The following is a 526,733-nucleotide window of genomic DNA, read 5'->3' as shown; positions in this document are numbered from 1 at the left end:
TCCTGCAGGTAGTTAGACTTATGTAAAAATCCCAGTCATTCAGGCTCTGGTAAAGTAGTTTCCCTTCAGGGTAAATCCTTGTTAAGAACAGAAAGCTCTGGGCATATTGCAAAATGGTTACTTTCCCCCTCCTCCTGCTGGAAGCACTCCCATCTACACAGTGAGAACCTGATAGGGCTCCTTGAGGTAAAGCTCAGAAGAGCCAGAGAGACCCCTTAAAATTGGGCCCCATGGAGTTTTTAACTCTCAAGTTTGGGGAGTTTTAATTTTCAAACATCGAGGCACTGAACAGTTCATAAATTACAGTTGAAAGTATTCCTATCAGTACTGGCTCCTGCTGCTGGGCTTCTGCTGCTGGTAAACTGTGATTCTCTGTATCTTCCTGTCTCTCAAATTTTGGGAGTAACAATTTATCCTTAGGCCTCAGTCCTTTGACAAATCTAAGAATTGATGACTTGCATTTTGTCCAGCTTTTTTCTTGTTGTGAACATGAGAATGATACCTTCCAAACTATCAAAATTTTATTCAGATCAGTTCAGTTCAGTTCAGCCACTCAGTCGTGTCCGACTCTTTGTGACCCCATGAATTGCAGCATGCCAGGCCTCCCTGTCCATCACCAACTCCTGGAGTTCACTCAAACTCACGTCCATCGAGTCAGTGATGCCATCCAGCCATCTCATCCTCTGTCGCCCCCTTCTCCTCCTGCCCCCAATCCCTCCCAGCATTAGAGTCTTTTCCAATGAGTCAGCTCTTCGCATGAGGTGGCCAAAGTACTGGAGTTTCAGCTTTGGCATCATACCTTCCAAAGAACACCCAGGACTGATCCCCTTTAGAATGGACTACCTGGATCTCCTTGCAGTCCAAGGGACTCTCAAAAGTCTTCTCCAACACCACAGTTCAAAAGCATCAATTCTTTGTCGCTCAGTTTTCTTCACAGTCCAACTCTCACATCCATACATGACCACTGGAAAAACCATAGCCTTGACTAGATGGACCTTTGTTGGCAAAGTAATGTCTCTGCTTTTGAATATTCTATCTAGGTTGGTCATAACTTTTCTTCCAAGGAGTAAGCATCTTTTAATTTCATGGCTGCCTAGCCAGACTCATCAAGAAACAAAGGGAGAAAAATCAAATCAATAAAATTAGAAACGAAAATGGAGAGATCACAGCAGACAACACAGAAATACAAAGGATCATAAGAGACTATTATCAACAATTATATGCCAATAAAATGGACAACGAGGAAGAAATGGACAAATTCTTAGAAAAGTACAACTTTCCAAAACTCGACCAGGAAGAAATAGAAAACCTTAACAGACCCATCACAAGCACGGAAATTGAAACTGTAATCAAAAATCTTCCAGCAAACAAAAGCCCAGGTCCAGACGGCTTCACAGCTGAATTCTACCAAAAATTTAGAAAAGAGCTAACACCTATCCTGCTCAAGCTCTTCCAGAAAATTGCAGAGAAAGGTAAACTTCCAAACTCATTCTATGAGGCCACCATCACCCTAATACCAAAACCTGACAAAGATCCCACAAAAAAAGAAAACTACAGGCCAATATCACTGATGAACATAGATGCAAAAATCCTAAACAAAATTCTAGCAATCAGAATCCAACAACACATTAAAAAGATCATACACCATGACCAAGTGGGCTTTATCCCAGGGATGCAAGGATTCTTCAATATCCGCAAATCAATCAATGTAATACAACACATTAACAAATTTAAAAAACAAAAACCATATGATTATCTCAATAGATGCAGAGAAAGCCTTTGACAAAATTCAACACCCATTTATGATAAAAACTCTCCAGAAAGCAGGAATAGAAGGAACATACCTCAACATAATAAAAGCTATATATGACAAACCCACAGCAAACATTATCCTCAATGGTGAAAAATTGAAAGCATTTTCTCTAAAGTCAGGAACAAGACAAGGGTGCCCATTTTCACCATTACTATTCAACATAGTTTTGGAAGTTTTGGCCACAGCAATCAGAGCAGAAAAAGAAATAAAAGGAATCCAAATTGGAAAAGAAGAAGTAAAACTCTCACTATTTGCAGATGACATGATCCTCTACATAGAAAACCCTAAAGACTCCACCAGAAAATTACTAGAACTAATCAATGATTATAGTAAAGTTGCAGGATATAAAATCAACACACAGAAATGCCTTGCATTCCTATACACTAATAATGAGAAAACAGAAAGAGAAATTAAGGAAACAATTCCATTCACCATTGCAATGGAAAGAATAAAATACTTAGGAATATATCTACCTAAAGAAACTAAAGACCTATATATAGAAAACTATAAAACACTGGTGAAAGAAATCAAAGAGGACACTAATAGATGGAGAAATATACCATGTTCATGGATTGGAAGAATCAATATAGTGAAAATGAGTATACTACCCAAAGCAATTTATAGATTCAATGCAATCCCTATCAAGCTACCAACAGTATTCTTCACAGAGCTAGAACAAATAATTTCACAATTTGTATGGAAATACAAAAAACCTCGAATAGCCAAAGCGATCTTGAGAAAGAAAAATGGAACTGGAGGAATCAACCTACCTGACTTCAGGCTCTACTACAAAGCCACAGTTATCAAGACAGTATGGTACTGGCACAAAGACAGAAATATAGATCAATGGAACAAAATAGAAAGCCCAGAGATAAATCCACGCACATATGGACACCTTATCTTTGACAAAGGAGGCAAGAATATACAATGGATTAAAGACAATCTCTTTAACAAGTGGTGCTGGGAAATCTGGTCAACCACTTGTAAAAGAATGAAACTAGAACACTTTCTAACACCATATACAAAAATAAACTCAAAATGGATTAAAGATCTCAACGTAAGACCAGAAACTATAAAACTCCTAGAGGAGAACATAGGCAAAACACTCTCTGACATACATCACAGCAGGATCCTCTATGATCCACCTCCCAGAATATTGAAAATAAAAGTAAAAATAAACAAATGGGACCTAATTAAACTTAAAAGCTTCTGCACATCAAAGGAAACTATTAGCAAGGTGAAAAGACAGCCTTCAGAATGGGAGAAAATAATAGCAAATGAAGCAACCGACAAACAACTAATCTCAAAAATATACAAGCAACTCCTACAGCTCAACTCCAGAAAAATAAATGACCCAATCAAAAAATGGGCCAAAGATCTAAATAGACATTTCTCCAAAGAAAACATACAGATGACTAACAAACACATGAAAAGATGCTCAACATCACTCATTATCAGAGAAATGCAAATCAAAACCACTATGAGGTACCATTTCACACCAGTCAGAATGGCTGCGATCCAAAAGTCTACAAATAATAAATGCTGGAGAGGGTGTGGAGAAAAGGGAACCCTCTTACACTGTTGGTGGGAATGCAAACTAGTACAGCCACTATGGAGAACAGTGTGGAGATTCCTTAAAAAACTGGAAATAGAACTGCCTTATGATCCAGCAATCCCACTGCTGGGCATACACACTGAGGAAACCAGAAGGGAAAGAGACAAGTGTACCCCAATGTTCATCGCAGCACTGTTTATAATAGCCAGGACATGGAAGCAACCTAGATGTCCATCAACAGATGAATGGATAAGAAAGCTGTGGTACATATACACAATGGAGTATTACTCAGCCATTAAAGAGAATACATTTGAATCAGTTCTAATGAGGTGGATGAAACTGGAGCCTATTATACAGAGTGAAGTAAGCCAGAAGGAAAAACACCAATACAGTATACTAACGCATATATATGGAATTTAGGAAGATGGTAAAGATAACCCTGTATACGAGACAGCAAAAGAGACACTGATGTACAGAACAGTCTTATGGACTCTGTGGGAGAGGGAGAGGGTGGGAAGATTTGGGAGAATGGCATTGAAACATGTGAAACGTCATGTATGAAACGAGATGCCAGTCCAGGTTCAATGCACGATGCTGGATGCTTGGGGCTGGTGCACTGGGACGACCCAGAGGGATGGTGTGGGGAGGGAGGAGGGAGGAGGGTTCAGGATGGGGAACACATGTATACTAATTAAATAATTTTCTATTAAAGAAAAAAAAAAAGGAAAAAAAATAATTTCATGGCTGCAATCACCATCTGCAGTGATTTTGGAGCCCAAAAAAATAAAGTCTGACACTGTTTCCACTGTTTCCCCATCTATTTCCCATGAAGTGATGGGACCAGATGCCATGATCTTCGTTTTCTGAATGTTGAGCTTTAAGCCAACTTTTTCACTCTCCTCTTTCACTTTCATCAAGAGGCTTTTTAGTTCCTCTTCCCTTTCTGCCATAAGGGTGGTGTCATCTGCATATCTGAGATTATTGATATTTCTCCCAGCAATCTTGATTCCAGCTTGTGCTTCATCCAGCCCAGCATTTCTCATGATGTACTCTGCATGTAAGTTAAATAAGCAAGGTGACAATATACATCCTTGATGTACTCCTTTCCCAATTTGGAAACAATCTGTTGTTCCATGTCCAGTTCTAACTGTTGCTTCCTGACCTGCATATAGGTTTCTCAAGAGGCAGGTCACGTGCTCTGGTATTCCCATCTCTTTCAGAATTTTCCACAGTATATTGTGATCCACACAGTCAAAGGCTTTGGCATAGTCAATAAAGCAGAAATAGATGTTTTTTGGAACTCTCTTGCTTTTTCGATGATCCAACGGATGTTGGCAATTTGATCTCTGGTTCCTCTGCCTTTTCCAAAACCAGCTTGAACATCTGGAAGTTCCCGGTTCATGTATTGCTGAAGCCTGGCTTGGAGAATTTTGAGCATTACTTTACTAGTGTGTGAGATGAGTGCAATTGTGCGGTAGTTTGAGCATTCCTTGGCATTGCCTTCCTTTGGGATTGGAATGAAAACTGACCTTTTCCAGTCCTGTGGCCACTGCTGAGTTTTCCAAATTTGCTGGCATATTGTGTGCAGCACTTTCACAGCATCATCTTTCAGGATTTGAAATAGCTCAACTGGAATTCCATCATCTCCACTAGCTTTGTTCATAGTGATGCTTCCTAAGGCCCACTTGACTTCACATTCCAGGATGTCTGGCTCTAGGTGAATGATCACACCATCGTGATTATTTTGGTCATGAAGATCTTTTTTGTGCAGTGAATACTATGTTTTTTCTATTTTATTTAATTCTATCTCATTTTAAAAACTGCAGTTACAGCCCTCTAAACTGGATTGCCTTTATGGTTATATATGTGTTAAAGGAAACACTAACGAATTCTTCCATAACCTGAAAGTAGGAAAACTGTGACTCCAGAAACACTAAAAATGATGAATTTGATCAGATAAAAATTAAGACATGATTATAAAAAGACAGATTTAAACATCTTAAATGATTCACTGGGAAAATTATATGTTTCAAGGGGTTAATATTACTAATACATATTTAAGCTTCTAAAATGAAAGGAAAAAGACAACCCTATAATAAGATGAGCTAAAAATATGAGTAAAGTTCATAGGAAAAAGAAATGCACATGGAACTTTAAAAAAGTTTTTAACCATGTTCATAACAATGAAAGTGTAATTTAGAACCTCATTGAGCTGTCATTTCTTTTTTATCAGATTGGGAAAAGTCCAAAAGTTTGACAACATACTCTTGATGAGGCTGTGAAAATATAGGCACCCTAATACATTGTTATGGAAATACAAGATGTGGGAATTCCCTAATACATTGTTTTGGAAATACAAGATGTGGGAATTCCCTGGTGGGCCAGTGGTTAGCACTCTGCAGTTCCATTGCATGGGGCACGGGTTGGACCTCTGGTTAGGGAACTAAGATTCCACAAGGATTTCAGTGCAGAAAATAAAGAAAAAAACTTAACTTCTACAGAGAAAGGAATTTTTTAACACATATCAGAATTATGCAAGTACATACCCTTTGACCTAACAATCTATTTCTAGGAATCAACTATAAAGATACATTAGGAAAAGAAGAAAAAAAGAGTTTGACAAGGAATTCATTAAAGTACTATTTGTAATAACAAGGACTGGAAACAACCCAAATGTCCTTTAATAGGGGATGGGTCAAATAAAACCATGCTATATCAATACAATGACATACTTTGCACCTGTAAAAAAGAAATAAGTAATATTTATAACTGTGGCATGATCTCTATGATATACTCTACAGTTTTAAAAGGAGTAATTATGGTATGCTGTCATTTGTCTATAAAAATAGGAAATAACATTTCCTTATATTAAAAATAAGGGCTTCTCTGGTGGCTCAGGCAGTAAAGAATCTGCCTGTAATACAGGAGATCTGGGTTTGATCCCTGGGTGGGAAAGATCCCCTGGAGAAGGGAATGGCTATCCACTCCAGGATTCTGGCCTGAGAATTCCATGGACAGAGCTACAGTCCATGGGATTACAAAGAGTCAAACATGACTGAGCGACTAACACTTTCACACACTGAAAATAAAAGAAACAACAACAAATGTTGGAGAGAATATAAAACAGCAGGAACTCTCATTCATTGCTGGTGAGAACATAAAATGGTATAGCCACATTGGAAGATAGTTTGGTAGTTTCTTACAAAACTAAACATACTCTTACCATATGATCCAACAGTTACATTCCTTGCTATTTACTCAAATATGTTGAAAACTTATGTCTATGCCAAAACCTGCACACAAATGTCTATACCAACTATCGTGATTGGCAAAACTTAGAAGCAACCAAGATGTCTTGCAGCAAATACAATGGTTTGAATGTGTCTTTCCTCAATTTATGTGTTGAAATCTACCCACCAAGCTGATCATATTAGGCAGTTGAGCCTTTGGGGAGTGATTAGGTTATAAGGGCAGAGTCATCATGAATGGAATCAGTGCCTTTACAAAAGAGGCCTGAGAAAACTCCCTTGCTCCTTCCACCATGTGAGATTACATTGAGAAGTTAGCAATCTGCAAGAGGGTCTTCATCAGAACACAACCATGCTGCCACCCAATCTTGGATTTCCAGCCTCCAAAACTGAAAAATAAATTTCTCTCAATTATAAGCCACCCAGTCTCTGGTATTTTGTTATAGTGCCAAGGAATTAATGCTTTGAATCTGTGCTACTGGAGAATACTCTTGAGAGTCCCTTGGACAGCAAGGAGATCAAACTAGTCAATCCTAAAGAAAGTCAGCTCTGAATATTCATTTGGAAGGACTGACACTGAAGCTGAGGCTCCAATACTTTGGCCACCTGATTCAAAGAGCCGACTCATTGGAAAAGACCCTGATGCTGGGAAAGATTGAGGACAGGAGGAAAAGAGGGTGACAGAGGAGGAGATGGTTGGATGACATCATCAACTCAATGGACATGAGTTTGAGCAAACTCTGGGAGATAGTGAAGGACGGGGGAGCCTGACATGCTGCAATTCATGGGGTCACAAACAGTCTGACATGACTGAGGGACTGAACAACATTATGTGTTATATATGTATATATATAATATGTTTAAATTTTTCTTTAAAATTTTTAAATTTAAAAACAAACCTAGAAAGAACATTAGACAGTGTCAACAAGCTGTTTTTCCAAAGAAAGCTGCAATAACACCACCCATTTCACATATTCTTTAACAATGTGGCCTTGCTACTCTCCTATCACAAGGTGGAGTCTATTTCCCCTACCACTGAATTTGCCCAGCTTTGGTACCTGTTATGACCATTGGGAGATGTGAAGCTTTGACTTCTGAGCCTGGGCCTTAAAAGGTATATATCTTCTATCTTTGCTTCTTATAATGCACCTTCTGGGGATTCAACCATTATGCTGTTAGCAGGCCCAAGCAGCTGCATGGAAAGACCTATGTAGAGAAAAATCAAAGTCCCTAATAACAACCCCAGCTGAATCCCCAATCAGGAACCAGAAATAACTTGCTAGCCATGTGAGTCAGACCATTTTAAACCTCTAGCTGTCTTAGCATTCACACTGACACTATGACCCCTGACAAAGGAGAAAAACTAGCTAGTCACTGACAGCATAGTGAAGTGAAGTGGAGTGAAAGTCCCTCAGTCATGTCCGACTCTGTGACCCCATGGACTATGTAGTCCATGGAATTGTCCAGGCCAGAATACTGGAGGGGGTAGCCTTTCCCTTCTCCAGGGGATCTTCCCAACCCAGGGATCGAACCCAGGTCTCCTGCACTACAGGCACATTCTTTACAACTGAGCTATCAGGGAAGCCCCCTGACCCATAGAATCATGAACAAATAAACTACTCTTTTTTGTTTTAAATAATTGAGCTTGAGGTACTATGTTACATAGCATTGAATAACTGATTTAAAAATGTAAGAACATCTTGCAGAGATCATTACTTCCTAATGAGAAGAAAATATAGAACTATAACATAGATATGATCTTTACGCAAACAACTAAAAATAAAGATGAATTTAATTTAAACACCAAAATAATTGATTTCACGATCCATGAAATTAAAAAAATACTGCCTGAAGTAATGCAAGGCAGATGGTCAATAAGTGGTTCAGAGCTGGAAATATCTTTACATTTTTAGAACAATGAGGTCTACTTAGCTCAAATAAATAGCAAAAGTAGAGAAGTAGCAAGGAAATAAATGAGGGAAGGCTAATAGAGACATTAACCTTAAACGTACCAGTTAACACTGCAAACTTTATTCAAGAGGCAACAGGAAGTTGGCTGAAGATCCTAAACAGGACAATAACATGATTTAATTTGTATTTTAACAAAAGTAGTTGCTGTAGAAGGGATTAGTTTAAGAAAAAACTTGACACAGCCAGGCCAGTTAGGATGATTTCCAGATATGGTTATGAGAATTTAAACTAGATAGGTAACAAGTACATACAAATTCAAGAAGCAATTTAATAAATAAATAAGAGATAGCTGAATGGGTAAGGGAAATGAAGAAGGAAAATTCAAATGTGATGCTGAGATTTTGAGCTGGAATAAATGAGAAAACTCTGGTAGATGCTGATAAAAAAAAAATTGAGAAGAGATAGTGGCTTGAAAGATGATGAAGATGTGGTTCTAGACCTACTGAGTTAGTAAAATGTCCAAGTAAAAATATCCCATGCCCAATTTCTGGCACAAAACTAAATTAAGGTGAGACATTATCAATCACAATATTAAGCAGTATTTCCCAAAATGTGTCTGTCAAGCAGTACTGATATGAGATGCCCCATTCAAAGAATCTGAGACCAAATAAATTTGGAACATGCTTGCTCCTTCTTGGATATCCATAATGCACATTATAATAATGAACATTCAAAATGATCCTTCTGTATGGAAGTCTATATAACTTTGCTAAAGCAAAGCATTTCAAACTATGGTCAACCTTTGTCATACTTTATATCATGACACACTTGGAAAATGCAAGATGAAACTCATCAAGAATAAACTTAATAGCTAAAGTCAGAGTAAGTGAAAAGTGGAAAAGAAGATTGAGAGCAAAGGTCAAGGTGTTAAGAGCTAAATTATGACAGATTGTGTAGAAGGGATTGTCTGACAAATGGAAGATGATCATGGAAATTCAGTGCCAGAGAAGATCACAGACACCAACCTTTAAGTGGGTTTCAGAAGGACAAGATGGTATGGAAAATCATCATAAGATAATGACTATTATAAGCATGAGGTAAGATCAGTATGCTGTTTAAAAAGGGAAGGGGAGCATTCATAATTTTTCTTAAAGAGATTTTAGAATTTAGAAAAGATGCTAGCAGAAATTTTAAAAATTCATTAGAAAGGCTGGAAAATAAAAATACAGAAACTTTTCAGATAACAGAGTAAAAAGACAAAAATAGGAAAGAAAAGATAAGCCATTTAAGAAGTCCAATAGACTGTTCAATACATCAGTGTCTCTTTTGCTGTCTTGTATACAGCGAAACCAATACAATATTGTAAAGTTAAAAAATAAAAAATAAATAAATAAATAAAGCCTATTTCCTACAAACAAGGAACGGGGACATAGAAAGGATTTGTATCCAGGAACTTTACAGGGGCCTACTCAGTTTCACCCGCCAAATATGGCCCCCTGCTTGTTGTTATAAATAAAGTTTTATTGGAACACACACACACACACAAAAGAAGTCCAATACCCAAATTTAAAAATTCCAAAGAAAATGCAATCAAAGACATCAACAAACAATAATCCAAAATAATTTGCAGAGGACCTGCTTAATGTATAATGCCTTAACATGCTAGAAAAAAAAAAATAGATCCATACTAATGTCTATTATTATGTATTTTCTGAACACTGGGAGCAAAGAAAAAGTTCCACTCATTTTCAAAGAGAATGTACGTAGAAGGGTCAAGTATCAGAAAGGCTTTGGAGTTCTTAACAACAGCTCTGGAATGTAGAACACACTGAAGAAATGACTTTAAAATCCTGAAATTTCTAATCTGCAATTCTATACCCTGATAAACTACTAATCAACTCTGCGGGAAACTAAGCCTTTGAAATTGAGTTATATGATTATGCATATTTTAGGTTGGTGTGAACATAATTGTGATTTCAGGCAGTGAATTTTGAATCATTATAACTAGGCTCAAGGACATCTTTATTCATCAAAATAGGAACCATTACCATCAACACATTTTTGCCAACAAGAAATAAGTTTGTTTATTCCTGTAGCATAAAAATCCATGCCTTGGGATTTGATGAACACGTGGAAAGCATTTTCTGCCTCTTGCTGATTGTGGAAGCATTTTCCCTGCAAAAAGTTGTCGAGATCCTTGATGAAAGTGGTTGGTGAGAGGTCATGAATATGGCAGATAAGGCAAAACTCTGTAGCCCAATTCGTTCAACTTTTGAAGCACCGGTCATGTGACATGAGGTTGGGTGAAGTGGGTCCTTTCTGTTGACCAATGCTGGCTTGAGGCATTGCAGTTTTCAGTGCATCCCATTAATTTGCTAAGCGTACTTTTTGGATGTAATAGTTTCCCCAGGATTCAGAAAGCTGTAGTGGATCAGATGAGCAGCAGACTACCAAACAGTGACCATGACCTTTTTTTGGTGCAAGTTTGGCTTTGGGAAGCGCTTTGGAGCTTCTGGGTCCAGCCACTGAGCTGGTTGTCTCCGGTTGTCATATAAATCCACTTTTCATCGCACATCACAATCTGATCGAGAAATGGTTCTTCATTGTTGCATAGAATAAGACGACACTTCAAAGTGACGATTTTTTTTTTTTGCAGCCAGCTCATGAAGCACCCACTTATTGAGCTTTTTCACCTTTCCAACTTACTTCAAATGCCAAGTAACTATAGAATGATCAACGTTGAGTTCTTTGGCAACTTCTTGTGTAGTTGGAAGAGGATCAGCTCAGTGATGGCTCTCAGTTGGTCATTGTCAACTTCTGACGGTGAACACTACACTCCTCAACTTCAAGGCTCTCATCTCCTTTGCAAAACTTCTTGAACCACCACTACACTGTATGTTCATTAGCAATTCCTAGACCAAATGCATTGTTGTGTTGTGAGTTGTCTCTGCTGCTTTACGACCCATTTTGAACTCAAATAAGAAAATACCTTGAACTTGCTTTTTGTCTAACATCATTTCCCTAGTCTAAGATAAATATAAAATAAACAGCAAGTAGTGTCATTAGCAAAAAAAAAAAAGCAAGAAATGTGCGTCAAAATGATATATAACATAATCACATTTATTTTTAAATGTATTCTAATATCAAACAGCAAAGTTCAACAATGCAAAACCTCAATTACTTCTGCACCAAATTAATATATTAACTGAAGAATTAAATATATAAAATCACTGACCAAAGGAAAAATAATAAGACTATGAAATCTAATGGAAGGAAAGTAAAATTAATACTATATTTTATGTGGCTCAGCAGGAAATGTTGTTTACCTAGTTATGATTGCAAATCTGGAATGTTGATCTAACTGAACATCATGTAACTATCTTGGGAGAGAGAGTACAGGGAACAAATATATTGGTAGGGGAATAGAGATGCAGGCAGTATATGAATGGTTTTAAACAAAAACATAGTCTAACTGTTCATCTGGAGGGGGATGACATGAAATAAAATCTACATGATATAGCAATAAAACTCTGTTATTTAGAACTGTTCAGGTAAATTTTGGGCTTCCCAGCTGGTGCTAGTGGTAAAGAACTCGCTTGCAAATTCAAGAGACATAAGAGACTCAGATTCAATCCCTGGTTGGGAAAGATCCCCTGGAGGAGAGCATGGCAACCCACTCCAATATTCTTGCCTGGAGAATCACATGGACAGAGGAGCCTAGAGGGCCACAATCCATAGGGTCACAAAGAGTCAGACACGACTGAAGCAATTTAGCATGCATGATCTAGCACACAGCATAGGTCAGTTTTAAATAATGAAAATAAATGGTTGCTTCTGGGAATTAGAAAACAGAGGAGGTGTAAGGGAGAGGGAAATGTTGCTTTAAAGATTATTTAACTCTTAACTATTTTGTGTGCATATCTTGGATAAAAACTTTAAGTATAAAGAAATTAAGAATGGAAAAGAAAACATCTAGCTAGCTAGCTTAAGATCCCTCATAGGAATAGTTTTGATGTTATCCTTTTGTCTGATGAAAACCAAGAGGAAGGCAGTTGGCTTTTACAAATAGGAGATCATTTTGAATAAATGTTGTCGATGGTACTCTAAAATGAAGTGAAGAATGGAAGTATAGATGCATTGAAATTGTCTGCATCTGTGTGTGGAGAAGGAGGGCAATAACCTTAGGGACACAGCCTGTCTAACTACAAATATAATAGCCCTCTAAATAGTTCCTGATGAAATAGATTTAAAAGGTAGACAAAAAGTGAGGTAACTTTTAGTCATATGCAGGGTTCCTAGAAACATTGTTCAATATTAATTTTCGAATGTACACTGCCACATATTTCTTTGATATTTAGATCAAATTGTGTTGAATCCAGTGAAATGTCAAACAAACTTGTGAGTCCGTTATTTTGTTTGGTCACACATAAAAGACAATATTTAAGAAGCAAAACCTTGTTTACAAGTTTTGTGATATTATTATGATTTTCTTTTAAAATCACGTAATTTGTAAAGAATGATTTATAGATATTTATAAGAGCTTCATACTAAAGACAGTTCTTGGCTTTTATGTCATATCTTTCAAAACTTTAATGATTACATATATCTTAAAATGAAGAATATATATATGATATACTCAATTCTCAATAAGAAAGTAGAAAATATTTCATTTTTAGAAACTATATATATGATTTTATGCATATAATCATTTTACTATATGATTTTATATATATAATTATTTTAAGAAGTTATCAAACACCATTCATCTTTACCATTTAAAAAGCATGATTATTTTGCATCAGCTGATATTCTGCATACTCTAGCCTAAAAATATCCAATAGGAAAATACAAAAAGTATTCTTATATTTTGGCAATTTTTTTTATCGTAGCTGTTATTTTGGTGACATGATTTATTTATTAATAAGATATTAAAATTTTTTAATCAAAATTTAAATAGAGTTTATTTGAAATTTAGAGAATTTCAAAGTAATTTGTCTATATATATATATGTGTGTGTGTGTGTATAGACTCTGATTAGAATTATCTAATTCTACATTAGTTAGTTAGTTAGTTAGTTAGACATTAGTTAGTTCATTTTTAGCTTTTGTCCAAATAGGAAATTGAAGAACAGAATGGTTTAGTGGTTCCCTAATTCTAATATGACACAGCTGATTGGTGAAAAAGAGCAGTGATAAAGCACTGGTGTCCTGATCCTCAATCTCATTCTACTTCTATGACACCAGTGGTAATGGAAATCCAGTTTTGACAATTATGAATATAACTGAAAAATTTTAAGGAGTATGATCAAGTTATGATGAAAGTGGAAAGGAAAAATAAGCCTTACAAATTATTCAGTCAGAGTTAGGAGAGAAAATCTTCATCGAGGAAATGGGAAAAGTTTAGTAAAACTTTGCAAAGTTTGGATCAGATTTCTTACATATATGTTTGATTCTAAATAGAGTAATTAGAGTTCTAAATAGAGCTATAAAAATAGCCCTCCTCACTCTTCAGTCTGTGTTGCATGGAAGGACAGAACTCTAAAAGAAAGCCACAATCCTAGTGGTCAAAGAATTTAGAGACCCAAGTTTGGGATTGCCCGAATAACTGAAAATCTAGGGGTAAATCTCCAAAAGGAAGGCGCTTCTGGGTAAGACGACACAAAATCTGTATGTAAGCTCCCCTCAAAATGTTGGGTTATGCCTCAGCTGTGAATGTGCCGTTGAGAATCTAAGGAGCCTAGCTGAAAGTAACATCTGAGGAAGACTCCAAGAACTAAGATTTTACCTGCCACAGGTAAGACACACTTTGCAGTTGAAATCCAACCAAGTTATTGAGTTGACCAAAAAGTTGATTCAGGTTTTTCTGTAAGGTGTTATGAAAAGACTCAAACTTTTTGCCAGCCCAATAGAAGGGTTTGGCAAACACCTTGGACTTTCCATAAATTTAGGAATAAAAGCTACATCACCAAAACTAAAGCATAGAGCTGCGCTAACAAAAACCCAGCCTCTCCAGACTGAAGGTGAACTTTCTGTAATTTACCTACTTGCTGGAACAAAACTCAGCACTTTTCAGAGGAAGATCCAGAGATTTTGCAATGTATTATCCACAGCATAGCAATAAAAAATTATTAGAAATGGGAAAATGTGACTTATATACAATAGAAAGAGACCAACAGAGGACATAGGTGTTAGATTTGGCAGAAAAAGACTTTAAAATAACTTTGATACATATATTTAAAAATCTATAAGAAAAGATGGATATAACATATAAAGAAATGAGTAATTGGGAATAAATAATGGAAAAAGCAAAAATGAAACTGTCTTTATTCACAAACAACATGATTCTAGATGATTGTCCAAAAAAACTATTAGGGCCAATAAGTGAATTCAGCAAAGTTGGAGGATATAAAGTCAGTATTTCTATAATGTTTCAACAGAAAATTGGAAAATAACAATTAAAAATAAATATTTTTATAATAGTATCAAAAAAACATTAAATCCCTAAGAATGAATTTAAGGAAAGGTATAAAATATCTCTACTTTGAAAATCACAAAACTGCAGAAAGAAATTAAGCAGCTCATTTAGAGTTGCTTAATGAGTAAGATACATCATAAACATTATTGCAAGACAATATTATCAAAATGCCATTTCAGCCCAAATTGATCTATAGATTCAGTGTGCTCACAACTCAGAATGCTTTGTTGTTATTTTTGTTGTTGGAAATTGATAGTGTCACATGAAGTGTTTTATGAATATACAAAGGACTATACAATGATCAAAAAATCTCAAAAAAGAAAATGATTCAGAAGACTTAGATTAACTGATTTTAAGACTTAGTATAATGAAAGTGAAGTCGCTCAGTCATGTCCGACTCTTTGCGACCCCATGGGCTGTAGCCTACCAGGCTTCTCTGTCCATGGGATTTTTCAGGCAAGAATACTGGAGTGGGTTGCCATTTCCTTCTCCAAGAGATCTTCCTGACCCAGAGACTGAACCCAGGTCTCCCACATTGTAGGCAGATGTTTTACCATCTGAGCCACCAGGGAAGTCCTTAAAATACCTTAGTATAAAGCTACAGTAATTAAGACAGTGCATTACTGGCATAAGAAAAGACAAATAGATTGAACAAAATAGAAAATCTGAAATAGACACCACATATCCTCAGCTAATTGACAGAAATGCCAGAAATTCAATGGGAAAAAGAAAACATTTTCAACAAATGGTGCTAGAATAACTGGACAGCTATGTATCCTGACATGTACATCACAATGCATTTAAAAACTAACCTAAGTTGCCCGGATTCATTTTGATATTTGGCAAAACTAATACAATTATGTAAAGTTTAAAAATAAAATAAAATTGGAGAAAAAACCAAAAAAAAAAAAAGAAAACCTAAAAATTAAAGCCAAAACTATAAAATCCCTAGAAAGAAGCATAAAGAATGTCTTTGCAATCATGCAGTAGGCAAAGATTTTTTTGGTATATAAAAAGCAGTAATCATTAAAGAAAAATATGATATATTGGAATTTATCAAAATTAGAAACATGTTCATCAAAAGACATCTAATTTAAGCAAAATGAAAAAGTCACAAACTTGCTGCTGAGGCCTAGTAGAATTATATTATATACCTTATATACATTGAAAATGTGATTTTAACCCAGATCTCTTGATTTTGAATCCTTGCAGAACAAAATATAAATATGATAAATCTTGACATTGCAGAAATACAGAAGTTGAGACATTAAAAATGGGCAGGAGAGGTAGATGTTTGAATAATAATGTTAGTGTCTTTAACACAAAAAGTGAAAGAGAGTGGCAGTCAATGGAATAGGCAATAGAAATTTCAGTATAACATTTAAGGTCAGTAGGTAATCATTAATAAGAGGGGGAGGGATAACTTGGGAGACTGGGATTGACGTATGCAAAATACCATCTATAATATAAATAAGAACCTACTCTATAGCACAGGGAACTCTACAGAAACTTTGTAATGGCTTATATGGAAAAATAATCTAAAAAAGAGTGCATATATATATATATATATATAACTGATTCACTTTGATATATACCTGAAACTAACACAACATTGTAAATCAACTATATGCCAATAAAATTCTGCCCCCACAAAAAAAGATACCACATACTTTTTCCACCTTGGGAATGATGGTTCTTTTTGCTTGTATTGTCCGCAGAATAGGCTGACAGCCTCATCCTCCTGCAATAGTACCACAATATTATAGCTCTATTAAGATACATTTCATAGAGAAGAACACCGTTTGTAGTTTATGACTTTTTTCACCAATTTGAAATAGTTGATATTTATCATGAATATGATGTCTATGTATTTTTATTCAACTAGGAGCAAAGTGGCTTCCTAGGTGGCTCAGCGGGTAAAGAATCCACGTGAAATATTGGAGATGGAGGAGATGCAGGTTCAATCCCTGGGTTGGGAAGATCCCCTGAAGGAGGACATGGCAACCCACTCCAGTATTCTTGTGTGGAGAATTCCATTGACAGAGGAGCCTGGTGGGCTATAGTCCCTAGGATCGCAAAGAGTTAGACACTACTGAAGCAACTGTGAAGAAAGCTGAGCGCTGAAGAATTGATGCTTTTGAACTGTGGTGTTGGAGAAGACTCTTGAGAGTCCCTTGGACTGCAAGGAGATCCAACCAGTCCATTCTGAAGGAGATCAGCCCTGGGATTTCTTTGGAAGGAATGATGCTAAAGCTGAAACTCTAATACTTTGGCCACCTCATGCGAAGAGTTGACTCATTGGAAAAGACTCTGATGCTGGGAGGGATTGGGGGCAGAAGGAGAAGGGGACGACAGAGGATGAGATGGCTGGATGGCATTACCGACTCGATGGACATGAGTTTGAGTGAACTCTGGGAGTTGGTGATGGACAGGGAAGCCTGGCGTGCTGTGATTCATGGGGTCACAAAGACTAGGACACGACTGAGCGACTGAACTGAACTGAACTGAACTGAAGCAGCTTAGCATTCACACACAGGAACAAAGTACTTTGTCAACAGTTTTAAGATGATGAATGTCATAATTAACTAGATGGGGAAAATCTTTTCACAATATATATGTATGTCAAATCATCACGATGTACACCTTAAATATATTACAATTATGTATTTGTCAATTACACCTCAAAACTGAAAAAAACAAAAAATTTTTTAAAAAGTCAGTAAACAATAGAAATCAAAGTAATAATATGATTATTAAAACTGGTAGGAAGAAAAGACAAGTAGCAAATAAGTTGATAAATCAAAATTGCAGTAAAACAGAAACATTTAACCTCTGTAAAACTGATTTAATGATGAGAAAAAATGAAGGAACGAATTCTGCTTTTCATTTTATGTCCGTTCTCTAATATTTGATTTTTCCATACAAATGTATTTATTGCATTTTTAGAGAGAAATAAGTCAAAAGATGATAGAAAAGAAGGGAAGGAGGGAAACCTACATACCTAGAGGTTATCATTGCATAGTGAGATTTCAGATGACTTCTTTCTTCACTACACCAACCAGTATGACTAACAATATTTTTATAACTGTAAAAAGAAAATAAAGTCATTTGCCCTTTGAAAAACAGAAAATCTCAAATTAAAAAAAAAGAAATCAACCTTGTTGAGGTACTTTAATGCCTACTGGAAAATAAAGGTACTTTATTCCAACACTACTGGTAGTGTTGGAACTATCTAGTGGGAAAACACTTTTCAGAATGTCAAAGTGTTATTAACTTCTTGGTTGGCATCATGATATTACACTGAATACAATCCATTATTGTTTCAGTTGATGCAGTCTGGAGAGTCCTTAGCCTCAAAGTGCCAGGTAGACTGAAGAATAGTTGCCTACTAGTCAAGCAGAAAGTTCTCAAAATAATAGAATTACTGTCAAATGACACTGAGTTCTTTGCAGTTACTGTGGGAGCAAATAAATCCTAAAAATATCCCTATGGCAGTGTCTTTACAATTTGTACTGACATAAGCTCTTTAGAGATTCTTCCATAAGATTAAGTCTACGCCCACAATTATGTCATCATGTATGCAGAAGTGTCATTTTTGCTCAGTTTTTGTAATTTGTTTACAGGCCTGGAAGAGCAATAGCAAATGGTGATGTCCAGAACCATCAGTCACTTAAGATACTAAAACCTGTTGTAGTGCTCCCACTAGAGCTGTGATGCTGGTTTATCGATGTCCTAAATTAAGTGTGTGTAGAGAAAAAAAAAAAATTACATGCCATAGGAATGTGTTTTATAGCAAACAGGATATTGTTCCAGAAACTAGTCATCAAGTTATGTTGGCCATTGTACATGAAGCACATCTGGGAATTATTCTCAGCAAAGCATTGGGTAGAAGCTCTCTTTCTAATGGCTTGGACTTTATCTAACTACTGCAAAGACTGAAAAGAAATAAAGCACATGTCAAGATCCAGTGTATTATTTACCAGAGTTGATTCCATGATATGTAATGGTAAAACCTTAATCAAGAATCCCTTATTGATTTTTTAAGGTTATATTAATAACTTAAATAGGCTTCCCTGCTGGTTCATATGGTAAGGAATGTGTCTACAATGCAGGAGACCCGGGTTTGATCCCTGGTCAGAAAGATCCCCTGGAGAAGGGAATGGCAACCCACTCCAGTATTCTTACCTGAAGAATTCTATGGATGGAGGAGCCTGGTCGGCTACAGTCCATGGGGTCACAAAGAGTTGGACACAACTGAGTGACTAACACTTCACTTCATAGGTTATAGTAGGCTTTTTCACAAATGACAACAAAATGTTCCAATTTCCCTACTGCTTGGTTCATAACTTTGGGTCAGATAATTTCAATAAATTTTCTGCTGTGTGTGTGCAATTTTTTCAGAAGGTAGAGAATTGACCTGCAATGCAGGAGACTCAGGTTCAGTCCCTGGGTCGGAGATCCCCTGGAAAAGGAAATGGCAACCCACTCCAGTATTCTTGCCTGGAGAATTCCATGGACAGAGGAGTCTGGCAGGCTACAAGTCCATGGGGTCGCCAAGAGTCAGACACTACTGAAGGACTAACACTTACATTTAGGATTATCTAAGGACCTTGCTTGTGCTTTCCAGGGGACACTAGTAGTAAAGGACACGCTTGCCAATGCAGGAGAGAAATGAGATGCGAGTTCAATCCCTGGATCAGGAAGATCCTACTGTCTGGATGGTCCCTATGTCCAATCCCAAGAGATTGAGATTTAATTGGTCAGGGGTGTGGCCTGAACTTTGAAATTTTTTAAAAGTCTCTAGGTGATGCTAATATGCAGACAAGTTAGAAACCACTGACTCAGAGCATAACAATGCCTACATAAGGTGCAGATGGCCTAAGCGTTTTATAAACATTCCATGCATGCGTGCTCAGTTGTGTCTGATTCTTTGCGACCCCAGAAGAAGGGGTTGAGGCTTGCTTATCGAGCTGGTTGATGTATATGGTGGTGGTGGTTTAGTTGCTAAGTCGTATCTGACTCTTATGACCCCATGGACTGTAGCCTGCCAGGCTCCTCTGTCCATGGAATTTTCCAGGTAAGAATACTGGGGTGGGTTGCCATTTCCTTATCCAGGCAATCTTCCCAAGGCAGGGATCAAAACTTCATCTCTTGCATTGGCAACTGGATTCTTTTACCACTGAGCCACCTGGGAGTAATGTTTGAGAACATAAGGCCACATTGCTACAAAACAAAATCAATATATCAACCCCATTTGCCTAAGTTCAACGTCTAAGCTGTCAGTTATAACACAGCCTAGCCTCAAGCAAGATTCCTATTCATAAATTTCCCAACACAAGTGAGGTGTAGCATATTGACAATCTCAGTTTGGGGGAAAGGGAGGAAGAAAAGAAAAAAAAAAAAATCCCCCTCAGAGTTGTGTTAGTAAGTTCCAAATAAATCATAGAAACCACTGTTTTATCATATCTTGCAATGGTCTCAAGCAAATGTTCAGGCTGAAAGGATGGTAAAGACCACTGAAAATTGTTGCAGAAAACTGGAGTGTAAGATTAGACGTGTTTCTCATCCTTCCAGGTTAGATAATAGTTTTTAGTTCTGCAGAATTTTTAATAAAAATTTGCATGAAAAGTCACTCCAAGTGCCTTCTGAATTCATCAGCATTTCAAAATACAAAGATGTCTTCTGGAAGTTATACTCAGCACTTAATTTTCACTTACCTATACAACAATAGTTAATATTTGTAAAGAACTAAACAAATGTAGCTTTCAGCCACAATAATTGAAACAGTCTGTGTTCAACAAAGCTGAGATATAACTGAAGTGATAAAACACCAATGTATTAACTGGGAACATATCCTTTATGGAACAATTTACAACTGGAGATTTTGCTCCATCTTCTCAGACCAGAGTTAGTTAAAAGCACCTTTTTAAAAATTTGTTATTTTTTGCCAAACCACGTGGCATGTGAGATCTTAATTCTCCAATCAGGAATTGAACCCACACCCCCTGTATTGGGAGCATTGAGTCTTAACCCCTGAACCACCAGGGAAATCCCTAAAAAGCATCTTGAAACACAACTACTCTCTGTTGTAACACATTGCTTGTCTGAGTAGCAGCTGAAGAAGAGGAACAAAGTTAGAAGACAAATACTATCTGACTTCAAAATTTGACATAAAGCTATAATAATTAAGACAGCGCAGCATTGTCATGGACAGGCAAATAGATCAATGGAAAAGAATAAAGAGACCAGAAATACAACCAAACATGAATAGAAACTGCTTTTTGACAAAGGTGTATAAGGCAATTCAGTGGACAAAATCTTTTCAATAAAGGGTCCTGAAGCATTTGAAAATACATACACAAAAACAAGAACTTCTATCCATACCCCTTACAATTCACAAAAACTAACTTAAAATGAATCTTAGATATAATGTAAAGATCTATAACTATAGAACTTCTTAACAAACAACACAGGAGGAAATCTTTGAGACCTTGGGTTTAGACAAATATTTCTTAACTACAGCACCAAAAGGATAACCCATAAGAGAAAAAAATAATAAATTGGACAAAATCAAAATTTTAAAGTTCTGTTCTTCAAAAGATACTGTTAAGAATAGAAAGGTAATCCAAGGACTAGGAAAAAATACTTGCAAATCACATATAGAATATGGTGCTTATATCCAGAATATTCAGTGAACTCTTTAAACTCAATAATAGGAAAACAATACCATTTTTTATAAAGGGAGCAAAGTGTTTCATCAAAGAGCTATAGGAATAACAAACAAGAAAATAAAAAGATTCTCATTATCATTAGTCATTGCTGCTGCTGCTGCTGCTGCTAAGTCGCTTCAGTCGTGTCCAACTCTGTGCGACCCCATAGACGGCAGCCCACCTGGCTTCCCCGACCCCAGGATTCTTAAGGCAAGAACACTGGAGTGGGTTGCCATTTCCTTCTCCAATGCATGAAAGTAAAAGTGAAAGTGAAGTCCCTCAGTCGTTTCTGACTCTTAGAGACCCCATGGACTGCAGCCTACCAGGCTCCTCTGTCCATGGGATTTTCCAGGCAAGAGTACTGGAGTGGGGTGCCATTGCCTTCTCCATCATTAGGTACATGCAAATTAAAGCCACCAGGGGATACCATTACACACCTAACACAATGGTTAAAATAACTGACCATACCGAGTATTGGTGAAGATATAAAACAACTGAAATTCTCATTCATTGCTAGTAGAAATTTTAAGTGGTTCAACCATTCTGGAAAAAAGTTGGACAGCTTCTTAAAGAGTTTAGCACACATCTACTATGTGATCCAGCCATTCCACTTCTACATGTTTATCCAAGAGAAATGAAAACACAGTTCCATACAGAGATTTGCATACAAATATTTATAGCAGTTTTACTAGCCAAAATCTGGAAACAATCCAAATGCCCTTCAATCAGTAAATGGATAAACAAATTGGGTTACTGTGTCCATGTGTGCTAACTCGCTTCATCTATGTCTGACTCTGCAACCCCATGGGCTGTAGCCCACTAGGCTCCTGTCCATGAGATTCTCCAGACAAGAGTACTGGAGTGGGTTGCCCTGCCCTCCTCCAGGGGATCTTCCTGACCCAGGGATGGAACCTGTGTCTCTTACATCTACCTGCATTGGCAGGTGGGTTTTTTACCACAAGTGCCACCTGGGAACCCTACTGTATCCATACTACCAGAATAAAAAATAATGAACTATTATACATGCAGAAACATGGATGAATCTGGGAATAATTATGCTGAGAAAGAAGCCAATATATATGCTGTGTAATTCCATATATGTAAAATTCTAGAAAATGCAACCTAATATCTCGAGTGGTCATCTCAGCTGGAATAGAAGTAGGAAGGGTTATAAAAAAGGCACAAAAATACTTTTGAGGGTGATAGGTATGTTTATTATCTTGCTTGTGGTGGTGGCTTCACAGGGTATGCAAGTGTCAAAACATATATTTTTTAGTACAATTCAAATATGTGCAGTTTAGTTTAAGTCAACTACGTCTCAACAAGTTGTTGAAAACAAATTTTAAAGCTCTTCTTTTTTATTTAAAGACTGTGTTAGCATTATCTATGGTGGTGTCATTTTTATTTTGTATTTACTTTGATTATAAGCTGCAGTGATTTCTAATATGGCTAGACTTTTCATTTTTAGAATACCTTGTTAAAAGCCTGTTTTATCACTTAAAGACAGCACCAATATTTTAATCAGTTGTCTGGGAGAAAACAAAAACTCCATCTCCCTCAAAAATAAATTAGGAGTCCCACAGATTAGAAGGTTGCATAAACTTTTATAATGCTGTATGTTTTGAAATTCAATAATTGGCAAGTTTATGCAGCAGTCTACGGATTTATCTCATGTATTCTGACCCATCTGTTAAAACAGGCAATTACCAGAGAGCACTGCTGGTGAGAATATACATTCTCAAGGCTAAAAATATACCCACACATTTAAGTACATTTACTCTCTAAGCATCAATTTGCGGAAGCTTTTGTTTGTCCTTTTTGCCTTTCTCCAAAGGTAAATGGCACAGCAGATTCTTAAAAGACAAAGTTGCATTTTAACAAGCTGGTTTTAGGATTTGTTCATGTTCTGTGCTTACAGTTATTTATTGCTTTTTTAAAGGTTATATAGGTAGGTAAATATGACTAAAGGTTGATAAAATAGAACAGTTTTTACAGAACACCTCACTGGTTTAACATGGTAAAACTTCTGGCCTTTAAAATCATTTTAAATAGTGAATATCTTCAGAATTATTAGACTTGAAGTGTTTATGACATATAGATAAGAATAGATGGTTTTAAATACCTACAGAGAAATGTCCATATCTTGCTTTTATAATCTACTTTATGGTAATTTACCTTAAAGTAAGGATTAAAAGTAAATTCTTATTCAGGACTTTGATGAATGAGATATTAATAATTCATATTCTTGTTAATAGGGATGCCATAGATAGTATGCCCAGATTTCTAATTTTTCAAAGGAAAAGTATTATTAAGGACATTAAAAAGAGGCCTTAGAATACCTAAAACAATCTTGAAATAGAAGAATAAAGTGTGAAGAATCACTTTTCCCCATATTGGGGCCCACTATATAACTACCATGGTCAAAACTATATGATACTGATGGAGGAAAAGATGGATGAATCAATGGAACAGAAGAGAGAACACAGAAATAGACCCACACTCCATCAGTGTCAGTGTCCTGGTTGTTAAATTTAACTGTGGTTTTGCAAGATGTTACCACTGAGAGGAACTGGGAAAGAGTACAAGAGATTTCTCTGTACTAACTCTTACACATGCATCTGAATCTACAGTTATCTCAAATAAAATTGGACTTTAAAAAATACACTAAAATAGTAGCAAATGAAATCGAAATTTTTCTGGTTTGCTTTTAAATTAAATATAGTATTTCACAGTTCTTTGTGGCTTTTATTATAAAGATGAGTTATTTGAAATTTCTAGTTAAGTGAATTGTCAATAAGTAAGCCTGGACTGTACATAAGAATTGCAGTAACAAGACCTAAGATAGTTCTGGAAATAACCCAGTAACCCTTTCCAGGGTTCAGAAAGGTGAGACTTAGCAATTTGTCAACCTTGATAGCTGTTGGTGCCTCCATGCATTACCTATGTCTCAGTCATCTGACTTTCTTATGTAATGCAATAAGGAAAGTATGTTCTTCATCAGGATACTACAATACTTACATTTTTGTCATAGAGAATTGCTTGGAATGGAGGAAAGCCATGGTGACCAGAAGTGACGTGTTCTCTTTGAGTATGAGAAGAGATACACGGGGAAGAAACACACATTAGAGAAGAACTGGATTCTTCCCTATGCTGAAAGGAAAAAACTGAATTTTCCCAACACATCATCGTTTGTTTCTGCCCCTTCATCCTGCTGGAATCACCTGCTTCATGCTTACATGACTTGCCTGAACAATTTAAGTAGTCTACAGATGGTCCCCAGCTTATGATGGTTAGACTTTAAATGTTTTTTTTTTTTTTTTTTTTTACCTTACAATGGTGTGAAAGGGATACACAATCAGTAGAAGCCATACTTTGAATTTTGATCTTTTCCTGGGCTAGTTCTATGCAGTGGAATACTCTGGTGATGCTGGGCAATGGCAGTGAGCCATGCTCCCAGTCAGCTAGACCATCACGGGATAAACCACAGCTACACTTAAAACCATCAGGACCCATACCGCCATTCTGTTTTTCACTTTCAGTACAGTAGTCAGCAAATTACATGAGCTGTTCAACACTTTATTACATAACAGGTTTTGTGTTAGACAATTTTGCCCAACTGTAGGCTAATGTAAGTATTCTGAGCTTGTATAAGTTAAGTTAGGATAAACTATGATGTTCGATAGGTTAGGTGTATTAAATGCATTTTCAACTTACCGTATTTTTAACTCATAGTGGCTTTATTGGAATGTCAAGGAAGATCTGTAGTGATTTCTTTGCTCTGACCTGTTTCTCAACTCCTACCCCTAAGTCCATCTTCCAAACTGTCCCCAGAGTGACCTTTCTAATAAGCTCGCTCACCAACTCTCTATTTGAAATCCAGTCATTGCTTCTGATTGTCTAAAATATAGAGTCTAAATTTTGCTGGCCATTCAAAGCTACCCAAAATCTAGGCCCAATACCTGCCACTCCTAAGTACACATCCCACAGTCTGTATGGGCCACTTCATCATCTCAGAACACACCATGCTTTTTCTCGTATGGGTCCTTTAATTTTTAATCTATAGTGCCCATCTTAGTCTTTGCCTGGTTAATGATCTCACTTTCTCCCTGAAGCTGTCCTCAATATCTTGAGACAGCTCATCACTCCTCCTTTTTGCTCTCACGGGATTTTACATGGAAGAATAGTTACTATTTATTGAGCGCTTACTAGGTACCAGGCACTGTGCCTAACTAAGCATTTTACAGACATGATCTCATTTAATCTTCCCAGCAGCCCTATGAGGTCATGTGGCACTTTTCTCACTGTCTTCTCATTCATTGTTTTCATGTCCATATCCTCAGTAGAAGAGCTTGGTCTTGTTCATCTTATCTGAACGACCTTCTCCTACAGTGTCTGATCACATCTGGTGTTTGATAAATGTTTGTCAAGTGAGGGGACAATGGAATGAACAAAGTGAAATAAATTAACAATAGGGTGCTTTTAAAAATATCCTTTTAGAAAGGACTGGCTTTACCATATTGTACATGGCCAGAGCACTGGAAATGTGCTTCCTAATCCAAATATCGCGCTTCTTGCTCCTGGCATGATGCCTGAAATCCCCATGGTTCTCAAGAATGTCCTGCCTTTATTTTTTATTCTTATTGCCAATAGCCCAGACTAGACCCTGTCTTGCTTCTTAGTTGATCTACTCATCTACTTTCAGGTCTTGTCCTCCTTAATTATTACTAGCCACCTTGGAAAAGATCAATTTTCTTAAAATACTAGTCTGATTATAAATTTTCCCTGCTCAAAAACCTTAAATTTTTTAAAAAGGAATCCTCTCTCCCTAGCTTGACTTTCAAAATCCTCCACAATCTGGTCTCAACTATTTCTCATTACACTTTAAATCCTATGGTTCAATCAATCTGAAATAATTGTCATTCTCACTTCCATGCCTTTGTTCACTGTAATTCCTCTGACTCTCTGGGCTGGCTTCTTTCCCTGCATTGTCAATGAAAATTTAATTCTCTCCATGATGCTAGAATACACCAGTCAGAAATGACCTCTTATTTTTCTTAAATGCTTATCCACTGATAGGCTTATAAATGGCATTCACATTTTAGACTTTTCACCTGTATTAAAAAGTTAGCTCTGGAACTTCCCTGGCAGTCCAGTGTTTAAGATTTCATGCGTCCAGTGCAGAAGGTATGGGTTTGACCCCTGGTTAGGGAATTAAGGGGCTTCCCTGGTAGCTCAGATGGTAAAGCATCTGCCTACAATGCGGGAGACTTGGGTTTGATCCCTGGGTCGGGAAGATCCCCTGGAGCAGGAAATGGCAACCCATTCTAGGAGTCATGCTTGGAAAATCCCATGGACTGATGAGCCTGGTGGGCTACAGCCCATGGGGTTGCAAAGAGTCAGACACAACTGAGGGACTTCACTTCACTTCACTTCACTAGGGAATTAAGATCCACATACTGCAGGGTTTGGCAAAAAAAAAAAAAAAGCTAGCTCTTTGAGAGGGGGCAAGTAACTTTTTCAGTTAACTGCTCACCTCATAGACAATTCCCTTTTAAAATGTGCCCCCTTCCCTATGTGAGAGTGAGTCCCCCACATCTGCGCTTCTGCCATATTAGTCTGCTTCTGAGTAGATTAGGGATGGGACCTAACCATGCTTGGCCAGCTAGGTTCTCCTCTTGGAGACCATGTACTTTTATCAGATAAATAAATAAAACAAAAGACCTTTTAGCCTAGATATGTCTCCTAAATGGAGGAGCTGGAAACTAGAGAACTGTGAAGCATCACCAGTGCACCTGTAAGGCTGTGTCCCTCCAATGGGGACCATTTTTCACATAAGAGATGAGCATCCCTCTAGGTAGATGCAGCTTCAGATGCAGGACACAAATATATGTGATGACCTTGGGGGGCCATAGTCTTTTTCTTCATAGTTTGGGAGGCAGAAAGAGTTGGGTTTCAGAAAGAGGAAAATGAACCCTAAATGAGAGTGCCACTGCCTGGTTGCTCTCAGGTTTCCAGACACTGGGTATAGTCCCAATTGAGATACCATTGCCTATGCCTGAGAAAATCCAGTATTCTTTCCAAAAGTTCCTTTTTCACTCAAGGGTAAAATGAGTTGTGCATTAGCCATCTGATCCCACAAGGCTGAGAGTAGCTTTTCAGAGTAACTTACAGCGTCACGCTATGCATGCTAAGTTGCTTCAGTAGTGTCCAACTCATTGCAACCCTTTGAATTGTAGCCCAAGAGGCTCCTCTGTTCATGGGATTCTCCAGGCAAGAATACTGGAGTGGGTTGCCATGCCCTCCTCCAGGTGATCTTCCTGACCCAGGGATTGAACCCACATCTCTTATGTCTCCTGCATTGGCAGGCAGGTTCTTTACCAGTAGCACCACCTGGGAAGCCCACACGCTAAGTCGCTTCAGTTCAGTTCAGTTGCTCAGTCGTGTCCGACTCTTTGCGACCCCATGAAACGCAGCATGCCAGGCCTCCCTGTCATCACCAACTCCCGGAGTTCACTCAGACTCATGTCCATCAAGTCAGTGATGCCATCCAGCTGTCTCATCCTCTGTCGTCTCCTTCTCCTCCTGCCCCCAATCCCTCCAGCATCAGAGTCTTTTCCAGTGAGTCAACTCTTCACATGAGGTGGCCAAAGTACTGGAGTTTCAGCTGTAGCATCAGTCCTTCCAAAGAAATCCCGGGGCTGATCTCCTTCAGAATGGACTGGTTGGATCTCCTTGCAGTCCAAGGGACTCTCAAGAGTCTTCTCCAACACCACAGTTCAAAAGCATCAATTCTTCGGCACTCAGCCTTCTTCACAGTCCAACTTGCACATCCATACATGACCCCAGGAAAAACCATAGCCTTGACTAGATGAACCTTTGTTGGCAAAGTAACATCTCTGCTTTTGAACATGCTATCTAGGTCGGTCATAACTTTCCTTCCAAGGAGTAAGCGTCTTTTAATTTCATGGCTGCAGTCACCATCTGCAGTCATTTTGGAGCCCAAAAAAATAAAGTCTGACACTGTTTCTACTGTTTCCCCATCTATCTCCCATGAAGTGATGGGACCGGATGCCATGATCTTCGTTTTCTGAATGTTGAGCTTTAAGCCAACTTTTTCACTCTCCTCTTTCACTTTCATCAAGAGGCTTTTGAGTTCCTCTTCACTTTCTGCCATAAGGGCGGTGTCATCTGCATATCTGAGGTTATTGATATTTCTCCCAGCAATCTTGATTCCAGCTTGTGCTTCTTCCAGTCCAACGTTTCTCATGATGTACTCTGCATATAAGTTAAATAAACAGGGTGACAATATACAGCCTTGACGTACTCCTTTTCCTATTTGGAACCAGTCTGTTGTTCCATGTCCAGTTCTAACTGTTGCTTCCTGACCTGCATACAACATGCCCAATTCTGCGACCATGTGGACTGTAGCGTGCCAGGCTCCTCTGTCCATGGGATTCTCGTCAGTCACCTGGTAAATATATGTTGAATGTGGGTAACACTTCTGGTTCTTAATGTTGGCTGTACATTAGAAACACCTGAGATGCTTTTAAACCTACCAATGCCCACATCTCACTGCAGACTAATTAAATTCAAACTGTCTTGGATGGGACGGCACTATTTTTTTATTTAGACCTTTCCTGATGATTTTAAAATGTAATCAGGAATTATCACTGCATTAGATGTTATGAAAATAAAGACAAATACTGAGAAAGAGCTGGTAGCACATTAAGCCATTTTTATTTGTTAGCTCATCTGTGTTGAATTACTTAACAGATTGTACAGTTTGGGAAAAGATTTATACCCAAGGTTAGGGTCAGGGTAGCATCAGAAGCAGTAAAGAAAAATGTATAAAAAAATGAAGGACAGGCATTGAGTTTAGTTCATATTTTTTTTTTTAAATAGAGCAAATTAATGGGGCACTGGGAGTAGTTATATAAGCCATTAACTGATCAAGCCAGAAGGAAATGGGTAACAGTAGTCATTTTCATTCTAAAAATATGGAATTCTTCCTAGAGGATATCTTTAAAACAGTTCTGATGAAATTTTAGTTTAAAAATCAAGCTAAAACAATGTAACATAATCTCTAGATCAGCATAATTAAGCAAGGGATTATAGCTTAATGTCTAATTATTAGTTCTGTATTAATGATTTAGTTATTACTAATGTAAGTATTAGGAGGCAGCATAAACTAAGAATACTAAAATGTACTTTTAAAAGGCTGTACTCCTGGTTTCTCCACACTGCTCCCTGAACTCAAGTATGACTTCATTCTGCTTAAGACATTGTTGGTACTGTATTTCTTTCTTTCTCTTTTTAACATTTATTTATTTGGCTGTGTCAGGTCTTAGCTGAGGCATGCAGGATCTTTGTTGCATTGTGAGGGTCTTTCATTGAGGTGCTCAGACTCTAGTTGTGCCCATAGGCTTGGTAGTTTCGGGCTAAGGAGTAGCAACATGCAGGCTTAGTTGCCCCAAGGCATGTGGGATCTTAGTTCCCCAGACCAGGGATCTAAGGCCCCTGGGATTAATAATGGCCAGGGATTAATGGCCCCTGCATTGCAAAGCAGATTCTTAACCACTTGACCAGCAGGGAAGTCCCCGTACTTCTTAATACATTCTCTCTGGTATTGTGGCTACTTTAGTGCTTGTCTTTTGCCTTTTACTTAACAAGAAGCCCCTTGAAAGAAGCTGATCATAGTATTCATTTTTGTATTCCTCCCACAGAACCTTCTTCTACTAGAGCATGTTAGTTTTATTTGTTGTGTTAGGCTTTATAAATTAGGCATAAATTCTACTGCAAATAAGGTAAACCATACTACGATGGCTTAAACCATGGGTTTATTTTTCTTATGTAGCAAGAAATTGAAATATAGGCAGTCCAAGGTTGAAACGGATTCTCAAGAAAGCAGTTAAGGACGCATTATTTCCATCTCTCTGCTTCTCTTGTCCTTACTCTTTAGCATGTCACCTCATAGTCATAAGACGGCTGCTACACCTGTAGGCATTGCTTTTTTTTTTTTTTTTTTTTACAAGCAAAAAGGGACAGGCTCAAAAGGTCCAAAGGAACATTCCAGCGCAATCTATCCTTTTTATGTATTTGTTTCTGGCTGTGCTGAGTCTTGGTTGGGGGCTTTCTCTAGTTGTGGGAGCTGGGGCTGCCCTCTAGTTGAGGTGTGTGGTTTTCTCACCGCCATGGTTTATCATTGCAGAGCACAGGCTCCAGGGCACACAGGCTGGGTAATTGTGGTGCAGGGGCTTAGTTGCCCCCACAGCCTGTGGAATCTTCCTAGACCAGGGACTGAACCAGTGTCCCCTGCATAGGCACTGGTCTCCCCTGCATGGCAGGCTGACTCTTAATCACTGGATCTCCAGGCGAAGCCCCCAATCTATCCTTTTTAAAAGCTTTCCTGAAATTTTATCCAGCAACTGTTTGTTGGATAGAATTGGACACATGGTTACTCTTGGACTAATACTGAAAGATGGTTAGGGAGAAAGGACTTAGGCATTGGGGTTGAGCCAGCCAGAAACATTGTACCATAAGGTTTTCTTCTAATTAGACTTGAAATGATTATTGCAGATTGTTTGGCACCCCCTCCCATGATCTGACAGCCAAGAAAACTGTGGGCCAGAAATGTCTGAGATCCATAGCCAGGTAATGGCAGAACAGAGACTAGAGTAAGATCCAGCTATTACCATTCTTAAGCCATTGAACATTACATACATCTGCACAGAGACTATTAGAAGGTCCTACTTTAGAAGCTATGAGTCATTTCCAAAGACAGAATTTAGGTTGCTGGAACTTTGTTTTAGCCATCTCCCAAAGAACCTTCCCCTTCCTATAAATCATCAGAGCAGCAAATAGGAAAACAGACCTTTCAGTCCTCCTTTGATGTAAAAGATGGCAAAATAAAAACTGTCCAAAATTTCCACGGGACATGTCCTCCATAAGTTGTCCTCTTGCTTTGTGTAACTGAGAAGGTTGTTTTTTAAAGTCTCTAATGTAAAATAAATTAATTAAACAGTGAAAATCCAAAAGTGTTTAAGTGCAATCCCAATCTTTGTTCCTCTCCCTTACTATACACTACCATTATTTTTGCTAGGAATTTTTTTGAAATTATTGTTGCTGTCAAATTACTTTAATTCTGACCTTTCACCCCCCCCCATAAGGTTTTGCTAAATGTATGCCTCCTAAATAATTATCCTATCAAAATGTTTGTTTCCCCAAATGACTAATTTTAGCTTTCTAGATATGATATTCACATTTAAGGGAAAAAAAAAAAAAACAGTATATCTATTTCAACCAGCCAGTACTCTACAAGAGTGCTGATTATTCTCCACATCTATGATTTTTATCATTATGAATAAATGCTGAGTAAATGGTGGCTATTATTATGCTTGTGCTTAGTCATTCAGTCATGTCAACTGAGACCCCATGGACTGTATAGCCCACCAGGCTCCTTGTCCATGGGATTCTCCAGGCAAGAATACTGGAGTGGGTTGCCCAGTCCTCTTCCAGGGGAATCTTCCCAATCCAAGGATTGAACCCAGGTCTCCCACACTGCAGGCAGATTCTTTACCAGCTGAGCTACCAGGGAAGCCCCTGTGACTATTATTAAGTTGTTATAAGTGCAACATGACAGTAGATACACATTTTTTCATGTTAAAATAGAAATCAATTGTATTCTTATCATGTTCAAACACGTTTGCACCTGAATTTCTAAGACTCTAATGGTTTTTCATAACTAAATCATTACCCCATGCATGTATGCTTAGCACAAACGTAATTAAACCATTCAGTCACCTGCTGTCATTTGTTTTCTTTAACTACCTTAAAGATTGTGTGTGCTAAGTCGCTTCAGTCGTGTCTGACTCTGCGAGCCTATGGACTGTAGCCTGCCAGGCTCCTCTGTCCATGGGATTCTCCAGGCAAGAGTACTAGAGTGGATTGTCATTTCCTCCTCCAAGGAGTCTTCTCAACCCAGGGACTGAACGCATGTCTCTTACATCTCCTGCATTGGCAGGAGGGTTCTTTACCACTAGCGATTATTCAGCAATAATCTTGCTACCACTGCAAACTCTGTTAGGAGGAATAATTTCTATGAAAATTAAACTTAATAAGCTATCATTTTTAAAAGAGAAGCATAGTATTGTTTTATACACATTTTGTAATAACCCTCTATAGTCTTTCTAAGTCAATTTTAATCTGTTTGGGGTGTGTAGTTTATCGGTTATATTTCAGTTTCTATGGCAACAGATGCAATCATTGCATACACATTCTGCAGCTGGGTAGACAAGCAGTCTCCTCTGAGACTTTCACTTGCAAATAAAGTAGTGTGTGAGTAAGAGGCAAGCATTCTTCTCCTCCAGGAGACTGAGTACACTACACTTTCAGGATACCAGGCTAAGGCGATAGCCAAAAAACGCTTCCAAACACAACCCGTTCTCCAGGTTTCACATGGAACAACTGAGATGTCTTTACTCAAGGCGTAAAGATACTTCCACTGCTGCTTTTAGAATTTGGGACACAATGGAAAACTGTACACTAAGTACCTGGTTCTCATCCATTTCTTAAGACTTCCTGCGTTTCTGAAGTGGAAATTTATAAAAGCGCAGTTCAGATGTTCTGAAATAAAATTCAGATGATGATGAAAATAAAGTAATAGAAGTCACTGCAAAAAAAAAAAATAGGAACCAAAGAAATCTCTGTAACAGAAATTGCTTAAAAGTCTTTCACGATGTTCTGAAACTGAGATTGTGCATTAATTTGAGCTACTTCTTCTGAGCAAGTGAATGTCTTATAGATAATTGACTCAATTAAAGAAAAAATATTTTCACTTTTTTGTTATAGAAAATTTAAAACACACCACACAATCCACCTGGCTGAGTCCTTTTTCTCAGGTGAAATACAGGGCATTAGACTAGTACTTCAGAGAAGGCAATAGCACCCTACTCCAGTGTTCTTGCCTGAAGAATCCCAGGGACTGGCTGCCGTCTATGGGGTCGCACAGAGTCAGACACGACTGAAGCGACTTGGGAGAAGCAGCAGCAGCAGAATACAATGAACTTTTATGTACCTACCTCCCAGGTTGCTATCGTTAATACTTGACATGTTTTATCTATAAACTCTCACACTCTTCTTTTAACAAATTATATTAAACTATTTCTTTCACTCATATATATCTGTGCTGTGTTGTGCTTAGTCACTCAGTCATGTCCAACTCTTTGTGACCCCATGGACTGTCATCTGCCCGGCTTCTTTGTCCATGGAATTCTTGAGGCAAGAATACTGGAGTGGGTTGCTATGCCCTTCTCCAGGGGATCTTCCTGACCCAGGAATCAAACTGGGGTCTCCTGCATTGCAGGCGGATTCTTTACCAGCTGAGCTACCAGGGAAGCCCCATATACATCTACTACATATTTAATTGATAAGGATTTTGACATGTAACAATTACACTGTTAGCTATAACACTTAAAATGAACAGTTAAGTCATTAATATCGAAATATTCTATTTTAACTTAATAATATGGAAAGTGATTGATGTTAACAATTGTTATACTTTATCTAAAAGGCTTATAAATAAATCATTTCCATAAAAGTGTATGTGATTTATTATACCCATGGAAAACAAAATACATTTTAAAAATCACTTTTTGTTTTGTCCTACAAGTTTCCTTTTCTTTTTCTAGAGGGGGTATCAGTATGTAGTTATTTCCTATCATTTTACAATAGTGTAGGGAATACCCATTGGAGAATTTAATTTTCATCAATTGAAATAATATTGGCGTATCTCTGATTTAGTCCTCAATTTCCCTTCAGTTGGCCCAGAAGTAAATACCAAGAGGTTTTCATTCCCCATATACCCATCCTGCTTGATACTAATATGTTTATGAAATATGTCTCATTAAGTGCTATTGATTTAGCTCTTTCTCCATGAAAACACTTTCTCTTGGAATGACTCATGTTTCACTGTTGAGTGTCTGTCTCGTTGCTTTTCCACTTAACTTCTGTGAAAGTCTTTCTAATTTTGTCTCTTTGTTCTTATCTCTGTGAATATCTTTATCTTTTCTCATATTCTTTTTCTCCTTGTTCACCTTTCATTTCCTCTAATCTCTGACTCTCCTTCATGGTTATTATATTTATTGGTCGTACGGCAATATTTTCTGTCCTTTATTGTTAAAATAGATGAAAGAAACATTTGGGGCTTCTGTAAAAGAAAATAAAATGGTTTTTCACCTGATTTGTTTTCTTCTTTCAAAGTATTAACTGTCTTAGTATGTTCTTTTAGAATACATATTTAGCCATTCTAAGAGGGATATGGCAATCCACTCCAGTGTTCTTGCCTGGAGAATCCCAGGGACGGCGGAGCCTGGTGGGCTGCCGTCTATGGGGTCACACAGAGTCGGACACGACTGAAGCGACTTAGCAGCAGCAGCAGCAGCAGCAGCAGCAAGAGGTATTGAACATTTACTGAAGAAGATTTCCAAGGAATTTTTTTCAAAGAACCATTCAATTTATTTAAACAAAAACAGTTCACCCATTCCTCCCACCTCCCCACTGCCCCCTTCCCCCTACCCCGCACCTCTGATAGCCACCAATGCATTCTCTACATCTATGAGCTTGGGTTGACTGATTCCTGTTTCCTTCCTTCGTTCCTGTCCCTTTCTCTCTTTCTTGCTCTCTCTTCCTTCCTTCATTCATTCCTTCTTTCTTTCCTTCTTTCCCTTCTGATTCCACACATTAACAGAGATTGGGGCTTTCCTGGTAGCTCATCAGTAAAGGAGACTCGGGAGACGTGGGTTTGATCCCTGGCTCAGGAAGATCCCCTGGAGGAGGGCATGGCAAGCCACTCCAGTATTCCTGCCTGGAGAATCCCATGGACAGAGGAGAGTCAGACATGACTGAAGCAACTGAACATGCACACATAACAGAGATTATACAGCATCTGTCTTTCTCTGACTTATTTCACTTAGCATAATGGCCTTAGGTCCATCTTTGTTGTGGCAAATAGCAAGATTTCATTCTTTTCATGGCTGAATAATATTGCACTGTATTTATATACCACAGTTTCTTTATCCATCCATCCATCAATAAGCATTTAGGTTATTTCCATATCTTGGATATTATAAATAATGCTTTGATGAATATGGGTGTGCATACATCTTTATTTGGGGATTAATTTTTGTTTTCTTTGGATAAATAACCAGAAGTAGAATTCTGAATCATACCATAGTTCTATTTTTAATTTTTTAAGGAACTGCCATAGTTTTTTCCATATTGGCTATACCAACTTACATTCCTACCAACAATGCACAAGTGTTCCCTTTTCTCCACATCCTTGCTAATACTTGTTATTTCTTGTCTTTTTGATAATAGCCATTCTAACAGGCAAGAGGTGATACATGATTGTAGTTTTAATTTGCATTTACCTGATGATTAGTGATATTGAACACCTTTTCATGTACCTATTGGCCATCTCTATGTCTTCTTTGGAAAAATATCTATTCAGATTTTTTTTAAGTTCATTGACTTTTATTTATACATGATAAATGATTAAAAATTCTTATGTATCATCTGCTAAAACAATAGATGCCATATTTAATTAATTTATTTTAAAATTAATTTATTTATTTTAATTGGAGGCCAATTACTTTACAATATTGTGTGTTTTTTTTCCATGTAGACATGGAAAAATGTCTATTCAGATTTTCTGCTTAATTTTTGAATTGAATTGAGTTTTGTATGAGTAATTTTATGTATTTTTCATATTAACCCCTTATTATGTATTTTGGGTATTAACCCCTGAACAGATATACCATTTGCGAACTTTTCTCCCATTTGGTCACTTGTGTTTTCATATCGGCTTCCTTTGCTGTGCAGCTAATGGTAACTTATTAAAAATAAGTCAAAATGCTATTGCCTGGGAGTTTCAAAAGGGTAAACTCCCCCTCCTAACAAAGAAAAAATTGGAAAAATTTTATAAAACAGTACTCCAGTTTTTTATCTATGAAAGAGAAAGCATATCATTCTTTTCTCCACCTTCAATAATCCAATGTATTTGTTGGCTTAATAAAATAGTTCCTACCATTTTTGTTCTGTTTTATTATTAAGTTCCCAACAAGCATGTTACTTGCTTTACTTATATGACAAGCATAAATGGGTACACATGCCACATTCTTGTTGTGAATAAAGTGCCTTGATAACAATAATAGTGGGGAAGATAATAACACACATGCCATAAATACTCATTTAAGTGATTTAAACCCAATGCCTATTGCTCTCCAAAAGCCACTTCAGGAAATGTGTTTCAACCCTTAATGAATGAAACATTATATTTTAAGACATTATGAACTTTATTTAATATTAGCTATTTCTCTCATGTATTTTTAAAATTATTAGGTTTATTTCTATTATGTTTAAAATAACTCCCTTTTATGACACACAGTTTTATTTTAAGGATATGTTATCAACAATTCACTATGTTTTTCAGTAGGTTTAGAACCACGGCTGGAAAAAAAAGAAAAAAAAACACTATCCTTCACTCTGTGTTTCCAATGAGAAAATAAATAAGTAAATATTAGAAATGTCACTTTGGTGAGGTTATTAACAACCTTAAATTACAGGGAGGTTCCCCTAAAGGGAAAAAAGGATGATAAAACACGTCTACTTGAAATGGCTTCATAGTTTAAGCAAACAACATGGTAAAAAAAAAAAAAAAAGTCCCACCCAGCAGGAAATGGTAAGAACAGCCTTAAAATATTCCAGAGAAATAGACTATTTCAACAAAAAATTAGGGGGAAAAAAGTCAGCCCTCAACATCAATTGCGTTTTGATGGAGACTGTCAAAGACTTGGACTGGAAAAACATGCTAGAGAATCTCAGATTTTTAAACAGCACTGGAAAACACAGTTCCTAGGAAAACTAATGCAGATTAATGCATGAAAAGAAGGTATAGATACTGATCATATTTTAAGTATAAAATTAAACATTGTCACAACATAGCTAATTAATTTATTCTAGTGTTATTAAAATGCACTCACTAAAAACATACTTCCAGATCTCTATACTTCACATCTAACTCATGCTGGGTACTATTCAAATTATCTCTACAGAAATTTCCCCTGATATCTCAGAAAAAGTTCTTAACTTGTAGTACCTTTTCCCTAATTTTAGTATTAAGTAATAATCAAGAAATATAAATAGGATATAGTCATAGGAGTTGATATAATGGAAAAAACTGGTAAACTCCCCTAGTGGAAAAACAAAAAATTGAAATAATTGGGGCCTGTAAATTTAGTTTAAATGTTTACATTCTAGTTTCTAGTCAATGACCTTAGATAGGTTATTTAACTCCTCTGAACCTCTCTTTATATATAAAGTGGGATTAATGATATTCACTTTATTGGTTTTTAAGCAAGATTTAAGCAAGATTACGTATGTCTTGCTTACAGCATGGTAGATGCTCAATTAATACTTTCTTCCATTTTTTTGTTAAGATAGAGCTTTAATTAAAACTTGGATATCTTAAAATGCAGGCCAGTGCTCTTTTCCTGTAGCTAGAGGGCCATCCTGAGAAGGAGGCTGGAGAACATAGATTTGTCTAAAGAAAAAATTTTAAATAACATTTATTTATTTGTTTATTTATTTATTTAGACTTCCCAAGTGACTCAGCGGTAAAGAATCCACCTGTCAATTCAGGAGATGTGGGTTCGATCCCTGGGTTGATAAGATCCCCTTGGAGTAGGGAATGGCAACACACTCCAGTATTCTTGCCTGGGAAATCCCATGGGCAGAGGAGCCTGGCAGGCTATGGTCCATTGGGTCACAAGAGAGTCAAACACAACTTAGGGCACACATTTATTTCCTTATTTATTTTTGGCTGTGCTGAGTCTTTGTCGCTGTGTGGGCCTTCTCACTGCAGCGAGCAGGGGCTCCTCTTCCTGCAGTGCGCAGGCTTCTCATTGCAGGGGCATCTCTTCTGGAGCACTGGGCTTCAGTAGCTGCAGCACGTGGACTCGGTAGTTTCCACTTGCAGGCTCTCGAGCATAGGCTTAGTATTTGTGGGGCAACAACTTAGTTGCCCCAAGGCATGTGGGATCTTCCCCAGACCAGGGATCAAACCCACATCCTCTGCATTGGCAGGCACATTCCTATCCTCTGTACCACCAGGGAAGTCCTGAAAAAAGAAATTTTAATCAAGTTTAGAGTGTTCAGATAGACAATATGATAAGCAAGGAGAAGACCCCATATAAATCAAATGTAGAAACAATGCTTCAGGTTTCTGTACTCCAACATCTAGTGCAGCATAGGAATCTTTATTGACATACAAGTACCCTGACACACTGTTGTGTTGTCTTGCATTTTAATCATTTATAAGATGACTTCTTATAAATTTCAAATTTTCTTAATAAAGCCTTGTATCTTGTTTTTCTGATTCTTATATGCAGTTGAGACACTTTATTTTACAAATTATACAGGTAATAGTTAAGGGATTGGTGAACATTTGTATAGAACATTGCCACCTTTTGCTTAGATTTTTTTTTTAATGAAAATATATATGTTTTAAGCAAACTGTTTGGAAATATATGTTTGCAAAATTCAGAAAGGGCTAGGCAAGAGCTATCACAAATATATTTACTTTTATTTAACAATTCTGTTAGTAGTTGTATAAGCTGATAGGGTAAGGGGTCCCAGAAGAAAGAGAACCAGGCATGGCTTTCTTGACAATAGAAAAGCAATTTTTGGTCAAAGCCTTTTTGTGATCTGAATCTGGCCCTGTTCAATGCTTGCCCTTGAATAGGTGTCAGTAATTAATGATCTTAAAGGAACAAAAAGCTGTTTGTCAGGCAAGAGAAGGAACAGTAGTAAAGGTAATATATCGATTGTAAAAACTCCCAGTTCTGTTTCAGTGGAAAGATTAGCCTACAGGGCTCAACCACCAGAACAACCAAACCTAAGGGATGATGATGTTGACCTTTTCTGACCCTCATGATTTCAGTCAGCTAAAGCCTGGACTCTGTCTACAACCCAAGCCCCTTCATGAATATGTGTATACCCTTAACATTGCTGTTCAGGAAGACACTATTTTGGAAAAGACCCCTGTGTTCTTCTTACTTACTGCAAGTAATAAATTCTGCCTTATCCCAGTCTTTGGCTTGGTTGTGTTTTTTGGCTAGATGCCCACCATCTAGAGTTGAACCCAGTTTTAGGTAATAGTTGGACATAGTATGATCTGATCAACTCAAAAAGGTTTCCCCTCCTATCTCTGAAACTGTGCAGCTCAGATTGGGACTGGGTCAGGATTTGAACTCAGCCAAAACCTGGACTGGGTTGAACACACTTTAACTGAGACCTAGCATACCTGGTCTCAGGACTTAATGAAACTCAGGATCTTGATGATTCAACACAGAAAGAATTCAGAGAGAGACAAAGTGGTAGGTAAGAAGTAGATTTATTTGGAGAGAAATACTCTCCACAGACAGAGTTGAGCTACCTGAGAAGGCAAGAGCAGCCCAGGGTATGCAATTGTCAGTTTTTATAGGGGTGGATAGCTGGCACTAACGGTAAAGAATCCATCTGCCAATGCAGAAGAAATAAGAGATGCAGGTTTGATCCCTGGATCAGGAAGATCCCCTGGGGAAGGGCATAGCTACCCACTCCAGTATTCTTGCCTGGAGAATCCTGTGGATTCAGGAGCCTGGCAGGTTATGGTCCATAGGATCACTAAGAGTCAGAAATGATTGAAGCCACTTAGCATGCATGCATGCAACCAGTGGGTAGGGTAGTCTAGTTATTTTAGGAAGTGGTGGGGATTTCTAGGAATTGGGCTACCAGCCACTTTTGAACCTTTATGGTCAGCCTTGGAACTGTCATGGCACCTGTTGGTGTGTCATTTAGCTTACTGATGTATTCAGTTCAGTTCAGTTCAGTCGCTCAGTCGTGTCCCACTCTTTGCGACCCCATGAATCGCAGCACGCCAGGCCTCCCTGTCCATCACCAACTCCCGGAGTTCACTCAGACTCACGTCCATTGAGTCAGTGATGCCATCCAGCCATCTCATCCTCTGTCGTCCCCATCTCCTCCTGCCCCCAATCCCTCCCAGCATCAGAGTCTTTTCCAATGAGTCAACTTTTCACATGAGGTGGCCAAAGTACTGGAGTTTCAGCTTCAGCATCATTCCTTCCAAAGAAATCCCAGGGCTGATCTCCTTCAGAATGGACTGGTTGGATCTCCTTGCAGTCCAAGGGACTCTCAAGAGTCTTCTCCAACACCCCAGGTCAAAAGCAGCAATTCTTCAGTGCTCAGCTTTCTTCACAGTCCAACTCTCACATCCATACATGACCACTGGAAAAACCATAGCCTTGACTAGACAGACCTTTGTTGGCAAAGTAATGTCTCTGCTTTTGAATATGCTATCTAGGTTGGTCATAATTTTCCTTCCAAGTAGTAAGCGTCTTTTAATTTCATGGCTGTAGTCACCATCTTCAGTGAGTTTGGAGCCCCCCAAAAAATAAAGTCTGACACTGTTTCCACTGTTTCCCCATCTATTTCCCATGAAGTGATGGGACCAGATGCCATGATCTTCGTTTTCTGAATGTTGAGCTTTAAGCCAACTTTTTCACTCTCCACTTTCACCTTCATCAAGAGGCTTTTTAGTGCCTCTTCACTTTCTGCCATAAGGGTGGTATCATCTGCATATCTGAGGTTATTGATATTTCTCCTGGCAATCTTGATTCCAGCTTGTGTGTCTTCAAGCCCAGCATTTCTCATGATGTACTCTGCATATAAGTTAAATAAGCAGGGTGACAATATACAGCCTTGACATACTCCTTTTCCTATTTGGAACCAGTCTGTTGTTCCACGTCCAGTTCTAACTGTTGCTTCCTGACCTGCATACAAATTTCTCAAGAGGCAGATCAAGTGGTCTGGTATTCCCATCTCTTTCAGAATTTTCCACAGTTTATTGTGATGCACACAGTCAAAGGCTTTGGCATAGTCAATAAAGCAGAAATAGATGTTTTTCTGGAACTCTCTTGCTTTTTTGATGATCCGGGGGATGTTGGCAATTTGGTCTCTGGTTCCTCTGCCTTTTCTAAAACCAGCTTGAACATCAGGAAGTTCATGGTTCACATATTGCTGAAGCCTGGCTTAGAGAATTTTGAGCATTATTTTACTAGCATGTGAGATGAGTGCAATTGTGTGGTAGTTTGAGCATTCTTTGGCATTGCCTTTCTTTGGGATTGGAATGAAAACTGACCTTTCCCAGTCCTGTGGCCACTGTTGAGTTTTCCAAATTTGCTGGCATATTGAGTGCAGCACTTTCACAGCATCATCTTTCAGGATTTGAAATAGCTCAACTGGAATTCCATCACCTCCACTAGCTTTGTTCATAGTGATGCTTTCTAAGGCCCACTTGACTTGACATTCCAGGATATCTGGCTCTAGGTGAGTGATCACACCATCGTGATTATCTTGGTCGTGAAGATGTTTTTTGTACAGTTCTTCTGTGTATTCTTGCCACTTCTTAATATCTTCTGCTTCTGTTAGGTCCATACCATTTCCGTCCTTTATCGAGCCCATCTTTGCATGAAATGTTCCCTTGGTATCTCTAATTTTCCTGAAGAGATCTCTAGTCTTTCCCATTCTGTTGTTTTCCTCTATTTCTTTGTATTGATCGCTGAGGAAGGCTTTCTTATCTCTCCTTGCTATTCTTTGGAACTCTGCATTCAGATGCTTATATCTTTCCTTTTCTCCTTTGTTTTTTGCTTCTGTTCTTTTCACAGCTATTTGTAAGGCCTCCCCAGACAGCCATTTTGCTTTTTGCATTTCTTTTCCATGGGGGTGGTCTTGATCCCTGTCTCCTGTATAATGTCACGAACCTCATTCCATAGTTCATCAGGCACTCTTATCTATCAGATCTAGGCCCTTAAATCTATTTCTCACTTCCCATGTATAATCATAAGGGATTTGATTTAGGTCATACCTGAATGGTCTAGTGGTTTTCCCTACTTTCTTCAATTTAAGTCTGAATTTGGCAATAAGGAGCTCATGATCTGAGCCACAGTCAGCTCCTGGTCTTGTTTTAACCATTTCAGGAATATAGCGTTGATCTTATTATAGCATGGATCTGGAGTCATTAGTTAGGGTTTCTAGTTCATCTCTGTTCATTGAACACTGCTGTGTTACAATGATCATATTACTGAGGCTAAAGGTCTAGTGGAAGTCAACTCATCCACCATCTTGGACCTATTTGGATCTCATCAGTGTATGTCGTTTGCTATGTCATTCTTTCAAAGATTGTGCCCTGCCCCCTTCCTTCCTGTTTCATTTCTACTTACTTAGTTTCTGGAGAATGCTCTGAAAAGTGCCACTATTTTGGCATCAACTAGGTAAGTTTAAATTCTCAGTCTTTGTCCTATGATATGAAAAGCATAGTCGCTGATGATGATCATTCTCACTTAAGAGGTTATGCTTGATAAAACTGCTGCTGCTGCTGCTAAGTCGCTTCAGTTGTGTCCGACTCTGTGCGAACCCAGAGACGGCAGCCCACCAGGCTCCCCCGTCCCTGGGATTCTCCAGGCAAGAACACTGGAGTGGGTTGCCATTTCCTTCTCCAATGCGTGAAAATGAAAAGTGAAAGGGAAGTCGCTCAGTCGTGTCTGACTCTTAGCGACCCCATGGACTGCAGCCTACCAGGCTCCTCAGTCCATGGGATTTTCCAGGCAAGAGTACTGGAGTGGCGTGCCATTGCTTTCTCTGTGGCATCAACTAGGTAAGTTTAAATTCTCAGTCTTTGTCCTATGATATGAAAAGCATAGTCACTGATGATCATTCTTACTTAAGAGGTCATGCTTGATAAAACGAATGTATCCTAAACAACAGTCTAAAGCTTTACCATACTTACTGCATGTCAACACTCATTGATTCCCATGAGATCTGTATTATAGTTTTCTTTATAGATACCTTTTAAGAATATGGCTCTTCTTCTATTATCTCCTTTTTACAGTTCAATAAATTTAACTTATTAATACATAAAAATTCACAGTTTGATTGGAACAGAGATGAACTAGAAACCCTAACTAATGATTCCAGATCCATGCTATAAGATCAACACTATATTCCTGAAATGGTTAATACATATTTTTTCCTCTAATGGCAACTTATCTTCTAGGGTTGTTGTTGTTGTTGTTCAGTAGCTAGGTTGTGTCTGACTCTTTGAGACCCCATGGATCGCAGCACACCAAGCTTCCCTATCCTTCACCACCTTACAGAAAGTTGGTGAAGTGTGTGAAAGTGTTAGTCGCTCAATCGTGTCCGACTCTTTGCAATCCCATGGACTGTAGTCCACCAGCGTCTTCTGTCCATGGAATTCTCCAGGCAAGACTACTGGAGTAGGTTGCCATTCCCTACTCCAGGATATCTTCACAACCCAGGGATTGAACCCTGGTATCCTGCATTGCAGGCAGATTCTTTACCATCTAAGCCCCAGGGAAGCCTCACCATCTCCCAGAGTTAGCTCAAAAGAGTCAGACACTTCTGAGTGACTAAATCACTACCACGTCTCTCAGATGTTCTGTCATTACACAGACTCAACTTGATGAAACTGAATGCTTCTTTTTCTGAAATAACTTTCTCTTTCAAACTGTCCCCTAATCAGTCTGGAGTGGATTTTTCCTTCTTCCTCCTCTACTACATCCTGTCAGTCACGTAATTTTATTAATGAGTTAACTGATTCAGTCTTTACATAGGTCCTTGATATGTCCTGTGCCCCTAAGCACAGGTCTGGGAGCTAAAAATATCAAGGTAAGTCTGTTCCCTCTAGGCCCACAGTGAGTGGATTTCAAATTCTTATTTAATGTCTCACATCCAATACTTCTTTTTCATTTCCACTAACCATATTTTAATACAATTATAATCTTGTGAGGATCAGACCTTTGCAAGAGTTTTCCAGCTCATGGTCTGTCCTATTCTAGTCTCCCTGCTCTTCGCCAGTCTGAACCCCCATCCACTGTGCCCCATCTAACCATCCTATTCACTACCAGCAGAAGAATCTTCCTGAACCTTGCTTTGCAATGTTGCTTCTTTGCCCATATGCCTTTAAAGCCTGCTATTGCTGGAAGAATTATGTTCAAAGACATTAAACAGCTTCTTTTTACTTATTCATTTATTTTTGGCTGCACTGAGTCTTCATTGCTGTGCGCAGGCTTCCTCTAGTTGCGGTGCAAGGGCTTCTCATTGAGGTGGCTTCTCTTGTTGCAGAGTATAGGCTCTCGGCATGTGGGCTTCAGTAATTGCGGTTTGCTGGCTCTAGAGCACAGGCTCAGTAGTTGTGGCGCACGGGCTTAGTTGCTCTGAGGCATATGGAATCTTCCAGAATTAGGGATTGAACGTGTGTCCCCTGCAATGGCAGGTGGACTCTTAACCACTGGACCACCAGGGAAGTCCAACTGTTGCTTCTTTACTGATTACAGTTCTAACATTGCTAGGTTCTTTTCATCTTCTAGGTAAAAATTTTTGAGATACACAAGAATTACCCTTGCTTCTCGACAGCATCTAATACAGAGCAAAGCCCTGCTTCTTTGGACCTTCCCCCAAATCACTAGCACAAACCTAAGTCCTTTTTAAAAACCTTTTACTGAGTCATCCCTTGGTTCTCCATGGTGTGCGGTCTCCCTCTTTGCAGTAAATTAATAAACGCAAACTCCTTCAACTGTAAGTGTGTTCCTGGTGGTCTTTGAATGGAGGGCATTGATAGATCACATGAATTCTCATTTTATTGAGCTTCTCAACTGAATTCAAAAGAAGTTGAGAATCATTGCTATTAATACAACCAAGCTATTCTTCATGTTTTCCTGTAAACAAGTTATATGCATTATTACCTATCTAAATTCTTTCTATCTCTTGAAGGTCACTCACACTTCCCTTCATCACTCAGGGCCTCAGACCCTGCCATTGCACATCACTTCCTCCTTCCCTGAACTCAAACCAGTGCACCCATTTGGAACTAAGTGCAAACGTTTCATTGCTTTCTCATCCTTTAACATTACTTGGACCTCCTCTCCTTACAAATTGTGGCTATTTGATGTCAGACTCTTCAAAGAAGAATCAATTCTAACTGATATCAACCGAAGAATCTTCCTGAACCATGCTTTGCAATGCTGCTTCTTTTCTGGGATAACTTTGATGGTTGCTATTGCTGGGAAAATTAAGTTCCAATATCTCAGCCTGTGAAGAATGAACAAATTGGGCTGTTCAATATCCGATCTTTGAGAGCAAGAGATAGGAAAGAGAGCATGGACTGGGAAGATCAGGTCTCTGCCAGGGCCAAACCTAGGAAGAGACCCCCAAGAAGGCTCCAGGGGACAAACAGGAGAGGCAAAACCTGGCATTGTTTACTATTAAGGAGGAAGGAAGAAATGAAAAATAATTAACAAGTGCTTGTGCTCCTGGCAGGTTTATCATCAGACATACTTGAATAGCCTTAGATGTTGATTTCATGTCTTTCTGATGGTTTTCTTGATATTCTGTTTTGAAGAAAGCATGATTATAATAACTGGTCTTTTTTTTTTTAACCCTCTTTTACCCCCACTTATTTACTTATTTTTTTCACTACACTCATGTTTTGAGAGCAGTTTCCATGTGTGAGACAGTGTGCTAAGGGCTGGAGGCACAAAATCCATCAAGAAAGACAGGCCTCTGTTCTCACTGAAAGCCCACAATATACTGTATAGAAACAGACAAATAAATATTAGATTGCTCTAAATTATGCTAATTATAGGGCCAGGGACAACTGGACTACATATGAAGGATTTTTGGAAGAAACAACTTTAAATGGACACCTAACAGATTAGAAGGGGTTAGTCATTTTATAAAATTGTAGTGAATCATTTAATATATATGTTAAAGTGTCTTTAAAATACACTTTATATCTACTGGAAGGTGAAAGTGAAAGTCGCTCAGTAGTGTCCAGCTGTTTGTGACCCCATGGACTATACAGTCCATGGAATTCTCCAGGCCAGAATACTGGAGTGAGTAGCCTTTCCCTTCTCCAGGGGTTCTTCCCAACCCAGGTCTCCCGCTTTGCAGGCAGATTCTTTACCAGCTGAGCCACAAGGGAAGCCCTGATATCTACTACTTGCTCAAATACAAAGTTTTAAATACCAAGTTTTAAGAACTTATTTTCTAAGGACTTACCTCCTCCCTTCATTATGCTCTGACAGTTGCAGCCTGCCTACTTTTAAGATACAGCACTATTCTGTCTCTCCAACATTTGTGTTCTTTGCATCATGTTATGTGAGTGCATCTTGCTGTCCTGCAAAGCATTCTGTGTTGCAAGATCTTACAAAGGTTTCTTTGGTGGGAAATATCACTTATGGCATAGTGTCAGATTGAAAAATGTATCCTCCATTGGGGAATATCATGGCATATCACGAGTAATGCCTTCACATATCCCCAGAAGCTGCTGCAGTTTCTGTGTATTATTGATTAATTAATGTTTTACCCAATACTGTACAGACTACTTGGGCAGCAAAAAACAGGAAGGCAGGGTCCACGCGTATCCTTATCTATAGCAGTATGGCCTCCTAAGACCTACTGCCATTTCTTACACTACATCACAATGCCCACAGTATAAAGAAAATGATAATACACTTATGCAAAAATTGGAGAGGATGTAACCAGTAGTATAGAGAAGCAGAAGAGGGGTAGAAACGTATAACCCAAGGGCGTTGAATTTTACTAGAGATAAAACGGTGGCAACTTGAAATCATTCATGCATAATGATCCAAAATTCTTGTGGTTTCAGAGAAGGTATACAGAAATAAGTCCACATATGCTCATATTTCAAATGAGAAGAACTTGTGGCTAGAGGAGGATTACTGACTGAGACATGATCCTTTCCTTAAGCAGCCTCCAGTCTAGCTGAGAAGACAAGGCTCAAGAACAAGACACAAGCTGGTAGCAATTAAGTGCGAGGCATGAGGTGCTGAGAGCCTTAGCTATGACAGAGGCAGAGAGAACGAGGAGGAGAAAGGAGAACATGCATTTCAGATTTAGTGCCACACCCTTTTATATGCAGGGGTCCCTGGTGGCCCAGATGGTAAAGAATCCACCTGTGATGCAGGAGATCAGGCTTGATTCCTGACTCAGGAAGATCCCCCTGGAGGAGGGCACAGCAATGCACTCCAGTATTCTTGACTGGAGAATACCATGGACAGAGGAGCCTGATGGGACTACAGTCCATAGGGTCACAAAGAGTCAGACATGACTGAAGCGACTTAGCACACACACCTTTTATATGCTTCGTAGCAACTGTATCTATTTAAATGACTAAACTCTGATAGCCAGGACAACTTTCACATCAAATGTCTTACAGTCTCCTGACCTATGAAGTAATTCTAGCTTCTCTATAACTTCCTCCTTTAGGTCACTCATCTACATCCTCTACTAACCTTTGGGGTTAAAACTCTTTGGTGCCAGCTTTTCCAGAGTGTGCCAGTTTTGCTGGCTTCCAAACCTCTACCCCTGACACGGTGATGGTCGAGGCCTGTGGCATATATTCGCTTCTCTTAACCGACCTACTGAAACGTGATATATTCCTGTTTAGTCCTTCTGCTGAGATGAGTTACTGGCTTGTCTTTTCCAGGCTAGACTGTGTGTTATTATTCCTGCCCCCTTGTAGGAGTTACCTATTGTTGCATAACAAGTTACCCCAACACGTAGTGGCTTAAAGCAATGAACATTTATTATCGTACATAGTTTCTCAGGATCAGGAATCTGGGAGAAGCTTAGCGCGGTGGTTCTGATTCAGTCTCTCATGAGGCTGCAAAGTGTCAGTTGGAGCTGCAGTCATCCAGTGGCTGGCATGGGGCTGGAGGATGCACTTTCCAGCTCACTCACATGGCTGTTGGCAAGAGGCCTCAGGTCCTTGCACCTGGGCTTCACTATAGAGTTGCTCACGGTATTAATACTGCAGCTGGGTTCCTATAAAGTTAATGATATGAGAGAGAAAGACAGACAGAGAGAGAAAAAGAGGCAGGGAAGGAGGGAAGCACTGCCTCTTAGGACATATGCCATTAGTTCCACCTTATTCTGTTCATTAAAAGTGAGTCACTCAGTCTAGCCAACACTCAATGGGAAGGGATTACACAAAGATGTGAATATCAAGAGGTATGAACCATATGTGGTAGTTTTATAAAGTCACCGCTTTATAAAGTGACCCCTCTATTCTTCATTTGAAGTAGTTACCTTAGTTTTCTCATATATGTATAATTTTATGATGAAATTAAAGTTATTCTAATCTGTTTGCGTGTGAAACTATATGAAGTCAGTATTTTATATAATAGCCTCAAAATAAGAGTTCCCTTTTCCTCCTACTTTTCAAGAGTGAAAACGTATGTATCTTTCCCCCTAATATTGTCTTCCAGTGAAAGCTGTAGGTTACAATTTTGTAAGTATGTCAGGATAACAGCACAAAACATTCCTTAAATTCACCATGTCAAGAAGCAAACGGAGAACTCTTTCTCCTTCTTGCTGCCAACGGAAAATATTCATATCCAAATCCTTCACCACTCAGTCAGCAGGCCAAACCCAATTCACCGTAAAAGCGAGCATTTGCCAAACGTTTTCTTTGTTTACTTATATCAGGTAAATAAAGAACTGTATTAATGTGAACATTTGTTCATTTCATAAATAATTGAAATAATTTAGGGCTTGAGTCTTCAGTGTTTAGAGGAAGCAAGAATTCAGCAACTCAGATATAATCTACTGTTGCCATGGTTTGACGTGTGGCAAGATTCCTTTAAACCAGGTATAAATTGGAAATTGGAAGTCAAGGTCATGGCCTCTGTCATTCAGGAATTTACAGCTGGTAAACACTTTAGAACTTGGTTCCTGAAACCATACCTGTTGTCACTAAGAAAACAAAGACTGGTCTGATATCCCCTTCTTCTAAGGAAGCAGTAGAGATTTCACTTTCTTAAATGCATGCCAACTTGGACAGCAGTGAAAGGACTGTCTGATGAAGAAATAATGTTGAAATACCCACGATGGTTGCTCCACCAAAAGTCATCTGCATTCATGGATTTGGACATAGATCCCTGGTTGTGTGTATGAATAGAAAGAAGACAGAATTGTACTCCAGTCTCAGTTCCATCACAGCTGTGTTAACCTCAGCAGTATTTCTGACCTTAGTTTCCTTAAAAGTGAAAAGGGAAAAATGAATAAGTATACTTGTAGATTTGTTCTGAGGGCGAAATATGTTAAAATACTAGTAAAAGGGTTGACACGTAGACATTCAGGAAATGCTGATTCGTCTTCCCTTCGTGTCCCATTGAAGTGTTCTAGAAATACCTCTACCAGAGTGCTTTTTCATGTAACAGCTGTCTGATTTTGTGTCTGTGCTGGTGGATCTGGTGTGGAGGGAAGGTTTTCTGTCTTCTCCATGCAGGACATCAGATTTTAACTGTATTCTGGAGACTTAAGAGAGAATTGTGCTGAATATTTAAGTACTCCCTGAAGTCAGTGCATGATTTATGAAATTATGTATATTAGAATGTTATGCTGCAACATGATACATTAAGTCCCAACGAAGCTGTGGTTCCTGGTTCAGACTGTATTAAGTTTCTCTGCTTACATTTTATTATAGTGTAGATCATCGATATCAAGTGAATCAAGCCAACTATGAAAGCATCACTCATAAGAGAAACACATTTTAATGTATCAAGAAACTACTTTGTGGAATTTTATACAAAATACACCACTTATTTCAGAGACATTTGCTGGAAAGTTGCTAGTGTTGACCTTTACATTAATTTATGTTTACCGAATGCTTTGCAGTCACCTTTATCTCCCATCTCCAAGGACTGCTGATAGTGGATCAAATCAAACCATCACTTTGGAGATAAGACTTTGCTGAGACGGAAGGTACCATCACACCACACACCAAGTGAAAATTCAGGATAATCTGGTCTACGGTATTTTGTAGAGCCCCTTCTACTGTCAAAATGGGCCAAGCTCTAGTCTTGAACCTTTTCTCAAATACTTTATCTTCTATTAATTGAGAACAGTTAGTTATTATCTCCCAAACTTCCTTCACTTTGCCCGCAGAGCCAGGAAGAAGAATCAGCACACTCTTCGCACCTTTTACTCCTTCCAAGCCATTTATTTCCACTGGAAACTTTCTCTCAACTGCCTTTTCTTACTAGAACTTAATGTACTCAACTCTCTCCTTGTCGTATCATCTTGATTTCCTTGTCATATTCTTGCTTGATACACTCAGCCTTTACTATCTCACACCATTCAAATTCACAAAGGACTACTCTGTAAACCACAGCTCAGTTTTGAAATGTATAATGATAGATATGACAATGAAGAGAATGTAGTTATTTATGATGAAAATGTCTGTCTTACCCCTATAGACCAGGAATTTATGAGGCAGTCTGGGTAGAACCTGATGCTGTTTAGTGAACATGCAAGCAGAGTAGATAAAGTTAGGTGATATTTCTAGTTAATGTCTCTAATACCATGTCTCTAAGCAATGATTGCTTGATGCCCTTCTTCACCAGATACCATGCTGCTAAGAAGACTAGATACTTGACCAGTTCACAGGAGACAATATAGACAATAACTCTACTGAAGACATGCAGAGCTTCTATAGTACTTTTTGCCTTCCTCTTAATAGGTCCCATGCAGACTTGAAAACATGGGATATGTTCTTTAGCCTATCTTTCTTTACTTAAACACAATATAGTCATTTGGGCTTAGGCATTCTTACTTATGACTTCCTTGGTGGCTCAGATGGTTAAAAAAAAAAATCTGCCTTCAGTGCAGGAGACCTGAGTTTAACTTTTTGATCAGGAAGATCCCCTGGAGAAGGGAATGGCTACCCACTCCAGTACTCTTGCCTGGAGAATCCCATGGACAGAGGGGTCTGGTGGGGTACAATCAATGGGGTCGCAAAGAATCAGATATGGCTGAGCGACTAACACTTGGATTGGATTCTTATTTATAGTCACCTTGATAAATCTTGGGTATTTCTATATTACCTTCTATTTGAAAGTAACCACATCTATTGATGGTCATGCCATGTTATTTTTCCAGAATTCATCATGAAAGGGTGTTCAGCATCTAGCAGCCCACCTCAGATTCTCTTAACGTACTTCTAGCCTGAGTATTATTGTAACAACCAGGCACACACAAGCATACCGTGACAGCACCTTACAACCACTGCAATTTGTTGCTTTCTACATCAGGAAATTTTTGCTGTAGCACCTGTAGGAAACTGTTCAGCTAAAGTTTGACTCATGTGCAAATCTGGAACTGCAAGGGATCAACAAAACACAGGCCAAGAATCGGGAGAGAAGTAATAGTCTCTTCCTCCCCTTGGGTGGACAGTTATGGCTGAGTTCTTCAGACCATTCCCACATGATAAGATCACACTGGTTGATTTGCCATGTTTCTTAAAAAGAATATTTTTTCCCCTTCAGTTGAAAAATGTAAGATTTAAGAGTATTTTAGTTATGCCCATTGTTATAATACATTGGCAAGTAGATATGCCATCATGACTTTAAGAAATATTTTATCAGTTCCCAAATCAATATGCATATTTTTCAGAATATTTAAACCAATCAAAATATTTGGACTATTAAATAAACACAGCATGAGAAAAATTTTAATGAGAAACGTTAAGTAAATCAAATGTAGAATTGCATGATTCTCTCTTTTCAGTGTTTTGGCATAAAAAAGCAAAAAATTGTGAAGTCCCTAATGGTCCAGTGGTTAGGACTCTGCTTTGGTCAGGGGATACCCCAAGTGGAGTGAAGTGGCAAAAAAAAAAGAAAAAAAAGATGAAAATTGAAGATTTGCCCTTAGAAATGTATTATTTTTTTCTCTTTAAATAATGGAAACATGTTATAGAAAATAGTAACAAAGTAAAATTACTGCAGTAAAATATAAAAAGTATAAAAACTCTAGTACATGACATGGTCTTTGATTTTTGCCTCAAAATGGTTTCCCATTTAATACCTTCCCTTAAATTTGATATAAAATCAGGAGTCAGCCAAACATCTTGGTAATGCTAAGAAATTGTACTTTAAATGAAATATGCAAACACTTATTTTATTTTCTAATCTTAATTCAGAGAAGATAGAAAATACAAGTATTCAGTCCCCAAAGAAATATTAACTCATCAAACTGGGCTGCTTTGGAATAAAAAGACCTACATGTGTGCCCTGTGAACTCAGTTAATGTAACTACGAGTACTGTAATTTTTGCATTTCCTGATTTGTACTAAAATTGCAAGTATATTAGTTTAATATTTTATAGGGAGTTTGGAAGACTGCTCTTGAAATTTTCAAGGTATAGGGTTGTTTTTCTTCTGGAAGGAGAAACCCAGCATCTGACAATAATTCTCTGTAATCTTTTACTTGGCCAAAGGCTCTGATTGGTTATAGACATGGCTTTTCCTCACACACAAATTGAACAATTTCATAAGTAAAGAGGCTTCACTTTTTTTTTTTGTTCAAAATAGCAAACTATGCATCAAACCCTCCTTTTGTGTCTGTCCTAGAGACCCTAAAGTATTTGATTTAACACCAGACACTCCAATTAGTTACCTAGTCATCATAGTTAGTCGTTTTTTTTGTTTTGTTTTGTTTTGTTTTTTCTTTTTTTAAATTTTTGTGGGATCTTAATTCCTCAGCCAGGGACTGAACCTGGCTCTGGCAGTCGAAGTGCAGAGTCTTGACCACTGGACCACTCAGGCATTCCCCATAGCTACTTTTTAAAAGGTACTGGGGGAAAGCTACTTTCTTTTTTTACTTTTATTTGCATTTATTTTTTGCAGCATGTATTCCCAAGCCATAACTTTTTGTTTCTTCAGTTTCTTATGGGATATCTTTTTCTTCTGTGCAGCCTCCTCTTCTGGTTTAGGAACAATCTGTTCTTTTTCAGTAATGATCATCTCAGTGTGGCAAGGAGAGCTCACATAAGGGTTGATCCAGTCATGAGCTCTGTAGGTGCTGCACCGCATCTTGGGTGCTTTGTTCACCTGGATGTTCTCAATAACCGGAGAATCTACACCTAAGCCCTTAAGCTCAGCATTATTTTCTGAATTTTTGAACGTGTGCAGTAAAAATTCAGCACTCTTTCTGGGCCGCCGACCCTGCGTCCAGCCCCACTGTTTGGCCTGTGCACACCTTCCCACTCCACCATTGTATCGATGGAATGTCACACGCTGCTTCTTTAAAGTGACATCCTTTAGATACTTGGTGGCTTTTCAGATATGCATACGCTTAACGGCCTGGGCAGTTTTACGAGTTTCATGCAGTTTCACATGTTCTTAAAGTGAACATGAAGGTTTGAACCTCTTGATTTGCATGATTTTGTGGTGTTTCCTGGCTCAAATGAATAGCATACTGTTTATAGCGGTCACCTCAAGCCACTTATCAGAAAAAAAAGGAAAAGCTACTTTTTAAAAAAAAACTTTTAATTTTATTTTGGAGTATAGCTGTTTAACAATGTTGTAATAGTTTCAGGTGGACAGCAAAGGGACTCAGCCACACATATGCATGTACCATTCTCCCCCAAATTACCCTCCCATCAAGGCTTCCACATAGCCTAGAGCAGGGTTCCCTGTGCTATACAGTAGGTCTTAGTTGGTTATCCATTTTAAATATAGCAGAATTTACATGTCCACCCCAAACTCCTAAAAAGGGAGAGTTTGATCTGAATACCTAGAGTGTGTTTCATGCTTTGCAATAGTTCAATTGACATTATTCCTTGTTCTATGTGATGTTGTCTGTCTTTGTTTTTGTGACCTAGCACATCCACAGAGCACTCTGTTATTGACTATAGACAGAACTCAAATAATAAACATTATCATAATTGTAAATTATTTTGTGGAAATAACAGGTTTGTGTTCAGATGCATAGACTGCTTACATAAACCTCTTCCTCCCCAAAAATGTATGTAATTTTGTTTTCACGTGGTCATAAGAAACAGTAAATTTCTTGTTTATTATTTTTCACAGCAACATTCATGGACCTTACATTTTGGCTATATTTATTAAATTACCTAGAAACTTCCTAGAAATCAAAAATTCAATTAAAAATTCAAGAAGGTATACAAATCATTTTTATAATTATCAAGGGCTGATTTTAAAAACAGTACAAAACAATCTGAGTAGCTAGCACTTCCTCTACACTTCTTTTTAGGCATCTGTGACAAAAATAATTCAGTTCAGTTCAGTCGCTCAGTCGCGTCCAACTCTTCGCGATCCCATGAATCGCAGCACGCCAGGCCTCCCTGTCCATCACCAACTCCCGAAGTTCACCCAGACTCACGTCCATCGAGTCAGTGATGCCATCCAGCCATCTCATCCTCTGTCGTCCCCTTCTCCTCCTGCCCCCAATCCCTCCCAGCATCAGAGTCTTTTCCAATGAGTCAACTCTTCACATGAGGTAGCCAAAGTACTGGAGTTTCAGCTTCAGCATCATTCCCTCCAAAGAAATCCCAGGGCTGATCTCCTTCAGAATGGACTGATTGGATCTCCTTGCAGTCCAAGGGACTCTCAAGAGTCTTCTCCAACACCACAGTTCAAAAGCATCAATTCTTCGGCACTCAGCCTTCTTCACATCCAACTCTCACATCCATACATGACCACAGGAAAAACCATAGCCTTGACTATACGGACTTTTGTTGGCAAAGTAATGTCTCTGCTTTTGAATATGCTATCTAGATTGGACATGACTTTCCTTCCAAGGAGTAAGCATCTTTTAATTTCATGGCTGCAATCACCATCTGCAGTGATTTTGGAGCCCCAAAAAATAAAGTCTGACACTGTTTCCACTGTTTCCCCATGAAGCGATGGGACCAGATGCCATGATCTTTGTTTTCTGAATGTTGAGTTTTAAGCCAACTTTTTCACTCTCCTCTTTCACTTTCATCAAGAGGCTTTTGAGTTCCTCTTCACTTTCTGCCATAAGGGTGGTATCATCTGCATATCTGAGGTTATTGATATTTCTCCCGGCAATCTTGATTCCAGCTTGTGTTTCTTCCAGTCATTCCCTCTATATTGGTCATTTTCATCAGCATATTATAATGTCTACATCCTTTAAATTATTTTTAAATATTTTTAAATTTAAAAATTATTTTAAATATTTTTAAATATTTAATTATATTTAAATATTATAATGTCTACATCCTTTGTGCCTTTTCCCTCAAGATATCAATACTGTCTTTTCCTTTACTTCCCTATAAACACCTTTTTAAAAAAATTTTTATTGGAATATAGTTGACTTACAATATTGTGTTAGTTTCAGATGCATAGAAAAGTGAATCAGCTATACATACACATATATCCACTCTTTTTCTGATTCTTTTCCCATATAGGTCATTACAGAGTATTGAGTAGAGTTCCTTGTGCTGTACAGTAAGTCGTTATTAGTTATCTATTTTATACATAGTAGTGTGTATATGTCAATCCCAATTTATCCGTTAAAAACATCTGCATACTCACCATCTTCACTTGCTGTCCTCATATTCCTATTTTCAAACCTGTGTTTAGCCCCTCTAGTCCAGCTTTTGGGCTTCCCAGGTGGTGCGAGTGTTAAAGAACCCGCCTTGATCCCCAGGTGGGGAAGATTCCCGAGAATGGCATGGCAACCCACTCCAGTATTCTTGCCTGGAGAATCCTATGGACAGAGGAGCCTGGCAGGCTGCAGTTCACAGGGTCGCAAAGAGTGGGACATGGCTGAAGAAAGTTAGCATGCACACAGTCAGGCTTTCATTCTTCCACTCCACTGAAATATACACTCTTTAAGGTCACTGTTCTTGCTGAATCCAGTGGTTTATCTTCAGTCTTCATATTATTGTACCTGTCTTAGAGCAGCATTTGACAATTGATCAAGCCTACCTTTTGAAAATTTTCTTCTTTTGGCTTCAGAGACATCATACATATGTTTTCCCTTCTATGAAATTGTGTTTTTTTTTTTCCCTAGTTTTTCTTATTCTTCCTGGCCTCTAAATTTTTAAGAGTCCTAAAGTTGATCTTCACTCAGATTTTAAGGTTTCTTTGTTATTGTTTACATAGAGTTAAGGGCTCTGTGGGTATAGAGATCCTGATTCTCAGAGGGAAAACCAGGGGACATATCAAGAGTCCAGTTGAACAACTATGGCTGCTGTTTGGGCACTTCCAGCTCTTAGTGTCTAGGGACCAGTCCGCAAGATAAGGAGTCACCATTCTCTTGCAAGGGAAATTGACCCTGATCATCAGGAGGAGGTAGGACTGGTTAGAATATGTGAGGAGCTCAGGTAATTCACTTGGGCAGACCCTCAGTACTCCTTTGACCAATCATTTTTTTTCTAAGGTTTTTTTTTTTTTTTTTTTGATGTGGATCATTTTTAAAGTCTGTATTGAATTTGTTACAATATTGCTTCTGTTTTAGTTTTTTGGCTGCAAATCATGTGGGATCTTAACTCCCCAACCAGGGATAGAACCTGCACCCCCTTCATTGAAAGGCAAAGTTCTAACCACTGGACAGCCAGAAGAGTCCCCTCTCTTGAGGAATTCTGATGGTAAATTGAATTTGTTATTGTTGTTGAGTCATTAAGTCGTGTCCAACTCTGTGACCTCATGGATTGCAGCACGCCAGGCTTCCCTGTCCTTCACTATCTCCCTGTTTGCTGAAACTCATGTCCATTGAGTCAGTGATGCCATCCAACCGTCTCATCATCTGTCACCCCCTTCTCCTCTTGCCCTCAATTTTTCCCAGGTGTAGTAACTCTGACCAGAGAAAGATATGGTAAGCAATGCGCAGACACCTGAAAAGAAAGGGTCTAGTCATGTCGGGTAAACCATCGAGACCAGCAGAGTTGCTAGCTGAGGGTGAGGGGATCTGGAATGTATAGGAGAGGGGGGATACAGCCAGTGTTAGCTGTGGCCCTGTGACCAGCTGCAGCAGTGAGAACTGTTGCTTGTCTCACTAACCTTCCCTTTCCAAATTTCCCTCAGGAAGAAAAGTTCATGAGGAGCTGCTTTGGAAGCTATGCAAAGAGTAAGAGATGCAAGGGATGGATTATGGTGACCCTGACTTATTTCCCCAGCTTCTGACAATGCTGCTGGAAGATGATCCTCAGCTGTCAGCCTTCTATAGGAATTTCCTCAGAAGAAAACTGCCTTGCCCAAGGTCATGACTCCTTTCCAGGATAGCTGGTATCCTGTGATCCATCAGAGTGGGAATATAAAGGTCTGACCCCATGTTCCAACTCAGGACAGTTGTGAAGGGCTGTCCCACCTGCACAGCTACATGTGGGGTCAGCTGAGGCTTCACTGGGACTGCATTACAGCTCAGCTTCTACCTCTGCCCGATCCTACTTCATTCTCTTCTCTTCCATGAGTATTGATCCTGAATGCACTCCTCAGTAAGCTTCACACACACTAATCTCCTTCTCAAGCTCTGCTTCTGAGGAAATCCAATTGGAGACAATAGAATATTGTCTCCAGTACCTGAACTCACTACATGCTTGTAACCAGGCATATAACTAATTACAGTTCCTCAACATGCCAAAAGGATCTGTACATGTTCTCCCTGCCTCAGGTACCCAGGCCATTTTGGTCAGGCCAACTCACATTCATGCTCCAAGACTAAGCTCCAGACAGTTTTACCACCTCCTTGAAGCCTCCTCTAACCCCACTGCCATTCCCAACATGTGCTCTTCCAGAAGCCTGTGCCTCCTTTGAGCACATATGTCACTGTACCAATCTGGAATTATAGATTTACTTGTCTGTACAAGGCTGAGACTTCCTTAAACTCAACATTTGTCTGGTCTTTCATTTTTGTATTCTAATGCTAATACAGGGCATCTGATAATGATGGGCATTCAATAAATGTTTTTTAAATGACTGAATGGAATAGAGACTTTTCTCTATGTCACAGGCAAATGTTTATGTAATATAGATTTGAAAATATAGATTTTGGAGCCAGCCTGTCTTGTAATGGAGACCTAACTCTATATTTAATTAGAGTTCTGTTGAAATAACCTTGGGCAAATTGCTTAACCACTCCAAGCCTCATTTCCCTTAGGTATAAAATGAAAATTATAATAACACCAATTTTATAAGGCTGTTATAAGAATTAAAACAATAATCATAATGGGTATGATATTGTCAAATACCATTCTCATTTGTTGCAGCCTACCATACTGCAGACAGAATGCCAAGGCTTTTTGTTTTCTTTAAATTGAGGTACAGTTGCTTTACAATGTTGTGTTAGTTGTGTTGTGTACAATGTTGTTGTGTACAACAAAATGGATCCGCTATATGTATACATATATCCCCTCCTCTTGGACCTCCCCCCCAACCCCACCCTCTAGGTTATCACAGAGCACCGAGCTGATCTGCCTACACTACACAGTAGCTTCCCACTCGCTATCTACTTTACACGTGGCAGTACACATATGTCAATCCCAATCTCCCAATTCATTTCACCCCCCTGCGAACCCCACTCCTTGTCCACACATACATTCTCTACATCTGTGTATCTCTTCCTGCCCTGCAAATAGGTTGATCTATACCATTTTCCTAAATTCAACATATAGGTGTTAATATATGATATCTGTTTTTCTCTTTCTGACTTACTTCAGTCTGTATGACAGATTCATTTCACCTGTAACTCTCATTCAGTCTTCCAAACAAATCTACAGAGTTAATGGCAATTAACTTTTTAAAAATCTTAATCCATTAAGATTAAAAAAAAAAGAACAGCAAACTTAGACTCACAGATTATATTTAGTTTATCTAATATGCACAGTGTGTTCATGAGGATAGGCTATGCCAAGCTGCAGTAACAAATCAACCTTAAAATTTCAAGAGATGAACAGATAAAGGTTTACTTCTTACACATACAATGTATACTGTGAATCCAGTGGTTCTCCTGGGTACCTTCATTCTGACTTTTCTTCAGGGATATAAGACTGTGTCTTGCATCTATGCCATCTTGATTATATGGCTTGCAGTTCACTGCAGCAGGAAAAGATTGACCTGTGGGAGGATGGTGGCTGCATGTAAGCCTTTAAGTACATCAATCAACTGACATACATTCTTCTAACAACAGCACATTGGCCAGAACTACTCACGCAGTTTTACCTGACTTCAAGGAATCTGTAAAATCTGATGAGGGAACATAAGGCTATTTAGTGAATAATAAATGTTTCTGCTATACCTGGCTTGTAGGCCAGATTCAAAATGGTGATATGTTTGCCTTATATGGGGGCTTCCCTGGTAGCTCAGTGGTAAAGAATCTGCCTGCAATGCAGGAGCTTCAGGAGACATGGGTCGGAAAGATCTCCTGGAGGAGGACATGGCAGCCCACTCCAGTGTTCTTGCCTGGAGAACCCCATAGACAGAGAAACCTGGCGGGCTACAGTCCATAGGGTCGCAAAGAGTCAGATACTACTGAAGCAACTTTGCACGCACACACACACACACACATGCCTTATATACTCCAAAGCTAGGTTTGCTAGATAAAGTACAGGACACCCAGGTAACTCTGAATTCCAAATAAATTCATATTTTTAGTGTAAGTATACCGCATGCAATGTTTGGGACATTCTTGTAATAAAAAAAATAGCCATTTTCTAATCTGAAATTTTGATTTTAATTTGCTAAATTTGGCAACTTATCCTAAGGCCGGAGGTTTCACACATGACTAAAACGTGGTGCTCATTTCAAGTAGAGAAGTACTTCTTCACCTAAAGTTATTCAAAAATGTTTAGCTAATGAGGACACATCTGCAGGTTGAACTTTGTTAGTTGCTCAGCCGTGTCTGGTTCTTTGTGATCCCATGAACGGTAGCCTGCCAGGCTTCTCTGTCCATGGAATTCTCCAGGCAAGAATACTGGAGTGGGTAGCCCTTCCCTTAGCCATTTGCCTATTCACAACTTCAACTGCACCATATTAAGGTTTTAAAAAGAAGACGAGACAGCAAAAGAGACACCGATGTATAGATCAGTCTTATGGACTCTGTGGGAGAGGGAGAGGGTGGGGAGATTTGGGAGAATAGCATTGAAACATGTATAATACCATGTATGAAACGAGTCGCCAGCCCAGGTTCGATGCAGGGTACTGGATGCTTGGGGCTGGTGCACTGGGACGACCCAGAGGGAGGGTAGGGGAGGGAGGTGGGAGGAGGGTTCACGATGGGGAATGTGGGTATACCTGTGGTGGATTCATTTCGATATTTGGCAAAACTAATACAATATTGTAAAGTTTAAAAATAAAATAAAATTTTAAAAAAATAAAAGAAAGTAAAAAAAAAATTAAAAAAAATAAAAAGAAGAGTTGAATTTTAAAACCTGGATCTATGTAAACTCCATAACCACCTAAGGATGTAGCTAACTTTCTGCAATTCCAGTTGCCCGAGTCTAACCTTTCCTTATTTATTAAAATTAAGAGGTTTGACTGGAAAATCTTGAGTGCCTTCTTCCTCTTAAAATCTAGAATCCTATAACTCTATCATGTTTCTTCTGTAGCAAGGTGTCAGGGTATTAATGAAAACATATCACAAATAGTACTTCTCTCACAAATAACATGTTATCTCTCAAAGTTTATTCCTCAGGAGGCCATATTCTTATTTTAATGATAGTGCTGTTGCTTAAATCATTTTTGGAGAACATAGCAACATATTGAGTATCCTCTCTGGTGGCAAATTACTTTTCCATGAAAGTGGATTTGATTTTTGTAACCAGACCAAAAATTATTCAAAGCCAAGTCCAATGGATGGTAAAACTGAAAAATACATAGAAATTGTAAACAAAATATGATATGAGTTTATCAAATATATGAAACTGATTTATTTTTGAGCATCTTAAGCCAGAGGTTTAAAGCAGTTAGGAGAACTGATACTGAGCAACAGTTACATCCGTGGAATAAGTGCCTGGCCTCCAACTTTAAGGGGCTCACACTCAATGGGATGTGTAAGTTCTGCCAGTTGGTTACAAAAAGTCACTCTCTATCAAGAAGCTAGTGATTCATGGCTCTTCATGATAAAGTATTGAAAATACAATCCACATGATTTATTACCCAAATGCTCTTTTATCCTGAGACATAGTTCCTTTCTGGTGAACTTTTCAACTATGTTAAGAAAAGAAATGCCAAGTCCTGATGGTTTTCCACCTCCCAGCAGAATACATACATACATATATACACATGAAACTTCCCTTCGCTTATTCATCAAACGATTTTAAAAGTACCAGGACCTATATTCTACCACGTAAAGATTCTATGACAATGGAAGAAAACAGAAAAAATGCTTCTTTCAAAAGGAAAATGTAACATGTTATCATTGAAGATGATTTTACATAAAAGGCAAAGATTTGAAAATAAAACATATTTCTAGACAGAAACAAAACAGGGATAATCAAATAAATAAAATCACACAAATTTGGCCGTATCTCTAGGCCTAGTCCAATAGCATGTGTTTTAGTGATACAACCATGGACAGATAAAGGAGTAGAGCTGAAGGCCTTCTGCCTCCACATTTTTTTATTTTCTCCCCATCTCTAATTTTCTCTTCTCCTTTCTTTCCTTTTTTGATTTTTATGGGTTACACATACATTTTTGCATGGTGTGTATAAAAGCACATACACATATGTAAAAGAACATTAAAAACACAATTCAGAGTCACGCTCAAGCGTGATTTGGAAATATTTATCTAAAAACATTCAAATTTTTACATAACCTGAACTAATAATTCTAATTTTAGAAATTTACCTTAATAAAACTCTAGTGGGTTGAATGGTGCCCCCACAAAGTTCTGTGCGTGTTCTAGCCCAGCATTTGTTAATGTTACTATATGAGGGAAAAGAGTCCTGGAAGTTACAATTTAGTTAATGATCTTGTGATGATAAAATCATTCTGGGTAGGCCCTAAATCCAATGACAAGTGTACTTGTAAGACTAAGGCAGAGGGAGATTACAGAGACAGATGAGGAAGAGGCGGTGTGAATGCAGAGGCAGATATTGAAAGGATCCAGCCACAAGTCAAGCAACGCCAACAATAATGCAATGAACATTATCTTGCTTAAAAGCCTGGCATGTGGGAATTCCATGATGGTCCAGTGTTAGGACCCTGTGCTCTCACTGCCCAGAGCCAGGCTATGACTCCCAGTTGGTAAACTAGGATCCCACAAGCCACAGCCATGGCTGGAAAAAAATAAAGAAGCCTGGGATCAGTGTGGCTCTGCCAGATATCTGATTTTTAACCCCTAGAATTAAAAGAGAATAATTTCTGTTGTTTATACTGACCAAGTTTGCAGTAATTTGTTATAGCAAACTCTGACAACTAATACAGAAACTACCATAAAATCAATAAATATGATAAGCATACTTTAATATATAGTAGCAAGGTGAAAACAACATCTTATAATATACCATGTCTATAATAGAGAGACCATTATATCTACTACTGTGGGCAAGAATCCCTAAGAAGAAATGGAGTAGCTATCATAGTCAACAAGAGAGTCCAAAACGCAGTACTTGGATGCAGTCTCAAAAATGACAGAATGATCTTTGTTCATTTCCAGTGCAAACCATTCAGTATCACAGTAATCCAAGTCTATGCCCCGACCAGTAATACTGAAGAAGCTGAAGTTGAATAGTTCTATGAAGACCTACAAGACCTTCTAAATCTAAGACCCCAAAAAAGATATCCTCTTCATTATAGAGGACTGGAATGCAAAAGTAGGAAATCAAGAGCTACCTGGAGTAACAGGCAAATTTGGCCTGGAGTACAGAATGAAGCAGGGCAAAGGCTAACAGTGGAGAAGGAAATGGCAACCCACTCCAGTGTTCTTGCCTGAAGAATCCCAGGGATGGGGGAGCCTGGTGGGCTGCCGTCTATGGGGTTGCACAGAGTTGGACATGACTAAAGTGACTTAGCAGCAAAGGCTAACAGAGTTTTGTCAAGAGAACGCAAAAGTCATAGCAAACACCCTCTTCCAACAACACAAGAGGAGACTCTGCACATGGACATCACAAGACGGTCAATACCAAATTCAGACTGATTCTATTCTTTGCAGCCAAAGATTGAGAAGTTCTATACAATCAGCAAAAACAAGACCGGGAGCTGACTGTGGCTCAGATCATGAATTCTTTATTGCCAAATTCAGACTTAAATTGAAGAAAGTAGGGAAAACCACTAGACCATACAGGTATGATCTAAACCAAATCCCTTATGATTATACAGTGGAAGTGACAAATAGATTCAAGGGATTAGATTTGATAAACAAGAGTGCCTGAAGAACTATGGATGGAGGTTCATGACATTGTACAGGAGGCAGAGATCAAGAGCATCCCCAAGAAAAAGAAATGCAAAAAGGCAAAATGGTTGTCTGAGGAGGCCTTACAAATAGCTGAGAAAAGAAGAGACACAAAAGGCAAAGGAGAAAAGGAAAGAGATACCCATTTGAATGCAGAGTTCCAAGGAATAGCAAGGAGAGATAAGAAAGCCTTCCTCAGCGATCAATGCAAAGAAACAATAGAATGGGAAAGACTAGAGATCTCTTTAAGAAAATTAGAGATACCAAAGGAACATTTCATACAAAGATGGGTACAATAAAGGACAGAAATGGTAGGCACCTAACAGAAGCAGAAGATATTAAGAAGAGGTGGCAAGAATACACAGAACTATACAAAAAAGATTTTCATGACCAAGATAATCACGATGGTGTGATCACTCACCCAGAGCCAGACATCCTGGAATGCGAAGTCAAGTGGGCCTGAGGAAGCATCACTACGAACAAAACTAGTGGAGGTGATGGAATTACAGTTGAGCCTTTTCAGATTCTAAAAGATGATACTGTGAAGGTGCTGCATTCAACATAACAACAAATCTGGAAAACTCAGCAGTGGCCACAGGACTGGAAAAGGTCAGTTTTCATTCCAATCCCAAAGAAAGGCAATGTCAAAGAATGTTCAAACTACTGCACAATTGCACTCACATCACACGTTAGCAAAGTAATGCCAAAATTCTCCGAGCCAGGCTTCAACAGTACATGAATCATGAACTTCCAGATGCTCAAACTGGATTTAGAAAAGGCAGAGGAATCAGAGATCAAATTACCAGCATCCCCTGGATCATCGAAAAAGCAAGAGAGTTTCAGAAAAACCTCTATTTCTGCTTTATTGACTATGCCAAAGCCTTTGACTGTGTGGATCACAGCAAACTGTGGAAAATTCTAAAGAGATGGGAATACCAGACCACCTGACCTGCCTCCTGAGAAATCTGTATGCAGGTCAAGAAGCAACAGTTAGAACTTGACATGGAACAGCAGACTGTTCACAAATCAGGAATGGAGTATGTCAAGGCTGTATATTGTCACCCTGCTTATTTAACTTATATGCAGAGTATCTTGCGAAATGCCAGGCTGGATGAAGCACAAGCTGGAATCAACATTGTCAGGAGAAATATCAATAACCTCAGATATGCAGATGACACCACCCTTATGGCAGAAAGCGAAGAAGAGCTAAAGAGCCTCTTGATGAAAGCAAAAGAGCAGAGTGAAAAAGTTGGCTTAAAACTCAACATTCAGAAAACTAAGATCATGGCATCCAGAACAAAGAACTTGACATTTCCTCAAAGAGGATATACAAATGACCAAAAAAAATACCAAAAGATTCTCAACACCACTCATCCTTAGAGAAACGCAAATAAAAATCACAATGGGTTATCACCTCACACCCATTAGAATGCTGCTAAGTCGCTTCAGTCGTGTCAGACTCTATGCGACCCCATAGATGGCAGCCCACCAGGCTCCCCCAACCATGGGATTTTCCAGGCAAGAGTACTGGAGTGGGTTGCCATTGCCTTCTCCAATTAGAATATCTCCTATCAAAAAACAACCAACCAGAAAATAGTAATTGTTAGCAAGGACATGAAGAAATTGGAATCTTTGTGTACTGTTGGTGGGAATATAAAAGGGTTCAACTGCCATGGAAAACAATATGATAGTTCCTCAAGAAATTAAAAATAGAATGATCCAGCAATCTCACTTCTGGGTTTATATCTAAAAGAACTGAAAGCAGGATCTCAGAGATATTTGCACAGCCATGTTCATAGCATTATTCACCACAGCCAAGAGATGAAAGCAGGGGATATGTCACTGACAGATAAGTGGAAAACCAAAATTTGGTGCATTCATACAATGGAATAGTATTTAGGCTTAAAAAGGAAGGGAAGGAAGGGGTATTTGGTATATACTGTAACATCTATGAACCTTGAGGACATTACGCTAAATGAAATAAACTAGTCACAAAAAGACAAATACTATATGGTTCCATTCATGTAAGTTGCCTAAAGTGGTCAAATTCATAGAAACAGAAAGTAGGATGGTGGGTGCCAAAGGCTGGGGAAAGGGGAAATGGGAGATGTTGTCTAATAGTTATAGAGTTTTGGTTTTGCCAGATAAAGAGTTCTGGAGATCTGTCATACAATGATGTGAATATACTGAACACATCTGAATTGTATACTTAGACATAGTTAAGATGGTTAACAAAACATCAAAATATATATTTTAAATATTTTCAGCTTATTGTACATATAAATAAGCTATTGGTAAGCAATTTTATCGAGTGACTAAGAATGCAGACTCCAAAGTCAGACTGCCTGGCCTCAAATCTCAACTTTGCCACCTACTAGTGATGTGATCTGGGAGAAGGCAATGGCACCCCACTCCAGTACTCTTGCCTGGAAAATCTCTTGGACGGAGGAGCCTGGTAGGCTGCAGTCCATGGGGTCTCGGGGAGTCAGACATGACTGAGTGACTTCACTTTCACTTTTCACTTTCATGCATTGGAGAAGGAAATGGCAACCCACTCCAGTGTTCTTGCCTGGAGAACCCCAGGGATGGCGGGGCCTGGTGGGCTGCCATCTCTGGGATCGCACAGAGTCGGACACGACTGAAGCGACTTAGCAGCAGCAGCAGCAGCAGTGATGTGATCTTGGGCGAGTCATTTAATAACTCTGTTCCTCAGATTTCTCTGTAAATAGAGTTTAATTACAATAGTACCACTCTATTATTGTTGTTGCTTAGTTGCTAACCATGTTCGACTCTTTCATGACCCCATGGACTGAAGCCCACCAGGCTTTTCAGTCCATGGGATTATCCTGGCAAGAGTACTGGAGTGGGTTGCCATTTCCTTCTCCAGGGAATCTTCATGACCCAGGGGTTGAACCCACATCTCTTGCATTAGCAGGTAAATTCTTTACCACTGAGTCACCAGGGAAGACCCAGTACCACCTTACAGAATTGTTTTTTGAATTAGATGAACTAATATTCATAAAACAAGGTCTAGAACACTGTGTTAAATAAATGTAGTGACCTATCAGTCTCACTCCTGATGTATTTCTACATAGAAATATTAACAGAGTTTATTTCTAAGGGGATGGCCTACTAGAAATTTTAATCTATTTTTCTCAGCTTATATACATTTTAAAATCTTTTTATTACATGTGTATCAGTTCCATAATAAAAGCAATAGAAGAGTATATGAATACAAAATAAGTCAGATGGTCCATCTAGTTTGGAAGTTTGTCTCTCTTGGTAATACTTAGGAAATAATTTCTGAGCCAACATGGATTATTTATTATATTTCAAAAAAGTAAAAACAAGTGTGAGTTGCTCAGTCACATCTGACTCTTTGAGACCACATAGCCCGCCAGGCTCCTCTGTCCATGGGATACCCCAGCCAAGAACACTGGAGTGGGTTGCCATTCCCTTCTCCACGGGATCGTCCCAACCCACGGGGCGAATCCAGGTGTCCTGCATTGCAGGCAGATTCTTTACTATCTGAGCCACCAGGGAAGCCTGATATTTCAAAAATCTTTCTAGTATTTTTAGCACTATTATTGAAAGAAAAAAAAGAGAAACATACTATTATATGTGAGTGAGAATAACAAAGTCTACAATAACAGCCTGTAACTGTTGTTATAAAAATTATGGTCTATAATCCCCTAAATTTTTTTAGTTATTAACTATGAGTGTAATTTCCTCACTGTTTGTAGGCTGGGTGACAATAACAAATTAAATGCAAGACTGCAGAGGTATTCCATAAGGATGCCTTCCTGGCCCATTATTTTTGCAACACTGGGAAAAGCCATGGTAGATTTGGTGTTGATCCTGCTTTTCCCCTGGACAGAGTCAGCTCTGGCCTGCTCTATCTCTCATTACTGTGATGACGGCCCTATCCAGATGCTAAATACTCAAGAGACACTCCAATACAGTATTAAACACTCTGAACACTTCATCCCCAAAGAATGTAGCATTCCAAGAGAAAACAGGCCTCCTTCTGACACCAGTAAAATTGTGAAGGTGTGTGATAAATCAGGCATCAAAATGAGAGGCCTCAAATTCTTAAATGTGCTCTGCCCCTTACAGTGAGTCCCTGCCCTTCTCTTTCCAAAACAGAAACAGTCATATATTTTAAATAATGATACTAAAGCTTGCAAATACACATCAGTAGAAACAACTGTAAAATATGTTCAACTATAAAGTGTTCCAATCACCTACTATTCAGTTAAGAAGGCTGTTCTAGATGGGAATCAGAATAAATAGAGATGTTCACTAACAAACTGTGTGAAATATCTTAAGCCCCTTGAGGTGATTTATTTTGAGAGGATATGCAGGAATGTTTTGTCTTAACCATTTGTCTTAATGGTTTCTTCCATTTTCTTTCTTTCGTTTCCTTTCTTTTCCTCCCTCCCTCTCTTCTTTTCTTCCTCCCTTCTTTCACACAGAAGTTTTTAATTCTTAGTGTACCATTTACTTGAAACATCAACTTTCTAAAGAAATACAAAATGTTTAAAATCTAAAATAATGACTTTTACCTATATCAAAGAAAACAAAACAATGGCTTGTTTTTCAAACAAATAGATTTGGTTATAAGCTAGAATTATTTTTCCATTAAAAAATAAACCTATTTCAATCAGTAATATATAAAACATTGTTTCTAAAATGACCAGTGCTTAGTTTTCTAACAAAAATGCAAAATAATCTGCCTCAGAACAATGGAAATATATAAATTAGGACTATTAGTATTAACTACAATTTACTAAACATTAGATTTACTTATTTTGCTAAAGCAATATATAATTCCTAGTATTTTTATTCATCTTATTTTTTACTGAGATAATGTGAAGTAAAGAAGTGTATGCCTCAATGAATTTTTACATCCATGATCCACCAGCCAGATCAAGATAGAGAACACTTAAAAGATTATGTTTCCCTTCAATTTGGGGTGTATAAATCTCTCTCTGAAGATACAGACTAAAATGTAGATACATAGGCCACATTCCCAGAGATTCAATAATAATAATCTGGGATAGGGTCCCTAAGACTACATTTTAAATAAACTCCTCTACTTGGAGAATCTTTGCCCTTGAAGGAAGCCTAACTTGACTTATGACTCTAAAAGTTCCACTACTCTCAACTTCAAAGATAATTTTTCTAGGAAATCTAGGTGGTTTTTTTTTACTGAGGAAGAACATAGATAGGACATTTGGTATCCTTGTGTAATTTTTACTGTTATTTTCTCTTCTTTTGAGGCAGTCTCCCAAATGAAGTTTCTATCAATCCATGACAAAATGAATAATTTTAGTCCCTAGTGAATATACCCTAGTAACATATCCTTTCTGTAGAAAATTTTCAAAAAATGGGAAAACTTAAATCAAGACCACTAAACCATTGTTTACATAGTTATTTATCTTTTTCAGTGCTTTTCTATGTATAGTTTTTTTTTTAACAAGAATATGTGTGTATGTGTGTGTATATATATATATATATATGTATATATATAAATTGAACCTGCCATTACCACCCAATATGGAAGACCTGGGTTTGATCCCTGGGTTGGGAAGTTCTCTTGGAGAAGGAAATGGCAACCCACTCCAGTATTCTAGCCTGGAAAATCCCATGGACAGGGGAGCCTCTTAGGCTGCAATCCATGGGGTCGCAAAGAGTCGGACACGACTGAGCGACTTCACTTTCACTTTACCACCCGACTTTTCTTCAGCACTTTGCAACATTATTAAAAATTATTTCAATGTAGTGTTATCTAATAGAATGTTCTAACTTTTGAAAGCATCATAATTTACTACTCTGAATTTAAAATTTTAAACATAGACATTGTTTCCACTTTTTAAAAATGTAAAGAACACTGTGATGAATATTTTTGTACGCATTTTAAAATTTCATTTAAAAATATTTCTTTAAGATAGATTGTTAAAGAAAGAAATTGATATGGAGGGTATAAGCATTTTTAGGGCTTCCCAGGTGGCACTAGTGGTAAAGAACCTGCCTGCCAATGCAGGAGCCACAGGAGATGCAGGTTCAATCCTAGAGTCGGGAAGACTCCTTGGAGGAGGATGTGGCAACCCACTCCAGTATTCTTGCCTGGAAAATCCTGTGGACAGAGGAGGCTGGCAGGCTGCAGTCCATAGAGTTGCCCAGAGTCAGACACAACTGAACTGACTCAGCACACATGCACACAAGCATTTTTAAGGCTTTTAATATATATTGTGATTCAGTTATCTATTGCTGCTGCTGCTGCTGCTGCTGCTGCTGCTAAGTCACTTCAGTAGTTTCCAACTCTGTGAGACCCCATAGATGGCAGCCCACCAGGCTCCGATTCTCCAGGCAAGAGTACTGGAGTAGGGTGCCATTGCCTTCTCCCCAGTTATCTACTGCTGTATAACAAAATCTCCAGAGCTTAGTGGCTTAAAATAAAGTCATTTATTATTTAGATAGATAGTATTGGCTGAGTTCACTCATGCAGCTGCATTGAGCTGAAAGCTTGACTGAGGCTAGAATGTCTAAAATGGCTTCACTTATGTATCTGGGACCTTAGCTGGGGTAGTTGGAATAGCTGGGGACTGGTTTGACCTGTTTCTGCATAGTCTCTCATCATTAAGTAGTCTAGCTTGAACTTATTTATATCACAGCTGGATCCCCTAAGAGTAAAAGTGAAAACTGCCAGGCTTCTCAAGATCTGTACCTAGAAGCCAAAGCAAGTCATGGCACCCACCCAGATTTAAGGAGAAGAGAAACAGACTCTACTCTTTAATGGAAAACCTCCAAAATCATGTTGCAGAAGGGTATGTGGGGTTGAAGGTATTGCTGCGGTCATCTTTGGAAACAATGACCACCTATTGTCATATTATTACTTTATAAAGCACAGATTTATTATAAAAACTATATGTAAAACATACTTCCATCAGATTGGTAAAATTAAAAAGTGTCAGCAAGGATGTATAGCAATAATAACTTTCATATACTCCTGATATGGGGACAATCTTGATGCTCACTTTATAAAACAATTTGGCCTTAATTGCCAAAGGTCATAGGTATATACCCTAATGAAATAGGCATACAGGTAGGCCAGGGTATATGTATAATAAGGTTCATAGCATCATCATTCATAGATCATTACATCCCCAAACTGAAAACAACCTTAAAGTTCACGGAATCTAGAACAGATTTTAAGAAAATGTGGAATATTATAGAACAATGAAAATGAACAAACTATACTCACAGCAGTAGAGATGAATCCTCCAAACATAATGTTGAATATAAAATACAAGTCATAAAGTGATTCATGTAATTTGATTTCATTTATGTAAAGTTCAAAAACAATCAAAAGTACACTATGTTGTTTAGGGATGCATACATAAATAATCAAGCTATAACGAGCAGAGAAATGTTTACTATATTAAAGTCAAAGGATGAGTTTGGTCTAGTAAGGGGGAAGGAGGATGGAGAGTAGCATCCAGGTAGAGGAAAAAGAATAACTGGGTGACAGACGAAGTTGACTGGATTTGAGGAATTTAAAGGAAGCCCATGAGTAACAGGAAGAACAAGAGCTCAGAGGCCAATGTAAGGATTTTCAGACTTCATGCTAAGAGAAACGAAAAGCCACTGATTGGCTGTAAGCAATATGATCAGGTTTTCATTTTCAAAGAGCTATTTTGTCTGTCATATATAAAACAGATTAGAGAAAATAAAAAATGCATACAGGAATAATATTAGGAATCTATTGTAAATGGCTTCAGGTGAGAGATAATAGGGCTGAAAGTGGTGCAGTGAGGGTGAAAAAAAAAGGATGGATCCAAAATGGGCTTGTTGAGTGGAATTAAGAAGACTTGATGATTAGGGGCACATCCCTGGCAGTCCAGTGGCTGAGACTTCACCTTCCAATGCAGGGGGTGCAGGGTCCATCCCTCATCAGGGAGCTGGGATCCCACATGCCTTGCAAAAAAAACAAAACATAAAACAGAAGCAGTATTGTAAGAAGTTCAATAAAGAAGTTAAAAAAAAAAAAAAAGAAGAAGAAGAAAAAGACTTGATGATTAGGGAGTTCAGAAAACAGAATGAGTCATCCTATTTTCTGGCATGATCAGCAAGGTGCCATTGATCAACAAAGGGGACATTAATGGGGAGTTCGGTCCTGATTTGGATTCCTGGGAGAACCACAAGTGCAGACGTTACCTAAGCAGGTAAATAAATTATCTGGAGCTCAGACTGAGCTAGAGAGAGAAATTTGATATTTTTTCTTTTAATGTACCATGGTAGTAAATGATATAGAGCATACCTGAAGTACCAAGAGCAGAGAAAATGACTCAGAAAGGACAGACGGAAGCAAAAAACAGTGAAAATGATAATATTATCTATGTGCAGGACACTACACATGATTGCAGGATCACAAAGGTAAGCTATGGTGCCTAGTTTACCATGAAGTGGAGGAAACAGACATTAGATTACACAAATCTTACCTGGTAAATGATAAGAACTACAAGATAACTCTGAGATCCCAGAGCAGGGCAGTTAAGTCTGGAAAGCTGAATGAGAATCAGCAATAAGGGGAAAGATGGAAAAGGCACTCCAAGCAGAAGCAATAGGATGTACAAAAGCATTGAGCAGCATTTATGCAGAGGGCTTGAAGTTTATGCAACAGGAGGTCAGACAAAAGAGAGAGAAAAGCTCAATGATGGATGGTTTGCATGTCCTCCTAAGAAGTTTAGGGTTTATTGGGTAGGAAAGAGAGTGTATATTCCTGTGTTTGGGAGATTGCTTAGACCAAGCATGAAGGGTGAGGGCAAAGCTGAATACAGCAAAGCTGGTTAGGAAACAAATAAGCTGCTACATGTATGGAAAATGGCGATAGGGATAAAGAGGTGAGCAATGTATTTGATAACTATTTAAGGTTACTCTTTAACTCAAGGAGCCTGTGTGAGGTTGTACTTGCTTAGTTCCAGGTTTCTCCCAGCTTTAAACACAGTTGTCAGGTATATGGGAGAGATGGCAGAAGCCCAGGTTTTAGATTTTTGAATTTCTACAAAACAAAAAGGAAAATCAAGCAACCAGTAACAAGTAACCACTACGTAAGCACAGCAACCGCATGGAGTTGCTGTTGCCAAAGCACCTGGGTAACATTCACCACAAAGCTGTAGTGTTTCAGTCACTAAGTGTTCCACTCTTTTCCAACCCCACGGACTGTAGCCCACCAGGCTCCTTTGTCTGTGGGATTCTCCAGGCAAGAATGCTGGTTATTCAGTCTCTCAGTCATGTCCAACTCTGTGACCCCATGGACTGCAGCACACCAGGCTTCCCTGTCCTTCACCATCTCCCAGAGCTTGCTCAAACTTACGTCCATTGAGTCAGTGAGGCCATCCCATCCTCTGTCATCCCCTTCTCCTCCCGCCTTCTGTCTTTCCCAGCATCAGGGTCTTTTCCAATGAGTTGGCCCTTTGCATTAGGTAGCCAGAATATGGGAGTTTCAGCATCAGTCCTTCCAATGAATATTCAGGGTTGATTTCCTTTACGATTGACTGGTTTGAGCTCCTTGCAGTCCAAGGGACTCTCAAGAGTTTTCTCCAACACCAAGTTCAAAAGCCATTAATTCTTTGGTGGTCCTTTATGGTCCAACTCTCACATCCATACATGACTACTGGAAAAACCATAGCTTTGACTATACAGACATTTGTCAGCCTAGTAATGTCTATGCTAAAAAGTGTATTAAAAAATACACTGTCTAGGTTGGTCGTAGCTTTTCTTCCAAGGAGCAAATGTCTTTTAATTTCATGGCTGCAGTCACCATCTGCAGTGATTTTGGAGCCCAAGAAAATAAAGTCTCTCACTGTTTCCATGTTTCCCTATCTATTTGCCATGAGCTGATGGGACCGGATGCCGTGATCTTAGTGTTTTGAATGTTGAGTTTTAAGACAGCTTTTTCACTCTCCTCTTTCATTTTCATCAAGAGTCTCTTTAGTTCCTCTTCACTTTCTGCCACAAGGATGGTGTCATCTGCATATCTTAGGTCATTGATATTTCTCCCAGCAATCTTGTTTCTAGCTTGTGCTTCATCCAGCCCAGCATTTCGCGTGATGTACTCTGCATCTAAGTTAAATAAACAAGGTGACAATATACAGCCTTGACGTACTCCCTTCCCAATTTTGAATAAAACGATTTCAAGATGGCGGAGTAGAAGGATGCATGCTCATTTTCTCCTGGGAGAACACCAAAATCACAACTAGCTGCTGAACAACCATCCACAAGATAATGTTGGATCCCATGAAAAAAAGATACACCACGTCTAAGGGCAAAGGAGACGCCACAACAAGATGGTAGAAGGGGCACAATTGCATTTAAAATTAAACCTCAAACCTGCCAGAGATGCAAACAAAGGGTGCAAACAAAACCTTGTGCACACCAAGGCCCAGGGAAAGGAGCAGTGACCTCCACAAAAGACTGAGCCAGATCTTCCTTTGAGTATTTGAGTGCCTCCTGTGGAGGTATGAGTCAGCAGTGGCCTGCCGCAGAAACAGGGGCTCTGGCAGCAGCAGTCCTGGGAGGTGCAGTATGCTGGCATAAGTACTTTTGAAGGAGGGCTCCATTACTGCCATTACCCCTACCATAGTTTAGCCTCAGGCCAAACTACAGGGAGGGAACACAGTCCCACCCATCAGCAGACAATTGGGTTAAAGATTTACTGAGCCTGGCCCCCTAAAGGAAATCAGTCCTGAATATTCATTGGAAGGACTGATGCTGAAGCTGAAGCTCCAATACTTTGGCTACCTGATGTGAAGAACTGACTTACTAGAAAAGACCCTGATGCTGGGAAAGATTGAAGGCAGGAGGAGAAGGTGACGACAGAGGATGAGCTGGTTGGATGGCATCACCGACTCGATGGACATGACTTTGAGCAAACTCCGGGAGTTGGTGATGGACAGGGAAGCCGGGCATGCTGCAGTCCATGGGATCGCAAAGAGTCAGACAGGACTGAGTGATTGGACTGAACTGAACTGAGCATGGTCTTTTCCACAAGAGCAAGACCCAGTTCTCCCCACAGCCAGTCCGTTCCATCAGGAAGCTTCCACAAGCCTCTTATCCTCATCCATCAGAGGGCAGACAGGATGAAAACCAAGCTAACCAAATTGACCACATGGATGGCAGCCTTGTCTAACTCAGTGAAACTATGAGCCATGCCATGCAGGGCCACCCAAGACAAACGGGTCATGGTGGAGAGTTCTGCAAAGTGTGGTCCACTGGAGAAGGGAATGGTAAACCAATTCAGCATTCTTGACTTGAGAACCCCATTAAAAGTATGAAAAAGCAAAAAGAATACCAGAGTAGTTTGCTATTTCCTCCTCCAGGGGATCTTCCCGACCCAGGGATCAAACCAGCAAATCCTGCGGCTCCTGCATTGGGAGCACATTCTTTACCACTGAACCACCTGGAAAGCCCCCAAAACTGGCCACAACAGTCGCAGATTCTCAGAGTTCTGTGCTGGAGGAAGGAAGCTGGCGGGCTAAGGCTGCAAAGCAGTGGAATTCAGTTGCAGGCAGGTGTGCCTGGCCATCAGGAGTGCGTGGCTCCCAGCACAGCAGCAACAGGGCAGTGGGCAAGGGAGCTTGTGCTTTTTGGCTCCGCCCCCGCCGGCGCGCGCCTGCGCAGAGCTGCAGGGGTCAGAGCAACTGAGCCACTTAGTGACTCCAAAACCTGAGACTGGCTGGTGCTCAGATATGAGACACAGTAAGGAAGGAGAAGCCTCTGAGAGTAGAGTAAATCTCTGCAGCACCTGAACAAGTAGGACAAAGTAAAGGAAGTTCCAGGGGGTAGGAAATAGGGCCGGGAATTACAGAAAGCAAGACACCAAGGTCGGAGAAGGCAATGGCACCCCACTCCAGTACTTTTGCCTAGAAAATCCCATGGACGGAGGAGCCTGGTAGGCTGCAGTCCATGGGGTCGCTAGAGTCGGACACGACTGAGCGACTTCACTTTCACTTTTCACTTTCACGCGTTGGAGAAGGAAATGGCAACCCACTCCAGTGTTCTTGCCTGGAGAATCCCAGGGACGGGAAGCCTGGTGGGCTGCCGTCTATGGGCCACACAGAGTCGGACACGACTGAAACGACTTAGCAGCAGTAGCAGCAGACACCAAGGTTTGGACCACTGCACAAAAGCAGCAGAAGAGGGAGCATGCTGGACTTGGAAACGCTTTTCTCCACCAGTCTCACTGTAAAAAGACGAGGAGGGGTAGTGGTGGGGACACACACACACACACACAAGCCACAAACCTCCCTGATTTCCCATAGAAATGAGCATGAGGAAAGTATCCAGGGAAAATCTCATACAACATTTATTATAAGAAAAAATAAGAAGCAAACTAGCATCTTTACAGGTGGGAAAAGCAGGCCAGGAAGATGTACCCACAAAAGAGACCAAACTATAACCTACCATTTCAAAACAAACCTAAGCGACATTAAGCAAATTATTCAAGATGTGAAAGAACATCATAAATCAGAATCAGAAAGGCTCAGCATTGAGGTGACAGAATTCAGAAAAGAATTAACTTATTAATTAAGAAGAATTAGGTTAATGAATGCCTTAAAAGTAACAGAAAATGAAAAGGGAAAGTTCTTCATTTTAAAAGAGAAATTAGAGAATTCTCTGGCAGTCCAGTGATTAGGAGCCAGTGCTTTCACGGCTGTGGCCCGGGTTCAATCCATGATCAGGGAACCAAGATTCTGAAAGCAGTATGGCTAAGCCAAAAAAAAAAAAAGAGAGAGAGAGAGAAAGAAAAATTATTTTAAAAATATAAACAAAATGGAGAAATAGATTAAAAAACTGAATCTAATACATAGATCTGTTCTGGCAGCTACAGACTGGGAGCCCTACTTTTTACCTGTTGCTCCATCTTTTTATATTGTGGCCCCACTCAGGTCTTGTTACATGGCAAGTATAGAATTATTGTTGTTTAGTTGATTAGTCATGTTGGACTCTTTTTGCAACCCCATGGACTATAGCCTGCCAAGCTCCTCTGTCCATGGAATTTTCCAGGCAAGAACACTGGAGTGGGTTGCCATGCCCTTCTCCCAGGTATCTCCCGACCCAGGGATCAAGCCCCTGTCTCCTGCTTGGCAGGCAAATTCATTACCATCTGAGCCACCTGGGAAGCACCAAGAATAGAATACCTTTGTTAAATAAATGGTGCTTAATTCCTGTGACAACTCCCTTATTCCCCATCTCCAGGACTCAGAGGAGCCTTCAAAGGTAAGAATACCTCTTCCTCCATGGTGTTGAGTTAATTTTCTAAAGTCACCTAGGAGAATAAAAAAGGGGAGATCTCCCTTTCAGAGATGAAATACCAGGACTCAGGGCATTTTTTCATGTTTTTTCCTTTTTCAGTAGTTCTGCTTCTCCTGTATCCACTGTGTCCTGGTATGTAAGCAGACTCTTCTATCATGTAAGAAATGTTAAGGATAGAGACATATTCATTTGGCCTAAATCACACATATTAATTCATTCAAAACTTCATTCGGCAAATAGTTATTAAGCAACAAATAATTATTGGGCAGTAATGAACAGGACTGAAGATTAGTTTCCTGCTTTCATGGAATTACCATGAGCTGAGAAGGATGTGGCTTCCCAGCTGGTACTAGTGGTAAAGAAACTGCCTGCCAATGCAGGAGATGCAAGAGACACAGGTTTGATCCCTTGGTTGGGAAGATCCCCTGGAGTAGGGCATGGCAACCCATTCCAGCATTCTTGCCTGGAGACTCCCTTGGACAGAGGACCCTGATGGACTACAGGCCATAGGATCACACAGAGTTGGACACGACTGAAGCAACTTAGCACGTACACATGAGCATAATGTAAACCAATACTGAACAACAACATAGGCTGTGATGAGCATTGGGAGGGAAGTTAACAAGGTGAGGTAAGGTTGGAGGGAATTATTCCAAACAGGAAAATCAGGGAAGACCTCTCAAACCACATGCATAGTCTCAAATCATCTGGAAAGCTGGATAGTATTTTTCTTAAATATCTATTTATTTGGCTGCATGGGTCTTAGTTGCAGCACATGGGATCTTTCATTGCATCATGCAGGATCTTTCATTCCAGTGCAAGGAATCTCTAGTTGTGGCACGTGGGCTTTGTTGCTGCACTGCATGTGAGACCTCATTTCCCTGACCAGGGAAAGGACCCACATCTTCTGCACTGAAAGGCAGATTCATAACTCCTGGACCACCAGGGAAGTCCCAGTTGGTTAATATTAAGATATTTAAGTGCTTTCACATGAACCCCAGTTGCTCTTCTACTCTAAGGGCCTCCTTTCCATTACATCATTTTCTTCAAAAGGTACATGGGTCTAGACATAAATAGACATAGACATAAATGATCTTAAGACCATTCCTGATCTTAAGAACTCATAGTTTAGCAGAAGAAACAAACATGTAAACAGTTAAGAAAATACAACATGGCTAAGAGGAGACCACCAGCATGAGCAAGGTCCATTCCTCATTAACTCTTCTGCTTTAGCCTTCTGGTGTCCCTGAAAACTCTGTTTACCTGTTTGGGTTTTAGGCTGAAAATTCTGCCTGTCTCCCTATAGAATCTTAATATTTACTTCGACATTGTTGGCTATATCAAAAGTAACTTGACTTGCATGCTCTGCTAGCTTAATTCCCTCACTGGTGGTAGATTCTAGTGTTGGCTTGAGATATACATAACAAAGTACTGGGGAAAATATTTTTAAAACTTACTTTCTTAAAGAGACCATATTTTTCATGTCAGATTTTTCAAATAAGATGTCTGGCCAGATAATTGAAGCTGGCTGTTATCGCACAAGAGAATGTGTTCAAGTGATAATTGTCATGATTAGAAGCCTGTACTGCATTTCAGTATTACCATTTCCTGTCAGTAATCATGCTAGTCTGGAAAGCAGGCAGTGAACGTTTATTTGGACTGCAGGAATTTTTAAAGACAGATAACACAGGCACAGAATACTCTATGAAAGACACACAGAGTTAAAAGTATTTGAACAGATACATAGGTATTTGAATTATGTCCTGGAGTGGCTAGTGGTTTATATTAGCTTGTCAACTCTTAGATTCATCACAACTCTTTCAGATTCCTCTGAGATACTTCTGACTACTGGGAATTGCTACTTTCCCCCCAAGAATGGCGTCGCCACATTCCAGGTCCTAGCACTGGGGAAAGATAAAAAGAGCAGTGATGGTTCCCTTTGCCCAATATCCTTCACTTCACATATTACAACGGCTCCAAATAAGGTAGATTTAGCTGTCAATCCTAGCTTTATATGAGGTGGTAAGTGAAGAAAAAAGGGGATTTAAGTCCTCCAAAGGCACCTTCTCTCTGTATGATTCTTTAATGAGGATGACAGCAGAATTGAGGTTTCTGGAAATGCTCACAGGCATTAGGTGGAATCAGTACACAGTTCCAATAAGGCCCCCCAGAGAAAAGGAATAAGGTCAGGAAAAAGTCAGCTTCTGAAGATACACACTCCAAGAAGCAATAATTATTTGGGGGCAGGGGGAAACTTAGAAAACACATAGACGTAAGATGTGTCTGTGTTTATGATTTAATTAAACCACTATAGTAATGCTCCATGCACACCTTCATGATTGCACTTACCACACTAAAATATAAATTGTTTAGGCATTTGTCTCTTCTGCCTAATCATGAGTTCCTTCATGTTGTTGTTGTTTATTCACTAAGCCATGTCCAACTCTTTGCAGTCCCAAAGACTGTAGCCTGACAGGCTCCTCTGTCCATGGGATTTCCATGGAGTGGGTTACCATTTCCTTCTCCAGGGGATCTTCCCAACCCAGGGATCGAACCTGTGTCTCCTGCATTGGCAGGTGTGTTCTTTACCACTGAACCACCGTGGAAGCCCTCCTTCACGTAGAAACAGCATTTTAGTTATTTTCTCATTCTCGGGATCTAGTACTGTGTCAGGCATATTGAATGAGTGGGAAATATAAGTAAAAAAGGCAGACATTAAAATGCAATAGGTATCTGCATGCAGTATGTAAAAAGGGTAGCTGGATTAACATAATGTTATTTAGCATTATTTAGAAATATTGAAGAGAGCTATTGAATCAGAAGACATGAGAATTCTGAATATGTGTTCACTATAGTAGTGACAGGTATTCATTAGACTATTCCAAAATATGGATGAATTTCTATCAAGCATATGTTGTCTGGATATCCAGGTTCTATGCATATCTATTCATTTCTATAGCATTTGTTGAGTACTTGATATATGTGAGATACTAAGACAGAAATTGGGACTACAAAGACATCTATTTCTGCTCTAAATCTTTACTATTTCCTTTCTTCTGCTAATTTTGGACTAAGTTCTTTTCTGTAGTTCTTTAAGGTGTAGAGTTAGGTTGCTTTGGGGGAATCTTTCTTGCTTCTTAATGTAGAGAAACAATAAACTTGGTGACTTACATGAGCAGAACTTAGCATGGAAGGAGTATATGGCTCCAGAGAGATAAAGTTCTAAAGAACTTTATAGAGTGCGAAGACATTTTTCTAATATACTCCATGAAATAGGAAGTGCAGAGTCTATTAAGTACCACAGATTGTGTGGCTTGAACAACACAAATTTTTTGTGTCACAAATCTGGAGACTAGAAGTTCAAGGTCAATATCTTGGAAGGGTTGTTTCGTCAAAGGCCTCTTTCCTTGGCTTACAGATGGCCATCTTTTCCCTGTGTCTTCACACAGTCTTTCTGTTGTACATGTTTGTATCCTAATCTTTTCTGCTTATCAGGACACAGTCATCTAGGATTAGAGCACACCCTAATGATGTCTTTTTAACTTAATTACCTTTGTAAAGATCCTAAGTCCAAATATAGTTGGAGGCTTGGCCTTCAGCTTATGAATTTCAACAGTTGTTGTTTAGTCACTAAGTCATGTCTGAATCTTCTGTGACCCCATGGATGGTGGCCTTCCAGGCTCCTCTGTCCATGGGATTTCCCAGGCAAGAATACTGGAGTGGGTTGCCATTTCCTTCTCAAGGGGATTTTCCTGACCCGGAGATCAAACTGGAGTTTCCTGCATTGGCAGGCGGATTCTTTACCAGTGGACCACCAGGGAAGCCTGAATTTCAGGAGTTGTTATTCAGTCTCTAAGTCATGTCCCACTCTTTGCAGCTTTATAGACTCCAACACGCCAGGCTTTTCTGCCCTTCACTATCTCCCAGAGTTTGCTCAGACTCATGTCCATTGAGTCAGTGATGCTATCCAACCATCTCATCCTTTGCTGCCCTCTCCTCCTTTTGCCTTCAATCTTTCCCAGCATCAGGGTCTTTTCTAATGAGCTGGCTCTTCACATCAGGTGGCTGAACTACTGAAGCTTCAGCCTCAGCATCATCCTTCCAATGAATATTCAGGGTTAATTTCCTTTAGGATTGACTGGCTTGATCTCCTTGCTATCCAAGGGACTTGCAAGAGTCTCCAACATGACAATTCAAAAGCATTAATTCTTTAGCGCTCAGCCTTCTTTATGGTCCAATTCTCACATCCATACATGACTCTGGAAAAACCATAGCTTTGGCTATATGGACCTTTGTTGGCAAAGTGATGTCTTTGCTTTTTAATATGCTGTCTAGGTTTGCCATAGCTTTCCTTCTAGGCAGCAAGTCTCTTTTAATTTCATGGCAGCAGTCATCATTAGCAATGATTTTGGAACCCAAGAAAATAAAACAAACCATCACTGCTTCCACTTTTTCCCCTTCTATTTGACATGAAGTGATGGGACCTGATGCCATGATCTTAGTTTTTTGAATGTTGAAATTTAAACCAGCTTTTTCACTCTCGTCTTTCACTCTCATCAAGAGGCTCTTTAGTTCCTCTTTGCTTTCTGGTGTTAGAGTTGTATCATCTGTGTATCTGAGGTCATTGATATTTCTCCCTGCAATCTTGATTCCAGCTTGTGCTTCATCCATCCTGGCATTTCACATGAGGTACTCTGCATATAAGTTAAATAAACAGGGTGACAATATACAGCTTTGTTACTCCTTTCCCAATTTTGAGCCAGTCAGTTGTTTCATTTAAGGTTCTAATTGTTGCCTTTTGACTTGCATACAGGTTTCTCAGGAGATAGGTAAGGTGGTCTGGTATTCCCATTTCTTTAAGAACTTTCCACAGTTTGTTGCAATCCACACAGTCAAAGCCTTTAGCATAATAAAAGGAAGACAGACGTAAATGTTTTTCTGTAACTCCCTTGCTTTCTCTATGATCCAACAAATGTAGGTAATTTGATCTCTAGTTCCTCTGCCTTTTCTAAACTCAGCTTACACATCTTGAAGTTCTTGGTTCACATATTGCTGAAGCCTAGCTTGAAGAATTTTGAGCATAACCTTACTAGCCAAGAGAACACACCGGCCAGAGCAAACATCCTCTTCCAGCAACACAAGAGAAGACTCTACACATGGACATCACCAAATGGTCAATACCTAAATCAGTCTGATTATATTCTTTGCAGCCAAAGATGGAGAAACTCTATATAATCCGCAAAAACAAGACCAGGAGCTGACTGTGGTTCAGATCATGAGCTCTTTATTGCCAAATTGAGACTTAAATTGAAGAAAGTAGGGTAAGCCACAAGACCATTCGGGTATGACCTACATCAAATCCCTTACAATTACACAGTGGAAGTGACAAATAGATTCAAGGGATTAGAGCTGATAGACAAGAGTGCCTGAAGAACTATGGATGGAGATTTGTGACATTGTACAGGAGGCAGTGATCAAGCCATCCCCAAGAAAAAGAAAGGCAAAAAGGCAAAATGGTTGTCTGAGGAGGCCTTACAAATAGCTGAGAAAAGAAGAGACGCAAAAGGCAAAGGAGAAAAGGAAAGAGATACCCATCTGAATGCAGAGTTCCAAGGAATAGCAAGGAGAGATAAGAAAGCCTTCTGCAGTAATCAATGCAAAGAAATAGAAGAAAACAATAGAATGGGAAAGATTAGAGATCTCTTTAAGAAAACTAGAGATACCAAAGGAACATTTCATGCAAAGAACAGAAATGGTATGGATCCAACAGAAGCAGAAGATATTAAGAAGAGGTGGCAAGAATACTATACAAGAATATATACAGAAGAATTCAGAAGAACTATACAAAAAAGAATATATAGAGAAGAACTATACAAAAAAGATCTTCATGACCTAGATAACCACGATGGTGTGATCACTCACCTAGAGCCAGACATCCTGGAATGCAAAGTCAAGTGGGCCTTAGGAGGCATCACTACAAACAAAGCTAGAGGAGGTGATGGGATTCCAGTTGAGCTATTTCAAATCCTAAAAGATGATGCTGTGAAAGTGCTGCACTCATTATGCCAGCAAATCTGGAAGACTCAGCAGTTGCCACAGGACTGGAGAAGGTCAGTTTTTATTCCAATCCCAAAGGCAAATGCCAAAGAAAGTTCAATTGAGTGCACAATTACACTCATCTCACATTAGCAAAGTAATGCTCAAAATTCTCCAAGCCAGGCTTCAACAGTACGTGAACCGTGAACTTCCATATGTTCAAACTGCATTTGGAAAAGGCAGAGGAACCAGAGATCAAATTGCCATCATTCGTTATGTCATCAAAAAAGCAAAAGAGTTCCAGAAAAACATCTACTTCTCCTTTATTGATTACACCAAAGCCTTTGACTATGTGGATCACAATAAACTGTGGAAAATTCTGAAAGAGTTGGGAAGACCAGACCACCTTACCTGCCTCCTAAGAAATCTGTATGCAGGTCAAGAAGCAAGATTTAGAAACAGATACGGAACAACAGACTGGTTCCAAAACAGGTAAGGAATATGTCAAAGTTGTATATTGTTACCCTGCTTATTTAATTTACATGCAGAGTACCTCATGTGAAACGCCGGGTTGGATGAAGCACAAACTGGAATCAAGATTGCCAGGAGAAATATCAATAACATCAGATATGCCAATGACACCAACCTTTTTGGTAGAAAGTGAACAGGAACTAAAGAACCTCTTGATGCAAGTGAAAGAGGAAAGTTGGCTTAAAACTCAACATTTAAAAAACTAAGATCATGGCATCAGGTCCCATCACTTCATGGCAAACAGATGGTAAAACAATGGAAACAGTGAAAGACTTTATTTTTAGGGGGGCTTCAAAATCACTGCAGATGGTGATTGCAGCCATGAAATTAAAAGATGCTTGCTCCTTGGAAGAAAAGCTCTGACCAACCTAGACAGCATATTAAAAAGCAGAGACTTTACTTTGCCGACAAAGTCCATCTAGTCAAAGCTATGGTTTTTCCAGTAGTCATGTATGGATGTGAGAGTTGGACTATAAAGAAAGCTGAGTGCTAAAGAATTGATGCTTTTGAGCTGTGGTGTTTGAGAAGCCTCTTGAGAGTCCCTTAGGCTCAAGGAGATCAAACCAGTCAATCATAAAGGAAATCAGTCCTGAATATTCATTGGAAGGACTGTTGCTGAAGCTGAAGTGCCAATACTTTGGTCACCTGATGGGAAGAACTGACTCATTTGAAAAGACCCTGATGCTGGGAAAGATTGAAGGCAGGAGGAGAAGGGGACAACAGAGGATAAGATGGTTGTATGACATCAGCGACATGATGGACATGAGTTTGAGGAAGCTCCAGGAGTTGGTGATGGACAGGGAAGCCTGGTGTGCTACAGTCCATGGGGTCGCAAAGAGTTGGACACGACTGAGCAAGTGAACTTACTAGCATGCAGAATGAGTACAATTGTTCGGTAGTTTAAACATTCTTTGGCATTGCCTTTCTTTAGGATTAGAATAAAAACTGATCTTTTCTGGTCCTGAGGCCACTGGTGAGTTTTCCAAATTTGCTGACACATTGAGTGCAGCACTTTAACAGCATCATCTTTTAGGATTTGAAACAGCTAAGCTGGAGTTCCATCACCTCCACTAGCTTTGTTCTTAGTAATGCTTCCTAAGACCCATTTGACTTCAGACTCCAGAATGTCTGACTCTAGGTGAGTGATCACACCATCGTGTTTATCCAGGTCATTAAGACCTTTCTTGTATAGTTCTGTGTATTCTTGCCACCTCTTCTTAATCTCTTTTGGTTCTGTTATATCCTTCTCATTTCTGTCATTTATCATGCCCATCTTACATGAAGTGTTCCCTTGATATCTCCAATTTTCTTGAAGAGATCTGTAGTCTTTCCAGTTCTATTGTTTTCCTCTACTTCTTTGCATTGTTCATTTAAGAAGGTCTTCTTATCTCTCCTTGCTATTCTCTGAAACTCTGCATTCAGTTGGGTATATTTTTCCCTTTCTTCCTTGCTCCTCTTCTTTCCTCAGCCATTTGTAAAGCCTCTCCAATCACTTTGCCTTCTTGCATTTCTTTTTCTTTGGAATGTTTTTGGTCACTGCCTCCTGTACAGTGTTCTGAACCTCTGTCCATAGTTCTTCAGGCACTCTGTCTACCAGATCTAATCCCTTGCATGTTTTTGTCACCTGCACTGTATAATCACACCAGATTTTATTGAGGTCATGCCTGAATGACCTAGTAGTTTTCCCTAATTTATTCAATTTAAACCTGAATTTTGCAATTAGGAGCCTATGATCTGAGCCACAGTCAGCTCCCAGTCTTGTTTTTACTGACTGTATCAAGCTTCTCCATCTTTTGCTACAAAGAATATAATCAATCTGATTTCAGTATTGACCATTTGGTGATGTCTATGTGTACAGATGTCTCTTGTGTTGTTGGAAAAAGGTGTTTGCTATGACCAGTGTGTTCTCTTGACAAAACGCTGTTAGCCTTCACCCTGCTTCATTTTTTACTCCAAGGCCAAACTTGCCTGTTACTCCAGGTATCTCTTGAATTCCTACTTTTGCATTCCAATCCCCTAAGATGAAAAGCACATTTTTGTGTGTGTTTGTGTTAGTTCTAGAAAGTCTTGTAGGTCTTCCTAGAACCAGTCAATTTCAGCTTCTTCAGCATTAGTGGTTGGTGCATAGATTTGGATTACTGAGATGTTGAATGGTTTGCCTTGGAAATGAACTGAGATCATTCTATCATTTTTGAAGTTGCACCCAAGTACTGCATTTCAGACTCTTTTGTTGACCATGAGGGCTACTCCATTTTTTCTAAGGGGTTTTTGCCCACAATAGTAGATATAATGATTATCTGATCACTAGCAGATACATCCACAACTGAGCATTGTTTCGACTTCGGCCCATCGGCTTCCTTCTTTCTGGAGCTATTAATAATTGCCCTCTACTCTTCCCCAGTAGCATATTGCACACCTTCTAACCCAAGGGCTCATCTTCTGGTGTCATATATTTTTGCCTTTTCATAATTCATGGGGTTCTCTCAGCATGAATACCACAGTGGTTTGCCATTCCCTCCTCCAGTGGACCACGTTTTATGAGAACTCTCCACTATGACCTATCCATCTTGGATCACGCATATTTTCATTAAGTTTCACAAGCCCCTTCACCACAACAAGGCTGTGATCCATGAATGGGGATTATCAGGAGAGGGGGGCGCAATTCTGCCCATAACAAGGTTAGATATACATTTAGGTCATTCAAATAGGAGGGTGGATGACAGGCTTGATTTGTGCAGGACTTGGGACAGGAAGACCCTTTGGAAGACAATCACAATAATCTGTGTGAGTCATGATCAGAGCCTGAGCTAGAAAGAGGACAGTGTATTGAAGTGAGATGCTAAAAGATTTATTAGGAAAAAAGGGCTTGCAGGATAGAATTCAAACTCCTCAGTATAGTCCATAGAGCCTTTGACAATTCAGCCCTGAGCGCTCAATACAGCTGAATGTTCTGCCACTCAGCATCAGGCATGCTACCCTCTAGGCGTAAAGACCTTCTCAAAGTCTCCGATCACTTTTTCTCCAGGTCAAGTCTGTGTGCCTGATCTTCCCTCTTCAGAAAACATTCTTCTCCCTTTTCTTAATCAGCTAAACATCTATTCAGGCAGAGGTAGCCCAGTGTTATCTTCCCCGTGAAACTCCAACTTTCTCTGGCAATGAATCACTTCCTCCTCTAGACACTCTGTGCATAGACTCTCTCACATGGTGCTCTGATTCTTTTATATTTTACAGCTGGCCACCCCCACTAAACTGTAAACTCCTTTTGGGCTGGGATTGGTTCTCTTTCTTTGTTCCCCCAGAGGCTGACATGGTGATCGGCAAATGGAAATTGTGAAGGTATCTGATGAGTGTATGAGAAAGTCTTCTGATACCACTGATATCCTAAGAGGTGAGGCCTTGCCTGTCATTCCTCTGTAATATCTCTTTTTAACTAAAACACTAGGAAGAGACTAAAGCAAGAAAGTCAGATTTTCCATATTTGGGGCTAAATCTCTCTTATAAAAAGTAGCAAGACATTTTCACGAACCAGCAAGGAAAATTCCAAGGGAAAATCCAGGCAAATCACCAGAGTTTCCAATTTGTCACCACTTTAATCCTTCTTGTAAATCACTTCCAGTATAATCTTAAAGGAAAAAATACCACTGTCTTCATGTCTTTTTCTATTGAAGAACTTCAGGAGTGACTCCCATTGCCTATCTGGTTAAATCCAAGTTTCCCTGTCTGTTTTGAAGATTTTCCACAGCCTGGCTGTGTTTCACCTATCCAATCCACTGTCCACCCAAGTCAGAATTAACTTCCTGAAACACAGATAAGATTATTGCTGTAACACTCAAAAATACTTTAAGGCTCCTCATGACCACAGATAAATTTCACATTCCTCACAGAAGCTTTCTACTATTTGGCCCTGGTGTTGTGTTTTCTATAACATCTAGTTTTCTATATAACATCTAGTTTTCTATCTCCAGCTCTTACCTTTCTCCTGAATTCCAGATTCATATGCACCACTGCCTAATCAGTATTTCAACTTAGGTGTCTAATAGACATCCAAAGCATAGTATGCCCAACTCTTGATTTCTCTCCTTTAAATATGCAACTATCACATCCTTCCTTACCTCAGCAAATGGTCTCTAGGTCTAGAAAGACCTTAGAGTTATCTTGGACCCTTGTCATCTAATCTACTGGCAAATTTTGCTAGTTCTGCATTCAGTAAATATTCAGAATTTCACTACTGTCCACAACTCTTTCAAGTGCTACCACTCTGATCTAAGCCACCGTCATCGTGTTTGAGTTATTTCAGTAGTCCCTAACTGGTCCCTCTGCGTATATGTTTGTTCTCCCACCCTCTTTCAAACCCTCAAGGCCGTGTATTATATTATTACATTCATATGACAGTCCTGAATAGAAAGGAACAGCCACCAATGCCGAGACTTGTAGGAGACGCGGGTTCCATCCCTGGGTTGGAAAGATACCCTGCAGTAGGAAATGGCAACCCACTCCAGTACTCTTGCCTGGGAAATCCCATGGACCGAGGAGCCTGGTGGGCTGCAGTCCATGGGGTCGCAAGAGTCGGACAGGACGGAGGGACTAAACAACAACTTCAAGACATCTATTGTCTTGAAGAAATTTTGCCTGCCGCTCCACCCACGCCCACAGTAGCCAGGAGGGATGGAGGGAGGAGGGCGGGAGGATCTCACGCATGCGCTATTGTTCTCTGAGCGCTCGCGTTTGAGCCCCGCCCCTTTCCTTAACTGGTTTAGCCACTGCACTTGCGCAGTTCAGGACTGTTTGTTCCTTTGTCGGCGCTATCAATAAAGTTTTAGCTAGCGCACGCTTTCCTTTTCCTTGGCAAGATGGCGGAGTACGACTTGACTACTCGCATCGCGCACTTTTTAGATCGGCATTTAGTCTTTCCGTTGCTTGAGTTTCTCTCCGTAAAAGAGGTAAGGGGTTTTTTGAGCGCGCGGAAGGCGTGGGAGTGCTTGAGATGCGAGGTAAGGCCAAAAAGCAGTGGCAGAAGCCTTAGGCCTGACGCGTGGGAGGTGGCCCCGAGTTTGGTCTTGAGACGGGCTGTAAGGACCTGCTAGTAGTTTAGCGTCAGCCCTGTTGATTAGCTACGCGAAATTCTGCCGTGAGCAGGGGTAAGGTGACAATACGAAACTCAGGGGCGAAAGGGAACTCAGGGGCGAAAGGGAGTGATCTCTACTTCACTTGAGGTGCCGGTGCCGTAGGGACTTCCGCGTCATTCCTCTCGGAAGTTGGCGATTGGCTGGCTCTGCTGTAGTAATGCTTGACTAGCTGGCTTCTAAAAGCAAAAAATTTAATTTTTTTCCCGGGCACTGTAGGAAGGGTGGTTTGGCTCTGTGCTTTTCTTTGCTGGATGGTTTGGAATGATTTTCTTACACTTAAATATCTAGTCCCTTAATTTCCGTAAAGTTATGAGTTCTTTGCGAGGAGTTTAGCGTTTCTGTAGATAGCCACTTCTAGAAGCGTCGCATGTTTGATTCGATGGGAAGGGGGACCCAAAAAATAACAAACCAGCAATTTTTATCTTGAAAGTTGGTTTTCAGCGTATAGATGTACGGACTTCGAGTGATTGGAATTGGTCGCTAATGTTTATTTAGCTATTCAAGATACCTTGAAAAAATATGTGGTTCTGGACCTAATTTAAAAACATATCTCAGCCCTAAAAGTTTGAAAATCTTAGGCTTAGTTACACTTAAGTTTATTGGGAAATTGGTGTATTTTAGTAGTTACAATAAAGCGATATTGCTGTGAGGAAAGAATTAGAATATTGACCAGAAAAAATAGACGCGTTCTGTTTGCAGAAGCAGAGTAAAACTCGAGTCTACTTAGGGCACTCTAGATTTGGGGAGTAGATTTTGTGTGTCCGAACAGCAAAACAATTAAAAAGCCCTACAAATAAACATTAAATTCTTCTGATAAGTTTTCAAATTTTCCCATGGTGCATTGGACAAGTATAACCCTCAAATTCGTATGAACCTTTTCTAAAAACCTACAGACAACTCTGTAGTTGTTGAAATTAGAGAACAGCCAAGTTTATTTTCAATACTGTTCAAAAATGTCTTGCCATATAAAACTTGGTTCTGTCTTGGTTTTTCTTTTATAGGTTGTACTTAATCTATATTATAGAGCTTGAATAAAACAGTTTAGTTGGCCTTCTGTTGTCTTTTTTGGATAATTGAGAAAGATTCATCAAAGATCAAGGAATAGAAAAATATCTTCTTTACTTCTAAACCAGCCAGACTTCTTGTTTAATGGTCTTTACACTTCGGTTTTTCAAGGCAGACAGATGACAGGGAGGAATACATAAGTGTTAATTAGTTTTTCATTGAGGACCAAAACTGAACAGAGCTGAGAATCAGTGGGAAATAACAGCTCTAACTATGTTTTCTTGGAGAAAATATTGGTAGTTTGGCTGTAATACTTTGAGAGGCAGAAGATGCTGAAATATTTATCAGCAGCCATGAAATTAAAAGACACTTACTCCTTGGAAGGGAAGTTATGACCAACCTAGATAGAATATTCAAAAGCAGAGACATTACTTTGCCAACAAAGGTCTGTCTAGTTAAGGCTATGGTTTTTCCAGTGGTCATGTATGGATGTGAGAGTTGGACTGTGAAGAAAGGTGAGTGCCGAAGAATTAATGCTTTTGAACTGTGGTGTTGGAGAAGACTCTTGAGAGTCCCTTGGACTGCAAGGAGATCCAACCAGTCCATTCTGAAGGAGATCAGCCCTGGGTGTTCTTTGGAAGGAATGATGCTAAAGCTGAAACTCTGGTACTTTGGCCACCTCATGCGAAGAGTTGACTCATTGGAAAAGACTCTGATGCTGGGAGGGATTGGGGGCAGGAGGGGAAGGGGACGACAGAGGATGAGATGGCTGGATGGCATCACTGACTCGATGGACATGAGTTTGAGTGGACTCCAGGAGTTGGTGATGGACAGGGAGGCCTGGCGTGCTGTGATTCATGGGGTTGCAGAGTCGGACACGACTGAGCAACTGAACTGAACTAAAGTATAGGATTACCATGGAATTAGGAGAAATCCAAGATAAAATCTCATCACTAAAAAACTTACCCTTTGGTAGAGAAAGGTCTGTAATTATAAGTCCAAGAGTAATAAATGTCAGAGAAGTACTATCAGAGTGTTATCAAAATTGAAGAGGTACTATTCTGTGGGCAAAAAGGATTTTGAGGAGGGGAGTCTGAGTTTTATAGGCTGGATGGTTAGGATAGATACTCAGTGGTGATGAGGGTATTAATTAAGTATATTTATAGTATATTGGAGAATATAAGCTCCATGAGAGCAGGAACTGTGTTTTCTCCCTTATGTTCTCAGTAAAGAGAGTCTGATATAAAGGCTTTTCATGATTATTTAATAAATGTGTGAATACTTATTTGAAGCTTGATGTTCTTTATTCTCAAGTGAAGTAGAAGGCCAGATAATTTTTAAGAGCCTGGGGAATGAATTGAGACCTGGACTAGGATCCTGTCTCTGTAGGATCCTGTCTCTGTCAGCACTCTGGTGCACTTGGGAGCTGTCTTTCCCATCTTGACTAAACCTTTTCTCATGCATCAAGTGTTCCTACTACTACCAGCCTCATGGGGTAAGTTAGAAAAATTCATGAACTAGTGCGTATAAAGAATTCAGTCTTCTGGTACAGAGTAGCTACTCCAAAGCCTCCAAAGGAGGCTGCTGCTGCTGCTAAGTCGCTTCAGTCGTGACTAGGCTGTCCTATATGAGAGGGGAGTGAGGCATTCAGTTGGGGTTTTGAGGAGTGAGGTCAAGCATGGAAATGGTGACTGAAGAAGCTGACCAAAGACAAGTGCAAGGATTGGTGAGTGTGAAGAGCCTAATTTTGATTGGAAATCTTACATTTATAAGTGGTCATTCTTGGAATGAGAGAAACAGTAGAAGGTTATTTGAGTAGCGTAGACAATGTGGTGGATAAATGCCATCTCAAGATTGATGAGAAAGAATTGTTGATTTGAGAAAAGCAGAGATTTGATTGAATAACATTATTGCCTAGTTCTGAAATATTTTATAATTAACCTTAGCCAGAACATAGAAAAGAGATAAATTTTGCCAGTGCTAGCAATTGACATTGAATTCTGTTTGGTTGGAGAAAATGAATGGAATAAATGATAACTAGTACAGAGAAGAGCTTTAAAATAGCCAAAACCTGGTGGGCTGCTGTCAGTTCATGGGGCCACAAAGACTCAGACATGACTGAGCACACGTTAAAGAGAAGAGCTTGGAAATAGCAAAACTATCCAAACTAACGTGGAAAGTGACCATCAAAAACTGTAAAAATTAGAACAGAAGGTGTGTTGAGGGTGATCAAGCATTTCAGAAACAGTGGTAGAAGAGGTGATGAATTTAAGTTAGAAATGTAGAGATGAGGTACTGGATGAAAGTTATAATTTGCAAGATAAAGAAGCTTTAAGGGCTTGAGTATTTGAAGAATCATCAGTGTAGATGTTGGATTTGTAGAGAGTGATAGCAGGAAGAGGTGTTGAAAGATTTTTAGTTTATTAATAAGTAGTTTTCAAGAGGTAGACAGACTGAATTGGCCGACTGTAGCATGTGAACCAAATAAAGCCCTCTTTGCCTGTTTTGTATGGTCTGAGCTTAAAAAAAAATTTAACAGATGAGCATTTGCAGTTGTTCTTAACTATAGAACACTAACTGTACACCAGTTGAGTGAAATTTTTCCTGTCTAGAAAGAATTCCATTCTTCTCATTAGAACTGTGTTGCAAAAAATTTTATTCTGTGTTATATTTTTTAATTTCAAAAAGAAAATTGTAACTTTTCTTTCTTATGGTACTTACATATAGTATTCTTGATTTTTGCGTTTTGGCTCACAAAATTTAAAATGTTTACTATCTTTTCTTTACAGAAAAAGTTTGCCTATAAGATAAAATTTAGAGAGAATGATGTAAGTGGGTGTAGATTTAAGAAGGGGCCATTGAGGTCTGAGGCAGAGCAGCAATGCTTTGGATCTACAGCTGGGAGAAACGTTACGAATTAAAGGCTGTTGATGAAGTGACGAGGAGAGGTGGCATGCCAGGAAAAGGATCTATTCACCTAAGGTTAGAGTTTCCATAGGGCAAACTGAAAGGAAACTTTGTTGTTGTTTTGTTTTATAAGTCAACTTCTTACCAAGTATAACGTACATACAGAAAAGTGAGCAAATAAAATGCTTTTTTTCCTCCCAAGGAAGCACACTTATGTGTGACCACCATCCAGATCAAAAAATAAAATGTTGCAAACATCCTAAAAATCTTTCTTCTGACCATTCTTAGTCATTACTCACTCTTCCCAAAGGTAAGCACTAGTTTGATTAGTTTGGCTGTTAAAATTTTTATATACATGGAATTAAGCATTCACCAGCACCTACTGCTTTGTATGACTTCTTTCCACATTGTGAGATTTATCTAAGTTAGGGTGGTAGTAGTTCATTCATTTTCAATTTGGGATGTTAATCCATTGTATGAATAGACTGCTGTTGATTCATTCTCATGTTGATAGACTTGGCTGTTACAAATAACGTTTCTGGGAACAGTCTTGGTAATGTCCTTTGAATGTATACACCCATTTATTTTGGGTACCTAGGAGTAGAATTGCTAGGTTAAAGAATATTTTAGTTTTGGAAGATAAAAAAAACAGTTTTCCAAAGAGGTTGTAGTTCTGGCAGCAGAGTAAATTGTTCAGTTTCTCTACATCTATACCAACACTGATATTGTCAGTTTTTTTGATTTTAGTGTGGTTTTAATTTATATTTCCTTTTAATTAAGGAATTAATGAGGTTGAGGACCTTTCTCGGTGTTTATTGGCCATTTGGGTATACTATTGTGGAGTGCCTGTTAAAATCTTACAGCCATTTTCAATTCGATTGTCTTTTTCTTACTATTTTGTGGGAGTTCTATGTAGTTCGGAAGGTTCAGGTTTGATCTCGTGGCTGTACCATTTGACCACCTTTATCTTGTCTTTTCATGAACAGTAAAATGTTGTAGAAATTATCTGCATTTTTCTTTGCATGGCAAAACTAGATTTAGTACAAAAATCTTGTGCTGAAATGGTATCATCTTGAGTACTTGATTAAAAATTGTTTTTGAATTAACATTACCGTCTCTCTTCCTGAGTGCCCTCGTGTAAAATCCTTACATGTTGCTCAGTACACGACATGTTTATGTGAGTTTGCTTATGTATCTATTTGGTCCCAGAACTGTGGGCTAAATTCATGTTTATTGGACTTTTTGCCAAAGCGAAACCTGTTACGACAAGATTGACAGAATGGGTGCTAGTTTTGTTTCAGGAGTGTGGATGGAAAGCATGAAGGATTTTAACTATTTAGAGAAAAAGTATGTGGAATATAAAGGAGAGACCACCTCAAGGAGAAATGAGTAGGCATCTTGTGGATGTGAGTGACTGAGAAGGTAAAACATTTAAGAGTTGATTCCTAATTACCTGATTGTGGAAAGGTGTCAGCTATACCATGTGCTTCTCAGTGGGGTTGGTATGGTTGGTTGTTTACCCATAGCCTTGTTCTTTCTAGGCTAAAAGGTGACTTGTAGGGACACATAAAAGATCAGAAGTTGGTGAGAATGGTTTTGCTTTATTTTAAAGTTGTTAGGTAAACAAAATCTTTTGTCTCTGTAAGTTGATTGCTTGCCTTTCTTGTAGGAGCATGAATTAATAGTGTATGATATTTTACTAAAATATTGTAGTTTAGGATATGTTCCCAGGTACACTAATCTTTACTATTAACTACTTTTTTTGAGGGAACTTCAGTTTATTCATTAGAAAGTTGTTTTGTTTTTTTTTGCAGATATATAATGAAAAGGAGTTGTTACAAGGGAAATTGGATCTTCTTAGTGATACCAACATGGTAGACTTTGCTATGGATGTGTACAAAAACCTTTATTCTGATGATATTCCTCATGGTAAGTTTTTTCATTACATCTGAAGTTTGACCTGTGAGCTGAGGGCATGTGTATTAAACATTTTGTGATTTATAAAAGAACTTTAGCTGAAGTTTTAATAATTATTTGAATGATTTAAAAGTTGTTTGAGTGATAGGTAATAAATATAAAGGCTACAGGTCTTCAAAAAGTATTTTCATTCATAAAAGGTGTGAATCTACTTTAAAACATGGTCATCAATGTTTTCAGTTCATAGTATGCATCATCAGAGTTGTACTTACTAATCAGATTGTTTCCTTAGAATTATCTGAGAATGTTGCAGGTTTTTTGGCTTGCTAACTTTTTCAGTTAGCATCGTGTGTGCCTTAGAGATTTCCTGTTTGTCTTGAAGCATCTGAGAATAGCCCTGGTCCTCAAAAGCTTGGTCCCCAGAAGTACCATCTTCAGCTCACCTGGGAGAGCTTGTTAGAAATGCGAATTCTTGTGCACAGATTTACTTAGCCAGAGAAAGTTGGCCAAAGACCAGCACTCAAATTAGGGAACTACTGTGGTATAGTATTTTCTAAATCCCTGTTTTCTGTAGTAATAAGTAAAGTTGCTCCGTCGTGTGCAACTCTCCGCGACCCAATGGACGGTAGCCTACCAGGCTCCTCTGTCCATGGGATTTTCCAGGCAAGAGTACTGGAGTGGGTTGCCATTTCCTTCTCCAGTAGATATTCTTTAAAAACAAAAAAAAACACTGCAAGTAATATTAAAAGATGTTAAGAACTCTTCAGTAGAGAAATAACAATTTGCTCTATTTAAATAGACATTTCTCAACATTTGATCTAGATTCCCTCTGTGTGTGAGAAACACTCTTCTAGTATATACTTTCTAATATATAATGTAGAAATTATCTTAAACATAATCACTGTTTTGACTTCTTCTAAAATTTCCTGCAAGAACCATAGCTCTTTATATTTTAATTTGTGGTGAAAAAGTAGACTTACTATTTCTCTGAAACTTTAAAACATGCTAACAGGGTAGGTTACGTGCAGGTTTTCTCTGACTTCATAGTGCATTAAAAAGGAACTATAGAATTGTCTGTGAGAGATTGCCGAACTGGATTTATAGCGAAAAGAGAAGTTACTGATTGGATTTAAATTCCATTCAATCTAGTTGAAAACCTGTAGTAATAATGTATGGAAACCCTTTTGGGCCTGTGTTCAGAAACTGGGATAGTCTGCTGAGAGAATGCAGTGACAGCAAATATGAAAACACCGAGAATGAAGTCTCTGAAATGTAAAGTTAGGTAATTGGTTCCTCAACAGCTTCTTTCAGACTGTATCTGTATATTCCTCAGTTTGCTCTGAGAGTAAGAAGACTTTGTGATGCTAGAAAGAAACAAATTGGATCTAGGGGAGTTACTGACTTGGTGGCTCCTGGCATGTGAATATGTTGGGGAGAAATATATATGCGTACAATTTAGATAGATTGAAAAATGTCCAAGACATCCTCATAGTTAGCAGTATAATTTAACATTGTAGTACTCCTTTGCATTTTTAATAGCTTTGAGAGAAAAAAGAACAACTGTTGTTGCACAGCTGAAACAGCTTCAAGCAGAAACTGAACCAATTGTGAAGATGTTTGAAGATCCAGAAACTACAAGGCAAATGCAGTCAACCAGGTAGCTTCTTTCTTTTTTAAAAAAGTATTTTATTGAAGTTGCATTGGTATATAATGTTGTGTTAATTTCTGCTGTACAACAGAGTAATTCAGTTCTGCGTGTATATAGGTTTTGTGTTCTCCAGCATGGTTTTTTCACGGGATATTGAAAATAGTTCTTGTACTGCACAGTAGGTCTTTGTGGTTATCCATTAGATATATTTAAAGCTTCCATCTGCTAATCCTCGCCTCTCCCCCTGCGCGCCCCCCGCCCCGGCCCAGGCAACTACAAGTCTGTCCTCTGCGTCTGTGAATTTATTTCTGTTTTGTAGTTCATTTGTGTCATAGCTTAGATTCCACATCCAAGTGATGTCATATGGTGTTTGTCTTTCTGTTTTTGACTTAGTATGATGTAGGTACAATCATGTTGTTACAATTGGTGTTATTTCATTCATTTTATGGCTGAGTAGTATTCCATTGTTTATATGTACATCTTTATCCATTCACCTGTTACTGGACATTTTACGTTGTTTTCATAACAACTCGGTTACTGTGAATGGCACTCTTATGAACATAGGGGTTCGTGTATCTTTTTGAACTACAGTTTTGTTTATATATGTGCTCAGGAGTGGGATTGCTGGATCATATGGTAGCTCTGTTTTTAGTTTTTTGAGGTGCCTCCATACCGTTTTCCACAGAGGCTGCACCAATTTGCATTCCCACCAACAGTGTAGGAGGGTTTCCGTTTGTCCACAACCTCACCAGCATTTATTGTTAGACTTTTAATAATGGCCATTCTCCCTGGTGTGAGATGGTACCTCATTGCAGTTTTGATTTGCATTTCTCTAATAATTAGCAGTGTTGGGCACATTTTCATATGCCTGTTGGCCATCTGTATGACTTCTTTGGAGAAGTGTTTATTTAGACCTTCATGTCCTTTTTCAGTTGGGTTGCTTGCTTTGTTGTTGTTGAGTTATATGAGCTGTTGTATTTTTTTTTTTGGTTTTGTCACATTGGGTGGCATGTAGGATCTTAATTCCCCAACCAGAGTTCAAACCTGTTCCTCCTGCAGTAGAAGTGAGAAGTCCTGAGCACTGGACCACCAGGGAATTCCCTTATGAGCTGTTTGTATTTTGGGAAATTAAGCCTTTGTTGGTCGTATCATTTGTATATATATTTTCCAGTCAGTGGATTATCTTTTCATTTTGCTTATGGTTTCTTTTGCTGTACAAAAGCTTATAAATTTGACTAGGTCCTCTTTGCTTATTTCTGTTTTTATTTCTATTGCCTTCAGGTAACCTCTCCTTAATCTGAATTCTAAAATTCTCTTTTCTGGATTAATACAAACATTAATTCATGCTTTATCTAGTAACTCAGTCTAAAAGTTCATGGTCTAAATGATGACTTTGTTTACTTTGCTTTATCTTTATTGTGTAGGGACCAAGAAGTCCTTAATTATAACTGATAATACTAAATGTTCTTAGAACTTCTTGACCAGTTAATCCAAATGTCATTATGCTGAGCACCTCCACCCCTCTTTCCAGGGACTTCTGGGAATGTCTGGAGACATTTTCGGTTGTCACAATTAGAGAGATGCTGCTGGCATCTAAAGAGAGGCCAGGAATGCAGCTGTACATCCTACAGTGCATCAGATACTATCCTCCCTTCCCCCTAAAAGAATCACCCAACCCAAAATGTCAGTAGTGCTGCGGGTGAGAAACTCTGTGCCTAGGGAGGACCTGTTCGGGAAATCCTGAGCTCTCTTATCACATTGCATCATTCTCTCCTATCCTTCCATGCCCAGCCCGAGGAGGGTGGTAGAGAGCTGATAGGTTATTTTTTATTCGTGACTTCCTCTTAGCTAGAAGTAGACTTATTGTTGACTTTACTAAGTGAAGACCTTTGTGTCATTAAAAATGTTTAAAAATAAAGTCCTCTAGTAAAATTGAATATTACCATCATGGAAAATCTTTTCTATCAATATATTCACTTGAGGAGGAGTTCAGGATTTTACCATGTTGCACCTTGAGTTCTTATGATACATCACTGAACCAAATTTTTAGAGTGATTGGCTCTATGTTTTTATTTGTGATTTGAGAAAGTGTTACCAGATATTTCTTTTTATAAAAGCAGCAAGTACTACAATGTACTTGCTATACATACATACTATACATGTACATACTATGCTGCGGCTACTGCTGAGTCGCTTCAGCCGTGTCCGACTCTGTGCGACCCCACCGACGGCAGCCCACGAAGCTCCTCTGTCCCTGGAATTCTCCAGGCAAGAATACTGGAGTGGGTTGCCGTTTCCTTCTCAAATGCATGAAAGTGAAAAGTGAAAGTGAAGTCGCTCAGTGGTGCCCAACTCTTAGCGACCCCATGGACTGCAGCCTACCAGGCTCCTCTGTCCATGGGATTTTCCAGGCAAGAGTACTGGAGTGGGGTGCCATTGCCTTCTCCATATACTTTATAATATAAAGTGTGTAACAGAGTTCTTCACTGTGGTCTACAGCAAGTATTAAGTGAGGTGTTTTTTAAAAATCTTTTTATGTTAAAATTTTGTAAATGTTTTTATTATTATAATATGCTCATATCCCCTCCCCATTAAACTTTCAAGTAAAATTATGCTCCCAAAGACATGCAACAGTATTCATTCTTGCAGTAAACATAAGGAAATGGTTTCAGTCTTGAAAATGTGCAAAAGGCGGGCAACTCTGCCACCTGTCATTTGTCCCTTGTGTCTTTGTCACTAATTTGTTTTTTACTAGGCTGCCAGCATCTCAAGTTATGCTACTTCTAGAAAAGTTAAATTGGGTTTTTTGACCCTTTGGTATGAACTGTATATTGATAGAATGTGTAGCACAGATAGCCTGTAAGTTAAGCATGCTTTGTTAGTCTTCGAAATTTGCCAAATCACTGTTCTTATGAAAAATACTAACATTGTGGAGGGGGGCAAAATTAATCTATAGGATTAATTTGTGCTTGTTTGTATCGTCTGTTTATTTCCTTCTCTATTCTAATATATTATCAATTAGAAATGTGTCCTCAAGAGAGCAAATAGCATTTTCAGTAGGTTACCACCTAAATAGATCTCACTGATGTCACTATAAGAATAGTCAGAATGTTCTGGTTTTATTACCTGAAAAACTGAGATCATGTGGTGAATCAGAACATATGATTTTTAATTAGGGCTTAAGAAATCTCAAAAGTGAAATTTTAAACTTTAGTTTTCCTTGAGTTCCTATTCCTTATGTTCAAAACATGTAATGTTCTGTTTATTTCTGCTGCTGCTAAGTCGCTTCAGTTGTGTCCAACTCTGTGCGACCCCAGAGACGGCAGCCCACCAGGCTCTCCGTCCCTGGGATTCTCCAGGCAAGAACACTGGAGTGGGTTGCCATTTCCTTCTCCAGTTTATTTCTGGAAGTCTTATTTTTAGTGTTAAATATTAAAGTAATTGTGTGGCTTTATGTGAGTAATAAGGTAGAAGTTGAATATGCTTGTTTTCTGTGGTCTGTGAAAGACAGTAATTTTTAAATTTTTTTATTAAGGGATGGTCGGATGCTGTTTGACTACCTGGCAGACAAGCATGGTGTAAGTGGTCTTTTAAAAAACTGTTTAGTTGTCATATTGTAATAAAGGTACAATGCTGAATAAATAATAAAGAACAATGCTTAATAGTTAGATTCATGGCTTGAAAAGGATGTAATTTCCCAATTAATGTGTTAGACATAAGACCAGGTATGTTTTTGGAGCTTTAAAAATTAGTCTTGATTGGAAAATAATACGCTTGTAATTACCTTTAGATAACATGTTAGCTTTTTGTATTTCTGACAAGCAGGTAAAACAGAACTAAATATGAATTAAAATGCCTTGAAGAATAGCAATAAGTAACACTTTGGCTACCTTGTGGAATGTAGTAGCCCTTGATGTTACCAAGACCTTTATAAATCTCAGATAAAGGAATGTTGTTATAGGCTTACATAGTCATCTTCCAGTCTCCTTCCCTTGCATTAACTCAAAGTGTGTGTATAATCATTTGCATATAATTAATTATTTAGCTTGCATTCAAGTTTTGTCTTTTATTTAACACATAATTATTGTAACAGGAGGCATGTTGACTACTGTGCATGATTACTTTTTCTAGTTTCTATGTAAAATGTTTTGATATATTTGTTAATGTTCTAGTTTGGAGCCTTTCTCTTAGATTTCTTCTCTTTCACTAGGTTTGAATCATAAACTCTAAAAATGGGTGTAATTTGGGGGCCAGTTTTTGCAGAGAACTGAAATTTACTGTACACATTATTTATACAGAATCAGAAAATCTTAACAGGGATGCATGTGCTAGATAGTTGTCTAAGCTCCTTTACCAGCTAAGGGATTCACACGTCAGACCTTCAGCTATAGTTCAAGTTTGTATCACAACAGTGAAGATGTTACAATTCATAACTCAAGGCCAGAGCTGTGAATGTGAAATTCAGTAATTCCTAATATATATTTTAAGGGTCATGTGGTTTTCTGATATTGGGCTGGGGGAGGGATCAATTTTTGAAAGAATTGCTATCTGGGGACATTTGAAAGAGTAAATGGTTTGAATCTTAAAACTCAAAATTAAGAAGCATAACCTAAGCTTTTTTCTTTTTGTAGTTCAGGCAGGAATATTTAGATACACTGTACAGGTATGCAAAATTCCAGTATGAATGTGGAAATTACTCTGGAGCAGCAGAATATCTTTACTTCTTTAGAGTGTTGGTAAGTAATCTTTTCTTTTCCCTCTCTTTTGTAGGTTGCCTTGGTTCTTCAAAACAGGTCTATAGATTTGGGTCTGTCCATTAAGTTTTCAGCCATCATTGGCAAAAGAAAAAATAAACTTTCAACAAAAGCCAGAGAGAAACAGGAAACCTTATGTCAGGGCCTCAAAGTTTGGAGGGAGATTTAGCTTGTCCTTGAAATCCAAAAGTAGGAACCACTAATTTGTCATTTTATATATAGATGTATGATTTTAGCATTTGTAGAGTTCTATCATGTAATAGATTTGTTATAATAATACTGCCCGGCACAGTGAATGGCACATTGTAGGTGGCATATTACTTAATTTTTAGTGAGTAAATCTATTATTGCTAATTTTAGTTCAACGTTTTATGCTGCACGTATTCCTTGAACTTGTTCTAAACAGCTGTGGAATTCTAATGACATTTTAAAAAGATTTTATGCCTTAATAGTAACTTTTTCTACTTACTTCCCCCCCTCAGGTATGAGACCATAAATTTCAATTTTTTTTCCCCATTTTGTAGGGAGTAGATGAGTTTAAATGGTATTGCTAGATAATAGCAATTTTGTCTTATCTGACAAGTTCTAGTTTCATTGCTTTTGTCAGGTAAAGAGAGTTGTGTGAAGCTAAAGGAAAAATCAGGCTTCACACTGACAGATTTCTTTCTCATTCTGTCTTCTGTTTAGGTAATTATATTAATAAATGCCTTCTAAAATCTCCAAAATTCTTGTTTTAACTAGCCTCTCATTTGAGAAATTATAATTCGTTACTTTGGTTTAGTAAGAAATTGCTTACATCTCTGATAACTCTAGTTAATCCTAGAAGTTGGGAAATTACCTCTTAAGACAGGGACTTTTTGTGTTCTAACCTTGGAACAGTCCCTTCTTTCTGTCTCTGTTTTCTGGTACCTTTTTCTTTTAGCCCCACATGTCACAAAGAAAACATTCAATGGCTCCTATCTTTGGTTGTTTTCTAGGAAATTAAATTTTCCTTTTTTTGTAAGGGAAGGAAGAGTTTGGTGTTATTAAATAAATTTTATACTTTAAAAAAATACTTAGACAACTTTGTTTTTTAAAAGTACCATCCTTTCAAAGAAATAGATTCCACTTTATTTCTGAGTTTGATTTGGAGAAAAAAAATTTTTTTTTCTTTTACTCCTATTTGTAAATGAATTCTTAATTTGCAGTTTAGCTGTGGTTAGCTTGCAAGTGCATTGAAGGTAATGGATGATGCTAAATTTGTAGTGGCTTATCAGAAAATTCCATCAGTTTTACTTTTAATATTATGAAGGATTTAAGAGAGCAAAAGTTGATTACTTTGGAAATGTAAACAGCTTAGAAGAGGATTGTAAAATCAGAAGCCTGCTATGATTACAGGTACATGAAAAGAGTTGGTTATTCATATCATTTGTTAATGCTGGGAGTGAATTTTGAGAATGAAGATTTAGTGTCATGTTAGAGTTCTAGCACAGTAAATTTATTGTTGCTGCTCAGTGAGTGAATGTGCCATTTTGCTAAGACATGGAAACTTAAGGTACCTGCTGGAAATCCAGATATTGAAACTCTTCTAGCATATCCACCCTTGAAAGCAGGTTGGTATGAAGAGCCAACTGTAATGACATGGACTTGAGCCAGAGTAGTATGCATGAACCTTTTGGGAATTAAAAAACTTGCTGCACTGCTACAAAAAGCTTTTTATCCTAACATGTATTACATATTTTAGTTTTAATAGTATTATTATGTTTATGTAGTATGGTTTAGTCTGAAAATTTCTGCATGTGCTTCATGTATGGGGCCTCCCTGGTGGCTCAGATAGATGGTGTATACTTTAAAAGTTTGCAGAGTTTTTATATTTACTTTTGTAAAATATGAAGATCTCACTTGGTTTCCTGTCTTTAAAAAATTCTGGATTGATCTTAAGCTTTTGCATCACCTGGCAAATCTTATGATAGAACTCAGATGACATTCCAGTGGTTGAATACCATGGTCCAGATACAAAATTAATGTTTTATGTTAAGAATCAAAATACAGTGATTGGACAGTACTCAGAAATTAGGTGCAATTCACTTTAAACTTTTTATCCCATCTTGTGCCACAGAAAAATTGAGTTACATGGAGTTGGTTATTTCATGTTGGCATATTGATAAAGGCTAACCAAGCTGAGTTTTAAGCTGGTTTATTTTACTTTTGATATAGATAGGCACAATTATAAAATCTGTGTATTTGAGATCTTCTTAATAGCAAAGATAAAAATCCTATATTAAATTTGGGATAAATAATATCAAGTGTTTTTGCTTATTGGTTATTTAATTTTATTTTTTTGCAAAGGACCTGTTTTCATTTCTCAATTCTTTCCTAGTAGTTGATTAGTCTTTTAAATCTATGGTTAGGGAAACATAAGCTATGAAAGAACCATTGTAACTATGATCTGAGATTAGAATTTGACTCTCTGAGTGACCTATTGTAGGTTAGTGTTGTATAAATTAAAGCTATGTGACCCTAGAATCTACTTTTATTTTTAAAAGATTTGGTGGCTTTTAGAAAATACCAACTAGTACTTAAATGCACCCTCATTGACTGCGAAACTTCTTTGAATAATACTGTAAGAAATTCATTAATTTAAATTGAAATGGTGCAATAAATTTGGTAAAAATTTTGGAAATTTTTTTGTTTTGAAAGTTATTATCACTGTATTTTAATTATTTTGTTAGAATTTGCCCTCACTGTGGTCTTTGGTCTGGCTTCGAAATATAACCCCTGCCCTCATCCAACAGCTATTTGAAATAAAAGTAATTTTAAGATGCTGGGACTGTTGGTGATCATATTTGTGTATGTGATTCACTTAGAATTTAAAATTTCCTACTCTTCAGTACTTGTCATTCAATTTAAAGGTACTTTTCCTTGACTCAAGAAAATGTGAGTAATGTTGAGTTGCTGCTGCTGCTAAGTCACTTCAGTTGTGTCCGACTCTGTGCGACCCCATAGACGGCAGCTCACCAGGCTCCCCCGTCCCTGGGATTCTCCAGGCAAGAACACTGGAGTGGGTTCCCATTTCCTTGAGTTGTTGGATTTTAAAATCTTTTCTTTTTTTTTTTTAGTGTATTTATTTATTTTGAGTTTTAGAATCTTGACTGAAGATTTGGATCAGATGTGCTCTGCTTGATAATGTCACTGTAAAAGATGTGTATTTCATACATCGTTCATCCCATTTTAACATCTAAAATTGGGATGTGTCCTAAATTGACCTAAAATAATTAATACACCTTAAAATTGATGACATCTTAAATTTCAGTGAAATATTAGTACTTAGATTTCTTTGTAAGGATCAAACATCTTCTCCTTTGTAATCTGAACAATAGTTTTATGATATTTGTGTCAGGTTTTTAATTTTAGTAAGTTTTAACATGCACATACCTGTGCAGCCAGCACCAAATCAAGATAAAGAATATTTTACCCCAGAAAGACCCCTTGTTTCCATTTGCAGTCATACCTCATCTCTTGTTCGTCTACTGATTGGTTTCCATCCCTATTAGAGTGGCCTTGTAGAATTTCATTTTAAGAGGAATGATATTTTTAAGCTTGTGCCTGGCATATTTTGGCTAGCAAGTTTTTGAGATGTGTTTGTGTTGTTGTATGTATCAGAAGTTTGATTCTTTACGTTCTAGGAATATACTAGTTTTTCTGTTCATTCATTAATAAACATTTGGATTAGTTCTGGGTTTTGTCTGTTTCAAATAAAGATAATGAATATTCATATACAAGTTTTTTGTGGACATAAATTGTAACAATAATAAGAACCAGTGGTTTCATTATGTTTCCAATTTTAATTTGCAAATTCAGTCTCTGCTATTTGCCTGTTCTAAGAGTTTGCCTGTTTTAAGAGTTTGTTATATATTTTTCAGTATATTTGAATTAGTTATTGCCGTCAAAGGAAGAATCTTAGTATAGGCTGAGTCTGAATTAGGTGTGGTCTTAATCCTCATAGTTAAGGCAGCCTATAGTACTCTGTATCGTCATTTCTAGTCTCATTATTGTTTTGGTAATGACTCATATTTTCTGAGTTTGTATTATGTGTCAGATGATGATGTAATCATCTTTACATATATTATGTCATCTAACTCATACAACAGTTGAGGTGGGTTCTGATAGTATCTTTATCCTATAAATGAGGAAGCTAAAGCACAGATGGCTCAGCTGTTTATAGTGGTAGAGCCAAAATTCTTAGTTTTTGGATTTCCAGTCCTGCCCATATAATTTTATTTAACTTGTAATTATGATATGTACTAATGGTACTTTACAATTAATACCACCATGTAAATGCTTCAGTGAAAAAGGTATTCTGCCTCCAATACACTCACTTGCTTCTGCTGCTTTAGCACAGTTCAGAGTCATTATATAATCCACTTTTCTTTGCCTTGCTTTTTGAGAGTCCGGCTTTACTTGTTTTTGTTGGTAGCCTAGTCCTTATAGGTGTTTGGGTTTATGATACTCTTCCACCAATGGCAAGAGGAGATAGCATGGCCCTCATTTCTCTTTTTTTGTAGGTTAAAATTGCAGTGTGAAATTTATAGCTTTTATGAATAGAGGTATAATTTTCAACAAGTTATGCTCTCCATGCATCATTTCTGCCCTCATTTTTAATGAAGATAAAAAGTTTTTATTTACCTTTCATGGTATTAGGATTGTATAAGAAAATGAACTTTTGTTGCTCATTGCATATTCCTTTGATAATTATTAATGTTATTAGCCAATACACTTGCTTTTCTTTTTGTGACTTTTTCCACTTGTATCGTAATTCAGAAAGTTTTTTGTTCTGAAAATTTTTTTTAAATTGTAAATGAGATCCACAAGTCTTCATTTCCACATCTTTACTCCAAATTTTTAGTAACAAATTGCTTCTGAATCTTAAATCTTGGCAAAGATTTAGGGCTCTAAAATTCGATTAATTGTGTATGTGCTGTGTACTTAGTCACTCAGTCATGTCCAACTCTTTGCAACTCCATGGACTATAGCCCACCAGACTCCTCTGTCCATTGGGATTCTCTAGGCAAGAATACTGGAGTGGGTTGCCATGCCTTCTCCATGGGATCTTCCCAGCCCAGGGATCAAACCCAGGTCTCCTGCATTGCAGGCAGATTCTTTACCATCTGAACCACCAGGGAAACCCTGATTAAAATTATCTGAAATGGATTATGCTAAAACACTGGTGCTGTATCCTAGTTTTAGGTTACTCTTTATTTTCTGATCTAGACTGAATATCAAAGACCTGAGTATTTTTAGTAAATTAAGTTAAATGAAAGCTGTTTGAGTCAGCTTAACCAGTGTGATCCAAATAAAGGGCAGTTTTGGGAAGAGAGCTTTAGATTTTTTAGTAGGCTGGGTGGATATGTAGGGTTTAACATTATCTATTCCTCCAGAGTATTCAGAATATAATTAATTATGATGGCTTCAACAGGTTCCAGCAACGGATAGAAATGCTTTGAGTTCACTCTGGGGAAAACTGGCCTCTGAGATCTTAATGCAGAATTGGGATGCAGCCATGGAAGACCTGACACGGCTAAAAGAGACCATAGATAATAATGTGAGTTACACCTTTTTAAGGTGATTCTCTGAAGTTTCTATGTATCCTTCATACTTCTTAATAGGAAAAGCACTGTGTACTTTTAAAAGGAAGGAAGAATGGGAGGGAGGAAGACTAAACTAAAATGTTGACCTGACTTAAAAATCACAGTGGGTTAGTGGGTTGATTAATTTTACTGAATCTCCTTGAAGGAAGTTGTCAAACTTCTTTTGGCTCTTAGAGAAAATAACTCCGCTTTCATTTTTGTTAGAGCTGTAATGCCTCTTTTACCTGTTTCAGTGGAAGAGACATAATACTCTTAGTGCTACCCTTTATTGAAAGTCCTATGCAGAAGACATTTTTCATCTCCTATTAGTGTCTAATAAAACCTCTTTTAATGGAGTATTTAATTTAGTGCTTGCTTTTAAAAATGTTTTCTGAAATGAGTGTAACTTAGAGGCTCTGTAAAAATGGCTTAGTGGACATTGTTGAATTTGTCTCTGAGAACAGGGAAATTTTGAATGTCAAGGGTCATGTAGAGAGCAGAGTAGTATAGGAGATTGGACTTTGATCGTAAGAATCACAGTGTGCATGCTTTAGAAGGTTCTCATTTTAAAATTCCTGTATTAGCAATAATTTATTCCCTTTCCTCTTTCTCATATATTAATATTTCCTTTGTATACATTTTTTAATCCTTTAGTCTGTGAGTTCTCCACTTCAGTCTCTTCAGCAGCGGACATGGCTTATTCATTGGTCTCTGTTTGTTTTCTTCAATCATCCCAAAGGGCGCGATAACATTATTGATCTCTTCCTTTACCAGCCACAGTAAGTTATTTCACTGTTTTTTTTTTTTAAATATTTATTTGTTTATTTATCTGGCCGCACTGTGTCTTTGTTGTGGCCTGCGGGAGCTTTTAGTTGTGGCATGTGGGATCTAGCTTCCCAACCAGGGATTGAACTGGGCCCCCTGCATCGGAGCTGCAGTTTTAGCCACTGGACCACCAGGGAAGTCCCCACTGTATAATTTTCACTTTAATTATATGAAATCAAACGGGATTTTTAAAATTTAAAATGTACTTCTAACATTTAAATTTGTTTTCACATTTTTTTTCCCTTCTTCATGTGGTAGATGTGCTTGTTCATGGAAAAAGCTTACATATAACTCTTAAGTAAATTATTTGATAAAAGTATATTCTGAGCCCTAAAGTGCTCTTTAAGTGTGGTCCCTGGGCCACCAGCATCAGTATTTTGCAGAATGTTATGCCTTATCCTAGAAGAACTGAATAGAATCTTCTGTGTAACAAAAATCCAGGTAATTCATACTTGCATGAAAGCTTCAGAATTAGAAGACTTTAGGCTGTATTATTTGGAAGGAAGATAATACATCCCAGGAATCCCTATTATATCATCTTTGCTCTATCATCCAGCTTTTGGTAACAAGAAATACACTGCTTTGTGAACTATACTATTCTATCATTAGGTAGAAGTCATTTTTAAAATTTATTCTTTATGCCTCTGAATCTTCTACCTGTTATTTCTTATTATTTTGGTTGGAGCAACAGAAAACAGGACTTACTTTATGAAAATATTTCAGATACCTGAAGATAATTTTCCTTATTTTTCTTTCCTTCAAGCTAAATATCTCTGATTTTATCAAGTAATGTAGTTTGTTACGTTCTTTAGTATTATGGCTGCCGTTCTTAGATAACCACCAGTTTATCCATAGCGTTTTCAAAATCTGGATGTTTAAAATTGAAAGCTTATTCTAGAATATCTAAGCTTTATAGAAAACAGTGGCAATATTAGCTTCAGTGACCAGTGCATATGCTTTTATTAATTTAACCCAAGATTTCATTAACTTTTGTTTCTGGGTGTGACTTATTAACTGCATTGTTGGCTAAATCACACATAAATACTTTGAGCCATATTTCTGTTATTTTTAACCTAAATTAAGATAGAGATCCTAATACATTTCACTTGATTTTTGCTTATTGTTGTCTGTCAAATTAAGATTTTAATTTTTTTCTAAAATGTGTATTTACTTTACAAAAGTATAGTTTAGGAATTGATGGTATAATACCCTTTTAATATAAAATCAGTGAACATTGAATAACCTATATTTTTTGTGTGATTTTCTGAAGTTTTAAAAACAAGGCAGTAGTACTCTAGCAATATTTTTACATAAGTTGATGAAATATAATCATCTAAACTGATCACATTAGTAACCATGTTCTTTAAATGCTCAGTTTATTAAGGTTTTTAACACTGAAATATTTGACTTCTTCAGTTAAGTTGTTAACATGAACATCTGAACTTTAAGAGAAATTATTGGTGGTGATAAAGATGAAAAATATTTGCCAACCAAGAAGTGCCAGTAATTTTTAAATGTAGAAACAGGGAGCCATTTTTAAATGGTATAAATTGTGTTTTCTCCATTAAATGCTAAATATTCCCCTGAATCTGGCAAATAGAAGCACTTTTATCAGAAATCTGCTTGGCTTATTTTCTGTATTAATATTATAACTTAAGTTCAGTATTAGTGTATTTAGTCAGTATTTGCAGGATAGTGAAAGTTGCTCAGTTGTGTCCGACTCTTTGTGACCCCGTAGACTATACAGTCCATGGAATTTTCCAGGCCATAATACTGGAGTGGGTAGACTTTACCTTCTCCAGGGGATCTTCCAAACCCAGGGATCAAACCCAGGTCTCCCTCAGGTGGATTCTTTACCAGCTGAGCCACAAGGGAAGCCCTTGTATCATGATACACTAGTCCAGTTTGTTAAAACTGAACACAGGCAAGGAAGTTTTTGTAACAGGAAATTTTTTTGATCTTTCCTTGAAAAAGCAAAAACTACATGGCATTAAGTGAGGTAGAAGACAGTGTATGATTCCAGCATTAAATTTTAAATGTAAATTACAAGAGATAAAATTTTTTATAACTTACATGGTTTACAGTTATTTATTTTATTAGAGATTATAGCATTCAGATATACCATCTAGGTTCACAATAGTCGGTAAGGCATAAAAGCTTATTTCTATCTGAGCTGCTGTTCCTCCTTAAAGAAACCCTCTTTGTAGGAAATTGAACGTTGCTCAGTCTTGTCTTGCCTAGGACTGTATAGTTCCTAGGGTTCTTTTGCAACCCTAGGAACTATGCAGTCCATGGAGTTCTCCAGGCCAGAATACTGGAGTGAGTAGCCTTTCCCTTCTCCAAGGGATCTTCCCAACCCAGGGATCAAACCCAGGTCTTCTGCATTGCAGGTGGATTCTTTACCAGCTGAAGCACCAGGGAAGCCCCTAAAATTTTATAGTTGCATACTCTTTGCTGGATGCAATAATAGATTGTAATCTGGAAAGTTAAGTTATAGTACATTTGTTGCATTAAGTAAGCTCTTAGAAAAGGTTAAAAAAGGAAAGTCACTGTGTACTCAAGTAAGATCCTACAAGGATGTTATATTTTTTTCTGACTTTTGGTATAGGAAGCCCACAGCTTTATTTGGTAGTATTTTAGGGGTTTATTTGCAAAGAAAAAAGCTAAACCAACTTCAAAAAAACTGACATGCCATCATTTGCTATAAGTGCTAAGAGGACTAAGAACATGAAACATTGACCAGATTGTTCTGACCCTATAGGTTTAATATTTATATAGGAAGTTGTGGAGTACAGAAGATTTCTTTATGAATACTTGGAATCAGGATAGAATATTAATTTATGTGACTAGAATGTTTAATAGCACCATTCATATTAACATATCCATTTCCACAATATTTTTGTCACTAGGTCTATCCAGGATCCAGGTCAGGAACATGTTGTGGTGTGTATGTCACCCTAAATATTTGAGTGGACTTTTCCAAGATTTGCTTTTTTCTATACTTCTCTTTTTATGATTCTATTTCAGATCAACTACCTCTCACTTTGCCCCCATCTTCTTTCTTTCCTGGTCCCCAGTATTGATTTAAATATTTTTTATCAAGTTCTCAAGTCTTCCTAATAACGATAGTTTTCTCTTACTAAATTGATGAGTACTACCTATCTTTAATTTTAAACTATCCATGCATCTTATGAAAAAAGATGTTTTGTGAGAATTTCAAATTCAAAAATTAAGGATATAGTTCTCAGTATTTATGGGGGTTAATCAGACATGCATTCAAATGAGAGGAGATTAAAAATAAAATTGTCATGTAGTATTTTGCCTCCCTTCTGAATAATAAACCTGTAAGATTGTCTTATGAATTTATTAATATCTCTAAAGTCATGAGTGCAAAGTATGAACCTTCCCTAAATGAGCAAATTTGATTCAGACATTAGATACTGTAATAGCTGGCTCTAATCTTGGTACCTAGCAGGTGGGTTATAAGGACAGGTTTTCTTGTATAAAGTCATAGGGATCCCTAGGAATTGGCCTTCCACGCTACTACTTATGGATAGACTCACTCTCCTATAGTTTTTATAGTTTCATGTGTATCCAGAGAGGAATATTATTGAGCTGATTTTAAAAACACATCTTTAAATAAAATAAACAAGAAAAGTAAAAATATTCAAACCCACTGTAAAAATTCTATAATACAGATCAAGGGGAAATAGTATGGATTTGTTCTTGACAACCTTATGGCTTTTATATAATTACAACTATATTTAATTCCTTAGTAGAATCATTTATTATAAATAGTAGAAATATAAAGGTAGTAGTTGAGATAGCAGAAAGTTTTGTTGAAGATAAAAAATCAAACTTATAAAGGAAAACAATGCAAAAAATATTTTTTAAATTTTAAAGTAACATAAAGGTTCATGGTTATAGAAATATAATTAAAATAACAACTTAGAATTAAGACAGTTAATTATGAAGCTGTATTTTGTAAGTAGGCTTAATGCTTTCATTTGTATTTCCATGGGTTCATGTATAAAAAAGAATACCTTATGCCATTAAAAATCTCTGAATACGTTTTTAAAAACTAGAAATTTCATAGCATGTGCTTCCTGGACAAAAATACAGTAAAACTGGGCATTATTAAAAGTTTTATAAATAACTGAATCAAAGAGATTAAGTGTTATAATTATGAAATACCTGCCAAAGCAGCACTCAGAAATTAGTTCATAGCCTAGAATACTTGTTCGACTTTTAAAACCTTGATTAAAAGTACAGAAAAACAGAACAAAGGCAGTGAAAATAAAATTAGCAATGTATTAGTAAATGTCAAACATTTTCATCCTCCCAACTTAGTATTACAGCTTTAAAATTTCTCCAAAATATGGTGCTTATCATCTTCACTTGCCATAGGGTCAGGTTGCCATCATATTTTCTTCCTCATTAGTAATGTCTTAATGACATATTCTCATTTTTGCCTGATTATAACTTTTTCATGTGAGAAAACACCCAGTTGGCTTGACAGATTATTGTTTCATTCGTTTTCCTAGATTGCATATTCTTTAAGTAGAGTAGGTTTTAGGAAGTAGTGTGTAACTTGCATTTATGTCTCTACAGTCAGTATGTCTTTTTCAATTGTCATTGGTATATAGTAGGTATTAATGGAGAAAGTATCATATTTTTCTGGTTTTAATTTCTAATAGCACAGAAATACAATTTAATGTGGTTCATTGAGTATATGTTAAATTGATAGTTTATATAGATTGTGATTTCAGGCTTTTTTCAAGTACAAAAAGTACTGCGATGATTATTTATACTTTTGTCCTTGAAGTGAAAGTTTAGATGCCAGAGCCGGTTGAGTCTCTTATATCATATACATTATCATTTCTGCCATAATTTATTCTGAATCTAAAATGGAGATGATTTACACGTTTGAAAATGTTGAACTTTTAAATGTAATATAATATATAAGATAAGGTATCAAATGTAAGCTGGAACAGTGTTCGTAGGCTATTAGAGATGAGGCTTCCAAACGTAGATGCTATTTAGTAAGAAGAATGCATATGTAATACAATGCTCTCGTTACTCTCCATTTGTAAAAAAAGATTCAAAGTTCAGTTAGCAAAAGAATGTTTGATTTGTTTTCTAAATTAAAAAATGTGTATTTCCTAAGAAATTTCAAGTTTTACTGTTAACAGTCAACTAGATCGTGTCCAGAATTTATCCTCACATACTATCTGCCGTTATTTTTCCAAAACTTCCTAATTGTTCCTGACAAGAAAACTTTTTTATGCAAGTATTTTACTTGCTTCAGCTTAGGATGATCTCTAAAAATCCATCCTCTGCAGTTATAGTAAGTCTAGCCTTTTTAAATTTTTTTAGCCTTTCTGGAAATACCCTTTTCTTCTTTTTGTACCAATTCAAAGCCTGCCTGTTTTTCAAGATCCAGCTCAGGTTTACTTCCTACATAAGGTCCTGTATATTGTGCCTACCTTATACTTGAAGTTTAATTAATGTCTTTCTAAAAAAAACTTACAATTGCCTTATCACCCTAACTAGATTATAAGCATGTTTGAGAGGAGAATTTTATTTGGTGGTTTATTCTGTCTTATCCTTTGATTACTAAACATTCTGACTTATAATTAAAAAATACTGTAAGAACACTTCCATAAAATTAAACAGTCAGAGCAGGGTTGTGCTAGAGAAAGAGTAAACTTTCTTATTTGACCTTCCTGAAATTGCACTTCAGAACACAATAAATACTGAACCTCTGATTTAAAGGAAAAATAGTTTTAAGTTAGATTTCAAAAATGGAGAAAGTATAGGCTCTTTTCTTACATAGTTTATAATCCAAACAAATAACACAAGTAGCTTAAGAACATATTTAACTAAATATAGATGTATTGTGCCAGAGAAGGCGATGGCACCCCACTCTAGTACTCTTGCCTGGAAAACCCATGGATGGAGTAGCCCGGCAGGCTGCAGTCCATGGGGTCGCTCAGAGTCAGACACGACTGAGCGACTTCACTTTCACTTTTCACCTTCATGCATTGGAGAAGGAAATGGCAACCCACTTCGGTGTTCTTGCCTGGAGAATCCCAGGGACGGGGGAGCCTGGTGGGTTCCGTCTGTGGGGTCGCACAGAGTCGGACACGACTGAAGCGACTTGGCAGCAGCAGCAGATGTATTGTGCGTGTTAAACAGTATAAATTTATGACACTTACCAGTGAGACCTGGAGAAGTTAGAAGATGAAAATTGATTTGACTTTAAAATTTTTATTGATAAAGAAGAAAGGAGATGAATGATAGAGAAGTATAACAGAAAAGCACAGTGGTTACTGGCAGGCTGTTAAATAGCAATACCTAGTTTTTTTATATTTGAACTAAATCATATGATTACTGATCCTTAGTTTACACTAAGATGACTTGCCCAGAATCACCCTTAATCCTCACTCCCTTCCTTTTTGTACTGATCAATATAGATAACTTGCACCCATACATAGACAGGATCGCTTCTTTCCTAGCAGGTAGGAATTCCCTGCTGTGTTTGGAAGTCTACTGTGGTAATGCTGTATACCAAAAGCTATGGACCGCGAGCTAAAAATTGTGGCCCATTACCTTTTTTCTCATGGCCTGCAATCTGAGAATGACTTTTGCATTTTAAATGGTTAGGAAAAACAGTGAAAAGAATAATATTTTGTGATGTGAAAATTATGAAATTACAGTTTTAATGTCATTGATCTATATTGATCTATCTGATCCGTGCACGTATAGAGATAGATGGATATAGAGAGATACAGAGATGATCTATATCTGCTTTCGGACAGTAACAGCAGAGTAGAATTGTTGTGACGGAAATGGTCATACGTTGTTGCACTTGCCTTGCTTCACTGCTGCTCAGTGCTCTTTGAATCCCAGTGATGCTGCCCTAGTGCCTGGCCCTTTTCAAGTGTCATGTGTATCTACATGGCAGCATTTTATCAGTGCATACTCATCATGTCAAAACAACAGGAGAAAAGTGGATTTCAGATGTGCTTAAATTTTAAGGCACAATACACTGGAAATATTTTGTTTCAAATTAGAAAGCAAAGCTTTGAACTGACATTGTAGATATGCTAAAAGTGTACAGTGTTCATCCATATAACCAGGCCATAAGCATTCATTACAGTATTCCCAACTGATTATAAAGCAGCTCTCAGAAAATTTAGGAAATTTAAAACAATATTGCAGCAGAATTTCCTCACAAAATTAAGGAAAATGAGGCTTCAACCAAAGTAAGTTTCTGAACAGCTCTTTTGTTAACCAAGTAAGGAAAGCCGTTTACTAGTTACGTTCAGTTGCAGCAGCCAAAAAAATATGTCCAGAAAAAAAGAATTGGTTTAAAACTTATAGCCTTCTACTGAGAACTGTTCCTCAGAACTGAAGATATTGGGAGCACATAAGTAGTCAATTAAGAAATAAAGTATATGATTTTTTAGTGATTTCTTAGATTCTGTTGATAGATGTTTATCATTATGGCTAGTTGTTGATTTGAGGAATCACTGTTGGAATTTGAAGTGTCTGAAGAACATGCCTTTATTATAAATAGTCTGTGGAACAACTACAGTTGAAAATATTTTCAGAGTTAAGAAAACACTAATTTAGTACAACCTGGAGTGGAATCTGCTAAACTATGTTAAAAATATTGGTGGCAAATATATGTGGGGGAGAAAATTGCTTATTATTGGACAAATTTACAAAGCTTGTGAAAATGTGAGGTGTTGAAAGCCTATAGTTGTCCATTGCACTATACATTTCCATGTATTTTGTGGAAGATTCCTGAATCCATGGTGTATTATTAAACCATTAGCGTCAACAGTGAGCTTCATTTTCTTTTGTGGGCTTAACTGTTCACAGTCCCTGAGTTTCTGTTTGATCAATAGAATATCTTGACTTTCCCTAGTACCACAGTGAATGGCTTTGCAGTGGCAAAGTTTTATTGTGACTTTTTCTAGGTTGGAGTAAGATGGAAATTTTCCTTAACAAAAAATTGCCCTCAACCACTATGAGCAAGCCCTGGATGGCTCTGGAAGTTATATTTTGGTATAGACTTAACGTTTCTTAGTTCAACCTAAAATTACATATCTGAACAGTACTTACATGCAGACTTGTACTGCAGCAGGCATTTGATGATGAATAACATAGTATGAATCCTAAGTAATGTCTAGCTGCTTTAACCTTTCCTGTTCTTTCAAAAGTCTAAAGAAGAAATGAGACCTTCATTCCCACACAGATTTGTAGCAGATACATTTTTTTAAGCTCAAGTTACATTTCCAAAAAGTTTTAGATCTCATTGTAAGTACAAAGGAAATTTCTGTGTATGAAAATCCATCTAACTGTGCAGTTGAAATAGAAATGATTTATTTGCAATATAATGATAGCTAAAAGGCAGTATCAAAAGATCTTAACAGAATTCTAAAAAAGCCTTCCCCAAGTGATAAATATGCTAAATTAAAGTCTTATCATTGATATTAATGTTTGGTAGTACCTGCATACATTAAAAAATCATTGTCAGGTTAAATATGAAAAATCTCATTACAGATTAGCATTAACAAATAAACATTTGCAATAAATTTTAATAGGGATCTCTAAATTTGAACCCAATTAAGCAAAGTTGGAATTTTACTATTTTTATTAGTAGACTTGAATTATAAATATTTGTAGTCAGCTATTATATTTTTGAGTTTTTATAATAAAATATTTTAGAAATTTGTTTTATTTTATTTTATTTTTTTTTTTAACCTAGAAACTCCCTTAGTTTATTATTATTTTTTTTTTTCACGGTTAATTTCATTTTTTTTTTTTTTATTCTTCCAATTTTATTTTATTTTTAAACTTTACATAATTGTATTAGTTTTGCCAAATATCAAAATGAATCCGCCACAGGTATACATGTGTTCCCCATCCCGAACCCTCCTCCCTCCTCCCTCCCCATACCATCCCTCTGGGCCGTCCCAGTGCACCAGCCCCAAGCATCCAGCATCATGCATCGAACCTGGACTGGCAACTCGTTTCCTACATGATATTTTACATGTTTCATTGCCATTCTCCCAAATCTTCCCACCCTCTCCCTCTCCCACAGAGTCCATAAGACTGTTCTATACATCAGTGTCTCTTTTGCTGTCTCGTACACCGGGTTATTGTTACCATCTTTCTAAATTCCATATATGTGCGTTAGTATACTGTATTTATGTTTTTCCTTCTGGCTTACTTCACTCTGTATAATAGGCTGTTTTATTTTTATATAGGTGCCTGATTAATATTCTGAGTCTTGCCTCTTGACCTGCAAAACCTAAAATATTCATTATCTGGCCCTTCACAATAATTTTCTAACCCAGCTATATACCCACATAGAGAGAAATGATTTCTTAAGGACATCATTTTCCAATAAAAACAGTGAAATTATACATGATGCAATAATACAGAGAAAGGATAAGTAAAAAGGAGGGGGTTACCATCATATAAAATAAACTTTAATCTTGTATGAATAAATCTATGAATGAGTTCCATAAATGTCTACTAAAACTACCTACTTCAAATCTGATTAAGAAAATCAATCATGCTCTCCTATATACCATGTCTCTGGTAATAGTATTGAGGCAGTCACTTGTACTGAACAACAAAAATTGCATTTAAAATTTTCTGCCTGAAACTCATACTTAATTTTTCAGATAATGAAGCTTTTAGCTGATTTAGTTAGTTATCTTTTCTTAGAAATTGTTTTGTTCTTGAGTTAATGTTGATTATTTTTATACCTTGCCTTGTTTAGAGGGAATTTAAAGAGGAGTAAGTGGAACTAGATTTTATCTAAATGGTAGGTTATTATCAGATTGTAGGGTCCTCTGATGAGTTCAAACAACATTTTATGGCGTATCTACATTATGACAAAGTATAGAGATTTATTAACATTATAATCTGGGAGATCTTGGGAGATAAGGTTTCTCTTCTAGACCTTGAAGAATGGCTAGCATTTAGACGTTGAGAGGGATGTGTTTGGGGGAGCAGTTCATGTGGTATGAGCTTTAATGAGAAGTGAGGAAAGCAGGAGGCAGTCAGTGGTATGCTGGGAGATAGAGCTGGGTGGGTACTTTGGAGCTTGAAGATTCAACTAAAAGAAATGGACTTTATTGACAAATATTTCCAACATGGTGCTCAGAGGTTCTTACTGGATAAAAATGAGAGAGCTGTAAAAGGAAATTGAGCAGAAGAAATACAGGTATAAATACCGAATGACCAGGGTGGTCAGCTGCTTATCATCAGAATAGTTTCCAGTCTTCCATCCCCTGAAATTAATTGTTTTTAATTCAATTTGTGTAAGCGCCTGATTCTCTTAATTATGAGGAGTGTTTTGCACATAGCTTTTCATAACATTTGTTCTTACAGGTAAATGAAATCTTTTGAAACAGACTGATGGCTTATATAAGAGCCTTTCAAAATCCTTTTACTCAGCAGTGGTAATAGAATTATTTACCTCTTAAGTGAGTCTCTCATCTCACTCCAAATTGAGAAATACCAGCTAGCATTCTTACATTTAAACTTTTTCTTGGTGAAGATGGCCCTAATAATACTCATTTGTAATTGTTTTACAATCCTTGGTTACTGGAACAGTGCAGTCTGATGGGCTGCTTAAGTGTTTTCTTTAAATCACAGATGATTATAGATCTAGAAAACTTGGTAAGTTATTAAGTAAATTGCATGTTTTTATTTAGGTATCTTAATGCAATTCAAACGATGTGTCCACATATTCTCCGCTACTTGACCACAGCAGTCATAACAAACAAAGATGTTCGAAAACGCCGGCAGGTGCTAAAAGATCTGGTCAAAGTTATTCAGCAGGTAAAAAGTAAAATCTTTATTGATTTTTAAAATGTGCCTAAACTTTAACCTCTTTTTCTTGAAGAAGTAGGACTCTTAGTTCTTAACGGTGAAAAGAGTGAAAGTGAAAGTCGCTCAGTCGTGTCCCACTCTCCTCAACCCCGTGGCCTATACAGTCCGTGGGATTCTCCAGGCCAGAATACTGGAGTGGGTGGCCTTTCAGTTCTTCAGGGGATCTTTCCAACCCAGGGATCGAACCAGGGTCTCCTGCATTGCAGGCAGATTCTTTACCAGCTGAGCTATCAGGGAAGCCCCTGTTGGTAGGCTAAAAATCTTTTTAAAAATAGGAGGAAAATATACATGAAAAGAGCCCCAAATGGGCATATGCTGCCTTTCAGTTCAAGATATATTTATGGTAGGTGTGGCATGAGTGAATACTGCTCTCTGCTAGTTGGATACTTAATATATATTGTGTATTAGTGTTGCTCTTACTGCAAAGAGTAAAGGAGATGCCGAGCCTGGATTTTTTTTTGAAGGACACTACCTAAATAATACCAAAGTAGTTAATCTTTACATAATTTTAATATACCTATCTTGTGCACAAGCTATAGCACTACTGCTTGGTTTTTAGTGAATATAACTAAACAATAACTCAACAATAACTAACTGTGGGTTCAAAAAGAACTTCAATATTTATTTTATCTGAGAATAATTTAGATAGAAAAAGGCAGTTTTATTCATCAGAATATGAATACACTTGGAGAAGTTCATCACTGTTTATTGACTAAGGGAGGCTTTTGGCTGTAGAGGAATTTGAAAGCTTCTGGAATGGTTCTAGGATGACCATTTAGAGAACTTGGTTTAGAAGGCATTATAAGGTTAAGGTGTGGCCATGAATTAGGATATGAGCAGTTGCTTTGAGAAGATAGTACTTGGTAATTTGTTAGGAACTAATGGTAAGGGAGGAGAAAATAGGAAGATTGGGGGCTGTCTACTACTAAACAGTGTTGAATCAAATCCAGCTTAACCTTTGACTTAATTTTACAGGAGTCTTACACATATAAAGACCCAATTACAGAATTTGTTGAATGCTTATATGTTAATTTTGACTTTGATGGGGCTCAGAAAAAGCTAAGGGAATGTGAATCGGTAAGTATACATTTTTGCTTACAAATTAATAATTCTTTAATTTGGGGGTATTATAAGAATTAACAGAGTTTTATTAATTATGTCAGAAATGTTTATTAACCTTAAAATGGCAGACTGTTTAGAAATGTGTTGGGTCGAAGACATTTCTAATGTTATTACTATGTGTCTACCCCTTTTGTTAACAGTTGATTAAAATATTAAGGGCTTTATAAATACACACATAATTTCATGTCTTATCCTGAATGAATAAAAATATGTGAAATGCTTTATATGTATAAGCAAAATTATATCAAGTTTTACATCACAGTTGTGATTCCAGCATGTTACATAAGCAGGCCTAATTTGAAATTTTTCTTACGACTGTATTTTAACATTTGCTATAAATCAGTCAAGCTAAGAGTGAATTTTTAAACTAGTGTCTTCTGTTAGCTGGCAGAAACTAAGGTACTGTCAGAGCATCTGAAAAAGTTGGGCTTACAGTCTTTTTTCTTAGTAAGTTAGTTTGCAAGTTTTGAAAAACTAAGGATTACTTGTTAAATGCATTTACCAAATCTGTAAGTAAGTATACCTTTAGAGATGATTTTCAAACATTGAACAAAATTTGTAACAACTTGGGTATATGTAGTATAACAACTTGTGTACATGCAGTCAAATGTGACATTATTAGATATTGGTGTTTATTGTAATACTAAGTATCTAGGCCGTGCCAGGCAGTGGGGCACTTGGTTGCTGTTCTTGAAGTTAAAATACTCTCTTTTAATTATGATACATCTGTGAAATAGGTGTTACCCTTTGAATTTTTTTCTCCTGTGGCTTTCCGCTCTACTTATTATCACAGAAGTATGCATATCTTTAGTTCATATCTACTTTAAACAGCTGGAAATACATTATCTACAGAGCATTTCTATAGATTAATGACAGGACAAAGCTTCTTTGTTGTAAGGCTGATCAGGTCATCAGTGGAACAAGGAAACGTTGTAGTTTTTAGCTCTTTTTCTTGTAGCATTCATTTTCTTCTTATTTGCATTTCTAGAGACTTGAATATAGTGTTCTGAAAAGTGCTGTGAAGTAGAACCTGTGATATTAGATGAGAGAGTTGTAATGAAAGGAATAATGAGTAGAGAACAAAGAACATATTTGAGACAAATTTTTAAAATTGCTCATCGGCACTTATAATTTTTTCCTCTTATATTTTATTCATATAGGTACTAGTGAATGATTTCTTCTTGGTGGCTTGTCTTGAGGATTTCATTGAAAATGCCCGTCTGTTCATATTTGAGACTTTTTGTCGCATCCATCAGTGTATCAGCATTAAGTAAGAATACTGATTTAATTTATACTTTCTACTTTTAAATTCCTACAAACTTTTCATTTATTATAAAGTTACAGTTACCAGGATTCCAGTTAATTGGATTTCTATTGTATTTCTCTGTGCTATAGTAGAAAAAGGAAATGTCATAGTGATTTATTAAAAATCCTAAATTTTGTTTGAATTCTGGGATGCTTCAGATCCTTCTTATTTTCTATATGTGTGGGAAAGCATGATTTTTGAAAATTACTTGAAGGCAGTATTATGATTGTCAGAGAGTTACTTTTTAAAAGAATACTTTTATACCATTACATAGGGAGAAAAGAGTGATGACCAGTTTTAGAATGGTTTTCAACAGGAGTTCACTTAAGGAATTAGTCCTTAGTAAATTGGAAATGCTGTTGAAAAGACCACATTTGGTAATTATTTCAGTGAATTGAATTTATTTTATTTAATTATATATTTGAATTCTCATAGTAAACTCCTGTGACATCCTAAAATGTTGAAACATGGAAAAGTTATGGAGAATTTCAGTTGAAATTTTCTCTGTTGTGTGAAGAAATTGTTGGGGAAAAAATTGTGAAACTTACGTAATTTAGTAGAAACTGATTTTATGTATTAGGAATTGAAAAATAGCAGTGCCCCTTGACCACAGATGAAGGCAAACAGTTAATGCTCCTTAAATGTTTAAAAACTTACTACGTTAATGTTTGCCTCTTAGGAATTGTATGTACACCAAAGTTTTTCTTTAGAGCCTTTGGTTTTCACTAAGTCATCCATTATTGCTTGCCTTATTTTAGTGGGTTGTCATTGAAGTGGTTATTTAGAGTTAGAATTCTAGTGTGAACATGGGTCTTTTCCTTTGGGAGTTGAAGCTTTGACCTTATTTAGTACTTTATTATAGCTAGCAGATATACTGATACAATTTTAAAAATCTGGTTCCCAATCTAGTTCTAACAGTCATTAGTCCTGAAATGCAGTATTATCTATGTAAGCATCCATATTTATGTATATGCACAAGCAGATAAAGGAAGAGCTCTTTCACTTTGTTTTGCCTGCACTTGTGTTCTGCTTTCCTCCTGACTCCGTGGAACCATATGACTGACTCTGGAAACCCAGTTTTATGAAACACTGATTCAGTACAACTCCTTTGTTTTGTAGCGCCCCGTTTATAGCTGAGAAACTGAAGGCTCAGAGACATTAAGCAGCTTAGGTCTTATTTAATGCAAGATTCTGAGCTAATAGCTCTCTGACATTCATTGTCTTGACCCTGGTTATAAATTCTTTCTTTTTCATTGTGAGCAATTGATATTTTTAGAAATAGCCGATTTAGAGTAATTTGTCATTAGTGTATCATTTGAGCCAGAGGATAAAGATGGAAAAAACCATGAGTCAGTGTTTAATTTTTTGTCCAGAATCTGTAGAGTTTTGTTTTTTATCTTACGAATATAGATTCCCTGAAGCCACCACAAACTTTCTGAATCCAGTTTTCTGTGTTATGCTGTGTAGGGCTTTTGTGTTACACTAAATAGGGCTACTTTACTGTTGCAGTTAGGGTGATTATTCCAAAGCACATCCAAGATTGAGAACCATTGCATCAGGTCACAAAATTTTTTTAGGCACATAGTTATAGCCTGCTAGGGTAATGGATTGAAAAATGAGTGATTGAATATTTTTAGTATGCAGTGAATTAAGAGGGTAGAGGATAAGCATAAAGTATAGCTTCATGTGAATAAACAGTTCTCCTTAGTGCAACAGTGCTATCTCAGATTGTAAGGTTTGGGGGGTGGTACCAGAGAGGATGGGGGCCAGTAGGACTCAGTCCAGGGGCCTAGGCTTCTTCATGTTTTTAGAACTGCTTTAATGGGTTAGAAATATGACTGAAATAATGTTAAGCATCTGAGTTGGGCTTTTATAAATATAGCAAATATCTTCAGTCAGACACCAGGGACTTGGAATCCATGATAATGACCAAACTAGCTATTGTTTACATTCAAACAGTACATAGAAAAAATTACTGTTCTCTAGTTCAGAGGTTTTTAAACCTAGCTATACATCAGAATCATCTGGAGAACTTAAAAAACCACCAGTATAACTTAAACTTAAGAATGGATTTTTCTGGCTTTACCACAGACCTTCTGAATCAGAATCTCTGGGATCAAGACTTGAGAATCTGGTTTAAAACTTCCCAGGTCCAACCCCTAAAAAATTAAAGCATTCTCAGAATGGGAAGGGGCAGATCTCAGCACCTATAATTTTCAGAGCTCCTCTCAATAATTCTGATGTAAGAATTAATGAAGAAATCCTCTGTGCCCTTTACAATTTCCTTCAATGGTAACATTTGGTGAACCATAGTAAAATACACAACCACCCTATTGATATTGATACACTCAGATATAGAACATTTCTGACACCACACAAATTCCTCAGATTGCTCTTTTATACCTGTACCCACTTCCTTCTCGCCTCTTATGAACCCTTGGCAACCATTCATCTGTTTGCTATTTCTGTAATTCTGTCATTTAAAGGATGTGTAGAACTTTTTAAAAAGTAGTGTTCGGGGTAGTCCATGCATATGATACAGATTATGATATAATTAGTTAAGAGTTTGATATAATATGATATAATTAGTTAATAGTTTAACTATGACAATTTTTGAAAGAAGAAAATATTACAGATGTGAATGAGTGCCAGGCACTAGATAGAAAGTAGAGAACACAGCCTCAGAGCTTAAAATCCAGAGGGAACCAGATATTAAATAAAGATAAGATTATAATTAGAATAGGCATTTTGAAGAAAAATACAGAGTAATTAGAATAACATGGACATAATTTGTATACAGAAAAGTCAGAGAAGTAATTTGGATTGAAGTTTCACTGAACCCTGATAGCTCTCTAAAGTATCTTTAAGTAGACTCTTCCATCGTATACTAATTATGACAAATCACTCCATTTACTAGTTTACGCTGGCCTATCTCTGCTTCTAATTAATTTAGTTATTTGATATTTGATCTTTTTTAGGGCTAGGGGGAAGGATTTGTCTTTGTCTTCCTTTCTTTCCCCTAGTGGACACATATCAAATGCTATTCAGCATTTTAAAGCCCATGGTTGTTTATTAAATAACCCTTTCCATTTGTGATTTGGAACATTCTCTGTTGATAGGATTCTTCACTAAAGGGCACATGTGATAGTCTTATCTTTATAAAAATGTATGTTAAGAATGTTTTTATCAGTTTATACACAGCCCTTTAGATTTATAGGATAAGTTACAAATCTGTTTACCATGAAGTATGCAACATCTGTCAAAAAAGATTACTGTGGTGGGATTTAATTTAGTATAGCCGAATAGTTTATCAGATATGGTGTGTCTGAAATTTAAAAGCTGTTCTAGAATAATCCTTGGACCAGTTTTCAGTTGTAGATAAAAACAAAGTATGGAAGTAATATTTTGAATGTGTATGATAAACATGTTGGAGCATACATTAATATAATTTCCCTATGGGGGTTAGTTTTGGCTTTTCACAAAAGTATGTATTTGCCAACTGCTCTTGCATTTAAGTTATGAAGTCATTCCACTTTGCTTATTTTATTCAATAACATTTTAGATCTTAATATTTTTCTTAAAGGCCTTATTACCATATAGCAATTTATACTTAATTATACTTTGATATTAGAGATAAAAAGTATGTTTCCAGATGGAGATTATTTTTAACAGCCATTATCATTGTATTTCTGTGTTAATTATCAAGTAATATAGTGTCATTTTTGACTAATGAGATGTTGGTAAATTCAGTGAGAATTTTAATTTGTCATACAGAGCATTTCATGTCTCAGTTTTCTCCTGTTTTCTTTCTCCTATTTCCTCCTAATCTTACAGTTAAATACAGTTTACACTTAACACTTACTTTTTAATTAATTGTCATAGGATATCCTTATAAAAGACTGGAGCTCTTTGGATATATAAAATAGTTAGCCACAGTCTTCAGTGGAAAACAGGCCAGAGATTTCCATGACTTAATGGCTTAAGTCAGTATTTTTTTAAATAAGTTGCAGTTATCAACTAAAATTTGGAAAGCCAAGTTATTAAACAGGTAATTGATAAGCTTCTGAAATTCTGGACCCCAAATCTTTATTTGTTAAGATACATCAGGGTAAGGGCTATGGAAGGGTTCAGAAAAAGGAGACTGTCGAAAAGATAAGTCATTGGAAACCTGATAGACAATCAGCCTAGAGTTGATGAAAGCCTAATTGGTTCTCTAGATTTAGGTTTATATACCTTATGTTCTTAGGTGGGACAGCTGGTCTTAATGCCTTTCCAGAAAGAAGAAGAGTATCTGATTTTGTGCTAAGAGTTATGAATATGTTTTACTAATGACATTGAATAGAGGATAAAATAATTATTTTTTTTATGCCTTAAAGTAGCACTTAGGATTCTTTTTTTTTTCCCCTTTGCCCCAAAGGAATGAAGGCTTCCCAGGTGGCAAAGTATTAAAGAATCCGCTTGCCAATGCAGGAGACACAGGGTCAGGAAGATCCCCTGAAGTAGGAAATAGCAACACACTCCCAATATTCTTGCTTGAAAAATTCCTTGGACAGAGGAGCCTACTGGGCTAGTCCATGGGGTCACAATGTCTGAGCATGCACACACATGCCAAAGGAATGATTTACATATTTATTTAGTCAGTTATTACTAAGCTTTTCCTTTATGGTACTGACTGTATTTTATTTAAAAGTTCTTTCTCATAGTAGGTTTATATGCTATTTACCTAATTTCTTCTAAGGACCTCTGTGACTTTATTTCTTCTGTTTGAATCCATCGAGGATTTATTTGGAAATAGAAAGTAGCTCCTCTCCCTGTCCCCAAAATAGCCAACATGATTTATTGAAAAACTGTTTTCTCCCACTTATTTGAAATGTCATCCATATTGTATTTGAAATTATTACTTGTTTATGGGACTTTTTCTCAACTCTTTAATCTTTTATAAATTGTGTGTTAGTGTCTGAACTTAACATCAAGTAAGTGCTGAGTTAATTTAGCACCTTGTTTCAAATAAGGTAGATTTGTAGTATGTTTAGTATTCAATATTTGTTTTCTCTGGAATTGATAATGGCCACTTTCCCGCCATTTGCTTTGTTGTTTTCCTTAATGACTTTTTCATTAATTCCACTTCAGACTTTTTGCTGGTTTATAAATCTCTTTTCAAAATTGATTTTTCTATCAGTTTTATCTTCCTCAAAAAATCTGGACTTGGACATAATATTATGCCTTCCTTTATTATCTTACTTGGTAAAGCATATTCTTCAGTGGCTTTATAAGGTAGGGTACTTTGAAGGTAAATTTTTTTCACATACGAAATTCTGTATTTTACTTTCATACTTGAGTAATGGTATTGCTAGGCATGGTACTCTCATTTGAAAACTACTCCACAATTTTGTTGTAGAAGTCAGAAGACTTTTTTTTTTTTTTTGAATTCCTCATCTTTTATACCAGAGAAGGCAATGGCAACCTACTCCAGTACTCTTTGCTGGAAAATCCCATGGATGGAGGAGCCTGGTGGGCTGCCGTCTATGGGGTTGCACGGAGTCGGACACGACTAAAGGGACTTAGCAGCAGCAACGTCTTTTATACAGGTGTTTTGTTTTCCTCTCTAGCAGTGGGAAGGAGGGAGGTTTTTTTGGTGCCCGTTGTCTGAAATTTTACAGTGATATGCCTTTGTATAGGTCTGTTTTAATTTTTCATATTTATTGTTGCTGTCAGTCACTTAAGTTGTGTCCGACTCTTTGCAACCCTGTGGACTGCAGCATGCCAGACTTCCTCTCTTCCACTATCTCCTGGAGTTTGCTCAAGTTCATGTCCATTGAGTCAGTGATGCTTTCTAACCATCTTATCCTCTGCCACCCTCTTCACCTTTTTGCCTTCAATCTTTCCCAACATCAGGGTCTTTTCTAATGAGTTGGATCTTGGCATCAGGTGGACAAAGTGTTGGAGCTTCAGCATCAGTCCTTCCAGTGAATATTCAGGTTGACTTCCTTTAGGATTGACTGGTTTTATTTCCTTTTAAGGAGATCAGTTCTTCATATTGGACTCTTTAAATTTAGAAGTTCATGGCCTCCAGGTCTGGGAATTTTTCTTGAATTACAATTATTTCTTTAACAGTTTCTTCTTTATGTTCACTGTTTATTCTTTCTGGAACTTCTGTTATTCAGGTATTAGACCTCCTGGATCAGACTTCCAATTTTCATTTCATTTCTCTATTTTCCATCATAGTATCTTTGTTTTCTACACTCTGGGAGATTTTCTCCCAGAGAAGTCTTCTGTGGATTAAAAATAGTCTCTGATGTTATTTTTCAGTTTCCGAAAGAAAGACCTCTGTCACTCTTCTTTTTCTGAATATTTTTTATAGCATTCTGTTCTTATTTTATGAATGCAGTTCCACAGTTTTTAATTTTACTAAGGATATTAATGATACTTTTTGTTCTGCTACTGCTGCCAAGTCACTTCAGTCATGTCTGACTCTGTGCGACCCCATAGACGGCAGCCCACCAGGCTCCCCCCGTCCCTGGGATTCTCCAGGCAAGAACACTGGAGTGAGTTGCCAAATTGAGATGTAATTAACATATAGCAGAACATTAGTTTTAAGTGTACAACATAATGATTTGATATTTGTGTATATTGTGAAATGATCACCTTAATAGGTGTACTTGATGTTCATTGCCACACATAGTTGCAGTTTATTCTCTTGTGATGAGATTTACTCTTAATTGTAGTCCCCATGCTATACATTATATTCCATGGCTTATTTATTCTATAACTGGAAGTTTGTACCTTTTGACCCTTCATCCAGTCCCACCCATCCCATCTCTTCTTTGTATCCGTGAGCATTTTTTGTTTTGTTTTAGAGTCCACATGTAAGTGAGATCATGTGGTATTTTTTTTTTGGTCTGGCTTAATTCACTTGGCAGACTGCCCTCAACATGCAGGTAGTACAGTTTCATTTTTTTAATGGTTAAATAACTCTGTGTGTGTGTAATCACATTTTCTTTATTCATTCATCCACTGATGGCTGTTTAGGTTGCTTGGTATTATAAGTAATGCTGCAGTAAACATGGGTTTACCTATATCTTTTCAAGTTAGAATTTTCATTTCCTTCAGATAAATTTAAGTGGAATAGCTGGGTCATACTGGGTTCTATTTTTAGCTGGGTTCTATTTTAATTGTTTGAAGAATCCATTTAGTGTCTTCCACAGTGATTGTACCAATTTACTTAACTACCAGCAATGCGTCAAGAGTTTCCCTTTCTCCACATTCTTGCTAATACTTATTTCTTACCTTTTTAATGATAACCATTCTAACAGGTATGAGATGATATCATTGTTTTGATTTGTGTATGTTTCTCTGATGATTAGTGATGTCGAGCATGTTTTCATGTACCTCTTAGCCCTATGTATGTCTTCCTTGGAAAAACATTTATTCAGGTCCTCTGCCCATTTTTAAATCAAATTGTTTGGTGGTGGTTTTTTTTTTTTTTTTGGATACTGAGTTGATATGTGTTCTTTCTGTATTTTGGAAATTAACCCCTTATATATGTGGTTTGCAATACTTTCTCCCGCTTGGTAGGCTACTTTTCATCTTGTTGATAGTTTCCTTTACTGTGCAGGGGCTTTTTAGTTTGATGTTTATTTTTGCTTTTGTTACCTTTGTGTTTGAATTTATTTTGGTATCAGATGTAAAAAATCCTCACAATGACGTATGTCAAGAACTTACTGCTTGTGTGTGTGTGTATTTTTTAAAGGAGTTTTATATTTCCAGGTTTTAAAGTTCAAGTCTTTAATTCATTTTGAGTTAATTTTTGTATATGGGGTGAGGACTGGTCCAGTTTCATTTGTTTGCATGTAATTTTCCAGTTTTCCCAGCACCATTTGTTGGAAAGTGACTGTTCTTTTTCCATTGTATATTCTTGCCTCCTTTGTCATAAATTAATTTACCATATATGCTTCAGTTTGAGCTCTCTATTCTGTTCCATTAATCTGTGTGTCTATTTTTATGCCAGTAGCATACGTTTTGATTACTATAGCTTTGTGATGTAGTTTGAAATCAAGGAATGTGAAGCCTCCAGCTTTGTTCTTTTTTCTCAAGACTTGGGAAAGGATGTTTGGGGTTTTGGGCTTCCCTGGTGGCTTAGATGGTAAAGAATCTGCCTGCAGTGTGGGAGACCTGGGTTTGATCCCTTTGTTGGGAAGGTCTTCTGGAGGAGGGCATAGCAACCCACTCCAGTATTCTTGCCTGGAAAATTCCATGGACAGAGGAGCCTGGTGGGCTGCAGTCCATGTGTTTGCAAAGAGTCAGACATGACTGAATGACTAAGCATGCACTTGGGGTTTTATGTGTTACTTACTTAACATATTCAAGGACTTCCCTGGCAGTCCAGTGGTTAAAACTTCACCTTTCAGTGCAGGGAGTACAAGTTTGATCCCTAGTTGGGGAGCTAAAATCCCACATCCCTTGGGGCCAAAAAACCAAAACATAAAAAAGGAAGCAATATTGTAACAAATTCAAAACTTTAAAAAATGATCCACATTTAAAAAAAAAAAGTTCAGTATCACTTGAGCAGGAGAGCTTTTCAACTAAAAGGTGTGAATAAGGGATTTACACAAAATATTTAATGTATCTTTATTTTATTGAAGTTTTATAATGTGTTAATTTCTGCTGTACAGCAAAGTGATTAATTTATATATGGGCTTCCCTGATAGCTCAGTTGGTAAAGAATCCATCTCCAATGCAGGAGACCTGGGTTCAATTCCTGGGTGGGTAAGATCCCCTGGAGAAGGGAATGGCAACCCACTCCAGTATTATTTTATTGAAGTATAGTTGATTTATAATGTGTTAATTTCTGTACAGCAAAGTGATTCATTTATATATATATATAAAATTATAACAAATTCAACAAATATATATATATATTCCTTTTCATATTCCTTTCCTTTATGGGTTATTATGGGATATTGAATATAGTTCCCTGTGCTGTTTTTTTCATAGGACCTTGTTGGTTATCCAGTCTCTAGTTAATAGTTAGCATCTGCTAATCCCATATTCCCAATCCATCCCTCCCCCAGCCCTCCTCCTTTTTGGCAGCCACAAGTCTGTTCTCTGTGACTTTGAGTCTGTTTCATAGAGAAGTTCGTTTTTGTCATACTTTAGATTCCATGTGTAAGTTAAATCATACGGTATTTATGTTTCTCTCTCTGACTTAATTCACTTAGTATATCTCTAGGTCCATCCATGTTGCAGCAGATGGCATTATTTCACAATCTTCTTTATGCCTGAGCATATTCTCTTGTGTATATATACCACATCTTTATCTATTCATCTGTCATTGGACATTTAGGTTGTTTCCATGTCTTGGCTGTTGTGAATAGTGCTGCTGTGAACATAGGGGTGCGTGCGTCTCTTTGAATTATGGTTTTGTCTGGCTGTATCTCCAGGAGTGGGATTGCTGGGTCATATGGCAACTCTAGTTTTTTGAGAAACTTCTATACTGTTTTCTACAGTGGTCACACCAATTTACATTCCCATCAACAGTGTAGGAGGGTTCCTTTTCTCCACACCATCTCCATTATTTGTTTGTAGACTTTTAATGGTGGCCATTCTGACTGGTGGTCATTGTAATTTTGACTTGCATTTCTCTAATAATTAGCAATTATTTGCTATCTGTATGTGTTTGGAGAAATGTCTGTTTAGGTTTTCTGCCCATTTTTTGGATTAGGTTTTTTGTTCTTATTTAGTTATATGAGCTGTTTGTATATTTTGGAAATTAAGTCTTTGTCAGTCACATCATATGCAAGTATTTTTCATAGTCAATAGATTGGCTTTTTGTTTAGTTATTTTTACTATGCAAAAGCTTGTGTTTGATTACATTCCATTTGTTTACTTTAATATTTATTGCCTTGGGAGACTGACCTAAGAAAACAGTATGGTTTACGTTAGGAAATGTTTCACCAAATAAAAAATTCACCAAATAAAAAATTCAATCTATCCCCAAACCTCCAAACTAGAACTAGTTAAACCCTTTTACACTCACATAGCTTCTTCCTCTTTTTCCTTCTTACACTTAAAATAGTTTATATATTTGGAGGATTAGGTGCTTGTCCCCTACTCCCCAACTCTAGCTTTAAACTTTTATAAAAGTGGAAGACAGACTGTATGTTGTCACAAGCATCTAACACAATTCATATTTTGTTGAATAAGTGACAGGAGAGGAAAAGAATTGGTTTGGTTTGGATGGGCTGTGGTATTCATGAGGAAGAAGGCTGAAAAGTTCAATTGTAGCTAAATTGCAGAGAACAATGAAACTTGGAAGTTTGAATTTTATTGTTTTGGTAGAAGGGCTCATATTTTTGAAAGGAATTTAGGAATAAGCTGGTAGTTGGGCTTTAGGACTAAGCTGGCAACTATAAGGTGAGACTCAAGAGGCAGATTAGTTAGAATATTATGAAACAGTCACAAAGCCAGCACTGGGGTAGTAACTAGGGTAGGAATCAGACAGTAAGTAAGTTTTTATTAATTGCCTCCTCTCTACTGGGCATTGTGCTAATTGCTGGATATATAGACATGAACGGGGAAGCTGTGGTGCATGCTCTTGGGTTACATGGACAGTCTATCATTAAACAAGATACTCAGTTTACAGCTCTATGAAAGTGAAAGTGTTAGCTGCTCAGTTGTGTACAACTCTTTGCGACCCCATGGACTGTAGCCTGCCAGGCTCCTCTGACCATGGGATTCTCCAGGCAAGAATACTGAAGTATGTAGCCATTCCCTTCTCCAAGGGATCTTCCCCATCCAGGGATCAAACCCAGGTCTCCTACATTGCACATGGGTTCTTCACCATATGAGTTACCAGAGACTATGAATGCTCTGCAAAAAACAGAGAATGGTGAAAACATCAAACAGATACATAATGGTTGGGAGAAGTGTCTTGGAAGGCCAATGAGGGTACTGTTTTCTCTGATACCTATATAACACATCGCTAAGTGAAGAAAAAGGGGTATTAGCCTTTGAAACAAAAGGCACAACATTTGCAAAGACCCTGAAGTGGTTTAAAACATGTCATAGTTAATGAACAGTGAGGTTTAGTCTGGTTGGTGGAGAGGAGAGTCTTTCAAGATGAAAGTAGTTTGTTAGGGAACTTCGATTAGAGTCAGTGGTTAAAGAGATAATTGGTAGGACTTCTCAATGGCTCAGATGGTAAAGAATCTGCCTGCAATGCAGGAGACCTGGGTTTGGTCCCTGGATCAGGAAGATCTCCTTGAGAAGGGAATGGCTACCCATTCCTTGCGGGCTATAGTCCATGGAGTCGAAAAGAATCAGACATAACTGAGTGACTTAAGCACAGCAGACATTATGCAACTATAAGGCCTTGGTTACTCTGCTTGAGTTCTTAGTCACTTTATAATATCCAGTAAAGTAACCCTGAATGTTTCATTATAATTTTAATTATGTAAACAGCCTCCATAAAGAGCTTTTATTTATAGTTTTAAAAATCTTTTAAAAACTGACTATATCCAGTTAGTAGCTACTAGGAATAACATATCTGTTTTTTAAAAACAGTATATGGAGATCTTGAAGATTGGAGTTTTAATATATTTAGTACAGATTGTTTCATTTGTGCTTTTCAGAGTAAAATGGTCTTGGCTTCACTTTAAAGAGTTGTATTTTGGGGGAATAGAGGAGACATACAAAAGAGAAGTTGTTACAGGAGTTGATAAAATAATGTTTTGGAAAATATGTTCTTTACCTTTAGAGTAGCAGCTTCAGCTAAAAGTATTAGGCAATTGCTTACTTTAGCAGTGCAGAAGAAAATGAAATGTACACATTTCTAAAATAAGTCAAGTACCAGTAGGAAAATAAGTCAAGTACCAGTAGGAAAAACACGGAGTTTATTGAGAAGCCATAGGAAACACCAGCTGCAGGAATTTTTCCTAGTCAAAAAAATGCCTTGTTGTTTCAGTAAAATGACATACTTCCCTATTTTTAGTAACATAAATAGGGTTTGCTTAGAGAACAATGATAAAGAGAATAAAATGAAACCTGATCGTGAAATTGAAGTAGTAGTCATGGACTAATTGTTCTTTGTTTGCTGAGAATGTGTACTTAAGGCAGAATTGATCATAAAAAGAGAACAGAATTTGACATGTAAATCCAAGGAGTTTTATGGTCGAGTTGGCTCATACTCATCGTCATGATGTTTTTTAACTTCAAGCTTATTTTAGGGATAAATTTTAAATGATTGCCTTCATTGGTTTAGCAGTAACTTTAATGATAGCCTAACTTTTTACATTTGAAACGAAATTCTTCTCTTTGTCAGTAAACATGAAATAGAGATAGCTCAGATTATATTATTCCCATTAAGGTATTTTTGTTAACTTGATTGATTACTTTTGGATTAAGACTTCTGCAATTACATAGCTATATGATTTCCAGTGTATTAAAAATTTATACTTTAAAATTGGGAGTGCTATTAGATTAGGAATTTTGATATTCTAGTTTTTTTTCATCAAAGTAGTGATAATATTAGAAGACCTGGCAAGTGTATAATATCTTCATTGAAAACAAGTGAAAGAGGAGAGTTAATATTTGAGTATAAACACCTATATTTGGGGCTTCCCTGGTGGCTCAGAGGTTAAGGTGTGTGGAATGCCGGAGACCCGGGTCGGGTTCGATCCCTGGGTCGGGAAGATCCCCTGGAGAAGGAAATGGCAACCCACTCCAGTACTCTTGCCTGGAGAATCCCATGGAGGGAGGAGCCTGGTAGGTTACAGTCCACGGGGTCGCAAAGAGTCAGGCACGACTGAGCAACTTCAGTTCACTTCACCTGTATACGCATATATGTATACCATCCTTTTAAATATTATACATTCATACATAGATACTCTTTCATCATTTGACTGACTGACTTACCTGCTACGAAGGCTTGTGTTTGTGTTAATCCTGAAAAATTAAGGCCTGCAGTGGCCTCTTTTTCAAGAGGCCTCTGATCATTAATTAGAAAATGCAAATTGGTTGATGACATCAAAGACTTTAAATCAGGGTCTTGGTGTCTGTCATCTTTCTCCTTCCCTCTCTCCTCTGCTTGTGTTTTCTCTGTATGTATGTATGTCTCTTTTTCCTTAAACTCAGTGGCCATTTAGGTATCTATAGTGTACAGTTCAAGGGAACGTCCTTAGTGCAGAAGAAAATGAAATTCAGCAGCCCTGAATTTTAGTTATGTGCTGCATTTTATTATTTTTAATTACTAATGCTCCTTGTAATGGGTTTAATGTCTATAATCATTACACATCGTACAACATTTTTCTCCCTTAGATCATTAGTAGTGGAGTACTACTAAGTAAGATACTTTTATGGAAGCTAGAAGGATTTGTATAAATACAGAATATGGGGCCCTCCCCTTCAAGAACCTTAAATCTGTTAGGTGAAATGAGCTAGATTGTGAACAGCTCAAGAAAATAGCACAAACATGAACAATGCAATTTTAAGAGTCACAATTTTTAAGAGAAGATGACCCATAAGTACTTAAAAGTTTCCATATAGAGTATAGGTCAGAGACTGTGTATAAAGCTAAGTTTTTAACTCAGTTAATGTCATTTTCTTTCTTTTTTCTTTTTCATTAGCATGTTGGCAGATAAACTGAACATGACTCCAGAAGAAGCTGAAAGGTGGATTGTAAATTTGATTAGAAATGCAAGGCTGGATGCCAAGATTGATTCTAAATTAGTGAGTGTTGTCTGTGCTATGTACTAGATGTCAGTTGCTGATTATTTTATACTTTTGGGGGAGTTTTTGTTAGGACATTCATTCTAGAATTTTTGTTTTAATATATAATAGTTTTTTTGAAGGCAGTAGCACTCTCTTGTTTTTTTTTTTTGTTGTTGGATGAATATTGTCATCTGTACTGTGCATAAAAATATTTGCAACATACATGTAGGTTGTGATGTTATACTTATGACTTAAGAAACTCGGTTGTTAACATTATAGGACCAATTTTTCTGTCTCATTTTAGGGTCATGTGGTTATGGGTAACAATGCAGTCTCACCCTATCAGCAAGTGATTGAAAAGACCAAAAGCCTTTCATTTAGAAGCCAGATGTTGGCCATGAATATTGAGAAGAAACTTAATCAGAATAGTAGGTCAGAGGTAAGAACCACACATCTTCTGTTGTCTCAAATTTGGCAGTACATAATATAATTGTTACATGGGCATCATTTGAGAACAAATTAATTTTGGTTGTGTCTGATTTTGTATTTGGGGGTAATTTTATTTAAGAATCACTTAAACTGAAAAGATTTTTCTTATATGTTTTATGCGTTAGTTAGGAAACAAATTAAATTATGTGTTCCTAGTTTTATTACAATTGGGTGTTTTTTTCTCTTACCCTTCCTGTGTGCCTTCATTATGTCATTTCCTTAGTGTTTTCAACACATCATTTTGATACTGGCAGTGATAAGTTACATGTGTTATCTCTCTTTCAAGTGCTTGAAATTTGTGTTCCTTTAAAGAACTACTTCTGCAAAATTGTTGATCTTATTATGTTAGTGTTGATTTTACAAAATTTTATTTTATCTGATATTCATATTTAAGTGTCAGAAAAATAGATTTCCACTTTGGGTAGAAATCCTGCCTGTTAGATATTAAAGGAATTTGTATAGCCTTGAAATTTTGGGATTCCAAACTACCCCTAGTACTTTTCAGGCATTATGATTACTTATAGCTGGAGGGTAGAAAGTTTTTAGAAAATAGTCGAGCTACATTCAAGGATCTCATCTGATTGAAGTTTTAGTTAACAGATTTGTGTCCTTAGCATAGTCCTTCAGTTTTAAACATTATTGTCCTTGCCTATTCCATCCAAGTGTAGAATTAACTGAGCCTGAAAAATAACTATCGTGTAGTTGTTATTTCTGTATGCTTAAGGGTTAAGTTCTATTGTTTTGGGTATAATATTGTCATTGTTATACTTTATAATTGGTCAAAAACTGTATCAGATGATATTTTGTTGTGTTGTTCTGAAACACCTCACATTTGGTAATTGCAGAAGTTGTTGTAGAGAATAGATTGGCAGAAGTGTGGCTAAAAAAATGCTAGTGTCACTTTTTTTTGAAGTTGGCTTTTCAGAAATTATTTCTTTTCACCCTGTTGATTTCTCTTTGTGTATTTTAGGCTCCTAACTGGGCAGCTCAGGACTCTGGCTTCTACTGAAGAACTGTACAGAAAAATTGAAAAACCTTTAAAAGAAAGGCGAAATAATAAAGCCATTATATGAAGGTGAAACCTTTTAGAAACAACGTATTTAGTATAAATTTTGGAGAATTTGAATAAAATTGACCGTTTAATTTTATTTCTTTGTGTATGTGTGTGATTTTTTTTTTAACTTTTCGTTTTGGAATAATTATATCAATAGTTTTCCAGTAAGTTGCAAAAACAGCGGAGAGAGGCCTTATGCAACCTAAATATAGTTTTTCCCAGTTTTTTCCTTGTGTTACTGTAATCCAATATCAAAACTGGGGTATTGACATTGGTGCAGTGGTGTGAATAACTCTGCCATTTTATCACTTTTGGTGTTACCATCTCTGCAGTCAAGAATTAGAGATTTCATTATCATCAGGAAGGTCTCCTCCTGCTACCCCTTTGGAGTCATGCCTACTCCAACAGCTCTAACACCGGACAGCCACTAATCTGTTCTCTCTGTAATTTTGTTATATGAAAGTGTTAGTCACTCAGTCGTGTCTGACTCTTTGTGACCCCATGGACTGTAGCCTCCCAGGCTCCTCTGTCCATGGAATTCTCCAGGAAAGATTTTCCTGACCTAGGGTTGGAACCCCGGTCTCCCACATTAAAGGCAGATTCTTTACAGTCTGAGCCACAGTGGAGATATAATCTTGTCATTATGAGAACGTTACAGCAACAGTATATGACTTTTTTTGAGGTTAGCTTTTTCTACTCATAATCCCCTTGAGATCTGTTCAAGTTATGTATGTCTGTGGTTTGTTTCTTTTTATTTCTAAGTTGTATTCCATGATATTAATGTACCACATTGTTTGACCTGTACCTCTTTTAGAATAGTTTGATTGTCTCCAGTTGGGGCTATTAACAAATAAGGCTACCACTTCTTAATGCCTTAGTTAAAGTGGCTCCCTAGTCACTCACTAGGCTTCTCCAGAGACTTAAATAGGGGTGTAAGCTGAATTTTATAAATACCTTATTGAATATGATGTGTGTATGTGCACATACACACACACAGAGTTAAACACACAGAATATTAAACAGAGTTAAATATTCAAGAAGTATATACAGTCCCCTTAGTCTCCTTTACCTAGAAGTGGTTTGATTTTCCACTTTTTTGAACTAAAACCCAGTCACATGACAGAAATACCTGTTAACTGCTCTCAACAAATGGTACAAAGATAAAAGATACATGCATATTTTTCTTTTATTTGACACCTGATCAGGCCGCCATTAACATACAGTTAAGTTTGGAGAATACAGGTCAAATCTGGTGCTTGTGTTGTGTTCCGGTCTCTGGTTTGTGGTATTGGTTCTTCTAAACTATAATGCAAAAGTGCTGAAACTAAAGGGGAGGATTCCCAAAGAGGGTAAGCCAAATGCTAATTTTTGACTCATCTATAACCAGTGTTGTGAGAATGCCAAGTTTAGAGGACCGCTTATAGAAAATGATCGAGGTTCATAGAGAAAGTACCAAAAGGTGGCATATCAGTAACCAGATAGAAGTACACCCTCATTACCTCATGTGGGAGCTAATTCCTTGGATCAGAAATACTGATCTATAATAAATGGAGCAATAGTTAAATAAAATTGCATGTGTTAGTCAGGCTACATTGAAATGGGAAGGCTGTTAAGATGCCTTTGTTTCCATCTGCACCAGTGACCCGAGGGCAAAATGTTCTGAAAACATCATTAACACTCACTTTTTAAGTCAATTGTTCAACCAAGGTGTTAATAGCAAAGATTTCTAGGTGATTATATCACTAGCAATTAAAAGCAAGTCTGACAGTTACTTCATTTGTCATAGTGGACCCATAAAAACTGTAGGGAGGAAGAGAATTTGTCAGGCATTTTTAACACTTATTTATCTAAATAACCCAAAGGGGAAAAAAAAGGATTCAAACATTTGACTGCCTCACTCATGCCTGGAAGCACTGCAGATTTGATGTTAATATTTATATATTGTTGATGAGGAAACATACACAGATGATTTACTCAGGGTCATACCTAGTAAATGTTAAAGCATGGAATTGAAAACAGGCTTTTTCAGTTACATCACACACTATCTCTCCTTACGTCATTATTGCTTTATAAATCCTTCCAGACTAAGTTTACATAGGGTTAGAGGATATATGTTAAGTACGTTGTAAACGAGGATCTTGATTCACAAAACCGTCTCATTATCTTGAAATGAGAGCAGAGGGTGTATTTTTTAACCAATATAATCATTTGATACTATTTGATTCCCAAAAGGACCTATTGGAACATAATAAAACTTTAATGACTATCTGTTTTTTTTATATTTAAATGTTCTTTCAAGATTATACACTATATAAAGTTCAATTCAATTCAATTTAGTCGCTCAGTCTTGTCCGAGGCTTTGCAACCCTATGAACTCCAGCATGCCAGGCCTCCCTGTCCATCACCAACTCCTGGAGTCCACCCAAACCCATGTCCATCGAGTCAGTGATGCCATCCAACCATATCATCCTCTGTTGTCCCCTTCTCCTCCTGCCCTCAATCTTTCCCAGCATCAGGGTCTTTTTAAATGAGTCAGCTCTTCGCATCAGGTGGCCAGAGTATTGGAGTTTCAGCTTCAACATCAGTCCTTCCAATGAATACCCAGGACTGATCTCCTTTAGGATGGACTGGTTGGATCTCCTTGCAGTCCAAGGGACTCTCAAGAGTCTTCTCCAACACCACAGTGCAAAAGCATCAATTCTTTGGCGCTCAACTTTCTTTATAGTCCAAATCTCACATCCATACATGACCACTGGAAGAATGATAGCCTTGACTAGAAGGACCATTGTGGACAAACTAATGGCTCTGCTTTTTTATATGCTGTCTAGGATGGTCATAACTTTCCTTCCAAGGAGTAAGTGTCTTTTAATTTCATGGATGCAGTCACCATCTGCAGTGATTTTGGAGCACAGAAAAATAGAGTCAGCCACTGTTTCCCCATTGTTTGCCATGAAGTGATGGGACTGGATGCCATGATCTTCGTTTTCTGAATTCTGAGCTTTAAGCCAACTTTTTCACTCTCTTTAATTTTCATCAAGAGGCTTTTGAGGTCCTCTTCACTTTCTGCCATAAGGGTGGTGTCATCTGCATATCTGAGGTTATTGATATTTCTCCCAGCAATCTTGATTCCAGCTTGTGTTTCTTCCAGACCAGCGTTTCTCATGATGTACTCTGCATAGAAGTTAAATAAGCAGGGTGATAATATACAGCCTTGACGTACTCCTTTTCCTATTTGGAACCAGTCTGTTGTTCCATGTCCAGTTCTAACTGTTGCTTCCTGACCTGCATATAGGGTTCTCAAGAGGCAGGTCAGGTGGTCTGGTATTGTGATCCACACAGTCAAAAAGGCTTTGGCATAGTCAATAAAGCAGACATAGATGTGTTTTCTGGAATTCTTGCTTTTTTGATGATCCAGCAGATGTTGGCAATTTGATCTCTGGTTCCTCTGCCTTTTCTAAAACCAGCTTGAACCTCTGGACGTTCACAGTTCCTGTATTGCTGAGGCCTGGCTTGGAGAATTTTAAGCATCACTTTACTAGCGTGCGAGATGAGTGCAATTGTGCAGTAGTTTGAGCATTCTTTGGCATTGTCTTTCTTTGAGATTGGATTGAAAACTGACCTTTTCCAGTCCTGTGGCCACTGCTGAGTTTTCCAAATTTGCTGGCATATTGAGTGCAGCACTTTCACAGCATCACCTTTTAGGATTTGAAATAGCTCCACTGGAATTCCATCACCTCCACTAACTTTGTTCATAGTGATGCTTCCTAAGGCCTACTTGACTTCACATTCCAGCAAGTCTGGCTTTAGGTGAGTGATCACACCATTGTGATTATCTGGGTCATGAAGATCTTTTTTGTATAGTTCTGTGTATTCTTACCACCTCTTAATATCTTCTGCTTCTGTTAGGTCCATACCATTTCTATCCTTTATTGTGCCCATCTTTGCATGAAATGTTTCCTTGGTATCTCTAGTCTTTCCCATTCTGTTGTTTTCCTCATTTCTTTGCATTGATCACTGAGGAAGGCTTTCTTATCTCTCCTTGCTATTCTTTGGAAGTCTGCATTCAAATGGGTATATCTTTCCTTTTCTCCTTTGCTTTTCGCTTCCCTTCTTTTCATGGCTATTTGTAGGGCCTCCCCAGACAGCCATTTTGCTTTTTTGCATTTCTTTTTCTTGGGGATGGTCTTGATTCCTGTCTCCTGTACAATGTCATGAACCTCTGTCCATAGTTCATCAGGCACTCTTTCTTCAGATCTAGTCCCTTAAATCTATTTCTCACTTCCACTGTATAGTCATATGGGATTTGATTTAGGTCACACCTGAATGGTCTAGTGGTTTTCCCTATTTTATTCGATTTAAGTCTCAATTTGGCAATAAGGAGTTCATGATCTGAGCCACAGTCAGCTCCCAGTCTTGTTTTTGCTGACTGTATAGAGCTTTTCCATCTTTGTCTGCAAAGAATATAATCAATCTGATTTCAGTGTCGACCATCTGGTAATGTCCATGTGTAGAGTCTTCTCTTGTGTTGTTGGAAGAGGGTGTTTGCTATGACCAGTGCGTTCTCTTGGCAGAACTCTATTAGCCTTTGCCCTGCTTCATTCTGTACTCCAATGCCAAATTTGCCTGTTACTCCAGGTGTTTCTTGACTTCCTACTTTTGCATTCCAGTCCCCTATAAGGAAAAGGACATCTCTTTTAGGTATTAGTTCTAAAAGGTCTTGTAGGTCTTCGTAGAACTGTTCAACTTGAGCTTCTTCAGCATTAGTGGTCAGGGCATAGACTTGGATTACCGTGATTTTCAATGGTTTGCCTTGGAAATGAACAGAGATCATTCTGTCATTTCTGAGATTGCATCCAAATACTTCATTTCGAACTCTTGTTGACTATGATGGCTCCTCCATTTCTTCTAAGGGATTCCTGCCCACAGTAGTAGATATAATGGTATCTACTCTTGTCATCTCCTGTTTGACCACTTCCAATTTGCCTTTGCCTAAAGTTAATATTCATATTTTACTACTTTACTTTTCAAATACTACTGCCCTTTGAATTTGAAACATGATGTCACCAAGGATTACCAGTATCAATCAGAAAAAAAATTTATATAACTAATGGTCATATTTGCACATTACCAAAATGTATTCATTGATGAAATGTATGTTTGAAGCATGTATAAAAACAAATTACTTGGTTCTGGATTTAACATTAGGTTTTGATAACAGGTAAACTGTCCTAGTAAGATGCTGACCACAAATGATGTACTAATTAATATTTTTGTGCTCTTTATTTTTTTGCATTCTATAATTGGCACTTCTTTGTGTCAGCAGCTTTTACAGGCACTGGAACACATCAAAGAAACTTAAATAGTTGCTTGTGTGTCTTTTTTAAAACTTTTTTATGTTCATAAATGTGTATGCTTTTTAAAATATGAAATATACAAAAGACTGTATTTAACATCTCCAGTTTAAAGAAAAATAAAACCTATACCTATTAACTAATATCTCCTACCTACTACTTGGCTTAAGAAATTGAGTGATTCTCTTGACTTTGAAGAGCTTGTGAGCCCCTCACTAATTGTATTTTCCTCTTTGTCCCTAAGAAGTAACCATTACCATGACTTTGTGTTATTTCTTTGTATATCCCTACAAAAAGACCTGTTTCTTTTCTTCATATTTTTGATGTATATTTAATTGAAATGCTTTGTATTCTATGGCTTGCATTGTCAACACTGCAACTAACCCATGTTAATTTGATAAATTCATCTATAGTCCGTTCTTTTTCACTGCTTTGTAGTATTCTCTGGTCTGATTATACGATAACTAATTCATTCAACTGTTGAACATGGGGTGTTTCCACCTTCTTACCTGAAATTTATGAAACTAGGCTGACAGTCATGTGTCTAACTGAAATGTTAAATCCATTTCCTCGTATGTTTATGAGTTTATTTCTACCATCTTACTATAACACTTTCTATATGTTCCACTTTGGCTTTTTTCACCTCCATTTCTTGCCCTCTTATGGTTCCATTTTTCTTTCATCTTCTATTAGTTGGGCGACTAAGCATTCTATTGTTACAGCAGTCACCCTAGAAATTTTAATGACCGTGTGGGGTCTTAGCTTGTGCTGCATACAGGCTTTTTGTAGTTGCGGTGGGTGGAGGTTTCTCTGTGGGGCATGGGCTCTAGGGCATGCCGGCTTTGGTAGTTGCAGCTCAGGCTCTAGAATGCGGGTTCAGTAGTTTCGGTGCACAGGCTTTGTTGCCTCAGGGCACGTGGACTCTTTCAGACCAGAGACAGAACCCATGTCCCCTGCGTTTGCAGGTGCGTTCCTCACCACTGGGCCACTGGGAAGTCCTTAACAGGTAGTTCTGACCTTAGTGTCATGAAGAAAGCTGCTGCTGGTCATCTTGCTCTTCACTTGTTATTTGTGTCCACAGTCTCTCCTTTTCATTGTAACTTCATAAATTAAGACATTATTTTGTACAATAATATCCATTTCCTCGTTCATTCTTTTTTGCGATTAGACGTTTTTCCTCGAATTGCTTTTAGCATTTCTTTTCCACTGGTGTACAACACTGTGGCTAAGTGAATTTTACTTATACTGACAATATTTATTGGGCCTCCTGATTCTGAAAATGGATTTTGTCTTGCATTAGTCCTAGAAAAGTAACTCTTCGGATATTTCTCTTTTTTCAGTTCCTCAGGTTTTGAGTTCTCACACCAGATAAACCTCCCTACCTTCCAAATTTTTTACTTCTGTGTCTGTGTTGCATTAGATTTTGGGTAATTTCTTCAGATTTGTCTTCTGATTCATTAATGATCTCTTCAGCTGTTTCTGATTTGCCATTAAACATCCATTCAGCTTTTTATTTCAATGATTTTCATTTATTTTGTATTTTGTGTTTTGAATCTACTTCCCTGCCACTACTCTTATCCATGCTGGCATCCATTGTTTGATGAGTACAGTAGCTTCTGAATTACTCTCCCTATAAGTATTCTTGACATTTCCCCTCCCACCATTCCCAGCTGTTTTCCGTATAAGAATAGTCTTTTAGAATTTAAATCTGATTGTTTTTCTTCCCTGGTTAAAATTCTTCAGTGGCTCCAAACTGTTAGCCTAAAGACTGAATCCCTGACTATCATTATCTAATATCTGCTTGCTGCATCCTCCTTGTATACCAGCCTCAAGCCACACTGACCTTCTCTGCCCTTCAGAGCAGTAACTTCCAGCTATTTTGGCTACTGAAGAATAAGAGAAACATTACATTATAACCCAATACTATAAAAACATACTTGATGCAAAAGTTTATGAAACAATGCCCACCCTTTCTATATGTGATGATCTCTTTTTCTATTCTGTTGGTATTCATAATCTAATTGGTATCAATTCACATTTGAAAAATACTTCTCTAAAGAGCAAGAGTCCTCCCTGTGCTTTAATATTTGTAATGCTGTTCCCTCTACCTGGGAATAAATTTTTTCTCCTGTCTCCCTCTTTCCAGAAGCACACATGTACTTTTAGTTTATTTTTTCTCCAGAACTCAACTCAGTTACCAAAGAAAACTTGACATTTCCTTACTAAAGGAAAATTTCTTTTACCCCTAAACTAGGCTAGATTCTTCTATTACAGTTTTATCTCATTTGTATTATTATGCTCAAAATTCTCCAAGTTGGGCTTCAACCGTACATGAACCGAGAACTTCCAGATGTTCAAGCTGGATTTAGAAAAGGCAGAGGAACCAGAGATCAAATTGCCAACATCCATTGAATCATAGAAAAAGCAAGAAAATTCCAGAAAAACATCTACTTTGCAATTACAACAAACTGTGGAAAATTCTTAGACATGGGAATACCAGACCACCTTACTTGCCTCCTGAGAAATCTGTGTGCAGGTCAAGAAACAATAGTTAGAACCAGACATGGAATGACAGACTGGTTCCAAATTGGAAAAGGAGTACATCAAGGCTGTGACTGTATATTGTCACCCTGTTGATTTAACATATGCAGAGGACATCATGTGAAATGCTGGGCTGGATGAAGCACAAGCTGGAATGAAGATTGCAGAGAGAAATATGAATAACCTCAGATATGCAGCTGACACCACCCTTGTGGCAGAAAGCAAAGGGGAACTAAAGAGCCTCTTGATGAAAGTAAACGAGGAGAGTGAAAAAGCTCTCAGTATTAAGACTTAATTAAGTAATTAATTAATTAATTAATTAAGTACTTAATTAATTAAGTATTAAGTATTTAATAAAAGTATTAAAACTCTCAGAAAATTAAGATTATGACATCTGGTCCCATCACTTCATGGCAAATAAATGGGGAAACAATGGAAACAGTGACAGACTTTATTTTCTTGGGCTCGGGCTCCAAAATCACTGCAGATGGTGACTGCAGCCATGAAATTAAAAGACACTCCTTGGAAGAAAAGTTATGACCAACATGGATAGCATATTAAAAAGCAGAGGCATTACTTTGCCCACAAAAGTCTGTCTAGTCAAAGCTATGGTTTTTCCAGTAGTCATGTATGGATGTGAGTGTTTGATCATAAAGCTGAATGCCGAAGAATTGATGCTTTTGAACTATGGTGCTGGAGAAGATTCTTAAGTCCCTTGAACTGCAAGATCAAACCAGTCCATCCTAAAGGAAATCAGTCCTGAATATTCATTGGAAGGACTGATGCTGAAATGGAAGCTTGACTACTTTGGCCACCCAATGAGAAGAACTGACTCACTAGAAAAGAACTGATGCTGGGAAAGATTGAAGGCAGGAGGAGAAGGGGACGACAGAGGACAAGATGGTTAGATGGCATCACCAACTCAATGGACATGGGTTTGAGCAAGCTCCGGAGTTGGTGATGGACAGGGAAGCCTGGTGTGCTGTAGTCCGTGGGGTCACAGAATCAGACATGACTGAGTGACTGAACTGAACTGAACCCCACTTACATTAACAATTTTATAATTAATTGGTTAATATTTGCCCAAGACTATCAGTTTCATTTGTTTATGGATAATATTTGTCTTATTCTTTGCCAAATTCCTAATGCTTGGCTTGTATTAGGCCCTTAATTAACTATTGAATAGACTTTGCAGGTGGTGCTAGTGGTAAAGAACATGCCTGCCAATGCAGGAGATGTAAAAGAAGTGGGTTCAGTCTCTTGAGTTGGGAAGAGCCCATGGAGGAGCTCATGGCAGCCCACTCCAGTATTCTTGCCTTGAGAATCCCATGGGCAGAGGAGCCTGGCAGGCTACAGTCCATAGGGTTGCAAAGAGTCAGACATGACTGAAGCAACTTAACACATACAAACTATTGAATGAAAGAATAAATGTTGTTCAGAATGGTACAGAGGAAAAATTGTGGACTTGGAGGGAGAGAGTTTGATAAACGTACCTTTTCAAAAGCTTACAAAGAGTTCCCCAGCACTTCTTTCCATGAGTTTACAGTTGATGTCTGATACACAGACACAAATGTAATATAGTTTGTTAGGTACTGTTGTATTTGAAAATTTGAAAATGGACTGATGAAGTGTTACAGTATCCTTTTTTTTTTTTTTTTTTAAGTGGTTAAGGTGACTGGAAAACTTGTTAAAATCTACACAATACTGCAATTTATGAGAAGTTTCAAAACTTTCTCTTGGTCTTGGCTCTTTCTTGGTAGAAGCAAAAATAGAAGCAGATATTCTAATGATCTCAGATATTTTCCTTCCTTTTTACTTCACAGCTAAACAACGTATAAAAGTATTGACTTCTAAAATGACAATATTCTGAACTTGGAATTGTTTGTCAGCCTACTGTTGATCCCCATATCTAACCAATATTTTGTTTTCCAGTTGGATGTGTGGACAAAGGAAGAGATACAGTTATCCTCAAAGATCCTCATGCATCTTGAAGGGGTCACTTGGAAAGTAAACTCTTGATTTTAGTACCACTGCTAAAACAGGAGCAGTGGAAGCCCTAAATCAGATTTGCCTCAGCCTTAGACGCCAGTGGTAAAATACTGAGCAGTACAGACCATCAGTAAGAGAAGTAAACAAGGTCAGGGCTAGAGTGAAATGTTTAAAACTTCCAATGAGTCTTTAATTAGACTCTTAGAAGGAGCCTGCTGTTAAATTGTTTTATGTATTTTCCATGCAAATAATTTACTCCCACACATTTTAATTCTCTCAGAGATCAAACCATCCTCTGGAAAAGTGTTAACTTACTGGAGAGGTAGCACAAACACTGTTAAGTTTTGTTAATTTTTCATCTCCTGTATTTAATAAACTGTTTGACTATTAGAATCTGCAAGAAATAACATTAAGCATCTCCTATTTTGGTTCTAAAACTGTGACTCTCATGCTGACTTCCATTTAGCCTAATGAGACTGGGAGAACAATGCCAGATTGATTCATTTTGTTTTTAAGTATTGTGAGGACAATGGAGAAGTTGACATTTTGAACTGGAAAGCAGCATGGGTGCTTAGGCACAATTCCAGGTAAATAAACGAAGTATATGTCTGGGTATGCGTAAGTCTGATGACAAAAGTATACTTCTAAGATTCCATGTGCATCAGTGTCAGATAGCAGCTGTTTGAGGACCAGAGGATGACTTATGTGCAGAATAGCATGGAAAAAAACAAATGGATTGCAGAAAGACAGTCTTACTTGATCAGGGCTTGAAATGTGCTCTTCTGAGGGAGTAAAACAGTATTCTATTGCATTTATGTGTAGATATGTTGTTTTTCTTAACCTCTACATTCCCTTTTAAGCCTGGTAGCCATAATTTGTTCATTTTGTACTCCCTAAACAGTAGATTTAATAGTAGATACTTAGTAGATATTTCCTCCACTACTTATTCGTTTATTCAGGTGATTTCCTCTGGTTTCCTCAACTTAGGGAGTATCTCTATTTTAAAGACAAATAGTCTGCATAGAGAGAATGCACTGATTAGTTATGTCTGTTCAGTTTGCCAATTAGAATGGAGCTGTTGGTCATCTGTGCAGAAGTCAATCAGTGTTTTTCTACTCCTAGCCAGAGACTTGCAACTTGAACCTTTGCCAGTGTTTCCTAAGTGTGTGCCATTGGATGCGAGAAGACCAGAAAAGGGTTCACGTAGATCTGCTTAAAATTATCACAACTTTTAAAAACAAAGCAAATCATGAATCTCCTAGTGGCAAGTCAGAAGTTTATCTTTGTATATCAAAAGGTCAGTACATTGGTACCATATATGCTGCCATAAGTGTAAATACTGCATTAATAGGGACAGAACTTTAAAAGCTGTGACAAGTATTGAAACTTGTTATCATTCTTACTTAAAAATTAAATTTTCTGCTGGTGAGTTAGCATAATCAGGCCTACAAAATACTGGGCAGAATGTGTGAATAGCCTTCCAGAATTCTAAGTGATCTGTATGTTTCAATAGATGTTTTAATGTGCTGTGCTAAGTCACTTCAGTCGAGTCTGACTTTTTGCAGTCCTATGGACTAGGCCACCAGGCTCCTCTGTCCATGGGATTCTGTAGGCAAGAATACTGGAGTGGGTTGCCACACCCTCCTCCTGGGGATCTTCCCAACCCAGGGATCAAACTTACATCTCTTACATCTCCTGTATTGGCAGGTGACTTCTTTACCACTAGTGCCACATGGGAAGCCCATAATTTTTTTATTTTTTAAAAATTTATTTATTTTAATTGGAGGCTAATTACTTTACAATATTGTAGTGGTTTTTGCCATGCATTGACATGACTCAGCCGTGGGTGTACATGTGTTCCCCATCCTGAACCCCCCTCCCACCTCCTTCCCCATCCCATCCCTCAGGGTCATCCCAGTGCACCAGCCCTGAGCACCCTGTCTCATGCATCGAATAGATGACATAATTAGAGATCATTCTTGGTTGTCTAGACATAACTCCCTTGTCTTGGGACTTGCGCTTTGTTCTCTGAAGATCTGTAGGACTCAAATGAGGTTTAATTGACAGCCAATAATAATGGCTCATATTTGCTTTTTTCCACTTTTAGTTAACATTCACTTGTAATGATTTATAGCATTTCAAGTGAGTCTCAAAACAGCCTTGTATTGTAACTTGGCCATTAGTTTTCAGGTTTACCATTTGATCACCTGGCAGCCATTTCTTATCTAACCATAGTGACTTAAGGAACCCTGGGAAGAACAGTTGACTATATAGTTTATTATTTGTTTTCTTTTTAAGTAAGTCCCATACTGACAGAATTTCTTTTGTGAGATGCTACATTCTTTTACTAAGTTAACAGAATGAAATTTAAGTTCATCATTCATCAAAGTTTAAAAAATGCTGAAATGATTTTCTTCCTTTTGGAGCATTTAAAGAAAAAAATGAGAGAATTCCCTTTGGCATCTCTGGATGTTTGAATAGACAACAAGGAAGAACTGTAGCTTTTTTCCTCTTTTTTAAGCTAAATTATCCTAAGAACACTCTGCTCTGACATAGGAATGCCAGTGGAATAAGAGATGGTAACCTAAGATGTACCAGGAGACTCGAGGTTTTGTGTGTTTGAAACTTATATTCTACTATAATGACTAAATTGTAGAGAAGCAGAACTAATGTGTGTGTGTGTGTGTGTTTTAATTTACCCAGTGTTTTTTGGATTCTGTCTTCTAGGAGTAGACAAACTTCTTTTGTTTTTTGTTTGTTTGCTTATTTTTAAAAGTTCACTCTTAAATTATATAAAACAATGAAAGAAAAAAACTTTAAAGTTGTACTACATTAGAACAATATATTTGCTCAAAATAAAAATGCCAAAGACATAAAGGTATAAAGTTTTATGCAGTGTTTTCTCTCATATAACTTATTTACTGTTTTTTTGTCTTTCAACTTTTAATTTCACTATAAATAAAAATGAAGTAAATACAACTCACTGAATTTCTGAATACTAGATGGAACTTCAGTATTTAAAAAAGCATAACTCTTATGAACTTGCTTTTGGTTTTAATTCATGAATAATTATGCTAGGTTCTTATGTATGAGTGGACAAAAAAACATGCAGTTGTGTTTTGGTATGTGTTCTTCCAGATATTTCAGTGATAATCATGGTAACCAAGAAAGGAAATTTGGATCGGAAGGCCTTTTTCTGTACAAGATTCTAACCATCACGCTAAGAATAATTCCAACATGTATAGGGTGATATTGAAAGTCCTTCACTGTATGTACATGACATAAACTCACTGACATTAAGTGGTGGAGAACACGGATGTGGAATTAAGGATAAGCTTTCGGAACAAATACATACAATACCATCCTCTTTTCCAGCTTCACTGCTGTGATCAGAAAAATATTTGGGTAAGTAATAAATAATAAATTAGTAAAAATACAATGGTTTCTATAACAGGATATTTTCTATCAGACTTTCCCCTCCATCCTTCATGTTTAAAGCTTTCCTCAGTGGAATAAAAATTGTAGATCTTAGCTTTAACATATATTATTACCATAAAGTAAAGGAATCTATGCACACACACACACACACACACATACACACACTTGTAGAACAGAGACATGGGTGTTGTGCAATCAACAAAACACAGTTGTGCAATAATTAAAGAATTTTTAAACTGAAGATTAAATTGGAATGTTGTTATAAACATAAGGGAAATGGCCAACATTTTTCTTTGTATCAAAAGAAAATGCATTTCTAAAAATAAGCACCCTCTTTGTGATGACCCTTTAAAATAGTTTTAAGTGATTCCATTCACAGATGAGCTTTTGGGTCTGCAGCACTTTGCTGTAAGTGGTTTGCTCTTTGATCCTGTAGCCTTTAATCAGGTGTGTATCGAGAAGAAGAAAGCACTGGCTTGGCAATATCACCCTCCAAATTCTGCATCTCCCTGAAAGTGAACATGCCATGACTAAAACAGGCTGCTGGGTCCTGAAAGGCTTCCTTTGGTGTATGAATTTAAGAAAACATTGGGTAAAGTTAATTCCCATTGGTGAGCTTTATTTTATCAAATTGAGGCAAGCATGGATCTTTCTAAAATTACCAAATTTAAAAATCACCTTGACTGCAAAGAAAAAGTGTTTTTATCTTCCATGTTTCATTTTACATTCCCAGAAGTTAGAATTAAGTAAAAGAAAGGATTGAGAATGTTACCTAGTCTTTGAAGTGTTGCTCCTGACCTTTACCAGTCAATTCCTTTGTAATGCAAAGTGGATTTAGTGTAATCTAAAGGTCTTTGTATATATACATACATAGATATATACTTAGAGTGTCTTGGATGATGCCTTCAGAAATGCAAAAAGCAAAGAATTATTTTTATTCCCCGCCCACTCCACTCAAATTCACACTTATCTCTACTCTGTCATTTAGATTCCAGACCTTCATCCTTACCTAAACAGTTTTTCCCCCTAATAATAACTTAATCTAAGTTGTTATTAAGAAAGATGGTAACAATAACCCTGTGTACAAGACAGCAAAAGAGACACCGATGTATAGATCAGTCTTATGGACTCTGTGGGAGAGGGAGAGGGTGGGGAGATTTGGGAGAATAGCATTGAAACATGTATAATATCATGTATGAAATGAGTCGCCAGTCCAGGTTCGATGCATGGTACTGGATGCTTGGGGCTGGTGCACTGGGACGACCCAGAGGGAGGGGAGGGGAGGGAGGAGGGTGGAGGGTTCAGGATGGGGAACGTGGGTATACCTGTGGTGAATTCATTTCGATATTTGGCAAAACTAATACAGTATTGTAAAGTTTAAAAAAAAAACAAAAAGACTAAGAACTAGGTTTCATTTCTTTTTGGCCAATTAAAAATTGTTACAACATAGTCCTGGATAAGTTTCTTAACTTCTCTAAGGACTTTTTCCAATACCTGTTTCATAGGGTTGTGAGGTTAAGTGAAGCGATTTGTGCACAGTGCCTGCACTCAGTCCATGTTAGCGAGCACTCAATTTTCCTTTTTGCCCTCCCCCTCCCTTCCTCCCTTACCTGCTCTCTCCTCCTCCCTTCTCTCCCTGCCCTTCCTCCTCCTCTACTCCGAGTGAGTAGTTGGCACAGGGTTAACTACTCAGTAAAGTGGTGGTTTTCATTGTTGTGAAACTGTTCTCTCTTAAGAATCAAACCCTCATCATTTCTCTCTGGGAACACTGAACTTTGTTAATTGATCCACATGCCCTATTAATATTTTTCACAATAAAGTTCTGTATCCACTGATTCAAATTTCTAAAATTCAGTGTTTAAAGTCACGCACTGAGGACAGTGAAATATTGCAAAAACCACTGTTAATAACTTATGCTTTCTATCTTTGTGTAGATGCTCCATATAATCGCTGTCTTCATATAGACTTATTCTGGCGATTTTTAAATGACTTTGAGAATATTTTATATAAAGTTTTACTTGAAAAGACTACCATGTGCCAGGCACTGTGACTTAAGTGCTTTACGTACATTATCCTATTTAGTTCTCAGCAACCCATGAGATGTTTAATATTATTGCCATCCATTTAACAGAGAAGGAAATAAACACAGTCATGCTCAAGGTCATATGGCTATAAATGGTATAGAAGGATTGCAACCCAGATGCTCTGTCTGATTACAGATCCTATGCTCCTAAACACTAGCCTATACTGCCCCTCTGCTTCCAGAAGTAATTTTATAATTTAATAAAATGCATCCTTAACCTAGTATTTTATGAATACTTGAGTTACAATTAAGAATACTTCCTGGAAATTAACTTTTAAAAGGAAAACATTTTTTTTTTCCTAATAGCACTGAAAAATAAAACTAAAACCTTACCATTGACTTTTCATCTTTTTGATGGCTGTCAATAAGGTTTTCTCATGTGCTGTGTCGAAATAAGGGAGTATGTCTGAAGGATGGCATCAGTGTTGTAGAGACAAAATCATGATCTATGAAGAAACAGTTGAAGAATCTGGAGACATTCAGACTTGAGAAAACCCAGGGGGGATAAAAAGTTTTCAAATATTTGAAGGGCTTGCATGTGAAGGAAGGATTAGACATATTGTGAGAGACCCAAGAGAACAGAATTAGAACCACTTGGTGGAAGCAATTAGATGAGAGCTGTCTAACAATTAGAGCTATAGCACCACTGAAAAATCCCATTCTGAAATACAGTGATAAAACCTTTACCAGTCACAGTTAATATCTACTCACTTTCTAGCTCACACTTTCAGGAAAAGGAAAGGCAGCTCATTCTTGGCAAGAACCCTCAGACACCTTAAAGTGTGCTCAGTTGGTCTCTGAGATGAGGCTATAATGTAAAAAAGATGATTTTCACAAAAAGTCAAATTATAAACTTCAGTTCAGTTCAGTCGCTCAGTCATGTATGACTCTTTGTGACCACATGAACCGCAGCATGCCAAGCCTCCCTGTCCATCACCAACTCCCGGAGTCCACCCAAACCCAAGTCCATCAGGTCAGTGATGCCATCCAACCATCTCATCCTCTGTCGTCCCCTTCTCCTCCTGCCCTCAATCTTTCCCAGCATCAGGGTCTTTTCACGTGAGTCAGCTCTTCACATCAGGTGGTCAAAGTATTGGAGTTTCGGCTTCAACATCAGTCCTTCCAGTGAACACCCAGGACTGATCTTTAGGATGGACTGGCTAGATCTCCTTGTAGTCCAAGTTACTCTCAACAGTCTTCTTCAACAGCACAGTTTAAAAGCATCAATTCTTCGGCACTCAGCTTTCTTTATAGTCCAACTCTCACATCCATACTTGACCACTGAAAAAACCATAGCCTTGACTAAAAGGACCTTTGTTGGCAAAGTAATGTCTCTGCTTTTGAATATGCTGTCTAGGTTGGTCATAACTTTCCTTCCAAGGAGTAAGCATCTTTTAATTTCATGGCTGCAATCACCATCTGCAGTGCTTTTGAAGCCCCCCCAAAAATAAAGTCAGCCACTGTTTCCCCATCTATTTGCGTGAAGTGATGGACCAGATGCCGTGATCTTCGTTTTCTGAATGTTGAGCTTTAAGCCAACTTTTTCACTCTCCTCTTTCACTTTCATCAAGAGGCTCTTTAGTTCTTCTTCACTTTCTGCCATAAGGGTGGTGTCATCTGCATATCTGAGGTTATTGATATTTCTCCTGGCAATCTTGATGCCAGCTTGTGTGTCTTCAAGCCCAGCGTTTCTCATGATGTACTCTGCATAGAAGTTAAATAAGTAGGGTGACAATATACAGCCTTGATGTACTCCTTTTCCTATTTGGAACCAGTCTGTTGTTCCATGTCCAGTTCTAACTGTTGCTTCCTGACCTGCATACAGGTTTCTCAAGAGACAGGTCAGGTGGTCTGGTATTCCCATCTCTTTCAGAATTTTCCACAGTTTATTGTGATCCACACAGTCAAAGGCTTTGGCATAGCCAATAAAGCAGAAATAGATGTTTTTCTGGAACTCTTTTGTTTTTTTTTTTTTTCCATGATCCAGAGGATGTTGGCAATTTGATCTCTGGTTCCTCTGCCTTTTCTAAAACCAGCTTGAACATCTGGAAGTTCACGGTTCACGTATTGCTGAAGCCTGGCTTGGAGAATTTTAAGCATCACTTTACTAGCGTGTGAGATGAGTGCAATTGTGCGGTAGTTTGAGCATTCTTTGGCACTGCCTTTCTTTGGGGTTGGAATGATAGCTAACTTTTTCCAGTCCTGTCCTGTGGCCACTGCTGAGTTTTCCAAATTTGCTGGCATATTGAGTGCAGCACTTTCACAGCATCACCTTTTAGGATTTGAAATAGCTCCACTGGAGTTCCATTACCTCCACTAGCTTTGTTCGTAGTGATGCTTCCTAAGGCCCACTTGACTTCACATTCCAGGATGTCTGGCTTTAGGTGTGTGTATTATAAACTTAATACATTTAAAAAGTTAAAATTTCATCAAACCAGAAACCTGCCCCAGATCCCACCATCTAGGGACAATAATTTGAAATATTATTAATAGCATCTATATTTGTGTGATTATAAAATGAATATCATAGAAAATGTAAATACAGAAAAGCATAAAAAACAAATATAAGGAAAGGAAAAGAGGGGACTTCTTTAGTGGTCCAGCGGCTAAGACTCCATGCTCCCAATGCAGGAGACTCGGGTTCGATCACCCTTTTTGGGGAGCTGGATCCCACATTCTGCGACTAAAAATACCTCATGAGCCACACTAAAAGATCCTGTATGCCACAACTAAGACCCAGCGCAGCCAATAAATACATAAAAATAAACACTAAACAAAGAGAAAAGAAGTAAAAGTAATCACAATCCTTTATATCATCACCACTTAATTTTGACATATTTGTCTTCTAGTCCTTTATTTTACTATTTTTATATGTTTTAATGAAGCAATACAAAGTTTTGCAGGCCATTCTTTTCATATAGCTTTATATTATAGACATTGCCTCATTATTTTAATAATTCAAGGATGTAATTGTTAATGGAGACCTACGTGTCTATCTTATGAATGTACTGTGATATATTAAACCAATTTCCTATCACAAAAATTACATTATGCCACAGTTTGTTAGCTTAGTGACATTGCAGTGCACATCTTGGTTTATTACTAATTATCTAAATGCTAATTGTGCTCGTAAGTTAGATTTCTAGGAGACAAATTATTAATTCCTCCAATGATTTTGATATGTCTGACCAAACTGACCTCTGAAACGCATGAAAACCATGTATCATTCCAATTATTTCTTTTAGCTTATTGAAAAGAATGCTATTACTTTTTAGCATATTTATCTTCGATTCTGCTACTTTGCTGAAAACCCATTAATTTTAGAGCTTTGATTTTCACTAGTTTTCTAAGCATATAGTTATATGATCTACAAACAATAGCCTTTAATCCTTTCTGTTTGTTTTTTTTTTTTCCTGTTTTTTATTTTTTAACTTTACAATATGGTATTGGTTTTGCTGTTTTTGTTTTATCTCGTTGTTCTGGAATTACTAGTTGGTGCAGTGTTACCCGATAGTGATGATAGTGGGTGTCCACTCAGCTTCCTGGTTTTACCAGATATTTGAAAACCTTGAACAGCTACTTATGGTTTTGCCTGTTTGTTCATTTCCAAAATCAGGAATCTATGTGGAATGCCATTTGACATCTACTGGCATAGGTGGTAGAATACATTAATAACTCAGCAGTGGACTGTCTGCATTCCTGGAATTAATCCTGCATTATCCTGGTGAAAGATTTATCTGTTAATTCACCTTTGAGATGTGTTGTTAATAATTGACTTTTTAAAATCAGTATTTCTAAGTGACATTGGTTCAGTTATTTATCTGCTCTCAGTTTCAGAGTTATGCTAATTTCATAAAATTAATTCATTAGCTTTATTTCCAGATTCTGTGGCAGTTTGTATAGCTTGAGAAATATCTAGTTTTTGAAAATATAAAAGACCTTGCCAGTAAAGCTGGTATCTGGCATTTTTGTAGTAGTTTTTAAAAATTAACTTTTTATTTAAAAGTAAAATATATGTATAGTAATGTGCACAAGCCTAATAAAATTTTAAATACAAACACACACACACACACTTACACTCCTCTGTAACCACCACCTAAATCCAGATAGAAATCATTTCCAACATCCTAGTCAAAATTTTTACTAAGCTAATTTCTATTCTGGCTTGAAAATTATTTTTAGTCCCATATTTTTTCTCTTGTGAGTAGTTTCAGTGAACACATGCCCTACCCCTTTTAACCACTGTATTAGTTTGTAAAAGCTGCTGTAACAAAATACTGCAAACTAGGTTGCTTAAACAACAGAAATTAATTTTCTCACAATTCTGGAAGCCAGACATCCAAAATCAAGGTATTAGTGTGTCTGATTTCTGTTGAGGCTTCTATCCTTGACTTACAGATGTTCTCCTTCTTGCCGTGTCTTCACATGGCCTTTCTTCTGTGAGTGCACATCCCTGACGTCTTTTTGTATGTCCAAATTTCCTCTTTTGAAGACATAAGTCAGATTGGATTATGGTCATCACGGCAGATGGTGATTGCAGCCATGAAATTAAAAGATACTTACTCTTTGGAAGGAAAGTTATGACCAACCTAGACAGCATATTAAAAAGCAGAGACATTACTTTGCCAACATAGGTCCGTCTAGTCAAGGCTATGGTTTTTCCAGTGGTCATGTATGGATGTGAGAGTTGGACTGTGAAGAAAGCTGAGCGCCAAAGAATTGATGCTTTTGAACTATGGTGTTGGAGAAGCCTCTTGAGAGTCCCTTGGACTGCAAGGAGATCCAACCAGTCCATTCTAAAGGAGATCGGTCCTGAGTGTTCTTTGGAAGGAATGATGCTAAAGCTGAAACTCCAGTACTTTGGCCACCTCATGTGAAGAGTTGACTCATTGGAAAAGAGTCTGATGCTGGGAGGTATTGGGGGCAGGAGGAGAAGGGGACGACAGAGGATGAGATGGCTGTATGGCATCACCGACTCGATGGACATGAGTTTGAGTGAACTCCGGGAGTTGGTGATGGACAGGGAGGCCTGGCATGCTGTGGTTCATGGGGTTGCAAAGAGTCAGACACGACTGAGTGACTGAACTGAACTGAACTGAAAGGGACAAAGGCTTCAACATACGAATTTTGTAGGGAGCATAATTCAGTCCATAAGAGCCACCTAACATTTCTAACACCTTCCCTGAATCTGGGGAGTTTCTCACTTCAGTAGCCCATATGTTTAGAAGTTAGAATCCAGAAACTCTTTTGTTCAAGCATGTGCCATGTGCCAAGGCTTCTGCAAACACCTATGATTGTACTGCACAGCTTAGGGAGATGGTATTCACATAAACTCCACGAGAATGATATTTTACAGTTCTGCTGTATTCAACTTCTCTATCATATGACTTAGGCCCATTATTCTCCATCGTTTTGAAACTAGTTTCACAAAGAAGGAAGTATTTCAGAAATCAATTCCAATGCTGAAGAGAGCAGGGCCATGAAACTTCCAGAGACAGAAAATCTAGTGACACTGTCCACTGCCCGGTGTGTGCAGAAATAATATCTACCTTGTGGTTGCTGAAAAGGCAGTTGCTCAGGGACAATCCAGCAGAGTAACCTGGGCATCATTCTGCCATCATGGTTTCCATGTTGGACTAGCTGATTCTAATAGAAATTCAGCATAATATCCTTTACAAAATAGATTATTTTTCTTGAGTTCTTTGTAGTGCATTCTTTTGCTTACAACTAAGAGCCCTACTAGATACCTTAGTTTTTGCAGGAATTTTGTTTCTTAGAAAAAAGAAGGATTTCTTGGTGTCTGTTTGTGAAATATAGCAGGTACCTAAACAAGATGAAAGTGTGTATGTGCAACTTGAAAACAGTTAGATTTCTATGTACTCATTACTTAAATCAAGAAATTGCCAATGTCTTTTCGTGTTCCTGCCATTTGTACCTCTTCCCATTCTGATGTTTCTGTCAACCAACCCCTTGCTTTTCTTCAAAGTTTTTACCACCAGCATATGTACAACTAAAGAATATGTTGTGAGGTTGTGAGTGTTTATGAAATTTATGTAAGTGGACTGATATTGTATGTATTTTTCTATGGCTGGTTTTCTTTTGCTTAACGCAATATTTTTGAAATTTGTCCACATGGATACACATAGTTGTAGCTTACTCCTATCACTGTGTCGAGATTCTTTGTGTGATCCCATAACTTATATATCCATTCCATCGGTGATAGACTTTTAATTCTTTTATAAATAATAAAAGAGGTATTATTTCAAGAATTTTCCTAGAGATTTTAACATGCATTAGTTAATTAATTTTACATTATTAAGATCTCAACTTCATAAAAAATATTTATTCCCCCGGGACAGTATACAATACTTAGCACGGCTTATTTCAGTCACCTGTCCCCCATTTATATCCCATTGTTGTCATTATTTGAATTCTAACTTATATTGTTTTTATTTTAATCCAGAAAGATATTAGTGTTGTTGTTTTATACTATCAATATTTTATTGAACTTATCTATAAAACCCTCTCCTTCTTGAAGTTTAAACTTTTCATCAGATTGAGATCCTATTCCATGTATCTGAAACACATATTTTAGAATTTTCTTTAGTAATATTTTATTGATAACAAGCTAGCTGTTTATCCATCTCTGAAGACATTTTTTATTTCTTTTAGTTGTAATGACTTTTTGGTTACAGTCATTCTAGGTATAGAATTCTGATTGTTCCCTTCTTTTAGCAAAATTGAGCCCCTCATTTCATAGACTTCTGGGTTCCATTGTTGCTACTGAAAATCTGTTATCAATTTAATTTTTCATCCTTTGAAGATTGTTTATCTTTTTCTCTTAGGCTTCCCTGAAGATCTCTCTGCCTTTGAAGTTCTGTAGTTTCATTATGATATCCAGGTGTTATCTTTTTTTTCTTTTAACTTTAATTAGAATTCATGAACTATTTGAGTGAGTTGACGATGATAGAAGATGATTTTCATCAGTCTTGGAAAAATTTTCAGTCAATATCTCTGTTTTTCTCTATACTTCATGTGATTTTTTCCCAAAGTGTTGCTATGTATGTCTCTTTCATGTACCTATCAAAATACTGCATTAGTAACCTAATGAATACATCAGTCTAAAACAACAATAAATGATTTATTATCTCTCACAGTCTCTGTTGGTCACATTCAGTATATACTCTGAATTAGTCATTATTTGGGGTCATGAGATTACAGTGCTTTGTTGGCTGGGGCTGTAGTTATCTGAAGGCTTAGGGGACCCTGGAGTACCCATTATCAAGGTGGCAGAGGCCTTATTTCCTCTGTTTGGGACTGCTGAGAATAGACCTCATGGCATAGCAGTCATACTTGTTCAGTCTTTTTCTCTTTATAAAGATTGGATAGGTGACTTCCAAGCTCTTTTCATGTCACAGCAGAAACTGGAAGTGCTGATTTTGTCTGTTGAACTTCAGTTTGAAATTTTTATTCTATTTCTATTCTGTTTTAGATTTTAAAATCTTTCCTTAATTATATCACTTACCACATAAATGGCAAATGGAACAGTGGGAATGGATGAAATTGCCTCATAACAGAATGGGAAAAGAATCTAGGGCTGGGAAACTCTTTAACATTTAAAAGGCAAAAGAAGGCAACCCCCCCTTGCCTGCTCACCTGCATCCCTCACACGCATCCTATATTAATAAATCCACTTCTTGCCTATCCAAAAAAATAAAAGATATAGAAGGAAGCACATTATTTTTATAGCTTCTTGAATGTTAGTTTTAAAATTTCCATTTGTTATTTTTTAAAAGCAATAATAAATAATAAATAATAATAATAATAATAAATAATAATAATAATAATAAATAAAATAAATGCATAAGCATTTTTGCCTTTCGACAACTTTGACTATATTCCGTAACATGTGATCCAATAGAAGAAACACTTCATTTTGAAGTTGTTTAGGTTTTTTGGTTTAAATTTCCATTATAAATTTATCTTTTTATTGCTTTGCAATCTATAAACTAACCTGCTATATTTTAACTTTGTGGAACTTATGTTTCTTTTTTGGTCTTGTGAAGGTTAGCATGTTAATTTTACTTCTATGTTTTAAAAATTATGTGAAGTGTTTTCAGACTGAATCATTAATTTTTCAAATCTCTGATTATTTTTTTTCTATCTGATATGAGAGAATTTACAGTGGAATGTTAAAATTTTCTATCTCAAGTATATTTCTAAATATTTCACATATATTTTAGTGATTCTACGTTTTAGTGCTGAATAATTTGATATACAGACTTTTATACAGTTATTTTTATAATGTATTATTATACACATATATATAACTGTGGGTATATCTTTTTCCTCACATAATGTTTTTTTCCTTTATCTCTCCTTTTTATGAAATTCAATCTTTTGACATCTGTTTTAATTGTGTTTACCTAATAGGTTTTACGGTATCTGTTAATTTTAAACTGGTCTGTTATTTTTATATTTGCTTCTCTTTTCTGAACATTTGCCTTTATTTTTATCTACTTTGTTGTTACTACCTTTAAACTGGAACTTTAAACAGTTCCAGTGCTAGTTCTATGTATATTTTTATATAGTTGAATGCATAGTAAATACACAATTTTTATTATACGTTTTTAATTTTGCAGTGTGACGAAACAGTTTTCCTTGTCAAAAATCTTCTCACACTTATAGTGAATGATGTTGGTGTTTTATAATTTTACCATGCACTTTCTTTTGTTGGATATTAGGTTGTTTTTTTTGTTTCTGTAATTGTTTCAAGTAATATTTCAATAAACTTCTCTGTATTTTGATTTAGAATAGTTTCTCCAAAGTGGAATTAATAAGTCAAAGTGGACAAACATTTATAATAAGGCTTTTGTTTATAGTTCCATTTTAAAAATAAATTTATTCTTTTCATCAGTGACTGAATGGAATCCAAACAAATATGCTAGAGCTTATATATCCCAAGGTATCATCCTCCTTAAAGTGGACATTCTGCACAGATAACACGCTGCAAATACTAAAACTCCCCTTTATGAGTTGCTCTCAGAGCCTAACACAAAACTTTTTAGTGATTTTCATGTGGTAATCTTAATTTTTGAGAATACATTTGATTTTTAGAAATGGAAGTCTTTCAAATTCATATCTTATGGCTCAGAAGGAAGAACAAACCCTCCAATGGAAGTTTTAGTATATAGATATCTGAATAAAACAGAATTTTGACCCAAGTATTTCTGACTTCCAAGCCCATGTACTTAACTAAACTCACATCCAGCAGACAAGTATTTATTAAGTTTTATTGTTGAGTTTTTTTATTCTAAGCATTTGCTAGGTGTCAAGATAGAGTAGGGACCATAACGGATATTTTTTTTGTTCTTATGCTGCCAAGACTTTATTTTATACTCAATGTTCTTCTTTCAGTTATACTCTTTTAAGCATTTAAGTAATGGTACTTTAAAAAACTCTATCTTGTTAATTGATAAGTAATGCTTATATACACCTCCTTATGATAATATCATTTCTTTAAAAGCAGAAGACATTAAGTCCTTTTATTGCTTGACTGCTATGAAGTTAGTGTTGGTCAGTTAGTATTTGCTCTAATGAATGTCTGATTGTATACTGAGTTTGACTCAAACTCATTTTATGTAGGGTGACATTATAATTTATCATCTAGGCTGACAAATATGATTGCCCTAACTTTATGTAGTGTGTTAGAGAAAGGGTTTTACAAGGCAGCAGACAGGTGCTTTGGAGATTTTTAAAATGTGCTAAGAGGATAGGAAAATGAATCTGATTTTGGAGGATTTCAAGGTAAATTTCTGTTGTGAAAAATATTTTCACCAAAATGAAAAGTGGAAGTTTGATAAATATTTCTTAGGATGTCTTTTATTCCAACATCTTTATTTTATCAAGTCAGATTTTAAAATCAGTCATAGCTTAAAATATAGATTACTCTTTTTTTAATCCAGTACAATGGTATAATTGCTTTAAGCATTATGGGAACAGAAGCAATTGGTCCTAGACTTACAGAAAATAACTTAGTCATAAATTTTGGAACCTCCAAAAAGAAGATAAGCATTGGGTATTTTCCAGCTCATTTATCTTGGCATTTAGCATGTAGGGTCAAAAGCATCTGAATTTTAATAGCTTAGATACTTAGATCATTTCTTGAGCCCTATTTTGTTTTCTTCAAGTCAGCAAGAGTATATGAAGAAATAATCAATTTTAAATGACATCTGAAAAACATTTGATATCATCTCCTGCAATTCCCATAGTTTTATTTTTTAACTCAGGGTAACGTGAACCATAGTAATTCTTTGACTAAGAAAAATTAGTAATTAAGATATTTAACATTTTACTCTGAAAAATGTCCATAGCTGTTTAAAGTATAAATAGAGATTAAGTAATGTGTATTTTGGAAAGATGAAAACCCATCCCATTTACTCATTTGAAGTGTTTGGTGAGTTTCCTAGATAAAGTTGGTCCTAACAATTAACTGACTTTTAAATTAGCATAGCAAAATGATGCCATAGGTGATGAGACAGGTTAGAGTTAAGTAAATCATATGAACTCTAATTTAAACATAAATCTTATTTTGGATTTACTTCTTATTAATAGTGAGTACTTTCTATGCCATAGATTGGAGTCTCCTAAAGACACATTAGAGTGAATAGTATCAGAATCTTTGGAGATTCTTGTTTAAAATGCATCCAGTTTGAAACCATCATTCTAGTTGATCAAGTTTCAGCAAGCCTGACCAAGAGAAAGAAAGAAAACCCAATTTACCAATATCAGCAATGAGAAAGGGGATATTTCTACAGACCCTGAAGAAATTAAAAGGATAAAAATACTATTATCTTCTCTATGCTCATAAATCCTGTAACAGATTGAATTGACAAAATCTTCAAAAGACACAAATCATCAAAACTCACTCAGAAGTAGATAACCTGAATTGTTCTATAACTATTAAAAGAAATTTAATTTATATGTTAAATTCCTTCCCGCAAAGAAAACTGGCTCCACTGACAAATTATACAAAACATTTAAGAAAGAAGTAAATGAATTCTATACAAACTGTTTTAGAAGATAGAAGAGGCAGAAACACTTCCCAACTCTTTTTAAGAAGTCAGCCTGATGGCTCAGAAGGTAAAGAATCTGTGATGCAGGAGACCCAGTTTCTATCCCTGGGTCAGGAAGATCCCCTGGAGCAGGGACTGACAATTCACTCCAGTATTCTTTCCTGGAGAATTCCATCGACAGAGAAGCCTAGCAGGCTACCGTCCATGGGGTCTCAAAGAATCCGGCACGACTGAGCAACTTAACGCTTTCACTTTTCATTATTCTGATACCAACTCTAGACAAAGACATTACAAGAAAAGAACACAACAGACTGAAAAACCTCATGAACACAATGACAAAAATCCTCAACACTATATTATCAAATGTAGCAACATATAAAAGAGTAATAAGTTACAACAAAGTGAAGTTTATCCCAGAAATGGAAGACCAGTTCAACATAGAATAATCAATCAATATATTTCACAATATTAACAGGTTAAAGAAAACCACATGATACTTTAAATAGATTTAGAAAAAGTACTTGAAAAAATTCAACAACTGTTCATGATAAAAGTTCATAATAAACTAGGAATGAAAGGAAATTTCCTTAATCTGACATAAGGCATAAAAAAAAAAAAAAAAAAAAAACTACAGCTTGCATCACCACTGAACATCTATATGTAGAAACAAAGCACCTTGATCTATACCCCATATCTTATACCAAATTTACCTTTAACTGTACCATAGATATAAATATAAGTGGTAAAACTATAAAAATTTTGGAAGAAAACGTAAGGGAAAATCTTTGTGATCTTAAGTTAGGGAAAGAGTTCTTAGATACATCAAAACCATAATCTATAAAAGAAAAATATTGACTAACTGAAATTCATAAAAACATTTTTATTCTCAAAATGGCACTGTTAATAAAGTGAAAATGCATACCATAGACTTGGAGAAAATATTTGAAAAGGATTTGGATCCAGATATAAAATGAAAACTCAAAAATAAGAAAACAACCTAATTTTGAAATGGACAAAAGATTTGAAGAGACGGTTCACCAAAGAAGGTATACTAATGGCAAATATGCACAACATCATTGGCCTTAGGGATATGCAAATTGAAACTGCAATGTGCTACCACGACTCACAGACCAAAATGGTTGAAATCAAAGACTGACCATTCCGCATGCACAGGAAGCTGTGTAGCAACTGGAACTCTTATCCTTTGCTGTGAGAATACAATGTGGCATTTTGGAAAACAGTTTTACTGTTATTTGTAAATTTAAGCATACAATTAAAATGCAATTCTGCATTTACACTCACAGGCATTTACTAAGTGGAAATCAGCACAGAATTAGGCAAAATGAGGAGACAGAGGAATATCTTCCTAACAAAGGAACAAGACAAAACCCTAGAAAAACTAAGTGAAATGGAGATAGGCAATCTAACTGATAAAGAGTTCAAGATAATATCATAAAGATGCTTAATGAACTTGGGAGAAGAATCCATGAACACAGTGATAAATTTAAACAAAGAGAACATATAAAGGAATCACCCCCCCCCCCATAAAAAAAGAATGTTGAAATTATATCAAACATCTCTTGACCACAATGCTATGAGACTGGAAATCAACTATGAGGGAAAAAACTGCCAAAACACAAATATATGGAGACTAAACAATATGTGCTAAACAATCAATGGGTCACTGAAGAAAACAAAGAGAAAATAAAAAATTATCTGGAGACAAATGAAAACACAATGGTCCAAAATATATGGCACTTAGCAAAAGCAGTTCTAAGAGAGAAGTTTATGCTGATACAAGCTTACCTCAGAAAATAAGAAAAATCTCAAATACCACATTAGCAAACTAAAGAATAAAAATCATATTATCATCTCAATAGATGCAAAAAAGTTTTTGACAAAACTCAACATTCATTTATGATAAAATCTCTTAATAAGAGCAGAAACATACCTCACATATTAAAGACCTTATATGAGAGACTGACAACCAATATAATATTGAGTGGTGAAAAGCTGAAAGCATTTCATCTGAGATCAGGGACAAGACAAGGATGCCCACTGTCACTCATTTTTATTCAATACAGTATTGGAAGCCCTAACCATAGCAATCAAACAAGAAAATGAAATAAAAGGAATCCAAGTTAGAAAGAAAGAGTAAAACTCACTGTTTGCAGATGAAATGATGCTCTATATAAAAAATCTTAAAGATGACACCAAAAACCCATCAGACTAGTATATAAATTTAGTAAAGTTGTAAGATACAAATTAATATACAGAAATCTGTTGCATTTCTATACACTAACAATGAGCTATCAGTAAAAGAAATTAAGAATACAATCATATTTACAGTTGCATCAAAAAGAATAAAATACCTATGAATAAACCTAACAAAGGAGGTAAAAGACTTATACTAAAAAAACTGTAAGCCACTAATTAAAGAAATTGCAGGTAAAGAGATGTACTGTGTTAATGGATTACAAGAATTAATATTGTTAAAATGACCATACTACTCAAAGCAATCTACAAATTCAATGCAATCCTTATCGAAATACCCATAATATTTTTCACAGCTACAGAACAAATATTTCAATTCTTTTATGGAAAAGCAAAACACTGACCCCAAATAGTCAAAAAATCTTTAGAAAGGAGAACAAGGCTGGAGATATCACACACCTTGATTTCAAACCATACTACAAAGCTATGTAATTAAAATAGTATGATACTGGCACAAAAACAGGCATGCATAGATCAATGGAACAGAGTGGATTGCTTGGAAATAAACCCACACTTACATGGTCAATTAATCTATGACAAATAAGACAAGAATATACAATGGGGAAAACTGGACTACTCTGCCAGAACATATACAAAAATAAACTCAGAATGGATTAAAGACAAATGTTAAGATTTGAAACTATAAAACTCCTAGAAAAAATGTAGTCAGTACAATAGTTGACATGAGTTTTAGCAGTATATTGGGGGCTATGTCTCCTCAAATGATAGAAACAAAAGCAAAAATAAACAAATTGGACTACGTCAAACTACAAAGTTGTACACATTGAAAGTAATTGTCAACAAAATGAAATGCACTTAGTGAGAGAAGATATTGGCAAACATTATATCCAATAAGGGGTTAATATCCAGAATATACAAAAATTCATAAAACTTAAAATCCACCAAACAACTGAATTAAAAATTGGGCAGAGGATCTGAATAGACATTTTCCCAAAGACGTACTGATGGCCAACAGACCCATGAAAAGATGTTCAACATCACTAACCATCAGGGAAATGCAAATCAAAGCCGCAGTGAGATACCATCTCACACATGACAGAATGGCTTTCACCGAAAGGACAAGAAATAGCAGGTGTTAGCAGGATATGACAGAGAAGGCAATGGCACCCCACTCCAGTACTTTTGCCTAGAAAATCCCATGGACGGAGGAGCCTGGTAGGCTGCAGTCCATGGGGTCGCTAGAGTCGGACACGACTTGAGCGACTTCACTTTCACTTTTCACTTTCATGCATTGGAGAAGGAAATGGCAACTCCAGTGTTCTTGCCTGCAGAATCCCAGGGACGGGAAGCCTGGTGGGCTGCAGTATATGGGTCGCACAGAGTCCAACACGACTGAAGCGACTTAGCAGCAGTAGCAGCAGGATATGAGGAAAAGGGAAACTTGTACACTGTTCATGGGAATGTAAACTGGTGCAACTACTATGGAAAACAACATAGAGGTTCCTCAAAGAATTAGAACTGCCATATGATCCAACAGTTTCACTTCTGGGTATCTACTTAAAGAAAACAATAGCACCAATTCAATAAGATATATGGAGTCCAAAGTTCATGCAGCATTATTTACAATAGTCAAGATGTGGATGCAATCTAAATGTCTCAGTTCAGTTCAGTCGCTCAGTCATGTCTGACTCCTTGCAACCCCATGGACTGTGGCATGCCAGGCTTCCCCGTCCATCACCAACTCCTGGAGCTTACTCAAACTCATGTCCATTGAGTCGGTGATGCCATCCAGCCATCTCATCCTCTGTCGTCCCCTTCTCCTCCCGCCTTCAATGTTTCCCAGCATTAGGGTCTTTTCAAATGAGTCAGTTCTTTGTATCAGGTGACCAAAGTATTGGAGTGTCAGCTTCAGTGTCAGTCCTATTCAGGACTGATTTCCTTTAGGGTTGACTAGTTGGATCTCCTTGCAGCCAAAGGACTCTCAAGAGTCTTCTCCAACACCACAGTTCAAAAGCATCTAATTATCTATTGATATACAAATGGATAAAGAATATGTGGCGTATATATACTACATATGTATATGTACATACACACAGGGGAATGTTACTCAGCCATTTTTAAAAATGAAATTTTTTCCACTTGCAACAACATGGGTGGATCTAGAGGGTATGATATTAAGTGAAATAAATCAGATAAAGACAAATATCACATGATCTCACTTATATGTGGAATGTAGAAAACAAAACAAAAACAGACTCATAGATATAGAGAAAAAACTCGTGGTTGCCAGAAGGAAGGGAGGTTGGGGGTCAAAAATAGGTGAAGAGGAGTAAGGGGTACAACACTGCAGTTATATAGTGAGTCAGAAGGATATTAAGGAGTATGACCAATAATATTGTAATAACTTTGGATGAGGACAGATGGTTACTAGGCTTATCGTGGTGATCATTTCATAATTATGTGAATGTCAATGCATTATGTAGTACACCTGAAACTAGCAATATTTTATATCAATAATATTTCAATTAATAAAAACTTTTGAAGTTTTAAATTAGGTGTTAAAAATTATTCTCTTAATTTACTGAGTGCTACAATACAAGATGCTGTTTGACATAAGTCCAAGTAGTCATCTGTTTTCTTTTTCTATTATAAAACTGAGTATCTTAAAATCAGAAAATTTTAAGAAGTCACGATTTGCATATAAAAAAGGACTTAAGTTTCAGAGTTGGACCATATTCAGCTGAAAATCTGTGATGGTGACTTATGTATAAAAAAGAAAAAAATAGACTATTTCCAATGTGATTTCATTTATATGATGCTCTCAGAAAGGTAAAACTATAGAGATAGAATACATATCAATGGTAGCCAGGCACTGAGGGTAGGGGGAAAGACTAATTCCCAAAGTGCAAACCAGGAGATCTGGGGGAGGCTGATGGAACTGTTATATATTTTGTTTGTGGTAATGGTTGTACAACTATGTTCATTTGTCAAAACTCATAGAACTGTATACCAAAAAGTTTTACCATTTGTAAACTGATGTAAAAACCCATCTACAGCTATGATTTTTTTCACTTTATCATCTCTCAGTCATTTCTCTACATACTAGTTTTTTAAATTCCTCCTCCTCAGTTAATTAAAACAGGAGTTTTGCAAGGTGCATCTCTACACTTAATCAGTTTAAAAATTACTTTGCAGTTATATAAACAAAAAGATAAGCAAATGTCATGTCGGGGCCCAAGATTTAACTACATGTGGTTATTCATATGAAAAGTATAAAGTTTTAGCTATTATTTAAATGACATGATTAACTATAAAGTAATACTTATCTATTGTCATAACTGTACTTTTTCCATGATGGTTCTAAAAGCACTGTGTGGTGTTTTCACTGGTTAGAGCAATAGATGCAGCAGAGAATTCAGAGAGGGATCCAACTGGTAACTTCTACTCTGAGGAAACAAGGAAGTGAATAATTTTAGGGACTGATGGGAGAAAAGAAAGTGTCTTGATATTCCCCAAAGTCCTACTGAGCAGGGTTGATGGTCGCACTCACTTTTTCTTCCCGTGCAACACCCAATCACTTATGGTGATGTACATAGAGAGCAGTACGATAAGAAATTTCTTTGGAGCATATGCAATACTGTCAGTCCAACCAGTGATGACCTCTGTTAATTTGGTATCATTGCACATTGGAAGGTTGAAGTTGATAGATTTTATTTCTCATTGCATTCTGTTGAAAGGCAGTGAAAAGAAGGAGGAGAAGGAAGACAGGGAGCTGAGTGAGAGAAAAAAAAGTAGAATAAGGAAAAGCATCAATCCCAAAGGGCTGGTGAAATCTACAGGGAGGTAGCAGAGTGTTATGGCAGAACATAAATGTTGGGGTCAGACATATTTAGGTTCAAACCTCAGCCTGTCACTTATAGCTTACTTAGGAAAGTTACTTAATCTCTATGAGCCTCAGTTTCCCCGATTTTAAAGCGGAAACTTAACAAAATATTAAAAATTATTGTGAGAATTAACAAGATCTTGTAAGGGGGCTGAATTTAACGTTTGGTCCAATGAGGATACGTAAGTAATAATTGTTACTATTAATGTTATAATTTACCTTTGTAAATCAGCATGGAATAACTAAATTGACTGTATGCAAGTTGCTATTATTCCTTCTATTCTAACATTCACTTTGGGCACAGTGATATAATTTCTCTGATCTTAGTTTTCCCATCTATAAGATGAGTCTAAGAATAATAGTACTGATTTCATAGTATCATTGTGAGGACCACATAAGTTATACTTTTAATGCTCTTAGAACAGTGGTTTGCACATAGTAACTACACAATAAGGGTTAGCTATCACAATAAACTGTGGAAAATTCTTCAAGAGATGGGAATACCAGACCACCTGATCTGCCTCTTGAGAAATCTGTATGCAGGTCAGGAAGCAACAGTTAGAACTGGACATGGAACAACAGACTGGTTCCAAATAGGAAAAGGAGTACGTCAAGGCTGTATATTGTCACCCTGCTTATTTAACTTATATGCAGAGTACATCATGAGAAATGCTGGGCTGGAAGAAGCACAAGCTGGAATCAAGATTGCCAGGAGAAATATCAATAACCTCAGATATGCAGGTGACATCACCCTAATGGCAGAAAGTGAAGAGGAACTAAAAAGCCTCTTGATGAAGGTGAAAGTGGAGAGTGAAAAAGTTGGCCTAAAGCTCAACATTCAGAAAATGAAGATCATGGCATCCGGTCCCACCACTTCATGGGAAATAGATGGGGAAACAGTGGAAACAGTGTCAGACTTTATTTTTCTGGGCCCTAAAATCACTGCAGATGGTGACTGCAGCCATGAAATTAAAAGACGCTTACTCCTTGGAAGGAAAATTATGACCAACCTAGATAGCATATTCAAAAGCAGAGACATTACTTTGCCAACAAAGGTCCGTCTAGTCAAGGCTATGGTTTTTCCTGTGGTCATGTATGGATGTGAGAGTTGGACTGTGAAGAAGGCTGAGTGCCGAAGAATTGATGCTTTTGAACTGTGGTGTGGGAGAAGACTCTTGAGAGTCCCTTGGACTGCAAGGAGATCCAACCAGTCCATTCTGAGGGAGATCAGCCCTGGGATTTCTTTGGAAGGAATGATGCTAAAGCTGAAGCTCCAGTACTTTGGCCACCTCATGTGAAGAGTTGACTCATTGGAAAAGACTCTGATGCTGGGAGGGATTGGGAGCAAGAGGAGAAGGGGACGACAGAGGATGAGATGGCTGGATGGCATCACTGACTCGATGGACATGAGTCTGAGTGGGCTCCGGGTGTTGGTGATGGACAGGGAGGCCTGGCGTGCTGCGATTCATGGAGTCGCAAAGAGTCGGACACAACTGAGCGACTGATCTGATCTGATCACTACTACTATGATTACTATTGTTACTGCTGTTATTATTCTCAACCAAGAATTAACATGTACTAATTGAGCACTGTTATGAGTCCAACTGTGTTGATAAAAGATTTGTGAGATATGCTGAGTATTAAACCGTTAAGTATTGAGTCTAAGTTCTTACCACTAAGAACTAATTAGTATTTGATTAATTAATTAGTATTTGATTAATTAATGAAGGTATGCATTAGTAACCCAGAGAACAGTCAGTGAATTGGTGAGGAAGAATGAGGAAAAACAATATTCATATTCTGAGAGAACTGAATACATGAGAAGGAAAAAAGGAGACTCTATTAGGCTGGGATAAAGGCATTAAAGCATAAGCGGAGCAAAGTATAGATGGAGAAGCAAATGTCAACTGGCATGGATACAGGAAACTGCAATATAGTAAAGTAATGCAATGAATTGCTATACAGCAGGGAAAATTAACTAATTATACCTATATACCAGTGTGGACAAATATAACAAACAGAATATGGAGTAAAACAAGCAGTCACAAAATAAAAGCTAGTATTATCTATTTATATAAAATTCTAAGATAGGCAAAACTAAATCACATTGTTACAGGATAACAAACATAAATGATAAACTTATAACAGTGATTATTTCAAAAGTTAAAATAGTGATTACATCTGGGGAAAGGAAGAGAAGGTCTCATGAAAAATTAATGTTCTATCATTTCATAATGAAGGTATGTATGAGAACGTGGGTATTTTGTTTACAATTTTTTAAAAAATATACGTGTATGCTTTATATATTCTTTTTTATGGATGACGTATTTCATAATAAAAAGTAAAATAGATTAAAAGTAAGAGTGAGTGGAATCCAGGAAGTTAGCATGCTCAGCTAGAGGATATTGTATGCTGTGGACATTGTATGCAGGAATTAAAACAAATAAGGTGATATTCAATCCATTTCTAAGTGCTAAATGGAGTCCAAGTGGTTGCTTTCCTCCCCCTGTAAGCTTAAAAATCTCACCTTCCTCAATATATAAAAACAAATAATGGAAGTCATCAAGCAGAGTCAAGGGGTCATGATGGAGGGTATTGAAACCTCAGAGAGGAATGTTACCTCTGACACCTAGCTAGCTGGGCTAGGGTATCAGACGCAAGGCAAGAGTTAGGCATTGATAGCCAGCAGTTGTCTGTCAATATTCAGGGCTTCCTCATTACAATTGAGGCCCTTATTCCAGTTGACAAATGACACCCCACCGTAAGAGACGATGAAATTCATTCTGCTATCGAGGGTATGGTTAAAGCAGAATCTGGTCAGTCCTCAGTGGGAAAATGGAAGAGATCAAGCAGGGATAAACCAAAGGAATGTACTTCTACCAGGAAGATCAGAAAGAGATATAGGCTGATACACGTGCAAGTTTAGACACTTGGAGTTTATCTCTTGTGTCCAAAATCTGCCCCAGACATTCCATTACTCATTGCTCTTTTTCTTTTAATTCTGCTGTCGAGGAAATAAGATGCAAGCTGAGCAGGTGGGAACTAAATTCAATAAGTTTCACATTCTATTTGAATGCTTCTAGAATTTAGCCAGCAATGAAAAGGTTTAGTCTGAGCTCCTTATTATTATTATTTTTTAATATCCAGCCAGCTAAGAGATAGATAGCTGGATATTTGAAAGTATTATTTGGGTTGTTTTTTATTATTTGTTATTGGGTTATTTGTTATTATTATCTGTGTTATTTGGGTTCAATTAAAATTGCTCTGTCTCTATCCCTCACTCTCAGAAAGTCTTCTGGGAACAAGGTAAATGTCCAGGGGTAAACAGAACACTAGAGTACAGAAGAAGCTTGCCTTTTTATGACCTTTATTTTATTGTTGTTATTGTATGTAAAGTAGTAGACAATTTACATAATCCCTCAACAACCTTGCAAAATTGCTCTTTTTCTCAATAAGAAAACGGAGATGCTGAGAGGTTAAATAATTTGACCAGAAACGTATAGTGCAGCTCGGGTGCCAACTTGGTTCTGTCTGAAAACAACTCAAAGGCAGTAGTCAGGTAATCTCTAGTCTCTTAAAAAGCAGGCTGCTGCTGCTGCTAAGTCACTTCAGTCGTGTCCGACTCTGTGCGACCCCATAGACGGCAGCCCACCAGGCTCCTATGTCCCTGGGATTCTCCAGGCAGGAGTACTGGAGTGTGTTGCCATTTCATTCTCCAATGCACGCATACATGCTAAATCGCTTCCGTTGTGTCCGACTCCTTGTGACCTCATAAACGGCAGCCCATCAGGCTCCTCTGTCCACAGGATTCTCTAGGCAAGAATACTGGAGTTGGTTGCCATTTCCTCCTCCAAAAAGCAAGAATACTGGAGCGGGTTGCCATTTCCTTCTCCAAAAAGCAAAAAGAAGGAGAAGACTTGAAAAGGAATCTTATCAGAGCTGGTCACAGAGGTGGGAAGATCGTTCCCTGAAAGACTGGTGTATCTAGGGGAAGTCTTTCTGAACTAATCAGACTGGAAGGTAAGGGGACCATGTGAACTGGAAAAGGTGTAAGTCATCTAAAGCGGGCAGTGGCTCCTCATGCACCACTGTTGTAATGTGGGATTTAGGCCTAATTTTCTTACTTTTCAAGAGGCCAGAAATCCAGACATTAGGTTAAAAAAAAAATCTCCTGAGTTTTTACAAAAAACACTATAATGACCAAACAAAGTCTGCCATCAGTCTGAATTTGCCCTGTAGGCAACTAGTTTGCAACCGTGAACTTATTCCAATGCTGCCAACTTGGGCTTGCAGATGCTTTTCTTCTTAGCCTCCAGAGAATTAACTAGCTGTCCCTTCTTCAGGGAAGGCCAGATTTGTTCTTCCAGTTGGACTTTCTCTAGTTCTCTATGGATCCCTATCCTGTCTCTCCCTCCACAGACCTATTTTTTTTGTTTAATTAACATGTTTAATGTTTTTCTTTCCTGCTAGGCTGTAAGTTCATGAAGGAAGGAGACATTTCTGTGTTGGTCATTGTCACTGGGCTCCCCAGAATCAGATTGGCTGATGGAGAGTTATGTGAAGAACATTTACTGAAGAGCGTGCTCAGGAGCACCAGGTGGGTGAGGGAACAGGACTGGTCTGGGAGATATTAGGGTGAATGACTTAGTAGAGCTCCTACCTGGGAGACAGCCATCTATAGTATATAATTTGTGTGTTATTACTTTAAAATAAAGGTATGAAAAAATGGGTTTTATTTGAAATTCTATTAAATTCTATATTATTTACTTTTCTGTTATGTAAATGCTATTTTTTTCCAACCAAAGCAATGAAACTAGTTAACAGTGGCAATTAGTAGTAATTAATAGTAGGACTAATGAATTATATGTGTGAGGAAGATTTAATAATATTTTGATAATATTTCTTTCCTCTGATGTAATGATTTATTTTAACTCTTTTTCTTAATGGGGTACTAAATAATTGCAGGCTATACTTGTATGTATTTTTAAGATTCATATTATTTAAACAGATACTGCCCATATCTGTTTAATCAAAAAAGTAACAATGAGATGTTTCTTATTGTCTTATGATAGCAGTAGAATATTTGTACTCTTTCAGTTTGCTTTTTCTTTTTGTTGAAGATTTATTTACTTCTTTATATTTGGCAGTGCCGAGTCTTCGTTCCTGCACGTGGGCTTTCTCTAGTTGCGGCAAGTGGGGGCCACTCTGTGCAGCTTGCGGGTCTCTCATTGTGGCGGCTTCTCTTGTTGTGGAGCGAGGGCTCAGAACGTGGGCTCAGCAGTTGTGGTGCAGGGGCTTCGTTGCCACATGGCATGTGGAGTCTTATTGGCAGGCAGATTCTTTACCACTGGACCGTGAAGGAAGCCCCTCAGTTTCCTTTTTCAGTGACACCTCTCTGAATGCCGGAAGCCTTTGCCTTAGGACATATTTTTTCCTTTTATGTAGTGGTGGAAGTAAACGTAGTTAGTTGAATGTAAAATTCATTTTGACTTGCAGGTCTGCTCTTTTTTCTTCCAATTTTATTGAGATATAATTGATATACAGCACTGTATAAATTTAAGGTGTACAGCATAGTGGTTCAGCTTACATATGTTGTCAAATGATTACCATGTTTAGTGAGCATCCGTTTTATCATGCAAATACAAAATTAAGGAAATAGAAATTTTTTTTCTTGTGGTGAGAACTCATGAGGATTTACTGTCTTAAAAACTTTCACTTATACAGAAGTGGTAATTATGTTTATCATGTTGTACATTATGTCTTTTGTAAGTAAGTTATAAGTGCTTACTTATAACTGGAAGTTTGACCTTTTGACTGCCTTCATTGAATCTCCCCTTTCACAATCTCAATAAGTACAAATCTGACCTCTTTTTCTATGAGTTTATTTGTTGGTTTGTCTGTTTCTGAAGTATAATTAATCTACAACACTGTGTTAGAGCCTGTTACACACCACAGTGATTTGATATTTCTATATATTTCAAAATGATCCCCATGATAAGTCTAGTTACCAAAGATAGTACATAGGTATAAGCCCACTTATTTCTGATGTCAATCCAATCTGATATTGATCCAGATATCATCTCAACAATTTGGGCATTGAATATTTGGGATTTTACTTGGTAATAACAGCATGTTTTTAGATGTATAAGAATTAATTTCAAGGTCTTCCAAAAGTCCATTCATTTTATATCTACACACCAGCTGTTATCAATCAGATCCTGTGCATGTAGAAGTTAATCAGGTATGTTGCTGCTGCTGCTAAGTCGCTCAGTCGTGTCCGACTCTGTGCAACCCCATAGACGGCAGCCCACCAGGCTCCCCCGTCCCTGGGATTCTCCAGGCAAGAACACTGGAGTGGGTTGCCATTTCCTTCTCCAATGCAGGAAAGTGAAAAGTGAAAGTGAAGTCGCTCAGTCATGTCCGACTTTTAGCGACCCCATGGACTTCAGCCTACCAGGCTCCTCCATCCATGGGATTTTCCAGGCAAGAGTACTGGAGTGGGGTGCCATTGCCTTCTCTGTCAAGTAGGTTATCCGTATCTAAATCATTCATCATTTTTAAACATTCTTAAGCACATAGGACATCACCATATTAAATACTCTTTCTCAGCGTCGAAGGCAGAGGTAATCTGAACTTGTGAAATTGAAAAGTTGGATTTCAAATAGGGTAATTTAGTAAAGGAATGAGAAAGTCCTGTTTAACTTGGCTGCCATTTTCTGAGTTTTAAATCAGTCTTATTTCTCAAAAAAAAAGAGTCATTTTTTTTTCACTGTATGAATTTTGCTGAAATCTACACATAACATCAAACAATTCACGTGCAGTCAATCCACCCTTTTCCAGGTTCCTTATGGCCTCTTTAAAGATCATTGAAGTTTCAGAGAAACAGCATATACACTTCTGTTTTACTGTAATCTTTTTTCCATTCTCCTTCTGGATGCATTTTCATATTAGAGAAGGACATTATTCTTGTCTCACACTTTAAAAATATGATTTTACAGTAAGCTAATGTTTTAACATCTTTTCTGTGCCAGTAACACTGGCCAGACCAATCCTGTGGTCACACATCTAAGGACACAATCTCCTTCCATTTCTATAAAGCCAATAATCTTATGAAGTGCTTCTGTACATTTTATGGAAACTGAAAAGTGACCAATATTTTTATTATAAAAACCTCAATATTATGGGCAAGCAATTAAGTCTTTTTCCCCAAAAATAACTGTTGTGTACAGGTGTGTAGAACATAGCAGGTAAGACCTTTTTATTTTCTTTAGTAAGAAGTTTCTAGATAAGAATTTTACAAAATTTAACTTTGAATAGTACATCTGTTGAATATAGAGATAGATGAGCAAAATCTACTTCTGTTTGAACAAGATAGTAACCATATTTTGTATTTTCTGTAGTTTGATTAAAATCTTTATAGAAATCAACAAGATGATTTAAAACTCCATTTGTTTTTCAAATCAAAATACCTACGAACCAAGGGGAGCCTTTTTTCTTGCCATGATTAAATTTATCACTTATACTATAGAAAGTATGGTCATTGGTAATATCTGACTTAATTCTAAGGGATCGATACATCTGTTATCAAAATTCTCCATTTTTTTTTTGGGGGGGCACAAATAATTTTTATTGGACCACAGTATTTTAGTTGGGACCTCTGAATCAGAAGATACAGGTTTACCCAGCATCATGGAGCAATGAAGGGACTGATAATGTGCTGTATATGGTATACCTAGATTAATTTGTGGCCAGTATTTTCAACTGGTATCTTTTGGATAAGATGGGATAAAAAAACGTTGATTGCTTTAAAGTACTTGTGTGTTTCATTCCTAACTTGAGAGATTTAATCTTCTTAGGTGATTTTACCTCTCTTTCTCCACCATGCCTGACCAGTTCTTTTTTGCATATCACACCCATATGGTACCAACAGTAGTTCCTCTTTTAGTTTGGTCATGTGTTCAGAATTTAATCAAGTGCTTCTAACAGTATGAAAGACCAAGCCTTGAGCTGTATATTTTACGGGGGCAGTCTGACTCAACACTTCATCTTCAACTCTTTACTGGAGTTAATCCTAATTTTTAGAAAATTGTTTAATTTTCCTACATGCTACAGGCATAGGAAGCTGTACTAAAAGGAAGAGGCTCTGATAGGAAACTGCAGTGAGTCCTGATGTCACTTAGTTCAGCACAATGGAAATAGAAGCCACCTCCCTTCTGTTGTTCCATTTCCCCTTTTGGATGAGCAAGAGAGAATCATCTTTAGGGCATTATGTATTCATCGAGGGGCAGTGACCTTAATCCATAAAGCCCTATAGAGTTTATGCTTTGATTACCTTAAAGCCCGCCTCCCCTTATACAGTGTCCCAGACAATCAAAATTGCCCCACAATGTGCCTGCTAATGTTCCCAATTTCAGTAGACCCAAGACTGAGCCATCTGGTAAATAAGGCTTGGCACAGAGATTCCCCTTAAAGTGATCTGACCATGCCACATAGTTTGCCTAGAAATCTCTTCCTGAATTGCCATGAGGCTAGGCCAGTTTTAGAACTCTCTTTGGATCATTGGAGAATAGAGTAACTAAAATAAACTATAATTGTAGATTTACTACATCAACGCTTCTTTTTTCTAAATAATGGTATTTAGAGATTTCTTGTGATTAAAAGGGGATGAATGAAGGTTAAATTCAATATGGGGAAAAATATTTTTTGGAGGACCTACAGTTTGGCAGGAAATTGGTATGCTTTCTCATTTGACTCTCACAACTCTATGACATAGATGTTATTATTCTTATTTTACAAATGAGGAAACTGGCTTAGAAATGTTAAGTAACATTTCCAAAAGTGATGGACTTGTCATTCAAATTCAAGTGCATGGGCTCCAGATTCCGGGTCTTTACACTCTGTTACCCAAACAATAACTCTTTCTGAACTCCTTATGTCTCACTCTGGCTCTAATTAATTTTTTCTTTATCCTCTTTACTTTTATTATATTGTCCACCAGCCTGTATATATTTTCCTCATTTCTCCTTTTGGTAGTCTCTTAATATCTTCTTTTAATGACTATATTTTTAGTTTCATTTCTCATCTCCTACAGCTTTAGCCATTGTTATCTTTCCTGGACCAATGTATTAATTTACTAACCGATCTCATATTTATTCTCTCTCCTCTGGATCTCTTCTTCATATGTGATTATCTTAAAAGAAATAACTAAATTATGCTACTGCTTTGTTCAAAATCCTGAGATGGGCTCACATCACAGTTTAGACTAAAATCCTCTCTACTGATGGCTGAGACAGTTCTGTGGAATCTGGCCTCCACCTTTCTCTCTCATTGTGTCTCCTGCTACTGCTCCCCAGGCTCCCCTAACTCCAGCCACACTGGTTTACCCACAGGAGCTTGCATCCAAGTTCATTCCTGCTTTTGTCCCTGGTGCTCCTTTGCCTTCCTCTGACTTTTCTTGGCTCATTCTCTTCATTTAGGTCTCTGATCAAACTTATATCCTTGAAAACTTGAGAGAGGTCTTCCTTGACAATGCTAAAATAACTACCAACTAGTCCTACTTTGGGGTTTCCCTGGTGGCCCAGATGGTAAAGAATCTGCCTGCAATGCAGGAGACTCAGGTTCAATCCCTGGGTCTGGAAGATTCTCTGGAGAAGGGAAAGGCAACCCACTTCAATATTCTTGCCTGAAGAGTTCCATGGACAGAGGAGCCTGGTGGGTACAGTCCATAGGGTCACAGAGTTGGACACAACCGAGTGACTAATGCACACAGTCCTACGTTAATGCATTACCCTAGAATTTACCACTCACTACCTGGAATTATATTAGTCATGAACACAAAGTTATTCTCTTTGTCTTTCTCCTGCTGTGAGAATATAGGCTCCATGGTAACAGGAACCTTTTCCGTCTTGTTTATCACTGCATCCCAGAGCCTAGTAGAGTCCCTGCTTATACTCAGGGACTCAAGAAATATTTGTTGAGTGAATAAAGATATACTTATACAAGTGCCTCAGGAATTTTCAGGGTGATCTTAGCAAACTGCTTTTCTGAACTCTAAATTATTTTTTCATTTCCCTTATTTATTTATTTTTAAATCAAGCTCTTACTTTAGCACTTGATCTCATACTGCCTTATGACATATATTATATTATTACTTAAATAATGTCCATACAATATTATTATAGTTTGTTTTTCAATAGTAGCTTAAGGTACTACTCTTAGTATTATCCAGATGCTTTGTTATTTATTGACTGAATTAATGACATGTTATTAAATCCCAAAACAATATTCTAATGCTTTTAAAATATTATTTCTTTTATCCTTATAAAGATTTATAGAAATATATTTCTTTTCTCCTTTATCTCCTTTATTACCAAAAGGAGAAAATTCTTATTCTCTTGCAAATAAAACCATGGTTCAGAAAGGAGAAATGAAATGCTTCATTAAGGTTGTACATCTAAGAAAAGATGAAGTGGGTCTTAAACATAGATACTGACTTGAAAACAAATGATCCTTCCACTAGAGGCTATAGCTTTGCAGTAAATCTCTATGAATGTAATTTCATTCATATGGCATAATGACTCCCAAATCCTACTGAGCTGACTTGTCTATTGTGGGTGAAGAGGAAGAGGAGAATGTGTTGCTCTTGATTACCAACTTTATGCCATGTACTTATGGTGTTGTGTGAAGAAAGACTAGAAAGGCAACTGAGTCTACTCAAAAGAAAGGCGTTTAAAAACATAAAACACATGGGCACAGAGGGTAAAGCACAGTCTTGACCCAGTCTTCCATATTATAATACTGAGCCCCAAGACACACTGTGTTGCTTCCCCTTTTCCCTCCCATGACCGTTATTCCTAAGCAGGCCTGAGACACGCAAGATAGTGTAGCTCTACTTAAAACTGGGACACTTAAAGTATCAGTTCAGTTCAGTTCAGTCGCTCAGTCATGTCCAACTCTTTGCGACCCCATGAATCACAGCACGCCAGGCCTCCCTGTCCATCACCATCTCCCGGAGTTCACTCAGACTCACATCCATCGAGTCAGTGATGCCATCCAGCCATGTATAGCCTAAGGGAAAAAGTTTCAGTCACTAGCTGACCATATTTCAGTTCTCCATAGCTGTCCAAAGCTATATCCTTGGCATTTTTGCAAGCATGACATGGTGCAAGATGCCTGGCAAAACCCAAAATTCCTGCCTGAAGAGCACACGAGAGGGAAGCAGCACACCTTAGGGGTTTGGTGATTTGAGAAGTTTGACATTTCATGTCGTGATCTTTACATTTACTGCACTTTCTCATTCAAGCTGAATTTCATGAATATTATCATGAATCAGTGGCAAGGTTTCAAACACAAGAACCACCACGGCATCCTATATGACAAAGCAGATTCCAGGGTCCTTGTTGCTAGAGATTCTCATTTAGTTGACCTTGAGTGAACCTGAGAACCCGTCTAAACAAGTAGTTCCAGGTGATTCTGATAACACATTATCTGCAGAGATATATCCGTGTAGGAAAACCTTTCTCCCCACTCAGATATTTTAACTCTGCAATTGTATTTTATGTCTCTGAATAATTTATTATTCTCCATATGAACATGAAGGACAAGTGAATATTGTTAAGTATATTAATATTAGAGACTGAAATCCAAAATGATAATCAGCCAAGAGATTGTTCTTATAATGATTTATTCAAGTCTTTTTTTTTTTTTTTTTTGGTCTTGTAGGGCTTTTAATGCACAGTCAATCTTTTAAATTAGACATTGGCCAAGTGTTAGCTCACAATCTATATTACTAAGTACTAAAAGCTGGCCCAGAATTCTGGCAAGAAGGATGAACTGTGAACAGTGAGGCCTGACAACCAAAATGGTATGAAGTGCTTAGATCACCTTGTGGGGAAATCTTGGCACTAATACTAATCCGTATTTCCCAGAAGATTCCTCTAAGTGTCACACAGTGAGGAAACCATTAGCAGACACACTGTGAGAGGATTTTGATTGCTTTGATACGTACGTGCTGCATCTTCTGGGTATTTTTTTACTGCTTTCATTACATTAACTTCTCTAAATAGTTATTGAAAACTTAGACTCTATAAAGTTATATAGTCACATTCCTTGCTCTATTTACCCCATAAGATATGGATAGAAGCAGCCCTGGACGTTATTAATTGCGAGAGACTATGAAAAGCACTACACAAATGGTATGAACAGTGCTCAGAGTTTGGAGGCTGTGAAGAAGGTGGAGAGATGATATTTGAGCTAGACCATCAAGTGTAAGTAGCCTTTCAGTTGGAAGAGAAGGGAACAAAAGCCTTTCCAAAGAGAAGGGCTGCTTTAGGATAGAATAATAGCAACTAATATTTATGGAGAACTTATTATTTGCTAGACACTGTTATGAGCACTTTGTGTTTTATCTCATTTAATTCTCAAAAAACTATGCAATGGGTGCTGTTAGTATCTTCCATGTGTAAATAAGGAGACCCATCTGTGTGCATAGGTTTGCAATGTTCTTGGGTAGCATGATTGGTTAGGCAGTGGCAAATGGCATGGTGTGACCTGAGCCAACAGAGGACTCAAGGTAGGCCGGGGCCAGGCGATGAAGTGCGTCTGTTAGATTCTTTCATTACACAGAGGATTTTGGTTTTACTTTTTTAAATTAGTGTTTCTAATTACAAAGGTGATGTCTACATATGACTTTAAAATGTACAAAGAGCACACAGTAAAAAGAATCTTTGGCACCCTTGATCTTCAGTTCCACTGCCTTCCTCCTGGGAAGCAACCATGATCACCAATGACTTGTGTATCTTTGTGGACACAGTGTGTGTAACGTCTCTTGTCTTTGCCCTTTGTTGCACACTCTAGTACACACTATACAGACCTTGCTTTGTATCTTGAGATTGTTCTGTATCAGCACATTTGGCACATTTGGCTCTATCTCATTCTTTCCCACAGCTTCGTGTTTCCCAGTTATGTGGTTGAACCATGGTTTATTTAACCAGTCCACCAATGATAGGCATTAAATATGTTGCTAGTCAATACACAACGCTGATTTGAATATTTTTGTCTTTGAAAACATTCACGTTTTACTTACAGGAGATGCTCCTCAAGGTGAAATTTCTGTGCCCCAGGAATAACTGTAAACAGGGGAGTGGCATGAACAAGTTGGCCTTTTAGAGCAGTCCATCTGGCCCTTGTGCGGTGGATACAGTGGTGGGAGGAGCAACTAGAAGCAAGGAGGTTGCGAGGCTTGCGTTTCTTCAAGAGTGAGACAGTGAGAGCTGTGGAAAGCCCTGGCAAGGGGTCCTGGGAGTGGAGGACAGATTGGAGGAACAGTTTCTGGATACAGTCATTGAGAGAGTTTGCACCGACCATCTGACTTTTCCTCTCCTTTACTCCTTTCTGTTTTCCACTGAGTTGTTTTCAGCAGGTATCCAGAGCCCGTGATCAGAAAGTATTTGTGCCAACATCACCACCTCTATCTTTGGGGGTAAAGTATTTTGAATTTAGTAACCACAGATAATTTAAGGAGCCAACAAGCAGTGGGAGGAAACTGTTCTTAAAAATGAATTCCCAAAGGGACCGTCCAGTTACCTTCCTGGGCAGTGAATGCTCCCAACTCTGCCAAAGGATTGCAGATGGAGCTGTGTATCTGTGTATCTTTTCTTGCCATCTTTCCTTTCAGTGCAGTTCAGTTCATTCGCTCAGTTATGTCTGACTCTTTGTGACCCCATGGATTGCAGCATGCCAGGTTTCCCTGTTCATCTTTCCTTTAAAAAATTTTTTTTCTCCTACACATAAAAGCAAACTTGTTATCTTTTTCATTTGCGGGTAACTACCATACCCTCATTAAGCCCCATGATTTCTTCATTTGTTGTCTAGTCATAATCTTAATTACCCCCGCTTAAAAAAGCTTAACCTACTTAAAGGAGAAATAACAAACTAATCCTAGTTTGACAACACATGTACCTTGCATCTGGCATTGGAAGCAACAAGGTTTACCCACCATCTATCACTGTGCAGCTTCCAAGGGGAAAATGCAAAGAAGCGAAGGCTCGCGGTTATCATCATCTTTTCTCTCTGTCTCTTGCATGGAGTCAGCTTTGGAAATGGACTCACTCACTCCAAGCCTGAGCACCAGAGACTTCCACAGCCCTTGTGCCCTAGGGCTATCCAGCTTTATGTAACAGAGAAATGGAGCAGAACTCCTCCTGGTGTGGTTGCAAATCAATTAGAATTTGAGAAACATGACACTGAAAGCCAGAGAGGACTGGCTGCCAGTCACACAGCATGCCTTTCTGCCAGGGCATTCCTGCGCCCGGTGACTTGGTGTGGCTCACCGTTTTGGCTAGGAAGGAACCCAGCACCCTCACAGGCCCATGCTGCTCATCTGTCAGGCAGGTTTTGATGATGGACATCGTAGGACAGTAGTTGTTCATGGGGTGGGGGGAAGTGGAATCTGCAGCTTTGTTTTCCAGGCAAAGGGCATTCACAGTGAGCTCGGGGCTTCCTAATGCTTCCGTTTTAATTACTATTGTTCGGTTTCCCTGGAGGAAGAAGAAAGGAAAAGGAAAGTTGTAACTGGGATTTTTCAGGTGGTGGGGCCTATTTATTTGTTTTTAGTGGTGAACCTGACTTTATTCAGCACATTTCTCTCCCTATATATATATTTTTGGCTGTTCGTTGCTGTGTGTGGGCTTTCTCTAGCTGCGGTGCGTGGGCTTCTCATTGCAGTGGCCTTTCGTTGCAGAGCAGGGCTCTAGGGCCGGAGGGCTCGGTAGTTGTGATGCATGGGCTTAGTTGCTCTGAGGTGTGTGAAATCTTCGAGGACCAGAGATCGAACCTGTGTTCCCTATGCTGGCAGGTAGATTCTTAACCACTGTACCACCAGGGAAGTCTAGCACATTTCTTTTTATTCCTGAAGACACTGAAGTTCAGAGTAGGTGGAGAAACGGAAACAGTAGAGATGAGGAGGAGGAAACATGGGGTAAGTTTTCAATTCACTTCCTGCTTACGTGCCTGGAACATTTCTCTAAAGCAGAACTTCTCAAATAGAACTTCTCAAACTTCTCACAATTTCAGGATTCCAAAATATTGATCCTTTCAGCTCACAGGTGGCCGAACAAGGCCTTAAAAGGGACTTCAGCAGCCTTCTCTATGTATCTCAAGTCATTTTCAAATATGGTCCTTTTGTGCACATGTGACATATTTAGAGGCACTAAGAAAAGCTGTCTTGGAACCTAACAGTCCTAAATTCTTGGAGAGAAACACAAGATGGCTATTTGACCCCATCAAAGCTCTGGTTTGCTAGGCTGTGTGGGTGTGGATGTGTGTTTACATATATATGCATTATGTACATATGTGTGTCTGTACACATATCTATTTCAATAGAGAGAATTAGAGAGTTAATCAATCAAGTTAATCAAGAATTAGAGAGTTAATCAAGCATATGTTCCAACAGCATATGCTTTGGAGTCCGGAAGATTTGGTTTAAAATTTCACTTCACCATTTTCTCATTGTGTGTGAACTTGAGCAGGTTACTAAACTCTTTTGAACCTTGGTTTCCTGGGAAGTAAATACCTACCTCTCAGGGTCATGATCTTGAGCAAGTCAAATTCTTTGTTCTTCAGTTTCCTCATGTGTAAAATGGGATAATAATAGTATCTATCTCAAACTTCTGTAAGGATTAATATGTTAACTCATGTCTTAGTATATGAGTTAATATGTATATAAATTGGTTAGAACATTGCCTGGTATGTGATTCACTGTGAAGTTGTGAGTCTTCATTATCACCAACCACCATCATCAAGTAAAATGATGGGTCTCATAGACAGGATAGCTATCATCGTCATTACTGTAGTTAGCTTTGGGGAAGAAAATGGTTTTTGTTCCCACCATAGAAAATAAAAATGTGTGGAGCTCTGACAATGTGGAAAAAACTGCTGAGAATATAGGAGATAAGGCTGTTTTCTGAGTGAGTGTAACGTAGACATCATCTTCGCAGCCTAGAAGATGAGCTCAACGCTGGCCTCTTATCTTGTCAAAGGTCTCTTTATTCATTCCTTCCCAGCTTCCCTCTGTCCTATTCCTATCTTTGTTAAAGCACTTATCCATTAATCCTGCCAAAAAGAAAAATGGGAATATTTGTGTTCTTTGGAATCCCTGCCTGTTCTTGCCAAATCAAAAACCCGGCTGCCAAGGAAGCCTTGCCCGGGGGCTCCCTGGCTTCCCTTTGGTGTTCCCATTCTGCTGATCTCCACATTGGCAGCTGAAGGAAACAATGCTCATGGGAAAGAGTGTGAAGAGTCAGCAAAAGCTGAGCTGAGCTAAAGTATTATTAGAAACAGAAGAATAATCAACAAACTGAGCTTTCAGACAGGAAAATGGAGACAACGGAGAACAAGTCCAGTGGGTACCTCACAGGGCCAGGAGTTGTGGGTCACATATATTGCGGAGGCGTGTGGCATGGCAAAGTGAGCCCCGTGTGTGCACTTCTTGTTGCTCCCTGTCATTCCATCTTAATCCACCCCATCTCTAAGAATCTGAGCAGAGAGCAGCCCCTAGGAGAGGGAGAAAGCAGTAGCTGCCTCCCTGATTCATTCCGCCCACCCCCGCCTTTTCCCTGTGCCTGCTGGATTGTCAGGGAGCTGGAAGAAGGAGGGCATGAGTCAGAACTGGAATAGTCCAACTAGAGTTCAGTCCAAAGCTCCCAGGATGGCAGTCCGGCCCAGGGGTTAGGACAGCCACATGGGAGTCACAGGGACCTGAGTTCAAATCATAGCTCTTCTCTGCAACTGAATGAGCATGCTCAGGTTATTCATTTCTCTAAGCCTTGGGACCCGCATCTGAGAGACAGAATTAAAGGCAGTTGCACATATTACATTGTGACTGAACAAGCTAAAGTATGGAGAGAATTGCCACAGTGGGCATCACAGGTGCTTAAGAAATGCTGCTGCTGCCGTTAAGTCACGTCAGTCGTGTCCGACTCTGTGCGACCCCATAGACGGCAGCCCACCAGGCTCCCCCATAAGAAATGCTAGCTATCATTATTATCATTAACATTAAAGTCGCATATTAACTGCTCTTCAATGAGTCTGTCCACTGCCACCCCTGAGACAAAATCTTTTTCCTTTTTTTGCTCACATCTGCTGACAGCCTCCTGTTTCCCTTCTTGACTCCATTTCCTCTTTGAATACTGCCACTGATGTTGCTTTAATCTGGTTTTACTTGCATGTATGCATTCACTCTTTGAGATAGTCCCAGGACTCTGAGCTCTCCTTGAGCCACCCTGATGGGGAGTTAAGGTCGGAGAGGGCTCAAGTCTCAGATCTCATCTCCTGCTCTGATCCCACCGAAATCTTTCCCTGCCACATCCAATCTGACTGAGGAGTCTTACAAACTGCAGATGCATTCATGCGGCACTTGCTAGGGGCAGGAGAAGGGAAACGATCCCTCCCAGTGGAATGATCTTTGGGAGGGAAGGTGGAACGGAGACTGGGTTACACAAAAGGGAAATATCTTGCTGTCAGTAGGTTCTTACTGGCAGTTATTTTGGTTTCTGGGTTTCAAACTGCTGTGCAAAGTCAGCTACTGACAGTTTGGGTCGCTGCTTGTTGATGCAAGAAGATCATAAGCCAATCCAAGGTTCCCCCAAGCCTCCTCCATGGGATTGTTTCAAGGAAAAATAAAGAGAAAAAGTGCCATTGGTATCTTGTCTCTCTGAAGCTTTGATAGTCTCTCCAGTTATCATTCTGAAAAGCACTCTGATCCAGTATTTCACAAGAAAACCTAAGAAGCATGTAAAAATAATCTTCTGCGGACTCCCAGGGGGGATGGCATTAGATGCTACAGATGGAAATGTTGGCTCAAAGGAACTGAGCTTCAGAACGAACAGGGCCTGTTGGATGGTTGTAGACATGGGGTGTCCCCACATGTCGGAATGGGGGGAAGGTGGTTCATCCCCTTAATTGGCATGCAAAGAGGGCATCAAGATACTTACTTACTTACAAGATACTTACAAGAGTGACTCTTCAGACCCAGGGTTCTAAGCCTTACAAATCTAACTGATGTCTTTGGTAGAGAATTTGGTCGGCTTTGAAAAGCAGCAGAGGAAGAGTTTTCACTCAGTGTGAGGACTCAGTATTTGAAGGCTTATGAAACGAATACCTGGGTGATACTGGGTGTTTGAGACACTTTCCTTTCTTTGTTTCTGAACCCATTTTCAAGCAATGCTATCTGAGAACTTATTGAAATGGCTCAGGATATAATTATTTCTGTCTTCTTGGCCTGACCTGAGGGATTTGTTCTTTTCCATCTCCTATGTCTAACGAATTCTTGTCACTAAGTTCAATTTCTGGAATAATCTAGTTGACAATCATCTATAAAGTTTAGTGTGTCCTGGACATATCTAGTTAAAGAATCATACCTGAATTCTTATTTGCTGTGTTGCACAGCAGAGCTGAGATCTGTATGCCCACACTAGAGGGGGTAAAGCAATGCAGTGCAATGAAATAAGGTATTCTATCCTTTTAAAGACAATTTCTTGTCCAACTTAGGCACCTTAACTTTGGTGAGCTAAGGACCATCTACTTTTTTCTTGTCCCTCCCCTAACAAGGAGGACCAATTCATCCATCCAGTCACTCAACAAATATTTATTGAACATCTGCTGTGTGATAGGAACTCTTCCGGATACTGGGGATGGAGTAGAGAATAAAACCAAGTTAATGCTCTCATGGAATTATACTTTACTAGAAGATGAAAGACCAATAACCCAATGACTATGTTATTAATGCTGGTGGAGACAAGTGCTACAATGAAAAACAGATCAGGCTATCTAGCAGAAGACGTGTTTGGAAAGCAAACTATTTGACTAGAGAGAAAGTAAAGCTTTAACACTTTAGATATCATTCATTCTGTACAGTTTACCCACTTGAAAGCCTCAGGACTCTCAAATGATGTCCGTGACACTCAGCAAAAAATATACATCTTTGTGCAGACATAGAGATATATGTACTTGCCATAAAGAGGGAACCATGTATCAAGGTTAGGTTTCACTGCCCCATGGACACCAGCACTTACCTCAGAGATGAACTGGGCATAAATAGGCCTGTGGTGCTGAACTTGACACATTCACTTTATTTCCTCTTCTTTTTTTTGGCTTTAATTCTGCATTTTAAAAATCATTAACTATGCATATTATCTACAGCAGCTCTCTAGAATTATTTCATCTTGCATCACTAAAACTCTATATCCATCAACAGCAGTTCCCTGTTTCCCCCTCCCAACAGTCCCTGGCAACCAACCACCATTCTACTTTCTGTTCCTATGAGTTTATGTTGGATACTTCATAGAAGTAGAATTATACAACATTTGTCCCTTTGTGACTGGCTTATTTCACTTAGCATAATGTTCTCAAATTTCACCCATGTTGTAGCATGTGGCAGGATTTCCTTTTCTAAGGCTGAATAACATTCAGCAAATTCACATACACATACAAATATATTTTATTTTCACTGTACATATAATATACATATTTTTACTGTATATATGTCTATATAATATATATACACCACATTTTCTTCATCCATTCATTCGTCAGTGGACATTTAGGTTATTTCTATATTCTCATGGTGGATCCAAATTTGGATTTGTGGATTGTGCTGCAGTGAGCACGAGTAACCAAATATCTCTTTGGCATCTTTTTGCAACTTTTTGGGGGACCAATTTAGCCATTCTTGAGCCTCTATATGATGTGTTGTCCCTGAATAAAATGCATGGATCACTTTCCTTCAGCCCGCATGCATCAAGCACCAGCTATCTCCCAGGCTCTGGAGTCACAGAGGAGAACAGTAAAACAAGATGGCACTTCTGTGATGCTGTGCGCCCTTTTAAGAACCTTGGGAGGCAGGTAATATTATTGTCACTCAGAGAGAATACAGAGGCACACAGTTAACTAGCAGAAAGAGAAATGGGTTTAGTCTCAGGCAGTTTGGCCCCAGAGACTGTGCTTGTAACCCTCACACTGAAAAATCTCCTCTTTGCCTTTCAAGTGTTCAGAGTATGGCAGGACTGGGCTGACAGACAAGGAAATGACTATATTCAACCATGCAGGAACTGCAGTTGTGTAGATGCTCAAACAATTTGCTTTGGAAATAAGGAGCAAAAAGCACTGAACTCTTTGAAGTTGGGCAGGATTTTCTCGGGGCAGAGAGGTTTAGGTTAAATCCTGACAGGTGAGCAGGAGGAACAAATCAACACAGGCACCGTTAAGGCCCCTTCCAGGTAAAATAAAATCTAGGTGTGTTTTTTCACATCTGTTTTGTGCATACACCTGTATTCAATCCCTGCTGTTCAAGTTGTGTGTTAGACTTGACTGTAAGTATTCTATGTATTATCTTATTAATCCCAAACCCTTGTCACTGAAGGGCAAGTATAATAATCATCTTACAGGTGAGGAAACAAGTTCAGAGAGGCGACGTATGGTGCCCAAGAATATCCAGCCAAAGTCAAGTTCCGTGTGTTGGACTCAAGCTGGTTCTCCTGACACTGCAAAATAAAAAGGACAGATGAGGTGGAAGTCAAGCTCTTCACCCTGGGAGACCCCTGAGGGTGCAATTGCCCAAGCAAAGGTATGGTGTGAGCTGACCCAACTTGGTCCACTGACTGATACACCTGCCTGGAGTACACAGCAGAAAAGGAGAGGCTAAGAACAAGGGCAAGATAGCGAGCTCTTTCTTTAGAGAGAAGAAAGGCCGGCCGGCCCCTCCCCCAGCCTGGCACTTGGGCCGGTGGTTGCAGCGGGTGTTTGGTTGCCTCGCAGCCTCTGTTCTCCCGGGTCTAAGGTTGCAGCGCAAGGCTCCGTTCACCCGACACTATTGAAAAGTGGGGCGAGAGAAACAGTGGCTTATCACGAGGAGCGGAGGCCTCTGTCCTGCTGCGTTCTGCCGTGCACTTGGCATTCTGAAAGCACTTGTTGACGGACTGCCAAAATGCCAGCTTTTTTTTTTTTTTTTAATCCAAGGTAGGGTCAGATTTTCTCTCCATCCACCCTCCTCCCCTTCTTCCAAGGTGGTAATCGCATCACAGGGAAACCTGAGCTCGCGGGTTTGTTTTTTTTTTTTTTTTTTGCCGCTTGTTCCTATTTGCCTGGAAAATACATTTGCTGGAGAAGAGTACAGGAGGAACTGCCTCCTGATTTATTGCTCTTTCCCTGTGAAATTTTCTCTTCTGAGAATCCTATTGTGTCAGAACTGGGGTGGGATTGAGTCTTGGTAATGAGATTAATAAAGGGTATATTCTGGTCTTTCAAGCGCTGTGATGTGGCAACTTACTAAGGAGAACAGAGAAGGGATGGTTTGTTAAATTGCTTTGCTGTTCCTGCAGAACTTTAAATACTACCCCGATGGGCAGACCCAGGTTGGAGGCTGTCTCACAGGTCCTCCTCGGAACTCTGTAGCACAGTCTCTTAATTTCCTCATTTCCTCCCACACATCAAGGCAAAATGCCTTTGACAAGGGGATGGGAAGAGGAATGAGTGTGGTTTGCCTTCAGTTCAAAGCATCCTTAGTGATACAGGTTCTCCGTGAATGTGTGTTAAATGAGTGAGTTAGGTTTTAGAAAAGAGTGGGTCATGGTGGAAATGGGGGCAGTGGTTGCAGAGAGTGAGGAAGAGAATGGTGGGCCACGGTGGGGAGACAGAGCTGCTGTTCTAACCTCCTATGCTTTTTCTACCATCAGAATGCTTCACAGTCCTGGCATGAGAAATCCAAATATGCTCAATGTGTTCACATAGAAGAGAACTTATCTCTGTGAAAACAATAGTTGGGGAGTATTTTTAATAGAACTTATATCTGTTTTTACTTTGGGTTCAAAGAGCAACTCACACCCAATGACATTTTCTCTTTTGTGAAACAATCATGTAGTTAAGCACTAGTCACCAATGTCCCCGGGATAGGTTTCTTTTTTGTAATTACCCCAAAGGGTTTGAAGGGAAAAGGTTTTCTTGTTTCTTTTAAAAAATCATTTATCAAGTCCAGAAACCATATTTTGGTAGACATGGAAGAAAGGATATTTTTGATAAATATACAGGAAGATGAAGCAAAGATTACCTTGATTTTAATTCTTAAAATAGTGCAATTGCTTTGTGTGTGATTTTTAAAACCACTTTACTGATGCATAATTTACAGTCCATAAACTTCAGTATGTAAACAATTCAGCGGACTTCAGTTTACTGACAGAGTGGCTACTATCACCATACTCTAAGTTTTTAGCATCTTCATCCCCTAAATAGAAACGCTGTACCCAGAAGCACTCTTCACTCCTTTCAGCCTCCAGCCCTAGGCAAGCGCTGTCCTATCGATCTGTCTCTCTGGTTTTATCACCTTTGGACTTTTCATAAAAGTGGAATTATCTAATATGTGGTCTTTCATGTGACTTCCTCCACTTTGCATAAGGTTTTCAAGGTTCATCTGAACCATGTTGTGGCTGGTGTCAGTACTTCATTCCTTTCTATGGCTGAATAATGTTATGTTGTGTGGCTATACCACATTAATGTGTTTTTACTTTTAAAAATGATTTATTGAAAAAATTTTATTTATATTGGAATGTAGTTGATTTACAATATTGTATGAGTTTCAAGTGTATAGTAAAGTGATTTAGTTATACATATACAGGTATCTGGGCTTCCCAGGTAGCTCAGTGGTAAAAGAATCTGCCTGCCAATGCAGGAGACACAGGAGACATGGGTTCGATCCCTGGGTCAGAAAGATCCATTGGAGGAGGAAATGGTAACCGAGTCTAGTATTCTTGCCTGGGAAATCTGATAGACAGAGGAGCTTGGCTGGCTACAGTCTATGGGGTAGCAAAAAGTCAGACACGACTAAGCATGCTTGCACATACAGGTATCTCTTCTTTTTCAGATTCTTTCCCCATGTAGGTTATTACAGAGTACTGAGTACAGTTCCCTGTGCTATACGTAGTCCTGTTGATTGTCTGAAAATAATCCAATTTCTTTTAAATGACAAAATACAAAGTTATAAGCAGTTGGGATCATAATTTCTGAATGTGTGAGGTAATTATGTACATTTTAAGTGGAGTTGGACTTAACTCCTGAATTCTAATTTACTTGTGGTAGAGTATTATTTTGCAACCTTTTACTAAGCTGGGGATGAGAATAAGTTGAAACACAGTTGTACCTAAATAGTTCCATGGGGGTGGGGGGGAGAGATTAAAATGCTGCCAATTCACTGTGTGACATCACTTATACATGGAATCTACAAAATACAACAAACTAGTGAATATAACAAAAAGAAACAGATTCACAGGTACAGAGAACAATCTAGTGGTTGCCAGCGGGGAGGCACTATAAGGGCAGGGGATTAAGAGGTACAAACTATTATGCATAAATAAGCTACAAGGATATATTGTACAGCACAGGGAATGTAACCAGTATTTTATAATAACTATAAGAGGAATATGACCTTTTAAAATTGTGAATCACTATATTCTACACTTGTAACTTCTATAATATTGTATATCAACAATAATATCAAAAAAAACAAAGAGAGAGAAGAATCTGAAAAAGACAAAATCAATGGTGAGACCTTGCTCCACATTGCTTATAATGACTCTTGAGGCTAAAGAAGATGGGTTCTACTTGAATAGGTTGAGGCCTAGAGGAGCAAAAATTGGATTCAGAATCCTAGTGACTTCACTGGATAGCAATGCATGCTTAGATTTCTTGGTGAGACCCTGGGACCCTAAAAGAGCTCCATTGGTCAAGGGCAATGTCTCTCCTGTTCATAGGTCTATTCAGAACATCTAATAAAGACTTGTTCTCCAAGCCAGGCTTCAGCAATACATGAACTGTGAACTTCCAGATGTTAAAGCTGGTTTTGAAAAAGGCAGAGGAACCAGAAATCAAATTGCCAACATCCTCTGGATCATCGAAAAAGCGACAGTTCCAGAAAAACAGCTATTTTTGCTTTATTGACTATGCCAAAGCCTTTGACTGTGTGGATCACAATAAACTGTGGAAAATTCTGAAAGAGGTGGGCATACCAGACCACCTGACCTGCCTCTTGAGAAACCTGTATGCAGGTCTGGAAGCAATGGTTAGAGCTGGACATGGAACAACAGACTGATTCCAAATAGGAAAAGGAGTATGTTAAGGCTGTATATTGTCACCCTGTTTATTTAACTTATATGCAGAGTACATCATGAGAAATGCTGGGCTGGAAGAAGCACAAGCTGAAATCAAGATTGCCAGGAGAAATATCAATAACCTCAGATATGCAGATGACACCACCCTTATGGCAGAAAGTAAAGAACTAAAGAGAAGAAGAACTCTTGATGAAAATGAAAGAGGAGAGTGAAAAAGTTGGCTTAAAGCTCAACATTCATTTTGATATTTGGCAAAACTAATACAATTATGTAAAGTTTAAAAATAAAATAAAATTTAAAAAAAAAAAAAAAGCTCAACATTCAAAAAACTAAGATCGTGGCATCCGGTCCCATCACTTCATTGCAAATAGACGGGGAAACAGTGGAAACAGTGGCTGACTTTATTTTTCTGGGCTCCAAAATCACTGCAGATGGTGATTGCAGCCATGAAATTAAAAGACACTTACTCCTTGGAAGGAAAGTTATGACCAACCTAGACAGCATATTAAAAAGCAGAGACATTACTTTGCCAACAAAGGTCCTTTTAGTCAAGGCTATGGTTTTTCCAGTGGTCATGTATGGATGTGAGAGTTGGACTATAAATAAAGCTGAGTGCCGGAGAATTGATGCTTTCAAACTGTGGTGTTGGAGAAGACTCTTTGAGAGTCCCTTGGACTGCAAGGAGATCCAACCAGTCCATCCTAAAGGAGATCAGTCCTGGGTGTTCATTGGAAGGACTGATGTTGAAGCTGAAACTCCAGTACTTTGGCCACCTGATATGAAGAGCTGACTCATTTGATAAAGACCCTGATGCTGGGAAAGATTAAGGGCAGGAGGAGAGGGGGACAACGGAAGATGAGATGGTTGGATGGCATCACCGAGTCGATGGACATGGGTTTGGGTGGACTCCGGGAGTTGGTGATGGACAGGGAGGCCTGGCGTGCTGTGGTTCATGGGGTTGCAAAGAGTCAGACACGACTGAGTGACCGAACTGAACTGAACTGAAATAATTACCAAGTTGGCTGAATGAAATTAAATGGAAATGAAAATCTGAGACTTTATTGGGTTAAGTGCTGATGATTCAGCAGTGGATAAGACAAAGTTCCTACCCCTATGGTGCTTCTGTTCTCACACAACAGTAATCATTCCACAGGAAATATATATTTTTATTGAGAAACTATTTTTCCAGAGTAACTTGTACCAAGTCAGTTTCATTCCTTGTTGATTCCTATAGCATACAGTTAAACATTTCTAATATTTCCATTTTCATTCTTATTTAATTAACTTGTTTTATTATTTTTACAGAGACTTTTTTTTTCCTGTGAGAACTTTGCAGTGAAATTTGATTCCTTGGATAGTTTTTTTGCCCATATAGAGTATACCAATTATGACTTAGTCTATTTGTAATTTTTGGACTTCCTTTTGATTCCTGTTTTTTAGTAAGTCTAACTGTCCCAGGTCAAATTGAAGTCCTCACAATGTGGCTGTTGCCAATCTTACTTTATGTTGATTGGTTCTACCATTTGTTATAAATGAGATAAGAGATCACTAGTTTGTATTTATGTCCCTACTAACTCTTGACATACTGCAGGATGACTCTACTGTCTGGAATTAGTCTCCCACATTGTAAACACATTTCCTCTGATCACTTTGCATATTCTGTTCTCTCTGTCAGCAGAACAGAGTGTCACCATGTCCTGTTTCATCTCTAACTTTATCTCCTCCAGTGACACTTGAGGCATTGTGAGTTTCAGCCAAATGGACTTCCCACTGAATGTTGCTTTAACTTCTTTGTTCTTTCCAACTTGAGAGGTTTTGCTTATGTCAATTTTACCAAACTCTTTAAGTCTGTGAAGGATGTTTCCGAATCTTCCAATCAAAGGTAAAATTTTTTACTTCTTTGATGGCACAGATATTATGTTCTTAGGCTATGTTACATTATATATTAAGATATGTATAGTACATATACACCATGACATATAACGACCTTGTCTTATTTTCCATAGTTATCTTGAAATTCCTTGAAGGCAGTGTTTGTGCCTTATTTATAGCTATGTTATCTAGGATTACTTAGAATACCAAACTGAATCCCTCTTTGAACCCCTATCACAGTAGGCTGGAGGGATAATCAGTCTCATTCTTGTTGCTTCCCCTCCCGTTGTAGGTCCACACTGCTACTATTGAGACAGCTTCATCCAAGCTGGAAGGGTCCTTACATTGTTTGTAGCTGTGTACCTTCTGTACCGTATGTGGGGGTGGGAAACAGGCATGGAGGTTCCTGGGCCTAGGTTCCTTGGTAACTCATACAGACAAATCTCTGAGGCCTTGTCAGCCCCAGGAGTACTCCCCTGAGATGGTCCTGTGTCCTCATCCTTTTTTTTCTGTAGAATACACATTTAGAGAAATGTGTATTCTACCCATTTAATATAAGCTCTTCAGTAAGTTTTTCCCAAAGGGCTTCCCTGGTGGCTCAGTGGTAAAGAATCCGCTTGCCAATTCAGGAGATGCAGGTGCGCTCCCTGGCTGGTAAGATCCCCTGGAGAAGGAAATGCAACCCACTCCAGTATTCTTGCCTGGGAAATCCCATGGACAGAGGAGCCTAGAGGGCTACAGTCCATGGGGTTGCACAAATCAGACATGACCTAGCTAGCAATTAAACAACAACAAGTTTTTTCTAATAGCCAAAAAAAAAAAAAAAGCAAAAAGCCATCTTCTTTAAGTGGCTTCTGCCTTCTTAGCAAAATTCTCTGCATCACAGAATTACTAAGGGCCTGGTTACTTGCTTGGAATGGAAGGGGAAGGGAAAAACATAAAGAATAAAAATGTATTAATATTTTAGGGAAAAATCCTTCCACATTAAAAAGCTGAAAGACTGGCTCAGAGATGTGAACCTGAATAAAAATAAAGGACTAATCTGAATCAGGGTCTTAGTCAGTTGTTCAACAAACTTGACTCAGGAGACCAGTCAAATCTCAGCCATAGGAAACAGGAGAAAATAAATATTGGCAGGTGAGCTGCTGGGGATTTGGTTATGAGAAAGAGTTAGAAATGTCAACAGGAAGAGAAGAAGCATCAGAAAGGTTTAGCAAAGAGAGAGGAGGGCATTGAGACTCAGGGTTAGGACACTGGCCTTAAGGAGGACCCACGGGAGCCAGGCAGAACCCTAGCTCTGGAGAGGTGGGCATTGGGTCAGGCAGTCACAACAGGGTGTTCAATAAGGAAAAACAAAACTAGAACCCAATCACCAGAAAGGAATTCAAAGGTTAATCAGAAACAAGGCTGACTTCATGCTGGGTTGCTGAGTCATTGAGCTAGGTGATTATGGTTCCAGAATTTACCCTCTAAAAGGAGAGAGGAAGATAGAGGGTGGGCTAAGTTTCAGCCTGCTGTAGAAATATGAGTTGCCCAAGGGATGGAGAATGAGGGATGGGAAAGGAATGGAGAGTGAGTCAGGCAGGCCATTAAACCAGGGTTTCATGCACAGAGTTTGAAAAAGACACTGGCATAAAAATTAGTCTTCACACACTTCTCTACACATGGATGCTGTCAACACGTCTAAACATGTTGACCAAAATAAAAATGGCCTTCTTTTAAAAGATTACCACTTGCATTTCCTTCTCAAAAATTTCCCATTGCCACAATTCCAAGGTAGAGAATGTCTCATATGTTGAAAAATATAGTGAAAATATTGTTCTGATAGTGACTGGTTAGTGAAGACTCCAGTACGAATAGCACATTTTCTGGGAGGATCAGAGAACATGTCATGGTTGATTGCCAGTTTGTGAACCATTAGTCAGGAAACACTTGTGTCAAGGTAACTCCAAGACCTTCAGTTGGGCAACCACTATAATTGACGCAGTGAAGGCAGTTGAATGTTATTCAGTGACTTCATAAGCAAATATGTCCAATCTCTTTCCACTTTAATCTGTACCACATTCTGCAACCACAAAAAGTTTTCTCAAACTATTAGTTAAACACATTCTTTCTCTTGCTTCAAAACTTTCCATAGATCCTTAATACATGTGCATACTAAGTTACTTCAGTCATGTCCAACTCTTTGCCACCCCATGGCCTGTAGCCCACCAGGCTCTTCTGTCCATGGGATTCTCCAGACAAGAAAACTGGAGTGGGTTGCTGTGCCCCACTCCAGGGGATCTTCCTAAACCAGAGATCAAACCCATGTCTCCTGCGGCTCCTGCATTGCAGGTAGATTCTTTACCACTGAGTCACCAGGGGATGCCCAGTCCTTAATCTGTTCCATGTCAATTCCAAAGCCTTCACAAAGATCTCCACAACTTGAATGCACTCCATCTATTCAGTGTTCTCTCATTGTTCCCAGGCATAGTCTTTCCTTAGTCTCTTCTCTGAATATGTCAGGCTAATCAGGCAAATCTGCCCTCCACTTCTGGTCATGCTGCTCCTGCCACTGGAGTAAATTTCTGTTTTCTTTGGGATAACCAGATCCTGACATCTTTCAAGATCAAGGAGTTGTTTCACTTCCTCCATGAAGCCATTTCCAAGAATTTTCTCTGTTCTTTCAATTCTCAGTATTGCAGAAACAAATAGTCATCTACTTACATCAACCCTACTTTTCATTTTCTTTTATAGAATCCCAGTTTTGTTCTGTGGAGAAGGGAGTGGCAGCCCACTCCAGTACTCTTGCCTGGAAAATCCCATGGCCAGATAAGCATGGGGGGGCTACAGTCTATAGCATCACAGTCAGACATGACTGAATGACAGCATGCAAGCAATTTTGTTCTGGACAGCTCTTTTGTGGCAAGGAGTGATAATATTCTGGCTACTGAGACAGAAATGAATTTCCTGGAATTGCTTTCCCAATTTAGACATGGTATCGCCTTTTCCTCCTGGTGCTTCTTTCATGTTTTTTCCAGCTTTATTGGGAAAAAATTGACATATAACATTTTGTAAGTAAGATATACATATACATATAAGTGATTCTACTATTGAAAGTGAAAGTGAAGTCACTCAGTCATGTCCGACTGTTTGTGACCCCATGGACTATAGCCTACCAGGCTCCTCCCTCTATGGGATTCTCCAAGCAAGAGTACTGGAGTGGGTTGCCATTTCCTTCTCCAGGGGATCTTCCCAACCCAGGGATTGAACCCAGGTCTCCCACATTCCAGGCAAACGCTTTAACCTCTGAGCCACTAGGGAAGCCCTTAATGTTACTTATATCTTTTACCTCATATAGTTACCTTTTGTGTGTCTTTTTGTGTGGTAAGAACAATTAAGATTTACTCTCTTAGCAATTTTCAAGTATACAGTTATATAACATAGTCAACTATAATCATCATGCTGAATATAATTTCCATAACCAATTCATTTTATATTTGGAAATTTATTCCTTTGACCAGCATCTCTTTACCTCAACCTTCCAGGCCCTGGAACCACCAATCAACTCTCAGTTACTCTAAGTTCAGCATCTTTAGATTCCATATGTGTGATACCGGTATATGTCCTTCTCTGACTTATCTGACTTAGCATAATGCCCTCAAGTTTTATATATGTTGTTGCAAATGGCAAGACTTCCTTCTTTCTCATGGCTGAATAATATTCCATTGTTTATATACATCACATTTTCTTTATGCATTCACATGAAGGTTGTTTTTATCTCTTGGATATTGTGAATAAGACTGCAATGTGCATGGGAGTGCAGTATCTCTTCCAGATGGTGATTTCATCTCCTTTAACTTATACTTATAGCCAATCTTACTTTTATACTTAGGAATAGGATTGCTGTATCAAATGGTAGTTCTAGTTTTAGTTGTTTTCCCTAGTGGCCATACCAATTTACGGTTCTATCAATAATGCACCAGACTTCCCTTTTTTCCACACCCTTGCCAGCACTTGTCATTTCTTGTCTTTTGATACTAACCATTCTGAGGTATGAGGTATGAGGTTTATCATTTATCACAAATATCATCATGATTTGCATTATCCTGATGATTAGTGATGTTGAACACCTTTCTATGGCCATTTTTATGTCTTTCTTGGGAAAATGTCTATTCAGGTTCTTTGCCCACTTTTTAATCAAATTATGTTTTTGTCTTTGAGTTGTATGTGTTTCCCTCTCTGTTTTAAATATTAACCACTTAGCTATTTGGTTTGCAATATTTTCTCTCATTCTATAGGTTGCCTTTTCATTTTGTTGATTGTTTCTTTTGCTGTGCAGAAATTTTTTAGTTTAGTATAGTCCTACTTGTTTATTTTTGCTTTTGTTGCTTGTGTTTTTGGTGTCATATAAAAAGAATCATTACCAAGACTGATGTCAAAGAGGTTTTCCCTATGTTTTATTCTAGGAGTTTTGTGGCTTCACATCTTCCATTTAGGCCTTTAATCTATTTTGAGTTAATTTATGTGATTGGTGTTAGATAGGGGTCTATTTTCATTATTTTGTATGGTGACTATCCAGTTTTCCTAGCACCATTTATTGAAGAGACTATTCTTCTCTGAAAATATTCTTGGCTCCTTGGTCAAATACTAGTTCCCTGTATATGCATAGGTTTATTTGGGGCTCTTCATTCTGTTTCATTGATCTATATTTGTTTTTATGCCAATACCATACTGTTTTGGTTACTATAGCTTTGTAGCACAGTATAGTTTGAAATCAGGAAGTACAATGCTCACAGCTTTGCTCTTTTTTCTCAAGATTGTTTAGACTATTGAGTGTCTTTTGTGGTTACACACAAATTATAGGAAAATGACATTGAATTTTGATAGAGGATACATTGAATCTACAGATGGTTTGGGCTGGCATGGACATTTTAACAATATTAATGCTTTTAATCCATAAGCAAAAAATCTTTGTGTCTTTTTCAACTTCTTTCATCAGTGTTTTATAGTTTTCAGTATATAAATCTTTCACCTCCTTGGTTAAATTTATTCTTAAGTATTTTATTGATTTTGATGCTATTGTAAATGGGGTTTTTTAAAAAAGTTTTTTTCAGATAGTTCAATGTCAGTGTATAGAAACATGATTGATTTTTGTATCCAGCAGGTTTACTGAATTTATTTATTAGTTCTAACAGTTTTTCAGCTTTATTGAAATATAATTGACAAATAATAAGATATTTAAAGTGTACCTTGTGGTGATTCGATATGTGTATATATTGTGAAAAGATTCCTCCAATCTAGTTAAACACATCATCACCTCACATATTATTAAGGAGACCATTTAAATTCTACTCTCTTAGCAAATTTCAATTGTATAATACAGTTTTATCAACTAGAGTTGTCATGTTATACAGTATACGTGTGTGTATACTTGGTCATTCAGTTGTATCTTATTCTTTGCTACCCCATGGACTGTCGCCTGCCAGGCTCCTCTGTTCATGGGATTCTCCAGCCAAGAACACTGGAATGAGTAGCCATTCCCTATTCCAGGGGATCTTCCTGACCCAGGAATTGAATCTCCTGCATTGCAGGTGGACTCTTTACTGTCTGAACCTTATAAGGGGAAACCCTTATTCTTCTTATAATTGAAACTTTGTAGTCTTTTGCCAATCCCTCCCTATTTTCCTTATGTCCAAGCCCCTGGGACCATTTTTCTACTCTCTCCAACAGTTTTTTTTTTTTTTTTTTTTTTTGGAGAGGGATAAAGTCTTCAGGATTTTCCCTATCATCTGCAAACAGAGGTGATATGATCTTATCATCTTATCTTTCTCGCTAGTTTGGATGTTTTCTATTTATTTTTCTTACCTACTTGCTCTGGCTGAAACTTCCAGTACCATGTTGAATAGCAATGATGAGAGGGGGCACCCTTGTCTTGTTTCTGATTTTAGGGAAAAAGCCTTCAGCCTTTCAACTGTTGAGTATGGTGTTAGCTGTGCTTGTCATAAATGACCTTTATTACATTCCTTTTATACCTAAATGTTGAGAATTCTTATCATGAAAGAATGTTGAATTTTGTCAAATGCTTTTTCTGTATCCACTGATAAATTGTATGATTTTTTTTTTCTCTTTCATCTTCTCTCTAGAACTTGAACTATAAGTTGCAAGTGTAGCAGTCATCTCCCGGTTACAAAATAACCAAATTAATAAAAAAAAAAAGCTAAAGATGGCACAGCATAAAGAGGGAAGTAGACTGGGATGTTGGTAATATCATGGAACTATTGCAGTAGCAGCTCTACACTGCCTATCTATAGCCATATTTTTTTCTTGCATGACAATGTAATCCCCCATTTGGATAATTCAGAATAGGTTAGTGGATGATATGTATAACTTACTAGAACACCTATCTAATATCCTCATGTACTTAGAGTCATTGTCATAACATAAATCAATTATTTATTCCCTTTATCTCTTTATCTTTTCTAATTTTCTCTCTTCAATAATTTTATCTCTTCAATAATTAGAAGAGATAATTATCTCTTAATAATAATTAGAAGAGATAATTTATCTCTTCAATAATTAGATAATTATTTCCTTGTGGATGGGTATGGTTTTATATTATTTATCAGTAGTTTATCACTATTCTTAGATACTATTAGTGGCATCTAGTAAATAAGTGCAAATAACATTCAATGTTGACTGTATAAATCAGCCAATAACTATATAATAATATAAACTATGCATCCAGCATAATAGAGATCATGCAAGCTGGGGGAGTTTGCATTTTGAAGTAGTTTTATTGTGATACTAGAAGTCAGATTTTTGCATATGGGTTTTTAATGTGCCTGCTTAAAAATGGTCATTAAGAGTCTTTCACATATTAGATTATTACATTTAAGTATTTAATTTCATTATATTTCATTATTAAAGGAATGCTTATAATTTCAATAAGCAGTGTTAAAAATAGAATAATTAGATGACAGAGTCAGGCAACCTTATATAACCTAAACTATATCTTAATATAGTACTTATTATGCGATGAATGATATAATACTATGAGAATATTTTTTTGCATTTCCATGCGAATTAGAAATTCTTACATTTCCAATGCTAATAGGATAGAAATATTCTTTCATTAGCTGTGTAAGAAGCCATCCCTGCAATTCAAGAAGTCAAGAAACTGAAAGACCTAGGTGTTGATGAATTATCTATTTAAAGTTAAGTTCACCAAGATGATTAGAAGAAAAGAGTGGGATGGGAGATGGGAGGGAGGTCTAAGAGAGAGGGGATATATGTATCCATATAGCTGACTTACTTACTTACAGCAGAAACCAACACAATATTATAAAGCAATTGTGAAAGTTTTGGTCACTCAGTCGTGTACGACTCTGTGACCCCAAGGACTGTAGTCCAACAAGCTCCTCTGTCCTTGGAATTCTCCAGGCAAGAATACTGGAGTGGGTTGGCATTTCCTTCTCCAGATGATCTTCCCAACCCAGGGATTGAACCTGGCTCTCCCTCATTGCAGGCAGACTCTTTATCAACTGAGACTCCAAAAATAAAATTTTAAAAAAGATGATAGGAGTAAGTCATGGAGAGAGAAACAGTGAGCCAGGTACTAAAGTGATGATGAATAAAGAAGACTGATCAAGAAGTAAATGACAGCACAAAGGAAAGTCAGTAAGGGATAGTCTCAAATGATTATGTGTTGGTATCAAGTATTATTAAAATAATTGGCCCTGGAATGGTTCAGGGGACTCTCTCATTTAGAGTCTCTGTTACCACACAGATGAACAGAGTTTGGGAGCGGAATGGGTACACTAGGCAGAAAGCTGATTCTCTGTCCCTGTGAGCTCTTACAGGAAGGAGACCAGACAAGGGTTCATCACATGGCTGAACTTGCTTCCAAGTAGTGAAAACCAGTGGACAATATTAGAGGGACAGAGTGATGTAAAACCTCGAATGGAAGGGTTTTGGATCTGAAAAAAGAGCGTGAGTTGAGGATTGGCTCAGAATCATAGGGAAAGAGCCAAGCTCTGCTCTTGCTCTGACTTTTTTTCCTGTTGATTGTATCCACACTAAATATCAAGGCCTAATATTTACTCCTCAACCTCCTCCTGTGCTTGCATTAGAGATGTCCAGCTCCTATCTATTCGATAATTAGAGTTCTAGAATATGAACTTGTGGAATTGGGAAGTAGATGGGTGGGAACTTGGTCCACACCAGACCCTCTTCAACCTTCTGGTTCATTCTAGAATCTATGCTTTTCAATCTGAGAACCTGAGAAAGTGGTGTGTGATTGACTTCTTTGCATAATTTGATAGAGTAATGAACCTTACTGGGTGTAAAGCATGCAGCAGACACATAACTACTTCAGTATATGCACTAATTAATGCATATGATATCTATAGTCTGTGGGAGTAGGTAGGCAGCTGAGCCAAGGGAGATTGTGAGGAGGCTGAACAGCATTAGCTCATTGGTAATTGATGTTAATAGCAACCAGTGACAATTTGTCTCTTTGTACTATGAAAAGTATATATGTCAGTTCTTCCATCCTCAGTCTTAGTGATGCCAGTTTACTCCTGCTATAAGTTCCAAGAGAATAACCAATATCACCCTATGAATGTAATTATTACCAAATCCTACTTATTACCAGAGAAAGTGATTCATTGGCATTATACCCCGTGTCTTTGCCAGGACCATGGCTGAAAGCAGACTGTAGTCTTATTATTAAGAGTTGGTCATATATAACTGTATTTGAAATTTTCAATTGTCCTCTGGCTCTTTTCTTCTTTGGCTAAAAGATCAGGTGTCAGCTAAGTGATCTATATTTGTAAACTCTCACCTGACTAGGTAAGAAATGATCTACTCGGTGTCTGCTTAATGGTTTAGTAGGAGGAGCAAAGGTCCAGGGGCAGAAAAACTTCATTTACACTCTGGCTTTGCGACTAACTAGTGGGTAATTTTAGTGGCTCAGACGGTAAAGAATCTGACTGCAATTTGGGAGACCTGGGTTCAGTCCCTGGGTTGGGAAGATCCCCTGGAGGAGGGCATGGCAACCTACTCCAATATTCTTGCCTGGAGAATCACCATGGACAGAGGACCCTGGTGGGCTACAGGCCATGGGGTTGCAAAGAGTCGGACATGACTGAGCGACTAAGCACGTTAAGTTTTCCCAAATCTGTTTCCTCATCTGGAAATGTGGTAAGATTAATGAGTAATAGTAAGAATTAAATTATTAAATTAGCAAAAATTCTCTAACATAGTACCTGAAACATAAAAGATGCTCAATAAACACCAGTTATTCCAGGGGATGTCAATAACTTGTCTTGACTTGTTGATTTTCATCTGTGTAGAGACCCCCAAAATCCAGCTATAAATTATACAGAAAAAAAATAATCCCCAAACATCAGAAAACCCTTCTATTCTAATGCCATTCCTCAATCCTGGGTATTTGGATGTCTATTTACATTTTAGGGTGAGATATCTCTAAGGGCAAATGATGTACTTTTTAAAGAGAGATTAAGCTTTATTACTTTATTTTCTAGTGGCTGAAACTCTTGCCAGGCATTTTGCTATATTCTATCTTTTTTTATTATATTCTATCTTTATATGCGAAATGGATATTAGAGTAAAGGGATTGGGGGTGTAAAAATAAGAGAGAAGTCAGAAGGAGAAAAGTGAGAGCAACAAGAAATACCCTTTCTCTCTTAAGTTATATTTGTCCATTTGCATATGCAGGGTATCTAAGAGGGTGGTTGGTAACTGATTTCTTGGTATGCACAATTTGGTAGAGTTATGGAGTTTAATGAGTGTGAAGCAGCCAGCAAACACACCCAACTCCTTCAGCATATGCAGTAATTAGTATATATGAGAGAAGAGTGGATGAAGTGGGATAAGCTTGGTGTGGAAGATTGGCGGAAGACAGAGTGGCACTGTATTTTAAGAACTGATTTAAAAAAACACTGTGATAGTTTATCTCTTTGCAGTCAACAAACTCCTATTATAGGATGTTAATAGCCGTATTACTTTAGTTTATATGTCAGACCCCCTAGGTAGTTTGTAAACTCCTTGAAGGCAGGTACTACGTTTTATTTCTCTATACAGCCACCCCCTAGCATAGGTATTCCATAAATGCTTGATGGGTAAATGAATAAATAAATGAATGATCACAAAGTTAAATAGACTGAAGTTATTGAGGTGAATGTCCTAAGGAGGACACTGTCTTGCTGTCCCGAAAAGCTGAGACTGGAACTTCAGTGAATTATTTTAAGAGGCTAACTCTGTCCATTTACTTGTCTAGAGAAATACTGTCACTCACTATCACAAACTGGAGGCCCACAGACTTAATTTGATAAGTTATGCATGTATGCATATTTAAAATTGAAGTTTGTTAGCTATAGGTAGAAGCTGGGATATAACATAGCATAAAAATTTGGATTTGTGTGGTTTTCTTCATTGACTGTACAGAGTCCATCAAGACTTGTATATTGTCACCCTGCTTATTTAACTTATATGCAGAGTATACCATGAGAAATGCTGGGCTGGATGAAGCACTAGCTGGAATCAAGATTGCTGGGAGAATATCAATAATGTTAGATATGCAGATGACACCATCCTTATGGCAGAAAGTGAAGAGGAACTAAAGAACCTCTTAGAAATAAAGAAAGATAGCACTAAGTTGTATCTAACTCTTGTGATCCCATGAACCGTAGCCTGCCAGACTCCTCTGTCCATGGGATTCTCCAGGCAAGAATACTGGAGTGGGTAGCCATTCCTTCTCCAGGGTATCTTCCTAGCCTAGGATGTGAAACCAGGTCTCCTGCATTGCAGGCAGATTCTTTACCAATTGAGCCACAAGGGAAGCCCTTAATGGAAACAATGACAGACTTTATTTTCTTGGGCCCCCAAATTACTGCAAGTGGTGACTGCAACCACAAAATTAAATGATGGTTGCTCCTTGGAAGAAATGCTAAGACAAACCTAGACAGCATATTAAAAAGCAAAGACATTACTTCGCCCATGAAGGTCCTTACAGTCAAAGCTATGGTTTTTCCAGTAGTCATGTATGGATGTGAGAGTTGGACCATGAAGAAAGCTGAACACTGAAGAACTGATGCTTTTGAACTGTGGTGTTGGAAAAGACTCTTGAGAGTCCCTTGTGCTGAAAGGACTGGGACCTTGTCAATCCTAATTGGGAAATCAATCCTGAATATTCATTGGAAGAACTGATGCTGAAGCACCAATACTTTGTCCACCTGATTCGAAGAGCCAACTCATTAGAAAAGACCCTGATGCTGGGAAAGATTGAAGGCAGGAGGAGAAAGGGACAGCAGAAGATGAGATAGTTGGATGGCATCACCGACTCAACGGACATGAGTTTGAGCAAGCTCTGGGAGTTGATGAAGGACAGGGAAGCCTGGCGTGCTCTAGTCCATGGGGTCCCAAAGAGTTGGACATGACTGAGTGACTGAACAACAACAAAAAATTCGATTTGTGTGGTTTTCTTGATTGGCTGTAGACTGATAAACCATTTCTCTTGGAAAAAGGAAAGACTTGGCTTTGATAAGTCAAATGCTTATGTGAAAAAATTTGGCCAGAACTAAGTAGTGACTCTGGATAGGACATGGAACCTGTAATTCACCATAGTCCCTGTCCACTCACTTTATTCATTTATGTTACCTATTTGATCTAGAATAACTGCTTGAGTTTGTGATTTTGGCAACATGTGATTGCCTGGTTAAAAGGCAGGGGGCATCCAAGGAAGAAGGGGTTACCTCATTGTCTTCCAAAAATACCATGAGAAGTGTGATTGGACCTGATGAGGAGATGCCTGGTTAGGGTTGGAAGGAATGAACACCTGCAGAGCAGTTGCATGTGGGGGCAAAGCTGATACAGCTATTTGTACACTGAGAAATGGAGGGGAAAGAAAAGAAAGATTCCAAATTCCATTTCACTAGGCTGCATAAAGATCTTTCATGATCAACAAGACCAGCCTTTCAGCAGGCAGGGGATTGCAGTTAAAGAATTTGTTTCTGAAGGGGGAGGAGCAGAGGTGGGCTGAGATTGTGCTCAGTCTAAAGCACTACATACAACTCTCTGGTTCTTAGAAGTCAGCCAATTCAATTTACTTACATTTGGCTTCCCCTTTCAAAAACCCATACATTGGATGACACAATCTGTTATATTAGATTTACTAATATTTTACAGTGATGCAGCAAAGAGCAGGCCAAGTCCCTTAAACACATGAGATTTATGGCCAGTGATTAATCTTGTAAAAATAATGAATTGCCACCAAAAAGGGGAAAAGAACAGATTCTTCCCCAAACAGGAAAGGAAATCTAACCCCTTTGTTTGATGGATGAGTATTTCTTTAAAAAAAAAAAAAAAAAAAACAAACTAACAAATAGGAAACGTTAGAATCTAAAAAATCTCTTTCTGAACACCCAACCATCAGCATCTTCCAAAACCGACTTGGTGTACAGTTGGCAGACTGAATTTGCCCTCTCACCTTAAGAATATTAGCAAATTGCAATGGGTCCCCTCCAGAAGAAATATAATATTCTCGTGCTAGGACTTTCCAGCAGGAATACAGCTTCTACAGTTGGCAGGCTCTAACTGACACTCACAAATAGGTCCAGTTTGAAAGATGAGGATTCAGATGCAGTGAACAGCATATTTTTCTTATTATTTTTTATGCATATCTAGCTTTTCAGAAAAAAAAAATTTAAAAAGTCCCTGAAACTGAAACTCAAAAGGCTTATAAAAGCCATTCCTTTAGTTTTTTTCCTCTAATTGTTATTTTCTTTTTTCCTGTGACTTGGAAAGAAACTGGGTGTGTGTGGGGGGATAAAATTTATTATGTTTTATATTTAAAGGAAAAGGAATTTTGATTTTTTTGAAGAGGAGGACTGTGTAAGCAGGTTGGCTAAATCTATACATACTCACATATATATTGTATTCCTGGTAGTACTCTTGCTCTTTATTATCACATTTTTAAATGAAAAGCTCACCTTTTCTGAAGTGGTATTACACAGTTCATTACCCTTTTTTTGAGCTTTATATAAAAATTCAGGGTAGTCTTGCTTCACTGGTTTTTCACGAAAGAAAACATTTCCTTTGCAGCTTGGAATTTTAAAATGCAACTATTGGAGTTGTTTTCCTTTTCCTTCCTCTAAAACCAAGAAACATATTTTTCTTTCTGCACTGAGACGATTACTGAACTATCAGATGACCAGTGGGTCCTGAAACCAAGATATTTATAGTCTGTAAATATTTTTATGGTGGTAGTGGTGAAGAAAGAGGTGGTCTTCTCTATACACACAGACTGCCTTATAATTTTTTTTCTAACATTTATAAGTAATCTATTTTTCCTGCAATGAGGAAAGAAACCTAGGAAAATATGTGATTATTCTCTTTTATTCCATTCTCAGACATTGTACATCTGTGAATTTTACAGATTATGGATTGATTTTTGTGGTTCTCTTTCATGTACAATATAGATATTGAGAAATAAAAAAGGTTTATAAACATATACACATTTATATTTCAAACATTGCCTTTTTTTTCTGAATCAGTTTTGTCTCAGAGCATATGTATCTCTGGAAACAAAGTAACTCAGGCATTTGTTTTTTTTTTAAAAAAAAAACAAACTTTAGTTTGCACATCAAAGACAATGATGTATAAGTCAGCTCTGCTTTGGTAACAAACTGTCCCTCAATCCCAGTTAATTAGAACAACAGAGGTATCTGAAGATCAGCTATGGCTCTGCTGCCCCTATCCTCTTATTCTAGGATTCAGGATAAGGGAGCAGCTCTTATTTGAAACATAATTTTCTTTCTTTTCTTTTTAAACTTTTTGTTTTGGATTGTGGTATAGCCAATTAATGATATTGTGATAGTTTCAGGTGGACAGCAAAGGGACTCAGCCATACATTCATGTGTATTCATTCTCCCCGAGGAAATGTCTTCCAGGTGGCGCTAGTGGTTTCAGAACCCGCCTGCTAATTTGGGAGACAAAAGAGACACAGGTCCATTCCCTGGGTCGGGAAGATCCCCTGGAGTGGGCATGACAACCCACTCCAGTATTCATCCCTGGAGAATTCCATGGACAGGGGAGCCTGGCAGGCTATAGTCCATGGCTGAAGAGTCAGACACGACCGAAGCAACTCAGCATGCATGAAATGTCATTTTCACATCTAAAGAAAAAGAACAAGACAAACCATGGTTCTTAAAGCTTCTGCTTGGATGTGGCATGGGTCATACATCATGTTGGCAAAATCAAATTCTATGGCCAAGACGAGTATCAGTGGGCCAGGGAGGAGTGTTTCTCCCACGAGAAGTCACTGCAGACTCCATGGCAATGGGTGAGATAATTATCCTAAAGGAAAGGGAAAGCAAATCATTGAAAACCACAGTCTCATCTAACAGGATAATCCAGAGGAATTTACATATACTCATCATCAGTCAGGCCAGGGTGCTTCTACTTTCCATGCTACTTCCACGATTTAAATGAGGGCTCCCCCTGCCATGAAGAATGCATCCACAGTTCCTTCCTTTTGTCATTTAATGCGCACTCGGGATATTAAGAAATAAATTTTATTATTTGTGAAAGCAGAGGAAGCTCAGAAGTGTCAAGATTCTAAAAGAAGGCACAATAATGTAGCTCACAACTGGAGATACCCATAAGTATTGCTTAATGTTTCTAATTTCTTGTGTCTTCTCTTATTCTTTTTCTCTTTATTCTGTGTCTTCCAACCTCTCTTCTCCTTTTTCCAAAGTACAGAGGTAGGTTTAGTTGCTAAGTCGTGTCTGACTCTTGTGACCCCATGGACTGTGTAGGCCGCCAGGCTCCTCTGTCTGTGGAATCATTCTCCAGGGGATCTTCCTGATCCAGGGATTGAATGTGGATCTTCTTCACTGCAGGCAAACTCTTTACCAACTGAGCCACCAAGGAAGACCTCCAAAGTACATAAATTTCATTCAGTATGTCTCTTTTTTTCCCCTTAATTTCTCTTCTATATTATTGCCTTCCCTTTTTTCATTTCAACTCATTCTTTCAATTATTATTACTTCCTAAATCTATCTAAGATACTGAGATAAAATATAGTTCCTACCTCAAGTTTTATTTATTTTTGGCTGCATGTTACTGCCCACCAGCTTTCTCTAGTTATGGCAGCTGGGGGCTACTCTTTATTACTGTGTGTGAGCTTCTTATTGCAGTGGCTTTGCTTGTTGCTGAACACAAGCTCTAGGTGTGCAGGCTTCAGGAGTTATAGAACTGGGGCTCAGTAATTGCAGCTCACAGGCTCTAGAGCAGCTGGCTAAGAAGTCATGGCTCATGGACTTAGATGTTCTGCGGCATGTTGAATCTTCCTGGACCAGGGAGGGAACTTGTGTCCCCTGCACTGGCAGGAGGGTTCTTATCCACTGCACCACCTGGGAAGTCCTCCCTACTTCAATTTATGAAACGAGAAGGTTCTTCTAAGGCTGTCCAAGGCACTTTCTTTCTCTGAAATTCTATGTGATTGTTTCCTCCACAGGTATGCAGATTTATAGAAGAGATCAGAACAGTCACTCAGTCGTGTCTGACTCTTTGCGACCCCATGAATCGCAGCATGCCAGGCCTCCCTGTCCATCACCAACTCCTGGAGTTCACTCAGACTCACGTCCAACGAGTTGGTGATGCCATCCAGCCATCTCATCCTCTGTCGTCCCCTTTTCCTCCTGCCCCCAATCCCTCCCAGCATCAGAGTCTTTTCCAATGAGTCAACTCTTCGCATGAGGTGGCCAAAGTACTGGAGTTTCAGCTTTAGCATCATTCCTTCCAAAGAAATCCCAGGGCTGATCTCCTTCAGAATGGTTGAATCTCCTTGCAGTCCAAGGGACTCTCAAGAGTCTTCTCCAACACCACAGTTCAAAAGCATCAATTCTTTGGCGCTCAGCCTTCTTCACAGTCCAACTCTCACATCCATACATGACCACAGGAAAAACCATAGCCTTGACTAGACGGACCTTTGTTGGCAAAGTAATGTCTCTGCTTTTGAATATGCTATCTAGGTTGGTCATAACTTTCCTTCCAAGGAGTAAGCGTCTTTTAATTTCATGGCTGCAGTCACCATCTGCAGTGATTTTGGAGCCCAGAAAAATAAAGTCTGAATTTTATTTTTAAATTTAAACTTTCATATAGAAGAGATAAAGATATACAAAGTTTGCTACAATACCAAGTAAAATGTTTTGAGTGCTGGGATCGGGTAATTGATAAAATGCTATGAAAATCAGTAGAAAGAGATTATTTTTAGGATGCATTGGCAATAGATAAGTCTCATTACCTGAATTTTTAAACCATATTCTCTTTTAAAAATTTCCATTCCAAGACCAACTCTCCCTCTTTCAGATATTTCATCCTTGGTGACCAGTCCAGGGCTCTGAATACTGTTCTTATATACCAGGACTCTAATTTGCAAGTTATAGAAGCACAACTCTAACTGACTTAAGCATAAAAAGGGAATGTACTACCTGGTATAAGAAATGGAGATGTTTCTGGCCTATAGGCATAGAATCCATATGTTTAAAGGCTATCATCAGGAATCTATTTCTCTTTCTTCACTTCTCTTTTCTTGGTGTTGGCTCTGCTACAGGCACACTGTCTCCTCAAGGTCCTAAGACAGCCCTCAGACTTCCAGACTACCAGGTTAGCAACCTCAGCAGTTCCAGCTAACCCAGGAGTTCCAGCAAAAGTCCTATGTTCATTGGTCTTTCTTGGAAAACAGTCCCACTCCTGAATCAGTTACAGTCACCAGGTGAAGGGAGTGGTTCAGTTGGTCAGTCTGCGGTCTCACTGCCACTCTTGGAGCCTGAAAGAAGGCGAGTCTTTCTTGTGGTATGTGTGTTTCCTTATTAAGGAAAATAAGACTGCTACTTGAGAGGAAGGGAGTGGAAAAGACAAGCAAAAACCACAGAGATCGGCTACATCAGTTCAGTTCAGTCCCTCAGTCGTGTCCGACTCTTTCCAACCCCATGAATCACAGCACACCAGGCCTCCCTGTCCATCACCAACTCCCGGAGTTCACTCAGACTCACGTCCATCGAGTCGGTGATGCCATCCAGCCATCTCATCCTCTGTCGTCCCCTTCTCCTCCTGCCCCCAATCCCTCCCAGCATCAGACTCTTTTCCAATGAGTCAACTCTTCGCATGAGGTGACCAAAGTACTGGAGTTTCAGCTTCAGCATCATTCCTTCCAAAGAAATCCCAGGGCTGATCTCCCTCAGAATGGACTGGTTGGATCTCCTTGCAGTCCAAGGGACTCTCAAGAGTCTTCTCCAACACCACAGTTCAAAAGCATCAATTCTTCAGTGCTCAGCTTTCTTCACAGTCCAACTCTCACATCCATACATGACTACTGGAAAAACCATAGCCTTGACTAGACAGACCTTTATTGGCAAAGTAATGTCTCTGCTTTTGAATATGCTATCTAGGTTGGTCATAACTTTTCTTCCAAGGAGTAAGCGTCTTTTAATTTCATGGATGCAGTCACCATCTGCAGTGATTTTAGAGCCCAGAAAAATAAAGTCTGCCACTGTTTCCACTGTTCCTCCATCTATTTCCCATGAAGTGATGGGACCAGATGCCTTGATCTTCGTTTTCTGAATGTTGAGCTTTAAGCCAACTTTTTCACTCTCCTCTTTCACTTTCATCAAGAGGCTTTTGAGTTCCTCTTCATGTTCTGCCATTAGGGTGGTTCATCTGCATATCTGAGGTTATTGATATTTTTTCCAATCTTGATTCCAGCTTGTGCTTCTTCAAGCCCAGCGTTTCTCATGATGTACTCTGCATAGAAGTTAAATAAGTAGGGTGACAATATACAGCCTTGATGTACTCCTTTTCCTATTTGGAACCAGTCTGTTGTTCCATGTCCAGTTCTAACTGTTGCTTCCTGACCTGCATATAGGTTTCTCAAGAGGCAGGTCAGGTGGTCTGGTATTCCCATCTCTTTCAGAATTTTCCACAGTTTATTGTGATCCACACAGTCAAAGGCTTTGGCATAGTCAATAAAGCAGAAATAGATGTTTTTCTAGAACTCTATCTGTTACATAGTGGGGGCTTAATAGCACTTTGATGAAAGTGATGGTATTGTTATTGATTTTCTTCATTAGATTAGTATGTATGCAAACATAATCTTCCAAGTTTTCTCCCCAAAGCTTTGTTGTCCTTAGCCTTGTCTCCCTACCTCATTCACAGTTGGTTCTATTCCCTGCAGATACTATCAAGCTTGTTTTTAGTATTTCTTTAAATACACTAAAGCATAATTGCTTTATAGTTTGCTTGATTGATTGTACCAATATTTATAATCTTTGTTGCTCTGTTGTCCATTGTTTCTTGTCCATAGTGACTTTTTTGTGTGTATACACTTGGTTCTCTTGTATTTTGTTTTTCTATTCGAAAAATTATTCATAGAAATAATGTGAATTCAGGATGAATGTATTTTATTTTATTCCCTGGGCAGGTTATTTACTTATTTATGTAGTTTTTCGGTTGTGCTGGGTCTTCACTGTTGTGTGCGAACTTTCTCTAGTTGCGGCAAGCAGAAGCTACTCTTTGTAGAGGATAGGTGTCTCGTTGCAGTGGCTTCTGATGTTGCAGAGCACAGGCTCTTGGTGCACAAGCTTCAGCAGTTGCAGCACGTGGGCTCAGTAGCTGTGGCTCGTAGGGCTTAGTTGCTCCGTGGCATGTGGGGTCATCCTGGACCAGGGATTGAACTCATGTTCCCTGCATGGCCAGGCAGATTCCTATCCACTACCACCAGGGAGGTCCCCTGGGTAGGTTTAGAATTTGCTTCTGCCAGCAGCCACAGACACTCTCAGTCCAGGGTCATCTTAATGCAAATTAAATTCTGAGGGTCTGTAGACTGCTCAGGTAATGTAAATCTGAGATGCAAGAAGTGGTGGGGGCTGGTTTGCTACTGAGTCACCCTGACTCCAAGGGTGTAGCTAGAGTACCAACTTATTGAGAGGAGGGTCTCCTATTTAATTTCTCAACTAATATGTACCTTGCTTTGAATTTTCTATTTCCCTTCCTACAAGACACACTCTCCATCCTGAGAAAACGAAAACTCACATTTTCATGTTGGGCAAATGTTTTCAGGTTGAAAGTAGCTTTTGTGTTCGCTTACCATCCTGGGTTCTTGTTTGGCTTGTTATTTCTTAATATCTTCTTAGTTCTTTGTACCTATTAGAAACATGTTTATTATACCTGGCATTTTTAGTTGGTTTCAGCAGGAGAGTTGTTCAAATAACCCAGCCTGCCATTCCCAGGAAATGGAAGTCTTCTCTCTGAAAACTCTGGTTAATGCTTCAATATTCCTGGTTTTTTCTTTCTGAAGTCTGCCCTCCTGGTTTTTCTGCTCCTGTTCTTTCCTTATAGATAAGCCTTACTGCAATGGGATAGAAAAACCTGTTTCTTGACATGACATCATGGATCAGCTTTTCATTATTTTTGGTTCATATACTTTCTCTGTCGTGACATTGATGGTACAAGTTGTTTCCAATTTTTCCAAAAAACTATCATCTTGGTCCATTTGGACTCTGGTGTATTTGTGGGATATCTACCTTTCTCCAATCTTATATCATTTCTAACATCTGAAAACATGATAAAAATTAGAGTGTGACACAGGCAAGGGGCACCAAATATACAAAGAATGTTGCATATTTAGAATTGTATAACATACATGTTTAGACATGTATTTCCTTTACTTCCTGTTCTGCTTGGGGATCATTTACTAGCCTTTTAAGTTGTTTTTGTTCTTTTAATCCCCTTGGTTTAGTTGCTAAGTCGTGTCTGACTTGTGCGACCCCATGGACTGTAGCCTGCCAGGTTCCTCTGTCCATGGGATTCTCCAGGCAAGAATACTGGAATGGGTTGCTATTTCCTTCTCCAGGGGATTTTCCTGACCCAGGAATCGAACCCAGGTCTCCTGCATTGCAGGCAGATTCTTTACCAACTGAGTTACAAGGAAAACTTATGTAATCCCCTTAGATTTGAGTTTTTCCCCCACAGTCTTCTTGGCTCTTTCATTGGTTCTCTTCCTCTAGACACCTTAATTTTTTAGTACATTTTTCAAGGTTCTATCATGGATTTTTTTGCTTCTTACCTAAGTAATCTCTTGTAGTCCTAACACTTCAATTGTATTCTATGTGTAACCAATAATCAAATTTTATGTCTAGCTATGGCCTCTGTTTGGTGCTTCAGTTCCGTATCATCACAATTACTATCTATCTCTGCCAGGATGTTATCCTTGTTCTAAAATTCTATATTTCCAAAATTTTATTATCTTTCTCCTCCAGTCTCTTTTTCAGGATTATATTTTTTGGTAATAGCATTAATATTTACCCAGTCTTTCAAAATAGAAACTTCAGCATCATCTTTGCCTTCTCTCTCTCCCCATACCCACATTTAGTTGATCAAATCCTTCATTTTTGTCTCCACTAACATTGCACTGGTTTACTTTTATACATATGCAGGTATGTTGGAGAAGACTCTTGAGAGTCCCTTGGACTGCAAGGAGATCCAACCAGTGCATTCTAAAGGAGATCAGCCCTGGGTGTTCTTGAAAGGACTGATGCTAAAGCTGAAACTCCAGTACTCTGGCCACCTGATGTGAAGAGTTGACTCATTGGAAAAGACTCTGATGCTGGGAGGGATTGGAGGCAGGAGGAGAAGGGGATGTCAGAGGATGAGATGGCTGGAAAGCAACACCAATTCGATGGACGTGAGTTTGAGTGAACCCCAGGAGTTGGTGATGGACAGGGAGGCCTGGCATGCTGCGATTCATGGGGTTGCAAAGAGTCGGACACGACTGAGTGACTGAACTGAACTGAACTAAGGTATGTAGTCGATACTCATTATCCACAGATTCTGCTTTTGCAAATTTGCCTATTCATTAAAATTTATTTGTAGCCTCAAAATCAATATTCCTGGTGCTTTCATGGTCACTCATGGACATGTACAGAGTGGCAAAAATTTGAGTCACATGACATTTATATTCCCAGCTGAGGTTGAATGAGGTGGCATTCGCCTTCTTTCAGATCTCATACTGTAAACAAATATCATTTTTGTGATCTATTTAGGGCCAGATTTTTCACATTTTGGATTGTTGTTGGTAATTTCAGTTATAAAGGTCCCCAAGTGTAGTGCTGAAATGTTGTCTAGTGTCCCCCAGCTGTGATGTGACTTTCAGGAAAAAATATGTTAAATCAACTGCATTCAGATGTGAATTTATAGTGCTGTTGCTGTGATTAGGATGTTAGTGAATTAATAATATATATTAAGTAAGGTGTCTTTAAACAGAAACATATATAAAACAAGGTTATGTATTGATGGGTTGATGGAAAGAGACCAGAGGCTTACAGGAATCTTACCCTGTATTTCTCTAAGGAGCAATGGGTCAGTATTTGCTAATTCATTGTTGACTTTGTAGAATACAACTACCATGGAAATGAGAATCAACTGTATGCATGTGTATGTGTGTATATATATATAATTATATATATCATATATAATATATAATATAGTCATAGTAATTAACCTCTGAACTGGTTTCCCTTCAATGCATTTTCAGTGCTACCAAAGTAATTATCTTCCTAAGGTAGAACTGCGTGGCTTAGTGGTAAAGAATCTGCCTGCCAATGCAGGAGACATGACAGACATGGGTTCAATTTTTTGGAGTGCAGAACCCAACTTAATATTCTCCACAGGCCAAATCTGAGAAAACTGAGATGGAAAATAAGTGTAATAACACAGTATAACACATTGAGCAAAATAAGAATCTATGGGTCCGTATGCTTTCCATCTACTGATCAGGGAAAAGAGAAAACTTTTCCCTACAGTTTTCCCTACAAAATAACAACTAATAAATGTGGAAGAAATAATGTAGTTAGAAAAATCACCATTTCACAACCATCAGAGTTAATTATCTGATAGTTAACTATATCAGAGTTATAATTAATTATCAGTTAATAAACCATTAATATATGACAAAATTAGGGTGAAAGTTTGATGAGAAAGAGGGTATTTTCATAATCTCAAAGTGTTTCCTATAAGTTCAGTTCACTTTAGTGGCTCAGTTGTGTCCGACTCTTTGCAACCCCATGGACCGCAGCATGCCAGGCCTCCCTTTCCATCACCAACTCCTGGAGTTTACCCAAATTCATGTCCATTGAGTTGGTGATACCATCCAACCATCTCAGCCTCTGTCGTCCCCTTCTCCCATCTTCAATCTTTCTGAGCATCAGGGTCTTTTCAAATGAGTCAGTTCTTCACATCAGGTGGCCAAAGTATTGGAGTTCAGCTTCAGCATCAGTCCTTTCAATGAATATTCAGGACTGATCTCCTTTAGGATGGACTGGTTGGATCTCTTTGCAGTCCAAGGGACTCTCAAGAGTCTTCTTCAACACCACAGTTCAAAAGCATCAATTCTTTGGCGCTCAGCTTCCTCTATAGTCCAACTCTCACATCCATACATGACTACTGGAAAAACTATAGCCTTGACTAGACGGACCTTTGTTGGCAAAGTAATGTCTCTGCTTTTCAATATGCTATCTAGGTTGGTCATAACTTTTCTTCCAAGGAGTAAGCGTCTTTTAATTTCATGGCTGCAGTCACCATCTGTAGTGATTATGGAGCCCAAAAGTCTCTCACCATTTCCATTGTTTCCCTATTTTCTATGAAGTGATGGGACCAGATGCCATGACCTCAGTTTTCTGAATGTTGAGCCTCAAGCCAATTTTTTAATTCTCCTCTTTCACCTTCATCAAGAGGCTCTTTATTTCCTTTTCACTTTCTGCCATAAGGGTGATGTCATCTGCTATTGATAGTTCTCCCAGCAATCTTGATTCCAGTTTGTGCTTCATCCAGCCTGGCATTTCGCATGATGTATTCTGCATATAAGTTAAATAAGCAGGGTAACAATATACAGCCTTGACATACTCCTTTCCCGATTTGGAACCAGTATGTTGTTCCATGTCCAGTTCTAACTGTTGCTTCTTAACCTGCAAACAGATTTCTTAGGAGGCAAAATAGAATGTGTTCTTCAAAAATATCAAGGCCATCATTGAGAAAGAAAAACTGAGAAAGAGTTCCAGGCTAAAGGGGACAATGACACATGACAGGTAAATGTAATGTGTGATCCTGGATTCAAGCCCATGCTGGGGAATCAGCAGCTATAAAGGGCACATTGGATAACTGAGAAAATCTGAATACTGAGTATGAATTAAGTAACAATATATTATCAATGTTAAACTTCTTAATTTTGATAATGTTGAGGTTACATAAGTGGATGCTCTTGTTCTCAGGGAGTATACATTGAGGTATTTAGGACTAACAGACCATGTTTAAAACTTACACATCAGTGGTTCAGAAAAATATACATAGCTGTAGAGGTAAAGTGAAAAGTGAATGATAAAGTCAATGAAACAAAATTTAAATTATTAGTTGTGTTTGGGAAAGGCTATGTGTAAGGTTTTTGAATTTGCATCAAGATAAATGTACAAAAATAAACACTTTTTATTTATTAAGACAATCCCCATGTATTTAGTTTTTATCATTTAACTCTCTTCCCACTTAAGATATAGTCTCTATAAGGATCTCATCTTTCTTTCTCATGGCTGTATTCTCAGCATCCATAACTGTGTCAATATACAGGACTTCAATTATTATTTGTTGAGTGAATAAAGGAAAAACATACAAAGGCAAGTAATAATAGAATGGATTTCCATGCCTTTCATTTTTCTCTCTTCTGAAGTCTTCTGAAGTCTGAAATCTTAAGTAAAATAACTTTTTCATAAGGGGAGAAAATCACAAAGAAAGGAAGAATTAAAGACAAGACAACAACTGCCTCCCCTCAACCTTCCATCTTTGCAGAATATTGGAAAACTTTTCTCTGAGAAATCTGACCAACCCTAGTGAAAATATTTAAATAAATTGTATTTTGATTCCTTCCAATAAATTCCTCGTTCAGGTTACTTATGTTCTGTTTTTACCACACAGGAAAGTTCAAGTTGGCAAGCATCACCAAAGTGGTAAGAATTTTTTTTAAAAAAGAGTGGCTTGTTAATCTCTCACTTTTAAATATAAACAAATAGCCAAGAATTATAAAATATCAAGAAAAGTCTCTAAGATGAAAGATAAAGACCAAAACAAACCACAACTTGAAAATAATAAGACTATGCACAGTAAAGACAACCTTAAAATGAAAGAGAGCTCCTGAAATTAAAAAAAAAAAAATAATAAAGTGAGAAGAGCAATGAAACCTAACCAGAAGACAAGAAGGATGAAGTTGAGGGAATATTCCAGAAGGTAGAGAAAAAATGCAAAGACATGAAAAGTAGGAGAGAAAATATGGGAAAATTAGAGGGCCACTCTAGGATTCTCAAAAAAAAAAAAAAAAAAAGGAGGAAAGAAAAATGTGTGTATGGGCTTGAGAGGAATCATATACCAAGTAATTAAAGAACAGTTATAGAACTAAAAAACATACATTTTCAGGGTTAAAAGGGCCATCAAACTTCTAACAAAATCAATAAAAAAATATCCATGACAAAGTAGTATCAGTGAAATTTCAGCCCTTCAATCTTCTGGGAGTGGGCTACAGAGAGGAACATGAGAAAGAATCAGTGATTAGAAAGGTTTGACCTTCTCAAAGCATTACGGCAAAGTAAAAAGCAATGGAGTCCTGTTTTCAAACTACTAAAGAAAAATGATTTCAACACGAAATTTTATACCTTATCCAAATAGTTGTGAGAGTAAAATGAGGACACTCTGGACATAGAAAAGTCTCGAAAAATGTTTACCCTTATACAAAAATTTTCAGGAAACTCCTGGAGCATATCCTCCACCACAGTGAAAATTAACTTGGAAAAAGGAAGACATGGGTCATAGGAAACAAAAAACCCACTAGAGGTGAGAGAAAAGAATTCCCAGGCACTTAGTGAAGGGACATAATGGCAATCGTGTATCAGGCACAAAGGGGAACCAGTTGAGCAAAAGTGCTCCAGAGCCTTCAGGAGAAACTTGAAGAAGATGAAGCTGATGGTCTACGTGGGATGAAGGAACATATTAAGAGGTGATTAAAATAAATGTTTGGGTTCAGTTTCTGGTAAGCTACAGAAAACTCTGCAGAGGAGACAAGGTAATGACAGTTTTAGAGAAAACAGAGTTGCCCAGGAAAGCAACAGTAGTCCAGTTTACACATGACTGAGCTCTGGAAAACATAGTCAGACACAGCGACATAGCCATGCGATATTGATCTGGCCGTACTTGAAGGACGAGGCTGAGGCAGGCAGAGGATGGTGTTTAGGGGAGAAGCAGGAAGAAAAGGGAATAAGTTCTCATATTTAACAGTGGAAAAATCAACAGATAATACTTACGTCAGCCATGGTTCAGGCAGGAGAGTAAAGTCACTTGGTGTTACAGATGGAACTATTAGAAGAATTAGACTTTATGTCACTGGGAGAGGACCTGAAGAAGGGAAGTTCTGGAAGGGGGATTGGAGGGTTGGAGGGGCAGAGGAGTCACTAATATGTTTGAGAAGCCAAGTGTACCCCACCACCAGAGTGTGATGGCAAAGGGGGAATTTGTGGGTGGCTTCTGGAAATACACTGCCTCTGCAGCTGGTCATCTAGTAGTAGGACTAGGGGTTCTGGGTAAGCAGGGTCAGAATTCAGAAGAAAAGCAGGACGTAGAGTAGAGTGAGTTTCAAGCTCGTACCCACTGCATACCTTCTGTCCATCACTGGATCTTGCTGATAAAAGACCTCTGGGAAGTCGTGACCACTGTTTAATATCTGTCCCCCAAATCCCATGTAAATTCCTCTTTTGTTGTTGAATCACGAAATCAATTTTTGTGACCCCCTGGACTGCAGCCTGCCAGGCTCCTCTGTCCATGGGATTTCACAGGTAAGAACACTGGAACTGGTTGTCATTTCCTTCTCCAGGGGATCTTCCTGACCCAGGAATTGAACTAGAGTCTCCTGCATTGACTGGCAGATTCTTTATGACTGAGTTACCCTAGAAGCTCAAATTCCTCTTTAAGCCAGCTGCAATTCAGTATCATTGCATAGCAGAGGATTTGAGAAATACAGTTCCCAACTTAACGCAAGTGATAGCATAAACTACAACAATCCAGCTGTTGACAATCTGGCACCCACTACACATGTCTTTTGACCACATTTAACTTACAAATTATGATAAACACAAATTTATGTTTCCACAGTACTTGGCACAGCTATCCACACAAAAACATATAGACCTGCTTCCCAAAAGAGGATACTCAAAGTCTCATGTGTCCCTTTATTCATCTTGGGGTGACAGTCATTCTTTTAGCTGAGTCATACTCACAATTCTGTACTCTGTAGCTTAAATACTGAGATATAAGGTTGCTGCTAAGTCGCTTCAGTTGTGTCTGACTGTGTGCGACCCCATAGACAGCAGCCCACCAGCCTTCCCCGTCCCTGGGATTCTCCAGGCAAGAACACTGGAGTGGGTTGCCATTTCCTTCTCCAATGCATGAAAGTGAAAAGTGAAAGTGAAGTCGCTCAGACCTCTCTGACTCTAGCAACCCCATGGACTGCAGCCTACCAGGCTCCTCTGTCCATGGGATTTTCTAGGCAAAAGTACTGGAGTGGGGTGCCATTGCCTTCTCCAGATATAAGGTTAGCTGCAATTTATACATTTTATGTTAAATAGTAGAGGAATGAAATTGAAAGTGAAAGTCACTCAGTCGTGTCTGACTCTTTGCAACCCTATGGACTGTCCATGGAATTCTCCAGGCCAGAATACTGGAGTGGGTAGCCTTTCCCTTCTCCAGGGGATCTTCTCAACCCAGGCATTGAACCCAGGTCTCCGACATTGCAGGCGGATTCTTTACCAGCTGTAAATAGGAATAGGAGATGACAAAATATTGATATTTGACATTTATATCAAATCAAGAAAGAAGTACTTATTGCTGCAGTATGTTTCTGCAGCTCGTTATGTGATTGTAGTTGGTATTTATAACTTACTTTTTCCTAGGACTGAGGTAGACAGGACAGACTACTAAAGTGTTATATACGAGAAAAACCTTAGTTTTGGCTTATAGAAGTATAATCTGAGTCACCACAATAGTCACAGCCTCTTCTTTTATTTAAAATAATTTTTTTATTTTTTTTGGCTGTGCTGGGTCTTCATTGCTGCGAGGACTTCTCTAGTTGCAGTGCACACGGGCCTCTCATTGCGGTGGCTTCTCTTGTTGCAAAGTTCGGGCTCTAGGGCTTCAGTAGTTGCGGCTCTTTGGCTCTAGGGCACAGGATCAGTAGTTGTGGTCCAGGGTTTAGCTGCTCTGAGGCATGTGGATCTTCCTGGATCAGGGATAGAACCCGTGTCTTCTGCATTGGCAGGTGGATTCTTTACCACTGAGCCACCAGGGAAGCCCCAGCCTCTTATCCAACCAAGACTTGAGCCAGTTGAGAACCATAAAATGAAGAGAACTCCTTGAATGAAGAGAAGGTAAGGTCTCTTGAGGAAGGACTCTCACCATAAATCTTTTTCCCGGTCTTCCCCCACAGGACCTGGAGCCATTTACTCAGATGACTATGTTTTGGGGAAGGAGAAGTAAGTAGACTTTGGTTAATTTTTTGACACCCAAAATGTCAAGAGAAGTGGCTTATGAAGACTGGGTAATTAATAGAGTTTGGGTTTGGGTTCACCTCTCAATGGGCCTAGTGGATCCCATGATTCATGCCACGGTTATTTCCTCAGTTCTAGAGTGAACAATTGGAATAGACATAGTTGGCAGCTAGAACCCCTATGTTGAATTAGAACCTCTATGGTCTTCAACCTACATATATATATTATATATATACAATATATATATAAAATTATCTGGCGTGCTGCGATTCATGGGGTCGCAAAGAGTCAGACACGACTGAGTGACTGAACTGAACTGAATCATGTGTATAAGGTATGTATTATTAAGTTTTCTGTATTGTTCCAAAGTTAAAGCAGCTTATAAGGATGCAAATAATACTGAAAAATACAACACTAAAAATAGGTGCAAAAAACACAGCAAAGGGAAAATAAGAGTAGAAATATAAAATGGACCAAGAAATGAGACTAGTACATAAAGTGTCTGACCACAAATTTGCTCCTGAGAAGTAACAGAGCTCATTATAACCATAAGTTAAAGACAGGCCAAATGCTTAGGAGAGGCAAGTCTATTTGTGACATGGGTAGTGAAAAAAGTTCTAAGAAGCATATTTCCTGCTCTTAGGGATTACTTGTTCTATTGTTCATCTCAATTAGCATAACTAATTGCATGTCCACAAAGAGCAAAAAGAGACATTCTCTTCTATTAATGAAAACTGTCTCATTCTTAAAATAGCTGAGAATCTTTATCTCTTGTTATTAACCAAGTGTAGTAACACTTCCTTCCAGCAACCACATTCATACAAAAAAGAATGGAAATGACACTATTTTAGTTCAAAAGAGTTCAGAGTGCACAAGATTAAATAAAGGGAATAATTTTAAAACTTCAGGTCAAATCTCATGTTTTTTTCTTTATGAGCTGGTCTGAGTTAGACTTCCTTTGAAGAGAGCCTCCTGGATCTCTTCCATGAGGATGGAGAACAAAATGAGAAATGGGCCTTATCACATCAGTCTACAGAAGAGTTCTCAAGTGGCAGGACATAGTATTAATATTTGGAGGAGTCAAATATTTACACATTTTTCAAATGTTAAATAAGTGATTATGATGTGGCTTTTAAAAACAACAAATTAGCCTGGATAAGAACTGGTCAGTGACCTGGTTGAAGATCTTTTGTATTAATTAATTTAATTATCTCATACAAAATATAATAAATGAACATAGGCTATCACATGTAACTAGCAAAATGGACATTCAGCTTATATTTAACAGAACAAAAAAACTATCAATATTAATACAATGGCAAAAATGCCATAATTTGTTCCAAAGTAAATAATGGATAAATTCTAGAGTGGAAGAGTAAGTATGACAGCAACTAATTTCAACAATCAATAAGAAGATTGTGGGAAACTTCAACTCTGAGAATATGAATATCTGATAACAGAAAAGATAAGACTCTAAATCAATTAGATGATGAAAATGAGAGTCAGAGCCAAAATCAACCAAATCTGTGAACATAAATACTTAGCAAAAATTTAGAAAATGTAAACTCTATTCTAATGTAGCCACATCATACAGTCGTGAAACCACTAACAGCGTACAGTTTTTAACATTGAAAAAAGTGTCTTAGAAAACTCCCAAATAAAAACTAAAAAGAATGGCATGAAGAAGAGCTTTTTACAAGTGTAACACAAAGAAATTATAAAGATAAGACTGACAAATTTTAAATAAAATTATTTTTAAAATTTAAGTAAAGAGACAAATGATAAACCTGGAAAAAGCATTTGCAACCCAAATAGCAAAAGATAATATATTTATATATATCTATAGTATATTGTACAAAATAAAATTAAGTGAGTAAGAGCAGAAAAAAAGGTAAATGATATCTTTGAAAAGTTGATAAAAAAGGAAATATAAATTGCCTAAGCATATTAAAGGTGCATAATTTCATTTAAAAGAAATAAAAATTAAAACCATTGATATATCATATTTTGCCTAGGAGTGCTAAAGGTCAAAACACATTGGCTGGTTTATAGGGAGATGGGCACTTTCATACACTGTAATTGGATAGAATCTCTGTGGAAGGCATTCCCTCACACTCGGTTAACCTTCTCTATCACCAGTGAGTGGGATGATGTCAACCTCCTCAGTATGGTTCTCTGTAAACATACACCAGACACATGTCTGTTTATAAAGCGAGTTTAATGAAACCACCATCTAAACTCAGTTTAAAGAAAAAGTCCATTGAGTCTCTATGATGGAGAAACTCTGAGCACTGAGCCTCATCAACAACACTTTCACAGTTTAGAAATGAAAGGATGCAGAAATATGGGATTAAAGTTAATGATAGTTTAGGATCTGCTAGGGGTGTATTTTTTAGTAGCAAAAACATTCCTGGGTTCTTGAAATCAGGAAAAATATTCAGTGAATGGCAAAAAAGGAAAAAAAAATTCTGCTTTATCAACAACCTAGTCCAAAGAGATTAAGTGTGAGATCCTAAGTACCCTAAGAACAAAGTGTGAAAGATTTTTGAAGTTCCTTGGTGTCCTTTAGAGACAGACCAGGAGAGAGCACAAGGAGAAAGGAATTAGGAATCTTCTTGGCTTCCAGGGTCCGTTCTTATCTTAACAGCATTAACCAATATTCAGCAGTGATACTATTAACATTCTTTTTTATGTGTGAAATGGATTTAGGAGTTCACTAAGCTGAAAAGTATCTCTGGTTTTAAAAATGCCAACAGTGCAATCCAAATGATTACAATTTTGGAAAGTAACCTTTGAAGACAGAAGATTGAAAGTGGTCTGTAAATTTAAGGATGACAGTGGCTAATTCTCATCTTTCTACAATGAAAACTCATCAACGATGAGTTTGTCCTCACGCTGTTGGACTCACTTCTTGACAGAAATAGAAAATTGACTGAAAATCAGAACATGGTAGGGGTAAAAGAGTTCGTGTTCTAATTTCCTAAAAGTACCGACAAGGAAAAGATCCAGAGATGTGTCTAAAACAACCCACATGGAGCTAGATCTACTTGGTCTTGTACTTACTTTTGTCTTTAAATATTTTAAAAGACACTGATGATCTCTAATCTTGAATGGATCCCAAGGCTATAAAGGCAGAGGGTTTATTTAGAGAGGAGTTTGTTGTGTCATGGATTGAATTTCTTTGCAAGTGCAATGAATTTGGTGTGTGTATTTGTGAGTCTGTGGAAGAAATGTTATTTATGATGCTTAGGGGGTAGTCACTGTAATATCATGCCAAATATCGGGCCACTCCCTAAACTGAAATGTTTCCAATTACTTCCAAATTCTGTGACAAAAATCAAAGGTTCTGAAAGCTAAGAAACAAATCCACTCTAGCCATTATGTCCTTAACTCTGTTTGTGCCCTATGGGCCAATCTCAGGGGCTGAATTTTCTTATCTGGGAAATGGGACCAGGGACTTCAACTCAGATGACTTGGATGTTCTCAGATATACATAAAATGAATAACACTAAAATTCTTAGTCACATAAATGCTGCTATATAAATAGTAATGTCTATAAAAAGTTACGGATAGGTATTAATGGGACAATTAATAATTGTGCTATTTTAATAGCCTTATTGTTTTATATGATTGTTTCAAATCTCCAAACTTCTGAACATCTTAAACTGAAGGCATAGAGAAATTTAAATGGTACAAAATGCTAGCATAATAATATGGTACTTGTGGTCATATTTGCAAACATTCCTAAACCCCTGGTTAGCAGTATAAATTCTTATCTTTTGCCTAGGCAGTAAATTCATTCCTACAGTAATGACTTCAGAACCTAAGATTTCACCAGAATGAAATCTAATAGCATCAAGAGTATGTAGCACTTCGTTAAACAGAGTATTCCCTAAACTCAAGGCACCTAAAAGTTCAATTAAGGAGACTGCGAGGGTGGGGGAGGGAGGAGGATTATGAATAAGAAGTGTTTCAGTAAGAACTGAACTTCTCTTCGAAGAAGCAAGGCCCTAATTTCTAGAATACTGCAAGCAAGGGATCAAAGGTTTTTGGAAGTTTTTCTGGAGGAGACACAAAGTCAAGAAAGACTTCTAAGGATAAGCAAAGGATTGGAACACCCCTTTCCCTCCCTAAACCGAGGACGCGTTTTAGATTCAGCTGTACTAAGACGTCTTCCTATAAAACAAAGCCAAGACGTAAATGTAAGAGTATCAGAGGTGTGGCATCTTTCGGGCTGAGGCTCAGGTTTAAACTCCGCTTTAGAAACAGCAGTCCCGGCTCAGAGCTCGGAAAGGAAGGTCTAGGAGAAGCCATCAGTCAGGTCTTCCCGCAGGAAGGTCGGCGCTGAGGTTGGAACCGGCCCTGGAGCACCAGAGCAGACGCCCTGGGGGTGAGGACAGCTGGGCTGTAGGGCTGGCACAGTCTAGGGGTACGCGTCCATCTCAGCCACTCTTCAGTTTAGCTCCCTACTCCAGGAAAGCGCAGAGGGGTCTCGCCTGGGGGTAGGCTCTCTGGAGGCTGTAAGCGCTCTTTAGGACCTCAGGGAAACCCGAGAGATTCTGGCTTTAGGACCCAGGAACTCCAAGGCAGCCCTGACTTAGTTGCCTTGGACCACAGCACCACCTACTTATAGAAGCATCCCAAGCCTGGGCCCTGCTGCATCTCCATCGGAAAGTGCGCTCGCCATCCCTTCGCCCTCCCAGGAGCGTTCTGTCTCCCACAGCTTGAAAGAGAGAAACCTTAGCTGAAAAGTGGCTGTGGAGAGAGCTCTGGAAACCGCACAATTGGATACGGATCCAGAGAGTGAGAGCGGGCGTGCCCCTCGCCTGAGGATCGCACTCACCGGCCGGGACGCAGCATCCCAGAGGCTGCGGTCCCGCCCGCCCAGCCGCGCTCCTGCTAGGCGCGGTCAGTCCGGAGGAACCTCCGCGCGCTTCGAACCCACCGCGGCCGCCCGTACCCCAGAGCTGCCACGCGCTCCCTGCGGGCCTCGGCAAACTTTTCCCCAGCCCACGTGCTAGCGAGGTGTCTCGCTTAGCGATCCCGGGATGGAGCGCCGCGCCTAGGCACGCCGCGCAGCCTGAGACGTGAGTGCTCACGGTAGGCGACCCGCGCCCGCCACCGTGGCCACAGCGCCTGGGTACCCCACTGCTGGGCCAGAGGACCTAAGAGCGAGCCTTTAACCTGCACCCTCGGGGACCGTGGAGGTCTTTTCTTTTCCCGAAGCGCCCGCGCAACGTCCCTTCCCCGGGGTCGGAGCCTGTAAGTCCGCAGAGGTTGCTAATTCACTGATTGTAATCACCTTGCTCTCCAAGTTGCCTGCAGCTGTGCGCTCCGGGTTAAGCCGCTCCGCGGCTCGCGCCAGGCAGTGAGTTCGCTTTCCCCCTCCCTTCCCTTCTTAAATTGGGACGCGTGAAAAGGCAGCTGCCTCCCTGGGCCTCTCTCCACCCGGCTTTTCCTCCTCGTCTCTCAGGTTCAAGGCGGAGAGATGCCGAACTGACCCGCGCAGCCCCCCTGGCTAGTGGAGGCTCCCCCCTCGGCGTCTTCCCCAGCAGCGCGGTCTGCGCCGGCTCCTCGGATGAGCCCTCCAGTTTCCCTACTTTGAGAGGCGTCTCTCCCCAGCCCGACCGCCCAGATGCAGTTTCGTCTTTTCTCCTTTGCCCTCATCATCCTGAACTGTATGGATTACAGCCACTGCCAAGGCAATCGATGGAGACGCAGCAAGAGAGGTGGGTTCTACTCTGCCGGAGCCGCGTGGGGTCGGGGGCGCCGGCGGCGGCACTCGCCCCCGGGCTCAGGTGGGCAGGGCCGTGCCCTCCACCCGGCCTTTGGGCTCCTCACTTTCCGGGCCCCGGGGCGCTGCCGAGAGCTCGGTCTTTTCTGTTCTTAGGAGGCGCGGCGAGCCGGGTGAGCCCGGCTTCCTGCGGGCGCTCCGGGCTGAGAGGTGCGGTCCGCACCCACGTTAGCTGTCGAGCTTCTACTTCTGAACTCTTCTCTATAGGTCTCTCTCTCTCTCTCTTTTTTTTTAATCTGGCATCCTTTTTTTTCCTTGTTATTTTTTGTCTTTTTCTCTTTTTAGTCCTCTCAACTATCTCCCCTGCTCTCATTTTTCTCTACCTTCGCCACCCACGTGCGCCCCAAACCCTGTCCCCAGATGGTTTTCGACCGGCCTACCTACAACTGTGTGTATGTGTATCTGTGCTGTGTCTGTGTCTGCGCGCGCGCGTGGGCCAGAAAGCACGAGCGAGAGGGCTGGGGAGGGGTACCAAGTCTTTGTGGAGGATCTGCATTTCCAGGAAAAGAGCAATACTGTCTTCCTCTGGACCTTAAGACGAGGTGGAAGGACTCACTGAACTTGGTACACTGAACAGCAGCTCGTGCGCAGGTTGTTTTGGGGGGAACGCTCGCTGGCAGAATGATACTTTGGGGACAGGCCCGAGTTTGCCCTCTGCGTTTACTTCCCTCACAAGCAGCTATTTCTGAGGTTCCTGGCCTCGGTGACACTCACTTGTGGCTTTTTAGCCGCCCCTCCCTCTCCATCACATATGTGCGCTGCCGGAAGGCCAGTGGAAACCTCCAGAACGGTTTCAGAGAGCTAGCTTCCCCGAAGATTTAGGGCGCCCGTGTTTGAGTCCTGCTGCTGCTGCAGCTAATCTAACTTCATTTTAGGGGAAGGGCCGCTAAACACAATGAAGTCTCCTGAAGGATTTAAATACAAACCACAACACTCCCACCGCCAACACACACGCTCACCTTGCACTACTGCCTCGCGGAAGGTGGACAGCTGCTCCCCAGAGTTTATCCATCTTGGTCCAGCAATTTGGACTTCTGCGCAGTTAGAATTTGTCCTGAGGTTGACAGATTTGGATTTTTCTGGGATGTGAACGTCTCGCTCGACCTGTGATATGGGTTGTTTCTGACTCGTTTTATGGAATTTCCAGTCCTGCATCCAGATTTTGGAGAGAGCTTTTTGCGCCTTTATTTTTTCAAAGCTTTTTAGGACGTCGTTAAGCTGTTCTCACCTAAACGCGGGGCTGAAGGTTGGCCAGCCTGAGGGCAGAGCCCAGGACAGCTGGTCGTGTGCGATTTCCGCCACCTCCGCTTTGCAATTGACACCATGGAGCTGTGCTTTAAAAGGACACCCCTTTCTCCAACCCCCGGTTCTCTTACTCTTGGTCTCTCATTTCTGACATTTCGAAAATGCTTATCTTCACAAGTTTTTCTGAATAAATACATTAGGGAGGAATTTCTTCCCAGAGGCTGTGAAAGTTTAATATTGTTATGTCTTGCAAAAGTCCCTTTCCATCTCCTTCACCTCCCTTTTCCTTTCTCCACCCCAGTATTTTCTTACCAGGTATCACTTGGTAGAGCTGGCAGGTTTTGATTACACTGTGGTCAAAGTGTTTGGAGAGGTTCCCCCCACCCTCCTCCTTATAAACAGAGGTTACAGTCTATTTGATTGAAAAGACTAACATTCAACATACAGAAAGAGCTAAAACCCCTTGCCAAATTCTTGTTTATTAAATGACTTGCTAATTCAGCGATGTCTTTCTGATCCACACTGCTTGTTGCATTGTGGTTGAATGGGGAGGAGTCGAGCTTGTTGCTCTAGTAGAACTTAACACATAGATGCTCTTTGGTGGAGCATGGCTTTACAGCACCCCTGCGGCCAGAAGCGATACTGCATGCTTTTATTTGCAGTGCCATCTCCAAAGTTCTGCCTATGCCTCCTTAAGGGTCTAATGCAAAACCTATTTGTTTCAAAGCTGCTTTAGCAAAATCTCAAGGCAATTACTGCTACATCCCCAAGTGCTGACCTTCAGGAACCCGATTCTAAAGTGTGCAGCTTTTGCCACTGTAGTAACTTGTGCCAGACAAACCTTTCAATTTAATAAATTTCAAATGCTTTCAAACTACATATAAACTAGTAAGGTTGTAAAGGAAAAAAAAATCAAAGTGTGTGTGTTTCCCTTAACAGATGTCCCTTCCCAAACCTCAAGCTGCTGGCTAAAATAACTTCGGTCCTTAAAAGTGACCACACTATCTGTGCCAACAAAAGGCATACTGTGTTTTTAATTAAAAGTGGAACTACTTAAAGGGCTGGCTAGTCAGTGTAGGGTGATAGTAGCTTTTCTGCTTTGCAAGAAAGCTTAAGGATTGCATTGTGAGAGTACTGAAATGAATAGAGATCTAACTCAGGTTGTGTGAATTGTCCCTCTTCACAGGCTTAAGCTGGTTTTAATTGATCTCATGTCCGCTGATTGATCATACACCAATTGTTGCGCATACCAAACAATTGGCTTCCCAAAGGAGATTGATTTAAATTAGTTCCTTGGTGAATGCTTGAGTACTAGCCAAATCATGTCAGTAGTGACAGTTGACATGCTAGAGCCTATTGTGGTACCAACATTTCCCCTTTTCCCTTTGTTTTGGATGGTGGCAGCTAAGTATTACTTTCTAGGAAGAAAAGTGATTAGTACCATAAAAAAAAGGTGCTCTGGCTTAGAAGACCAGTTATTTTCTTGACTTTGTGCTGTGATGTCTGCAGCAGTGATATCAGGATTGGTTAGGCTAATGCCTGGGATCTGATTCTTTTCCTTTTTTTCATATTCCATCTGCAAATAATCAAACCTTCACTGTGGAGCATTCTCAGAACTCCTTTGGCATTATGTTTAGTCTGCTCTATGATCTCAGATGCTCTATAATATCATTTTCTTAATGAAATAAAATTCTTTGCAGAGATCAGATAATTTAGTCAGTTAAAATCAATTGCATCCAGTTTAGAATAGAGAGCAAATATATCATTTAACTCTATGCTTTATTTCAAAATATGGCCAGAGGATTAGAGACTAGAATATCAGATAAAACTTAAGGGGAGACCATCATAAACAACACTAGCCACCTACGAGTCTTTTGTCTGCTTATTTAGAAAACAAAACCAGACAATAGAAATGCATTTGATAGTGACTGCTGGGGCCTGGCAGCAATATATTCGAAAGTAAGGCACAAACACAATAGTGTGGATGGATTTCTTATAGAGGGGAGACACATGCCAATGTTTTGAAAAGCTGATTGACAACTCGTGTTTTGTCTACGTGGTAACAGTCATAACTCATTGGCCCTCTCACTCTCCAGTCCCTTTTGAAATATAGTCATTATTAGCTACTGTTAACCCCTATAACCTGAATCTGTCTTGGGCCTCTTATGATTTATTTGCATGGTAAACTGGGTTATTCAATTTGTTTTATTTGGGGGGTTGGTTGTAAGTCACATTTCAGGCTGAATTACTGAAAGGTGGATAGATATCATGACTTTATTATGGTATTCCTAGGACTTCTTGAGTTTAGTATGTAGTGATTTCGTTTTATATATCTTTTGTCCCAGTGATTTTTACCGGTCACAGATTTACCAGGGATTTATGAAGACTGCTTCATGAAACTCTTAAAAGCAGCAAGGCTCCCAGACATGTAATTGTGTTTCTGGTGGTCTGATGGTAGGGGGCGCGATATGACAAGTGTTTCCTGCCATAGGCTTTTCCCTACTGAAGCTTCAGCTTCTCCCTCCATAACTGCGCATTTTCCTATGATTAGACTTGGCTTCTTCCATGAAACAAATGTTTATCACAAATAGTGTGGTATGTTTCTGGCAACTTTGGTTAAAAAACAAAAAGACTCATGCTTTCTCTTAAAACTTGTAGCGCTGAATTAATTTGTATTTTTAAAAATTGAATGAAAAGATGTGGAGATATTTGCAAGTTTCACAAGTACTTTTAATGATAGCTTATTTCTCACAGTATTCTTTGAAAATAAAAATGGCACATGGAACATATTAACCTACTCTTAAAAGCTTCAAAATACATTTTGTATGCTTACTTTTCTAAGTTCCAGAGTGTTTCAGAAAAGCTCGGTGTGATGTTTAACTTTGTAGCATAAATACATTCTTTCTTTTCTTCTGTTGTTAATGGGCTTTTCTTTCAACATAATTCTGAGTTTTTCTGGCTAGTATCTTACCAATGCACAGAGGTTAGAAAGTTGCCATGTCCCAACCAACATCTTACTCTGCTCCTGAAATTTGGAAGTGATTAAGAATAGGTGACATTTCGTCAGGCCTCCACTTAATTCTGGCTTTGTTAACTGTTTATAAATTCAGCCTGGGTAGAATCCAATGTTTGCAGAAATCACAAGTTGGAAATGACACTTCTAATTTCTTAATGAACAGCCGCCTCTTGATGTATTCGGAGACTAACTGGCCAGTTTATAGATTGTCCCGGCCACTTTTTATTCCTTTTCTCCCAACTGACTGCCGTTTGAACCATTTTTTTTTTTTCTGGAAATAAGCACTCTTACACCTCGCAAGTTCAGGAAATAGATGACTGACAAATCATTTGACATAATACTTCAGAACCACCCTGCTAAAAGGAAGTAGTAAGCTCAAAATATTCTTTTTTCAAAATGTTGTGATGTTCGTTCCCCTCCCCCTCCATAATCTGCAACAGTCAAGGGTTGACCATTAGATAAAGAGTGTTGCATGTCATATTGGTAAGTTTTCACATTTTGAGCTGGAATGCATATGGAAGGCACTAATTAATAAAGTACATAAATAATATATAATCATATATGATAGGGAAGGCATATCTATTACATGCTTATATGTGTGTGTATATGTAGGTGTGTGTGGAGTGGGGACAGTGTGACCATGGATGGTTGGCTTTTTGCAACTAAAAAGGGCTTTTGCTCATCTTTCCCGTTTTTCATCTTGTTCTCAGGAGCAGGACAGGGGTCCGAGGAAAGCTGTAGGTGAGGGGTTGAGGACTAGGAGAGGGAATGGGTAAGGACACAGTGTTCTTACTCTTTCCAAGGCCCATCCCTCCCTTGTCTTTCTCGCCTCTAGGACCTTTCTGTATGAGTAGCCCTCTTTTCAAGCATGCTGCTATCCCTCTTGCCCTGAAATTTCCTTCTTTCTCATATTTCTTTCTAGTCTTTTGCTTCACTTCAGCCCTTCTCTTGTTTTGCCTTATGATCCTCTTTCATTCACTCACTCTGCAATCTGTCACAACCTGGCTTCTACCTCTGTTTTATGGGAAGGATTTTCTTAGTGGTCATCCATGCTCAATACTCACCTCAATGCCAATCCCGCCTATGTCGTTCCGGTCCTCCCGTCACTAGGATGATCACTCCTTTCCAAGGTTGTTTTTTTCTTAGTGACACGGCACTCAGTTTTGCCTCCCATATTCTGTGCATTTTCCTTCTTTGGTCTCCTTATTCACAGTTGGAATATGCGGGTATTTCCTTACTTTTCTTCTTTCCCTTGGAGGATTTTATCCATCCCTGTATGCTCAACTGCTTTTTCCATGTAAAGTCCTTTAGCTCTATCCCCCATTTTTTTGAGCTTCAGGTTATATTACTTTCTGATTTCCCAGCTACTGCCACATGGATAGATACTTCACACACCCTCATATGTGGATAGATTCCATTCCATGCACACTAAACTTGACAACACATTCTATGCGCTCTCCCAAATATGTTCCTCTGCTTGTGTTCCCTTTTCCTGTTCATGGGTTTCTGTGTGTTGAGGCTGGAAGCCTCACTATAGTCTTTGGCTTGCCTGTTGTCTCTATTATTGGTTTGTTCAGTCTTGGTAGGAGGCATCAGAAATGTTGCTTGTATCTACCCCACACTTTCCATCCCCAAAGGTATTTCCTAGATCAGATTCTCACTCACTCGTCATCTCTCATCATCCACTTCCTCCTCACTCCATCCTTTACAATGCTGCCACACTGAATTCTTCTCAATGTGATCCACAGATCTGAGCATGTTACTTCTTTGCTAATAAACCTCAAACCTCCCAGGTCTCCATATTGACCTAAGAATAAGTCCCAGCTTCTTTCACTTTACATTCAAGGGTGCTCCACCATCTGATCACAGCCTTTTTCTAATCTTCCACCGCCATGAAAGTACTGTACGCTCAAGCTATACTAAATTATTTCATTTTCAACCATACCATTGTGTGTTCATGCTTTTGTGTTGTTGAGCATGAGGTGGTGCCCAGCTAAATAAAATGTCACTGCCTCTGTGAAGCCTTCCTGGAATTTTCCCTAAAAGCTTGCTTAGCTTTTCATGCTACTCCTATAGGACTCTCATTTTACCTTTATTCTGATTATTTTGCCGTATGTGCCATCTTTTCTATATATTGAGCTCCTCTAGGGCAGAACATTCATCTTCAGTTCAGTTCAATCATTCAGTCATGTCCGACTCTTTGCGACCCCACGAATCGCAGCACGCCCAGGCCTCCCTGTCCATCACCAACTCCCGGAGTTCATTCAAACTCACATCCATCGAGTTGGTGATGCCATCCAGTCATCTCATCCTCTGTTGTCCCCTTCTCCTCCTGCCCCCAATCCCTCCCAGCATCAGTCTTTTCCAATGAGTCAACTCTTCACATGAGGTGATTTTGGAGCCCAAAAAAATAAAGTCTGACACTGTTCCCACTGTTTTCCCATCTATTTGCCATGAAGTGATGGGACCAGATGCCATGATCTTAGTTTTCTGAATGTTGAGCTTTAAGCCAACTTTTTCACTCTCCTCTTTCACTTTCATCAAGAGGCTCTTTAGTTCCTCTTCACTTTCTGCCATAAGGGTGGTGTCATACTTCTCAAACCAGGCCAAATAGAGTGCTTCCTCCACAAGTTGTGCCTGAACAAAAAAGTCATTGAGACTTTGTTGTTTGCTCTTAAAATAATGCTAAAGACTTAATGAGAAATGTTTTTCTTTTTTGGGGGGTCAGCTTTCACCTTTTTATTTTGTCTTGGGTATAGCTGATTAACAGTGTTGTGATAGTTTCCGGTGAACAGTGAAGGGACTCAGCCGTACATATTCACATGTCCATTCTCCCCCAACTCCCCACCATCCAGGCTGCCACATGACATTGAGCAGAGTTCCCTGTGCTTTACAGTAGGTCCTTGTTGGTTATCCATTGAAAGTATAGCAGTGTGTACGTGTCCATCCCAGACTCCCTAACTGTCCCTTCCCTCAAGAAACTGTACCTTCGTTCTCTAAGTCTGTGAATCTTTTTGTTTTATAAGTTAATTTGTGTCATTTCTTCTTAGATTCCACATATCAGGGGTTTCATGCAATGTATCTCCTTCTCTGTCTGACTTTTTCACTCAGTATGACAATCTCTAGGTCCGTCCATGTTGCTGCAAACAGCATTAGAAATGATTTTTCTTTTAAATTCAAAGTTCTTTGCACATAGTTGAAGTTTGAATGAATAATTAGATAATAGATATAATTTCATTATTTACTGTTCTTTAGAGTTTAAAGATAAGCAATGCTGACATATGAAAGCGTCCCCAGTCTAGCCTTATTCTGAAGCCTCTGATGGTCCTCAGCATTTCACAGAATACACGAGTGCCCTTGTGTGTTCTCCTATAACTGTTTATTATGTGGATGATAGAGGATGAGTTGGGGCAGGGGAGGGGAAACTGGGAGTAACCTGTATCTAAAGGTACTTCTAGAAAAACAAACAAAAAATAAAAACAAATAAAAAAATTAGAAATAAATAAAAATACTTCTAAGGAAAGGGCCAAAAGGGATTTTCATTTCCAAACTCTTGGTCTGTATGAATAATTATTTAGACCAAAAAGAAAGTAGTTTTTATCTTCTTAAAAGGCAATCATATTAATAGCATAAATTAGTGCAGGCAGACATTCAATCTTATATTTATGACTTTAGAGTAATATAGCTATGTAGACATACCTATGAGAGACAGATGTGTGTGTGTGCATGTGTGTGCGTGTGTGTATTACAACAAGTTTTGGTGTAGCTGTGAACAGACTACACAGTTTTTGTCCAGTGCCTACCAGGAGAACACAGACATTTTGCTGCCGTTTGAAGGAAGTGAGACTGGCTTGACTGATGAAGAAGCTGAGGTGCTTACTGAAATGTGTTATTTAAAAAACCAATAGTTAAGTGGAAGAGAGCTAGAACTAGAACCCAGCCCTCCTGAACTCATTGACTTTTCCTGAACAAAGTACACTTTAAACATAAGCATTCATTTTAAAAAAATAAATCACCTTTGAAGTCATTCAGATATTCTTTGGACCCAGAGTCTCACTGAGCCTCTAAACTTGCCGCAACTCAATAATGCTAACATAACTGGCATTAAGGAACTTTAGGCTGAGGGGTGAAATAACTGAGGTTTAGGACCGTAACAGACCCTGATGCTGGGAAAGATTGAAAGCAGGAGGAGAAGGGGACAACAGAGGATGAGAGGGTTGGATGGCATCACCTATTCAATGGACATGAGTTTGAGCAAGCTCCAGGAGATAGTGAAGGTCAGGGAGGCCTGGTGTGCTGCAGTCCATGGGGTCAGAAAGAGTCGGAAATGACTGAACTGACTGACTGAAGATTATAGTGTGATCTGGTAAAAGCTTGCATGCTTGTGTTGCTAATTTTTTAAATCCTCATTCTTGAATATGAATTATAGGAACTTTAATTTCGGGTACTCTAGTAGCCAGAACCGGAGAAGGCAATGGCACCCCTCTCCAGTACTCTTGCATGGAAAATCCCGTGGGCGGAGGAGCCTGGTAGGCTGCAGTCCATGGGGTCACTAACAGTTGGACACAACTGAGCGACTTCACTTTCACTTTTCACTGTCATGCATTGGAGAAGGAAATGGCAACCCACTCTAGTGTTCTTGCCTGGAGAATCCCAGGGACGGGGGAGCCTGGTGGGCTGCTGTCTATGGGGTCGCACAGAGTCGGACACGACTGAACAATTATGTATGTGTCTCTGAGGGTGTGCTTGTGCATTTGTATGTAAATATGTATGTAAATATGTATGTATGTATGTAAATATGTGTGTTGTAGGTGTGTGTGTATGTGTATATATATAATATATACATATACTTTACATATACACATTTATATCATGAAACCATCATATGATCAGAATAGCCAATCAAGGTTAGAGGAAAGCTAGTAAGTATTATTTTTACTCTTAAGAAACTATAATTTAGGTAGTTCTTCACCTTATCTAGTCATTTTGGGGAAAACCTTTACAATTAAAGCCATTTGATTTTTTCATTACCTGCTGAAAGATACTAAAAGCACTTATAAAACAACTGGCTCTGCACATTTCTTTTGAGCAAAGCTTCTTGGGGTCCAGAGTTGGGGCCAGGGATTTTGTGAGTCTCCAAATATTTTCTTTCTTTCTTTTTTTTTTTTTGAGTGTAAAGAGAGATTCTAGAGCTTTCACTGCAGCCTTAAAGTGGCCGTGGTTATCTTTCCTTAAAGAAGTTAAGAAGCATTGGTTAAAGAGATAGAAGTAGACCGTATTAATTAGCATGATGCCCGTTGGCTGCTTCAGATTCACATAGACATTTGTTTCCTAAAAGTTTATTTTCAGTGTGTGGGTTTCCAGCCATTTGCCATGTGTGTACTTCATAATATGAGGACACATTGGAAACACTACCTCAAGACTTATTGCAGTAAGTAATTACTTGGCTAATAATCCCTTTCTCAAAGGCAATAGTTGTTATATTGTCTCTATTCCCTAAAAAGTTTATAAAAGTACAAAATAAACAAAATAAGGGGGCTCTGTTAAAACTTCTCGTATGGTCTAATTTTTATCTCGTTAACTAAACAGTAATATAAAGTTTTAGAAATCAGTGTTGCAATTTTCCAGCTGACGATGTGCAGTGCTGGCATTGATGGGATTTGTATGTATCACGCTGCCAGTTCACAGACCGGTCAGAACCAGGCAGAGCACTCTTGACTTCTGACCAAGCATGCTTTTACTAGATTTTTGCTGCTGGGTCACCCCACTTAGAATTTTCCTACTCTGATGGCCTTGGTCTCTTAACCTAACTATGGATTCAGCGATCCAACCAGCCACCAGCTTTTAAAATAGACCGATAGAGGGCGCACTTTGCATTCTTTTCCTCGTGCTTTGTTCTAGGTTTTGTGCTTGCCTTGCTCTCTCTGTCCAGTAGGTTCAGGTGGCAAACCTGTTCTACAATTTCCAGTAAGACTGATGCTGGGAATAACTTGACTTCCTCATGGAGAGGAAGGGAAAAAGAATCATAAAGAGAGCTTTCAGTTTTACTGAAATGTCTGGTTTTGGTCCCTAGACTCCTTATGACAAGACCTTCTCACCAAAAGGCAAACTTAACCAACCTCACAATTTTAATGACTGTGAGGCACATATTAAGCCTAGATAGAGATTGTGTTAACCTGGAAGTGCATTACAGCTTTTGTAACTACTTTGGAAAACATTAGTTTTTATTTTTTTAAAAAGAAGGTTTACCATAATCTACAAGCCTAAAAGTGTAAGCAGCTGGTAAAATTTGAAGTTGACCAAACGACTTCAAGTTAATACTTCTCAACTGTTTGTCAAATTCTGTAGTCTTTATGTAGAGACCCATTTCATTCAACAGATCTCTCACGTTGTAACCCTTTGAAAATGGTAAAAATTGTCTGACCTTCTCTTGAAAATCCAAAGTTTAATTTTTTTTCAGTTCTTTCTCCTTCATGTAATAAAGTCTGATAGAGAACTTAATTCTGTCCCCTTGTTGCTGATCACTTTCCATTTGTATTTTTTCTTTTTGTAATCTGTTTCATTTTGTAATGCCTTTTTCTTGTAGCCAAAAGCTAGCTTTTGAAATTCCTTGGCAGTCCAGTTGTTAGGGCTAGGAGACTAATTTGAAAAACCAAATGTTGTTTGATAGTGGACAGCGGTGGTTCCCAGAATCGTGATTAGTGGGTTGAGGTTAGTTTGGCTGCGGAGCGTGGGCAGCTATTCACACCACTCCCGGTGGTCAGTAAGTCATGTAGTGACTGATGTGATTCTTGACCGAATCTGTCAATGATGAAAGATTTCTCTGTCCCCTCTTTAAATAATACTATCCTGAAAATTGATCTAGGGCTGGGCAATTGTCCCTTGAAAATTGATTGTTTAAAGTTATGAATTTTGTGCGATTTAATTGTTCTTATGTAGAAGTGAAAGTAACTAGTTCTTCGCAGCTGCTGTGGGTGATCTCAGTGTGATTTTGACTCAAAAGTGACTCAATGTAAATAACTGTTCTAAAGACTTTGGCAAGCTTGGAGTCGTCATCTTTTTTGTTGTTGTTGTTGAATTCTGAGGGAGTTCTGAAGAAATGGGAGAGCCTGGACCTAGAGAGAGGAGGAAAGAGCAGAAATAGGATCAGTTCTTTCCAGGACTTGGGGCGTGTCATGTAGAGGCTATACCAGAGCCTTCCTGCAAAGTGTGTTTCAATCCATTACCACTCTGTCAAATGTAATTTAAATAAAAGGATGTGATTCATTCTTTTGGGACTCAGGCAAAATGAAGGAGGCTCACAGGGAGGAAGAGTATGGGTTATATTTAAGAAACTATCCATTCATGTAAAAGACCCCTTCTTGATGCCCTGAATCATTGGAAATGGCCCTTCTCCAACAGTAGAGCATATCTTTTAAGGGTGTTGTCAAAACAGAGGCTGTACTGAGCATAGAGAAATGTTGGAGGGCCACTCACACTGTAAGAGCCATGATGAGCACACTTGTAATGCATGTGATGCCTAAGAGGTGTGTAAATAGAAATTCGTGCTGGCAATTATTTGGATTCAAATTATTATAAGACCTAACTCTGTCCTTCCTAAATAGAGGACACTAAACAAAATTCTTTAGATTCTGCATCTCATTCCTCTGAGTTATGATTCTAAGTTTCAATGATAAATATCATCCATGTTGAAGTTTAATCTGAATTCTCAAAAAGCAAAAGATATTTCTCAATTGGTACGTGACCATGATGTCAGTTTCGAGAACATTTCATTGTAAGACAGTCAGATTTCAATGCAGCTATAACCAGCATGGGTTTTACCATACCAATACTTTGCTTTCTTTAATGGGGTGACTAGACTGGAAGATAAAGAAGCATTTGACAAAAAATTTATTAATCATACTACTTTGCACTTATGAAAGCATACTAGGCTTGAAAATTCTTTTGGAACACAGAAATGCATGCATATTATGCAATATTAAGATTATGTTACTTGAATTACATTTGACAGAGTGGTGAGTAATGGACTGATACACACTCTGTTACAATAAAGGACCTCTCTTCAGTCTTGTTTGGAACAATATTTTCTTAATGATTTGGTTGAATAGAGATGACATGTCAACCACAGTTTTGCATAATATGAAGTTGAAGAGGACATTAAATGTTGGTTGGTTACAAAAAGATCCCGATGGCTGGGAATAATAGCAGGAGGAACTTAGGAATAAAATCTTTTTTAAAAAGTTAGTGAATTTGACTCCATCAGGTCTCAGTTGTGGTACTCGAGATCTTCAGCTTTTAGCTGTGGCATGCAGGATCTCAACTTAGGTTCAGCAGGTGGGATCTAGTTCTCTGAGAAGGGGATCAAATCTGGGCCCCCTGCATTGGGAACGCAGAGTCTTAGCCACTGGACCACCAAGGGAGTCCCTGAATGAAATCTTAACAAGAAAAATACAGAGTTTAGATCTTAAGTTGAAGAAATCGACTATGGAAGAAAAGGATGTGGGAGAGAAGGGGTTATCGTTCATTTTTGACTGATCCTGAGGTGACAGTGGCATATAGTAATGATGTAGTTGCAAAAACGAGTTGGTTGCATTAAGAGAAATGTTTACCTACATTAAAGAACGAGGTAGGTGAAGGTCCTCAGCGCACACCAGTGTCCTCTAGATGTCACTACTTTCAGAGTTGGCAGCACACTTTATAATACTGCATTGATTTCCTAGGGCTCCTGTAGCAAAGTACCACAAACTAGGTAACTTAAAAAGCAAAAATTAATTTTCTTACAGTTCTAGAAGCTAGAAGCACGGTATTAAGGTGTCAGCAGGTCTATGCCCACTTTGAGACAACAGAGGAGGACACTTCCTTGCCTCTTCTGGCTTCTAGGAGCCTTAGATATTCCTTAGTTTGCGGCGGCCTAACTCTAATCACTTCCTTCATCTTCACAAGGCTGTCATCCCTCTGTGTTTGGTTTCTCGTCTCGTCTTACAACAATACCATTTATGTTGGAGGATACCCCATATTCTCTTAATTACAGCCGCAAAGATAATATTTCAAAATAAACTCACATTCACGGGTACTGAGGTATATGGCTTCAGCATATATTTTAGCGAGTACCACACAACCAATAGGTCCTAAACTGTGTCAGACCTTTTAGGTTCTTTAAATCCTCATTTTCAAAACTCTGAAATAAGTATTATTAATTATACCATAACAAGAGTATTAAAAGATAAAGTATTGGCAATAGAGGTATAATATTAATAACTAGAGTTGAGACCACTGTATGTAGACTGTGTACTACATGTAAAGCGTGATATTAATGACACCTCTGGACTTGTGCACACAGTGGCCCTGGGCGTGGGGATGCTTTAGACATGGTTTATAAGTGTATAGGTTTTGAAATGGGACCCGCAAATTCCTTTTTGCCGCTAAAATTCCATGAAATTGCATAAATTCATCTGAGTGTGTTGATTTACATTTTCAAATAAATACATGAATCAAATTGACTTCTTGTTCAGCTAAAACTGAGAAAGAACGTGAAAGGTCGCTCAGTTGTGTCTGAGTCTTTGTGACCCCTTGGACTGTAGCCCACCAGGCTCCTCCATCCATGGGATTCTCCAGGCAAGAATACTGGAGTGGGTTGTCATTTCCTTCTCCAGGGGGTCTTCCTGACTGAAGGATTGAACCCAGGTCTCCTGCATTGCACCGAGATGCTTTTCCCTCTGAGCCACCAGGGAAGCCAAAAAAACCCTGAGAATTCTCTTCAACTGCCTTCTTTTTGAAATTTACAGAACTCCAGGAGCTGTTAGCCTCCTTTATGAAGTAATGTTTTCAATTACTCAAATATCAACATGGTCAACATGCTTCTGGTATTAGAGGTATCTTAAATTAGTTCCCTCTGATTTTGAGTAGTATCTAGGAGTACTTGAGTACTAGGAGTACTAGGAGTACTTTGAGTAGGAGCTTCCCAGGTGGTGCTAGTGGTAAAGAACCTGCCTGCCAGTGCAGGAGACACAAGACATGAGGGTTCAGTCCCTGGGTCGGGAAGATCCCCTGGAACAGGAAGTGGCAACCACTCCAGTATTCTTGGCTGAGAAGTCCCGTGGATCGAGGAGCCTGGTAGGTTACAGTCCATGGAGCTGCAAAGAGTGGAACATGACTAAGCAACTGAGCACACACACGGGAGCTGGATCTGTTCATACTTGTGTGCTCTAGATACAGGGCTAGGAGGAACATACTTAAATGTTCTCACATTTTGAATGTGATAAGTTTTAAACATACACAAAAGCAGAGAGGGTGGCATAATGACTGCCTGTCACCCAGGTTGAACAAACATTGAGATTTCATCACACTGGTTTCATCTATTCTTCATATCCTTAAGTTTTTATTGCTATGTTATAAAGCAAATCTTAGATATTACACCGTTTTACCTTATTTCTGTATGCATTTCTTACAAATACGAACATTTTCTTAGCAAACCATGATGTTATTAACGTACTTGACTAAATTTCTTATTCCTTGGTAACACCTCATAATCAGAATGTCATCAAGCTTCATCAGTTGCCCTGGCAATGTCTTTATACAGCTGATATGCATGAATCGGCATTGACATAACACCCACTCACTGTACTTGGTATGTTCCTCAAGTTCCTTTGATTCTAGAGCAGTACTTTCTTCCCACCTAGTTTTCCATATCACTGACTTACCAAAAAGATCAGGTCTGTTTTCTACAGAACATCTGACATTTCAAATTTTTCCTTTCGCTCCCTTGTGGGGGTAATTTGACATCCTCTATCTGCCATGTTTTTGTAATCTAGAAGTTCTCCTTGAAGGTTTAATTACAGTCAGGCTCAACTCTTTTGACTAGAATGCTTACAGCTGCTGCTGTGGACCTCATATTATAATATGTCAGAAGCACACAACATCCCATGCTTAGTGATGCTAAGGTTAACCAGTAGCTTCATGTGGTAACAGCCCGATTCTTCCATACTGAGGTTCCTATTAACTTTTCATGTAATAGTTTCTCCCATTGATCTTTGTGTGAATTATCAATTACTTTAGGGGTTGTAAAATGGCTTGTTTGTTTTCTACTTTTATTCCTTCCACAATTTTTTATCGCGTGAAATTCAATAGAAAGAACTGTTCCTTTTCAACCATAGTTATTTTGTTAACTATGAAACAGTTCTTAGAGCAGGCAGTACTTAATTCTTCCTCTTTAATTGCAGAGTAATGTTCAGAGTAAGGAGTCGATGCCTGTTTGACTGGCCAGTGGGTCAGCTTTGATTTGTGTCGAGCCATGGCCTGTCGGGTGGGGGAGGTGAAGTCTTCCAGTAGTTTCTGCTTACTTGAAACATTAGGGCTGGATGACATTAAAAAAAAAAACACCTCTTTTTTGGCTTCTGCTAACAGAAATGAAATGCAAGCCTTCTGCAAACCTGAATTCTATTAGACATCTCCTGATAATGTTCTCTGTTAACAGCTTTCAGAGAAGGTAGTGAGTGAACATACAGTAGCATCAGCCTAGTGTAATCTGACACTCATTGGGTAGAAAAACAGTACTTTGTGCTACTTAAACACTCGCTGGAAGGCTTAGGGAGGGGAGGAAGGAAAGTATTTGAGGAGATCAACTGGATATTGTAGAATAGAAGTAATGTCACCTGAGAAGGATTAAAGTTTGCTCAAAGGTTGCCCTGAATGGCTCCATGCCGCTTAGAATGGGCGCCCCACGCCCATCGGCAGCTAAGTTTTAGCTGTGCAGTCTTTAACTTGAAGGTATGTGAAGGAAGGATCTAGAGATTGTCTTCAGCACTTAAGTGGCAGTAAAAGTTGTAGGAAAACAATTCCTCCTACTTATTAGCTGCAGCTATTTCTCGATAATTACAGAAGTCTTTCCTTTATCCATTTAAAAACCTACCTCGTTGCTACGAATTAAGTTACCATTGGTATCATTTTTGTATTACCTGTTGAAAAATACTATAGTATCTACATTTCCTAATTTTATTTAGTGAAATTGAAGATTTACTCCCACAAATGTCTATTGGGAAGAGTAGATACGAGCATGCTAAAAAGTTTTTTGAATATAAATATAAACACATTTAGAGCATGGCTAGCAAGACAACTTGGTAGGTATGTGGTTTTCTTAGAAGTAAAGTGCCTTCACAGTGTTAAGAGAACAGAAAGTGTTATGAGCTGAAGAAACTGGTTATATTGACAGTCAGGGAAACAGAACTGGCAAGGTGCTTCACTTCAATCTGTGTAAAGCAGGAAAAAATGAGCTATATCCACTAATTAGGGCCAGTAGTTCATGTCCCATTTTCTTCACTTGATTTGCAATTTATTTTGGTACGAAATCCCCATCTTGTTGAGATATTTAGGTGTTTTGTCTTGGAAGCAAGTGGTAAAGACTTTATACTATGTTCATGTAAGTCATTCATTTAAAAACCACTAACTGCAGAGTTTATTATGGATATAGTTCCAACATTAATTTTTTGATGGAAATACGGAAAATAGAGAATAAAACAACAAGGAAAACAAAGCTACCAGTCATCTTTCCACTTAGCAGTAATCACTGTTTAACATTTTGATTTTTCTCCTTCAAGATATTTCCTCACCTTGTACATAAATAAAAGGTTTTCAAATTTAATACATCAAGTACACAATTGTAATTATTTTAATGATATGTTTATTTCATAAGTCATTGTTCATCATGACATTTTATTTATTTTTAAATTAATTAACTTTAATTGGAGGGTAATTGCTTTACAATATTATGGTGGTTTTGCCTTGTATTGACATGAATCAGCCACAGGTGTACATGTGTCCCCCATCCTGAACCTCCCTCCTGCCTTCCTCCCCACGCCATCCCTCTGGGTTGTTCCAGAGAACCGGCTTTGGGTGCCCTGCTTCATGCACTGAACTTGCACTGGTCATCTGTTTTACATATGGTAACATACATGTTTCAATGCTATTCCATCATGACATTTTAAAATACATTTCCTTATAATTAGACAGTTAAACAACTTAAGTTTTCTGTGTTAGTAATGCTACTGTGAACATCTTTGTTCGTCTTTTTCCGCATCTTTTTTCCTTGGGAGTCATTCACAGAATAAGATATAACAATTCTTTAACCATGGCATTTATCGAGCACCTACTATGTGCCAGTCACAGATCTTCATGCTGCATGTCATCTTATTTAATCCTCAAATGACCTTGTGAGGTAGGCTCTATTTTTCTCTCCATTTTACAAAGGAAGAGTTGGAGGAACAGGGGAGGAAATAATTTGCCCAAAGTTGCAGCACTCACTAATAGAGCTGGCATCAGCCTAGGGATTTTGACTCAGCCATGCCCTTAACCACAAGATGGAAAGGTGAAGCTTGTGATCTTATTGCCAGTTGTTCTCCAGGATATGATACTGATTCCTATTCTGTAGACGGGAGATGGTGTGCACCCTGCCTTGAGCCTTCTATACTCTATTTTTAAAAAACGTCTTGTTGGCAATACTATAAAGCAATTATCCTTCAATTAAAAAATAATTTTAAAAAATCTTGTTGGATTATTCCTACAACTGAGAATAGAAAGAAACATCTCCCTTACTCTCAAGAAGCTCACTATTTAGAATAGACAAAACATTTTCTTTCATTCCCCCTGGCTTCATATAACATTAATATCCACTTAGTTGCATAAACTTTTATTTTCTTCTCAGCAATGCTTATGATTTCTTTACTCCGCTCCAGTATATTTTGAATCCTTCTTCTGTATCTTTTGCCGCTTGTTAGACTGTAATCTTGGTATGCCACTTGCTATCACCATCTCTCTCCCGAACCACACGTGTGTCCTTCCAGTTCCTCTCCCAGTGATCCATTCACCACAGGCAGTCGGAGCAATTGCTTGTAAAACAAAAGTTGGAGCATCTGATTCTGCCATAGAAATGCTTCAGTGCATTTCCGTTGTATTTGGAATAAAACCCAAATTCGACTCAGCCGGAAAGTCTATGTGTGAGCTGGTCACTTTTTATTTCTCCAGCTCTCTGTTTGTTATCTCAGTCTGGTCGGACTCTTCCTGTTTCTCAGACACCATCAACTGGTTCCTGACTTGGGACCTTGCATTTGCTAGGTCTGACTAACAAGTTCTTTTCTCATCCTCTTTGTGACAAATTCCTTTCTAGTAACTGTTTCTAAAACAGCGTGGTTATCTATTTTCTGCAGTTAAACCATCAGGGCCAGGATACAGTGAGGCAAGAGGGGTGCCCACACATGGATCCAAAGAGTGTACTGAGACTGAGAGAGAGAGACTTTCAGCGTCTCCTGTCAGAGCCTTGCTCACCTCACTTGAGTCCCAGCCCTCTCTGTTATATCAGCTATTTATTTCTTAAACACAGTAGAATTTTCTTTGCTCCTGTGGCAGTGAACACTCCACATTCATAATTTCTGTTTCTTTTGCCTCTTGGGCGTCCGTAGCTAGACTATATTTTCCAGCTTCCTTTGGAGTTGGGTGTGGCCGTGGCCTCAGTTTGTCCTGGAAAGTGCGCAGAAGAGATGTTCTTCCTGCCTCTGGACTTGTTTCCCAAGCCTCCTGCCAGAAGGGTGCTCTTTCTCATCTTGAGTTGGCCAACTTGGTGCAGAGGACCCAGCCCCCTTCTCTGAGCCCGCAGGGGTGGCGGGACCACCAGGTGCATGGAGCTTAGGTCCTTGAGTGACCCCCTGTGAATCTCTCTACTGCACATCTGCACCCGACCCCGTGTCAGCAAGAAACAAACTCCTTTTGTGTTAAAGCCACCAAGACTCTGACATTTGACACAATGTGGATGAATCTGGAGGGTATTATGCTAAGTGAAATAATCAGCCAGAGACAAAGACTGCCTGGTAGCAGTTATATGTGGAATCAAAAGAAAAATTCAGGTTCATAGGAACAGAGTACAAAAGTGGATGCCAGGGCCTGAGGGGTGTGGGAAATAGGGAGAGGTTGGTAAAGGGTTCAAACTTTTGGCTATAAGATGAATAAGACGCAGAGGGCTGGGATAGGGGAGGGGAGGGAGGCTCACAAGGAAGGGGATATATGCCTAGTTATGGATGATTTGAGTTGTACTGCAGAAACCAACACAGCATTGTAAAAATTTTTTTTAAAGAACTAAATATGAAAAAAAAAAATGAAGATGTTCTAAGGGGATAATGTATAATGTGACTATAGTTGGTAACACTGTACTGAGATTTCCTAGAACTTAAATAGTCTCACCAAAAAAAAAAGTAAATGTGAGATGTGTAAATTAAATATGTTAATTAACTTGATTGGGGGAATCCTTTCACACTGTATACATATATCAAAACATCACATTGTATACTTTATATTACAAATTTGTCAATTATACTTTAAGCTGGAAAAAACCAAACCAAGAAAAAGGGAGGGGCTAGCTTCTTGCCTTAACTGATACAAGCTCCCTTACTCACACAGGAGCTTTTGAAGCATGCTCCAAATTATGGTGACCTTATTCACATTGTATCAGTAGTACCCAGTACAGTGCTTAGGCTGTGGGTATCAAAGAAATGTTTTTTGAACAAATAAATGCAGACTATCAATAGCAGTATACAAGAAATTCAGGACAGAATGCTGAAAGGAGAATACAGATGGGAAACATCTTCTGGGTTCACAGGGGGAGGAATGGATGATGCTCTAGGAAAAGATCTCATGGAATCTTAAACATAAGAGTCACAATTTATAAAGTGGTCCTTATATTTCTTAGTCATAGGGATTTTGGAAACTTAAATGTACAGCACAGTGCGCTCACATAAAAAGTATAAAATTTAACAACAGCTTACTATATCTAATCATTTTTACATAAACAATTTAATATTACATAATTTATGTAATTTTTATATGTTTCATTTAGTATAACTGGAAAATATTGAAAATTTCTTGTCTTTGTTTCTTACTGATTATACCTGATGGCTCAGATGGTAAAGAATCTGCCTGCAATGCAGGAGACCTGGGTTTGATCCCTGGGTCAGGATGATCCCTGGAGAAGGGATTAGCTAGGCACTCCAATATTCATGCCTGGAAAATCCCATGGACAGAGAAGCCTGGTGGGATACAGTCCATGGGGTCGCAAAGAGTTAGGCATGACTGAGGAGCTAACATTTTCACTTTTCGTGCCCAATATATATTTGAACTTTTGGGAATTTAAAATGCAACCGAGAAGGAATGTCTGCTTTTATTATGGATACAGGGAAATTCCTTAATGTTAAAGGTTCAGTAGATTATTTTGCTTGCCTTGTGATAAACATCAGTTTAGGGTTAGGATCTGGTGGCATTCCTTGCAGAAATATCTATAGACTCTGGGGAAGGGCATTGTGTTGCATTGTACTGTTGATAATGGGAAGGATTTTTGGTCAAGATTAAGGGTTTCTTTAAACCCTTTTAAGAAGAGAATGTGTTTTTATTTTCTGGGAAGTCTTGAGATTGTGGATGTGAAGGAGGGCAGGTAAGAGGAGAGTGATGATTGCTGCTAATGAAGTTTCCAGGCAGGCAGTGGGGATGGAAGGAGTTTTGTACCACTTGCTGTGGACACCTTACCACCAAGAAGCCCACCCTGCGAGCCCCTGAGTACAGGATAAACTGATGGCAATAAATGGCTTAGGATTTATGATCCATTAGAAGATTCTGGTATAAGGCTCTGTACCAGAGTTAAGACCATTGTTTCATTGCTAAGAAGTCATGTCTGACTCTTGTGACCCCATGGACTGTAGCCTGCCAGGCTTCTTTGTCCATGGGATTCTCCAGGCAAGAATACTGAAGTGGGTTACCATTTCCTTCTCCAGGGGATCTTCCCAACCTAGGGATTGAACCTGTCTGCATTGCAGGCAAATCCTTTACTGCTGAGCCACTAGGGAAGCCCCTAATTAAGACTAGGATATATAAAATCTGAGGCTTTTATTCCTACTTTTATTCTAAAGTCACTGGTAAGTCACACTCTCTGGTGGGAATGGCTGTGAAGGGCTCTCTGCCCTACCTGAATTAGCCCTGACAAGTAACTCTTCACTGCTGCTGCTGCTGCTGCTAAGTCGCTTCAGTCATGTCCGACTCTGTGCGACCCCATAGACGGCAGCCCACCAGGTTCCCCCGTCCCTGGGATTCTCCAGGCAAGAATACTGGAGTGGGTTGCCATTTCCTTCCCCAATGCATTAAAGTGAAAAGTGAAAGTGAAGTCGCTCAGTCGTGTCCAACTCTTAGGGACCTCATGGACTGCAGCCTACCAGGCTCCTCCGTCCATGGGATTTTCCAGGCAAGAGTACTGGAGTGGGGTGCCATTGCCTTCTCCTAGCTCTGCCACAAACTGTGTGTGTAAGAGACAGACCTTAAATTTACCTTTTGACCAGACATCTTGCCTATTTAAAATATAAGATTTAGACTAAATAGTCCCCAGAATCTTTTCAACAATAAAATTCATTTTTCTATGCTTCCTTTGGTCCAAATTTTTGCACTTGCAGTTCTTGCATTTCTTAATTACCTTGTAACATCAATCGTATTTCATGTCTCTCTACCTCAGTATTGCTGTTTGTAAAGAGGAGGAAATGGGAGTTACCTAGCTGATGATTTTGTTGTAAGAATTAGAGGGTCCCTGTCGACCCCTTGGAGAAGAGCCTGGCAGCAAGCAGTGACCCCTTGCTGCTGCTGGTTATGTTTCCTCCTTGCTTACTCGATGTGTCTTTGCTCATATTTGCTCCCATCCTAGGTCTCTAACAAATTCTCCATTCATGGTTTTGAAAAACTCCCTGAAATGATGTCTTTTAAAAATTCATTCTAGATACTAAGAAAGAATTAATAAAACACCTTTGGCTAGCTATGACCAAAAAATGAAATAATAAAAATTCATTCTAATGAATTTTTAAGGAATACATTCCTGTTGGAAGTTTGTTCAGAATCATAAGTTTAAATTTCTCAAAGGAAGGAGCTTTTTCTTTTAAACTGACAGATTTTGGTGACGAACAGGAAATGTACATGGCTTAGAGATACCAAATGTGAGCTAAAGTACAAAGGTCACCTGTCAAAATGTAACGAGTTCAGAGAAACTCCTTAATCTAGAACCCTAAGTCAGCATGTGGTTTATTTGCTGGCTTTCTGTATGATCTCGATACTGCTTGATCCAGTTTATATAAATAGTTTTTTCAATTTGAAAATGAGTCACATTTGAAATACTTCCCCAGCTGAAAAAGCTAAAATTTTCCTTCTTTATATTAACAGAACTTTTACTTTTTAAAAGGTATACATAAGCATGCACATTTTAACATGTACATTTTTTAAATTTTTTAACATTTTTTTAAAATTTTATGTACATTTCTTTAGTTTGATAAAGGTTACCAAAGAACATGGAAATGCCCAGGAAAATACTTACAGAAAAAAAATTTAATCGACTGACTTAACCTTGGGTGTGTATGTAATTTTTAAAAAAGCTTTTTGTTGAGACGTAATTGACATGTGAGGAGTTGTACTTGGGGAGAAGTATGTTGTGAAACCATCAAGGCCATAAAGATACACATCATCTCCCAAAGTTCCCTCCCATCTGTATCATTATTATTATTTTGTGATAAGAGCACTTAGCATAAGCTCTATCCTCTTAGTGAACTGTTAAGCATAGGATGCAGGGCTGTTAGATATAACTACTGTGCTAACGATAGGTTTCCGGAGCTTGCTGATGTGCCTGTGATTTGAATTCTTTGGAGATAGTTTAGTAGAAAACCACCGGCTTAAGAGTCAGGAGTCCTGGTTAGAGTTCCAGTGCAGTGTCAGCTCTCACCACGACTATAGTCCTTGAGTCTTTTTGGGCCTTGTGTTCAAAGACTGAATTTGAGTTCGTAAATGTTCTCCCACCTTTTGTCTCTAAAGACTTAACTCCCTATTAAGACTTAACTCCCTGTCTGTCTTCATTTACTGGGATAATATTCAAATTTACTTAGTTCATCTGTTCCACTTGTCCTTTCAAAAGTTCTAATAAGGGACTTCCCAAGCACTGGGGCGGGGGGGTTGGGGGGGAGGTTGTGCAGTGGTTAAGACGTTGCTTTTCCAATGCAAGGGGTGCAGGTTTGACCCTGGTCAGGGAGCTAAGATCACACGTGCCTCGCGGCCCAAAAAACAAAACATAAAACAGAAGCAATACTGTAACAAATTCAATAAAGACTTTAAACATGATCCACATAAAAAAATCTTGGAAATAAAAACGAAATTTAAAAACATATCAGACATATTAAAAACAAGTCCTGATGAGATCAGGACTCTTCTGTACCAGTCTTGAAACATTCATGCGTTTTCTCTGTGCTTTGCCATCTAAATTGACAAGGTGTTCAGGCAACAGCTAGTAAGTATTTAAAAATTTTCTTTTAAATCATTTGACATCTCTTAGTACTCATACTTTCTGTCCAGTGAAAGAAGCCACTTCAAAAGAAAACTTGTTTCTTTGCAGGTTTTTTTTTTTTTTTTCCTGCTGATGGAGCCCTTCAACCCAAATCTCAACTGGGCAGAATTTGGAGTCCTGATTTTTGCTCCCACACCCAAAAACTGCTTTTGCAGTGCTCACTCTCAACTTGTTGACTGCCAGTGAGACAAGTCACAGCATCTATTTTAGTATTTAGATGAGCTTAAAAAAATCAACTACCAGTTTTGATTCTCTCCTTTCACATTTCAATGAGTTTTCTTTTTCTTCACCAAGCTTATTCTTGGTGGCATAGTGGTGCAGTGGGGCTGGTGATGCTTGCTCTTTGCTGAAAGCCCCGAGGCCTTCTTCAGCTCTTGCACACATCCCTCCATGTGGTTTTGATTTTATGGTGTAAGAGGGTACTTCACTTCTGATTCATTTGTGGTATGTTGCTGTAGCTGTTACTGTAATTAATTTCCCAGCAAGAAATCTGAAGGTTCAAGTCAGTAAAAAGGAACACTGGACAAAGCAGCAGAGCATCAGTTTGTTGTTTTTTTTTTTTAGGTGATTCCTCCATTCTTGGGGATGTAGATAACGTACTCTCCTCCCTGATCTCATAGACTTATGTGCTGCTGGCCCCCTCTCCAGCCGCAGAGGGTGATGAGATGGGAACTGGTGATCAGCCCAGCCAGGTTTCAGGTCCTGTTTAACACAGACCAGGGAGTGGCAGCATTTTCCCCTGGAGCTTGTTTTATTCATGCTTGCAATTTATTTCTTTGTTTTGTTCATTCCAAATGAGATGTTATTAATTCTGCCTTATAGCTTTTGTTACTTGAAAAATATATTTTTCACTTTTAATTTTGATAAACTGGAAATAATCAGAAACATAGGAGTAGGAAAATAAACATCTCCATACCCACAGACGAAAATAAAGTTACCCTTTTGTTATCTCTGCTTCATTATTTCTGTATATACATATTTTTGTTACTAATTTTTAATAGATAAATGGAGCTGTTTAGTTCCATGCTCTGAAAGAAGTGACGAATTACCCAAAAGGATGGATCTTACTCTTGCATAAACTCTTCTTAAATTTAAGCATTTTTCTGATTAACTGATCTATACCTTAAGTCCAAAATCTTAAGAAAGCAAACATTCTAGCACTTAAATATGTATAAGTAAAAGGCAATTTGTTTTCATTGGAAAGCCTTTTTTTCTGGCCTGTGGAAATTGTTTGAAAATGCAATAGATTTAAAACAAATATATCCTGGAAACACAAGTGGTTTGGAGGGTTCTGAAGGTTTCCCAATGCTGACTAACTGTAGTAGAAAAAGAGCAGTGAGTGGTCTAGTGTTTTCTTTTTTATTCTGAGATTATGGAATTATGTACCAGATAGATGTTTAAAAAAACTTTATAATTACCAGCTTGGGGTAAAAAAATGTGAATAGGATGAGTTTTATGGTTCTTTCTAAACGTTAGGATTTTAAAGGTACAGCAGAGAATAAGTCAGTCTAGAAAGCCAAGGTTCCAAGTAAATGAAAATGATTAAGTGTTGGAACTTAGAAAAATCGACGTCCTTCTTTCTATTTTCCTGACTCTAGTAGATTTTCTGTAATTTCACGGTTTGTTTGTGGCTGTTATTTCTAAGTTTAACTATTGGGTTATCATGAAGCCTAGTGTGGGATATTAATGTGAATAAATGTTGACGAGTCAATCCCAATCCCTTTCCCAGTGGCCCTGGAATTTACTTTCTTAAAGTTCCTTAGGAATTTGCTTTTTAAAAATTTTCTTTCTCATAATTTGACATGAGGCATTTAAAGAGAGGCAGGGTACTTAATGGGTAGCACCCTAGGGTCTAAGCTGTGTGTCTTCTTCAAGTTGTTCAACCTCTTGGGCCTCAGTTTTTCTGTTAAATGGACATTAAGAGTACCTGCCTCCTTAGGGTAATTGTAAAGACTGGATAGCGATACTTAAATAGTGCTTAACATAGTATCCAGCACATAGTAAGGACAAAAAAATGTTCTGGCTATCATTAATTTTAAACATAAATATTTAGCAACTACGCAGAAGCAGTTCCCTTGTATATAGAAATTTTCTTTTTACAATAAAGAACTCTTTAGGGTGTCAGTCCCTTATCTATCCCATTACTTTGGGTGAATGGTATAAACAATGAATTACAGGCTTCCTCTCTAATTGCAGGCACTTTTTTATTTTACCAAGTTATTCACTGAGTTAGAAGAACCTACCTTTGAAGAATTTTCCTGAAGTGTTTTGAAGAGCATGTTGCAGTAAAATGTTCAGATTTTTCATTGGCATTGGAATATAACGCTTCTGCTGACAAGACATGAGGTCACGAATTCCCCAAATTTCCCCTAAATGTGCTTGGCCTGGCCTCTGTCATGCACGGTATTATAGACTACAATTCAGATACTTATAATATGGGAAAGCTTCAGATGATGTTTTCTGGTACATGATTAAATTTCACATTCATTAGTAATATTTCATGTCCTAGATAATGCCTATAGTTTATATTAAGTAGTACTGGAGAACAGGAAGGTGGTTAAAGCTATTCCCAGTTGCTTGCCCTGCTTCTACGGGTGACCACTGGAAAAGAAATGGCTTTCTGGCTGTGGGTGGAGTCCTGCTGAACACTCAGTCTCTACATCCTACTCTGTGACCCTGACTCATGCAGTTTCCAGTCTCCATCTTTGCTATTTTCCTTTTTTCCTCTCTTTTTTTTTAACCTTTCTTGATTTTTTTTTTTTGTCCCTTAGTATTTTGTCTGCACACCCAAATGGTTTATCTTATTTCTAGAAAGGTTAATGAGTATTTCCCTTGACAATTGTATTGGGAGAGGGGATTGATAGGATGAATATTAAAGTTTTTGTCCATTTCATGTATAAGTTGGCAGAATTGCATTAACACACTGGGCCAGGCTTGAATTATGGGCTGGAAGAACACAGTGTTTCAGGTCACTGACAAACCATGAAGCTAAAGAGATGTATTTTGCAAATGATGTTTTTGGTCCCTAGGTGCCAATTTTGACCTAAGAAAAAAGTTTGCATGGCTGAATATGACTGTTCCTTCCCTAAAGGTAAAAAAAATGACCAATGATCTTTTTCGCTGCTAGTCTCGGTTCTCTTTGTTTTTCTTCTGTACATCATATTGTATTGCCATCTTACTGGTTTTGACTGCCACTGAATAGACAATTTTCTTTCTAATCTTTTGAGTAGTCTAAAAGAAGTATTTGTTAAATGTTTCATGGTGAATGTGGTGTGAGAAAAATCTATAATGGTTCTTGATTTGGACTTCTCTCAAGGCAGTCAAACCCCAGATAGTTTAATCCAAGATAAATGATAGCACATTTTATCTTTGCATTTGTGAGATCTCATTATGCTGTTCTGCAAATGTATAAACGTTTTCTTTTCATAAGGCCTTAGGCCTAAATTATGGCTTCTCATTAACAAATGGTTTCCATATTCTGTGCAGTGTGTGCAGGGAAGCCTTCTTTAAGCAGCCACTGGCATCATTTACACTGTCTGGAAAAAGCAGGCATTTAGCATTTAACTCTACCTGCTTTGGCTTTTTGCTTCTCCAAGATAAGAAGCATTTCATGTTTTATTGAATATTGACTTATGTGAACCTGAAATGCAGGGATTCTTCACTTTAGTGACTAAAGATGGTGAGGTAGGAGGACAGATTAAAAACATAGCTGTGTTTTATATTACACAGCTTAATTCCAACCATATCTATGTATCCTGGAGTGCCGACTCTATGGCGGTCTGAGTGGAGTAAGCAGTTAGCAAATTGTTCACGTTTCCCCCTGAAACTTCACTTAAGTAGATGTAGTTTGAAAAGGTCTTTTACTGTTTAAGATGTATATATCAGTGTAACATACATGGACAAGATGGCTATCTTCTAATCTCTAGAAAGGACGACTGTGATTCAGCAAGCTTGTGTTGTAGCCGCATGTGAAACTGACATTGCTTGCCACTACCCAGTGCCCCCGCCCACCAAAAAATGTTAGTGCTTGGGAGTTTTGGTATTTTTGTGAATAGTGAATGAAAGTTACTTTATAATATTGAATGTGTCATGTTATATAATAAAGGGAGAAGGGAATTAATGTTCTGAGTGTTTGGATTTTGAATCCAGATGTCTAACATGTAGGCTTTGTGATCAAGAGAAATGTTTGTGTTTAAAATTAACTTTTATTAGCTTTTTGAGGAATTAGAGGTGTAGATACTGGTGATACTTCTTGACCTCTAAAATCAGAGTTTTTCCTTTCTTGAGCACATTGTAAATATCCAGAGTGTTTTTTTCTGGACTGCAGAATCAGTGACATTTGTGACAGTATGTAAGCCCATTTTAGAAGTGCGGTATAATCATTGGATGGATCCACTCTTCCACGGGACGTGGAATCACTGAGAAAAGGTATTTTGAGTTCCTGCTGGGTGGCAGGTGTTGTGCTAGAAATGATTTTTTGTCAGTCAGTAAAAACATGGCTTTTATATTAAAAAATTTTAGTGGAAATCTAAGCATTATTTTCCCTCTAAAAGCTCCTATTGGTAACAATTCAAATATAGTTCTATCCCTGTAACATTCCTTAAAATTCCTGGTTGTCAAAGCAATGATCTGCACAGTGACTCTCATTTCACTTGTCTCTGGAGCATCCGTGCCCATCAGAGACTCCCTTCCTGTCCTTACCTCTGTTGGGATAACCCTGGCTGGCTGCAGAGCTTTCGGATGCCTGTGCTTCTTGATTGGCTTTCACAGTTATAAATTCAGCCACGATGTCATGGGTATATCTGTAATTTTCTTTTGAATTAAATGTGGGATGAGAGAATGTTGGCATGCTTCAGGGTGTGAGGTGCTGACACTATTTTTTTTTTTCCAAGATGCTACTCCCCACCCCCACCAAAGTATCTTGGTAAAAAGTATAACCAAATAAAAATAGCTATTCTCCTATAGTAATTTAGCAAAAAGAGTAGCATAGTGTTTTAGACACAACTTAAATACTTTCTTTCATTCCTTAATAGCAATGAAATATTATTACTTATTTGGCACCATTAGAGACTCAGAGTGGATGAAACATAATCCTTACCTTGCTGAAACGAGAAGAGACATCAGTGGCAGTCTTACCACCCACTGCCTAGATCTCTCTAAGACTTAGACAAGAAGGATTTTAGAGTGCAAAATCTTCAAGTGATGAAGCATTAACATTACCTGTAAACAGAGCAAGGGTTTTCATCAAAACGAACTCCCCGTTGCAAATTGAGTGCACTCACCATTAAGGTTTAAAAGCTCTCCTTATCAAGGCACTTGCTGTCATGCATTCACTCTCATCTTCTTCTGTCCTTCATCCACAGTCTGCCCGAGGCTGTTTTCACTTTTCACAGCCTCTGTATGAGACTCTTCAGTGCCTCTTTCCTTCTCATAACGAGAGTTGTCATTTATTTTTACTGCTTTTGTGTACGGAGTTTGTTTCAGCTGTGTACTTAACAAGTTCTCATTATTTCATTTATGGCTTGCAACTGCCACATGAGGTTGGAATGGATTTTGGAAACTCAGAGACTAGGAGTTTAAGGGAGCAAAGAGGTAAGAGAAGTTCTTAAAGCTTACATGTCATGGAACCAGGATCTGAGGCTGGGCCTGACTCCAAAGTGTTTGACCCCCCATCCCATTTCCAAGTTTGTGCTGCCCCCTGGTCTGCTGCGTTCATACTTCCTTCATCTGTTATCCATCACAGTTGCCCTGGACACGAAGTTTATCTTGCATCCACCGCTGTGCTAGTCATCATCTTCAAGAACCCAGAATCTTCTTCTTCCATGCTCCCCATTTTGTCACTGTGGTTCTCCAGGTGTCAGGAGAAAGCTATGTTAATGGGGAAGTTGCTTCTGTTTCTTTACAATGACTCCTTCCATCTTCTTGCCATTCATGAGCTCAACATTTAATGAGCTGTAAGGAAATCTGGGTAAAGCATACTGCCTCTTTTCTGGAGTCTTGCCTCCTGTGGAGGACCCACCCTCCTCCCCCTTTCTAGATTTCCTTGGAAAAGGAAGGCCTGCCTCTCATTTCTGTGCTTCATCTTCACCACTGTTTCTGACCATGGTTGTTTAACAGTCTCCTTCCTTGTAGTCTACTACATTCATTGCTTTCTGCACATTGTCACCATGCCTGTAGCTTCAGGATCTTCCTTCACCATCTTTCATTAGCTGTTTCAAACTGGGATCATATGCTGCTAAGCTGCTAAGTCGCTTCAGTCGTGTCCGACTCTGTGTGACCCCATAGACGGCAGCCCACCAGGCTCCCCCGTACCTGGGATTCTCCAGGCAAGAATACTGGAGTGGGTTGCCATTTCCTTCTCCAATGCAGGAAAGTGAAAAGTGAAACGGAAGTCGCTCAGTCATGTCCGACTCTTCGTGACCCCATGGACTACAGCCCACCAGTCTCCTCCGTCCATGGGATTTTCCAGGCAAGAGTGCTGGAGTGAGGTGCCATTGCCTTCTCCAGGGATCACATGAGGTTCCTCTAAATTCAGCACCAGTAGGTATCATGTTGGTAACCCATGAGAGCTTGTCCTTGATCTCATTTTCTCCTCAATTACCTGTTGAAGTGACTGCATCTCAAAACCCTTGTAACTCCTAGTTCTCAAATTTGTGTCTTCTCTTGCTTACAACTTATATAGCTTAACCTTTCCTTACCATAAAGTAATTGAGCCTGTTCTTTGACCTTTGGTAACCACAGGTCTAAAAACTGCTAATAGTCCAAAATTTCATTTTTCTTGGACTGTCAACGTATTGGTAAACTCAGAATTCTGACTGGATTTATGGGCATTGTCTTAGTCCATTTGGGCTGCCGTAACAGAATACCATAGAGAAGGTGGCTTATAAGCAACTGAAATTTATTTCTCACAGTTCTGGAGGCTGGAGGTCTGAGATCAGGGTGACAGCATGATTGGGTTTGGCAAGGATCTTCTTCCAGTGTTTCTTGTTGTATCCTCACATGATGGAGAGAAGGCTAGCCAAGTCTATGCTTCTTTTAAGGGCACCAGTCCTATTCCTGAGGGCTGCACTCTTTTGATCTTATATCCACCACTCCCCACCCCACCCCCGCCCCCACAAAGCTCTACCTTCAAATACTGTCACACTGGGATTACAGTTTCAACAGGAATTTTGAGAGGACATAAACATTCAATCCCTCCAAAATGCTGTCTTTATTGTCTTAATGCTTTTCCCCTTTGCCTTTTTGTGGTGTAAATCTCATGCAGCCATGGGGTATTTGGGATGCTCTTTGCCCACAGGTGGGATTTCCTACTCCATGGAAATGCTCTTCATTACTCCTTTGGGACTCTTCATCGCAGTCCTTTTAATAGTAACTCTTTCGAATGTTTTTCTGCAATCCTGGTCTTTTTGTCCATGCGTTGGAGGAAGGAGGACCTTTTTCGGGGCCTGAAACTGGGCTCTTGTCTAACACTCAGAAATGAACTGTCCAAGGAGACGCATGTGCTAACAAAGCAGGAGACTTTATTAGGAAGGGGCGCCTGGGCGGAGAGCAGTAGGGTAAGGGAACCCAGGAGAACTGCTCTGTCATGTGCTTGCAGTCTTGGGTTTTATGGTGATGGGATTAGTTTCTGGGCTGTCTCTGGCCAATCGTTCTGACTCAGGGTCCTTCCTGGGGGTGCACACATTGCTCAGCCAAGATGGATTCCAGTGAGAAGGATTCTGGGAGGTTGGTAGGATGCATGGAGTCTCTTTTTGACCTTTCTTGAACTCTTCCAGTTGGTGGCAGTTTATTAGTTCCGTGTTCTTTACCAGGACGTCCTGTTGTAAAATAGTTCATGCAAATGGTTCCTATGGTGCCTGGCCAAGGCGGGGGATTTCAGTCAGTGTTTCCCCTAACACGTGTAGTCTCTTATCAATCAGATAACAACCTCACCACTTAATTTACTGAGGAAAATCAAAGTTGTCCAATGAGAGCTCACTAATCTTTTCTCTCATTCTCATCATATTGTACCTTTCTGTTACCATACCCTACTCTGCTTAAAACCTTCTTTTACACATGCATTTGAAAAACATCTTTCTAAAGAATGCAGAAAGTTAATTTGCTATAATCATAGCAGAGATAGAATAAAGTTCTTTAATTAAATTCTTATTGCTAAAAAAAAAAAAAAAAAAAACCTTCTTTTAAAAATGTCACACTTTCTTTCATATATATATATTTTCCTCCTATCTCAGATGAGTAGCTTTTGGCACTTCTACTTGTACTTTAGGGCTTCCCTTAAGCTCAGTCGGTAAAGAATCTGCCTGCAATGCAGGAGACATGAGTTCGATTCCTGGGTCAGGAAGATCCCCTGGAGAAGGAAACGGCAACCCACTCCAGTATTCTTGCATGGAGAATCCATGGACGGAGGAGCCTGGCAGGCTACAGTCCATAGGGTCGCAAGAGCTGGACACGACTGAGTGGCTCTCACTACTTGTACTTTTGGCCCTATGTCCTCTTTTTGGAGCTTTTCTCCGATAGAATCTCTTTCATTTGACCTTCCATCTGTCTCTCACTCCTCCTTGACACTGACTCCTTTTACTTATCAAAAGTCTTTCAATATCCTCCATATTACATATAAAATAAAAATACCTTTGATTCTACAATCCTTAAAGTGGCCCCCTTTGCCACTTCATTTTGCATTCTTTTCATTGTTCAACCTTTGGGGAAAAAAATCTTTTGCAGTCCCTGTCAGATTCTTCTTTCTTGTCACACGTTCAGGGTTTATCTGGTTCTAAAATGTTGCACCTTCCCAGGTGGCTCAGATGGTAAAGAATACTCGTGCAATGTGGGAGACCCAGGTTCAGTCCCTGGGTTGGGAAGATCCCCTGGAGCAGGGAATGACAACCAACTCCAGTATTCTTGTCTGGAGAATTCTATGGACAGAGGAGCCTGGTGGGCTATAGTTCAGGGGCCACAAAGAATAGGACACGACTGAGTGAAAAAGACCTGAATTTAGTTCATGCTTTGGGGTTCCCCTCCTAAATTGCTCCATAACTTTAAAATCTCTCTGTAGACAAGCCCCGTGTTTTCATTTGCATCCTGGGGAGCGTCATTTTCATGGTCAACTTAACTTCTCCTAAAAGGTGAAGTCTCTGTACCTCCTCCCCTGGTCACAATTAAACCAATGAAATCCACACTGCACTCACCTAGCATGTCACTGACTTTTGCTGCTGTTTTTAGTGATACCTCCATTCACTTCCCCAGGTTGACAATTTTGACTACATCTTCAAATATTCTGTCTCCTTCTGTCTCCTTCCACACTTATCTGTTATCTTTGTTAGTTTTAGTTCATAACAAATCAAGTCCAAAATTCAGCTCGCCAGTGCTCTGGCCCAAATCAGTGTTTTAGTCATGATTGTTGCAAAAGTCTTTTAACTGATCCTTGTCTCCATTCATCACCCATGTCCGTCTGTTAAGGTTTAGACATCAAATTGGATTAGTCCTTCTATTACTTCCCTTTGATCATATCATTTTCCTGTTCAGATTTTTAAGGACTTATTAGTGTCTGGACACTAATTTTCTTACCCAGTGTGATATTCCATGTCTGTTTGGCCGGGACTCAACCTACCTTTTCAGCTGTCTTCTGAGACCATTTGTGCTTCCGCTGAATTACAGGATGGATTGTTTCCATGCATTTGCATACATTTTTTTTTTTTCTGTTTAAAATACCTTAATTTCCCTTTACCTTCCTTCTGTTTGAAGTCTAGCCCACCAGACCCAGTTCAGATGCATTCAGTGATCATCCCAGTTGAGGAGTTAGTGGATTAAAGCAAGAAATTTCTGTCACAACACTTACCACCTATTAGTACGGTAGACGATCTAATGCCTGTTCATACAGCCCTTTAGACTGGATGCTTTTCAAGGATTGCAGTTATGTCTTCTATTCTCCTATTCCTCGGAGTCTTCTAGCAACAGGTGCTCAGTATTAGTTTCTTGATTAATCCCTTGTTTATACTATTTATTATTTGGCCAGCAGTGAGAAAGGGTAAATGTGCTTGGCAGCTCAGTAGTTACTGGGGCTCTTGAGATTGAGAGGTGAGAGGAGCTGGGCTGGCCCAGTGTGGGGCTGCATGGATGATCTCAGACCTCTTCATTACCAGCTCATTCTTTTCTTTTGGAAAGGAATCTTATGAGAAATGCTCATTTTATTCATTTGTTTTTAAATATACAAGAAAACACACTTGAAGCACTGAAGCCAGGCTGCCTGGGTTTGAATCCTGGCTTCATCTCTTAGTGACTGAATGATCTTGGGCAAGATATTGGGCTGGCCAAAAAGTTTGTTTGGATTTTTCTATCACATCTTGCCAAAAACCTCTAACAAACTTTTTGGCTAACCCAATAGATAACCTTTTCTGTGCTTTACTTTAACTCTGTATAATTGGAATAACAATATATTCATAATGTGCTTAAAAACAGTAATGAGTTAATACATGCAGAGCATATTAAATATGGCAAATAGAATATTCTCAAATGCTGGCAATTAATATTACTACTATTAAGCAATGAGGGAATTGGTACAAGCAACAGATATGTTAGAATTCATTTCTGTGTACTTTCTTTTTGAAAATGAGTGGAATTTTCTCTTTGCTGCCAGTGTTCAGAAAATGCAAGATAATAGACATTGCTGCTGCTAAGTTGCTTCAGTTGTGTCCGACTCTTCGCAACCCCATAGACTTCAGCCTACCAGGCTCCTCTGTCCATGGGATTTTCCAGGCAAGAGTACTGGAGTGGGTTACCTAATAGACATTAGTATGGACCTATTTTTTTCCAGTGTGCTAAGGCATTATACAGTGCTTCCCTGGTGGCTCAGATGGTAAAGAATCTGCCTGCCAATGCAGGAGACAGGGTTTCCATCCTTGGGTCAGGAAGATCCCCTGGAGAAGGAAGTGGCAACCTACTCTAGTATTCTTGCCTGGGAAATCCCATGGACAGAGGAGCCTGACAAGGCTACAGTCTATGAGGTCACAAAAGTGTCAGACATGACTTGGCGACTAAACAGCAACAAGATGATTTTAACATATGAGGATAAGAACCCTTAAGATCTAAAATCTCTTAAGATATAGAGCATAGTGAAGGAGCAGATGAATGGAAATATCAGAGAAAATTAAGGAATCCAGCCTCATATTGGTTTGTCATATATACCAAGAGACTGAGTACAGTGAAAGTTGCTCAGTTGTGTCCAACTCTTTGCAACCCCATGGCCTATACAGTCCACGGACTTCTCCAGGCCACAATACTGGAGTGGATAGCCTATCCCTTCTCCAGGGGATCTTCTCAACCCAGGGATTGAGTCTAGGTCTCCCGCATTGCAGGCGGATTCTCTACCAGCTGAGCCACCAGGGAGACTCATATACACCAAGGGACCAAGCAACTGAGTTAATTACTTAAATCATTCTAGAACATGGATGATTATTTATGTACCACCTAGTAGACACTGAACAAAGCATTGACGCAGTACTTCCTAGATACTGGTAGTGTGAAGATGAGCAACACATTGCTTTTATTTTGTGGATGCTCAGCTTTTTAGGATAAACTGTTAAATAACCACAGTTCAATGTTAAGTGCTGTGGACACAGATATATAGGATGTGCCATAGGCTTCTATGGTGTCGGAGGAGGTGTCGGAGGAGCTGAGTCTTAAAAGTGGTCAGACTTTTATGGGGACAGAGTGCATCTTTTGCTATAGACCTCAGTGATGTCAGGTGGGATTTTTTGTTTTGTTTGCTTTACCAAGATCTGTGAGGACAGCAAAATGCCAGTTGTGCTTGATTTGATATGAAGGGAATGCTAATTGTACCACATATTCTGGGATTTTGTTGTTGTTGTTACATAAAATACCTTTGGTTTTAGTACAAACTTTTAAAAAATTGCTTTTTAATACTTGGAGGACAGTATGCACATATTCACAGGATGCCCTTGTATCTCTGTCTTTTTAATATATTTAACAAAATCAAGAAAAAGTTTTCCATATTAGGCAATCCATGCAAAGATTTTTGTCTGTGGTTCCTAAACTTGATAATGGTGGGAATCATCTGGGGAACATTTAATGATGGGGGAGCCTGGGCCTCCTTCCAGATAAACTGAAGCAGACTCTCTGAGGAAAAACTCGGACTCTGCATCCAGGAATCACAGGTGCTGAAGAATTGTGGGGGAAATCAGTGGTCACTGTGAGCTTGTGCTGTTGACATGGAAACTACTCACTGTGTCTGTGATACTAAGGAATACTCAGAAGTGAAATGAAACACAGGAAGAAGACAGAGTTGGAACTCAGTCGGAAGTATCATGAAGTCTTTGACTTGTACTTACCTGGCGTGTGCGTGCATGCTAAGTCACTTCAGCCATGTCTGACTCTTTGCAACCCTATGGACCACTCCTCTGTCCATGGGATTCTCCAGGCAAGAATACTGGAGTGGGTTGCCCTGCCCTTCTCCCGGGATCTTTCCAACCCAGGTATTGAATCCCTCATCTCTTATGTCTCCTGCATTGGCAGGTGGATTCTTTACCTCTAGTGCTACCTGGGAAACCCACTTATCTGGTGCCTTTTCCTAGGAAGCAGCTTCAAGAGGCAGTGACTTGCAGATTCATTCCGAAAAGAGACTGAGATTTCTAAAGTTCTCTTGCTAATGCTAGATCCCCAGGTAATCATTTGGTCTTTTGTGTCCACCTTATTATTTTCTCGGAAAAGGATCTAATCTTGTCCCTTCCCATCACCTCCTTTTTTCCCCTCCCTACTGAGCAATGGTCAAAACTTGGAAGGTGTGTTTACCTGGAGGCACTTTTCAGTAGGTTTCAATTATTTAATGTAAAACACACGCATGATGGTTGGGGGGAAACCAAAGCAAATGCTTGGAGGAAAGTTAGTAATTTCATTCAAAACATGAAAATAGCTCTTCACGTCTGTGTAGGAGTCTGCTTGGTGATGTGAGGCCATCGCAAAATTGTTACGTGTTCTATGTACACGTGCGCATCTCTCCTAGACTTTCTGTTTAGGACACTTCCTGCACTGATCTTCACATGACTTTAGCCACAGCCTGGTCACCCCGAATCTTCTCTGCTTTGATGCTGCTGTGGCCTAACACCTTCTCCACTGGGTCACTGCAGTCATTCCTCTGAGTTCTACACAAAACGGAAAGATGACTTTACAAACTTTTTTATTATGTACATTACAAACATTTTTATTATGAATTTTTTCTACTGCTACTGCTAAGTCGCTTCAGTCGTGTCTGATTCTGTGCGACCCCATAGATGGTAGCCCACCAGGCTCCCCCATCCCTGGGATTCTCCAGGTAAGAACACTGGAGTGGGTTGCCATTTCCTTCTCCGATGCATGAAAGTGAAAGTGAAAGGGAAGTCGCTCAGTCGTGTCCGACTCTTAGCGACCCCATGGACTACAGCCTACCAGGCTCCTCCATCCATGGGATTTTCCAGGCAAGAGTACTGGAGTGGGGTGCCATTGCCTTCTCCGATGAATTTTTCCTATCACACCAGAAATGGCACTGTGATTATAAAATAACCTCATTCTATTAAATGATGAGGTATGTTAAGGTAACATACATGTGATCAAATTTTATTTAAAATACTTTATCAGATAAAAAAGAAAAAGAATATATATATTAATGTTGAGTCTGAGCAATGACTATAGGGGGTGTTCCCTATTTATGAATTTTTCCTATCAAACCATAAATAGGCAATACCCCCTATAGTCATTGCTCAGACTCAACATTAATTAATATATATATATTCTTTTTCTTTTTTATCTGATAAAGTATTTTAAATAAAATTTGACCACATGTATGTTACCTTAACATACCTCATCATTTAATAAAATGAGGTTATTTTATAATCACAGTGCCATTTCCAGAGTTAGCAAAATTAACAATTCTTCAGCATCATTTATTACTTCAATCAGATTTCTCAGATTATTTCAAAAATGGCTTTTTACAGTTTGCTTATTTGAGTTGGGAACCTAGTTTGGGAACAGGACACTTTTAGGAGTAGTACTAAGGACATGCATGAAGAACGTTTTACTCCTGATGTAATTAGAACAAGTGGGGGGAAAATCCAGAACCTCATGGGATTTCTTAAGTATTTTGTGGCAGGAACTAATACTTTCTTTAAATTTTCTGTCCTTAAGGAGCACTATGATCTATCCCCTGAGAATGAGCGACCCAAGGCACTTTTTAAACACTGTAAACCACAGTTTCTGGTTTAATGAGAGATTACTTTTCACATTGCATTCCATGTTGGTGCAGAAACAGTGATTTCATATTCTAAAGTTAGTTCTGCAATTACCATTTTGATTGCTCTTAGAAAAATGCACACACAAAATACTGTGACTCAGCGAACGGTGTTGCCAGTGGGTTGTCATTTTTAGCTCTCCAATTATGATGGAATTGCATAAGGAATGTTCAACTTGGTGCTGCATTTCTCTGCTCCCATGCCTTTCTTTCCACACCAGCACCAAGCACATCCAGCCTCCTTTTCTTCATCTTGTTCATTTATTTTTGTGACTTAACAAGAGTCTGAGAAGCACAGTACACAGGTGAGTAGTAATACAGGTGAATATAGATAATCTATAGCAAGAGCTGCTTCCTAATAAGTAAATGATCTCTTCCCTTGCAATTACAAAGATTCATAAGACTCTACATAAAATAATGAGTTCAAAGAAGTTTAATTTTAAATATACATTGATGTTCATGTGGTACCTTGGTCCATGAGGCACTGGAAAGTTTTTATTGCAAACATGTGAAAGGGGCACTGAGTTGGTAAGACATGGCACCTGCCTTCCAGGCATGACTGTCTTCCAGGAGGGATGGAAGTGGGGCATGGGGAAAACTGGTGGTTTGGAGGGGAGGAAGCTGAATCAGGGAGGTTACCTGAAAGTTCTTGCTGTAAGTGCAGCACAAGTTAATTAGCAGCTGGATGAGAGTCCTAGCATTGGGCCATGAGAACAGATGCTAGAAGGATTTAGAAGTATCCTTACACCTTGGTGGGCTTCCTTGGTGGTTCCGATGGTAAAGAATCTGCCTGCTATGTGGGAGACCCAGGTTTGAACCCTGGATTGGGAAGATCCTCTGGAAAAGGGAATGGCTACCCACTCCAGTATTCTTGCCTGGCGAATCCCATGGATAGAGGAGCCTGGCGGGCTACAGTCTGTGGGGTTGCAAAGAGTGGCATACAACTGAGAAAGCAACACTTTCACTTTTGCCTTGGTAACTACTGGTTCTGAGGAATGGAAGAACAGGTGACCAAGAATTTGTGTTGTAGTATATTTACTATGTATTTTGAGAAGAAACATGAAACTTGATGCAGGAGCTTGATTTTTTTTTTTTTTTCTCTAATGTTGATGCCCTCACTTTGAAACCAGAGTCAGCCAAGAAGAAATGTTCTGTATATATCTAGGAAGTGTGACCAGGACACATGATAGATCAACTGATTATCTGATCAACCCTCGTGTAATACAGACTTTATTAAGGTGTCAGTGACACAAATTTAAGAGTGTCTGCCCCCAAGAAGTTCATACTTGATCAGGAATTAAGATGAATGAGTAGGGAGAGGGATAGACTACGTGTGAATTATGTAATTGTTAAATATTTATGATTATAATTAGGCCTAGATATGGTAAAACCAGTTTTGTTCTATAATATCCTGTCTACCTTTCTCTCTCGTTTTTGTTTTCCTTTAGAAAACATCTTAACTTTAGAGTTAGAACAGTAGTGTGCAAGATATTCTACTAAAGTTGTTGAAGAGCCAGGATGGGGGTCCGCACTTCTATTTGTACTCTATGCCTGTGGCCTAGTCATAGTTCCTGGGCTGGGGCAGCCTCCTGTACAAGCTGGGTGCTGGTGCTGGGTGACAACTTTCCCTCTGTCCCCTCCCGCTCACTGGTCTCTGCCAGTCTAAGCCACCATCGTGGTGGCTGGGCCAACTGGGTTATGAGTGAGGTGTGGGGCACCAATCATTTTTTCATTCTATCACCTCTCTTTTCTTAGTGCCCAAAATTGGAGACACTAGTTGCTGTCTACAAAAGATTGCCAACAACCTTGGCAGCTTAATGGATCTCTTGGTTTAAGGTCAAGGTCACTTTTTTTCCCTTTTCCATTTACAGAGCAAGAGAAAAAATGCAGAAACAAAAGTCTAACCAAAGGTTCAGTCTTTAGCATTCCTAGCATCAGTAAATATTTTCACATTTTCATTCATGGTTGATCTTGAATTTTTCTGTATAAAATTATGGTCTTTTATTCTCCAATTTTAGTTATTTCTTCTTCTCATCCAGGTGACACTTAATACTTGTATTCCATTTATTCTGAAAAGGTGCTTGCAAACATTAAAGATTAGGATTGACTGTCTACTCTCTATTTTTCGAAATGCATGGTGTTTTTAATAATCAGTAATTAACGTGACAATTTATTTTTTCAACTTGGTAGCATAATAAGGCCCTTCAGTTACACCACAAGAAAGGAAAGCTTATAATGGACCCCATCTGTTGACACTTAGAACTTCCTGAGTCACGTTTTCTGCACCATGTAATGGTGATCCATTAGTGATGCAAGGTCTTTCAGATCTTTTAAGTACCCTCTCTACAGCCATCATTTGAAGAAAGATGAATCTGGTGGTAGGTTTAATCCTATAATACCATGATTTATTAAGAGGCTAGTTCAAGTTATACTTGTTCCAGTTTGAAAATATAACTTAGATGCATATCCTGTGAGACACAAGAATAATTTAACAATGGAATAGGTCGTGTCTGAAAGAACTCAATAAATGGGAAACACTAAGTCTCTCTGAGAGCGTTAAGAGTCATCTTGAGCCTCAAAAGTACTAACATAGGTGTATAATCATCAGTGGCGAAATGCTTGCCAATTCTTTAGGGACCTCATGCAAGGATTTCAATGGAAGATACATTTGGTGAAATATATCCCGTTGCCACACTGTTCTCTTTGGAAGAAAGGAAACTGAATAGCTGACAGAAGTGTGGAAAGAGAACCATTTCACAGTAAGCAATGGCTCTCCTTATTACATTTTTAAGAACACAACTGATCTTCCTCAGAGTTCTTTTTGACTCACCTCCACTGGTTGAATTTTCAGCCCCTCCTCTGGATTCCCCAGGAGCTTGTGCAGACGTCTATCATAGCACTTAGTGCAATGTGCTAATTTTATTTTCATTTGTATCCTAAATGAGCAGGTACATTTAAGCCAGCAGGGGAGTGACTAAAGGATTGTGGGTTTCACTCCCTATCAATTTGTCCAGTTATTTCTGGGCATCATTGGTCATCACCATATAGCATCCTATATTAGGGCTTTCTTCCCTTAGAGAGGATTAGTCAATGTCTGTGGTTTATGAAGTCATTTGAAGGAGCCTCACTACGGTCCCTGCTTAGGACAGTACAGGTACCAGGCAGGACCAAAGACTTGCTTCTGAAACATCTCAAGTTGCCAACCTATGGAGTTCTGGAGCCATGCTGGTTTCCATGCATAGCCAGAGAGACTGGCACTCTTCCAAACCCTAAGTTGCACTTTGATCGTGTAAATGAATACTGTCTCTCCACAGTCTTCTCTGCCAGCCCATCTGGCTAGGATTTCTCTCTCCTACTTCAGGAACTAAAATCCAGTCCAAGGGGCTGGCCAGCATCACAAGCTTAGCTGTCTTGTCTTTTTACCTGTCCTAGGACCCTTCCTTGCAAAACTCTTCCCTTTCATCCCTGATGCCAAACAAAACCAATACAGAGTTGAGAACGTGCTTTCTTAGCTTAGCACTGAACTCCAGCTTGGAGAGTTTAGATAACTTTGTTAAATGCACGTTTGTGTTCCTCACTGGACTTTGAATTCTGCAACGGCCAGGACTATCTATCCATGGCACTTCACACAAAGTTAAAGAAGTCAAAGTTAATTGGATGAAGAATTATTGCAGTGTCTTGGTCAGACTTAATAGCTTTCACAACTTATTCTAAGCTGGAATAACTCTCATCAGTACTCTTTGCTTCTCATCCACTAAAGAATACTAAATATGTAAATATTCTTGTTGCTCAAATTCTATTCCAAGATTCCCTTTTAGTGGAAAAAATGTTTAGTGTATCTTTTATTTCTCTTGAGTCATCATCGTTCTTGGGAACACAGTGATAAATGTTTTAGATGCTTTGCAGTATAAGAGTTTTGTGGTCAGTAATGCTTCCTGAGCCCCATAATTTGTAGCAAATTAAAAATGATGATTCTTATGGTCTGTTTTCCCCTCTTTTAGGTGTGGACTCTCTAAGTATAGCATGTTTGAGCTGTTAATATTGTATGTCCATAGAAATTTTCTTTTAAAAATATTACTTTAAATATTACCATGGCATTTAAATTGGTAACAGCCAAAAATATGCTAGGCACTACCAGTAAATAACATCTGGTCTGTAATCCTCACATCATTTCTTAGAAGAGGATTGGCTAACTTTATCTGTACACAGCCAAAGAGTAAATATTTTAGGCTTTATGGCTCATAAGTTTCTATAACAACTCCTTAATTGGGGAGAAAATGGGACTCTGATGACGAGATTTACCCAAGACCACCTTGCTAAGAAGAACCAATCCTGTTGATTTTTTTAATTGAAGGATAGTTGCTGTAAAATATTATAAAATTTACTAGTACACAATATAGTGGTTCATAATTTTTCAAAGGTCATATTCCATTATAGTTATTTTAAATATTGACCATATTCCTCATGTTTTTACAATGTATCCTTATAGCTCATTGTATATCTAATAGTTTGAAACTTTTAATCCTCTTTCCCTAAACTGACCCTTCCCTACTTCCCTCTTGGAACTAGTAACTACTACTTTGTTCTCCATATACGTGAGTCTGCTTTTCTGTTGTTGTTTTCACTAGTCCGTTGTACTTTTTGGATTCCACGTATAATGATATACAGTATTTGTCTTTCTCTATTTCACTTAGCATAAACTGACTTCACTCTGTCAGTAGTGAAGAACTTCAATAATGAGAGGTTATTATCTACCCATTTGGTTAGGAGTGTCTACTACATGCAAGGCACTGTCCAGTATGCTATGGAGACGATACAGGCCCAGTTACAGGAACCTACAAATTCGAGGAGGTGGAAGTTGATGAATAACATTCCTTTTACCTGCCTAAGTTGTGAATGATAACAAGAGAGACTGGGGTTTTCAGTTGACAAATTAAGTATCATTTTGTTAATGGTAAAGCTTACTGGAGAGCATGGCTTTGTTCAGCAAACATGAACTTCCCAATCCCATACCTTGGATTTGAATGAGTCCATCTGGCTAGATGCAGGCAGCGTATGCAACCACAGGACTCCACAAAGAGGCCTGCTGCTGGAACACTTTGGCAACGCAAGACAATTCCAAAGAGGAAAGATGGACAGGGGTGCGTGGTTTCTTGTCCCAAATTCCCCATCCAGAGGACTTCCTCTTCATTTCTTGGTAAAGAATTAGTGAAAAGGTGGAGAACGTGCACAGTATTATATATAAAGATATTCTGCCCCCTACCCTGTGAAAAAGGGAACATCAGATGTAGGGAGTAAGCGACTCAACTCTTCCTCCCCCAACAGAGTACAAGCTCCACAAGGGTCTAAACAGTTGAGATACTTTGAAATTTATAGTGAAGAGAAATTACCTCCAGGATAGGAGAGAAGGAAACGTTTGACCAAGAAGGTGGCATTTAGACAAGTATGTGAATAATTTTCACTTTGATATGTGGAAATGACAGGGAAGGATGAGCCAGAGAAAGGGAATATAAGAAGCGGGGGGCATGTGGGATATCTGGAGGGCAGTTCCTAGGTCACAGAGCTAGCATCACCTAACACCTTGATTTATCTGAGACACCTTGAAGTCTAGAATCCCAGGAAACCCCTCAGTTCTATACAAATGGGATGGCTGTTCTCTTGAGTGTCTGGCTAGGCACTTGGAACTTAAGTTTGTTGGATGGTACGATATATAGGAAATGGCAGCAGTATTCTTGCCTAGAGAATCCCATGGACAGGGGAGTCAGGTGGGCTATAGTCCATAGGGTTGCAAAGAGTCAGACACGACTTAAGCGACTTACCACGCACACATGCACAATATATGGAATGGCTACGTGTTTGGCAGTTGTACAGTTACTTCCATAAGGGACTCGCTAGGCTGAAAATGAAAGGTGAGAGGCCAAAGGCTATCAGTAGATGTTAGGAACCTCTGAAGAGTTTTCAAAGGATATAGGGGTTACATTGAATTTTAGAGTATGGCAAATATGTAGAAAGGAGTGCAAACTATTGAATATAAACTAGATGAGAATATTTTAGAGAGTAAACTGAAACATCAAGAAGGATTCTGTTTTTGAGAAGGATGAAATTCTAAGAGCTGTATGATCCATTTGTATTGTCCCTGTTCAGAGCTACTTAGAATTCACTTCCCAAAACTACATCTATCCTGATCTGTCCGTTCTAATGTATAGAGGTTTATGTGATGTCATGGTGGTGGTAGCTAACACAGTGGTGGTAATTATATTGCAATATACAAATGTATAAAATCAATGCATTGGACACCTTAAACTTGCACAATGTTTTATGTCAGTTATATCACAATTAAAAATCGAATGAATTGTGATTTGGAGTGAATTGTTAAATATAATGAATTGAACTCATGGATTGTTTGTTTTTGTTGTTTTTAAATGCAAACTCTCTACTGTTGTATTTTCCTGGATAAAAATGCATTGAAGGATCAATTTCTAGTAAGTTCCTTGAAATTATTATTCAAGAATAGCTTTATTATCATGACTGTATTGAATGTTCTGCTGGCATGTGGTAGTCCTACCAGATTGACCAGACTGATGATTCATTTGGCAAAGACAGCAGGGTAACACGTGTATGGTTGTTTGTTGTTGGCACAGAACTGGATGAACCAGATGTAGATGTTATCTGCTTAAGCATCTAGAAAGTGTCTCTCATTCAATAACTATTTGTTAATCAGGTACATAACTCCTGCCACTGAAAAATCTAAGACGAAACTGCAATGTTAGAGTATTCTAGTCTTTTTAAGTAATAAGCTTTATTATCTAAGAAATATCAGAGATGGTATTTATGAATTACTCAAGAACTCCAGGAAATATAGACGTGAAATAGAAACCTGCTTCCTTGGAAAACTGGAAGTAGTTTCATAAAACTTCTTTGTATTAATTGCTATAGTTTTTTAATAGGTAATTATTATGTTAATTATTTTGAAATGAATTGGTAATTGCTATTTCTGCCTAAATTTGAATCTTTATATTGTTTAACTTATTTTGAAATAATTTCAGTTATAGAAAAGATTAAAAATTGTACAAAGAAATCTTATATACCTTTACCCAGCTTCCTTAAGTATGATCTTACCACACTTTATAATTGCTATGTCATATTATATATTTTTTCTGAAACTGAGTAAACTAGAGACATAAAGCTCCTTAAAAGACATCCAAAAAACCTCGAATAGCCAAAGCAATCTTGAGAAAGAAGAATGGAACTGGAGGAATCAACCTGCCTGACTTCAGGCTCTACTACAAAGCCACAGTCATCAAGACAGTATGGTACTGGCACAAAGACAGAAATATAGATCAATGGAACAAAATAGAAAGCCCAGAGATAAATCCACGGACCTATGGACACCTTATCTTTGACAAAGGAGGCAAGAATATACAATGGATTAAAGACAATCTCTTTAACAAGTGGTGCTGGGAAAACTGGTCAACCACTTGTAAAAGAATGAAACTAGAATACTTTCTAACACCATTCACAAAAACAAACTCAAAATGGATTAAAGATATAAACATAAGACCAGAAACTATAAAACTCCTAGAGGAGAACATAGGCAAAACTCTCTGACATACATCACAGCAGGATCCTCTATGACCCACCTCCCAGAATATTGGAAATAAAAGCAAAAATAAACAAATGGGACCTAATTAACCTTAAAAGCTTCTGCACAACAAAGGAAACTATAAGCAAGGTGAAAAGACAGCCTTCAGAATGGGAGAAAATAATAGCAAATGAAGCAACTGACAAACAACTAATCTCAAAAATATACAAGCAACTCCTATAGCTCAACTCCAGAAAAATAAATGACCCAATCAAAAAATGGACCAAAGAACTAAATAGACATTTCTCCAAAGAAGACATACAGATGGCTAACAAACACATGAAAAGATGCTCAATATCACTCATTATCAGAGAAATGCAAATCAAAACCACTATGAGGTATCATTTCACGCCAGTCAGAATGGCTGCGATCCAAAAGTCTACAAGCAATAAATGCTGGAGAGGGTGTAGAGAAAAGGGAACACTCTTACACTGTTGGTGGGAATGCAAACTAAGTACAGCCACTATGGAGAACAGTGTGGAGATTCCTTAAAAAACTGGAAATAGAACTGCCTTATGACCCAGCAATCCCACTGCTAGGCATACACACTGAGGAAACCAGAAGGGAAAGAGACACATGTACCCCAATGTTCATCGCAGCACTGTTTATACTAGCCAGGACATGGAAGCAACCTAGATGTCCATCAGCAGATGAATGGATAAGAAAGCTGTGGTACATATACACAATGGAGTATTACTCAGCCATTAAAAAGAATACATTTGAATCAGTTCTAATGAGGTGGATGAAACTGGAGCCTATTATACAGAGTGAAGTAAGCCAGAAAGAAAAACACCAATACAGTATACTAACGCATATATATGTAATTTAGAAAGATGGTAGCAATAACCCTGTATACGAGACAGCAAAAGAGGCACTGATGTATAGAACAGTCTTTTGGACTCTGGGAGAGGGAGAGGGTGGGATGATTTGGGAGAATGGCATTGAAACATGTATAATATCATATATGAAATGAGTCACCAGTCCAGGTTCGATGGATGATACTGGATGCTTGGGGCTGGTGCACTGGGACAACCCAGAGGGATGGTACGAGGGAGGAGGGTTCAGGATGGGGAACATGTGTATACCTGTGGTGGATTCATGTTGATATATGGCAAAACCAATACACTATTGTAAAATTAAAAAATAAAATAAAAAAATTGCATAAAAAATAAAAAAACAGAAAGGGGAAAAAAGACATCATTTCATTCTTAAAAATGAAAACCCAATTTATAACAACAGTGCACTTATTAAAATAAAATAGCACTAAAATACACTGTTACCTAGTTTATAGGGCTTATTCAAACTTTCCCAATTGTCCCACTATTGTGTTATGTAGTAAAAGAAGAGAAGTCTGTTTCAGATCCAATCTGGGATCACACATTACTTTATGTTTATTTGCTTTTTAATCTGGACCAACTCTTCAGCCTTTTCACAACATGACCTTGACATTTTTGAAGAGTATTGGTTGGTTATTCTATATAAAATTCCTAATATTGATAGTCTGATGTGGTCTCATGAATACATTGAAGCATTGAAGTTCTGTGTTTTTGCCAGGGCTATGACAGAAATGATGTTTTTTTTTTTTTTTTCAGTGCATCATATCAAGAAGTACTCAGTACTGATTTGTCCCATTTTTGGTGATACTAGTTTTGATCACTAAGGTGTCTTGTCTGTAAAGTTACAATATCTCTCTCTGAAATAAGTGTTTTGTTGGAAATGCTTTGATGCTATAAAATCTTTTACTCATCAGTTATGTACTTGATATCTTTAGTGCCTAAAAAACGAAGATCATGGCATCCGGCCCCATCACTTCATGGGAAATAGATGGGGAAACAGTGGAAACAGTGTCAGACTTTATTTTTCTGGGCTCCAAAATCACGGCAGATGGTGACTGCAGCCATGAAATTAAAAGACGCTTACTCCTTGGAAGGAAAGTTATGACCAACCTAGATAGCATATTCAAAAGCAGAGACATTACTTTGCCAACAAAGGTTTATCTAGTCAAGGCTATGGTTTTTCCTGTGGTCATGTATGGATGTGAGAGTTGGACTGTGAAGAAGGCTGAGCGCCAAAGAATTGATGCTTTTGAACTGTGGTGTTGGAGAAGACTCTTGAGAGTCCCTTGGACTGCAAGGAGATCCAACCAGTCCATTCTGAAGGAGATCAGCCCTGGGATTTCTTTGGAAGGAATGATGCTAACGCTGAAACTCCAGTACTTTGGCCACCTCATGCGAAAAGTTGACTCATTGGAAAAGACTCTGATGCTGGGAGGGATTGGGGGCAGGAGGAGAAGGGGACGACAGAGGATGAGATGACTGGATGGCATCACTGACTCGATGGATGTGAGTCTCAGTGAACTCCGGGAGTTGGTGATGGACAGAGAGGCCTGGCGTGCTGCGATTCATGGGGTCGCAAAGAGTTGGACATGACTGAGCGACTGATCTGATCTAAAATGATTATTACTATGGTGATTTCCAAGTAGGGGAAATCTCCTAATTCCTTACATATTTTATTTTAGTTAGAATTCTACAAAGAAGAGCTTCTCTTCTCCCTCATTCATTCATTCATTCTTAGCAGTGTAGATTCATGGTTTGTTGTTTTCTTCTATGGATTATAATCTATTAATTACAATTCTGTTGCTCAAATTGTCGTAGATTGGGCCACTGGGAGCTCTTTTAATCTATTTCTGACATGTTTCCAACATTCCTTGAAGACTTCTCTGCTTTCTGGCACAAGGTGTCTCAGGCTGATTTTGTACTTTTTTTTTTGCCTGACCTCACCTTTGAATCAATCATTTCTCCAGGAGGCTACAGCTTCTTTTAGTTGGGAATGTGCTGTGTGCTTAGTCACTCAGTTGCGTCTAACTCTTTGTGACTCCATGCAGTGTAGCCTACCAGGCTCCTCTCTCCATGGAGATTCTCCAGGCAAGAATACTAGAGTGGGTTGCCATGCCCTCCTCCAGGGGATCTTCCCAACCAAGGGATCGATCCCAGGTCTCCTGCATTGCAGGCAGATTCTTTACCATCTGAGTCACTAGGGAATCCCAATAATACTGGAGTAGGTAGCCTATCCCTTCTCCAGGGGAACTTCCCAGCCCAGGAATTGAACCGGAGTCTCCTGCATTGCAGGCGGATTCTTTACCAGCTGAGCTACCCGGCAAGTTTAATTGAGAATAGAATTTGGAAAACAGAATCTGGACACTTGGTATGTTCATTGCTATTGGGAGTGGCATTAACCCTAGAATTTCTCAGTAAACAAAGCTATAAAACACGTGCATGTATTTTTGTGTCTGTATGTATGCCTGTGTGTATACCTGTTTATACATATATAGTCTATCTCTATGAACATATTAAAAATGACTTCGTGATGCAGTAGCCTCTAGTTCCAACCCAACATTACAGGGTTCATTTTAGTGTGATCTTTTCCCATATTTCGAACTCATTTCTAGCAATGAAAAACCTCTCATCTGCAATATATTTACTCATCTGTTCAATTTGAGAGTCTGCATAGAAGGCTTTTAGAGATGCTAACCCCTATGGCTGTTAAACACAACCTGCTCAGAGTGAGTGAGTGTTTACAGTTTTCTTTGTCTTTTGCTTAACGATATGGAGTCAAAATATTATGTTCAAAAGTTACTTAGGTTAGATCTCTCATTTCAGTGTGGTTCTGTTCATCTGAAATTCAGTTAGATTGGGCTTTTTTTGGTGGGAGGAGTCCCTCTTCCCCCTCCTTACTTTTGGCATTTATTTTTTGAGTATGTCAAATATTAACATGATTATTAAATTCAGAACAGTATAAAAGAGGTGTCTGCCTTTCTCATACCCTACCCCTTCTAACCTACTTACATTCCCCTATCTTTTTAATTCCAATTCACCTGTCTAATTCAGTGACCTGTTCCACTAGCTTCTAGTTTATCTTATGTATATGTTGCACAAGTGAGTGGACATTTAAAAATTTTCTTATTTAGTTCCTTTCCCCTGAAATAAAAGGTAACATGCATTAGTTACCCTGTTGCACTTTGATTTCTTTCTTTCTTTCTTCCTTTTTTTTTTTTTTTTTTACTTAACAGTACATTCTGAAAATCATTCCATTTAAGTTTAGAGTTCTTCCTCCCTCTTTTTATGGATGTGCTCTATCCTGTCCTGTGGCTGTGTCCTCATTTATCCACTTACTCTTCTGTGTGTAGACAATTAGGTTGTTTCCAGTATTTTGCAGGGAAAAACAAGGCTACAGAGAATAACCTTGTGCAAATATATTTTCAGATTGATATAATTTTTATTTCATTGAAGCAATTTAGTCCAAGTATTGCCTAAGTTTTCTGTGATGAAGAGAATTTTGGAGTTACGTATTTGTTTTTTTTTTTTTTCCCCTTTGAAAGCATCTTCAGTATATAAAATTGTTAAATTCTCCTACTTTTAAACACAGAAACACACCATATTGGGACTACTCACCATGAAATTTCAGTAATTTAATTCATGTTTAATGTGTGGTCAAAAGAGCCCTTATGCTTCCTGGCTTTTTATTATCTTAGGTAATCTGAGTACCTTCTAACGAGAGGTTCTAAAAGAATTTGGGGAGCTGGTTTTATAGCTGTAATTGAGACACAGCTCTGCATAACTCCTTCCATCCACTACTTCCTCCTCCTTGTACAGGATACAGGCCTTAAAGACCACAAGCAGGGCCATGTGCTTTTCCGAATTAATAGTTGTTCTTTTATTATCAGTAGTCTCCCAAAGAGTGTACTTTCTAAACACTTGGTTATCTAATATCTCTTATCTGTGACCATAATACAGTGTCTTAAGTAGAACTCTCTACATTGTGGATTTACAAGTAAAGACGTTTTTAGGGCTGCTCTGTAGCACTTTTTACTGTTACCATTTTCCTGTTCAACTGTCACCCTCTAAGAGGAAGCCAGTCTTAATTTTATTTGTGCATCCTTTCTCTTAAGGGTTCACATTCTGCTGATTTCTTAACGTCTAATCTAAAATCAAAGCATAGCATTTTAGCTCAGATGCCATGTGTTGCGTTTTATGTGATCCTCACGCACTTGAACTCGGGTTTCCTTGACAAAGACGCTGTTGTTTCTGAGTTGATTGACTTTAACCAGAAGCTGGTGCTTCCTAAGCTTTGTGTTTGAATGGGCTCTAGAGGTAATGTGGCGTACTCCTCAGGGATGTTCAAATCCTATGAAGTTTTCCTTAATTCTGAATTTGTCGTATTTGATTAAGATGATGTAATTTTATTTGTTTGCAGTAACCACAAAGAAGAATTGTTCTCACTATTTCTGAAGAGTAAATTAATAAATAGCAATGTGAACACAAAAAGAGTTTAACTCAAAAATTTGATCATTGAGTCATTTCATTATAAGGAAGCAATCAATCTATCTCCTTAATTTCCTCTCTTCCTCTTTCTCTCCTTTCATCCTCATTTAGTTACACTTGTATACAGATACATCTTTATTATTAAAGAAAAAAGAAAATGAAGAAAGAAAACAAAGTAAAAAGCTTGTCTCCAGTGTTGTTACCCTTCTGTACATGCAACTATTATTTTATGTCAATTTCTTATATTTTCTATACATTTGTACCCTCACAATATAAACTCTTAAAGTTGGCAAGCTTGAGGATGAAGATCCCGTGGAGAAGGGGATGGCAACCCACTCCAGTATCCTTGCCTGGAGAATTCCATGGACAGATAAGCCTGGTGGGCTACAGTCTATGGGGCCTTAAAGAGCTGGACATGGATGAGTCACTAACGCAGACAACAACATATAAACTCTTAAAGTTTGGGAGCTCGAGGATGAAGGGGCAGTGACTCCCCAAAGATAAGGGTGGGGGCTTTTAGAAAATCGTTCCTAAATTTTGTTGCTACTGTCAGAAAGGGGAGAATGACTTTTCCCTCCTTTGCTGGAAGCTGTTTGGACATTTCACTATTGCTGTCTTTCTGTCTGAAGAAGAGAAGGGAGACTGGGAGATGGGAACACTAAAGACGCAGCCTGCATGTTTGGTTACAGAGTGGATGGGACTAGGATTATGGTCTTGATGGGACCTTTGCAGCGTGGTTGGGAGGGGGCCAGGTAAAGCTTGTATTGAGGGGACACAGTGTGGACAGTGTCAGCCGGAAGGCCCAGTGAAATTTGTAAAGGAACACCTAGGGACATTGCTCTGGGCATGAGGCCCTCCCTGACAAGGTTGCTGTTGATGAAGGTGGTCTCATCACTCTTCCATCAGGAGCCTATCGGCAATGAGACAACTAAGGCCAGCTGATGAGAGGGATGAAACCCTATCCTTTAAGTGAAAGACAGGTCTTTTTCCTCTGTAGCTCAATGGGGAGTTCATGAAACCAGTCCCTGTGTACCCCAAGATGCTGGGGAATTAGACTTTTCCTGCCTGTTTGTGTGGAATGGAGGAAAGGCTTTGGTTTAATATCCAATTTAAACTGATTTTTAAAATAAAAAGGAACACGTCTTAAAAATTCAAGAACTGCCATAATAAATTTATTTTGCTTTCATTTATGGACTCTGTTCAGCATGCCTAGGGAACTGATGGGGCTTCCCTGGTGGCTCAAAGGTTAAAGCGTCTGCCTGCAATGCGTGTGACCTGGGTTCGATCCCTGGGTTGGGAAGATCCCCTGGAGAAGAAAATGGCAACCCACTCCAGTGCTCTTGCCTGGAAAATCCCATGGACGGAGGAGCCTGGTGGGCTGCAGTCCATGGGGTCACTAAGAGTCGGACATGACTGAGTGACTTCACTTTGACTTTTCACTTTCACGCATTGGAGAAGGAAATGGCAACCCACTCCAGTGTTCTTGCCTGGAGAATCCCAGGGACAGGGGAGCCTGGTGGGCTGCCATCTAAGGGGTCACACAGAGTCGGACACAACTGAGGTGACTTAGCAGCAGCAGCAGCAGACTGTCTTAGGAAGTGGGTTAATATTTTGTTTGGAAAAGAGATACAGCTGATGTGTTTTTCAAATCTGTGATCTATCAAACACTGTTGTAAGATTGTTCAAAATGATTGAGACCAAACCTTAGAGATTTTTCTCTTTATTATTTCAGTTCAGTTCAGTTGCTCAGTTGTGTCCGACTCTTTGTGACCCCATGAATTGCAGCATGCCAGGCTCCCTGTCACCAACTCCCGGAGTTCACCCAAACTCATGTCCATTGAGTCAGTGATGCCATCCAGCCATCTCATCCTCTGTTGTCCCCTTCTCCTCCTGCCCCCAATCCCTCCCAGCATCAGAGTCTTTTCCAATGAGTCAACTCTTTGCATGAGGTGGCCAAAGTACTGGAGTTTCAGCGTTAGCATCATTCCTTCCAAAGAACACCCAGGACTGATCTCCTTCAGAATGGACTGGTTGGATCTCCTTGCAGTCCAAGGGACTCTCAAGAGTCTTCTCCAATACCACAGTTCAAAAGCATCAATTCTTCAGCACTCAGCCTTTTTTATTGTCCAGCTTTCACGTCTGTACATGACAACTAGAAAAACCATAACTTTGACTATATAGACCTTTGTCGGCAAAGTAATGTCTCTGCTTTCTAATATGCTATCTGCCTTTGTCATTGCTTTTCTTTCAAGGAACAAGTGTCTTTTAATTTCATGGCTGCAGTCACCATCTGCAGTGATTTTGGAGCCCAAGAAAATAGTCTGTCATTGTTTCCATTTTTTCCCATCTATTTCCCATGAAGTGACGGGACCATATATGCCATGATCTTAGTTTTTTGAATGTTGAGTTTTAAACCAGATTTTTGTCTCTCCTCTTTCACCTTCATCAAGAAGCTCTTTAGTTCCTCTTCACTTTCTGCCATAGCAGTGGTGTCAACTGCATATCTGAGGTTGTTGATATTTCTTCTCGCATCTTGATTCCAGCTTGTGCTTCATCCAGCCTGGCATTTCACATAGTGAACCCTGCATATAAGTTAAATAAGCAGGGTGACAATATACAGCCTTGTTGTACTCTTCCAATTTTGAACCAGTCGATTGTTCCATGTCCGGTTCTAACTGTTGCTTCTTGACCTGCATGCAGGTTTTCTCAGGAGGCAGGTAAGGTGGTCTGACATTCTCATCCCTTTAAGAATTTTCCATAGTTTGTTGTGATCTATACAGTCAAAGACTTTAGTGTAGTCAATGAAGCAGAAGTAGATGTTTTTCTGGAATTCTCTAACTTTTTCTATTATCCAACAGATGTCAGCAATTTGATCTCTGGTTCTGCTGCCTTTTCTAAATCCAGTTTGTACATCTGGAGGTTTTTGGTTCATGTACTTTTGAAGCCTAGCTTGAAGGGTTTTTTTTTGGGTTTTACTTTGCTAGCATGTGAAATGAATGCAATTGTGCAGTCGTTGGAACTCTCTTTGGCATTGCCCTTCTTTGGGAATGGCATGAAAACTGACCTTTTCCAGTCCTGTGGCTACTGCTTTGTTTTCCAAATTTGCTGACATACAGAGTACAGCACTTTAACAACATCATCTCTTAGGACTTGAAATAGCTCAGCTGGAATTCCATCACCTCCACTAGCTTTGTTTGTAGTGATGCTTCCTAAGATCCACTTGACTTATCACTCCAGCATGTCTGGCTCTAGGTGAGTGATCACATCATTGAGGTTGTCTGGGTCATTAACATCTAGTTCTTCTGTGTATTCTTGCCACCTCTTCTTAATATCTTCTGCTTCTGTTAGGTCCCTACCGTTTCTGTCCTATATTGTGCTGATCTTTGCATGAAATGTTCCCTTGGCATTTCTGATTTTCTTGAAGAAATCTCTAGTCTTTCCCATTCTATTGTTTTCCTCTCTTTCTTTGCATTGTTCACTTAAAAAGGCTTTCTTATCCCTCCTTGATATTCTCAGGAATCTGCATTCAGATGGATATATCATTTCTTTTCTCCTTTGCCTTTCACTTCTCTTCTTTTCTTAGCTGTTTTTAAGGCATCCTCAGACAACCATTTTCCCTTTTTGCATTTACTCTTCTGGGGGATGGTTTTGATCACTGCCTCCTGTACAATGTTACCAACCTCTGTCCATAATTCTTCAGGCACTCTATCAGATCTAAACCCTTGAATTATTTGTCACTTCCACTGTATAATTATAAGGGATTTAATTTAGGTCATACCTCAATGGCCTAGTGGTTTTTCCTACATTCTTCAATTTAAATCTGAATTTTGCAATAAGGAGTTCATGATCTGAGCCACAGTCAGCTCCCACTCTTGTTTTTGCTGACAATGTAGAGCTTCTCCATCTTCAGCTACAAAGAATATAATCAATCTGATTTCAATATTGATCATCTGGTGAAGTTCAAGTGTAGAGTCATCTCTTGTGTTATTGGTAGAGGGTTTTTGCTATGACCAGCGCACTCTCTTGGCAGAACTCTATTAGCCTTTGTCCTGCTTCATTTTGTACTCCAAGGCCAAACTTGCCTGTTACTCCAGGTATCTCTTCAGGCTTCCCAGGTGGCATTAGTGGTAAAGAACCTGCCTGCTAATTTAGGAGACATAAGAGACTTGGGTTCGATCCCTGGGTTGGGAAGATCCCCTGGAGGAGTTCATGGCAACCCACTCCAGTATTCTTGCCTGGAGAATCCTCATGGACAGAGGACCCTGGCAGGCTGCAGTCCATAGTGTTACAAAGAGTTGGACATGACTGAAGCAATTGAGCATGCACATGCATACCAGGTATCTCTCGACTTCCTACTTTTGCATTCTAGTCCCCTATAATGAAAAGGAATTATTTTTTGAGTGTTAGTTCTAGAAGGTCTTGTAGGTCTTCATAGAACCGTTCAACTTCAGCTTCTTCAGCGTTAGTGGTTGGCGCATAGACTTGGATTACTGTGATACTGAATGGTTTACCTTGAAAACGAACCGGGATCTTTGTTATTTTTGAGATCGCACCCAAGTACTTCATTTTGGACTCTTTCATTGACTGTGAGGACTACTCCATTTCTTCCAAGGGATTTTTGCCCGCAGTGGTAGATATAATGGTCATCGGTATTAAATTTGACCATTCCTGTCCATTTTAGTTCACTGATTCCTCAAGCTCTCAATGTTCACTCCTGCTATCTCCTGTCTGATCACTTCCAATATCTTGATTCATGGACCTAACATTCCAGGTTCCTATGCAATAATGTTCTTTACAGCATTGGACTTTACTTTCACCACCAGACACATCCACAACTAGGCATTGTTTCCACTTTGGCTCAGCCTCTTCATTCCTTCTGGAACTATTTCTCCACTGTTTTCCAGTAGTATATTAGACACCTACCAACCTAAGGGTTCATCTGTCACTGTTATATCTTTTTGCCTTTTCATACTGTTCATGATGTTCTCAAGGCAAGAATGCTGATGTGGTTTGCCATTCCCTTCTCCAATGGACCACGTTTTGTCAGAACTCTCCACCATGACTCATCTGTCCTGGGTGGCCCCACACGCCGTGGCTCATAGTTTCATTGAGTTAGGCAAGATTGTGGTCCATGTGTTCACAGCTTGGTTAGTTTTCTGTGACTGTGGTTTCATTCTGTCTGCCCTCTGATGGAAGAGGATAATGAGGCTTGTGCAAGATTCCTGATGGAAGGGACTGGCTCTGGGGAAAACTGGGTCTTGTTCTGGTGGGCAAGGGCATGCTCAGTAAGTCTTTAATCCAATTTTCTGCTGATGGGTGGGGCTGTGTTTCCTCCCTGCAGTTTGGCCTGAGGCCAAACCATGGTGGGGGTAATGGTCATCTTCTTCAGAAAAAGGACTTATGCCAGCATGCTGGGCCTCCCAGACTGTTGTAGTCAGTGTCCCTGACCCCGTGACAGGCTGCTGTCAACCCATGCCTCCGTCAGAGACTCCCAAGCACACACAGGCAAGCCTGGCTCAGTCTCTTGTGGGCTCACGGCTCCTTTCTCCTGGGTTCTGGTGTGCACATGATTTTGTTTGTGTCCTCCAAGAGTCTCTGTTTCCCCAGTCCTGTGGACGTTCTGTAGTCAAATCTGCTGACCTTCCGAGTCAGGTTCCCTGGAGATTCTTGGTCCCTTTGGGAAGTCTGTTATGGGGCCTAGAATTTTCACAGCAGTGTGAGAACTTCTTTGGTATAATTGTTTTTCAGTTTGTGACTTGCCTGCCCAGCAGCTCTATAGTGGGGCTAATGGTGACCTCCTTCAAGAGGACTCATGTCACACACTGTGCCTCCCAGGACTGCTGTTGCCATAGCCTCTGTCCCCGCGCCAGACCACCGCTCACTCATGCCTCTGCAGGAGACTCTCAGACGCTCACAGGCAGGTCTGTTCCAGTCTCTTGTGGGGGTCACTGCTCCTTTCTTTTGGTCTTGGTATACACAAGGTTTTGTTTGTGCCCTCCAAGCGTCTCTGGTATGATTGCACCCCTCCTACCATCTTGTTGTGGCTTCTCCTTTGCCCTTGATCATGGGATATCTTCTTTTGGTGGTTCCAACATTCTCCTGTCGATGGTTGTTCAGCAGTTCCTTGCAATTTTGTTGTTCTCGCAGGAGACGATGACCACATGTCCTTCTACTCCACATCTTATGGGGGGAGTTTATTGTCAATTTTGTTGAATTAATGAAAAAAATAGAACCTGATATAAGACTTGAATAACAAATATAAAGTAACTAGAAAAATAAGGGCAGATGGCGGGGTAAAGGTATTCTGGGGGTGGATGGTGAACAGTGGAAACAGAAACTCAAGAGTTTGGGACTGGAGCTTTGTGGAGGGCTGAGGCATAGCTCAGAGATGCAACTGGACTTGTTCTTTGGGTAGTAGAGACCATAGTGGGTTTTTTAACAGGTGGAGTGACAGGATTTTAATTTAATTTTTAAAAGTCCCTCTGAAAGTTTCATGGAGAAGGGATTAGATGGAGGGGGGTGAGAGGTGGAAGCTTGAAAGTTTGTAGGCTGTTGGAATGGCCCAAGTGGTGCAGTTAGAAATATGGTAATAGATATGTTAAAGAGGGATTGGAGTGCAGGACGTACTGGAAAGTAAAGATTGGGCTTCCCAGGTGGTGCTAGTGGTAAAGAACCTGCTTGCCAATGCAGGAGACATAAAAGACGCACATTCAATCCCTGAGTTGGGAAGACTCCCCTGGAAGAAGGCATGGCAACCCACTCCAGTATTCTTGCCTGGAGAATCCCATGGACAGAGGAGCTTGGCAGGCTACAGTCCAAAGGGTTACAAAGAGTCAGACCTGACAGAAGTGACTTAGCATGCATACGTGGTAAGTGAAAATTAGGAATTGGTAACTGACTGTGGTGAGGGGATGGGCGTCTAGGATGGATAAAGGTTTTGGTCTCTGAGATATAAGCAGAAATCTCCTGAATAGGGCTTCTGGGAAAAGCTGTTGTTTTCCTGTTAAAAATAAGAGAGACTCGAATGGCATATACCTTTGTCCCTGCCTAGATGTGGCGCTAGTGATAAAGAACCTGCTTGCCAATGCATGAGACAAAAGAGATGTGGGTTCGATTCCTAGGTGGGGAAGATCCCCTGGAAGAGGGCATGGAAACCCACTCCAGTATTCTTGCCTGGAGAATCCCATGGACAGAGAAGCTTGGCAGGCTACAGTCCATAGGGTTGCAAAGAGTTGGACATGACTGAAGTGACTTAGCATGCACCCATGCATAATGTGCCATGTAACAAATGCCTCCTAACTACCAGAAGGTCTGGGAAGTAATTTTTTTTTACCAAGTATATTGCCTTCCTAAAGAAAACTGGGATCCTGAAACAAGGGTAGGTAGCTAATTAATAATGTCTGACAGGTGGTGAGTGACCTGTTCGTTTTCCTAATGTCAGTATTAAACAAAGAAGCACCAAGTCTATTCTTTTAAAGAACATTTTGAGAAAAACATCCTGTACCAGTGGGGGATTACTATATTAGCAAGAAAAATATGACTGTCATATTTTTAACATGCACTCAATCAACAGAGACTTTCACCCTTCCTAAGACAGAAAAACAAAAAAGAAAGGAGATTATGGTCTTTGTCACCCAGCTTGCTTTGAATGAAAAGTAAAAAACAAAAAACCCCCGAGAAAACAAAAAAACTTCCAAATGAATGTTAAAAGTAGCATGTAAATATATGATTATTATGTGGCTCAGACCAAAAGGCTGAGGGAAGCCCACCAAAAGGGAGAGGCTACCGTGGAGCTTGGGTCAGCTTTGTAGAAAATGTAATAAAGATATAAAATGGAAAGGTTTGTATGGGTTATATATATATTTTTAATAACAAGAGTCAGTGTTGGGTAGTTCACAGTAACATTTTGAATTGAATTCATTTTGTTAGGCTTGAAAATATTAGAGACTATGAGGTCCATAGACTGGGAATAAAATAATAAATCTTCCATCAAGTTTGCTTTTATATACACCTCTCTTGTATTTATAATTTATACTGTATTGGCTACACTTAACTCTACCACCATATGTCAGTTTTCAAAACTATTTCAAACGTATACGCAATAGCATATGTGCACTTCTTGGGCTGGCATAAAGTTTGTTTTCTTAAAGAATGAATTGTTAATTTGAAAACCAAATTCACTAAAAGATCATAAAGCATGAAATTCAGAGTACTGGCACTTTGAGATTCTTCATGTTTTACAGAAAAGAAACTTCACATTTGGTGATACATGCATTTACTTTTAATGCTTTATCTGGATTTTCTATCACATCTTTACCCCCTTTCCATTTCTATTTAAGACTTTGAGACATCTTGGCAAAGAGGAACAAAGACGCTTAATTCTTACTGAATATGAAACTCCTTAGGCCTGGATAATGTCTGTATTTTTGCTAAGTCTGGAAAGATGTAAGTTTTAGCCAACACTGGAACAGCTTGAGAAACTATTGAAATCATACATGTATTGTTTTGTCTCTTATGTAGGAAAGTACTCCTGTGTGGCCTGGTTTTACTTGATGTGGTCCTAGTTAATCTGGTTGGCTGTTTGAGGTCTCTTGTGTTGACCTAAGGGAGTTTTGGGAAATACTGGTTAATATACCACAGTGTGAGAGGGATTTATTACAAATGCCATGTGTCATTAGTACAGGCATTCTTTCCTTGTAAACCCAATATTTTATATAAGAACACACACAATAACTTGGATTCATTCCCTCTGAGTAAAATAGGAGACACCCCCTCTAAAATGGTTCATCACAGAATGAGATGAACTTTGTGTCCATCTTGAGATTTGCTTTCTGCCAAGATTTCTCTTTTAGTAGGGAAATATAAATGTGAATTAAGGGTATAATTTATCCATAATTAAATAAAAACATTATGGCAAATAATACTTTTCTCTACATCCAATAAATTGTTCAATTGCTGAATGAAGGAAGACACTGTACAACGAGACTTGAGATGCTGAAGTCTTTTTGTTACTTGCTAGCAGTTAGAACAAATCTGGGAATTTGAATATTGTGGTATTAACTGCTGACAACCCACAAAATATTACCATTCAGCTATATATTTATTTCTCTTTGACTTTGTAAGTGCTATGTAATTAAATCTTTAGCTTGTAATTTCTTCTAATTTAATTGCATACATTTAAAAAATTCCTAAGTAGAGATAAATTACTCATTACTAATATCACAAGGAAATACCATGTCTTTTATGTTTTACCAAAGTTAAACACACATATGGTTTAGAGTCAGATAGTTCTACCAAGGTTGTCATGAAAAACTACTGTCCTTGTCCCAGTTCCCTCCTCCTAACTCTCTCTTGACTAATTTCAGTGCCTTTAGAATCTCTGGGTGTTTATGGTCCTAACTGTCCACCACATGCTCCTATTGCTCTTGCTATACACTTTAGTTTGGGGCACTGTCTGGGGCATAATTCCACTACGGGAGATAAGGACTTACCCGCTTTCCTTACTGCCCTTCCTCACTATGAACAAGCTTGCTTCTCCTCCCTATCCTCCCATATGGTTATAGTATAATTTTAGAAGGATGAGTAACCGGTGTCTATATTATTATAACCATGCAAACACAGCTGACTCACATAATATGTATATGTATATATATATATATATTTATTACATCTTGTTTCCTGCAGAACTTGTTTTTTTCTGGAGATGGTTTTTCCTTTATATATGCATCCCTAATTCAACTCTTCTCTTCAGCTTGCCTGAATCTCTTCCTAGGATGTTAGAATATATTAACTATTTTCTTAATTGTATCCTTTGAAGAAACTTCGGAGTCTCTGATATGGTACAGTCTAAACTGATTGCTATATATGCTGCTTCACAGGTAATTGTTCTGGCGATTCCTTCTGCCTCGCGTTAGTGTTTAATGTGCTGTTTCCTGGATTCCATCTTTTCCTTTCTTTCTCCTTTTTTAACTTACTCCCCTGTTTTTGTGGTTTCCCTGGTGGCTCAAACGGTAAAGAATCTGCCTGCAATGCAGGAGACTGGGGTTCTATCTCTGGGTCAGGAAGATCCCCTGAGGGAGGAAATGGCAACCCACTCCAGTATTCTTGCCTGGAAAATTCCATGGACAGAGGAGCCTGGCAGGCTACAGTTCATGGGGTCACAATGAGTCAGACACGACTGAGTGACTAACACTTTCACTTTTTCCCATTTTTGTAGAGCATGTCCTCCAATAACTTACTGAGAAAAGGTACACGCAATATATATTTTGGGGACCTTACATGCCAGAAAATGTTCTTATTCTTCTTCAAAGTTGGTTGCTTTGGGTGATTCTGGATACTTTCTGAAGACTTTCCATAGCCATCTCCTCACTCCCATATTTGAACCTCAGGCTAGGCTCTGTGGTAGCACTCACTGTATTTCCTCTTAAGCACTCTCTTAATTTCCTCTCTAGTTCTTCTCTAGCACCCGGGTGGATGGTGGAAGTTACGAGAATGTGCTTCTACCCTTGGAGAAGGGTATCTTTTCTTTATCTGCACCCTCACCTTCAAAAGTTACCATGGTTTAGTTGCTAAGTTATGTCTGACTCTTGCAATCCCATAGACTGTAGCCCGCCAGGCTCCTCTGTCCATGGGATTTTCCAGGCAAGATACTGGGATGAGTTGTCATTTCCTTCTCCAGGGGATCTTCCCAAGCCAGGGATTGAACCTGATCTCCTGCACTGCGGATAGATTATTTATGGACTGAGCCCACCAGAGAAGCCCTTAAAAGTTACCATAGCTGCCTGTTCTTGGCATCTTTATCTTTTCTTTGTGGTTGTCAAAGAAAACTAGAACTGGACAGTAAAGTGGTAAAAGCAGATTTTATTTAGGAACCTTTGCTATGTGACAACAGAGACCTCAGTTTAGAACTAGGCTCAATTTTAAAGTCTGTGCCAAGCTGGGTATCTTAAAAATTGATGGTCAATGTAACTTACTATTTTTAAAGGGTATGTAGGTTGTACTTTTTGCTGCCAATGCTCATCTCTGCCAGATACTATGAGGTTGAGCCATACAAGAAGAGAAATTTTTGCACATTAACTCATTTCTCAAGAGGTTACCTGAGAAACAGAAACGGGTGGATGAATTTATGTTCACAATGGTGGGCAAATATAAGAAAGAAGCTCCCCAATGCCACCGGGAAAAACCAACAAATAAAAAAATTAACAAAGAAGGAAAATTGTCAGTATGGGAAGTTAAGTTTCTAGTTTGTTTGCTTCTAATTTTCATGACAGGTTACAGCATCTCTAAGAATTTGAGTTTGGTCATAAGTTATCAGGAAATGAATTTTGAAATCAAGTGGAGAGCACTCTCTTGTCTGTGAACAAATTAGCAGTATACTGGTTCTTTGTAATAGACTGATACTCTCTTCAAAAGATCTATAATGAAATTGGAGAAGATACAAGGAGTCTAAAGTGGTCACAATAGAAAATGCCTGCCCATGGAGAGAAAAGAAAACAAAACAAAACAATAGGAATCAATGGACACAATTGCTGTGAGGACACGTGGCCATTTTCCATTTACATCATGGAAGATGTGAATAATATTGATAATATGGACACTGCCTTATTCTGTTTTGTTGAGCAGTAGGACTAGAAAACACCACCTTACCCATCTAGTTACAAACTTATGGAACTGATTTCTCTAAGAGGAAGTAGGGGTAAAAAATATAAATAACCTCAAAAATGATTTAACTAACTTTGTGGATGACAGCTTCATAATGGGTTATTACAGGGAGTTAGGATGTTTTGGGTACACTCCTAACCTTTGAGGCTGACATCAAAGAACAGCCATTCTTCCCACAGCGTGTCCCTTGGTGCCATCATCAGAATCCTGGACAGGAAGAAGCGTGAGTCTGATCCAATGTGGCAAGACCCAGCAGACTCTGTGCCAGGTTTGTGTGGGTTGTAAATTTAGGGTAAATTCCAATATGAGGGTTGTAAATTTCAATGAATGAAAACTTGAAAATCTTAACTTCTATATTTCCTAATCGTTGTTACTTCTTCTTTATATAATGTACTCTTAAACCTCATCTTTCAGCTGTTTGAGAGATCTCTTATTATGTAGCTTTTATTGGACGAGGATGGTACCTGGTAACCAAGTAGTTTCCTATCCTGAGGGTTAAATAGAGTCAACAAATAACCTTGGAAAATAAATCTTACACCCACGTTTCTTTTGAACATTAACCCATTTTTAATTTGCAGTTTAAGACTGAAAAACTACAATGGAAAGATTTTAATTATGATTTTTGATTTTTCTGATAGATAAAATTCCCCTTTGAATTGATTATAATCTATGTATAGGCAAGCACAAAAAGCAGGTTTAGGGTTAGGGTTAATTAATCTCTCTGAGATTAATTTTCCTTATTATAACTTTTATTTTGGAGGGAGGTGCTACATTCAAAACTTGGATCTGAATGCATTAAAGTAATGTGTAGGAGTCAAGGGGGGATCTTGTTTTGAAATGGATTTGCATTCAGTAGGTGTAGGGGGAGGCCTGAGATTCTGCTTCCAGAGGGTGCTGCTGCCTGGAGTCTAGGGACCACATTTTGCAGAGCAGGACTTGAAAGGACTACTTGCTAATATAGCACTGTAGTTTGAAAAACCAATCTTGGTTTCAGCTTTCCCACTAAATGTTTTTGGAAAGTTTAGGGAATAATTAAAACAAATAACTTATATGAGCATGATCCAAATACTACATTTATTTGGATGTTGAACTAATCTAGAAAGTCCTTTTCCACCTCGTCTGAATTCTTCCCATCTCTCTTCCCTTTCCTTGAATATTTCAGTTCAGTATTGAAAAGTGGGGGCTAAATGATACAAATATTTCTTGATTCTATTAAATTAAACACACACAAACACACGCACACACTTCTTAGTTCTGTGTACTTTGCCTAATTACTAGCAATAAAACTCAGTAGAGAGATTTAAGGCTTATGAATGTTCTACTTGGAGGAAATTGTAATTATGGTTATTAAGGCCTTTGGGTTTCTGTGTGTATTTTAAGCAAATTAAAATTTTTATTTTTTATAAAGAGACAGTAACACTTCCCTGAAAAATTATGACCTTTGCTGGGGTACGCACGTGCGTTCAGTGCCTATGATGCAAACGGCACACGGGCAACTTTGTTCTTGTAGATGAATCACAGGCATTAAGGACTGTTTTTCTCTCCACTCCACATGTGAAAGTAGGATAATGAAAAGTAGAAACTAAGAAGTGGAGAAAAGTAGTCCCTTGTATTTTGCTACCAAAATTATTTTTAAAATGGAATTATTACTTTCAATTCTTTAAAACATTTTAAGGCAGAATAATTGTCACTTAACTTTTATTTCCAAAGTAATTTTGTTTTCTCTTAAGGTAACATGGGTTTATTGTAAGACTTGATGAAATGCCAAAGAGTGTACAGAAAAATGATGGATTCATTCTCCTTCCTTGCATTAACCACTGTTAATGTTGTTGCATCTGTATTTCTAAGATATTCTTTGTGTGTATTTAGAATAAAGACATTTCCTAAGACACATGCCCAGGGGTGCAGCAAAGTTGCTTTATTTTCTACACTTGAGTTTAGTGTCTGTCTTGAAGCCTTGTTCTTCTTAGTAGTGGAAAATTAATCCTGGTAAATTCGAGTACTCTGTCAATTAAGTGTTTTTCCATTTTCATCCCCAGATGAGCTCTGCCCTTTCCTCCTCCTCACCACTGGCTCCTCAGCAAGGTTTGCATCAGGCTTGTCTGGGGAGAAGAAGCAGTGGGGGGCCTCCGTCATCCCGGTGCCACTCTGCGCTGTTGTGCATGGTCAGCGCTGGTCTTGACTCGTCCACGGCTAGCCCTGCACACTACTGCCAGGACCTCAGTTCATGCCCTCAAGGCCTCTGCCCTCTGGCCCTAACCTGTGGACTCTATCAGCCCCATCTGAGCTCTTCTTGGCATGTGAGGTAATTTCGGATGGTCTCCTAGACTGCTTTGGGCATGAGAGGCCTTCGTAGGCTCTCCATACCTCACTCCCACGTCTCCATCTCGTGGCTCTTAAGTGTCCAGCTTGGAAGCACACAGCTAGATGTGCCTGTATTCCTAGGTTTCACATATATCTTCTGGTCTGACTCTCTAGCTTATCTGGACAAGATATGAATATTAAGGTTAGGGCATACAACCCTTGGTAGAGACACACTCCGCCTAAACTGAGAGTTCTCTTCTTCTTTCCCCACCTGGCGATTCATCGGGTCTTTATCCTGTCTAAGCAGGTAATTGGCTCTGATAATCTTTCATGCTTATTTAGGAAAGAAACTTTTGTTCTCTGTGAATTTTGCCTCTGTTTTTGAAAGTCAAAACTCAGTGTCTCATAACATGGTGAAATGAAAGGAATGGGAAGGTTTTGTTTCTTTTAAGGGTTTTAAAATCTCATTTGGAAACTTAAAATTTGAGTATTTGCACTTCTTTCTTTGAGAAACTCTTCCCTGAGCCAGTGAATTCCACTTGTTTATTTGAATAAAGAAAAACCTAAGGACTAAGAATGAACTTAAAAGAAAAAAAATCAGTTATACTCCAGAATATAATGCCATTATACACATGTATGTGTTTTTAAATGAATCCTGTATCATTTTTATAATTTGCCTTCTCACATTTTTCTATATCAACAGAGCCTTCTTTGCATGATAACATTGCTATATATAACAAATGATCTTTAAAGTCCATATTTTAGATCTAATATAAATTATTCAGTATTCTATTGCTGGACATTTTGGCAGTTTACTACTTTTTCACTATAAAAACAAATGCTGTGATGTGAATTTTATACCTTTATGTATTTGTCCATTTCTTTCTGTAGTATTCCTGAAAGTTACATTGCTGGGTCAAAGAAAAACTACAGTATTGCTAAATTATACTCCAGAAGATCTGTACTAATTTATGTTACTACCAGGAGTATATGAGGTCATCATTTTCTAAATGCTTACTGATAGTTTTTAATCAGCCAACTCCTAAACTTTAATATATGATGAGGTTGACTTCTTGTTTTAATTTGCATATTTTTTGTCACTAGTGAGGTTGAACATATTTTCATGTACATTTTTCCATTTCTTTGATCAATGTTTAGCAGTTTAAGTTCCCTGCTTCCTCTTCTAAGAAAACCATTCTCCATGTTAATCTACAAGTATTCAATACACAAAAAAAATGTACTCTTTTTGTGTGTTGCTATAATTTTTCCAATTTGTTTCTTTGTTTAATAAGAATTTCTTTGCAATTTCTGACTTTATCACACAGCCTTTCAGGAGATTCTTTTGCTCTGTGAACATAGATTTTAAAATATGTAAGCCATTTTACCTTTCACTTTTCACTTTCATGCATTGGAAAAGGAAATGGCAACCCACTCCAGTGTTCTTGCCTGGAGAATCCCAGGGACAGGGGTCACACAGAGTTGGACACGACTAAAGTGACTTAGCAGCAGCAGCAGCAAGCCATTTTACAAAGTGATTATTTTTTTTTTTTTATCACATATGTGTGAAATTTAGGTACATTTAAATATTTATAGTAGTTTAATACTTGAATCTAATTTTGTTTTTCACTGATATTTCTTATCTAATAATACTATTTTTCTTTATGCCAACTGGTCTCTACTAGGCTACAGTGAAAAAGTTGCTATTTCATGATTATTAACTCACAGAGAGGAAGTTACAGTGGTTTGTGAGATGCTGTACCTCTCCCAGGCAGTAAGTGAATTGAATGTTACGAAAATGTCGTCAATGAGAGCATGAACTTGAGTGTCTTATCTCTTTTATGGAAGGTGATCCTTGAGGCCAGTTGGCTGCTCTGTGTGTGAAGCTGGTCACATGCTAGACCATGGAGAGTGATGAGCTGAAGTGGACAGGGCATGTCTGTTTGATGGAGGCAACTGCCATATACCTCAGTTGATGGTTATTAAGCAGGAATGATGGTATGATGCCCATACCATCTGATTATTCAAGAAAAAACAAGAAAGCTGAATTTCCAGAAAAAAAAATTTAGGGGGAAAACAAAGTACTTCTATAGTCTGCCTAGGGCTCGTGGCCATCAGGTGGGACTCTCTGCTTCATATTCTTTCGAGGCAGAACTGCTATATGTAAATAGTGTCCCCTAGAGCTTTGTAGTGTACGACTTCATGTGATGGCCTTAGAAATGCTTCTATTCCACAATGATAGACTGATTTTCCCAAAAAGTACCTAATGTCACCCCAGCCCACTCGCTTGGGATGTATGGGCATGTATATATGTGTCTGTGCTTGCACAAGTGCCTGTGTGTATGGGCCTGATTAATTGCTTCTTTATTTTATTTATTTTTTTACTTTACAATATTGTATTGGTTTTGCCATACATCAACATGCATCCGCCACGGGTGTACACGTGTTTCCCATCCTGAACCCCCCTCCCACATCCCTCCCCATACCATCCCTCTGGGTCATCCCAGTGCACCAGCCCCAAGCTTCCTGTACAATGGAGTATTACTCAGCCATTAAAAAGAATACACTTGAATCAGTTCTAATGAGGTGGATGAAACTGGAGCCTATTATACAGAGTGAAGTAAGCCAGAAAGAAAAACACCAATATCGTATGCTATGCTATGCTATGCTAAGTCACTTCAGTCGTGTCGGACTCTGTGCGACCCCATAGACTGCAGCCCACCAGGCTCCCCTGTCCCTGGGATTCTCCAGGCAAGAACACTGGAGTGGGTTGCCATTTCCTTCTCCAATGCAGGAAAGTGGAAAGTGAAAGTGAAGTCGCTCAGTTGTGTCCGACTCTTAGCGACCCCATGGATTGCAGCTTAACAGGCTCCTCCATCCATGGGATTTTATACTAAGGCATATATATGGAATTTAGAAAGATGGTAATGACAACCCTATATGCGAGACAGCAAAAGAGACAGATGTATAGAACAGTCTTTTGGACTCTGTGGGAGAGGGAGAGGGGATGATTTGGGAGAATGGCATTAAAACATGTATAATATCATATAAGAAACGAATCACCAGTCCAGGTTCGATGCAGGATACAGGAAGCTTGGGGCTGGTGCACTGATAATTGCTTCTTAATGAGCAGACAATCCTTCATCATCTGTCTACTAGCTCCTTATCTTCCTCTTTGGCTCCACTTCTTTTTGAAATATGTTGCTGTCAGAGTACTATGAGTAACAATGAAAAGAATAAAGAGGAAGAAACGTGCCTCTGCAATATTAAGTTGAGCATCCCTGAAAATGAAATGGAGACTTAGTGATTACAAAGTCATTAGAAGAAGTATCTGTTGACAAAAATTCTTGACAAATATGACTCCCCATTTCACCACATCAGGAAGCACATAAGGCAACTTGTTCTGTTTTTGGTGGTGATACTCAGTTTGATCCCTTGGTTAATGTGGATTCGACCAAATCTCCTCACTATAAAGGCAACTTCCCCCTTTGGAATTAGTAAGTAATCTCCTGGGGGATATTTTTTTCCCAATAAACTTTTACCTAATGGTATTAGTTGATGATGGTCCCTGCCTGAACTAAATGATTGTATCAATGATGGAAAAATGGCATGTCTAATTGTATAGCCTGCCAGGCTCCTCTGTCCATGGAATTTTCCAGGCAAGAATACTGGAGTGGGTTGCCTCCCGGGGATCGTCCAGGCCCAGAGATTGAACCTACATTTCCTGTGTCTCCTGCACTGCAGGCAGATTCTTTACCCTCTGAGCCATTGAGGAGGAAGCCCAAATTATATGGCCATAGTCTTTCAAATGCAGATTAAAGGATATTCCATAAGAAAACTGGCTTTGATTCTAAAAATCTCAATGTCAAGAAAGACAAAAAATAGTGGGGAAGGTGTTCCAAATTAAAAGGACTAAAGAAACAACCAAATGCAGCCCACAGTTCTTAATTAGTTTCTGGATAGAGGGAAAAACAAAACATTGGGGATGGCTGACATCCCCAGTGGATGGATGGATATAGACAAAGGATGGATATAGATAGCGTATTAATAATAATGTTTTGTCCATGCTAAATTTCTGAGGTCTGACAATGATATTGTGAATATGTAAGACAATGTTCTTATTCTCCGAAGGTATACGCAGGATAATTGCATGTGAGGTATTGTGGTGTCTGCAACTTACTTGTAAAATAATTTACCAAATATGATTGTATTATTTCTGTATCTTTCTATCTGTAGATCTCTGTGTATATAGAAAGAGACAATGATGCATAGGTAGGGAGAGAAAGCAAGGGATATTATGATGTTTTTAAATAATTAGGTTAATTTTAAAATAACTTGTTCTTAGTGACTTATAAATACCAAAATAGGTGTTTATATTAATTAAGAGTGCTTACAATGCTAGTGTCCTAAAGCATCTTCTAGAATCTGGAGTTCTAGAAATTCAGTTTTCCCAACTTATTGAAAATGAGACATTTATTCATGTCCCATCTTTAAAGCCCTCCATTTTTTTCAGGAATCAATTTCTTAATATTAAAAAAAGATATATTTACTAGGATCTTCTTGTCTATCCCATATTCACTATTTTTTATTAATCTGTGATATTGTCTCTTTTCATGTCTTTATTTTTAATAAATATAAAATGGAAGCAGAAAATAAGTTTTCTGTCTCTTTCATCTATTGTTACATTATATTTAAAAGTTGAGCTTAACAATGTCATCTTGTTAATTTTGCTCTTAAAAATATTTCCCATAAACCTTAGGAAACTTTAGCCTTCTTCATATTTCTTTGTGATTTTTCTGTTTTTCTCATGAATATATCCTTTTGTACATGTTGCTTAAATGTTTAAATTCATCAGAGGACTTCCTATGAAACCTTATTGAATTCTATAGAATATCATATCATTCATTTTTTTTCCTCATTGAGATTATGTAAGTAGAATATTATTTTGAAAATATCCTCTTAATTCCTTTTCTAACTTAGAAATGTTGGCTGCAAAGCCAATCCTGTATCCTTCCAAACTTAAAAAGGAAATACATTCTTAAAGTCTTAGATTTTACTTCTACTGTTGCAGTTTCTATGTATTCTATACTTATAAACCCCTGAACTGTGAACTTCCAGATGTTCAAGCTGGTTTTAGAAAAGGCAGAGGAACCAGAGATCAAATTGCCAACATCCGCTGGATCGTGGAAAAAACAAAAGAGTTCCAGGAAAACATCTATTTCTGCTTTATTGACTATGACAAAGCCTTTGACTGTGTGGATCACAATAAACTGTGGAAAATTCTGAAAGAGATGGGAATACCAGACCACCTGACCTGCCTCTTGAGAAACCTATATGCAGGTCAGGAAGCAACAGTTAGAACTGGACATGGAACAACAGACTGGTTCCAAATAGGAAAAGGAGTACGTCAAGGCTGTATATTGTCACCCTGTTTATTCAACTTATATGCAGAGTACATCATGCGAAATGCTGGGCTGGAGGAAGCACAAGCTGGAATCAAGATTTCCAGGAGAAATATCAATAACCTCAGATATGCAGATGACACCACCCTTATGACAAAAAGTGAAGAGGAACTAAAGAGCCTCTTGATGAAAGTGAAAGAGGAGAGTGAAAAAGTTGACTTAAAGCTCAACATTCAGAAAACTAAGATCATGGCATCTGGTCCCACCACTTCATGGAAAATAGATGGGGAAACAGTATCAGACTTTATTTTTTTGGGCTCCAAAATCACTGCAGATGGTGATTGCAGCCATGAAATTAAAAGATGCTTACTCCTTGGAAGGAAAGTTATGACCAACCTAGATAGCATATTCAAAAGCAGAGACATTACTTTGCCAACAAAGTTCCGTCTAGTCAAGGCTATGATTTTTCCAGTGGTCATGTATGGATGTGAGAGTTGGACTGTAAAGAAAGCTGAGCGCTGAAGAATTAATGCTTTTGAACTGTGGTGTTGGAGAAGACTCTTGAGAGTCCCTTGGACTGCAAGGAGATCCAACCAGTCCATTCTAAAGGAGATCAGTCCTGGGTGTTCATTGGAGGGACTGATGCTAAAGCTGAAACTCCAGTACTTTGGCCACCTGATGTGAAGAGTTGACTCATTGGAAAAGGCCCTGATGCTGGGAGGGATTGGGGGCAGGAGGAGAAGGGGATGACAGAGAATGAGATGGCTGAATGGCATCACCGACTCAATGGACATGAGTTTGGGTGAACTCCAGGAGTTGGTGATGGGCAGGGAGGCCTGGCGTGCTGCAGTTCATGGGGTTGCAAAGAGTCGGACATGACTGAATGACTAACTGAACTGAATATTATAATTCTCAGCAAATGCTTCCTTGTATTCCAATTAAGTATTGAATGTCTCCTTTTGCTGTTTCTGCTGTTGTCTGAAAGGTAGACTGTCAATAAGATAGGCCAAGGTTTATCTGGCATACAAGGACAAAGAGTTCAGCCTCCTCCAACCGTGTACAGATATCTGCACGTGTCCTGTTTCTCTCCTTCGGATATTCTCCTCCAGCTCACAAACTCCTGGTCTCTCTTCAAGACCCAGGTCATCTTACCACCTGTATCTTAGCTCTCTAGAATGAATCTCTTTCTTCTCTATCCCTAAGCACTTGGCAGTATGCAAAATACAACTTAAAATCCACAGCACCTTAGTGAATGAACAATAACACCTTTAAAGGCTCTCAGTGAACAAATCTAGGATAAGTTGAGCACAAACATAACATATGATAGTACAATGAACAAAGTCTGTGATTCCCCACGGATATAAACAAGCAAGCAGACCAACAAATGAGGGAGAAGGGAAAGCTCATTCCAACGCCAGAATGCCCCCTGATAAATGGAGAAGAATGACGGAGTTAGAGAATCACCTTTGAGAGTCATCCAAAGAATAGTTGATTCAGGCAAGAATCACTGGGCTACACAGGTGGCTCAGTGGCAAAGAATCCACCTGCAATGCACGAGACACGAGTTCAGTCCCTGGGTCAAGAAGATCCCCTGGAGGAGGAAATGGCAACCCACTCCAGTATTTTTGCTTGGAGAATTCCATGGACAGAGGGGCCTGGTGGGCTACAGTGCATGCGGTCATAAAGAGCTGGACACGACTTAGTGACTGCACAGGCACACACATCAAGCTAGTTCAGTTCAGTCACTCAGTCGTGTCTGACTCTTTGGCACCCCATGGACTTCAGCACACCAGGCCTCCCTGTCCATCACCAACACCCGGAGTTTACTCAAACTCATTTCCATTGAATCGATGATGCCATCCAACCATCTCATCCTCTGTCTTCCCCTTCTCCTCCCACCTTCAGTCTTTCCCAGCATCAGGGTCTTTCCCATCATCAGAGCTGATGAGTCAGCTCTTCTCATCAGGTGGCCACATTGGAGTTTCAGCTTCAACATCAGTCCTTCCAGTGAATATTCAGGACTGATTTCCTTTAGCATGGACTGGTTGGATCTCCTGGCAGTCCAAGGGATTCTCAAGAGTCTTCTCCAACACCACAGTTCAAAAGCATCAATTCTTTGGCGCTCAGCTTTCTTCACAGTCCAACTCTCACATCCATACATGGCTATTGGAAAAACTGGTCTTGACTAAATGGACCTTTGTTGGCAAAGTAATGTCTCTGCTTTTAAATATGCTTCTAGGTTGGTCATAACTTTCCTTCCAAGGAGTAAGCGTCTTTTAATTTCATGGCTCCTCATCAAGGAATACTAAAACCAGTGTGGAAGTTTGAAGAACAGGATGGGTACTTAGTCTTACTATATCTCCTCAAAAAATATGTCTTCTGGAGCATCAGTTCCAAACCTTTTTGGCACCAGGGACCAGTTTCGTGGAAGACAGTTTGTCCAGCGGGGGGAGGTGGGATGGTTCAGGCAGTAATGCCAGCAGTGTGGAGGGGGATGGTGCAGGTAACATGACTGATGTTTCAGGCAATGTGAGCGATAAAGTGAAAGTGAAGCTGTTAGCCTGCTCAGCTGTGTCCTACTGTTTGTAACCCCATAGACTGTAGCCTGCCAGGCTCCTCTACATGGAATTCTCCAGACAAGAATACTGGAACGGGTTGTCATTTCCTTCTCCAGGGGAACTTCCTGATCCAACCCAGGGATCGAACCCGGGTCTCCTTCCTGTATTACAGGTAGATTCTGTACCACCAGGGAGCTGCAGATGAAGCTTCGATCATTTCCTAACAGGTCTGGAGCCAGTATCCGCCCTGGGGTTTGGGGCCCCTGTTACAGAGGGTAAAATAGTGACCTTATAATATAGAAACCTGGCAGGTATAACTTTAGCCAAGGGATCAAAATTAGTATCACCAGTATTGCAACCAGATTCATCAAGTGCTTCTTGATCTACACAAAAAAGGCCATACCATCAGTTCCTACGTTATTCCCCAAATGTGAGATCAGTCACTCAAATAGATATCCTGTAAATAACTGACCTGTTCTCTTCCAAAATATCAAACTCACAAAAGAGGAACTGTTCCAGAATAAGGGAGACTGATAGGTATGACAGCCTATTGTAATGCATAATCTTGGATGGGATTCTAGTCTAGGAAAAAAGTAGATTAAAAGGAACAGTATTGGGATAACTGAATATGGACTGCAGTTAGAACATAGTATTGGATTATATCAATATGGAAGGTATTGTAAGACAATGTCTTGTTTTAGAAATATATACTGAACATGAAATTTCAGTGTAGAGTGTTATTTCAGTGTAGAATGTAACATTCACAACTTGTACTCAAATGGTTCAGAAAACAGCATATGAATATATTTATATATACAGGCATAAATGTGGGACTCTATATACAAATCTATATCTGCAAACGGGCTTCCCAGTTGGCGCTAGTAGTAAAGAATCTGCCTGTCGATGCAGGAGATGCCAGAGACACAGGTTCGATCCCTGGGTCAGGAAGATATCCTGGAGAAGGAAAGGGCAGCCCACCCTAGTATTTTTGCCTGGAAAATTCCATGGACAGAGGAGCCTGGTGGGCTACAGTCTATGGGGTCTCAAGGAGTTGGACACGACTGAGCGAGCACATGTCTGTAAACGTGCACACATCCGGTTTCGCCACTTTTTCAGAGTGACCAACTAGTATTGACACTTTTCCAGCACTGCAGGTGCAGTTTGCTTGGAGGAGGAAAGGAGAATTGTGGCTGGGAGCAGAGGCAACCGGCTCTTGAACCCTGTCGGTGTGTCAGTCCGTACCGCTTCACTGCAGTGCATCTTGAAAGTCTAGTTGGACTCATTTGGATGGCGTACAGAGCCTTTCTAATTACATAGGTACACTTGCTGTGTTACATCAAAGGCTCCTTGTCCAGGGTGGGATTTGTCTTCAAAGACAGTGAGGGGAGTGGCCCATTTGCAGGAAATTGCATGGTTTGGGGGTGATGTGTTTTTGAACTTGTCAATTGGAGATTCCAGTTTTTAAAATGCTGGCCTTTTGCTGTATGCCCAAACCGTTAAAAGACTTTCCATTTATAATTTTGAGGATTTCTCTTTAACTTCTGCCAGAAGAAACCTGTAACTCAGTTTCCCCTATTATCCTTCTTGCTATATCAGCAGTTTGACTCTGAAGTGTTCTTGGGGATGACATCCTAATTTTGTTGATTTATGGGACTTAGTATAGTCCTAGTTATGTTAGGAAAGAATTAGCTTAGTACTCTTAGTGACTAATCATCAAAAGGATGCTTGATTATTTCCTTGTAGCTAAAAACAGAGCATGGGGCAGTGAGCAAATTACAAGGGCACAGCCTAATTTGAAAGAAACTTCTCACGGTTTTAATCTTGGTACAATGCATTTTATCCCTAGGTGCTGTACATATATCTTTTAATGAGGAAATTAAAAGCCTGGCTTTTGAAATCATAGGTCAGAGCTGGATTTAAATTTGTCACTAACAAAGTGTATGACTTTGGAAAGGTTTCTTAAACTCTCTAATCTGTTTATTCACTTCTGATAAACAGAAATTATGAGTAATAAGCACTGCTTTCAAAAATGATGAAAGCATATAGCCTGCAATTTGTCGCATAGTGTGTTCCTCTGTGTTCATTTTCTTCTCCTCCCATATTGATTTTCCTCATTTTCATTTCTTCTTGTTCTGAATACACATAACTTCTTAGAACAAGAACGATTAAGTAGCGCGATTTCAAACTAAGGTATTGATTGCTATTAACTTAGCAAACTGACAAAGCATGTTAAAATGAACTTTGATAAATGTTAAATGCAGGTGATTGGTTTAAAAATTACTGAGAACTAGGAAATGGCAACCCACTCCAGTGTTCTTGCCTGGAGAACCCCAGGGACGGGAGAGCCTGGTGGGCTGCCGTCTATAGGGTCGCACAGAGTCGGACACGACTGATGTGACTTAGCAGCAGCAGCAAACCCTGTGTAGGTCTGAAGATTTAATAGTGAATCTTTCTAATTTTAATTAAGTCTGTGTGGTATTTCACCCACAGTGACCTGCTGCTGCTGCTGCTAAGTTGCTTCAGTCATGTCCGACCCTGTGCGACCCCATAGACGGCAGCCCACCAGGCTCCCCCGTCCCTGGGATTCTGCAGGCAAGAACATTGGAGTGGGTTGCTATTTCCTTCTCCAATGCATGAAAGTGAAAAGTGAAAGTGAAGTCGCTCAGTTGCGTCCGACTCTTCGTGACCCCATGGACTGCAGCCCACCAGGCTCCTCCGTCCATGGGACTCCAGGCAAGAGCACTGGAGTGGGGCGCCATCGCCTTCTCCACACAGTGACCTAGATTGAGTGTAATAAAGCTTTCACTTGTTATTTTTGCATAATCGTGTATTCCTGAATAATTGTTAGACAATAATGCTTGTCAGCCCTAAGGGTTTGCTAGTGTGTTTTTCATTAAGACAATTAAAAATTTTTTTTTATTATCTTCATTTGAAGAGACCTGTCTCTAGGACAGTGTAGCTAACAGTATTCATTCTCTATTTTAAAATACAGTGGTATAACCCACATCTAAAACACATGGATCCTTTAATCTGGTTAGTTATGACACTGGTGGTTCTTGAGGGCTGTGTTTATGACACCAAATAAGCTATCCAGTTGACTTTCCATTTATTGTCTTAAAATTAAAACACTGAAATAAGCAGGAGTCAATTTCTATTCTAAGACCCACGTGGTCCATGAGAGACAGTTGACTAACTTGTACGCAGTGAGAATTCCATCATACCCTGTTTCCCCTTTTAAAAAACCAATTTAATCTTTGGATAGAGGGGGCATTTTTTCCTATAGGCAGTTGGGTAGGTCAGGCACCGTGGCACTTAGCTTATAGTACTTAGGAAGTATGCAGAACTTATTTTGAAATACTGTTAGTATAAGAAGTATTTAAGTACTTTATGGAATAGAAGTCCAGCTCTGTTTATGAGCAGTTTGCTTTTTTCTATTTAAATAATTGGATTATCTCCTTGTGTAAACTTGGACTCGTGTGAAAGTGGTGGTTTCACAATCTTCATAAATGTATATATTTAGATCTGCTCATGTTTGAGTTACCATTAGCACCAACACTCTGTCAACATTTCCACAGGGTCTTTTAAGTATGTTGAGAAAGTCCCAGCCAACCCTTGACGTGAGTAATCTATACTACACAGCAGTTTCTAGGCACGGCTCAGAGGATCCCACACATTCTAACTTTAAACTTACATATCTTCTGGCATTAGAACAGTTTGATGGAGTGATTTTTTTCCCTCCGTCCCAGATTCAAGCTGGTGGCTCATTTTATACAATGTAAAATATATGTCTTCCTTTGTTTCAGAACATCATATAACTTTGGGCAAATGAGCAATCTCAAAGCATCTTACATTGTTCTCTGACTTCATCACCTAATGAATGTTAATGGCCATAGCTATTGTAGAAACTGAAGAGCTTATGCCTTTGACCATGTTAATAGTTTAGTTTTGGGATGAGCATGTTAAGATCCTTAATTGTACATTTTCCCCTGTTACCTGTCAGAGTTAACATTTAGCCTGGGAATATGCATTAAGATTTTTGTGTCAGAGTTGGTGGTGGGAGTGAGGGGAAGAGGAATAATTAATTCTTAAAGGGCTTGACTTTGACAGTGAGTGTTCATTCTGAGAAATACTTCACTCTTTGGGGAATTGTATATGCTTACTTGAGGGCTAATGATTTTAATTTTTCGTTAGCATCTATACATAGCTACTTTCATATTTGCTTGGGTCTTTTTACTTGATGTTGGGTGTTAATGACTGTTTTTGGAAAAATGTTTCTGAGTCTCAATTAATTCATTCAAGTTCTTACTTTCTACTTGATGGTTAGTTGATGAGTGCATAGAACTGGCACATCAGAGTGCTCGTTTCAACCTTCCTTGAGCTTCTAGAACTCAGTGCTGCCAAACTCTCAGGATCAGGACCTGATGGGTACTGATTAAAAACAAACAAACAAAAACACTTAGGTACCTTGCATTGCAAAGTAACATGTGCATTCAGAAGCTCTTTTGGGAAATCTGTGGCTCACAGCACCAGATGTATAACCTGCATCTGCTTCAGGGGCTTACATGTAGGGTGAACTATGTTGAAAGGATACTGCTTTGTCTCAAAGTAAAATGTGTTGAACCAAAGTAATTTTTCCTGATTATTGCAGTGACTGCTTTGGTGCAACCTTTCAATTTCCTCCAGTTTTGGCAGGCTGCCTTGAATATTAATGAGGATTTGTTAAATTAGAAGGGGAATGTGTTTATTGTTTTCTGAATAGGTCCGTTGTGCCCTCAAACAAACCCATGTAAGATTCCATCCACATTTATTTTGCAACCATATCTTAGTTCATCATCTTTGTTTGACCTGCCTTTTGAGTATTCTGGGCTTCCCTGGGACATCTCAGTTAATTCAGACTTGAAGCACTCATGACACATGCCTCATACACGCTTTCTGCTTCCTTGTAATGTGTTTTAAAAAAAATATCCCATCTGGTTAACCACACAACAGCCACGGCTAATCTTGGTTGTAAATGTATTGCTGAGGTGCCAGTCTATGAGGATTATGACTCGTGTGGTGCGAGCACTCGAGAGGAATTAGCAGCTTACAGTTGTGGTCCTTTTCCTCATTTTTTTGTGATGATATTAGCACTTCATGTGTTAAAATAAACCTGTAACTCTACTTAAATTCCTCCCTCCATATTTTAAAATCTTCTAGTAGAGTTGAGCTTTTGTACAGTAAGATACATACTTTGGTAGGAGCAGAAACATCATCTAGTTAAATTCCTTTAATCCTGATGTCATTAAGAATATTACCTGGTATCTCAGTTGGTAAAGAATCTGCCTGCAATGTAGGAGACCTTGATTCAATTCCTGGGTCAGGAAGATCCCCTGAAGAAGGGATAGGCTACCCACTCCAGGATTCTTGGGCTTCTCTGGGTGGCTCAGATGGTAAAGAATCCGCCTGCAATGTGGGAGACCTGGGTTGGGAAGATCCTCTGGAGAAAGGAATGGCTACCCACTCCAGTGTTCTGGCTCAGAGAATTCCATGGACAGAGGAGCCTGGCAGGCTACAGTCCATGAGATCACAAAGAGTCAGACATGACTTTCTTTCAGAAGGTGAAAGTATAAAGTGAAAGTGAAGTTGCTCAGTCGTGTCGGACTCTGCAACCCCATGAACTGTAGCCTACCAGCCTTCTCTGTCCATGGGATTTTTCAAGCAAGAATACTGGAATGGGTTGCCATTTCCTTCTCCAGAAGATCTTCCTGACCCAGGGATTGAACCCGGCTCTCCCGCATTATAGGTAGACACTTTATTGTCTGAGTCACCAGGGAAGTCCTTAGGGAAGTCATCACTTTCAGAGATGATTTCAATATTTTGGGAGGCTTAGAAAATTTTAGAAGTATTGTTTTCCTAAGGAATACTTCTGAAGTTAGGGATATATCCAGTCTTTCATTCTTAAAAGACATGTTTTAGGTGGATAAACAATGATATTATTAATTATCAACTAATAACATTTTCAGACACCCAATGGACATGGGTTTCTCAAAGCTAATACTTCTTGGAGAAGCTAAAAGTTTCATAAGTCTTTTTCCTAAAAATATTGGTATTTATTGAAGCACTCATAACAAAAGATAAAAAATGATTCTGAGAAGGTGTATTTCAGTTCTACAGGTTATGAAACTTTTGAATTCTTGGCACAAGTTTGCCCTTCTCATTTTTTTCCCCCTAAACTCATGTTATTTTAGCTCCTCTAAAACTTCAGTGGACATTTAGAAACTTACCTGTGTCAGAGCTTTATTAAAATTGTTCATTTTAACATCTGTTTTCTAAGGCATGATTATAATGGTGAATATCTAGCATGTTAAAATCTGTTGTCTTTGCATCAAAGATCAGATTACATATTTCATTTTTATCAATATTTAAAATTTAATGTAAAAAAATTTAATGTAAAATAAAGTACTCTGAAAGATAGGTATTTCTCATTTGGGTCAAATTTTGCATGGCTTGATCATTCATAATCTTGATGGCTTAGTCAGGTTTGAGCTTGGTATTATACATGATTACAGGATTTTTTATCCCAGTGATGCCAAGTTCTAGTGGAAGGATCTATGCCCAACTTGATTTGTATAGGATCTGACAGGCAAGTTCTCTATTATTGGTGCCAGAGATAGGGTTTTTGTTTCCAAATATGTATCTTGAATTTGGAATTGGGTGGAGATAAATATTAGCAATTTTGTGATAGGATGGATCAATGAAGTTAATAATAAATGTTCATTTTTTTGAAAAGCTGTTGGACTTGTAACATTGTTTAACTTGAAAATATGGAATGAGGCTAAGATGCTATGCTAACAGGATATTATTCAGTCTCATTATTTTCAGAATTAGAAATCTGTACTCTTTGTCAGGAATGGATGCCTTCAGCTAGTAAGAATTTAGATTTCTTCTTGTTTGGCAGGGCTTACAACAGAAACAGGGGAACACTTTTAAGAAGTATTAGGAGTATATTAGAAACAGATGGGCATTCAGCACCTACATAAAATGTTCTATGGGATAAAATGTGCATAACTGGGTTTGATTTAACAAAGCATCAAACTTAAAAATATCAGGATTCGTAAAAAACCAAACTTACTTTGCAATTTAAGAGGAATATAAATTACGTGACTAGAATTAAGAGTAAAGAGTTTTACTTAAGCTGTTTTTTTTCTCCTTGTGTACTTATTAGTGATATAAGGAATTGTTACCTGGTTTCTGCCTCGTGATTTTTTGTTTTCTATACCCATATATTCCTTTTCCCATCAAGGAGATATGTGTGGATTTGTGTTAATACCACTGTCTAACACCTTTTAGAGGATTTTTAATGTTTTATGTGATATATTTCATCTTTAGAATTTTGGGTGGGTCTAGATTTAGAAAAGTGTTTTGGTTGGAATGATGAGGCCCTGGATCTCAGCAGGCTTCAGGGTTGGAAAAGTTGAAGCTTACGGGGGAGAGCAAATAAACACGGTCTTCAAAGCTGGGAATTAAGATCTGTTTATTCACCTGCACACTTGAATTAAATCTCATAGAAATACGCTGAGCCATTTGACTTATTAAGATCCTGACAAAATAAATTACTCTAGTCATGTTTAAAGGTCTAATTTTTGCTTGGCTTTAGATATATAGAGATTGGGGTGTGTGTGTGTTAGTCGCTCAGTCATGTCTGACTTTTTGCGACCCTGTGGACTATAGCCTGCCAGCCTCCTCTGTCCATGGAATTCTCCAGGCAAGAGTACTGGAGTGGCTTGCCATGTCCTCCTCCAGGGGATCTTACCGACCCAGGGATTGAACCCAGGCCTCCTGCATTGCAGGCAGATGCTTTACCATCTGAGCTACTAGGGAAGCCCAGAGATTTGTATGCTGCTGCTGCTGCTGCTGCTAAGTCGCTTCAGTCATGTCTGACTCTGTGCAACCCCATAGACGGCAGCCCACCAGGCTCCCCCATCCCTGGGATTCTCCAGACAAGAACACTGGAGTGGGTTGCCATTTCCTACTCCAATGCATGAAAGTGAAAAATGAAAGTGAAGTTGCTCAGTCGTGTCTGACTCTTAGCGACCCCATGGACTGCAGCCTACCAGGCTCCTCTGTCCATGGGATTCTTCAGGCAAGAGTACTGGAGTGGGGTGCCATTGCCTTCTCCAAGAGATTGGTATAGTCACCATATAATGGATGAAGAAGTTCTTGTTGAATTTAGCTTCTGATTTACAACATAGAGGAGACCAGGATAGTTGACACTGGACAGTGGTTAATTAAACTGAAAAATTTGTTTGAGGTTTGGGCCGTGAAGCTTCAAACTGCAAAAATTACACATGTTCTTATCCTTCAGCTTTGAGGAGCACTGCTGAAGGTTGGGGCAAGTGAAGAGACAGCACTCACGGCTGGGTGTGGCTCACATCACTTTTGTTTTAAGAGGATTCCTCTTATGTAGGGTTATAAAGATATCTAAGATATGGACTCAGGTAAGTATTCCTTACTTCATTTTCATTGTCAGTTAAAGTTCAAGTAAATAAAGCAATGCATTTACTGATTTTAAGAAAACCTTTTTAAAAATGTGGAGTACACTTTGTTGACTCTGAAATCTTTGTGGTCAAGATGAAAGTTGACTTCTGATACATAAAAACAAAACAAAACAAAAAGCCTTTAATTTATAATGAGTCTCTTAGCTCTGTAATTCTCTTCTCTCCATCCTCCTCACTGTGCAGTGTGATTTATAGTGATAGCTCTGGGTTTAACTTTTGAACTTTAAGTACAGCTTCACTTAACTTTGTGATGACTGTGGTCCAGAGAACCTTCTCCTTAAACTATTTTGCTACATATGTAAATCTTCCAAGTTCTCTTTTTACTTATGAAGCTAAGTCTGGGATATGGATAACCTTGATATTACGAGTTCATATTTGTAGTTAAGTTGCAGAGCAAAAGGCAGCAGTGAACCACTGCAGAGCACTCTGCGGTGTGCGGCTGCCTTTTGCTGAGCTCCAGCCAGCAGCTCCTGTCCTTGCCTTAGTCTCCCGGTTGTTCCTACTTAAAGGCTTTCCCCCCCCCGCCCCACAAAAGAGTCATAAGAGTCATAAATAACATCTCCAAATATCATGCCATAAGGGTCTTTCTGCTTAAGGTGGGTTATGTTCTTAGACAGCCCTGAAAATTAAATGAGTTGGGTTCTCCCCAGTCACCACTTCCTCTGCCAAAGCCATTTCATCCATCATAGAGCTGCTGAGTCTTTCTGATTCTGTTCCCTTCACTCACGTTCTACACCCCACCCACCCTACTCTGTCTTTATCTCCTCCTTGCATGGAAGTTAGTCTGTGTCTCAGTTTTTGAAACTTATATACTGATTCCTTACACCCTGCTCTGAACAATAATAACAAAATCTTATAATAAAACCTCTTCAGAGGCATCTGGGAAAATTGTAAATAATCTAGGCTTATTTCCAGGGGCTTCACTGATGGCTCAGATGGTAAAGAATCCATTTGCAATATAGGAGATCTGGGTTTGATCCCTGGATTGGGAAGATTCCCTGGAGAAGGGAAAGGCTACCCACTCCAGTATTCTTGCCTGGAGAATTCCATGGATAGAAGAGCCTGGCGGGCTACAGTCCATGGGGTGTCAAAGAGTCAGACACGACTGAGCAACTAATACATTCACTTTCACTTTGTATTTCCAGTCAGCTATGTGAAAACATTTTATAAATTGTAATTATTTCATGAGAGTAAGGCATAATAGAAATCTTATGATGAGAATAAAAGCAGAAAAACTGACCCTACAGTAGAATGGAGAGAGAAGTAGAGAAAGATAGGTAGGGCAGAGGGTAGGGTGGTTAGGGTGTCTAAGCTAGAGGTAGAAAGGGCCTCTGATAAGATTAGTGGAAATCACAAGAGTAAGGGTTCAGATTACATCTTCAGAAGATATTATCACGGGAGCTACAAGAGGAAGAAAACTTTTAGTAATGGCCTAGACACAGGAGTTGGGAGGACCAGAGACTGAGAATGAGGTCTTGAATCGAGGCTCTAAAAACTGGTTGTGGTCTTCATAAAAACAGTGTTGGGCATAATTGAATGAATGGTGTTGGTGGGTAGAGGCTACAGATAAAACTGACATTTCCAAGAAACATGAGTGATATTGGTCTGGTTCATTGGTAGGAGAGGATGCTCACGACCTGATGAAATTTGAGCAAGTTATCATACTTCATGTAAAGTCTGATCACAGTTATGAAAAATCCCAGTTACATATTTTAACTGTCGTATAAGTGTACATATATGAAGGGGTATCTGGAAAGTTTGTTATGATTTTATTAGGAACTCTATATGAGGAGGTGATTTTCCATTTGATTTGATTCTTTTTTGCTCCACAGTTGCAGGTTAAAGAAAATAAGTGGTAAATAAGAAATTAGTTGGGAAGCATAGATAGGCTTGCAAGCAAGAAAAAGTCCATAAAATAGATTCACTATGTAGATAAAAGCAGTTGAACAGTTGATAGGACGAAGTCCTAGAATAGGTGGGAAGAAGCAGACCTCAATGGCCAATGCAAAGGGTTATCTTGGCCTTGGTTTCTGATCCTGAGTACCTTAGCTCTTTTTTGGCTCCTTCTCTGAAATGTTAGGTTAAGACCTTGTTTTGGGGATCTCTCTGGAGGAGAGACTGTAAGAACAATCAGGGAACCCAGAAGAAGTGGGGGGAGAGTGTTTGTGGAACTGAAACCTAGGAAGAACTGCTCCGAGTAGAGGTACATATATTGGATACTCAAACATTTTAAGTAAAGGACGGGTGTGGTATATAGCATACTTCGGAGTATTGCTGCTAGTCTGAATACTGAATGTTTATTTCTTATGCAATAAAGATTATATGTAGGGCAAATAGGATTGTAGTCTCAAAGTGAAGTTTCAATAATTGAGGAATTTTCTATTCCTTCTTAAGACTTTCGTGGGCTAACTCAGGAAAATGAAGTCAGTGTGGCCTTATATATCTTGTATTTATGACCTTGCTTGGTGTAAGGATAACTAAAAGTTAACATGACTTTTTCATATTTTAGAAATTGTACTGGGATTTCAGGTTGTATCATTTTTAAATTTTATACCAGGACTAGAAACAGAATGTTTTCTTTTAATTATCCTTTTTGTCACTAACTGTAGTGAACTTCATGAGGTTTATATATTTCAGATGCTATTTTTTTTCTTACGTATTTCTTACCTTTTGTGGTACAGCTCTTTAAAACTATTTTCTAGCTAAGTCCCTCTCCCAGTCTACCATTCAACTTGTCCATAAAATTTTTTTCAGCTTTAGAGTTTTAATTTCTTTCTCATTTGCATATTTTATGATACTGTTTCTTCCTGCACGTGATTTCTAGTCATTCCATCCCTTCCAATGTGCTAAAGATACTCACTTTAAGGTTATTTTCTTATTGTTCTTTCTTATTCTTTAGGTATGAAATCTCTTACTCAGACTGATTGTTCCTCATGGGGGTTTGCTTGCACGTGTGATTTGTTCATTTTGATGTTAAGGTGGTTTTCCTTAAGTCCCAGGTGTCAGGGTTGTAGAAAATTTCTGTAGCGTCATTTCATACTTTTTTTTTTTTTTTTTTCCTTTGTGGATATTCCTGGATCTAACCTCTTGACTTAGAAACCCCATACTACATTGATGATTTGAACTTGGATCCCACACTCAGATGTCTCGTAGATTTGGTGTAGTTATTTCTCATGGGTTATATTTTTCTCTCCTCCTGTATGCCCCCTAATCCAGGGTTGGAAATGTTTTCTCTGGCCAGTTGGAGTTGGGGCTTCTAATACTTGTTTCGTGGAAAAACAGCCTTCATGACTCCACTCTCAGTTCAGTTCAGTCGCTCAGTCATGTCCGACTCTTTGCGACCCCATGAATCGCAGCACGCCAGGCCTCCCTGTCTATCACCAACTCCCGGAGTTCACTCAGACTCACGTCCATCGAGTCAGTGATGCCATCCAGCCATCTCATCCTCTGTCGTCCCCTTCTCCTCACAGAGACAAATGTTAACTCTTTACGTGCACACTTCTTTACTCATTTATATTGAAGTGTAGTTACTCGCAGTACTGTGGGCTTCACGTTTACAGTGATGTGGTTTGCCACGCACGTTTCCTTGGTTTGGACTCAGGACCCTGCCATGAGGTCTGCCTCTGTCTGCTTCAACATCTCCAGCCATTTAGTTTGAGCTTTCAGCCTCAAGTCTGCCTCTGGGTTTCTTCTTTGTTGCTAAGTTTAGTTGTGTTTTAACCTTTTTGTTTTTTTTCTAAATGGCAAAGGTTATTTTGTTTAGCATTTCTATATGATTAGAGCAGAAGGAAAAGAGATACTTGTCTTTTTAGCATGTTGTGCTCACCAGAAGTCTGACCATATGCATATTTAAGCATGTATTCTTTTTTCTTTTACAGCTAGTTATGTATCAAATCCCATTTGCAAGGGTTGCTTGTCTTGTTCAAAGGACAATGGGTGCAGCCGATGTCAACAGAAGTTGTTCTTCTTTCTTCGAAGAGAAGGCATGCGCCAGTATGGAGAATGTCTGCATTCCTGCCCATCCGGGTACTATGGACATCGAGCCCCAGATATGAACAGATGTGCAAGTAAGCAGTTGACTTTTGTCCACCCTATTTTACTGCTTATGCAACTTAGGGGGAGTTAAAAGTTTAAAATTTTGATTAAGTATGTTTTCAATGTACTACAGAAATAGTTTAAGCTTAAACTTAAAAAAAAAAAATGAGTGGGGTGGGATAAGAACACTTTTACTTTATCTTTTGTATAGAAATGTATTGTTCATGGGGCCTCCCTGGTGGCTCAGTGGTAGAGAATCCACCTGGCAAAGCAGGAGACATGAATTAGATCCCTGGGTTGGGAAGATTCCCTGGAGAAGGAAATGGCAACCCACTCCAGTATTCTTGCCTGGAAAATTCCATGGACAGAGGAACCTGGCGGGCTATACAGTTCATGGGGTCGCAAAAGAGTTGGACACAACTCAGCGACTAAACAACAGCGAATATTGTACCTACACTTTTAAGAGTACGTAAGTACTTTTTCATAACATGTATTTTGGACACAAACATGGTAGGCAGATTTTTGTAAGACATACTTGCTTAGCACTTATAAAAAATAAAGGACTTTAAATACCTTTATACTGGGAATAGCCTCTTGGGTTTTACCACAGTGTCTGAAGTTTCTTTTTCCTCTTATACTTAAGTTTGTAATACCTGAATTAGTCTAATCTTTAATACATTAATTTAAAGCACCACTACTGATAAAAGATATAATGAAAATACTTAGTTTACTTCAAAGTATTCTAAGTTTAGCAACTACAAAAAGGTCATTAGGGAATGTCATTCTATGGAAAGGAATGCAAGTACAATTTTTTAATCCAAAAATCATTTATCATTATAGCATGATTCTCAACTTCTAGTGTAGAAATTGGAGTTAAAAAAATGCAATAACAAAGGAACATCCCCTTTTTTAAAGAGCTCAAATTTTAGAGGATAGAATGGGTAAGGAGAAGGGGCACATGGAGTGAAACGACAGATGGGTAAGAAGTTTAATCATAATTCAATGTACTAAGCACTAGATCAGCAGGCAACTAGTGTGTTACGGGAGTGACTTAATTCCCTCTAACACATTGTGCATGACTATTAAATCAGCTGAGGTCTTTAGGTAGGAAGAGTGTTGGAGTTTTATCATCCAGGGACAGTGTTATTTTGGAAGGAGGCACAACTAATAGAGGAAGATTAAATAGAATCTGGGAGGAAGAAACAACACGTTTGAAAAAATAATGTGTTTGGGCAATGAGAAGTCTCATTTATGGTGCTGTTGGCATCTTGACAAGGCACAAGTCCTGCACTGCTGGTCACTGAGCATTCTTAGTCCTTGCTCCTTAAATAATCTTCATTGCCCCAAATCACGATGGCAATAAAAATTATCCCCAGACATTTCCCAACACCTCCTAGGGGAGCACTACCATCCCTGGAGGAGAACCACTGAGTAGTATGTGCTTTGTGTGAGGTATGGTTGGAATTGAGGATGAAAAGAGAGGCTTAAGTGCAAATAATAAAGGTCTTGAGTGCCATGTTAAGAAGTCTGGATGTTATCTGAGGGTTTTGAGCAGGTTGTAAACTAGAGAAATTGCTTTATTTAATTCTTGCAGAAGTGCAGGAGATGAGTTGGAGAAGCCTACTGTAACAATTGCAGATGTGAAATCTTGTTCTGATGAGAAGTTTGTGGGCAGTGAATTTCAGAGATTTAAAATCAATGAGACTTAGTAACTAACTAATTTCACAGAGTGCAGAGAAAATCAAATTTGGTCATAGGGTTTCTGGCTAAGGTGGTTGGGTGAATAGTTTTGCCATTAGCACAGATAGAAATATACAGTCTTACAGGAAATTTGCATGTATTGATACTTCCATTGTATAGAATTATTTGGATTAAAAACTAGACAGACACAGCTCCCCCAAAGTATCAATACATTGATCAAATTTTTCAAATATGCACTTTATCCTTAAAGTGTATGATTCGAGGTAGCTAATAATGTGCATTCTCATAGTTTTTGAGCCACCCATAGCAAAATGGGGCCAACTTGAACTGGATTCCTGTTCAGATTGCTTTAGACCGTCTATGTGGTGGCGGTGGGGGCTTGAGCACATGGATGGTCTGTGTGGGTGCTTATTCTAGACTAACAGTACAGGGAAGATGAGACAAGAGTTCAGATGGCTCGGCATTTATTCCACGTGCTATGCTTAGCATTCCTGTGTATGTACAGGAGGCTGGCCATTAATGTTTTGCTCTATCTGGGACATTGGGGACTGAAAGTGGCTGCTCTTAACAACTATGCGGGGACATGGGGCATAAACCAGGACTGTCTTGGGCAAACTGGAATGGGTAGTCATTCAGCAATATCCCAGGCTATCAACAGGGTCTTCCTTAGACACTCTGAGACAGGGCTTAACACTTACATTTTGGCTAAGGTGATCCCTTTTCTCAGAAACGGAGAGGAGAGCAGTGACTGTAAATCAGCCTTAGAAAGAGAATCTCCATGTGAAAATGGGTTTGCCATGGTTATACTTATTGTAAGTGAATGCAATCAATGTTGCAATTTACTGACCTAGAAATCATTACTTATTTGGTACAAGCGGGAAGTGCTTATTAACAAGGCTCCTGTGAAGCAAAGTGAAAGTGGAAGATTATTTCTTAATTCTCAGTATATGACTGAGGATGACCGTGGTTCATTCTTAGTAATATTGGCTCTTTTTCATAGGTACTTGGCATATGTTGCATGTTATTCATATTTTATATAGACGATGATACACTCCACTCTTTTTTATTAGATTATTTTGCCATATATAGGCCATTACAGTTTTGAGAAGAGTGTTCTGTGCTATAAATAGGTTCTTATTAAATAGGTTCTTATTAGTTATCTATTTTATATATAGTAGTGTGTATATGTCCATCCTAATCTCCCAATTTATTCCTCCCCCTACCTATCCCCTGGTAACCATAAACTTGTTCTCCACATCTGTGACTCTACTTCTGGTTTACAACTAACTTCATTTGTACCCTTTTCTAAGTTTCCACATATAAGCCATATCATATGATATTTGTCTTTCTGAGTCTGACTTCAGTCAGTATGACAATCTCTAGGTCCATATACTGCAAGTGGCATTATTTTGTTCTTTTCTATGGCTGACTAATATTCTGGCTTCTTTTCTTGACATTTTGTTTCTGTGCATATTTATGTCTTTCTTTCCTTACACATGTTTCATCCTGTCTTGTAATTTGTTTTTACGTGATGTGCTATGAACATTTTTCCTTGTCATTAAATATGAGTGCATGTTTTCTACTGAATAGATAACCATAATACATCTAGCTAATTATCTATTGAAAATTTGCTTTCAGTTTTTACCATCATAAGCAGTTATATGAAGAATTTCCTTGTATATAAATTATTTTGCTTATATACACATATGTAGTTGTATGCATTTTTCTGATTTATTTTCATAAGATAAACTTTCAAACATAGCACATACTCCAAGCTTTATTGAGATATAATTGAGATACAAGCATAATGCAAATTTCAAAGATTTTTTCGTATATATTGCCAAATGGTCTTCTGGGAATGTTGTGCCTGTTTACATATTTACTGATAGCAGACATTTTCCCTTGCTTCTCACCAACAATGGGTACTAGTGACAAAAAGTATAAAACATCCTTTTTTTAAAATATGCTTTTCTATGATACAAATGCTTAGAAAACTAATATCATGGCATCCGGTCCCATCACTTCATGGCACATAGATGGGGAAACAGTGGAAACAGTGGCAGACTATTTTTCTGGGCTCCAAAATCACTGCAGCTGGTGATTGCAGCCATGAAATTAAAAGACACTTACTCCTTGGAAGGAAAGTTATGACCAACCTAGATAGCATATTAAAAAAGCAGAGACATTACTTTGCCAACAAAGGTCCGTCTAGTTAAGGCTATGGTTTTTCCAGTGGTCATGTATGGATGTGAGAGTTGGACTGTGAAGAAAGCTGAGGACCAAAGAATTGATGCTTTTGAACTGTGGTGTTGGAGAAGACTCTTGAGAGTCTCTTGGACTGCAGGGAGATCCAACCAGTCCATCCTAAAGGAGATCAGTCCTGGGTGTTCATTGGAGGGACTGATGCTAAAGCTGAAACTCCAATACTTTGGCCACCTCATGCGAAGAGTTGATTCATTGGAAAAGACTCTGATGCTGGGAGGGATTGGGGGCAGGAGGAAAAGGGGACGACAGAGGATGAGATGGCTGCATGGCATCACCGACTCGATGGATATGAGTTTGAGTGAACTCCAGGAGTTGGTGATGGACAGGGAGGCTTGGCGTGCTGCAATTCATGGGGTCACAAAGAGTCGGACACGACTGAGCGACTAAACTGAACTGATGACACAAATGAAGGTAAACATTTATTTTTCACATGAATATTGGCATTGTAGAATATTCGCCAGAATCTTTGGCCTTCTTTTTCCATCTATGTACACAACTGTTTCCTTAGTAATATAAATAAAAACTTCAAATGAAGTGTAAAAGAGAATGATATATTCACAGATCATAAATGGAGCATTCAATGAATTACCACAAAGTGGACACACATATGGTACCACTACTCGAGAATAAATGTTAACAGCACCCCCAGGAATCCTCAGTGTATCCTTACCAATTACTCCCCTTTCTCCTCCTTCAACAAAACTGGTATCCTGACTTGTAACCAAAACCATGCAAAAGGTTATTCATGACAACACTAATTATACTAGCTATAAATTGGAAACAACTCAAGTGTCCAAACGATAGTGTCTAAAAAAGTATATGGAGAACTCGAGATGAACTGCAACATGAAGCATCATGAAGACATCCCATAATCTGACAGTGAATGAAAGAGGCTATAAAATAATATATACATTTACATGCTTTTCAAAAAATAGGTAAAATTAATCTATGGTGCTAGAGATATGCATTTATTGAATACTTACTGTATGCTGACTTCAATCCTAGATACCTAGAGACAAAATAACGAGTAATAATTAGTTTCTGTCCTTCGAGTTGCTTATGGTGTAGTGCAGTGATTCTCTACCAGGGATGATTTTTGCCCACTAGAGAATATTTTAGTAGTGTTTGGAGACATTTTGGCTTTTACAGTACTCCTGGCATCTAGTGGACACAGGCCATGGGTACCACTCAATGCTGTCAGTGCACAGGGCAGCCTCCTGCAACAAAGAATTACCTGGCCCAAAATGTCAGTACTTGTGAGGTTGAGAAAGCCTAGTCTAGTGGAAAGACAGGTAGTTAATAAAGTGTGTTATGTGGTAGAGGCTGCTAACTATTTAGCTTCCATCCTGTGCCAACTATGCTATTAGATGTACTTTTTCTCATTTTATCTTTCAAATAAATGTGGAAAGTAGGCTATGGGGTTTCTATTTTATGGATGAAGTTACCAACTGAGTAAAATACACTTTCTAATGTTTGTGGTGGATTTCAGCAATGAAGGAGATGCCACTTATAAAGACTGTGTGTGTTTTCAGAATTATTAGGATTAAGTATTATAGGAAGAAAAAAAGGGGAAAAAACACATGGAAAGGTATGGAGTTGCACCAAAAAAATCATTCATTTTGAAGTAAGATGCAGGTGGTTGAGTACATTTCTACTGTAAAACCAGAAATGGTGCTAGTTAGGTTGCTGGGGGCTCGGTCAGTGCAGACCTTATGTGCTAAATTTAGGTAATAGAAATATCCTGAAAGCCACAAGCTGTTAATGAAGCATGACAAGTAAGGGAACGATAAGCTTATGATTTGGGGAAATATTTTTCTTTCAGTTGGAAAATGGGCTAGAAGAGAGTCTGCAATGAAGGTAGCAAGATCAAGCATCTGGGTTAAACAAACAAACGAACAAAAAAAATCAGCTGCATCCTTGTTAGACTCTCCCTGGCCAATCTATATAAAATTTAACCTTCCCTATTGCAATATTTCCATTTCTTTATCCCTTCCACTCTTCTTTGCTCCCTCTTTCAGTCATTCTTTCCCTCCCTTCTTTGCTTAGCACTTATGGGTAACTAACACACTGTGTATTTTACTTATCTGTTCTATTCACCTCTCCTGCTAGTATGTAAGTTCCAAGAAGGAAGGGATTTTTAGTCTATATTGTTCAGGCTCATGTTATGTATAATTGTGTCTGACATATTGTGGGTGTTTAGTAAATAGATTGAATGAATAAATGACCTAAGTTAATTATAGTGGAAGTGGAGGAGTGGAGAGAGATATTGAGGAAGAATCAATAGGACTTCTTAATCAATTGGAGGGTGTTGGCCAAAGGTGAAGGGAGAAATTAAGATTACTCTTATGACTCTGACTTGAGAGCTGGAGAGTAAAATTCATTGAGGTACACAATATAGGAAGAGGAGTATATTTGCTCGAGAGAAGGATGGTGGTAGAGAATGGTTGATTTGAGGCACGTTGAGCTTGGAGAAGGAAATGTTCTTGTCTGGAGAATCCCAGGGACAGGGGAGCCTGGTGGGCTGCCATCTATGGGGTTGCACAGAGTCAGACACGACTGAAGTGACTTAGCAGCAGCAGGAGCTTGAGAGGACATCCTGGGGAGGATGTCCAATAAGCATTTAGATGTCAGGGGCTGGAGCTGTCAAAGGAGACAGAACTGAATTATTGACAAGAAGAAAAGAATATCAACAGAGAGAAAGAGTTCTGAGGATTGAAGCCTGAAGAATGTGGACCTCTTACAGCAAGCAAAGCAAAGCCTGTAGTGGAGGCTCTGACAGAAATACCAGGAAAATGGGAAATTAGAGAATGATGTCCCAGAAGCAGGTAGGGAGACTTGAAGTATCAAGGGGTCAGTGCCAAAACCGTGCTGTTTAAACAACAGTCGTTGACCCTGGTGGAGGTTGTTTCTGCTGTTGTTGGAGTGCTAGCCTAATTACTGTGGTTTCAGGGAGAACATGGAGCCTTAGGGAGGAGCCACGATTATAGGACACTTTCTCTTTCCCCTCACCGCTAATCTTGTTGAAAAAGACTCTCTGATGATAGGTAGGAGGTTTACAAATTAGGAAATCGTGTGTGTCTGGGAGGGGGAAGGTGGAGGGAGGTTTGAACAGAATATAGCCAGTTGAGATGGAGAAAGGGATGATTAAGGAAAACAAGATCAGTTAAGAGACAGAAGAACTTAGGATCTAAAACCTAAGTGAGGAAATTAGCCTTGAACAGAACAGTTGTTTAATATGCAGTCTATAAAGAATCTATCTACCTCATATCAGTCAAGATTTTATTAATGTGCGAGGAAGGGGATCTAAAATGCACCAAAGTGAAAGAAAATGGGCTAGTAATTTTTTTATGTGGAACACATGTATACTAATTAAATAATTTCTATTAAAGAAAAAAAAAAGAATATACATGCTTGTATTGCCAGGGACTGTATGTTTTAACAAAATCATTTGCAAACAAAAAATTACAGAATTGAGATTTCATACTTTTGTATCCAGTAAAATGGCTACTTTTTTTTCACTCTATATTATGATTCCGTCCTTGTCTTGACACTGTGAAAAATGTGTTATGGGCTGGGAGAATGTTATAGTTTGTTTCTAAAATGAAAAGACACAAGTTTAAAAAACAGGTAATTTTGAATGTATAAGCATCCCTTAATTGATTAACCCTAAGGTCAACATTTCAGTTAGTTCAGTTGGGTCCAACTCTCTGAGACCCCTGGACTGCAGCATGCCAGGCTTCCCTGTCCACCACCAACTCCTGGAGCTTGCTCAAACTCATGTCCACCGAGTCAATGATGCCATCCAACGACCTTATCCTCTGTTGTCCCCTTCTCCTCCTGCCTTAAATTTTCCCCAGCATCAGGGTCTTTTCCAAAGACTCAGTTCTTTGCATCAGGTGGCCAAAGTACTGGAGTTTCAGCTTCAGCATCAGTCCTTCCAATGAATATTCAGGGTTGATTTCCTTTAGGATGGACTGGTTGGATCTCCTTGCAGTCCAAGGGACTCTCAAGAGTCTTCTCTAACACTACAGTTCAAAAGCATCAATTCTTTGGTGCTCAGCTTTCTTTATAGTCCAACTCTCACATCCATACATGACCACAGGAAAAACCATAGCTTTGACAGTTTAGACCTTTGTTGGCAAAGTAATGTCTCTGTTTTTTAATATGCTGTCTAGGTTGGTCATAACTTTTCTTCCAAGAAGCAACCATCTTTTAATTTCATGGCTTCAGTCACCATTTACAGTGATTTTGGAGCCCAAGAAAATAAAATCTGTCACTGTTTCCTTATCTGTTTGCTATGAAGTGATAGGACCAGATGCCATGGTGTTAGCTTTCTGAATGTTGAGTTTTAAGCCAACATTTTCACTCTCCTCTTTCACTTTCATCAAGAGGCTCTTTCATTCTTCTTCACTTTCTGCCATAAGGGTGGTATCATCTGCATATCTGAGGTTATTGATAGTTCTTCTGGCAATCTTGATTCCAGCTTGTGCTTTGTCCAGCCCAGCATTTTGCATGATGTACTCTGCATATAAGTTAAATAGGCAGGGTGACAATATACAGCCTTGACATACACCTTTCCCAATTTGGAACTAGTCTGTTGTTCCGTGTCCAGTTCTAACTGTTGCTTCTTGACCTGAATACAGATTTCTCAGGAGACAGGTAAGGTGGTCTCGTATTCCCATCTCTTTAAGCATTTCCCACAGTTTGTTGTGATCTGCACAGTATAAGGCTTTGGAATAATCAATAAAGCAGAAGTAAGTGACTTTTTTGGAATTTTCTTGCTTTTTCGATGATCCAATGGATGTTGGCAATTTGATCTCTGGTTCCTCTGCCTTTTCTAAATCCAACTTAAACATCTGGAATTTTATGGTTCACATACTTTTGAAGCATGGCTTGGAGAATTTTGAGCATTACTTTGCTAGTGTGTGAGATGAGTGCAATTGTGCGGTAGTTTGAACATTCTTTGGCATTGCCTTTCTTTGGGACTGGAATGAATGCTGACCTTTTCCAGTCCTGTAGCCACTACTGAGTTTTCCAAATTTGCTGGCATATTGAGTGCAGCACTTTCACAGCATCATCTTTCAAGATTTGAAATAGCTCAACTGGAATTCCATCACCTCCACTAGCTTTGTTCGTAGTGATGCTTTCTAAGGCCCACTTGACTTCACATTCCAGGATGTCTGGCTCTAGGTGAGTGATCACACCATCATGATTATCTGGGTCATGAAGATCTTTTTTGTATAGTTCTGTGTATTCTTGCCACCTCTTCTTAATATCTTCTGCTTCTGTTAGGTCCATACCATTTCTGTCCTTTATTGTGCCCATCTTGCATGAAATGTTCCCTTGTATCTCTAATTTTCCTGAAGAGATCTCTAGCCTTTCCCATTCTGTTGTTTTCCTCTATTTCTTTGCATTGATCACTGAGGAAGGCTTTCTTATCTCTCCTTGCTATTCTTTGGAACTCTGCATTCAAATGGGTATCTCTTTCCTTTTCTCCTTTGCCTTTCCAGTCTTTTCTTTTCTCAGCTATTTTTAAGGCCTACTCAGACAACCATTTTGCCTTTTTGCATTTCTTTTTCTTGGGGATAGTCTTGATCACTGCTCCTGTACGGTGTCATGAACTTCCGCCCATACTTCTTCAGGTACTCTATCAGATCAATCTCTTGAATCTGTTTGTCACTTCCACTGTATAATCGTAAGGGATTTGATTGAGGTCATACCTGAATGGTCTAGTGGTTTTCCCTACTTTCTTCAATTTAAGTCTGAATTTGGCAATAAGAAGTTCATGATCTGAGCCACAGGCTACTCAGCATTTAGGTATTTTTAAAAAATTACTACATTGTCAAGTTTCAGTCGTTTTGGAAACTCCTGCCATTCTTGAATCATACAGTGTAATGCTGCATTTGAAAAAAAAAGTCAAGGTATTAGAAAAATGGTTAGAATGTTTTTAAAAAAAATCTGGATAACAACTATAAATAAGGGGATATAGATATTACTGAGTACCATAAAGGCTTTATAATTGTTCAATGATCTGTGAAGATGCAGACCTCTAGCAGATATGTTGGTGTAACCTCAGTGTTTGTGGGATTACAGGAGAAATAAAATAAAGTTAAAGTCTTTATTTGGAAAATACTTACAAATTGACTGAATGTACAGTTGGGCTGCACATGTGAAACTGATACAGAATTAGACAGTAGTAATATACAGCAGCATTACCTAAAGTGCTGCTGAAACACACAGACAAGTAGGGTTGGTGTGTCATGTAACAGAGGATAGAGAAAGGAAGTCTTCCCAGGTGAAAAGTGAAAGTGAAGTCTCTCAGTTGTGTTCGACTCTTTGCAACCCCGTGGACTGTGTAGCTCCTCCATCCATGGGATTCTCCAAGCAAGAATCCTGGAGTGGGTTGGCATTTCCTTCTCTAGGGGAATCTTCCTGACCCAGGGATCGAACCCAGGTCTCCCACATTGCGGGCAGATGCTTTAACCTCTGAGCCAGCAGGGAAGCCCCTCCCAGGTGGGACAGTGGTAAAGAATCCACTTGCAATGCAGGCAACCCGAGTTCAATCACTAAATGTGGAAAATCTCCTGGAATAGGTAATGGCAATCCTCTCCAGTATTCTTGCTTGGGAACTCCCAGAGAGCCTGGTGGAATATAGTCCATGGGGTTGCAAACTTAGCAACAGAAAAGGGAGAAGTCAGTGGTTAGGTGAGAACAGTCATGAAAAGCTCTGGAAATTGTGACTTAGGTATATTCTCTCCTTCTGTCACCATCTAGCCTGGGTGGTTAGATCAGTAGTGAAGAGCTAGGAGGAATTCAGAGGACATGCATGAGCATGAAGTATGAAAGGGCCAGTAATGAGACCTTGATGTGAAATTTGGAGATGATAAGTGATATAGATCCAACTAAAAATAATATTCAAATTTAGGGACTGAAATTCTGATTATATACTTAAATGAAACCAGAAATGTCCTACAACAACTATTGTATTAGAGTTGTTTTACTTTGGGTTTGATCTTCAGCAAACTAGCAAGTGGATTAGGGATACACTGAAGGAGTCTCTCATAGTCTTTATTTTGGAGTAGAGGCTGTGCTAGAGTCAAGGAAGCATAATAATAAAGGAAGGACTTGAGTAATTTTCCTAGTACTAATAGTATGTATTTATCTGGTGAGGAAAGAGGGCACACTGTAATTTGGGAGTTGGTTTAGGCTGCGTAAAAACGTGTGCAAGTGTAGCAAACACTTGATGCTTACCTTATATACACTATACAAGGGCAATATGTGTTTTTAGGAAAAAAGTGCAAGGGAATATGATGTGGTAAGAACCTCGATAGTGATGCCCTGGGTGCTCAGGGAACCCATGGACATCAGCTAACATGCACTTGGATGTGGGTAAGTCTCAAGATTTTGTAGAGAGTGTGTCATCTGAAATGATCCCAAAGGAGGAGTAGGGCGAGTAAGAGCAAGAGGAAAAAGGGCATTCACAGCGGGAGTCCGCTGAGAGTCGGAGAAAGTTTGAGAATGGAATCCTGGAAGATGAGGATGGAGGATCCATAAGTTGGGCAGGCAGTCTACTTGTTTGAATTTTCTCTAGTGACAGCAAGGAGTTAAGTGAGGTGATTCTTAAACTGCAATGTACATCAGAATCATCTATAAAAACAGGGGTTGCAGGGTCCTCCCCTAGAGTTTCTGCTTAGGTAGATTGCACGTGGTGCCCTAGAACTTGCCTTTTCAATGAGGTTCCAGGTCATACTGCCATGGCTGGCTTCGGGAATCACTGCTACATGTAATAATTATGTTGTCTCTGTCGCTGATTATGGAAGAGAAGGCTTTGCATTTAGTAAAAGACACATTTTAATATGCATAAACACATAAGGATATTGTGATGAGTATTCTTCCCCACATCCCTCATTAATCATCAGTGTATTAAAATCAATGATCATATATCTGATTGTGGATTCTACTAAGTTGACCGTGGTGGAATACACTGACTTTTGGATCAGGCTTCCAATGCTCCTGACTCTATGCTGGCTCCCTTCTCTGCCTCCTCCACTTTGTCATAATTCCCTCTTCCTATTTCTCTACGATTCCAATAGCGTATGTATTCTGGCACATATGGTATTTGAATTTATAATTGTGTTTTACTATCTAGGAATCTGATTCCCATATGCTTTGATTTTGTGGACAGAGTTTCTGACAAAAGATTCTGATTTAAAGTAGCTTTTCTTTAAAAAAAAAAAGACTGTCTGAGTCCCTAGCTTTTCTAGGGACTCAGACAGTAAAGAATCTGCCTGCAATGCGGGAGACCCAGGTTTGATCCCTGGGTCAGGAAGATCCCCTGGAAAAGGAAATGGTAACCCACTCCAGTACTCTTGCCTGAAGAATTCCATGTATAGAGGAGACTGGCATGGGCTCGCAAAGAGTGGGACATGACTGAGCAACTAACACCTTGACTTTTACTGCACTAGTAGAAGCATTATAAACTTCTATTTTGACCAGACTTTAAAGGGGAAGAGCAGGGGAGTGTTAACTGGCAGAAAAGCAGGATCATGGTGACTACCCATAGGGAGGGGCCTTCTGTGGGCCTTGTCTACAGCTGGCTCAAGAATGGAGATGGATCAGGTATTACAACTTTACTCTTTGACAATGGATGACCCTCATATTGTGAGCTCCAGTGTCCTAATCTATAAAAACCAGGGGAGTCTATGAAAAGTTTACTCTAACATGCTGGGATTCTGAATGCCTTCATAAATCCCTTTTGTTAGTTTATAGAAATTCAACAGATTCTGTGTATTCATTTTGTATCCTGTGACTTTACCAAATTCATTAATGAGCTTTAGTAGTTTTCTGGTAGCGTCTTTAGGAATTTTCTATGTATAGTATCATGTCATCTACTCAATAATGACAGTTTTACTTCTTTTCCAATTTAGATTTCTTTTTTTTCTTCTCTGATTGTTGTGGTTAGGGTTTATAAAACTATGTTGAATAAAAATGGCAAGAATAGATACCTTTGTCTTCTTTCTGATCTTGAGAAGAAATGCTTTTATCTTGTCACCACTGAATATGTTGTTAGCTGTGAGTTCTTTTCTATTCATTTAAACTGGGTATACTGTGAAAGCATTTCCTATCTTTTCATTCTGTAAACAAAGTTCAGATAAAGATAAGCAATAGCTTATTGTGCTGTGCTGAGGAAAGCAGGTAATAACAGCATATTTCTAATAGTTCTTAAAGGAGAGGATGTTTTATTCAATTAATAAACACTTTCACTGATTAATCTGTGTGTGTTCACAACCCTACAAGGCCTCTGGCAAGCATGTAGAAGTTCCTTTAAACTAATTAAAAACTACACATAGATTTGGAAGAAACCTAATTGATTCTGTTCCCTCTCCCCCTTCTCCCCCTAACCCCAACAAATGTGCATATTGAGGCTTATGAAAGAAGTGTTTCCCTAAAGTCACATGATTTGTCAGTAGCAGAGTGGCCTCAGTGTCTGAGATACAGACTCCAATGGAATATTCTTTCCATTATACTATTCCTTAAAAATAAACCATGTAATATAGATAAAACTATTATGTATAGTTATAAGCCTGAGCATTATAGAAAGATATCAAAGTTTATTTGACTAGTTTTTTAAATGAATGGTTAGTTTAAATGTTTTAAATCCCATTAACAATTGCAAGGCATTTGGTTTTTCTAAAAGAAATTAATTTGTGGAAAATCACTTTAAAAGAACACTGTATTACAAGGAACTCCTGGGCTCTGATTGGGCTTTTGCAGTAAGTTTGTAGCTTTGCAAGCTTAGACAAATTATGTAACACACTCTGAAATAATAACCTTTTAGTTCATAGTAACCTTCTAATTTGTAATTCTAATAACAAACTTCTAATTCATAATAATTCTTATATCTATAAACAACTTGGTAATGGAGTGCTACCTGGTATTGGCCATTCACTTCTCTAATATTGATTTCTCTGTGACCTTATATGTACTTTAAGTCTATTTTCTGCTGTGTTCAGTCTCTCCTTCCAAACCTCATCTTTACTTGGTTTACATGAATATGTATACATTTATTTCTTAAAGACAAAAAATGAAACATAGGCGCTCCAGTGTAGTTTGTAATAAATTGATGCCTAATTTGGAAAAGGAGCTCTTTATTATTTAAGTATTTTTGTTTGTAACAAAATCATGTTATTCCATTAACATTCATGAGGTGGATTCTGCTTCAGTGTCTATTCTAACCTGAAAGAGATTCAGTTACATTTGTTAGTCATTCAGCAGATACGTCTGTCGTCATCTGTTGTGTCAAGCACCTGTATCCTGTGAATACTGAATAGAATAAGACATGCTCTGTCTTCTTCAGGGCTCTCCATTTAATTGGGTGATTATAGTGAAGAGTCGGACACGATTGAGTGACTTCACTTTCACTTTTCACTTGCATGCATTGGAGAAGGAAATGGCAACCCACTCCAGTGTCCTTGCCTGGACAAGGGCAAGGGATGGGGGAGCCTGGTGGGCTGCCGTCTATGGGGTCGCACAGAGTCGGACATGACTGAAGCGACTTAGCAGCAGCAGCAGCATAGTGAACATAGTTATTAACAATTATGAGAAGAATTACCATCATGGGTATCTTGGTGCTGGGAGACTTGAGGGGTTTTGAGGAAACTTCATGGCTTGGGTGAAAGGTACACAGGGTGACGAATGAAAGTAGTATTAATAGATGGGTATGTCTAGCAAGAAGGATCTTGTGTTTGAAAACTGAAGGTTTGAACTGATTCCAGAAGTGAAGGAGAGCCATTGAAAAATTTTAAAGCAAGAAAATGACATGACTAACTCGTGTTTTTGAAAGATCACAGATGTCCTCATGTAGCTGCAGTCAAACAATCTTAGTTTGATCATTGAGATCTGAAACACCAGTATGGTTACACCATCAAGGATTTAAGATGTAGGCCAGACTGGAGACACTATTACCAACTCCAGTTATGGTTATTCAGCTTCACGCTGCAGTTGTTTACTATGCAGACCTAGGGTAGCCATGCTGTGACTACTTGTAGCAAGAAAGACTCTGCTTTAGTGGTATCAGATAACCTGTAGAGAAAACTCAAAGGGTGCTCTTTCTTGCTATTTGATCTGGAAGACAGATTACATCAAATAGATATTCTAAGAGCTTCCTCTCTGTGGCAAACACGGCTATGTGATTTTCAATACTACTTATAAAATATTAAAAATTTTTAAAGTATGGTAGCAAGGTTTGGAGTCTGTCCTGATATTTAACAGGAGAGCTCTTTTTCAAGCTTACATTTAATTTTCTTGTGGGTTTTGCAGCTGTCTTGAATGAGCCTATTATTTCAGGATACACCCAAGTCCGACAATACCATTCTCTGTTAAAGACAGATGCTACCTTGCACTATTTCCCTTTGTCTATGGCACCTCTTTTGCACTTTCATTTTTAAAGTGCTTTCCAGTACATTCTTTCATTTGTTCTCAACAATCCATGATGGTGGTAGTATTATTCCTACTTACAGAGCAAGGTTAGTCCACTGACAAGCCTAAGGTTGGCTGCCACCACATGGCACAGCAAAGACCATATCTACTTTTATCATCAAACGAGGAAGCAGACATGACAAAGCTACTTTCACAAACAGAGCTGGGTAAATGTATCAGATCACTATATACAAATACGATGCAGGTTTTAGCCAAAATCTTGTTTCGTAAAAGTATTCTTTTTTTTCCTCTTCAGTCAACCCCTTCACAGACAAGTGAATTCCGCACATAATTGAGAAAGTAAAAGCTTATTAAAATAGGGTGGAATTTTGACCTGCAAACTGATTGCAAACGTTGCAAACTGATAAGTAGTCGTCCTTTTAAATTTATCAATATAGTGTGTTGAACATTGAAGTAATGTTGCCCCATGCCGAAATAACTAAACTGTAGCATCCTTATGTTTGTTTGATACTGTATTTGTGTTACACAGCCAGAGTGTATAAGACATCTCTGTGTCTCTCTAAGCTTAAGTGCTTTCATTTGGTGTTTTAAAAATGAAATTCTTTTATTTTTTTCCCCTTTCTAATGTGCCCATGAATTTCCATCATTTTCTAGCTTTCATAGTCAGCATCTTATGACCAGCAGCAAAATCAGGCCTGTCACCTTTTTGGTAGGACCCTCAGGTGAGAATAATTTTCAGATTTTTTTATTGGTTGGAGAAAGTCAGAAAAATGGTATTTTATGACACATAAAAATGATACTGTAAGGTTTGGGGTTCATGAATAAAGTTTTATTGGAAAACAGTCATGTGTAATCATCTAATCTAATCATGTTTAGACAGAGACTGTAGGGCCCACAACACCTGGAATACCTACTGTCTGGCCTTTCACAGGAAAAGGTGAAAGGCTTTTACCTCTTTGGAGTGTGAAGGAATTGAGAGATTCTTCCTATTTTCCTTGGATGGAGGTTGAGTGGAGTACAAGGCAGATATTAGCTTACATATGCTTTTCCATTTAGTTGGGTGGAGAGATCTGCATTTTCCAACATTTGGAAAAGTTCAACTAAGTCTCAGGTCTGAAATTTATTAAACTGCTTTGGTTCCACCTTAATATAAAAGGGTAACAAGCTACCAAAAAAAGGAAAGCACAAGGAGTAACCTACATGAGAGGTTGGCTACTGGCAGGAATTTAAAATCTGAAAAGAGAGATTCATTTGGTTTATAATTTTTGAAACTTCGTTCACTGTTATCACATTCCTTTTCTAATTTATTTTGAGATAGTGTCCTTTTCTTTCATATTCTTTAAATGGGAAAAAAAGCCCTTTAAACATCTAGCTATGTATTCCCATTTTTTTCCCCATTGTTTTAAGAGTTATTTCAAGTATCCATCACTTGAACATATGAGAAATGAAGCCAACACTTTTATAGTTCCTTATTATTTTACCACATGATTTTACACAAGGCTCAATGTTTCTTCAGATTTCTTTGTGTGGGTGGGTAAGATATAATTTTTAAATAGTCAGATGTTGCAGTGAAGGTACCAGCAACATATTTTACAAATTTGAGAGTTTTTCAAAAGAAGTGTTGTAACACTTTAAATCAGGAGAAAACAATTTTTGACAACATATATATACTCTGAAGTTGAAATAAGGCTTCAATTCTGATATTGGGCTTCACTTGTGGCTCAGCTGGTAAAGAATCTGCCTGCAATGCAGGAGACTTGGGTTGGGAAGATCCCCTGGAGGAGGAAATGGCAACCCACTCCACTATTCTTACCTGGAGAATTCCATGGACAGAGGAGCCTAGCAGGCTACAGTTCATGGGGTTGCAAAGAGTCGGACACAACTGAGTAACTAACAACACACTTTGTTAAAAAGCATATGAAACAGAATTCTGTAGTTATCTGAAAAAACAGTGTATACATTTTTGGACTGAATCCATTCATTCTACCAAATTGCAATTTGAGGATTAAAATTGCTGTCAGGGCAAGATTTTTCCCATCCTTGTCACTGCTCCAAAGGCCATGCCATCTTTAATGCACTTCATAAACTGAACATCTTTATAGTGCTTAGAAAGGGATGCTGAGTATTTGAAGCAATCTGCTGAAGGTTAGGTTTATTTGGCTCTAGAATGTAATGCAGATTTCATGTGGCATCTTTTAACCTTTTGTGTTCTGATCTTTAACTTGATACTCTGATATAGGTAAGTCAGATATTTTCTCCTCGTATTTGACAGTGAAGGGACCAGGGCACAAAGAGGATGTAACTTCCCCCACCAAATTCAAAATTACATTTAGATCTCAACTTCCCTAAATCCTGGCTCTGAATGTTTGAAGTAGATGACTTTCCATGTCGATACTCAGCAAATGATCACATTCAGTGTGTTTAGCTGTGTGACCTAAACAAGAGTAAGGATATACTATGTTTATTATAGACAGTGGTCTTTGGATAATGCCTTTCATTTGAGTAGTACATATGTATGGAGAAGGCAATGGCACCCACTCCAGTACTCTTGCTTGGAAAATCCCATGGATGGAGGAGCCTGGTGGGCTGCAGTCCATGGGGTCGCTAAGAGTCGGACACGACTGAGTGACTTCCCTTTCACTTTTCACTTTCATGCATTGGAGAAGGAAATGGCAAGCCACTCCAGTGTTCTTGCCTGGAGAATCCTAGGGACGGCGGAGCCTGGTGGGCTGCCGTCTCTGGGGTCGCACAGAGTCGGACACGACTGAGCGACTTAGCAGCAGCAGCAGCAGAAGTACATATATATACATATATACTCACAGGTATATAGTTAAAATTTATATGAATGTATAGGATATATAAATATATACACATATACCCATACACACAGTATGCTGATACCTTATTTGAGCTTCCTTCCACATGACATCTTAAACTATCCTTGTTGGCAAGTTTTTACACTTATAATAGTTCGCATTCTTTTCTTAGATATTATGCTGAGATCTTTGCCTCTGTTAAACCTCTGACTCTTCTCAACTCTGAGATTAGGGCCTGATGTTACCTGCTTTTTAAAGGTGAGGATACTGAGGCAAAGAGAGCTTTACTGACTTGTTGACAGTCACACAACGGTAAGGGAGCCAAGATTGTAAGCTCAGCTCTGCTAACCACTGTACTATTTGCAAGAACACTATATTCTCAGCATAGTTCTCATTTTCTGCCTTTGGTTCTTGTTCAAAGTGTCCTCTTCTGCACTTGACACAGTTGAATTTCACTCTGTTTTAACTCTCCTAAATAGTAAATACACTCTTGACTTAAATCCATTCTGGTGGGCTTTACACAGACTTCTATCCTGGATCTTCTCTTAATTTAGTGAAATTAATGCTGGGTTTCTGCATCATCATTCAAATAGCACAGTGGTAAGTATGAAACACCGAGTCCTGAAGCCTCTGAATCTGTCCTTTTTTTCCTTTAGGTTGAACTATAATGAAGTTTCTGATGAGCTATGTGTAACTAGACCTTACCAGAAAAAATGTAATTTTAGATTTTAAGTCATAAGTTTTCATCAGCCCTACTCTAATGGGATTACTGCAATAGTACACATTGCAGAGGAATGACTTGGGTAACATAAAGCTGAAGAACTTTATTTAGGGATATTTATAAACCATTGCATGTTTTGAGAAGGAATGTTAAACAGCAGTATTTGAAGTTGTTAGAGAAGCCTAAAAATATTTAAACAATTTTAAGAAACCTCATATGAAGTCGCACAGTCTAGTACTTTCCATGTGAAACAACTGCTTAAAGTCTAATTTCAAATGTCTTTTGGAGCAACCTGTTCCATTAATTTCTGTTCAAAGTTGAGCGAAAACTGAGCCGAGAAACCTCTAATTTTCCAGGGGTTGACTTGATGTTCTTTGATCCTTGCAACTGCAACCTGAAGACTGAATGCCCTTACCCCCTGCGCCCTGTTTCTGTGTGGGTGTGTCTGCCAGGTTCTGAATCGAGGTGCCAACACTAAAGGATGATTAGAGAACCATACGCGATCAGATATTCACGATGTACTGAGGAGCCTGAGGCCCACAGCCCTGGTGACCAAGAAATAACAGGTTCCTCAGTGTGTGTCTAAGGTCCTCTCTACCTCACTGATTCCTTCCTTTCTCCAATAACTGATTGTAACCTATAGAATTACGAATTACATTTTCCACAGTTGAGTTGAGCAAAGGTTGATTTTTTTGTTTTTCATTTAAGGTTTTCATTTTTCTGTTTATATTGTTAGCCACACAGTGATATTCAAATAAGAGATGGTTTTTGTCATCTAGATTTTGCTGGGGAGATAATAAAACCCTCTCGGGGTGTCAAGGCCCTGAGTAGTGGGCACCAAAGGAAGAGGAGAGGGATGGAGGGGAGCACCTTCTCCTCCACCCAGTTGGTTGGTTCTGTTGATTCACTGTAACTCCTTTTCCCGTGCCTGTTAGCTCTTAGAGTATGAACCTCTCAGTGGTTATTCCTTACCTCCACACTCTTCCTGCTTTCAAGAAGCTTGTATGCACGCATGCTAAGTTGCTTCAGTCATGTCTGACTTCTCGCGACCCTATGGACCATAGCCTGCCAGGCTCCTCTGTCCATGGGATTTTCCAGGCAAGAATACTGGAATGGGTTGCCATGCCCTCCTCCAGGGGATCTTTCCGACCCAGGAACCGAACCTGCATCTCTTATGTCTCCTGCATTGGCAGGCAAGTTCTTTAATTCTAGCACCGCCTGGTTAGCTGAAAATAAGCTCTCCCCAGCTCACCCTGTATAAACTTAAGCATAGTTACATTATTTCCTTGTTGCCTGTCTGGGTATCTTTTCTATTAGTAGACAGAAGATCCTGAAGTGCAGGAACTTTGCTTTTTTATCTATGCCTCTAGGTTGCAAAGAGTTGGACACAACTGGAGCAATTTAGCACGCATGCACTAGCTACCATCCTGATGTCTGGCCCTGAGGGGCTCTTATCTGTTGAAGTGAGGGAATAAAACAGCCATGCGCAGTCTATGGGGACCTCTTACATCTAGTTAGATGAAGACCTAATCTTGAACTTCATTTTTCTTCATTTGTTACTCAAATACTTAAAACCACACAAAGTAGAGGTAGTTTACAATTTTACCTCCTTTTTTGAAACTAAACAAAATAAGAGGTGAAATCCCCCACCCACATCCATCTAAACTCAAGTAACCCCCTCCATCTAACCTGCAGTTCATTCTCGCCTCCCTTCAGGGACCATCACACACCATGGGAACCATCTCCAATATGTTTTATAGATGGAGTTGCCCTCTTTGGATTCTTCTCTCCCCTCTATCTCACACCTGCTCAGCAGAGGTTCCAACTTCCATAGCTCCTATGACCTGCCACACTTCCATATTTACGTTCTCATTATAATTGTTTTCAGATGTTGGACTACTTGTTCCTCCAATACGACTTGTAGTCTTTTACTAGCAGCATGGTTTTTATTTTATATTAAAGGTATTTACAGTGCATGTGCAAGCCATCTCATATTAAACATTCAAATGAGTTTTTAATATAAAGGAATTGGGTTTTTAAATGGCATTCTCTTGGCAAGCACTAAAACTCAACCACATATGTGTCCGGCACTGTGTTAGAAACAAGGAATTCAGAGACTGAAAAAAAAAAAAAAAAATCAACTTTGTAATAGCAGAAGAGAAATGGATCTTTCTTCTCTGCCTCTAATGTACCCAGCACATGCTTCTAATATCTCAGGCTATGTTGCAATGCCCTGAAAGTGCCACATGGCCCCTTCTCTTTAGCTTTTGCACCTTCAGGACAGGGAATGAGTATTATAATTTTATGTTCTCATAAAATGGCACAATGCCTGGCACATACTCCCATTTTTTGAGAATGTATGGAATGAACTATTGAACTGAACTAGAGTATAATTTGGGAACTGTTATAATGGAGTCAGGATGGATACTGTGGGAGGACAGAAGGGATGCCCGGGCTATTTTTCTGTTTCTTGGCTGGAGCGAGCCTCCCTTGCCAAATGACAGCCCTATCAGTTAGCATTTGGACACAGTTTTACTTGGACAGTATTTTACTTAAACCGACACTGGCAGTTCTCATTTGGTGGATTACATTTTTGAGGAGGCACTGTAATTTAGAAACGTGTACGTTGGATAAAGCAGGGTCTTGTATTTCTGAACAGGGACTTAAAGCCCAGATTTTTATAGACAAGACCCATGTTTAGTCAAGTTTGATAAACCTATTTTCTTAGGCAGTATGAAGTTTTATAAAGCTTACCAGTGTATTGAATGATCCCATTGGTATTTTGAAACTCACTTGTTTATAAAATGGACATAAAGATTTTCCTGAAGTTTTAATACAGAGGCTATTTCTGGGGAGTAGACATGGTGTGTCATTCAGGTAAGAAAGAATATTTCTGTATTTTCTGTTAAAGCTTCTGTATTGTTTTGAATTTTTATTTGTAATGAGGATGTTTTACTTTTATATAAAAATATACTTTTGTATAAAAGTGAATTAATAGAGTTGATGTGAATATGAGCTGTTTAAAGCTTAAGAATTTTGGGGAGAGGCTTCTAGCTGGAGGGGAAAGGACAGATCTATGAGGTTGCACAAATGGTGGTTTTCTAGAACTCTCTTCAGTTTCAAGACAAGTGGCTGAACTGGGCAAGGGGTTGTGGATGGACCTTAAGCCAGGGAGCAAAGGCTTTCAGGGCTGAAGTGTGTTATGCAGTTGTTAGCCTTAAAAATCTTTTGATTCCAAGGTGTTCATGATTAAATCACTTGTGTCAGTTCAGGTTGCTCAATGTGTAGCTGGCCTGCTTTGGTTTTATGTTATGGCAAAGAGTGACTGAGACCAGGAAGGTATGAAGGTCAGAGGAGCTTTGGATCACATTACAACTTCAGTTCAGTTCAGCTCAGTCATGTCTGACTCTTTGCAATCCCATGGACTGCACTACACCAGGCAGGGGTGATGCATCCAGCCATCTCATCCTCTGCCGTCCCCTTCTCCTCCCGCCTTCAATCTTTCCAGCAGCAGAGTCTTTTCCAATGAGTCAGTTCTTCACATCAGGTGGCCAAAGTATTGGAATTTTAGCTTTAGCATCAGTCCTTCCAATGAGCACTCAGGACTGATCTCCTTCAGGATGGACTGGTTGGATCTCCTTGCAGTCCAAGGGATTCTCAAGAGTCTTCTCCAACACCACAGTTCAAAAGCATCAATGCTTTGGTGCTCAGCTTTCTTTATGGTCCAACTCTCACATCCATACATGACCACTGGAAAAACCATAGCTTTGACTAGATGGACCTTTGTTGGTAAAGTAATGTCTCTGCTTTTTAATATGCTGCCTAGGTTGGTCATAACTTTTCTTCCAAGGAGTAAGAATCTTTTAATTTTATGGCTGCAGTCACCATCTGCAGTGATTTTGGAGCCCAGAAAAATAAAGTCAGCCACTGTTTCCACTGTTTCCCCATCTATTTGCCATGAAGTGATGGGACCAGATGCCATGATCTTAGTTTTTTGAATGTTGAGTTTTAAGCCAACTTTTTCACTCTCCTCTTTCACTTTCATCAAGAGGCTTTTCAGTTCCTCTTCGCTTTCTGCCATACGGCTGGTGTCATCTACTTATCTGACGTTATTGATATTTCGCCTGGCAATCTTGATTCCAGCTTGTGCTTCTTCCAGTCCAGCATTTTGCATGATGTACTCTGCATATAAGTTAAATAAGCAGGGTGACAATATACAGCCTTGATGTACTCCTTTCCCAATTTGGAACCATTACAACTTGGCACCAATCAAAAGTGAAAAGTGAAAGTGTTAGTTATTCAGTCATGTCCAGCTCTTTGTTTCCTCATGGACTGCAGCCTGCCAAGCTCCTCTGTCCATGGAATTCTCCAGGCAAGGATACTGGAGTAGATAACCATTTCCATCTCCACAGGATTTCCCCTACCCAGGAATCGAACCCAATCTCCTACATTGCAGGAAGATTCTTCAACATCTTAGCCACCAGGGAAGCCTGTAGTTCTAGCAAAGGCTGTTATGGATTCATGCTCAGTCCCTCAGTCATGTCTGACTCTTTGCAACTCATGGACTGTAGCCTGCCAGGCTCCTCTGTCCATGGGATTCTCCAGGCAAGCATACTGGAGTCAGTTTCCATTCCCTTCTCCAGGGGATCTTCTGGACCTACGAACTGAGCCTGTATCTCCCTCATTGCAGGTGGATTCTTTCAGTTCAGTTCAGCCACTCAGTCATGTCCTACTCTTTGCAACCCCATGAATCATAGCATGCCAGGCCTCCCTGTCCATCACCAATTCCCAGAGTTCACTCAAACTCATGTCCATCGAGTTGGTGATGCCATCCAGCCATCTCATCCTCTGTCATCCCCTTCTCCTCCTGCCCCCAATCCCTCCAAGCATCAGGGTCTTTTCCAATGAGTCGACTCTTCACATGAGGTGGCCAAAGTATTGGAGTTTCAGCCTCAGCATCAGTCCTTCCAATGAACACTCAGGACTGATCTCCTTTAGAATGGACTGGTTGGATCTCCTTGCAGTCCAAGGGACTCCCAAGAGTCTTCTCCAACACCACAGTTCAAAAGCATCAATTCTTTGGCACTCAGCTTTCCTCACAGTCCAACTCTCACATCCATACATGACCACTGGAAAAACCATAGCCTTGACTAGACGGACCTTTATTGGCAAAGTGCTTTTGAATACGCTATCTAGGTTGGTCATAACTTTCCTTCCAAGGCATAAGCGTCTTTTAATTTGATGGCTGCAATCACCATCTGCAGTGATTTTGGAGCCCCCCAAAAATAAAGTCAGCCACTGTTTCCACTCTTTCCCCATCTATTTCCCATGAAGTGATGGGACCAGATGCCATGATCTTCGTTTTCTGAATGTTGAGCTTTAAGCCAACTTTTTCACTCTCCTCTTTTACTTTTTTTTTTTTTACTTTACAATATTGTATTGGTTTTGCCATACATCAACATGAATCCACAATGGAATATTACTCAGCCATTAAAAAGAATATATTTGAATCAGTTCTAATGAGGTGGATGAAACTGGAGCCAATTATACAGAGTGAAGTAAGCCAGAAAGAAAAACACCAATGCAGTATACTAATGGATATATATGGTATTTAGAAAGATGGTAACGATAACCCTGTATGGGAGACAGCAAAAGGGACATAGATGTATAGAACAGTCCTCTTTCACATTTATCAAGAGGATTTTTAGTTCCTCTTCACTTTCTGCCATAAGGGTGGATTCTTTACCACCAATCAAAGCTATTATTTAAATGCTTCAATGAATAAACAAATATTTAGCTTTTTTCCTAATGATTTGGAAAGCACTGCTGAACATGTGAAAACAAAGGATACTGGCAGGAGATGGTCAAATGATTATTTGGAAGGCTAAGGCAGGTTTACCATTATCATATACAAGATCCTTTCCTGATGGTTACTGTTACCTGTAGGTCCCTATCATATATAGCTTCCCTTGTGGCTCAGATGGTAAAAGCATCTGTTTGCAATGCGGGAGACCTGAGTTCGATCCCTGGGTGGGGAGGATCCTCTGGAGAAGGAAATGGCAACCCACTCCAGTACTCTTGCCTGGAAAACTCCATGGATGGAGGAGCCTGGTGGGCTACAGTCCATTGGGTCACAAAGAGTCGAACACGACTGAGTGACTTCACTTTCACTTTATAAGGGGTATAATTTCATGCTCCCAAATCTGAAAAAAAAAATTGGCACTGAATAATTTTTTATTCAGTCTTGCCTGGTAAAAATCAAAAGAATTTCATTTGGAATGTTAATATAGTGGTATTTTCTGTATATTTAAGTAGGTCACAAGTATGTATTGAAATATCATTTTTGTTTTACTTTTAGTACATAAATATATTACAATTAAAAAATTCATAGCTCAGAAATATAACTTTTAACATTTCAAAATTCCACTATTCCCAGTCCCAAATTAACTTCTCTAGCTACTCCATACAGACACACATAGTCTCGTGTCATGGTTTTATTGCATCGTATTCTATATACCCTGCACTTGCCTTTTTAATTTAATGATGTGGCTTAGAGCTTATTCTCAGTCATTGCTTATGATTCACCTTGTGCTTTTTCATGGTTGAAGTGTTTTACAATTTGAATGCATCAATATTTTATTGTACTTAAATTTGAGAACAAATAATTAAACTTTCTTTTAGCCAGATTTACACCTGAAAAAGGGACTTTAGAGAGAATGTGGAATTTCTGGAACACCTATCATTCTATGGACTGGTATTAGGAGCATGGGATGAAATGAGGAAAGGGACCTACACATAACAGTAATGATTAGGAAAGGATCTTGTAAAATTATTTCCAAATGCATACTGTTATAACTTTTTGGCCAAAAGGCTTGTTGGTGCAGACCACATTAGAATCAGATCTTATAGATAACAGCTGATTTATGAAGTGTACAGTCTTCTCTTTTTTAAAATATAATGCGTTGTTCTCTTCACCCTTTAGTTCTCTTTTATACTTTGGAATGTTTATCATTACTTCTTGGAAAATAATACTGCTAACAAGAAAGGTGGCTTGCTTTAAAAAAAATGTAGCAAGAAAGCCAACAATTTGTGGACAGGATGGTCATGTATTTTGACCATGGTTAAGAAGCTACTGACCAGCAATAGATCACTGTTCTATTAAAATATAGGTTACAGCATTTAAGACTACAAATGAACATTTTATAGGGTGATAAACTGTTCTTCTATGCCCACCATCCTCCCCGAAAAGAGCAATAGTATAATTTGACTATGGACTTTCACCCACACATAGTTGGTTTTCCAATTGTAAATTTGTGTAACATTTTAGAAGTTGAATTAGCTGCTTCAGGGTGGTCATTTAATACATAAAGTCCTGTTTAGACTCAAAATTAAAAGGTGATGAGTTGCCACTGTCTTTTTATAAGTCTAGAAACTGTCATTATTTATATTGTAATTGTTTTAACAGAAACTTTTTTTAGTGTTTATAGTCCACATTCTGGCTTTGCCGTCTTAATTTTTAAAATTTTGGAATTCAATGATTTCACGTTTTGGTTACATTTTTTATTCAATTGTATCTTTGGTTGCAGAAACTAGATTTGAAAGTTTTTCTGAATCATTAAATCACCAAATACAGTTACTCAGAGGCTTGTTAAAAGAGTAAAAGGGTTGCCAGGGAGTTTTCATAGAGCTTTATGTGCTGTTAATTGCCAGCAATTAAATCTGTTACAAGTAATAATGTACTGTAATCTGTTGAAAACCTCACCTTTCAATTAACCAATTCTCCAACCTTTCCTTCCTTCTCCTTGAAGAATAGTTTAGAGTCTATTTATTTTCACCTCTACATGCCAATTACCTCTGGCCCAGATGTTACTGGCATACCAGGGAATCTGATCTTGAGTACAAGTCTAAATTATTGCTTCTCTTTATACCTTGTTGTAATGTGATGGTTTGATGGAAAAATACATGTTTCTAATCCACTGGAGCAGACCACCTATTATAAGCTAGTCAATTTACATGTGTTATTTCAAATCCTCACAACAGCCTTACAAAGTTAGTGACACCCCTGTTTTATACAGAGGAAATAGAGACTCAGAGAGGCATGTATAAATAGCTGTTCAAAGTCAAGAACTGGGAAGGTCAGAACTGGGAGTCAAGGTCAAAACCATACCTGGCAGACGTGAAAGCACTTCTCTTTCATCAACTGTTTCCAACGAAATGCAGCTAATGTGTTATAGAGAAGAGATTTAGAAGGCAGTCTGTGTAGGGCTCTCAGCACCGACTCAGCCACTACCAACTTCTTGACTTCGTCTCAGACTTCTTATTTGCAAAATAGGGGTACTACCGCTCACCCTGACAGACTGTTGTGAAGTGGAAATGTATGGCACATTGTGGGTCTTCCACAAAATGACCTACAGTCCCCCTCCTGGTTGACACCCACTGATGAAAGCAAATTCATTACAGAATTTTAATTAACTGTCTTGGACCAGAAGAGACTGATTAGATTGTTTCCATTGCATTTTTCATAGTATGTCTTTGGAAGAGCAGAACAGACTACAATCCCAGCAGCAGTGTCATTTGTAGTGGGGGTGTTTTTCTTTTTAACCTTTATTTTAATCCCATTTAGAGTTGCAAAAATTTCTGCAGGATCTCATGCTGCCTAGGGCCCTGGGCTGCAATTTTTTCTCAGCCTATTGATGTGGTGAGCTGTTGGAAGAGGTAGGAGTGATGTAGAAGGAGATGGCATCAGGAAACTAATGAGCTAAACACATATTTCTCTGACCACTAGAATTCCAATGGTGAGTTTATGAAAGTTTTACTTGCAAAACCAGTAAATTGTTTGACTGAAATTTTCTTTCTCTTTAAAATTGTTTTTAGGATGCAGAATAGAAAACTGTGATTCTTGCTTTAGCAAAGACTTTTGTACCAAGTGCAAAGTAGGCTTTTATTTGCATAGAGGCCGTTGCTTTGAGGAATGTCCAGATGGTTTTGCAGCATTAGATGAAACCATGGAATGTGTGGGTGAGTAGTGTTTCATGTAACTTTCAAATTTCCACTTTTATTTTAACACCTGTTTCTTGGGGGAAAAAATGCATGCTGGATGTATCCATCCTAAAAACGAATTGGTTCTCATGTTATTAATTAGAACTGAAAATTATTGAAGTTCTATGCTATTGAGTTCTTTAGTCATTCTGCCATTGGGTAGTATCATAAATTACATTTTGCTACAGAATTTGCGGGTAGAACATTAGGTTAAACTACTGAAATGTTTAGAATAATGTTTTTATGATCTATGTAATATATCCATTTCTTAACTATCTTTTTAGTAACTGTTAGAGAAGAACATTTTGTTTTGAAGGAACTTTTTAAGCAGGGTCATGTGGTTAGTCTCTCATTTTCATTATGTGTATTAATTTTGTATCTTCTTGCTTAGCCACACATTCATATTAAAAAAATCAATTAGGAAGAGATTTTTTTTGTGCCACATATACTTTGTTGATGATTAACTGCATGTTGCAAAGTGCATTAAAACAATTTTACTAAATTTAGGTATGTAGAATGCATAATTTAATCTGCACGTATATGCTGTTTGTAAATAACAATTAGGAATACATATTTTTACAAATTTTGGGGGGTTTTTTGTGTTTAAAAAACCTTTTGGCACTTTTTAATGCCACTGATTAAAATGCAAAGCTCTGTCAAATGGCTGAATCTAATCAAGTGTAATGGCATCTTCACCACCCCCACCCCCAACATGCCTGAATTTTATTTGCCATGTTTTATATCTGGTATGGTGTACAACAGAGCAATGTATTATGAATGAGACTTTCCATCTTTTTAAAATGGAGACTTCAGTTGAGAACTTTTTTCCTGCATAAATACCAAAGTAGTCTATAACTATATTTGAAAGCTTGCAGAGAACACATTTAAATGAGAGATTTTTGAAGAAATGTGTGCTTATGTTCCTATATATGTGTGAATTAATACATGCATATAAGCAACACTCTATTGAAAAATATAGAAAAGTCACCAAAAGAGCACATTCAAAATGTTGGATTTGTTTTTGAGAGGCAAGACCCATACCAATTATAGAAGTCCAGAGGAAATTCTTATGAAACTTTTAAGCATTAACAAATTAACAGTAGTCCTAACAAATTAACAGCAGTCCTATGCATTCCCCTGGATAAAAATCTTAAATAGCTTTGAAAAACCTAAGAGTCACCATGATGCCTTATGAGATCTGGATGAAGAAATATTCATTGTGTGTGGATTCTGTGCCTGCGTCCTCTTCTGCTATTACACTACGGGCTTTTAATGGTGAATTTGATGAGGTTTAACTCTGTATATTTTTATTCTTTTATCCCAGGGGAGTTGCAGAGTAGCCTACTTTTTCATTATATGAAGTTAAAAAAGGAGGATGCTAAAAGTTTTTACATACCTGGGAAAAAATACATTTTCAAATATCTGATATTTGTTTACTTTTTAAACTATGGCACCAATTTAGGGAATAAGAAATACGTACTGTGGTTTCCAGACACCTATTAAAGGAAATGAGATAATCAGAAAATGCAAAAACATTCCCTATCCTTTTCATAAAGTATTAATATTTACTTCTAACTAAAACTAACACACTTGTGAATTTCAGTGGGGGCATGGAGAATTTACCTGTAAAATTTTGTCTCCTCTTCATGGTATGAAAACAGTATATTTTACTGTAGGTTTTAGCTGTTGAATCTTTTAAAGATAATATACTCAGTGTCTTTAGAGTGGACCAGTTAGCATCCCATCAAAAAATGAACCAGGACAAAAAGAAAGTAATAGTTTTTAAATTACTTATGTGGCAGTTTTTTACTTCTATCTGTAACTCCATAATGCCAACATTTCCCAAAAGGTATATATAGGTCTTGTGGGCTATACAGCTTAATTTTTGGTATCTGAAAGTGAAGGAGTAGAGAAATACTGCTATATAAATTTTGTAACAATGGAGAAATGTATACCAAATTGTTACCTGTGTTTGTTTTTTCTCTCTTAGAAGGATGTGAGGTTGGCCACTGGAGTGAATGGGGAACCTGTAGCAGAAATAATCGCACATGTGGATTTAAGTGGGGTCTGGAAACCAGAACACGGCAAATTGTTAAAAAGCCAGCAAAAGACACGATACCCTGTCCAACCATTGCAGAATCCAGGAGATGTAAGATGGCCATGAGGCATTGTCCAGGAGGTGAGTTCAGATAATCCCTATTGTGGACTATGTGCTTTCTGGATTTTCCTCGTCCCTAATCACCCTTGCTCCCAATAAAGAGTATTTATCCAAGAAGGAAACCTGATAATAACATTGGCAAGAGGGTAAAATTCCACATCGAACTTCCTTAGAGACAAATGCTTAAATTGTGAAGAATGTAAAATGACTGTTTAATTTCATGATACCTTGAAAGTAATTTAGAAGACAACTTTACAAATCAACTTTTAAAACGAGATTTCCAAAAGTGTGTGTATGTGTGTGCCAGTGTTTTTCTTTTTCTTTTTTTCACTAATGTACCATAAGAGCCAGTTCTTATGAAATCAGGCCTTTGCAGATGTTGCTCTAAGAGAAGCAGCCAACTTTCAGTTGAGAAGAGTTTAGATTAGAAAAGTTTATGGAATCCGTAAAATCATCTGTATCACTACTAGTTGAAGATGACAACTTAAAATAAACTTGCCCAAACACTGGGAGGAATAAACATTGTCTTAATGTTGCCACAATGAGCCGGTTCTCTGTTTTGGTAATAATTTGTGGAAAACAGCTACTAGTATGTGTATGTTTATTTGTGTCTTTGTAGTAATTGTGCTGATTTGCAGTAATTATTCTGTAATAACAGGATTAGGCCCACTTACAAATTGGGAGAAGTGTACATAGCTCAGGTGCTGGCTGGAGCCGAGTCAGTATGTTGAAATGCAGTTCTTAGCGCTGATGCTGTGCTTCTGAAAGCATAATCTCGTTACTGTTTATTTTATCACTAGCGGATGCCGCATTGCCAAAAATGAAGTTAGGATTTTTCTAGTGCACAAAATAGAAGAGCAAAAAAAGAAAGCTGCATGTAGAAAATTGCCCTATGAAACAATCAAAACTTTCGTTTGCCTTCATTCTTGCTGTTGGGGCATAGCTTTCAGCTTTGTGGCTGTAGCCCAGAGAAGAATATATATCTGCTTAGAATGGATTTATATCCATATTCTGCTGCCTCCTAGAGAATGTCTGTGATCCATGGAGGAAGACAAAACTTTTAAGACTTGAAGACTCCAGTCGGCCTTTTGAGAACTATTAGATCCAGATTCAGAAGCTACTATTAGGAAGGCAGCTTTTCCTCTTGAATTAGTTTTGCTTTTCTTTGCTGAGTCTTTGAAACAAAGTTTTTTTGGGTCTGCTTTGCACTAACAAGGATGGTTTTGTTCGGTTACACTGGGTATTTTTCAGTCAAAATATAAGAAAATATTTTCTTACAAAACTAATAAGCCACTTCTTGGATAGCTGAGAGCATTTAACCTGCAACCTTGTGCCTAAAAACAAACCCGATGTATTCAGGTATTGGGAATAAAGGCTTTCTTTGTTGTATATTGTTTATATAACTACCCCCCACTCCTCTTCCAGCAACATGGTCCCCCAATTGTGGTTTACGTTAATAGCAAAAATTAACCTGAAAATGCTCCTATAACAAACATGCTTATGTGTAACAAGAACCAGCATGCCCCCCTCCCCTCAGAAACTATTTTGACTTAGCCCTGGTCTTGCTGAGAATTTTGTAGATAACAGCTAGATTTTTAACCTATAATGCTTATTGCATTTTTTTTTATGCTTCCGAAAGCAGTGTACTGTCTTAAGAGATATAACCTGACACTGTCAGCAATTAAAATCATGTCAAAACAAAAGTTTATGTATCATCTGTTAATATTTTCTTTGACAAGTGAACCAGTAATGAACTCTTATTTAATTTACATTTAGATTTTGCCAAATATTATTTATTAGGATAGACATTTGCAGAGATAAGCTATTGTCTAATCCCTGTATCAATATATTCAGCTTAATAAATTCAATTTTTAAGTAACCTTTACAGTTAGTAGGTTTAAAAGTTATACTGGAATTTGTTTTCTGTTTTATAAAAAAGAAACTACATAAAATTGATAGAAATGGAAAATGACTCTGCAATAAAATAACTTCTATTTACAAATGTAGAAAATGAAAACTAGAAAATTAATTTTGGAACTTGAGCACCAATTGATAAAAATTGGCATAACTTTCAGTGGAGTATCCCACCTTGCCTCAGGTGAGAGAGGAAAAGGTTCCTTTCTTCTGTAGGTCACGGTGATTAATGGGAGAATGGAGAAGAAAACCACTTTATCCCGTTTTACATCTTGACTTGATTTCAGTGATCTGCTTTGACAAACCATGCAAAAATGTAAGTCGTAATCAGGTTGGGAATACAGGCATTTTTCAGATCTTTTCAACATATGTATGGATTTTCCTCCTGTTGGAGCCAGTCTTAACCTGATTGCACACAAACGCAGCCTTAACCTCCTTCACACTAGAGCACGGGCACATTAAAATCAGCTGCTTTTCATTACTGGAAGGCATAAGTTAGAGGTCAGCAAAATGGAGTAGTCCTAAGTAAATATATAAGATATTACACTAAAAACTATTACAAATGAAACAATAAATGGCTGTAAGATTTAAAAACAACAATGTAATGCTTTAGCCTATTTTTTCTTAACTATCAGTGCTTATTTGCTTTAAAACAATGAAAGGATATTTGAAAATATCTTAAGTCATGGACTGATATATGACATGAAGTAAGCGTCCATTTCCAAACTTTTCTTGATCAGTTATCTTCTCTTTCATTTCTGATGATGTAATCTGTAGAGTTCCTTGGGCTTTTCTGACACTCATTCTTCAGGATTCTGGTCAGGTGATCAGACGATCTGGGTCTCTGCACCCCGTCAGCTCATTAATTCTATGATCCTTGGCAAGTCACTTGACCTCTCCTGGCTTCTATTTCCTATTTTAAATTGAGGGTATTGGGGTAGGCAATCTTGAAGATCCAGTCCAGTTCTAAAATCCAATGATTCTAAGACTAATTGCCAAAAATGACATGGATATATTTTGTGGTTGTCATGTGAAGGGTGAGGAAGAGAATCGTAAGCCCAGGAATATTGTTTTATGACCGAGAACTGAACACTTTTCCAATAGCTACAACCGTGCATTCACGCAGCCTTTTCCATCTGGCAGTTCACACTCTTCCTCTTTCCTCCTTCCTTTTCTAAGACTCTCAAAGACTGAGCAAGATTCTTGTAAAATCTTCAAATGACTTATAGTTTAGTTAGTGGGAAATACGGAGAAAGAGAGCAGGAGGATGGAGAAGGAAAGAGGAGGGGATCATAAAAAGATAATGGGAAAGGGTGACAATGAGTTAGAGGGAAAAAACTGAACAATGAGGGTAGGAAGCAAGGGATAAAAGAACAGACTACTAAAAATGAAGACTTGGCCCCTAGCAGATGTAACTGTCTTCACTTCTCTCCCTCTCACCCTGAGCTCACTAATAGAATTAATCATGTTGGGACCAAGTTATCCTATTCATATATAACCTGCAGCTTAAATGGAATAAATTTAAAGTCGGCACTATGTTGTACATTAGGCAATATATTAATAGAAAAATACGCAATTATCGTATTTAAGTGATAAATGGAAGAACAAAGTCATGGCTACTCAGCTGCAAAGTTGGGAGGCGCTCATGTATGGTGGGGGACATGTCATTTGGAGGGGACAGCAGTCTTTCCCAGGATTGACCAATGCCACCCCAACCTGAAACAGTCTGTCCTGTCTGTAAAGTCCCATGACAACTAATTTTAATGTATTCATCAGGTGTTTATTGAGCAGTGCTGTGTACCAATCATGAGTACACAGTCCTAACAGTGTTTTTCCTGGAGGGTATCATGGCCTTAGAGAAGTGGATGAGTGCCTTATTTCGTGTGGAGGTGGGAGCCGGGTGAAGAAAAGCAAAGCAGGATAAGGAGCAAGTGAAAGATTGGATTGAGGGTGTATTATGTCAGGTGTTCAGGGAAATTGAGGGAGTAACATTTGATCACAAAGCTGAATGAAGGAGATCTTTTGAAGACCTAAGGAAAATTTTCTTCTTTTTTTTTTTTAGCTCTTGACTCAATGGCTATGTTTTTTGAACATCATTGATTCTCCCATTACCTATTAGAGAAGAGCAAGGAACTGAGATCTAGGATTCTTTTCCTGGGCCACAGAGATGTAGCAAGTTATTAATGGTAAAGCCAAGAGTGGGAAGCTCATGTTTACTTGTACCTTTCCCTTGTTCCTTATTATAAAATGCAAAGATAAACCCATAGTTGTCTGACATCAAAGTAGCTGACTTTATTTCTCCCTCCACCTCAGTGCATCATTTTATTTTTGTTTTACTAAATGTTTCTTAAAAACATGACACTCTGCCATCACTATCACCTCCCAACATCTTCCCACTTGAGATAGCTAGTGAAACATACCTCAAAGGTCATTTTATAAATGCGAAGTGTCGAGTCACTGGCTTTGTTTCGATTCTGCCGTTCCTACTTACAGCCATTCCTACCTTACAGGAGAAGGCCATCTTCTTCCGTAATTTTAGTATCATTGACCCTCAGTTTGTTGGGGGGGAAAGTGCAAGTGCAAGATTGTTCTTTCCATCCTTAGTCTTTCAAGGTCGCCCTCCCATTGAGGCTGTCCCCACAGAACCACACCGAGCACTCTTCTCTGCCCCTTTGCTCCCTGGCCTGCCCAGGAGCCCTGGGATCTGAACCCAACCCCATTTCTAGTAGCTCGGTGCCTGGAATGGCTTCTCTCTTTCTGACACATCTAAGCAATCAGGTGGTTAAAGTAATTTAGGTAATGCTTGGACAGATGCACGGATGGCCTTCTGTCTTTTGCTCACGGCAGCCTCAGCATACCATACTGCAGCTGTTAGTAACAATATGGAGCAATTCTTTAAGCCCTTGGTCATATTTTCTCAGGACTGTGCTAAAATTTAAATATAAAAACTGCTACTACTTAGGATTTCAACTTGAAAATAACTCACTCCTCCTCTTATGTGACATTATTTGACCAGCATCTACTTTGTGTTTTTAAGTGGCTTTTAACTTTGTTGTTCTTTAGTCACTAAGTGGTGTCTGACTCTTTTGCAACCCCATGGACAGTAGCCCACCAGGCTCCTCTGTCCATTGGATTTCCCAGGCAAGAACACTGGAGTGAGTTGCCATTTCCTTGTCTAGGGCATCTTCCCACGTCAGGGATCAAACCCACATCTCCTGAATTACAGGCAGATTCTTTACTGCTGAGCCACTGGGGAAGCCCTGGCTTTTAACTTGATAGGGTTTAAAAGAAAATACTATTTAGCAAGCTAGAACTAGAATCTCATGCAAACATCTACTTTTTAAAGGCAATATTAATAAGACCTCTTTAGTTTTTGTTTTCTGTGTATAAACTGACAGCAACATGTGGATTAGGTATTAGATACTATAACTAAAGATGATTGTAGATTGTGATGGATTAAACCAAGAGCAGGAAATAAGCACATTTTCAGTAGATGGGGTCAAGAAAATATGCTTTAGACATATGTTCTTTATTTCTGTACATTTTGTTTACATTTGAGTTGCAATTTATGTGGTCTGTTTTATACATGCCAACCTCAAAAGTAGTTTGGAGGAGAGAGGATAAGAGAAAAACCTCTTTTCTTTTGAAACTTTCAGAGTTGTCAAGAATGTAGATATTGACATTTTTATATGAAGAAGAGAGCATCTAGAAAAGGAATTCTTTCTGCCTCTTTGTTTGCTATGCTAAATTGTTTCTTTTAAAATCAGTGATTTGTGTTAGTTGCCTTAGGAAAATTGTACTGTTTCCCGGGTACTCTGGACATGTGGCAGCAAATGGTAATGTTTATTTTGATTATAAGTTGGTGGTCACTCATAAGCAGCCACATCTTAAATGTAAATGTATGCTTATCATATAAAATTGACATTTAACAAAGATCCACCTGCTTCCCAAACATTTCTCTCAGTAAAGTATCTGTAAGTCCTGCTTCATTTGTCTTAACAATAAGCCTTCAGGCTGTGTCTTGGGGTGCATCCCCTCTTGCTGCTGTCCCCACGCCCACACACTATTTTTACATTTTTTAACTTATTTCTGGAAAAGTGGGTAGGGGATAACCAATGCACCTGGTGGTGGGTGGTGGTGGTGGTTTTTGTTCTTCCTTGTCTGGGCTTTTTTCTGGGTGTGGGGGGCAATGATTTTTTTTTTTTTCTTCAGATTTTTCAGTTCTCACATTTCAGAAGGTAAGGGTCTGAGGAATGGGGGAGCAGAAAAGTGGGGCCTGGTGTGCTGTGCACGGGAGCTCATGCAAAGTCCAGAGAGGGCGAGATGCAGTGCAGCCTTGGACTCAGACACAGAAATTCAGGGCCATGGCCAGTGCCCCTCACATGGAGTGAATGAGGGGATTTAGGACAGCCTCTTCTCCCAGCTGCATTTTGAGCCTGCCCTGGGGCCAGGCTTGCTTGCCCGAGGGGTCAGGGAGCGAGTGAGTGAACCCACACCTCTGTGCCATTCTCTGCAGCTTCGCCGGGAATCTCTATGAGCCCCATGTAATTAGAGTCTGGAGCAACATGTACTAGTCTCTTTTATGAGTGCTCGTAAAAAGGATTTCTCAACTACGTATGCCACTGAAGGTCTATGTGTCACAAGGCAAGGATAGGAACGTTTTGGAGGAGGCTTTCTTTTATGAATTCTACCCAGCAGTAAGCTACTCTGATCTTAATGTAAAATATATAAAACAATTTTTACAACACTCTAAAATAAAAACAACTTTAACAGGACACACATGGTGTCAGTGGTAGATTTTCTTTTTTTCCCCTTCTTACAGGGGACTTTTTTTTTTCCCTCATGAGATAAGGGAGTCTTGAGTATAAATCCTCTAATGGTTTCTTGAAACAACTTATTTTCCTCAGCAGACACCTCTCTGGGCTCTTTAAATGGTGTTGACAAAAAGAGCACAGGCGGGTCGCTCGGTGAGATTTCCTGTAAATGCTCCAGCTACTGGATTGACCTCCAGTTGGACTCATGGATCTCCTCCAGGATTAGGACGCAGAAAGAAAACATTTTCGTGGAAATGATGACAGAGTTCTACTCAAATCCCAGCGTGGTTCATGTTGTCACCGTACAGAAGTGGTTAAGACGACAAAATTACTTTGTGCAGCAGAGAGGGGCAAAGTTCAGGTGGAAAACTTGATTCCAGTTTAAACTCAAAATGTTAAGGGCAGTAGATTCTGCTTTACAGTTGACTTGTTTGTGTAATATTTGGACCTAATATCCTGTGTAGCAACCTTATTTTCTTGTTTTTAAGGACTTTGGAAATGAGTAAAATTGTTTGAACTGGTGTCGTGCAGAGACGTTAATAACTGGTGTCATACCCTACAGCCTGCCCATTACGCAAAGGATTTAATGATAACTTAATGTAAAAAGTATTGATAACATCCTAAAACAAGACAAATTTTTAAAGATCAGAACTAGGAAAAACTTAGAATAAGAGCTCAGGACTGGCAAGGAGAATGGACCATATGAATGTGTTGGGTGAAATAATTAGGCCAAAAATTTGACCTTGGGTTTCCTACCAGGTAGTGGGAAAATGTGGCTATGATTCTATCTTAATTAAAAATAAATGGTTACTTATATCAATTTAATAACAGCTTTTGGAGAGAAAATCACCACATGTACACATATGTATATACATACAGCACATATACACCTATACATATACACAAACACATGAATATATACACATGCCCACATACTGCTGCTCCTAAGTCACTTCAGTCCTGTCCGACTCTGTGCGACCCCAGAGACGGCAGCCCATCAGGCTCCCCCGTCCCTGGGATTCTCCAGGCAAGAACACTGGAGTGGGTTGCCATTTCCTTCTCCAATGCATGAAAGTGAAAAGTGAAAGTAAAGTCGCTCAGTCATGGCTGACTCTTCACGAGCCCGTGGACTGCAGCCCACCAGGCTCCTCCGTCCATGGGATTTTCCAGGCAAGAGTACTGGAGTGGGGTGCCATTGCCTTCTCCGTTCATGTATATATGAATGTATATGCATATTCACACATTTATGCATGACACACACACATGTATGTATACTCACCTTCAGACACATTAAGGTGTGCACAGGGGGTGAGACTTACATTGTAGAATTAAGGAAACTAATAATTCTCACAGTAAGGGGAATATTCTAGTTCCATGAGAAGGTAAACACTAAACAGATTTGTCAAGTGGGAAATCATACCGAGAGCAAGGAGGAGTACGGCAGACAGTGTCTTCAACAACACACATGTCAAACATATGTATGTTTCTGGAGGTGGAGGGCAACTTGGACGTGTTTATCCCTCAGTGAAGGGAGAAGGTTTAATAGTGAAATATGAGTCTACAGAGGAACAGGCATCATGGAATCAGGACTTTCTGACTTAGCAGTTACATTTGAATACAGTCACCCAGTAGGATCTTTTAGTGAATATTGAATCCACTGAGAACTTCATGGTATCCAGAGAATCTAGAAAGTGTGCATTTCTATTGAGGGCCAACTATGCTTTGAGCTTGTTCAATGAGCCAAGTGTATTTTCTGCCTGGTAAGATGTTCTTAACTAAGTTCAGAAGTCGTGTATTTAGATGCTGAGTTACTTCTGGTGATTACCTCAGGCCCCACACTAACATTTTAAATACCTTTTTTGTGATATTTGTTCTCTAAGCCTGGCCTTCAATTTTTAAACGTGGTTTGACATGAGAGAACCACGTGGATTTTGAGTAAATTCTTACCGAGTTGACTTTATTTTTAAAGATTTTTTAAAATATATTTATTTGACTGTGTTGGGCCCTAATTGTGGCGTGCGGGATCTTCTTCCTTGCATCATGCGATGCATGGACTCTAGTTTGTTTGCTGTTTATCTCTCTATGGAACTATACAATCAATCAAGATTTAGCCGTCCCATGGCATGTGGGATCTGAGTTCCCAACCAGCGTTTGAACCCATGTCTCCTGCATTGCAAGGCAGATTCTTAACCACTAGACCACTAGGGAAATTCTGAATTGACTTTATTGAAATATGTTACAAGCTACCTTCTAATGCTTCTTTCAGGTTTACTTCCCTTATATAATTCAGGTATTAAGTGGTGGAGCTGAGTTTCGAATGCTGTGATTTCCCCCTAGCTATGTCTATAGGTTCATCAAATCAATTATTTAAATCTTATGTTTTAAAGAAATGGGCAAATGGGAGTGGGAGGTGATAGAAACAAACGCTTATAGTCTAGTTGCGGATGAAGAAAATGCACATTACAAAGTGATATAAAGAAACATGTAAAGTAACCAAAGAAATAAAATGGAATTTGTAAATATAAGTATTATTATAGGCCCTGAAATAATAGGAAACATGTCCTGTTTTAGCTGTTGTGCAAGGGAATGCTTCCTGAGGAGCAAAACATATAGGAGAGGTGGGGGAAAATCATGTTTGAATAGGGAGATCGTTTGAGACAGAACATTGTAGGAAAAAGATACAGATGCCAACAAGTACCTCTTGTGTCCAAGGGAGGCTGAGCAGAAGAGCCTGGCTGGAGTTCAGATATTGAGGATGGCAGTCATAGGCAGCTCACAGCAAAAATACAAGTTGTAAACTGAGTCTGTGAGGCACCTCTTTGGAAAGAACAGGATTTTTAATTTTATCTTGAACAAAGGGGAGTCCTAGGGGACTTCTGAGTGTGGGAGTGTTTGGCACGAACGCTGATTGAACGTGGGGGTGGCTGAGGGTGTGTTTGGTACAGTGCGGTGGGCTTCCAGGTGGTGCTAGTGGTAAAGAATCTGCCTGCCAACGCAGGAGACCCAAGAGATGCGGGTTTGATTCCTGGGCGGGGAAGATCCCCTGGAGGAGGGCACCGCAACCCAATCCAGTATTCTTGCCTGGAAAATCCCATGGACAGAGAAGCCTGGTGGGCTACAGTCCATGGGGTGCAAAGAGTCAGACACACGGAGCACACACACACAGAAGAAGGTAAACCACATGTCTAGACTTGGGGCGGGGCATCATGCAGAGTCTGAGTTTGGGAGAATTCCCAGAGAATACTTCTGGGTTCTGATGTTTATGCATGTTTCTGTAATGCTTGCTTCTCTAAAGAGCACAGGATTTTGCCTTGACTCGCCGTCCACTGTGACCCTTAAATCTTTTTCCGCCAACTTTCTAAGCCAAGCCATTCCCCAGTTTGTATTAGTGCGGTTTATTTTTTTAAGATCTAGACACATTTTGCATTCGCCTTAACTGAACTATGGGCTTCCCTGGTGGCTCAGATGGTAAAGATTCCACCTGCAAAGCAAGGAGACCGCAGTTTGATCCCTTAGTTGGGAAATCCCCTGGAGAAAGGAATGGCTACCCACTCCAATAGTCTTGCCTGGAGAATTCCATGGACAGAGGAACCTGGCAGGCTATAGTCCATGGGAACGCAACTTTAACTGAACTAGATTTGCTTCCTAACTGCCACTTCCATTTGCCACTTACCAAGACCCTTGGATGTATTTTTCCCTATTTTCTAATTTATGATGTTAGTCTTCGAATGGATGTCCCTTACCAGCCATCTTGGAGTATTCTGAGAGTTTAAAGTATGCAAATCAAATATTACTCAGGGCAAGGATGAAATTATTCTGCCGGATCCTATTTCAATTGTATAATCTAAGATGGTTTTATCCAGCATGTTTACTAGCAGCTGCCTGGAATGCTGGGTTGAGAAGGAATCTGAGTTAAATGCTGTTTAGGAGAAAAGTGTATAGTTATCAATTTGCACTGTTTGTGGTGTGGGATGGAAAATAATGTTGTATTTGTTCCCACTAATTCTCTAACCCTCCAAGTCCCCAACACAAACTTGGCTATCTTTGATAAATAGTCATCAACCTTCTATCTTATACCTTTAATGGTAGTGAATGAGTGTATATTGGAAAAAAGCAGTATGAAAAACTAGTGGAAAGAGTTGTAAATTTGGTTTATACTGGTCTTGGTCCCATATTGGTTGAATGGCATTAGTCAAACTACTTAATTTCCTAAAACTTAGTCGTTTATAAACTGGGGATATTATGTCAAGGGATTGTTGTAGGAGTAAATGAGCATATATGCAAGTTGATGAATTCTTATTATTCTCTACATTTTGTTGTAATTTCCTTGTTAATTCTGCTGTATTTTCCATTCTTCCCAGGGTTTACTCTTACCTAGTCATGCTCTCATTCAACATGAATCATCCATCTCCTGTTTGAGCCCCAAACCCCCAGATCTTGCCATTGATGCTTCCTTAGATATCCTGCCAGCATGTCAAACTAAGTGCAGCTGAAACCTACCTTACTATCCTTGCAAAACCTTGTTTTTCTGGGAATGGCTAACATTTCTAAAGGCATCACTAGCTTCCCACTTACCTAGGACCTCAGCCCTGCCTTTAAATCTCTTCCTCATATTCACACAAATAAAGCTCAGATCTTTGCTCAGCCACCTAAAAAGTTTGAAAACTTGAAAAGTTTAATCTTTCTACGCTTCAGCATGTATTATATTTGGAACATAATAATAGATGCCTGCTGCATAGGATTTCTAAGAGGATTAAACATCATTTGTACCTGCTTTGCATGGGATCAAGGATCAGAAAATATGGGTTGTTATTATTTCATCTTTTTAAAATAACTGCTTATCCAGTTCTATTTCTCCACTGTTCCTTTTTATTTCTGTCATCTCTACTCAACTTAAAGCCTTTTTATTCTCTTTACCTAGAAGATTGTAATATCCTTTAGTAGTCTGAGAGAATGTAGGTTAATTTGTATTTCAGTTAACAGTGGTTTCAGCATATTCAACATTAAACTCTCTTAACCTCATTTTGGCAACCCATTCCAGTATTCTTTCCAGGATAATCCCGTGGACAGAGGAGCCTGGTGGGCTACAGTCCATGGCGTCACAAAGAGTCGGACATGACTGAGCAACTGAGCATCCGAGCACACACAGTGTAATCTAGGTGGTGAAACTGAAACAGTTCCAGAAGTGGCTGGGACAGCCACTGAGAGTCCTGATTAGCACAGGGCCTAGGACAGAGCAAGCCTCAAATGTTGAAAAGGATTAAGGTTGGAGTATAACTGGGAAAGGTTAACAGTGGCTGAAAGAGTGATAAATTCAGAATATAGATCTGGAGTCATGGGGGGATTTGAGTAAGTAAAATTGAGTACAGGGAGAAGATCAAATGAGCAAAAAACATAAAAAATGGATGTGTATAGCTACCATATAAGTAGACATGGGGCATCTACTTGATATAAAGTATGTGTCAGGAAGCAAAAAAGGAAAAATTGGGGCAAAATGAATAGAAAGTGAACTCAGTAAATTCTTCAAAATTAATGTTACCAAATTAAGCCTCATGGATTGACTGGTGCCAGAAAAAAATTGAGACTAACTGAAGAATTAACACAAGGAAGAGAGTTTCTGCTGATTTATGATAATTCATTTGGAAACCTCAAAGCTCATCCTCAGAAAGAAGGATGGGTACAGGATGCGGATATATAACAGACACGGTAATGTGTGTCGCTTCACTGACCTAAAGACATTTTGCTATGGGAATTCAATTTCTTCAACCCATTATGTATCAGTCATTTAATCTTGAGAGAGTAAGATCCATGGGTTGAGGGGAGGATGGGATCCATAGAAGGGAAGAAGTCTCTAGACATAGATCCAGGAGTAGCCAAACTAGATTCTCTGCAGGATTTCACAGGACGTGGGTTGCTTCATGGCTTGTGAGGAGGAGGCCCGTCAAGGAAGTATCTGGTCTCTCACCCTGGCTAAGAGAGAATAGCTTTACTTTTTCCCTTTTTATGTTTTGGTTTTTTTTTTTTTTTTTTTAATGAGCTTTCCTTTGGCGGTGGGGTAGCAGGTGGGAACTTGTCTCTCTAAAACAAGTTTAAGTTGCATTCATTCACATCCCTTCCTTTACATGGCAGAAGCTAAGGTGCAGAGAGGATGAGTGAACTCCCCAGGGTAATAGAGGATAAGGGCAAAGCTTGGTTCTGGCTTAGACACCAAACCTAGAGCTCTTGCTTCCATACAGCCTCCTTTTTAAAAAAAAAAAAAAGTAGAGTCGAGTTTCTTTACAATGTTAAGTTTCTGCAGTACAACAGAGTGAATCAGCTGTAAGTACATATATATCCCCTCCCGCTTGAACCTCCCTCCCATCCCACCCCTCTAGGTCATCACAGACCCCCACACAGCCTCTTTTCTGTTCAGCATATAATTATCTCTGGGAATTCCTCAGAGGTGCTGTGACTAGGGTTTTCATGTTCTTGCATACATACATCTCCTGTATTGATTGGCACTTTATTTTTGCAGTGTTTTCTCTCCAAATAGTGGTATAAAACTCAGCTCGGGCTGATTCAATAAAATATGTGCTTTTCATTAAGGTGGACTGTGCAAGATTCTGTGATGGACCAATAAGAGAATCCCAATCCCGCCTTTAGCTAGTTTACAGTTTTTCAATTGGGTATGCAAATTACAGAGAGTTAAATATGGTATTAGATGGACAAGCACATGATAGGCTCCAAACACAACTTTATTTCATCTTTAGCTGCCTCTCTAACATTTTTACTCAGTAGGTATTATCTTCCCTTGTTCCTAGGGGAAAATCCTGGTAGGTCTTACACCTTTTCTGCTCACTTTTTGGTGAAAAACTCCTATGATCATTTTGTCATTGATATAGCCTTGATTTAATTATTAGATAATAACCAAAAACTAGAAACTTGAATTCATAATAAGCCTTTGATTATTATCTTGGAGAAAATGTACAACAGACTTTGGCTGATACAAAGAGCCTATTTTAAAAAATATCTACGTATATTAAAAAAATCTACTTTCCAAACTATCCCTTTCTTGAAAACTCTAAAGGAAATAAACCTCTGATGAAAATGAAATGGTAAAAAGTAACTAATGCTAATTCCTGTAAGATGTATACCGTGTAGACTCCTGTTCCTTTCGTCTCTTTTCATTTTACATCAAAACCATAGGAGGAAACCACACGCATGTTTAACATGTGTGCAAAGATTTCTTGTAGTATTCTTGTATTTTCATGTTGAGAGTGGTATTGATGACCTTAGTAATTTAAAGTAATTTCTGCTTCAAATGTCAAGTGTCAGTAGCATTTCAGATCTTCCTCTATTTGGTGTAATTGTCAGCTCTAAGCTCACAGACTGACCTAATACAGTCATCAGATATGCTTTGAATTAAGAGTTATTTGGCTAACTTCTGTAGCCCTGTTTGAAGCTGTGCAGTGTGTTGCCGTTACCAGTTTGCTTCGGCTTTATCAGAAACATAAGACCTGTATATCCCAAGAACCACTATGTGAAATTTTCCACCAGGTGGATGACATGTGAGCATATCTGGTTGCAAAACTATAATATCGGTAGTAGCCTAATTCGAACCATGCCTTTTATAATAGCTTACATTTATTAAGAACTTGCTTAAAGGAGTTCAAACAAGGGTGGTGACCTCTTGGACACCCATATTTTAAAACCCTTTTTTTTCAATCGGACAGTCCTTAAGTTGTTCATCTCTTATGCAACTTTTAGTATTTGGTAACCAATGATTCCACAATCAGTGTTATGCAATGAATGCCCAGTGAAAGATAGATTGAAAATTCAAAACTTTTGGTCATTTATTCTTGTACACACACTTACGTGTGTGTGTGTGCGTGTGTGTGTGTGTGTGGCGGGGATGAGAGCTAGTGCTTTCTGTGCTGCATTCAGGGAAATGTTCAATGTTGCACTCGGCATTTTGTTTGACAGTTGTCACGTTGTTTTCATTGTCTCTCCATTTTGTTTATTTCCCTGCTTCTTAAGCAGCCTGATGAAATCGCATCAGCTAACTGGGATTGAATTTTGATGAGTGCCAAGTTGCTTTGATGAAATCTAGTGTGCTTATCTTAAACTCGACTTTATTTGGCTTTAATGCTGGTATTTTCCATATTGAGAAGATTAGAGCTTTTGTCTGCTACTGGAGATAGAAGCCCTGTAGGAAACAAAGATAGCTCAAACACAAAAAGGAACGACAGGAGAAGTTCATTTTATACTTTTGCTCCAGAACTACTGTCCACACATTCAGACTTCTTTTAAAAGAAGTGTTAGCATCCATTCCTTTTAATAGTGATAAAATCAGAATTAGCTCTTAGCCAAAACTACCCTCACCCGTGAACTTAGAGAAATAGTTTTCTTGTTGACCAAGAAAAAAGCTTTCATGTCCCATTATCTGGATTTTCCCAAGGGGGACAAAAATATTTTGTATATTAAATACAAGATGATATTCCCTTTTGTCAACCAAGGAAACAATGGAGCTTTTAAATTGTACCTCCTAGTGATATTTTAGGCTACAAAGCCAGTACTATAAAGGAATTAAAGAATTTTGGAGTCAAAAGACTCCTAAATTTAAATCTTAATTTCTGTCTTATCAGATAGAGGAAATTAAACTTGCTGAACTTTTGTGTGATTAAATTAGGTGATACCATTGTTACCAATGTCTCTCTTTGGAGTCTACGGCCATACCACTCTGAATGGTGCCCAACCTCATCTGATCTCAGAAGCTAAGCAGGGTTGGGCCTGGTTAGTACTTGAATGGGAGACCAGTGTATCTCTGGAGATCATTATAATGCCAGAATTTCAAGAGGTTTAGGCCACGATTGTACAATAGGATCTTCAGAATGTTCACAGAGTCTGAAATAGGACATTTAGCTCTTCAGCTAATATATCTTCCCCTTTTACATAGGATGCCAGCAGCTTCTGGTATCCCCAAGGCTTCTAAATCTAATGTGTATTGGTTGTAGAATTGGAAGCGATAGCCTACTTTTATTCCGTAACCATGGACAATGCAGCCACCCTCGTCAATTCTTAAAAAGACTGGGGCTGCTCTTTGGACACTTGGAGATACTTATCTCAGTTTTCTGATTTGAGTCGATTCCCTAAAGTGATTTTAGAATTTCGACTTGCAAAATCTGGCACAGAACATGCCCACTCAAAAATGCTTATAGATCGTGGCAGTTTAATGGAAGACAGATAATTGGTGGTAGATAATTCAAGGCAGTTCTATAGCCCTGAAAGAAAGTTACGTATGTTACATTTCTTCAAAATCATCTGTTTCTGTACCTTCGCATAACCTAATTCAAATTATTTCCTTTTTCATGTTTTTTCTCTGGGTCAGTTTTCAGTGGGTATAACCTACCTGATCTATTAAACACTAACTATAAAGAGTTCACTTCTTAGTTTTACTACATTGTATATAGAGTGTTCAATCAAGGACTACTTCAGAGTTACAGAATTACTGGGTTCTGCCAACTGTGAAACCAGGCTGCTTTTCTATTTAAAAACAGAATGTGTGTGTTAGTTGCTCAGTCACGTCTGACTCTTTGAGACCCCATGGACTGTAGCCCACCAGACTCCTCTGTCCATGGAATTCTCCAGGCAAGAATACTGGAGTGGGTTGCCATTTCCTTCTCCAGGGGATCTTCCCAACCCAGGGATCAAACCCAGGTCTCCTGCATTGCAGGTGGATGCTTGACCATTTGAGCTACTACTGCTAAGTCGCTTCAGTCGTGTCTGACTCTGTGGTACCCCATAGACGGCAGCTCACCAGGCTCCTCTGTCCCTGGGATTCTCCAGGCAAGAATACTGGAGTGGGTTGCCATTTCCTAGCCACTAAAAACAGGATAGAATCACCTAAATGTCAACTCCTCACTTGTTAAGTTCACTCATGGTCTGACTGATTTCCATTCTGATGGAAATAAGCCTTTATCAGAGTGGAGTAAATTTCATTGCATTTAATATTTTAAGTAATTTATGAATTATCTGGCAAGGATTATCTTAGTGGATTTTACAGATGTAGCCCCAAAACACGAAATAAAAATGTTCCATATTTATTTATGTACCACGTACAGAAATTACCTCTGTATAAATGATTTCAATGTACTCTTTATTATACTGATTTTTTTTTTTTGTACTCACTTATTTAGCTGTTGTAGGCTTTCCTGGTGGCTCAGATGGTAAAGAATCCTCCTGCAGTACAAGAAATCGGAGTTTGATCCCTGGGTCAGGAAGATCCCCTGGAGAAGGGAATCGCTACCCACTCCAGTATTCTTGCCTGGAGAATTCCATGGATAGAGGAGCCTGGCAGGCTACAGTTCATGGGGTCACTAGAGTCGGACACGACTGAGCGACTTCACTTTCACTTTTCACTTTCATGCATTGGAGAAGGAAATGGCAACCCACTCCAGTGTTCTTGCCTGGAGAATTCCATGGATAGAGGAGCCTGGCAGGCTACAGTCCATGGGATTGCAAAGAGTCGGACATGACCGAGTAACTAACACATTTAGTTGTTGCAGATATTACTATTATCACCATAATCTAGACCAAAGATCTGGTGAAGCTTCTGTATACCCAAGTCCTAGACTTCCATGCAGTTTGATTTAGAGAAAGCCACCACAGAAGGTAATTTCTAGATGAAGAATATAAGAGAGTGAATTGTAGCAGCTCTGTTCTCAGGCTCTTTAATGGGTTTTCTGACTGTGGTCTACGCCACAGCTCCAGATGAGTTGAAAATAGTTACTCTGGAGTCTGAATACAATTGCTGTCTTCTCAGTGTAAGGGTTTGTTGATCAACAGGCTTGAAAGAAATTAACAAAATATGCATTTTTTTGTAAGATGCATGGTTTCTCATTATAATAGATATTCTACAAACCATGAGCCATGTTAACAATGTGATTCAAGATTTGAAAAGTTTGAAAGCTGCTACAGCTGAAATTATAAAGCAAGAACCAAATGCTGAAAGAAGGGAACAGGCACCGTAGAAAAATGTTGATGGCAATTTGCTTGAGGTTCATAAAGGAGGTATATTATACCTTTTTTTTTTAATTGGAGGATAATTGCTTTCCAGTGTTGTGTTAGTTTCTGCTGTACAGCAACATGAATCAGCTGTAAGTAAACATATATCCCCTCCCTTTTAAGCCTCCCCCCCCAACAATGGTGCTCTTTCAATTCACTCCCTCTAACCCTAAAAAAAAAAAAAAAAAATTATCATAAGGGACATATAATTGGTGTTTTTATCAATAGCTAAAACAGTTCAGTGTATTTGATTCTTTTTCATCTGTTAAAATTTTTCAAGTTGCTTTTTCTATATAATGACTTTCCTTTCAAAACTGTGCTTATGTTCTTCAGATCTCCAAGTTCTTTTAAAATATATTTTTTAAATTATGATAAAACAGTACATATTTCAGGTATACAAATCTTTGTTGATATCCTGACTCTCCATTTGAGAGACCCAACTTCAGGAAGGGGCTTGTTGAGGCAGATCATAAATGGCTTTGGGCCAAGAAGCCATGAGCAAAACACCCACAGGCACATACTGGGAACTGAAGCTTTTCTCAGAGAAACAGACCATCTGACTTTTTAATTAGAAAACCATCTAAGTCTACACCTCAGTGTCATCTCTTGGGACTTCTAAACCAGAAACTAGGGTATCTTTACTAGTGTTTTTCTTTTATAAAACATGCCATAAAAATGTAGAACCATAGCCAGGGGAGAGATCAGGGGTAAGGGGGTGTGTCTCAAGGGATTGATAACAGGATTAAAACTTTACAGAAATCCTTTGCATTTCTGGCTAGCATCTGTTATAAAGCACACATACTTAACTTGGCTGGAGCTGTGAAACCTGGTGTTTCACATTTCAGGTTCCTTTTAGGCAAAATTCAACACTTGACCTTCTAAGCAGAAACGACCACCTCTGTGAAAATTTAAGAACTAGCCCTGAGCTCAGGAAAGGGTAGACCAAAGTGAGGGGAAACCCCCCTGGGACAAAGTGGTTTCTTTAGCCAGGTCAGTGGCAAAAGGCAGGATGCCTTTCAAACTGGTTGAAATCGAATATGATGTTATGATAGCAAAATGAAAAGGGTTTGGGGGTTACAAGCTATGAGGTTGAGGAAGCTGTGTTCTGCTGTGTTGACTTCTGAGAGGTAAGTTTGGATCTGTTGGTATCAGAGATTTCCTTAAAGTTATCTCTAGTTCAAAGATGATATTAAGCGTTGTAGTTTGTTTTGTTTTGTTTTGGGGAGAGATGATGTTTAGAGAAAAACACCCCAAATAGGCACTTTATTTTTAAAACAGCTGCAGAAAAATCAAGGATTTTTTTTTTAATTTTTTTTTTTATTACCAAGGTTGTAGCCCACACTGAAGCAACTTAGCAGCAGCAGCAGCAGATGCTGCTCATCTCCTCATCACCTTTCCACACTGGCCTTTGAGATTCTAGATAGTTTGTTTTTTCTTATTATGTTCATAGGACATAATACTTGGCATTTAACTTACTTGGCATCTTTTACTTCATGTTTCTGTACATATGAGCAGGTGCTTCATGGAGGTCAGTAACGTGAGGAAGATTACAACAAATTTATTTTACTTCTTTATGTTCAGTGTTCCAGGCTGTGCTCTTGCAAATGTTCTCTGTTTTGTGTGACTGAACAGCAAAACAGAGGCTAAAGCACAACAGAGACAGTTTTAATGCTCATAATTAAACTGCTGTTCCATGTAGCTGTCCCAGAATAACTTTTAAATCATTGTGCCCTTTGGTCTAGTAACTTTCTAGGTACCTTCTCTGCCGCCTCATTCTCCCTACTAAACATTTTGTGAGGGATCAGCTGTACTACCAGGCCATCAAATGTATTCAATTTTGGAAGCAAACACTTCATGGTTGTTTAAAAATCCAAAGTATTCACATGGGGGAAAGTGTGGGAGGTTTCAAGTTTCTGAAACATTCTGCAGAAAATGAAGTGATAACAGTTCCTGCCGGTGGCCATATGACTCAGTAATAACTGGAATAAAAAAAAATGTTTGTTTAGGCTTGGCCAGAGTTAATGACAAGAGTTGTAATCTTATTTTTGCTCACAAACATGTTTCCTTTCTCCACAACACCTTTCCCCATCTTCTGTAGACACATCGGTCTTTGCTGAGACCTGGCTTCCCTCTTTGAGAGATGTGTTCAGCATGTATTCTGTGCTGATTCAAAGCTTTGTTTTGATTCCCACCATTCATTAAAAACATAATAACAGCAGAACCTCAAATCTCTTGCCACAGTACAATGTTAGCCTGTGTTATGGCAAAATGCGGGGAGCATTTGTGGCCGGCAGGCAGGGGTAGGTGCTTAGAAGGTTTTCATTTCAAGTCCATGACTTACAGCCTCAGTTCATCAAAATGCTTTACTCACAAAGATTTCAGAATACATTTGGCACCAACATGTGCTAACGTGAGTTTTTGTTGTGTTTAAATTCCTTCTCAGCTTGGTCAGCCAGATCTTTATTTTATTTTGGTGCATAGGCACATCTGTCACGGGTCTCCTCAGAGACTATATGCCTCTTGGGAGGGGCTCCTTTTTCCTGAACCCATGCTTTGTGTTTAGCTTCCAAATACATTTAACATTTCTAGAGCCACAATCAGGTGAGTTCCCCAATTTTTAATCCATTTGGTTGATAGGCTGGGGTGTTATGGTCTGTTTTATTTATTTATTTTCACTAAGTGGGTGGGATATTACAGCTTTAATAAATGACCTTTTGTGCTGATAGTGTTGTGGGCAAAGAGACTGTATATTTTGAAAAGAAAACCTTTAACTTAAATACATTAAGTAATTCTGCAGGAATTCATAACTGGAAGGTTTAAGATAATGTATTTTAAAGAGGGCTCCAAGAGCATTGCCTCGGAAAATGGTGGGTAGTTGTGAACTGTCACAAGAATGAAATTACTTGGACCTTTCTGGGTTAATCTTAATTTCTTAATATATTCAAGCTCTGAATTCATATACACTTGACAACAGAAGTCAAATATTTGATTCAATAAACATGCCAAGAAATGCAGCAAAGCTAACATTTTTATTTGTAACAATAAAACTGCTGAGTCTATTAAATGTCTTAATCTCTTCTAACTTGACATTTAAACTCTAAAGGACACTAAATTTTTATGTTACGAGAATGTTGCCTGAAAAAGCCCTATTAGGTTGCAATTTCAAGAATCCTATTGTGGACAGGTTCAGGATTTTAAGCAAACATACAAGAAATATCAGTATTTATATACCTCATTCATTCATATTCCCTCTGTATGTATATATGTGACCAAGATGTATATTTTCTTAAGTGGTCTGCTGAAAACATGGAGGGGGAACTCTCCCTGTAATATGGAACAAATCCATTTGGTGAAATAGTCAGTTACTAAAAGGCTTGGTGATAAAACTATCCAGAAAAGTCATAATGTAGAATTGCAGGTTACATATCCAGTGGTAAATATTCCACCTCTGAACCGTCTTGCTTCTCGATGTCCTGGCATCTCCAGTTGGTGTCAACCTCTTTCAACCTTGATGCCACCACCACCTGGGCTTCCACTGTGGGGCCACCTGCTATTTCTGTTTCTATGTTTTGCAGCCCTCAAATGATGAGAGGCAGAAAGAGCAAAGGAGTAAAGAGAGCAAAGGCTTTGCAGTTGCACATCCGGAGACTGTCTCACCAGGGCTACCACTCATTAACTATTTTCCCTGGGACCCATGTCTGAAACTCTTGTTCTTTCCCGTGAAGTGGGACCTTTCAGGCTTTAGGGGGAGAGAGCACATAGCGTCTGTGTATAGCTCGTGTTTCCCGATGCTTACTGTTTCTTAGTGTGGGTCTGTCAACTCCTCCAGCTGACCCTGCATGACTTGCTAGGATGCTAGAGAGCTTCAGCTTCTAGAAAGCAGTCATACTATTCCAGATTCCTAGCTCCTTCTCTCAGACACATAAACCTAGGTCATTTATTCATGAGGCTCAGGGCACCTTCTGCCACTAAGTATTCAGTACTATTTTGTGGCCCTGATGCAGCATTCCTACGCCTTTATGTCTTCCAATTCTGCCCACTTAGTCGGGCAATTGTCTTTAATTCAGACCTGGTCACGGTTTCCTCCAATCTTGACTATCTTCCCACAGGTGTAAGGACTTCCCACAAATCCAGGACTCAGCAGGAAGCCATGAGATGGCAAAATTCAAAGATGAATATTAGATTATATCCACTTTGAGCCTTATCTCATGATAGGTATCTTTTGTACTACTACTATGTTTTCTGAAACAAGTTTTAAAATTACTAGCTTATAGATTTGCAGTAGTACATAATTTATGTGTATCTGGACATTTTTATCCATATTAAAGTCTGACTATTGTGTAAAATATATATTAAATTATATATATAATTACTTTACACATATTACATATAAGTATCATAGGATGATATGATATAATCATAATAAGAAGACACCTTGCAGGTAAAATCCTATTTTTTTTTTTTTTTTTACTATATCTAAATATAAATTTGAGCACTTAAGATTTTCCTGCTTTGGGCGAGAGTTCTTTTTTTTTTGGTCAACAAGGCTCCTAAACAAAAAAAGAGTTGTCATGAAAAAAATCAATAGCATCCCTAGTTACAAGTATTAGTCAATCAACCATAAGCCAACATGGTTTATGCTTCCGATGGAAAGGATTGTCACACCCGCTTCTCAGTCCTCAGTGTTTAGTTAAAGTGAAAGTCACTCAGTCGCATCCAACTCTTTGCGACCCCATGGACCATACAGTCCATGGAATTCTCCAGGTCAGAATACTGGAGTGGGTAGCCTTTCCCTTCTCCAGGGGATCTTCCCAACCCAGGGGTCAAATCCAGGTCTCTCACATTGCAGATGGATTTTTTTTTACCAGCTGAGCCACCAGGGAAGCCCAAGAATACTGGGGTGCATAGCCTATCCCTTCTCCAGTGGATCTTCCTGACCCAGGAATCAACCCAGGGTCTCCTGCATTGCAGGCAGATTCTTTATCAACTGAGCTATCAGGAAAGCCCTATATAAGTAGGAGTCAGTAAATATCTGAATGAATGTAGCTATGTAAAATGTTCCTCCTTTGTACTTTTTTGAAGTTTTTAAATTTTGTATGAATAACATTATCTTAGTATTATAATCAGGAAAAAATACCCTAAAGTTATTTTACAAGAAAATATTTTTGTGATTATTATTATAAATGTACTAATATTTTGAACTATTTTCTTAGTTCGAGTAGTAGAATTACTATATCAAAGAATGTTTTTTTAGCCAAAATTCATATTGCCAAATGTCTTTCCAAAGGACTTATGTGTATTATTGTGCTACTGGCAAAATAGTATTAGCCTTGTGCTACAACTTGCCAGAACTACGTGTTCTATTTTAAAACAATTATGTTTTGAAAAATATTTCATCTGTTTTCAGTTATATTCATTTATTAACGAGGGGGCTCCCTCTTCTACTCCTTTGTTTACCAGCTGCGCTTTGTCTTTTGTGAATTGTCTTTGGAACCTTTGCCCATGATAGGCAACGAGCATGTGTATTTATTAAGAAGCTTAGGAAAAAAGAGATATAAAGAATTATGTGGTCATTTTATTTTTTAAGATGAAGGTCTAAAACCTTCACAATGGAAAAGAGTTTTGAAATGATCACAGCTGGTTATTTATGACTAGATTGTTCAGTCTAAGTATAAAGTTTTTAACTTTTAGATGGATTGAAATGAGTAGAAAGTTGCATAAAAATGTTGAATTTCTAATCTTTTGTGTTGTACAATGATAGTTTTAGCTTCTGCTCTTGTCTTCTAAGCTTTCTAAGCCTTGAGTAGTGCCGATTAAAACAAACAGAATTAAGGGGCTAAATTAAGCGGCTAAAACAAAAAGAATTAAGCTTTTCTTTTGAAAAATTGTTCTAAGAAAATGAATTTTAAAATATTCCTTTGAGGTAAAATTTGGCATATGTGCTCCCCCAGAAATCTGTTCACAGGTTTCAACATTTTTTAGAATTGTTCATGTGATGGTACTTACAATTTTTTTTTTTAACACCAATTTGTGTTATTTATATGGGTGATAAATTGGAGATCAGCATTTCTTTTAGGAGCACTGATGTAAAGGAAAGAGATTGGATCATTTCAATAAATGTATATTTCATATGTATTTGAAATATACATGGCAGAGGATGAGATGGTTAGATAGCATCAATTCAATGGACATGATTTTGAGCAAACTCTGGGAGATAGTGGAGGATAGGGAAGCCTGGAGAGCTGCAGTCCATGGGGTTGCAAAGAGTCAGACATGAGTTAGAGACTGAACAACAACAATATTTCATATGAACAAATATGCAGTTTCTTTGGCCAGTTTCTTTTCAAAAGTTGACTGTTTTATGTGAGCTTAAGTTTACTTTTACAGCAGACTTAACATGTATGTGGTTTTGGTTGTAATACTGGAAAAATTATGCCATCTTTTTCATGTTGATAGTAACAATGTTCACTTAAACTCAGCATCAGATCAGAGAGGCGTATGTATATATAAGTGGAAACTCCATGAGGCAGTGTTCTGAGGAGGTTGCATAACGGCTGTTAGTCTTTCTGTGACTGAACGACAGGCTCAGTAGGATAGCTGGAACTTAGCCTCATCTAATGCTTCCCTGGTAGCTCAGATGGTAAAGCGTCTGCCTACAATGCAGGAGACCTGGGTTCGATCCCTGGGTAGGGAAGATCCCCTGGAGAAGGAAATGGCAACCCACTTCAGTATTCTTGCCTGGAGAACCTCATGGATGGAGGAGCCTGGTGGGCTACAGTCCATGGGGTTGCAAAGAGTCGGACACAACTGAGCGACTTCACTTCATTTCACGTCTAATGCTTCAGAATCCTCCAAACCTGATTCAGTCTAAGGTTGAGGAAATCACAAGCCATGTGGACAGAAGACCTCACAATCCTAGTGAATTCCTCAGCCCAGCTGGAAGACTCTATTACCTCTTAGTCTCTAAGCTCTTTCTCATTTTTTACAGAAGTTATTCCTAATCTTGACTCTTCAGATGACAATATCTTCCCTTTAGGACAGACAATTAAACTTCCTTACCTTTCTTTCCATGTGTATATTTTCAAATACTGTACCTACTCAACTTATATTTTCTCATGAAAAAGACAACCCTTTCTCTTTCCAGGCTACCCCAGTATTCCTGAGTCTTGGCCCTTCTCCTCAAGGTGTTATTTGTCTGTTATGACCTTTTCTTTATTATATCTTCCCTCTCAGTGACTTCATTACCCTAACCCCTGACCCAACATTTCTACATGTATTGACATACTTCAAATTTTAAACATTTAAAATGACTTCTAATTCTTCTTTCAATAAGCTCTGCCACCTACTATGTCCTATTTTAGAGACTGGAATCACCTCCTGACTCATTTTGGCCTGGAAATCATCCGACTCCTCTGTTATCCTTATTTTCCATATTCATTTGGTCACTGATTCTACTTGATTTGAGCTTCCTTTGTGGCTCAGTTGGTAAAGAATCTGCCTGCAATGCAGGGGACCTGAGTTCAATTCCTGGGTTGGGAAGATCCCCTGGAGAAGGGAACGGCTGGGTACCCACTCCAGTATTCTGGCCTGGAGAATTTCATGGACGGTAGTCCACGGGGTCACAAAGAGTTGGACACGACTGAGTGATTTTCACTTTCTACTTGATTCTACCACCTCAACAACTTATTGAGCACTCCTTGTCTTTGTTCAGTCCCACTCTTCCTTCGTCTTTCCTACCTTGACTACTTTAGTAGTTTCTTGACTGGTCTTTCCCCCCTCTAACTTTAGAAGAGTACCTATTTAGTATGTGAAATTAGAATCTAATTTCATCCAGGTATTACCTTGAAACAAATATACAGATTTTAAAAATGTTGCTGACATTTTTAGATTAACTATTATTTAGTGATAGTCTTTTTTAAAAAATACATGTTGCATTTATTCTATTAGTATCACCTCACTTTAAATTTTAGCCAACATCTTGTTTCATATTCATTGTTAGTTCCTAGTTTTATGTAACTGGACTTTTGTAAGGTTTATGTTGCTTTTCTATTTTTGGTATAATATTTGTTTCTGTAACTTGACACCAAAAATGATTCAATTCGTTTTGGGAGCACCAGGCATCCAAACATAAGTAATATGGAGTGATAACATTCATGTGTTTTGACAGCATTTAAAGGGAAAATAAAGGAGGCTGTGTCAAAAGTGTACTGCAGATCTCAAATTACCAAGGGCATTACAGGACTTTGGCTATCTTGGAGCTATAAGTGTTGCAAAGCTATGATTTGGAGGGTATGTGAAGAATAAAGACCTACTTTATATTAACATTTCTTTTTACTATAAAGGAAGTAGCATTAATTTAAAGAGAGTTAGTTTACACAAAGTAACTCTTGTCTATTGTTAGCTTCAATTTTCAGTGTAAGATTAATAAGAATTATTAAGTAGTTTAAACCTTAAGTTTGCATCTCGTAATTAGCTTAATTTTGTGTCACAGGTTTTAATGGGAGCCGTCTCAGCTTTTTTATCCCCTGGCAAAGTGCTATCATGTTTCTAGCCTGGGTAGAGGAATGCTAGATTTTATGTATGTCCTGAAACAAGTTAGCACAGTTTGGTTAAAACAGCTGCCTGAATGATGAGCAGCAAATTGGATTATAAAATCCTACTTGGTGGTTTAGCATGTCAGTTAGTTAAGTTAGGATTTGAACCATATTGTAGTCACACGGTGGTCAGGACCAGTCTGGTAACAGCTCAACCTCAGCGCATGGCTCCGCTATTGACGTAGGGGATGGTGTTTGGGCCCCTGACAGGAAGCAGTTTCTCCAAGTGCAAGATCAGAGTTGTGTGTTTTCAATAAGGCTTTGTTGAGTGCCTGCCATGAGTTAGATGACTTATTTAGAGATGAAGCAACATTCTTCAAAATCATTACAAAACCAAGACTACATAATTTTTGGTGTTTTTCTTCATCGTGGTTCAGACTGCTTCTGTCATTCACAAGAAATCCTGGTGGCAACACGGTGTCATGAAGGACATTTATTAGGTCAGATGTCTGAGGGACTCACCATGTTCATCAGCTGAGCAGTTGAAAGACTCATGGTCCTTCAGAACTGGAGACAGTGGGACAGTACAGCAATTAGAGTGACAGAGATTGGGCTAGCAGAGCCTGGGAAGTTGAAACCCTCTTCTTTTATCTTTGTTATTCTTTCAAATCTGGTTTCCTATTCTCCACTCCTACTGTATTTCGAACTCTTGAAACTTTCACTTAACCAGGCATGATGACATATTGTTGAAGCTTTGGAATTTAGGTCCTGGTTCCTTTACTTGTAGCTGCTTAACTTCAAGTCCTTCGTTTACTCATTTGTAAAATGATAACACCCACTAAGTGGATCAATACATGTGAAATGCCTGGCGTAGTATAATACCTCACATGGATGTTAACTAATAAGGATATTGGTAATATCAGTCCAATTAAAGAAGACAGATAAAAACAATTTTAATGGCACTCATCTAGAGAGAGGATCCAGTATAAGGAGAGCACAGCAGAATCAACCAGATGACTTAAAATAGGTAGCAAAACAGACACGTAGATTTTTTTCTATGAATACTCTAGCTGAAAAGAGATCGCATAATCTCCACTGGCAAAATTTTCCTCACTGGTAGATACTCTGCCTTACAGCTTCTTAAAAAAAATCAGAGTTAATAGTATAGACAGAATGGCTTCACATTTCCCTTCATAGTGGGAAAACTATTTGGGTGGGTAGAAAAAAGTAGAAGAAAAAGCAGCTGTTTAAAATACTAAATTTATCTAAATTTCCTACAACCCACCTTAGCTAGTTGTGAGATGGGAGAGACAAAGCAAGAGAAGAGAGTTTTAAGGCATCCTTTAGAGATTTTGAAAACTTAATTGAACGTTTCTACCTTGGCAAAACTGAACCCATTTATCTGTATAATCTCTTCAAGCTTGGAGTTATTGAAAAACTTGTCTTTTCTCTCTATTCTTAGCCGAAAGCAGTTTGCATGTTATTTGCTTCCTTGGGTGCAGTTCTGCAAGTCCGCGTATTTAAAGTTTGTGAGGGAGCCAAGCCGCAGGACCTGGCTGCCTTTCAGCTGCTAGACAGGGGGCGCATAGCTTGCCATCGGCCCCAGCTGCGGGAACTGTGCATGTATCTCTGGTCGTCCATCCTGAAGTGAGTTTATCTCCTCTACATTTCTGTTTTCCTTTGGGTGTTTGCCTTTTGTTGCGTGATCCTCACTTTGTTGAACCCAAGTACTTCTGTAGGGTTACTTATCCTCTCAAAACAAGGAAAAATTACTTTTGCAAAGCTGTTTAAGTCAGAGGATGTAATGTAAATCCCATCCAAAGCAGCAGTTCCCATCCATCCAGAGGTGGGAGGAAGAGCAACTTCTAATACAAGTCAGAAAGCTAACAGTCCATCCGAGCTGGAAGAGAAGGGCTCTGACGGGCTTATGGTAGTGTTGGGCATGGGATCAAACCTCCCCTGTGGTTTGGCTGTGAGTCAGCTTGTCTCACATGGCTGGTTTAAGGGATGCTAAGGAGATTTCTTCCTATCTGTCTCATGAATAGTCTTTTTGTTATTATCATCATCATCACCATCACCACCACCACTACTAACATACATTCAGCGCTTACTATTTGCATGGCAAAGAGTTTGTTCTGGTTCCGCCCCGCCTCCCCCCCCACCCCATAATATCTTATGAAAAAACCCAAATAAACTTGCTGGGCAGCCCAGTACTTGCCATGAACTGGGCTAAAACTTTATTTGCTTGTTTAATCATAACCCCAACTTTATCTGGTAGGAACAACTATTTCTTACATTTTAAAAATGAGAAACTGAGGCTTAGAAGACACCAGCTATGAGGCTGTGGATGAATGAATGTGGCAGAGTGAAGATTTACGTTGGGTTTCTCAGTCTCTAAGGAGCATGTTCTTAACCTCCTAGGCAATGTTGCTTTCCTGAACTCAGATGACTGTTGAAAAGTATCCACTTTACGAACTTACCACTTTTAAATGCTGTATACATAAAACTTTGGAATGGCATTTCTCCCAGTTCCCTTACTTTTATATAATGTAAGTACCTCCAGTAAAAGGAATCAAAAGGTGAGGCTAGAAACAGCGTTGGAGAAATCTTTACATAATTTGGCAAGACTAAACTTTTAGTTTTTTGTTACAATAAATAAGAGATTTCCAAAGAAGAATGGGTGGTGTTTACATAAGCCTAATTATTTCTGCAAACGTTCTCAGTTAAGCAGTGCCTCTGTTAACTATCTGGAGAAGGAAATGGCAACCCATTCCAGTATTCTTGCCTGGAAAATCCCTTGGATGGAGGAGCCTGGGTGGCTACTGTCCATGGGGTCGCAAAGAGCTGGACACGACTGAGCGACTTCACTTTAAGTGACTGTTAACTATATACTTGAGAAAAAGGGCAGTAAAGAATGATAAGGTTTAAAGAACATAAAGATTACACAGAACCTGGTGGCCAAGTATTTTTCTTTCTGAAAAACAGTACTTTTATAACCACAGGAGAAGGCTTAGAATTCACATAATCAAGAGCTCCTTGGTACTTAAGGTTTTTAAGAATACTTAAGTATTCCTTTGGGTCTCCAATATGCTTTTTTCCAGGTTAAATGGATACAGACACATTTTAAGGCAGATTGATGGAGTAGATGCGTTCTCCATGTCCTGGCCAGCACTGTGATATTTTTAGGGTCCACATTTAATAATTCTAAATAGTGAGAGGTGGTTTTTAGAATTTGACATCTGCCATTGGTGTAAACATAAGACAGTTGGACTTGAGAGCTGCCCTTAGTTATGTAAACTTGAGGTTTTAGCATTTGAACATATTTAGGATTAATGATCAATGGCCTCTGGTTTAGAATGGTATCTAGATGGATTTGCCTTTGTGACCCTCCTGACTTCTCCCTAAAACCCTGATAAGGATGAAATGGATGACACTGTAAACTAAAACCAACCACAGCTTGTCATCAGAATCCAGAGGGAAGTTTCAGTAAGAACCGAAAGGACTATATTTAAAAACACAAGCAGAGGGTCATTTACATTATGCTGCTGATGACTGTGTCTCCCTGAAAGCTAGAAATACTTCCTGCACTTGCAACCCACTGGCTCCTGGGTCAGAAATGAAACTTTTGTGTCAATTAGAAAACTGGAGGGATGTCCTTTTGTTCTGTGGCCTCAGCTTGATAACAACAAAATGATAATTGGAACTAATAGTGATATACCTAATAGTGAATACTTACAATAGTCCATTAAATACATTAGCTTGTTTAATTACTATAATAATTGTGTGAGTTAGATTCTGTTGTTGTTCTTGATTTCCAGATGAGGAAATAGAGGCACAGAGATGATCAGCATTAACTGTGTGGTTTGAACAAGTTGACTAATGGGGCCACAATTTGAATCTGCACTGTCTGGTTTCAGGGCCTCTGCTCCTAGTGACAAGGATAAACTGCCTATGAAGCCAGATTCCTCTTCCCTACATCTTTCTCTCTAAAGTCTATAGGTATTGCTCTTCTTACAAATACCAGTTCCCAGAAAATAAGCATTTACATAAGCATGCACATTGTGTCCTGGAAAATGTGGTTCCTTTAACTTCGGTAAGTCAGAGGGTGCCGGGAACCTGATGGGAGTGATTGTTAAAGATCATAATTTAATGTGTTTCTCTTTATTGTGTCTGAAATCTAGACAGTCATTTAGAGAAGGTTCCATTTTAGTTCAGCATAGTCATAGCAGAGAACAAATGCCTAAGCATTGGATTAGGTTGTGTGTGTGTGCTCAGTCATGTCTGATGACTCTTTGTGGATCTATGGACTGTAGCCCGCCAGTCTCCTCTGTCCATGGAATTTTCCAGGCAAGAGTACTGGAATGGGTTGCCATTTCCTTTTACAGGGGATCTTCCCAACCTAGGGATCAAACCTGTGTCTTCTGCATCTCCTGCATTGGCAGGTAGATTCTTCACCACTAGCACCACCTGGGAAGCACAGATTAGGTTGTTGTTGTTCAGTCGCTCAGTCGTGTCCAACTCTGTGACCCCCTGGACAGCAGCGCACCAGGCTTCCCTGTCCTTCACCATCTCCTTGAGCTTGCTCAAACTCATGTCCATTGAGTCAGTGATGCCATCCAGCCATCTCATCCTCTGTCGTCCCCTTCTCCTCCTGCCCTCAATCTTTACCAGCATCAGGGTCTTTTCCAATGAGTCAGCTCTTTGCAACAGGTGACCAAAGGATTGGAGCTTCAGCTTCAGCATCAGTCCTTCCAATGAATATTCAAAACTGATCTCTTTTAGGATTGACTGGTTTGATTTCCTTGCTATCCAAGGGACTCTCAGGAGTCTTCTCCAGCAGCACAGTTTGAAGGCATCAATTGTTTGGTGCACAGCCTTTTTAGGTTGATTAGGTTGGGAGCTGGCTAAATCAAGTGCTGTTTAAGAGTTGAGATGAATATGGAATTTAATCAACACCAAGATGGGCAAAGAGAGGCTCTAAAGGCAGTCCGACCAATTCATCCCTTAAATCTGAGTAGACTATACTTTTTTGGAGGAAAATGTGAATTTATGGAATAATTACTGTAAAATAAGAGAGAAATCATTCTAAAACTTAGCAAAGTTCAGATTCCTGATATTGTATTATAAGACAGAGGAAAAAATTAGGGGGAAAGTTTGTCCTTAAAAAGATAAAAGGAAAACATAATATTCATAAAATAGGTTAGAAAGTAATAGCAAATAGACTGAGATAAACAGAGGTCAGGCAAGATAAAAAGTTGAAGCAAACTAAACACAAAATGGTCATATTAACATGTTCATTGGAGAGTGTCAGGTACTGAATCGATCATTTGGGAAATAGAATAATTATATAGGGGAGAAACTTGGGAAGTGAATAGAATTTTAGCAGATAAGGACAAATTGCTAAAAATGGTGATGGAAAAGATGATAGATATTAACAGTAAAAAATCTGAGTTGAAAAGTGGCCTGGTTTTATAGAGACAAATAACTTAGTCTGTTAAAGAGAGATCTACCTATAGTCATATCCTGGCAAAAACATGACTGATTCATGTTGAGGTTTGACAGAAAACAACAAAATTCTGTAAAGCCATTATCCTTCAATAAAAAAATAATTTTAAAAAAAGGATAAAAAGAAAATTCTAAAGAAAGTACTTTACATCCAAAGGACAAAAATCAAAGTCAGGCTGTCCTCAAGCTTCCAGTTTTGGTGTTTTGTTTTGTTTTTTAAGTAGTAGAAATAGCATTTAAATTTTGAAAGATGAAGAATCTAACCCTATAATCTTGTAACCCAGCTAAGTTATCTTTGCTGACATATCGTGTTACCTTAGTGACAATCATGAATTGTCACTAAGGGGATATTTCTGTAACTTGCAAAAGTTTTACTCCAAATTTATGAGTCAAACTCTGTCATAATGGATTCACATGCACTTGCCAGCCAAAAGGTTTCAATGATGTGACTCCAAGCAAGGAGGAGTGCCTTTCAATCCTACCTCAGTTAGTCTTCTCAATAGGATAGTGCATTGCTGCATGACAAACATTCCAAAATTTAGTAGCTAACAATCAAGAAGTTTATTATAATTTTGCATGGATCCAAGCATAGACAGGTTGCAGCCAGGAGGCTGTCATTTGGGGGGTGCTTATTCTGTTGTATCAAGTCACTCCTGAAGGTGCATCCATCTGAAGGCTTCTTACTCTCATGTTTGAGTCCTAGGCTGGTGTGGTCAGAACAGTTGGTATTAACTGATGTCTCTCTATCCACATAGTCTCTCCACATGATTAGCTTGGGTTTCCTTACAGGATGGCAGACCTAGAATGGAGCTGTAATGATTCTAGTGAAAGAAGTTCCAGAGTACCGTGTCTGTCATGCGAGTCCAGATTCAACGGGAGTGGAGGATCAGACTCCTGTGGGTGAGAGGATGGCATATGGGTACAAGAAAGGAAGAAAATGCCGGCAGCTATCTTGGGGTCACACCACTATCCTGTTTCTCACTGCTCACTTTATGTCCCAATGTAGAAGGCTTTCAGCACTGCACCTGATAGACATGAGTTTGAGTAAGCTACAGGAGTTGGTGATGCACAGGGAAGCCTGGTGTGCCACAGTCCATGGGGCCACAAAGAGTTGGACACGACTGAGCAACTGAACTGAACTGAACTCAGCACTGTATAGCATCATTGCTTGGGTAACACAAACACATTAAAGAGTTTGTTGAATTTTATTAAACAAGTCGTTAGGTTATTTTTTTTTAATTCAGAAAACCTTGGCTGGATTGTTACATAGATATTTTCAAGGATTTTAGAGATATTCTGGGAAAGTATTTGGGATATTTTCATAAACTGGAAATAAATTACTTTATCCATTTCAAAAATGGAAGACTGGCCTCCACTATCCAAAAATTTGCCATCCAGCCTGTTTTTCAGAAATGAATTTGATTCAGATAGTGAGGATTATTGTAGTGACAGGACAGCGATATACTTAAATGTACGACAATTACAAAGTATAATGCCAGTGTATTCATTTCTTGAAAAAACATTGCAAAACACTGTAAGAAACCAAGTGGTTGATTAGCATTTATGAATGGTAACACTTTTGTTTACAGAATGTGTGTATGTATATATAGATACATACACTTTTGGTTAACGGTTATTTCTGAGGGTTGTTTTTCTATTTTGGGGCCATATTTTATGGTGATTTTGTATTTTTTTAGAGAAATAGTATACCTACTGAAAAGTGCACGTAACCTCTATGTACAATTTAAAGAACAATGATAAAGTTATCCTTGAGCTCTAGAATTCTGTTTATAAAGTTGAGAGTTATCAGCGATTTCACTAAGATGGCAGAGTAGGAGATCCCCAGCCTCCATCCCTCCACAAAAATCAATCAAGTAGAGAGCTAGCCACAAACAAAAACAGCACTGGGAGAGCTCTGGAATCAGAGAAACTTCAGCAACTCAGTTGGCTAAAACAACTTGAGAACAACCCCACAAAAAGGGAAGGAAGAACGTTTCTTTTCTGCCTTCATCATCCTGGCCCCCAAGGCCACATTCTTGGCACCAAAGGAGACTCCCCAGCTGGAAAGAGTTCCCCCCACAGGGAGAAGAAGAGTGGGCTGAGTGACCAGCTCCCCTGCCCTTCAGAGATACTACTCAAAGGATCCACTTCAGTCACCTCCACCAGAGACCAGCAGAGCTGGGGCATGACCTGTAAAGACGGCTGCCAGTGTTCCAGTGTCAGATCCACAAAGGAAGAAAGCACAGCTCCCAGTGGCCTGTCCTGCAGATGAGAACAGCAGCTTTTGCTACCGAAGAAACCAGGGGCCCGCACAGTCACCACTGATTTCACTGGGCTCTCACCCCCAGGTATTCGTGTTTGCTGACACCAGCCACCTGAGTCCCTCCTCACTCCCCTGGCCCCTCCCACCCCAGCAAAAGCTGGGGACCCTCTGTGGCTGTGTGCCTGGCTGACGCCAGCCTGGAGCCCCCCAGCTGACCTCTCTGCTCTGTGTGCTCTCTGGGCTAGCCCCTCCTGCTGTGCACTTGCACACTGCTTGTCTCACGCCCATCATCAGCCTCCATGGCCATGTGTGCATGTGACGAGGTCTTACAGCCATCACATGCACGCTGATAGCCAAGACCTCCAGGGCTGCTTGTGGTCCTGGATCTGGCCCGGTCACTGGCCTGAACCACTTGAGTGGGCTCATCTGCAGGTAGCCCCTCCAGCCGCACAGCTGCATACCTCTGACCCAGCCTCCATCACTGGCCTCTACGGCTGTGTGCACGCCCACGGAGAGACCACACAGTCAGGGAGGATGAGCTGATAGCACGGCTCCTACAGCTGCTTGTGGATCTGGATCTAGCCCTGTCTGCGATCACTGGGCTGCACCACTGTGCACCTGCAGCTAGTCACTCCAGCTGTACGTCACATGCTGCCAGCCTGACTCCTGACACCAGGCTCCACTGCTGTGCCCTGGAGACCAGAGTCAGCAGCTGGGATGGTCACACTGACAGCCAGAGCCCTCACAGCTGCTGGTGCACCTGCAGCTGCGACCGCAGCCCCTCCGCCTGCCCTGGCTCCACCACTGTGTGTGTTTGCAACTGGCCCTGCCACAGCCAAGTGTGTGTTCACAACAGGTTTCAGCCACTACTGCTGCCTGCCTTGGTCCCTAGCCTCTGAACTGGGGCTCACCTCTGAGAACCCCAACTGCCCTTGTGGCCACTGAAGATATTCTTCCTGAAGCATCACCAAAGACCATGTGGTTGAGAGGGTGCTTCCTTGCCCCACCCCTGTTCAACATATTACTGGAATTCCTAGCCAGAGCAATCCATTAGACAAGGAAAAGAAATAAAAGGCATTCAAATTGGGAACGAAGAAGTAAAATTGGCTGTTTGCTGATTGTATGATCTTGCTCCTAGAAAAAATTTAAAACTCCACCGAAAATTTTTTTATACCTTATAAATGAATTTGGTAAACTTTCAGGCTACAAAATCAACATACAAACATACCCTTCTGTACACTAAGAATTAACTACTGGGAAAAGAAATAAAATAAGTCCATTTACAATAGCATCAAAAACAGTAAAAGGGAATACCTTTGAAATAAATTTAACCATGGGAGTGAACGATCTACACACCAAAAATTATAGTAGTGAAAGGAAGTGAAGAAGACACAAATGGAAAGATATCCTATATTCAGGAATCAGAAGAGTTAATATTGCTAAAATGTTGATACTACCCAAAGCCATCTGTAGATTCAGAGTAATCTCTTATCAAAATTCCAACACTGTTTTTCACAGAAATAGAAAGCACAATCCTAATTTTCATATGGAACCATAGAAGACCCCAAAGAGCCAGAGCAATCTTGAGAAAAGACAAAGCTGGAGGCCTCACACTTCCTGGTACAAAGCAATCTGAACAGTTTAGTACTGGCATGAGAGCAGACACAGAGAAGTAAACCCAAACATATCAGGTCAGCTAATATTTGACAGAGAAGGCAAGAATGCTCAATGGGGAGAGGAGAGTCTCTTCAGCAAATGGCTGGAGGAAATCTAAATATCCATATGCAAAAGAATGAATTTGGGCCCCCATTTTACATCACCAGAAATGAACTCAAAATGGATTAAAGATCAAAATGTAGGACGTGAAGACATAAAATTCCTAGAAGAAAACAGGTGAAAGTCTCTTTTCAGAAGGACTGTATTACTTTACACTTAAGCCAGCATATATGTAAAAACTTCATTATTTTTTAAATCTACTTCATACTTATTGCGCTTACTTTTGAATGTATACATGTTATGCGTGCATACCAGTTGTAGTTGATGGTATATAAAATTCCCATGGAGTAACACTTAGGGAAAAAGCACTTTACCTGCATAACATTATACATTCAGATAACCCTTAATTGGAAGTGGTCTGACTCCTACCTATAAAATAGAACTTTGCTGGCATTAGGGAGTACTTATTACTCAATGGAAAAGCCACAGTCTTTCATCAGTGTACTCAACATGTGTAATGTGCAATTTGTGGAGTTACGTGAAATGAATTTGGAAAAGGATTTAAGCTCAAATATTACTTTTCTTTTTCCTTTATTTATTTACTTTTTATTATCACAGTTTGGCACAGAGAATACATTAATTCAATTTTTTCCTGCTGGAAAGACCATTAAGTTTTTGGCTTTCTCTTTTAAAAAGATCTAAGAATGATGGTATGAGGAAGGGATCAGGAACCAAAGAAAGTTATTAAACATGTCCATGGTCTCTGGATTTCCCTGCACTCCAGATACAGAGTGAATTACACAGGAATTAAATAGTTTCCTTTGCTTAAGTCTAATATTACCAGATAAGGTGCTAATGCGGTTTTGCCTGGAGAGACTCCCTTCTCTGCTTTTTTTTTTTTATCCCTTTGATCATGTGAATGTGGCCAGACACATCATAGCCATAGAAAGCATCTCCAATCTGCTGTTTGCTTCTCTTCCTCAGGTGTCAGTAACCTCGGATTTCCCCATTCTGAAGAATCCCTTGGTCGCTCCTTCCATCTCTTTCTTGGAACAGTGCTTTCTAGTGGAGCCTTTATGCTCTCTGCTTCACTCCTTCATTTCTGACTTAATACAGCCAGCCTGGTTTCTGCATTCAGCATCTCTGAACTCCTGCTTTAAAGGTCGTTGATGGTGTCCCAGGGACCAAATCAAATGGCCATTTTCTCTTCTTTAGTTTTTAAATAAGAATTGTGTATCTTTAGCAGGGGAGCCTGGTGGGCTGCCATCTATGGGGTCGCACAGAGTCGGACACGACTGAAGCAACTTAGCAGCAGCAGCGTGTACATGATAATTTGATTTACATATACAAAATGATTAGTACAGTTTAGCTAATTAACATATCTTCTCACATACCTACTGTTTCGTGTGTTGGATGAGAGCACATGAAATCTACTCTTAGCAAATTTTCCCCAGTGGTTCAGCAGTAAAGAATCCGCCTGCAATGCAGGAGATATGGGAGACATGGGTTTGATCCCTGGATTGGGAAGATCCCCTCGGATGAGGAAACAGCAACCCACTCCAGTGTTCTTGCCAGGAAAATCCCATGGACAGAGGAGCCTGGCAGGCTACAGTCCATAGGGTTGCAAAGAATAAGACATGACTATGTACACACACACATACACACACTATAGTAACTATAGTCATCATACTGCCTTTTTACTTTAATGCTTAGAACAAAATGCATAGGACCCAAATGTTGCCATTTTGTTTCTATAACATCTTCCTTGCACACTTCCCTAGCAGATCATGTGTTCAGAACCTCCTTATGATCTAGTTTCATTGGTGTTTCTATAATGGAAATCCTTAGGATAGGACCTATGACAAAGCAATCTTTATATAAGCTTATAAGCTCTAACAAGTAGTAGTTTAGTAAGGCTTCAAAAGTCATATCCTATCATGATGAAAATGTCTCCTTGTCTTTGAGTTACATCAGTGATTGATTTCTAAATGAGGAAATATTTCTAAAATGGTCCCCTAGACCAATTTGCATTTGAGTTGAATGGTAGCCATAAAGATCAATCATTTTCCTCTCCCTCCTTTTCTTTACTTCCTCCCTCTCTTCTTCCCTGTCACCACACAACTTTCTCTTGTCCATATTTTTGGTTATTTCCATATTTTATTTATGAGCACAGGAACTGGAAGAGAGATCTGAAGTTGTGCTCTGTCCTAAGTTAATAGGAATAATTTTCCTGTATTTTATGGATGAAAACTGGCCCCTTAAAGAAACTTTGCTGTTCAGTGCAGAATATTCTTCGTCAGAGCCAGAAAAATAGCATTGATTATTGATGACTCCAAGTCATAAACTTTTACCATTGGAATTTTGCAAGCCTTCTTCAGTTTACCATTTTTAAATTCCCCAGAATTTTTTAGTCTTATTTTAAAAGAAACTTATAATTTGCTGGTCATAATACAAAAATATATAATTGTATGCTGTAAGACAAACACACATATTTACATGAAAGTAAGCTGGCCTCTTAACTAATATGCCTAGTCTATGGAGGAGGATATATTTTGGATACACATGCACTTAGGAATACACACACACCCCTCAGAGAAATTGTCCCTGGTAATTTTGGTTGCATACCTCATTGCTACTGAGACTTTCGGTGAACCAGAATTTAAGATATTTCAATGGCATTATTTGGTAGAATTTTAAATTCTTCTGCAAGAAGACTTGGAAACACATTGTTGTTGTTCAGCTGCTCAGTCGTGTCCTATATTTGCAATCCCATGGATTCCAGCACGCCAGGCTTCCCTGTCCTTCACTGTCTCCCAGAACTTACTCAGACTCATGTCCATTGAGTTGGTGATGCCATCCAACCATCTCATCCTCTGTCATCCCCTTCTGCCCCTGCCTTCAATCTTTCCCAGCATCAGGGTCTTTTCCAGTGAGTCAGCTCTTCTCATCAGTTGACCAAGTGGAAACACATTAGGGTAATTTAATATTACTTCTAAAAAGGATCAAAGTATAAGTAACAATCTTACATTTATCACCCACACATTTATTTCTGTTTTGTATTAGAATCAAACTGACTGGAAGTGATTTCCAGAAGTTTTAATTCATCCCTTGTCTTCCAACTGAGTTCTAATTAAGCTACTGTCAGAAAAATGGTTACCTAATTTTTGAAAAATGGTAACCTAATTTTTGAAAAGTGGTAAAGCAGAAAGCTTTTCACATCTGTTCTCAGTAACTTTTTCTCTAACTTCTCCAATAGACAAAGAAATTATTTTGGTTTTATTCCCTGATAGCTCAGTTGGTAAAGAATCTGCCTGCAATGCAGGAGACCCTGGTTCGATTCCTGGGTCAGGAAGATACCCTGGAGAGGGGATAGGCTACTCACTCCAGTATTCTTGGGCTTCCCTTGTGACTCAGTTGGTAAAGAATCTGCCTGCAATGAGGGAGACCTGGGTTTGATCCCTGAGTTGGGAAGATCCCCTGGGAGAAGGGAAAGGCTACACACTCCAGTATTCTGGCCTGGAGAATTCTATGGACTGTATAGAAGGGGTCACAAAGGGTCGGACATGACTGAGCGACTTTCACTTCACATGGTTGTAATGATAGCTTTGTAGCTATAATTGTATTAATATCTATTTTTGATTAGCAACAAAGTAGAAAGGTTGAGAACAGTTCTATTTTAAAAGATAATTGTTAACATATCCTATGACTATTGACATCTTTTTTGATTCTCTGTATATTTCCCAAAAGTTCTTTTTAAAATAACCATTTTCATATTGAAGCTTTAGGTCAAGTTTCAGCACAGGACCTTGAAACGTAGTTTTTATCAAATTTCAGGTGATGTCTTTACTGAAATTATAGTAGTTTGGAATGCAAGTCTCCTCTTGGATATATCTTGTTCGGTGATGATTTATTTTAAATCATTTACATTAATTTTTTTCATGTTATATGTAAACTTTTCATTTCTCATGTTTTTCTTTAACACGTAAGTCAAAACTGACTACAACATAGTGATACAATCATGAACATGAGCAGTGCTTGGGAAATACTACAGATATTTATGTGTATATGTGTGTGTACATATGTGAAGTAGTTTATTTTGATTTTAGCTTATATATTTAACAGTCTAAGTATACTTTCTGGAGAGTGAAATGCCATTTTCAGTTGTGGGGAAGTAAACTCATTTTATTAAACAGTAGGATACTTGTGGAAAATATAATTAGCTATGTTCTGCTCTTTTGATATCTGGTAATCAAATTAGAGATACCAAGGGAACATTTCATGCAAAGATGGGCACAACAAAGGACAGAAATGGTATGTACCTAACAGAAGTAGTAGATATTAAGAAGAGGTGGCAAGAATACACAGAAGAACTGCACAAAAAAGATCTTCACGACCCAGGTAATCACAATCGTGTGATCACTCACCTAGAGCCAGACATCTTGGAATGTGAAGTCAAGTGAGCCTTAGAAAGTATCACTATGAACAAAGCTAGTGGAGCTGATGGAATTCCAGTTGAGCTATTTCAAATCCTGAAAGATGATGCTGTCAAAGTGCTGCACTCAAGATGCCAGCAAATTTGGAAAACTCATCAGTGGCCACAGGACTGGAAAAGGTCAGTTTTCATTCCAATCCCAAAGAAAGGCAATGCCAAAGAATGCTCAAACTACCGCACAATTGCACTCATCTCACATGCTAGTAAAATAATGCTCAAAATTCTCCAAGCCAGGCTTCAGCAATACATGAACCGTGAACTTCCAGATGTTCAAGCTGGTTTTAGAAAAGGCAGAGGAACCAGAGATCAAATTGCCAACATCTGCTGGATCATTGAAAAAGCAAGAGAGTTCCAGAAAAACATCTATTTCTGCTTTATTGACTATGCCAAAGCCTTTGACTGTGTGGATCACAATAAATGGTGGAAAATTCTGAAAGAGATGGGAATACCAGACCACCTGACCTGCCTCTTGAGAAACCTATATGCAGGTCAGGAAGCAACAGTTAGAACTGGACATGGACCAACAGACTGGTTCCAAATAGGCAAAGAGTATGTCAAGGCTGTATATTGTCACCCTGCTTATTTAACTTCTATGCAGAGTACATCATGAGAAATGCTGAGCTGGAAGAAGCACAAGCGAATCAAGACTGCCGGGAGAAATATCAATAACCTCAGATATGCAGATGACACCACCCTTATGGCAGAAAGTGGAGAGGAACTAAAAAGCCTCTTGATGAAAGTGAAAGAGGAGAGTGGAAAAAGTTGGCTTAAAGCTCAACATTCAGAAAACGAAGATCATGGCATCTGGTCCCATCACTTCATGGGAAATAGATGGGGAAACAGTGGAAATAGTGTCAGACTTTATTTTTCTGGGCTCCAAAATCACTGCAGATGGTGATTGCAGCCATGAAACTAAAAGACACTTACTCCTTGGAAGGAAAGTTATGACCAACCTAGAATAGACATTACTTTGCCAACAAAGGTCTGTCTAGTCAAGGCTATGGTTTTTCCTGTGGTCCTGTATGGATGTGAGAGCTGGACTGTGAAGAAAGCTGAGTGCCGAAGAATTGATGGTTTTGAGCTGTGGTGTTGGAGAAGCCTCTTGAGAGTCCCTTGGACTGCAAGGAGATCCAGCCAGTACATCCTAAAGGAGATCAGCCCTGGGTGTTCATTGGAGGGACTGATGCTAAAGCTGAGACTCCAATACTTTAGCCACCTCATGCGAAGAGTTGACTCATTGGAAAAAACTCTGATGATGGGAGGGATTGGGGGCAGGAGGAGAAGGGGAAGGCAGAGGATGAGATGGCTGGATGGCATCACTGACTTGATGGACATGAGTTTGAGTGAACTCTGGAAGCTGGTTATGGACAGGGAGGCCTGGAATGCTGCAATTCATGGGGTTGCAAAGAGTCGGACATGACTGAGCAACTGAACTGAACTGAATCACAAAGATACCAGGGTTCAAGATAACCCAGCAAAAGTTACAGACTTTTTACAACCTTAGAAATGTGATGTCTCTAATCATTAATTGTGTGGAACATGCTATTTAGATTTAATTAATCATCATTAATTGTGTGAAATGTTATTTAGAGTACCTTGAAAAGTATTTTTCTTCTAATTGAAATCCATTGCTGCTACTCTGGTGGTTGACATAGATTCACAGTGACCAAAACATTTGTCTGATCTTTACTTGTAGAGACTATATATTTTGGCAAGTGTTTTTTTACTTTCCTTATCTTGTAAGAATAACAAAGAAAATATGCCCTTGATCATCTTGGTCTTGTAACAAACCAGTGATAGTCCCCACCCTCATTTTAGGAATTTAATGGTTCAACTGTTTAATCGAATGACCTAATCGTAGGATTTGTGGGAGTTTATGATTAAAGGGAGGAGTGTAATACTGACTCCATCTTATTTGCTTCCCCCTAAGGGGATCACAGTTATTATACCACAAAGGTGATGAGAGAAAGTATAGCATAAGGGATAATAAGAGGGTAAGCTTTGGGACCAGACTGAGTTCAAATCCAAACTCTCCTACTTACTGGCTGTGTCACCTGAGGTCACCTTACCTCTCTGACCTTCTGGATCTCCTTCTGCAAAGTCAGACCAAAGAGAATATCTATTTCATAGGAATATTTTTAGTATGAAATGAGATAACATATATAAAACACTTTGTCCTGGCACACAGCTAACAGAGCATCGTGGTGATGATTTAATAACATGAAGGAAACTCATAGTATCTTTCTGAAAGAAGGAAAAAGATTTGTAATATGTCTCCTCCTTTCTGTGATACAGCCAGTAACATTTTAAGACCCCTAGTCTTTGCGTCACCAGGTATGAGGGGTACTTCTCTTGTTTAAAGTGCCAAATCTGTACCCAAGTAAGGCAGAAGCTCCAAAGTTGATCATAGGTTTAATTTTTTTCAACTATAATTTTTTTCTTTTTTTGGTCCAACTCTAGAATTTTGGCAAACCAAATAGATTGTCTTTCAAAACAGAATATATTGAGTGAATTGATAGATTCTATAGAGTGAAGCAAGTTTGTGGGATATAGTCACAGGAGAAATGAACCTGCTGTAACCCGAGTGACCTACAGCATGAATAACTCAGCTTGAATGAAAAGATACGGTGTGCGCATGCCTTCCAACATGGGTAGCCTGATCTCTGCTGCTTTCTTTGGGCATCACCACAAGCAGAACCTTGGGAGGGGAGTCCAGGCACAAAGAGGTTTGCCTCATTTCATAACTTGGAAGTGACGTCTCAGCTGAGTTGGAAGGAGGATGCCATTTATTTTAAAGGGATGTTTAGCGCTCCTTGGGCCTTTCCTGGTGGCTCAGTGGTAAAGAATTCACCTGCAGAATAGGGGTTTGATTTCTGGGTCAGGAAGATCCCCTGGAGGAGGAAAGGGCAACCCATTCTAGGATTCTTGCCTGGAGAATCCCATGAACAGAGGACCCTGGTGGGCTACAGTCCATGGGGTCGCAGAGTCGGACATGACTGATGCAACTGAGCACCCACACACTAGCTCTCCTTTCTCTCTGCTGTTCCAAAGCTCTTTCTCTCTACTGCCCACACCCTTTTCAGCATAGCTTTATGTTCTAGACTTGTATATAATCTTGATTTTGCACTGAATCATGTCTGAAGCTTAGCCAAAAATTCTGGATTTTCCCTCCTGAATGTTTCATTCAGAAGTGAGTGTATGGTTAGGGAACCTACACTAAAAAAAAAAAAAAAAAGAAAACACCTCCCTGGAGGATTCTACTGTCTCTGGCTCATGATCTAGCTTTTGGAACTCTCAGCTGAAAAAGAAACATCCCTGTGTCGTCTTCCCTTGAGTTTTACCACGGGCGCAATGTTGATACTGAGTTCAAAATGCTAAGTGTGTTGCTTGACCCCAGGAAACTTTGAAGGCCTTTAACCCCAGAGAATAATTAATATGAGAAATGGAGGTTGTAGGCCAGGTCCACTGGGGAGCTAATACAGCCCACAAGCACCCTGATGTGTGGGGGGACTGGGTGGGGAGGTTGATGCCTTTCTTCAGTCTAGTATTTACTGATTAATTTGTTTGTTCAGCAGCCATTTAAATGATTATGAGATCAAAGACATTTTGCTGGGCACAAGGGATCCAAAGAGTATAATGGAGAGAGTACAGGTTTTAGAATCTGCCAGATGTTGGTTTGACTCACTGCCGAGCTGTGTGATTCTGAGCTATTTACTTAACTTCTCTAAACCTATTTCCTCATCAGTTCAGTTAAGTCGCTCAGTCATGTCTGACTCTTTGCAACCCCATGAATTGCAGCACGCCAGGCCTCCCTGTCCATCACCAACTCCTGGAGTTCACTCAAAATCACGTCCATCAAGTCGGTGATGCCATCCAGCCATCTCATCCTCTGTTGTCCCCTTCTCCTCCTGCCCCCAATCCCTCCCAGCATCAGAGTCTTTTCCAATGAGTCAACTCTTCGCATGAGGTGGCCAAAGTACTGGAGTCTCATATCTGAGTGTCATCTGCATATCTGCATATCTGTTATTGACATTCCTCATCTGCAAAGTGAAAATAATGCCTACCTCGCAGGCTGTCATAAGGATTAGAAAATACACGTGAGGCACCTCATCTGGTGCTAGAAGTGATTTATCATGTACTGCCAGGTAGAGTATCTGAAACTTGACATTTTCTTTACCCCTACAGCAATGTCAAGGTGGATATGATTGATATTATCAGTTTAGAAAAGAGAAAACTAAGCCTTAGAAAAAGTTGATCAGTTGATCCAAGATCACTAGCTTTGGAGAGGCAGAGCTCTGGTTTGAATCTATGACTACCTGACCCCCAAACCCATGTCCTTAACCATGTGTCCTAGACGCCTGGCCCATCCAGTGTCATGGGACTCCCCTGCCACTCCAGGCTGGACCTGGCAATGACCTATCTGTGGACTGGCCAGGCATCCATGACTGTGTGTTTTAGCTCAGCGGGGAGCAAGGCACACTGAATTCTTCCCTTGGGAGTATGCAATTCAGGCAAAAGAGATTGAGGCTGTTGTAAGGGGGAGGTGAGCTAAAAGGTCATGGGATTTTTTTCAGGGCCAGAGGTCTCTTCATAGTTCATGTGTAAGCTGTAGTTGAGGGCAAAAGCCCTGTGGAGCCCAGAAAAAGCAAGAGAGTTCACTTGATGATGGACAACAGAGACCCTATGGTTTTGGCTCCTGACCATATTCGGTGTTAAAATCTTTGCTCTAACTTACCATATCAGTTGAGATCTCTTTGAGTGAATATCTGTAACTTGATTTTTAGAAAGTCTCTAACCAGTACTCTGTGACACATATTGGCATTAAATTGTGGCTATTTGTACTTATTCACAAACTAGTAGCCATGAAATACAAGCACACATAAAATTGCAACAAAAGGTGGCAAATATTTTAGGGAGGGACGTTGAAAGTTCTACAAGGGCACAGGGGAGGGGGCACATTTATGGAGGCTGGAGCGCCCATCCCCTCATGTCACCCCATGTTGACTGTCCTCATGTCGGGCCTGACACCTAGGTTTGCCATAGGCTAGACGGATAACCCACGCTCTGATGTGGCTACCATACAGAAACCATTACTTACGTTCTTTTTACTTGTAGGTATGTCTTCAAGTTCCAAATTGTGTTGAATCCAAATTAAATAAATGCTTGCCATATGATGATAGTCCTAAATATCATTTCTTGGACTTCTTTTTTCATTTACTTAATGGCTATCGATTCAAGATCAAGACAAAGGGATTAAATCATCTTATTCAAACAGAATTATCTTAAAAGGTACCTTCCCTTACAGTATGAAGTCAGCTTTGGAGCAACTTGAAATTCTTCTCTGCTTATCCCATCACTCCTAATCAAGTGAAATCAGTATCATTTTCTCTGCAGAAGTTGATGTTTTTCTGACTTAATTTAAGAGTGGCAAATGAGCATGATGGTTTTCTGCACATTTTACTTATTTTGAGTAAACTTAGGGTGCATGGTTGTACATCCTAGCAGAATGGTTTGGTTCTTACATTTTTTGATGATGGTCAATGACATGAGAATGTGCATGAAGTGCTTAAAGTGGTAGTCTAGAGCAGAAATGTTCACCAATCCACTTACCCCCTCAAGAAATTTCATAGGTTGCATCTTGATAAAAGGTATGGAAAAGAATAAGCAATGAATCTATGCAGTGTATATTTACAGAAAGTCTAGGTTACAGATAAGCTATCATGTATGCTGTACTTAACAGTTCATAAAGGGTTTTCAGTTATGATGAGGTCATGGACTTTCCTCCTAGAAGTCTGTCAGAGCAATATTAGTTGTTGTCTAACGCTTTTCTGTCTTTTGAAAAGTAACTATTGCTGTGTCCTTATCCAGGGACTTTTAAAGCTGTAGAATTGAGAGAGAAATACTGAAAGCTGGTTCCAAATCCAGTTCTGCTGCTGATTAGCTGTAGGAACTTGGATAGGTCACTTGAGTTTTTGTGTGCCTGGCCTGCTTCATTTCTAAAGCATTTAGCAGAGCTGGACTAGAGCAGAGGGTAGTGATGTCAGGCATACTTGCTGTCTCTCCACTGTTTTGAACACAGCCCACTGACTGAGGCTGGGAAGCCAACGCCAGCAGAAGCCTTGGTTAGGAATCATCACCTAGTGATCAGCTCTTGTACTTGACATTAAATCTCCGTGCATTTCCTGGACCAGAAGTTAATGAAGATCATTTTTAGATTTACAGTTCCATTCTCGTAGATAAAGAGATGTGAGAGGAAAAGACCTGGTGTTTGCAGGTAGTTTATGGTAACTTTCCTCAGAAGAAAATGGAAACCTGAGTTTATGAATAATACTTTTTCCTCCTAAATACATGCTTGCATAATTTCAGCAGATTTCATCTTGTTTTCTTTCTTCTTCGCCTCCTTACCTTCAAACATCTTTTTAATAGAAATGTAATTACTATATTTTTCCTCACCCTGCATTTGGATCTTGCTATGTATTCTTTTGTCCACTACAGAGCTTACCATTGCCAGCCAAAAAAAGAAAAAAAAAGACCTTCAGTTGCGGTTAAAAGAAAGTATTTAAGAAGTGAGAGCCTAAAAACTCCCCTGTATATATATTTTAAACCAGAGATACTCTTACAGTAAAAGTGAATTATTGCCCCCTTGTGGTAGAGTTATATATTTGTTTTTTCACACAAATGAAATTCTGGACAGGATATTTCAGGCTTCACTACCCCGAAACTCTTTGTCCTTACAGTGAATCTAAAGTAGTTATGAAAACAACTTGAGATATTTTTGAAGCCACCTCTCTGTTTATTCTCACTCATCTTAAACTCTGTGGAACTTGGTCTAAATTGATTTTCCTTTTCTGTTTGAGGTACCAGATATCAAAGAACTTAAATCAACTGGAGTGATCAATATTATATGGAACAAACTCAGATATTATTCAAGTTACTTTTCTGTAATCTTGATTGCTTCACATGAGTTGATAAGGACTCAGGCATAGAAGTTGTGTCCTATACCTGAAGCACAATAATTTTATCCAGAGCTACTCACTGAGGAAATTTTGAAACACCACGTGCAGGATATCGTAGTGGTAATACACTTAATTCATAAAGGTTTAGGTCATCCTCAGGATTACTTTTTCTCTTCTACGCTCATCAGTTTGAACAATGAAATAAGACTTTTAAACTAAATGGGACTTCCCTTTCAGCGAAATAGGCAGCAGACCTCATGCCTACTAAATTGTCTCTGAGAAGAGTAGAGAGGCCTCAAAGAGAAAGGAAGCCATTTTGTAATTGTCTTTTTGCAACAAAGAACAGTAAAATTCTACACATACACAGAATTGGTTTATTGAATTAGTGCTTACAAGTTAGTATAAATCTGCATAGGTAGTACGTATTCTGAATTCTGAATCATTTTCATGTTATATGTTCAGAGAAACCCATTTTCTTGGTTATTCTTTACTTTGGATGGTTGTCACTCTCCACCAATGGCCTTATAATATGAACAAGATAACTAGTAAGTTATCTCCAGATTGTGTGTATATTTTTAAAAGCACATGCTCTTTTTTTTTTTTTTTTTTTTTACGTAAAGATGAAAAGACTAACTGACTACTTGGAAGTTTCAAATTATGACTTGAAATTCAAGATGTCTAGTGAAGTTTCCTTAGTAGGTGGCTGGTTATTTTTCAACACCATGACGTTTATTGGATTGTCCCTAAAATTTTCTCAAAGAAAATTTGATCACAGTCATCAAACAACTATTGAACAATTTGCCAGTCCTGTAAAAAGACAACAGTCTCTCTGTGAAATGTTTATTTTTTTTTCTTTAGTGAATTCACTGAATTTTATTTATTTATTTATTTATTTTTTTGCTATTAAAATGAATATAGTTTATTTATCTAACTTATCATCTGTTTGAGTTCATAACCAAAAAATAGAAGAAATTGTCATTATCTTGTCCTTTTTTAGCTCATAGGGAATAGAATATATTTTATTTTATTTTATTTTATTTATTTATTTTTTTCTGTAGCCTGCCAGGTTCCTCTGCCTATGGAATTTTCCAGGGAAGAATATTGGAGTGGGTTGCCATTTCCTTCTCTAGGGGATCTTCTTGACCCAGGGATGGAACTCTAGTCTCTTGCATCTCCTGCACTGAAGGCGAATTCTTTACCGTTAGCGCCACCTGGGAAGCCCGTGGGGCGGTAGAGAAGGTCATTCGTCCTGTGGCTAACATTGTACTAGAGTGGGATGTGCCTTAGGTTTAAGGTCAGAAGAGCTGGGTTCAAGTTCGAACTTTGCTTGTGACTGTGGGCACTGATCTTCCTGTTTGCTCTTGAATCCCTGTAGTAAAATTTTCAAGTTAGTTATTGTACTCTTCAGCTTCCTAGTTTCTGTTTGGTATTTTCTTATATTTCTATTTCTTTGTTGAAATTCTCACTTTGCTCTTGCTCTTGTATTGTTTCCAGGGAGCATCTTTATGATTTTTTTTTTTTTTTAATTTTTATTTTTTTATTTTTATTTTTATTTGATAAATTTAACGCCTTTTATTGCCATACCTCATTTTACTGTACTTTGCTTTAGTGAACTTTATAGATACATGTTTTTTTTTTTTTCCTTGTTAATTTTCTGTTTAGTTGATCTATCCATAACTGTGAGTGGGGTATTAAAGTCTCCCACTATTATTGTGTTATTGTTAATTTCTCCTTTCATACTTGTTAGGATTTGTCTTACATACTGCGGTGCTCCCATGTTGGATGGATATATATTTATAATTGTTATATCTTCTTCTTGGATTGATCCTTTGATCATTATGTAGTGACCTTCTTTGTCTCTTTTCACAGCCTTTGTTTTAAAGTCTAATTTATCTGATACGAGTATTGTGACTCCTGCTTTCTTTTGGTCCCACTTTGCATGGAAAATCTTTTTCCAGCCCTTCACTTTCAGTCTGTATGTGTCCCCTGTTTTGAGGTGGGTCTCTTGTAGACAACATATATAAGGGTCTTGTTTTTGTATCCATTCAGCCAGTCTTTGTCTTTTGGTTGGGGCATTCAACCCATTTACGTTTAGGGTAATTACTAATAAGTATGATCCTGTTGCCATTTACTTTATTGTTTTGGGTTCGAGTTTATACACCATTTTTGTGTTTCCTGTCTAGAGAATATCCTTTAGTATTTGTTGGAGAGCTGGTTTGGTGGTGCAGAATTCTCTCAGCTTTTGCTTGTCTGAAAAGCTTTTGATTTCTCCTTCATACTTGAATGAGATCCTTGCTGGGTACAATAATCTGGGCTGTAGGTTATTTTCTTTCATCATTTTAAGTATGTCTTGCCATTCCCTCCTGGCTTGAAGAGTTTCTATTGAAAGATCAGCTGTTATCCTTATGGGAATTCCCTTGTGTGTTATTTGTTGTTTTTCCCTTGCTGCTTTTAATATTTGTTCTTTGTGTTTGATCTTTGTTAATTTGATTAATATGTGTCTTGGGGTGTTTCTCCTTGGGTTTATCCTGTTTGGGACTCTCTGGGTTTCTTGGACTTGGGTGATTATTTCCTTCCCCATTTTAGGGAAGTTTTCAACTATTATCTCCTCAAGTATTTTCTCATGGTCTTTCTTTTTGTCTTCTTCGTCTGGAACCCCTATGATTCGAATGTTGTAGCGTTTAATATTGTCCTGGAGGTCTCTGAGATTGTCCTCATTTCTTTTAATTCGTTTTTCTTTTATCCTCTCTGATTCATTTATTTCTACCATTCTATCTTCTAATTCACTAATCCTATCTTCTGCCTCTGTTATTCTAGTATTTGTTGCCTCCAGAGTGTTTTTAATTTCATTTATTGCATTATTCATTATATATTGACTCTTTTTTATTTCTTCTAGGTCCTTGTTAAACCTTTCTTGCATCTTCTCAATCCTTGTCTCCAGGCTATTTATCTGTGATTCCATTTTAATTTCAAGATTTTGGATCAATTTCACTATCATTATTTGGAATTCTTTATCAGGTAGATTCCCTATCTCTTCCTCTTTTGTTTGGTTTGGTGGGCATTTATCCTGTTCCTTTATCTGCTGGGTATTCCTCTGTCTCTTCATCTTGTTTAAATTGCTGAGTTTGGGAGTCCTTTTTGTATTCTGGCAGTTTGTGGAGTTCTCTTTATTGTGGCGTTTCCTCGCTGTGTGTGGGTATGTAGAGGTGGCTTGTCAAGGTTTCCTGGTTAGGGAAGCTTGTGTCGGTGTTCTGGTGGGTGGAGCTGTATTTCTTCTCTTTGTTCAGTCGCGCTATGGGGAGGGAGGGAGGGATGCTGCAAACAAATGACACTGGCGTGCGCTCGCAGTGCCTCAGCTACACTGGGTCTGCCCCCGCTCACGGCGCGTGTAGCCTCCCTGCCCACACTGCTCGGGCTCTAGGTTGTTCCACCGGGAACAATCCGAGGCTGGCCCTGGGTTGCATGCACCTCCCAGGTCCAAGCCGCTCAGGTTCAGGCACTCGGGTAGTCCTCAGAGGCGCAGACTCAGTTGGGGCTGCGTTTTGTGCTCTTCCCAGGTCCGAGCAGCTCAGGTGATGAGGTGTTTGGCGAGCGCCAATGCTGCGACTTATCGCCTCCCCGCCACTTGGTTATCTGGGTGTAAAACCGGCGCACCTTCTCAGGCAGATGTTGACCGTCCAGACCCCCAATAAGTTTTAGTTAGCAAAGAAGCCTGCTTACAGTTTTATAGATAATGTCTCTCTGGGGCTGCGATTGCCCCCTTCCGGCTCTGGCTGCCTGTCACCGGAGGGGGAAGGTTTGCAGCCGGCTACCTCTGTTTAGTCCTTTGTTCCGTGCGCGGGCTGGCGGTGTCTTAGGTTAGGGCTGGCTTTTCGCATGGTAGATATCCCACAGTCTGGTTTGCTAGCCCAAATTATTTCGCTCAGATAGCGCTCAGGGTATTCAGGCCAGATTCTTACTCTCAGCGATGCAGCCCGCGCCGCGCCTCCCTGCCCAGCCCCCGCTTGCTAATGGCGGATGCAGGCGTCTGCGCTGCTTCTCCGCTGGAGGAGTTACCGTAGGGCTCGCAATCTGCGAGTTTTAATTGTTTATTTATTTTTTCTCCCTGTTATGTTGTCCTCTGTGCTTCCAAAGCTCGGCACGGATTCGGCAGTGAGAAGGTTTCCTGGTGTTTGGAAACTTCTCTCTTTTTAAGACTCCCTTCCCGGGACGGAACTCCGTCCCTCCCTCTTTTGTCTCTTTTATTGTCTTTAATATTTTTTCCTACCTCCTTTCGAGGAGTTGGGTTGCTTTTCTGGGTGCCTGATGTCCTCTGCCGGCATTCAGAAGTTGTTTTGTGGAATTTACTCGACGTTTAAATGCTCTTTTGATGAATTTGTGGGGGAGAAAGTGTTTTCCCCGTCCTACTCCTCCGCCATCTTGGCGCCTTCCCTATTTATTTTTTAAAATTTTATTTTAACTATATTTTTGAAAAACCAGATAAAAATACAATTAATGAACTTTGTACTACTGTTATCAAGGAACCAAATAGACTCATCTCCTTTACTCATTCTAGCTCACTCTCTCTGGCTTTCCAGATGATGTAAATACATAACCATCACTATGTTGTTCTGAACCATTGTGAACAGTGGTAAGATTTTTATCTTGGGCTGTGTAGAATATAGAGGGGTAGGTCCCAGTCATGTTCATCATATTTGCCTCTTTGGACTCCTTTCTAGATAAAAGAAGCTTTGTGAGCTTAATGTCTAAAATATTTAGGTAGTAGTTCTTAAGGTTTCACAGCTTAGATACTTTTGTGACTGATGCCCCTACTGAGGAACATGCTTACCACCACAGTATGAATGCTTTTGAATGACAGCTTTTCCTTGTACTCATTATGATAAGTTTTAGGGACAAGTTATAGTAGTACTCCTAGGAATAAATTTGTCATGGCCTTAAAATACAAAAAACTTCAATTCATAGCTGAAAACAAACTATTATTTCTGTAATCATAAAAAAAGAAGTCATGAAAAATTATAGTAGGACATTTAGGTAATTTGCAATTTTTCTAGAATAATAGTAAACATCTCTTACGTGTAAATATCTTATGTGTCCAACTTTAGGTCACTTTCCTAAGATAGATTTCTAGATCTAAGTCAAAAGTTAAGAATATTTTTAATGTTTTTGACACATTGCCAGATGGCTTTTCAAAAAGGCTGTATCAATTTTATATTCTCATAATGCATCCTGATGCCTATCTTATCACAGTCTCACTAGCTTTTACATATTTTAAGAATTTTTCCGGTGACAACTCATCCTAGTTGGAGGTTTTAATTATGAGATTTGATTCTTGAAATATACTTAATAGCTATTTTACTTCCTTTATGAATTATATTTGTCTTTTGTCTGTTTATTTTTAGCTTTCAAAGTATTTCAGGAAGCAGCTGGCACTTTTCCAGAGAATTATCAATCACTCTTAAATAAATAAATCTCAGTTTCTTTAGTTTGCTATTGGGCAAACTAAAGTTGCTCATACAAAAAAAGAGAAATAACCCAGTTTCTGTTTGTTGTCTATATCTCAGTCCTTGTGGCTTTAGATGTTGAAGCAACCTTATGTTATGCATCCAGCACCCCATCTGAAGTCTAAGATTCATTGAGTCAGTAGTTATAGACTTCTAGTCCTGTTTCAGCTGCTTTGAAGGATCACTGGAGGTGACTCCCAAGTCCCCATAGTGAATTTCATAAATACAGTGAAGCCCAGGTTCCAGTCAACATCACAGACTTATCATTAAAATTTAGTAAAAATTGGTACTGGTTTCAGGTGATTAGCCTCTTCATCATAGTTGTGGCTATAACAATGGTAATTATGGTCAATTTTATTTGCATGATGTGGCTTACTTTGCCCTGTTGTGTGTGTACATGTGTGTCTACAGAGAGAAGCTTTTATCTTTTTCCATAGTCACAGCTACTGAATTTATTTTTCAATTTTTTTGTATTGTATTTACCATAAGGAAATCTTTCTCAAAGCACTTAGTGATCAAGATGCAAACCCTAGACAGCCTTTGTATGTTATGATGTATGTACAAGAACCATTGTTCCAATGATGAAAAGACTCTTAACTAAATCTAGTAAGAGGAAAAATCATTTGAAGACCTTCCTTGAATTAGGGAGCTTATGAAAGAATGAAATTCATGTTTGATTGGCAGTGGAGCTGGTATTTTCACAGCTTCATGTAATTTGTGATTCTGACTGATACCTTGGTTCAAAATAATCTATCCTATTTCTGATTCTAATAGCAGCAATCTACAGCTAGATGTTACGAGTATTTCCATAAGGGACTGTTCACTTTTTTCTGTAGAAGAGTTGATAGGTTATCCTGTTGGACCATTTCCACATGTGTGCAAGTCAGTGTCATTATGTTGGTTAGTGTAGCTTTGATAGTATCATTCTAACTTTGTTCATTTTGATGATAATCATGTCTCGCTCATGGTATTTTACACAGCTTTTCATCCTAGGAACACCTTTTTACATAATGCCTTATAAGCTTCGAGGGGAAAGATGATTGTAGTATCTTCATTTTATAAATGTAGAAACTGAAAGTCACAGCCATAATGTGTTACTAGACAACTCAGTTACAAGACTGCCTACCTACTGGGTTTCTTTCCTTTCAGAGGGGCCTTTCTCTATGAAATGCAATGTTTTCCTTAAAAATTGTAATATCTGGGCCAGTCATCTTCTTGCATTTATATAACAGGGCTGTTAATATTTGCTCTGTAGATCAAATTCTGCCTGATCTTGAAGAGATTCTTCTAATAGTGACTTAAGGCCACTCTCAAGTACCCAGGATATGTAGAATTTTTCACTGGAGTTGAACATACCTGAAGACTGACAATCTCCTCATAAAACTCAAACCTTTTCTGCTCATCTTGGGCAGAACATTTTCTCTTGTGAACTAAGAAAGTTAGGTTCATGAGTTGAGTTACTCTTTGGGTGACTGGCATCATATTTGCCCTTAAATGCTCAGGGTGAAAGTGCTTGGTAATGTGAAATAACCTGAAGGTACAGAAGTCATTCTCTGAGTCTAATTTCATAGTCACAGATGTTGACTGTGAACTTAAGTGGAAATGAATTAACAAGCTCACGTGTCCAATATAACTTACCTTCAAATATATATATTTTATTAGGTTTAATCTTCCCAATTCTTTATATCTGAAAATCTTAGTAGAGTTCAGAAAATGTGTGCAAGACCCCTTTCATACTTTATGGTAGGTTATGTTTTAATAGTTTATTACTCAGAGTTGGCTTAAAGTCAAAACAACCTACTATGGACCACAAAATGTTTTCAGTTCATTTAGTACTGTCCATGGTCAAATCTGGAGAAGGCAATGGCACCCCACTCCAGTACTCTTGCCTGGAAAATCCCATGGGCGGAGGAGCCTGGTAGGCTGCAGTCCATGGGGTCACTAAGAGTCGGACATGACTGAGCAACTTCACTTTCACTTTTCACTTTCATGCACTGGAGAAGGAAATGGCAACCCACTCCAGTGTTCTTGCCTGGAGAATCCCAGGGACAGGGGAGCCTGGTAGGCTGCTGTCTATGGAGGTCGCACAGAGTCGGACATGACTGAAGCTACTTAACAGCAGCAGCATGGTCAAATCTTGGCTAACCAGCTTTAAGCCTTTGGCGTTTGCAATATATCCTACATGAGAAATGATGCTACTGCTAAGTCACTTCATTCGTGTCCGACTCTGTGCAACCCCATAGACGGTAGCCACCAGGCTCTCCCGTCCCTGGGATTCTCCAGGCAAGAACACTGGAGTGTGCTGCCATTTCCTTCTCCAGTGCGTGAAAGTGAAGTCGCTCAGTCATGTCTGACTTTAGCGACCCCATGGACTGCAGCCCACCAGGCTCCTCCATCCATGGGATTTTCCAGGCAAGAGTACTGGAGTGGGGTGCCATTGCCTTCTCTGACATGAGAAATAGGGCTGACCAAAAACAAAACCAAGCAATGAACCAATAGCACAGAGATGTCATTTAAGAGAGAGATCTAAGGCAAATTTTAGGGTTGTAATAAAATCTCCCAAAACATCTCTAGTTGGAACCAGTACCATATAACTTATTACCAGTGGGATAATCATACAATCATAAAAACTAAGTGTTCAGAAGCATTTCTGAATTTTCTGCCACAATATGAACTGCCTTATGCAGATACTGAATAACTTCCCTACCACACAGCGTTCCATCAGCCAGCAAACACAAAAACCACTTGGCACTTACAGTTACATCACAATAATACATTAGGTAAGTGACATGAAACTAACCTTCTCTTTTCAGTCATTAAGCGTGGATTCGCTGTTAGTGAAAGTAGGGAACATTTATCATTCAACTACATAATTTATATGAAGAATTGAAATGGTGATTGTGAAGTTTTCTTTAATGTATATTCAGCATATATCTTAACAAATTTTAAAATCTAGGAATGTTTGCATAAATATTTTTTCATTTAATTTTGTTTTGATTCTAAAAGAAATTCCAGCCTTTAAATAAATGAAACAGAAATGGACTGAATTTTTAAATGGTAGTCAACAGTGAATTTTTTTTAACAAAATATTTTAGAGAGAGAACATAGAACTAAGAAAACCTTCATAAAACTTTATAAGTGGAGCGTCTTTTAAAATATGCTATTTTATGTTAAGTATTTCTCTGCCCTCATTAGGTGTGTCTCTTCATTAGATACAGTGTTACTAAATAGTTGTAACTTTACAGTTTCTTTGATTAATGAAGCCTTCCACTAAAGTTTCATTGGGTAGGATTAACTACATTTAAAGATGACAAAATGCCATTATAACATTAATGCCAGAATTTAATGAGAACCAGAAGTTAACTTCAAGGACATTTATAATTTAATATGAGGGTACCCTTATACTCTTACTATTTTACCATAACATCCTATCTTTGTTCTCGTGATAAAAAGTTTAACTCAGCAAAGTTGTACTTATTGAATACCAACTATGTGCCTACCAGGTGCCAGCATCTCATGAGTGAGACTATTTTCCATTCTCAAACAAAACAGACCATTTCTGATCAGAAAGAGGAGAAATGAGAACCACCTTCCTCACTTAAAAGTCCCATGACCTCCTTTAATCTTGGAGGACTCTAGTTTCCTACAGCACGTATCTATCATCCTAACCTCTGGTCTGTTTATTTTCCATGTCATGTCATCAGCCACCTTCTCCACTGTCTGGATTGAAAAGCTGACCAGCTATGTCTATGTAATAAAAGGATCTCAGGAATATTGGATTTCTTAGATGTAGGAAGGATGGAGATCATGGATTAGAATGGAATGTTCTATTTGTGGTACCGAATAGCTATACCTCACAGGAAGAGAAGCTTATGTTTTGTGCAACTACATGATAAAATCTGAAGTAGGGACAGGTAGAAGAGGAAAAAGAGCTGACAGGAGGATTCTTTTCACTCTGTGAGGAAGAACCTTCCTGTACTGAAGGTGTACAGTACCAAACTACAAGTGCAGATGAACTTTCAAGCTCTTTCCTGTTCTAAAAGTCCCATGATTCCTATGTGCTTAGAACCCAAAGAGGGCAAAGGACTTAAAGCAAACATCTATGTTCCTTATTCTTTTTTCTCACAGTTCTATGTAGACATACTTGCAAAGAAATGTTGAGACCTTATAAAGACTGGAAATGGTAACCACAAAGTGGAAGAAGTCAAATACAGTAGAGACCAAGGGAAAACTGCATCCTCAAACTCCTGATGGAGGAAAACTTCAACTATTTAGCTGTGGTCTGGGCTTCCTAGTGGCTAAGGTGAAGAGGAGAAACAGGAATAACGGGGTGTGATTGTTTTTTGGTAGTAAGACACACCCCTGCTAGTTCCTCAGAAACAAGCATTTTTCTTGCTCTCAGTAAGAATACCTTGGTTAGGAGGATTTATATAAAAAGCCATAAACCACATAATAAATGATGTCCTCATGAATTTTTATAGAAAATAAAGAGGTATTCCACATATGTCATTTCAAATATTGGCCTTTGGAGAACACTGAGGGAATAATGTTAAAAGCTAGACATTTTTTTCTCCCTTGGGGCAGGGAGAGGGGCGTTTGAAACTTCTGGTATATTTACTGTAGATAAATGCTTATTTTCTTTTGACCCACTGACATGTGGAGCAGTAGAAATATGTAAAGATGTCTAGTACAGGGCAGCATTGTTAAAAGGAGGAGGGGATAAATGGAATTTTTGTGGCAGAATGATATTTGCAAGACTGATCAGGCCGCTGGGAGGTTTTTAAATATGCCAGTTCCCTGTAACAGGAAGATCAGTCTCTGAGACAGCATATCCAATTTAGTAAATTATTATTATTCCGTCAAAATTAATGTGAACAATTTTCTCTTTGAGGCTGCTTTTTCCATAGGTGATGTTTTCCAGATGGGCTTTGTGTAAAATTCTTAATGTTTTGTGTTTTCTTTCCGAGAGCAAGAGCCTTTTCTGACATGTCTTCATTTCTTTCTCTTCCGGTTATTGTAGGGAAGAGAACTCCAAAAGCAAAGGAGAAAAAAAACAAGAAAAAGAAGAGGAAGCTGATAGAAAGAGCCCAGGAGCAACACAGCGTCTTCCTAGCTACAGACAGAGCTAACCAGTAAAATAAAAGACACGGAGGGTGGAGGTTTTGTTTTGTTTTGGGTGGAGGGCAGGGGGTGGTGTTTTTTGCAAAAGTGCACACAGCTACTCTCCACTCCCGGACATGGTGGCATTTGTGCTGCTCTGACCAGTAGCTGTTTCCAGTAACCTTGTGAAAGGAGGAGCCACAAGCGTGGGCTCTGTGTTATTTATGCTTTGATTTGCATCGGGAGACTGTGAAGGTGGGCGATTGCGACCTGCAGCCAAGGCAGCAGGAGTGAGTGCAGAGCATGTGACTGGGTTCCCTGTGTGCCCCGAGGCGGAGGGGCTGCCCTCCCGGAGGTGCAAGGCTGCGACCCCCCACCCCCCAACTGGAGAACTGACTTGTGCATATTTATGGAAGGACGACCCTTGGCAGGCAAAGTGCTGTTTCACTTGTGACCTGTGTTTCCCACGCTGTGTATTTTCAAGGATCAGTGTATGTGGATATCTGCCTAGTGTTACCACACGTTGTTCTCGGCATCTGTTACCTTCCAACTGTTGTGTCCAGAGACTGCTCTTAGCGGCAGGAATTCCTGCTCAGTTTCACAGCAGCTCGGATGTGTACATACCCTGCTGGGGCTGCATATAAACCTCTTATTTACTGTATATTTATGCTTTTTTCTGTGTAACAAGTCATACCCAATTAATGTTATGTCTCCCGTTTCTAGTGGTTCCTAACCATCGTCCCGTAAATGACTGTTCTAGTTTTGCGAATTGATGAATGTTTTGCTGCCCCTTGAAACTTCTCTTTGTGGGCTTATTTCTCATTGTAAAGATAGGATAAGCTAGTTTGTACATAGGATCAAATGACCCTTGTCAGAGAATTTGAATATCAATAGACCTTCCCCACTCCTCACCATAGCTAAAGCATGAGGCATCTGGAGGTCAGAAGCCAAAAACTGCCTTTGAGTCTAAGATGTGATGACTTTATGAAACACAACTCCATGAGCAATTACATGCAGTACTTATACGACTACTATGCAGTTTCACAGGCCAGCTAGAGAATTTTTCAAATTTTTACTTTCAGACTTCAATATGTATAGTTTTTATTTAAAGCAGTTCCTGACTTGCAATGACAGAGCACCTACCAATATTCTTGGGTCCGTGTAGAAGTGACCACCTCATGAGACCATGCATGGAATTGGAGGAGAAAACACGATGAATTCCTACAATTACTGGTCAGATCTTAACAGGGCCCCATTAAGCCAGAATTTCTGATTCAAGACTGAGAGAGGAACCCTGTGGAGACTTCCCAGGTGACTTTCAGAGTAGTGGTTTCCAAAAACACCATTGTCCACTAGGGGGTATCAGTTCTTAGAGGGTTTTGATAATGATGCTTCTTCCAGAAGCATTATTATCTTCTTGGATGATCCAGAAGAAAATTAGAACCAAAAGGAATGGTGGAAGATTTTTTTGAGGGAAAAAATAAAGCAAGGTAAAAGCCTTTTTTTCTCACCTTGCATTGGCTAAACTACCTCTTTGCATTTTTGTTTAACTTTTGAGTCAAAAGCATCTTACCAATAAGTATAAATGTCATGTACATCATTATGAAAATAATATTGCTATGAGATAAGCCATATATGAATGTTGTATACAACTTTAGGGTTTGCATTTAATCCTAAAGTGTCCACCTCCTTTCACATCTATTTAGACTATATTCCTATTTACTAAGTGGGGAGGGGGCTTCTTTATATAGTGCTTCATTGTTAATAAATCAATACTTGTTCTGTTTCTGGGATGTTCTTTTTGTGCATTAAAAAAATTCAAAATTATTTTTGTGGAGATATTCTTTTCTTTAGAGATACATTTAGGGGGAAAAGCAATATTTTAGCAACTGTAGCCCCAAATAGTGGTCTTTAAAAAGAAGCAACTTTTTAAAACCTGTGTTTGTAAGTATATCAAGGAGATTAGTTTAGCTATAAATTGCATTGCAGCAATGGAGTTGGACATGACTGAAGAGACTTGGCATGCATGCAGAGTGATTAAGAGTGGGCATTTTAAAGCCACACTGCCTGAGGTCTCATTTGGACTCTGAAGTAACCTGGAGCAAACTGTCCTCCTAGGTCTCAGTTTTGTCGTCTGTAAAAAGGAGGTAATGGTATTACCTACTGTGTAAGGTTGTGTCTTAAGGTAAACTGTGTAAGGTATGGTCAGTACAGCATGGTGCAGACTGAGCAATACACAAGTTACCTGCTACTCTTATTACATGTGTCCTTGGCTATTTATTCCCCAAATTATCTTCCTTATCAACAAAATAGAATATATTTATGAAAATATCCATTCCCTTCAAACTATTTTTGATGTCTGGATATTCTTTGCTCAAACTTTTATAGGAATTGATTAAAGCTACTTGATTTTTAAACCTCTAGTTATAAGCAAACTGCGTGCATGCACTCATGAGAGAGAGAGAGAGACTGACTGACTGACTACAGGGTAGTGCACAGCTTCAGGGTAATTATACAAAGAACATCTGGTGGTTTTCCACAAGTGGCTGTACCATTCCTATACTTCATACAGTGTATATAAATAGAACATGTGAAACTGCTTTTCTTAGTATTTTCAGGTATCTTAGCATCTGTAGAAGTAAAATACGGAACTACAACTTTCTCAGTTAAGAAGCTTGAGTGGTATTTTGATAGGGATTGCACTGCATTGTAGGTTGCCTTCAGTAGTATGGCCATTTTTCTTTCAATCCAAGAAAACTACCTTTCCATCGGCTTATGTTGTCTTCAATTTCTTTCATCAGTGTCTTATAATTTTCTGATTATGGGTCTTTGCCTCCTTGGGTAGGTTTATTCCTTTATATTTTATTCTTTTTGATGTGATGGTAAATGAGATTGTTCACTTAACTTCTGTTTTGTTTTGTGTTTTTTAATTTACTTTAAATTGGAGGTTAACTTCTCTTTCTGGTAGTTCATTGTTAGTGTATAAAATGCAGTATATTTCTGTACATTAATTTTGGATCCTGCAACTTTATTGAATTCTTTGGGCGCTAATAGTTTTTTGGTGGCATCTTTGGGATTTTTCTATGTATACTCTTATGTCATCTGCAAAGAGTAACAGTTTACTTCTTCCTTTCCAATCCCTATCAAAATAGCAATGGTATTTTTTACAAAAACTAGGACGATTTTTAAGATTTTCATGGCACACAAGAGACTGTAAATAGGCAAAAAAATCCTGAGAAAGAAGAACAGAGCTGGAGGAATCCCATTCTGACTTCAGACTATATACGACAAAGCTACTAATTAAATCCAGTACAGTACTGGCACAAAAACAGACACATGGATCATTATAAATATATATGCACCCAACATAGCACCACAATATGTAAGGAAAATGCTAACAAGTATGAAAGGGGAAATTAACAATAACGCAATAACAGTGGGAGACTTTAATACCCCACTCATACCTATGGATAGATCAACTAAACAGAAAATTAACAAGGAAACACAAATTTTAAATGACATAATGGACCAGCTAGACCTAATTGATATCTATAGGACATTTCACCCCAAAACAATGAATTTCACCTTTTCTCAAGTGCACACGGAACCTTCTCCAGGGTAGATCACATCCTGGGCCATAAATCTAGCCTTGGTAAATTCAAAAAAATTGAAATCATTCCAATCATCTTTTCTGACCACAATGTAGTAAGATTAGATCTCAATTACAGGAAAAAAACTATTAAAAATTCCAACATATGGAGGCTAAACAACATGCTTCTGAATAACCAACAAATCATAGAAGAAATCAAAAAAGAAATCGGAATATGCATAGAAACAAATGAAAATGAAAACACAACAACCCAAAACCTACGGGACACTATAAAAGCAGTGCTAAGGGGAAGGTTCATAGCAATACAGGCTTACCTCAAGAAACAAGAAAAAAGTCAAATAAATAACCTAACTCTACACCTAAAGCAACTAGAAAAGGAAGAAATGAAGAACCCCAGGGAAAGTAGAAGGAAAAAAATCTTAAAAATTAGGGCAGAAATAAATGCAAAAGAAACAAGAGAGACCATAGCAAAAATCAACAAAGCTAAAAGCTGGTTCTTTGAGAAAAATAAAATTGACAAAGCATTAGCCAGACTCATTAAAAAAAGGGGGGGGGGGAAGAAGAATCAAATCAACAAAATTAGAAATGAAAATGGAGAAATCACAACAGACAACACAGAAATACAAAGGATCATAAGAGACTACTATCAGCAACTATATGCCCAAAAAATGGACAACTTGGAAGAAATGGACAAATTCTTAGAAAAGTATAACTTTCCAAAACTGAACCAGGAAGAAATAGAAGATCTTAACAGACCCATCACAAGCACGGACATTGAAATTGTAATCAGAAATCTTTCAGCAAACAAAAGCCCAGGACCAGACGGCTTCACAGCTGAATTCTACCAAAAATTTAGAGAAGAGCTAACACTTATCTTACTCAAACTCTTCCAGAAAATTGCATAAGAAGGTAAACTTCCACACTCATTCTATGAGGCCACCATCACCCTAATACCAAAACCAGACAAAGATGCCACCAAAAAAGAAAACTACAGGCCAATATCACTGATGAACATAGATGCAAAAATCCTTAACAAAATTCTAGTAAACAGAATCCAACAACATATTAAAAAGATTATACATCATGACCAAGTGGGCTTTATCCCAGGAATGCAAGGATTCTTTAATATCCACAAATCAATCAGTGTAATATACCACATTAACAAATTGAAAAATAAAAACCATATGATTATCTCAATAGATGCAGAAAAAGCCTTTGACAAAATTTAACTTCCATTTATGATAAAAACTCTCCAGAAAGCATGAATAGAAGGAACATACCTCAACATAATAAAAGCTATATATGACAAACCCACAGCAAACATTACCCTCAATGGTGAAAAATTGAAAGCATTTAGAAAGATGATAACAATAACCCTGTGATCGAGACAGCAAAAGAGACACTGATGTATAGAACAGTCTTATGGACTCTGTGGGAGAGGGAGAGGGTGGGAAGATTCAATGCCATTGGGAGAATGGCATTGAAACATGTAAAATATCATGTATGAAACGAGATGCCAGTCCAGGTTCGATGCACGATACTGGATGCTTGGGGCTAGTGCACTGGGACGACCCAGAGGGATGGTATGGGGAGGGAGGAGGGAGGAGGGCTCAGGATGGGGAACACATGCATACCTGTGGTGGATTCATTTAGATATTTGGCAAAACTAATACAATTATGTAAAGTTTAAAAATAAAATAATAAAAAAAAAATGAAAGCATTTCTCCAAAAGTCAGGAACAAGACAAGGGTGCCCACTCTCACCACAACTATTCAACATAGTTTTGGAAGTTTTGACCACAGCAATCAGAGCAGAAAAAGAAATAAAAGGAATCCAGATTGGAAAAGAAGAAGTAAAACTCTCACTGTTTGCAGATGACATGATCCTCTACATAGAAAACCCTAAAGACTCTACCAGAAAATTACTAGAGCTAATCAATGAATGTAGTAAAGTTGCTGGATATAAAATTAACACACAGAAAACCTGTGCATTCCTATACACTAACAATGAGAAAACAGAGAAATTAAGGAAACAATTCCATTCACCATTGCAATGAAAAGAATATAATACTTAAGAATATATCGACCTAAAGAAACAAAAGACATATATAGAAAACTATAAAACACTGATGAAAGAAATCAAAGAGGACACAAATAGATGGAGAAATATGCCATGTTCATGGATTGGAAGAATCAATATAGTGAAAATGAGTATACTACCCAAAGCAATCTATAGATTCAATGCAATCCCTATCAAGCTACCAATGGTATTTTTCATAGAACTAGAACAAATAATTTCACAATTTGTATGGAAATACAAAAAATCTCGAATAGCCAAAGCAATCTTGAGAAAGAAGAATGGAACAGGAGGAATCAACCTACCTGACTTCAGGCTCTACTACAAAGCTACAGTCATCATGACAGTATGGTACTGGCACTAAGACAGCAATATAGATCAATGGAACAAAATAGAAAGTCCAGCGATAAATCTATGCACCTATGGACACCTGATCTTTGACAAAGGAGGCAAGAATATACGATGGAGAAAAGACCATCTCTTTAACAAGTGGTGCTGGGAAAACTGGTCAACCACTTGTAAATGAATGAAACTAGAACACTTTCTAACACCATACACCAAAATAAACTCAAAATGGATTAAAGATCTAAACATAAGACCAGAAACTATAAAACTCCTAGAGGAAAACATAGGCAAAACACTCTCAGACATAAATCATAGCAGGATCCTCTATGACCCACCTCCCAGAGTAAAGGAAATAAAAGCAAAAATACACAAATGGGACCTAATTAAACTTAAAAGCTTTTGCACAATGAGGGAAACTATAAGCAAAGTGAAAAGACAGCCTTCAGAATGGGAGAAAACAATAGCAAACAAAGCAACTGACAAAAATTAATCTCAAAAATATACAGTTATTTTTATAATATAAATATACAATATAAAAATATACAATTCCTAAAGCTTGATTCCAGGAAAATAAATGACCCAATCAAAATATGGGCCAAAGAACTAAATAGACATTTCCCCAAAGAAGACATACAGATGGCTAACAAACACATGAGAAGATGCTCAACATCACTCATTATCAGAGAAATGCAAATAAAAACCACAATGAGGTACCACAGGTCAGAATGGCTGCTATCCAAAAATCTATGAACAATAAATGCTGGAGAGCGTGTGGAGAAAAGGGAACCCTCTAACACTGTTGGTGGGAATGCAAACTAGTACAGCCACTATGGAGAACAGTGTGGAGATTCCTTGAAAAACTGGGAATAGAACTGCCATATGACCCAGCAATCCCACTGCTGGGCATACACACCGAGGAAACCGGAATTGAAAGAGACACGTGTACCCCAATGTTCATCACAGCACTGTTTATAATAGCCAGGACATGGAAGCAACCTAGATGCCCATCAGCAGATGAATGGATAAGAAAGCTGTGGTACATATACACAATGGAGTATTACTCAGCCATTAAAAAGAATACATTTGAATCAGTTCTAATGCGATGGATGAAACTGGAGCCTATTATACAGAGTGAAGTAAGCCAGAAAGAAAAACACCAATACAGTATACTAACGCATATATATGGAATTTAGAAAGATGGTAACGATAACCCTATGTGTGAGACAGCAAAACAGACACAGATGTATAGAACAGTCTTTTGGATTCTGTGGGAGAAGGTGAGGGTGGGATGATCTGAGAGAATAGCATTGAAACATGTATATTATCATACATGAAACAGATCACCAGTCCAGGTTCGATGCATGAGACAGGGTGCTCAGGCCTGGTGCAGTGGGATGACCCAGAGGGATGGGATGGGGAGGGAGGTGGGAGGGGGTTTCAGGATGGAGAACACATGTAAACCCATGGCTAATTCATATCAATGTATGGCAAAAACCACTACAATATTGTAAAGTAATTAGCCTCCAACTAAAATAAATTAAAAAAATAAAAATTAAAAAAAAAAGAAAAAAATGGAATAGAATAGAGAGCCTAGAAATAAACTCACAGACTTCTGGCCAATTTGGGACAAGGCAGGCAAGAATATACATGGTGGAAAGACAGTATCTTCAAGTGGTGCTGGGAAAGATGGACAGCTACATGTAGCAGAATGGAATTAGAACATGCTCTAATACCATATACAAAAAATAAGCACAGAATGAATTAAAGACCTAAATTTAAGACCAGAAACCATAAAACCTTTAGAGAAAAACACAGGCAAAACACTATTTGACATAAATCGTAGCAATATGTTTTTGTATCTGATTCCTAAAGCTTCAGGATAATTTCCTAAAGGAAATAAAAGCAAAAATAAACAAATGGGACCTTCAGTTCAGTTCAGTTCAGTCGCTCAGTTATGTCGAACTCTTTGCGACCCCATGAACCACAGCATGCCAGGCCTCCCTATCCAACACCAACTCCTGGAGTTCACTCAAACTCATGTCCATCGAGTCGGTGATGCCATCCAGCCATCTCATCTTCCGTCATCCCCTTCTCCTCCTGCCCCCAATCCCTCCCAGCATCAGGGTCTTTTCCAATGAGTCAACTTTTTGCATGAGGTGGCCAAAGTACTGGAGTTTCAGCTTTAGCATCATTCCTTCCAAAGAACACCCAGGGCTGATCTCCTTTAGAATGGACTGGTTGGATCTCCTTGCAGTCCAAGGCCTAATTAAACTTAAAAACTTTTGTACAGCAAAGGAAATTATTGATAAAATGAAAAGACAACCTACCAAAAGGGAGAAACTATTTGCAAATTAAGTGACCAATAAAGGGTTTATAGCCAAAATATATAAATAGCTCATACAACACATCATAAAAAAAATCTCAAGATGTAAAATGGGCAGAAGACCTGAATAGACATTTTTTTTTTAAAAGAAGAAATGCAGATAGCTAACAAGCACATGATGATTAACGTCACTAATCATCAAGGAAAAGCAAATCAAAAGCATAATGAGTTATCACTTCACACCTGTCAAAATGGCTGGCATCTAAAAGAACACAATGGTGGTGAGGATGTGGAGAAAAGGGAACCCTCATGCATTATTGGTGGGAATGTAAATTGGTGCAGCTACTGTGAAAAAGAGTATAGATGTTCCTCAACAAACTAAAAATAGAACTACCATATGACCCACCAGCTCCACTCCTGGGTATATATTTGAAAACTATCATTTGAAAAGATACATCCACCCCAATGTTCATCAGTTCAGTTCAGTTGCTCAGTCGTGTCTGACTCTGTGACCCCATGGACTGCAGCATGCTAGGCCTCCCTGTCTATCACCACCTCCCAGAGTTTACTCAAACTCATGTCCATTGAGTCGGTGATGCCAGCCAGACATTTCATCCTCTGTCATCCCCTTCTCCTCCTGCCTTCAGTCTTTCCCAGCATTAGGGTCTTTTCAAATGAGTTGGTTCTTTGCATCAGGTGGCCAAAGTATTGGAGTTTCAACTTCAGCATCAGTCATATTCAGCATCAGTGAACATTCAGGACTGATTTCCTTTAGGATGGACTGGCTGGATCTCCCTGCAGTCCATGGGATTCTCAAGAATCTTCTCCTGTTGGGGGCCAGAGTGAGGTACTCCACCCATGGCAAAGGTCATGAGGAAGGAGGCTCGACATACGCAAAGGCGGGATCGAGCCTCAGGAGTCCCCCTGGAAATCCTCGAGCGTCTACCCCCATAACCAGAGCCTGCCTACTTTACTACTTTGTGCTCTTACCTACACCTCTGACTTTACGGGGGGCTGTCCCCCACCACCTCTTTCGGAGAAGGAGTTAACCTAGAGCTCCAGTCAATAAAAACTCTTGGGTGTGACAAGAGTGTTTTAACCTACAAACTCCTCTGAAGGTTCTCTAGCCTGCCTGACAGGCTCATCGGGCCACATGTGATTCCTCACAGCCTCCCAACCGTGAGAGGCACAAGATGCTTTAAACCCTCTAAAAACAGGTTCTTTAGAGAAGTTAGAAAACTATAAGTATAGTGGGCTAATTAGAAATTGTGTTGGTGAAGGGTTTTTCATTTGTTGAGCCAATGTTTGTTGCTAAGTCTCCATATCCCCTGCCCTTACACACATTAATGAATATATAGAAGGAATAAGTATTAACCTTTGATACTAATCACGTTAGACCTTAGGCTAAGTAAATTCTTTCCTTAACTAAAACCCACTACACCCTCACCCTGTAGGAATGTAACTTTATTTGGGTGGCGTCTGTTTTGAGAATAATCAGCCCTGGAGAAATAAGTGTCCTGATTGACTGACCGCTGTCACAAGGAGAGGGTCGTAAATTGTCAGCAGGCCCCCCTGGTCAGAAGATGATGTAACACCCCTAAGACCTCTATATACATTTGTGTGAAGCACCTGACTTTAATAAAAGTCAGGACTGCTGTCCCCACGTGACTTTTGTATAACATCTCAGTGTATAAAAACAGACTCTGGAAAATAAAGAATTGGGATCAGTTTCTCGAAATACTGGTCTCCCCATGTCGCTCTCTCTCCCACTCTGGCTGAGTCTCCATCTGGAGCGCGGAACCCACCATGCTTACTAATTATGCCTGGGCTTCTAAGATCCGACCGGGGAGGCCTCAGTGTCTCCTCTCCTTCGGGAGAACAGAAGGACGCCTGTGGCCTACGTAAGTGGTGCAAACTTCTTGTCTTGAAGTTTTATTGGTCTCCCGCGTAAACCAAGCCACTCAGCCTCTTTTCTCCACTGAATTTTCCTACTGAGCTATCCTTATTCTATTACTCTTTATATCTTTAATTAATATCTAATTGAAGCTATTGTATCCTGATCCTTGCCTATGCCGTCTCTCCTTCGAATACCCTGGATCAGCTGGGGCTGGTCCCCGGCATTCTCCAACACCACAGTTCAAAAGCATCAATTCTTTGGTGCTCAGCTTTCTTTATAGTCCAACTCTCATGTCTGTATATGACTACTGGAAAAAAACATAGCTTTGACTAGACGGACCTTTGTTGGCAAAGTAATGTCTCTGCTTTTTAATATTTTGTCTAGGTTGGTCATAACTTTTTTTTCCAAGGAATAAGCATCTTTTAATTTCACGGATGCAGTCACCATCTGCAGTGATTTTGAAGCCCCCCAAAAATAAAGTCTGACACTGTGTTTCCAATGTTTCCCCATCTATTTGCCATGAAGTGATGGGACTGGATGCCATGATCTTAGTTTTCTGAACGTTGAGTTTTAAGCCAACATTTTCACTCTCCTCTTTCACTTTCATCAAGAGGCTCTTTAGTTCTTCTTCACTTTCTGCCATAAGGGTGGTGTCATTGCACATCTGAGGTTATTGATGTTTCTCTCAGCAATCTTGATTCCAGCTTGTGCTTCATCCAGTCCAGCATTTTCATGAGGTACTCTGCATGTAAGTTAAATAAGCAGGGTGAGAATATACAGCCTTGACGTACTCCTTTCCGTGTTTGGAACCAGTCTGTTGTTCCATGTCTGGTTCTAACTATTGCTTCCTGACCTGCATACAGATTTCTCAAGAGGCCGGTCAGGTGGTCTGGTATTCCTATCTCTTGAAGAAGTTTCCAGTTTGTTGTGATCTACACAGTCAAAGGCTTTGGCATAGTCAATAAAGCAGAAGTTTTTCTGGACCTCTCTTGCTTTTTCAATGATCCAGCAGATGTTGGCAATTTGATCTTTGGTTCCTCTGCCTTTGCTAAATCCAGCTTGAACATCTGAAAGTTCACAGTTCACATACTGTTGAAGCCTGGCTTGGACAAGTTAGAGCATTACTTTGCTAGCGTGTGAGAAGAGTGCAATTGTGCAGTAGTTTGAGCATTCTTTGGCATTGCTATTCTTTGGGATTGGAATGAAAACTCACCTTTTGCAGCCCTGAGGCCACTGCTGAGTTTCCCTAATTTGCTAAATCTAAAAAATACAACTAGTGAACATAAAGAAGCGACTCACAGATATAGAGAACAAATCATTGGGTACAGTTGGGAGAGTGAAGAGGGGAGAGGCATAATAGGGTAGGAGGTTAAGAGGTAAAAACTATTATGTGTAAAATAATCTATAAGAATAGATTGCACAACATAGGACATATAGCCAATATTTGATAAATATAAATGAGTATAAATTTTAAAATGTGAATTACTATATTGTATACCTGTAACTAAAGTGGTTTGCCAACCACTTCAGTATTCTTGCCTTGATAACCCCATGAACAGTAAGCAACCTAGATGTCCATCGGCAGATGAATGGATAATAAAGCTATGGTACATATACACAATGGAGTATTACTCAGCCATTAAAAAGAATACATTTGAATCAGTTCTAATGAGGTGGATGAAACTGGAGCCTATTATACAGAGTGAAGTAGTATACTAACACACATATATGGAATTTAGAAAGATGGTAACAATAACCCAGTGTACGAGACAGCAAAAGAGACACTGATGTATAGAACAGTCTTATGGACTCTGTTGGAGAGGGAGAGGGTGGGAAGATTTGGGAGAATGGCATTGAAACATGTATAATATCATGTATGAAACGAATTGCCAGTCCAGGTTCGATGCACGATACTGGATGCTTGGGGTTAGTGCACTGGGATGACCCAGAGGGATGGTATGGGGAGGGAGGAGGGAGGAGGGTTCAGGATGGGGAACACAGGTATACCTGTGGAGGATTCATTTAGATATTTGGCAAAACTAATACAATTTTGTAAAGTTTAAAAAAATAAATAAATAAAATTTAAAATGAAAAACTGAAAAGAAAAATAAAGAACAACAACAAAAAATGTTAAACCTAGATATCAGGCTTTTAAAACTTCAGTTATTCAAATTGCAGTTATAATTTACTTTCAGATCTATCAATAAGAATTAGAATATTTAGTACAGCTTGAGTTTGAGGTTCTTTGCTTAGTAATTATATAACACTGTCTTTTTACAGGCCATTTAAAAAGTTCATCTTCATTTCCCAGCCCTCTTATCCTATTAACTGGAAGCAGCCAAGACTAAAGCAGTTCTTTAACTGAATAAACTCTCTTAATCTGTAGTTTGAAAAAAAAAAAAAAAAAAGGCAAAATAATAGGATACTGAAAGAGAAACTCCCCAGGTCAGTAGGTGCCCAATATGCTACTGGAGATCAGTGGAGAAATAACTCCAGAAAGAATGAAGGGATGGAGCCAAAGCAAAAACAATACCCAGCTGTGGATGTGACTGGTGGTAGAAGCAAGGTCCGATGCTGTAAAGAGCAATATTGCATAGGAACCTGGAATGTCAGGTCCATGAATCAAGGCAAATTGGAAGTGGTCAAACAAGAGATGGCAAGAGTGAATGTTGACATTCTAGGAATCAGCAAACTGAAATGGACTAGAATGTAATTTAACTCAGATGACCATTATATCTACTACTGTGGGCAGGAATCCCTCAGAAGAAATGGAGTAGCCATCATGGTCAACAAAAGAGTCCGAAATGCAGTACTTGGATGCAATCTCAAAAACTACAGAATGATCTCTGTTTGTTTCCAAGGCAAACCATTCAATATCACAGTAATCCAAGTCTATGCCCCAACCAGTAATGCTGAAGAAGCTGAAGTTGAACGGTTCTATGAAGACCTACAAGACCTTTTAGAACTAACACCCAAAAAAGATGTCCTTTTCATTATAGGAGACTGGAATGCAAAAGTAGGAAGTCAAGAAACACCTGGAGTAACAGGAAAATTTGGCCTTGGAATACAGAATGAAGCAGGGCAAAGACTAATAGAGTTTTGCCAAGAAAATGCACTGGCCTTAACAAACACCCTCTTCCAACAACACAAGAGAAGACTCTATACATGGACATCACCAGATGGTCAACACTGAAATCAGATTGATTGTATTCTTTGCAGCCAAAGATGGAGAAGCTCTATACAGTCAGCAAAACCAAGACCAGGAGCTGACTGTGGCTCAGACCATGAACTCTTTATTGCCAAATTCAGACTTAAATTGAAGAAAGTAGGGAAAACCACTAGACCATTCAGGTATGACCTAAATCAAATCGCTTATGATTATACAGTGGGAGTGAGAAATAGATTTGAGGGCCTAGATCTGATAGATAGAGTGCCTGATGAACTATGGAATGAGGTTAGTGACACTGTACAGGAGACAGGGATCAAGACCATCCCCATGGAAAAGAAATGCAAAAAAGCAAAATGGCTGTCTGGGGAGGCCTTACAAATAGCTGTGAAAAGAAGAGAAGTGAAAAGCAAAGGAGAAAAGGAAAGATATAAACATCTGAATGCAGAGTTCCAAAGAATAGCAAAAAGAGATAAGAAAGCCTTCTTCAGTGATCAATGCAAAGAAATAGAGGAAAACAACACAATGGGAAAGACTAGAGATCTCTTCAAGAAAATCAGAGATACCAAAGGAATATTTCATGCAAAGATGGGCTCTATAAAGGACAGAAATGGTATGGACCTAACAGAAGCAGAAGATATTAAGAAGAGATGGCAAGAATACACAGAAGAACTGTACAAAAAAGATCTTCATGACCCAGATAATCACGACGGTGTGATCACTGACCTAGAGCCAGACATCCTGGAATGTGAAGTCAAGTGGGCCTTAGGAAGCATCACTATGAACAAAGCTAGTGGAGGTGATGGAATTCCAGTTGAGCTATTCCAAATCCTGAAAGGTGATGCTGTGAAAGTGCTGCACTCAATATGCCAGCAAATTTGGAAAACTCAGCAGTGGCCACAGGACTGGAAAAGGTCAGTTTTCATTCCAATCCCAAAGAAAGGCAATGCCAAAGAATGCTCAAACTACTGCACAATTGCACTCATCTCACATGCTAGTAAAGTAATGCTCAAAATTCTCCAAGCCAGGCTTCAGCAATATGTGAACTGTGAACTTCCTGATGTTCAAGCTGGTTTTAGAAAAGGCATTGGAACCAGAGATCAAATTGCCAACATCTGCTGGATCATGGAAAAAGCAAGAGAGTTCCAGAAAAGCATCTATTTCTGCTTTATTGGCTATTCCAAAGGCTTTGACTGTGTGGATCACAATAAACTGTGGAAAATTCTGAAAGAGATGGGAATACCAGACCACCTGATCTGCCGCTTGAGAAATTTGTATGCAGGTTAGGAAGCAACAGTTAGAACTGGACATGGAACAACAGACTGGTTCCAAATAGGAAAAGGAGTACGTCAAGGCTGTATATTGTCACCCTGCTTATTTAACTTATATGCAGAGTACATCATGAGAAACACTGGACTGGAAGAAACACAAGCTGGAATCAAGATTGCCGGGAGAAATATCAATAACCTCAGATATGCAGATGACACCACCCTTATGGCAGAAAGTGAAGAGGAACTAAAAAGCCTCTTGATGAAAGTGAAAGAGGAGAGTGAAAAAGTTGGCTTAAAGCTCAACATTCAGAAAACGAAGATCATGGCATCCGGTCCCATCACTTCATGGGAGATAGATGGGGAAACAGTGGAAATAGAGTCAGACTTTATTTTTCTGGGCTCCAAAATCACTGCAGATGGTGACTGCAGCCATGAAATTAAAAGACGCTTACTCCTTGAAAGGAAAGTTATGACCAATCTAGATAGCATATTCAAAAGCAGAGACATTACTTTGCCAACAAAGGTTCGTCTAGTCAAGGCTATGGTTTTTCCTGTGGTCCTGTATGGATGTGAGAGTTGGACTGTGAAGAAGGCTGAGCACCAAAGAATTGATACTTTTGAACTATGGTGTTGGAGAAGACTCTTGAGAGTCCCTTGGACTGCAAGGAGATCCAACCAGTCCATTCTGAAGGAGATCAGCCCTGGGATGTCTTTGGAAGGAATGATGCTGAAGCTGAAACTCCAGTACTTTGATCACCTCATGTGAAGAGTTGGAAAAGACTCTGATGCTGGGAGGGATTGGGGGCAAGAGGAGAAGGGGACGACAGAGGATGAGATGGCTGGATGGCATCACTGACTCGATGGATGCGAGTCTCAGTGAACTCCGGGAGTTGGTGATGGACAGGGAGGCCTGGCGTGCTGGGATTCATGGGGTTGCAAAGAGTCGGACATGACTGAGCGACTGTTCTGATCTGATCTGATACCTGTAACTTGCATAATTTTACATCAACTATACTTCAATTAAAAAAAAAACAAATGTGAGTGGGGGGTGGGTGAAATGGTTGAAGGAAGTCAAAAGCAACAGATTTCCATTTATAAAATAAGTCATGGGATGTAATGTATAGCATGGTGATTGTAGTTAATAAATTTGTATCGCAAAAAAATATTGCATATTTGAAAGTTGCTAAGAGAGTAAATCTTAAATGACCTCATCACAAGAGAAAAAAGTTTGACAGATTAGCACTTAGGGAAGCCAATTTTATGAATATATCTTTGTTCTTTCTCATGATGCTCATATCATCCATTTTAAACGTGGAATTTTCATGTCTTGGTGGAAACATTTGGAGAACAGTTAACACTCAGCCTTAAGGGTGTGATTTATATATAAAAATGATCATGATTCTTTCATTGGACTACATTTTTGTTGTTGATTTAGAGGGGAGCTATGAGTAGGAGAGCAAACGTGAATGGTACTTCTGTTCATTTTAGAGAAATCTGTGCATGATGGATACTGCTTGATAATACCATGTTAGAAAAAGCAGGCTTAGTAACCTTGAATATGTTGACCACCCATATTATCCTCCTTATTTCAAAAGGATAACCATTCTACTTCTACTCTTGACCCATCTCCTCTTCAGTTAGACCTTCAGTATCCACTCCTTTCATAGCTGCAGGCCTTCCTCTCCCTCCAACTTAAGGTATTCTTTCTTTCAAGGTCTTCATCATTCAGGATCCCGAAAAAGTAGCCTACATTCCTTGACATGTTCAACCTCTTCCTATTTTCATTTGTGTCTTAACTCATAATCTTGTTTCTTTCCGCCACTGTATTATAATTGTTCTGACAGATGTAGCGATACAGGCCCTTTGCTAGCCACAAAGGAAAATATTTGCTTTATTTGCCTCAATCTTTTAATGTGTTCTATCTGCTATTTTCACCAATTTTGACTCAACTGGGCCCTTTCCTTGAGGACTTTTGTTTCTCATTTGGCTTCTGTGACATTCCTAACCTGGGTTTCTACTTCTCTGGTTACTCCTTTTCAGTCTTCAGTTCTTTCCTGATTTAAATGAAAAAATATTGACTTTTCAGGGGTTAGCCCACTGCTTAATCCTTTTGGTTTAATCTTTCCACCTCCTCATTCCACCTGGGAAATCAAACCTTATGGCTTTAACTACCACCTGCAGTTGTTGGCTTGTAGGTCTGTTATCTCTGTCTCCAGGGCTTTGTTAACTATTTCCAAGCCTCCACTAAATATCTTTACCAGGGGGCCCCATACTTATCTGAAGCTCAATATTTCTAGAACTGAATTTATTACTTTATCATTTAGGTTTCAGTTAGGGAAAAAAAAAACAGTCTAGGTATTTCAAATAGGAAATTTAATATTGGGAATTGCTTATACCAGTGATGAAGGAGATGAGAAACTAAAATTGGGATGATAAGATAAGCAGATTAGCAACAGCAGAAAGCCACTATCAAGAGGGGTAACAGGATGAGGTGGAGTTTCCAAAATCCAGAAGGCAAGGCCACCCAGCTAGAGCTAGAGTTGTAGCTCAGGCTAGAACTATGGCCACTAGGGAAGCTGGAACCAGACAGAGCTTGTCTAATAGGAAGTGAAATCTCGGAAAAGATTCCAGTCACCAAGAGAAATGCTGCCTGAAGCAAAGTGAGAGACTAAGAAATACCCTAGCTTCTCCCTACAGTCACTTCCAGTCTTCCAACAGCACCTGTCTTAACTTGCTTGGACACCAGGGACCCTGGATAATGTAGTTCTTTGTGATGGTATGGCATAATCACTGGTTTACCCACCTCCCCAATCAATTCCTCTTCCTGCTTTCCCCATTTAATAATTAATGTTTTTACATACCTAGTTGGTTAAGCTAAGACTCTTGTATTCACCATTTACTATCATTGTTCTATACATCAAATCTGCTACTAGATTCTAATGAGTCCACATCAGAAACATCTCTTGAATTTCTCCCTACCTCTTCACTTAAGCCTGTTTGATCCTCTTTGTCTCTCTTCTAAACTTTCCCATTTTTATCCTAAATATTCTTACCCCAACTTCACTCAACTTTTCATTTATTTTTGTATTAATACATTTATTCTGCTAGCCTCTCAAATGCTATCCTATCCTTGTATAATAAAATATTTAAAATTTTCACATGGAATATAGTGTCTTTTTAATTTTCTTATGTATTTTGTGGGGATTAAGAATGGACTCAGATGATAGTTACTGTAAAATTTTCAAGGGTTCTTTTATGGTAAACTTGGATAAGCTTGTCATGTTTGTTGATACCCCTGAATCATGAAGGCAGAGACATAAAGGCAAATCTGGCTTTGAAAGTAGATGCTTAATGTAGTTCTGATTAAGCAGTAAAACAGTATGAAAAGTGTGTAAAAGATAATAGATTCTCATATTAATCTATGGTGAATCATTAAAGCAAACTGCCATGGATCACCTCCCCCAGCATTGGAACGCATTGCTAATCTAAACACTGCTGAACTAAACACAAGTCTCAGAATCCCTCCCAGCAAACCTCTTCCAAGGAAACACTACCAATAGATTGGAGTTGACAGAGGAGTCATAACCTTTCAGAGGTATATTATTTTTGATTTCCAGGTCAACTTAAAGCCTTAGATGGTGGCACCTGTTGTCTCTCAGAAATACCCTCTGGAGTATTCCATGTCCTGTTTTTCAAACCTTCCCATGAAAGTACCCTTAAAGACAGAGAAAAGTGAATTTACAATTCCAGGATTCTAACATGGAGCCGACTTATTTAAAATTTGAAGTGTTTCAGCATACTGATTTAAATATACAAATTATTTATGCAACATAAAAATTTTAATATAAAACATCATACAAATTTTGCATTCTACTCAGTAAAATGTTTATATATAAAACCACTCCCCCAGCCTTTAGCATCCCCCAACAAACCTGGAGTGAAATCATGTTCCAAGATGTTTTATGCTTATTGGGTCCTGTGGCTTCATATACTCCTTGGCACATAGTCACTTATACTTGAAGAAATGCATATCCCCCTTTAAGTAACTCAGCAGTGGCCCCTTTTTGGTGTTCTGAAGTTCTCTAGTGTCTTAACCAGCTCGCTCCTCCATGGGTTTTATAACCTTAGCTTCCATGGCAGCATGCTGTCTGGGTGCACATCCAACTCTAATTCTTTACTATCGGTTCCCTTTCTCCCTCCTACTTTATTTATCAATATAACATTTGACCACAACCCTTCCTCCCTATGTCTGTTTTGGAGAAGAGAGGTTATCAGATTTTTTTCTGTAAAGGGCCAGAGATTTAATATTTTAGATTTTACAAGCCACATGTCTCAGTCACAACTATTCAATCCTATGCTCCTGTAGCACAAATCAAGCCTTAAGACAATATATAAACAAATGGCTATGGCTATAGTGCAATAAAATTTTATGTACAAATACATATGAATTTCAGTTTTCACATGTCCTGATATATTACTCTTCCTCCGATTTTTTTCCACCCATTTAAAAAATGTAAAATTGTTAGCTCACCAGTTATATAAAAATAAGTGGGAGACTGGATTTAGCCGTAGGCTGGGTTTGTTGACCCTTGTTGGTCCAGGACTATCCTGAATCCTTGATACAGAAGATAACTTGTTGGCTCGTGGACTCCCTTTGCAAACTCTTTGAGAGGCTGCCTCTAACTCTGCCTCAGCTCTTCACACTCTGCCTCTGGAGGCATCCAATAAATGCATTGAATGCATATGCCATTTTAAAACCACCCCGTGTATGGCAATAAGTACAGAATTGATATTTCCACTCTTGATATCTCACTCCAATTCCAGTTTTATTTCTTACTGGCCATAGACTCTTAGTATATTTCTGGCCCAAACCTGAAGTGAAATAGTAAAAACTCAAAAAGCAAAATTATTTGTTCTAAGTTCTCTCCTTTATAACTTCATTGTGGCAACTATCTTGTAGCATAGCGGAGCCCTTGTGTTCTGTTTAGAGAATCATATCTATACTTTATCTTCTGTCCCTTCAACATCAAGACCTCCCCATCTTTTTTCTGTAACAGGTGTCAGTGGTGTACTCTTTGTTCTTATAAAAGTGGACTCATTTTAGACACAGCAAAAGACACTTTTCAAAATGATTATTTGATTACACATGTAATCAAATAATCATTTATACTTATAGGGTCTATATTTATACTTCTAGGGTCTATAATTCCTTAATTGTATTCCCCCATTATCTTAGTGCCTTAGTTTGGCTTCATTTACCGTATTAGCCTGTGAAAACAGAATATGCCATGTCTTTTTAAAACTGAAACTTTATAGACTGGTTGTAGTGCCCCTATTTTCCTGCTTATTCATTTTGGCTGCTCAGTGTGTTTTTTTTTTAATTTTATTTTATTTTTAAACTTTACATAATTGTATTAATTTTGCCAAATATCAAAATGAATCCACTACAGGTATACATGTCTTCCCCATCCTGAACCCTCCTCCTTCCTCCCTCCCCCTACCATCCCTCTGGGTCATCCCAGTGCACTAGCCCCAAGCATCCAGTATCGTGCATCGAACTTGGATTGGCAACTCGTTTCTTACATGATATTTTACATGTTTCAATGCCATTCTCCCAAATCTTTCCACCGTCTCCCTCTCCCACAGAGTCCATAAGACTATTCTATACATCAGTGTCTCTTTTGCTGTCTCGTACACTGGGTTATTGTTACCATCTTTCTAAATTCCATATATATGCGTTAGTATACTGTATTGGTGTTTTTCCTTCTGGCTTACTTCACTCTGTATAATAGGCTCCAGTTTCATCCACCTCATTAGAACTGATTCAAATGTATTCACCCTCTTACACTGTTGGTGGGAATGCAAACTAGTACAGCCACTATGGAGAACAGTGTGGAGATTCCTTAAAAAACTGGAAATAGAACTGCCTTATGATCTAGCAATCCCACTGCTGGGCATACACACTGAGGAAACCAGAAGGGAAAGAGACACGTGTACCCCACTGTTCATCACAGCACTGTTTATAATAGCCAGGACATGGAAGCAACCTAGATGCTCAGTGGTTTTTAGACTGTGTCATCCTGTGCTCTTCTACTATGGACAACAGAACAGATTATGTGATAATGGCAGAAGTGTCAAGGAAGATCTCTCTCAAGAGGTGGACTCTGGCATGAAGCCTGGACCCTGGGTGTATGCCCATCTGGGAAAGAAGTAGCCCAGACACTGGAAACAACCAGTGTCTTGAGGTGCAAAGGTCTTGACGTGTGAAAGGGTCAGCATGATCAAAGTATAGAGCAAAGGGAGAAGTTGCTAGAGGGTAGTCAGGAGGAACATGGGATAAAAGAACAGAATATGTCCCCTAGGTTTCTTGCCCTATGCAACAGGATATATAGAGAAGTAAGGAAAACTGGAGCATAAATAAATCCATTTTTCACATAGTGTGAAATGCTTGCTAAATAGCTAAATGGAGATACCACATAGGCAGCTGGATATAAATATGGAGTTTAGGGAAAAGGTCAGGGCTAGAGATATAATTGTGAGCTGTATCAGTGTACAGATGGCACTTGGCACCAAGGAACTTTGTGGGCTGATGCAGAGAATGAATGGACAAAGAGGAGCAAAGAAACATAGACTTACTCAACCTTCAGACACCAACCAAAAAAGGAAGTACCAGTAAAGAGACAGTGAGAAAGTGTCCAGGGAGGAAAACCAGGATCTGTCACTAAGAGAGACCACAAGAGCTGGGATTCAAGGCTTACATTGTTCCTTTCCCCTTCATTTTAGGAAAAGTCACCAGAAGAAGTGAAGGACAATTAGGAAAATTTTGTAATAATCAAGGAGTTTGATCTTTTCCATTTTTTCCCCCTCATTTTATACTCCAGAAGTGAAACTTACCAATAATTTTATTTCTCCTTGAAAACAGTATTGATATAGAATGAACTCAAGCAAATTCTTAAAAACTATAGAAATTCTTTACATAAATGTGATAATGATACTTAATTTCAGGTTACCATATTTTATGATACCAATTTCATCTACATTTATGATGAAATAATTATTTCAATGACCCAACTAAGAATTTTCTAATTTCTTTAAAATTTAATGAAATATATCAAGTGAATAGCAGGAAACAGACTTCTGAGAATTATAGGTCCTTAGGCTTGTAATTTTCAACAGTGAGGATTTTTTAAACTTGTAATTATTGAGCCACTTTTGTAACAGCTTTCTGACCATACATGTCTGAACAGAGTTAGGTATTGCACACACATACATAATCATGGTACTTGACTGGAAAACAAGACAAGTGTTATAGTACATTTTTCAGTGTTCATTGTATAAAATAGGATGGCTAAAGTTTTAAGTACTTCTATTACATTTGTAAATTAAAGTAAATATGTTTCTAATTTTTTTGTTGTTTTTCTTTTTCTTTTCTAATCTTTTTTTCCCATCACGCATGCTTCTCCTAAGTTTAGTCTTTCCTACATATTACTACTATCTGGAAAAACTAAACGTGATAGAGAACCTAGTGCTTACTTATATCCAGTTCTCTCCTTTCTGACCTTCAAGGAATATTCTATTTCTCAATCCTCTTAGTTAGGTGGGGTCTTGTGATTGACTTTAATCAATAAAATTTGGCTGGAAACTATATGTGTCATTTCAGGGCTGGGGCCCTTAAAAGCAGATATATGCTCTTCATGATTTCTTTTCTTCTTTGGCCTAAAAAGGCAGAATCACAAGATGAAATAAGCCTGGATTTCTGAGTCAGTGCACAGAAAACAGTTGCCTTGGGTAGTTGGTCAACCTAATTCTGCTTTTGCACAAGCAAGGAATAAACCTTTATTGTATTAATCCATTGAGATTCTGAAGTCATCAGTTACCTTGCGTGGTCTGGCATTACTCTGTATAATGCAGTGTTTCAGGGTTCAGTTCATTTCAGTCACTCAGTTGTGTCCGACTCTGCGACCCCATGAACTGCAGCATACCAGGCCTCCTTGTCCATCACCAACTCCTGGGATTTACTCAAACTCATGTCCATTGAGTCAGTGATGCCATCTGACCATCTCATCTTCTGTCATTCCCTTCTCCCCCCACCTTCAATCTTTCCCAGCAACAGGGTCTTTTCCAATGAGTTAGTTCTTTGCATCAGGTGGCCAAAGTATTTGAGTTTCAGCTTCAGCATCAGTCCTTCCAATGAATATTCAGGACTGATTTCCTTTAGGATCGAATGGTTGGATCTTTTCGCAGTCCAAGGGACTCTCAAGGGTCTTCTCCAACACCACAGTTCAAAAGCATCAATTCTTTGGTTTCAGAGTAATGTTTCACTTTTTATTAGGATCAAGAAACTCTTACTTATTAGTTGAAACCTAAACAGTAGATCGGAGAAGGCGATGGCACCCCACTCCAGTACTCTTGCCTGGAAAATCCCATGGACGGAGGAGCCTGGTGGGCTGCAGTCCATGGGGTCACTAGGAGTCGGACACGACTGAGCGACTTTATTTTCACTTTCACTTTCATGCATTGGTGAAGGAAATGGCAACCCACTCCAGTGTTCTTGCCTGGAGAATCCCAGGGATGGGGGAGCCTGGTGGGCTGCCGTCTATGGGGTCGCACAGAGTCGGACACAACTGAAGTGACTTAGCAGCAGCAAACAGTAGATACACAAAAGCACAAAAATCAAAAGGATATTTAACCAAAATAATCAGCTTGTGCACATTTAGAATTAGAACAATAACATCTACTTTTAGTGAATTGTCTCATTTTGATGTAAGAGATTGACATTCTGATAATCATGGTGCAATAATTTGTTGTCATACTTTCTCAAAGGCTCATAAAATATTCTTAGATATTCAAGGCAACACATGATTGCCATAGTTTGTCTCCACACACCTACCCTATGCAACAAGTGTAAGCAGCCTATAAAACACCAATAGTGGGGGTTGATCAAGAGTTTCAGTCCTCCTCCTTCCACAGACACACTGAATGTACAGCTACAGAGTAAAACCTCTAAAAGAGACCCATAAACTAGAGGAATGACTCCTCCACATCGGGCAAATGAGAAAATACCCACTGTGAAATGGATAGGAAAGGCTAAGACATACGTTTACCATAAACCCTACTCCCAGGACAGCACCATACAATTGAGAGGGTGCTTCAAACTCCCAGCTTCTTCCTGAAGATGGAAGAATTTTTGACCCTATAATTTAGTACCTCAGCTTTTAAGACTCCCACCAGAGGGTCAGGCACCCAAAACACCTAGCTCTGAAAGCCAATGAAGCTTGTGTCCATGAGACCCACAAGACTATAGCGAACAAAGAAGAGGTTGTTAACTGGTACAAATGCTCACTATGGCTATCTACCCAAGGCTCAGTGCAGAGGGAGCAGAAGAAGCAAACTGCTCATCTCCCAGTTTTTACCTGAGAGAGGTCCATCTGCATAGTTTGAAAGCTGCTACCTGAGGCCTCCTTGGTGGCTCAGATGGTAAAGAATCTGCCTGCAGTGCAGGAGACCTGGTTAAATCCTGGGGTTGGGAAGACCCCCAGAGAAAGGGATGGCAACCTATCCCATATTCTTGCCTGGGTAATCCCATGGACAGAGGAGACTGGTGGGCTACAGTCCATGGGGTTGCAAAGAGTCAGACTCAACTGAGGGACTAACACACACACCTGAGGGTTACGTTCCTAACTTATCACACATCCAGGGGCTGTCTGTGATCACCCCTGAAGACCACAGACACCAGTGGACACCTCCCTGTCTTCCTGCAGCTGCCTACAAATCACTAGTATCTCCCCGGAAGGAGCTTCTAGACATACCTGCACCCCTGCTGTTGTGCTGCCACTTGAAGAATGGATCCCTGGACTGGCTGGCTCTGACACCCAATAGAGCTTCCACCCATGAAACCCATGAAAACTGTTATTAAGTGGCTATCCCCCAAGGTTCAGTGCAAAGGGAAAAGGCAAAAATGCCCATTTCCTAGTCTCCCAGAAAGGAATAAATCTGCTTACTTTAAAAGCTTCTGCCTAAGGGCCAGGCATTTAACTTAACATGCACTTAGGGGCTGACAACTATTGTTCCTGGAGGCCAGGGAAGCTGATGGACACTTCCTCCATTTTCTCCCCATAGGCCACTCCAGGTCACAGGTATCTCCATGAGGGGAGCCATACTCACATCGGACACCCCAGCATTCATGGCTGCTGCCTGAGGGACAGGCCTCTGATATCCTGGTTCTGAGAGCCAATGGGGATGGCACTCATGATCCCTCACTAATGCAGCAAAGAAGTGATTCTTAATGGGTATAGAAGCACATCTCCTTCCCCTCCCCATGATGGCTAAAACCCCAAGCCCAGACTGAGGGAACAGGTGAAAATGACTATTCCCCAAGTTCTCCCAGGAAAGGGCTTACCTACATAATTCCCTATATATATATATGTGTGTGTGTGTGTGTGTGTGTGTGTATGTGTATATGTATATATATATATACACACACACACATATATATATATATATGGCTGATTTATTTTGTTGTACAGTACAAACTAAAACAACATTATAAAGCAACTATACTCCAATAAAAATTAATTTAAAAAAGTTTATGTCAAGGCAAACATCACTATGAACACAGCTAGTGAAAGTGATGGAATTCCAGCTGAGCTATTTCAAATCCCAAAAGATGATGCTTGAAAGTGCTGCACTCAATATGCCAGCAAATTTGGAAAACTCAGCAGTGGCCCCAGGACTGGAAAGGGTCAGTTTTCATTCCAATACCAAAGAAGGCCAATGCCAAAGAATGTAAAAAGCACCACACAATTGCACGCAATTCACATGCTAGCAAAATAATGCTCAAAATTCTCCAAGTTAGGCTTCAACAGTATGCGAACTGAGAACTCCCAGATATTCAAGCTGGATTTAGAAAAGGTAAAGGTACCAGAGATGAAATTGCCAACATCTGTTGGATCATACAGAAAGCATGAGAATCCCAGAAAAAATATCTACTTCTGCTTCATTGACTACACTAAAGCCTTTGACTGTGTGGACCACAACAAACCTTGGAAAATTCTTCAAGAGATGGGAGCACAAGGCCACATTACCTGCCTCCTGAAAAACCTGTATGCAGGTCAAAAAGCAACAGTTAAAACCGGATATGGAACAACTGACAGGTTCAAAATTGGGAAAGGAGTACATCAAAGCTGTATATTGTCACCCTGCTTATTTAATTTATATTCATTCAGGGTATACCATGAGAAATGCTGGGCTGGATGAAGCACAAGCTGGAATCAAGATCACAGGGAGACATATCAACAACCTCAGATATGCAGATGACACTACTCTAAAGTGAAGAGGAACTAAAGAGCCTCTAGATGAAGGTGAAAGAGGAGAGAGAAAAAGCTGGCTTAAAACTCAACATTCAGAAAACTAAGATCATGGCATCTGGTCCCATCACTTCATGGCAAATAGATAAGGAAACAATGGAAACAGTGACAGACTTTATTTTCTTGGGCTCCAAAATCACTGCATATGGTAAGTGCAGCCATGAAATTAAAAGACAATTGTTCCACAGAAGAAAAGCTATGATGTAGAAGAAAACCTATAGAGTGTGTTAAAATCCAGAGACATTACTTTTCCAACAAAGGTCTGAAAAGTCAAAGCTATGGTTTTTTCCAGTAGTCATGTATGGATATGAGTGTTGGACCATAACGAAGGCTGAGTCTAAGGAGTGATGCTTTTGAACTGTGGTGTTGGAGGAGACTCTTGAGAGTCCCTTGGACTGCAAGGATATCCAACCAGTCCATCCTAAAGGAAATCAGTACTAAATATTCATTGGAAGGATTGATGCTGAAACTGAAGATCCAGTACTTTGGCCACTTGATACAAAGAGCTAACTTATCGGAAAAGACCCTGATGCTGGGAAAGATTGAAGGCAGGAGGAGAAGGGGACCAGAGAGGACGCGTTGGTTAGATGACATCACCAACTCAATGGACACGAGTTTAAGCAAGGTTCAGGAGACGGTGAAGGACAGGGAAGCCTGGAGCGCTGCAGTACATGGTTCGCAAAAAGCCAGACACAACTGAGTGACTGAATTACAAAAAGACAAGAACACAAAAATTTTCTCATCAAATAATAAACGACCCTGGCATATCAGGAACTTAATTTATTGCGACTATTCTTTAAAATTTAGTGAGTTTTATATTGCACCTGAAATGCAAAAAGGCAAAATGGTTACCTGTGGAGGCCTTGCAAATAGCTGACAAAATAAGAGAAGTGAAAGGCAAAGAAGAAAAGGAAAGATATATACAATCCAAATGCAGAGTTTCAAAGAATAGCAAGGAGAGATAAGAAAGACTTCAGTTATCAGTGCAAAGAAATAGAGGAAAACAATAGAATGGGAAAGACTAGATATCTCTTAAGAAAATCAGAGATACCAAGGGAATATTTCATGCAAAGATGAGCACAATAAAGGACAGAAATGGTATGAACCTAACAGAAGCAAAGGAGATTAAGAATTGGCAAAAATACACAGAAGAACTATACAAAAAAGGTCTTAAAGATCCGGATAACCACAATGGTGTGATCACTCATCTAGAGCCAGACATCCTGGAGCATGAAGTCAAGTGGCTTAAGAAAGCATGACTATGAACAAGGCTAGTGGAGGTGATGGAATTCCAGCTGGGCTATTTCAAACCCTAAAAGATGATGCTGTGAAAGTGCTGCACTCAAGATGCCAGCAAATTTGGAAAACTCAGCAGTGGCCACAGGACTGGAAAAGGTGAGTTTTCATTCCAATCCCAAAGAAAGGCAATGCCAAAGAATGTTCAAACTACCACACAATTGTACTCATTTCACATACTAGCAAGGTAATGCTCAATATCCTACAAGCTAGGCTTCAGTAGTAATGTGAACCAAGAGCTTCCAGATGTACAAGATGGATTTAGAAAAGGGAAAGGAACCAGAGATCAAATTGCCAACATCTGTTTAATCATAGAAAAAGCAAAAGAATTCCAGAAAAACATCTACTTCTGTTTCATTGACTACACTAAAGCCTCTGTGTAGATCACAACAATTTGTGGGAAATTCTTAACAAGATGAAAATACCAGACCATCTTACCTGCCTCTTGAGAAACCTGTATGCAGGTCAAGAAGCAATGGTTAGAACCAGACTTGGAACAACAAAGTGGTTCAAAATTGGGAAGGGAGTACATCAGGCTGTATATTGTCACCCTGCTTATTTAACTTCTTTGCAAAGTTCATTGTGTTAAATGCCAGGCTGGATGAAACACAAGCTGGAATCAAGATTTCTGGGAGAAATATCAATAACTTCAGATATGCAGATGACACCACCCTTATGGCAGAAAATGAAGAAATAAAAAGGCTCTTGATGAAAGTGAATGACGAGAGTGAAAAAGCTGGCTTAGAACTCAACATTCAAAAAACTAAGATCATGGCATCTGGTCCCATCACTTCATGGCAAACAGATGGGAAGAAATGGAAACAGTGACAGACTATTTTCTTGGACTCCAAAATCACTGCAGATGGTGAAATTAAAAGACGCTTGCTCCATGGAAGAAAAGCTATGACAAACCCAGCAGGGACATCACTTTGCCAACAAAGGTCCATGTAGTCAAAGCTATGCTTTTTTCCAGTAGTCATGTATGGATGTGAGAGTTGGATCATAAAGAAGGCTGAGCACTGTGGGGCTAGAGAAGATTCTTGAAAAAGTTGGCTTAAAACTCAACATTTAGAAGACGAAGATCATGGCATCTGGTCCCATCACTTCATGGCAAATAGATGGGGAAACACTGGAAAAGTGAGAGACTTTATTTTAGGGGCTTTAAAATCACTGCAGATGGTGACTGCAGCCATGAAATTAAAAGACGCTTGCTCCTTGGAAAAAAAAGTTATGACAAACCTAGAGAGCATATTAAAAAGCAGAGACATTACTTTGCCAACAAAGGTCCATCTAGTCAAAGCTATGGCTTCTTCAGTAGTCATGTATGGATGTGAAAGTTGAACTATAAAGAAAGCTGAGCGCCAAAGAATTGATGCTTTTGAACTGCGGCACTGGAGAAGACTCTTGAGACTCCCTTGGACAGCAAGGAGATCAAACCAGTCAATCCTAAAAGAAATCAACCCTGAATATTCATTGGAAGGACTGATGCTGAAGCTGAAGATCCAATACTGTAGCCACCTGATGGGAAGAGCTGACTCATTGGAAAAGACCCTGATTCTGGGAAAGATTGAAGGCAAGAGGAGAAGGGGGCTACATAGGATAAGATGGTTTGATGGCCTCATCGACTCAATGGACATGAGTTTGAGCAAACTCTGGGAGATAGTGAAGGGCAGGGAAGTTTGGCGTACTGCAGTCCATGGGGTCACAAAGATTTGGACATGACTGAGCAACTGAACAACAGCAACACTCCTAAAGTTTTAAATAAAAACTATGAGATTTCTGCCTGTGTCTATTTTTATCTATGTGTGTGTGTGTGTATGTGTGTGTGTATATATATATATAAAATACTGATTTGACAATTAAATATAAATTCTAAAAATATAATAAAGCTAAGCAAAATATTTTTGAATTTCATGTCATCTAGGATTGTTTTTGGTAAATAAAAGCTAGTTTAACTCTGTTGGTGAAATTAATATAGACATGTCTTTAAAGGTATCAGTATTATGCATATTATGCCTGTGTATTGTACCTGTGTCAAGTAAAATCAAATAGGCTCATTTTTATCTGTTACAAAATTTGTCAGCAAAATGAAAAAAAGATCTTTAAAATAATGACTTATTTAATGTCTCATACAACTTTCATGAATAATCTATGTATGATAGTTAAGAACAAATAAATTATGTGGATGCAAATTATATCAATTTTTAAGGAAATTTTTTAACTATAGTTTTTTTCAAAACCATATTTCTATTCAAATAGCTTCTTACATCTCTTGGTAATGTGCAGCCACATAGTCTTGCCAAGCTAAATTAGGGAGAGTCATAATGTCTTAGTACTCACTTTGTTGTGCTTACCTTGACAATATATTTTGATGAACATTATGTAAAATATTAGTATATCATTTTGATAAATCTTTTGTCTCAAAAACATATACAACTGGAACTTTGACTTCTAACAGGCAGAACAATTCTCAGAGCTTTCTGAGAGTCTGTCTCCTAGGTTATAAGCCTCAATTTGGCTCAGAAAAAAAATCCCTTTATTTTAACTGTTAAAAAAACAAACAAGTAATGATATAAAGATGCTCACTGAGGAGATGAGAGCAATTAACAAACAAAACAAGAATTTTGACAAAGAGAAAATATAGAAACATACGAAAGTCACAGAGCTGAAAAATACAACAACTGAACCTAAAAATATAGAACCTTCTATGGAACAAGTGATTGGTTCAAGATTGATAAAGGGGTAGGACAGGGCTGTCTGCTGTCACCCTGTTTGTTTAACCTGTATGCTGAGCACATCATGAGAAATGCTGGGCTGGATGTGTTATATGCTGGAATCAAGATAGGCGGGAGAAACATCAACCTCAGATATGCGGATGATATCACTCTAAGGGCAAAAAGCAAAGAGGAACTAAAGAACCTCTTGATGAGGGTGAAGGAGGTGAGTGAAAGAACTGGCTTAAAACTAAATATTAAAAAAACTAAGATCATGGCATTTAGCCTACTACTAGCCTACTACTTCATGGCAAATAGAGGGGGAAAAGGTGGAAGCAGTGACAGATTTCCTCTTCTTGGGCTCTAAAATCACTGTGGATGGTGACTGCAGCCATGAAATCATAAGACATTTGCTTCTTAGCAGGAAAGCTATGACAAATCTAGACAGTGTGCTGAAAAGCAGAGATATTACTCTGCCAACAAAGGTCTGTATAGTCAAGGCTATGGTTTTCCCAGTGGTCATGTAGAGTTGTGAGAGCTGGACTGTAAAGGTGGCGCACCAAAGAAGTAATGCTTTCGAGTTACGGTGCTGGAGAAGACGCCTGACAGTTACTTGGACAGCAAGGAGATCAAAGCGGTCAGCCTTAAGGGAAATCAACTGTGAATCGTTGAAAGGATGGATGCTGAAGTTGAAACTTCAGTATTTTGGTAACCTGATGCAAACAGCTGACTCATTGGGAAAGTTCCTGATGCTGGGAAAGATTGAAGGCAGAAGGAGAAGAGGGCATTAGAGGATGAGATGGCTGGATGGCTTCGCCAATGCAATGGACAAGAACTTGGGCAAACTTTGGCAGATGGTGAGGGACAGAGAGGCCTGGTGTGCTGCATCCTACGGGGTTGCAAAGAGTCAGACACGACTGCACAACTGAACAACAACAAAAAATCAATAGAGGGGTTCAATAGCAGACTAGGTAAAACAGAATAAAGGATCAGTGCACTCAAAGACAGGGCAGTCATCCAATTAGAGGAGCCAAAAAAAAAGAGAGAGAGAGAATAATGAAGACAGCTTAAGGGACTTATGGAACACTATCAAGTGGACCAATGTATATACATTATAGAGAGTGTCAGAAGAAGTAAGAGAGAGCAAAAAACTTATTCAAAAAATTAATGACTGAAAAATTGCATAACCTGGGGAAAGAAACAGATATCCAGATCTAGAAAGCCCAGAGAGAACCAAATAAGATAAATTTAAATAGACACACACCAAGAAACATAATGAAATTGTCAAAAGTTACAGAGAAGAAGAGAATTTTAAAAGCAGTAAGAGAAAAGCAACATGTTATACATAAGGGAACCCCCATAAGACTATGAAAGTTTTCAGCAGAAACTTTGTAGGCCAGAAGGGAGTGGAATGACATAATCAAAATGCTAAAAGAAAAAAAAAAAAAGCTGTTAACCTATAATTCTCTACCTGGCAAAGTTGTCCTTCAGAATAAAAGGAAAAATAAAGAATTTCCCAGCCAAAGAAAAGCTGAAGGAGTTCATCACAATTACACTGGCCTTACAGGAAATGTTAAAAGGAATTCTTCAAGCTGGGACAAAAGGATGTTGTTTAGTAACAAGAAAATATATGACAGTATAAAACTCACTGGTAAATATATAGTTAAATTCAAAATACTATCATATAATGTGTGTGGGTAAATCACTTATAACTCTTGAATAAAGATTAAAAATAACTATAAAGAGAGGTCCAGGCCAAGATGGCAGAGTGGGAAAACCATGAGTTCACTTCCTGTCATGGGCACACCAAAATTTTAACTATTGATGAGAAAGACCAGAATCTAGCAAAAAAAATCTTCTATAACTAAAGATATAAACAACTTGTGGTATAGTCCAGTATGATACCCAGGATGAGTGGCCCACAAATGGGAGGATAATTAAACTTGCAGAGGTTCCTCAAGGAGCAATGGGTCTGAGCCCCACACTGAGCTTCCAAATTTAGGATCCTACACTGCAAAGCTGATTCTCCAAAATGTCTGACTTTGAAAGCCAGTGGAGCTTACTTTGGGGAGACCCAGAGGGCTATGGGAAATAGAGCCTCCACTCTTAAAGAGCACACACAAAATTTCACACATTCTGAGACCCAGGGAAGAAGCAATAATTTGAAAGAAGCAAGGGTCAGATCCATTTGCTGCTCTTGTAAAGTCTCCTGAAGAGAAAGGAAAAACTACAGTTCATGTTGTGGACACAGACCCTGGTGGCAGGCATTATAGAGAGCTCACTCTATCAAATGGACACTGGTGCTGGCAAGCATCATTTTGGAAATCTCCCTCCAGCTTATTAGCACCTGGTCCCAGCCCCACCCACCAGCCTGTTGGCACCAGCACTGGGACACCTCAGGCTAAGCAACTAGCTGGGCAACAGCACAGCCCCACCTACCAGCAGGCAGGCTGCCTTAAGACCTCCTAAGCCCACAGTCACGCTGGGATACAATCCTGATCACTAAAGCACCCAGGACCTGGCCCCACATACCAGTGTGTAGGCAGTGGCCCGGGACACCCAGGATCCTACAGCCAGAGACACTGGGACTCAGGTCTGACTGCCAGTGATCCAGCTCCAGTCTCAGAACCAGTCTCACCTACCAGAGTGTGAATACCAACTTCAGGAAATCCTAGGCCCCAGCCCCACCACCAGGAGGCTGACACAAACTCCAGGACACGCAGGGCCCTGTAGCCAGAGAACTTGAGACCTGGCTGCATCTACCAGTGAGCTAGCATGAGCCCTGCAACCTTTTGGGCCTTGGCCCTACCCACCAAAGCCTCACCCTGGGATCAGCCACACCCACCAGCAGGCAAACAGTAGTTCTGATATACCTTGCACCCCTCAGTCAGGAACCCTGGGTCTGATCCCAGCAACCACCCACTGAGACAAGCTCTTGGACACCCCAGAACCCCCAGAAAGCTGTCAGGAACCAGCAGGCCTATACTAGCTCCTGGCTCTAAGGGCTGTGCAGACAGAAATCCCAGGACTCAGCTTTAACAGTCAGTTTGAACTACACCCAGAAACCCCTGGGCGTTGGACCTACCCACCAATAGTTTTAAGCCAGCTCAGAGACACCTAAGCCCTGCACCAGAGACCCCAGGATTTGGCTCTACTTGTAAGTGGGCCAGCACTAGCTCCAGGACCCAGCTTTTCTCACCAGTGGGTGGACACCAGCCCCATGATCACCTGAGCCTCTGCAGCCTGCCTTACTGGGACACAGTCAACACAGCAGCAGAATGGCATCAGACTTGGGACCACTCAGATCCCAACCTTGCCTACCAGCAGGCCTACAAGAGCTCTCAGACAACTTGAGTCTCTCAACCAGCAACTCTAGGATCCAGCCCCACACACCAATGGGCTGACACCAGCTCTGAGACCTCCAGGACTCTACAGCCAGAGGCCCTGGAACTTAGATCTATCTACCAACAAACAGCTCTGAGACACCTTGATCTCCTTCAAGGAGACGAGCCACACTAAAATTTAGCCACACTAACTGGTAGACCAGCATCAGCTCTGAGATATCTCAGAACTCAAAGCCAACCATGTCTGCAACTAACCCCACCAACTAGCAGGCTGACACTAGATCTGTGAATCCAGACCCTGAAAACAACCACCCCAGGAGTCAGCTCTACCACCAGTGAACCAACAGTAGCCCTGGGTATCCCTGGGTTTCTGTAGCCAGCTGCCTCATGACCTAGCCCTGCCAACTAGATATGGCAGCCTCTGTACAAGGAAGGGTCTGACAACCAATTGGACTGGGGGCAAGCCATGTCTACCAGATAACCCATAGCAGCCAGTCTACCACAATAGAAGTACCCACACACCCCACAGGGGGCTACCCCTGGAGAACATATCTCTGGTGATCAGAGTAGAATGTGCTACTGGGATACATAGGACAGTTCTACATAAGGCCATTACTCCAAGTCAGAAAACATAACCAACCTACCAGATACATAGGAAAAAACCAGCAAATTAGGCAAAATGAGATGACAGAGGAACATTTTCCAAAGTCCATGACCAGAGAGTAAATTCTATGAAACATTTAGAGAAGAGTTAACACCTGTCCTCACAAACTATTACCAAAAACTTTAGAGGAAGGAACACTTCCAAACTCATTCTACAAGGTCAGCATCACCCTGATATCAACTCCAAAGATATCACAAAAAAGAAAATTACAAGCCAATAAAAAAGAACAAAGATGCAAAAATCATCAGCAAAATATTAGCAAACCAAATTTAACAATACATTAAAAAGATCATGAATCATGAGCAAGTGGGATTTACCCAGGGATGCAAAGTTGGTTCAATATCTGCTAATCAATGAAGAATAGAAATGCTATGATCATCTCAACAGGTGCAGAGAAAGCTTTTGGACAAAATTCAGCATCCATTTATGATAAAAATTCTCTATAAAGTTGGTATAATAGAATTTTTCTCAACATAAAAATGGCTGTATATGATAGGCCCATAGCCAATCTTATGCTAAACAGTAAAAAGTTGCAAGCTTTAGGATCATGAACAAGACAAGAATGCCCATTTTCACCACTTTTATTCAACATAGGGGCAGAAGTCCCAGTTAGACCAATGAGCAAAAAAAGAAAAAGAAAAAAAAAGGATAATAAGATGTCCAAATTGTTTGCAGATGACATGATACTATATACAGAAAATCCCAAAGACATTACCAAAAAATTACTAGAGCTCAATGTATTTGATAAAGTTGCTACCTAAATTTCAGGTATACACGTGCTCCCCATCCTGAACCCTCCTCCCTCCCCCCTCCCCATACCATACCTGAAATTAAAAAAAAAAAAAAAAAATTAAAAAATTAAAAAAAAAATAAATGAAAAAAAATAAAGTTGCTACCTAGAAAATTAATATACAGAAATGTTTCATTTCTGTACGCTAACAATGAACTGTCAGAAACAGAAACCAAAAAAAAAAAAATTCCATTTACCATTGCACCAAAACAGAATAAAATACCTAGGAATAAATCTATCTAAGGAGGTAAAAGGAAATTATAAAACAGTGCTGAAGGAAACTGAAGAGGATCCAAACAGATGGAAAGATATACTTTGTTCATGGACTGGAAGCATTAATATTATTAAAATGATGATATTACTCAAGACAATACACAGATAAGATTTAATGCAATCCTATTAAATGTATTTTTCACAGAACTAAGAATAATTCTAAAATTTTATAGAAATATAAAAGACACTGAGTAGCCAAAGCAATCTTGTGAAAGAAGAACAGAGCTGTATGTATCATTTTCCCTGACTTCAGACTAAACTACAAAGCTACATTAAGTAAAACAAAATGGCACATATACAAAAATAAGCACATAGCTCTCTGCAACAGAATAGAGAACCCAGAAATAAACGCATGTATGTATGGTCAATTAGTCTATGAGAAAGAAGTCAAGAATATATGACGCAAAAGGGTTGTCATTTCAATAAATGTGTCGGAACTTGTCACATGAAAAAGAATGAAACCAGATCCCTAAATTATACCATACATCAAAATAAACCTAAAATAAATTGAAGACTTTAAGATTTGAACTGTAAAATCCCTAGAAGAGAACATATGGGGTAAACTCCTTAACATTGGTTTTGGCAGTGGTTGTTTTTTTTTTTTTTTTTTTTTTTCTGATTTAACTGAAAGCAAAGGCAACAAAGGAGAAATAAACAAACGGGATTACATCAAACCAAAGTTTCTGCTCAGTAAAGGAAACAATTAATCAAATGAAAATACAACCTGTGGAATAGGAGAAAATATTTGCAAAACACACACCTAATAAGGCGTTAATATCCAAAATACATAAGAAACACATAAAAACCAATAGCAAAAAAATAACCAAATTAAAAAATGAATAATGGACCCAAATAAACACTTTTCCAAAGAAGACATAGAGATGACCAGGAGATATATGAAAAAATACTCAAGATCACTAATCATTAGGAAAATGCAAATCAAAAGCAAAATGTGATATAATCTTACATCTGTTAAAATGGCAGTCATAAAAAACCAGTAACGGATAACAAATACTAGTGAAGACACAAAAGAGAACCCCTGTTCACTGCTGTACTGAAAACATGTGTGACATCACTTCAAAAAATCAAATAAAGAACTATGTGATCCATCAATGCCACTTCTGGATATTCAACTAAAGGAAAATTACTACTCAAAGAGATATCTCCACATCCATGTGTCTCCATGTTCACTGCAGTATTACTTAAAATAGCTAAGACATGGGAACAACCTAAGTGTTTATCTAGAGATGAATGGATAAAGAAAATGTGATATATGTATACACACAATGAAATAATTTTCAGTTATAAAAAAGATGGAATTCTGTCATTTGTGACTATATTGATGGAAATTGAAAGCATTCTGCTAAGTGAGGTAAATAAGACAGAGAAACACAAATACTGTACGATCTCACTTAATTGTGGAATTTGGTAAAATCTGAACTCATAGAAACAGATAACAGATTAGTGGTTGCCAGAGGCAGGGGGTTGACAGTAGGGGAAATGGATGAAGGTAGTCAAAAGGTATAAACTTCTAGTTATAAAATAAAAAATTAAGGGATAGTCTATAGCATAATTACTATAGTTAACAACACTGTACTGTAAAGTTACAAGTTGCTCAGTTCAGTTCAGTCAGTTCAGTCACTCAGTCGTGTCTGACTCTTTGCGACTCCATGAATCGCAGCACGCCAGGCCTCCCTGTCCATCACCAACTCCCTGAGTTCACTCATACTCACATCCATCGAGTCAGTGATGCCATCCAGCCATCTCATCCTCTGCCGTCCCCTTCTCCTCCTGCCCCCAATCCCTCCCTGCCTCAGAGTCTTTTCCAATGAGTCAACTCTTCGCATGAGGTGGCCAAAGTACTGGAGTTTCAGCTTTAGCATCATTCCTTCCAAAGAAATCCCAGGGCTGATCTCCTTCAGAACGGACTGATTGGATCTCCTTGCAGTCCAAGGGACTCTCAAGAATCTTCTCCAACACCAGAGTTCAAAAGCATCAATTCTTCGGCACTCAGCCTTCTTCACAGTCCAACTCTCACATCCATACATAACCACAGGAAAAACCATAGCCTTGACTAGATGGACCTTTGTTGGCAAAGTAATGTGTCTGCTTTTCAATATGCTATCTAGGTTGTCATAACTTTTCTTCCAAGGAGTAAGCATCTTTTAATTTCATGGGTGCAGTCACCATCTGCAGTGATTTTGGAGCACAAGTTGCTAGGAGAGTATAATTGTAACTGTGAGGTGATGAATATTAACTACACTTATTGAGATAATCCTTTCACAATGTAGATATATCTAATCATTATGTTATATATCTTAAACTAATGCAATGTCACATGTCAATTATAATGCAGTAAAACTGGAAAAAATATTGAATAATGAAAATGATAATCCCGAGTGAATTAAAAAGACAACACTCACACTCACTCTTTACTAATATTAACTTATTCCAGAATCCAATCTCTTCACTGTCTCCATTAAAATGATTCTTGTTACCAAAACAAAACTAAACTAAAAGGCCAACAATAAGATAGCATCTCACACCTATTAGGATGGCTCTTATCAAAAAATCAAGATGATAAGCTGGGAAAGGAATGCTTATATGATGTTGGTGATAAAGTGAACTGGTATAGCCATTATGGAAAACAGCATGGAGACTTCTCAAGAAAATAAAAATAGAACTATCATATAATCCAGCAATCACACTTCTGGTTATACATTCGAAGGAAATGACATCATTATCTTGAAGAAATAATTAAACTCCCATGGTGTTTAGAGGTAAAGAACAGGCTTATAGGTAGAGAACATGCTTAGAGGTAAAGAACCCGCCTGCCAATGCAGGAGAAATAAGTAGACCCGGGATCAAACCCAGAGTTGGGAAGATCCCCTGGAGGAGGACATAGCAACCCATTCCAGTATTCTTGCCTGGAGAATGGACAGAAGAGCCTGGCAGGCTAGAGTCCACAGGGTCAAAAAAAGAGTTAGACATGACTGAAGCAACTTAGCATGCATACACATTGACTGCAGCATTATTCATAATAGCCAAGGTATGAAAGTAACCTAAGGGGCCCTCAACAGATGAATGGATAATGAAAAAATGCATATATATGTGTGTGTGTATATATATATAATGAAATATTATTCAGCCTTAAAAAAGAAGAAAATTGTGGGGCTTCCCTGGTGGCTCAGTGGTATAGAATTCGCCTGCTAATGCAGGAGATACAGGTCCGATCTCTGGTCTGGGAAGATTCCACTTGCTGCAAAGCAACTAAACCCATGCACCACAACTGTTGAGCCTGTGCTCTAGAGCCCAGGAACCACAACTATTGAAGCCCACGTGCCCTAGAGCCCATGCTCAGCAATAAGGGAAGCCACTATATCGAGAAGCCATTGCAACTAGAGAGTAGCCCCCACTTGCTGCAACTAGAGAAAAGCCAGTGCAGCAATGAAGACCCAGCACAGCCAGAAAAACAAATTTTTTTAAAATATATTTTATTTTTAAACTTTACAATATTGTATTGGTTTTGCCATATATCAAAATGAATCCGCCACAGGTATACATGTGTTCCCTATCCTGAACCCTCCTCCCTCCTCCCTCCCCATACCATCCCTCTGGGTCGTCCCAGTGCACCAGCCCCAAGCATCCAGTATCGTGCATCGAACCTGCACTGGCGACTCGATTTTTTAAAAAAGAAGAAGAAAATTCTGTAATTTGTAACAACATGGATGCATCTGAAGAGCATTATGCTAAGCAAAATAAGCCAGACAGATGAAGATAAATACTGCATGGCATCATATGTGGAATCAAAAAAATAAAATAAACTCCTAGAAACTGAGAGTAGAAAAGTGGTTGCCAGGGGTGGGGGAAAAGAAATGGTTGGTAAAAAGGTACAAATTTTTAGTTACATGATGCATAATATCCAAATATATTCCTTGACTTACATAGTTAGGTCCCCAAAAACCCATCACGAGTTGAAAATATTGTCAAAATACATTTAATACATTTAACCTACCAAACATAGTTTAACCTGAGAAAGAGTGAAAGTGTTAGTTGCTGAGTAGTGTCTAACTCTTTGCAACCCCACCAGGCTTCTTTGTCCATGGAATTTGCCAGGTAAGGTTACTGGAGTGAGTAGACATTCCCTTCTACAGGGGATCTTCCAGACCCTGGGACTGAACCTGGGTCTATCTCATTGAAGGCAAATTCTTTACTGTCTGACCTTCAAGGAAGCCTAGTCTAACCTAAATGTGCTCAGAACACTTGTGGTAGCTTATAGTTGGGCAAAATTATCTAACACAAATCCTATTTTATAATAAAGTATTAAATACTTTATTAATATAAAGTTGATGTAATTTACTGAATGCTATACTGAAAGTGAAAAACAGAATGGTTGTTTGGGTGCAGAGTAGTTCTTTACCCTCAAGACTGCATGGTTTACTGAAAACTGTGGCTAGCTACTGTGGCCCAGCATCATGAGAGAGAAAAACAGAGAGAGAATTGTACTGAATATCAGTAGCTAGGGAAAAAATCAAAATTCAAAACATGGTTTCTACTGAATGCATATAACTTTTATACCACTGTAAAGCTGAAAAATCACAAGGACCATCTGTATTTAATGGTGATTTTCAGTTGATAACACTGTATTGTATAGTTGGATTTTGCTGAGTGTAGAACTTAAATGTTCTCTCACACAAAAAAATGATAAATATGTGAGGTGATGTATGGGGGGAATTCTTTCATAATATATACCATAATATATATCAAATAATGCACAATTATACTTCAATAAAGCCAAAGAGGAAAATGACTGAAACTAATAACCTGTAATTATTCTACATTAAGAGGCTGATCTTTGACTGCCTTATCATATCATGTATCACATCACTGACCACTCATCCCACAAAATATCCCCATCCAAATCCCACCTATTACACACTGAATTATGCACCATCAAAATCCATACTTTGAAGCTCTAACCCTCAGTGTGACTGTATTTGGAGATAAGGCCGTCAAGAAGGTGATAAAGTTATAAGAGGGCACACAGTTGGGATCTAAATCCAATAAGACTGGTGTTCTTATAAGAGGAGAAACACCAAAAGCATGTATGCACAGAGGAAAAGCCCTATGAGTTCACAATGAGAAGATAGCTACCTGTGAACCAAAGTGAGAGGGCTAAAGAAAAATCAAACCTTCCAATACCTGATCTTAGACGTTTGGTCTTTGAACTAAGAGAAATAAATTTCTGTTATTTAACCACCAAGTCTATGGTATTTTGTTACAGTAACTTTAGAAGATTTTTCACCAGCCTTCACAAGATTCTTATCACCTCCTCCATGTAACCTTACTTTCCTGACTTACAATACCTTCCTTCTCTGGATTTCTACTGTAAAAATTATTTGAGATTTAATATAACTTTTTTCAAATGAATAATCTCATCAATCGATTGTAAATCCTTGAGATGAGAGTCCATGCTATATATTCCATCCTTCTATTTCTCAATATTGCATACATAGTAGGCTTTCACTAAAGGATTTGGTTAATGGTACATCTTTGATTTTTTGATTATTAAAATCTGACTTCTCAGAACCACAAGAAAGATTTTATGAGATTCACAGGTTATAATTTTTATATTAATTGTAAGATTTTTCAATTATATTAAATTTCTATACTATAAATTATTTTTTATCATATTTATAAGACAACCAGGTTTCCGTGATTTTGCTCAATGTTTAAAGGAGGTAGAAAAAAGGAAACAGGGTGATTTATCTGTATTAATTGACTTCATAATTTATCATATTATTTCTCCATTCACTGCAGTTTGCAACATGATATTTGGTCAGTTAAAGCTTTAATTAGGGATGTAAAACATCTGTTTTAAATATAACATCTTTATTTTGTGATGAACTAAGTGATTTGGGATGAATAGCTATGGGTTTCTATTACAACAAAGAAAAAACATGGACTCACCCATTTTCAATCATAAACCATACTCAGAATTATAGTGAAATAGTCTGAACTCTTTCATATACATATGCATTAAAATAAAAGGGACAAGGCCCTGTGTATGCTTCTCTGTTCCCGTTTGTGTGTCTTTGTGTGTCTCTCACCGCCTTTCTACTCTCTCTCTCTGACTCTACCCCTGCTTGTTTTGTCAATCTGTATTTGTCCCTGAAAACACTAATTATTTTCTCCTAGATGTGTAGGACTCCTGAAAAGCTCTTGGATCTTAGTTTGTTCTGAAATTACACTATTAAGAGCTTACTGAGCAAAACTCAACATTGATCAAATGGAAAAAGGAAGCACCACGAAGCTATAGCTCCAAGCAAAACCACTTTATGAGTGTGTGGCTGGACTGCCCATTAATGACACCAGTGCCCAGGTGGCCAAATTTATGTCCACCCTCTTGATCTGATCACACAGAGCAGGGGATGAATTGGTAATGAACCAGGCAGAAAACAGATGGTGATGCCACGTGTGTTTGCTGCTGAAAAGCCTACAAAGGGGAAACATTAAATATGTGTCTTTAAATTTAAATTAGTGCATTTCAAAAACACAGGCAATTGAGCTTTTGAAAATAGGCTGGCTGAATGTGTTTCATCTTATAGTTTTGAACTCTGATGTGTTTTGCGGAATAGCAACAGGCAAAATGGATGGTATGTCAGTTACCCTTTCTTTAGCTTTTCAATATCAGTGGTGCTCCACTATAATTAGGTGCTTGTGTGCAGTTCTTTGTCATTAAATTTGCTACACCCTAATTAGGAAATTTAGAAAATTCAAAAGACCACCATCTAAAAATTGGCACCAATTATTAAATATATTTTCTCAGATTATATGATTTTTTTTAACTTCACAGTACTGATTAAGTGCTGACATGATTTGTTTTTAAAACTTTTTTTTTTGATGTACAAACAGTATTTTATAAAAATAAATTAAAATAAATAACATTCTACTGACCGTATGTATACTTCAGCTGTGTTGGAGATATTTGGATCTGGTTCTACCCAGAAATGATTATTTCTTTGATTTACACTCGGAGACAAATAAAACTGGTGCTCAAATGCCAATCCAAACACATTCCAGAATAATTTGGGGGAAAAGCTACCACAAACTCACCCTATGATTCTGTGAGGGCCTTGGATGATTTAATATAAAACTACATAAAAATGAGTATAGTTGAAGGTTGGGTAAAGTTTATAGTGAGTCCAGAAACTGGTCTGGACTCCCTAGACAATGGAGTTACAGGAAATTGGGGCCCAGATAAAAGAAGGATAGGAGTGGTTTTTTCCCCACTACCTCACATCCCACATCTGCTCTGCATAAATCTCTGGGCTATTATTACCTGAGCAATTCCTTCTGTGTTCTTCCAGGTAAAACTCAAACTGTCCCAGTTCAAGGCAGATTCAATTCATATCTTAGACATGCTCAAGTTTACCTAAAGTGACAGAATTTCTTAGTGGTGCCAATTCTATACTACTGTATAGGCTTATTCCTTAAATATAACCTCTCCCTTCCTCTGGTAGCAATGATGATAATGATTTTGAGAAAACTTATTATAACTTAAAAAAATCTTTTATACGAAGATATTAAATATTTACCAAGTGTCCTCATCCAGGAAATATGGTAAATTTTTCACAAGCCTAGGAGATAAGAGGATGAATATAAGATCTAATGCAACCTTCGAAGACAGTCCTGATTCTACTCTATCAGCTTCCCACCCTCCCTTTCTGCCCCTCATATTCCCTTTCTCTCTTTCTTCCTCTCTCTGTTTCTTTCTTTCCCACTCCACCAGCCCCTCTGTTTTCCCATAATCTGTCTCAATTTGAGAAAAACAATACAGGAAAAGTTATGGTCCATGATTTTTGTTGGAAATTATATGTTATTCAAAGCAGAAAAAACTCAAAAAGAACAATAAGAATCTTTGCCTGTCATTGTTTCAAATGTGCAAAATTACAAAAATTAAGGTTCCAAACTGTCTGAAAGTCTGAGCAGCTAAAAAGCACAGGTTCACAAAGTTTATAGTAGAAATAGGTGGCTTTGATGGATTGACTTATCATGGAGGTACTTCTGCTCTGTGATCCAAAAAAACAAACAAACTGCCCCCCCATTGTTAACCAATCCCCCACCATTGTTAGACTGAACAATTCAAACTTGTAATTTGATTATAAATTCCCTGAAGATAGGACTTTGGGGTTTAAAGCATTGCTTTCCCAGAGCATTTGACATGGGACTTCTGATAAGTAATGTTTCTGCAGAGCTTTGTTATTTTTTAAAGTTGGCCTCCTCAAGACTGTGAGGTACAACAAGCAATAGTGGTATTCCCATTTGACACCACAGGAAACAGACTGAGTGAGTAATTTATCTGCATCTATGGTTCTTTTTATACCAGGCTATCAACTAATATTTGTTCAGTAATGAATCTGAAATTGGCAGCCAAATGTTCTGTGAAACTGTAGAGGTGTTTCCTCTAGGACTAAACAGCTATTATAACTAAATTTAAGGCCGATTTCCATCATCTTATTCAAAATTTTGACACCAAAACTTGGTTCTGTTTAATTTAAATGTAAAAAGCACTTATACAGCTTTATTGAACACCAAAGGTCAAGCAATATGACCCACATTAGGATAAATAAGTCTTGCCTTTGCACATTCCTCACTCATTCTCAAAACATATATAGTGTCGTCTTATCTGCCAGTGCCTGTGCTGTGCATTAGGAAGAGTGGTATGTGAAAAATACGTGGTGCATGCCCTCAAGCAGCATGAAGTTTAGCAATGAAAACAGACCTGCAAAGTGATACTTGAACACTTCGAATATGAAGTGTTAAAAGTGAGCTGTGAATAAATTACTCTGTTAAAACAAAAGTTCTGCCACCATTTGCAAAGAGACCAGTTCAATAGACCCAGTCTTACATATTTACTTAGGGATCTGTCATTATAAAGTTCTTTCCCAAGTCCAGGGAATGTCTGTTGCTTTCCTACAGTGTTAAGGTGACTTGCAAAGTTGGACAGTTGGTGTTTGCCCACAATGCTGATTCTCAGGCAATGTTTTCTGAAAGAATGGAATAAGGGAACCCTTTCCAAGTTCAACATCATTGCATTTAAGGATTCATTGGGGTTTACATTCATTCCTGAAAAATTCATATAGAACTTAAGAGTTTTTGTAGTTTAAATACAATCTTTGATACACAGGCATATAATTTTAGATTAACATCTTTAACAAAGAAGGAGGCAACCTCAAATGTGGAAAACTAATTTTTAAAAACAAGTAACAATCATTTTAATATAGAAATTAAAAAGAAAACAAAAATTATCTATAATCCCTTCTTCCAAAAGAGCATTCCTTTTAGTATTTTAGTATGTTTATTTCTACTTCTTAATGTGCTGACTCATTTGAAAAGACCCTGATGCTGGGAAAGATTGAGGGCAGGAGGAGAGGGGGACGGCAGAGGATGAGACGGTTGGATGGCATCACCAACTCAATGGACATGGGTTTGGTGAACTCCGTGAGTTGGTGATGGACAGGGAGGCCTGGAGTGCTGTGGTTCATGGGATCACGAAGAGTCAGACATGACTGAGCAACTGAACTGAACTGAATGCATTTATCCATTGAAAAATAAAATTGGAATCATAAAAATTTAAGCATGGCTTTACAACTTTTATAATTTATATTTATTTATAATTATTCTGTAACTGTCCTCAATCATTAATATAATATATATTATTTTAAAATAAACTATTTATTCCTATATTTTACTGTTATAGATGTAATGCATTTTAGGAGAAAATCCTGGAATTAAAATGTTGGTCAGTTGAGAGTTTGTATATTTTAAGATTTTTATTATTATTGCATATTACATTATAGAAAGTTTATCATAATTTTTATTCCCACCAATAGTGCATGAAAATTCCCTATTTTGAGATCTAATTGAAAGGAAAAAAAGTAACGAATACAAGTATGTTTTATATGCAGAGCACAGAGAAGAGAATGATGATAGCTAATAGCCACTGTTTAAGAGCAGCTATGTTATTAAATCCGCAAGTTTTAATAATGAGATTTTAAAACCCTAATAATAAGATGCTTTCTCCTCTCAGGTAGAAAGCTATGCTATCATATTTAATTCTAAACTTCCTCTTGAGAAAAACTGTCTTTTATCCTTAATTTTTCATGCCTTGGTACCCAAAGCATTTTAGGACCCTAACTGAGATACTTAAAATACACTGATTGCATCATTTAGGTATAAACTTCAACTTGAAAAAAGAAGTTTCTGTTCAAAACTTAAAATAAATAATGTATTATCAGGTTGTACTGAAGTGAAGTGAAGTCGCTCAGTCGTGTCTGACTCTTTATGGCACCATGGACTGTAGCCTACCAGGCTCCTCCACCCATGGGATTTTCCAGGCAAGAGTACTGGAGTGGGTTGCCTTTCCTTCTCCAGGGGATCTTCCTGACCCAGGGATTGAACCCCAGTCTCCCGCATTGTAGGCAGACTCTTTACTGTCTGAGTAATCAAAACTTTCTGCTCTCCATGAAACAATAGATCCATGAAACATGGGTTAGCTGGCCAACCTCTTCCCTCCAATAGCTCAAATCCAGTAAGAAGACAGACATGTAAGCAGGATTAGCTACATAACATGTGGAGATCTGTACAAAACAAAAAATGTTGAATGTCTTCTTCAAAACATATGAATTTCAAGATAGCCATGTGCAGCATTAAATTCACATGCTGCAGTGGAAATGGAGTTCTCATTCTACACAGTTCTAGTAGCCCCACCAGTTAGTATATGGTAATCAACATAAACCTGATTGTTTTCAGGAAAAAAAAATTGCAGACACTGAATCAAACCTGCAGAAAAAGGCATATTTGGACCTGCTGGATTACCAGCTAGATATTACATAATATGTATTGCTTAAAGACTGAATCCAACATTTGGAGGACAGAAGAAAATCATTTTCATTTATGCAGAATAGTGAGGTGGACATATGAGATGAACACCGAATATGTTTGTGATTTTGTTCTCTCATCTATGGGAACCAAGGAAATTTATATTTTACTCCTTTTTTTCCCTAACCCAGTCAATACAATATAATTCTAAGAAAGCAAATGAAAAATATTTTAGCACAGGACATCGATCGTTTTTTTACAGTAAGAGTGAAGAGACCAACAGACCTTTTGGCTTTTAGTGCTTGGATTAACTTCAATGTCTAAAAGTTGCTAAGTAACACTTTTAATAATAAGAGATTGCAAGGCCAGGCAGGGAATTAATGATCCATGACCCTATTTAAGAGAAATATTAGTGCTTCGTAAAGCGAGATGGCTGAATACAGTAATGGGAATTTTGCGTAATACGCTTAACCACTTTTATGTGCTACTTTTTCATTGCTGCTCAGGGTCAATTTGGCATGACACTTTTTATTAGACAATTTACTGAGATTATTTCATCATTATTTCAAGTTAGGTAAGAATTTCATGGGGAAAGAATGATATATAGAGAATAACCATTGTATAGTCCTTACCATTTGGAAACAAAGTTATTTCGATCTGATAAACATAAATGTTTAGAACACACTAAGCACACAATTAAACTTTTCAATACATATCTCCTGGGTTCACTCCAGTAAAACCAAACCAGTGCGCACACACACGCACACACACACACACACCCACACACCCACCCACACCACACACCCACACACACACACCACACCACACACACACACCACACCACACACACCACACCACACACACACCACACACACACACCACACCACACACACACACACCATACCACACACACCACACACACCACACCACACCCACACACACCACACACACCCCTCACACACACACACCCCTCACACACACACCACACACACCCCTCACACACACACCACACACACCCCTCACACACACACCACACATACACACCACACATACCACACACACATACCACACCACACACATATACCACACCACACATACCACACACACACACACATACACCACACCACACCACACACACACACCACACCACACACACACACCACACCACACACACCACACACACACACCCCACACCACACACACCACACCACACACCACCCCACACCACACCACACACATACACACACACCACACACACACACCACACATACCACACACACATACCACACCACACACATACACCACACCACACACACACACCACACCACACACACACACCATACCACACACACCACACACACACATCCCACACCACACACACCACACCACACACACCACACCACACACCACCCCACACCACACCACACACATACACACACACCACACACACACACCACACATACCACACACACATACGACACCACACACATATACCACACACACACACCACACACACACACACACATACCACACACACACACCACACCACATACACACACCACACCATACCACACCACACACACACACAAAAAAAAAACCCTGTCATCTCAGAGTGAAAGGAAACTTCAAAGGAGTAAAACATCTTCTATGGATTAGCGGTCAACTGAGTTTTAAAGATGAACACCCACCGCTACCCCCCACCACCAAATTGGCTTGATTCATTCTGCTGAAAAGCACAAAGGGTTTCAGAGAGAACAAATTACCTTTTAAAACACATGTTTAATATTTTTTTATAAAAGACACTGAATTTTCATCTGAGAAACTTCTTTTAGTAGTAATTAACCTGGCACTGGCAGTTAGGGCTTCCCTGGAGGTTCAGTGGTAAAGAATCCGCTTGCCAATGCAGGAGACGTGGGTTCAGTTACTGAGTCAGGAAGATCCCTTGGAGAAGGAAATGGCAACCCATTCCAGTATTTTTGCCTGGGAAATCCCATGGACAGAGGAGCCTGCCAGGCTCCCACTGGACAAGAGCTATACAGCCCATGGGGTTGCAAAAGAGTTGGACACAACTTAGCGACTAAATAACAACAACTGGCAGTAAGACCCTCAAGTTCACACTCAAGTACTTCTTGGAGAAAGGAGACCTTGGGAGAGTGGGAGATGTTTTAGGGAACCCTGAAAGAAAATCCTGGAGGAGTTCATTTTGGCTAGCATATGCAAGTGTGGGATCTTAGAGCTAGGTTGTTAAAAATTCCTTGCAGAACTGAAAATTGCCAAAATCTGAGGTTTCATCATTTTTATGATAAATCCAGAAAGCTGTGATGTAAGAGTAACTTTTCCCTATACATGATTGAGGATGATAGCACTAAGGAAGAAGTGCTATATGTTTAGAAATGTTCAACTGTTTGGGCTTCCAGTCAGATCTTTCTCAGTGGTGACCTGGCATCCACTTTTCTGAGATTTATATACTCTGTACATATGATACCTTCATTGTAAAGAAATGCTATGAGAGGTGTGGTGTGAAATAACCCAGCCATTTCCCAATAAACTGGTCATTCTCACTTGCAGGTGAGTGAGTCAACAACTTTAACTTGAGACTAACTAAACTCTCCTTCCCAGTGAATTTTAAATGAATCTAGACTTCATCACAAGGCAAGCTGTAACATGTCGGTTATGACTACGGGTAAACTATTCCCTAGTATGAACCTCAGGTTTTTCATCTGTGAAATGGTTCAATAATCTGTTAGAAGTATTGATAAATCCAATGAGTTAGTGTCCAAAGTATTTCCTATATAACAAATGATAAATACAAGCCATACGCATATTATTCATTATAATGTCAGAGAACCTTGAAGCAACATCCATCATGTTGCATGATTCAACAGGCTTTGTAAAGAAATTCTGGATACCAGGTATGGACTCCCTCATCTCTGTACAACCCAGTGTTCTTTACATTGTATACAGACAGACAGGTTCATACCCAAGCTGATGGGTCCTAGGACTGCTGTACTCAAGGACAGTTCCAGCCTAAGCTCTCCAGTGGGATGAGACCTTCCATTCTCAATTTTCTCTGTGACTTTCAACCATCAATGACCATCCTCTCTCCTTTATTTTCACCCTGTCTCTCTGCACAAGGATAATAAATGCCTTTTGACTGACTCTGGTCTCTCTAGTCCTTGAAAAATTGCCACAGCACCCTAAGTTTCACTCTACTTACTATATTCCCCCTCACTGCACAGATGGAACAATCACCAGGTAAAAACAATAATCCCATGTGTTGCTTACAGATTTCAGATTTGAAAACAAGTTAATTACAAAGAGGAAAACTGGGTGGTTGGGGATAAAGGTGGTAGGAAAATCTCATTATGTTTTGTTTTTTATGGTAGCAAGCAAAAAGGATTTATTAGAGAGAAGGAAAGTACAGAGTTCTCAGCACAGACACTGACACCGGGTAGAGAGTCCCCCCAAAGGCAGGACTTACAGAATGACAGAGTTGAGAGTGAGTGTCTGTGCTTGAGTTGGCACTGAGGAATCCCAGATGAGCTCCCAAAAGATGAAACAGGAATCTGAGTTCTTATTCACGCAGCCAAAGAACGGAATCCACAAACATGCAAACATTCAAGGTAGCAAGTGAATAGGATTTATTAGAGAGGAGGAAAGTACAAAGCTCTCAGCATAGACACTGAGAGGGCAGAAAGAATCCCCCTCATTTATGTTTTTAAAAATATATATTCCAAAAGATTCAATTGCATCCTATTCTGCTATGAAGACAATGGAAGAAACTGGCAAAAATTATTCATACAAGAAGAAACCCAAATGACCACTAAGCCCATGAAAAGATGCTCAGCTCCTCTGGTAGAAAGGAAAATGTCAGTTGAAACCATATTGAATTACCATTTCACACTCTTTCATTTGAAAACGTTTTTTTCCACACTGTACATTTCATAATCCTGACTCATTTATTTTGAAATTGAAAGTTTGTATCTATTAACTTCCCTCATCTATTCCTCTCATCACCCACCCTCCTCCGCTCTGGCAACTACCTGTTTGTTCTCTGTCTGTATCTATGACTCTGTTTCCATTTTGTTGTAAATGTTCATTTGTTTTGATCTTTAGATTCTACGCATAAGTGAAAGCATATGGTATTTGTCTTCTCTGTCTGATTTATCTCACACAGCTTTATACCCTTTAGGTCCATTCATGTTGTTTTCAATGGCAAGATTTCACTCACTTTTTTTTTTAACCACTGAAGTCACCTCATTTAAAATCTGTTTGGAGACACAAAAGACACAAAATAGCCAAAGTAAATGTGAGAAAGAAAAACAGAACTGGAGGAATCAGGCTCCCTGATTTAACACTATACTACAAAGTTCTAGTCATCAAAAATAATATGGTATTGGCACAAAAACAGAAATATAAATCAATGGGACAGGATAGAACATCCCAAAAGAAACCTACACACTTACAGTCAATTATTCTATGACAAAAGGGGCAAGACCATACAATGGAGAAAAAACAGTCTCTTTATTTTTTTTTTAATTTTATTTTATTTTTAAACTTTACAAAATTGTAACAGTTTTGCCAAATATCAAAATGAATCTGCCACAGGTATACGTGTGTTCCCCATCTCTTTAATAAATAGTTCTGGGAAGATTGGACAGCTACATGTAAAAGATATGAAACCAACATTCAATACCATACACAAAAATAAATGAAAATGGATTAAAGCCCTAAATGTAAGGCTGGATACTGTAATACTCTTAGAGGAAAACATAGGCAAAACACTTTGACATAAATCATAGCAGTATCTTTTCAGTCTGTCTACCAGAGTAATAGAAATAAAAAGAAAAATAAACAAATGGGATCTAATTAAACTTAAAAGTTTTTAACAGCAAAGAAAACCACAAACAAAACAAAAAGACAACCCACAGAATGGGGGAAAATATTTGCAAATGATGTGACTGACAAAGTATTAGTCTCCAAAATTTATAAAAATTTTGTGGCTTAATATCCAAAAAGCAAACAATGCAATTAAAAATGGGCAGAAGACTTAGACATCTCGCCAAAGAAGACAGAGAGATGGTTAAGAAACACATGAAAAGATGCTCAAAATTGCTAATTATTAGAGGAATGCAAATCAAAACTACAATGAGATATCACCTCACACCAGTCAGAATGGCCACCATCAAAAAATCTACAAACAATAAATGCTGGGAAGCGTGTGGAGAAAAGGAAACCTTCCTACACTGTGGGTGGGAATGGAAAGGGAGAATCCCAAGGACAGAGGAGCCTGGGGGCTGCTGTCTATGGTGTCGCACAGAGTCAGACACGACTGAAGCGACTTGGCGGCAGCAGCAGCCCTATGGAGAACAGTATGGAGCTTCCTCAGAAAACAAAAATAGAGCTACCATATGATACAGCAATTCTACTCCTGGGCATATACCAGAGGAAAACATGGTTTGAAACAGTACATGCATCCTAGTGTTCATTATAGCACTGTTTACAACAGTCAAGACATGGAAGCAACCTAAAGGTCCATTGACAGACAAAAGGATAAAGACGAGTTGGTACATGTATACAATGGAATATTACTCAGCCACTAAAAAGAATGAAATAATGTCATTTGCAGCACGGATGGACCTGGAGATTATAATACTAGTAAAGTAAGTCAGAGAAAGACAGATATATGATTTTTCTTATAAGAGGAATCTAAAAATGAACTTACTTACAAGATAGAAACAGACCCACTGACTTTTTTTGCTTTTGTATATTCTATTGTGTATTTGTGTGTGTATCATAACATATCTTCTTTATTCATGTATCGATGGGCCCTTGGGTTGTTGCTTACAACAACATTTTCAGGGCAATTTGGTAACATCTATACAATGGAAGCTGCATATATTCAATAATCCAACAATTTCACTTCCAAGTACAATGCTAAGAAACACATACATTTGCATATGACATCTTATATAGGAACATTTATAGGTAGCAGTGTTGGAGTAGCTTTTGTTAAAAGTCTACCAAGCATAGCAGAAATAAAGAAATCATGGAATGTTCACAAAGAAGAGCTCAGAGAAGTGATTGAACCAGTTCTCTATATATCAACAAGGATGCATCTTACAGACAAGTTTGCAGGAAAATCTTGAATTTCAGAATACCTAAAGTATGAAGCTATTTATGTAGAGTTTTACAAACATACAAAGTAACATTGTACACACATGCAGTATATATGTATACATAAGTAGTAAAAATATAAAGAAATGCATGGGTTGAAGACTGCAAATTTTGGATAGAAATTACTTTTGGAAGGGGTTACTATTAGGAGAGGAGCAACCCCACATCCAAAGTGCAGTGGCTGCATGGGCGCAGGAGGGCCGAGAGGAGCTACTCCACGTTCAAGGTCAGGAGGGGTGGCGGTGAGGAGATACCCCTCGTCCAAGGTAAGGAGAAGCGGCTGCGCTTTGTTGGAACAGCCGTGAAGAGATACTCCACGTCCAAGGTAAGAGAAACCCAAGTAAGATGGTAGGTGTTGCAAGAAGGTATCAGAGGGCAAACACACTGAAACCATAATCACAGAAAACTAGTCAATCTAGTCACATGAACCACAGCCTTGTCTAACTCAATGAAACTAAGCCATGCCATGTGGGGCCACCCAAGACAGGAGGGTCATGGTGGAAAGGTCTGACAGAATGTGATCCACTGGAGAAGGGAATGGCAAACCACTTCAGTATTCTTGCCTTGAGAACCCCATGAACAGTATGAAAAAGGCAAAAAGGTAGGACACTGAAAGATGAACTTCCCAGGTCGGTAGGTGCCCAATATGCTACTGCAGATCAGTGGAGAAATAACTCCAGAAAGAATGAAGGGATGGAACCAAAGCAAAAACAACACCCAGTTGTGGATGGGACTGGTAATAGAAGCAAGGTTCCATGCTGTAAATAGCAATATTGCATAGGAACCTGGAATGTTAGGTCCATGAATCAAGGCAAATCAGAAGTGGTCAAACAGGAGATGGCAAGAGTGAACGTCGACATTCTAGGAATCAGCGAACTACAATGGACTGGAATGGGTGAATTTAACTCAGATGACCATTATATCTACTACTGCAGGCAGGAATCCCTTAGAAGAAATGGAGTAGCCATCATGGTCAACAAAAGAGTCTGAAATGCAGTACTTGGATGCAATCTCAAAAACGACAGAATGATCTCTGTTTGTTTCCAAGGCAAACCATTCAATATCACAGTAATCCAAGCCTAGCCCTAACCAGTAACGCTGAAGAAGCTGAAGTTGAACGGTTCTATGAAGACCTACAAGATCTTTTAGAACTAGCACTCAAAAAAGATGTCCTTTTCATCATAGGGGACTGGAATGCAAAAGTAGGAACTCAAGAAACATCTGGAGTAACAGGCAAATTTGGCCTTGGAATATGGAATGAAGCAGGGCAAAGGCTAACAGAATTTTGCCAAGAATGCACTGGTCATAGCCAACACCCTCTTCTAACAACACAAGAGAAGACTCTACACATGGACATTACCAGATGGTCAACACCGAAATCAGATTGATTATATTCTTTGCAACCAAAGATGGAGAAGCTCTATACAGTCAGCAAAACCAAGACCAGGAGCTGACTGTGGCTCAGATCATGAATTCCTTATTGCCAAATTCAGATTTAAATTGAAGAAAGTGGGGAAAACTACTAGATCATTCAGATATGACCTAAATCAAATCCCTTATGATTATACAGTGGAAGTGAGAAATAAATTTAAGGGACTAGACCTGATAGATAGAGTGCCTGATGTCCTAACTGTTGCTTTCTGACCTGAATATAGGTTTCTCAAGAGGCAGGTTTGTGACATTTTACAGGAGACAGGGATCAAGACCATCCCCATGGAAAAGAAATGCAAAAAAGCAAAATGGCTGTCTGAGGAAGCCTTACAAATAGCTGTGAAAAGAAGAGAAGCAAAAAGCAAAGGAGAAAAGGAAAGATATCAGCATCTGAATGCAGAGTTCCAAAGAATAGCAAGGAGAGATAAGAAAGCCTTCCTCAGCGATCAATGCAAAGAAATAGAGGAAAACAACAGAATGGGAAAGACTAGATATCTCTTCAAGAAAATTAGAGATACTAAAGGAACATTTCATGCAAAGATGGGCTCGATAAAAGACAGAAATGGTATGGACCTAACAGAAGTAGAAGATATTATGAAAAGGTGGCAAGAATACACAGAAGAACTGTACAAAAAAGAGCTTCACGACCCAGATAATCACGATGGTGTGATCACTGACCTAGAGCCAGACATCCTGGAATGTGAAGTCAAGTGGGCCTTAGAAAGCATCACTACAAACAAAGCTAGTGGAGGTGATGAAATTCCAGTTGAATATTTCAAACCCTGAAAGATGATGCTGTGAAAGTGCTGCACTCAATATGCCAGCAAATTTGGAAAACTCAGCAGTGGCCACAAGACTGGAAAAGGTCAGTTTTCATTCCAATCCCAAAGAAAGGCAATGCCAAAGAATGCTCAAACTACCACACAATTGCACTCATCTCACTAGAATTTTGAGCTAGTAAAGTAATGCTCAAAATTCTCCAAGCCAGGCTTCAGCAATATGTGAACCATGAACTTCCTGATGTTCAAGCTGGTTTTAGAAAAGGCAGAGGAACCAGAGATCAAATTGCCAACATCCGCTGGATGACGGAAAAAGGAAGAGAGTTCCAGAAAAACATCTATTTCTGCTTTCTTGACTATGCCAAAGGCTTTGAGTGTGTGGATCACAATAAACTGTGGAAAATTCTTCAAGAGATAGGAATACCAGACAGGAATACCAGATAGGAATACCAAGGTCAGGAATACCTGACCTGCCTCTTGAGACACCTATGTGCAGGTCAGGAAGCAACAGTTAGAACTGGACATGGAACAACAGACTGGTTCCAAATAGGAAAAGGAGTATGTCAAGGCTGTATATTGTCACCTTGCTTATTTAACTTATATGCAGAGTAAATCATGAGAAACACAGGGCTGGAAGAAGCACGAGCTGGAATCAAGATTGCCTGGAGAAATATCAGTAACCTCAGATATGCAGACACTACCCTTATGGCAGAAAGTGAAGAGGAACTAAAAAGCTTCTTGATGAAAGTAAAAGAGGAGAGTGAAAAAGTTGGCTTAAAGCTCAACATTCAGAAAATGAAGATCATGGCATCTGGTCCCATCACTTCATGGGAAATAGATGGAGAAACAGTGGAAACAGTGTCAGACTTCATTTTTTGGGGCTCCAAAATCACTGCATGGTGATTGCAGCCATGAAATTAAAAGACGCTTACTCCTTGGAAGGAAAGTTATGACCAACCTAGATAGCATATTGAAAAGCAGAGACATTACTTTGCCAACAAAGGTTCGTCTAGTCAAGGCTATGGTTTTTCCAGTGATCATGTATGGATGTGAGAGTTGGACTGTGAAGAAAGCTGAGCACTGAAGAATTGATGCTTTTGAACTGTGGTGTTGGAGAAGACTCTTGAGAGTTCCTTGGACTGCAAGGAGATCCAACCAGTCCATCCTAAAGGAGATCAGTCCTGGGTGTTCATTGGAAGGACTGATGCTGAAGCTGAAACTCCAGTACTTTGGCCACCTCATGCAAAGAGTTGACTCATTGTAAAATACTCTGATGCTGGGAGGGATTGGGGGCAGGAGAAGGGGACAAGAGAGGATGAGATGGCTGGATGGCATCACTGACCCGATGGACGTGAGTCTGGGTGAACTCCTGGAGTTGGTGATGGACAGGGAGGCCTGGCGTGCTGTGATTCATGGGGTCACAAAGAGTCGGACACGACTGAGAGACTGAACTGACTGACTATTAGGAGAGAGATGAAAGAGTCAGATACATAGATGTCAACTATATTGATATTGTTTTGTTTCTGAGGCTAAGTTTACTGATTTATTCCTTAAGCTCTTTTGTATCTGAAACATTTCATAATTTTGTAGACCCTCTGAAATGTAAAATAAGACTTGATTTCTAGGATGAGTAAAACATGGGGGAAAGTAACATCGGTTGTACATTTAATCTGTCAGACATTTTATATTTGTTGTATATTTTAATTCTATTGCTACCTATTTCCAACTTTATAGGTAAACAGCTGGAAGACATTTAAAGATATTTAAAGATATAACAGATTTGTTGGCTCCAAAGAGCTAAAGACATGGTACACAGCGAGGGGGGAAAGAACTCCACTCACAAAAAGGTCACCAAGGACACCCATAATAGTGGGCATGACAAGCCACCTTTCTCCTTCATCTTGTAAGTCAACATCTCCCACAATTTCATGTCTCACTTATTTACATGTATCTACTAAAAATACATGTAAATATATTTACATTTACATTTAAATATATGTAGAAGACATATATTTACAGGAGACAATATTAGCCATTCAAGTTCAAGGTCTATGTTTGATTCATTTCCATAGCCTCATGCACAGAGCACAGTAGGGGCTTAGTACATGCTGGCTGGATGGTAAATGGTAGACAATAACCCAGGGGGGCCAATATGCTCAGACAGAAATGATCTCATCATTCATTGATATGAATGTGTTGATTTCATCACATAAAAGTCAGTACAGACATGAAAAGGTAAATACAAAACAGAATGCTTAGGCTCAGCTGCAAAATGAAAGGGAGCTACATGTTCTATTATGGGGAGCAAGGTAATTCCTTTCCAAGTTGTAATTAAAGAGATGATTCTAATTTGAAACTAGCTCCCTAATTGGTGTCTGGCTTTTAGAATTCTCACAGGCCTTTAATTTATGTACATTTTAACTTTTGTTTAACTTTCTGTAGCTCACTCCTCTACCATCAAACCCCCCAAATTCTTACTTAACATAGAGGAAGTGAGTCACATAAAGGATCAAGGAATTATAAGTTGCTCTCCAGAACATTATTTCCCTATCCAAAATCTCAAAAAATGAAATTATGAAAATTTGTGAATTAAAAGCATTGATGTATGGAAAAGGTTTTATGCTCAAATGTTACCTGTCAGATCTTCCCTGACCATCCAAATTAAAATAGAAACCTCTCCCTGCAACCCCGCATCGTTCCTGTCTATCTGCTTCCCCTGCTGTACTCTTTCTGACAAAAACAGGGAATCAGTTTGTCTATGCAATAAGTATTTCATCTCCTCTATCCCTAAAGTTTAATCTCCGAGAAAGTGGGAACTTTGCCTTCATTATTCAAGGATATATTTCTGGTGCCTAGAACAGCACCTAGAAGATAATAAGTCCTAAATAAGTAGATACTAAGTGAATGAATGAATAGGTTCCCTGGTGGCTCAGACAGTAAAGAATCCGCCTGCAATGAAGGAGACCTGAGTATGATCCCCAGGTCGGGAAGATCCCCTAGAGAAGGGAATGGCCCCTCTAGTATTCTTGCCTGGAGAATCCCATGGACAGAGGAGCCTGGCAGGCTACCGTCCATGGAGTCACAAGAGTTGGACATGACTGAGAAACTAAGCACAGCACAAGTGAATGAATGAGTCAATCTTACATTTGCAGCAATAGTCCTTAGTAAGATTTTCATTTAAAAAAAATGCAAGTCTCCCTCTGTGACTTATATTTATCCCTATGATTGGAATCTTCAAATACAGTGAAAGTAAGAGTTTTCCTTTTTTTTTTTTCTCTCTTTTTCTCAGGTTTATGAAGGAATAATTGACATACAAAGAACTGCATATATTTAAAGTGTACAACTTGGTAACATTTGACGTATGTAAACATCCATGAAATCATTACTACATGAAGATAATGAACATATTCATCACCCCTGAAAGCTTACTTATACCCCTTGGCAATACTCTGTCCTCAAGCAACCAATGACCTGATTTTTGTCACTATATATTACTTAAAGTTTCTAGAATTCTATATAACTGGAATAATACAATATGTACTATTTTATGCCTGGTTTCTTTCACTCAGCATTATTATTTTAAGATTTAATATATGTTGTTATACTAGTCCTTTTTTTTTTTTTTGCTGAGTAATATTTCACTGCAAATACATGGAAACAGTGACAGACTTTATTTTCTTGGGCTCCAAAATCACTGTGGATGGTGACTGCAACCATGAAATTAAAAGATGCTTGCTCCTTGGAAGAAAAGTTATTAACAAACCTGGACAGCATATTAAAAAGCAGAGATATCACTTTGCCGACAAAGGTCCATATAGTCAAAACTATGGTTTTCCAGCAGCCATGTATGGATGTAAGAGCTGGACCATAAAGAAGGCTGAGCACTGAAGAATTGATGCTTTTGAAATGTGGTGTTGGAGAAGACTCTTGAGAGTCCCTTGGAAAGCAAGGAGATCAAACCAGTAAATCAAAATCAACCCTGAATATTCATTGGAAGGACTGATGCTGAAAGTGAAGCTCCAATACTTTGGCCACCTGATGTGACAAGCCGATTCATTGGAAAACCTGATGCTGGAAAAGATTGGAAGCAGGAGGAGAAGGGGACGACAGAGGATGAGATGGTTGGATGGCATCACTGACTCAATGGACATGAGTTTGAGAAAATTCTGAGAGATAGTGAAGGACAGGGAAGCCTGGCAAGCTGCAGTCCATAGGGTTGCAAAGAGTTGGACATTACTGAGCAACTGAACAACAAATTTCATTGCAAGAATATACCATAATTTGTCCATTTACCAGCTGATGGATATTTGGGTCCTTTACAGCTTTTGGCTATTCCCAAAAATGTTACCATGAAACATCTGTGTGCAAGTCTTTGTGAGAATATACACTTTTTTACCCCTTAGTGAAACTTGCTCTGTCGTGTCCAGCTCTTTGCAATCCCATGGACTATACAGTCCATGGAATTCTCCAGGCCAGAATACTGGAGTGGGTACCCTTTCCCTTCTCCAGGGGATCTTCCAGGGATCAAACCCAGGTCTCCCCACACTACAGGTGGATTCTTTGCCAGCTGAGTCACAAGGGAAACCCTCTTCCCCTTAAATAGATTCCTAAGGGTAGAATGGCTGGGTCTTATGGTAGGTTTATGTTTAAGATTTTAAAAACTGACCAGTTATTTTCTAAAGTGATCTTACTATTTTACATTCTCAGTAGTGTATGAGATCCAGTTGGTCTACATCCTTACCAACACTTGATATGGTCAGGTTTTTTTTTTTTTCATTTTAGAAATTCTAATAGGTGTATAGTAGTATATCATTGGATTTAGTTAGTATGCTGTTGGCATATTTTCCTGTGCTTATTTGTTACCTTTATATCTTCTTCGGTGAAGTGTCTGCTTGACTCTTTTGCACATTTAAAACATTGGATTGTTTGTTTTCTTATTAATGAGTTTTGAGCAGTTCTTTGTATTTTCTGAATGTGTGTCTTGTGTCAGTTGCTCAGTCATGTCCAACTCTTTGCGACCCTATGGACTGTTTCATGAGGTCTGAATACAATTGCTTAACAACTCATTTGCCACTATTTTCCCCAAGTCTGCGGTTTGTCTTAGTCAGGGTTTCTTTATTGGACAAATTTACTACATGCAATGCTCTTTGCTAGGATCTAAGAATCCAGATACTTGAAAACAAGGTCCCACCCTTCGGGGTTCTTATAGGCTAGTCTAATGAAGAGTTATCATCAATCAATGCAAGAAAATGGGATTACTACTAGCCACATGTCAATCTTCTGCTAATCCTGGAGATGGAGATTATACATCCAGGTAAGGTCCAGTCTTTCAGAGTCAGAGTTATAAAAAAAATCCCATGGAGACAATAATGTTGTAAAGAGTGGTCTAATTTAACTTGTATGTATAAAAATAAGCAACAATGAAACAGTTTTTCTGAATTGCAAATGACTTATGTATTTTAGGGGTATACTTCCATTTTTCTGTTTTATTAGCTATTTACTGAAATGGAGAGAAACGAATTTCCCTCTCAGTAGCTATAGACAAATATGGTCAAAACTAATTTACATTGTGATAAAGACTATAATTAATAGGCAACAAAACTTTAAAATAAAAAGTGTGGATGTGCTTAAATGAAGAAATAGAAAGAGAGAGATTGAGGGATACTGTACCCTACTCTTTAACTGTACCCTACTCTTTAGTCCTCAGGAATAGAGTCAACAGCTAGGAAGGGTGGGTAGAACATTTCTTTAAGTGGATCAGAGAACATTAGAAATAATGAACCAACATGATCAATGATTAATAATTTCTCAGGCTTGAGACACAGTACATTAGTGGTGACTACCAGATTTTGTGACAAAATCACTAAAAGAATAAAATGGTGCTATTGATAGGAATATAAAATTCAGAAACAGTAGTTAGTTTTGAGTTAAGGATAAATTTGATTAAATAACTTTGGAAAGACAGCAAGACAACCAACTGGACATGTCCAGCAGGCAGCATGATGAGTGCTTAGAGGGGTAATCAGGACTAGAAGAAACCACTGAAGAGTCATCATCAAACAGGTGACTCTGAGAACAGGTCCATTTTCAAAGCAATGGGAAAATAAAAACAGTGCTGGGTATAAAATGAACACTGGATAAAGGACCTAGAATTGTCATTTCATACAAATATTGAGTTAAAAACAACTCAATTATTTTTATCTCTTACAGTAGGGTGAAAAAAGAAACCCACTAATTTTTACTATATCTGATGTGGTCAGTAGATATCTAGTTGACTAATGGAGTAGTCATAGGTTTTTCAAGATAGACTAGATGATTGTTAGAGAATTCAAACTGGAAAAAGCCTTTCTTGTGTGGAGCCCCATGGGACCGAACCATTATCTTCAATCTTAGTTACAGTTTCTGGCAGATTAGGAACTCAAGCTATGTTTGTTAGACGACCAGGTGATTCCTCTTGTGTTTCTCAGCCAATTCAGTAAGTCTACTCTCTTCCATGTATAAGCCAGATGGCTGAGCAGTTACATGAACTTTTGGCTATATATAGAAGCAGTCTATCATTGTAATTGTCTATTGTGTACCTTGTGTTCTCACTTTCTGTATTTACAAAGACAGTCCAATCATGGTATGATATCAAGACACATTTCAGAGAAGAGAATTGAGGAAATATGTCATATGGCTTCCTTCTCAATACAAGTAGGTGGAGTTATTTAATCTGAGTGGAAATATCTGGGGGCCTTTAGTATAGTGGCTGTGGAGGAAGGTATTTAAGAGCCAATAAAATAAGTATAAAAATATTATAGAACATCAGCTAAGCTATATGTATCATGGATTTTCAGTGAATCAGAATGGTTCTATAATTTTTTCCAGAAAAAAAAAATTATGGGAATTATAGAAAAGGGAGACTTTGAAAATACTGCCTAGTTTAGCAGAGTGAACAAGTTGGGTTTAGAAAAGGCAGAGGAATCAGAGATCAAATTGACAGTGTTCATTGGATCAGAGAGAAAGCAAGGGGACTCCAGAAAAAACCCTCCTCCTGTTTCATGGACTACTCTAAAGCCTTTGAATGTGTGGATCACAACAAACTGTGGAAATTCTTCAAGACATGGGAATACCAGAACATCTTACCTGTCTCCTGAAAATCTGTATACAGGTCAAGAAGCAAGAGTTAGAACCAGATGTGGAACAACGGACTGGTTCAAAATTGGGAAAGGAATACATCAAGACTGCATATTGTTATCCTGTTTATTTAACTTATATGCAGAGTACATCATGTGAAATTCTGGGCTGAATGAGTTACAAGCTGGAATCAAGATTGCTGGGAGAAACATCAACAACCTCAGATATGCAGATGATATCACTGTAATGGCTGAAAGCTAAGAGGAACTAAAGAGACTCTTGATGAAAGTGAAAGAGGAGAGTGAAAAAAGCTGACTTAAAACCCAACGTTCAAAAACTAAGAACGTTTTTGGCATCTGGTTCCATCATTTCATGGCAAATAGATGGGGAAACAATGGAAACAGAGACAGACTTTTTTTCTTGGGCTCCAAAATCACTGCAAATGGTAACTGCAGCCATGAAATTAAAATATGTTTGTTCCTTGGAAGAAAAGCTATGACAAACTCAGACAGTGTATTAAAAAGTAAATCACATTGCCGACAAAGGTCCATCTAGTCAAAGCTCTGGTTTTCCCAGTAGTCATGTATGGATATGAGAGTTGGACCATAAAGAAGGCTGAGTGCCGAAGAATCGATGCTTTCAAATATCGTGCTGAAGAAGACTCTTGCGAGTCTCTTTGACAGTAAGGAGATCCAACCATTCAAACCTAGAGAAATCAGTTCTGAATAGTCATTGGAAGGACTGATGCTGAAGTGAAACTCCAGTGCTTTGGCCACTTGATGTGAAGAGCCGACTCAATGGAAAAGGCTCTGATGCTGGGAAGAACTGAAGGCAAAAGAAGAGGGTGGCAGAGGATGCGATGCTTGGATAGCATCACCGACATGATGGACATAAACTTGGGCAAACTCCAGGAAACAGTGAGGGACAGGGAAGACTGCTGTGCTATAATCCATCGGGTCACAAGAAGTCAGACACAACTTAGCAACTAAACAACACCAACAACCAAAGCAGAAAGAGTGGAGACAGTATAAAATGTGACACTCATGAGTTGGACCATGAAAGGTCTCCCTCACTGGATTTCTTCATAGCAGAATCCTACGTGTTGTTCTTTTATTCTGTCAGTTTATCAATGGGTTGTGTTCATCCTGTATAAGTCAGGAACTGAAACTCTGCTGAAAAGTCGTGAATTAGGATATGCCCAAGTTCAGATTTCTATAAATAGGAAGATATTTGATTAATGGAACGCTCAACTTCAGTTAGGAATGGCCACAGATGAACTACCAGTCTTTCTTGAGTAGTTTCTGCTACTCAGAATTATCTCTGTTTTGGAAGGGTTGGCTGCCAAATGATCGTGGCTAATTGTTTTAGCTTCCCATCCACTAATCACTGATATGGCACAGTGCTTAAGAGTACACATTTGAGAGTCAAAGAAACCTGTGTTTAAATTCTGGTTGTGTGGCTTACTAGTTTGTATACATGGGGCTTCCCAGGGGGCACAGTGATAAAGAATCTGCCTGCCAATGCAGGAGACACAACAGATGCAGGTCTGATCCCTGGATCAGGAAGATCCCTTGAAGTAGGAAATGGCAACCTATCCCAGTATTCTTGCCTGGAAAATCCCAAGGACACAGGAGCCTGGAGGGCTACAGTCCATGGGGTCGCAAAAACTGAGCAGGCACACATGCAGTTTGCATAGGTTATATTAAGTTATTTTACATTTCTGGTTAAGTAGTGAGGTGTTGAAATTCTCATCTGAAGTGAGGATATGCTATTTAGGTTGTTTTAAGTTTTAAATGGTTAAAGAATTAAATGAGGTAATATATCTAAAGTGCCTAAAGCAATAGCTAGAACTTTTTTTTGTTTGTTTTAATAAATTGTTGTTGGGTTCCTGGCCTTCCAAAATCCCTAACCTTCTTTTTACCTGGGGAGTTTATATTCTCCCATCTTCATTCTAAGGGATGCTCATGGGGATCATTATCAATATAAACACTCATGGTTCACAATAGCAAGACACTTTCAGTATTATAGAAACTGTCACTTGAGGAAAAGTCTTAAATTTGTTTTTGGTTACCCTGGAATAGAGGAGAGGTTTAGGGGAGGGGAATCAATGAATAAAACAGTGAGCCTTACACAAGGACTGAGGTAATTAAAGAAGAAGTTAAGTTTATCCACTACTGCTGCTGCTGCTCTGCTAAGTCGCTTCAGTCGTGTCCGACTCTGTGCAACCCCATAGGCTGCAGCCCACCAGGCTCCCCCGTTCCTGGGATTCTCCAGGAAAGAACACTGGAGTGGGTTGCCATTTCTTTCTCCAATGCATGAAAGTGAAGAGTGAAAGTGAAGTTGCTCAGTTGTGTCTGACTCTTTGGGACCCCATGGACTGCAGCCTACCAGGCTCCTCTGTCCATGGGATTTTCCAGGCAAGAGTACTGGAGCGGGGTGCCATTGCCTTCTCCAAGTTTATCTACTAGGTACAGGCAAAAGCAGTTGCAAAACTGCAGAAAACAGACCTACTTTCTCTTGCAGGGTCTGACCTTCGCCCACTAACCTTACTATAGAGAAGCAATCAGAGAAGTAAAGACTATATGTGGAAAAATACATGGATATTTGAAACTTCCCCCAAAAGGCAAAGCCCAGAGGAAGCTGAGCTATACATGTATAATGCTCAGTTACTCCTCAAGTCTTGAGAAAGATATGAATGTAAGATCGATTAAAAATTTCTTTCCAATACTTCTCAGATAGTAGGAATTCCCATTTTACTGTCCCTGTCAGGAACATGGAGAATTTGAAAGGATAACTGATACTTCTGTGTTTCAAATAGGGATGACTTAGGGGAAAGAAGAGACCCTTTCATCTTTTGGTTCTGTGTCTTGTTCGTATTTGGTAAGGATATGGCCATGGCCGTTTATTTAAGTACTGACTCATGTATGGATGTGAGAGTAGGACTGTGAAGAAGACTGAGCGCCAAAGAATTGATGCTTTTGAACTGTGGTGTTGGAGAAGACTCTTGAGAGTCTCTTGGACTACAAGGAGATCCAACCAGTCCATTCTGAAGGAGATCAGCCCTGGGATTTCTTTGGAAGGAATGATGCTAAAGCTGAAACTCCAGTATTTTGGCCAGCTCATGCGAAGAGTTGACTCATTGGAAAAGACTCTGATGCTGGGAGGGATTGGGGGCAGGAGGAGAAGGGGATGACAGAGGATGAGATGGCTGGATGGCATCACCGACTGGATGGATATGAGTGTGGGTGAACTCCGGGAGTTGGTAATGGACAGGGAGGCCTGGCGTGCTGCAGTTCATGGGGTTGTGAAGAGTCGGACATGACTGAGCGCCTGATCTGATCTGATCTGATGACTATTTTCATACCACAGTTGAGCTGAGTAATGTGACAGAGAACATATGCCCCACAAAACCAGAAAAACTACCTGTTCTTTTATGGAAAAAGTAAAGACCCCTCATCTGAACCAATTACCTAGGCAGAACAGGGGTAGCCTGTTCCTTCCTGTTTGTCAAATACCATGAAAATCCCCAATGGCAATGGTCAGTCACAGTTCCCAGTTCAATGCAGAAGTTGCTATGCCCCACTGTGGAAATATTTCTCTCTTGGGGTGCTAAATTCTCCAAACAGCAAAGCTCAGAGTTTGAGGACTGAGAGGAAAATTTTTGCAAGTGAGTAATAAGGTATAATAATGGGAGATGTAATGTTCACATCCAACCCTGGGTTTCCAGATCCAAGTGTTCTAACTCTGAGGGTAACAGCATCGCATCTCAGTCACTGGTTCAGAGTATATGCCATGTTCCAATCTTGCAAGGTGTTGATTGCCAACTGATGCTGTACTGAGTCTTTGATAAATTTTATTTCATATGTGTAATGAGATACACAGTAAGACTCATGAGCTCCATGATGATTAGTGACTACAGGCTCACTTCTTTTGCTGAAAAAATGAGTTTCTTGATCAAGATATTTGTGGAGAAGAAAACTCTAACAGAGAAGAAGTTTAGATGTAATTTTTAGCCTAAGTATGGTGGGTAGGGGAGGCAAACCCAAATGTAGAAATACCATAAACACAAAGCACTTTTTCTTCCATGACTGCTGTGGTCTTAATGGAAGTCTTGCCTCAAAATTCATATGGTGAAATCCTGATTCTCAAGGTGATTGCATCAGGAGGTGGGGCTCTGGGGAGGTGGTTAGCTCTCTTATAAAAGAGACCTCACGGGGCCCCCTAACCCCTTCCACTATACATGTAAGGACACGGGAAGAAGTCTGTGACCTGGAAGAGGGCCCTCTCTTGAACATAAATTAACCTCAGACCTGCAGCTTCTGGAAGTGTGAGAAATAAATTTCTGTTGTTTATATGCTACCTAGTCTGGGGATATATATATATATTTTTTTTTGTTTTGTTTTGTTTTGTTTTTTTAGAGCAGTGCAAACAGACTAACACAATGATGACAGGGTTGAAATATCATTTCACTGAATTACTGGCTGGTTCTCCAGGGACTCGGTTTTGGTTGTTTTTAGAATATGGCATACCCAGGAGTGGGGGTAATCTGACTAGGCTTGATGAGAGCAGTCTATGTTGTTGACCTTGCATACAATACATTCCTGCCATCATGGCACTTTTCAGATCAGATCAGTCGCTCAGTCATGTCTGACTCTTTGCGACCCCATGAATCACAGCACGCCAGGCCTCCCTGTCCATCACCAACTCCCTGAGTTCACCCAGACTCACGTCCATCGAGTCAGTGACGCCATGCAGCCATCTCATCCTCTGTTGTCCCCTTCTCCTCTTGCCCCCAATCCCTCCCAGCATCAGAGTCTTTTCCAATGAGTCAACTCTTCGCATGAGGTGGCCAAAGTACTGGAGTTTCAGCTTTAGCATCATTCCTTCCAAAGAAATCCCAGGACTGATCTCCTTCAGAATGGACTGGTTGGATCTCCTTGCAGTCCAAGGGACTCTCAAGAGGCTTCTCCAACACCACAGTTCAAAAGCATCAATTCTTCGGCACTCAGCCTTCTTCACAGTCCAACTTTCACATCCATACACGGCCACAGGAAAAACCATAGCCTTGACTAGACGAACCTTTGTTGGCAAAGTAATGTCTCTGCTTTTGAATAGGCTATCTAGGTTGGTCATAACTTTCCTTCCAAGGAGTAAGCGTCTTTTAATTTCATGGCTGCAGTCACCATCTGCAGTGATTTTGGAGCCCAGAAAAATAAAGTCTGACACTGTTTCCACTGTTTCCCCATCTATTTCCCATGAAGTGATGGGACCGGATGCCATGATCTTCGTTTTCTGAATGTTGAGCTTTAAGCCAACTTTTTCACTCTCCACTTTCACTTTCATCAAGAGGCTTTTGAGTTCCTCTTCACATTCTGCCATAAGGGTGGTGTCATCTGCATATCTGAGGTTACTGATATTTCTCCCAGCAATCTTGATTCCAGCTTGTGTTTCTTCCAGCCCAGTGTTTCTCATGATGTACTCTGCATACAAGTTAAATAAACAGGGTGACAATATACAGCCTTGACGTACTCCTTTTCCTATTTGGAACCAGTCTGTTGTTCCATGTCCAGTTCTAACTGTTGCTTCCTGACCTGCATACAAATTTCTCAAGAGGCAGATCAGGTGGTCTGGTATTCCTATCTCTTTCAGAATTTTCCACAGTTGATTGTGATCCACACAGTCAAAGGCTTTGGCATAGTCAATAAAGCAGAGGAATCCATTAATCAAACATTAGGGGGATTGGGAGTGGCTGACTTGATGAACATGGGGTATATCATTTTGTTCATGTTATTACTGAAAGCTTCTTTCACAAAGGGGACCTTCAGTGAACACGTATGATGCAATTATTCTCTCATTCTGCGCCCATTCTGAGAGGACCACCATGTGATCCTTTCCAAAACATCTTTGTCACTTCAGTTCAGTTCAGTTGCTCAGTTGTGTCCGACTCTTTGCGACCCCATGAATCGCAGCACGCCAGGCCTCCCTGTCCATCACCAACTCCCGGAGTTCACCCAGACTCATGTCCATTGAGTCAGTGATGCCATCCAGCCATCTCATCCTCTGTCGTCCCCTTCTCCTCCTGCCCCCAATCCCTCCCAGCATCAGGGTCTTTTCCAATGAGTCAACTCTTTGCATGAGGTGGCCAAAGCACTGGAGTTTCTGCTTTAGCATCATTCCCTCCAAAGAAATCCCAGGGCTGATCTTCTTCAGAATGGACTGGTTGGATCTCCTTGCAATCCAAGGGACTTTCAAGAGTCTTCTCCAATACCACAGTTCCAAAGGATCAATTCTTTGGTGCTCACTAATTGGCTAAAATTTCTTGCTTTTGACTAAATGGTCAAACCATGCCTAAAGATCAGTATAGGCTCTTACCTTTGACCATGTATGCTTCAAGGCAAACAAAAAAAGTATCAGTGGTCCTCCCGTGGCATATAACTATGCAGACCATAACTTACATGCACAAATTTCAGTTATCTCAGTTTAACAACAATCCCCCAATAACACAGTTCAAATTTCAGTTACCATGGTCTATTGCCCCTGAGAGACTGCATAAAGTACAAACTTCACTGCCAGCTCTTGGTCCACAGATCACTAAGGAAACAACAGACACACCTAATAATCAGTGACTGATCATGTCACTTCTTTCAACGTCTATCAATGGTCATTTCTCATCTGCTATTCAGTTCACACAAACAACACAGCGTGTCATTTGTTGCCTCCTCATCTCCTGGTGATAAACCTGTGTGATTTACAAAATTGGATAATCCTAAAAGGAAATTGGCCCACAAAAATGGATGTGCAGCAAAGAAACAAAAACTGATAACTCTGGGAGTGAAATTCAAATAAAATGTAACTGGAGCTATGGGAAAAAATGGCTAACCTTAGGAATTTTGAGATTTTTACCATTTGAGAGACTCTAGATATGTAGTCAGAGGAAGTTACTGAAGGCAAACTAATGGACATAAGTGAGGAAATTGGTTATGACAAGAGGTAGAGTCCTTTGGACTGCAAGGAGATCCAACCAGTCCATTCTGAAAAAGATCAGCCCTGGGATTTCTTTGGAGGGAATGATGCTAAAGCAGAAACTCCAGTACTTTGGCCACCTCATGCAAAGAGTTGACTCATTGGAAAATACTCTGATGCTGGGAGGGATTGGGGGCAGGAGGAGAAGGGGACAACAGAGGATGAGATGGCTGGATGGCATCACTGAGTTGATGGACGTGAGTCTGAGTGAACTCCAAGAGTTGGTGATGGACAGGGAGGCCTGGCGTGCTGCGATTCATGGGGTCGCAAAGAATCAGACACGACTGAGCGACTGAACTGAACTGAAAGACAATTTCAGAGGAAGTGGTGCTGACAAAAAACACATCACAGAGATAACACTCAGATATATTTCATGACAGTGTACGTTCAAATAATAAAATGTTAGAAGGATAAAAAGGAGTTTGGCAATTCACCAAGGCATAGAAAGACACTCTTTCCATATTGCAAGTTATTCAAAAAGAAGGCAATCACTGCTCAAATTACTCTCGATAAGCTTTTTTTTTTAAACAAAGAAATAAAACACTCTAATTCTCAATGTTTCTAATACTTTAAATTACATAATATTACATAAATATTAGTGTCACTTTTTATTGGCCTATGCGTTTATAATTGACAGAGTTTTTAATGTTTGACAAAAAATTTTAAAGGTCACAGAACTTTTTCCCCTTGATCATTAAGATCGCTTTTCACAGTTACAGCTTGCAGAGTCATTTTTTCAGCCCTAAGGTGCTGTACAAAGAGGATATTAGGAAGATTCTGCCCACTAGGAGGATATCCTTTCCTATATCTCATCCAAAGTATTTTACTTTGGAGAGAAAATCCATTCAGACTCCAGGCCATGGATGCCCAGAAACTTAATCAAGGTAGAAAATTCCTTTATTTGGGGGGGATTTACTTTCTACCTTTTGTCCTACAAAACAACAATAACACTTGCTACTTCCTGTTTTCTAGATCCTATCAAAGTGGTGTTGTAAATGTACAGAATCAATGGGATATCCTGAAGGACTCAATTATGGCTCAGAAATACAGAGGTGACCTAACTCAAGGCCGAGTAGAAATGGTTACTGCTATTCCTCATGAGTGCTCTTTTCTTCCCTGGAGCTCAGTGCAGTTCAGTTCAGTCACTCAGTCATGTCCGACTCTTTGTAACCCCATGGACTGCAGCACGCCAGGCCTCCCTGTCCATCACCAACTCTCGGAGTCTACTCAAACTCATGTGCATTGAGTCGGTGATGCCATCCAATCATCTCATCCTCTGTCGTCCCCTTCTCCTCCCACCTTCAATCTTTCCCAGCATCAGGGTCTTTTCAAATGAGTCAGTTCTTTGCATCAGGTGGCCAAAGTGTTGAAGTTTCAGCTTCAACTTTCTTCAATTTAGGTCTGAATTTTTATTTGGCAATAAGGAGTTCATGATCTGAGCCACAGTCAGCTCAGTTACAGTATTTTTCAACTCTAGGATTTCTGTTTGTTTTAGATGATTGCTATTTCCTTTCCTCTAATTTTGTTTAGTTGTCTGTGTTTTCTTGTAGTTCACTAAGCTTCTTTAAGAAGTTATTCAGAACTCATTGTCTGACAGCTCATAGATCTTTATTTCTTTAGGGTCACTTATTTGATCTTAATTAGTTTCCTTTGGTGGTGTCATATTTACCATTTTTCATGATTCCTTATGTTGGTATCTGCCCACTTGAGTAATGGGGCTTCTCTTCCAGAATGTGTGTATTTGTTTTGGCAGATGCAGTTCTTCACTAGTCACATCAGTTTGAGTTTCTGGCTGTGTTTGTTAGGTGGGTGGGACCTGCTATTATGGTCTATTTTGGGGCAAGGCAACTCCTTGAGCTCTGAGGTTAGGGACTAGGGGTGTGTCACTGGCTGAGAAGAACTGGATAGGACTACTAGACGGTTCTCTACCCAAAAGGCTGTAGAATGGGCTCCACAGTTGCCCGAATTCTCTTGTCAGTCTTATTAGATGGTTGGGACTGTGTACTATATTCAGTAGTAGATAAGGCTATGAATTAGTTCCCTATGCCCTGGAAGGGCAGTAGGCCAGGGTCCACAGCCTATACAGCTTATTATTTAGAGGCCCAAATCAGGCCTCAGTGTACACTGAATTACCCGGTCAGGTGACACCACCAGTTTTGCTAGACACATGGGGAAGCCCTGGGCTATGTTCTTAGTTCAAGAGCCACTGTACAAAGAGCTGTTCATTGGGCTAGGCAGCCTCTCATGTGCTCTAGTTAGGTTCTCTGATCAGACAGGCTGAAAGCTATATTCAGTGATGAGCAGGACGATGATTCAATTCCCTGCCCAGGCACAGTTGGAGAAGCAGCTCTGAAACCAGTAAAGCCCTTTCTTTGTTATCTCAACTCAAGCCAAGAACCCACTCCCCAAGTTCTTTGGCTGAATAGGACCACTGTATTTGCTCTATAAACTATTGGCTCTGTCTGCCCTTCTCTCTGCTTGACTCCCAATGAATGGTACAGCTCCCAGGAGTTGTCACAATTCAGGTCAGTCCTTCAGGTCTGATGGGACTGAAAGCCTCCACAGCAGGTGGAACTATCTAGGTTATTTTTTGCAGGGCAGAGAGGAGGAGCTGCTACTCTAGGCTATTGGTTCACTTTCTTTTTAAAATTGAGTTAGAATTAACTTATAATAATATATTAGTTTCAGGTACACAGCATAGTATGTGATATTTTATACATTATGAAATGATAAGCACAATATGAAATGATCATTGCAATAAAACCAGTTAATTATTGACTATAATCCCTAGACAGACATCATATCCCCATGACTTATTCATTGTATATCTCTTTATCATCTTCATCTATTTCTCTCACCACCTGAAACTACCATCAATCTCCCAAACAGGCTCTCTGGTTGGGAGAGGCCAGGAGGTAAATTAATCCTGCCTGTACGTAGCATGAGATGCCTTCAGGCCCAATACTGGCTTTGCTCTGAGGACAACAGCCTTGACCGCCTGCCTCTCTGCTCAAGTGCACCTTGTCCACACACCTGCCAGGAGTTGTCACCAGCCCTCCTGGTCAGATCAAGCTTAAAGGCACTCTCCATAGCAGGTAGGGCTGTGACTCAGCACCCCACCCGGGTGTGGGCAAACTGGGCTCTAAGGTCAGCAAAACTCCTTATTTGAGAATTCAAATCAGTCAGAAGTGTATGCCCACCAAGTTTCCTGTTCAGAGTATACCCGACTTGGGTCTGCAGATGAACAAAGCTGTTGGCTTGGGATTATTACTTGGGCATTTGCCAAACCCCATGTGCTGATGGTTGCAAACCCCACCCCTCTTCTCTGTCACGGTCATATTCCCAGTGACTGGGCCTCTTGGATTCCCCTGTAATCTCCATGGTGTGAGATCATAGTAAAAGTTGCTATAAAGAGACTCACAAAGCTAGAGAAGGCTGGTTGGCCCCCCTTGGTCTCTTTCTCCACTGGGGGAGTCAGAGGCTCAGGGGAGACCTTCCTAACATGGTGCTGCATTGTCCTGGGGGAGGCACAATGCAATCAACATGTAGCCACTTCTCTTACCTTCAAATGCAGTCTGCCTTGGTCTCTGTGCTGCAGAGCATTGCTTCAGCTGCATCTGTGTTCTAGGATTCTCTCAGTTGTGTCTTGTTCTTGAATAGATGTTATTTGTTCTTCTCCTGAGGGGAATTAAAGTCAGGAATGACCTATCTTGATAATGCCACTGTCATCGATTTATTTATTTTTAATGCGAATCCAACCTAAAGTCCCAGAAATACAATTCCTTTGGTCATGATGTATTATTCTTTTAAATATTGCTGAGTCTGATTTGCTTATATATTCTTTGCGTTTATATTCATGAGGGATATTGGTCCGTAATCCTCATTTCTTGTAATGTCCCTACCTGAGAGCACTCTGCAAATATTTGTTGAATAAATAGATTCAGCAAAAATTGTAGAACACAATGATACAGTGTATCCCCATAGTTACACACTAAAACACACACAAGATACATGCACATTTGAGGGGAAGACTCAGAAAGACCTTCCTACTTCCAGACGTGTCCAAATACAGTTCCTATTGCATAATCTAGACAACATCTTTCTACATTTTACTTTGTTAATCTCATCTTAAAAATATATCACTGGCTTCACATCATCCTCAAAGCAATGTTCAAACTCCTCAACTTTTTAACTTCCCGATCTTTTACATCTCCAGAGTAGCAGCAGACAGAATCAGTAATGAGCGCTGTGCTTTGTTGTTCCTTTTGCACTTACTGTTCCCTCTGTTGGGAATTCTCTATCTCCTTTCTCCACTGCCAACATGGATACATAGACCAGCACCTGTCATGCGCGAACTCCTAGGTACTCTTTTGGTCTCTTCTCAAATATAATTTCCATTCTTTCCACTAGAAAGATCTCTCTAGGCCCCAAGACTAAATATCTCTCATTTTGTGCCCATGGTGGGGTGGGAAAGGGGATAAGGTGTAGCAGGCTTTGCTGGTTGATCTGGATTCAAATCTCAGCCTTGTCACTTATTTTCTGAGGACATTATACAAGATCCTTAACCTCTGTGCCTCATATACCTCAAAACAAACCTAAAACAGTTTGTTATGAGGAAAAAATAAAAGAGGGTGTATATTATATAAATGCACAGCTTGGCACAATGCGTAAACTCTCGATAAATGGCTGCTCTTATTCTTTTGCTATATGAATTTTACTATGTCAGAACTCCCCAGAAGAAGTGGGGGGTAACAGAAGAATGAGATGGCTGGATGGCATCATTGACTCAATGGACAGGAGCCTGAGCAAGTGATGGTGACGGTGAAGGACAGGGAAGCCTGGCATACTGCAGTCGATGGGAATGCAAAGAGTTGGACATGACTGAGCGACTGAACAAATGTCAGAACTTAGCACCATATTTTACAGTTCTTTATATATTTTTCTATTTTTTAATTAGGGAAGGTCTTTTTTATTGGAGGATAATTGCTTTACAATGTTGTGTTGGTTTTTGCCATACATTGTGAATCAGCCATAAGTATATACATATCCCCTTCCGCTTGAAACTTCCTCCCACCCCTCCAGGTTGTCACAGAATACCAGGTTGAGCTCCCTGTGTTACACAGTAGCATCCCAACTAGCTATCTATTCTACCCATGGTAATATATATGTTCCAATGCTGAGGAACAGACTTGTGGACAGAGAAGAGGGGAGGAGAGGGTGGGATGAATCAAGAGAGTAGGTAAGTTCTTTAATACCACATAAGCTGTTATAATTTTAGCTTTTACCATAGTTCTGGAAATATAAAAAAGTTCACTAAATGTCAACTATTGCTGATGCTATTATTATAAGATCTTAGAGCTAAATTTTTCTAGATCAGGTGTTCTTGAGGACTGACTAGAAGAATGGAACCATTCATTGAAGGGTGAGTGAAATTGCTTGACACTTGGAGCTACGAGACACATGGGACCCTGGAGGTGACAAGAATTCAGATAAGGCGACCATGTGAGTATTAGGGAACTTGAATTAAGAACTATGCGAGAATTAGTATGAGTTCCATGGCTGTGGGAGCCTGGTCAAAGGCCATGGAGGCCAGATTTGCTGTAGGAAAATACTTTCCAGGGAGCCACAAGGGTCTGGTTAATCAGAAATGACAGAACAGAGTCCATAAGCTTGGAGCCTTATCATCAGGAAGTGCCAAGATTCTTATACAACCATAGGAAGATAAGGAGACCTATAAAGGATAAGTGCAACTGGGTTTCCCATGAGTTGTGCAGGGCTGACTTTGATCGAACTGATTTAGAAAAATAAAGAAATTATCAACATAAATAATAAATAATTTATTATAGATTCTAATATCATACACTGTGTGTGTGTATACTCAGTCATGTTTGACTCTCTGCAACCCCATGGACTGTAGTCTGTTAGGCCTCTTTGTCCATGGAATTTTCCAGGCAAAGATACTAGAGTGGGTTGCCTTTTCCTCCTCCAGGGGATCTTCCTGGCCTAAGGATTGAACCTGTGTCTCTCACATAGCCTGCATTGGCAGGTAGATTCTTTACCACTGCGCCACCTGGGAAGCCCAATGTCATACACTAGTAGGCCTGATAATTCGCACAAGAGCATTCTGCAATGGAGTTGGAAGGCAAGAGGTGATCAGTTACTAGTGAGCCACATCACACTGGACAGGAAGGATCTGGGCCAGGCAAAGAACCTGTGGTTCTTCTTGGGCCAGACCACCTTGGACTCCTAATCCTTCCTCCTGCTTTCTCATCTGTGGTCTAGCGGGTTAGGTGGAAGGAGGTAGGAAGCTCTATAGCTGCCATTCCTGTACCTTGAAAGTCATGGAAAAAGCTTGTCCTGATTCAGTAGTGTATTAAATTTTTTCTGGTACTATTTTTATTTACTATTAATAAATAGTAATTACTACTATCAAAGATAATAATTTATTATTACTATCAAAGATCCCCTAGTTATTTTGGGAGAACCTTCAGAGTTCACAAATAAAGTCCTTCAAACTTCTGTTAACCGTCCACACTTCTCATGGCTACCAGTGATTTATTAACATTTACCCCTACTGCTGTACCCCCGTATCCTGGAAGCTGCTGGCCCACTCATGAAGTTACAGCTTCCTCCATCAGGTTAAGTTGGCACTTGCACTGGCTTTGGCACCCTTGGAATGAGTACTGACACTGCTGAAGACCACAAAGTCAAGAATTATCCACAAAAAACTATGCCGAGGCCATTATGTTAAAGCAAGGAGGATCCTTTCTCTCATTTTTGTGATCCCTTCTTTTTCTTTCATTCCAGAGAAACCTTGTGGTCCCAGTGGGTCCTGGGGCTTTAATATTCCTACACCCACCAGTCATTGGCTAAAAGCCTCTGGGGGAAAACACAGAAAATAGCAGGGTACTTCTGGGGAGCACCAAAACTGTCCACATTATCATCATCTCAGCGCTAACAATTTTTCAGCACCATGTACTAGGTTCAACACTAACTTTGTATGCATTCTTCTATTTAATGTTCAAAGCTACCCCCATTTTACAGATGGGGAAATGAAGACTGCTTTAATTAAACCCTTGTCACTCAGTCAGAGTTTAGCGTATTCTGAGAGTCCAGAGGTCTTCATTGCAACAGCACTGAATGACAGACAGAGTGAGTAGAGGCAAATGAGATGTCCCTAAGGACTGGGTCAGAATTAGCTGTCTGGCTACTTGCAATTAACAATTCCTAGTAAGACTGGAGAAAAACAAACAGATGAAAAGTCTCCCATTTGACCTCTGGGTAGTCCTACATGTCTAGATCCTGTCCGTAGATGTCTAACTGTGAGCAGGGCTGCGAGTGTAATCAGCTATGAGGGTCAGGGAGGAGCTGAACTGTGAGAAACCAGGCAGCACGATGGTTGGCAGCTGCATGTATTTAGCTCGAGTCTAACACAGCCTCTCGTCGTTAGAGAAAGGGGCTCTTCCAACTGCAGTTGCGTATCATCAGGGATGGGACAGTTTAAGTATTTTCAGCAATATTTCAACAAAAGAGCTTACTGGGAATGAGGAAACAAATGATTTAATGAGAAAGGAAATACCTCTGTACCTACGATTTTACTCTGAAATGGATAGGAAGGGATTTCATAGCAATTCGCAAACCATGCAGCCCACCCAGGCATGCCACTTAGTCAGAGAGTTAATGGGCAGTTGGGAGCTGAGACCTAGAGGTCATGATAGGATTAATTCCTTTTCCTTGAGAAAGAGCCAAGGGACCTTCCCCCATTCCCCGAGAAGCACAGAGTTGTGCCACAGAGGCCAGTAGACAATTGAGCATCTGTGTGGTGGTCAAGCTGTAATTGGAGCCTTTAAGACCGTGGCTTGTTGACCCTTGAAATTCTACCCATTGACCTGGCATGATGGGCTATTATATTTGTCTCTTGGAGTTTGAGGAGTCTTGTCCATAAGAATAGTGGAATGTCCCCGTGTGCGGGAGGGGCATGTTTGAGGGACACTTTTCCTTTTGATTTCCTCTTACATATTCCACCGGGCCTCACGTTTTCTTCGAGGGGAGTTGGGGGCATGGATACTGGACTAAACTTAAGGTAGTCTGTAGCACGGATCATGGCTACTCGGAGAGTTCTGATATTCCTTAAGTAGGGAAGAAACCCAGGTTGAGCCAAATTGGTTACAGAACTGCCCCAACTCATCATAATTCTCCCAGAAGGATCTTACCTGTGTTTGCCGTGAGGGCTGTCAGGCGGCTCCATCTTGGTGCCCCACTGCTGTCCATGGGAGGTCATCCTTTTTCTCCCTGGAAACTAACAGAATGCTGCTGGCGAGGCTTCTGGTCATGCACGCCAGGACGCTACCTATCACTGAAGGCCGAAGGTTTCTGTAGACCCGTGATTGCACAAAACCCAACCTGCATTGTAATCACCTGGCCTGCGTAGGCCCCACCTCTAAGCTTTTGATACAGTCAGGATGGAACACAGCCTAAGGATCTGCATTTCCAACAAGTTCCCATATAATGCTGATATTGCTAGCTTAAGGACAAAACTTTGGAAACCCCCCAAAAGAGAAAAGTTTAGGCAAATGTACCAGGATAGAAGGCAGCTTGCTGAAATTGCATAACACAGATTGCAGGGGAAGGATAATTAACTGTTAGCTAAGCGCTGGGTATGACCAACCTACATAGCATATTCAAAAGCAGAGACATTACTTTGCCAACAAAGGTTCGTCTAGTCAAGGCTATGGTTTTTCCAGTGGTCATGTATGGATGTGAGAGTTGGACTGTGAAGAAGGCCGAGTGCCAAAGAATTGATGCTTTTGAACTGTGGTGTTGGAGAAGACTCTTGAGAGTCCCTTGGACTGCAAAGAGATCCAACCAGTCCATTCTGAAGGAGATCAGCCCTGGGATTTCTTTGGAGGGAATGATGCTAAAGCTGAAACTCCAGTACTTTGGCCACTTCATGCTGACTCATTGGAAAAGACTCTGATGCTGGGAGGGATTGGGGGCAGGAGGAGAAGGGGACGAGAGAGGATGAGATGGCTGGATGGCATCACTGACTCAATGGATGTGAGTCTGAGTGAACTCTGGGAGTTGGTGACGGACAGGGAGGCCTGGCGTGCTGCGATTCATGGGGTCACAAAGAGTCGGACACAACTGAGCGACTGAACTGAACTGAAGTGCTGGGTGAATCAGGTGAGGAAAATGAGAATGGGAAAATGATGGTGATTCTATTTTGCTTTTTTCAAAGAACACTTTATTGAGGTACGATTGACATACAAAAAGCTGTATATGTTTAAATGTATACAACTTGAATTTGGAGATAAGTATACAGTCATGAAATCACTGCCACAATTTATGACCCATAACTTGATGAGGGAGTTACAGATAATACACAGGGGGCTGTTAAAGTTATCCAAGTTATTCCAGCCTACTGCTGAAGCTTCCCATGTGATATATGCTCAACCAGGTCAACTGATGTGAGTAGTGAGAAGCCTCTAGACTATGCACAGAATTATGACTCTCTGGTGTTCATCACTCGGAGAGGTCAGAGCTTTGATTCAGATGATGCCTGAATGGAGAAATCTGGAGGTAACTCAGGTGTCTCCTGCGGAGATGCCTGCTTCCATGAACTTAAAACATCTTTTGCTTTCTTTTCACGTGATGGTAATTCTAGCTCTACCTCTGGCATTCCAGGTTCTGGAGAATGACATCAGTAGTAAACATTCTTAAATTAGAAATGTAAGCATCATCCCAGACTTGCAGCTGAGGCATGACATCCAAATCCAGTCAATTCTACTAAATATCTCACAAATCTATCTAGCTTTCTGTCTTCCACTGCTAACCCCTAGCTCACCCTCTCTCCTCACCTCTCCCTGTAACAGTCTCTTAACCAATCTGCTGCCTCTACTGACGATCAATTCTCCATGCAGCTCTGGAAACCATGATCTCAAATGAAACCTTGGTCACCTGTTTATATCATTTTCCAATCAATACTTTATTATCAAATTTATTATTAAGTTCAAAAGTGTACTTCTCATACTTATCCTGTGCATTCCCATTCTCAGAGGACTGCTTGCATATTAACTAAATGTTAAGCATCTCAAGAGCAGGTGCAATGTCTTTTTCTCTTTGTATTCTCAGCATAAAGAGAGTCAGTCAGTCAGTTCAGTCACTCAGTTGTGTCCGACTCTTTGTGACCCTATGAATCGCAGCACGCCAGGCCTCCCTGTCCATCACCAACTCCCGGAGTTCACTCAGACTCATGTCCATCGAGTCAGTGATGCCACCCAACCATCTCATCCTCTGTCATCCCTTTCTCCTCCTGCCCCCAATCCCTTCCAGCATCAGAGTCTTTTCCAATGAGTCAACTCTTTGCATGAGGTGGCCAAAGCACTGGAGTTTCAGCTTTAGCATCATTCCCTCCAAAGAAATCCCAGGGCTGATCTCCTTCAGAATGGACTGGTTGGATCTCCTTGCAGTCCAAGGGACTCTTAAAAGTCTTCTCCAACACCACAGTCCAAAAGCATCAATTCTTCGACACTCAGCCTTCTTCACAGTCCAACTCTCAGTCCATACATGACCACAGGAAAAACCATAGCCTTGACTACTGCTGCTGCTGCTAAGTCTCTTCAGTCGAGTCCGACTCTGTGCAACCCCATAGATGGCAGCCTTGACTAGACAGACCTTTGTTGGCAAAGTAATGTCTCTGCTTTTGAATATGCTATCTAGGTTGGTCATAACGTTCCTTCCAAGGAGTAAGCGTCCTTTAATTTCATGGCTGCAGTCACCATCTGCAGTGATTTTGGAGCCCAAAAAAATAAAGTCTGACACTGTTTCCACTGTTTCTCCATCTATTTCCCATTAAGTGATGGGACCAGATGCCATGATCTTTGTTTTCTGAATGTTGAGTTTTAAGCTAACTTTTTCACTCTCCACTTTCACTTTCATCAAGAGGCTTTTTAGTTCCTCTTTACTTTTTGCCATAAGGGTGATGTCATCTGCATATCTGAGGTTATTGATATTTCTCCCGGCAATCTTGATTCCAGCTTGTGCTTCTTCCAGCCCAGCATTTCTCATGATGTACTCTGCATATAAGTTAAATAAGCAGGGTGACAATATAAAGATAGTAATCATAATCTAATTAATAGCAAAAATACACGTGCCAAACCCTTTTTATGCCTCATTTTTCAACTTTACTTGCAAATTAGACATCATTAACCCTAATTTTCAGACAAGGAAATGGAGGCCTGGCGAGATTAAGCAATTTACTCAGGATCACTCAGCTAAGGAAGGGCAAAGCTGAGATTAAAACCCAGATCTCTCAGATTCAAGATAATATCATCCCAGATATTTCTTCCACATGGTGCCCAGAGGAGATGTTTTCTTGTTGCCTCAATGGACCTGCTGATAATCTACCGTATCTAGCTTGCACATGAGACCTGCTTCCTGCAAGCCCCATAACCCATGTTCTCCCCTATGTCTGTGCCTTTACACAAGTCAGTCCCTCTGCCTACAACATTCTTCTCATGTGTTTTGTTTGCTCATTTTTCAGCAGTTAGTTCAGGCCTTCCTCTCCTAAGGTGAGAGGAGAGCCTAAACTATTCCTATTCCTCCCCAGTGCTTCCATAGCTTCTTAAATAAATCTGTTTGGAAAGTTATCACAACTTTGCTAGTCTGACACCCTTTCCCACTCTCATGAGTCTCCTGAGCTTTTTGGGGAAACTCACTTTAAACCCATAGTGCCTGAAATAAAGCATGTGAATTAGTTAGGTATTTTGAGCTGCAAGGAGCTAAAACCCTAACTCAACATGGCTTAGGTGAAAATGGAATTAATAGACTCAGGTAACTTGGATTCTAGCTCAAAAAAGCTACAGGGATTTTGTGAAAAATAGATATCTTATACCCATACACATACATATAATATCTAATATTTATTGCACTGGCATAGAGTATGTGCTCAGTAAATAACTGCCATTACCTTGGATGTTATCTTTCAGTATCCACATCTGGATCACCTATGTAAGGATTATTTGCAAAAACTATAACTCTAGACTGGATTTTTTTTCTTTATTACCTAGGACAGGATTTCTCAAAGAGTATGGATCACATACATGAGAACTGTGTGAGGTACTTGTTAAAATGCAGCTATATTTCAGTATATTTACTAAATTGGCAGGGCTAGGTGGTGACTAGCAGTCTGGAGAGTGTGGTTGAACAGCTTTATTCAAAGATCTGCAAGTAATTCTTATCTCCATGTCCCTCCCCTCCCTTCTAATTCATAATGGAATCATAGATTCTTACTTTACTATATCGGCAGAAATGTTTGGAATTATCCAGTTTACTCAACATCCTTTCTCTTGCAAGTGAAGAAACTAAGGCTTGGGAAAATCTAGTGAATTGTCCAAAGTTAGCAAAGTAGTGGCAGAGCCGAGCTTTAATAATTTATTTTCTCCCTTAATTTGGTTCATTTTTTACCATTGCCACTTCCGCACTGGTGTGTCAGAGCTCATTCTAGGTTCTGCAAATCAGAACAAGTTGACATTAACTAACAGAGATTTCATTTTAAGAGCTATTTCAAGCACTTTTCAATAATATCACATTTAATACTTGGAAAAACCTTCAAAGGTGGATGCAACTATGATCCTCATTTTACAGACAGAAGCGCAGGAAAGTTAAGCAACTCAACCTAGGTCACACGGCTAGTAGGCAATGCCGGATTCAAGCCAGAGGGCCTACTTGACACTTAATTTCTGCATGATCTGATTCCTCTGAGGAAAGAGCACAGCTGATCTCAGTGATGCTTCCATTTTACTCATTGTTAGGACAATTTATAGAAATGCAGTGTTTAAAAGTTTGACTCTACCTCCTATGCTCCGTCTTCAAGGACGGCGATCAACTGAGATGGAATCAGTTTGAGATGTGACAGCACCATGGAGAGGCAGTTAATTGTTAAATTCCAATTGCAGTCATTACTTCCAATACATCCACATTTTACAATCACGAAGTCTTTGTGCTCGGGAGAAAGAGTAAAGGGTTAAGAATCACAGTGCCTGGCCCTGGATCTGAGCTTTAGAACTTCATCTGCAATTTTGTTAGCTCTATGTCATTGATTAATTTGCTGATGCCCTCTAATTTTCAAGAGCTGCTGGCATGTTCTCTACCACATTTTAGTTTGTTGAAATCCTCACTGGTCCCTTTAAGTCCTTGCTTTTGAAAGTGTGGTCAGAGTGTTGGTAGCATGAGAACTACCTGGAGCTTGTTAGAAATATAGAATCTCAGACCCCACCTGTGACCCACTGAATTAGAATCTAATTTCACCAGATTCCCTGATGAGTCCTGAGCTTTCCAGGTGGCTCAATGGTGAAGAATCTGCCTGCCAATGCTGGAGACACGGGTTCAATCCTTGGGTTAGGAAGATCCCCTGGAGTAGGAAATGGCAACCTACTCCAGTATTCTTGCCTGTAAAGTCCCATGGACAGGATCCTGGCGGGCTATAGTCCATAAGGGTTGCAAAGAGTTGGACATGACTGAGTAATTGAGTGAGCACACACACACACGCAGACACACACTGGTGAGTCCTAATGGGCATCAACATTTGAGAAACACCTCTTTAAAGTAACTCTGTCATCCCCAACTCTTCTAGTTGGAGTCTCAAATTTGCAGTTTGCCAACTGTAAATCTTTGCCTGTTATTTAAACTCTTGTCTCAGTTGCTTCACTTGCAAAATGAGAATGATTTTTGATTGTAGGATTCTTAGGAGCATGAAATGAGATAGAGTGCAGAAAGTACCTGACACACAGTGATGAGTCAGAAAAAAATTCATTATTCTTCTCAATCCACCGGCAGTGATCACAATTCTGCCTCTTTTGAATATGGCCCTTTGGTTTCCATGTACTTCTCTTCAGCCCAGTGTCTGAAGGCTCAGTATTCTATCCCCATGGTGGCTGGCTCAATGCCCTCTGTTGTTTCATATATATTTATTGAGTTTAATACTTGTCGACTGATTCAGATTATTTTCTATGTGGTCAAAGGCCTCTCACGTCAGAGAGCCAGATTAATTCTTTGTATTTTAATAAAGTCCCTACATTGTGCAGAATCTTCAAAAGAGCACAACATATGGGCAAAAGCCCTAATTAAACACTTGTTGAAAGTAAATTAGTTAATTAGAGTTGACCGCTGCTTCCCACAGAGGGTAATCAACACGAGGTCTGTGGAGAGCACCAACATCCTGTGGGGGCAGAAACAGGGCTGGTTTTTAGGCAAAAATATGTCCTTTAATAAATGCTTTTATGTGCTTCATCCTGTCCATATTAGAAAAAAAAGAAAGGCCACCAAGTCCACAAACTAATAAAAAAGAACCCAGGGAACTTCTGACTCAGTTTCTTCTAACATTAAGGTACAGCTCACAAAAGGTGCTACCACATTTTCCCTAAGAATGAGTGATTTGAGAAGTTAGAGACTCAAGGCTTCCTTTTGTTTTATTTTATAAAGAAAGCTCAATTCCTAATTAGACACCCTACCAGGAGCAACTGAGGAAATAATTACAATATGTCATCAATCACTGGAATTTGCCTAACATTTAGTGAGGTAGGCTAAATTTCTGAATATTTCTTTTTACCAGTACAATAACAATTTTATTCATATAAAAATCAAGGGTCTTTAAACCCCAACAAAAAATGAAAAGAAATCCTGATCTAACCAGTTTAAAAAAGTCAAGGATCAAGTTCAGATAAAATATGAGCTAACCTAAGTCATCATTCGTTCACTCTTCACACTAAGCTCAGACCACTTCTGAGGGTTTGGTTTTTTGGTTTTTTTTTTTTTTGGATTTATGTTTATTTTCATCTGGATATGTAGTTTGGGTTTTGGCTAGAACCAGCCATGGAAATACCATGAGAAAAAGAAGTTACTCCTAAGGCATTTTGACCAAACCCGTTGTTTCATGAAATTGAAGTTTCAACATTAAATTTTTTGGAGAATAACCACCAAATAATGCTGGTTTCAGTCATAATAGAGCAATAAATAAACACTTTCCTTCTTGTATATGGCCTGGTGAGAGATGGCTGGGAGCAAAAAAGAGCCCTGGAGCTGAGACTTGGAAATCTGAGTTTTAGTTTTGTCTCAGTCACTGAATTAGTCTGCTTTTAATGCAAACAGCCTCCTCTAATACTAGAAGCACTTAAAGGTATTCTACAGGGTAGCCCAATACTTTATCATCCCATTGATGATTCCTCTTTTGTGTGTATCTTTTTCCTTCCTCCTCCCCTTTCTCCTTCCCGACTTCTTTCTCCTCTCTTTTTCTTCCTTTTGCCTTTTTCTTCTTCCTTTTTTAAAAGGACTTTTCAGTGACCTTAAAACAGTACTTCAGAATAGGGGTGGGACTGCTTAATAGTCATGTGTTATTTATTATAGTTTGCATACAATGTCAAATTAAGGTCAGTCCTAAGATGAAAGATGACTAGATTCTGAATTGAAGAAACTGACCAGGCGAGCAAGGAATGAAGAGGGAGACACTTGGTGGCAGAAAAGAAGCATGGCAGTCCTCCCCTTACCTGACAGTCTTTGGTGGTTTTGAAAATGTTAACACATTTCCTGCTTGTCAGAACAGCTACACAAAGTTTGATTTGAGTTGCTGTTCACTTAACCCAGCCACAGAGACTCTGTGTTAGAAACCACAAATGCTGTTTGTACTGAGAAAGCAGCCCCACAGCGGATGAAACTCAGCTATTTCACTGGCGCCTTTTCAGCGTCATGTTCTTCCATTAGAAACTGGTTCTTCAGTTAGGGGTGAAAAATGCAAATGAAATGTGCCTTCTGTTTTTTTCTCAAATATAGAGAAATTTTAGGAGTTGAAGAAAGCTCAAAATGAGCCTTCTGTTTTTATCCACTTGCCACCTGTTCCTCTTAGTATCTAAACAAATCACAAATAAGAATTTGAGAATAACAATTCAAGAATAAACAATTCAAATAAGAATTTGAATTTCTTCTTACATTTCAGTGTAAGAAGAAAATCTCTTTTTTTATGAGGGGTAGAAGAAAAAGTGAAATATCAGAGATTTTTTTTCATTATTAAAGTCAAGCCGTTCAATATTTGTGTTATAAAAACGAATTCTGCTGAGTTTAAATTTTACGATTTCCTAGGACAACGGACGCTAAGAGTCGGACACGACTGAGCGACTTCACTTTCACTTTTCACTTTCATGCATTGGAGTAGGAAATGGCAACCCACTCCAGTGTTCTTGCCTGGAGAATCCCAGGGACGGGAAGTCTGGTGGGCTGCCGTCTCTGGGGTTGCACAGAGTCGGACACGACTGAAGCGACTTAGCAGCAGTAGCAGGACAACCTAGTATGGAGGATTATTGCTTCAAGCTATTGTATCCACCTGACCTTTTAAAATAATTCTTTTAGTTATAGCTTTTTTCCCCCATTTGTTCAGCTCCTTTTATATACAGTGGAGAAGGAAATGGCAACCCACTCCAGTACTATTGCATGGACAGAGGAGCCTGGAAGGCTACAGTCCATGGGGTGGCAAAGAGTTAAACACGACTGAGGTGACTAACACTAACACATTAACACACTTATATACTGTTCTTGACAAACTTCACATTGACTCCAGGCTTATCTTGAACTTTGGGAGGGGTCTGTTGGTGAGGAACTAGGGTGCCTATGACCTCCCATAATATCTCTCAGGTTCCAGAGGAATCTAATGTTTTGAACATGTTAGAGATTTCCATTAGAGCTGAGTTCCCTCCAGCTTAGTGTTCAGTGTTAACTATAATCTTACTACAAGTGGTTGCAGGAAGCCCAACGTTAAGCACCCTGGCTTCACAGCCGTTACCCAGGAACATCCCACACCCCAGGGAAAACTGAGTGCACTTACTAGGATGCAAGGCTTCCTCTAAAACTGTGTTTAGCTTTTTCATGGGTTAGAGTCCTCATATATTTCATGATGGGCTCATATGCTATTGTTAACCTTGCTTCCATGCCAGAGAGATTTTATTTTTCTTCTTAAAATTTGTCAGCATACTTCTGTGTGATCTATCAAGCATATTATATATGTTTGTTGGTTAATTGATGGATTTCTCTTCCTTTGCTTGTGTATTTACAATAGAATAGCTTATTTAACTTTTATGCAGAATACATCATGAGAAATGCTGGGCTGGAAGAAGCACAAGCTGGAATCAAGATTGCCGGGAGAAATATCAATAACCTCAGATATGCAGATGACACCACCCTTATGGCAGAAAGTAAAGAGGAACTAAAAAGCCTTTTGATGAAAGTGAAAGAGGAGAGTAAAAAAGTTGGCTTAAAGCTCAACATTCAGAAAACGAAGATCATGGCATCTGGTCCCATCACTTCATGGCAAATAGATGGGGAAACAGTGGAAACAGTGTCAGACTTTATTTTGGGGGGCTCCAAAATCACTGCAGATGGTGATTGCAGCCATAAAATTAAAAGATGCTTACTCCTTGGAGGGAAAGTTATGACCAACCTAGATAGCCTATTCAAAAGCAGAGACATTACTTTGCCAACAAAGGTCCGTCTAGTCAAGGCTATGGTTTTTCCTGTGGTCATGTATGGATGTGAGAGTTGGACTGTGAAGAAAGCTGAACACTGAAGAATTGATGCTTTTGAACTGTGGTGTTGGAGAAGACTCTTGAGAGTCCCTTGGACTGCAAGGAGATCCAACCAGTCCATTCTGAAGGAGATCAGCCCTGGGATTTCTTTGGAAGGAATGATGCTAAAGCTGAAACTCCAGTACTTTGGCCACCTCATGCAAAGAGTTGACTCATTGGCAAAGACTTTGATGCTGGGAGGGATTGGGGGCAGGAGGAGAAGGAGATGAGAGAGGATGAGATGGCTGGATGGCATCACTGACTTGATGGACATGAGTTTGGGTGAACCCTGGGAGTTGGTGATGGACAGGGAGGCCTGGTGTGCGGCAATTCATGGGGTCGCAGAGAGTCGGACATGACTGGGCGACTGAACTGAACTGGACTGATAGTCCCTAAATAAAGGAATCATCACATTTGGTCAAGAGCTATTATGGTCTGGATCTTGGTTACATGACACAGACTTTTAAAGAATATTTCAAGAAGTGGTTTCTGAAATTAGTCTATAAGGAGTATAAGCATCTCCAGGGACAATGCCAAGCCTTATATATCTTTAAACATTCAGCACTTAGTGCCTGACACATGGAGGTATACAGTAACTGTTGACTGACCTTGGTTTCTATGAACTAGGTAATATTGCATTTTTGTGTGTTCCCTATTACAGGAAGGTATTGACATTTTAGTGAACAAGTCACAGTGATAAAAAAAGTAACAAATTGTTACTCAATCTACTGTAGCTATTTTCAAATTTTAGCATATATAGGGATTTCTTAATGAATTTGTTTAAAATGCATATTCCATGGCTCCATACCCACAGATTCTCATTCAATAGTATTGTGTGCAGCCCAGGCAATCTTTAAAAGCCCCAGAGGTATTCTGATGCAGGTGGTCGGTGCACTACAATTGGAGAAACTCTATTTTACAGAGTACTCAGGAATATTTCCATGCAGTAATGAGATCTTTAAAGGCTCAATATACACTGGTCCTCAACTACATGGAAGTTTGAAAATATTAAATAACATTTAATATGTTTAACATAACATTAAAAATCTGTTTAATATGCAATCTGAGCTTAATGAACTAAAAAATGGTGACATTTTCAGATAGTCACTCTAAGTAGTAATTACTATATATATCTCAAGATGGTTTTTTGTGTGTGTGCATGTGTAGCCTATCCATTCAGTTGTATTAAAGTAGCAAATATTGAATTCTTATGAGGTGCCAGACACTATGAATCTGCTTCACATAAATGGACATATTTAATGTTCAAAACCACCCTAAATGATAAGTACTCATTATTCACATGTAACAATTAAGGAAACTTGGCTAAAGAGGTTCAGTTCAGTTCAGTTCAGTTCAGTCGCTTAGTTGTGTCCGACTTTTTGCAACCCCATGAATTGCAGCACGCCAGGCCTCCCTGTCCATCACCAACTTCTGGAGTTCACTCAAACTCATGTCCATCGAGACGTTGATGCCATCCAGCCATCTCATCCTTTGTCGTCCCCTTCTCCTGTCCCCAATCCCTCCCAGCATCAGAGTCTTTTCCAATGAGTCAACTCTTCGCGTGAGCTGGCGAAGAGTTTCAGCTTTAGCATCAGTCCTTCCAAAGAACACCCAGGCCTGATCTCCTTTAGAATGGACTGGTTGGATCTCCTTGCAGTCCAAGGGACTCTCAAGAGTCTTCTCCAACACCACAGTTCAAAAGCATCAATTCTTTGGCGCTCAGCTTTCTTCACAGTCCAACTCTCACATCCATACATGACCACTGGAAAAACCATAGCCTTGACTAGACGAACCTTTGTTGGCAAAGTAATGCCTCTGATTTTGAATATGCTATCTAGGTTGGTCATAACTTTCCTTCCAAGGAGTAAATGTCTTTTAATTTCATGGCTGAAATCACCATCTGCAGTGATTTTGGAGCCCAAAAAAATAAAGTCTGACACTGTTTCCACTGTTTCCCCATCTATTTGCCATGAAGTGATGCGACCAGCTGCCATGAAAGTATTAATAATTTACTTAAGGTCACAAACTTCAAAAGTTAACAGTTCAAAATGTTACTGATTTTTCAAAAAGCAAGACTTACATAGAGAAAAGTAGGTACAAAAGTACTCTTTGAAATAAATGAAGGAGATCTTTTAAAACTGAGTTTGTGAGCTCCTGTATAACAGGTAAACGTTTTAGGACTAAGTAGTAGTATACCAACATATTATTTCTACTATAGTTTCTAGAATAATTTTGAGTTTGATTTTTAAAAAATAACGAGGACAAAAAATAGAAGTTTCAGATGACCTGATATTATTATAGAAGGGATATTAATTGAAATTACCCCAAACTCTGATGTGGCTCCAGAAACCACAGGTGACATAAAGTGCTGCAGGAGCCATAGCCCAGGAGCCCTAGGGAGCAGTCAGGGTGAATGACATCTGAGCCTTACAAATGGATTTTTACCTGGAAAACTTCCTTCCAAAATGGCCATTGTTGTTGTTGTTGTTTTCAAATTCAATAAGCATTAACTGAGGACCTACCCTGTGCCAGAAACTTTTCTAGTTTTTAAATTATATATTATCTTATTCCATCCTTACAGCCATGGTCTGTGGTATGTTATTCATTACTGTTGTTACTGCTTGCCATTTTATGTATGTGAACACTGAGGCTTTGTGAAATTAGGTAAATTGCTAGCAAGTGGCAAGACTCAAGATTTTAGCCCAAGTCAGATTCCAAGTTTTAAGGTTTCAGCCCATCTAACTGTCTTCAAATGTGGTTTCAGATTTTGTAACGATGGCACAAAGTTTGTGTAGTCTGTGGGTTTTATAAAGCAGAACTTAAAGACATCACAAAGGTTTTAATATGAGTATATTCTACTCTTCTGGTAAATACTTAAAATCCCTTCAGCAATGTGCGTGTGTGCACAGAAAGATTGGGAAATGATGGTGGTATGAGGCATATTCACTCATTTAACAAAATGTACTGAACCACACAGTGTCAGGCACTGTGTTGGGAACTGGGGTGCTAGAAATAGAACAAGATAAACATGGAGCTTATAATCTAGCAGGGAAAACACTAGCAAATATAGTTGTGGTAAGTGTCATTTGTTTCTTCAAAATCCTGTATCATAACAGAGATTCAAACTAATTTGTGAAGTAACAGAAGAACTCTCAAAGACAGTGAGATTTCAGGTAGGACTGAATGAGAAATCTGAGGGAGGCAAACCAAGAAGTGGGCAGCAGAATTCTTCCGAGAATTTATTTTCCCTTGCGCTATCATCTTCTGCAGCAGTAGATTATGCAAACAACTTGGCTTGTGATGTGATCAAATCTACCCCACTCATTATCGTATCCCCCTAAGACTTTCCTGACTGGCTCAGAGTGAGTTCTACACTACAGAGGAGGTCTAGGAACCAATATTTTGAATACAAACAAAATAAAGGCAGCCTTGGAACGTTTAAATGCTTTTTCCCAAAACTCAACCTTGGCAAGCACTTCAAATGTACTACCTCTACCTTTAAGAAAACTTCAACATTTAGCTTAATTTTTATTATGTTTTTGAAGTCTATAAATCTCCATTGTACATTTTCCTCAGAAGGCAGCTTAATTCCATTGATATTAAAGAAAGTACATGAAGCTCTCTGGCCCACTAAATGGGGAAATCAGAATGTGACGGAGAGTGGCCAAGACTCAAAGTTTCCATTCTCTTCCAAGGGAAACCAAATGAGAAAAATAATACATCATAAAAGCCAAAGTTCTGATTACAATTCTGGAAATAGGGATGAAATAGGATATTTCATTTAAGAAAAAAAAAGTGCCTGAATTTCCAGCTGAATTTAAAAGGTTATGTAGAGTACACCATATTACCCTTCTACTAATAATTGGGCTTATCTGTGTGTCTTCCTGGGACTTCACAAAACACCCAGGTAGGCATTTAGAGACACCAAGTTAGATGCCTTTGTGTTGGTCATGAGTAAGGTTCATTAGTCAGCTGTTTAATATTGACCCCCCTTCTACCCTAAATTTCATTTTCACAGAATGAATTCATCTGAATTGTCTAAAAAGAAATGTTCCCCTACAGGAGGTCTCCAATGTAACAGTGATAGTGTGTGGACAGTAGGTAGAGACACCAGAGTCCTGCCTTGTCCAGGAATGTGTTCTATCAGAAACCCAGCCCTGCACATTAGAATTATACATGGAGCTTTACAAAAGTCTCCATGTCCATGTGCTAACACCAGAGACCCTGATTTAACTTGTCTGGCTGGAATGGTACCTGGGCAGCAGTAATTTTTAAAAGCCCCCCAGGTGATTCTCATGTGTAGTCAGCTCTTAACCAATTCTCTCATTTATAAAATGAGATCCCAAGCATTTTTTTTAATTAAAATAAATGGACAGAGGTTAGAGGTGTGGTCATGGTTTGAAAGTTTTCATGTTTACTCCATCTTTAATGAATGTTTCTTATTCATTAACTGATGACATGCTTGATTCTCCATCTGCTCTAACAGATTCAACAAATATAATAATAGCTCACATTTAATGAGTGTTCGTTTGTGCTAGGTATTGTGTAAGGTGTTGTTTCTCAAACTGCGGCCAGCAGACCTCAGCCCATCAACTATTACCTGTGACGATGAGATGTATACAAAAATTAAAGTGGTCAGAAATTTTGTAGTAATTTGAGCTTCTGTCATGTATTTATTCGCCTTTACATATAAATTAAAAAAAAAAGCACAAAAACGTTGTGTAAAGTTTAAAAATAAAATTAAAAAAAATAACATCAGGATAAAGTTAAGAAAAAAAAAACGTTGTGTACATATACTGCTTTTATGTGTGTGTGTGTATAATTTCTAATAATACATTTTATTGCAATCTCTTCCACAGCTGTTAAAGAATTTAAAAATCTCCCAAAACTTCACCATAGATGATTTGCGAGGCAGTGGCATCAAAGTCCTTTATGGATGTTATCTTAATTTAATTCTCACCACTAATTCCAATGAAGTAATTGACTACTTTACAACTAAGGAAGCTGAGGACTGAGATAATTTGCTTAAGGTTACCCTGTCAGTAAGCTAAGTCAGAAGGACTGGAACCCAGAAGTCTGAATCCAGAGCGCAGAGCCCCAGATCCAGGGGAGTGGAAGGTTAAAGAAGAGACTTCATATGACTCGGGACAGGGCAGTGTGGCCGTGTTGGGGAAACCTAGTGCCAGAAAGAGATACTTTCACACAATGCAACCTCAAATGTTCTGGGTTGTTTTTTATCTTTTGTGCATAATTAAAACTGGCCTGAGCCTTGTGAACATTAGTTAAGCTCCTGTAAGGAGTCTGCAATTTAAATTGCCTGGATATTTATAAAACTAAACCAGAGTTCAATGAAAACAGACTATTTTAAACCTGGGAGAGTGGTCTTTCAGTGGCAAGTTTGAGTTTTTTTTCTGTCATCAGTAAAACAAAATTAAAGAAAATAAAGAAGTTATTTTTCACATACTTTGGTCATCTGTATGTTAAATTTTAAGCCTGCTAAAGATGTGCGGTGGGCCTTTTTAATCCTCTCTTTATAATCTATGTAGGAAGAAATAGCTTTTTGGAAAAATTTATAAGACTCTCACCCCAGGAAAAACAGACGTTTTACTGTATAATATTTTCCTATTTCCTCTCCAGAACTTTACATTTTATACAAAAGATATGAGATTAAAAATTACTGAATTTCCTCTTTTAAATATATTTAATGTAATATCCAACATATTTATTTTAATATATTTCATATTTAAATAACATGTTTATTATCATAGGTGGTAGTTCATAAGTAAGAAAAATTAAAACCAACTTTTTTTTTTATCTTACATCTATTGAATCATGTTCTGGTTTACATCCACATTTTCAGAAATGTACCTATTATGCAGAGTGAAACGTACTGGGATGATCAAGAGCATTGGAAGAGGAAAGTCAATAAAGTCTTAAATGCCTTTTGGGCACTGTTATGGAAATATGGAATACGTGTGAAATTTCAGAACCAGAAGAGCTAGACTCTACATTTCTACTAGGTGTGGACAAAGCAAATTGTGAACACCTCGTCTTGGTATCTAGGATCCCAGTGACCCTCTCCAAGTGGTGGTGTCAACACGTCTGAAATCTATATAAGCAACTGTTTTAGCCGTGGGTTATTATCTTTAATCATTACATAGTGGAAAGTAAATTTAATTTTATAGTAGATGCTTGCCAGTTCTTTGTGCTAAGTATGAAGAAATGCATAAGCTGGTGAGGGAAAACAGTGCTTTGATGAGGCACAGAGGAAAGAGCAAGAGCACAGAGCAGGAAGCAGTCAAGTGAGTAGGCTTGACTTAGGGTGTGATGACCCTGCTGGGAATCAGAGGAAAAACATGGGATTTGGAATGGAAGGACTTAGTCCTCCCTTCTCAATTAGTCACTAAGCATCTTTTTCTAACTCTGTCATAGAATTCAGTCCTGGTGATAAAAAGGGGTGTAAGAAACTTCTCACCTTTGTGAAGCGGGATCTTTTCCTCAAGAAGAGAGAATTCTAAAGCACCGTGGGAGGCACGAATTATAGTAGAATTTCTCATCAAGGCTGTGGAGAGAGGAAGGAGGTGAAAGTAAATAACTCTACTATGTCTTGGACAAGGTACTTACCTCCTCAGTTTCCTCATTTGTAAGAATGGGGATAATTTCACTTACTACACCGAGCTGTGACAACAAATCAAATGAGCTAATGTGCAGGAGCCACTTTTCAAATGTAAATCAGCGTCTTTATTTTTTAATTTAAAATTTTTATTTTATATTGGAGAATAGTTGATTAACAATGTTGTATTAGTTTCCAGTGTACAGCAAAGTGATTCTGTCATATATACACATGTAAAGAATTCTTTTCAAATTCTTTCCCATTTAGATTGTTACAGGATATTGAGCAGAGTTCCCTGTGCTATACCTTAGGTCCTTGTTGGTTATCTAGTTTAGATATCATAGTGTGTATAGGTCAGTTTCAGACTTCTAATCTATCCCTTCTCCCCACACCATCCCCTTGAATCTTCCTCCCTGGTACCCATGTTTATTCTCTGAGTCTTCTCTGTTTTGTAAGTAGGCTCATTTGTATCTCTCTCTCTTTTTTTTTAGATTCAGCATGCAAACAATATGAGACTTGTCTTTCTCTGTCTTACTTCACTTACAATAATCTATTAATTACCTTAAAATATCTGATGGCTACAACAGGTTGTAGCTCACATGGTAAAGAATCTACCTGCAATGCAGGAAACCCTGGGTCAGGAAGATCCCCTGGAGTAGAGAAAGGCAACCCACTCCAGTATTCTTGCCTGGAGAATCCTATGGACAGAGGAGCAGTGGGCTACAGTCCATAGGGTCACAGAGAGTTGGACACGACTGAGTGACTAACACTAATCACCTTAAAATATCTGATGGCTACAACACCACCTTTAGTACCCATTATAAATATGGTGGGGAAGGCAAAAGGTGGTGCTCTCCCTGGAATGATGTGCATTCAATTGTGGGGGTTGGCCCTTGACCTCCCCACACCCACTGTGATGAAGCAGCATAAAGGTTTTCATTTGCTTGGTGTGGTTGCACCATTGCAGATCACTACACATGTCATACTGAACTCTAACCACTGTTGGGAATGCCATTTCCTTTACCTTTTGTCTCAATCAGCTCAGGAGGCCATAACAAAATACCACAGATGCAAAGGCTTAAATAACAGAAACTTCTTTATCACAGTCCTGGAGGATGGGAAGTCCAAGATCAAGGTGCCAGGAGATTTTGTTTCAGGTGAAAGCCTACTTCCTGTCTTGCTGCCAGCCACCTTCCTACAGTGTCCTCACATTGCAATGAAAGAGAGAGAGAGAGAGTGAGCTCTTGTCTCTCTTCCTCTTCTCATAAAGACACAAATCTCCTCACAGGAGCCCCACTTTCATGACTTCATTTAAACCTAATTACTTACCAAAGGTCCCAGCTTCAAATATTATCATGTTGTGGTGATGCTAGGGCGTCAACATAAGAATTTTGGGAGAACGCAAACATTCATGAGTCCATAACACTTTTACAGTTGGTCTGTCAAATCACATATCCTTCAAGAAGTACAAGCATCTTTTCTCTGAAAACTTCCTTTACTCATTGAAAAAGAGCTGATTATTCTTTTTTTCCTATTAGTGATATCACTTCATTCCTCTCCCTATAATTATTGACTCAATAAATACTTATTGTGTTTATCTTGCACAAAATGCTCTTGCCTTGTTCATCTTGGTTTTCACTGTTCCAAGCACCTAGATCACACATACATGCAAAGCAGTTAATAGATGTCTATGGAGTGATTGGGCTTCCCAGGTGGTGCTAGTGGTAAAACACCCACCTCCAATGCAGGAGTCATAAGAGACATGAGTTTGATCCCTGGGTCAAGAAGATCCCCTGGAGAAAGGCATGGTAACCCACTCCAGTATTCTTGCCTGGACAGAGGAGCCTGGCGGGCTACAGTCCAGAGGGTCACACGGAGTTGGACACGACTGAAGTGACTTAGCATGCAGCATGCACATGCAGTGAAAATTTAGATAATGAAGAAAATGACTTAGTAGATAATAGCCAATAAAAGTAAAGAGGAAGTTCATTAAGTAGGAAAGGGATCCATCATGTGTTTATCTCATGAGTAATAACTCATGAGAATAGGGTTAGGAGGAATATCCCAGGAATTTTTTTTGAAGATTCATAGCCCTGCAAACACACCAGGAGAAAGTCCTGGGAGGTAATGTCAGGATAGTACTTGGACCAAGGATACCATAGGAATGACAGTCCTAAATGCATTTAGCCAGATTTTGAACAGGAATGTTTTCGGCCTTTCAGTACTAAGTGTTCTTCAAAATGAGAGTAGTTTTATTTAAAATTCCAATATGGGCTAGATTTGGAGGCATTTTGATTCACTGGGTGTTCAGTTTTCAAAAACCTCAAGAAACAGCTTGCTAAATTTGCCCAAAGCTGCTTTTCGTTTCCCCACCTGCAATTTGTATCCCTGAAATTAATATTACCAACAGTTCGAGCTCCATTTGGTGTGGTCCCAGAATATAACCGCTCTAACAGGGCCCTCTTGGACCGTCTATAGTTCAACACTTTTATTGGCAGCTAAAGGAAAGAATGTAATAGTCTAACTACCTTCTGCCCACACCCCACTCTTTCACCCTTTCCAACAAGCAGCCTGCTGTAAGAGCTCAGTCCTGGAATAGGAAAATATTGCACCTTATCTAGGCCATCTGACGAAGTGAGTAATGTTGTGTGTTATGTTGTGAGATGTGAAATGGACAGTGCCTTAAAACCTGAGACAAGAAAGATCAGGCCAAGAGGAGACTTTGGCAATGGCGGGAAGTTGCTGTCTTGGAACACATTAGAACCTCCAAGAAACAAATTAAATGTGACTTAAGGAAAATGGGTGTGTTCCTGTAACCCAGACATAAAAAGAAAATTGCAACCAGGGTTAAATGCTGTGGATGGTCCTCATGGTGGGCTCCATACAAGTCATCACTTTTCCCTTCAAAGACGGCAAAATGTCATCCTGCTGCTTTTATTTTTTTGTTTGGTTGTATTTTTTATTTGTTTTGCTTCACAGCTTGAGACTTTCAGGACATGCATTCTGATTCCAGGTTCCAATATCCCCTAAATGTGCAGAAGAAAGGCAAAATGAATAGATTTTATCTTTTTCTAAACTTTCAAATTGATGCCAACAGCCGGCTGTTGCTGGCCCCACTTGTGGCTTGTGCTATATGGCCTCCAGCTGGCCCTCATCCCCCACTCTAGTCGATATAATGCATTGACTAACCTGCCTTGCAAATTTCAGCTCTCTCACTGTTTGGCTCACTTGACCCTAAAGACTCTTGTCTCACTGCAGACAGAGAACTGACATCCTTCCTCGGTTAGAGGGATTAAAAGCTGCCTGAATCTGGTCAGTGAAGCCAGTCAGCATGAGTCAGCCCTATTGCAAGTGCATCTCTGAGCTTGCGCTCCACTTTGTATAACTAATCTTTCACCCCTATCTTTTTCTTAATAATCAGCCAATATGGTATCTCCTCTGAGCCCAGGGCTCTATTTTTCTGTCCCATGGCCACAGCACAATATCCTCCTCTAATTGTCCTTGATCCTGACTTTCTGGCACTACTTACTCTGCTTTGTTTTATCACTACCAAACTGTCTGCTGCGGAGAAGGCAATGGCACCCCACTCCTGTACTCTTGCCTGGAAAATCCTATGGGCGGAGGAGCCTGGTAGGCTGCCATCTATGGGGTCGCAGAGTCAGACACGACTGAAGTGACTTAGCAGCAGCAGCAGCAGCAGCAAACTGTCTGCTGTCACCAGAGCTGCGGGGAGCGAGCTCCGCCTCTGGCAAAGGTCATGAGGAAGGAGGCTTGGCATACGCAAAGGCGGGATCAAGCCTCAGGAGTCTCCCTGGAAATTCTCGAGCAATCTACCCCCAAAACCAGAGTCTGCCTACTTTCTGCTTTGTGCTTTCACCTACACCTCTGACTTTACGGGGGGCTGTCCCCCACGACCTCTCTGAAAAAAGAGTTAGCTTACAGCTCCAGTTAATAATTCCTGGGTGTGACAGTGTTTAACCTACAAACTCCTTTGGAAATCCTCTAGCCTGCCTGAATAGGTTTTTCTGGCCACATGTGATTGTTCAGAGCCTCCCAACTGTGAGAGGCAGGAGATGTTTAAACTGTCTAAACACAGATTCTTTTGAGTAGTTAAAAGTTTGATTAGAAATTGTATTGGTGAAGGGATTTTCACTTGTTGGGCCAATGTTTGCTGCTAAGTTTCCATATCCCTTACCTGCTGTGTCCCTGGCAGTGTATTGATTAATATAGTTGGTGTAAGTAGTAGCTTTAATGTTTGTAACCTGGGACCCTTGAGTTAATTCTTTTTCTTGTTATAGCCCACCACACCTTTGCTCTGTAGGAATGCAACTTTATCTAATGCTTTTTGGAGGCTGGCGCCTGACTTGAGAATAATCACCTTTAGAGAAAAAGGCCTCCGGGCCAGAAGATGATGCAAATCACCTAAACTTTTGCATATGATATGTTTGCAGGAAGAAAGCCTGGCTTACTGCATGACTCTACCCCTTCCCCCATTATCCTCTATGCATAACTTAAGGTATAAAAACTACTTTGGAAAATAAAGTGCGGGCCTTGTTCACCGAAACTTGGTCTCACCATGTCGTTCTTTCTCTTACCTTCTGGCTGAATTATTCAGCCTCTTTTCTACACTGAATTTCCTCACTGAGCTATCCTTATTTCAGCCTCTTTTCTCCACTGAATTTTCCTACTGAGCTATCCTCATTCTATTACTCTTTATATCCTTAATTAACGTTTAATTAAGCAATTGTTTCCTGATCTTCGCCGACGCCGTCCCCGCTTCGAATTCCCTGGATCAGCCAGGGCTGGTCCCCGGCACAGAGCCTCTGGATAACCTGCTCTGTTTGCTTACTACAATTAGCATCATGACACTCGTTCCACTGGGATCAGTCCTCAAACTGCAGCTTCTTCCTACAGGCTGAGATTTTGAATCCCTTGGTTTCAGAGGGTTTGTCTCACCAACCCATCAATGATCAGCCTGACACTTTATGAAAGGCAAGAAGAAAAGGCCTTGGTTGTCTTATCCTCAGAGGGGCTCATAGATCAATAGGGGGATGTTGATAAAGACTGACTTGCAAAGTCCATCTTTTCTATAAGAAGGGAGGGAACATGGCATAGACCAGTCAGAGTAAAGGTAGTGTGGCAACATCTTCAGTGCAGAATGGATGCTGTGTTAGAATTTGCAGGAGAAAAGAAGTTCTCTGGTTAATCTAAGTGCACAGTAGATCAAGGAGACAAATAGGACAGCATTTATTCACAAGGGGCTCCTTACAAACACACTTTGAAAGTAGGTACAATAATTGATTCAGGAAAAAACAAAGCTGAAAATTCCTTTAGTCTATATCCAACTTCACTGTGACATCTGACTAGTCCCCCACCAGTTTATTAGGATTATTACTGCTAATTCACTTTTATTTTATTTTTTTAGAATACCAGCTTATGGTACAAATTCAAGGAAACCAAAATTGTGTAAAGTGAAAAGTTAAAATTTTCCTCCTGTCCATGGCCATCTAAGAAGTGTGCTTTCATGAATTTTTTTTCCATGAATGTGTACTATTTTTGTAGCTAAAATGTATATTTTTACCACACATGAGATAAACATGTAGGATAAGTCACTTCCTTTTTCTGAAACTTTATTTTTTTTACTTAGTGTATTTCAATGTGTACTACTTGACATTAGTACACATACTGTTGATGGAATATACTCTTTTTACAACTGCATGGATCTGGATGATCTAGTCTACCCACATTAAATACTAAATTCAGAAAACTACAGAATACACTTCCCTGATAGCTCAGTTGGTAAAGAATCTGCCTGTAATGCAGGAGACTCCAGTTCAATTCCTGGGTCGGGAAAATCTGCTAGAGAAGGGATAGGCTATCCACTCCAGTATTCTTGGGCTTCCCTTGTGGCTCAGCTGGTAAAGAATCCACCTGCAATGTGGAGACCTGGGTTTGATCACTGGGTTGGGAAGATCCCCTGGAGAAGGGAAAGGCTACCCATGCCAGTATTCTGGCCTGGAGAATTCCATGGACTGTATAGTCCATGGGGTCGCAAAGAGTTGGACATGACTGAATGACTTTCACTTTCACTTTTCACTTTCACAGAAGAATACACAAACCCTAGTTTGTCTGTTGATGAGCTGTGCCAAACGCCAGAGTGGCTGGATCAACCTGCATCCTTAGTTTGTCCCTGAGAAGAACAAATGTTTAAGAGAATGAGCCAAGAAAGGCTCAATACCTTTTAAGAAAGCCCAGGATAGGAGGGCTCATTTGAATGAAAGATCAGAGGGAAGGGCTGATAGATTCACAGGGGTTGTTTGTTCATAAAGAAAGGATCCACGTGCCTTTCTTTTTAAAAAAAATTGTATTTATTTATTTTTGGCTGTGCTGGGTCTTTGTTGCCACGTGTAGGCCTTCTCCAGTTGTGGCGAATCAGGGCTACTCCTCACTGTGGTGCCCGGGGTTCTTATCATTGTGGTGGCTTCTCTTGTGGAGCATGGCCCCTAGAGTGAAGGGCTTCAGCAGTTGCATCTCAGGGGCTTAGTTGCTCTGCGGCATATGGAATCTTCCTGGACCAGGGACTGAACCCATGTTCCCGCATTAGCAGGCAGATTCCCATCCACTGTACCACCATGGATGTCCTCCAGGTTCTTTTCAATTGATTTAGAGGTCAGGAAACAGCTTCCCAGAGGAGAGTTTTCAGTTCATACCAGAAAAAGATGATAATGAAGGGGTTAAGTACCATGGAATTTTCTTTTGCTTCAGGATCTAAATGATGCCATGTTCTATATAAGAAAAAAATCAAGACTAGATTTTATCGACATACCAGCAAAGCCATATCATTTCTCCAGACACCAAACCCTGAGTTTTTCTCTTAGGCAAGATCTTTTAAGACATTTTCTTTCTACCTTTCTTTTTTTTTGGAAACCTCAGAAAGAAGAGTATTGTATTGAAAAGGGCAAAGAGCAGAAGGTACTTTTATGCTTTTATAGCAATCCTGAATCAATAGGAGTGTGATGGGTCCTCCACGGCACCAGACAACCCTGGAGCCTGGCTTTCGGCAGAATGCCCTGTAGACTTCTCTGTTGGCTCTCAGAGCAGATGTGGATTGTACTGAGGGAACAGCTGGTTCTGGCAGGGAGGCAGCCAGCAGCGTGGTATTTCATCACTCCCCATGCCTTCACATCTGAGCTTTGTTCGCTGCTCACTGTCATGGGTGATCTGCTGGCCAGAACAGAGTGCTAAATGTGTCTCTAAAGTAAGAGACAGAGGCTGCCAGGAGAGCACTTGCAGGGAAGCACTCTCATTTGGAAATCCAAGGAAGAAGGGAAACCGTTTCAAAAGAGTTTAATTCCAGGGTGAGGAGCTTGCCAAAAGATAGATGTTGTGGATGAAGTAAGAGCTATGCTCCCATGAGGATTGGGGAATGGATGGTTCATCGGGAAATGAGAAGTTGCTGACAGGGAAAGATGTTGTCAACTGCAAGCACCTTTCATATGATCTCATTTCTCATGGTCATGATTCTGAGGAAGGGCATTGAAATAACTTTCACCTTGCCACTGTCTGAAAGTCCTGGTTCCATGCAGAGCCTGAACATTGCTAAGGCCAAATTGCCTTCAGTTATCTCTAAATTCAGGGACCTTCATTCAGGATTCTGAGAAACCAGGAAAATGGATGTTTCCTCGGTAGAATTTTCAATGTTGATTGCAAATTTTGATGGTTCTAGGCTGGTCATTTGACGTTTGTGTGTAGTTCTTTGGTTCACATTCCAGGAAAATATGAGGAGCATCAAACCTAGACTTTAGTTTAAAAGGAACTTGATTGATTTGAGACCATTGAGTTCTAGGCAAAATTGCCACACAGACCAGGCTTGATTTAATTTTATAAGAGAGAAGATGGCTCATGTTTTATATTGCCTCAGGAAAAAATGAATTTCTCAATTGCCTGGGAGATTCAAAATTCCATCCACTGCTGAGCACTGTCCAGCCTTTTTGGCTTGTTTCTGGTGAGGCTGTTTAAGTAATGTGGCTTTATTTAATTTGGCATAAATTTTTGTTATTATTGAACAAGAGTGAAGTCAGGTTTTTTGATAAAAAATATCATATTATATTCTGGAAATATTCAAATGTCAGTGAAAAATAAGAAATGTAGGTGGTGTTAACAGTAAAAATCTTCACATTTTAGTCTTAAGTACATAGCTACCACTCATTAAGCCAGTGCTAGTGGGACATTCATGGGACTTAGGTTTTTAAAGAACAGAATTCATATTCTCCTATCACCAAGTTGTGTGTTCCTTAATTCTCTAAATCTCCTTTCTTCATCTGTGCAATGGTGTTTGTCACAAGCAGTGTAGGTGTTACTCGTCATAACACTTACCACATGGCTCTCAAAAGGCAAGGACTGAAAATATCGCAGTTCACTCTTTTCCCTCTTTTTCCTGGCTTCCTTGGCAGGTTCTCCTTAATGAAGCAAAATTCTATGATAATCTTGAATATTTAGGTCCTCTTCTTTTCAGATAAGAATAAGGTAGGAGAGCAAAATATCTTCTTTTTATACAATTTACCCAGCCAGTTATTACTGAAAGTGAGGTATAATTGTTCAGTTTTTATATGTAACAGAGCTATTATAACTTTATACAGGGTTCCTAGGTGGTAAAGGCATAGGATCTGAACATGAGAAGTCCTGAGTTAGGGTAAGTGACTTGTCCAAGATCAAACTCATCATATGAATGACCGTGGATAAACTACTTAGCACAAAAATGTCTCCCTAATTTGGGAGAAAATTAATACCACTGCCATCACTAAATGTTCATTTAGTCAAAAATATTTTCTCTTCTAAGGACAGAGGACAGAGCTCTAAAGAAAACATATAAAAATACTGCTTTCACTGGGGCTAACATTTGAGCAAGGATGTACTAGAGATCTCCTCAAGAAAATTAGAGATACAAAGGGGACATTTCATACAAAGATGGGCACAATATAGTACAGAAACAGTATGGACCTAACAGAAGCAGAAGATATTAAGAAGAGGTGGCAAGAATACACAGAACTGTACAAAACAGATCTTCATGACCAAGATAATTATGAGAGTGTGATCACTGACCTAGAGCCAGACATCCTGGAATGTGAAGTCAAGTGGGCCTTAGGAAGCATAACTGTGAACAAAGCTAGTGGAGGTGATGGAATTCCAGTTGAGCTATTTCAAATCCTAAAAGATGGTCTTGTGAAAGTGCTGCACTCAATATGCCAGCAAATTTGGAAAACTTAGCAGTGGCCACAGGACTGGAAAAATCAGATTTCATTTCAATCTGAAAGAAAGGCAATGCCAAAGAATGCTCAAACTACCACACAATTGCACTCATCTCACATGCTAGTAAAGTAATGCTCAAAATTCAATACATGAACCATGAACTTCTAGATGTTCAAGCTGGATTTAGAAGAGGCAGAGGAACCAGAGATCAAATTGCCAATATCCACTGGATCATCGAAAAAGCAAGAGAGTTCCAGAATGACATCTATTTTTGCTTTATTGACCACACCAAAGCCTTTGACTGTGTGGATCACAATAAACTGTGGAAAATTCTGAAAGAGATGGGAATACCAGACCACCTGACTAGCCTCTTGAGACATCTGTATGCAGGTCAGGAAGCAACAGTTAGAACTGGACATGGACCAACAGACTGGTTCCAAATCAGGAAAGGAGTATGTCAAGTCTATACATTGTCACCCTGATTATTTAACTTATATGCAGAGCACATAATGTGAAATGCCATGCTGGATGAAGCACAAGCTGGAATCAAGATTGTCAGGAGAAATATCAATAACCTCAGATATGCAAATAATGCCACACTTATGGCAGAAAGTGAAGAGGAAGTAAAGAACTTCTTGATGAAAGTGAAAGAGGAGAGTGAAAAAGTTGGCTTAAAACTCAACATTCAGAAAACTAAGATCACGGCATCTAGTCCCAACACTTCATGGCAAATAGATGGGGAACAATGGAAACAGTGACAGACTTTATATTCTTGCACTCCAAAATCACTGCAGATGGTGACTGCAACCATGAAATTAAAACACACTTGCTCCTTGGAAGAAAAGCTATTACAAACCTATACAGCATATTAAAAAGCAGAGGCATTACTTTGCCAACGAAAGTCCGTATAGTCAAAGGTATAGTTTTTCCAATAGTCATGTATGGGTGTGAGAATTGGATCGTAAAGAAAGCTGAGGGCCAAAAAATTGATGCTTTCGAACTGTGGTGTTGGAGAAGACTCTTGAGAGTCTCTTGGACTGAAAGGAGATCAAACCAGTCAATCCTAAAGGAAATCAATCCTGAATATTCACTGGAAGAACTGATTCTGAAGTTGAAGCTCCAAAACACTGGCCACCTGATGCGAAGAGCTGATTCATTTGAAAATACCCTGATGCTGGGAAAGATTGAAGGCAGGAGGAGAAGTGCATGACAGAGGATGAAATGGTTGGATGGCATCACCAACTCAATGGACATGAGTTTGAGCAAGCTCTGGGAGATGGTGATGGACAGGGAACCCTGGTGTGCTGCAGTCCATGGGGTCAGACACGACTGAGTTACTGAACAACAACAACAACATTCGAGCAAGGATGGACAGAGAGATGTACATAAACAAATGAATACAGCAGATGTATTCAGATAATGCCATGTTCTGTAAAGGATACAAAACAGCTATGGGATAGAGGAAGAGTGACAAAGGAAGAGGGCATGATACTTCAGTTAGGATGGGCCAAGGTGAACTCTCCAGAGAAAGGGCACTTGAGCTAGAAACCTAAATGATACAAATAAGGAAGCCTTGTGGGAAAGTCCAGGAAGAGGATGATGGAAAGCCAAATGTAAAGGCAGTGAGTCAGGAATGAGGTTGGCTATTGAAGGGAAAGAAAGCTATAAACAAGGAAGAGAATAAGGCTGCGGAGATGGGCAAAGGGGAGATTATGGAGGACTTTGTAGACTATGATAAAACGATTTTACTCTTAAAAAGACTTTAAGCATGTTGATGGATCAGATTTACTCTTCTAAAAGATGACTAGATAGTGAGTGAAGGATAAACTTCGGGAATGGTATATAAATTAAACTGGCTAATGTGTCACAAAGTTCTTAACACAGTGTCCGGTACACAGTGCTCTCAGTAATGTTTGCTGTTACTAATTATGGGTTTTTATTGACTGTATATATGAATGTATCTCTTCTTCCTAGAGTAAACATGAAATGATTAAAAACCAATCATCTAAAAAAGTATTCACATTTTAAACCTGCAGCTAGGGCTGCTTGGGAAGATGTCAGGGATACATTTTAGGGTGCCACAATGGAAATCACTAGGAAGAAACTGAATTAAAAATATTATGTTGAGGGAAAGAGGTGAGAGGAAATTTTGAAGTCAGCAACCACAGTAGAATTCTTCTGGGGGCCTTTGCTGTCTAAGTGCAGGAAGGTGTATAAGCCCTCTCTTGCTAAAGTATAGACATCTTGTAGCAAGTCAGGTTGGAGAAGTTGGCCAGACACCATGGGTATAATTTGTAGAATGGATAGGGCTTGAATTTCCAGTGCTATTTGTATAGTAGCAATATAGAAACAGAAATACCAAATGCTGAAAAAATAGTTGACATGTATTTTGTTTACTTGAAGAGCTGCAGACAAAGCAACTAAGAATTTCCTCATGTATAAGAAAACATGCCTATGTATCAGAGATCAGATCAGATCAGTCGCTCAGTCGTGTCTGACTCTTTGGGACCCCATGAATCGCAGCACGCCAGGACTCCCTGTCCATCACCAACTCCCGGAGTTCACTCATACTCACGTCCATCGAGTCAGTGATACCATCCAGCCATCTCATCCGCTGTCGTCCCCTTCTCTTCCTGCCCCCAATCCCTCCCAGCATCAGAGTCTTTTCCAATGAGTCAACTCTTCGCATGAAGTGGCCAAAGTACTGGAGTTTCAGCTTTAGCATCATTCCTTCCAAAGAAATCCCAGGGCTGATCTCCTTCAGAATGGACTGGTTGGATCTCCTTGCAGTCCAAGGGACTCTCAAGAGTCTTCTTCAACACCACAGTTCAAAAGCATCAATTCTTCGGCGCTCAGCCTTCTTCACAGTCCAACTCTCACATCCATACATGACCACAGGAAAAACCATAGCCTTGACTAGACAAACCTTTGTTGGCAAAGTAACGTCTCTGCTTTTGAATATGCTATCTAGGCTGGTCACAACTTTCCTTCCAAGGAGCAAGCATCCCTTAATTTCATGGCTGCAGTCACCATCCACAGTGATCCTGGAGCCCAGAAAAACAAAGTCTGACACTGTTTCCACTGTTTCCCCATCTATTTCCCATGAAGTGGTGGGACCGGATGCCATGATCTTCGTTTTCTGAATGTTGAGCTTTAAGCCAACTTTTTCACTCTCCTCTTTCACTTTCATCAAGAGGCTTTTGAGTTCCTCTTCACTTTCTGCCATAAGGGTGGTGTCATATGCATATAATTCTCATATAAAAAAAGTGAGAAGTTTTTTATTGACAGAATTAATAAAGATGGATGTCAGTCAGGACAAATGAAGGATGCAGAAATAGACCAATCATATAAATTACTCTGGAGAAGACAAGACTGGTTCTTAAAGCCATTCTTATCCTAATAAAGTGTGATTGGAATTTGTAATGGAAGTGCAATGTGGTCACAACTACTTATTATGATGTGTGTATGTGTGTTTACGTTAACTGTTTAGTTCATACCATAGGGATGTTTAAGCATCCTTACCTACTTTCTTTTGTTATCTTGATGAAGTCTGGACTTAAAAGAGCCTCTTATCTATCATTAAAAATATATACCTGAATTGACTGGACTCAATTAACATTTGAATCTATGCTTTTGATGACTAAAATGAAAAAAAAAAACAACATATGGGCAACATCTCCTATAAAAGGTTGAATTCCTTTAATCATCCAAGTTCACATGGATGTTCCCAGAGCAGTGGGTCAACATTTATTGAATGTCTTGGTTCCTGGGTATCAGAAGATAGGTGTATCTTTGTTTTGTGTCTGTCTTGATTCTTTTAGATGCTTTAGTATAATTTACTTCCTATTTTCTACTGATCCACAGAACAGTGCTGTTGGGAGAAAAAATCCTTACAGATTTAATCATAAACTTTGTATCTCAAATCTTCCAAAGCCAGACAAGCTTGGGTCCAGTGCTTAATTTTTCTATTTTAAGCCCTTTCCCATACTGTTTCCACTTCTTAGTTCTATAGGAAGAGGAGCAAGGGAAAGAGATGGGAAAGGAAAAGAGGAGAAGACAGGAGAGGAGAGGGGAGAAAAGAAGAGAAGGAACAGGAAATGGGCTGCAGGGAGGAGGACAGGGAAGGGGAATAGAGGGAGAGAGTTTTTTCATGGTCAAATAAACCAGGAGCACACCATCTCCTAGAAAACACTGTGTACAATGCCACTCCTTACAACCTGATCCTTGCTTCCTTCCAGCACAAACACTGCTGTGGTGAAGATGCTTATTCCTCAAATAGGTTGTTTTCATTTCTGTAACCTTTCAATCAGTCCGCAGGCAAAAATCCCACTCTTCAAGATTCATCATCATTCTGACAACTTCCATGCAGTGTTTCTCCACTCTCTCAGTTAACAGTGACCTCTTCTTTCTCTGATCCCCTTGCAGCTCTTGTTTTTTCCCCTCACTCATTTAGACGCTTCCCCCAAAAGTAACATTGCTTTTTCCAGACACTATAGCTTATTTCCATAATTAAAACAAACAACTAGATTATAAGCTTCTTCAGGACAGGAACACAATTTCTTACTTCTGTGTATCCCACAGGGCTGGACACATCATGGGCTTTAACAATCTTTTTACTGAATTGAGTTAATAATAAAATAATGAGAATAACGATTTTATTGAGCGCCTTCCATATACCCGACTTATTTAAGCACACTGTATATGTTATCATACTTCATTTTTCAAAGCAATCTTGTGAAATATTATTATCTTTATTTCACAAATGAAAAAAAAGTAAAATTCAAGGAAATGCACTAACTTATTAATAAGTTGCATAGTTGAAAATAGACCCATATCTGACTCCATAGCCAATATCCTTTAACTACTAGGGCATATTGCCCAATTACACTCATACTGATGTTAACCAAATTTTGGGCCACCACACACAGCCATAGATGTCTGCACTTACCTTAATATAGGTGATGAATGCCTGTACTATTTACTGAGTGATCAAAAGTTCCAGGTTAGAGATTTTGCTTCCTTTCCTTCACCAATAACAATTACAATGTTCTGTCTCATCAGACTGGCATAGAAGCAGGATCACTGTGAGATAACAAGAGAAGCAAAAAAAAAAAAAAAAAAAATACCAGGACAGAATTAGAATAATCATTAAAAGAAGCATTAAGAGTTTATGACGAGCAATATCCAGGAGATCACAGCCTATAAGCCTAGCTGACTGAGCTATATTTGCCATAATTAGGGATAGTTATGGTTTGCACATTTATTGTATTATATTTTGAGATCCTGTACATCACTTAAGTAAGAAAAGTTTTTTTAGGAATGATATTAGTTTCAGTCTAAATCTAATTTTTTGAAAAGTAAACAATGCACAGTACATCTAAACCACAAAGTGAAAGTCTCTTTTTTTTTAGTATTTCACGGTACTTTTATTTTTTTTTAATTTTATTTTATTTTTTAACTTTACAATATTGTATTGGTTTTGCCATATATCAAAATGAATCCGCCACAGGTATACATGTGTTCCCCATCCTGAACCCTAACAACATATCTTCCTTGGAAGCTTAAAAACCCAAGCTCCCACCACCCCCACCTCAAAAACTCATCTTGATTCAACTGTGGCTCTGACACTCTGTTCTTTAATTTGGTCTATGCTGACAGCTGACTTCAATTTTTGCCTGTTTATGGAAGTAAATTAAAAGAACACACTGCCTATGATCCAGTGGCTTTTTGTGGCAGAGTCCTATTCAGTTTCTAAATCAAAACCCGGATAGCTGTCAGGAAAACTAATCCTTGTGTAAACGCATTTGCAGGGCAGAGCACACAGAGGCCCAGCGTGACCAGGAGGAAGGCTGCCTCTTTCCCAGGTACTTCAAGGGTCAAGGTCTCTGTTGTTTCAGTTTTACATAGTGAGTTTAGAACAATTCGCATCAGATTTGGCAGCCTCTGACAGTTGGTGTCTGGGCTGTGGCCTTTGTTTATGCCTACGTAAGAGCTGCTGTTAGTTAGTGATGGCAGGAGCCTCCTTCTGGAGTCAGTACTTACCGAACATGCGAGACAAATACCTAAAAAGAAGTACCCAATGGCCTCTAATTCATATAACTTCCCCCAAATTCAAGAATGCTTTGGTAAAAAGTAACATTCAGTTTCATGAGAGGAGGCTTGATATATACATATATATATATTTTTGGTGTGCACCATTTTTAAAGTCTTAATGAATTTGTTGCAACATTGCTTCTGTTTTGCTTTGGCTTTCTGGCCACGCACTACACTGGATCTTAGCTCCCCAACCAGGGATTGAACACACACACACCCCCTGCATTGGAAGGCCAAGTCTTAACCATTGGACCACCAGGGAAGTCCTGATGCTTGATTTTAAGTATAAACTAACTGCTAGTATTGCATGTGCTATTTTTAGGTTTCCTAGGCAAGTGAAACAAACAAACAAACAAACAAACAAAACATGATTTCATTGGCAGTGGAAAATCACTTCCTAAAACTATAGGACTGATTACATGTTCTTGAAATCTTCAAATTTCAAGGCTTCTTCTCCTTAAGACATTATCTTCTTGGAAATATTTGAAATCATCACTGAGAAATTTCCCCATGAATGTCATACTGTTTTATTAGGTGTGAATTCTCTACCTTTTAGTAATAAGGCAGCATGTTGCTATGTAGTCTGATGATAGAAATATAAGAGGATCTTGTGAGCTGAATACAGGTCAAGAAGGATATACTATGATTTCTACAAAGAACAGGCTACTTTAAGTGATAACCTTTGGGTATTCTTCATGAGTAATTCTAATTCCAGTGTATAGTATAATAAAATATTCAAGCCCTATGATATCTTACCCCAGAAGAGGTCACATTTCATTAGAAGTGGGTGATAATTTTGCTTTGTGTGTGTGCTAAATTGTTCCAGTTGTATCCGACTCTTTGCAACCCTATGGATTATAGCCCACCAGGCTCCTCTGTCCATGGAATTCTCCAGACAAGAACACTGGAGTGAATTGCCATGCCCTCCTCCAGGGGATCTTCCTGACCCAGGGATCGAACCCCCATCTCTTAGGACTCCTGCATTGGCAGGAGGGTTCTTTACTACTAGCACCATGGGGGAAGCCCAAGTGAAAGTGTTAATCACTCACTCCTGACAGACTCTTGGCGACCCCATGGACTATAGCCCACCAGGCTCTTCTGTCCATGGGATTCTCTAGGCAAGAATACCGGAGTGGGTAGTTATTCCCTTCTCCAGGGCATCTTCCCAACTCAGGGATCAAATCCAAGTCACCTGCATTGCAGGCAGGTTCTTTACCATCTGAGCTACCAGTTGAAAAAATTTTGAAACTCCATTTAGTTAGCTGTAGACAAACATACTCCTGAACCACATTATTAACTTCTTATCATTTTTAGAAAAGCAACTGTGGAGAGAAGAGCTTAAAAAAAAGGTTAAGGTGCTACTTCTGAAGACAATTTCATACAATAAGATTATATTCAAAGTATATCATATATCTTTTTAGGTGAACTAAGTCCCATGGGTTCCAGGCCGATAGGACAGCATGGTCAGAGCTACTGAGACAGGAACTGAAAAGAGGCTGGTGTGTCTGCAGCAGATGAACAGATGCAGGAGCGGCAGGAGCTGAGATTGTGAAGTAGGCAGTGGGCAGTTGTAAAGCCACAAGAAGGACTTTGGAGCCTTTTACAAATGCAATGGGGAGCTAAGGAAGGTTTTAGGCACATCACTTTGCTCTTTGAGATACAAGGAGGCAAGAGTGCTGATAGCAGACAGCTAAAGAGGCTTTTCAGGGATTCCCTGGTGGTTCAGTGGTAAAGAATCCTCCTGACAATGCAGGAGGCATGGGTTTGATCCCTGGGTCAGGAAGATCCCCTGGAGAAGGAAGGGCCACCCTGTTGCAGTATTCTTGCCTGGGAAACCCCACAGACAGAGGAAACTGGCGGGCTATAGTCCATGGTGTTGCAAAAGAGTTGGACAAGATTTAGTGACTAAACAACAACAAAGAGGCTGTCAGTCATCCTGGGGAAGAACGAGGGCAGCTTAGACTAGCGTAGCCAGTGTGGACGGAGAGATTCAAATGCTTTCAAATCTATTTTGGATGATTTTTATGAAAAGCGCTGATAGAAAGGGGAGGTAAATGATAAAGGTCATAGTCTGTATGTATGAATTTTAATTTTCACAAATCTCAGCATCTACTGGAATGATAGACAACAAAGTTGTACTTGAGAATGATAAATGTTATAATAGAATCAAATGCAGGGTATTTGAAAAGCACATGGAACAGGAAACCAACCTATAAGCAAACTACATGTAAAAAGTGTTGGTAACTAATTATTGACTTTTTTGTTGAGAAAGCTTTGTATGAATGCAGTTGCAGCACTGTACTAGAGAACCTCAGAGATATTTCTATAGTCCATATATATGAATTTCTTGAGGCAGAAACTGGAGTTTGGAAAGGTTAAGTGTCTTGCCTAAGAGTCAATAGATGGGTAATTACAAAATCACTTAAACACTTAATCGACAGTGACTTGTTCGTGGTGGTAAATAAGAAGCACGATTCTTCTGGCTCACCAAGACCTCCTAATTGAGATGGAGAGGTTGAAGGTGACTATAAAGCTTCTTGCTTGAGCACCTGGGAGGATGGCAGTGCCACTGATTGAAATAAGGGACTTCGGGAGGAACAGTGTTCACGATGTCAGGAGTGCACAGGAAGGACTGAAAAGATTTTACTTGGAGATGCGTGTGAGATGTTCCTGTGGAAATAGAGGGAAATACAATCATTTTAATAAAAGCCAAGTATCTAACCTGGTAGGTAGGATAAAACTAGCTTTACTGACATCATTTTACTTTAATTCCTAATTCAAATTAAACCAGAGATTATTTGTTTACAAATAAAATAGTTATTTTAAATAAGGGTATCATAATATAAGAACTTCCCTGGTAGCTCAGATGGTAAAGAATCTGCTTGCAAGGCAGGACACCCTGGTTCAATCCCTGGGTCAGGAAGAACCTCCAGAGAAGTGAATGGCTACCCACTCCAGTATTCTCGCCTGAAGAATTCCATGGACAGAGGATCCTGGCAGGCTACAGTCCATGGGGTTGCAAAGAGTTGGACATGACTGGGTGACTAACACACACACACACACACACACACACACCCCTATTTAAAATAACTATTTTATTTGGAACAAATTGCCTCTGGCTCTGAAACACACAAACAGAATCTCTTATATTATAATTTTAATTTTTAGAGAAGTGGGGTAAATCACAAGAAAAATTCATAGCAGAGATTTGTTATGGGAACACATACACACACACTGAAAATCAATATGGCCACCACTATAACCAGAATGGGGCTTCCCAGGTGGTAAATGCTAAAGAAATCACCTGCCACTGTAGGAGACACAGGAGACATGGATTCAGTCCCTGAGTCAGGAAGATCCCCTGGAGTATGAAATGGCAACCCACTCCAGTAATCTTGCATGGAAAATCCCGTGGACAGAGGAGCCTGGCAGGCTGAAGTCCATGGAGTTGCAAAGAGTTGGACGTGGCTGAGCACATACACTCTACACTCATAATGAGAATAACATTCCTGCTGTGTTTTGGAACTGGTAGAATTCAAGTATTCTTTGATTTAAAACATCAGGTTTATAAGCAGCCTCCTATACAATAAAGGGAGAGGTTCCTTGGAGAGGGTGGAACTTGCATTGGATCATCGTGTTTTATTCTAATTGAAGGAAACCCTTGAGGAGAGGAGAGGGACAAGCTCTACTTACTGGAAAAAGCAACAGGGATCATTAACCCTAACAAAACTTCCAAGTTCTGTTGGCCAAAGGAAGAGATCAAAATCAAGTTCCTTTCTCATTGTAGAGCTTAGATAAAGGGACTATCTTTGAAGGCGTTTATTGTTAGTTTTTTTGAGATCTCCTGGTAGAGAAATACAGATGTCCAAAATAAGGATGGCGTGATTGGTCAGTCTCAGGAGGACGGGGGTTGGGTTGCTGGGGGAGGACTGGAAGTTACCCCATTTCATTACCTTCTTTGGCATTTGGAAGAAAAAGAACTTATCAATCACATCCCCCAAAGGGGTTAGGTCCAACACTCTGAAATGCATCTGGTTACATTCCCAAGGGAAATTAGCCCATGATGTGTCATCATCCTGTGAGGAAATCAAAGGTCTCTTCCAGCATCAAGACTCTAGTTTGCCTTTGTCCATAATTTTTTTTTTTTCGGTGACCCTCACATGTGATTGACTTGCAGTTGCCTGAATGTACAGCTATCACCACACAGCCCTTCTCTGAAGGTTGGCTGATTATACCCAGTTGTCATTTTTTCAGAGTAGTCCCACTAACGACATTTCAAATGAACTTTGGAATTTAATAACAATTTATAACACATTTATAGGGCAAAATATGTTTCAGTTTCTAAGCAATCAACTTGAAATGGTATTTCTACATCAAATGGAATGGTGACCCTTGTATCTACTTAGCCTAACTTTCTGTATCTTCTTTGACAACAGCATAATTCTCCTGTGAGACAAGCGGTGTAGTTATTAAATAAGATAACATTAGCATAGAGATTTTTTCCTTTGAATCTTATGGTTGGAAGTTATCATTGTCATGTAGTTAAATTTTCTCAAGGGCTACCCTGGTGGCTTAGATGGTAAAGAATCTGCCTGCCAATCCACGAGGCACAGGTTTGATCCCTGGGTCAGGAAGATCCCCTGGAGAAGGAAATGGAAACTCACTCCAGTATTCTTGCCTGGAGAATTCCTGGACAGAGGAGTCTGGGTGAGGCTACAGTCCATGAGGTCACAAAGAGTCTTGTTACATTTGATTAAATTGTAGCCCAGGGACTCGTTATTTATCAACATTATGAGTTGATAATTGATCTAATTGATAACAATCTAACTGATTGTTCATTAGGAATACTCTTGGAGTGCTAGAGCTACAGGTGTAAAATGGGACAAAATGAGACACATACCCTCCTCATGACAAAGCTTGCCCAACATTCTGTGTTAATGTTAGTATAATAAGCCTGGGAAGGAACACAGGTCTCCTGCATTGCAGGCAGACGCTTTAACCTCTGAGCCACCAGGGAAGCCCTGAGCTACTACAAGGACGAAATCAAACTCAGTGCAATGTGAGGTGAAAATCTGGCCAACTAAGTGAATTCTAAAAGAGACTTTGGGGATTAATTTTATAACAACATCCCAAAATAGAGGGAGTCACTGGGAGATCAAAGCACCTGATAGATCCTTCCCTCATAGCTCAGATGGTAACGAATGGGCCTACAATGCAGGAGACCTGGGTTTGATCCCTGGCTCGGAAAGATCCCCTGGAGAAGGGAATGGCAACCCACTCCAGTATTCTTGGCTGGAGAATTCCATGCACAGAGGAGCCTTGTGGGCTATATAGTCCATGGGGTTGCAAAGAGTTGAACATGGCTGAGTTACTAACACTTTCAATTTCAATACAATTAAATTCTGTCTTCACAATAGTCAGGTTGCTAACCAGACCTAGGATGTTTGACAGATAAGAAGGAAGCCACTCACATTTTTACCATCACTGTGTAAATATCAACTTAAAAAAAACACACACAAAAAAACTTTATAATTCTAAGAAAACAAAAGGACTGCTCCACCAAATGAAAAGACAGAAACTTTGTATAAGTATTCCTTCAAACTGAAACATTTGTAAGAGTTATCTGAAGAGTATGTCAATTTTCTGGACCCTACCTCTAGGGTTTCTAAGTCTGTAGGACTGGACTGGAGTCCAGAATCATAATTTTTTACAAATACTGTTGAAGTACCCTTCTGCAAAGTGATTTTGATGAAGGTGGTTCATAGACAGCAATTTTATAAATTCATGGAAATAGGAAAGTGCTTAAACTGGAAAATTTATCTGTGTATTCCCAACAATATTTGCCAACAAGTTCTCAGTTTTTATATGTTATAAAGAATTCTTTGCATAGTTCATGAACTCAGGGTAAGAAATATTTTAAAGAAATACCTTAATTTTAATTTCGCATTAAATATTGTCATCATTGGAAAGTAAATATTATGTTACTGAAGTGAAAATCACTCATCCATGTCTGACTTTTTGCGACCCCATGAACTATACAGTCCATGGAATTCTCCAGGCCAGAATACTGGAGGGGGTAGCCTTTCCCTTCTCCAGGGGATCTTCCCAACCCAAGGATCGAACCCAGGTCTCCCGCATTGCAGGCAGATTCTCTACCAGCTGAGCCACAAGGGAAGCCCTTTATGTTATTATGCTTCACTAATTTTTCATAGCATAGGAACTGTGTGTGGTGTGTATATGTATGTTGTATTGAGGGACTGAGAAATCAAGATGCAATAATCAATTTATTTTTTCTTTTACAAAGAGCAAATTTCTGTTAAAATTAATTTGTTTGTAATCAAAATCAAATACCACATGATATTTCTCCACTGGCATAAAAATATGCTTTCTCCTAAAAACTTACAAAATTTGTTATTTATTTTATACAAATATCTCCTCAAAAGAGGATAACATTCAAAGGATAATGAAAGGCAATGGAATAAAATCTCAAACAACTTAGACTTTGAAGAAAGATATAAAAATTGATATGGATAAGCACAAAGACAATTAATGAAAGTTCCGAGGGAAAGTTTTAGGGGCTGGAATTGTTTAGTCTAGAAAAGAGATGTTTAGGGAATATTTTTTATAATGACCAAGCCTAAAACACTGTTTTATCCTAAGAGAGCTGACATTTCTTCATCTCAACTAGATGAAGAAAGTATGCTTCTTGATGATTTTACAAGCATTTGTTTAGGTCTTTTCAATAAATGTATTTTTCTTTCATCTCCCTTCATTTTATTCTCCATTTTTGACTTCCTTTGTCCCTTCTTTGCTTGTGCAAATAGACCATCTGTTATATGCCAGGTGAAAGGGAAATGAGGTTGGGTATTCAGTTCAGTTCAGTTTCAGTCGCTCAGTTGTATCCCACTCTTTGCAACCCCATGGACTACAGCACGCCAGGCTTCCCTGTCCATCACCAGCTCTAGAGCTTGTTCAAACTCATATCCATTGAGTCGATGATGCCAACTCATCCAACAATCTTATGCTCTCTTCCCCTTCTCCTCCTGCCTTCAATCTTTCCCAGCATCAAGGTCTTTTCCAATGAGTCAGTTCTTTGCATCAGGTGGCCAAAGTATTGGAGTTTCAGCTTCAGCATCCAATGAATATTTGGGACTGATTTCCTTTAGGATGGACTGGTTTGACCTCCACACAGTCCAAATGACTCTCAAGAGTCTTCCCTAACACCACAGCTCAAAAGCATCAGTTTCTTTGGTGCTCAGCTTTGCTTATGGTCCAACTCTCACATCCATACATGACTACTGGAAAAACCATAGCTTTGACTATATGGAACATTGTTGGCAAAGTTAGGTTTGCTTTTTAATACGTTGTCTAGGTTTGTCATAGTTTTTCTTCCAAGGAGCAAGTGTCTTTTAATTTCATGGCTGCACTCACCATCTGCAGTGATTTTGGAGCCCAAAAAAATAAACTCTGACACTGTTTCCATTGTTTCCCCATCTATTTACCATAAAGTGATGGGACCAGATGCCATGATCTTAGTTTTATGAATGTTGAGTTTTAAGCCAACTTTTTCACTCTCCTCTTTCACTTTCATCAAGAGGCTCTTTTGTTCCTCTTCACTTTCTGCCATAAGGGTGGTGTCATCTGTATATCTGAGGTTGTTGATGTTTCTCCTGGTAATCTTGATTCCAGCTTGTGCTTCATCCAGCCCAGTGTTTCTCATGATGCCCTCTGCATGTAAGTTAAATAATCAGGGTCACAATATACAGCCTTGATGTAGTCCTTTCCCAATTTGGAACCAGTCCGTTATTTCAAGTCCAGTTTGAACTGTTGCTTCCTGACCCACATACAGATTTCTCAGGAGGCAGGTAAGGTGGCCTGGTATGTCAATCTCTTGAAAATATTCCACAGTTTGTTGTGATCCACACAGTCAAAAGCTTTTGTGTAGTCAGTGAAACAGAAGTAGATATTTTTCTGGAATTCTCTTGCTTTTTCTATTACCAATGGATGTTGGCAATTTGATCTCTGATTCCTCTGCCTTTTCTAAATCCAGCTTGAACATCTGGAAGTTCTTAGGTCACCTACTGTTGAAGCTTAGCTTGGAGAATTTTCAGGATTACTTTGCTAGTGTGTGAGTTGAGTGCACTTGTGTGGTAGTTTGAGCATTCTTTGGCATTGCCTTTCTTTGGGATTAGAATGAAAATACATTTTCCAGTCCTGTGGCCACTGTTGAGCTTTGCAAATTTGCTGGTAAACTGAGTGCAGCACTTTCACAGCATCATCTTTTAGGATTTGAAATAGCTCAGCTGGAATTCCATCACCTCTACTAGCTTTGTTCATGGTGATGCTTTCTAAGGCCCACTTGACTGCGTACTCCAGGATATCTGGCTCTAGGTGAGTGATCACACTATTGTGGTTATCTGGTTCATTAACAGACTGAGTCAGACCTGCCTTTGAGTATTTGAGTATCTCCTGTGGAGGCACAGGTCAGCAGTGGCCTGCTATGTGGACAGGGGCTCTGGCTGCAGCAGCCCTGGGAAGCACGGCATGTGGCATAAATAAATCTCAGAGAAGATTTATTTATGGAGACCTCTTGGAGGAGGTCTCCATTAGCCTTACCATACAGCTGCCCAGTCCATGACCCACAAACTGGAGAACAATTATATCAAAGAAGTTCTCACACTATTGGAAAAGTTCTGGGGCCCACAACAGATTCCCCAACCTGGGGATCTGGCAAAGGGACTGAGAACCCCCAGGGAATTTGACTTTGAAACCCAGTGGGATTTGATTACAGAACTTTCACAGGACTGGGGAAACAGAGACTCTTGGAAGGGCACAAACAAAATCTTGTGCACACTAGGATCCAGGAGAAAGGAGCAGTGACCCCACAAGAGACTGAGCCAGGCTTGCTTGTGAGTCTCCAGGAGTCTCCAACAGAGGTGTAGGTTGACCGTGGCCTGCCCTTTTGGATGTTGGGTATTAGGTGAGCTATATTTCCTCATTAAGGACATTTCTTCATTTTTTCTTCAAAATTCTTCATTTCATGAAGAAATTCCCTTCTCTATTTTATAACTTATCTGTGTATAGAATGACATATACTATGGATTATACAGGAGGTTTCTCCCAAAGACCACTTACTTTGGAAAATTCCAGTCTGAAACTGAAAGTCTCTCAGTCATGTCCGACTCTTTATGACCCCATGGACTATACAGTCTATGGAATTCTCCAGGCCAGAATACTGAAGTGGGTAGCTGTTCCTTTCTCCAGTGGATCTTCCCAACCCAGAAATCGAAGCCAGGTCTCCCGCATTGCTGGCAGATTCTTTACCAGCTGAGGCACAAGGGAAGCCCAGTCTAACTTTCACTTTATCAGAATCCAACAAGAGACTCTAGTAACATGATTCAATTTCAGAGTGTCGAATATTATAGAAATATTAAGTTTAGAATAGTGGAGAGCCAACAGAAAACTTTTTCTATTTCTAGTTTCACCGATAGCAATTGGAAAAGATTATTAAGTCTACTTGGCAGGCTTTTCCTCCAAATTGCCACTCCGTTCTTTCATTTAATGATCAAAGAAAGATACGATTGACCAAATGGAGTGCCAAATCAGGTGTCAGGAGTATCTGGCTCTATTTTTAGCAATTATCGATAAGAAATTTTGAGTAAGCTGCTTAACTGGTCTGACTTTAATCTCTTCCTCTCCATCAGCCTTCCTGTAACATTTAGATGACCCCTCCTTTTTTCTTTTTTTAAAAGAAAGAAAGTTTCCTCTCATATCTTAGGGCTCATTTTGATTTAAAGTTAGGACCTGGAAATTGAGCATCTTACTAGGTGCTGAGAAATAAGCTCATTAGGTCCCCCAGAGAGTTAAAAAAAAAAAAAAAAAAAGAGTTGAAAAAGTCAGAAAGAGTGACCATAGCTGGGCTCAGTCCAAGCAAATACGCAAGGGTGAAGTAGTTAAGGCTGCTGAAGAGATGTTAAGAAACATGATCAAGATTGTGACAGAAGAGAATTATAACTAGTGCCCAGGAAAAATGGTGGTTGGTCCTGAGAAATATTGTTAAACCGTTAGTCCCTGGGTTGGGGGAGACTGGCAAAGATAAGAAGTAGAGTTTGGGAACCATCCTTGCAGTCAACTGGATTTTAGCCTTAGGGCTTCAGACAAGCATTTGAATTAATCAGTAAATGCTTTTAATTAGAAGAAACTTATATCCCTTAAAAATGATTATATCATACCTCTTTACGAATATAGTACAATTATAGGTTTTCACTAACGAACTTTCTCAACTCCAAGTCACTTTCAACTTCCTCCACAGCCTCAATTTCATGTCACATTTCGCCATCTAGTGGGTAATCATGGTATAAGGTTTCCCGAAAAAAGTGAAAGTGTTAGTGTCTCAGTCATGTCTGATTCTTTGCTACCCCATGGACTGTAGCCCGCCAGGCTATGTCCATGGAATTTTCCAGGCAAGAATACTGGTGTGGGTTGCCATTCCTTTCTCCAGGGAATCTTCCCAACCTAGGGATCAAATCCTGGTTTCTTGCATTGCAGGCAGGGATCAAACCCTGGTATCCTACATTGCAGGCAGATTCTTTACCGTCGGAGCCACCAGGGAAGGCCATAAGGCTCCCTATTCAAACCCAAATTATTTCTGTATGTTTTGTTGAAAACCTCAGGCATTCAACTTTGCAAAACATCGGAGATCCTACTTGTTTTCTTTACATGCTGTCTTGCTCCAGAGAGAATACATGGAGTGTATACTTTGGGGTTGAAATTTCAGGTCATGAAAAGGCTGAGAAAGTTTGAGAAGGTAAAATCAAACAAAATTATAAATAAATTTCACTCACTATTTTTCTTAGCATTAAAAAAGTCATTTTTTCTTGGTATTTCTTTCCCATTCAATGTCTATATAAACTGAAATACAATAGGTTTCTCCAATTGAGTAATTCTGGTTGGTTCATTTTATGCTAAAACCAATCTAACAAAAAAAAGTGAAAAAGTTGCTTAGTTGTGTTCAACTCTTCACAACCCCAGAACTGTAGCCCACCTGGCTCCTCTGTCCATGGAATTCTCTAGGCAAGAATACTGGAGCGGGTAGCTATTCCTTTCTCTAGGGGATCTTCTTGACCCAGGGATCGAACTCAGGTCTCTGGCATTGCAGGCAGAGTCTCTACCACCTGAGCCACCAGGGAGGCCAATCTAACTTGTATTTAATTATGTCAAACAGTGTACATTATGCTCCCCAGACTTTGTCCAGCATTTCTCTTCCCTTTGTGTCCCTTGCTTGTGAAGGAGGTATCACATGACTACTTTGCATTAATAAAAACAATCTACAGTTCAACTTCTTGTTGCCTCGGGTGAGATATACCACCGATTATTAAATTAGCTTGTAATTTAGATAAAATATTCTGGAAACTTGAATTCTGTGTTTTCTCCAGCATCAAGTTCCTTTAGGACTGCTTAACACAGTGCTTGTAATACAGGAAATGGGTGAACTACACTCTGCATTCACCATCCAGCTTGTGCCAATGGTTGAGCAAAGAGGAAGCCCTTGTGGCAAACAGTTTATGTGATGCTCTGAGAAAAGTACGGCATCCTTCAAAACCCCACTTGGAGAAAATATTGAATACAAAGGGATTTAGTTTAGAGGGTAAGAGCATGTTTTGGAGGGAACTGACAGATTCGTGTTCCAGATCTGATACTTACTAGCTATAGTGCCTTGTTTAAGTTGTACTGTGCTGTGCTAAGTTGCTTCAGTTATGCCTGACTCTTTGCGACTCTACAGGCTGTAGCCTGCCAGTGTCTTCTGTCCATGGGATTCTCCAGGCAAGAATATGGGAGTGGGTTGTCGTGCCCTTCTCTAGGGGATCTTCCAGACCCAGGGAATGAACCAACATTTCTGATGTCTCCTGCATTGGCAGGTAGATTCTTTACCGCTATCGCCACCTGGGAAACCCTAGTTTAAGTTACTTAACCTCTTTAAGCTATAGTTCCATTATCTGTCAAATAAGAAAATTGTAAGGATTAAACAAAATATTTTTCATATACCCTAGTCGTAGCACAGTGTCTCGGCCATAGTAAACAATCAAGAAATTGAAGGTATGATGATGATAAAGCTGGTAATGACTGTCAGACAATCCATGTTTTGCCATAAATTTCCAATTCTCCCTAAATAAACTTTTTTTTTTTTAACTTCAATTTGTATTGGGGTATAGCTGATTAACACTTGGGATAGTTTCAGGTGAACAGCAAAGGGACTCAGCCATACATTTACTTGTCCATTCTCCCCTAAACTTCCCTCCCATCCAGGCTGCCACATATCATTGAGCAAAGTTCCCTGTGCTATACAGTAGGCCCTTGTTGGTTATCAATTTTAAATATAACAGGCTGTGGAAAATTCTGAAAGAGATGGGAATACCAGACCACCTGATCTGCCTCTTGAGAAATTTGTATGCAGGTCAGGAAGCAACAGTTAAAACTGGACATGGAACAACAGACTGGTTCCAAATAGGAAAAGGAGTACGTCAAGGCTGTATATTGTCACCCTGTTTATTTAACTTATATGCAGAATACATCATGAGAAACGCTGGGCTGGAAGAAACACAAGCTGGAATCAAGATTGCCGGGAGAAATCTCAATCACCTCAGATATGCAGATGACACCACCCTTATGGCAGAAAGTGAAGAGGAACTCAAAAGCCTCTTGATGAAAGTGAAAGTGGAGAGTGAAAAAGTTGGCTTAAAGCTCAACATTCAGAAAATGAAGATCATGGCATCCGGTCCCATCACTTCATGGGAAATAGATGGGGAAACAGTGGAAACAGTGTCAGACTTTATTTTTCTGGGCTCCAAAATCACTGCAGATGGTGACTGCAGCCATGAAATTAAAAGACGCTTACTCCTTGGAAGGAAAGTTATGACCAACCTAGATAGCCTATTCAAAAGCAGAGACATTACTTTGCCAACAAAGGTTCGTCTAGTCAAGGCTATGGTTTTTCCTGTGGTCATGTATGGATGTGAGAGTTGGACTGTGAAGAAGGCTGAGTGCCCAAGAATTGATGCTTTTGAACTGTGGTGTTGGAGAAGACTCTTGAGATTCCCTTGGACAGCAAGGAGATCCAACCAGTCCATTCTGAAGGAGATCAGCCCTGGGATTTCTTTGAAGGACTGATGCTAAAGCTGAAACTCCAGTACTTTGGCCACCTCATGCGAAGAGTTGACTCATTGGAAAAGACTCTGATGCTGGGAGGGATTGGGGGCAGGAGGAGAAGGGGACGACAGAGGATGAGATGGCTGGATGACATCACTGACTCTATGGACGTGGTCTCAGTGAACTCTGGGAGTTGGTGATGGACAGGGAGGCCTGGCGTGCTGCGATTCATGGGGTTGCAAAGAGTCAGACACGACTGAGCGACTGATCTGATCTGATCTGAATCTCAGTATTCATTTTCATCTGTGTTTCTTTTATTTTCCTCCCTCTTGGAAAAGACTTCTAACTATATTTGGAATCTGTGCAGCTCTTTCCACCTCTTCTAACACACCCCTATTTCAGAACACTGGGTTTGCCTGAATCACTGAAACACTGCTTTCCCTACCCCCATTCTCTCTCTCCTCTGATTCATTCATGATGAAGGACAAATGTCAGGGAAATGAAAACACTGAAGCACCCATTCAAAGTTGAAGAAAAGAGGCACATGTTATAATGAGCAGAGTGCTGAGACGGAAAAGAAGGGATCTAAGACCTGGTTCTGGCTTTACTGCTGCCTGGATAAGGGAGTTTGGGCATGTATCTGCCTCTTTGGATATTTGCTTTTTTATCTGTAAAATGAAAACCTTGAATCAGATGATTTCTAAAGATCCTCAAACTTTGAAATTCAATGATATTGTTAAAGATGTTTCTAATTCTGGAGCAAATGTCTTTTATAATGCTTTTTAAAACTGATTTAAATAATTAAGATGAATAAGATATCAAGGTTTGCCTTGGAAACAAACCAAAATCATTCTGTCGTTTTTGAGATTGCACCTAAGTACTGTATTTCAGACTCTTTTGTTGACTGCAAGGGCTACTCCATTTCTTCTAAGGGATTCTTACCCACAGTAGTAGACATAATGAAGTGAGGTGAAGTGAAAGCCGCTGAGTTGTGTCTGACTCTTTGGAACCCCACGGAATAGTCCATGGAATTCTCCAGGCCAGAATACTGGGGTGGGTAGCCATTCCCTTCTTCAAGGGATCTTCCTGACTCAGGAATCGAACCCAGGTCTTCCGCGTTGCAGGTGGATTCTTTACCAGCTAACCCGCCAGGGAAGCCCAGTAGATATAATGGTCATTTGAATTAAATTCACCCATTCCCATCCATTTCAGTTCACTGATTCCTAAAATGTCGATGCTCACTCTTACCATCTCCTATTGACTACTTCCAATTTACCTTGATTCATGGACCTAACATTCCAGGTTCCTATGCAGTATTGTTCTTTTCAGCATCTGAGTTTACTTCCACCACCAGACATATCCACAACTGGGCATTGGTTCTGTTTTGATTCAGCCTCTTCATTCCTCCTGGAGCTATTTCTCTGCTCTTCTCTAGTAGCATATTGGGCACCTAACAACCTGGGGAGTTCATCTTTCAGTGTCATATCTTTTTGCCTTTTCATACTGTTCTTAGGATTCTCAAGGCAAGAATGTTAAAGTGGTTTGTCAAGCCCTTCTACAGTGGACCACGTTTTGTCAGAACTCTCCACGATGGTATGTCTTGGGTGGCCCTACACAGCATGGCTCACAGTTTCAATGAGTTTGACAAAGCTGTGATCCATGTGATGAATTTGGATATTTTTCTGTGATTTTCATTCTGTCTGTCCTCTAATGGATGAGAATAAGAGGTTTGTGGAAGCTTCCTGATGGGAGGCATTGGCTATAGGGAAAACTGGGTCTTATTCTGGTGGGCAAAGCAAAGCTCAGTATATCTTTAATTTATTAAGGTGCAATCTCAAAAATGGCAGAATGATCTTGGTTCATTTATAAGGCAAGCCATTTATTATCACAGCAGTCCAAGTCTAGGCCCAACCACTAATGATGAAGAAGCTGAAGATGAATGGTTCTATGAAGACCTACAAGACCTTCTAGAACTAACACCAAAAACAGGTATCCTTTTCATAATAGGGGACTGGAATGCAAAAGTAGGAAGTCAAGAGATACCTGGAGTAACAGGCAAGTTTGGCCTTGGAGTACAAAATGAAGTAGGGCAAAGGCTAACAGAGTTTCACCAAGAGAATGCACTGGTTATTGCAAACAACCTCTTCCAACAACACAAGAGACAACTCTACATATGGACATCACGAGATGCTCAATACTGAAATCAGATTGATCATATTCTTTGTAGCTGAAGATGGAGAAGCTCAATATAGTCAGCAAAAACAAGACTGGGTAGCTCAGATCATGAAGTCCTTGTTGCAAAATTTAAACTTAAATTGAAGAAAGTAGGGAAAACCACTAGATCATTCAGATATGACCTACATCAGATCCCTTATGATTATAAAGTGGAAGTGACAAATAGATTCAAGGGATTAGATCCAATAGACAGAGTGCCTAAAGAACTCTGGAGGGAGGTTCGTAACATAGTACAGGAGGCAGTGATCAAAATCATCCTCAAGAAAAAGAAATGCAAAAAGGCAAAATGGTTGTCTGAGGAGGCCTTACAAATAGCTGACAAAAGAAGAGAAGTGAAAGGCAAAGGAGAAAAGGAAAGACATACCCATCTGAATGCAGAGTTCCAAACAGTAGCAAGGAGAGATAAGAAAGCCTTCCTAGGTGAACAAAGCAAAGAGATAGAGAAAACAACAGAATGGTAAAGACTAGAGACCTTTTCAAGAGAATTAGAGATACCAAGGGAACATTTCATGCAAAGATGGGTACAATAAAGGGCAGAAACTGAAAAACTGAACAACAACAGATATGATTCTTAAAATCTGCAGATTTAACAATGTGAAGTCGATCAGTTGTGTCCAACTTTTGCGACCCCATGAACTGTAACCTACCAGACTCCTCTGTCCATGGGATTTTACAGGCAAGAATACCGCAGTGGGTTGCCATTTCCTTCTCCAGGGGATCTTCCTGATCCAGGGATCAAACCTGGGTCTCCCACATTGCAGGCAGATGCTTTACCTTATGAGCTACCAGGGAAGCCCTACAGATTTAAAACAATGGTCAAATTTAAAAGGGTGTGATCATGCACCTAGAGCCAGACATCCTGGAGTGTGAAGTCAAATGGGCCTTAGGAGGCATCACTACAAACAAAGCTAGTGGAAGTGATGGAATTCCAGATGAGCTATTTCAAATCCTAAAAAATAATGCTGTGAAAGTGCTGCATTCAAAATGCCAGCAAATTTGGAAAACTCAGCAGTGGTCACAGGACTGGAAAACGTCAGTTTTCATTCCAATCCCAATGAAGGGCAATGCCAAAGAATGTTCAAACTACCATACAATTGTACTCATTTCACATGCTAGCAAAGTAATGTTTAAAGTCCTTCAAGCTAGGCTTCAACAGTATGTGAAATGAGAACTTCTAGATGTACAAGCTGAATTTAAAAAAGGAACCAGAGATCAAATTGCTAACATCCATTGGATCATAGTTAAAGCAAGAAAATTCCAGAAAAACATCTACTTCTTCACTGACTACATGAAAGCCTTTGACTGTGTGGATTACAACAAACTATGGAACATTCTTAAAGAGATGGTAGTTCCAGACCACCTTACCTGCCTCCTGAGAAACCTGTATGCAGGTCAAGAAGCAACAGTTAGAACCAGACATGGAACAACAGACTGGTTCAAAATTAGGAAAGGAGTATGTCAAGGCTGTATATTGTCATCATGCTTATTTAACTTATATGCAGAGTACATCATGTGAAATGCTGGCTGGATGAAGCACAAC

At 39.0% G+C, this 526,733-nt stretch overlaps 2 protein-coding genes, 2 long non-coding RNA genes, 1 other non-coding gene and 1 pseudogene across 24 annotated transcripts; 3 read left to right on the top strand and 3 right to left on the bottom strand.

Moving 5' to 3' along the window:
- Positions 1-53,509: 53,509 nt before the first annotated feature.
- Positions 53,510-56,246, bottom strand: LOC147359213 (large ribosomal subunit protein uL22 pseudogene; annotated as a pseudogene).
- Positions 56,247-88,743: 32,497 nt separating this feature from the next.
- EIF3E (eukaryotic translation initiation factor 3 subunit E) lies at positions 88,744-136,389 on the top strand. The gene is made up of 13 exons (XM_086336314.1): positions 88,744-88,849; positions 94,762-94,876; positions 96,404-96,521; positions 100,048-100,090; positions 101,144-101,248; positions 106,722-106,847; positions 107,527-107,651; positions 118,440-118,566; positions 119,593-119,694; positions 120,900-121,009; positions 134,668-134,770; positions 135,057-135,191; positions 136,212-136,389. Exons 1-13 carry the CDS (start codon positions 88,760-88,762, stop codon positions 136,248-136,250), a joined length of 1,338 nt encoding a protein of 445 aa, XP_086192440.1. The 5' UTR covers positions 88,744-88,759; the 3' UTR covers positions 136,251-136,389.
- An 85,897-nt stretch (positions 136,390-222,286) lies between these two features.
- Positions 222,287-236,536, bottom strand: LOC147359211 (uncharacterized). 2 transcript variants are annotated; one of them, XR_015140633.1, is made up of 2 exons: positions 229,300-236,536; positions 222,287-222,510 (listed from the first exon to the last, which is right to left on the bottom strand). It is a non-coding gene; the product is annotated as an uncharacterized LOC147359211 (long non-coding RNA). The 2 variants fall into 2 exon arrangements; XR_015140632.1 differs by lacking the exon at positions 229,300-236,536 and adding an exon at positions 227,849-227,975.
- RSPO2 (R-spondin 2) lies at positions 226,918-403,533 on the top strand. Of its 19 annotated transcripts, none has more exons than XM_086336297.1 (8): positions 226,918-226,936; positions 228,020-228,275; positions 284,984-285,156; positions 291,076-291,164; positions 313,573-313,761; positions 341,546-341,689; positions 343,701-343,889; positions 350,690-351,124. In XM_086336297.1, exons 3-8 carry the CDS (start codon positions 285,023-285,025, stop codon positions 350,968-350,970), a joined length of 1,026 nt encoding a protein of 341 aa, XP_086192423.1. In that variant the 5' UTR covers positions 226,918-226,936; positions 228,020-228,275; positions 284,984-285,022; the 3' UTR covers positions 350,971-351,124. The 19 variants fall into 19 exon arrangements, with proteins under 19 accessions (XP_086192423.1, XP_086192438.1, XP_086192436.1 ...); XM_086336296.1 differs by lacking the exon at positions 226,918-226,936 and adding an exon at positions 226,993-227,633; XM_086336295.1 differs by lacking the exon at positions 226,918-226,936 and adding an exon at positions 226,993-227,646.
- Positions 368,262-368,333, top strand: TRNAC-ACA (transfer RNA cysteine (anticodon ACA)). The gene has a single exon. It is a non-coding gene; the product is annotated as a tRNA-Cys (tRNA).
- Positions 376,228-479,325, bottom strand: LOC147359208 (uncharacterized). The gene is made up of 3 exons (XR_015140634.1): positions 478,465-479,325; positions 473,814-473,929; positions 376,228-376,572 (listed from the first exon to the last, which is right to left on the bottom strand). It is a non-coding gene; the product is annotated as an uncharacterized LOC147359208 (long non-coding RNA).
- Between the last annotated feature and the right edge of the window lie 47,408 nt (positions 479,326-526,733).

Source organism: Bos grunniens, chromosome 14 (assembly GCF_055505025.1).
Source record: "Bos grunniens cultivar Pamir isolate PY7600 chromosome 14, Bosgru_T2T1.0, whole genome shotgun sequence".
NCBI classification, from domain to species: Eukaryota; Metazoa; Chordata; class Mammalia; order Artiodactyla; family Bovidae; genus Bos; species Bos grunniens.
Note: the sequence above shows the minus strand (reverse complement) of the source record. Positions and strands in the feature narration are given on the sequence as shown.

Bases quoted from the DNA above. Each gene is read 5' to 3' on its own strand.
- EIF3E (XM_086336314.1), top strand. From the start codon at position 88,760: ATGGCGGAGTACGACTTGACTACTCGCATCGCGCACTTTTTAGATCGG. The intron at 94,877-96,403 runs GTAAGTTTTTTC...CATTTTTAATAG, and splicing joins TTCTGATGATATTCCTCATG to CTTTGAGAGAAAAAAGAACA. The intron at 100,091-101,143 runs GTAAGTGGTCTT...TTCTTTTTGTAG, and splicing joins ACCTGGCAGACAAGCATGGT to TTCAGGCAGGAATATTTAGA.
- RSPO2 (XM_086336297.1), top strand. From the start codon at position 285,023: ATGGTGACCTCCTTCAAGAGGACTCATGTCACACACTGTGCCTCCCAG. The intron at 313,762-341,545 runs GTAAGCAGTTGA...AATTGTTTTTAG, and splicing joins AGATATGAACAGATGTGCAA to GATGCAGAATAGAAAACTGT. The intron at 341,690-343,700 runs GTGAGTAGTGTT...TTTCTCTCTTAG, and splicing joins TGAAACCATGGAATGTGTGG to AAGGATGTGAGGTTGGCCAC.